Source organism: Polypterus senegalus, chromosome 7, assembly GCF_016835505.1.
Source record: "Polypterus senegalus isolate Bchr_013 chromosome 7, ASM1683550v1, whole genome shotgun sequence".
Lineage (NCBI taxonomy): Eukaryota > Metazoa > Chordata > Cladistia > Polypteriformes > Polypteridae > Polypterus > Polypterus senegalus.
Window position 1 is genome coordinate 86,054,712 of NC_053160.1, and position 576,716 is coordinate 86,631,427.

Here is a 576,716-nt window from a genome sequence, read left to right on the forward strand (position 1 = left end):
GTCCTTGCTAGGGTAGTCCTCAATAGGATCCGTGATCACTTGTTCACCTACCAGTGACCGGAGCAATCTAGTTTTATGCCTAAGAAGTCCACCATTGACCACATCCTGGCACTGAGGGTACTCATGGAGCACAAACGCAAATATTGGCAGAGTTTTTTTGCAGCCTTTTTTCGAATTTTGCAGAGTGTTCGACTCGGTTGATCGAGCTGATGTGTGGGAAATCCTGAGAGATCGCAGGATTCCCTCGAGGTTGGTGGATATCATGGCCAGCCTGTACACTGGTACTGTGAGTGCTGTGCAGAGTAGAGGCAAGACCTCTGCAGTTTTCCCATTTGATTCTGGGGTTCATCAGGGGTGTGTTCTTTCTCCTACTCTGTTCAATGCTTGTGTGGACTGGGTGTTGGGCAAGGTCGTGGCATCTGTTGGTGAAGAAAGATTCATGGATCTTGACTTTGCTGACGATGCTGTGATCTTTGCAGTGTCAATGGAAGCTCTGATTGGGTAGTTCGAGAGACTAAGTGAAGTGTCTTGAGTGTCTGGGCTTGCGAGTGTCCTGGATAAAAACCAAGATCCAGGCCTTTAATGACCTCTTGGGCACAGCCATCAACAATGTTTCTGTTTGCAGAGAGAGTGTCGACCTTGTTGAGAGGTTTACTTACCTTGGCAGTGACATTCATGTTTCTGATGAATCTTCCTATGAAGTCAGTAGACGGATTGGGAGACCATGGGGGGGTCATGAGATTGTTGGATAGGAGTGTGTGGCGCTCCCGATATCTATGCAAAAGGATGAAGGTCCAAGTCTTTAGAGTTCCTGGTGCTTCCTGTCTTGTTATATGGTTGCAAGGCATGAACGCTATCCAGTGACCTGAGACGAAGACTGGACACCTTTGGTACTGTGTCCCTCCGGAAAATCCTTGGGTACCGTTGGTTCGACTTTCTGTCGAATGAGTGGTTGCTCATGGAATCCTGAATGAGGCATATTACCTGCATTGTGAGGGAGCGTCAGCTACGGTACTTTGGCCATATATGGGGTTTCCCCGAGGGTGATTTGGCTCGTAAGATCCTCATTGTTTGGGACCCAAGTGGCTGGTTGCCCACGTAACACCTGGCTGCGGCAGATAGAGGGTAATTTCTGGCGGGTAGGACTGGACCGTGTGTCTGCCAGGGGGGTTGTAAACTGGGATCCTGAGTTGTTTCATCACGTAGTGCGTGCGGTAACACACTGTACCAGTATATGCTCCCCAGCTTGACTTGACTTTCTGTCATTTGTAAGTAACCACCATTTCCACTGCAGATCATCGTTACTGGCTTCCACCTGTGATCAATTGTAATCAGTGTGATTAGTGAAGCATAAAAACAGCTGTTCCTGGAGCATTCCCTTACTTGGTAGTGCAACTGGTAGCAGACAATTGACTATGGGTGGCAAGCCACTTTCAAAAGATCTCAGGGATTGAGTTTTGGACAAACATAAGGCAGGAGATGGATACAAAAAAATCTCAAAGGCTTTATCAATCCCAAGGAGCACAGTAAAGTCCATAATAAAGAATTGGCAAGTGTTTGGTACTACTAAGACCCTCCCTTGATTCAGCCGTCCCTCCCAATTGTATGGAAGAAACTGGTAAGAGAGGCTACCAAGAGGCCAATGACCACTTTGAAGGAGTTACAGGATTTTATGGCAAAGAGTGGTCATTGTGTGCATGTGACAACAATTTCACAAGTGCTCCACAATTGTGGCTTGTTCAGGAGGGTCACAAAGAAAAAGCCATTTCTAAAGAAAGGCCACATTAAGGCTCGTTTGAGCTTTGCCAGAATGCACCTTGAAGATACTGATCTTAAGTGAAAATAGAAAAGGTCTTATGGTCAGATGAGACTAGGGAATCCATTCCCGGACATTTTTCATTCCCGCATGGAATGAAATTGCTGTAATTCCCGGGAAACCGGAAATGGCCAAGCTCGAATATATAGTGTGTAAAAGTGTAAAAACCGATCAAGAAATAACAGTTATAGTTGAAAATAATTAAGTGGCACGGTTTTTTGGCCCACGTTGTAGTGTTTTTCAGATTAATTCAGTCAACCAGCAGCAATCGTCAGTCTCCCTGCTCCGACTAAGACCGAGTATAGTGGACTGGGAGGAGTCTGCACTCGGCAGCTCACGAATGCCGGGACAGGGAAGACTTCATTGACGTTCAGTCAGACAACAGCTTTGAACAGCAACTTGAAATTGCAATGCGTCAGTCTGTTGCATCTGTATTATCTGTGCTAAGAAACTTGCCATCACAGAATGATGAAATGAAACTGGATACATCAGTAAAAGCTGAAATGGCGGTGTTTCAGAGCAATGGCAAGCGTGGGTAGTGTTTAGAACAAGTATATCAGTATCTGATCAGGTAGATCGCGTTGCATTCAAAATCATTTTATTTTTAAACGTTAGTCTATCATAAAGCCTTCTTATGGCATTTGCCACTTGATTGACATAGAGGGCTGTGAGTCTGAGATCTCTTTCCTTCTAACACACTGGTCATCCCACATGCTCCCATACAATCAGATTGTGATTCAGACTACGAATGCCATGAATCTAATTACACCAATCTACATTCTGTCAAATAAACGAACCACACACCGTGGCTTCGCCTCTGACGCTGACGTGCAGTGAGTGTGTACGCCTGAGCAGCCCAGAATTAGGGCGAAACACGTGTTGTGTAATCTTTGCATTATTTGACAGTAAAACTATGCAGTATATATCTATACTAATAAAAGGCAAAGCCCTAAGTGACTGACTGACTGACTCACTCACTCATCATTAATTCTCCAACTTCCCGTGTAGGTAGAAGGATGAAATTTGGCAGGCTCATTCCTCACAGGTTACTTAAGAAAGTTAAGCAGGTTTCATTTCGAAATTCTACGCATAACAGTCATAACTGAATCCTACTTACATACATATATATACGTCCATAGCCTGCAGCTGGGTCGCCGTGTGAGGCAGAGTTGCGTCCCCCATCACCATGACTCCCACGGAGTTGGCTTCCTCCCTATATTGCATCCCCCATCCCCATGCCTCCCACGTAATTAACTGCCTGCCCATATAAGGCCGTCTGTCAGCGGCAATCCAAGCTGTGAGAAAACTGGAAAAAGGAGGCGTGTCAGACGTCTTGGTACATTTTCTGATACAGCTAGACAGAAACAACTTTGTGATGCTGCCACCAAATACTCGCAGAAAAATCCACAAGTTAATAGACACGCTGTCGCTAAATACTCACATGCAAATCCACAAGTTCATACAGACGCTGCCGCTAAATACTCGCGGGCTAATCCACAAGTTCAAAGAAACTCTCTTGCCAAATACTCACAGGCAATTTCTCAAGTTCATAGACACACTGGCGCTAAATATTCGCAGGCAAATCCACAACTTAATACCGGGAATGCCTGTTAAACATCTTGGATTCACGAGTAGCGATTTGGGTAGTGAACACTTCGATGAATGAAACCTGTTATCTTTACAACGGATGACAATCGCGGAATGTAACTTGCACACAACACGTCCTCCAAATACAAACCTGATTGAAAGAAATAATGATAATCAAATCCTTGATGACAGCAACACTCATAACAGTGACAAAACAATTACATTGACAATTATGTTACATTATTTTTAAAATGTTTCCTTTTTCATAACTTCTTTAACACACTACTCCGCTGCGAAGCACAGGTATTTTGCTAGTGTGTATGTATTTATGTATATATATATATATATATATATATATATATATATATATATATATATATAATATAGCATTTTTAATGTAGGTAGATCATTTCGACCTGGTCATTTTAAAAGTAGCTCGCAAGTGAAAAAGTGTGGGCACCCCTGAACTAGATACATGTACTTATATGACAGCATGAACTGCTTGTAGATAAGGTTGGTCTTTTATTGATGTTAACATATTGCAGTAGTTTTATTAAAAATAAGTGTCCGTCGTTCTAAAACCGTTCACATGTGAGATGCCCGTGCACTGTGTCATCCCCGGGAGCCCCGGATTCCCGGGAATGACATGCGGGATTCCTGAATGCCCGGGAATGGTTTCCCTAGATGAGACTCGAACTATTGAACTGTTTGGCCTCAATACCAAACGGTACACCTGGCAGAAATCCAATGCAGCTTACGATCCACAACACACCATACCTAAAGTAAAGCTTGGAGGTGGCAGCATCCTGTTGTGGGGGTGTTTCTCTACCGCTGGGCCTGGGGCTCTCGTTAGGGTAGAAGGAAAAATGGATGGGGCAAAATACCGTCAAATTCTTGAAGAAAACCTGCTACCCTCTGCCAAAAAGTTGAAGATAGGCAGAATGTTCAGCTTTCAACACGACAACAACCCGAAGCACACAGCAAAATTGACCACACAGTGGCTGAAGGAGAAAATACCGAATGTCCTCGTGTGGCCCAGTCAGAGCCCAGACCTAAATCCCATTGAAAATCTGTGGAAAGATTTGAAGATGGCATTCCACCAATGCTCACCTTCAAATTTGACCGAACTTGAACAGTTCTGTAAAGAAGAGTGGGCAAATATTGCTCAGTCTAGATTTGCAAAGCTGATAGAGAAGTATCCCAACAGACTTCAAGGCTGTCATTAAAGTAAAAGGTGGTTCAACAAAATATTGACATTGGGGGGTGATCTTTTATTAAACTCTGTATGTCTTGTTTTTGGTTTTTTGTAATTTTTCTGAACTGGAGCTGTGATATCTTTCACTTGGATGTTATAGGTTGCATTGAGTAAGTAAAGCTGGGAAGAAATATTTCTGTGTATGTTTTCATTTTAAGGCTGTAAAGCAAGAAAAGGGAATATTTCGAAGGGGGTGATTTTTTTCTGTACCCACTGTGTATATAATAAAAATAAATCATGTATTTGTGGTCTTCAGGACAAAAACAACCTAGAGGCTACCTATCAGTTTTACTATATTGGTGGAACTTGCAGAGGCATCAGCTAAGTGGGCCAGGACAATGTGTATCTTGTCCGAGACGGATGTGTTAGTTGAATGTAGCTGTGGCACAAATTGAGCAGAAAAGGTTGGAACCTATCTCAGGCAAACATATGGTATCTTGTTGTGTGAATGTACAACATACATGCACCACAAAGATGAATTTGTCTGCTTGGGTTGAATGAGAAGTGAGGTGCATGTTGCTCCTACTTACTGGTTGCTCAGCAAGAGCAATCCTGCCCCTTTAGCGTTGGTCATGCTCCTCTTGGTGCCAAACCCAGCCACCTCTCTTTACCCTGTAACACTGGCTCTAACACAATCCTGTCTGTTTTCTTTACCTCTCTTTAAGTTTGGTTTTCATGCCTCTCTTTCTTATCTCTCAATCTGATCATCTCTGCTTCCTGCTCAGGCTTCTTTTATACTGCTAGACATGCAGGTGCAGTGATTGCTGACTCTGGGGCATTAACAGGGCAATCAGCTGAACCGTATACATGTGAATTTGCAATCAGCCGATCACCACATCAGCCTCCAGAGCCACTTCGCCATACTGCAATGCACCCTCGCACCCCACTGAAGTCCTAGCATTTCATATTTATTTAAAATGTGTATTGCCATGGACCTCTCTCTTCGCATGCTGCAAGCAGTGTGATACCTGGTAAATTCTGCTGAGATTCCCAGGCAGCCCTAACTAACGCTGTGTGCATCACCACTAGATAGCTACATTGATGATCTCTCTGGGCTCTTCACTTTGTTGTTTTTAATATCAAGGAGAGTAATAATTTTGCTCTCATATGCCTTTTCATTATTTTAATTTTGGTTTGATTTTGTGGTGGAACTTTTCAATAAAGTGCTTAATATTGGAGGTCAAACTGTTTTATTATCATGCTGATATTATATCTGGAACATGCAGGCCTGGGAGATTTATATGGTTGGAATGGGCACTGGGCTCCTCTCGTTCCAATCTCTTTACTCAGACTTCTTGTTTACACCTTTTTTCTTTTCGTTTACATGTAGCTTAGATCTGTCTTCAAGGCATGTATAATCTGTCTTCCTGCTCTATTACCATTCCATCCTGTTGTTCAATTTGGCTGTGTTCTTGGCTTCTTGAGTCAAGCCTATTTCTGATATTTATGCTGTCTTATGATGCTGTTGCTATGTCTGTTCCAATAGTATTGAAATTGGCTCCCAACATTCTCCACTTGCTCTATCCAATGCTTTGTGTTAGCATACTTGTATTTTTACAAGTGTTAAATTCACCTCAAACAATCCTAGTCATCAGCACATACAATACTGATTTGTTCACAAAACATATTTCATAGCAAGATTGCATTTTTCACCAAGTCTGGAGTTTGACCTTCTGTAAATTTTGTCTGCTAGCACCTTAAGGACTCATCAACTTCTGTTGGGGCTAACCCTTCTGTAGTTGCCCTCTGGTCATCCATCTTGCTTCCATTGTTGGTTTTGTAGCCTCGGAAGTCATAATGCCAAATGTATAACATAGTGGTGTGGTATTCAAAGCAACCAAGCTTATTGATATTATCAGTATTTTTTTGCTGTTCATTTGCTTCATGTTTTTTATGGACTTTTTTTGCTAGTTTTGACTTAAGAGTTCATGCCTTCCTTTTTGACAATGAGTTTTTCCTCCGCTGTTTTGGTTTTGATGCCTGGTAATTTTGTCTACCAGTTCTGACTTGTTTCCTGTCCTTTTGACCACAAATTCCTTCAGCCCCTATCTAGTTAAGAAAGAAAATATTTTCACCCCAGGTCAATCCTAATTTCAGTGAAGTTTTTGCAGGGTGTTTGTTATAATGTTACTATCAGTTGCAACAATTTTTACCCTATTGTTTTCTCATTGTTCATTGTCCTTTTTTTGCTTTAAAAACTTAATACTCTCTTTAGTTCTTTTACATCCTCCCCCAATGCTTTTAAATTTTCAATTTTAAAGCATTTTCTATAAATTATAATTTTCTCACACTGTTTGGCAGTATTTCATAACCTGTGTGTCCTGTACTTATAGAAGAAGATGACAAAGGGTTCCCAGAGTTTGTTTTGGGGATGAATGCCAGGAGTTTTCACTGCTGTGTATTTGGCTTTGCTAGTGAAAAGGCTAGTAGCTTGACCACTGCCATATGTGAAGCATATTCCATTCAAAACAGCAATGTCAGGCAATTTAGAGCCCACTTAAGGACTAAGACTGTTTCTGCCTCTTCATCAGTGTCACGTATCGCTCTGTAGCATGCCTTATCTTGTCATGTTTTTGGCTTCAGTGGCACTTGAAAAGGTCTTGTTTAGGGGCACACAGTTCTCTGAGTTTTATAAAAAAGTATTATATGGCAGAATATTTTGAATAATTAAAGAATAACAATACTGAATGAGTATTGCTACAGGACAGCTGTGTCAAGCATCAATCCCTAACATAGAGATAAGACCAAATTCCTAAATCATCAATAAACGTATGAGTTAAGTACATTTTTGCTTTAAATATTCAATAGGTCTGTTTTTCTTTTCAGGCAAATCGCAATTGCATAGCAGTTGCTTCAGCACATGACATTCAAGAGCTTGATATTTCTGCAATTTTGGCTACCCAGATTTTAACGTGGGCTGATGATGAAGTAGATATGGAAAATAAAACGTAAGTTAAATTATGCGGTCTTAAATAATACTTATTATAATCCCTTTAGCACCAGTTTCAAAAATCTGAATTCCATTTGAGCATCCCTGACCCCTAAGAACATAATGCCAGACCAACAAAATGTAGAAACATAAAAACATATTGGAGACAGCCCTGATGAAACAGTATGGTGGTATTTAGTGCTTTTTTATGTCCAAAATCACTATTATAGTTTGAACATCTTCATAGTGATAGGTCAACGGAAGTACATGAGATCTTGGCAGTGTTCAAGAAACACTGTTATTATTATTGTATTATAATTTTAATGTGTGTAAGCAGGTCCAATCAGGATTTTTTGGGCCAGTACCGATTACTGATTTCATATTACTAGAATTGACCGATTCCAATACGAATTACCTTTTTTCTTTCATTTATTCTTTTATTTTTTTTCCCCACTAACCTCCTGAATAATCAGAAATTTAGGAGACTAATATTTTATATCAGGGGTCCTCAATCACGGTCCTGGAGAGCCGCAGTGGCTGCAGGTTTTTGCTCCAACCCAGTTGCTTAATAAAAAGCATTATTGCTAAAGTAACACCTCTGCTTCACTTTAGTGATTTTGAGCCCTTATTGCTTAATTTTGTCTTAAACAGCTATTTTAATTGCTCCTTATTATCAATAACATGCAAATGACAAGAGAGAGCAGCATTTCTCCATTTAGCTTATTTACATCTGTGTGTATTTATCTGCACTATTGGGTTTAATTAAATACTTGGAAGAAAAATGAAGAGAAAAAAGTGAAGGACTTAGAATTACTCGTCCATTTTAGCCTTCAAATCATTTGCATGATAGAAAGGGAAAGAAAATCTAGGATATGACAATGACCTGACATAGCAGAGTTAATTTAATTTCATAGCTTGTTAGTGCTTTATTGGCAAGAATTGCTTTCTAATTAAGCAACCAGGTCAGAACAAAAACCTGCAGCCACTGCGGCTCTCCAGGACTGGGATTGAGGACCCCTGTTCTATATTAAAGTGGTACGTTTGCTTTTAAACTGCAGCTGTTTGATTTTATTAACAAAATGAAATTCTGTAGGCTTTTTTATTTAATGACCATAAAAATACAAAAATTAATGAAATCTCCTTAAATACAGTGCATCCGGAAAGTATTCACAGCGCATCACTTTTTCCACATTTTGTTATGTTACAGCCTTATTCCAAAATGAATTAAATTCATTTTTTTCCTAAGAATTCTGCACACAACACCCCATAATGACAACGTGAAAAAAGTTTACTTGAGATTTTTGAAAATTTATTAAAAATAAAATAATTGAGAAAGCACATGTACATAAGTATTCACAGTATTTGCCATGAAGCTCAAAATTGAGCTCAGGTGCATCCTGTTTCCCCTGATCATCCTTGAGATGTTTCTGCAGCTTAATTGGAGTCCACCTGTGGTAAATTCATTTGATTGGACATGATTTGGAAAGGCACACACCTGTCTATATAAGGTCCCATAGTTTACAGTTCATGACAGAGCACAAACCAAGCATGAAGTCAAAGGAATTGTCTGTAGACCTCTGAGACAGAATTGTCTCGAGGAACAAATCTGGGGAAGGTTACAGAAAAATTTCTGCTGCTTTGAAGGTCCCAGTGAGCACTGTGGCCTCCATCATCCGTAAGTGGAAGAAGTTCGAAACCACCGGGACTCTTCCTAGAGCTGGCCGGCCATCTAAACTGAGCGATTGGGGGAGAAGGGCCTTAGTCAGGGAGGTGACCAAGAACCCGATGGTTACTCTATTAGAGCTCCAGAGGTCCTCTGTGGAGAGAGCAGAACCTTCCAGAAGGACAACCATCTCTGCAGCAATCAACCAATCAGGTCTACGTGGTAGAGTGGCCAAATGAAAGCAACTCCTTAGTAAAAGGCACATGGCAGCCCGCCTGGAGTTTGCCAAAAGGCACCTGAAGGACTCTTGGACCATGAGAAGCAAAATTCTCTGGTCTGATGAGACAAAGATTGAACTCTTTGGTGTAAATGCCAGGCGTCATGTTTTGAGGAAACCAGGCTTCGCTCATCACCAGGCCAGTACCATCCCTACAGTGAAGCATGGTGGTGGCAGCATCATGCTGTGGGGATGTTTTTCAGTGGCAGGAACTGGAAGACTAGTCAGGATAAAGGGAAAGATGACTGCAGCAATGTACAGAGATATCCTGGATGAAAAACTGCTCCAGAGCGCTCTTGATCTCAGACTAGGGCGACGATTCATCTTTCAGCAGGACAACGACCCTAAGCACACAGCCAAGATATCAAAGGAGTGGCTTCAGGACAACTCTATGAATGTCCATGAGTGGCCCAGCCAGAGCCCAGACTTTAATCCGATTGATCATCTCTGGAGAGATCTTAAAATGGCTGTGCACCGACACTTTCCATCCAACCTGATGGAGTTTGAGAGGTGCTGCAAAGAGGAATGGGTGAAACTGGCCAAGGATAGGTGTGCCAAGCTTGTGGCATCATATTCAAAAAGACTTGAGGCTGTAATTGCTGCCAAAGGTGCATCGACAAAGTATTGAGCAAAGGATGTAAATACTTTATGTACATTTGATTTCTCAGTTTTTTTTATTTTTAATAAATTTGCAAAAACCTCAAGAAAACTTTTTTTACGTTGTCATTATGGTGTGTTGTGTGTAGAATTCTGAGGTTAAAAATGAATTTAATCCATTTTGGAATAAGGCTGTAACATAACAAAATTTGGAAAAAGTGATGCGCTGTGAATACTTTCCGGATGCACTGTATATACTTTTTTTAACTAATTAAACATGAACATAAAATATTTATCAATAATACTTATAGCATAAAAACCAAGTTTAATTATTTTCATAATTCATCCATCCATCCATTATCCAACCCGCTATATCATAACTACAGGGTCACGGGGGTCTGCTGGAGCCAATCCCAGCCAACACAGGGCGCAAGGCAGGAAACAAACCCCAGGCAGGGCGCCAGCCCACCGCAGTCTTCTCACAATTAAAATCCATAATTCTGATAAAATGTTGTTAAGGTGTTTATCAAAAATCTACAAAACTAACAAGCTTAAGAAGTTTACAATTAAAAATGATAAATTTGGCTTGTAAGCTAACAGGCCTGTTGTTTACTAAGCAATTAGAGCAAATTATTTTTTAATCTGCTTTATTCTAAGCCGAAATTTAAACTGCTGTACTAGACACAATCTCACTCACTGTCCACAGTCAGATGAGGTGTGTCAATTTTAATTAAATGACAAAATGAAAAGGTCTGAATTCATTAAACCAGGTTTTCTTTAAATTTTTGCTGAAGGCTCTCTTTTCTTCAACTCCAACTGCAGCAGAATATCGTGCAATGTATTTCCTCCATTTTTCTCCAATCTAAGGATGACTACAAAGGTTCCCTTGTCCTTTACTGCATTATTTTTAATGTAACAATATTCCAGCATTTTCTCTCTCTTTCCTAAAGTCTTTCTGACTGCTCTCTATTTACAGGTGGTTTCAGCAGCAAAACTACAGTTGCATTGCCTTAAGTACCGTAATATTTTTCATGAAGGTAGCTCTACAAGTACATACCATATTACCATAAAGTCTGGAGAAGCAGATGCTAAAAATATAATTTTTTTCTGACAATTAAAAAGAAAATTGTCAAATTTAGATCAGCTGCCGATCAATCTGAGAATCACTAATTTAAAGTGTGTTACATTTCAAATATGTCACCAGTTTAAATAAATATGAGAAACTATCTTAACTTTCCATCATAGCTATTAAAGCAATATTTTGATTTTTTTTTTCTTTTCTGTTAAAATACAAATAGAAATGATGATTTCTTGGTTATTCATGCCCGTGAAGATTATGCGTCTGTGCAGGGCACTACTCCATATACTCCTAGTAGTCCTGGGACACCAATTAACATGCCTTGGTTGGGAAGCATGCAGACAGGAAGAGGAGCATCAGTGGTACGTATTTCTTTAAAGCATCAAAATTGTAATTTTGTCATACTATACAATGTAAAATGTATTATGTTGTACTATGGAAAATTTGTTACAGGTTTTGCTTATGATCTCAATGTATCTAAAAAAAATCACGCAACAGTAATAATAGCTGTGTGGTATGAATATGAACCCTACAAATTGCAGAAGTAGTCTTCCCAAAACAATTGTTTATTATCATTTTTTAATTCTTGATGGAAATCTTGAATTAAATGTAAGTGCAATAATAATAATATGATAATGAGAATTATGAGCATGAATTACAACAGCACCACATAAGATTTCATATTTTCCCCATGTCTGCATAAGTTTTATTCTCATATCCTCTAAATGCATATGTGATTAATTGTCATATCTGAAATTTGCCTTTTGTGATGGTGGATTTTTGCTTCAGGGTGCCTAGAAATGAAATGACATCCAGTCTAGGGTTAGTGTCTACTCTTTTCATAGTTTGGATGCTGTGGTAGTGGCCGTGGGATGGAATTTGCACTGCTATGAAATTCAATAGGCAAGTGCTGGTAATGCAATAAAAGAAAAATAACATTAATTAAAAAATGAGTTAATGTTGCATTCAACACTTTTAATATACTTCAGTTTTGTCTTTATAGGTCAGGCTACTTGAAAGTGGATGTGTTGTTTTCAATGGCTGTTTAGTACTGGATTCTCACCGTTAAGCACCATAATCCCATAGACATTAGACAGAGAAATGCCATATGCGCTGCTGTCATCTTTTGCTAAATGAATAGCAATCTTTTTAATGCCCAATGCTTGCTGGGATAGGCTCCAGCTTCCCCGCAACCCAGCTCAGGATTGAGGTTTTGAAAATGGATGCAGGTTTAAGCACTTGTACGTAGCCTTTATCACTGACATAAAGTAAAATTTCTTACTGTACCATTTTATCTGTAGAAGAACAAAATCAGTGAAAGACATGGTGTTTGTAGGGCTTTATGATGCACTTCATATTCCACAGGTTCATAAAAGTTTTGTCTGCGGTCTGTTTTTAGTACAGTTCTCCATCTTTGTTGTTATTTATTTATTTATTTATTTTGTTAAGCAATTAGACATGTGTATCAGTCCGGATCTTGGTTTAAGCTGTTACACTTAATTTTTGACAGTGCCAAATAGTGTTTTATCTTGTCACTGTTAAACATTGCACAGGAACAACTGCATTTAATAAGGGTTCATTAAGAAAGGTCAAGATTACTAATGGTACCCATTTTGTAAGGGTCATAGCAGGCTATATAATCTGGATTTAAATATTTAAGTGGCAATGCAGTAGGGCTGTCAGATAAAATGTCTTTATTCCAAAATAATTCAAATGTATTTAAAAAGGTCTTATTCAAAGGCAAAAGCTGATATTCGATTATAAAAGAACAGTTGTTTGTTTTTCCTGCACTAATTTTGGCATTGAATTACTGCAGACACACTCTGCAAAGCTGCAGTATTTTGCAGATCTGTTTTTGCACTCCACTTTCATGATCAGCCATTTTGTAATTATGAATAGTTGGCTTGTTACCTTTATTAGTAAAACTTACAGCCTAGACCCTTTTACAACATAATGTTTTTTTGATCACACAAATATACCTGGAGCAATTTTTGTAAATGCTTTGCCAGTGTCCTGGAAAAGGGAAGTAAACAAATTAATTATAGTGAAGAAAGCATAGTCAGTGGCTATTTAAACTAGAAAAGAACACTGGGTTTGGAGTAGCCCATGTTTAAAAGTAACGTACGGTATCAGAGAGTAATACTGGTTTAAAAAAATACAACATTTTGAAATTACAAAGCAAAAGAAATAAACATGCATTGAATAAACTAAAAATTGTGTATATTTGTAAAGCATTAAAAATAAAATAAATCGTTTGTAGTTCCAGAACATGTAGTTGCATAGAGCTGTAACGTTAAAGCAGTAACAAAACCTTACTGAATCCAATAGGTGGGAAAAGAGTCTCATATACTATAATTGTACAAGAAGGGCCAAAGCAGACTGTACTTCCTAAGGAGACTCAGGTCTATTGATGTGTGCAGAAAGCTGCTAGAAATATTCTTATCAGTCCATAGTAGCCAGTGTTGTGTTCTAAGCTGCAATCTCCTGGGAAGCAACCTGAGCTCAGAAGATGCACAATGCCTGAACAAATATTGAATGCCATCTTGAAAAATCCCCTCCATCCCTTCCATGAGGTACGTTCTTGGAGCACTTTTAGCCACAAGCTCATTCCATCACTGTGTGTTAAGAGGCGCCTCTGGGAATCTTTTATGTCAACTGCTGTCAGGAAATTCAGTGCTTCCTCCTGACGTACTCTATAAGTTCATTTTGAAATTTCTGTACAATATACAGTACATTTATATATTTATTTTATTGATTGATCGATTGGTTGTATTATTTGTTATAAGTGTCTGTATCCTTGTTTTTTATATTTCTTCTGCTTTATGCCTCTGAACTTCCCCTTTGGATTAATAAACTGTATTCTATCTAATATGATAAATAGAAATGTGTTTATTTAGGAACAGGATGCAAGGTCAAACATCCACAGTCGCCTCAACAGTTATTGTAACCTGTAGTAAAGAAGAGTATATAAGATTACCAAAAAAAAATACCTTCTGGTGAATTACCTTAATCTTGCACTGACAAAACAAGAAAAATCCAGCCCTTATTTAAAGTAATTTTATTCTGAGAAAAAATATTCATCATCAAAAAACAATTAATTTAAATAGGGCATTTCATCTTTGTGCAGACGCACAGCTAAACAAATGAAGGCACAGTACATTGTATATCATTGTGTTGTCTAACTGACAACAGAGCAGAAGAGAAGGTTACGTACATATTGGGTTATTAGCGCATCAAAGAAAACTACATATTTTTACAAGGCAGAGATGCTTTACTTTTACAGAGCTAACTAAAAAGATTACAATATGCAAGCTTTCGAGGCAACTGAGTTGCCTTAAAAGCTTGCATATTGTAATTTTTTGGTTAGCCAATAAAAAGTGAAATTGTGCTTGGCTTTTCTCTACATTCATACCCTAGTATTACTTTTCCAGAGCTGTAAATGAGAAAAAAAGTCTTATAGGTTTTTGATTTTTCCCTGAAACCCTTTATGTATTACTTGTTTCTTGCTGGACCTATTATAAGCCATAAAAAAGTTTTAAATCAGTTATGTTACTCCACCACCTGAATGCATTGCAATTAGTGAAGTTTGTACAGGCAGATAACTGCAAAAGTGAGAAAGAAAGCTTAGACTATCAAAAAGCATTCTAACTGTTTTTAGTGAATCTAGTCATTTCACTCTGCTCATAAGCAAAAACTGAATCTGTTTTATTTACAGACAGCTTTTTTATTCATGATAAGTATAATTTTTAAATTTAAATAATAAATGTAAATAAAATTTCGAATATTATGCCCTATGGCTGGTCATAATTGAAAAACATTGTTTGTTACTAAATTTCATTTGAATGCTAGTTCTTTTGCCACAGTCAATCTTTTTGTTTTTTTAGCCTGCTGTCTTGGTAGTATATTCTCCTCAGTACTCTTTTTCCAATTGTCTTCAGAATCTCCTAATGTTAGAGGTTAATATCAGTCTTATGACAAGTGGGAATCTGGGAGATACATAAATGTAACATTCCAGTAAGCTAATTAAATTAAGCTAATTCATTCCAGTAATTTCAGTGAGCTGATACTCTCTTTCAGCACACTGGTAAAGCTTTTGAAAGCTAAAAAATTAAAAATATATAAAACTGGATAATCATATCACAAGTACACTCCTTGTTGTACAGTATAACAATAACGCTGTTCCTTAAATTATACAAATTATATGCTGATAAATGTATTTCAGTGTAATTATTAAACACACTTCTCTATATAAATGTGTACACTGATTTATTTATTTGTTCATTAAACCCTTAAACAATTTCTTTTATAATTTAATTGGCAGATAAGAGAGTACAATATAACTTTGTTGTCACTGAAGTTTATGTTTAAGTCAACATGGGTTATGTTTCTTACTTTATAAGCATCAATTTAATAATTAGATGCTTGTTTTCACGTCACCTGCGCAGTGATATTTCAATTCTATTTGTAGTATTAGTGGTATTGTAGTGGTTTTAGTATTAATTGTAGTTTTAGTTTTTATTTTATAAAATTCTTATTTTTATTTTGCTCTAGTTTTCAGTGGAGTCAACAATTTTTATTTAGTTCTGTGCTTAAAATTTTAGTTTTTATTTAGTTCTGACTTTTTTTTTACATAATATTAGTACAATTTTAGATTTTTTTTCTGTTGCAAGACTACAGATACCTGCCTACACATATTTCAATGCAAGTTATGTTTCAGTCAACAAAATACACTCACAGTTCATAATGCCGTTAAACACAGCTTGACTATCAATGACCAAACAGATTAAGTGGCCTAATGAGTACAGTCAGCAAGATTAAATGATTCAAACCAAGAAACAAGCCTGTGCAAGCACGTTGCTGTTAAGCTATAAACAAGCATGCATTTCGAGAGATTTATTCATGTTGCAATGACGTCCATTGCACAGATAGTCACACAGTGAAAATATTCGCTTGATCAGTATACTGCTGCTGGATTATGTGAATTTCCCCTTGGGATTAATACAGTGTCTATCTATCTATCTATCTATGAACACCTGTAATGCAGGTGCACACTCCGGGTCCTAGGCACTATGAAAGGCACCAACAGACTGTATGTTTACGAATTCTGCTGCCAGTACTGAAGCAGTGACGTGCGGTGAGGTTCACGGCTGGTGAGACATGGACTCCTTCAGAGTCAGATTTACAAATATATGGTAGCATGCACATTGACTACTGGTTATATTTAATATCTCATTAGCATTCTTTACACACACATAGGTAAGGCACATATTTGGCTAAGAAAGAACGTCACATTTATAACGGCATTGCAATTCCTCAATTATTACTCATTCAATACAAATGAAAGTATAGAGTAAAGAACAAAAAAACATGGATTTCAATTTTGACCTTAATTGAAATATTTAGTTGTTTTTGAAAGCTTTTAATTCCGTGGCTTTAATCAATGTTAACACAGACTGTTCAACAAAAGGATAACAAGAAAAACAAAAGAATATTTTATTTAATGTCAAAATTTAGTTTTTAAATATTGGATTTTTTCCCTTCGTCTGATCCTATTTTTTTTTATAAAATTGAAATCCATGTACCTATCTCTTTCCATGAAAATCTCTGTCACTTTCTTGTAAAAGTCCTCCTTATTTTCCTTTAGTTTTAAAAATCTTAAACTTCCATTTTGGCAGTCTGTCACAACAAAAAATAAAATCAAACGAACCGCTGCAGTGCACTTGACTTTCTGATATCTAACTTATTGGCATCTGGAGCATCTGCATAGAACAACAGCAACAAGCACCTGTTGGGCTGATATCCGCCCCCTTCGGAGCGGCACGGTCTGCCTCACCTTCTGCCTTTTCACTGTGGTTTTATGTCCGATCAGCAAGACTAAATATGTCACACACTTTCATTAAAGATATTAGCCAGACTGTGGAAGTCAAAGTGTATAATAAACATGTCTGCAAACATTATATTTGTGATATCTCCCTTGTGTTTGATTGGGAAATGTGCAGATTCAGAGATTTTGACTAGAAAAATGATCAAAATTATTGGAATCATACAGAATACAAATTTATAGCACAGACCAGTGGACAAATTTATTTTATGTTATCATTATTAGTTTTTTTACTTTTCATAATGGCCCCCCACCGCACGTCCCTGTACTGAAGTGCTGGGCTTCCACTAAGTACCAAGTACTGATCCAGCTGGTCCTGCACTAAAACTCAGAGATCACAGCATAGTAAACAGTGCAACATAACTGAATGCTCAGGGCAACCTACAAAAACCCTTCTGCATGACTGAACTGAATTGAACAAAAATGCTATTGTTGTTTTTTCGTTTTTACTCAATTTTCATTCTCATTTTAGTTCATTCACTTATCACTAATTTTTATTTTTATTTAGTTTTAGTTTCTCTGTTTGTCTTAATTTCAGTTCTCATTCTTGTAAAACGAAAAACAATATTTTTTGTTCTAGTTCTCGTTTTTGTTAGGAAAATGTCATTGCTGCAGTGTACATTTAAGAGAGTGACAAACATCAGATATCTGTGTGGTTTATTGAAAAAAAAATAACTCCATACACTTCATGGTTTTATTGTGACAACTGTGTTTTTTGGTAGAGGGTATTGCAGCTTATTTTGTTGCAATTACAAATTTGCCAACTGGGAGAATGTTTTTATATGATTTTTACTGCTGTTTAGTATATCAGGAAGCTGGCTTTGTTTCTTGTAACAAAAGTGTTGAGCATGGTGTGTAGTGGGTGTTCCATTACCTTAAGATACAATGCTACATATTATGGTACAACTGTGAAGGTAGAAAAAGAAGGTGAAGATGATGGCCAATACTGCCTCACATCTACATGACAAACAGGTCAGGTCAGGGAATGTGCACTGATACAGCATGTTGCCGCATCCCCACACAATAAAACAGCTCAGGATTCCGGTTGGTAAACCCCATGGCAGACACGCGTTCCAGTGCCACCCTCCAAAAATGACCATCTATCTGCCACAGCCAAGTGTTATGTGGGCTTCTCCTTGGCCTGATCCAACCGCTTGGGTCCTCGGCAATGAGCTGGATCAGCCTCAGGAAAATGCACCACATGGCCTCATTTGAGACTCTAAGCATCCACTCATTTGAGACAATGTCAAACCAGCGGCACCCAAAAATTCTCCAAAGAGAACAATACAGGAGGAGTCCAGTCTTCGTCTTAGGTCACAGGATAAGCGTTCATATCTCGCAAACGTGTAGTAAAACAGGAAGCACCAGGACTTTAAACATTTGGACATTTGTCCTTTTGCAGAGATATCAGGAGTGCCACACACCCCTTTCCAGCGGCCTCATTACCCCTCATTCTCTCCCAATCTGTCTACTGACTTCTCAGGAAGAGTCACCAGAGACATGAATGTTGCTGCCAAGGTAAGTAAACATCTCCGCAAGGTCAACATTCTCCCGGCAGAGAGACACAGTACTGATAGCTATGCCCAAGAAGTCATCCAAGGTCTGTATCTTTCTGGTTTCTATCCAGGACACTTGCAAGCCCAGACACTCGGATTCCTTGCGTAGTTTCTCAAGAGCCCCAATCAGAGCCAGCATTTTTGGCAAAGTCAGGATCAGTGAATCTTTCTTCACAAACAGATGTGCCGTAGCTACCGGACCTCATAACCTTCCCAAACACCCAGTCCATGCAAGCACTGAACACAGTAGGGGCAAGAGCACACCTCTGAGGAATCCCAGAATCAACTGGTAAAAACACAGAGGTTATGCATCTGCACAGTACTCACAGTACCAGTGTACTGGCCGGCCATTAGATCCACCAATTTTGGGGGAGATTCTGCAAAGTTGTGCAATGTCCCATAGGGTTAAACGCTTTACGAAAATGGACAGAGGCTTCAAAAAAAAAAACCCTGCCAATATTCGCATTTGTACTTCATAAGAACCCTCAGTGCCAGGATGCAGTTGATGGTAGACCTCTTGGGCATAAAACCAGACTGCTCTGGTCACTAGTAGGTGAGCAAGTGTTCATGGATCCTATTGAAGACGACCCTAGCAAGGATCTTACCCAGCACCAAGAGCAGTGTTATCCCCTGTAGTTGCTGCAGTCCAGGAGATTACCCTTCCCTTTCCAGATAGGGAAAGCAAGTCCTGTTGCCAGTCAGTTGGGATGTGATCTGTCTCCCGTATGGAAGCAAAGATTCCTTGCAATGCCAGTAGGACAGCCTTTCCACCATCCTGGAGAAGTTCACCCCAGATACCAAAGATACCTTCAGCCTTCCCTACCCTCAGCTGGTCCACTGCTTGTGCAATCTGTAAGATTGGGTGGTTCACAGCTAATTAGAGGATCAACCTCAAGAACTGTGGACCCAGAGATGTCCAGTGTCCTAGCTCGGGAATCAGTTTTAAACAACCCAACGGGTCACAACTACAGTGTCATCTGTAAGGACCATTCCATCACCCGCCTTGTTTGCGATCCTCCAAGGAACAGATTCGGATGTGTGTAATGCTTCGAATGTAAGTAGGATGTGGGTCAGTAGACCACAGATGGTGTGTCACTTGCTCACTGATTCCTCTAATAAACGCCTCAATATCTGTCCTCAGAACCCTTGCAGGTGTCCTTCCCAATTTCCGGTACAGAACAAGTTTCCATCAAGCCATGTGCTGCAGCTCCTCTTGATGATATCCAAGGTGCCCTGCAAGCTGAAATACCTCTTTCTGGGAACACCAGCAACACCACCACAACCCTCAGCGTCTTTCAGGGTCTTGTCACGGAAGTCCTCCCACATTACATCAGGATCGGCAGTCACACCCAAGTCTGCAAGTTCCTCACACAAACTGCATGCAGATTATTAGAAACAGCCTTATCTTGGAGTCTGGTCAGGTCCAACCTCATTCTCATAGTAGATGGTAGCCTACTGGACCCAAGCTGGATAATTTAGTAGCAACAAGTAGTCTGTGGTCAGTATTGCAGTACCAAGTACAATGATGCAGCGTAAGCTGCTGGAACCGGGATCCAGTGACCCGCAGCATATTACACGACAGTCGCCAGACCCATGTGGACAGACACAATCCTCATTGCCAGCCGTGTCAGTGCTAGAGGTTGCATTGAAGTCACCCATGGCCAGAATGGTGTCACCTCACAGGCACCCATCAATCACCGAGCGCAGCAGAGCTACCCCCACGGAAAGCAGAAAGGAGTCCTGTCTGCCATTTTGGAGCTTTGTGAAGTTTTCATGGTGGCTGGAGTGCCAATCCTGCCACCAACCCTCAAGTTTTGCCTGTTAACTGGAGGACCACTTGCGAGCCGGATGCAGTTTAATAAAATACCCCAGACAAAAAAAATTAAAAGCTAGCTAGGGGAAAAGGTGCCTACTCAGTCCACACAGGCGTCATCTTGCTAGACATAAATTTGAATGTTCACATGCAGCTGAGTAGTAGCCTACAGGTCCTAAAACTATTGTAGTGTTTGCTTCAGCAATTGAATTTATATAAACACATGAGTACTGTAGAAAATACATGATATAATGGCAGTAGAGGTCCATCTAACTTTGTTTTGTTAATGTTAAAATTTGTTTATGGTGGTGGTATATTTTGTGTGCTGTATGACATAAAGATAAAACTACATTTTTTATCTTCAAAACTTTTCTCTCCATTTTTGAAGGGTCAATTACAGTTACAAGCAGTTACAAAATGAATTGACTGAGCACCTAAAAATAATGTGGAGATGCAATAAACTAGGGAAATAAAGTACTACAAACCATTGACAATTATTTAGATGTTGTTATTGCAGATTGCTGCTAACAAAAAATAAATTTGTGATGCGATTTAATGTATGCCTACAGGTTGCCTTCTGTAGTCTATGAGAATCAGTGCTTGAAGTGTGTTTTCCTCTTTTGCATTACTGGTAGTAAATATATGTATACCTGTGCACACCACATCTTCTCAAAATAATTAACACCAATCCCTTGACCCCAATTCCCATAGAAACTGTTTTATATAAGACAATTGAGACTTTGAATAGGACCCCCATCTCTGCCCCAACCCTTCTTTCTGAAATTATTTTTATATTTCATCACATGTTTGGACTTTGAAGAGGGACCTTTTTCCCCATCCCTACAATCATTGAAGAAACCTGTGAAGCAGGGTACCAGCAGTTATAATAAGGTAGCCATAGATTAACCATTAAACAAAATAAGCACATACTTAATGCACCAAGGGAATAAAGGGTACCACAGAATTTCAAAATAAAGGTAGATGGAAACAAAGTATAAATAAAGCTATAAGCAGGCCGCAATAAGAATTATTTTCTTAGATCATTTAATCCATGTGCAGTCGTGGCAAAAAGTTTTGAGAATGACACAAGTATTGGTTTTTAAAAAGTTTGCTGCTTCAGTGTTTTTAGATCTTTTTGTCAGATGTTCCTAAAGTATACTAAAGTATAATTACAAGCATTTCATAAGTTTGCTGTAAATGCAACATCTCACATTTGACTTATTTTAACAAGTGATAGTTAAGCATTTTCGTTAAACAGTGACAGTTTCCAAGTATTCAATCTTTTTGTATAATGCATTGAGTCTTTACTATTTTCCAATGTGAATCCTATTAATAATGATATCTGATGTATATTATTACTATTAATACTCTTTTTCATATGAAGCTTAAAAAAAATCTAAACATATACAATGCATTTGTGTAATTAGTAGGAAAGTACAAAACCAACATCCAATAATGGACAATATTTAAAGCAGAGCACAAGAAACTCTGTCATCACTTAATCATAATGTAACAAAGTCACAATTCTTTCTCTGTCAATAGGTCATAGAGTTCCAGTAGGGGAGCAAATCCTAAAATGCTTTCCTGGAATGGGGGGTCTCAAAGTGTTTAACATCAGTAGACATATAGCGAGCCATACTGTGCTAGAAGATATTTTATGGTCACAGCTATGCATTATTTTATATACCGTAAACATGTCAGTATTTCCTGTGGTACCACAAAACATTTTGCAATTTTTAGACCATATTCATATAAGCAGGTATTGAATGTTTCTTTACCCACTATGTTCCTTATCTTCCCTCCACCTTTTCAGTTAAAACATTTCTGTTTACCTCTGTTTCCTTTACATGCCTCTTCCTCTGTGTTGCTAGTCATTCATTGTTCAGGAAAATACAGCTAAATTAAATGGAATCAGAAAGGATTTGGCAAAAAAGGAGGTAAGATTATAGTCCAAGGAGCATTTAACACTCAGTTTTGTGTAGAGAATGTTGTAAGTAACGAGGTTTCCACATGTTTGGTGTAAAGATTGAAATAAACCACATGAGTTATGATCTTAATGAATTAAGTTGCTGCTATCAGTGTATGTTTTCATGTGTGCTTTTTTCTGTTGCAAAATGTACATTTTTAAAGACTTCATCAGTGTGTGTTTCTTTTTGGGCAACGTTACATTTGTTTTCTTCATTGGTGGTATTTTTGGTTAACACTAAGAAACAGACCTACTTCACTAAATAAACAGCAAGCATATTTTAACAAAACGTATTGCTTTTTTCAAACAGATGATTAAAAGAAATATAAGCAATGCTAGAAGGATGACATCCCATCCAACGTTACCTTATTGTAAGTTTATTGAATTTGTTATTACATGAAGAAAAATAATTAACAGTTTTAGTAAAACTACAGTTGTCACTTTTAGTGTATATTAAAGTATGTTCTGTAATATTAAAAAATGCTACATTTCTTATTTTAAAATATGTGCTAAGTGTATGTGTAAACTTAGAAAACAGCCATCAGACTATTGATTGTGAGATACTGTATAGTATTTGTTACTAAAATAGTTATACTTGTCCCAGTTTCTAAACGAGTGGCATGGATCTTCAGTCATTTTGTAATGAGCAAAGTGGCTAATTCTATAGTTTGTTGTACATTTAGTGATAGTTCTATTTTAGGGAGAGAACAAACACCAGTAAATTTGAATATGTAATTTTATACTTTAAATAATATTTTAACTGAAAAGTGACACATATCAGTAATATATGTGAGATATCAAATAACATTTTAGTTGTTTTCATGATAATGGAAAACTGAAACAGAGTCTAAACTTAGTTTGTAAAATAATGCATTCACAGCAGTTTTTACAAGTAATACCCATTTTACATAAAGTTTAGAGTGAATTTAAGGCTTGGTTCCAGAATAAATTTCTGAAATCTTTTTTCCTAACCAAACTCAGTTATGGTGGGGAAGTTGCCAAAAAATGTTGTGGAAAACACTCTTGAAATTTAATTCATTGGATACATCTACCTTTGAATCTTTTTGGTAAAATGGTTCACAATTCTGAAAATCTGCACATCCTAAATTTAGGACTGCATGAAGGAGGTATGCAGCTCTAACACTGACAGAAAACATGTTTGATGATGGGCTTACAGGAATCTTTACAGCAGCACTCTTCAGTGTGCCTATTTTGATCAGTTTGAGTTCACTGCGTTTTTCAATGTAAATTTACAAAATATACACATATGAAACTAGTTAAACACATAATGGTCCAATGTCCCCAGTCCATACATTGTGCTGTTGTGACTTTAAAGGAAATAAAAGCTGCAAAGTAGTGTTGATTTAAATGGTGAAATATAAGCCGTTGATTTTTTTTTTCCTTGTCTTGTACCTGTGATTATGGAGAGATCATATTGTTCTAAGAAAGGGGACTGCAAGTGTAAGTTTTCCAAAGTTGTCTTAAGAATAAATACAAAAGCCAAATTTCTCCCCAGGGACAAATAAAAGTTCTATCTAAAAAGTTGTACAAGTTGTCCCTTGTGATTTGTGGGTTAATGATTTGCGGATCCAGCTATTTGGAGTTTTGTCATCAGTAATTAAATGGAAATTATTCTGTGAGTTTTACAACCTATTGCAGAAAACCACAGACACTGTGCTACTTTAATGAACTTGCCCATTGGGCAGAACGAATCATAGTTTTATAAAAGGGAGCTATAAGATCATCAGGTGTCTTTTTGTTTCAACACTTCACTACATGATTAGATTAGAATTACACCCATTAGATTACAGTTTTGTCAGGATTTTTATGTTCTTGTCCTGTGCCTGCTTGTTTGTATGATTTCATCTAGGATTGAACATTTTTCACCTGGAGAGTGCTCCCAACGCCTTACAAGTCTTCATTTATATCAACATCATGGTAGGGCAGAACTTTACATAACTTTCAGGAGACAGCGCACAGAAGATTTAATTTCATAGCTATAACCCCATGTGTTAAACTGGACTGTGCCATGATTGTTTGTCATTTTGTGCTTAGTGTTTTATTGGATTTCTTTTGTATCTGTAATATTAATAATTTTTATTGTTTGCTACCTTAAATATACATGCAAATTTAGATACATTTTGTAAAAAGTTACAGTTCACTGAAGAACTGGGGAACTACACACTTTGTTGCTGGGGGGGGCACCACATATTTTTGTGTCAGCAGCCAGTCTCACACACATAATTTGCTTGTGCCGTGGTCATTGTGTCTGATGTTTCTTGCAACTTTTTGCATCTTATTTAGTGTAATAAACTTAGAATATTGTATAATCATGGGCCCAAAACATATTCCCTACCCCAGAGAGTCACAAAGCATAACTGTACTTTCAAAAATACAATCAAGGCCATTTTACTTTCTGTCAGTTGTTAAAAGCTGCAAGCAGTAAACCCATGAATCTGGTTGAGTTCAATTGAGGCAGTTCACTTAGAAAAGCTACTACTATTTTTTCTCAATTGCTTAAACACATTTCTTGAAAATAAACCCCATTTCCCCAAACTCTAAACACAATTTCATAACTACACATTCAACTCTCCAAACTTCCAGGTCAAAACTAAACACTCTACTCAAAACTTTGTAATCATGTATCAATACCAAACCTTGCCTTCAGACATCACGAAAAGCCCTCAAAAAACATACACTACAACATAGCCATACACCATGCTGAGATCAATTCAAAACACTGCTGCAAAACTTGTTACTGCAATGAGTAATGTTACTTATGCACCCCCCTCACATCTCTTTACATAATGAACACTATATAAACAATAAATGTAGAAGTTATCTAAAAAATGTTATCCTTTAAAGCAGTGTGCATCATGAGAACTACCCAGGTGTGCCTTTTAAATAATAGTGTAGTGGATCTGGGTCTGAACCTGAGAGAGAAAACCTCCTCTGTCGGGATGTGTCTGAGAAGGACAGGACTACCCGGAGAAGTTGGCATTAAAGCAGCTCTGTGATTGCTATGTTGTGGACACGGCACTTAGAACACTTCAGACACGTCTCCAGGTTACTAGTGTCCACGTGCACTGGGTGTGTAGTCGTCAGCGAATCTTTCAGGAGATCAGTGAATACCAGAAAAGCAGCTGGGAGATGCCAGCAACGTGGAAACTAAGTGTTGTGTCTGTGATCGCTAATCTCAGAGCGGATTTTTTTCTGGGTTTTCTGGTAGTCCAACCCCTTTGGAGAGTTGAACACATGTATGAGATATAATGTGTTTGTCGTTAATAAAATAGTGGTGTGTCTGGAAAAGTTTTTGTATAAAAAATTGAGCCCCCCCCCAAAAAAAAGGGAAACACTGCTTTAATAATGTACAACACAATACATAAATAATTGGAAAGAAAATTCTGTTCAGCTGCAGAATTCCTTCTATGGTTAGGACAGTCTTGTAATGTGAGCTCTGGCCAGGCAGTGGGGGAAAACAACCCTTGCATGCTTTGTCCATTCCTTGTAAGCCTCAACTGTGATGTCCAAGTAAGCTTCCTCTATGATCTGGTGGAGATGAGCGCGAATGTGGGATTATCGGTTGTAGACTTTCCTCCACCATACTGAAAAATAAAAACTCCTCTGAAGACAGAAAGATGTTGTTGAATCTTGGATTGTTGGTGAACCAGTTACAAACCAGAGCTGTCCTGTGGAAACCATTGGGACACTGGCCCAATTTACAACATAACAGGGCTGCTCTGGTTGTGCTGGCTGCCTCTGGTTGATTAGGCATTCCTGATCTCAGAGACCATTGAAGAAAGCCAGGTGAAACATGGTGTTATATGGACCAAAGATGGAGGACCCTCAGTGGCTGATGACGGCACACATTGTCACATTCCCCACTCGCTGGCCTGTGGTAATGTGCCTCACTGGCATTACCAGCAATTCAAAAAACATTAGTTTAGTGTCCTCTGCAGTATTAAGAGAGGCAATAAAGAAAAGACAAGTAGGTATAAAGAAGTAAAGCTTGCCTTTTTTTTATTTAGAAAGTGAAGAGGGACGTCTTTGCTGACAATATGAGACACTTCTGGGGAGCATCTCGTGTAAGGGCTCATTTATAATTCACGCTCAGAACATCAATGCGCACGCATCATGGCTGCCACGTGTTCCCAGCGTTCATTTGATGCGTCCTCTAAGCACATCCTCAGAAATTAACACAATGCGTGTGTGAGTTGCAATACCAGCAAAAAGTCAGGGGGGTGAGAGGGGGTCAGTGTGATAAAAGTTGGAATGTGATGTCAGAGTTGCTGTTTCTACATGTGACAGAAAGCGGCTATGCGGATTGTCCAAGATCGATGTGCATGCTTCCATGTTTGATGAATGATTCGATGTGGTGAAGCAAAATGCCGACATACAAATGCATTTGTGGTGCTTTTATATTCAAGCATTCCCCAAGGTAATGACATGATACATTTTGAAGGTCTCGCATACCATCTTCTGTGCTGTCTTTTTTTTTTTTTTGTACCTTCACAACATCATCAGAATGTAGCGTATTTGAGCCGTAGAGAGAAAAAAAATGAAGGACATGGTGAAACGGTCTATTTTGCGATTAAAGTGTAAACTTCGGCTTTAATCTCGAAATGTCCACTTCAACCTCATAGTTAGCTTTATCATTAAAGTAGATTGTCATAAATGTTTGATATTAACATTTATGATATTCCAGCTCTCTGGACATTTAAAATCCTTAGATTTATACTTGATATCATTTTCATGATGAAATGCATTAAAGTATGTATGTTACTTTTTACAGATAAGTCGTTAACTTCATTTAAATAATTAATACTGATAATAATTACACATGTTGTGGCTGCACGGTGGCAGAGCGGTAGCATTTTGTAGTTTGTATGTTTTCCTGGTGGGTTTCCAAAGTGTGCTCTGGTTTTCTTCCAAAGACATGAAGTTTTAGGGATTTGGTGACACTAAAATGACGCTAGTGTATGTGTACGCTTGTGTTCACCTTGCGATGAGCTGATGTCCCGTCTAGGGATTTTGTTTCTTTCTGATGCCCGATGCCTGCTGGAATGGGCGCATCACTGGATTGATAGCTGTAATCATTAAACATCCTTTTCAGAGATATTGTGGCAGGTTGTCCTCGGAATTTAATGGATGTTTCAGACAATTCACAACACAGGGAAGCCAAATGTTTTCTCACCATGATGATATCTCGCACTGCCACCTGGTGGAATCTTCCAGATTTACGTAAAGTACGCATGCACGTACACTCGCCTAAAGGATTATTAGGAACACCATACTAATACGTTGTTTGACCCCCTTTCGCCTTCAGAACTGCCTTAATTCTACGTGGTATTGATTCAACAAGGTGCTGAAAGCATTCTTTAGAAATGTTGGCCCATATTGATAGGATAGCATCTTGCAGTTGATGGAGATTTGTGGGATGCACATCCAGGGCACGAAGCTCCCGTTCCATCACATCCCAAATAGGCTCTATTGGGTTGAGATCTGGTGACTGTGGGGGCCATTTTAGTACAGTGAACTCATTGTCATGTTCAAGAAACCAATCTGAAATGATTCGAGCTTTGTGACATGGTGCATTATCCTGCTGGAAGTAGCCATCAGAGGATGGGTACATGGTGGTCATGAAGGGATGGACATGATCAGAAACAATGCTCAGGTAGCCCGTGGCATTTAAACGATGCCCTCTTTAGAAATGTTGGCCCATATTGATAGGATAGCATCTTGCAGTTGATGGAGATTTGTGGGATGCACATCCAGGGCACGAAGCTCCCGTTCCACCACATCCCAAATAGGCTCTATTGGGTTGAGATCTGGTGACTGTGGGGGCCATTTTAGTACAGTGAACTCATTGTCATGTTCAAGAAACCAATCTGAAATTATTCGAGCTTTGTGACATGGTGCATTATCCTGCTGGAAGTAGCCATCAGAGGATGGGTACATGGTGGTCATGAAGGGATGGACATGATCAGAAACAATGCTCAGGTAGCCCGTGGCATTTAAACGATGCCCAATTGGCACTAAGGGGCCTAAAGTGTGCCAAGAAAACATCCCCCACACCATTACACCTCCACCACCAGCCTGCACAGTGGTAACAAGACATGATGGATCCATGTTCTCATTCTAATTACGCCAAATTCTGACTCTACCATTTGAATGTCTCAACAGAGACATTTTTCCAGTCTTCAACTGTCCAATTTTGGTGAGCTCGTGCAAATTGTAGCCTCTTTTTCCTATTTGTAGTGGAGATGAGTGGTACCCGGTGGGGTCTTTCGCTGTTGTAGCCCATCCGCCTCAAGGTTGTGCATGTTGTGGCTTCACAAATGCTTTGATGCATACCTCGGTTGTAACGAGTGGTTATTTTAGTCAAAGTTGCTCTTCTATCAGCTTGAATCAGTCGGCCCATTCTCCTCTAACCTCTAGCATCAACAAGGCATTTTCGCCCACAGGACTGCCGCATACTGGATGTTTTTCCCTTTTCACACCATTCTTTGTAAACCCTAGAAATGGTTGTGCGTGAAAATCCCAGTAACTGAGCAGATTGTGAAATACTCAGACCGACCCGTCTGGCACCAACAACCATGCCACACTCAAAATTGCTTAAATCACCTTTCTTTCCCATTGTGACATTCAGTTTGGAGTTCAGAAGATTGTCTTGACCAGGACCACACCCCTAAATGCATTGAAGCAACTGCCATGTTGCTTAGATAATTGCATTAATGAGAAATTGAACAGGTGTTCCTAATAATCCTTTAGGTGAGTGTATAACCAGTAAAACACTTGCGTAGCAGTAGCGTCCACTGGACCATGCGTCGCGTGAATTATAAACCTGGCCTAAGAGTGGAAAGACTGAAAGGCTGGGATGGCGTTACATGTCTCCAACTCGTACACATGCCTACCACGACTTCCTAGCACTGGAAGAGTAAGGGAAACTGCTAAGTGTGTTAAAATGGGCTTGCCGCGGCTTAGAAAAGGGATCCTGTATCGGCAGTTGTCTGGGCAGTAGCTCGGGGAAGGGAAGGAAAAGGAGGGCTTACTTTTAATTTTAGGAGAGAACAACAGTATACCTCGCGGGGCAGGAGATGACACTCTTCATAGACGCGTCCACATTATCGTGTGCCCGTGGAGGGATAATGTTTAGCAGCTTAATTGGTTGGCACGAGAGCACTGAATATAAAAGGGAATTTCCAGCCTCCACAGAGGGTCTTCTGGCTAGATCGTGCAGAGAGAGAGAGGTGCTTAGTAAATTATTGTCTTGAGTTTACCAAGCGCGCTGCGCCTTGTGCCTTGATTATTATAAATATTTTTTTTCTTGTATAAATATTTCTGAATTATCTTGGTTGGAGGTATTTATTGGGTTGTGGTTAATGGTGCACTGTTTATGTTGTATATACACTTTTTTCTTTTTCTGTATTTTTGAATATTCTTGTTTTTGGTAAACCCTCTATTATATACTATTTGGAGGAGCTGACTTGGTTTACGGCAGAGGAAGACTGCCTTTCAGTCAGCACTGTAAATACTATATATTGTAATTATTTTTTGGCTCCTTTGCATTACTGTTTTTGTGTGTCCTTTGCGGTATTGGACTGTGTATAGATATATATTTTCCACAGGGCATTATTTTTGTTTTTCTTTAAGTGCACCTGTAAATAAAATCTCACTTTATTTTTGCAAAAACCCATCCTTTTTTGTGTCCGTGTCTCTGTCTTACACCATCATCCTGGTCACGCTCGGTCCCGCCTTCTAGACACCTAGAGTGTAGGCTGACAGCCCCAATTCCCACTACACAGGGTGTCACATGGCCACGTAATGGCTTGTTGGCAATTTTGACTCCTCAACTTCCCCTTTTAGTGAGGTTGAAACCTGTCTCATCAAAAAAAGATGAGCTCATGAGAAGTGTGTCTTGCTTCTATTTCAAAGATTCTCTACAAAAGATGACACACATTAAAGTAAATGACTGCTCTGAAACACATTACTAGAGTACACAAAAAGGAGGCCATAAATACAGTTTGTTCTACACTATATAGTGCAGTATTGTACTGTAATACATACTGTAGCTACGCTCAAATATTTCACACAGTATAAAAAAAATCATGCCTGTACATATTCCAGGTGTTGCTTTTTAACTCCATTGGAGTTCCTTTTGAAAGGAAAACAATAAGCCTGATTCATTGTCAACCTGTTCTTCAAAGAATGCAGTCAATTGTAGAAAAGCTGACTGCATCAATACCTCTGAACATTTCTTTGTCCTTAATAACCTTCTGTTGTATCTCCCGCAAGCGAATCGTGTTGGTTATAACTATATTGATTATCACTCTCTCTTGCTCTTCAGAAAATAGTGTTCTTCTGCCTCCACCAGGTGGTTGTTCCTCAATTCTGGAAAACAATATACTGCAAGTACTAACTACCCATTTAACAATAGGATGTGAAATGGTACAGTAATTCACTGCATTTCAGACAGCATACAGTCCAATAGAGCAAACAGCTACATACAGTACATGTAGTTTTATGTTAACAGTGTACAATATTCCAAAGTTACAGTAGAGGGTAGTATATAAATGACCTATCTATTTTCCTCTCTGAAGGTTTTATTATAGAAGCTACTGTGAAGCAGCTCAGGTTTGGTTGCATTCTTTGACCAGATTCTGCCTTTGACATCCTATGCACAAGGACATGGTTAACAAGCATTACACAAATCTCATTTGCAACCTTTTATCTCCTTGCTCTTATTCTTCCTTGCCCTCTTACACTTCCCCTCCTGTATCCTCTTCCTCTTTCTGCCTGTGGTGGTTGATCCATTTTTCCAAAACAAGTGAACTAACTCACGGCCCTTTTGTCTACTGTATCTATCTATCCTAAGGCTATGACTGGTGTGTGAATAATTTTAACTTGTAGTTTTTGGGCCTGGGGAATTGTGTGCTAAATGTGTGCCAGCTGTGCTGACTTGAGTTAACGATATTGAAGCCAGTGCTTTCTAAATGAGCACATGATGAAGTCAATGATACATGAAGGGATTTGTTTGTAGAATTTTGCACAAAGATTTAAATCAATGTGAATCATGTGTCAGAATAGAGGAATAGTGTTTATAGTTTCGCAAAATTAGTTTATAGTTTGGTAGATGGCAGTATGGTTTGGGATTTTTAGTTAATAAATTATAAAAGTTTGTAAGTGATCGAGAACTATAAATACTCCAAAGCTAAATGTCATATTTATTCAGAATAAATATTTTCACTGTTAAAATCTTAGCCTTTACAAACAAAGCAGTATTGGAAGACTACCATTAATTTGTTTAAAATATACCTTCATGCAGAGTGTTTAGTAAGTGGATGAAATTCCATTACCATTCATTAATCATATGATTTTATTTTTAAGATTTAACAGGAGCTCAAGATGGCAGTGTTCGGATGTTTGAATGGGGTCACTCCCAACAGATCATTTGTTTCCGGCCTCCTGGAAATTCAAGAGTTACAAGGTTAAGATTTAATTATCAGGGTAACAAGGTAAATATTTTTGCCTTTCAGTTTTAATTTCATTGTTTGAGGTTTTAGTCTTTTAATTGCTGTTTTAGGGATTTTTTTATATTTTTCTTTTCACTTTCTAACTTTACAGTGTTAAATTTTGTAAATCTCTATTGATGACCGATGTGAACAGACTATAAACCTAGTTATACTGTATGTTCTGTATCTGTTAGCTTAATATGAAATAAATATAGCAGCACTGATGCATTAGTTCTAATAGTAAGGCGGCTGAGAACATAATGTTGCAAATGCTATAATAATTACATTGAATGTATTGCTTACTCTGATTATATTATTCCGTCCCTAAATCTACCTTTTAATTTGCTTATGAAGTTCAGGGTCACATGGAGTTAGCGCCTGTCTGCAACAAGAGAACAAACCCTAGATGGGGTGCCAGTCTATCACAGGGTTCATTTGGGCACAAACACAATTCATAGTCAACAATTAACCTAACACGCATCTTATTGGAAAGTAGGAGGAAATCTCTCAGAGACATGGAGAGACCATATAATGTCCACATAGGCAATGATGGGGCTGGGATTCATCCCCAGAACACTGCTCTCAAAGCAGCATAACTAACCAGTGTGCTGTCCCTGATTGTATCACATCAGTAATAAAGACATTGACCTGAAATCTCAAATTGAATGATTACTGAATTTTCCCTGTCTCAGGAACCAACCCCCACCACACCGAACTCTCTGTCTCAGTGTGTGTGTTCACACTTGAAGTGTAAGAGTGTGTGTGTGTAAGCGGTGGCTGCTGCTCTGCCCTTTTCTTTTGGATTTAGGGTGAGAAACATATAATAGCCAGAAGTGATCCTTCACAAGATATTCTTTAGTTACAGATAACACCAATACCATAGTACTGTACATTAGCTGGCTTTGTCCTGTCCTGTAAATTGCAGTTAATCAGTCTATACTTATGGTTTTAGGTGAGTAATACTAGGTTTCTTTTCTGTTCGGCTTTCTCAAGAAACATGGAAGTATTTTTTGGCGCTGGAAGTATATTTGGCGCGCTTTCTTTTTCTTGTTCAGGTGGTGGTCTTCTTCACCTTTGGTTCCACCTTCTGGTTTTGGGAAGTGCTGCAGTTTTCTCTTTGAGAGTTTTCCACAGTGTCCTTGGATGCTATCAAAGTTACACCTTCTAAGTCAACTACTGATCAGTCAGTGACCATCATTAGCAAGGCGAACGCATGGCTTATGTACAGTCTCTCTCTCTCTCTCAGTCCTATCCTTACTGTCCCTCAAGAAGGTTGGACTAATGGTAACCCATCCCAAACTCCAACACAGACGATTATTCCACCTTTTCACTCCATCATAGTTGACCTCTGGAGTAAAGGGATTTCTTTGACCTCTGTTACGGCCACACCCTATCAGCTATGGGCAGCCAAATTATAACCAGGTCAAGCTGTAACATAGTGAGGGAAGAGAAATTATTTATGTTGTTACAAGGGTTTTATAGGGAGGAAAAGAAGTTGTGTTATTGGCTTCTTGGGTGCACATAAGTCCATCCTCTTGGATAACCACTGGTGCAAAGTTTTGTCAGTGTTACGCATCCTGGATTTATGGTCCTTTGTTCAGAACTTCAGTCCATTTTGCATTATAGAAGGAGATGTCCCTGGCTGTTACATTCCCTGGCTGGAATCAATCTATCGATCAGATAAGGCTGCAGATGGGATGGGCCTCCCCTCAGTCAGTAAACTGAGACTTTTAACTAGTGATAAGAGTGTCTGACAACAGTTTTCTAAGCCAGGACTTGAGTTCCAGCCAGGTAAAATAGATAATGCCAGACTGACCTACCCCATCTTTCTTGATTTGCTTAATGGCAGGCAGAGTGTTAAATGTATGTAGTACCATGTTGGCTTTACACCAGATGAATCAATTTAAATTTAGAAACAATTGTTTTATTTTTGTGTCATTTGACCACAAAAATTCATCCATGATTTCTCGCAAATTCCTTGTGGTTCTCAGGTTCAGGTATATTTTTTCAGACCAGTCAGTCATTTATACTGTAATATGAAATTGTATATTTAAAGGCTAACCTAAACATACCATAATGTTAATATATAGTGTAATATACTGTATTACCCATATTATTTCATCTGCATGTTTGATTTTTAAATTTAGTTTGGCATTGTGGATGCAGATGGATATCTTAGCCTTTGGCAGACAAATGCAGTAGGCCCACCAAAGCCATATTTGGTAAGTACAAGCCATAATGCATTTCCTCTTCATTTAGACACTTCCCATTTGTTTTCTCTGATATGTCTTTTGATGAATTTTTGCAGACATTACAATGCCACAACAAGACTGCAAATGACTTTATTTTTGTGGGATCATCATCTTTATTGGCAACAGCTGGACAGTCTAGTGATAACAGGTATTTAAATTATTGGAAGGTAACACTTGTTAATGATTTGTTGATGATTTTGGATCTATTTATTTAGCAACGTAATAGTATTTTTTTTTTTTATCAGTTGAGCAATGTCACTACCATTTTAGCACTGAAAACTGATAATCGTGTTATAGTACCTTAACCTTATAACATACCTGGTTTTAAATGTGTGCATATACCTGATTTGTTAGCTTGGATAGTGGCTACCCTATCCATTTTGTAAAAAAATGATATATTCTTACTATAATAAAAAACCTGAACTGTGTATCAATTTTTTCTTAACTATAGGAATATTTGTGTTTGGGATACTCTGGTGACACCAGCCAGTAGCTTATTACATGGTGAGTCTGTTTCCTGCCATAAAAACTTTCTCTAATGCTCGAAAGTCTGTTTTCATCAACTGACTGTCTTCTTTGAAGCTTGTAAAATAATATTAGCAGAAATATTTAGAGATTGCAATTTGAATGTTAAGCAGTGTTATAAATATGTACAAACTTAAAAACTTATTTGCTCAACATCGTGTATATAGCATTACTGATTTTCTGTAGTCACAATAAGGGTTATCAATTATTAACATTTATCTGCTGAAGTATTTACATAAGTGTAAAATTCTATTATTAATTGTTATTGACCTGTAATGTAGTAAATATCACCAGTGGTGTGCTTGCATTCAGGACAAGTTGGGGCACTGCACCCTTCTCCCAGCAGGTGGGGCAGTTTTGCAAAAATTTTATAGTATGAAAATATTTATAGCAAACTAAACTTAATTCTCAAAAATCATGTTTTTCCAGTGATATGCTTAAGGCAGTTTCTAGATAAATATTTGTTTTTGGAGTTTGCAAGGTTTTCATTGTGCTTGGTGCCTCTAGCCTACTTTTTTCTTGTGACAAAATTTAAAGGGTATGTGAACTTGTACATTCTACTATTTTGTAGTAGTTGTCAATGTCATCATTAATTATGTCTATTAATTATAAACAGTGTGATTTAGATCTTTGCCCAGTGAACAAAAATTTGAAAATTATGAATATTCATTTGTGTTTCTGCTGTCAGAGTTGATTATTTAAGGTTGATGTTGAGATGTCTTTTAATATAATCCTTTGTTGGTTGTAATTATTGATAATATGTTGATCTTCATTTTGCGTGGTTTTTTTTTGGTAGCCTAATACATTCTGAAATGCACTGCACCCCCCTTGCTCCCTCACCAAAAAAATAAAAAAATGAATAACTTTAATTAAACTTTAATTATTGGTTCACTTATTGCTTACTAAGGGCAAAATTCAAACGTTGTTGAAACAGCAGTCCATCACAGAATACACTTAACTTATTTTTGGCTCCATTCTACTCACCAGTTAACGTAACATACATCTTTGAAAGCAATAGGGGTTTAAATACCCAAAGAAAATCCATGCAGACAGCGGGATAAAGTGCAAACTCCACAAACTTTGTCTGAGGTCGGAAACAGACTGATTACTAGTGACACTGTGTTATAATACCCCCTTGTATCATGTTCACCCTTGTTCGTGAGAGAAGGACCATTCTTCTCTCTTGTTAAATGAACCCTAGCCTGAAGGAATCTATTCATTTTTCAAATTTAAGATTTCTCACTTAAAGATTTAAAAATGTTGCTTTCTGTCCTAGTGTATATATAAACACAGGGAACTCCAGTTTCTGTATTACATCTCTCCTGAAGAAGGGGCCTGAGTTGCCTTGAAAGCTTGCATATTGTAATCTTTTTAGTTAGCCAATAAAAGGTGTCATTTTGCTTTACTTTCCTTTGTTATGTATATTTTAACTTCCTAATAATAATGTTTTATGTTTGGTTAATATAAAGTGCTGCATGCTATACATTAGATCACTGTTTTTCAAGTGCACTAATTGGGGACCTCCTTGACTGCAAGTTTTTATTTGAACCGATTACACAATTAGTACATCATTAGTTCTTTTCATTTATCTCATTGTGTAGTTATTGGGGTATACAAATACTTATAAGAAATTTCAAATTTTTTTATTTTTTTTTTTGGCTATAGCTTTAAATGCTAAAATTTCCTTTGCTGTTTTATTTTCAGTTTAACCTTTTCTAAAGAGTTTGCCAAATCATGTTGTTTGACATTATGTGATACAGAGCCAAATGCAAAAAATATTGAATGCTAAAGGGGATTAATGACTTCATGGCCATTTTTTGTTTGTTCTTTAAGTTTCTTAAAAATAAATAAACAAATATGATACTGATGTAAATTTTCACAGTTAAGGGAGCAAATTATAAGGAAAAGGGGGGTTTAAAAAGAAAAAATATAAACATTTTACAATTTCTTAGAATAAGACTATTAAAAAAGAAAATATTATTAAATAAGCAGTGATATCAGTTTAAAGTAAGAATGATACACTGATTTTGTAATTGATTGGAATAAAAACCCACAGTCAAAGGGAACCAACGCATGGTGGAGCAGAGTACACACAATAAATCAGTCATTACACAAAAATAGTGGTGTAAACGAGATCTCTGTGCATATTAGAGTTTATTATATTGCTTAGGCAGGTGAAAAATATTTTTAACAGGCTTTTAATTGGAGATAATCTCTTTTGTTTCTTTTTTTGTTTTCTTTCAGCCTTTACTTGCCATGAGAGTGGGGCTACTGTGATCACATATGCTCCAAAGAATCAGCTGTTGATATCTGGAGGAAGAAAAGGGTTTATCTGTATATTTGATTTGCGCCTAAGACAGCTCCAAAAAACATTCCAGGCTCATGATTCACCAGTCAAGGCTGTTGCTGTAGATCCAACTGAAAGACACTTTATAACTGGATCTGCAGAGGGTAATATGAAGGTGAGAAAAATTACAATGACATCTCAACAATTACTTGTCTAAAAATATGTTACCATTTCTCATTTTGCAGGGAACCAGAGCTAATCCACCTGTTTATTTTTGCAAATATCTGAACATACTGTTTTAGCAAATACATTTTTTATGGGGGTTTGGTGCCCTGCTATTCATTGCCAGGCTAGGATTTTTTTGGGGGAAAAAAGTGCATTGATATATTGTCTACTAACATCTTTTGTGTTGATGTAAATATTTGGGATAATGTCAAAGACATTTGGATATTTTTAAAATATTGGACATGGCAAACTATATTATAGCAGAGTTGTCAACATAAATAAAAGAAAATTTCACTTTTGCAAAAATGCACCTTCCACCCCAGTGCAAAAATGAATAGGGTACCAGTCCATCACAGTGCACTTGCACAAGTTCACACCAGACTAACCTCCAGTGTGTATCTTTTAGGCCAGCAGGCAAACACTTGGGATGTGGCTGGTAATGACAGTACATAAGCAATAGTACTATTGAAAATCATTAATGCATATATGTGAAGAAATCCCCACATGTAAAAAAGTGGCATTACCGTATGTATTTTTGCCCTTGTGTTTGTCTTAAATCTGAATTACTTGTGTGCACAACAGAACTACTGTAGATATTCATTATCAGGGTATATTTGCAGAGCATTGGAGAACACACACACACAATGTATATAGTGTGTTTGATAAAATGATAAAATAATGTAGACTTTGATGTCGGCCTATTCAATGGTTTGTAATTTTTAACCTTCTGGGAGTGGATCTTAGATGGCTAAGACCATCTATATCCAATCAAATATCAAAAATATTATCATCATTTTGAGAAGCAATCTTGAAATAGAATAAAACCACACTCCACATGACTGTATTACTGATTCCATATTTTTTCAAAGTTTTGTGAAAAAGAGTAACTTTGATCCCTAACCAGTTACAGAGTAAACCACTGCCCTGTGTTATGCGCATCTTCAAGTCTTACTGATCATTTTTGCTGTAAAGACACCTATTGGCTTACTCTTTATCATAAGTGTAAAATTTCCTGCATAAAATATTGTATGGTCTAAAAATGAGTATTTTTTGGGCCTTGAAGGTAAAAATGTAGGGGTAATCTCAAAAAGTTTGATGCTAGCATAACTAGAAATCAAGGTGCATTGACTAGTATATTGTTTTGGGGGTTTTCTCATACTGTTGAGTCAGGAGGCACGGGACAAAAAAACTGAAATGATTTTGAAGTGTTCATAAGCAAAAAATCAAATAGCAGCAAAATAGTGGAATGTCATGGACAATGCACATCTTTTTTCAGCAACTATATCTTAAGTATCAACAGTCAATATGAAAATCATATTAAATCATAATAAATTCTAAATAAATAAATATAAATATCAACTTGGCATAACAGAATAATTTCATCGGGCATCTCATGACACTAGTTGTGATTTTATTTCTACCTTTTTTTTTTTCTTTTTTCTTTTTTCTTTTTTCAAACAGGTTTGGAGTATGTCTACATGTACTCTAATCCACACTTTCCTCAATGAACATGCTCGGCAATCCATCTTCAGAAACATTGGAACTGGAGTGATGCAGATAGAGGCTGGTCCAACAAGTCACATTTTCTCTTGTGGAGCTGATGGCACGTTGAAAATGAGGATCCTACCAGACCACTTTAGCATTATAAATGATGTCTGGAAGAATAATGTGAAATTTATTATTTAACTTGATTGATAAAATGGAAATCTGGGTGATGTAGAAATTTTCTTGAAGCACTGATGCCTTAAATCAGTTGATGATGATAATCATTATTATATAACTGTTTAAGCTTTAAAATAACTTTTTTGCTGCTGATTTAATTTATTTATTTAAAATAAGATCAAGAAATAGGCAACTTAATTAAATGCATTCAAATGTAAGTTATTAAATCTGTTTGAAGATTAAATTTAACAGAGAGCTGCGTATTTGTCTTATTTTAATGGACTTACTGTGACTTTCTGAAATATTATCAGTTAAAAAAAGTGAGTCCATCATTGATGTCAGATCCCAGTGTCTAGTAATGGTGTGTATGCACTTCTATTTTAAACATGCAGAGTTTACTATTATGATTTGTTGTCAGCTTTGATTGTGGCACTATTAGATTATTATTTGTCTTTTTATAAAGCTTGAGATACCTTGCAGGAATGTTAATTATGATAGATTATTTAAAGATATAAGATGGTAGAAGGCTGTATCTTTGAGAACAAATAAAAAATATAAAGAGCAAAGTTAAAGGAAGAAAATATATAAACTGAGTAAGAGGAGGCATGTGAAACAGTTTTAAAGTGAGCCTTCTAACTAACTGGTCTGTTTTTAGTACATTATTTATAATGAAATTATGTTTTTTTATTATTTTAATTTAGTTTAAGATTCACAGTGAACATTCTGTTTTGGAAGTTTGATTTTAAAAAAGAATATAAATGTAGACTAAATATTGCTAAGATATTAAAAGAGGTTTGTTTTTGTGCCAATAGAGTCCCACAGATTTTTAGCCAAGAGAAACTTAGCCTGTGTATATTATTTATTTTGACTTCACTATATTTTCTTTTCAGTTATTCTAGCACAGTGTAAATAAAGTACATATCTATCTATCTATCAAGTCAATACATTTTTAAAGAATTATTTTAACATTTTGTGACATTATTAACACTGCAAAATGTACTGGTTACACATGTAAAATTTAAGTGCATTTCTGTGCTCATGTTTTATTTGAAAGTAATTCATTATTTGTGCTTTTAAACAACATTGAAAAGCTTCATTTTGTGATCCCCATGTTGGTTTAGTTTGCTTCTTGTATAAACCACTTTTTTGCTGCCAGTATATTTTCACTTTGTTCTTCTTAGCTAGATCACTCAGTCTCCCAATATAGTAAGTTTATATGTAAAAGGTACAGTATATCATGTACAGCATATAGTTTTGGCTAGACAATGCACTGTTGAAAGCTTTATTATATAATTAAATGGATTTATGAGCAAAATAATCAAAGTATTTAATATGATATATTGAAATTAATGTTCAATGAGCAGATTTTTTGAAAGTAGAAACTTATATTTGTAATATTTAAAAGAAAACACAAAGTAGGTAGGTAGAAATGATAATTGTTACAAAGGGCTTGCTTATGAACCTCAGGCTTTTAGGCTTCTTGTAAATCCCACTTAAAAATAAGTTTAATTTGTATATTTAATAGCTACAAATATTATAGCTAACATTAAGGTTTGTATGGGAATAAAATAAAAGACGAATTAGTGTTTATTCATATATGCTAAGATTACAATATTTAAAATAAGAGTCTTTTATAAAGAATTTGTTTTTTTTTCAGTTAATACAGTATGAACATATATTAAAATAAGTTGTAACAGTATATAAAATATTTGTGAACCTACTTTCTTCTCTTGATTGATTTGTACAAATATATAGGATAAGAGCTTTATAGAGTGAAGCTATAAAATTCTGAAAAGGTGCTAAACCATAATATTAAACTATTGTAGAATACTTTAGTTTTTCATTTTAATAGTGCAATGTTGTAAATGCTAGATATGTAAAAAATCTGAAATCACATCCATTTAAATAAACAGTTAACAGATTTGTTATACCTTTTTAAATGTTGTCTTTCTTTGAAATGTAATGATGTGAAGGATGTGATCTCCATTTATATTATAGTAACATTAATATCCGGTTGTAATTTTTCTATTATCAGTATTTTAGTTTATTATAATCTTGGTTAAACAGACTAATGAATCATTGATTTTAGTCTTGTTTGACATCTCACCAGTAACTGTGGTAGTCTGTACTTCGACTAGTGAGAACAATTTTTTAGTATACATTGTATGAACATTGAGTCTCTAAGATAATATGCTGATTATGAGATGAATGAAGAGTAGATTTTTGTCAGGTAATTGTTTTATATGATAGGTGGATTTGTTACTGTAGAACTGAAACCCTGACAGCAACTTCTCGATAATCATTAAATTAATAGTTTAATTTTAAAAATAATTAGTTAATTCGATAAATTTAGTATGATTAAAGGATACCCATTAATTATTCATCTGTGCCTACAAATTCATTCTCGGATTGTTAAAGCCTTAGTGTTTGTATCCATTCTTCACTCACACTATATATATATTTCACCAAAGCATTAATACTTTTATTAAAAGCTTAAATTATCTAACCCTGTTATTCCATTTCTGGTTTGAGAGAGGAAACAGCCATGACCAGATCACCATTTTATACCATCCTCATGGTACTCATTCTCACAAACAAACTCACTCACACTGTGGCCAGTTTAAAGTTGTCAGTTAACGTAGTCTGCATATCTTTAGAGAAAAAATTTTTGTGAATGAAATGTAAAAATCAAAAAACACTTATATACTTCAAAATACACTTTCTAAGTCAGTAATTTATGATAGCATCAAAATCAACCTTTTGAGACTTTAGGTAAATGTTGTCTGGCTCATCTTCACTAGAGATTCTACACACCACTTCCTCTCTCACGGTAAGCAATTGTGCTTCATCACACCATACATAATCCAAAGATACACAGGAACAGATTTAAAACAACAATGTTAATGTCCTGGAATGGCTTAGTCAGAGTCCAGATCTCAGTCCATATGAGAATTTGTGTCAGGACTTGAAAAAGTGGTCCTCACAATCCCTGTGGCAACCTGAAAGAACCTGAACAGCTTTACAACCAAGAATGTGGAAAAATTGCAGTGTCCAGATGATCACACAGGCCCACAGTTGTAACAGCTCCCAGCCATGTATCTACTAAATGCAGACTTGAAGGGGGTGAATACTTATGCTGTCATTTGTTTTGTGTGTAATAGTTTGTAATTAATTTAGACAACTTTGCAGCGCTTTGTTTTAACTTAGCATGTTTTTCATTGAAGATATAGTAAAAAAAAAAAAAAAAAGCAGATTAAATCCACTGTGATTCAGTGTTGTACAGCAATAAAATGTGAAAACTTTTATTGCTTTGAGGGGGTTATACTTTTTATAGGCACTGTAGGTTCTGCATCAGTTATTCTAGTCTTACAGTTTCTCATTAAACCCATACGGGCTTAGGATTCTATGATTGTTTACTCACTTGTCATATTTAAGCAGCCTCGGAGTACAATTATTGAAAACAACTATCATAACCTCTAAAAAATAAACAAAGAAAATCAGCATCTCTGAACAAGAGGTTTTACAAGCAGTACAAAGTAAGAGAAGCTAAATGTAATAATGTTAAAGTACATTAGGGTTCTGAATCTGTAGATTAAATATTTAAAATTACATATTTGAAAATGTTATTAGCATTATTGAAATGAAAAATATTCTTTTCAATTGCCCAGTTTTATGGTAAATGCACTAGTTTGTGAATGTCATTGTTGACATTATATCTTCAGTAGCAACGTGAGTGGAGTGAAACACATTAGGCAACAAGCAAAACATTAAAGAACATATTTCAGAATGGTAAGTGCAAAACCTTTTTTTTTTTTTGCCTGGAATATTAATTTATATTCAAAAACATATTAAGTTTTTAGTGTCCATAAACAAAGCTTCAGCTTTTGCAACTGGTAGAACTCACCCAACTTTATACCTCAGTCCTACTGAGAAATTTGCCCTGACCCAGATGATTGATGGCACAATATAAGTGGACATACTATATATATCATTGTCGTTTTAAAATGACTTGCCAGTACAATGATGCTATGGAGTGATTTGTAGTTTAAGTGGTCAACCTCTACTGGACATAGCAGTGCAGTTAATCACAAATTAGTGTAATTCATTGCACATATGATGTTTGCAAAACCTAAAGAGCATTATCTAATATCATTGATAACACACTTGTTAAGGAAAAATGTATTTTACCTAGTTTCACTTCAAAAAATAAACTTTGACTAAAAAGTATTCAGGAGCAATTTTAGTGTAAGGCATACTCTTCAAACTTACCAAAACACACTGGCCTTTCAAAGATTCTCTGCATTGCTAATACTGCAAAGAAATGTGACACATGCCAAGGGAGAATGAGCTATTGCAGTGTTTGCAAAGTGGTTATTAATTTGCCTTGGGTGCCAATGGGTCTTTCCTGTTCTTTTACAATCTTTGTACTGGTGATATAAAAGCATGTTCACTGTGCTTTCATGAAAGGGTATGTAATTTCTGATCCTAAAGGACTGTTTATGTATTGAATGTAGCCACAAACACTTGTGTGGAATTCATCAGTATGAGTCCCAGACATTTTACTCGCAGATAACTCATTTGAAAAACTTTTAACTTTTCTAAAATGTCAACATTAAAAAAAAAATTACAATATAAAACCTAAAAATTACTGTGCAGTTAATTATTGAAGCATGCGGTGTAATCTATTTTGTAATACTGTATATACATGCGTTTGTTGTAGAAATGTTACTTTTTAATATTAGAGTTATAGTCATGTCATTTACATTTCCAAGTAAATGTTTGAAACTCCTTACCAGATTACATATTTTATTGACATTTGAAGTAAAGATTTTGACAACAAACTATGAAAATAATATACAGATAGTAATTATTTAATGAAATAAAAAAAAATGTAAACATTAACGAGCAACTGTGACATTTTAGCACCCTACTAAGTGAGTTGGCCAAAATCACAACTTGCAAACATTTTTCATAGTCTCTTGAGTTCATACTTTGGAAATGTTTCCCCATTCTTCCTTGCATATCACTTCCAGCTTTTTAAGATCTACCCACAGGTTTTCAATGGTATCTAAGCGTGAGGTCTGCGAAAGCCATTCTAAAATCTCCACTTTGCATTTCTGTTGATAGTTCATAATAGAGTCTAATCTGTGTTTTGGATCCTTGTCTTGTTCAGGAAGCCAGCCTTTCCTCAGCTTCAGTTTTCTGACTGACTGTCTGACATTCTCCTCAAGGACTTTATTGATATTTAGTGGAATCCGGTCTTCCCTGTATTCATATGGCATTTCCTCTGCCTCTAGGTGGCATAAAACCCTAAAATATAACAGATCCAATCCATACTTGAACAGTTGGCAAGGTGATCTTTTCTTCAAATTCTTCTCCTTTTTCTCTAAACAAATCATTTCTGGTGGTAGCCAGAGAGTTAGATTTTTTTTTTTTTATTTATTTATTTATTTTTTTATTAATTTTATTGCACTCAATACAAAGCAATCAAGTTTTTACAAAAGAAAAATAGAGTCAAGAACAGATTGATCCCCCACCCTTAAGAGAGAGAGCAAGCCAAACGGCATAAAAATTTTACAGCTTTTAAACATACCTAAATTAATAAATTCTCTATGCTTCATGAACTTATTTTTAAAATATTACTGATTAGATCCTGTTATGTTTTGAAAAAAGTCTGTACGGATCCTCTAACTGAGTATTTGATTTTTCCAATTTCAAATAATATAACACATCGGTTTCCCACTGACTTAAAGAGGAGAGTTTGGGTTCTTCCAGTTTATCAGAATAAGTCTGCGTGCCAAAAGTGTGGTGAATGCAATCACAACTTGTTTGTCTTTCTCCACTTTAAGCCCCTCTGGAAGAACCCCAAACACAGCTGTTAATGGGTTAGGAGGGATTGTGAGTCCAAGGCTATCTGAAGGTAATTAAAATTTTTGTCCAGAATAATGTTAATTTGGTGCAGGCCCAGAACATGTGACCTAGTGAGGCTGGGACTTGGTTGCAACGTTCACAGGTTGGATCATGCCCTGGAAACATTTTGGAGAGTTTTAGTCGAGACAGATGTGCTCGATACATAATTTTAAGTTGTATAATTGTATGCTTTGTACATATGGAGCTCGAGTGAATTCTCTGCATTGCTACTTTCCACTCCTTTTCTGATATATTAATTGAGAGATCTTTTTCCCAGTGTCCTCTTGGATCTTTGAAAGGAGGGATTGTAAAATGATTTTATATATTGTAGAGATGGAGTCTAAGTCCTTGAGATTGAGCAATATTTTTCCAGCATGGATGAGGGTGCAAGATGAGGAAAATCTGGAAGGTTCTGTTTAACAAAGTTCCTGATTTGAAGATAGTGAAAGAAATGTGTAGCTGGAATGTTAAATTTGGAATGTAATTGTTCATAGGATGCAAAGACGTTGTCTATATAAAGATCTCTAAGCAAGTTAATTCCAAATTTTTCCAGATATTAAAACTGCATATGTTTGTGAAGGTTGAAAGAGGTGGTTCTCTTGCAGAGGTGCCACAGATAGAAGCTTCTCCGTCTTAAAATGCTTTCTACATTGGTTCCAGATTCTAAGTGAGTGGAGCACAATTGGGTTATTAGTGTATTGCCGATAACGTGTGTTTATTGGAGCACAGAGCAAGGAATACAAAGAAGTACTGCAGGATTTTACTTCTATTGCGTCCAAGCCTGTGTATGTTCTTCTATTTGTGTCCAGGTTCTTATCGCCTGTATATTTGCTGCCCAGTAATAAAACTGGAAGTTAGGTAGAGCCATGCCGCCTTCTGCCTTTTGTCTTTGTAGGTCGCTCTTTTGATGCGTGGATGTTTTGAATTCCAAATAAATGAGGTTATTGTTGAATCTAATTGCCTAAAGAATGATTTATTAATGTATATTGGGATGTTTTGAAATAAAAAAAGGAGTTTAGGAAGAATATTCATCTTAACAGTGTTAATTCTTCCAGCTAGTGTGAGATGAAGGGTTGACCATCTATGCAAGTCTTGTTTAATTTTTTCCATGCAGACGCGAAATTTTGTTGATAAAGAGCTTTATGTTTACTTGTGATGTTTACCCGAGGTATTTAAACTGTTCTGCAATGATAAAAGGTAGGGTATCTAATCTAATATTATATGCTTGAGAATTCACTGGAAAGAGTACACTTTTATTCAGATTAATTCTGAGACCAGAGATCTTTTGAAATTCTGTGAGTGCTGCTAAGACTGCAGGCACAGAATTTTCTGGGTCTGATATATACAGTACCATGTCATCTGCATATAATGAGATTTTCTGTTCCAGTCCTTCTCTGCTAATCCCCTTTATCTGATCAGTATTTCGACAATGTATTGCCAGTGGTTCAATGGCAATCGCAAACAGCAGCGGTGACAAGGGCATCCTTTTCTAGTGCCACGTTCTAGTTTAAAGTAGTCTGAGCAAATGTTGTTGATGCAAACTGAAGCTTCTGGGTTAGTATAAAGTAATTTAATCCATGCACAAATGTTTGGGCCAAACCCAAACTTCTCCAATGCAGTTAAAAGGTATTTCCATTCAATCATGTCAAATGCTTTTTCTGCATCCAATGATAATATTATTTCTGGGGTGTTTGATTTAGTTGGTGAGTATATTACATTTAAACAGGCGTCGAAGATTTGAAGATAAGTGCCGGCCCCTAATAAATCCAGTTTGGTCTTGTGATATTACCGAGGGAGCACTTTCTCCATCCTTCTGGCTAAGATTTTAGAGAGTATTTTAACGTCGTTATTCAGAAGTGAAATTGGTCTGTATGATGCACATTGTAATAAGTCCTTATTTTGTTTTGGAAAGACAGTGATTAGTGCTCGAAAGGTTTGTGGAAGAGATTGGTTATCTCTGGCTTCTGTAAATGTTGCTAATAGGAGGGGTGCTAGCTGAGTGGAGAATTTCTTGTAAAATTCTGCAGGGTAGCCATCAGGGCCTGCTGCTTTCTCGCCTTGGAGTGACCAGAGAGTTAGATTTTGACTTCATCTGGCTGTAGCACTTAGTTGCAGAATGGGTCTGTCTGTCTTATGCAGTTAATTTTCATGCTTAAAATGTGTCCTTTTGTATTGAGATTGCAATTAAGGTATCTTTTTGATGGGTCTTTCATGAATTCCATGTTTGTTTAAGTCTGCACCACCACTGCTTTCTCAGGTAACTAAACCTGCCTTCAGATCCCTTTTATTCATACAAGGGTTTTGCTTTGCCTTTTTCCACAGTACAGTTACAAAAATGTAATTTGGCCAGGGTGGTATTTAAGTGGCAGTCGCTGTAATTTAGCACCATCTGCAATTTTTTTTTTTACATTTGTGTATCCTACCATGTATTATGAGCCTTTACTAATTATTTAAAACAGTAAAATAACAGCATAGCTTAGTATTGATAGATTCAAGTTAGTCAAAGTTGAGATCTAGCGATTCATTGCTTCTAGAGGCTCTAAATGAACCAAAACTTTCCCAGCTGTCCAACTGCTTAAGGCTGTAGTGTTGCAGTGAGTCATACAATTGCCAGATGATAGATCAATGTGGCATTTCCTGTGAGGCCCTCTACCTAGTTTTACTTACCTGCATTTCTGAGAAGCTCTTTTTTCTGACCACATACTGCACATAATGCCAATGTCAAGCTTCTGTGGTAATACAACTAGTTTGTCATGCTTTTTGAACATTTTTTAATATACAGAGGTACAATATTACTATTTTTGATTCTGAAAGTCTCAGAAAAAAGTTATTCTATTGTATATGAGCAATAATTGATTTTACCAATGTACAATTACACGGTTAAATAGAAAAGTTAAAGGAATTATGAGAATAAAATTAGAAAATGTTTCTCTGTGGTATCTGTAAAGGGAAAAACTATTTGCAAATGTTATGGTATACAGTCATATGAAAAAGTTTGGGAACCCCTCTCAGCCTACATAATAATTTACTCTACTTTCAACAAAAAAGATAACATTAGTATGTCTCATTTCCTAGGAACATCTGAGTACTGGGGTGTTTTCCGAACAAAGATTTTTAGTGAAGAAGTATTCAGTTGTATGAAATTAAATCAAATGTGAAAAACGTGAGTCCCCTTGTAATTTTGCTGATTTGAATGCATGTAACTGCTCAATACTGATTACTTGCGACACCAAATTAGTTTAATTAACTCGTTAAACCTTGAACTTCATAGACAGGTGTGTCCAATGATGAGAAAAGGTATTTATGGTGGTCAGTTGCAAGTTGAGCTTCCCTTTGACTCTCCTCTGAAGAGTGACAGCATGGGATCCTCAAAGAAACTCTCAAAAGATCAGAAAACAAAGATTGTTCAGTATCATGGTTTAGGGGAAGGCTACAAAAAGCTATCTCAGAGGTTCAAACTGTCAGTTTCAACTGCAAGGAATGTAATCAGGAAATGGAAGGCCACAGGCACAGTTGCTGTTAAACCCAAGTCTGGCAGGCCAAGAAAAATACAGGAGTGGCATATACACAGGATTGTGAGAATTGTTACAGACAACCCACAGATCACCTCCAACGACCTGCAAGAACATCTTGCTGCAGATGGTGTATCAGTACATCGTTCTACAATTCAGTGCAATTTGCACAAAGAACATCTGTATGGCAGTGTGATGAGAAAAAAGCCCTTTCTGCACTCATGCCACAAACAGAGTCGCTTGTTGTATGCAAATGCTCATTTAGACAAGCCAGATTCATTTTGGAACAAAGTGCTTTGGATTGATGAGACAAAAATGTAGTTATTTGGTCATAACCAAAAGTGCTTTGAATGGCGGAAGAACAACACCGCATTCCAAGAAAAACACCTGCTACCTACTGTCAAATTTGGTGGGGCTGTGCGGCTAGTTCACGGAATGGGGCCCTTGTTAAAAGTTGAAGGTCATATCAGTTCAACACAATATCAATAAATTCTTCACGATAACGTTCAAGCATCAAGAACAATGCTGTAGTTATGCAGGTTATCCAAATATTCCAACAAGACAATGACCCAAAACACAGTTCAAAATCTACAAAGACATTCATGCAGAGGGAGAAGAGCAATGTTTTGGAATGGCTGTCACAGTCCCCCGACTTGAATATCATTGAAAATCTATGGAATGATTTGAAGCAGGCTGTCCATGCTCGGCAGCCATCAAATTTAACTGAACTGGAGAGACTTTGTATAGAAGAATGGTCAAAAATACCTCCATCCAGAATCCAGACACTCATCAAAGGCTATAGGAGGCATCTAGAGGCTGTTATATTTGGAAAAGGAGGCTCAACTAAGTATTGAGGTAATATCTCTGTTGGGGGTGCCCAAATTTATGCACTTGTCTAATTTTATGATACATATTGCATATTTTCTGTTAATACAATAAACTTAATGTCACTGCTGAAATACTATAAGGCATGTCATTTATTAAAAGGAAGTTGCTACTTTGAAAGCTCAGCCAATGACAAACAAAAATCCAAAGAATTAAGAGCAGTTCCCAAACATTTTCATATGACTGTACTTCATTGTTCATGCTAAATTTCATTAGAACTATCTTGAGTGTTGTTTTTGTGTATTTAGAAAAGTATGAAACAAAAAAGACCTTTTACTTTTTTGTTGTAAAAGGTAATGGGTGTCGAGCCTTTTGTCAAAAGGCATTATAATGAAATTAAAAAAATAAATGTTAATTGTCTGAGATTTTTCAGGTAATGAAGACAAAAGTTTCATGGTAAGGTAGTTCTTGTCACTGTTCATGGTGGAAGTGTGTTTGTTTTGATTAGCACACGCAAATAAAAATGTTACTGTACTCTGTGCACATGATAATAATGATACTTTAAGCCAGTAATTAAATATGAAACCTTCATTTGTTAACTCTTCACAGTACAAACTTGACCTAATTAAAAGGGTTAACTCTTTGATTAGTTTAGTCAACATCCAGGCCTGAATCAGACCATTCCTGCCCAGCGCTACTCTGACTAACTTTGTCCCTTACCATAAAATCCAACTTTCAGGGTACACAATATAAGGACTCCTCCAGAAAAAAGTTGTTAATATACAGAGTTTTTTTCCCATTAGTTTCTGATATACATTAAACCATGGACAGAGAAATATTAATAAAATGCTGAGTTTGGAACAGTTTAATGGCTGTTTTGGGCACCTAATGATCCTTTACGTGATGCTGGAGTTTACAGCCAGTTGGCAAAAGATAGAAAGGGGAATAGTGATGGGATTTTCAATCCCCCAAATCCTTTTAATGGCAGCTTTTTGATGTCATTTGCAAAGCAAGGAGGCCATTGAGTGCAGACAAGGTCAGGTCATAGACAGCCAGCACTTAGAAGCTACACTGTACATGTGAGGCATTATTAGTGTTTTTCATGCTCAGCCTAAATCCTGAAATTGACAGAGGAGCTTTTGGCAAGGACCAAGTTGAAAACACTGGACAACAAAGACTTGGCTGTCTGAACATTTCTGGGTGCATCTTAAGAATTTTGGCCCGATGTTCACAAAAATGACTTTTAAATTTTCCTGTACTGTACCATTTTATTGCAGTAGTCTATTTTAGTGGTAAAGTCTTATATACTGTACACTTACAGTAAAACATCTACAATGAGAAAATCTGTGGTAATATTAAAGTAGTGGCACTACTAGTAGAAATTAAGCTTTGATATTCTAAGTTCTGTTGTTTCATTTGCAAATTGGACAGCCATGCTAAAGAATCTCTCATTGAACAGGTCTCACCATAAGCATTTGGTATCAAGGCAGATACCAAATACATACATACCTCCTGTTGACCTAACAAAGATATTTTTGCACCTCTTTTCATATAAATCTTGGACTGATAAAAGTTTTGTGACAGCAATAAACAAGGAAGGTGAGGGACCTTGATATTTGAGATGGATATTTCCATGAATAACTAATGCCAAGATTAAGGAAGAAATGTTATCAATGACGAGCAGTTCAAAGACCTGCTAATGGAGCTAGAGGCATTTAAACATGTCGTTGAAAATGTCCTTAGCAACTACAGAGCACCAAACTACGTCCAGCTACTTGATAGCATGCCTCAAGCATACAAACCATGGAAGTGCAACATATCACTAGATTCATTTTTTGTATTGACACTTGGGAGTTCATCTTTACTGATCTTGATGTAGTCAGTGAAGAACATGGTGAAAGGTTTCATCAGAACATTGCAATAATGGAAACGAATTGTCAGGGCACCAGGAACCCATCAGTGCTGCCTGACTGTTGTGGGAAATAGAAGCAAGAAATATCACATACTGAGTACAAATGAAAATAAACAGCAAAACATTTTTCTTAGCTCAATCTAACTAATGCATTGCTACACATAATAGTCAGTCTGGAATTATATTTCTATTCAGATTGAACCAAATAAACAATCTCCATAAATTTTCCAGAAGCAAAACTTTGGGGGGGGGGAAATTAATGATCAGTGAAATCACACTGAAAAAGTCCTATATCCTCTCACCTCTGAAGGGGATTAGACATTACCTGTACCCATATTAATAAGTGTCTCAGAGTATGAAAACGGTACTAACTAGTTCAAAAATCCAAGACTGGTGTAATTGGGTTATACTTGTAGGAGTAAAAACATTAAAAAAAAATTACTTCTGACTTTGCCAGGATTTTGAATATCTTGTTTTCTGCTTGCTTGGAATGTCCAATAGATGGCAGATCAGCTGAAATTGTCATGAACATTTTGGGAAAAGTGGAATGTTGTGGTAACACTAAGTGATGAATTTGTAAACAATATTTACTTGACAGAGAATGAATATTATTCATATCCAATCTTGCACATTATGTCATTGCTACATCTATGTGAAAATGCTACATGCATCAGCAAAAGTGGAAGTGTTGATAATGTTACTTTTTTGGCCACGGGAAAAATACAGCTTTGCAGTAATGATGATTTGTTTGTGTCACAACCAAATATTCCTGGAATTTTAGCCCTTACAGCGTGTGAGGTAATGCACAGATTAATACATTTCTTCACCACTCCACCTGATGTTGTATTCAGGTAAGCTGCATGCATGTAAATCTCTGGAGTTTTTGGTGTGATTGACAGAATGCACATAAATATCATTGCTCCAAGTGTGGAGTTCCATGAACCACTGGAATATTAGTGTTACATTTTGAGGAAGGTTTAAGAATGCAGGCTAATATTCAGGCCTCACAGAAAATGGGATAATGGGGAGACATCATGTGGAAGATGATAGGGAACACTGAAAGAGTGAAAGCAACTTCAGTAACAGCATGGGAATAGCCATGACAAATCTGAGTAACACTTATTTCACAAGGTGTTTCCTGTGGTTATAATAGTGGAAATATGATTCTTCTGTAAGTACTGCTGTGGAAGATTCAGATGTACTCATTATCTGACTGTATTGTCATTTGGTGTGTGTGGCTGTGTCTTTCCATCACTGTTGTTACTTTATTATTCTTGATGTTGTTGAACATTTTCATGTCCCTTTGGATATTGTTTTTAGAATTTTTTTTTGTGGTGAAGCCTTCACATATCATTAAAATGCAAAGCATCTTCATTATTTCCATGGAAACTACAAAATGTCTTCGGTACCATAAAATCATGAAGTCATTCAATTTCAAACAGGAACTCCTACTCCTAGCTGGCAGTAAGTGTAGGACACTTTAAAAATACTTCTTATATCCTACCCTGGAGTAGGACAAATTCTTACCCTAGTGAGATGTTTAGTGCCATACTGGCACTTTTTTTATGGACAGTGAAAGAATCTTCACGCTACCCATTCCAAGCTAAGGGGAGACCATTATATGTCCTGTCTTTCTGACAGGAAGTTGGCTTTAGCAATCATGAGACAACTGCAAGAAATATTTAAAAATATATGGGTGGCTATCTTTGTCTTTGACTTTCACCATTATAATTTTAATCTCATCCATTGTCAGCTGGCAATAGGTCAGCAATTAACTATTGCAGGGGTGGCCAGCTCCGACCCTGGAGCGCTGCAGTGGCTGCAGGATTTTGTTCCAACCCAGTTGCTTATTTAATTTCACAGTGTTTAAACTCCACTAATGTCAGTTCATTCTTAAATCATATATTTCTTTCCTTTCTAATCATACATTGTAGCCTGAAATGGATGAGTAATTTTCAGTTCGTCACTTTCTCTTCTTTTCCTTCTGAGTACTCAATTAAACCAAATTGTGAATGATGAATACAAAGAGGTGGAACTCATTATGATTTATTTGGGTATAGTACAAATTCAGATCAACATTCACAGTGATAAGAACAATGTTTTAACTCCACACAGTTACCAGACCAGGATTTGAACCAATGTTTTAGAGTTAGGTAGCATCAGTGACAACTGCCTGAAAATATTATTGAGTGCTCTCCTTATGAAATAACAGGGATAATTAGTTTTGCCAAAAAAAGTTAAACAGTAAAATGTAACTGTTCTTGTAAATGACAAGAACAGTGTGTTAATGATTGGACCTCCATGTAAAACTGACAACAGGGTTTAAAGAGAGCCGCCTCTTCTATAAGCCTGCCAGTCAAACTGAATGTACTTTTTCCTTTTTTGTGGTAAAATAAATGGGCAGGAAGCACATCTTAGATGAGCAACGCAGAGACCTACTTAAAAAAAAAACTGTGCACTCAGCAGATGTATGTAGGAAATGAGGCTAAAGATTAATAAATGTAGTTTTACACCCATGAAATAAAAGGTATAATTGCTCAATTGAGCTAGAAGGGATACCTTGGGGGCTTGGCAGCGATAATACAGGCCACAGCTACATTGCTATAAAAATTAGTGCACGGTGCTGGGCGATTAGGAATCAACAAGCTGCAATATGCTGGACTTCGTGGCCTCGGATTATCAAAGCATTTTTTTTTAAATAAAAGTTTCCATCTCTTCTTCCTGTGTGCTAATCACGTTCAGTGCAGGGGATGGGAAGCTGTTCTTCATGTTTGCTTTATTTTTACATTTGTAGAGGTTTCTTTGTTCCGTAAGTTCTCCACACTGCTGCAGACATCAGTCCTATGTTGTTTTTTTCTCAAATTCTTCTGGGCCCTGCTGTCCAACTGGCTAACTTTATTTAGCTCAGAATATAATTGCTGGGTTTTAGCAGGCAGGGGTGGGGAAGGGGTTGTAGAATGTGCTTTCTTGTTTGTGTAGTCTGCTGTTGTGATATGGTATTTACAAATCTTCACCCAGAAGGACATTTGCCCTTTGTGTTAGTTGCCTATTTAAGAGGTAATGCAAATTGGTCATACAAAGATGGACAGTAGACCCAGAAGTTAAAGAGAGACTATTAGAAAAGGCTGACAAATACAAAACAAGACCTCAAACAGGTTGACACAGTGTAGTTCCTACGTGCGAGTATGGTGTGACATGGAGACCACTCACAACAGAGGAAGGCATTATGAAATCTTTTTTGAGAGTATAAGGTTGGGATGGCAGCTCCCCTGGGTGTGTCCAGAATTTCAACAGCAGGAAACATATGGGGAGTCCTCTGAAAGTCTGCAAGGTTTTAATGTGCCTTACCTGATAAATGATGGAAACCATCAAAAAACATCAGCTAGGTGCTTTGGCCACTCTACAGTATGGAGCACAAATATAATTGGTGTTTCTGAACTGTATCCACACCATCATTGAAGTTCCAGGTCAGTGACAGTCTACTGCTTGTCTTGAGAAAGGTGCAACAATTTTGAAATAACTGACATGGATAAATCTCACAAGGTGTTAGGCTTCACCTTTTGCCTATAATGTACAAACGTATGCCAGTGAAATGCCATTCACTATTCTGCTTTGAAAAACATGAATTCAGCCATTTCAAGATGTGAGTGGAACCAACAGAAGCAGGTTGCCTGAAATCAACAGTTGGTACTTCAAATGATGGTGCCACAGTGTGTTATGTGTAATAATACCATCTCTCAGTCTCCTCTTTAACATCCAGAATCTTAAGTTAATAGTTTTTCATAAAACAGTTGTTAAACAGTAAAACAGAGCAGTGCTAAATAAAATATTATAAGGGCCCATAAATTGGCAGTGTGTGGAAATATTAATTTGGCATGTTGTAGAATGTAAATTTCACACATGTCCACAAAGAAGACAAAACAAATCAAAAAGATAAAATGTGATGAGTACACATTGCAAATAAATCCTTTCCTTAAATCTCCTTCATCACGCTTCAGCATACACCAATTTGACACTTCCCTTCATTATAGACTGTTTTATGCATCTGTTTATCTATTATTTGTCATTTCTGGTTTCACATTCAAAGGAATGGCTTTTCCATCTTTGTAGGGCTTTTACAACTCTGTCACGCTGTGTTTCACAGCCGTTATGCTCCAACTTTAAAAGACGTGTGGCAAATTACAGCATATGAAGACAGTATCAGCTATAAGATTGACAGGGTGTCTTGAGTGTATATCAACAACGTAAGCCGTCGTGGTGTACCTGGAATGACTATGAAGGTAAGAGAGTTAGCGCCAGTGAAACATTTAAAATGATCTCTCTTGGTCTTTCTAACTGGATATTCAGGTTCATTCTGGTATCATCTTCTTCTTTCGGCTGCTCCCGTTAGGGGTTGCCACAGCGGATCATCTTCTTCTATATCTTTCTGTCTTCTGCATCTTGTTCTGTTACACCCATCACCTGCATGTCCTCTCTCACCACATCCATAAACTTTCTCTTAGGCCTTCCTCTTTTTCTCTTCCCTGGCAGCTCTATCCTTAGCATCATTCTGCCAATATACCCAGCATCTCACCTCTGCACATGTCCAAACCAACGCAATCTTGCCTCTCTGACTTTGTCCCCCAAATGTCCAACTTGAGCTGACCCTCTAATGTACTCATTTCTAATCCTGTCCATCCTCATCATACCCAATGCAAATCTTAGCATTTTTAACTCTGCCACCTCCAGCTCTGTCTCCTGCTTTCTGGTCAGTGCCACCGTCCCATATAACATAACTGGTCTCACTACCGTCCTGTAGACCTTTCCTTTCACTCTTGCTGATATCCGTCTGTCACAAATTACTCCTGACACTCTTCTCCACCCATTCCACCCTGCCTGTACTTTTTTTTTTCACCTCTCTTCCACAATCCCAATTACTCTGTACTGTTGATCCCAAGTATTTAAACTCATCCACCTTCACCAACTCTACTCCCTGCATCCTCACCATTCCACTGACCTCGCTCTCATTCACACACATGTATTCTGTCTTGTTCCTACTGACCTTCATTCCTCTCCTCTCTAGAGCATATCTCCACCTCTCCAGGGTCTCCTCAACCTGCTACCTACTATCGCTACAGATCACAATGCCATCAGCAAACATCATAGTCCACGGGGACTCCTGTCTAATCTCGTCTGTCAACCTGTCCATCACCATTGCAAATAAGAAAGGGCTCAGAGCTAATCCCTGATGTAATCCCACCTCCACGTTGAATGCATCCATCGCTCCTACCGCAGACCTCACACCACTGTCACACTTCCCTCGTACATATCCTGTACAACTCTTACGTACTTCTCTGCCACTCCCGACTTCCTCACACAATACCACAGCTCCTCTCGAGGCCCCCTGTCATATGCTTTCTCCAGGTCCAAAAAGACGCAATGCAACTCCTTCTGACCTTCTCTAAACTTCTCCATCAATATCCTCAGAGCAAACGTTGCATCTGTATTGTTCTTTCTTGGCATGAAACCATACTGCTACTCACTAATCACCTCAATTCTTAACCTAGCTTCCACTACTCCTTTCCATAACTTCATGCTGTGGCTCATCAATTTTATTCCCTTGTAGTTACTGCAGTCCTGCACATCCCCCTTATTCTTAAATATCAGCACCAGTACACTTCTTCTCCACTCCTCAGGCATCCTCTCACTTTCCAAGATTCCATTAAACAATCTCGTTAAAAACTCCACTGCCATCTCTCCTTAACACCTCCATGCTTCCATAGGTATGTCATCTGGACCAACGGCCTTTCCATTTTTCATCCTCTTCATAGCTGTCCTTACTTCCTCCTTGCTAATCCGTTGCACTTCCTTATTCACTATCTCCACATCATCCAACCTCTTCTCTCTCTCATTCTCTTCATTCATCAGCCTCTCAAAGTACTCATTCCATCAGCTCAACACACTCTCCTTGCTTGTGAGTACGTTTCCAACTTTATCCTTTATCACCCTAACCTGCTGCACATCTTTCCCAGCTCGGTCCCTAAGTTTAGCCAATTGGTACAGGTCCTTTTCTCCCTCCTTGGTGTCCAGCCTCTCATACAACTCATCATACACCTTTTCTTTAGCCTTTGCCACCTCCTTCTTCATCTTGTTCCTTATCTCCTTGTACTCTTGTCTACTTTCTGCATCTCTCTGGCTATCCCACTTATTCTTTGCCATCCTCTTCCTCTGTATACTCTCCTGTATTTCCTCATTCCACCATCTGCTGTAGTTTCACAGCTGTCTGGTAACTCTTAACTACCACCCAGTGCCTGTCTCGCCTTCTCCCTAAACTCAACCTTGCAGTCTTCCTTTTTCAACTTCCACCATTTGATCCTTGGCTCTGCCCTCACTCTCTTCCTCTTCTTGATCTCTGTCATCCTACAGACCACCATCCTATACTACTAACTACACTTTCCCCTGCCACCACTTTGCAGTCTTCAATCTCCTTCAGATCAACTCTTCTGCATAGGATGTAATCTACCAGTGTGCATCTTCCTCCACTCTTGTACATAACCCTATGTTCCTCCCTCTTCTTAAAATACATATTCACCACAGCCATGGCTATCCTTTTGGCAAAATCCACTATCCTCTGACCTTCTTCATTCCTCTCCTTGACACCATACCTACCCATCACGTCCTCGTCTCCACTGTTCCCTTCACCAACATGCCCATTGAAATCTGCTCCACTCACCACTTTCTGTCCCTTGGTTACACTGTTCATCACTTCATCCAACTCACTCCAAAAATCTTCTTTCTCACCCATTGCACACCCAACCTGCAGTGCATATGCACTAACAACATTCATCATCACACCTCCAATTTCCAGCTTCATAATCATTACTCTGTCTGACACTCTTTTCACCACCAAAACACTCTTGACATACTGTTCCTTCAGAATAACCCCTACTCCATTTTTCCTTCCATCCACAGAACAATTTGAACCCACCTCCAATCCACCTGGCCTTACCCCCTTCCATTTAGTCTCTTGCATGCACAATATACTGTATCAACCTTCCTTCTCTCCGTCATATCTGCTCTCTCCCCTTACCAGTCATACTGACAATATTCAAAGTTCCTACCCTCAGTTCCACTCTCTTTAACTTCCTCCTCTCCTCCTGCCTCCGGACACATCTCCCCCTCTTCTTCTTCTTCGGCCAACAGTAGCCCAATTTCCGCCACCCTGTTGACTAACAGTACCGGTGGCGGTTGTTGTTATCCTGGGGCTCAACTGATCCGGTATGGAAATTTGTACTGTTGTCCGCATATTGATTTGGCAAAATTTTACACCGGATGCCCTTCCTGACATAGCCCTCCCCATTTATCTGGACTTGGGACCGGCACGAAGAAACACACTGGTTTGTGCATACCCCTGTGGCTGGTATCTAAGACAAGAAAATTTGGACATGAGTATCAGCAGGCTTTGCACCCTAGGAAACAAGTTACCCAAACTATTATATAACATTTTAGTAATTACCGCTCTGATGCTGATCTTTCTGATCGTAAAATTGATGAGAAGAATTAATACTTGCTGAATCATGGTACTTGAGGGTTCCTCTAGACTGCCTCTGGCACAATTTGGCTCAAACACTTATCATCACATTGTCGGCTCAGAACATGCTTAAGTTTTGAGTTTGATATTTTTCTGTCCGGCCGTTTTAGCTGTAGACTGTCTTTAAGAAACTGTTGAGACACACACATACTGTATATCCATCAAGACATCAATGCTGTTGGTATCAGGGGATCCTAAAACATCGAGATCGAAATTTTTCATAGGCTTAATAAATGATAGGTTATGGTGATGGAGGATGCAAAGTAAAAATGACTTTTTTTATATACTGAATTTTTGTAAACTAGTTGATTGTAACTTGGGAGAATCTTGCAAAGTTAAGAACACAGTTATAGGGATAAACTGCAAATTAATTAGTGTAATGATAATGTTTCATTATTCATGGCTTATTCCTTCTTCTGCACTTTGGACATATCAGTATTCGAGTTTATGGATATTTATTTACAAATCTACTTGATGGTGTATAGTTAACTTTCAAACATGTCCCTCACTTACAGAACTTTGTATTTGACAAGATTTATTTTTGTTCTTTTTGCCTGTATCTCTCATCTTTCTGTTTCTTTTGGGTGGGCGTTGAATCTTGTATTGCTTTTTTATTTTATTTTTTTTTTGTATTTCTGTTTTTCCTTTTAAAATACAGTATATTGTGTTATTATACACCTTACTGAGTAGGATGCAATTGTAATGTTTTGGTTTCCATTGCAGCAGAGTGGTAACATAAACAGTACATTTTCAATTCATTTTTGTCTAGCAGTCTTCACAGTTGTCTCAGAGCACTTATACAAACTATGATGTTAAATTGCTAAACCTTACATTACCATGAAAGAAACACATACTAAATGCACATTGGATGGTAGCCACAATATTTGAGGTGAAATAATGGTATTATGAATTACTAAAAATGTTCTGAAATGCCCTACACTCAGTGCCCATCATATGATGTTTAATAAGCTACGTGAGAATAAAAAGTCATGGCTGCATAAATTTTTACAACCCTTAAGTCAATTTCTGGTTGAAGTCCCAAAATCCAGGGCTGTACAGATGCGTTCTTCTGTTCTTCCTGGAATAGCTCAAGAGTTAAGGGGTTACAGGGCATTGTTTGTAGCCCATAGTCATATGTTAATAAGTAAATATGTTCTTATTTTTGTTATAGGCACTGCCTGTAGTTTGGGACTGTGACGATGTGGGTTCTGGCTCCACACTCCCATGGCTGTTGGAAACCCTTGAACCCAACACCGTCGATAATGTTACCGAGTGAGCTAGTCAATGGAGGCAAATTACTGAGCAAGGGGAAGGTATACACAAGGTGCAACAGTGCTTTTATTAAAAACAGTCAACAAAAAAAAACAGTGTTCATAAATAGTGCAGTTCTTTCAATAAATAATCCAATAAAAAAACGTGGAGGTTAAAACCAATAGAAAAAACAATCCTTTAAAACGAGAGGTTAAAATCTTCTTTAGGAAGCAGTCTTTAAAACAATAACAAACCGTGCTTTTCTGGTAGCTGCCTCACCTGCTTATCCCGTTTGGGCCAAGCAGCAGGCAAGACGCTCTCTGCAGCTGCCCTCCTCCAACACACGCGAGACTGGAGACCTCCCGATCCCTGGCTTCGGTCTGGCACTCATCCCAGTCCCCGAGACTTGATGTCCACCAATGACCAGGACGCACACATTGGGGACTCCACCACCAAGCCTCCCGACTTCCGCTGCCTTTCCACGGCCTACTGCGGCTCGTCGCCTTCCCCTGGTCACTCCCGCTACCTGGTCACTCAGCGGGAGCGACATCAACACAAACACCTGGGTGTCGGCCTAACACCCAGCTTCCACGCAGCTGTCCACGAGCGCCCATTCGCGCGCCCGTCCGCCGCTTCTTCCGGCTCGCGCTCTCTTTCACCGACCTGCTTCCTCTCCTGCTCCCGGTAACCTCCGTCCTCTCCTTTCCTTTCCTTTCTCTCTCCATTTTTTCCCTCTCCACAAAACCGACTCGCGCTTCTTTTAAAACGTGAGGGGCCATTACAGCTGTAGCATTAGCCACGGGAGCAATCACGAATGTGGGCAGTTCCTCACCTGTGCACACGGTGAGAAACGCCCACAACGACGACGCCCCGCTGCTCACATAACATCGCCCCTGCTCGCTACAACATCGCCTAACCCCCCAAGCCGCCTTGGGTGCAATGATTATTTATTTAAAATGAATGGCCTTTTGCTCAATGAGCTGTGGACCCATAACACCACAGGGACATGTTCACAAGTTCCCAGGCAGAGTCTCCTGGAAGTCGCGCTGATTTAGATCAACAGTGCCACAACTGTAAGCTGGGTGCATGGAGCGATTATAGTCCAAGTTTCTGGACACAGCCTGATACCTACTGTAGCGCTTTAGTTTGAGCAGTGAAAAGAATCTCTACGTTTCTTCCCCGCGACTTTTTGACTTATGTTTTTATTCACTATTTTGTTTCCTGGCATTCTTGTCTTGAGTTTTGTCTCACATCCTGGGATTTATTTCCTAAATGTTGTCATTCTAGCTTTGCTCTTGGCTAGTAATTTTATACAATCCATCTTCTATTCTAAATGACTGCTCTTCTATGCATTCAGCACAGAAACTGCTTTTCCTCCCAAGTTTCTTTGCACTCTCAAGGCTTTTTCTCATTCTTCACAAGCCTTCCAGCTGTTACTGCCAAAAACTACTGCTGTCACCATGATATTTTACTGTAGGTGTGCTGTTAACAGGATGAAACCAGAAAGTTCTACCTTGAAAATAAAACCATTTCATCTTCTGTAAGCAAATTATGTGGCCCATCATATAAAACTTTGTTGCAACATGTCCATAAAGACTGTTAATAAATCTTGAAATTACTGAAAAGTCAACTTTTTTTTTTTTAAAGAGATATTTCTGCTGTTCCTTGTGGTGGCCTAAACTCAACATTATCTATTTGGGGAAAACAGCTTGGTAAGCTGCTTCTAAAATGTTTAACATTGAGCTCCACAACAGTCAAATGTATACTTAACAACACCGTGTACTTTTGCAAGACTATGCCTTATTATTTCAAACAGATTCAGCTGTATAATATTTTGAAACTTCAGAATTTCCCATTAAAAAGCACTGGTGAATCTGCAAACTGGTTTCTTTTAAAACAAGAGAAATATTCTATATTATAAATATTATCTTCAGAATATTATTATAAAGAACTGACGTTATCAATGTGCAGTTAAATGCTGTTTGAATGAAGTAATTATAGGAGAAAGGTGAAGCTCTCCTAACTGACACAAAGACGCATCAGTTTACAAAGGGTACTGGAGTTGGTATGCAGGCAGATGATTGGTGCCACTGGGACCGCACTGTGCTATGCAGTTTCAAGGGCCCACAAAAAGGCTGATTGTGCCATAGACAGCAATGGCAGGACAAGATTACAGTTTGCGCACACTCAAGTAGTTACTTAGTGATATAACATACAACAGACCGCACTGACAGTTACAATTTATCAGTGCCCGATAAGCCACTTTTGCTTCCATGATATCTTCAGACTGGAATTAAAATCTTTAAGAGAAGTGTCACCTCTGGTATTCATGTTATACATAAAATCAGTTCCCTTGCAAGTTTCTAGTTACATTTAAAATGTTAATTATAAAATTTAAACTAATATTAATAGCTAAATGGGGAGCTTATTTCATTTCGTTTTCTTCTTTCACAGGGTAGTTTTCATTTTATGCTATTATTGGCCATTTTGTATTCATAGTTTTTTTTCATTAGCTAATTATTGCATACTGCTCTGTTGGGTATGTTTAAAAAAAAAAAAAAGACCAATTAACAATTAGTCACAGACCCTCCACCACCAACACATCAATCAATGCCATTTTTACATTAATTGAACTGGAATCTGTTGTGTATGAAAGCTGTTAAGCCACCACAAACTAATTTAAGCTACATTTTTACTACAAGGTATTGTAAAGAAGTGTTAAAAAGCATCTATTTAATGTAGTCTACTAACACATTTAATTGCATTTTAACAGTGGTGTTATTGTATGACTCACTGTTACAATAATATTTAATAAAAATGTGATAACTGACTCTTGGGTGAAGTAACTAAAAAATGTGAAATGCTGATACATTCATATCAGTTACCTTAGTTGCCGGACACACCTAGATGTTATTCCAGTTATGTCTAACTTGTGGTCTTCAACTTCACTGATATCAATAACAATGGCTCCAAGTTTTTTAAAGGAAATTACTCAATTCCAAATCTGAGTCTGGGCAAACACTGCCATAGACTCCTTTTCTATTACAAGTGAGAAATAACAGACGGCACACACCAATGCAGATAATTATGTATCCTACTTAAAACAAAAAATCGTAAGCAGTGCTGACTCAATGATCCACCATCCTGAGCTCTGCTCATTTCTTTATGTCTGCATGGAGTTTTTGGTCATATTATTTTGAACACTAAAGGTTTATTCTATTTGAAATAATCTCTCGTTTAGAAGCTATTTGACTTTTGCAGATATTATCATTATTTTAATGACATCACATTGGCATCATAAAGTTTTCCCAAATGGTTGTTGGTTACCATGGCCATTGCAATTTAAGAAATTGTTGACGTGGTGCCCTATGAGGTCACCGTGTCATCACTCTATAAGATGGGGACACATTAAAACAATAATTTAAGATTTGGATTTTCCAAAATTAAAACATGAATTTTTAGAGTGTTATATTGAAAAGGACTTTTGTTTTGGCTTCATGTTTTAAAAATAATATTTTTCATTTGTCATTTTCATGTCTCCTTCGTATTTGCCCTCTGATGACTTGTTTTGCCATGGAATCACACCACAATCTATCCCAAGCCATACATTTGCACTGTGGTAACTGCTGGTGGCCATCAGAAGCTCTTTGTAAGCTGTGAGCAATTGGAAAACTTGTCAGCCTCTCCTCAGTCAGCTCCCATCTTTATTTGCACAGCACCATTGCTACACTACAAGACACAAATCTTTAGATGTTTTCTTTAAAAAAAATCTTGTAATCTATTCTTTTAATTAAAAAAAACAACTTTTCAGTCCTTTACATTTGTTACACGGTTAATTTCTTTTTTTTTTTTGGCATTTCATCGAAACGTATTTTAAAGTGAGTTCAATGAGAACATGGGGACACAGTTGAAAACCTGCTAAGGGTTCATTTCACACAAACACTAGGCAGTTTTTCTTTACACAGAAAACCACACGCACATCGAAAAAGTTCACAAGTAATGTGATAGACAATAGGACTGTGGGAACATTTATGGCTAGGCTTGTTTTTTGGAAAAAGTGATTGGATAGGACTTGCAAGTTCATTGAGCTGAATGGCGTGTTCTCATCTAAGTTTTCTAATGTTCTCATCGCATTCTGAAAGATCTGTGTATTGGCACAGCATAAGTGTGTGTGTGTGTGTGTGTGTGTGTGTGTGTGTGTGTGTGTGTGTGTGTGAAAGTTAAGGCCCTGTCATTGCCATCCTTTCAAGGGTTGATTTCTGTCTTTCACCTAATACTTTTGGGACAAGCTTCCCCATTTGACAAAATATCATAAGTAATTAGTCCTAAGAATGTTCTTTTAAGCCAGTTAGGTAATCTTATTTATTGTTGTTTTTTTTTCATCCAAATGGGTAATGTTGTGATAGAAGCCCAAGGTTCTAATTATACCTTGCAGCCTTAGTCCGTTCTTGCCTACATCTATACTGCTTCCCAAAATGCAATCCTTCTAAATCACAACCTAATACAGGAGAAGGTTCTGAAAGCTAGAATGTCTGGCTTGTCTAGTGAGTATCATAGTCCCATTTGTGCTACAAGTGAGAATATTCAAGTGGTTTATGCATGTTTCATATTATCTTTGAACAAATGCTGGATGGCTGGTCAACAATTAGAAAGTGAGGAGAGCATAGCACATGCAAGCTTCTGTCTCTTTGATGACTTGGGCATCCAGCTTCATTGCTAAACTACCAATGTCTCTCCACAAGGTTATTGTGTTAGGTTACCTGATTGTTAGTGGAAATTTGAAGTTAAATCACAGTTTCGAGTGAATGTATTTCCTAAAGGATATATCGAAGAAAAAAAAACATCAAACAGCTACACTGCAAGGAAGGTCTGGCTATACTCTGTGGCCTAACACTACCTCCTCATTGTCAAAGGCCATCTTTCTATTTGTGATTCTCCCCCATGCTGGTGTAAATTGCTAAGAGATTCCCCAGCGGGGTTCTGTTCATGGTGCTGGTTTACCAGCAAGAAGAACAGAACTTTAGATACAGTCAACAACATTACCTGCAGAAATTCTCTATGATGCTTCAGTGTCCATATTATGCATCCATTATGAACCATGTACAATAATTCAACACAAAAGAATGAAGCTGGCAAATAATTTGTGAGCTGGCTGGGTGGCTGACTATCAGAGAGACGTGTAGTTTTTAAAGTGCTGACTCACCAGTGCAGCAGATTCGAGAAACAGGTGCAGCCAGTGAGGGTCTGTAGAACTGAGGTAGCTGGCAGCAGTGTCACTGAAGAGGGCTGATCAAAAGGGACAAATGGTTTGCACTGGGTGGGCTGGCTGGACAGTCAGCTATGTTAGCAGTAATGCCACCTGACTTTCTAGGGAAAAGATAATAGTAGCAAGCAATAGGTTTGGCAGGTCAAATACATGACAACACGTGGACAGCACTGACAGGCAAGCAAATAAATTGAACTTAATGTCCTACTCTCCAGCACACTACTTTATTATTTACTCCATGTGTCTCTGATTCTTTGTGTGATGAAAATTTTTCTAACAATTCTGTGAAGTCTGCCTTTAACTTGTTACTAACCCTCTCCCCATGTTCATGAATTATGTATTTTAAACTAACAGTTGGATTCCACTGTACTAATTCCTTTCATAGTTTTAAACACTTCAATCACTTCCCCTCATATTCTCCATATGCTTAAGCTGAACCCCTTCAATGTTTCCTCATAACGTGTACCTCAGTCCCAGAATCCGCTTAGCAACTCTTCATTGGACTGTCTTTAGTGCTGCTACATCTTTTTTGTAATGCAAAAGTTAAGGCTAAGGGTTAGTGTGAACACCGGCATGAGCTCAGGACAGTTTTAGGACAAAATGTCAATACACTTTTAGGATGAACATGAAGGTTAAGTGTTGGTGTGAATGGTATCCACAATCTCCATGATATAAACTGTACACCTAATGCAACATGTTAAGTTCAGTGCATATGTAACTAACATTTTAGTATTGTATTTTTTTCAAACTACTGTACACATATAGCCTTCTGCCATAGCTTCACCATTCGATTTTTGCTTTTCTACTTACATTTATAAAGGTTTCGTCCTGTGTATACAAACTTCCACCCTAAAAATGCACTGGCATCATGGTGTTGAAGTTCTGCAAATAAATGCTTCTCAACAAAGTGGATTTAGTGCTGTACAAAGGTATTCTGACACAGAAAGGTACTAAAGGTTTAAAATAAGCTTCTTGAACTTGAGTGTGTATATTCTACCACAGAGGACAAAGCTGAAAAAGAAACATTAACAACAGTAGTTTGGTGTAGTGAGTCTAGTGCAGTACAAGTAAAAGCAGTCAAAAGTCTAAACAGTCACTTCAAAAAAAAAAAAAAAAAGGATTGTTTTTCACTCCCTGCGTCAAGAACAAGACACAGGATGGCATCTGGGAAGGTGAGGGGTTTTCTGACCAAGTGTGTCAGTAGTGTTTCACACACTCCACTGCACTTGGTTTCCTGGCAATTTAAAGTTGAGCCCTTGCAGCTGAACTTTGATAAACTTCTCTTGCTATTGACCTCAGTGAGACTTTCTTAGTATGGAAGGAAGCAATGCTAAGTGCTGTCTGGTCCCTGGCAGAGCAGCATCTCTTCTGTCTTACAGGGCCCAAAATCAGAAATTACTGCTTTAAAAATTGTCTTCATTTTAGTTTCAACTGTACTCGTCTCCTACAGCTGAAAATAAGTCACATCTCAGTATTTTCACTCTCCATTAAGCCAAATTGCAATGTGTTACTCAAACTCTCATTGTTTTGTTTCTCAGCAGGTTTTTTTTTTCAGACAACTTTATTGGTCTTTCAGAATCTGTTTTCTATGGCCTGTTTTTAAACTTTAATCAGTGTATTTTTGTTAATAGTCTGAGTGCCAAATGTTTTTGCAGCAACTTTACCAGTAATTCTGTTGTTAACTGGATAGGGGGTAGCAGGGCACACCCACAAAACTTGGGCTAATTTAGGGTCGTAAATCAACCTAACAAACACTTGGGGCCTGGTAGGAAAACTCAGAGAAAAACCTGCAGACACAGGGAAAGCATGCAGTGTTCTCAATGTTCTGGGACTCCGAGGCTGCAGTCTTAAAACAAAGCACCGTCATAGCATTAGGATTTGCTTCAGCATTACAGAATGTCATTTTTCTGAATGATCAATAAACATCCAGGTGTTACAGAAGGGAAATTTTCCATGTTATCTTTAGGAAAAGCTAAAATATGTCATCAGTCACCAAAACTTTTTGTCTAGTAGATTGAACTAGAACTAACATTACAACACTGATATTGTGGAAATATCAATGTAGGAAATGCACTAAAAGTATTATGTCCATATGAGATTCAAGTGCTGCTTTTGATACAATAAAAAAATCTAGTATATTATATCAGATTGATATTTATATTCTTTCAGGTTCTAAAATTGTCTCTTGGCAGCACGCAGTCTGGAGTAGTTTGCATTTAATCTGATATTTTACTTTCATCAAGGCATGGTGGACTCCGAGCTGAAGTGTTCTTAACCAGCCCTGGCAACTATAAAAAGATTGGAGTCATCTGCCAGTGACAGTCAATCTTAAATCAGTGAAACTGAGCCAGACAGGTTAGAAAAGCAAGGAGTTATTTAAAGGGTTATATTTTGCTTTTGCTTGATTTCTCAATGTGGTCATTCTAGCCCTTAAAGAAATATGTTTTATTTTGATTTTGTATAAAATTGCCTATTTCCCAAATCTGCAGTTCCCACCGTGCAAAAAATAAAATAGAAAAAGAAAGCACCTTCAGAGACAATTGTTTAAAAACTTTAAACAAACCTTTTATCAGTATTTCAAAATGACTTGCCTAGCATGTTCTTGAGTGGCTTGTGTCTTACGTAATAAATTGTCTACAGCAGGTTCAAAATATGATAAGACTGCCCCAGCTTTTGTGCTGTATGATACAGACATCCGTAATCCTGTGATCAATAATAATTTACCTACAATTTTAAAACTATATACATACAAGTCTAAAAGGTTTGTTTTTGAGGCATTTCAATCCATTCTGTTGATGCTCTAAAGTGAAATCAAATTGAAGTAACAAATATTACTTACAAATATCATAGTATAATTACTTATAAAAAACTTTAAAACTTCTGATTTATGAAGCCTTTTACCTCCATGGCCTCAGATTCTGTACTTACAATGGTGCTTAGTAAGTTTGGAATTATCTGTTGGCAAATATGAGAAAAGCCTATTAGTCTAGCATTTATAACATGGAATGAAGATGCATTATTTTAGACAAATGTAGTGGGGGTGCTACTCAATACAAGTTTTGTTCTCTTTGACAACATATGAACCACGTGAATTCAACCCCCCTATTTTTATTTGTTTTTTTGAATGTCTGAGCAAATAATGCAGGTAGGTGTACCCTTGAGTGTTTGCTTTGGTAAAACACCAGTAATCAATGCTCAGTTAGTTCCTAGAGCCAATAAATAAAGGCTACTCAACACGCGGCCCTCTAAAGCATTTTATGTGGCTCCCAGGTAGTAAGAAATGCATCTAAGTCTATGAAGTCATTTTCAGAATTTAAATCCCTGCTCAAAACAAGCACATTCAGTTTTTTCTCAAAAGAAGGTCTTACATGTCTTTTCAATTCAAGCAATGTTTCTTCCTGTATCACAACACAAAGTAGACAAAATGTTTAGAGAGCTACTGGTGAAAATGGCAAGAAAATGGCAAAACACAACATTTCAGAGCATAGGACATTTAACACATTGTGGGAAGAAGATTTGCATTCACTGAAATAAACAATAAACCACTATGTGTGCTGGTACCAAAACGTGCAAATACCCAGCATCAGCATGAAAACTGTCAAGCTGATTTTAGAAAATGATATCCCCCTCAGATAAATTTAAGAAAAGATACAGTTCAGTCACTAGACAGTCTAAATGGTCAGCAAATTATACTTTGTGGGGTACAGCCCGGACACGGACAGGTAGACATGATGTTTTGCACCAACACACGTTTATTTATACTATATATATACCAGAATGTGAGCACAACCCAGTGCCACAGCACCAATCACCCCTTTAAGTCCAGGCCTTCTCACAATGCCTTTCTCTTCTCAGGTCCACCTCCACTCCTCTCCTCCGAGCTCTGTCCTCTTCCACCCGACTCCAGCCATCGAATGGAGTGAGGTGGCCCTTTTTATGCAAGTCCGGATGGGCTCCAGGTGCTTCCCGACACTCCTCCACAGACACTCCCCTGTGTGGCAGAAGTGCCAGCTGTGCACCTGGAAACACTCCGGGTGTCCCCAGTCTTCTTCCCCCCAGCACTTCCAGGTGTGGCGGAAGTGCTGAGGTCCTGGGCTCCGAAGGCAGCGGGGCACAAGCCCTCCTCCGGTCCTCCTGGACGTCTCTGACAGTGCCCCATCGCCAGCGAAGACCTGTCGGGCGGAGTGGCACGTCCCGCGAGGGCAGAACCCCATTGAAGTGGGTCCTACTTTGTGTCCGGGTCCGTTCCTGCAACACACAGAAAAACAGGGGCAGAGCCGCTGCCTGGACACCACCACTGGGCGTCCTCCCGTGCCACGCACAGGCAGCGCTCCCCCCTCCAATCGGCACACCGCGACTTGCCTTTTCGGCACCCCCTCCGTGGGTTCCATGCCCCTCTTGATGGGGCCGCTCGCACCCCCGTAGCCTCAGCCGACTCCGGAGCACCCCTCTGTCTCCGCAGAGGGCGACCATGCACTGGACGTGAGCGGACGTTCCTCCTTTTACTCTGGGATGCCGTGATGGTCTGGTTTTTGCCTATGGCAAAAGCGCAGCCCCTGATCCATCTGCGTCCCTGTAGAACGATGCAAGGGTGCGGCTGGCTCGGGGAGGAGGGCACTAGGACCTGGGGCACACATCAGCCCACGTCCTGTCAGCCCCCTCGCTGTCTCTCCCCTCGCGATGCGCACAGCACTCAGCACTGCATCCACTGTCGGAGAACCCCCTACTTGTTTCCATACACATGGTTCACGGTTCTTTTCGGTGGGCTCTCCTTTATGCTTTACAGGGTCGGCTGTACTCACCTTCTTGGCTGTACTACTCCGGCCAAAGACTCCAGGGTCGTGCTGTTCCCCGCAGCACGCAGCGTCTGTGATGACGTGATCGCCTTCCCCTTCAGCTTCTGCAACTCTGCATGGAGAGCACTCAGCACCTGCAATAAAGGCGACTCTACAGGCCGAAGGCACTCCTCCGGCTTGCACAGAGCCACCGGCAAGGACAGGAAGACAGCCGACGGTGAGCTTTCCTGTCCATCAGCAACACACGTCAGCTGCTTCCTGTGGGCCTTTCCCTCCAGCCCAATCGGGTCTCTCCCTGGCACGTGATGGACATTCCTTCGTCCCGCCTCCATCCACTCATCGGCGGGCCCGCAAGTAGCACCATCCAATCGCGTGCCTGTCACAGGGAGAGACTTTGGTCTGCGGCCATTTTGGCTCCTTTCCTCCTGGTGCGGCAGCATGCTGGCTCTTTGGGTTGCAGCGTCTCCCTCTCAGCAGCACTCCCTGCTGCCACCACGTCAACAAAGCGCCGCGGACCGACTTGCGCCTGCCACTGACAAGGATCCAGGCAGCCTTTGCCTGCGAAACACATAACACACTCGGCCCCGCAGGGCCGGTTGCTGGCAAGCATGGAACTTACCTCCCAGGTCCCGTCTGTCCGAGGAGATGTCCTCGACATAGCCTCCTTAGGCGAAATGCCCTCTCGGACACCTCCAAGGATGGCGCGCTCGTAGGAGCCCGCTGCACTCCTGCACCGCCCGTTGTTGTCCTGCACCAGGGGACAATGACCCTTCTGTGGACCCGTAGCGGCCCCTTCGGTGAATCACTCCAGCAGGGTTGTGCGTGTGCCGTGGTGTGGTTTCGCTGCTGCGCTGGGCTGTCCAGAAAATGATTGTTTGAGACAGGTCCCTGCCTTGAACCAGGCGGAGCATCCTGCTGACTACGCCACTGTGGGAAGCAGCCCGGACACAGACAGACAGAAATCGTTTTAAAGTCCAACACACGCTTATTTATAAGTATTAAAGTGCACAAACCCAGTGCCGCAGCACCATTTTTTTTTTTTTTATCACCACAACAGTCCAGGCCAAAACCACAGTATGCCTTTTCTTCAGACCGCCTCCTTCTCTCTCTCCTTCCAGACCACGTCCTCTTCCACCCAACTCCAGCCCTGAATGAAGGGAGGCAGCCCCTTTTATGTCCCCCCAGATGTGCTCCAGGTGTGCTACAGCAATCTTCCACCAACACGCCCCAGTGTGGCAGAAGTGCCGGCTGTATCCCTGGAAGCACTCCGAGTGTCCCTGCTCCTCTTCCCCCCCAGCACTTCCTGGTGTGGCGGATGTCCTGAGGTCCAGGGCTCTCCAGGCATTGGGGTGCCCCCTGGCAGTGACCACGGGCCCCGACAGGGTTGGCCTCCAAAGTAACCAGGGCGGTTGCCCCCTCAAGGTCTGGAGAAGGAGCAAGCCCTTCCCCCGGTCCTCCTGGGCATCCCGGCTGGGTACCACCCCCAGCCGCGTGCCACAACTACAATGCAAAATAAGAGAGTGATTCCATCACAGAAGCATCATGTAAAATAGCGTGGAATGTTGTAAAGTGTCACAGGCCTTTTAATAAAGGTGAGCTTATTAGGAAATGTTTCTTGGAATGCAGTGAAGCTCTTTTCGCTGATTTAAGAAACAAAGACGATACCATTGGTCAGATATCAAAATTGCAACTATCAGATTCTACACTAGCCCAAACAGTAGAAACAATTTCCAATAATAAAGACTTACATAAGTGACCCTGAAAATTTTAGTCTGGCCATCGGCAAGTTCACTGATATATCAGACATGCCACAGGTCATGGTGTGGATGACCATTTTTCCACTTAAAGGCCAAACAAAAGAAGAGGATATTTGTTTGGTTCTGAATAAGCTGATGTAAGTTACCACTGACAGTGTCCCATCAAAGGTTGGGAAGGAAAACATTTTTTGCATATCACAGTATTGTCCATCAAGAACGGTTATGCGGCAAACTGAAAAAAGGAAATTTGAAGGTGACAGTGGAAAAGGTAGTTAGAATTGTAAATTATATCCTAGGACAATCACCAAAGCACCGACAGTTTCAGTTTTTAGTAGAAAAATATGAAATGCACTATCACAATATCCCGCTACACGCCAAAGTTCAATGGTTAAGCCGAGGTAGCATTTTATTGAGGTTTATTGATTTTGCTTCCTATAATTCAACAGTTTATTCAGCAGTGGGAGCACACTGATCTGACTTATGTGGATGATGAAAAATTCATACTAGATGTTGCTTTCCTCACTGACATCACAGGGCATTTAAATGGACTAAATCTGAAGTTACAAGGAAAGGCAGTTCTACTTCTCTGTCAAGAACAGCTTCAAGAAGGCCATTTTAATCATTTTCCATTCCCGAGTGCTTGAGCAGATCAGCTGCGCACTGCTTTCCACCCAGTGGAGTTCACAGATTATCTTGTAGAACTTTCAAGTGAATTTGACAGTCATTTTAATGACCTAAAACCACTCATCCCAATGATCTGTCCAGTTGAAAATCCCATTAGTACTGAAGTAAAATCAGCTTCGGAGCTCACAGAGATGTTTGGTGTTTCAAAAGACAGATTTGAAAATGAGCTTAATGATTTGCAGAATAACTGCATTTTACAACAGAAAGTATAAAGAGGAATCAGTTGTAAACCTCTGGATACTTTAAGTATCAGACGAAGAGTATGGTGCCATCTTAATCTGCACACCATTTTCAGCAAAGGAGATTGCCAAGTGCAAACGGCTGAATTCCTTCACTGACAAGCACGTCAGAGCCTGTCACATTTTACTAGAATAACTATATATCAACCAAACGTAAAGAGAAGATGCAAACCATGTCTTCACATTAGACAAGATTACAGTATGTGTTTTGTATTTTGTACTGCATATAGTATTAAATGTATTTTAATGTACATATGAATTATCATTGAAAGTAACTGCAAAGCACATTTTTCACAAAAAAACAAGATACTGTGTATATAATTTTTTATTTTACTTTTATTTAACATGTAGTTTTTGGATTTACAGTTGTATAAAGAAATTGTTTAATTCAGATAACAGGGAATGGCAATAAGCATCCTGTTTGTATTAGTTTGTATTTTTGGTGGAGCATGACAGTCAAATGTAAATTACATATTTTCCTTATATTATTATATTTAAAAGAGCAAAAGTAGACTGGATAATAAAATGATAATAGATCTAAATTACAGTATTAATCAAATAGCTTTCATAATACTGTATTTTAAGATGCATTTCTACTTTACTCATATTTTCACGTTATTTAATAAAACTGTTATCTAGTGATATGTTATGATTATAACATGAAGTCTTGTGTTAACTCAACTTCAAATAAAGTACAAATTGCTACATTTACTATTCTTTTGAATTTGGGATTGTTTATTAAACTTAAACCCAAATGTGTTAGGTAGATTTGCTAGTTTTATAACATTGTAACTTAAATTTTTAGTAAACAACTATTGGCAAAAATGTCAGAAAATGTTAACTTGTTTTGCACTGTGGCCCTTCAGTCAGTATTTGGCCCCTGAGGTGCATGGAGTTGAGCAGCACTGCTGTAAACAAATACAATATACACTTCCCAAATAATAACTGCTAACAAGAATGTGCCAAATTTTTCATCTGATCTGTTCTACCTGTTGGTAAAATATGATACACATTTTTGTTTGCAAGTCATATTATGCAGTTTTAATAAAGGATGTCCAAATTGAAATAAACACAACCAAATGTAATACGAATAGCTGCAGAGAGCAGACGACACTATTAGAAACAGAAGTGGACAGGACATGAAGAAATGACTCATGTACACTAAGTCTCATCAAAGCATTGGGGCATCCAGTGTTTACTTTTGCCATGACATTTATTAAATATTCACATAAATTATAAGAATGAATTTGTTGTAATAATTTTTTATTGCAATACTAAAGCAACATACAGCAATGTTATTAAATAAATATTTTATGTTCACATATATAAATAAATTATATTTAATTTTTAATAATTTCAATATTATATGTGCTTTGTCAATCTAGGATATTGACCGTTTGCTTGATGTGGGGTTAAAATGAATTTAAATGATTTTAGCACAAGGCTGCAACATAACAATATGTGAAAGAAGTGAAGGGGTATGAATACTTTCTGAATCCATTGGATATATACGTGTATATACACTACCAGGCAAAAGTTATAGAACACCACTATTTTTCCAGTTTTTATTGAAATTTAAGCAGCTCTTGTCTACTGAAGAACCTAAAATGGTACAAAGGTAAGTGGTAAGTTATCAGAGGTAAAAAAAAGTATAGGTTACCAAAACTGAAATCTAATGTCATTTTTAATTTTATACAAAAGACCTTTTCAGGGAAAAAGTAATGGCTTAATAACTTAAAGCTTTTCTGCAGCAATAAAAGTTAATTAAGCCCCGAAAGTTGCAGCAAACAATTCCTACAGGTGCCCCTACTTTTATCGATTACATAAATACCTTTTGTCTGTATAAAAGCAGCGTGGGAACACGCTGAGGGTGCATATTCTACAATTAACTGGAAATGACTGGGTGAATACAGCAGGGCCATCAAAAGTGTGATAGAGATGGTAGAACATTCCTCTGGAGGGCTGTGGATCAGGAGTGAACAATAGAGTGTGAGTGCTGAGGGGACATCGGCCTGAGCAAGGTTATGTGATGTCGGAATCCCTGAAAGACCCGATAACCCTATCGCTGATAATGAGTCCAAGTGTGTCAGAAGGTGTAGATTTTAACAAATGCATAGTGGTATATACAGTAATATAGTGGTACCAGCTCAGCTAATTATTTGACTTTCACTTACTGGCAGCTACTATTATTCACAAGAATTAAGGGTAAAGTAAAAGCAGGACTTAAGTGAGTCTAACTAGACTCGCAGCATGACATTCCCGCTTATATGACTCTGTATATAAACTATATGCAAGTTTGCTTTTGTTGCACATGTTGCTTGTTCTTTTCTTTCATGCAAGTTTTCCCCTTTTCCTGTAACTTTTGCCTGTGCATATATTGGTCTGCATTAACTCATGTCTCTCCTACTTCTAATCTCTTTCAGCCTGAAAAGACGTTTCCTGAGTCACACTGCTACAAAAACATTCAATAGACTAACTGAGCCAATGGTGTTTGAAGCCAATGCCAGTCTCTGATTTGTTATTATCAGTTATCTCCTTCCAGTTGGCCATTACTGTTAAATATGTTTTCTTTAGTCCGCACAGTTATTTTTATTGTGGGTCATCTGGCCCAGATAGCATCCTGTACCTGCATAATTTTCAAAAAGCTGAGGAATATCCAGTTTTATAGTCTGGCACCTGCCCATCCACAAAGGTACATGTTATCACAACTTCACTGTACTGAGTCTTTTGCTGGAAAATATATTTTGACTGAACATAATTTTAAAGATCAGCTTCCCAAGACAATCAAAAATTGTTTTCAGTCAATACTAATTACAGTATAGACAGTGAGATGCTAGCTGTCTACTTTCAGCTTTACGTGAATACATTTTTTTCTTTTAAAAAGATATGATCAAAAACTATAATGTCAATAAACATCAGAGGTACATATGTTCTATTATCTCAATTGACAGAAAAAAAAATGTCTAATTAGATATACCGTTATTTGTAGCTGATGTCATTGTGATGTATGTTCTCAGTGTTGCTTTCTCATTAAAACAAACTACAGAAAAGGCACTTCTGCAATATATTTTTGGAACACGTTGAATTCTATGTTACCACAAGCTGAATCCATAACTCGTCTAGTTTTACATCCACCTGACTGGCTAGCCATTTGCGAATGCAGTGGCTCTGCAGAACATGAAATGAAAAATACAAAGCTAGTAATATTGTTTAAAAACATATATTTGGATTGAAGAATGGAGCAGGTGATGTCAAAGTCAAAAACGAATAGAGACACAACATATGAGTAATGGGTTTCCAAGCAAAGGTTATAGTTATTCACAAAGATTAAAAAGGTCAACAAACTTCAGAAGAAATGAAAAACAAGAGTTTAAGAATGGCAAAGCATTTTGAGAAGAGTAAAGAGAATGCTTAATAATAAGGCTAACTGAACTTAAAAAAAGTCACAAATCATAGCTGAGGGACATGGTCGAAGTAAGAGCAGGCCTTGCTGGGTTTGATTCCAATTAGCCAGAAGAAGAAGGATTGAAAATAAATGGTGGAAAAGTAAAAATACAGTACTTTGCAGAATCAACATTAACTGCACTGAAACGTTTCAGATGATTTTACTGATGTTTTCTGCATATTGTGAAATTTTAACCAATGATGTATGTAGCAATATTTTCTCAGTCAGCATAGTCAAATCAAAGATGTGTGTAACTTTTTTTTTTAATTATCTTTTTCTTCTGGTATTTTGTACTCCCCAGGCTTCTTTAGATATGTATGCTGGGATGGGGTCAATTTTTTGCTATGCTGGTCTCGGCCATGCAGCTGCATTTATCAAAGCCTAAACTGCAGGTTTGTTCAAGTATGAAGATTCAGACATGTTACAGTTCAATTCTAGCACTGTGGTGCTTAGGGAGGATCCTTTGAGACTAACAGATCGCTCTTCTAAGCATTCTGTTGTCTGGTATGGCAATCAGCACAGAATAATATTCATTAGTGTTTTGTCAATGTTCATTGACATACAGCAGTGAAACTTCTGCATTAACACATGCTTAAGCAGTTTATTGGATATACAGCATGGTAACTCACCTTAGGCTTTGTTCACATTTGCATTTCAAAAAGTTTGAGAAATACATTTGCCAAAATTGCACATAGTAGAATGCATTGAAAAGTGTATAGTGGACTGGTGCTGTCCAACCTACCTTGAGAAAGCAGTGCAAAACTCTTTCCGCCATGTTAGAAATATGGTGTGAATATCAAAATGTTTATGGAAGTGTAGACTCAGATTTTTGTTAGTACACACAGACGTGTTTCATTTTTCAGAAATCTCCCTCCAATGCACAGAAAGTCATTCCTGGGGCTGGACAACCATGCTTTGCTTAAGGCAAAGAATCATCATGGAGGTTGAAGGTAGATTCACATCTAGGACTTGACCAGCATGGTGTTCATTACACAAGCAAAAGCTGAAATCAGCATACACAAAAACTGACACTTTGATCATCTTAATTATTCTAAAGTTCCAGTCTTAAAGTTTTATACATGGTGTGGACATTTCCCCAGACACAGACAGGAAGACACACTCATGTTACCCAGCACACGTTTATTCTCCATTATTTTTTCACAGTTCAATACTCACAAGCCCCAATACCCCTCAGTCCAGGCCAACACAATGCCTTCTCTCTCTCTCTCTCTTTGCTTCTTCAGGCCGCCTCCTGCCTCTTCCAGAGACCTTGTCCACTCTTCCACCCGACTCTTGTTCCCTTCTGAAGGGAGGCGGCCCCTTTAAATAAGCACCCGGATGTGCTCCAGGTGTGTTCCCGGCAATCTCCCAACGATACGCCCCAGTGTGGCGGAAGTGCCGGCTGTCTTCCCAGAAGCACTCCGGGTGTCCCTGTTCCTCTTATCCCCAGCACTTCCTGGTGTGGCGGAAGTGCTGAGGTCCAGGGTCTTCCAGGTATTGGGGTCCCCCTGGCGGTAACCCCGGGTCCCTACAGGGTTGAGCTTCCCAGCTCTGTACCCACGGCCCCCAGGGCGGTCGCCCCCTCGAGGTCTGGAGGAGGCACAAGCCCTCCTCCGGTCTTCTTGGGCGTCCCGGCTGGGTACCACCTCCATCCGGGTACCACAATGGTTACTGTGCTATGGATACATTCTACACCTTACTTATTCCTACCTTTGTTCCCAAAGGCTATCAGTACACTGTAATATGCAGTTGTTATGACTGTTTTCAAATAGACAATCCCACCAAAGAAGGACAAGCAGACATTTTCAGTTCAAAAATGAATAGGGGGTGACCAGAAAGCTTCCCAAAAAGATAGCTAAAATTACCAAATAAAAAAATCAAACACACAAATCATGCTCATAAAACTTAATATCTGTGTTGTCTGCAAAATGAAAAAAAATCAAGTAGCAAAACAAAGAAGAAGAAATAATAATAACAAGCAGATATTATTTTTATGCAAATACTTGGGTGTTGTTTGATGCACACTGCCATCTGTTATGGCCACATTTGTGACATCATAGAGTATGTAGTGTTATGTGGATAAGATGACTCCAACCTTTGTGGCAACTGAAAACAATATGATGGTACCAATGAAAATCCAAGATGTAATTGCATTAAAATTAAAATTATTACTTTCGGCAAAAGAAAAAAAAAACACAATACCCAGTGCTGGAAAATCACTGGCCCACTTTAACCCTTAATTGGACCAAACAAATCTAGTAATTATGTTTGTTTTAGACATATAAAAAAAAGTAAACAATTCTTGTAAAGCATTTAATTTACTGACATTAACAGACCAGAGACGCTGTATAATGCTTTAGTGTGCCAGTAGGTAATTCCTGGATAGTAATTCTCAAATCCTCTGCCAGGACAGCAATGTATATGTCAGTTTACAAAGAAACACAGAAGTATGTCCAGTTAAGCAGAATTCTAAATTTGTTTTGGCAGTAATTTTATTTACAGAGCAAGTCATAATTATCTGTCTTTTAACAGTGAAAAGTGAAAACTGTTATATCAGAGCATTGAAAATGGTGTGAAATGGTGCAGCCATTTTTGTATAAATTGTGAGAAAAGAAGTGGTCAAGTGATGTCACTGGTATAGTCTGTGCTGGGGGAAGAGCTCAAAAACTCAATGCTGAGGTTCGGATGTCGGCTAGCTAAGCATGGCTTAGCGTAAATTACTGGATTAATTCCTGGGTTTCGAGTTCTTTTCCCCAGCTCATTACTAGACCAGTAGAGTTTTCAGCAATTCTGAAAAGTTAAGTAAGCTGCTCCTGAACTGATAACTAGGAAGAATGCAGTCATGTGCCTTTTTCTAAATATAATGCTATTTAGCTGTCATTTTGGTTGTATTACAGTATTAGTATTCTTTGTGTAGTAAACAATTAGTATAATAATAGCTTTATTGCAGAAAGATTACCTTCAGTGACAAAGCCAGTCCGCCAAATAGATAACTGTTAGTACATGTGACAGGCACACCGCACCCCATGCACTTCCTAGCTAGCTTTACCAAGTTAGCACAAAGCTTTAATTAGCACATCCTTGAAGCTCTCACCTTTCATGTGAGACTGAGACTGCTAGAAAGTGCACTACAAATGAAACTGTAAAAAAAATCTGGAAAATGTCAGGAATGCCCAGAAATGGTTTTCTCAATATTATTTGATAATAAAACATGCAACAGATCACTTTTAGCTCTTTGTAGCCAATATGCCTGAGAAGTGAACTTTAACTGTTTTCTACACTCGGAGGTTATAAACAGAAACAAAATTACCTGCAGAGTGAACTGACTGTTAAAGAGTTTTCCTTTCAAAACTGAAGGTTGAAGCAAAACTCAATCCGAAGTGCCTGAAGCACCAAAGAACCCACAACACTCATGTTAAACAATTTAAATGACTCGTAAATCATTAATTAAAAGAGATAATGATATTGACTAGAAAGCAATGGGGATAGAGACCTGATATTGGGATTGTGTTATAGGCTTGAAATATAGACATTGATGTGCATCTTTTAAATAATATTGAAAAAGTAAGTTCAGGGGAAGTATTATAGTCATAGGGTACTGTAATTAACCAAATATTCGCTGGGCTAACCTTACAAATACCAAACCACAAAACCAGGAGTTTCTAGACGTAATCACTGATTGTTTTTAAACACAACATGTTAAAACAGCAATGACAGGGAAAGACTTTCTAGATTTTGTATTTTGTAATTATCAGGATAGAATTCATGGGATATATGTGATTGAGCCATTAGTATTCAATAGCCATCTATACTAACAAAAGGCAAAGCCCTCACTGACTGACTGACTCACTCATCACTAATTCTCCAACTTCCCGTGTAGGTAGAAGACTGAAATTTGGCAGGCTCATTTCTTACAGCTTACTTACAAAAGTTAGCCAGGTTTCATTTTGAAATTCTATGCGTAACGGTCATAACTGAATCCTAGTTACGTACATATATACGGCCATAGCCTGCAGCTCGGTCGCCGTGTGAGGCGGAGTTGCATCACCCATCACCACGCCTCCCACGTAGTTGGCTGCCCGCCTATATTGCGTCCACCTTACCCACGCCTCCCACGTAATTGAGTGCCTACCCATATAAGGCCGTCCGTCAGCAGCAATGCAATAGACACGCTGCCGCTACGAGGCGTTTGTCATGCCTAAGACGAATACGATACAAGTTTAGTGAGAAGACGCAAGGTATAAACAAGACTTTTGATCACTTTGTAACGGAGTTAAAATTGCTGGTGAAGGACTGTGCTTGTGCAAACGAAGATGAGATGGTCAGGGATAGAATAGTGTTTGGCACAAACTCAGCAAAAGTGCGAGAGAAACTTTTAAGTGCTAGGTCTGAGCTAACATTAAATAAAGCCGTGGACATCATAAGATCTCACGAGATAGCACAACCACAGCGGAGAACCTTCGATGCATGTACTCCGAGCGGCTCACGTGAACTGACTGTGAATGCAGTACGCACACAAAAAGCAAGAGCTCCAAAGAGCGCTGAACAAAAAACGCATTACACAATTGAGAAGGCAGCAAAAGAATATGAAGCATGTGACGCATACAAGCATATTCATAAGTGCAGGTACTGCGGAAACAAAGCACACGGTGGAAAAAGTCAATGTCCAGCTAAAGGAAGACAGTGTAAAAATGTGGTAAATTGAACCACTTCACTAAAGTTTGCAGGATTGGGAAAGGTAAACCTGTGCATGCAGTGTGTGATGTCTCAGATAAAGAGGAAGACGAGCTGTTTATTGATGCAGTAACGGAGGAACAACCCTCTGAATCTGAACAAGCCTTTGTAGACATATCAATAGGAAAGCAAGGTGTAAAGCTTAAGTTTAAATTAAGTTCATAGACACAGGCAGGAAAATACACAAGTTAATACCGGGAATGCCTGTTAAACATCTTACATTCACGAGTAGCGATTTGGGTAGTGAACACTTCAATGAATGAAACCTGTTATCTTTACAACGGTTGATAAACACGGAATATAACACATCCTCAAATACGAACCTGATTGAAAGAAATAATGATAATCAAATCCTTGATGACAGCAACACTCACAAAACAATTACATTGACAATCATGTTATGTTATTTTTAAAATGTTTCCTTTTCTTTTTTATAACTTCTTTAACACACTACTTCTCCGCTGCGAAGCGCGGGTATTTTGCTAGTTATGTAATAAATGTTACGGTGTTTTGGCAGAGCATACAACCAAAAACTTCAGAAGGGCAAATTTTGAGCAGATGCAACACAATTTAAATAAGATAAGTAGGGGGTAGGCATTTAAGTGCAGAGACAGTGTAGGAACATTTGTGCACATTTACAAGCATTTTACATATAATGCAGGGCAAGGTAACTCAGAAATTTAGAAGCAGTAACAAATTAGCTAGGGATAAACAAGGAGCAAAATAAAAAGGAGCTGCAAAGGAAGAAGCAGCTGTATAAAGGTGTATAAGACAAATAACTCCAGTGCTAACCATTGGGGGTGCAAGAGTAAGGATTATAAAAGATATTAGGAAAGCTAAAAGGCAGTTAAAGAGAAATACTATAGAAAAGGCAAAAGATGACCTAAAACATTATTTCAGAGTTAAAGTATTAAAGTAGTAAATGAATAGCCAGGAGTAGATAAAGCATATCAAGAACACTAACGGAAAATTCAACTATACAGATGGTAAACTTGTGCATGCTGTAAATGTGCATTTTTCTGGAGTGTACACATCCAAAAAAATGAATAACCATCCAGAAGCAACTGGTAATATGAAGAAGGTGCTGAATGAGTTGGGAATTGCACATTTAGAAGTACTGCTTACATAAAAAGGCAGAAATCAAAAATCAAGTAAATCACCAGGACCAGATAACATCTATGCTAGAGTGTTTAAGGAGTTCAGTATGTGAATTTATAAACTACTAACACCTATTTTTCAAAAATCATTGCACAGAGTATAGATGGGTGCAAAACTCAAACCGATATTATTTTGAAGTAATATTTAGGTGGATGGAATTGACAGTCTTTCATGGGATGAATGGTCTGCTCTCATTAAAAGTGTTCTAATGTTCTTATACTGTAACACTGCCATCCTACAACTAAATCGATAGATAGAACTTTATTTGTCCCCAGGAGGAAATATGGCTTTTTACAGAGGCACTTTAAATAAATACATAAATAGATAATTAAATATATTTACACATACATACTATGGTCTGAACACACAACAGAATGACTGAAAAGGAAGAAAATTTTAAAATAAAGAAAACTTCTGACTTGACGATCGAGGTCTCAGGTATTATGCACGTGTATAACTCATTGGCTGAAAGTACTCAGTGTTAGTGTGTCAGAGAGAGGATGTGCAACATTGTTCATAATGTCACTCAGTTTTGCTTTAATTTTCTCCTTTGCTACTATCACCAGGATGTCCAGAATGTGTCCTATAACTGAGCCTTTCCTATCACATAGTTTGTTGATTCGGTGAGCCTCTTGTGAAGTGATGCTACTCTTCTAGCACACCACAACACAAAAACTTGTACTGGTCATTGCAAGAGTTGTACAAGATGTAAAGGATGCCACTACCCACATTAAAGGAATGCAGTCTTCTAAGAAAAATGAACCTTCTCTGCCCTTTCTTACATAGTTCATCTGTATGACAAAGACCAGTCCAACCTGTCAATAATATGAACCCCCAAGTACTTTTTGGAGTGTAGTGTTGCGACCATGCCAACAGACAATATTCACTTCGTTAGCCCTACTGCCAGTGACATTGGACGTACTGAAATATGACTATTTAAGTATACATTGAAACATTATCTTCGGTTTGTGCATAATGAGCTTTTTCCTAACTAGTACAGTGGATGACTATTTGACCACAAGACTTATAAATAAAATATATATATATATATATATATATATATATATATATATATATATATATATACACAGTACAGGCCAAAGTTTGGACACACCTCCTCATTCAATGTGTTTTCTTTATTTTCATGACCATTTACATTGGTAGATTCTCATTGAAGGCATCAAAACTACTTGGTCAAATAGCCCTTACACAGCCTGGAGGTGTGTTTGGGGTCATTGTCCTGTTGAAAGATAAATGATCGTCCAACTAACCTGACTTCTGCACAACACAACTGCTGGTCCCAACCCCATTGATAAAGCAAGAAATTCCACTAAATAACCCTGATAAGGCACACCTGTGAAGTGAAAACCATTTCAGGTGACTACCTGTTGAAGCTCATCGAGAGAATGCCAAGAGTGTGCAAAGCAGTAATCAGAGCAAAGGGTGGCTATTTTGAAGAAACTAGAATATAAAACATGTTTTCAGTTATTTCACCTTTTTTGTTAAGTACATAACTCCACATGTGTTCATTCATAGTTTTGATGCCTTCAGTGAGAATCAACCAATGTAAATGATCATGAAAATAAAGAAAACACATTGAATGAGGAGGTGTGTCCAAACTTTTGGCCTGTACTGTATATAAATATAAATATATAAATATATACTGTATATATTATGGGGTGCCAAACAGGCAAATACATTGATTTTCTGAATATATAAAGTCAGCGTCAGAATATATAAAGTCAAAACTTGAATATATAAAGTCATTTCTGAATATATAAAGTCAAAACTTGAATATATAAAGTCAGCGTCGGAATTTATAAAGTCATTCCTGAATATATAAAGTCAAAGTCAAAATATATTGATTGAAACAACTCAGGCACATTTTTAGTAAACTAAAAAAAAACTGAAACAAGTTAAAAAAAAAAGTATTCAGAAAAATAAATTAAAAAAACACTGTTCGGTTAATGTTTTGAAAATGATGCATGTGCCCGGCATTTTGAACACTATATTTATTTCTTCTTTTTGTATGGGCTAATTTTTGAACGAACCTCACAAGCCCAACTGACCCTGAGTGGCTTCTGTGGAAGTTTACTGCAACCATTACTCAAAATGAAAGATTTCTTTCACTAGTACGAGTAAAATGACAAGCACGGAAATTAGAGAGTATTTGATGGAATTAGACCATTTTATCTGTGAACTGTTCCAACGTTCCCTTGATCTAAATCGTTTAGAGCACATATCTATATGTGCCGAGGAACATCTTCGCATCATTCTTGCATTTATCTTGGCCATTAATATATTTCGACACTGACTTTATATATTCAAGGTTTAACTTTATATATTCGGGAATCTATACTAATAAAAGGCAAAGCCCTCACTCACTCACTCACTGACTCATCACTAATTCTCCAACTTCCCGTGTAGGTAGAAGGCTGAAATTTGGCAGGCTTATTCCTTACAGCTTACTTACAAAAGTTGGGCAGGTTTCATTTCGAAATTCTACGCATAAGGGTCATAACTGGAAGCTATTTTTCCCCATATAATGTAATGGAGTCTTGAGTTGGAGATGGCCGGGGGGGGAGTTTCGTGTGACATCATCACGCCTCCTACGTAAGTACGTAGAGAACAAGGAAGAACTCCAAACAGCGATCAGCACAAAACGCCATTTCACAATTGAGAAGGCAGAAAAACATTATGAAGCAAATGATGCATACAAGCATATTCATAAGTACAGCTACTGCGGAAACAAAGCACGGCGTGAACCGTAAGTTTATATTAAATTAAGTTCATAGACAGGCTGCCACTAGCGTTTGTAATTTAGTGCCTGCCCATATAAGGCCGTCCATCAGCGGCAATCCAATACAAACACTGCCGCTAAATATTCACGTGTGAAGGACTGTGCTTATGCAGAGGAAGATGAGATGGTCAGGGTGGTGTTTGGCACAAACTCATTGAAACTGCGAGAGAAACTTTTAAGTGCGGGTCTTAGCTGACATTACGAGATGGCACCAGTACAGCTGGGAACCTTCGATGCAAGAACACCAAGCGGCTCACGTGAACTGGCGCAATGCAGACAAAAGCAACAGTTCCAAAGAGTGCTGAACAAAACCGAATTACACAATTGAGAAGGCAGCAAAAAATATGAAGCGTCTTATACATACAATCATATTCATAAGTGCAGCTACTGCGGAAACAAAGCACACGGTGGAAAAAGTGAATGTCCTGCTAAAGGAAGACAGTGTAAAAAAACAAACCCGTGCATGCAGTTTGTCACATCTCAGATAAAAGGAAGACGAGCTGTTTATTGATGCAGTAAGGAACTAATCGATGAATGAAACCTCTTATCTTTACAGCGATTGACAAACACGGAATGTAACTTGAACACATCCTACAAATACGAGCCTGATTGAAAGAAATAATGATAATCAAATCCTTGATGACAGCAACATTCAATAACACTCACAAAACAATTACTGTATATTGACAATCATGTTACGTTATTTTTAAAATGTTCCCTTTTCTTTTCATAACTTCTACTTCTCCACTGCGTACGGGTATATATATAAATGTATATATATACCCGATCTACAATACATACTTTAGCATAGACAAGCCACACGCTGTGGCTAATTGTAGAGTCTTAAGCCTCTAACGCCGACATTCGAGGTTCGATTCGAGAGGGTGTACTGACTATGTGCGCGCTACCGATTCATTTTACCTTCGATCTCCTTGGTTTGGGACGTATGAAAAATATTAGGTTAACAGAATCATGTTACGTTATTTTTAAAATTTTCCTTTCTTAGCACAAGCACAGCTGAGAAGCTTCGATGCATGTACTCCATAACGCGTTAAAAAAATAACGCATTTAATCACACTTTCAATTCCAAGCAAACGGGAACTTTTGTCAATGCATGATTTCCTGGTACATCCATTACACTGATGCACACATCACAGCTACAAAAATGTTAGAGTCGGAATAAAGCGCGTTCTACGACTGATCATTTCGACTACCGAGCGAAGCCTTGATAAAAGCATGGTTTTGTGCACACTGAAAAGCAAGCAAAATTAGATGCATTACAGAAAGCGGACTTTGTGGCTCTTACTGGGGATCATTGGACTTCCGTGACCGTTAGTAATTCTAAATACATCTAATTACAAAATGTTCAATGATCACACTGTTTTAGCCTAATGTACAAAATAATTTTGGCTAATGTTACTCAGAGTTTAAAGAGTAAGCTGGTCAAATTACCTTTTATGTTTCTGACTTATTTTTTTAAGAAGAAAAACTGCACTTTATGTTGAAATTTTGGTTATTATTATTTAAAGACAATACTATTCTGAAAATGTACTTAAAGTACTTAAACTACCACTTTATTTTTAAGTCTGCCCAATTTTAACCAGGGATGATATTTTTGTTTCTGTTTTGAATTCAAATGCAGTTTAAAAGCTTTTTTTCAGAAATTAAAACAGCTTCAGTTTACAATATTCATGTCCATGTCTATTATTTGATTCTGTAAGCCCACTAAAACCCTTTTAAATTAAAAAAAAAACATTTGCGATTTGGGGCAAATTTACGTGTGTGATTACATACGATTAATCAAGATTAATTCTTACACAGCCTCTAATTAATTGGATTAATTTTTTAATCGAGTCCCACCTAATATATATATGTATATATATATATATATATGTAGATTTGTATATGTTGTATATACAGTATGTATATATGTGTGTGTGTATATATACAGTATGTGTATATATGTGTATGTATATATGTGTGTATATGTATATATATATGTATATATATATGTGTATAGATGTGTATATATATATATATTTATATGTATGTTTATATATGTGTCTGTGTATATATATATATATATAAATAAAATAGATAAATAGATAGATATGACAACAACACTCATATCATCTACTACCGAGAGATGATCCATATATATTTTAGCTGCTGTTAGTTACTTACCTGTTGTGTTACACAGTCTTTAAAATGTAGTTTACCCGCAACCACTCCAGTAGGGCTCAATGTACCTGTACTTCTTAAAACGTTACTGTTTTACTGTTTAATAACTTATAGACTATATTTTATTATTTTTCCCTTGCACTCAGTGACCAAAGCTATACACACACATATAGACACATACAAACATACACACAAGTATATATATGTGTATATATATGTATGTATGTGTATATATATATATATATATATATATATATATATATATATATACACACACACATCCCTATCTACATTATATATATATATATATATATATATATACACATACATATATATAATTTGTGTGTGTGTATGTATGTATGTGTGTGTATATATGATGTAGATAGGTATGTATATATATATGTGTATATGTAGATATGTAGATATGAAGATATGTATGTGTATATATATGTGTATATATATATATATATATATGTGTGTGTGTGTGTGTGTGTGTGTGTGTGTGTGTGTATATATATATATATGACAGCAGCAATCCAAGCTGTGAGAAAACAGTAAAAAGGAGGCGTGTCAGACGTTGTGGTACATTTTCTGATGCAGCTAGATCGAAAACAACTTCGTGACACTGCCGCCAAATACACAAAACAATTACTTTGACAATCATGTTACATTATTTTTAAAATGTTTCCTTTTCTTTTTCATAACTTCTTAAACACATGACATCGCTGCGAAGCGCGGGTATTTTGCGATATATATATATATATGCCAGCAACACTCATGACAATGACAAAACAATTACATTGTCAATCATGTTACGTTATTATTAAAATGTTTCCTTTTCTTTTTACTTCTCCGCTGCCAATCGCAGGTATTTTTGCTATATATATATATATATATATATATATATATATATATATATATATAATATAAATAGATAGATATGACAACAACACTCATATCAATGACAAAACAATTACATTAACAATCATCTTACGTTATTTTTAAAATGTTTGCTTTTCTTTTTCATAACTTCTTTAACACACTACTTCTCCGCTGCGAAGCGCGGGTATTCTGCTAGTGACTTTATATATTCCAACGCTGACTTTATATACTCAGGTTTTGACTTTATATATTCAGAAAATCTATGTATTTGCCTGTTTGGCACCCCATAATATATAAATATATATAAATATATATATATATATATATATATCTATACTAATAAAAGGCAAAGCCCTCACTCACTCACTCACTCACTGACTCATCACTAATTCTCCAACTTCCCGTGTAGGTAGAAGGCTGAAATTTGGCAGGCTCATTCCTTACAGCTTACTTACAAAAGTTGGGCAGGTTTCATTTTGAAATTCTACGCCTAATGGTCATAACTGGAAGGTATTTTCTCCATTAACTGTAATGGAGTTGAGCTGGAATGACGTGGGGGGGCGGAGTTTCGTGTGACATCATCACGCCTCCCACGTAATCACGTGAACTGATTGTCAACGCAGTGCGTAGAAAACCAGGAAGACCTCCAAAAAGCGCTTAAGAAAACATGCATTATATAATTGAGAAGGCAGCGAAAAACAATAAGAAGCGAGCGAGTGACATATACTACCATATTCATGAGTGTTGCTGCCTCAGAAAGAAAGAAAGAAAGGTGTAAACCTAAACTTTAAATTAAGTTCATAGACAGGCTACCGCTGGCGTTTCACATGCCCACAGGTAAAGCAGGATACAAGTTTAATGAGAGGACGCAGGATATAAACGAGAGTTTTGATCACTTTGTAACTAAGTTAAAATTGTAGGTGAAGGGGTGTGCTTATGCAAATTCCGAGAGACTGTGTTTGTGGGGGATTGACAGTTAAGGCGGGTGGGGGAGTCACATCATCATCTCCCGCCCATTCATCTCATTTCACTCTGAGCTGAGCTCCGCGGCTAATGCCGTCTTTCGAAGCAACTTCGTCAGACTGCCACCAAATACTCACAGAAAAATCCACAAGTTAATACACACGCTATCTCTCGAGTTTCTCCACACTGAATCCTCCAGGCACTACTTACAAAAGGTTACATTGACAATCGTGTTACGTTATTTTTAAAATCTTTCCTTTTCTTAGCACAAGCACAGCTGAGAAGCTTCGATGCATGTGCTCTATAACGCTTAAAAATAATGCATTTAATCACACTTTGCATTACAAGCAAAGGGGAGCTTTTGTCAATGCATGATTTCCTGGTACACGGATTACATTGATCAGCCATCCCGATTCATTTTACCCTCACACCACCTTAGTTTGAGAAGAAGTCTGAAAAATATGAGGTTAACACAGAAAAACATCACCAATTCAAGCTTTATGAATAATCGATTCGCCATCAATAATTGTTTTGGTAAAGCCATCCTCCTTCCATTTTATAATTTTTCCGCCAATAGCCATGATTAAATGAACGGTAAATAAAGTAAGAGCAAAGCGAGGGTGACTTATTTAGGCGGGCATATATATGACAGCAACACTCATGACAATGTCAATCATGTTACGTTACTATTAAAATGTTTCCTTTTCTTTTTCATTACTTCTTTAACACACTATTTCTCCGCTGCGAGGCGCGGGATTTTGCTATATATATAATATATGAATGACCTCCAAAGAGCGCTGAGACTTTTGATATCATGAACATGTCTGCAAAAACTGTGGTCTCCTGCCCAGCAAAAGTCGAGCTTCTGCCTTAAGTCAAAGTGAGCACTTTTAATTTTTTTCTTCCTCCCCCTGCGCTATAGCCCAGACAAGTGCAAACACGGGACCCCTTTTCTACACCACGGAAAAATAATATTAAGGCGATTCACACTTTCTTTTGCACGTATACGATTATGAAGTCATCACCTCGGATTATGAAGACACGCACACGAGTGGAGGACTGACAGTGCCATCACAGCTGATTAATGGCAGGGACGTCTCACCAGTCTACACAAGACCCACCCGACTGTCCCCAAAAGGCGATCATAACGCCAGCGAACACATCTCTATACTATATAAAAGAAAAATGCAACTTTCCTTTCTTTACACCTTTTATCCCAAACCAAAGCCTTTCTCTCTTAACAGTGCAGAGGACACAAAACTAATTTTCTTTAAATGCCGGTAAGGCACATTACCAGAGGCACAAATTTGAACGTTCACATAGAAAATGTAATTTCTATACCACAGCCGTCGTGTAGCGCCTTTCAAAAGGGATCTACTACCGAGAGATGATCCATATATATTTTAGCTGCTGTTAGTTACTTACCTGTTGTGTTACACAGTCTTTAAAATGTAGTTTACCCGCAACCACTCCAGTAGGGCTCAATGTACCTGTACTTCTTAAAACGTTACTGTTTTACTGTTTAATAACTTATAGACTATATTTTATTATTTTTCCCTTGCACTCAGTGACCAAAGCTATACACACACATATAGACACATACAAACATACACACAAGTATATATATGTGTATATATATGTATGTATGTGTATATATATATATATATATATATATATATATATATATATATATACACACACACACACATCCCTATCTACATTATATATATATATATATATATATATATATACACATACATACATACATATATATAATTTGTGTGTGTGTATGTATGTATGTGTGTGTATATATGATGTAGATAGGTATGTATATATATATGTGTATATGTAGATATGTAGATATGAAGATATGTATGTGTATATATATGTGTATATATATATATATATGTGTGTGTGTGTGTGTGTGTGTGTGTGTGTGTATATATATATATGACAGCAGCAATCCAAGCTGTGAGAAAACAGTAAAAAGGAGGCGTGTCAGACGTTGTGGTACATTTTCTGATGCAGCTAGACGAAAACAACTTCGTGACACTGCCGCCAAATACACAAAACAATTACTTTGACAATCATGTTACATTATTTTTAAAATGTTTCCTTTTCTTTTTCATAACTTCTTAAACACATGACATCGCTGCGAAGTTGGTATTTTGATATATATATATATATCACAGCGACACTCATAACAGTGACAAAACAATTACATTGACAATCATGTTACGTTATTTTCAAAATGTTTCCTTTTCTTTCTCTTTCCTTCTTTAACACACTACTTCTCCACTGCCAAGCGCGAGTATATATATATATATATATATATATATATATATAGATATAGATAGATATAGATAGATAGATGAGAACAACACTCATATCAATGACAAAACAATTACATTAACAATCATGTTACGTTATTTTTAAAATTTTTCCTTTTATTTTTCGTACCTTCTTTAACACACTACTTCTCCGCTGCATGAAGCGCGGTTATTCTGCTAGTATAAATATATATACAGTATATATATATATATACAGTATATATATATATATATATATATATATATATATATATATATATATATATATATTCCTGGTATTAAGTTGTTGATTTGCCTTCAAATATTTAGCGGCAGCGTGTCTATGAACGTAATTTAAACTTAAGCTTTACACCTTGCTTTCCTATTGATATGTGTACAAAGGCTTGTTCAGCGTCAGAGGGTTTCCGCAGTAGCTGCACTTATGAATATGCTAAGCAGTCCTTCACCCGCGAATATTTACCTTATATGGGCAGGCACCCAATTACGTGGGAGGCGTTATGATGCTGGATGCAACTCCGCCTCACACGGCGACCGAACTGCAGACTATGGCCGTATATATGGATGAAAGTAGGTTCCAGTTATGACCGTTACGCGTAGAATTTCGAAATGAGACCTGCCTGACTTTTGTAAGTAAGCTGTAAGGAATGAGCCTGCCAAATTTCAGCCTTCCACCTGAAGTTGGAGAATTAGTAATGAGTCAGTGAGTGAGTGAGTGAGTGAGTGAGTCAGTCAGTGAGGGTTTTGCCTTTTATTAGTATAGATATATGTTTATATATGTATGTATATGTTTCTGCTTACTTTGGCGGAGAGATGCAGCATAGCTGTGAGCCTGCTATTGCCCCGTACAGATGCGGAGATCACACTTCGGGACGCTTTTCGGTGTGCTGTCTAGTTAGGGGAGGTCCCAAGAGAGTTTACAAACCTTACATTTTCTTGAATGAGTGCTGCATTAATAGGAATGTTTCTTGAATGAGCATCACTGAACCGCATAAAAACTGCTTTTTCAACGTCTTCAAATACAACAGTTCACATACGTTTGCAACCCGAGATTATTCTTCTTTTTTTGCTGTCTTTCAAGATTCTTTTCAAGAATTCACTGGCAACGTCTTTTTTTCTTTTCATTATATATATATATATATATATATATATATATATATATATATATATATATATATACTGTATAATGTGTGTATGTATATATGTATATGTATATACACGCACGCACACACACACACACAATGGTTCCTGTATTTCTCCAAAACTGAGACTTTGTAGCCGAACAACTCCCTACAGCCCCAAAAAAATAAAAATAAAAAAAATGTAGTTTTTTCTTCTTCCAAATTGTATCACCTACACCCAGATCTTTAGGTTTTCACTTCATTTTTCCAACTTTAACAAGAGTTCTTCTGTGGTTTACACATTTACCTACAGTGCATGTCAGATATCAAACTGCATTAAGAAGACGTGGATGTGCCAATCACATTACAATATTCCGTGTTGGGTGAAAAATAAATTACACAAGAATGAATAGAATATCAAGAAGCAGAAGTCACACTACAAAGCAAGAGGCCAACATAAAAAATAGGCTAGTACTGGGCGGTATGACCAAAATTCTATATCACTGGTTTCACGGTATTCTACAGTATTTTTTTCCTATGCATGAGTGGATGTTAACCACATTTTCCACTGCAATTACTGCAGTAGACTGACTAAGAATAACCTATTCCACTGTCAAGAGAATTGTACAAAAAAAATATTTTAATGTGCACACAAGTATTAATACAGGTTTGCATGGCCCCATAAAGTGATAGTTTTCAAGGGGGTGGCACTAATGAAGATAAGGAATCACATTGCATGACAGTTGCAGTCAAAATATAGAACCTTTTTATTGAACAAATTTTGCAAACAACTTAAACTATAACTTTGACAACATATTTTCAACCATCCAAAGAGGCTTTAATAATTAGACTTAATAAAATATCCAGAGGTGCTTGTCAAAAGTTGTATTGCACTGAACATGTCTTAGAATAGGAATAAATAGTAAATATGTTTTGTAAACCAACTACACTTTCTGTTAATGTTAACAATCTCTGTCCACTGACACGTTAGCTATCTGGATTGTAATGGCTTTGGTTATCTTGATCCACTGCTTGCTCTTTTTGTCATAGGCAGTACCTCTAGCAAAAGCATCTACAAGTGACCTCTGACTCGTGTGTCCTCTAGCTTTTTCAGTTTTACCTGAGGACGTGGAGGGTGCCAATCTTAGATCCATACATTCATAGTACTCCAAAGCATGTTTGCAGCTAAGGTGGTGCAGCAAATTGCTTGTGTTGACAACTTTAGCTCAACAGCACTTTCAGTAAATAGTTGTTTGGTCCACATCCAACCTTTTAAAACCAAAGTATCTCCAGAAAACAGACACGGCTCCTTTTATCAGCAAAAGTTCTTCTGTGTCATCATGTTCAACTTTATCGTCTGCTACAGCTTCAGTTTCTGAATGTTCTCTGTCCATTTTCACCGCTCAATTCCTTAACTAACGCATGTACTCTGTTGCATGAATGTTTAGCAGTGTAGCAGTAAAAAGGTCCCCCTTAAACAGTTTTCCTCTGCGCCATGTTCTGATCGTTGCTTAGGCTATTTAAACCGGTATTGCGGTACAAGAAAAATCGATATCATAACAAAAATAAAAAACGGTTTTCGGTATGAACTGTAAACCTCCCAGCACTAAAATAGGCAAACACTGGGTAACTATTATTCATTTCATAAGAAATAATTTAATAAGAAAAGAAACAAAAAACATTTAAGGGTCAAAAATCTAAATATTTCTCAGTGTTTGTGTGTTTGCAAATAAATGTAAAAAATAATATTTTGTTTGTAGATTTGGTGTTGAAACTAAATAATGTAGGTGTGCGTTTTGCTGAAAGGGATACCAGACCAAAAGCATAAATTTCAAAAGCTCCTGAACAAAACTGAAATCAGAACTGAATTTTGGTTTGGTAATAAATAACAGCATTACCTATCTCAAAGACAGCAGTGTTCAGCTGAAAAAAGGTTTTGCTGCAGTGGCATGCGTATCACAAAGAATTACATGTCTCAGATCTTCTGTTAGACTATTGGCTTACCCTCACCACAATGATGGCTGAATTTAGGTTCTCCTAAACAACACAGCCATCAAATATCGTAATTTGAGCTGCAGATACAAAAAATATTGAAGACTCGAGTGGTCTGGGTTCTAGGGTGAGAGACAAAGAAGAAAGCAAAACAAGACTATGGGTAATTAAAAACAAAAACAAGATTGGGTCAGAAAGGGAGAACAAATCATTCTACTGAAGACGGCACATTCTTATAAGGGTGGTTTGTATAATCTCCCTACATCTACATTGTGTTTCTCACTGTTCCTTCTCACTTCCTTATCGCAAGGATAGGTCAAAATTGTCCAAGTATGTTTGAGTTTGTGTGTGAGCTCACCACTTTATGGACTGGAGCTTCTTCAGGGTTGGTTACTGTCTTGAACCTGATGCTACCAGGACAGGGTTTAGCCAATGTGACATTACTGGAAAAATCAGGATCCAGATGGTTTTATGTTTCATGGTCTGCTTAGAGTAAAACAATATTTTAAAGAGTGAAGGATAAAGTGTTACATATACATTTCAGAATAAGCAATCAAGAGAGTTTTATTTTTTGTGATTTCAGGCTTGTTACCTAAAAACTCGCACATCTTTTGTGAAATGACATATGAGCTTCAACCACTGGTAGCAAAAGAAATCCTTCAGTAGGTGCTATAAAAATAGGTCAGTCCATCCATTGTCCAAACCCATTAATCCAATTCATGGTCACTGGAACCAGCAGTAATTGGGGAAACATCCAGCACAACACCGAACCCAATCCTGACCAAATCAATTCATCATAAAGCAAACTCCAGAATACCTGGAAAAAATTCCACACAGACAGTCCATGGGCCAGGCTTTAATCCAGGACTGGTAGCAGCACTAACTGCTATGCCACCCAAACAGGAAAACATTGCCTCCTACACTTAAAGTCACTGCTATGTTTTGTTTTATTTTTTTTCCCCTCATCTGAAGCACTTAGATGAGACAGGCAAGATGATTACTTCTTCTAAACAAGTACTGTGAGTAGCTTTGATGCATAGATTTTTAAAAGAATTAAAAAGGTGAGGGCCATTGCTGGCTGCCCTGGGCATTGTGACTACAGAAAAATACATTTGTTTAAATGCATAGCCACAAATGCTGCAGACCAGACTCTTAACAGTTTTGCAAGATAGGCACTAGATTGTGAAGTGTATTACACTCTCAATTGTCCTCAAATTCAAAAGCATTCTCTTGGCAGTAGTTGGTTCGAACCATCACAGTCTATGAGTGTTGAGTGCTTAAGCACATGAACTTCAAACTCAATAACCCATCCTAAATCAGTATGAAAACATTAACGTACCACCTATGTAGGAATATTTCTGACAAAATAAGTAAATAACAATGAAGTTACATGTGAGCATACTTAAATAATGAAATGTTTTATAACATTTTTTGCTGCTTATTTCTTTATGTACTTATTTAATTATTTATTTGTTTCTGTGATACCGCATGTAACATATAATATGCATTGTAATGAAAACTGTCATTTTCACCCATCTAAGCTGAGAGGGGAGGCTTTACCAAGTAATGTTTTTTTGATTGGTGAATTAACATTGCTCAAAGTGGTAACTGTGCACGTTGGTAACAAATGAGTGCAAGAAAAATCTGCCCAGATGTACAGTATTGCATGAAGAAGCTCTGAAATCATCATCAGGAGTCTGCATCTTAAGTATCTGCTGTAATTTCGGTTCTTGATGGCCAAAGATGTATATGCACTCTATTAACAAATTATTAATTAAAACACAACACTCCTTTGAGCTCGCTCACTCAACTGTGATGGGGGAAAATGAGTTTTCAGTTCATGGCATATTTCTTGTTGCAGGCAGTGTCACCAAAATAAACAGATGAATAAATAATTAAATAATAAAGAAATAAGCAACAAAACATTTCATGGCATTTAATTATTCATGGTTAGGTATCATTGTGTTTAATTGTCACATTTCACATTACAGTTATTTATTTGCATATTGTGTTCTGTTGGGGGTGTCTCAGAGCCACAAACCCTAGAAACAACATAAACAACTCTCCTAGATTCAAGATTGTATTTATTTTAGCAGTTACTTTCTCAAAGGCTCCCTCTGCCAATACAACACTATTTTTCTTTCATACCTTCAAGAAAATAGTTGTTCTTCTCCCCCAACTCCAACTCACTTGGGTGACATACAGCAGCTGCTTTTATGCCAGACATGGGAGTACTTGCGGTGTAAGAGAACTGCACCTAGGAAACACTTCTTGGTCAGGTGGAACAACCATGAAACAAGGCAGTCATAACCTGGTAGCCTGCTCAGGAGCCAAACTGGGGTGTCCTCCCAAATTACATGGTTCCCACGAACTGCTGCAGGAGCCCAAACCGGAGGCATGTGAGAGGAACACTGCCATCTAGCACACTGGGGGAAAATTTACCCCTGCGAGGCAGCCTTTCAATGTCCATCCACTATTCCTGCCTTGCACCTGAGACAGGGACCAGCATCCATCCTGGTCGGGATACCCATCCATCCCATGTATCCAACCATAATTCTGGGTAAGACAAAACCTTCTATTCCAGCAATGGGGCCAGTCCATCTGTGTCTGTCAAAATATGTATTTAGTTCAATTTTACCCAAAATATTCCTCCATAACCACCAAAAAGGAAAAGGTAACATAAGGGGATGAGAATCAGCACCTCCAAATCCGAGAGCATGGTCCTCAGCCGGAAAAGGGTGGAGTGCCCTCTAGGGGTTGGGGGAGAGATCCTGACCGAAGTGGAGGAGTTCAAGTATCTCGAAGTCTTGTTCATGAGTGAGGGAAGAATGGAGCGGGAGATCGACAGGCGGATCGGTGCGGCATCCGCAGTGATGCGGGCTCTGCACTGGTCTGTCGTGGTGAAAAAAGAGCTGAGCCGTAAGGCAAAGCTCTCAATTTACCAGTCGATCTACGTTCCTACCCTCACCTATGGTCATGAGCTATGGGTAGTGACCGAAAGAACGAGATCGCGAATACAAGCGGCTGAAATTAGTTTCCTCCGCAGGGTGTCTGGACTTTCCCTTAAAGGTAGGGTGAGAAGCTCAGTCATCCGGGAGGGGCTCAGAGTAGAGCCGCTGCTCCTCCGCATTGAGAGGAGTCAGATGAGGTGGCTCGGGCATCTGATCAGGATGCCTCCTGGACGCCTCCCTGGTGAGGTGTTTCCGGGCATGTCCAACCAGGAGGAGGCCCCGGGGAAGATCCAAGACACTCTGGAGGGACTATGTCTCCCGGCTGGCCTGGGAACGCCTTGGGATACTCCCGGAAGAGCTAGAAGAAGTGGCCAGGGAGAGGGAAGTCTGGGCCTCTCTGCTTAAGCTGCTGCCTCCGCGACCCGACCCCGGATAAACGTAAGAGGATGGATGGATAACATTGGTATCTATTAAATATGGGGGTGGGGGGTATTGTAAAAATTGGTTAATATTGGTCACTGCAGCCTCGCACCAATTGGTTATAATCCTGGTCTTGTCACTGACCTGTAGAGTTTGATTGTTCTTCCTAATGTTAACATTTTTTCCAATTTTCCATTAAGATCGCATATGCATGTTAGGTTAATTGGCAACTCTAATTCAAGTAACTGGATATCCCATCTGAAGGACGGGTGATGTATCTATTGCCTACCCTGTCTTCATAATTCTCAGAAGCCATCAGTGATGTTGATACCCTGTTTAAACTGTGAATTATATACTCAAGAACAGGTACAAATTAAGGGGAAATCAGGGCTTCTCAAAATCAACAACAAACTATTGACTTCTATACCTAAATTTGAAAACCTTGACTTTTTAAAAGGTGTCTCTGAGTGGGATACTGGGTCAACTTAAAGCTAAAAGGAGTAAAGTGCCCTCTTTTATTTGTTAAATACGAATTCTTACCTTCTTGTATCCAATGCTCAAAGGATACGCTGATTTTCTGTGACCTTGAAATTAATTAACCAGAATCAAAATATGGCTGGATGCGGCTTGGAGGTTGCGTATGTTAATCGGTATATCTGTATTGTGCAATATGAGTTTGTGTGCATATGAGAATGCAACCTATAATAGTCTGGAGTCCTGAGTAGGACCAATGCCTAACGTTACTGGCATAGACACTTGGATAAACGGTGATTATAATACATCTACAGTTATTATATACACACTGGGTTAAACCAAGCGTAAGGAACGGTGTTTGTCTTTCAGAGAAAAATAATGTAAAAAAAAAAAAAAAAAATAGGCACGGCAAGGAAAAATAACAGTTTGTTTGCATGAAAAAATACAATTCTTCCAAAAGCGGCCTATACTTACAAGTTATTGTGTGCAATACAGTTAGCTACAGTGACTGTAGTTTCACTGAATTTTCACTTTACAGGTCGAGTTAAACAGGAGTTGACACCTACAGGAATAATAACAGTTGTAACGGATAACAGATAAACGTTAGTCTAAATAAGATGATACACACGTGCCGCGGCCCACAGAACAACTATCTCAAAATTCACTTTGAAGCGCTTTCCAGAATTTCGACTACCTCGATGAACGCGAACCAATCGCTTCAAAGTATTTATGAGTCAGAAAGCCTGCATACCTTTCTCTCTTCACTGCCAATTATTGGTCAACGCCAGTCGTTCGGAAACTGTGATTGGTCAAGTGAGACGCCACTCAGAAATAGAAGGCCGGGCGGGTGAGGGCGGTATTTCCGCTGTCAAAATAGCGATTTAACTAGCAACCGCAGAAACACGGAGTTTGCATCTGTGTCACTTATCTCAGTTGAGAGCCGATTTTTTTTTTTCCTCAAAGCGCATTTGTACCAGAAAGTTGCAGCGCTTTGCCGCGGAAGTTACTGTTTTTTCCTGGCACATTTTCTGAATTATAAAAGACATTATCGCCCGTAACAGAGTAAGTAGATAACTTTATAAATTAAAATTGATACACGGTTTAGCAACTTTCCGAGTGTTGCGTTGCTTCGCTGTCTTTTCGGTGCTTTCCCTACCGTTATCCGCTTTGCTAGTGTCAGTGGAACTGTTAGTCTACCCTAGCAAGTCGGGAGTGAACTTTACCTTTGGTAGTGTACGGTGTATTATTGGGTAAAATCAACGCATCGGGTTTATGTTTAGTGTGGAGCAAGCAAACAGTGTTAAGTCTGTCGTGAGACGGTTAATTTCGGACCGCGACAGTTTAAGGCATGTATGTGTGCGGAAAACACCGGTAGTGACTAGTGACAGGTCCATGTGTGCTGTTAAAGAAACCAGATTTATTGTACAGCAGTATGCGTGCCGTAAGATCGTCTGGGGGCAGGGGAAGATTTTTGGTTCTGTGACAGTTCGCGCTGTGGAGCAGGCGGTCGGATTCCGCAGTTAGTCCGACAGTTCGTGCTGCACACCCACGGAGTTCTAATGTTTAGAAGATCCTAGCAGGTCTCCTCAGGAATGCGCCGAGGGACTCCCGGTAGTGGTGCTTGTGGTGAGGAGTTGCTCTTTAGTGTGAAAGTGTTGTCGCGGTCAGCTGAACAACTCTCAATTCAGCGTAGCGGAACAACTATATAAAACCGTATGATGTTGCTTCTCTTGTATCAGTCGCTACGCCCCCTAACCCCGTACCATACTAAAGGAAAACGTTCCCTAGCCGCAATACATGTTACTTTAGAAAAACATCTTAGCGCAGCAACACTTGTTTTGGTGTGTTTTTATTTTCTGCGTTAGAAGGAGTCAAAAATGATAGTTCTTTGAAAGTACAAATTGGAGAAGGCTGTACAAATGTGCAGAAGCGCACATCGGAAATACCACACTCCCTTCAGGGGCAGGTTGTGACAGATTTGGTATGTCTTGCTAAACAAGAAGCTTTTCATTGGTTTTGAATTTTTTTTTAAAGAAAAGTTGCTTCAGACAAGAGATTTTTATTTCTTAACATGATTATATATGCATTTAATCTCCAAATAAAAATCAGTCATGACGGCGAGCTCGTTTGTAATCTACACAGTTAAACCAAGTGTGTGATTTGTGGTTGCAGTTTTTAAAAGCAACACTGTATTTTCACACGTTTTATAAAATATAACATTTATAATTGTATGTAATTGTTTAGATTTTGATCGCCATCACAAAACTCTTAACTGCAGCACAAATCATAATGTTTAAAGAAGAGCCAACAGTTTAATATATTTAAACAGTAAAAGTCTGTATTTATTGAACGATTAGTATAATTGTAAAAACGTAATTTAAAGTCATTTAGTTACTCAATTGGTTAACTAAAAAGATTACTACAATAAGGGGCCTGAGTTGCCTCGAAAGCTTGCATATTGTAATCTTTTTTAGTTAACCAACAAAAGGTGTCATTTTGCTTGACTTCTTAAACACATTCATAATTGCTAACACGGTACAACACCCTAGTGTTACTCAATGGAAAACAACCAGACAGCAATGTTTAGCGGTGTGACAGGAAAATAATTAATAATGTTAATTTCACTTACGATCTGGATTGTTCACTTATTGTTTTCTATAACATTGACACAGGAAATGTATTGCTGCAGACAACACATCGGTTTTCGAAAGTATTTTTATTTTCTCTTACTGAAACTATCTTGGGCATTAGTGTGTTAGGTTTCTCAGCTTTGGAACGTTTCATTACCTCATTCTTCCTGTGTGACAGTCATTGCAACATGACTGACATCTGTTGCTCACAATGGATGTCATAATTGAGCTTATTGAGACTTTTAAACAAACTTTTATGCCGGAGGAGACGGTTCTTCTAAATTTAGAGACGGTGGAGAAATAACGGCATTTAATTTCTTCTGAAAAGATGCAGAATTTTGAATGCTGCTTTGTGACAATATTAATTTTTATCTGAGCTATTTCAGTGCATACTTACAAAGAGTCTATTAATAACAAAAAATTACTAATACAGAAGTTAGATTAAAAAACTTTTCAAACAGTAACAAATCATTATTATAATATTTAATATAAATATTGAATAGTCACCATGTGTTTACGTGTTTTTTTTTTTTGTTTTTTTTTTCAACACAATATTATACCTAAAAGACCCACAGACGTGTTGTTGAGTGTTCATGGTGACTTTTTAAAACTAGGCATTCTGTTTACATGTTGGTTCAGGAAGTTCCGAAATGTTGCATCTCAACCGGAACAGCTTATAACTTTTTCCACCATTTGAATTGGCTTTAGAAACGTAACAGATTTTTGGATGGATTAATAAAAAAAGATAAAATTACTCATTTGTGTTTGTTTTAAGACCACATTTTTACACTGGGGTGACTAGTAAATTTAGTAATTTTTTTAGGTGCCATTTCAGAAAAATAATTTTTCAAAAATAGGTGGAAGTTGCAGTCAAGGTGTTAAAGAAACATACCTGTTCCTTTTCTCATTATGAGCTGCATATTGTTAATAGTATTATTAAACCCTAATAACTAAATTCCTTTAAAGTAAAGCAAGGCAGCATTGCACAGTAATGCAGTGTTTAGAGTTGTTGGCTCACATCTTCAGAAATCTCGGTTCTGTGTGGAGTTTGAAGTTTGTTTTTTTTTTTTAAGGTACCCTGGGTTTCCTTGCAACTCTCAAAGATGTGTGGGTTATGGTAATGGTCAGCTGTCAATTAGTATAAGTAAGTTAGTAAGTGTGTGTGTGTGTGTGTGTGTGTGTGTGTGTGTGTGTATATGATATGTCCTGGTGCCTCATTCAGGGCCATTACTTATGTTTAATCTAATTCTTCTGGATAAGCTGTAGCCACTACAGTCAGAAACTGAATTGGGTAGTTTAGAAAAAGATGAAGGAAGACTTACAGAAAGTTAATTCAGCCAGTGTTAACCAGATTTTGTTATAATTTTAAAATCCTGTTTGGTCTGTACATATTTGGATAGTGTTTAAATTTTGTTAAATAGATTAACTTCAAAATTTCTGTTTCATTTCGGTGGGACTTACTGGTAAATGAGTGGTAATAGCTTAAAAGCATTAAATGGTCATTCCAAATAAAGGCTTAACTGTACAATAATTACAGCATCACACTGATATGGATTAGAGATGGACCTATACCAGAAGAAATGCCAATTGCAGTATATATACTAGATTGCTCTTCTAAGCACTGTAAACTAGCATGAAGTTTTTTTTATGGTAATGCAATATACATTCTTCAAATTGCTGATTTGCTTCCATCCATCCATCTTCCAACCCGCTGAATCCGAACACAGCGTCACGGGGGTCTGCTGGAGCCAATTCCAGCCAACACAGGGCACAAGGCAGGAACCAATCCTGGGCAGGATGCCAACCCACCGCAGGACACACACAAACACACCCACACACCGCACCCAATTTAGAATCGCCAATCCACCAAACCTGCATGTCTTTGGAATGTGGGGAGAACATGCAAACTCCACGCAGGGTGGACCCGGGAAGCGAACCCGGGTCTCCTAACTGCGAGGCAGCAGCGCTACCACTGCGCCACCGTGCCGCCTGCTGATTTGCTTCACACTTATAAAATGATGAAGCAGAAATTACAAGTCAAATGTTGCATTTAAAGGTTGTTTGCATTTAATTTATTTAAATGTAGTTTTTTTTTTGGTATTGGCAATTCTCCCAGTTAGAGCATTCCTCTGATTCTTGCCATATTGCTGACATTTGTGTAAGCCGGTTACTGCATTTTGAAGAGCTGCATGGTAGTCTACAATGAGAGGACAGTGGATTTTGTAAATGGTTGAATGGCAGACACATTAACATGGCTTGCTTAGGCACAGGAAACTTGAATGTACACAGACTTGCAAATATGGAGGTTAATTAGCTGAATCATTAATGTTTGCCGTTTGTGTGGTAATTGCAGTGCCATAAGATAACAAACCTGTTGTCTGGGTCATATTGAACTATTTACTCTGGTTTACAGATAAAGCTGGGCACTCTGTTGGATTGGAATTACATGCGTTTATAATGCCGCTGACAGATAAACAAGACTTACTGTCATATCTGTAAGTTTTCATCCATTTTACATCCTCCTTTATCTAGTTCAGTATTGGGAGGAGATGAAGCCAATGTTTATGGAAAACTATTGGCTTTTCAATCTTGCATTTAAAAACAATATCAGATTTTATTATATATTTGTATATGTGTGATTGTATAGCATATGCCTAGATATATACAAATACTTTAGTAAATCATTGATAAAGTTTTCTGTAATTAGAAAGTAACAAATTTCTAAAAGCATTTTTAATGATGTGTACGCCTCGGATCTTATAATAAACTGGCTTGTTTTAGTTAGTGTCAGCATGACAGAAAATTTCACAGATTTGTTCCAAGCTGTTGGGATTTCCCTTGTGACAAATGGCTGTCAAAGTTGTGGCAGCCAGGAATGTGTGCATCACCACAGATGTTGCTTTAAGGGTGAAACACTAGTGTCGTAGTCTCTGGCAGAGAGGTCTGTCTGTCTCAATGTTTTATGTAGCTGGAAATAACACGTATCTCTTTACTGCTTGTCATCTGCCTCTTTATAATACAATCCATCACAAGACTGTACACTTTGTTGTTCTCTTGGTAAATGCTAACTGTGCAGCACATTAAGTCTTAATATTCAAATAATGACTTAAAACAAATTTCCTCCTTTCCATTAATTGCCTTTAGTGCATTTAATTTTTGACACTCTCTTTTAGTATTTAGTTTTTTGTTGTAAATCACAACAAATGTTATTTTTTCTGTGCCATTTTTATGTTTCAGTTGGTGCATAATGTTTAAATGGTAATCACAGTAAAATGCACTATTTAAAGTAAACTGTGATAATTGCCTTTAGTATAAATTTGTGTGAGACTACCGGTCATGTATGCTTTACAACACATTAACTCATTTTTGTAAAGAAAATAGTGTAGTATTTTAAGCCTTTTTTGTCATATTTATTACTTATTATGCAAAGAAAATTTGGTAGACAGTTTTACAATTGTTAGTAGTTCTACAGTTTTTAACAATTAGCTGTCAGAATGTAAAGCAGCGTGTAATATTTCTTGGGTTTAACTCCTCCTTTTCAGATTTCAGTTTCCTTTATAGTAATTCTCGATTTAAAGTTGTTAGGGCTGTGTCTTGAGTAATCAAGCTACTTGAGTTATCCCCATTTTGAAGAGTCCTCAACCATCATTTACATCCTTGATTAACTGGTAATGTGGCAGAAGGCAAAGAAAGCATGAATAAGTGTGTTAACTAAAAGCATCAGAAAGCGCCATTGGTTTGGAGGGTTGTCACATCAGTGCAGTTATTTGCTGACACGTGTAAGTGACCTGGATTACCGTCACAGCACAATGAAAAGTTTACAGACAGGTTAGGAAAGCTGACTCAGTTTCTTTTAGCAAAGTATCTAAAATATGTCTAGTAACAGAAATGTCTTGATAAAAATGTATACCTGTGGCATGTGCAGACTTATTGTCTGTCCAGGACATTAAAAATATCAGAAAGCTGTCTATTATGTTGAACGTATGTCAAAGATTTGATAGTAATTGTTTGCCTTTTAGCAAACACATTTTAATCTTACAAAATTATACAAGGACAAGGTATATGCATTCAGCTTGATAGAGCTTTAGCTAGGACCTTACCGTCCCTACTCAAAAAGGAAAATTAACCGATAAAATGCATATTATAGAGTTTCATCACATTCTAATTTGTGTAGCATGTTATAGTATAGCAATGATGCATGTGCCCTCTCAGACACCAACAAGTAATTTGGCAGATGTGTGCCAAGAAATGCTATTGGAACTCCTTTATACCAATAAATCTTTTCAACTTTAGGCAAGTCAGAATATTTTTAAATTGTTGTTTTTTTCTTTTTAGTGATTCTGCTATGTATTTGAAAGGAGGCTGATTTGTTTGTCCTTCAGCATGGGAAAGGCACAATATAAATAAAATGAATTGTAATAATGTAGTATTGATGTATTTATTTATTTAGCATCTGTAAAAACTTCCACTTGGGACCAGTAGAACTTTATTGTATTCCTTAAATATAAAAAGATAAAATATAAATATTTTAATTACTTCTGTATGTAGTGACTTTAGTTTTAGATTAATTTTTGATTTATGAGATAGCATTCTAATCCTCTTCTGCATCGCTAGTATCTGTTTTTTGCCTTCTGTCTTTTTAATAGTAAATGTGATGTGACTTAAGTAACAATTGTATTATACTACTGTATTCTGTTCATCAGATATGCCTTATATCAATCTTCATTTGTACCTCATGTTGCCTTTGTTCATTAGAAACTTTGCTATTTGTGTTTTTCACTTTTTCCTTCTTAAGACTGTTTGTTGGCATAAAATGCTGAACAAAAACAAAATTTTGAGTTTTACTGCTTTGATATAGCATCACATAGGACAACATTTCAGAGTGGTATAGTGAAATTAGAGAATTGGAACTTCGGTAAGTTGAGAGAAATTTTAAAACTTATGCTAGACACTATGTATGTAACGTAGCTGTAGGATATCAATCTCGAAGATCATGAATGTAGCAGAAGAGGTTATGTTGCAGCCTAATGTAGTATCGGTATACTGAAAAGTAGAGCGAACAAGACAGTTGTGTCAATCTGTAATAATAAATATCAACCACACTTAATCTTTTAGTATCTTTTTGATCAGAAAATATGTCACTTACTTGTATAGTATGTTGACATTTGTACTTTATTCATTCCAATGCACAGTACAGTAACAGTAAATTTTTATTTGCATGTTTTGCTAACATGCAACACATTGCTACTGCCTGGTGCCATAATTAAATGTGGACTGTATCTGTATGTATTCATCCTGGAAGATATATTTTTAGAGGTTTTCATTCCTAATGAGTATCTAATGCATATCTTCTTTAATGATATGTAATTACATTATATATATGTGATTACTCAGGTGTTTAATCTAGGTGAAAAAAGAAATTAATGTGTCTTTCATTTCTTAGTCATGGTCTGTGATACCTTTCTGTGAAAGTTTTGGTAGATTTGTACTGTAGGAAAACTTACAGGAAATGCTGAAATTTAGGAAACCGAAAAAGAGAGAGAGAGAGAGAGAGACACTAATAAAGTACTATTCGGGCAGAGGCTGCTTAAAGTGTTTAAATTCTGTCATTGATACTGGACTAGACTTGACATTTTGTGTAGTAAAAAATGATGTCTCTAATTAAAAGCTCCATTGAAGTCAATGAGGAAAATTTCTCCAGATTTTACTAGTCAAAGTTTAATTGTTGGTATCCAAATATTGGTATGTAGATGTTGAAAACAGGAATTGGCACAAGTCAAACAGTACTTTTGGGCGTTACCATCGGACCACAAATGTTAAAATGTATTTCTATACACATCCCCAGTTTCAGCTTTAAAAATGTTTTTCCACTTCAAGATCAAAACTTTATTGAATGACTGTTTTATATATTCTAAGCTCTGCAGCAATATGTGATGCTACCTACAAAATAGAACTCTTGTTCTTCTTCTTTGTCTCATACAGATTTTTCATACTTCTAGTACTTCAACCTATGAAACATTTTGTGTTACATTCTGGCCCTGCTTCACTAGCATTTAATGCAGGCAAAGGTGCAAGCAGGAATTTTGTTTGGAAATCAGAAACTCTGATATTGACAGAATGCAGAAATTCGCTAGAATTTTGTTCATACAATTTTTGGCGATTTTAGTTTGAAGTAGAACTTGTCCTGGAGAAAAACTTGAGCCTGAGTGAAAGCGCATCTCCATATGCCCTCAAACTTTTTTCCATGTTTCCATTGCATGTTTATATGTAGCTTTATTTAAAATTTGAATACTTAGTCATGCTCAATATTGTTGTGTTGAATTTGTGATAGTCAACAGTCATACCTATATGCCTTCATAATTATCTTGCAGCTTCCCATTTAGTAGCTCTGGGAAGATGACTTACTGTATGAGTTGTATTTCTACCAGCTGTTAAATAACCAATAATATCTGTGTTTAATCATGCTCCCAACAGATATGTGTAGCACTGAAATAAACAGAAGTAACCAGGTTACAAAATCTAAAATTAGTAGTATGTTTATATCAGACTAGACATTAAGCCCGTTACAATAATGGGCGCTAGAACAGTATTGCATAAACATTAGTAGAAACGGTCTATATTAAATGGCAAGGGACCTTGACCTCATTCTGTTTGTTGTCTTAATTTTTTTATGTTAAAAATATTTTTGCAAGAAGCCTAAAGTAAAATAATGTTAAAAATAAAATAGAAACATATATGACAATACAGTAAGTATAATTAATATTGCCTTAGTGTAAAACTTTGTAACAATCTGTAATACACAATATCTGAAGAAGATATTTAGGAAAAAGTTTTTTTATTTTTTTACCTCATGAAATTTTTCAATAAAATTTCATTATAGACAACATTTTTTATAAATACTCTGAGAGTTTGGCAACAGTTTGCCTTGTTCAGGGCCATCTACAACGTTGACAACAACATCTGGAAAACTTCTAACTTTTGATAATGCAACATATAACTGACCGTGGCTGAATACTGGCTCTGGCAAGTAAATGCCAACTTTTTCTAAGGTTTGCCCTTGAGCTTTATTAATTGTTATGGCAAAAACTAATGTAACTGGAAATTGTCATCTTCTTAAGGTAAAGGGTAAATTAAGTAGAGGATGGAGCCAAATCAATACGGGGAATATTCTGATGCTCATTTTCTTTTTCTTCAATCTATCTATTTGCTCGTATTTTTCTTAGTCTTTCAGCCTTTCTTTTGTTGATGTTTACTTGCTGAGCTGACCGTTCTTCCAGGAGATGTTGCTTTATATACGATTTGAGTGTCTGTGTCTTTTGTCCTACTTGACGTGTCCTTTTTTTTTGGGTGGCATGTTGTTAGTAAACATGCGCGGGGCAGTATGTGTGGCATCTCCCCAGCAATGGATTTTATGTGCGCGGTCGCGACTATCCAATCAGCACTCTCCCCAGCAGTGCTGTCCTTTACTTGTTTATTATGCGTGGCCGCGGCTATGCCATTCACTGTGTGCTCAGCTTCCAGTGTGTGTGCGTCCACGATGCCGTGCACATCGCACTGAGCCCCGCACATGCGCACTTCACCAGAAGACACACACACACACACGGACACCTGGATGCACACAGGGGTTTTATTAAAGAGGATACTGTTCAGGTAATTGTATCTACTTTTACCAAGCATTGTTTTTTTTATAAATACATTGAAGTTTTCAAGATGGCAAAGTGAATGTGTCCTTTGTAGTAGCAATTTCTTCATAGATAATACATGTTCTCAAGAAGCTTTTAGCTTACACCATGCCATTGTGGCATGGGTAGCTTTGCAGCTGTTATAATAGCTGATTCTGCATGTTTAGAGTAACTGACAATGTGGTATAGAAAGAGATCCTTAACAAATAATTATTGGTATATTTTCCCTCCGTTTAAAAAAGGTTTAGTTTTCTTCTTAATAAAAATTTTAAGGCAGTACTTCGCCGCTGTGAAGCACGGGTATTTTTCTAGTACATAGTATAAAGGGTCAGAATAGGAGAGGAAGAAGAAGAGAATTAAGGAAAAGAGAAAAGAATCGGGCGACAGGAGTCGTGCAGTTGTAAGGAGATGAGGTAGTCGAGAATGCTCTGAGATGGTGCTGGAGAATGGTGCTCCAGGGTTGGAGCTGTCCTGTGGACAGTGTTCCCATAGTCATGGAAATCATGGAAAAGTGATGAAAAAATAATTTTCCAGACCGGGAAGAGCTTTGAAAATTGTCAAATGATCATTAAGTTTTTCTAAAGTCGTGATTTTTTTTTTTTCAATATACAGAAAATTAAGTCTATGTCTATGTTAGAATTTGGAATGGCAGAGAAGTGAAAACTAGGTATGTAGGCACAGAGTTTGAGACATGAAACTGCTTGTGACATTATGAAGAAATAAAAATTCTTAATCTTAACAAAGGTTGCACTAAAAAAATATTGTTCAGTTATCCATGAATGGGCCTAGCTTTAACTGGAAAGTAAGTGACTTAGAGTTGGTGCTTATACATGATATGAGCAAGACATTGATCAACATAGGATCATGTGGATTTCACATTCTCCACAGTGCATTTCACAGTGAATGAAGGTTGAGTGGATGGGAATTAGACCATGCCCTTTCCAAGCTGTACTGGCCATTGAAAGACAGTCCTGCAAACAGATTGGACTCTTAATTCTAATGTTGATTTTAAGCATTAAGTATTTCTTGTTTAGTTACTGGACAGAAAATGTCAGTGAATATATTCATAATGTGCACATGGTGTGATAAATCAGGTATTTCGTGAAGATCATATAATTCTTTATAAGCCTTATGCTGAACTTCCCCCTGATCTAGCACAAAAAAGTTTAGGCAAATAATGTATATGTGATGACATTCACAGTTAAATACATTTATAAGAAAAAGTAATTGGAGTCACTTGTTTGTCAGTAATTTTTATGAGCACCCTATCTATAGGCTTATGAAAAGTTTTGTTGAGGAAAAGATCCTAAGAAAAGCAACCTTAACACTGGAGCTCCTCCAGGTCCCTTTTCAGGAATCCCATGGATGGAGGACATTGAATTTATGGCAGAAAAGGCCCTCAACTGGAGGCTAATAAGCAAACTTGTAATAAAAGTGGAATCTAAACATTTTCTAATTGAGCTCTTGGCCAAGCTTCTTAAAAAGGGTATCAGTAAACCACCTACTTTTCAGGAATATGAAGTTTTGACCCAAGATGGGTTGTCTCAAGTAAGGAGTAGTGTGCTTAGAAAATGTAGTGTCCTGCACTTTCTTTGTCAGGGCAGATCAAGTGAATTAGTTAGTGTTTGATGATGTAATTGAGGGAGTTCAAGGAATTTTGTGATTTTGCTGTTAGCATAGCAGAATTGCGTGAAATTGTCCCCAAGTTAGAAAGTTTAGATGATCTGTTGAATGGAACTATGATTTCTAAATCAGAGGTCAGAAGGCTGTGGGATGTGGTAAAGGTGTTGCTGGTTATGTCTCTTGGATAGGCAAGAGTGGAGATGTGGGTCTCTGCAAAGAAGGAGATAATAATGGTGAATCTGAAGGAGCAGTCAGTGGTTGCACAGAGAGGATTATTAACTTAGAGGAAGGGCCTCATGAATGAACTTGACAAGTTAAAAAATATGAGATGCAAAGGCACTTGAACATGTAGCAGATGATGTCAAAACGAAAACTCCCTGGGTTCTCCACAAATGGCCTGGCCGGCAGCATTTATAGCACAGCCGCCTCCCTCCCGATAGCCTGACCCTGCGAGACTGAAAACAGGTTGGGAATGCTTGCTCTGCCCCTCTAACAGCTGAGGGTGGACCGTCAGATGCACATTAGCTCGCAGCTCCATGCTGTTATGTCAGGAGACCCCTTCTTTTTTGGGATCCCCTTTTTGATCTGGGGCTTTATCACAGTCCATCACAATAAAAAAAATATATATATATATAATTTTTTTTTTTTTTTTTTTTTATTTTAAATGCTTTTCCACATAATTTTGCAAGTATACAATCATGCATCATCGCTTCTTTCAAGTGATCAAGATTTTACTCAATAAGCCCAGCATGCTTCGGCAGGAATATGTGCAAGATTGTTTATGAAATTTGTGTCATGCAGTTCATAATTTAATGTATTGCAAATAAGTACCTTAACATTTTTGTGCATATTGGATACCTAGTCAGTACCTAACCTACATGGATCATATACAAAGCAACTTATTGTTGTTCCGATAAAATGGCAGTTTATACATGAGTTTTTGGTTTTTTTTTTAATATTTAATAAAATACTTTGATATAGGTATGTGATAAATTTGCATTTTATCAATTTTGTAAATTTAACTTATACAGATATCATGTCTAAACCCAAGAAGAAATGTAGACAATATAATATTGAATATTTCCAATATTTCTTTACTTGGTCATCTACAAATGAAACATTACCAATGTGTCTGACTTGCCAAAATGTTTTTTTCAAATGAATCTATGAAGCCTTCAAGACCAGCTAATGTTGATAACAAAGATAAGGATTTATCGTATTTTGAGGCACTCAAACAAGCTGATGATGGGTTGTATGCCTCTTGCAACTTTTCCTTACTCATTGCTAAATTGGGAAAACTGCATAGTATTAGTGAAGAACTAATCCTACCAGATGTTAATGAGGTCATATGCACTATACTAGTATCTGAAGCCAGCGTCTGATATTGTGAAGAACGTTCCTTTGAGCAATAACACAGTGTAATGAAGAATTGATGAAATGGCCCAGGATGTGAACACTCATTAAGTACTTATTTAAAAACAACCCAGTGTTCCATACAACTTGATGAGTCTACTTAACCAGGAAATGAAGCCTTAGTTTTAGCATATATATGATACATAAAAGACAAAAAACTTGGCCAGAATTATTATTTGGTTAAAAAAAAAATACCGATACTAAAGGAGAACTGATATTTCATGCATTGTAAGAGGTTTTTTTTCTTCTTTTTCTTAAAAAAAAAAAAAAAAGTCCCTCTCAATAATATCTTGTCAGTTGCTACCGATGGTGCTCCTGCAATGGTAGGGCACCATCACGGTTTTATTGTATAATTTAGAAAAGATTATGTATTTGCTGTACATTGTTTGATTCATCGCCAACATTTAGTTGCCAAAAACCAGTGTGATTGCCTACATATGCAATTACAGCTTTCAATAAAATCAGAAGTTATTCTTTGAATGATAGATTGTTTGGACAACTTATTGTATTAAAGAAGATGAAAAATTCAGTTGATTGCTGATGCTTACTGAAGTTTGTTGGTTATCAAAGTGTACCTGTTTGAATGGACTTTAAGTTCTTTGAGGGTGAGGATTCTTTACAAGCTAACCTGATTAATTTCAGAAATGACACAACTTATTTAACTGATTTGTTTAACACATTTAATGAAACAAATCTACAAGCGAATCTTAGGACGAGAGGAATTCTTCCAGTTTCCAAATCTATCAACAGTGGGGAAAATATGACAAATGCGTACTCCGCTGTTGTCCGCACTTTGGAGATTCTCCATTGTAATTTCAACAATTTGAAAATATTCTTAAAGTTAACATACCTGACTGGATTTTGGGCCCATTTTCAAGTATAAACACAGAAACATGTTTACAATTACCAGAAGAACTGATAGAAGTAACAACAATTGAGGAATTTAAATTCAAGGTGTAGAAAGTAGATTTCCAGGGAGGTGCTGAATATTTTTTTTTTATTTATTTTTGAAATGGGGATGGTAAACCAGAGAAGTTTAGGAACCCATGGGCTAGAGGAAGATTTGCAAAGCAGGGGCCTAAAGATATTAGTAATTCACTAACAATGTTCTGAATCTTACAAACCTGTCACATCTGTATTATTGTTGTAGCAGTTGTCAGAAAAAATGTATTCACAAAAGTGCAAAAATTAAGTCATAGAAATTTTCTTAGATGCTATAGAAAAGTTTTAGAATTTTGCTGATAAAAAAGGGTGGGAATCCTGTGTTGAGCTGAGGAGCAGGAACAGTCAGAATGCTTGAGGGGTACAGAGGGTACTGTTAGAGGTGGAAAGACAATTGAGCCAGGCTTAGTGTATCTCAGTGGGCACAACTGGAACGTGGTTGGGATAGGAGTCACTTTAATAACATATATGCCGGTGGCTCAGTCGTGCCAAGCATGCCCGTTGGGTGAATGGGGTGCGATAGGTGTGAGACAGAGCATTGGAGGAAGAAACGGAAGGAAATGATTCTGTCCAAATTTACCTTTGAATTTAACTATTTATTGCATTTATCTGTTGAATTCCTTTAACTTATCTACAGTATACTGCACTGTTTTTAAAGATGACTTATTGAAGACAATTTTTTGCACTGTACTATGTTTTGCCCACTGTTTTTTTTTTTAATAAAAACGCTATGCACTTTTGCAGTTAGCTGTTGTAGTGTGCCCTCATTCACTCTAGTTCGCTTGGTTGACTATCCGTGTACCAGGACATTACAATCTCCTAATCCATATCAATCACCACCCCACCAAGCACAGCATGCTTTAAAGAGAAAACAAGATTTCTGTATAGCTACTTTGTCAAATTGTACGTTGATCCTAATAAATTTGGGTTGTAAACTCCTCCTTCCTCCTCATTTAACACATTCTGATATCACACAAAGTGAGAACTCCTCTGATGCCCCTTTTGTTGGCACATTCTATTCTAGTGCCTTGAGTGTGGAAAAGGCGCTATATAAATAAAATGTATTATTTATTATTCTATGATACTGCATGAAAGCAATAGTGATATTGTAATCAATCAGTGAGCAAACAAACTAAAGAGATAGCGTACTTTAGTGAGACTGAGATGCTGGAGTGGGTAGTATGGACACATGAAGGGAAGAAGTGTCAGAACTCCTTGATTCAGGACAAAATATGGCAAGTGCAATACAGTAATGTGTTTAGCATCTATAACAGATTTTGGTGAGCTTGCTGTTTTTACATTTATTAGCATTGATTGTGTTTCAGCTGCTGCCGGGCTACTTTATCTACTTTCAGGCGCATTAGTAGCTTTTAAAACGTTGCATCTAAAACCGAAGCGATTATGCTGTTAATCTTTTCTCTCTCTTCTTTTGGAATGTTGAAATGATCGTCATTTTCCAACTGTTTGCATCTAGAAGCCCATTTATGCTTTTTGTGTTGTTTTAGTCCGTTAGTTTACGTTTATACAGTAATTTTAAATGTACATTTTTTATTATTCTAGTGACTGAATGAGACTTTTTTTTTTTTATGCTTGTGATGCACTCAATATTGATGAGAAAGAGAAGTTTCTGCTATGGGGCAGAGGCATCGCTATTTAAGAAAAGCATGTGGAGTGTGTGAGAGAGAGAGTGTGAACAGTAAAGTGATCCTGATGGCAAACAAGGGAATACATGCTGCTCATTTGAAACCTCACTCCTAACGTTTAAGCATAAAATATGGAAGAAATTGATGAGCATTCTTGTCATGCTATCAGATATTTTAGAAAATTGGTCTGTTACTTCACAGTGCTTGATAGAATATGCCAAAAGTAACCTGAATATTAAATCTGCCAATTTTTACCTGTTGTTGTTTAACATTAAGTTCAGAGTTCTGTGTAAACGTTTGCTTGTTTCTTATTCTTTGTACAAAACTTTTACCAAATTTCTTAGATTGGTTATTGACAGTTACTTGGCATTACAATGAATGAAAATAGAAAGCTTTAGGCTTAATATATTGAGTGATACACTGCATAAAATCCAGCTGATCATCTCACACCAGTAACTAAAGTGATAGCATGTGATAATGCCATTAATATGGTTCACAGTACATTTAGTATAAAAAATACATTATTTGCTTTTTTCAGATGTTTAAACATGTATGCCAACTTTAATTGCAGTAGGAAAATTAACTTTGAGTGCTTTTCAGCATTGCTATGGCCCAAAGCATCAAAATGCTACATGTCTTAATGCTATGATAGAGAAGGTTTGTGTTTTAAGAGTTTATGCAGCGAAGATCTGGTACATTGATAAAATATTACATCAGACTTAGGGGTTTTTTTAGTTGATCCCAAAATGTGTTTTTCAGTATTCATTAGAGATCTAACAATATGGGTTTATGTATATGTACTACTTGATGCAATACACTTTGAACAGAGAAGTGTTTTTACCTTATCGTATCTGCTAATTATCAACGGCATCTATGAGCCTTCTACAGACTGTGTCTTTACTGAGAAGTGTAGCCAAACTGTCCCATTTATTTGTAATTTTTTTTGTTGCTTGTAGCTACTCTGCAAGCAGCAATATTGATCCATAATTCAAGCAGCATAAAGTTGAGAAGGGACATGTACAAAATACAAAAAGTGTCAGCATTAATAGGTGGTGCTTACAAAATATGGGCTGGGTTGCATTAAGTCTCTCCTCAGGGAAATGTATATAGCTTTCAAAATCCATGTTATATTGATCTTTTTTTATGCTATTTCTCATAATAAAAATCAAAGTGATTTGAAACAGAAACTACATAATGCATTCCAATTCTTGTTATATTTTAATTTTATTTTAATTTCAAAGTATACTAACCTGTGTATAACAGTTGTAAAATTTTTATTGTGGCTTGAAATTCATTTTTGACAGAGGTGGAATTTCCCACAATGTAATTACACATAAGTGGTATTCTGTGACCTTAAGGGGAATTTCATTGTGGGCTTTATAAAGAATGATCATCAACTACTAGATTTATCTTTCCATATACAAAATTTAGTCAGTAATTAAATAAATCCTGCCTTAATACTAACAAAATTCTAATGTCATTTTTCTAATCCATTTAATCCAGACCTGGGTGGGGGGCCTATCTTAGCTAGTAAAGGATGCAAGGCAGGAATAAAGCATGGACGAGGTGCCAGTCCATCGCATGGTGAACACACATATACCAAACCTATTTGCTACATGCACTTGGTAAGATTAATCAGGTAGTCCATGATGTTCATACCTTATTTTATAAAAACCCAAACTGTACGAACTCCTTGACCTTTTTTTACCCCTTTTTGTAAAATAAACAGCATAATTTACCACATGGCCGTATCAAATGTACTGGGTACATGATCATTATACCGTAGTATCGTTATCAGATATAAGTCTATAAAAAAAATAAATGAATAAACAGTGTCATTTCAAGCAAAAATGGCCATAATGTATTTCCAGATAAGCACACTTTAATGAAATATTATAATGCTAGTTGTTAGTGTAATTTATATAAACTGAAACTCACTCATTGAATAAAAGTAGGATTTTGGTCTTTAAAGTGTTAGCCAGGTTTGATGTGCCACAGACCATTTTTTTTAGAATCAACATCCGCGCATCTGCCTTGAAAGCAAAGTGTTTTGAGACATGATTTCTTCTCACGAACCACAAATGGCAAAGCAAATCTGGGAGAAGCACCAACTACTTTGTACTTCACAACAGTGCCCCCATTCATCTTAAACAGCAAAATGTATAACTTCAAATCTGAGTTTGCTTACTTATAGCATACTCAATCAGAATTCAAGGTACTGTGGTATTTTATAACATTCTTATCTGAAGCCATATAGAAAAATATCAGTTTCAATTGCATTAATATTATTAAGTTAACTGATGAAATAAAAATACTCTGCAAACAGGATGCTTTTGATATCCATCCATCCATTATCCAACCTGCATATATCCTAACTACAGTGTCACGGGGATCTGCTGGAGCCAATCCCAGCTGACACAGGGCACAAGGCAGGAAACAAACCCCGGGCAGGGTGCCCCTTCCATAATGTGGTCGTTGTGAAAATTACAACACGCAAACAACTCAACCAAAAAGAAAACAAAGTTGGCACTAGAACTAATTTAGCAGGCAAGTAATAGATTATAAAGAGGAACAGGTGTGTGATCACAATACACATAAATTCCACATTATTTTAGATTCACAACAGATATGCCTGAGAGTGCATAAGTACCAAATGAAAGCAAACAGAACTTCATCCTGCAATATCGCACTGTAACGAGACAAGCAGATTGTATCGATCAAACATGTGTAAGTTGTCGCCAATACTTTTTGCTTTTCATTTGCTTTTTTATAATTTGTTGTGGGTAAATTTGTAAAGTTATTGGCTTTATTGTGTGAGTTTGTAACGGGCACAACCAGTACCAGTACTTTCTTGCTTTGCAATTTGATTTACCTTCCTGTCCGTATTTTTGATATTGGACAAAGCTTAACTGTAGACATTGTGATACAGAGGAGAATATTGTTCTGAGAAACCCATTCTTGTTTCACACTGGCATGGCACTGATTGCTGATGTTTCTTGGGAAAACTATGGATTTTGAGATGCTACACCTACTGTGTCCTCCAGAACTGCCTCTGTGTTACCGTCATCTTTTCCCCCCATCTGCAAGGCTAGCCATTGCGTGATGTGTAATTTCAGGAATGAAGATGTCAAGTCAGATATTTCTTTGTTTGCCTTAGCAAGACAGAACATTTTGAGTGGCATAGAAGAGTTTGCACAAATTACAACAGTTGTATTAAATTCACAGTATTATATTAAAACTAAAACTTGTTTGGTTCTACTGTTGTTTCTGTTTAACAGATCAGGCTCAATACTTTTTGATCATAAGTTATTTATTAAAATGCAATCTTTAAAAACAATTAAATGAAAAAAAAAGAGTAGCCCGCCCGTTTGTATAAAACTTGAAATATACGTGTTAGTATATTTTCTTTCTGCATTACAGTTGCATCAAGTCTTGGCATTTTTGTTCAGTTAACTGAAGTGTTGGATTGCACCATTCACAGTTGGATTCAGTAGTAACTCCTTGCACAAGCATTTCTTTCACAGTGCCTCCATGTAGAACGAAATCCCAGAGGTGCAAATTTGTATTTGTATTCAAGACTACATTAGTCTTTTCTCTTGCTGTTTGGGTACATCTCTCTTTCTCTGTGCTAACTACATTTTCATTTGCAGCTTTCTTTTCATCTATCTATATTTCCATTGTATGCTGGCTTTTCATTTATTGCCATTCATTTAAAAAGCAAATATTTAATACATTTTAATTTTGCTGATTATTAATTTCCTGATATTCAATTTTAAGTATTAGTTTTAAACTAGAAGAAATGCTTATTATATCATAATATTCATTTCAATTCTGATAGTAGATCATTTTGTATATTAGTGAACATAAATCAAATAACAAATACAAATTTAGTTTTTGAAGACTTCTTGGCAAGTGCTATAACAACCAAAGGCTGCATGATTGTAAACATGTAACAAGACTTAATAGACTTAAAGGAAACAGCTTTAGCCCTACCTAATCAGTCCGTTAAAACAGGTGTAAAATAGAATAATTTAATTTAACCTTTGTGTAACATTTAAAAAGTTATAGCATATTAGCTTCTTCAAATAACAAGGCTGTTTTTTATTTACAAGTTTTTTACCTAGAAATTCTGATCTTGTCGATTGCATTTATCTTTGGAAGCTCTTTGGCAGAATAAATACTATGTTGACAGCTGCTCTGAACACATCTGAGATGGCAGTAAAGATACACATGCACCATTTGCCCAGCAGAGTCACTCTTGGATAGGTTGATTTCTGGATAATTTTCTAGAATGAAAGAAATAGATTTAAAAAAATAATTTACATGAGTAACGAAAATTCTTTGCATGATAATGTTTCATTAAAATGCTGTCCAAAACAGTACACCGAGAATTAAAACAATCCAGCAAGGCTTGTGTTTTATTTTAAGAAAGTAAATTAAAATTAATAAAAAAATGAATGCATGTGATATTCATTTGCTTACATATTTATCCTTCGCTTTTATTTAACATAACATTTCCAATAGACAGCGTGAATGTAATGTGGTGAAACACACTAATAGGGTGCCAAAAATAGATATATATTTTTAATGTTCTACTTTCTAAACACTCCACTCTTCTGTCTGCCTCATTGTGCTAGAATTTCAAAATGTAAATTGGTTTGCCTTGTAATTATTAAATATACTCTAGCACAATACTACTGCTCTGTTGCTTGATAGTTAGTAGACATAAGCATATGCAATATTAAAGTCCTTCACTTCCTTGGCCGCAGGTGTTTGTTTGCCCAACAGCAAAATGACTAAAATTACTGTCAGCTACCTGTGGCTGTATACACATGGGCATGTGGACTGACATTCTCATAAAACCTTACTTTGTTCTTTGCAGTGAGGATATAGGGGCTTGGTGTGGGGGCGCTAGGCTTTCAAACATATAAATTAATACAATTGCATTGGAGATTCCAAGGGGTAATGACTTCCTCTCCTTGTATTGATCTTTAAAGTACGGTAAGGCAGGAAGGTGCGCGGTTGTGTGGCAGAGCAGGAAGGCTGCTGTGTGGTGCGGTGCGGTGAGCCGGGGCGAGGATAAGAAGTTATTCCGCTGTTTGCTTTGGCATCGTTTTATTATAGGTACTGAGGTCTGATAGCTGGTGTTGAGAACCAGAGTAAAAATTTTAGTGCTCCTCCAACACTCTGACATTTAGAGGCTTATATTCTGCTAGAAATCCTGTGGATCTTGCAGAACCCGAATCAATACTTCAAGGAGAGAGATGTAATTTTGGTTCTGTAGTTGCTGGTACAGTTTATTGCTCTAGCTTGAAAAGACTCTTGAAAAAAACACCTACCTCGTTATTATTGTTTTTGGGGAGTTTAAACAATTTAGTAATTATCTAGATCGTGTTATTGCCCAGTCCTTGTAAATCCTGTATTAGCTTCATCTGCCCTTGCATCCTAGCTTGTTTATTTATAGCTTTAATCTTTCTCCAGTAGTGGCAGGGCCTGGCCATTGAGGTTGATTCTCATTCAACATATCCAAAAAAGACTGATGGTTTCTTCTTTGGACATCTGTCTTTTATAGACTTCATTTATATTTAAATGTGGTTTTCTTCAGATTTTACAATATGTTACTTTTTTTTTTTTTGTTCATTACCAAAGAAAGTACAGGCAACGCCTGTAGTGGTTACTACTCGATTCTGCTTTATTTTGGCTGTTTACTTTCAAATAGTACAGCACCTCATATTCTGGTGTGCTCCACATTGATTAACTGCCAAATTGTATTGATCTTGCAGTACTTTGATTTTACAGTATTAAATTTCATGTAATCTGTCATACCTTTAGATTTCTAGTCGTATAATATGATAATCCTGAAAGTAATGAGATCTAAAAGTACAGTTGTTAAATGTGACATGCTACCCACATGTAGTGTGACATTAGCCTTATGGATTTTCTTGCACCCTGACATTTAAATAATTGTGCATGGTACTATTTTATGGATCAGTGTATGCAGCACCTACCAGAATATTTTGTTAAATTCATTATTAATTTCTGTGTGTGGGCAGAAAACAATTATTTGAAATGTAATGAGTACTATAGTACTCCGTCCCCTGATCTGTTTGAGTGGCTATCTTAATAAATATTTTGCTCTATTCACAGAGTTAGTCTTTCACAAAAAGATAAACTTTTAAGTATTTATTTGGTTTTATAATCTGCTAAATATGTCAAAAAGAGATATAACCTGATTTTATTTACTTTTATGTTTATTTGAAAGTGTATACATTTTAGGAACAAAACACAGACTTGGTCAAGTATTAGATTTCCAATCTCTTGTAAAGTTGTTTTTTTTTTTTTTGATGTAGTATTTAAAAATAGATTGTCATTTTATATCACTATAAGGCCCTGGTTTTTGGAATATATACTGTTTATAGTTGAGGTCAGTTAATGAAAATTAGTAGCTAAAGTAGTAACCGTGGGGGGAGTTGCCTATGCGGTGTGAGTGGGTGAAATAACAAAATTAATTTTTTTAAAATACCTTCCTTTTATAATTCTTGTGTATTGAATATTAATAGATGCAGTTTAATGTGTGGTATGTTTTTTTCCAGTCTTTTTAGTAATTACTGTATTGTCTTATTCACCCACAGACCTAAGTATCTTTTGCTATTATAGTAGCCAAGATAATTTGCACAATGCTGCTGTTATACAGTACTATACTGTAGGTGATTTGAATATGACTGATTGATATATGATAAACATAAGCATTCTGAAAAGACACACTCTTATTTCAGTTTCTTATGTTTGTTAGTAATATTAAGTAGATTTTTTACTGTCTAAAATGAATTATTCATTTCTGTCTCTGTAGATTTGAAGAAGCTCAATCGTTACTCTTCGTTTTTTGTCACTCTCCATGTTTTGGGTGATACTACTTTAATTATCATAGTAAATATTTGATTTGGAAGAATACTGCAATATTTTGCAATATTCAGTAAATATTGCTTTAGATACACTAGAAAAATTATTTTAACTGAAGTCCAATACAAGAGATTGAAAAGGTTTCACTAAGGATTTAATTGTATTTTAAACAAATAGAAATATCACAGTACTGCTGTTTTTTTTTCCATTTCTTTGCAGTATTTAACTTGATGTTTCCTATAAATGGGCTGTTGGCGTTGTATTGAAATGTGGTTATGAAGTGCGTCTTTATATCTGTCTATATGTAATAACACGAATGTATACTGTATATGCGTTTGTGTATATAATGTACACTTACAAATACATATACAAGTACAGGTATATGTGTGTTGCCACTTGTACTCCTAATCTCTCAGTTCAGGTGATCTGCATGAAGTGGCACAAGAATGAGGATGACAAGCCTTGTCTATACTATTGCCTAGTTTCATCCAAAGGTCCATAGTCTCAATCTGTAACATAAGCACTGTTACACACTTTAACACACAAGAAACAGCAAGGTTCTTTCCTGTTGCGCTCTAACTCTTATCTAGTTAAACACGACATATTTTCGCTTTGTCTTATTCACCACATGTATCTTTTTATGTAGCTATTATATGGCTGTGGTTTCATGCTCTGATTACTGCAGTTAGGACTCTGCTTTTGCCAAAAAAACCTGTCTTTAGTTGAAGAAGAATAGAAGCAGAATATGATGATAACAATTCTTCTCGAATTTATACATATATATATTTAAAAGGGTATTTGCTCTGTCCTTGAAACTTTGAAACGCTATGCGTATTTGCAGATATTTGGTTTTCAATTTATTAACTGGTTTTGTGCTGGTTTATTTAACATACTTTGGACCTTGCTTTACACTTGTAGTGCAGTATTCTGGAGTGTTAAATGTAGATTATTTTTGAGTAAAAAAAAAAAAAAAAATTTGTCAGCTGAGAAAATATTTCTGCCTAATTCTGTAATAAAATTGTATATGTGCAGAGCTTATTAAGAAATATCTGTTTTTAAAAAGCTCTGTAGATACAGTGCTTAATCTCTGAATTTGTGATACCTTTCAGATGGTGTATTATAGATCATTTATTTGCTTTAAAATAGCTGTGATGTCTTAAAATGGCCACTAGGTGGCAGCTGCAGAATTGGCAGCCTTTCTGTTGTGATGGCTTGAAGTCCGTGTGTGTCCTGTATTTGAATGTTTAATTATTTGTACATTACTATGATCTGCTTTTGATGGCTGTACTATACTCATTAGATTAGAAGTTTGTTAAGATAAGGTGAAAGATTAAGCATGATATATATTTACTATTTAATGGACATATCAAAACATTTTTGAGTGGGATTTAAAATGGGATTTTGAATATTAAAATGAATAAAGGGCTAATTTTGTTTAAACTTTTTTATATGTTCCATATTTGGTGAAAAGGAGTGGTGATGATTTATGCATATTGCCATTTCATCTAAAGGATTAAGAGCTGTATTCAAACCTTTGTTTATGGGGAAGAAGAAAAAAGTTTACTGTATGAAGTACTTTTTTACTATGTGGTGTTTAAAGATATTTGATGAACAAAAATGGGAAATAAGTGTACTTTACAGTTTGTGTTTAAACAAACTGTTGCATGGCATTATGACAAAGAGCAGTATTTTTAACTATGTATACCTATATAAGGATAACCTATATTTTATTTGATTTACTTTAGAAGAAGTTGTTTTATTATTAATTTGAAGGTTATTTTTTCAAGCTAAGAGTTTAAAATTACCTGTGTGGAATTGTAAAGAAGGCACACACCCACAATTGTGATATTTTCTCAGTGCCCATCTTTAATTTTTTGTATCTTCCTCAGATGATTCTTGAATAAGATAAATAAATATTCAAAATTCAGAATATGTTCTTTCTTGTTCTAGGTCAGGTTTCAAATGACACTGAGGCTGCATCCTGGACTGAGCTAAAGTTTGAAGGTGTTATACTTTAAGAGGAGTATCTGTATTATAAAGAAACACAATAACCAAAATAAAAATAAAATTCTTGTACTGTTTGCCAAAAACTGCCTTACATCCATCAGTACACAGAAAGTAAATAAAGAGATCACTTTTGTTTTGTTTTTTCTTTAAACTACATAGAAGGTGTAGCTATGGTATCCTTCATTTATTGATACAGGCAAATGTGTTTGTTATATGGTTGGAAATTGCCAGGGATGGCATAATATGATAGGATCATGATACTTTAGTTACAATATGGTAATATTTCAGTGTATTTTTTTGCATTTTATTCTAAAGTGGCAATCATGAAAATTTTAATCCTAAAGATGCTATTGGGACAGAAACCATATTTGGTACATTCTTTGGTGTCACTTGGAGCATATGTACTGGATCTCCTCTGCACAAAACCAGGAGTGGTTACAGGGAAATAAGAATGGGTTTACTGTGTGTGGTGTTCTTTTGTGGACAATACTGTATCTTTACTGCGTTTATGTGCTAAAAATTTGTAATATCTGACATTTAAAAAAAAAATAAAATTACTGTAGTCCTCCATGATGATATGCATGGGGACCATAAAGTGTAATTTAACTGCTTTGTTGCAGAGTATCAGTGTTACATGGCTGAGGAAAATGTGCAGGGAAATGCAGACATGGGAAGGAGGTCATATTGTTTAAAGGGTTATGTGATTAGTGATGAGTGGAAATATTTCACCAGAGGGAAGGGAAATTTACAAAGTAATTGGTCTAATGGTTCCCAAAGTCTAGCTCTTACTTATTTATTGAACTATTGCAGTGGCCAGTTACACAGATTGCTAAAGTGATGTGTTGTGAAAAATGTTAATTTACTGTTTTTTTTTTTTCTTTCCATGCAAATTTAATATGTATTGCTTGTTTGTTTCAGATAGTTTGCTGTGTTTTAGTTTCAGCTGTTAGAACTCACATCTTTATATTCTTTTGACTATTATTGTAGACATTTTTCTGCTGAAAAAACGACAAAAGATGAAAATAAACAAAAGGCTTGCTAACCTGTGAAAGGAATCTAAAGTGGTAGCCCTATGGACATGTTTACATGTTTGCTGAACCGAAATGAGCCCCTACCTAACTCAGATCTGCATTTGCAGTAGTTGTAATAAAGATATTTTCCGTGTTATTCCAAAAGATGAGAAAAAGCTGTTGGCATAACTCCTACTGTTATTTTGTAATGATTGCTAAAGGATTGGTAATTAGCAAGTATATGTTGGACAAAATTTGGGTGCACGGTATTTGATTCTTGGCAGTAGATTGCACAGCAGTGACACAATAGCCATTTCTAACTGACTGAGACAACTGCAGGAATGAATCTGTCAAAAGGCAGAACATACAGAAACTGACAATGAAACTTATCATGTGAATATATGCACTCCATGTAAGTATGTTGGTTATTATTTTATGCCTGTGTTTTTTTTGACTGCACAAAAAACGTGTAGGTGGTCAGCTGCCTCCCTGGATTGATACAATTTTGTTCCTGTGCATGATTGGGAATCCATGTGCATGGAAGGTATGAATTGGCCCTAGTGTTTTTATAGTATCAGTAGTACTGAGTGAATGTCTGTACTGTACTCCTGCTTGAATAAGAGTGAGCAAATTACTTTGGAAGCCATAATACAATGTGAGAAAAATGTAAGTAAAAAGAACTGTAAACATACAAGGTGACAATGAAAAAAAAAAATGGGATTCCATCATGTCCTGATGAAAAATAAAGAAAAGAGTAACTGTGGCAATATGCATATTGTGATGCTCCTGAGGTCACAGTGAAAGTATAGTTTTGGTGAGAGCTGCAACCTTCTGTAAAGAAGATCCTTGAATGAATGACAACTTTTGGTTGTGGAGCTGATTATATATCTTGGTAAGGCTTGTGACGATGGTACCAGAACCAATGTCAGTCGTTCTCCTGTGGCTTCTCTTACATTCTAGAGGAAATAGAAACTGCATTAGTTCTGGTGCATCGCTTTATTCCTTCCGCCGTAAAACAATGCAAACTTTTACCTGTGAGACACTCCCCATGCTCATATATCTGTCACTACATATAAAAATTTCACAAGATGGCAACAATGTAGCCACTCATGAACACATGTCAAGAAGAAAAATGGCAGAAGTAATGTTTAGAAGTGCTATGTTTTTGAGGCAGTAGAATTTCAGTGTGTGATTTCAGGAACTGTACTTCAAGAAATATACACACACACAGGGTTTTGCTGTTGTCACTTTTATCACATTCTATTGTTAGTTCATAAATAGAATGGTGCATACTTTGAGAGAACAGTGATGTGACTGACCACTTGTGAATTGTAATTGTTTAATTTGTAGTGTCAAAAATTTGTAATGTGTCCTACATACTCCTGAAAAAGGAAAGGTGGCTTCACGTTAGTGCTGGGGCGGTATACCGGTTCATACCAAAAACCATATTTTATTTTTGTTATGATATGGATTTTTCTTATACCGCAACGCCGGTTTAAATAGCCTAAACAATGTTTGGAACGTGGCGCAGCAGGAAACTGTTTGGGGGCCTTTTTCACTGCTGCACCGCTAACAGGCATGCAACAGAGTACATGCGTTAGTGGAGGTATTGAGCGGAGAAAATGGACAGAGAACATTCAGAAACTGAAGCTGTAGCAGACGATAAAGTTGAACATGATGACACAGAAGAACTTTTGCTGAAAAAAGAAGCCGTGTCTGTTGTCTGGAGATACTTTTGGTTTTAAAAGGTCGGATGTGGACCATTATGTTCAAATGTGTGAATACTGTTTCCATAGTACTGGATAATACTGCAAGCCAAGTTGTACTTTTTTATTTTTTTTCAATACTGTGTAATGTACCTGGGTACTGTATAATAGTGTGACGACATGTTGACTTTATTCTCGACATTTTCACTTTAATCTCAACGCTTTTGGTGAGAATAAAGTCAACATGCTGACTTTATTCTCATAATTTGTTATTAAAGTAGAACATCGTAAACTAAACTTCATCTTAAAATGAATATTTAATTTACTAGATTTTCTCAAACCCCTTCATAAGTTATGTAGCACATTAAATGCTTTGTGTTAAGTATTTCTCGAGCCATGTTAATCGCTACTGCTTCTTAAACTGACTTCCTCTTGCACTAAGTGGAGGTGCAGGCAGCGCTTGCCACACACAATACATTAATTTCATGATATTCCTGTTCCCTGAACATTTAGAATGCTAAGATAAATACTTGATATAATTTTCATGAGGAAATGCATTAAAGCATGTATTAATCATGTGGGGGCATGGAGGTTGCAGTGCTGCCTTGCATTCAGGGGGTCCCTGGTGTTCCCTACCTTGAATTTGCATGTTTTTCTGGTGGGTTTATTCTGCGTGCTTCAGTTTTCTTTCAAAGTCATGTAGGATGTGGGGTTTTGTTCTGTTATATTGATCCTGCTAGTGTATGTGTTGCTCGTATTCACCCAGCAATGTGCTGGCGCCTCGTTCAGGATTTGCTTCTGTCTCGCACACAATGCTTGCTGGGATGGGCGCAATGCTGGGATGGGAGCAATCCTGAATGGATGGCATATTTAAACATGTAGACTCTGTAGTCTAAGTTTACAACTAGTTTCAATTTCACAAAGACGTTTATCGTGTGGTGATTGGTTATGTGGCGAAAGAAAAAGGAAGGATAGGAACTGGGAGTTTGGTACATCAGATAGAGACAGCATGCATGCAATAAAGAAAGCCCGCTCAGAAGAACATCCATTGATTTCCGTGCTTGTGTCTCCGACCACCAGATGACGAACTCAACATTTACACGATATTTAAGTTAAACCTGTGCGATACCCATATATACATCCAATTTTTTTGAATCCTCATCACACCTGCTATAAGGTTCTCTACACTGAACGTACACCTGGGGACCCCTTACTGCGAGGGAGCAGCACTACCGCCTCACCACCGTGCATGTTTAATACCTGCTTTAATGCATTTTATCATGAAAATGATATCAAGTATTTATCTTAGCATTCAAAATTTTCAGAGAGCAGGGATATCATGAAGTGAATGTATTCTGTGTGGCGATCCCTGTCTGTGCCTCCTTTTAGTTTGGAAGAAGTCAGTTTAAGAAGCGCATAGTGATTAACAACTGGGTCGGGGAACACAACATTTAATGTGCTGCATTAACTTATGACGGGGATTGAGAAAATCTAATTAACATTTTAGAATGAAGTTTAGTTTACAACATTTTACTTTAATGTCAAAATAAACTATGAGAATAAAGTGGAAATGTGCCATTCTTCTGCAGTAATTTCAGTGGAAAATGTGGTTAACGTCCACTCATGCATGAGGAAACAAATACCGTTGAATACCGTGAAACTGGTATAATTTTGAAAAATACCATGATACAGAATTTTGGTCATACCGCCCAGCACTACTTCACGTTCATTCCTTGATTACAATAAGCACATCTACAAATGAACATCATTTTATTTTAAACTGGCAATACAAGTCAGTGGGAGTGGAAACCTCGCACATCATCTACAACTATGCATATAAGACTGTGGGATATGGGAGGAAATTGTGCACTGGCAGTGCTAACAGCTATTGTAGCAAGTAAAAATCAAGGAAAGTTTCAATTGAAGAGGCTGTTTGCCTTGTCGGCAATGGCAATGAAATGAATAGCTCTATTTGTGAGTACCAAAATAAAATGAATTCAGTGTTTCAATGATTCGAAGCACAAAACTCCTCTCGCTTTTAAAAAAGAAATGTTCATTGTTAACACAAATGCATAATTGGTGAGACAGGCAAAACTTCATTGCTGAATATGAATATTCAGACTCTAACTTTTTGTCATTCATTTGTTTCTGGAAGTAAACTAATGTTCATGAGTATAACCCCTAAAATGTGACAACCATAGTAAAAACACACACTGTATACATTGAAATTGTTAGGATTAATGAATTACAAGTAATGTCAGTCCATTTAATTTTCTGATTCTGGATTTGTACATAGACTAAGCAGTACCAAATTTTGATCACCCATGCAAGATACTCTGAAAACTGAATAAAAACTATTTTACAAGAGTCCTGTAATAATGGATTCATGTAAAACTGAGAAGATTGATTTAACACAAGAAGACAAAGTTTGGATAAATTTAAAAAAGGAGGAACAAATTTGGACAACTAAAGAACCAGGGGCCGCATGTATACAAATTAGAAACCTACGTATCCACAAATATTTTGGATGCATAAAACTGTGTGTAAGCAAAATTCCATGCACTGTCTCTTTGTAAATTCCAATCAATATGAATTTTAACACGCATGCATTCGCCTAAAGCCCCACCTTGCCTCTTCCCAGAATTTTGCCTATTTGACTATGCAAATCAATATAAATAGCCCCTTCCATTTGGTATTTTGTTAAAAGATAATGGCAAAAGCACATGTAAAACAGAATTTTAGTAAATGCAAAATGAAGCTTCTGCTCAGTGAAGTGAAGACAAGGAAGAATATACTGTTTGGTGGCTTAAGCAGTGGTATTCACAACAAAAGGAAATTGGTGGAGTAGCACAGCGTGGCAGAGGCACTCAAAAGTTCAAGTTCAAAAAGTTGCACAGTACCTGAAATGAAAAAGAAGAGGTCAGATATCAAAGTAGATGTGTAAAGGTGAGTCGCAGCCCACCATCTGAGTGTTAATATTACTGGAGGAGGTAGTGGAATTCCGGGGCTCACACCATTTGAGCAGCGAACTGCTGCAATTATTGGTGAGACACTTGCATATCTCGCCACAACGTTGATGAGATGCATTTTTGCATCACAGGTAATTTTCACATAGAAAGCATTTCCACTCTATCAATCTACAGTACATAAGCAAATTCATTCTTTGAAGGCGTCTTTATAGCAATGTGCATGCAGTGGATCATTCGGATAACATTTGGAAAAACACACGTTGCTGCAAATTGTGCTTTGTTTGCCAGTTCAACTACAGTGTGAGGAAATCTTAGATATCTGGATGACAAGCCGATAATACCATCCCAAACAGCTTGGCTTGGCAGAACTATGATTCCTGTTCACATGGAAAAGTTTCTGTGGCTAAAAACTCAAGATTTGACAGAACTTGCAAAGGAGCAGGTAGTGCTCAATTCTTAAGTCTGCCTTTTTAAAGCCAGTGCCAGTTCAGCACACAGCTTCAAGAGTGTGGCTAAATCGACTTAGAAGCCAGTCATCATCATGGGACAAGAAATCGGTATGATCACTAAATACACTCTCTTCTAACTCTTCCATTTGCGATGTCTTCTGACAATGCTAAAGCAGCCATGGTAGCTGCAGTAGTTTGGCCATTCTGTGCACCATTATATTGTTACAGATTGATTACAATCAAGTGCTTTAAATTTGTAAATGATATGCAATTAAGTGTATTTGATAAAGCTTGTGTCATGGATGCAAATTTTAAAAAGTAAGGGAATCCACACAGAAACACTAGCACTGCTTTGATGCTGGGTGCTGCCTATTTACAAAACTATGCATGCACTTGGTCTGAGGCTGCTGTGAAAATGTGTGTGTTATTATGCCAAGTTTAGTTTTTATACATCCCAATGTGAATGTGGAAATGGGTGTACTCCTGTCACCAATGGGTGATGCAAGGAACATTATGAATGCAGGGAACAGTATAACTTGGCCACTGACCTGGCCCCGACTCTGCCCATTTGCTGTGTCTGTGTATAGGAGAGCGGTAGCTCCTGCTACAATAAATAAGTGTGCTGTTCCTGTTTCAAGTTGAATAAAGCTGGTTTTACTAAAGTATTGAGACTCTGCCTCGTGTTTTGGGGTGCAAGACAGTGACTCACATGTCACGATATCCTTGTCAAGTTGTTGCAGCCAGTTTCCCAAAATGTCTTGAGCCATCCAAGCTCGCTGATTTGCTTTATACTCCCAGGGAAGGAATGTAACAAACTTAAAAAACACAGAGGTTTGGTTGACTTGCCAATGACAACCGGAGTAACTTTGCGGCTGCCAGTTGAATTGCAGCAAAGTAGAGCTGTCAACCTTTATTTAATTTTTTTTTTCCTCCTCGGCAAGGATTACCTTTGAGTGTTAAAGTGAAATGCGGTAGCAGTTGGTAGAAGATTCCAGTCTCATCAGTATTGTAGATGTCTTCAGGCTCATAAGCTGAAATGATTTTCCTGATTTCACTGGCACGCCATTCGTTTGCTTCTTCCATTGGAAGTGCAAATTCTTCTCCGCAGATTGCTTTGGCTGCAATTCCAAAACGATCCTGAAAGTGAATTAGCCCACCCCAGCTGGCAGAAAAATCTTCGTGGCCCTAGGAGATTAACAGTGACTTTGCTTCTTCTTGAACGAGTGTCCCACTAATAGGAATGTTTCTTGAACAAGCCTCACTGAACGACATAAAAATGCTTTTTCAATGTCTTCAAATGCAGCTGTTCACATACATTTGCACTGAGGCTCATAGATTTTTCCTCTAATCTTGCTTGGACTTTCATGAACGTTGATAGTGTTGATGGGGAAATTCTTAATTCACTGTCAAGGTCTTTTTTTTTTTCTTTTTTTATGTGAACCATTGTTTTTTGGTGTCTGCCATTTCTGTAGGAGAGTGACAATGAGTTAAATTTTAATAGACGTTGTTCAAATGTTGATGAACAATAAGCAAAAAGTGAAAAATAACAAAAAACAAACAGCAAAAAAAAAACAGTATGGGGGAGGTTCGAAGAAAGAAACATTTACAATGTTCAGGGATTGTTGTGTACAACTAAGCTGCGATCAAAGAACTAACATGCTCTGTGAATGATTCATTCAGGCATTTCAAGGTCTTTTGGGCACTTCGTTGAAATGAAAGTATCTGCTGAATGTATTTTGTTGTAGCGAGATTTTTATAGACTCTCTTATGGGGAAACTGTCGATACCATAAATACTTTGTTGTAATGAAAAGTTTGTTGAAAAGACGTTGGCAGAAAAAACAACTTTAAAAAGTTGGTTCAAGTGAAAGTATCCTGAATTATCTTGGAATTCATTATATAATAATGTTTGAATTCTTATTTTTAGTATTGACTTCAAGCAGTTACTGCAGAGAATATGTCAAAGATTAAATATAGAATGCGCAAATGATAAATCGGGTAGTTCATATTTTTTATTCTTTCTTTATAAGCCCAAAGCCTGGAATTTCCCCTGAGATACTGACCACCCCTTACTTTGTTGTTATACTGCAGGAAATCCCATAGCTATTGCACATTAACCCCTTATGCACTAAGGATTTTTTGGTAGTATTGAGCATAAATTATATATCCAAAAATTAACAACTCATTTGTTGCAATAAAGGAGCTGCAAATGACTGAAGAATAGCGAGTACAACTCTCAAAATTTTTAAAAGAAAATATTTATATTTTTGACACCTTTGTTTACACCAATATCAACTAAATAAAAAAAAATAAAAAAAATTGGTGCTTTCGGGATGTCTCTCCAAAAAACTGGATTTTACAGTACATAACAGACATTTTATGATTCACAACCCTGGAATCCAATTTTCTTTTGTGTCCCAATCTGTCAGCTATCATTGTGTCAAGTTTAGATATGGTGTCCCCCTGTTTGGAAATATAGTGTCCCTTTAGGAAACATTTTGTATCTTTCACTTAAAAATCTCTCAGAACAAGTTGCAGTTGGATTTTTGTAAACCTTTTATATCACTATGACACAACAAGTAAATAATTGTAACTAAGTATTGTAACAATTGTAAATCATCCAAACCTGTACTTTCAGAATTATTTTCCATGCCAGTCCATGGAACAATTTCTGTTTACCACTAGACACAGAGGAAACTTGCATTTTTTTTTTTATACTGGATTGGGGTTTTTGTGCAATTCACCCATCTTCTCCTGCCTTCTGTTGCAGTTGCCCTATATATTCAGTGTGTTTATTTCTTGTTGTTGTGGTTTTTTTTTTCCCTTGCATTTCACGTCCTGAATAAGCCAAGTACATACGTTTTCATACCAGCTTTTTCCAGTGCCTGGTAATGTGGGTGGGGACAATGTCTTTGCTGGTAGCCTTGGGTACCTGGCAGGAAACGGGCAGTCCTGAGCACAGTGCTAGTCATAAAGACACATACACCTAAACTAGTGTTTCTTAACCACTTTTGGGTCACAGGAGGCTACTGACTGCTCTGTGTGTAATGATAAACAGCAATGCATAAAGATTAGAGGTTAATTGTCCGTTTATACAAGCTGTAACGTAGTACAAATGACCAGTCCTAGTCATTTACACATCATTACAATGCTCTAAACATCAGCTATCCAATGGTAATGAGTGTTTTACTTGTTTGTGGTTTGATATAGGAGGATTATCTGACAAAAGCAGACTAACTCAGCTGTTACCTGCTGCACTTTTCAAGGTATACGTGTACAAATTGCATATTTTAATAATGAAAGAGAGCAGTCATGAAAACTTATGATTTATTTGAAAACAAGACACCTTTCAGGACACCTTATGCATAAATGGTTAAAATTGAAACCCTTAATTGTATTTATGAATGCCAATACTGGTTTACTTAAGTAATAGTTGGGTAACTATGTGAAGGGTATACCAGAATTGTAAAGCTATCATTACTGCTAGTAATTTTATTTTATACTCTGTTATGGATAAAGAAAACATTGTTCACTCGAATAATGGAGGTTCTTTTAATAAACACTGAATTCAATGGGATTTCTGATTTTTGCCATGGTATTGAGTAGGTATCAGGTATCGTGAAACTTCAGTGATATTGGTATAGAAGACGAAGATTCTGGTATCATGACATCTCCAGATAGCACAGATGTTCTGGACAAGCACAGGCAGCCTCATATCTTAGTCATATGGCAAAGCAGTAATTGACTATAAATTGAATAATGGTTCCACGGCCAAGTTCATGAGTGTAGGTAAATTAGACAGCACAGTGTTTAGTGCAGTATCATGCAACCACTCAGCTCTTATGTCTTCTTGGTAAAGTTTTTTTTTCAATAAGGTTAATGACATGTCCTTTTTAAATGGAGTGTGGTATACTGACTCAAGATAATTGAGCATCAGTGTTACAAAGTATTACACAGTTTGCGTAAATATCCATATTCTTGTGTTTCAAAACTAATTGCTGTTATTTGTTTTTGCTAAAATCATGCATTCTGCTTATGATGCTAAATGATCTAAAGTGTTTCTTAAATGTTGATCATGCACTTTCTGTTGATGTTTAAATAAACCACATGTCTCAAAGTAAGTCCGTCAGTTCAGGTTGGGGAGCATGCACTGGTACAGTGTGTTGCCGCACCCACCACACAACGGAACAACTCAGGATCCCAGTTGGCAACCCCAAGGCAGACATGCAGTCTAGTCTCACTCTCTGGAAATGACCATCAATTTGCCGCAGCCTGGTGTTATGTGGGTGCCTCCATGGGCTGGTCCAGCTGCTTGGGTCTTTGCTGTGAGCCAGATTGACCTTGGAGAATCTTGCTAAATGGCTGTAGTGCCGTAACTGACGCTCCCTCACAATGCAGGTAATGTGCCTCAGTTGGGACTCGATGAGAAACTGCTCGTTCGACACATAAAGTCAGACCAGTGGTACCCAATGATCTTCCAAAGAGACACTGTACCGAAAGAGTCTAGTCTTGACCTCCCATGCTCTCCGATTCCGTCTACTGACTTCATTGGAAGAGTCACCAGAGACATGAATGTCACCTACGAGGTAAGTAAATCTCTCGACGAAGTAGACATTCTACAGACAGGCACGATCCTGACAGCTGTGCCCAAGAGATCATTGTAGGCGTGGATCTTGGTTTTTATCCAGGACACTTGCAAGCCCAGACATTCAGACTCCTTGCTAAAGTCTCTTGAGAGCCCAGATCAGAGCCTACATTGTCTGTGCAAAGATCACAGCATCAGCAGCAAAGTCAAGATCAGTGAATCTTTCTTCACCAACAGATGCCCCACAGCCACTGCCCAACACCCAGTCCATGCAAGCATTGAAGAGCGTAGGAGCAAGAACACACTCCTGATGAATGTCCGAATCAGCTAGGAAAAATGCAGAGGTTCTGCACAACACTCGCATTACCAATATGGAGACCGGCCATGATATCCAACAACATTGGTGGGGATCCCACAAAGTCTCAGGATGTCCCACAGGGCAACTCAATCAACTAAGTCAGTGCAGTAAGGCAAATGTTCTAAAGGAAAATGTAATTGTATAAGCAATGTGATTGTTTGGTTTACACCCTTAACATAAGTTTACTGCAGTAAAGTCCAAGCCTTTAACAATGCTTACAACTGAATAGAAAAATAACTAGATTTTAAGTGCAGTTCCCACCAACTAACTTGCTGATTTATGCCTGTATTTAAAGTATATCTTAAAACCACAAAGCTGACACTTTTTGGGATTTAAAATTAATGTGATAATTCCTAAAATGGAGAAAATATGATTGGTTTACTAAATTCGAAATCTTAAAGAGTAAATAGAGAATTATTCTGCATGCTAATTAGGGCTGAGGTGATGGTTGATGATACTGTCCATCAGGCTCCCGCATCGTGGATATAAATAAAAATCGATGATTAGCTCCAAACGTTTGCAGAAATTTCCTCAAAATGCTGCCACCCTTTCAGGAGGTATGAAAGAATATATGTGTTGTTCTAAAGCTATACATAACCAGCTAGAATGTAGAGTAACACGTAATACTTGACTGAGCAGGTCTCCCCATTCTTAAAGACCCCCTGATAGTTGTATCGTACATTAATGTAACCTTAAATAGCTGCAGCTTGAACACAGTCACAGCACTCACTTGATACTGTTGCTTGTGAAGTGTGTCACACCCAACAACCCAGTCATGGTCCATGTTCTACTGTATTGAGCAGCTTGGCGGGAGCAATAATTTTTCATTGTGGGCAAAAAAACTTAGTTTATATCACCCTTTCAGTGCTAGTTACCAACATGCCATATAATTACAAATTTATATGTAAAAAAAATTTATGCATTACAGAATGCATTTAAAATGTCTATCGAAGTGGCATGTTTATTTAAACTAATGAAGTATAAACTATTTGTTAAATGTGGACAGAAATGCTGTATGTCGCCCGTGAACTGAAGTATTAAAAAAAAAAAAAAATTACACAGGGGACTTCACTATCTGTATTTATTAAATGGCGTATTGCATGCAGCCAGATTATTAAAAAAAAAGCATATAAAAATAAATTTAAAATTGCTACAGATTACAGCTCTGTATTGGCATTACAGCTGAAGAGAAAACCATGTTTAGGCTATTCCTGTGCATTGTTCATTTACTGCCTGCTCTTCCTCATGTACTCAAATATAGTTTCACGCTGCAGATGTAAGAATTTGGATCCCACATACCGAATTTAATGTCCACTTATTGTGCACTTTAACTAACTTCCGCAGTTGGTCTTAGGAAATGTCACTGTTTTTCTAAGATAAGTCTCACTGTCAGCCTCAAGAGGTGCCCTATAAAGACTGGCACTTTTCTTGGGGGAATTGCTGACTTAGTAATCTGTCCAAACCGCACCTGGTGTCGACCTTTCCTTTTCTAGAGTGTCTTGCTATTTAGCTGTACTTTTAATTCTACTTCAGCATGTGTGGTTTTCTGTGGTTTGGCATATTAGCAACTGAAAGGAAAGCAGGAAAATGAGTGCTATGGACTGTGCAAACAGAGAAGAGGCTTGTCAAACCTTAGATCAATTACAGATGGCATTGCAGTTTGATGTTTTCTTCTTCATTCCAGCTACTAAAATGCAGCAAGATTGCGGTACTTCCACATTCACAATAAAGGTTTTGTAACCACAATAAAAACATTTCAGGATATCGTAATTAGTCACCCAGTGTGATTGAAGTCCTGCAATTTGACACCCTCAGAAGCAAAGAGATTCAGCCCTTGCAGTCATTAAATCTGCTATTCTGTATGACTTGAAGTTGTGTTAAATTCTGTAGTGTCGTGCCAGATTAGGATTATCAGATTAGTTATGCATGGAACTTTGTGGCATATTCTTAAACTGAGTACAGCTGGAAAGAAATGTGTGAAGAAATCAAAATCCAGAATCAAAGAAAAGCCAACCTGGCATTTTTCAAGGCTGATATTTAGTTGAAGTCCCATGAATGTCCTGTGTTGGTGTAGATTTGAACAAAAACAAAAAATTGCCATTATATCACACAAGTTTCTAGCATCCTGGTGTATATAGTATATTGATGTTTATTAAAGTGAACAAGTCATTATAAACTTTATACACAATCTTTGTCATTTCTTGGAAATGTAACGTTGTTTAATAAGGTAACTGTAGAAGTAATGGACTTTTTGAATATGGGAGTTGCTCTCTAAGTAAGATGATAAGAAAACTGTTGAGCTGTGTCACTACAGAAATGTATCGGTGTGTTCCTCCCGTCAGGGTATTGATGCACCCTACTTACAGGGTAACATATATGTGATGATTTGGAGAGAACATCTGGTGGAAACTAAGAACTTTATAAATTTCCAAAACCGCAAATAAGCAGCAGTATATGTACTTGACTACTTGATACCTCATATTTGGAGCTGCTGTTTTTAAATTTCCTAATCAAGGGCTTTCAACACTATGAACCCACAAATTGTGGAGTTGCCCTAAAATGTGTGAAAGATGATTATCCTAGGAACTACTTTGGTCCCATGTGTGAAAAGGGCTATTGAGAGAGTGCATTGGCATAACAGGGGAGAAAAGAATCGGAGAATGCCACCGCAACAGATAGACATGGAAAGTATTGATACCAATAGATTTTGTTTTTCAACTGTGTACTTGTTTAGTGCTTTGTGTTTGCCTTTTATTTTTCTTGCCCAGTGGTTTTGCCTAATCAGTGACACATTGAGAAGCCCCTGGACTCTTGGATATTAGTCCAGACTGGGGCAATGAATCTGGGATAATCACCTATTACAGTGCTTAGAAATCATATGAGCACAAAGAATATTTGTATCATTTATAATGCACTTTTTCCCCTCCAAGTTGCACGGTTTATTAGTATCTGCATGTCTACATTCTTTAAATAGTATTATGCTGTGCATGCAACATGCTTACTGACAGAATAATCATTTACAGCTGTTGAGAAGAGCAGGTGCACCAAATGAAGTGGCCATTCACTATACATCATATTTAGTGTTTCATCAGGTGTAACAGAATACAATTTTGAAATATCAAGCATGTGAAACTGCCTCCACTTTAATTCAGAAGGGAGAAACCCAAAGTTCAGTTGTAGCCAGTTTTGTCAGCTACCACCAGGCTCTCATCCACTGTCCCGTTTCTACAGTGGTTGACATTACATGCAAAATATTTATTAAAAATACATTTATACATCAGTACATAATAGTTTTAGTAACACACACACTGTAAAGCCTAATGAAAACTGCAAGGTTTACTGCAAATAAAACACATTCATTTGTTTGCGCAATCCTCGTTTCTAGAAGTCTTTTTATATGTAATGTTTGCTTTTGTTTTGGATTAAATATGTCCTAATATCTCATCCAAAGCCTGAAGAATAGCAACATTTAGTTGTTTACTCCACAGAAATCCAAATCTAACTCAAATACCTCTGCTTTTTATCTCGTAGTAGAATCTTTTTGTTACTTAGTCAAATATTTTGTGTATACAGCATTTGATGTCATTGACCAAGGACAAAACAGGATTTCTTAGTTGTTGTTTTTATTGCTTTGCTTATATTTACAGTAGTGATTTATTTAAAACATAGTTAACCCATTTACTGAGAGATTTGATCATTTCTAAAGTATGAATATTTTGTTTGCATGCAAAAATGTTAAAAAAAAATACTAATTTTGTTGACTATTCTAAACCTCTTTTTTGCTCAACGTGGGATGTGCATCTTCAACTGAATAAAAATGTTTCAGTTTTTCCCCATCTCAATGAAGGTAAGGCATAATTATGAAAGCAGCTTGATGATAGCATAGCATGTTTAAATAACAAACAGCAGTGTGGTGTGAAAACAAGATTTGTTTTTCTTAATATTTACAAAGCTGTATATTTGCCAGAGTTTGTATATACTGTAAACAAATCCGGTTGGTACAAGGAAGGCGTATCTGTTGTGTTGAGTTGCCATGTTCTTTTGATGTTTGCATTGATTTCCCTCTTGATTTTTATTGTGATTAATGACTCTCAACTTGTGAATAAATGAACCCTTCAGTATAATGGTGTCTAATATGGGGAATTCTTTGTTTGTGTGTTTTGCCCATTTCTGCTATAGGATGTAGTTCCCAATGCCTCTTTACTGAAAAAGACAAGTTCAGAAAATGAAAATAGTGAACTGATGAATGTTCCACAGCTGGATATTTTAGAAATCCCCAACCTCATATATAGTGCTCATGGTCAAGAATTTTCTGCAGGCAAAACACAGTATTATATACCTCACTGATTAAAACTAACTAAATTTTGCAAATTGTTCATTGACCATTTATGCTCTACAGATGAAAGTAATGTTATCCTGGAAAATGTGAATAACATTGAAATAGACTCACTTGAACACAATAACTTACAGTTACCTTGTTTTCGTTTAAAATTTATTTGTAAGGGAGCCGGCTCAGCTAAAACATAACGAGAAAATGTACCAAGAGCATGACAGAGTTACGAGAACCCTTCAGTATGGGAAATAATGTTGTAGACCTGTAGACTTCTTTGTTCTGTGTCACAAGTATAGTTATCAGCTTCTTGAAAGCAAGGTGAAGGGTGACTCCTCTAAAAATGTGAGTTTTACACCACACAGTAGAACACTACTTGTGTTCTCTTCACTACTTTATGTTAAAGTTAGCTTTTAGGTGGCTTGTAGCTAATTCATAATATTCTTTTCCCCCTGAAGGTCTTTTCATACTGTTTTTTATTTAAAGATCCTGCTTCTGATCTATGTCAAAATGTATAATTCAATGATCCACAGTTCCTTTATGTGTTTGGTTTTTTCTAATTATTGTATATCTCAAAACAAAGTACAAATGCAAATAGTTGTGTTATATAAATAAAGCAAGGTATATAAAAATATTATTTTTGAGTGGAGTACTCCTTTGATATAGTAAGCATTACTTTGTCTTTGCAGCTTTAACCATGTTTGGCTGTCATAAGGTTGAAATTCAAGGTAGTTAAGAGATGTATTGCACTGCCATTATTTGCTTTCTTCTTCCATTTTTATGGCTGTAGTCTTTAATCCTGTTGATTTCAGTTCTCAGCATGCCTAAGGAAAATGTATCTTTATATGGCTGCAGCTAAAGTTTGTCTGTGAAGATAAATAAGCTTAATTCTTCAAAATGTTGAGTTTCAAAGGGGAACAAATTCCTCAAACATTGCCAAGTATTGGCATTATCTAGGAGCAGCAAAAAATAAAAACTAATTCTACAACTTTATACAATACATGACAAGAAGCTGCTCTGATTTCTTAGTTCATTACTCTGTTGCTGGAGACTGTTAGCCCTTACTTGAAAGTAAAACAAACTTAAGACGTAGATATTTGTGCACCAAAATTTCAAAACTTGTTTCTGTACTGGAAACTGAACATTAATAAATGTTTAAGGAGCAGTAGATAAAATGGACTGACAGAAATTTGTAAGATTTAGAATTGTAGTGTGCTTCTGAAAACATTCACAATTTACAGTTATTAAAATACATCAAAAATTATTATTATTTTTTTTTTTTTTGCAGGTTGGTCTTTCATTGAGGTATAAAATATTCTTGTTTAATTTCCTCCTAACTTGTGTATTGTCATGTTTATATAGTTTCCTATTTTTGTGTACTTATGCTGAAATTTATAAAAACTAGCCAACCTGCAGCATAGCATACGCCGCATAATTATTCATTGATGGACGAAGATTTCCTGAAAGCCACAGTTGTACAATTGGGGTGGGTTTGAGGATACGACTCTGAGTGAATGAAAACATACAATTGTCCGTGACTGAAAACTGGTTTTGGCAGATACAGGTATATCTTTTTGAAAGTTTGGCCCTGTACCTTATTAATTGTCATTGCAAAGGCTAATCTAACAGGAAATTGTCTGCGTGTAAAAGTAAAAGGCAAATTTGAATCTGATGGGGTAATTAAAATCCGGGGAATAAGGACAGTTTGTGAGGTAGCAGCCGCGATAGTTTTACACTCCAGTACATTGCGGTGAATGCTGGTAAGAGAAAGTCTAGTGCAGAGGTAGGCAAAGTCGATCCTGGAGAGCCACAGTGGCTGCAGGTTTTTGTTCCAACCCAGTTATTTAATGAGAAGTCAATTATTGCTGATGAAGCACTTGCTGCTCAAGTGACATTTTCTGCTTCATTATAGTGGTCTCTCTTGTTAAGGTTCCCCACCCTTAATTGCTTATTTCAGTCTTAAACAGCTGCATTCACTGTTTTAATGGCTTCTTATTAGCAATAAGATGCAAATGGCAATGGATCATTTATGATTTGAAGCCTAAAACAGATTAATCTGTCACATTTTACTCTTAAGTGTTTGATTAAACCAAATCGTGCATGATGAATCCACACAGGTGTATATGGAAATAAGTTAGATGGAGAACTGCTGGCTCCATTGTCATTTGTATCTTATTGCTAATAAAAAGTCATTAAAACTACTGAATGCAGCTGTTTAAGACTAAAATAAGCAATTAAGGGTGGGGAACCTTAACATGCAAAACCACTAAAATGAAGCAGAAAAATGTCACTTGAGCAATAAGTGCTTAAATAGCAACAATTGACTTCTCATTAAGAAACTGGGTTGGAACAAAAACCTGCAGCCACCGTGGCTCTCCAGGATCGCCTTTGCCTACCTCTGGTCTAGTGCCATATCAGAGACCTCTTGCTGGCAGGAGGTTTCTGAGAAGCATGACGACTGAACCAATTTTAATTTTGAGTTTATGCAGAGACATGCCAGTGGGAGTAAGACTATTAAGGCGTGCGGGCACATGAGCAGGAAGTATGCATGCCTCGAGAGCGAGGGTGGACGCGGAAGGAGGCTTAGAGTTGGCGGGTGGGGCTCTGTAGTGCGTATCCCATGGTCAGGCGACTTAGTGAATTATACAGGTGCCGGTCATAAAATTAGAATATCATGACAAAGTTGATTTATTTCAGTAATTCCATTCAAAAAGTGAAACTTGTATATTACATTCATTCATTACACACAGACTGATGTATTTCAAATGTTTTTATTTCTTTTAATTTTGATGATTATAACTGACAACTAATGAAAGTCCCAAATTCAGTATCTCAGAAAATTAGAATATTGTGAAAAGGTTCAATATTGAAAACATCTGGTGCCACACTCTAATCAGCGAATAAACTCAAAACACCTGCAAAAGCCTTTAAATTGTCTCTCAGTCTAGCTCTGTAGACTACACAATCATGGGGAAGACTGCTGACTTGACAGTTGTCCAAAAGACGACCATTGACACCTTGCACAAGGAGGGCCAGACACAAAAGGTCATTGTTAAAGAGGCTGGCTGTTCACAGAGCTCTGTGTCCAAGCACATTAAAAGAGAGGCGAAGGGAAGGACAAGATGTGGTAGAAAAAAGTGTACAAGCAATAGGGATAACCGCACCCTGGAGAGGATTGTGAAACAAAACCCATTCAAAACTGTGGGGGAGATTCACAAAGAGTGGACTGCAGCTGGAGTCAGTGCTTCAAGAACCACCACGCACAGACGTATGCAAGACATGGGTTTCAGCTGTCGCAGTCCTTGTGTCAAGCCACTCATGGGCGCTCCTAACACCTGAGCAGTGCCACAGACTGATCGACTCCATGCCACGCCGCATTGCTGCAGTAATCCAGGCCAAAGGAGCCCCAACTAAATATTGAGTGTTGTACATGCTCATACTTTTCATGTTCATACCTTTCAGTTGGCCAACATTTCTAACAATCCTTTTTTTGCATTGGTCTTAATTAATATTCTAATTTTCCGAGATACTGAATTTGGGACTTTCATTAGTTGTCAGTTATTATCATCAAAATTAAAAGAAATAAACATTTGAAATACATCAGTCTGTGTGTAATGAATGAATCTAATATACACGTTTCACTTTTTGAATGGAATTACTGAAATAAATCAACTTTGTCATAATATTCTAATTTTATGACCGGCACCTGTATATAGATTCTAAAAACAGCAAATAAAAACAAAATTCAAATTAGTTGGGAGCATGTGATAGGTAAGCCCAGACTGTCATTAAAATAATGTACAATGCAATACATATGGTACTATTAAAACATTACTGGCTATGTCTTTTTACTCCATCTGTTTAACAATACAAAATATAAAGATAAAATGCCTTGTTTTAAAAATACAATTTAGATGAAATATTGGAAGAGTATAGCATACATTTTTGAGAAAAGGATTTCTAAAAACAAACTGTAAAGCAGGGCTACTTTTGTTTCCTTGCATAGTAAACTTACTTGCTCTTTGTGTGTAACAGTTTAGCTACAGGGCCATGTAAAGCAAGTGCTGTGCACATAGTTCTTGTTTGTTTGTTTTTTTAAATGTGCTTACAGTAAGTGGTAGTTATGGCACATGAAGGCCTTGTGTGAGATGCACACCTACAGTGTTCCAGTATTTTAATAGTGCTAAAATTTCATCACCTGATCTTTCTGTAAATGTCTGAAGTATACAGTGTGACTTGAATTCATTATATATCCATTTCAAGCCTATGTCTTTTGGAGACCTTTTAGACAATCGTCACAACTTGTTTGTTCATTTTAATTTCTGGATTTTTGCTACATAGAGGTAATCAAGATAAAATATACCTACCATAATATGTCTGTTAAGGGCATTATTGAATTTTTACTACTCACACTTAATGTTTTGTTAAATTCATGAGGAAGCTAGTGAGATAGGCAGGTTCGAGTTGTTCATGTCTTGCGATTTGAAAGCATTTATATGACACACAGTATATCCTGAGCCCTTAGTACCTATAAAACACTTGGCTTCAATTTATTTCAGACAAAGTAGGGGAGTGTTAGAAGACTTGCATTTAAAGGATGAGGTTCAGTGTTGGGAAATGCACTGTAAAAAGGTTCATTAATTACAATTCTAGTACCACATCAAAGCCAAAACAGCTGCAAATAACAGCAAAAACAAGAAATTACACAAATCCACAGTCAATCTCTGAGTGGACTGAGATTAATACAGCATTTAACTGAGAGGCTCTCAAGTGCTCTGGTTGTTATCCTCCCCAGGTGTTGTCACAGACTACAGAAGTTTGGAGGATGCAGAGTTACAGTGGGCTGCAATTCGGACGTCCAGAGGGTTGAGCAGGTCACCAGTTGTAGACCTCCAAAGTGTTCAGGGATCAGCAGTTGTGGGATTCTCAGTTGACAGGATGGTAGTACTTTTTTGACTTTGGTTTGTTGTAGCAAAACAATATTAAGTTTTGACTAGGGAAAATGGAGAACTTACTTGTTTTTTCTCCTGGCAGAGCCCAAGATATATATTTCTCACAGACTGATAAAGCACAGTAATATTCATAAGCAGTTTATATGATTGCAAAATGAATTGAATACGCAGACTGCAATGACTACTTGCATCTGTCCATCTTTACCATTTTCTGAGTACTGCAATGTAATAATTGGAAAAATAAATTCTACAAGTCTACTGTAGTCTACAAAACATTTTGCTAATCTTTCAAAATGCATAAAATATTTCTGTACCAATTTCTGGCATGGCTTTCATGAATTTTGCCATCATATTAGTATAGCATGTTTCATTAACAGCAAGATCCGACATCTTAGTAAGACAGCCTCCTCGTTTTTTACATGTACAAAAACCAAACTCCCCCGTGACTCTTGAAGCTATATTCACATAACTTAATTGATTTCCTGTTATAATGTGTTATAAAATTAATCCTATAAAATAAATCAACTAATTGGCATGACTTGCCAGTTGTAACCGTCATGCCATCTAATGCATTTTACATGTCATGCCCCTGCTGTTCATTTTCCTAACTTACTGCTATGACTCATTTTCATGCAATCTTAATTAAATTACTATCTAGTCTATCAAAAGTTTGAAAAACTGTACAAAAATGCCACCAAAAACCAAATAATCATTATTGTTTACATGTCATAATTAACATCATTGCAAAGTTAAACAAAACATGTACATATACACCATATATTTTATGTGGATTTGCTTTTGTTTTTATAGTTAATCTGTCTGTTAATTGGAGAATTGGTACATCAAAGTACACTCTTGTGTACTCTGCACAGATGGTGCCTTGAATCTAGAGCAGAGGTAGGCAAAGGCGATCCTGGAGAGCCACAGTGGCTGCAGGTTTTTGTTCCAACCCAGTTTCTTAATGAGAAGTCAATTGTTGCTATTTAAGCACTTATTGCTCAAGTGACATTTTCTGCTTCATTATAGTGGTCTCTCTTGTTAAGGTTCCCCACCCTTAATTGCTTATTTTAGTATTAAACAGCTGCATTCAGTAGTTTTAATGACTTCTTATTAGCAATAAGATACAAATGACAATGGAGCCAGCAGTTCTCCATCTAACTTATTTCCATATACACCTGTGTGGATTCATCATGCACGATTTGGTTTAATCAAACACTTAAGAGTAAAATGTGACAGATTAATCTGTTTTAGGCTTCAAATCATAAATGATCCATTGCCATTTGCATCTTATTGCTAATAAGAAGCCATTAAAACAGTGAATGCAGCTGTTTAAGACTGAAATAAGCAATTAAGGGTGGGGAACCTTAACAAGAGAGACCACTATAATGAAGCAGAAAATGTCACTTGAGCAGCAAGTGCTTCATCAGCAATAATTGACTTCTCATTAAATAACTGGGTTGGAACAAAAACCTGCAGCCACTGTGGCTCTCCAGGATCGACTGCCTACCTCTGACCTAGAGCTTTAGGTCAGAAGGTCTAAGCCCTGTGCTTCCCTGTATTTCTAATAAATTATTATATACAGTATTTTTGTGTTTTCTAGGTGCAGTAGTTCTTCAGGTACCCAGCTTCCACCAACATATTAAAAATACACATTTCAGGTTAATTGTTGACTCAATTTGTTCTGAAATTCTTTGACCACTCTGAAAAATATTTTTGTGAATATGCTTTGCAATGTACTGCTCTCCCATCCAGAGTGTATTTCTTCTTTGTGCTTCATATTGCTGTAAGTGTCCCTCATTAACCTAAAGAATAAAAGAGCCAATTCAGAAAGTTGCTGATTAGACGATATCTGCTTTTCAGTCAGGCTGTCAGGGTTGTTTTTCAAAGATATTTTTCAGTTTTCTAAAATTGTTGTTATTTTGGTCTTCTAGAAATTCAGAACCAGTTCTGAAACATCACACAAACTTCCTAATGTGATGTTTGAATTTTCATAATTATTCTACTCTTAACATTTTTACAAAATAACTTGTGAATTTTCATGTATAGTTGAATTAATTTCCTAGGTTATTTTAATTCAGCACTCCTCTTGTGTTCTTTTTTGTATTTTTTCTTCTAATTGAATATCATTTTAAGACGCTTTGTTAATGTAATTAATTTTATCTTTGTGCTTATGAAGTGGGCAAATTTTTATGGCAGGCTTCTACAGTGAGTAACAGCTCGAGGCACTTTTTCCAAGTACAGAAAAATAGTTCTATTTTTTTTAACAGCTGGAACAATGGCAGGTTAAATGACATGCTTAATGTCATGATGTTTGTCATTGGCAGAGGTTTAACATTCCACTTTATTTAAAGACCAGTGGTTTAAACCTCAAATATACCTGATCTACAAGTAAAATGTTGTGAAGTTACTTGACTTATCCACCATGACCTAGATCAAAACTAAACATGAACCAGCCTTTGCACTTCAAAGAAGGGAACTGTGTAGCATTTCTGCATGAATCACTTGGGACAAAGAAACCAGCATATTTTCTCCCATTCTGCTGTTATTCAAGTCACACTTTGGGGTCATAAGGCAAAGACCGCTTTTGGCAAGAGAAGTGTGTCTGGCTTCATTATTTTCTGCATTTGGAGTTGGTCGGTGCATGTTCAGAAGCCTTTATTATATTTAGTTTGTGTTTTAAATTTCCTGTGAACATTACCAGGGCCTGAATAATTGTACTATGTATATTTCGGTATTCTTTTAAAAAAATGTTTTCATATAAATTACTTTTGTAAAGGCCCCTTTGTGATCCAATGGTTGGAAAAAAGTCATGGCCATAAGTAGTTCAGTCCTTTGGGAACTGCCTAGGAATTTCTAGTTTTAATATTTTAATGTGCTGTTTTCAACAGACTATTTGAGTGCCCCTGTATGTTTTCACATGTTCCTGGTATTAGCAAGCTTGCTATCCAGCATCACAGCGGAGTCAGGCCTCTTGTTGTATGGTATTAATCACAGTAAATGTTAGTATTAGAAAAAAGTAATCATAATAAATACCTTACTTAGGTCTATTTTGAGAAGTCACTTGGTATGCAGATTGTGTAAATTGTCCAGGTGTTTTTAGTGTTCAATGTGCAATTGGAATAAAAGTTTTTGGTCTTAGATTTACCATGCTTTTTAAATAAAAAAATAAAAATCTACAGCCAGAAAAAAGCGAGACAGCCAAGTTATTCTAATTTCACATCCACCTAATTCTGTTTTTTTTTTTGGAGAAAGCGTTAGCACTATTTTACATTGGACATGTTGATCCATATTGTTTTCAGTCCAGACTGCAGTAAGAGTTTATATTGGAATGAAGGTTTAACTATCCAAAACCATTTCAAGCAATTTCAACACATGTTTGAAAACCACAATGACTCCTTGAGTACAGTCTTGCAATTTCATGCCAAAATATGTTATCATCCATGGTGCCACCACCACTTTTTTGAAAGAGTGGATTCAGAGCAGGAACCTAGTGCACCAGCAAGTTTTATAGCTGCTTCCACAAACATTCTGTTGGATTAAAAAAAAAAAGTTTGTGTATGTATAGAGAAATTAAATTAAAATGTACAGAAATAAAAATGAAAATCTGCTCCTACCTGGTTTCTGGTGGAAACTTTAAAGAATTTTCATGTCTTGACAATACGTAGAGTAGGAACTAGACTGATGCTAGTCATGGCTACCCTGAACTCAAGAATACCAAATGCTCAGGAAGACTCAGTAAACCCTGAATGTCTAATTATATTGGCTCGAGTAGAAACACTGGCTGGATCACCGTCTGCCAAAGGTAGCTGTGCTATGGTAAAAGTGTTTTTTGCCAGTTGGTATTTTTCAAGTTAATGGCCATAAATTTGTAACTCTGGTACTGTGTAAATCTAAATGTAAAGATGTTTGAATCTTTTAAATGGAAATATCTATAAAATACTTTTGACAATGTCTGTCAATTGATTTTTATTGTAGTGATTATAGTTACGTCAGGTATTTGTACAATACGTGTCTTATCTATCAAATACATTAATGCAGCACAGTTTTATTCCATTTAATGCTTTGCCCTCTCCACGACCATAACCTATCGTCTGAGGGGAAGAAGTGAAAGCTTTAGATTCGTCAAAAATTTCGATCTCTGGTTTTCAATGAATATCTGCTTTTTATATCCCCTGATACAGAAAGCATTGATATCTTGATGATGAGTTTCTGTGTGTGTGTTTGTGTGTCACAGTTTCTTGAGGATGTTTTAGAGCTAAAAACTTGAAACTTAAGCCTATTATGAGATGACAATGTACTAATTAGTTTTTGAGGCAAATTGTGCAAAAGAAAGGGGCACTGTAGAGGAACCCATAAATACCATGATTCTGCAATTAATTGTGAATTCTTCTATTTTATAATCAGAAAGATCAGCATCAGAGTGGTAAATAATTACTGAAAATGTCATAGAATACTTTGGGTAACTTGGTGCCTAGGGTGCAAAGCCGACTGATGCTCAAGTCCAAAACGTTTTGTAATGGTATCATGCCGCATAGCATCTATCACACTACTGGAGCTGCAATTTCAAGTTCTTTTATGAACTCAATGCTGTGCAGTACAATATATAAATTAGTAATCACTGGTTCTGCAATGAGGAGGGCATAGTGGCAAAATGTATCTGGCTTTTGATAAAATAAGTGACAGTTATTTAAGCAACAAAGTCTTCAAGATTTACAAACTTTATTTTAGTAATACTAGTTCCAGAGTGTTATGACACTGGCCTCAGAAATTCTGTTACTCAAGACAAGTAGGGATAGCAGGATATGATTGAATTTATTTATTTTACAACAATGCATAGGAATATCAGTCAGAATGGGGTACATAAGATATCTGGCATGTATTGTTAACCCTTCATACTGTGGCCATACTTTGCAGTATGGATCTCTTTCATTAAAGAATGAATGCTATCTGAAGGTTCTGTATTGACAGAGTAACTTAACTTTTTTTTGTGGGTTGTGTTTGCTTTCCCCTTGAAGTTAGTTGATATAATGTCATTTTGTTTAGTTGTACTGTTTACCTCTAAAATATTGTTACTCTTCTAAATTGTTCTGCCTCTCTCTCATATGGTACAGAAACCCCAAAAGACTGAAGGACTTGTTATATTAGGAGACTTCACATTTACCCTCTATTTGTGTTTCACGGTATTGTTTTGGGACACATGTTGTTTAACATTTTTTTTCCCTTTAGGTTGACTAATTAATCGCCATGGAATCGGCATCCACTGCTATGTCAACAAAACACTGTGTCTGTTCTTAGTACAGATATGAAAGGTGATTAATCTCCTTTAGTAGTGGAAATTGCTTGTGCAGTATATTGTTCATAAAGTACCTGACATTTTGTACCTTTAGTGTAACCTCCGTATTTGAACTGTTGCCTAGCCTGTTGAGTATTTAATCAATATACCAGTGCCCATGGGAGAAGTTATGAAGGCCGACTCTTGTAAGCATCATATTTACATGTGTTTTTCTACAGTCTAGTAGTAAAACTAGTAAATGACTGGCACAATAAGATTTCATACTAATTTTAATAATAGAAAAACTAATCATATTGGGCCTGAAGGAATGTTGTATGTGTTAGTGTTCCCTGTGGTGGAATGGTTTCATGCCCAGGTTAACTTCCTTTATTTATGTTTTAATGCTGTCATGATCTGTATTAATTAATACTGAATAGATCTACAAAATATTTTTTAGAAATTACCATTTTGAATAGCAAGTTAATAGATCCAATTCAGTACTTTAAAATTGTAGTGCTTGTATGGTCCACAATATATTTTTCTTCAGGTTGCTAGTCCATTGGAACAAATGCCAAATGTTTGAAGTTGATCATAAATTTTTATTTGAACTATGCCATATTGTGCTAGTTTTATTAAAAAAAGAACATCCAGAGTTGGTGAACAAAACAAAATAGGTTTGCATTGGTTTGTTGTTACACAGTGATGCTACTTAAAATTATTATAAACAGATTGGTGAACCTCTCTGCAGTATCTCAGTGCTAACCTGTGCACTTTGTGCCTAACAGATATGTTGTAATATTTGTATTGTTTGTCATTAATGACTTGGAGGGTTTGGTTTTAAAATGGACACTGAAATAAGTCAAAGAGCTGTTATTTTTATTTTCTAGAAAAATATAATTTTTATTCTTAAACTGTATTAAATATGCCAATTGTCATGTAATACAGAAGTACAGAAAAGACAATGTGGAAAGCTAATACAGTAGAGCAGATTGGAAATTATACAAAATAGTTGGAACCATCAAAGTTAAAAAGTCATATTGGGAAATGGAACATGAACTACAGATCAGTAACAAAAAGACCGAATTGCTTCACTCTTCTCACGTGCTCAGATCCTTGTTGAACAGTATATAGTACAGGGCACTGTGTAAGTACAATATTTAACGATCAGTCATATGTTCAGATGTAAGAAATAAAGCATAAATGTATAGTTAAAGTGCTTAACAGTGCAGGCTTTTTATTGTCATATTCATTATTTTATGAACAAGTCATTTTTTCACACATTGATGTTCATAAAACTGTTTTTTGAAATGCTATACTTGCAGATACATTGTGCTCTGTTTACATGAAAATTCAGTACAATGTTTATATGTCTCCAAGTTATTTTATTGCAGGGAATATAGTGCTAGAATTAAGATGTTTGAACATGGATGGAATATTCTTACAATCTATTACAAATAAAGCTATTTTCCTAGTTTTAAATAATGCCAGGTGTAGTGCTTTTAGTGTTTCTAGCCCCTTAGGTAATTGTAAAGAAGTTTATGACATGACCAAAAGAAATGTGGTCACTGGTTATATAGCTTGTTTTTTGTGCAATGAATTTTTTTACCAGTCATAAAGACTATCTCCTAACAAGGAGAAGGGTGGAAGCTAACAGTTTTTAAGACCACATACTACCTGACAAAGAAAAATTATTGCAAATTCTGATTAAGATCTTGTTTTATTTCAGTGTGTGAGTGTTTGTGAGGGAGCAACAGCAGCAAGTTCACTGTTTTCATAAATAGAAATGAGTTTTTAATCTTGTTTTGAGCAGTTCAATTATAGACGACTCCTTTATGTAATGAGGTAAAGAGTTCCACAGGCGAGGAGCAGCAGCTGTAAAAGCCCTGTCCTCTATAGTTTTGCACTTAGTACGAGGGACAACAAGAGACAACTGACCAGAAGACCTAAGCACTCTGGATGGCAGGTGTTATATTGATCTCGTAAATTATTTTGAGTTGTTACAATATTGGTGGCATATATTTTCTTTATTTTGCAACTTTGACTGGGAACCATCTGTAAACTTTCTGATCCTACCTTCTCTAATTCGTAATTAGCAATATTAAGTGCAAAGAAGGCCATGGCACATATTTTAGAATTGATGAACCTTACATTTTAAGCTGTTGGAATGCAAGATGAAATGTGTACCTTAAGAGAACCTACTTTTAGCCATCTATATTTATCCTTTTCTTCATCTTTAGTGGTTTCTAGTGCATAATTTTTTAAAGCTTATAACATTCTCAGGCTTGTATAATTCAGTTCAGGATTAAAGGGGAGCCAGAACTGATTGCAAGAGAAGTAGGTTTACCAGGTCATTATTGTTGCATGTACAGAATACAATAAAATTATTACTTGCATATGCTGATGAACATGTAAAATGTAGAGAATCGCAAGTGAATGTCTTGGAGAGTGTGTCTAGATGTGGGAGTAGTAGCTCCTCACATAGACCAGGTTCATTCCTGGGAATTACAATTTCTAAAAGTTGTCTGCCTGTAAATTGAATATTCTGCGACAGTGGCAACAAAATAAGTAAAATACCACACATTAATCACAACACAAATAATTAATTTATACTTTGTATTAAAGAACCTTTCATCATACAAATCCAGTCTCTTTCAGGAGGCCCAGACAACCGAGATGAGTGTAGTAGTCAGTTATGGTACTGTTCTCTTCTTCAGATGACGTAAGAGTGAGCAGGAGTTTGGTGGTAGATCGTTACAGAAAGCACCAATTCAAAGGTCCCAGGGTTGAGCAGATGAGCAGCTGTGGTGCTCTAGCATGTCCAGGGTCCAGCTGTTGTGTGATCAACATGTCAGGGTGTGGATACACTGTTGGTAGCATTAGAATAATATTGTATAATATTGTAATACAGAAAACCAACTCAAGAAATGCTTTCTCATGGGTTTAGACAGAACAAGAATGAACACAAAGGTAAGCAATGCATAACAAAAAGGAAATATTGGCACTGTGACATGGTTATAATAATAGTAATATTAATAGTGATCCCGAATAAAAATAATAAGCAGGAGCTTACCAGTATATGATTTCAAATCTTAACTAAAAATACAGACCACAGTGACGCACAACATATCATTAATCTTCACTGCTGCTTACAGTGAGGATAACAACGTACCTCAAAATTCTGTTTCAGGACCTGATTTCCCAGTCAATTCACGTTCCCATTAGAGGGTACTCTAGTCTAAAATCCTTTTGTTTGACAAAGTCTGTTTCAGGCTTTAGCAACAGAAAACTGTACCACACTGTAATCAGAAGAAATTTAGACTCCTTCACTTTTTTCTCTCTCTATTGTGTTGAAGACTGACGTTTAAATGTATAAATTTGCCATTTTTGCCCATCAATCTATACTCAATAACCAAGAATTACAATGTGAAAACATGTTTTCAGAAAGAAAGGAGAGAACTGAATACCTAAATAAATGAGAGATATCAAAATCTTTTGTTGTGGCACTGTTTATTATGGTTAGGTGCATCCTGCTTGCTTTAATTATTGTGTCTAGATAATGTATCTAGAACTTGACTAGAAATTGAGTGACTTTGGGACGATTCTCTTACTGTCCTTGAGTGGCCCATCCCATAGAATGTTGTGGAGTGACATGAAGATGACAGTTTACAGATGCTTCCCATTCAATGTAATGGATCTTGGGAGGATCTGCCAGAAAGAATGGAATAAACTGCCCAAATCCAGGTGTGCAAAGCTTGTAGAGACTTACCCAACACGACTCGAGGCTGTTAGTTGAAAAAATTAAGTACTGAATTTAGGATCTAAATACTTGTATGAATGAGAGATTTGAGTTTTTAAAAAAATCTAAGAAAAACATGTTTTTATTTTGTCATTATGGGTTATTGAGTAAAGGTTGATGGATACATTTATATTTTTGCCCATTTAAAATTAAATGTGCAACACAGTCAAGTGTCAAGAAAGAAACAGGGTCTGAATCTGGTGTGTCACATGACCTGCATTGGTAAGCAATGTTTGAGATGTGCGATTTGGAAAGTTGGAAAACTACTGGTGGCTTCTCCAGCAGAACTCCAGTAGTCTCACTGTCTTCTGGAAGGTACTTTCACATTAAAACTACTAAAAAGATGCATTATCTCTTAATCATAAAGTTTTTTTTTTTCCTTAAAAATATGTCATGGTCTAATAGTGTACTATGTAAGTATTTATGTTTTTATACTTTTTTTAGAAAGGAAATCTGTAAGAATTATAATGCTTTTGATACTTAATGTGTGAGATTAAACTCGGCTAAAAATAAAGGCTGTAGTTCTCTGACTTCAGAAATGTTGGTGTTTACAATATTTAAAAAAATGCTTCAAATAAATATAATCTGGAATAATACACAAATAAGGTAATGACTGTAAGAAAGAAAATTGCACCTTGTAGCCAAAACACCTTGAGAGCATTCTTGATAGATTGCCTTCAGTGGCATTATGCCTGTATCTTGTGCTTTACTGTATTGTACTGTACTAGCCATTAGTGTTCATGGCTTCTGCTTCTTGCCATCGTTGTGATTCTGAAAGTGCAACTTAAGTAAAACCATGTAATTAATTTTCATGGAAGACGAGGAGAAAGGCATCTTTTCTGACGTCCGCATAGAAAGTAAATGAAAGTGTAAAATACGAGGCCTACCGAGCTGCCTTGTTGGTGCTGCCTCATACATTGCTTTCATTTTGATGACTTAACTTAAGGGGGAGGGGAGAAGTGCCGACAAACTAACTCCACCCTGTGCAGGAGCTCCAGTGGCAGGAGGATAAAGAAAGCACTATCTGTAGTTGATTACTTGTGGAGCAGCTTGCCTCATAGCTACATCAGGGAATTTGGAATACAGAATACTTATTATTGCACTGTTGTTTTCTCACTCACTTCATTGGAAGGTCAAGATTTAGTTAATTTTTCTACCAGGTTTACTTCACTTTTTTCGTGACTACTTTCAGCAATGGGCTCAGAAACTGAGGAATCGAAAGAAGGTATGTGTACCATATAATATTACAAAGTAGCAGCTGGTAATCTACTCTTTAAGGAAAAAAACGTTCATTTTCATTTGAAAAATGGCACATTTATAGATTTTTCTGACAGCTGTACAGAGGATCTTCATTTTAGTTCTCCTTTGAAACTTTAAAACTAATCTAGCTCTGTAGATATATTTTGTAGAAGTAAAACCGCTTGATTATTAGTAAAACAATGTGTTATTAAACTATGGATATGTGAGGAAAAAAATCAAAGAATAGGTCTGAAACACTCATTTAGCCCAGTAAACAAAAATAATGTGTGAGAAAGTAATGCTTTTAAGAATCCATTCCTCTGAGCTTGAGCTTCTTTTAGAAATAAGATGATTTTTACACTCAAATATAATACTTTTAAAGTCACATCTTTGATTTTATGCACAACATGTAGTTTTTATTTTGTAAACAGCACATTTGAACGCATGTGCATTTGTATTTCTTTGCATATCTACTGTCTGTCTATCAACAGTTTGTGTTGTATGTGCACATTAGAACAGTTATGTACAGTATTTCATTAAAAAATCCACAGCACACTCGCACACAAACCCCTGCAGCTCATTCATACTGGGCCAGAATTACCCAGTATAACATAACATGTACAATATGACGAAGGTAATTGAATTCAACTTCTTGGAACTGTAAGGTGGTAATGCCAGCGACAAGGACGGGACATCCCCTCAGTAAGCAGCAGCCCTTGCAGATTCATATGATTTCATGAGTACTTAAGTTCTTTCCAACCTTCACATTGGCTCAGACTCGCAATATACAGTTCTTGGTGGGAACATTAGTTCTAAAACTCCTATTCTCTGGTCTCCCCTAATTTCTGTTGCAACTGAAGATTCCGCTTTTTTCTCTACAATACATGACTAGTTCCTCAAAAAAGGTTCAGGGATTTAAATACAGAAGGACTGTCTGAGTTTAACTTTTGTTTCAAGTGATTTCACAGTGCATAGTGCTGTATTCTTGATATCTGGTTTTCAAGTGTCTTTAACCGGCATGTTTTGCTTTGTTTTTTTCTTATACTGTACAATTTTACTCTGGGCACAAATTTCAGTAAAATACTCAATTGCAGCTTTGTTTCTTTTTTAAAGCACCTCATCATGGTCTGTGCTGTAAGATATTTTATTGATCCCAAGAGGAAAATGCAATTTTCCAGCTGCCAAAACGCAAAAACCACAGAGAAAACTCTAAAGTTGAAATTGTAACATGAATGCATACATGAATTTAACTAAATACTATGTCTTATTAAACTGAATGTCTTAAATGGCAGAAGAGCACACTGTAGTCAGATTATTTTGAATCTTTTAATGTTTGGCAAAAATAATGAAAAAAAAATGACCTCCAGTAGCACCTGGAATGAAATGATTCAATTAGCCTTATGCTGAGGGTGCACCACAGGTTGAAAATGTTGTTAGACAAAGAGTGAGAAGCATTGGTTATGATAGCCATCAGCTTAGCCATCATCCTTGTCTCTGCGGTTCCCTTTAGAAATTCCAGAGTTGCCCCCTAGAATAGAGCCTACCTTTCTGATTAACTTAATAATTCTGGTGGCATCTCGTTATTATGTCAATCGCAATATACTGTTATGTTAAAGAGCACACTTGAAACCACAAAGTGATAAAAATGTAATTATCATATATATATATATATATATATATATATATATATATATATATATAATATAATATAATATAATATATATATATATAATATAATATAATATATATATATATATATATATATATATAATATAATATATATATATATATATATATATATATATATATATAATCTCAATAAGACTTAATAAAAATGATAATGTAGGTCTCTACTAAAATGTATAATCAAAAGTCTGTTGAGTATAGAGAATTAATCAGACCTTTATCCAGTTCCAAGGATCAACAGATACTGTTGTGAACTTCTAATCCTAAAATGAGACAACATTCTGTTGTAAGGCACAAATAATGAAGTGGATTAACAAGGAAGAATTCGGGGGCAACTTAACATTACCAGTCAGCCCAACTACACTTCTCCCTGCACAACAGTATACTCTACATTCCACAAGATTCACATGCTATAGTGGAGTTTAATCTTCGAGTCTTGGATTAATTGTTTCATCTGCTGTAGTGTAATGTTAAAGTGAGGAAATATTTTTTTATTTTTTCCTTTTTAGTAGTAGTCTTTAAAAAATATTGGGTTAGACCTCTCCTTATTGGTTTTAACTACATATAGTATTTATACATGAAATAAAATCTGCTGAGTATTGCTTTCTCTGAGAAGTCTATGCAAGTGGGTCACAGATGTTAAAACAACAAAATAAGATAAGCAAGGTTGTGGTAAATAGGGCAGAGTACAGTTCGTGCATAATAAAATTCAAATATATAGGTGTTTCTTGTCTGCTTGAAAGCATTTGTATTAAATGAGCATCTAAAATACATAGTGCAACCACGAGCATCGCTTTAAACCAAGTGGCTGTTTAAAAATATAAGGTAAATTTTGAGACGAATCAAAATTCAAACATTTAAACAAACTTCTTTTTTTCATTTGCTACTCCTTCACTGCTTTAAATGTTAAGTCATCTGCTTATGTTGAAATGTACATACCAGTTAGCATATTTTTTTTTATTTTTTTTTTTTAAGTAGTTATTCTCCCCCACGCATAAATTTTAAATATTTCTCAACAGCTATCCACTGACTTGGAATTTATTCTATTCCAACTTGTGATGCCTGCAGTGCATATGCATGCAATGATCCAAATCTAGAGCATAAATTGCTCCATTATACCACCTCCAAGTGTTTAGATTTCTTAGTAAATTGTAGTTTCTTCCCACTTGTATACAAGGCAAAAACTGCCAAAATGGAAGCTTCTGAGCGTAAGCTTAGTGACTCAAATCAATTGTGAATGCTTTATTTCTTGTTTGATTCACTGAATAATAAGAGGACATACACTAACTTTCAAACGTTTCCAGTTCTTCAAATTTAATCAGTTGAAATACAGTGAATGACTTACAGTGGTGAAAAGGTAAGCAATACACTGTCAGAGGTTTAAATTTCAAGTTTAGGTTAGCAAAAACTGAAAAAAGGAAGTCATCAGAATATTACGAATGGGCCTTCTTCAGGGAACAACTAATAGGTTATAACCTATAGATGTTCTGCAGCAATTAAAGTAAATTACGCCTTGCAAGTTGGAGCAAACAGTTTACACAGGTGTCCCAGCATCTGTTGATTACTTAAAACCCTCTGCATGTCTTAAAGCAGGGTGGAATAGACTGTGTTACAACACCCTCTGAAGTACTACTTGGACAATATTGCATATGGCAAGAAAGGAGCAATGAGACAAAGCACTATTACCCATAGAAGTGTAGGCCTATCATTTAGAGAAACTGCAAACACAAACTGTGAGTATAGTGTCCTGCACAATCCAAAGGCAATTAGAAAGTGAAAGAAACCCTGATAGACATCTGGCAGACCCAAAGTCACAACCCAATGAGAAGGCAAGTTTCTGAGGGTTCGCGAAGATAAAAGAAACTGGCATTCCAGAACTCTGCAGTTAGTGCAGTTCCACTTTACAATGTTTACAGTTCTTTAAAGTTTCCACATCTGCATCAGGAATTATATTTACAATGTAGAGTTTGTAGGGACCCTGGTACCTTACAGATACTTGTGACTGAAACTGAATTACATGCTGAACTAGTAGTTACTGAAATGATGGCCTGCTTAAAGCTCAGTGGTAAACTTGATTACTTCCAGCTAGTGGCTAATTTGGAGATAAAAGAACCCATATAAAAGTTCACACATTACCAGTCTTATACCAGTGGCTCTTGACATTTCCTAAACAAATGTACACTCTGTTTGCTTAAGGCACATTTTAAGTTTGTCAAAATGCAGTTGAATTAAATGCTTTCCTAAAATAAGGTAAACTTAAACCTTTACATTTTATCATATTTGTATACTTTGGTACACTAACTTGCTTTGGCATAATAAATCATTTCAGCAAGCTGTTTAATCAGTATTGGCCTGTGGTATGGTCAGTCAGTAAGTCATTTTGTATGTAGAAAAGTTAATTTGAAATCTTTACTTCTACTTAAAAAATAAACTGGAGTATTTTTTATCAGATACTGATTACAAAAAACGTTTATATATTAACTTTGAGGGTGTCTGAGAAGCTAACGTTTGAGGGTTGCCCATTTTGATTACAACCAAAGCATACTTTAAGAATTTGTGCTTTCGAGTGTCTTTTAGGCTTCTTCTATTTCAGTCCTTAGACTCTTCATTTATTAACAACTTATACAATGAATGAAATTCAGTTTAACTCTTAAAATGCTAAATCAGTTGCATCTATTCATTGTGAAATCAGTTTTGGTCAAGTTCAGGGCTGCAGGATCCAAAGTCGGTCACAGCAGCTTCAGACCCAAAGCAGGACCCAAAACTGGATGGGGCATCAGCTCACCATGAGGGACATAAAAGAACTTGTTCATAAGGGACCAATTTAGAGTTAATATGTTAGTATGTAGTGAAGCCACAGTTTCTGGGGTTTAGGTGAATATAAAAGATGTGGGGGGAGCATGCAGACTGTAAGAACAATGCTTGTGACTCAGGACATACAGTAGGTGCTATCAGGAAGCAGCAGTACTTCTATTCCACACAGGATTAATTCAGTGCTCTTTTATTGTTCTGCTGCCATCTTGCTAAAAACATTCATAGCTGGCTTTGAAACATTAATTGAAACAGAATGGAAAATGGAAGTGTTGATAGATTGTTTTAAAATAGTGGACATTTTACCAAGGATGCGGTTGAAAATATCTATTTGTTAATCCTGTTTTGATCATTGTTTAGTCATTACTGTAAACCAGTGTATTTAACAAGGTATAAGTGAGCAGCCTTTTGACATCAGTGAGTGCAGTATTGTGTGTAAAAAAAAAAAAAAATAGATGAAGATGTTTCTGATACATACTGTATATTGCTAAAAGGAAAAAAAAAATAAAAACGCCTGGGAGGATGTGCATTAAAAGACATGAAATAATGTCTTTTGAGCAAAGCCAACAGCTGCTGTTGTCCAGGAGGATTGTTGAGCCAACAGTTAATGCATATCAAGTCATGCCTTTTGTATGTTCTGTTATGTAACTGATAATATGTAGACAGCAGTGGTATTGGACGCCTGTTAATATCTCGGCCCACTCTCTTCCTTAAGACTATTTGTCAAGTTAAGTTGATCTGAAAATGTTTTTTTTGCACATACTCTTTACCTCAGTGCTTTATTTATTCTTATTTATCAGTTCACTGAGCCGTCAGACAGAATAATTGCTGTCTGAATTCAATTGATTGGTTGAGTTTGTGTTGGATTCCCCTCATCAGCACTAATGTTTTTTCTGTTTTCATTTTGACAAAGTATGTGAATCTCTGTTCCCCTTTGTCTTGGGCAGCAGGGTGGTGATTGCAGAAGGTGTTTACTCATGTAACACATTAGAAGATTTACAAACACTTCACAAAACAGTGCACTTCTTATTTCATGGTGTGTGTGTGTGTTTTTTTTTTATGTATTTTTTACTTGTTTTAAAGTTGCATTTTCTATTTTAATGTTTAAATAATTATTTACACTTTACTATTGGCAACTCAGCTGACAGAAATGCCTCAGGAAGTCAACTGGTGTCAATAATATATATTCATCTGCAGGCACCTCATTGTTATCGGGTTAGTTCAATTTTTCAAACAGCATCACTTACACTTAAAGCATTTCACTGTTACCTTCATCAATAAATTAGACATCTTTTACATAAAAATGTTAAGCATCATAAAATTTATGCATAAAAATTTAGAAATTATACATGCACATTTATGGTTTGTTTATTTTTACAAATCTAATACAGTATCTGAACATTACAATATGGGATGCATTCCCCTTTATTATCTTGTCTGTGTATAATCACAAGTAAAATGACTTAAGGTGGCCACTGATATAAATGGGACACAATTTATGCTGATGATTAATTAGTTGAGAGAAAATTAAAGTGATTATTGTTTTTAAGCTTTTGCAGAGTAAATTAATTAATAAACACACAAATAATGATATTAAATACATATAATAGATTTGGTGTTCATTTACATAAATATATAGAGTGTATGTAAGCAAAGATCATGAACAAGCATTCTTTATGGAATGCCTTACTATGATAAATGTAATATCCATGTTAGATTTTGAGGATGAGCAGGTTCAAATGCCTTGCTCAGGTTCACCTAGTGCATGACAGGGACAAGTAGTCTACTAAGAAGGTTAGGGTTTAAATTCCAATTTAACCAATTATACATATTATATAGAGCAATCCATACTGAAATGAAATATCTTTCCCTTTATTAAGCAAGCCTAATATGTAAATACCATTAGTGTATATTTGAACGCTAAATGACAAATCACATGTGCAAGGACATTGGTGGAAATTAGGGGGGCGTGCATTTAAGACTGAAACCAGGAAGCACTTCTTTAAGAGATGTAGGAATCTGGAAAAAACAATGAGGAACGTAGTTTATACAGAAACCTTGACAACCTTGAAGTATCTAGTTGAAATGAGCTTGATGGACTAAATAGTCTCCTCTTGTTTATCATATTCCTTATGTTTTTTGTTTTAGTCAGTCATAGCAACTGAGACCATCCCATCATTGGGCAGGAATACCTGGGGAAAAACTTTTTGTATTCAAAAACAGTGACTACAGACATAAAATTCAAGACACAAAAAAGTGGAAACCAATGGACCACAATACTACCACATTATTAGTCTTAAATAAAGAAAATTTGCAAAAAAACTGCATTTCTAACTACTTTTTTCTTTTTTTTAAATTTATAATTGTCATCACTGAAACTCATAATGATTGATTAATGGATACATTACTTTCCTTACTAGTACAAATGTAGACCACTTTGTTGTTCACAAAACATCAATACATTGGAAGTCTCTTTCAGGCAAGTGCGGTATTTGTTTAACAGAAATGATTTCTCGGATGCCATACTTATGAATTAAGGCATTAGCCAACTTGTGCTTGTCACTTGTTCAGCCATCATTTTTATGCAGTGTCTTTCAGGGTGGGCATAATTTATTATCATTTTGCAAAAATGATTTTACAGATACAGTAGAATCCTGATTAGTGAAACTCCAGTTTAACTGTAGGCTATCTTCATCATACCAGCTTTTATTTAAAGTTTAATTGCTTTCTTATTGTTTTTCCCCCAATTGTAAAGTCTTTTTTTGCGATTCCTTACCAATGCGAGAAAGTACATTAAGTTTTTCTTCCATCAACACTGTCAACACTTGTTCTTTTTGTTGCTGTCATGTGTTAACCCAAACCACAAAAAATAAAGAAATAAATAAAAACAAGTAAAAACAAAACAATACAGCTGATAAAGAACTGAAATAAGGTGGATAATGCTAGCGATAATTTTCAACTGAATACAGTAGCAGAGTGACTGAGTGGTGGTGGTGCAGAGAAGGAGAGGTGCTAGTTAGTGAGTCATTTACATGAATGTTTAATTCATCCTCTCCCCTTCACTGATTACATGTTTCAGTGCACCAGCACATTCACTCTGATCCAGTGTAGCAGGCAGTTACCATTTAGTGTACAAGGACTTGATGTAGTCCCTTTATTCCTGCTGCTCTTGTTTTTTTTTTTTTTGTGCAGCGTCATTAATGTCAAACTTGTGTTGGTAAATGTATTGTACAATTTGCAGAAAATCACTCATAAATCAATTATTTTCATAACTCCTTCCATATATTTCTTTTTCTATAGTTTTTTCCCCATGATGGAGAATCCACTCCAGAATAACCGAAAATCCAGACCATTGGGGTCCGAATTAACAGGGTTCTAATACAGTATATACAAAATACTACAATACCACAGGGAGGATCACAAAGAGTCAGAATTTTACTTGTCATTGTCATATTGCACATTACATCCTTGCGAGTCAAGTAAATTTTATTTATATAGTACATTTAAAACAGCGGTTAACCAAAATGTTGTACAGTTTCTATAAATACACCAATAAACATTTCTCTCTATTATTAAAAAAAAAAATCCTGTGGAATGAATGACTAGTAGACGTTTTGTGATCTTCACGTTAAGATCATGAAAGACAAATGAAAGAACCGCGAGACGAAAGAGAATGGGCAAAAAAAAAAAAACAAACAGTAGGGTAAAGGGAAGAAGCCCACACAGATACAGGTGTCTCAGTGCACATCATTCAATGCACAAAACGTAGATTTACACAATAATGGAACATACACTATGAGGATCTGTGGACCCGCAACAGTTAAAGCAATGACAAGTTTAATTTCAAAGAAAACACAATTCAGTCAGGTTTATATTTATGACGACGGAGAATTGTTCAGAATGCGAACAGCAGAGACACAAAGTAGGAAAAAGGACAGCAGTTGTAAAGGCTTTAAAAAGATCGAAGGGCAGCACGACAGCAGCAAACACCGCGCAGAACAGCATTATACGTTCTTCGAGAAACAATTTAACCAGGCCCGGGGCTGTAAATAAAGGACAAGTATCGTTTTTAGAACGTCACACAAGACCAGGCAGTGAGCTATCATTTAAAACAAGTCCACGGACATCTAACCCTAGCAGTTGTTGGATTGCATCTGTCAGACAAGCACCATGTGCTCCCAGCTCTTAAAACAACAACAAGAGACAAGCAAAACATGCAGCTCGACAGCAGATGATGCGACAGCATATCCTTAGCGTACGTTCAGCCGCCCCTCCCCTTCACAACGCTAGCAACAACAACAACAACATTTATTTATATAGCATATTTTCATACAAAAAAATGTACCTCCAAGTGCTTTACAAAATGAAGAATAGAAAAAAAAAAGACACAGTAAGAAAAGAAAATAAGTCAACATTATTTAACATAGAATAAGTAAGGTCCGATGGCCTGGGTGGACAGAAAAAACAAAAACTCCAGACGGCTGGAGAAAAAAAATTAAAATCTGTAGGGATTCTAGACCATGAGACCACCCAGTCCCCTCTGGGCATTCTACCTAACATAAATGAAACAGAACTCTTTGGATTTAGGGTTCTCACGGAAGGAATTGATGATGATGGTCACGTAGACTTCTGGCTTTCAGTCCATTAATGTTGGTGACAGGCCGCCACGACATAGAAACCGGAAAAAGAAACAGAAGAGAGAGTAGGGGTCAGTACGGATTTTAGAGCCACCATGAATAGTTGTTATGATGAATTGAACATACAGAGTATCCGGATTAAGTTAAAGTGAAGTTAGGAGAAGCCCATGTTAAAGTAATGTGTTTTCAGCAGTGTTTTAAAGTGCTCTACAGTATTAGTCTGGCGAATTCCTATTGGCAGGCTATTCCAGATTTTAGGTGCATAACAGCAGAAGGCCGCCTCACCACTTCTTTTAAGTTTAGCTTTTGGAATTATAAGGAGACACTCATTTGAAGATCTAAGGTTACGATTTGGGATATAGGGTGTCAGACATTCCGATATATAAGATGGAGCGAGATTATTTAAGGCTTTATAAACCATAAGCAGAATTTTAAAGTCAATCGTGAATGACACAGGAAACCAGTGTAGTGACATCAAAACTGGAGAGATGTGCTTGGATTTTTTTTTCCTAGTTAGGATTCTAGCAGCTGCATTCTGCACTCGTTGCAAGTGATTGATGTCTTTCTTGGGTAGTCCTGAGAGGAGTGCGTTACAGTAATCCAGTCTACTGAAAACAAAAGCGTGAATTAATTTCTCAGCATCTTTCAATGATATAAGAGGTCTAACGTTTGCTATGTTTCTTAAGTGAAAAAATGCTGTCCTAGTGGTCTGATGAATATGCAATTTACTTTAGTTTTTTACTTCCGTCTTAACTTTTAATCCTAATGCATCAAGTTTATTTCTGATAACCTCATTGAATCCATTATTGCCAATCACTAAAATTTCAGTTTTCTCTTTATATAGCTTGAGAAAATTACTATTCATCCATTCAGAAATACCAGTAAGACATTGTGTTAGTGAATCGAGAGAGTCGGAGTCATCAGGTGCTATTGATAAGTACAGCTGTGTGTCATCAGGATAGCTGTGGTAACTCACATTGTAACCTGAGACAATCTGACCTAACGGAAGCATGTAGATTGAGTTGAGCAGCGAACCCAGGATAGAGCCTTGTGGAACACCATATCGAATATCATCAATAGCAGCGTTATACGTCTGGCGAGGAAGAGATGTAGCCACGCACGGGGCCGAAAATAAAGGACAAGTATTGTTTTTATGAAGGTTTTTAAAGTAAAAGTGAAAATAATGCATATGTAACAATTCCCAAGAAAATAACAATCTCTTTAAATTGTATATTGCCTGCCTAAGGTAAAGTCATCCCTGATGGAGGATCCAAGGAATCGGATTAGTGCTATTTCAGATGTGGAATGGCAAAATAGGGAAGGCAGCTTGATGAATGAGGTCTCCAGGACTTAAAACAAATCCAAATCATATTATGTGATATCATCTAATGTGAAATTCTACTCCGTACTGCTAGTATTTTTATACTGTATTGAGGATTTATTCTGTTCTATGTATTGTATTGTATTGATCACCTTCTTTTTAACACCCACTGCACGCCCAACCTACATGGAAAGGGGTCTCTATTTGAACTACCTTTCCCAAGGTTTCTTCAATATTTTTTTTTTTTTTGGGAGTTTTTTCGGGTGGCCTTAGAGGGTCAAGGCTGGGGGGCTGTCAGGAGGCAGGGTCTGTTAAAGCCCATTGCGGCACTTTAGGGGGCAGAGCCCCCTAGTAAAATAAAAAGATAAAACAAATGACATTACTCTCATGCTAGTTTAAAAGGACAACAGATGGGTTTTCTACCTAGATTTAAATGTGACCAAAGCTGGTGCAGACCTAATCCAAAGGGGTAAGCTGTTTACAGTAGTTGCTCCTAAACTTTAAAGACACAGTCCCAAACACCTCAGCCCAACTAGCAAAAATTGATCTGAGGTTCTAAGTGGTGAATAAGGGTGAAAAAGGTCATTAAGATAATAGGGGGCTAAACATTCAGAGACTTTAAAACAAACAAGTTTTTAAAATCCAGTATTGTAGTGAACAGAAAGCCAGTGAAGAGAAGTTGAAATTTGTGTTATTTGATTATGTTTTCGTGTGCCTATTAGGAGCCTGACTACAGCATTCTGGATTACTTGTAGACGGGCTTGGGGTGACTGGTTTACTCCAGTGTATGATGTGTAGTCAATCCAACAAGACACAAAAGCATGAAGGTTTTCAAAATCAGCAGAAGATGGAAAAGGCTTGACTTTAACTAATACCCTGAGCAGATAGAAATAGGCTTTTGCAACGGAGTGATTTGTTTGTTGGATTTGAGAACATTATCAAAAATCACACCAGGTTTGTTTTCCGATTGGTTTACAGTAGGTTGTCAATGAACCAACGTTACTTGTAGGAACACAGATAAGGTCAGAGGGTCCAAAACACACAATCTTGGTTCTGTTTTTTTTCATTCAGATTGCAAAAGTTCAGTGACATTGCAAATGAAAGCGATTTAAGGATGAACATCCATAAACTGAAGCACAGAGACTAGTTCATGGATAAAGCCATCAAATGTGGCTAAGTCAAAGTACTGCATGGTAGTATCTCTCTGTTGGGTGTAAAGCAATTCTGGATAGATATTAGTATGTTAGACCATGGAGAGGTGTGTTTGCTATAGAATTTATATTGTATTAATCTTAATATTGTATTAATCCCTTTCTAACAAAGTTTTAAGAGGAACCTTTTCTTTTGAAGCTAGCTTTCCACTCCTTGCCTGTGTGTGTGAGGTAAGGATGTTCATTCCAACCCTTTTTTTTTTTTTTTTTTTTTAGGATTTTAGTATGAAATTATTCCATTAGCTACTTTTTGTAGAAGTATGTCCCTAGTAGCTGAAGTGATAGTTTAATTAATTTAGTCAATTTAAGCATTGATTTCTTAAGCTAGTTTAGAAATTAGATGCACATTTACAAAAATGGTCTGACCTTCATAATCATATCAAGGACAAAGCCTATGTAGTAAAAGGGTCTTTGGATCATCCATCCATCATTCAACCCACTACATCCTAACTACAGGGTCACGGGGGGTCTGCTGGAGCCAATCCCAGCCAATACAGGGAGCAAGGCAGGAAACAACCCCCGAGCAGGTCACCATCCCACCGTAGGACACGCACACACGCATACACCCACACACCTAGCCTGCATGTCTTTGGACTGTGGGAGGAAACCGGAGCGCCCGGAGGAAACCCACGCAGACATGGGGAGAACATGCAAACTTCATGCAGGGAGTACCCACTGTGCCATTGTGCCGACCCCGTCTTTGCATCATGTAAACATATATATATACTTGTGGTACCCAGCCGGGACGCCCAAGACTGGATGCCTCGAGGGGGCGACCGCCCTGGGGGCCACAGGTGCAGAGCTGGAAAGCTCGACCCTGTAGGGGCCCGTGGTTACCGCCAGGGGGCACCCCAATACCTGGAGGACCCTGGACCTCAGCACTTCCGCCACACCCGGAAGTGCTGAGGGGAAGAAGAGGGGACACCGGAGTGCTTCCAGGGATGCAGCCGGCATTCCTGGCACACTGGGGCGTGTCAGTGGGAAATTGCCGGGAACACACCTGGAGCACATCCGGGTGCTTATTTAAAGGGGCCGCCTCCCTTCAGAGGATGACTTGAGTTGGGAGAGAAGAGTGGACGAGGTCTCTGGAGGAGAGAAGGAGGCGGTCTGAAGGCATTGTGTGTTGGCCAGAACTGTGGGGTATTGGGGACTTTTGGGGACTGCACTGGACTTTTGTAAATATATATATAACAAAGAGTAAAATATAATGAAATTGTGACACTGTTTTTGTACAATATATTGAAACATTTACACACTAAGATGTATACATTGGTTAAAAGAAAAGGTAGTTGTATTGGCTGTTTTTAAAATAAGGTGAATCATCTTGCCATGAATATAGCTGGAAGAAAACTGGTGCTTCAGATGTAGAAATTACAAATAAATGAGACGTGAAAATGACAAATTATTTTAAAAAGTAAAGTAGTAATCCGACTTGGTAATAAACATGCAGATGGTGTTTTTTTTGCAACATACAAATGAGGAACTTTGTGTTGAGCCATTTTCCTCCTGTTAAAAATAACATTAAAAAGGAGAAGCAACAACTGGAGTTTTGGATTACTTTTTCTAAGACTGGCATTGTACACTGCCAGTGTACCATGGAGCACAAAATAAAGTCTGCTTCTGTAGTCATTTTAAAAAACACATTTAACCAGAAGTAAATGTCTTCAGGATGTTAGAATGTGAGCCTAATACTCACCGTCCATCCCTCGGGTACTCAGACTTAAACTTACAAACCTGAGGTGAACTTTGAAGCAGGAGTGTCAAACTCCGATCCAGGAGAGGTGCAGTGTCTGCAGATGTTCATTCCAGCCACTTTCTTAATTAGTAATCAATTACTGCTGTTAATGGGACATATTTCTTTCGCCTTAATTATCTTGACTTGCTTTTAAAGATTTAAACCCTTAATAATTACTTTTTTCTTAGCCAGAAGCAAAACAATGAGATACAAGGTGAGGCAACAGATGATCAGCTAACTTTGCCATTCTAATACTCAGTTGCTGTAGGGCTCAATATTTTGACCCCAACCAGTTTCTAAACTGTATTCCAATTCTTGCTCTTAATGAATCACTTTATTTCTGTGTCTTATTGATTCTTTCATTCTGCTACTCCTGTCATTTCCAGCACTGTTGCTTTACGTTATAGATGAAACTTAGATGTCTAAGTGAAGAAGAAAGCAACGCGGAGAAAAGAGATTCAAAAGTGTTTGAGAGACAAAAAAGAATAATCTAGGTGCAAATTCCGAAAATACGGAAAATAATTATCAGCCCGGAACAAGTGGATTTGGGGGGAAAAAAGCACGTCTAATCCGGACATTGGCACTATACACATGCAGAGCAGGTTAGAGATTATGAAAGCAAAGGAATTCAAAAGACTCAAAAAAAAAAAAACATTGGCGCGATACACATGTGGAGAAAGTTAAAGAATATGAAAGTAGGGAAATTAGAAAGTATAAAAAAAAAAGTAAAGATCGCAGTAGTGCAAACAAACGGAAATGATTACTCGAAAAAGGGAAAATAATCACCAGGTGTCAATGAAACAAAAGCAGGACAAAGTGAGGTCAGAAATAAAAGACAAAGTAGAAGAGAAAGTAAAATGTCATAAAGAGGTTAAAAAAACAAGGAAGCCAAACATATGCAGAGCAGGTTAGAGATAATGAAAAAGGGAATTCAAAAGCCTCAAAAAAAAAAACGTAGGCGCGAAACACATGCAGAGCAAGATACAGAATATGAAAGCAGAAAAAAACTACAGCGTCAAAACAAAGAAAGTGAACATCGTATTAGCGCAAAGAAAGAGACATTACTCGGACAAATGGAAAGGTGAATAGAGATCGAGAATATATGGACATAGGTGATATGTCAGAAGTATGTAAATATGGTAAGGCTTTGAAATTTAAGTCAAAGAATTTCAAAAATGGAATTTAAATCACATGCATTTATTGGTTACTTTGCAAAAAATATGATTAACTGCTGGTGATGTAGATCATTTTGTCTGTGCTGAAATTCCAAACAGAGAAACCTACCCTGAATTATGGTACAAAGTCATTAAACACAAGTCTCACAGTCCTCATTAAAAAGATTCAGCACATCGGGATTCGAAAGATTCCAAATACTGTTTTTACAGAAGTTCGGAAATAAAAGTGAAACTAATGAAATAGCAACAATTCAAAGAAAAAAAAAATCTTAAAAGTTTGTATCTGGAAAAACAAAAACGGGGGTTGGCAAGCAAAGCCCCCTAGTTATATATAAAGATTGTTAACTGCACAATTTTCCCGTTACTCCCCAAAACCTTTGATAAAGCGTAATGTCCAAATTCAGTAGAGTTCTGTTTACTCCTTTGTGTTTTTGACTGTATTCTAGTTTAGATGTTATTCTATTATAAACAAACAAATAATGTAGAGATGAGCTATGCTTCTTCAATATCATTAAGCTGTAAAATGTATTAATTTGTAGGAGATAGGGAAAAGCAAACAAATGCTATAGTTTAGATTTTTTTCTTTTTGCATAGAAGTTCTGTGCTAGTGCAATACTTGCATTAAGACAAAAATATCTAATTTGGCTTTATGTGAGCTTCAAATTTTAAGGAATGAATTTGTTGTTTTTTCTCTAGTACTTTAATGCAGTCATCTTGTTAATGCCACATCAAGGATAAAAAATACAAACAAAGCTTAAGAGCCAAGTCAATTGTTACAGACCATAAAGCAACGCAAGTTTTGGAATTGGAGTGTAATTTATATAGAGTTATAGGTATGGAGAAGTTTAAAATGTATCATTCATTTAGTATTACATATTACCTTAAAGGTGTGAGATTTATGATTCTGTAAAACCACTGTAATTATGTTGTGTTAGTTATCTAACCAAAGCTCAAAATATTTTGACTACATGCAGCCCCCAATGGAAGTTTGGAGAGTTGGTCTTTGTCCAGAGAGATTTGATCATCCGGCTCCTGAATACTTCTTTACATTTATTCCTGACCATAGTTTACATCCCAGTAAACTCCTTATTAACAGTGTATATTGTTCAGTTTTGGTTGTAATAATTAGATTCTTGCTTTTGTTAAAAAGTTTACACTGGTGGATGAGAAATACTTTTTCAATACTGTGGAGCAAACAATATTTATAAAGTTAAACATTGTTTATATTAAAAAAAAAACCTAAGCCACAAAACATTAAAATGACGTCCGTTAGCTTGTTAAAATAGCATACCACTGAATTCCTTAAGTGCTTTTTAAACAAAAAATAGCAAAAGATTTTCTTTGTAACTTTTTAAATATACTAACATCAGTATTTGCTCAAGCATTCATTCAATTTCTGTAACCCTTTCTTATGTCATTTTGAAGTTTACATCGATATAAGGCTTGACCGTCCTCTAGTTATTTCTGAAGCACACAGAGCTCAGTACAGGACTACCGTCTAATACAAGCCCCTAGTTTCCCTCTTTCTAGAACATTCATTTTTATCCCTGTTTCAGTTATGCAGCAGGATAACAGGCTGCAGTTCTTGTGGATTTATCTCATTCGATACAGGGATCATTGGGAGCCTTTAGCAACTAATGCAACACTTCAGCATGTTACACCAAAACCAGGACATACAAGTTACAGTATTTCCATTTTTTATTTATTTATTTTTTAAAAGTACATTTGCCAATAACAGGATAAAGGCAACATAACAATAAGAATGGAAAAGAAGAATCATAAAATTGTGGGAGTCATAAAATACCAGCTTATGGTTCAGATGTGCTTGGGAAATGTAACTCTTATCACAAACATATACACAAATTACAAGGTTTTGTCTGGTAAAATCCATGGAAATTGAAAAGAAAAGTTTATCATGGAAAAGAGATAAGATAGACAGGTTTGCTTTGCTACTACGATTGAAATTTAGGCATAAGGTCATGAGTTGGAAACATGAACATAAAGTAGGTTTTCTTTTGCCTGTAACAAATTTCAAAAGCAGTGGTTACTTGCACTTGCTTATGCAGCACTGTGCAGGTGGCTCTGGGAAGCAACTTTTTCCATGGGTACTATTATGTAATACAAGTTCTGTCATTGTTCTCATATATGATCACAGGGACGTCTGCAATAAGTCTTTATAGTTTAGCTTGAATTATAAACTAACATATTTTCTGAAAGAACTGTGTAAGGAAATAGGCCAGATGTCCAGCAATCCACCACCTGGCTGTTTTAATGGCCGTAGTGCAATATGGTCCATGTTCTGGATGTGTCTGAAGGAGACCCGCACGGAGAAGCTTATTTTGTTTATATGTTCTCTGAAACGGCAGTAGAAAATGATGCGGATCAGAAATGCACATATAAGATGTGTAATGAATGATACTCCCATAATCCCAGTGCTATATGCTAATCGCCCTGTCAGCCCACACGCTACACTGTGTTTGTTTGTGCAGAGGGAGGAGAAGCACAGTCTGGTGTTGCTATGCAGAGAAGATGGAGTACATTCAATAAAAGCAGGAGATGATATATTTAAAATGGTAAATTGTTTCTCAAAACAATGCAGAGAACATTTTCCTGGCTTATTCATAATCAAAACTTTTCAGCTGAGCTATTAACATTTTACTACAAGAGCAAGAGTTAGTGAAGGGCAGCCTCACTGTGTATCTGGAAAAGGGGGAAAAAAAAGGAAAGGCCATTAGATCAGTGGTAGAAAAAGGCAACGTTTTGGGCACGTAGCCTTTTTTATTTGACATTTTCAGAAGTGAAGTTAGTTCACTTTATTACATGATTACATCTTGCCTGAAGAAGGGGCCTGAGTTGCCTCGAAAGCTTGCATATTGTAATCTGTTTAGTTAGCCAATATAGGGTGTCATTTTGCTTGGCTTTTCTCTACATTCATAATGGCTAACACGGTACAACACCCTAGTACTACATAAATATGAAATACATTTATAATCCTTCAAGCCATTTATCAAGCATGCTCAACTTTCTATGTTTTAAGATGAGTTTCAAGTTTGATTCTGTGCTGTTCTCCATTCTCTTAGCTTCTGACGTGTTACCCTTCTCCCACTGAGCTTTGATCCCAAAACACCAGCAATCCTGCACTATAATATTGTGACTCTATCCAGTATTCAAGCCCATTTATATGTTGTGCTGCACCTTCCTCCATTGTTAACCTAACTTAATAAATGTGTTTACTTCTCAGCTGCAAAACTTGACCACAACTGCTGAGTGTCCACTTTATAGAGCGGGACACTCGAGGGCAGATGTGATTTGGCATCCTGTTTGGTTCTTATATACCATATATACTCGCAGATAAGTCGGGACTTGATTTTACCGTGTCATTTCTGGTATTTTATGTCAGCCTTATAAGTCGACAGTGGAAAACTCGCGCTATTGGTGCATGTGATTGTGATATGCGAACGCCCACCTGAGAGAGTAACCATGGAGAACGCTGCCTTTTTTTTTTTTCCTGTGTATTGTGCCTACATGACCACGTGGTAATGCCCAAACTAATCCAAAGCAACGTTTGCACTGATTTGTGTTTTTTTTGTATCTCACACCCTCGTACACCTTTATCATAAGAGCTTCCCTTATCAACAATGGAGCTTTTGATCAGAAGAAAATATGAAGCTTATTTTAAATTAAATGTTGTTGAAGTGGCGAAAGAAATTGGTAACTGCGCTGCTGCAACAAAATTAAATGTGTCTGAGAAACTGATGCGAGATTGGAGGAGGCAAGAAGATGTAAAAAAAAAAAATAATAAATAAAGATTAAGTATTGCATTTTTGAATGGGCGTATAAGTCAGGGTCTGATTTGTAAGATCGATTTTTTTCGGGTTTCAAGACCCAACTTATACACGAGTATATGCGGTATGTATCCAACGTACTCACTGTACAAGACTAAATATGATGTAGCTTCACCTTTATAATTCTCAATTTATCTGCGGTACAGCATACTTTAACAGTATATTTCCCAAAAACAGAAGTCTGGGAAAAAAGTTGTAAATGTTTGCATTTGCTGTGACCTGTGCCAACATTTGCTTTGGTGGTGTGAAGTTAGGTATTTATTCAATAACTGGAATGTAGTGATCAGCAAGGCTGCCTCACTGCTCCAGCAAACATGCTTCAATTTTTGACTTGTCACTGCTTGTGTGGAGTTTGTACATTCACATGAGAGGCTTCCCACAATGTGGACATTGGCTTAATGACAATAATAAATAAATTAAATAAGTATGTGTGGCCAGCAACAGGCAGAGATCCCATTCTGTATTGGTTCCTGTCTTGAGACTGAACCCTATCTGGGGCAGGCTCCATCTTCCATCAGCTACATAAAGGACTAATCTGAACAATGGCAGACCAATAATCTTTATCATGATCATTTTTATTTTATTAGATTTCAGTATAAACCTTACTGATAACCAGTCTAGTTTATATTTAAAAAAAAACAAAACAAAATAAAAGGCACTATAATACAAAGTAATCTATCCTGAATAATGTAAATGCTATAGTACTTATGTTCACGGTTTAAGTAAAGACCGTCTTTAACTGCTTGTTGTCCATTCTCTCCTGCCCGTAACAAGATTGTCTGTCCATGTTTTTCTGGTCCCTACAATATTTTTTTTTTCCTGCGTTAAACCACCGCATCTTTCAAATGTCAATTATTCCTGAATACTTAGCAGTACATTGAGATAAGATCATTACAATAGTAAGAGAAGTACCTTATTTTCATTTAGCGCGTGCTGTAAAACATAATGAAAGAATAGTTTGTACCCAAGTCAGAATGTAAAATACAGTTCAAGTAATGTTTAATATTTCTATGATAAAACAAACAAAAATGATTTGCTTGCTAGTAGACTCTTGGTCACTGTATTAGGTTTAGATTAGTTTACATGTGGAAACTGGCATTTATAGTCCATGTGCTTAGTGGATGTACAAGTGTGCTCTGTCTACTCTATATGTACTGACTGTTTTTCCACAACAGCAGAAAATTCACCCATTTAATAATCCTGAGTGGAACAGCCATTCTGCACAAATTTGAACTACCCCACACAAAAAAAAAAAAACATAAGATCATGGCAATGCCAGATTGTGTAAGGTTACTTTACTTTAGATAATATCACACATCATTGTCCACTCAGACCCAGAACTTATTCTGGCAGCTTCAGGAACAAGGTAGGACTCGGGGCATCAGTCCATCACAGCACCCACCGTCAGATGGGGCCACTTTAGAATTGCTGGTTAACCTAACACATGTCTTTACAATGAAACTTTGCTTTTCCTCAAACTTCACTGAGCACTAAACACCATGGTGTCCTTGTGGAAACTGGTTTCATAAGTGGAGCAGAGCTCTGCTGGTATTGAGCTGGAGGGCATACATTTATTAGCTGCCGTCATTGAAAGGAGACAAGTTAGCATATGTATCACTTGAGATTGTATACATGTGTGTAAATGAGAGGGAGGTCAGTGGAATGGTGAGGATGCAGGGAGAAGAGTTGGCTAAGGGGGATGAGTTTAAATACTTGGGATCAACAGTACAGAGTAATGGGGATCATGCAAGAGAGGTGAAAAAGAGAGTGCAGGCAGGGTGGACTGGGTGGAGAAGAGTGTCAGAAATAATTTGTGGCAGACGGGTATCAGCAAGAGTGAAAGGTAAAGTCTGCAGGATGGGAGTGAGACCAGCTATGTTATATGGGCTGGAGATGGTGGCACTGACCAGAAAGCAGGAGACAGAGCTGGAGGTAGCAGAGTTAAAGATGCTAAGATTTGCACTGGGAATGACAAGGATGGACAGGATTAGAAATGAGTACATTAGAGGGTCAGCTCAAGTTGGACAGTTGGGAGACAAAGTCAGAGAGGTGAGATTGTGTTGGTTTGGACATGTGCAGAGGAGAGATGCTGGGTATATTGGGAGAAGGATGCTAAGGATAGAGCTGCCAGGCAAGAGGAAAAGAGGAAGGCCTAAGAGAAAGTTTATGGATGTGGTGAGAGAGGACATGCAGGTGATGGGTGTAACAGAACAAGATGCAGAGGACATGAAGATATGGAAGAAGATGATCCATTGTGGCAACCCCTAACGGGAGCAGCCGAAAGAAGAAGGAGAAGATCCCTTCAGATTGTAACTAAACTGATATACAGTATTTGACAATCTTCTGTTGCTGTCTCTTACACATTTAAACCATTTTGGTATAAGACTTAAACGGAGTTGTGAAGCACAGTTTAGAATGGATGACCCCAGTTAAAAGTTTTTCTAGCCTGGAATATTCAGTAGCATTGATGATGGAGCTAAGATTGTTGTTTGAGTGTCAGCTATGTAACAAAAAGATTGCATTTCAGTTAGTTTTCCCCTTTGGTACCTGATTGCTGGTATTATCATCAAAGTATCAAATGGCAAAAATCTTACTATAAACTCGGACGAAATGGATGGTCTGGGTGTACAGTATGTGTATACAGTATCTCATCACATCTTCCCAAACTGCTTTTCCTAGTGAGGGTTGTGCCAATATGCATATATAAAGTAGGCAAAGTAAAACATAATGCTGTTTGTGTGCCTTCAGTCAGGAAAAGCCAGTGGGGAAAAAAACTGCTTAAAGACAGTTTAATAAAAGCAGACAGATTGCTAGATGCTAGCTTATTTTGTCACAAAACACTTTATCAGTCAGTCTACAAATCTGCTTTGCACTTGAGAACCCAAATAGAAGTGCTGGTGAAGCAGAGATGTCTGACCAGTTAGAGACTGAGGCGGAAATCATTGATTAGTGTCTAGTGAGTCCTCAAGTCACCTTCAGGAATGATTGCTGGGCTTGTTTTCCTCACGTGATGTTCAGCCACAGTTAGGAAGATGGTGTTAATCAGGTGCTGCTGTGGACTGCTAAATGTATTTACTATGTATTTATTTATTTATAAAGCACTTTAAAAACAACATTATGGTTGACCAAAGTGCTGTACAATAAAACCCAACATATCAGACACACAATAACCAAAGAGTAAAAGAAACAGAAACACATAAGAGCTGAAGAAATTCATAATAAAAAGTATGCAGATAGTCAATATCTCGCACTGGGTTAAAGTGAAAGAGCCTGCCTAACGTGCAACGGCAAATCGTTCCTGAGTTTTGGAGCTGCAACTGAAAAAGCCTTGGAGTTTGCATCGTGTCTTAGGAACACGTAAAAGCAACTGGCCTGCTGACCCGAGAGTGTGAGACGGTATATAAGGGCGCAGCAGTTCAGACAAATAAAATGGGGCACAACCATTTAAGGATTTCAAATCAAATACAAGGATCTTAAAATGGATTCAAAAATGAACTGGAAGCCAGTGAAGGGAAGTCAAAATCAGGTAGTGTGCTCATGCTTTCTTGAAATAGCTTGAAATATGTCAAAACTGTGTAAACATGAAGGAATACAAAATGACTCTAATTATAGTGTGTGTGAGTGTGTGTATTAAATGTGACATAAGCTATGCCTTTGATTATTTTTAAACTCACAAGTACATACTTTGCATGCTGCTAGATTTTCAGCTGTCTTCTTCATTGCTAGTTCAAAATGTCTCCTCCATCCACTTAGTGGGTAATCGAGGGAAGCCTTTTATGTGCAGACCTCTAGGCACAGTAGAGCCAGGCCTGAGTTTGTTTATCCTGGTTTTAGGAGGAAGTGCTTTCCTGTTTCTCTGGGCGTGTGGCACAGGTTTGACCTGTTTTTGGATAAATGTTTTTCCCACTGTTGTCTGAGAGACTAATCTCCATATACTTTTCAAACACACATTCAAATATTAAAATGCAGATGTGTTTTATTGGATGCTGCTGACCGGACGATTGGAAGAGTAGCAGTGCTTACAGGAGGCCTGCACATTCCTCCTTGTAACCGAGAGCCCCATAAAGGGAAGAAATATGCAGACCTCCATCAAATTAGCTAATCAACTCTTGTCAATGTGACTTTGGTTATATATATATATATATATATATACATACACATACACACACACACATAATTTATTTTCAAGTGTATTAGTGATTTACTTTGTCTTTTTTTTTGCAGTGGCCTTAGATGCTTTCAATTCCAAAAACCTTGCAGTCCAGGCACAGAAGAAGATTCTGGGAAAAATGGCATCCAAATCGATTGCCACCATCCTGATAGACGACACCAGCAGTGACGTGTTGGATGAACTCTACAAAGTTACCAAAGAGTACACCCAAAATAAAAAGGAGGCAGAAAAAATTATTAAAAATCTCATAAAAATCGTCATTAAATTGGCAGTCCTATACAGAAACAACCAGTTCAACTCTGAAGAGATTGCCTTGATGGAGACGTTTAAGAAGAAAGTTCACACGCTGGCAATGACGGTCATTAGTTTCAACCAGGTGGAGTTCACTTTTGACAGAAATGTGTTGTCCAAACTGCTACAGGACTGTAAGGAATTACTTCATCAAGTTATTAACAGGCACCTAACCCCCAAATCTCACGGACGTGTCAATAAAGTCTTTGATCATTTTTCAGATTGCGAGTTCCTCGCTGCTTTGTACAATCCGTTTGGAGCCTACAAAGCTCATCTGCAAAAAATCTGTGTTGGCGTGAACAAAATGCTGGACGATGGGAACATTTGAGCAAGTCGTCCCCTTAACATCTGATTTTTGCTTTGCATAGCGATATCAACAATATGGAGGACACCTCTGTAAAAAGAGGGGGGGGAAATGTGTACAGTTAACATGTCCCAGCATGGGTTGCTTTTTGTATCCGGAGGTTTCTGTTGTGCGGCGTGCTCGGCTCCCAGGGTTATTTGTTCTGCTTTGTTTTAGCAGGCCATTGCACAGCAGTAAAGGGAGAGTCTCGCTGGGCCGGGAGGTGATAGTAACCTCTGTCTCTTGAAATACAAGCAAATGCCAAATATGTATGCTCATGTACAAATTCTTCTTATTATTATTTACTGTTTTATAGGGGCAATACACTTCTATATATAAATAATGCTCAATGTAAAAACTTATGTTGTTGAAAAAAGCCTTTGAATCTGTTTTATTATTACAGAACTTTAAATATTTATATAAAAAAGAGATACAGAAATGTTTTATGTACTTCAAGGTTTAATATTAAACCTTTGTGGAGTTAGGAAATACTTTACGATTCTAAACCTTTTCAAAGTATTTACTGTGATGTGGCGAGTGTTTTGCTACAGCATGAATGTTCGACATCCTTTAAATGTGATCAGATGAGGTCAAGCCAGTCGTGTTCGTAGTGCCCAGGAAAGTTAACGGCACACACTGCTCCACAATTCCTGTTTGTTTTGTGTTTCTTCTACCTGAAAAGTGCAGTTTAGTTTGTTTGTGGACGTGCTGATTGTACAGACAGCTCGGTATGTTTGCCTTCGCGTGCGTACCGTTTCGGTAACAGTGACTTTGTAAATATTGCAATGTAATAATGTTTTCATGTCATTCTTTAGGTCTCTAGTGACTGTAAACATTCTAAATATTAATATAAAGAAATGGATTTCTCCGAACATCTGCTATCCATTTGAAAGAGAAACGTGCAAGCGCAGAGGGTGATTCTCCCTGGAGCCGTTGTCATTTCTTATTCTCTGTTTTAAGAGCAATACGTTCAGTTTAAAGGCGAATGATCCTCCTGGGGTACACATTTGAAGAGACCCCCCTCTAATCATTCACATGTTGCATTCCTGTCCATATTATGATTACAGACACTGCAATGTGTCCATCAGGGTGGTATGAAATCTGCCCTGGCATCTCTACGTTGTGAAATTTCCATGTTGCATATCATTTTTGTTTTCTTCTCTTCCTCACTTGTCGTAGGGTACTCCTTTTTTACTTTTGTTGGTTTAAGCGACATTTCAGGACACACGTAAAAAGGAACAGTTCCATTGCTTATTGTAATGTAACCAAAAAAAAACTTGAAAGGTACTTGGTTTAAGTGGACACAGTGACTTCGGGTCTTTAGTATTTTTGTTTTTATGGTTTTTCTGAAGATTATTGAAGAATTACTTTAAATTTTCTGAAATCTTATTCTTTCGGTGAGTTGTAGTGGTCTTTGAATATTCTGAACTATACTTCTGGAAGATACCGCACCTTTCTTCTGATCTCTAGTAATTTCCTTTCTGAGAATCCCTTCCTTAAATAAAATATTTTTGTTTTACACACACGTTGTTGCGTTTTCTGTTTTTTCTTTTTTTCATTTCAAGAACTACGCCTGGTCAAGACGCTGTACGCACCCCACCTGCTCTCACCCGTCCACAGCCAGCCTGCTCACAGTTACTGCGAAAGCTAAGATGCACATCTTTGGGCTCTGGTGCCTGTCAGGCCTGGGATGAAACTGCTGCGTGTGGATTTGTCCAGCAGCACAGATGATGAATTTAAAAATCTAGCCATCGATTTCTCTCACCGGCTTATGTTGGGTTTTTTTTTTTTTGAGCCACAGGAGGACCAAAGCCTATTCTGGCATATTTGGCAGAAGGCAGCATAAAGCACCCTTCAGTGGATTCCCAAAAACTGTAAAGTATACTTCCTGTTATCTAAAGCAGTGATTGTCAGATTTGTTTTTTTTTTTTACTAGGACCGAAAGTCTGCAGCCATAACTGTTTTAATCACTAGTGCTGTAGAATTGAATGCTATTATGCAGGAAATGTACCTAAAATCTGCAGAAAGTGCTTTACTCGGGCAATTCCCAGATTATGCTTTGAGACCAGCACACGTCAGGTTTGTCAGGCTGTTGTAGACCCAAAGACTTCCAGGTTAGGTTGACTGGCATCACATCATGTCAAGAAACATTTTGGCAGGATGAAACTAAACCTAGAATAAGCGGGTTCTAAAAATAATAAGTAAATAAAATGCTGATTATCAGTAACAATTACAATCTGTAGATAACATATAACAGATATACAGACAGTATGGGGGTGCAGTGCTCAGAGCTGCTTACTAATGAATCCAACAAAACGCTTTGAGCTTTAAACCTGAACAAGATATTGTGCAGTGCTGATAACGTGCTGGAAGTGATCGCTCCTGTTGGGTGAAGTACATGTGCTAGTATTTCTGATTTATAATGCATGTTTCCTCTTTCAAAGCCATAAAAACAAGTATTGTGCTGTAGGAAAGTAAGGGGTTGTAATGAGAAAAAGAACTGATTGATTGATGTTAATCAATTGATTATCAGTTTTTATTTTGGTGATGCCAGTAATTAATTAATTTGGTAAGGCACCTGCTTTATTTTCTTTAACTTGCTGTGTAGGGGGAGATTCCAGCAGTTACACTTTTATATGCAGGTAACTGAAGCACACTTGTTTTAAGAAACAGAATAACACAGTTTATTGGTTCCTGCCTTGTGCCCTGTGTTGGCTGGGATTGGCTCCAGCAGACCCCCGTGACCCTGTATTCGGATTCAGCGGGTTAGAAAATGGATGGATGGAAATGAACAGTTTTATATTACCAAACCTTCATGGATGATGTCTAATTCTGTGTAGAGCTCAGTGTTGCTGCTGGGTTCAAATGGAGGACTAATCTCGCGTTGGAGTGCTCTCTTGGCGCTTGCTACGTGGCCCTGTGTTTGTGGTATGGTGTGACGATGCCGTTCTCAGTTTGATGTTAAGCTCTTGGCTGTGACCTCTGTAATGTCTCGGGGAAGCGTTACTGTTTCTGGCACAAGGAAATGCATAGGCACTGAGGCTCCCTTCTTGAGGTAATGCTGTACTTCAGTCTTCTCAGACAGAGCTCAGCCACTGGCACATAGTTTGACTTGGCAGAGTCAGGGTTCAGGGTGTCCAGCTCCAAGGCTGTATGGGAGAGTAGCTTCCAGGCCAAAGAATGTTTCTGAGATTTTTGCTCTGCAAAGAGTGGGTGGCTTCTCTTCCCAGAGAGAACTGATCATCTGCTGTCAGCACCCCAAAGAGACTGAATAAAGAATGCAGCTAGCTTTTTGGGGGAGGTCGTTACCTCAAGTGATTGGACCAAAGTCTGTTCCAGTTACAGATCTAGTGCCTGCCGAGAGAAGTGATATTTTGTCAGTCACATCCAGCAGAGTTCAGTTTACAGCTATAAACCTAAAATGAATGTCCATCTGGGCACCTTTTTGTCGCATGCCCAGCATATACTGTATGGATTTTTAGAAATCATATTCAAGAATCTACTCGCACTGCACAATGGAGTAGCCAGTTGTATATATGCTAAAACTGTACAAGCATGTTTAGTGTACCAGAGTGGCAGATCTTCAATTTTAAATTGTAGATGCTTGTTTGTTTGAGGGAAACAACAAAAAGGATGTACGAAGTGGGCAAAGGTGACATCAGAAAAAGAGACAGAGAGACATGTGACCTTTTCATCTAAATATCGCAAGACATAAATCGTGTATTTCGTCAATCACTGAAGCAAAAGCCACCCCAGGACAACTTCCAAATCTTGACATTCCTCGTAAGCTTTTTCTAAAGACTATATGTATGTAATATATTGCTGTCTATATGTTCTTTTATATTTTCTCCTACTGGTGGTATTATTCTTAATAAGCACCACTTTGCTTTTAAATTTCTACACTTTGTCTTTATAGCTAGAGTGACTGAAGTAATACAGTAAATATTAGGGACAACCGGAGCAGTAGGAAGTTGCCATACGCTCCAGTCTGCGGAGTTTGTCAGGCTGGGGTGGGGAGTTCCATCCAACAGAAGGAACAGTACAGTGAAAGTCTGACATCATTGGTTGAGCCTTTGTATAGTTAAATATATTCTTGGAGACCAAATATTTAGGTCTGAAATATATGTAGGACATGATGTTTTTGCAAATAAGTCCGTCTCTTAAAGTCCTAGGGAGGGACGGGACGGGCTGTGCATGTGGCATTTATACAGCACTTATGTGGTTAAAGTGCTAGAGAGTGACTTCTGACTTAAGTGGTTTCTATGTGTGTGTGTGTGTATATATTTATGTATGTGTCTGTTAATTTATGGTGCGAGAGTAGACCAATCCGATGAGTTCACTTAACCCTGGAAAACAGATCTACGCCCTACAAGGAAAGCAAGTAAGGGTAAATCGAGAGTAACATCTCAGTAGTACAGCATGTTTGGTCTGATTGACATGCCACGATGTTTGTGTTCAGACTATATGTGAACATGGCCCAGACAGACGTTTGTACCCATTGATGTTTTGCAATAAAGCTTTACCACTTAAAAAAAAAATAAATAAATAAATAACACAGCCTGCACTTCTGTGGTCTGAAATTACAAAGAAAAAAAAACATGTAATTGAACACGCAAATGATTGGAAAGGCATTGACAATACTGTCTGTCTATTTAACACACAGAATTGGAGGTATGTAACCTACACCATTTACCATAGTGACTGCTTATTGCATGGTTCCTTCAGAAACTTTTCCTAAGATACTTTTAATAAATGTTGAATGTTTGATTGCTTTTAAATAAGCTGGATGAACTTTTACATCTCATGGCAAGTCGCACTGAGTTCTTGTACCTTGTCATTTGTGTACTGCAGAGAACCAGCCTAAACATCTTCTGCAGATGCTGTTTTAATGCTGGATGGGTTTTATCTAATAGAATAAGATGGAGTGGAAAAAAATGGGATGACGTTTGGAGATGTATATCAGTGAGTAATGGTAAAAAAAAAAAAGCAAGCACAATTAAAACTAAAATGTTTTATTCAGACATTGGAATACTGACTGAATCCATCCAGTGCATCATCCTGATTAATGTGGATTAACTCAGCAAAAGAAATGATTCACTCTGTTAGCAACACTCTTAATGATGAATCATTCTGACTAGAATGGTGGTGACTTCAACCAGGGCAACATCAGCATGATCCATTTCTGGACCCAGGCTGCACTCTGTCTATCCTAATGTAAACCTGTGGCACAACTGGGCAGATGTGACCATGTCTTAACTGCCACCTACAAGCCTGTTATCAGACGGCAGCAGTTCTTTTCCAAGCCAGATGTTCTGATGTGTATTTGAGAGGCTTATAATTTCTTATAGTAGAGCTTCTGTAAGTACTGTATATGCTCACATATAAGTCGGGTCTTGAAACCTGAAAAATTGATCATAAAATCAGACCCTGACTTATACGCCTGTTCAAAAATGTGACACTTAATTTTTATTTTATTTTATTTTTTTTACATCTTCTTGCCTCCTCTAATCTTGCATCAGTTTCTCAGACACATTGGTAACTGCGCTGCTGCAACAAAACTCAATTTCTTTCGTTACTTCAACAACATTTAATTTAAAACCAGCCTCATATTTTCTTCTGATCGAATGCTCCATTGTAGATAAGGGATGCTCTTACGATAAAGGTGTATGACGGTGTGAGCTACAAAAAACACAAATTGCTTCAGAATAGTTTGGGAATTACCGTGTGGTCACATAGGCACAATACATTGAAGGAAAAAAAAAAAGGCAGTGTACTCCGTGGTTACTCTCTCAGGTGGGTGTTAGCAATTCATAATCACTTGTACCAATAGCGTGAGTTTTCCGCTTTCAACTTGTACGGCCGACATTCTAAAATACCAGAAATTACACAGTAAAATCAAGTTCCGACTTAATCTGCGGTAGAACTTATCCACGAGTATATATGGTAAGCATTTCACTACCCTTTACGTTATGTTTTAATTGTTTGATCAAATGTCATTTGGAGCAATTTGTGATTACAACATTCATGTCAGTAAGATATCCATTTGGTCACCAAAGTAGAACAAAGTGTCATGGAAATAATACATTCATATTGTTACTAAAAATAGAATGACATATTCTAAAGTGACCAATCAAATGTTGCAGATAAGGTAAGCCATGAGCATCAGCAACTGCAGCATCGACAAACTGTTCCATGTGACTTTTCTTATTGCAGGATGGCAGCTGTAGGTGAGGTGATATCCCAACTGGAGGTTAGTCCCGTTTCCAGCTGCTTATCCATGAAGCTGAGCAGGATTCCCACAATAGGATCCAAATGGTTGAGTGATACTGCATCAAGCGTGTTTTAGTTTTTAACTCAAACATGGTGACACACAAAATGGTGATGAAACAAATTGCCCAAACTAACCATAAATATGTAAGCAAACTGAAACAAAAAATAATTTGTATAAAACCAAAGAAATGTAAGCTGGTGTGGTAAGGCTATTTAAGAGCCCACAAAGGCTTGCTTTGCTCACCCAACCCTACAACTTCATCCTGAAGAGTGCAAACACAATACTGGAAAATGGAAAATCATACAAAAAGAACAAAGAACTGCTGCACCCAACTAATAAACCACTTAATCCACTGTTGGGTTGTGCTGAGGAAATAGCAACTGAACAAAAAGGAAAAACTGAGAATTAGAATTAGGGCAAAAGTCACACTGGCAGAGTCTGGCATAATATAATGGCCAGAAAAGATGACCGCTTTCTCACGTTTGGAGCCTTGGAAAACTTGGAGTTGTGAACTATACGAATGGTAAGAAAACACCAAATAGAAAAAAACCAATTTTATTTGTTTTGGTGCAGATTTCATCCATTTTATTTGTTTATTTTTATTGTTTGGACAGAGATATCATCTCTTGGCCACTTTGTAGCTTTGATTTGTTGCCTTCTCTGTTATTTTGGCTGTTACTGTTAAGCCTACCCTCCTTTAAAGTGTGCATAATCTGCAGAATGAATTGGGATTCCAAGACAGAATAAGCAAAATTAAAATTGGGAGACCGAACACGGAGATCAGAAATCCAAATAATAAAATCAGGGGGAGTGCTAGCACTGAATCTTTGTGGAAGCGCTCACATTAGCTATAAAAAACAAAAAAAACAGAAAAATGGGTTTGTTGGATCCAAAATTAGGATTCCTGCAAGAGTCACAGCTAGTTTAAATAATGGCCAGGTGATAATCTCACACACAACACTGCTGCCGATCACATGGTAGCAGAGAGACATTGTTGCTATAATTAAAAACCGGATAGCAACATTTGAGGAACTTCTGATACAAAATGGCATTGTGATGAGAAAAATAAATATGGGCACAAAATAAGCACGTGGCAAGATTCCAAGCCCCTACTGTGCCACTTCATCACATGACCAGGCTGTTTGTATTAATCATGTGATTGTCATGTTAAGTTTGACGTCACGACTTGTACAACCAGATATTCAGTGGTGCCTCGATTTGTGAGCATAGTTCGTTTCGGAAACGAGTTTGTAATTCAAAGCACTTGTATATTAAAGCGAATTTCCCCATAAAAAATAATGGTCACTCAGATGATTCATTCCACAACCCAAAAATATCCATATAAAAGTTATTAATACAAAATATAAAGTAAAAATAAATAAAACAAATTAACCTGCACTTTACCTTTGAAAAGAATCGTTACCCACACACATGTGGTCACAATGCTTTAGTATACAGTATATGTGCACATGTGATGCACGCTGACTGAGACTGAACATGGGAGATGATTACCCACAATCCCGCAGCAAGAGAGAAGAACCATCGGCTCAGTTGTGATCACGTATCATGCAGCAGATAAAGTGTATACTGTCGGGTTTTCAACAGACCAAAACTTTATTCGAATACAGGTGGAACAAACGTAAGTCTCTTTCAGGAGCGATCCGGGCGCACTGTCAAAACCGGTTGGCACAGCTCTGCCTGTTGATCAAAAGAACATAAAAATCTTCCTCCTCAAAGGGGTGTGGCGGTTCGGGAGCCCTGACCGCAGCAGAGGAGGTCTGGGAGAAGAGAGAGACAAGGCAGTGAGAGACTAGGAAAGCCGCAGTACGGTCTTTTAAATGTTCGAAGCCCCGCGCGAGATGCAGATCATGCGGCACGGCAGCAGGCGAGCAGCTGATCCCGCAAAGACGAGATGAAAAGCTGTGTTTGTTTCCCATTGTATCACTGTTTAAGAGGGAGTTATGAGGAGCGGCCATGTCCCCTTGGGGCCACGTTCACAATAAGTACTATTCGTATTGCAAGACCTCGCTCGTTTATCAAGTTAACATTTATTAAAAATTATTGCTTGTCTTGCAGAACACAGGTTACTTGCAATCCAAGGTTTTACTGTAGTCCCTGAGGTCTCGATGTCCAAGCTTTGGATTCTCTTTTCCAAAGGGTCCCTTTCACCAGTTTTGACTCATCTGTTCAGTCAGAGATGTTTTGGTTCAGCTTCCTCCGAGCTTTCCAGTCTTCCAAAATCTTTTACCGCTTCCTTCAGATCTTTCATACTCGTTCCGGTGTCTTGTCTTTTCCTGGCATGTTTTTTACCAGCCTCTCTTCCACCATACCTCAAAGGTCAGTGTCAGTCTGGAGAGCTTAGCTTCCAGCAATGTTCTGGCTTAATGAGGCTTTTCCATTTCTAGCATTTTTCTTTTAATTTCTGGGCCAGATGCTCCACTGTGGTCGAACTTGGATGCCCAAAAAATTCTGGACAAGTTTGATTTCTTTTAACACAACTTCTCCATTTCCATCTACTGTTAGAATTTTTATTAGTGTTAGTGGACACTAAAAGGTGCCTCCATGAGGACATCAGTGCTAGGAGAGCTTTCTTTGTTTCCTTCTAATACGTATTCTCCTTCTTGCTTTTCTGGATTTGATGATCGTTTTTACTGACTGACATACAGGTATTTCTGATCCACGTATGTCTCTTGATTAAGAACCCAAAGAGAGGAGGAGGAGGAGGAGAGATGTTGCAAGCATGCACTGATACCACACGACCAACCACCTCAGGATCTTCCCAGCTTAGAACCTGAGTGTGGCTGTGCAGCGGGTGACACCTCACCACCACACTAATTCAAATGGAGTAGAACAGTGCGTGGTTTTAACAGTGCCTAGAGTGCCAATCCTGCCACCAACCACCAAGTTTTCCCTGAAAGTTGGAGGACCTAACTGTCCCTTTACTGTTTCCATGTCTTGCTCATTCAAGATCTGAATTTACCACCATACGCTCTAATCTTTGTCATAAAACTGCATGTATTTTAATTCCCTTTTTTTCATATCGATTGCCATGGAACATTTAGACATTAAGAAGATACAACCACAATGCACTGGGAAAACCACCCTGGCCCAATAATTGCTTACTCCATTGACCAAAAAAAAAAAAAGAGAAATTCCTTCCATTGTTACAGAATGCTGCCACCTGGTGGCCTCCCAGTGCTCTACACCTCCCAGTACAGTTCAATGACACAGACTTCCAGGTGTCACATTGAGCTGCCTGTGCCATTGAGTGTACAGCAGGGCACCAGCACTGTGTGTCTGGACTGAACTCATTAGGGGACAGCATTCTTACGCAAGGTCCCTAGTGCACTTCCCTTTTTCTTGCACCCCTGGTGATTACACTTCCACTGTTCATAATAAACTTAATGAGTTTGTGTCCCTCAGCTCAGCTTTGTAACTTATGCCAGCTTCTGGGGGAAAAAAAATCATATCAAGCCAGTAAAGATCATTTGCAGAAATGTCTGTCGCTCAGATGCTTTTGCCTTCAGATAACCCCAAGCTGACTTTCAAGGAAGGCAAACCCAGGGAGCAGCAGCCATTCAGTCCACCAGGATCAGAATCTCTCATGTGCCAGGAACTGAGCGGATGTATACATCTCCCACGCTGACTTTTGGAGTCCTGGCTACACCTTTTTTGGCTGACGGGGTTTGTTTTCCAGAAGAGCTCACGAGGCAGACCCTTTCCTCCTGTTCTATTCTAAACTGATGTTCCTTCATTAAGACTCATCTTTGCTGCCTACGCCCCCACCATTTTCCCTGCTCTGTTTCTGTTATTGCTATTAAATGTTATTCCTGAGGCGATGCTAAAGTCTTTAATAATCAGATGCACAGATGGAGTTAATAATGATGCACAGTAGACATCAGCTTGATCTCTAACTGGAATTCAACAAGTTTCTGCTACCAGGATTTTGGTATTCATTCTTAGTATTTCCCTCACTTTTCAAATAAATCAGTATTTTATTTTGCACCTTTTCATGTTACAGACACTAAAAATCAAACGAGCATGCAGTTCAAACCAACATAAGATAACAGGGAAGATTATAAGAGTCCTGCTTTACCGGTGACCTGCTCTAAACTTCAAGTTGTAAGAACCTGAAAGCAATCTTAGCTGGCCTCGGTCCAGTCAAGGCGGCAAATCTCTTTGGCTGCGGAGACTTCCAAGGAGATCAAACATTGCCTCATGCAAACCTCTTGCATCAGTCGTAGCAGACTGCTGACTGGACACTCTTTGCTTTTCCTCCAGCACCCCTGACTTGCTCAATAACACTGCTGTCCGGCCCTTCTTCACTGCCACATTCATTCATCAAGCACTGTATTTAAAGAGTTGGGACAGGATGTAAAATGCAAGTCAAAACAGAAAGCAGCAGTTTCTAAATGCTCTTTTATCCTTCATGCACTTGAAAACTGTGCACATACAAGACATGAAAAGTTTAAACTAATCAACTTCATTTATTTTGGTAAAAACACACTCATTCTATATGTGTTGCTTTGCAATACGTTCCAAAAACAATGGGACAGGAGTGTGTTTACCGCTGCCTTACCTCGCCTTTCCTTTTAGTAACCATCAACAATCGTTCAGGAACTGAAAGCACTAATTGTTGTAATGTTGGAAGTGGATATTTTTTTCATTTGATACACTTTGTTAATCACTGAGGGGGAATTGTCTTTTTGCATGACCTTTGGAGTTCAGAGTGTAATTTTGTCCCATTCTAGCTTTGCACTGGACTTCAGCTGATCAACAGTCCTGGCTCTCTGTTTCATTATGCACTACATGTTTTGAACAGGAGACAGGCCAGTGTTGACCCCGCAGTCTCCGACTCTGAAGACATACTGTTATAATATGTGCTGAATATGACTTGGTGTTGTCTAACTGAAATAAGCAAGGTCAGATCTGGTCTGGTCTGGTCTGGTCAGGTTGGAGAGGATGCACTGCTACAGCGAGTTGCTACACCTACCATCTGTTGGGATCCTGGTTGGCAAACACATGGTTCAGTCCTACCCTCCGGAAATGACAATCTATCTGCCACAGCCAGGTTTGGCCTCATCCAGCCACTCGGGTCCCCAACAGTGAGGATCTTACGAGCTGGATCACCCTCGGTGAAACGCGCCACATGGCCGCAGTGCTGTAACTGATGCTCCCTCACAATGCAGGTAATGTGCAATGGATGTTCTTGCAGCGCCTATTCTAAACATTATCAATAGTTCATTATTGCATGGCACCGTACCTGATGCACTAAAAGTGTCAGTCATTAAACCATTACTTAAAAAGTCAGACCTAGACCCACACATACTAAATAACTATAGGCCTATTTCAAATTTACCCTTTCTGTCTAAAATACTTGGAAAAGTAGTCACCAGTCAGCTTCAGTCACACCTTACGCATTACAATTTATTTGAGAAATTCCAGTCTGGTTTCCGCACTGGTCATAGTACAGAAACGGCACTAACACGGGTTGTAAATGACATTCTGATATCCTCTGATGAAGGAAACTCCACTGTAATTATGTTGTTAGACTTAAGTGCAGCATTTGACACCATTGACCATTCTATTTTACTGCACAGGCTAGAAAATGATGTTGGGCTTACAGGCACCATGCTCGCTTGGTTTAGTTCTTATTTATCAAATCGATTCCAAAATGTACAGAAATGTGCTGACAGTACTCCATCATTATACACAGAAGTTCAATATGGTGTCCCGCAGGGCTCAGTACTGGGACCTTTACTGTTTTCACTTTACATGCTTCCACTGGGATCTCTCATTAGGAAACATAATGTTAAATTTCACTCGTATGCAGATGACACCCAGTTATACCTTTCATTTAAATCAAATGAAGTTTCTCAGATGTTGTCTTTAATTAGTTGTGTTAGTGAATTAAAGGAGTGGATGAATGAGAACTACTTGTCTTTAAATACAGATAAAACAGAGATGTTAATTGTTGGAGGGAATGATGCTGATCACAACAATATTTTGTCATCATTTAACTCAGTTGGAATCACCATTAATTTTACTGAATCAGCCCGAAATCTCTGAGTTCTCTTTGACTCTAGCATGTCACTTAAAACACATATTACTAAGTTATACAAAACATGTTTCTTTCATCTTAAAAATGTTAGGAAATTAAGGCACTTTCTAAATAAACAGGATTCTGAGAAATTAATTCATGCATTTATTTCTAGTAGGATTGACTACTGCAATGCTGTGTTCACTGGCTGTTCAAACTGTTCTTTATACAGCCTCCAGTTAATCCAAAATGCGGCTGCAAGAATTATTACAAGAACAAGAAAATATAAACACATAACTCCAGTTCTTAAATCCTTACACTGGCTTCTGGTTAAGTTTAGGGCAAAATTCAAAATCCTCATTTTAACATATAAAGCATTAAATGGCCAAGGTCCGGCTTACTTGTCTGAACTTATCATGACTTACAAACCAGAGCGCACATTAAGATCTCAAGATGCCGGTCTGCTTATGATTCCAAGGATTAATAAAATAACAGTGGGAGGTCGAGCTTTTAGTTACAGGGCCCCTAAACTGCGGAATGGTCTGCCTGCTACATAAGAGATGCCCCTTCGGTCTCAGCTTTAAATCCCGGCTGAAGACTCACTACTTCAGTTTAGCATATCCTGACTAGAGCTGCTGATTAACTGTACATACTGCATCTCTGTTGTTAGTCATTAGCACTAAAACATAAGTAACATGATTGTTACAATTTGATTCTAACCCTCATCTATTCTGTTTCTCTTCTCAGTACTCAAATGTGGCACTTGGTGCCATGGCCCACCTGCCAAGTTGTTGTGCCTGCCTATGGTAAAGTCATCCCTGATGGAGGATTGCAGGAATCATGGGAAAGAGGGGTCCTTTCATCGGATTGGCTGGCCCAGCACTGTTTCAGCCATGGAATGGCCAAATGGGGGAGGCAGCTTGATGGATGAGGTCTCCAAGACTCTAAAAATATCCAAATCTTATTATGTGATATCATCTACTGTTAAATTCTGCTGCATACTTCTAAAATGTTTATTTTTATGCTGTATTGAGGATTTGTTCTGTTCTGTGTATTGTATTGTATTGACCCCCTTCCTTTTGACACGCACTGCACGCCCAACCTACCTGGAAAGGGGTCTCTCTTTGAACTGCTTTTCCCGAGGTTTCTTCCATTTTTCTCTACAAGGGTTTTTTTTTGGGGTAGTTTTTTCTTGTCTTCTTACAGAGTCAAGGCTGGGGGGCTGTCAAGAGGTAGGGCCTGTTAAAGCCCATTACAGCACTCCCTGTGTGATTTTGGACTATACAAAAATAAACTGTATTGTATTGTATTGTATTCTGGACTCCATGAGCAACCGTTCATTCAACACAAAGTCAAACCAACGGTACCCAAGGATTTTCCGGAGGGACACAGTACTAAAGGAGTCCAGTCTTCGCCCTCAGGTCACTGGATAGCGTCCATGTCTCACAACCATATAGCAAGACAGGAAGCACCAGGACTCTAAAGACTTGGACCTTTGTCCTTTTGCATTGGTATTGGGAGTGCCACACACCCCTTTCCAGCGACCTCATGACCCCCCCATGCTTTCCCAATCTGTCTACTGACTTCACAGGAAAAGTCACCAGAGACATGAATGTCACTGCTGAGGTAAGTAAACCTCTCGACAAGGTCAACACTCTCTCTGCAAACAGACACACTGCTGATGGCCGTGCCCAAGAGGTCATTAAAGGCCTGGATCTTGGTTTTTATACAGGACACTCACTAAGTCTCTCGAGAGCACTGAGCAAAGCCTCCATTGACTCTGTTAAGAGCATCATCAGCAAAGTCAAGATCAGTGAATCTTTCTTCACCAACAGATGCCCCACAGCCACTGGACCCCAGGGCACTGCCCAACACTCAGTCCATGCAAGCACTGAACAGAGTAGGAGCAAGAACACACCCCTGACGAACACCAGAATCAAATGGGGAAAAATGCAGAAGTTCTGCCTCCACTCTGCACAGCAGTCACAGTACCAGTGTACAGGCCAGCCATAATATCCAGCAACCTATAGGTGATCCTTGCAGTCTCAGGATGCCCCACACAGCAGCTTTATCAGCTGAGTCAAACAATCAACAAAGGCTGCAAAGAAATTCTGCCAATATTTGCATTTGCACTCTATGAGAACCTTAAGTGCCAGGATGCAATTGATGGTGGACTTTTTAGGTGTAAAACCAGACTGTTCTGGTCACTGGTAGGTGAGCAAGTGATCACGGATCTTATTGAGGATGACCCTAGCAAGGACCTTACCCGGCACCGAGAGCAGTGTTATCCCCCTGTAGTTCACACAATCCAGGATCACTCTTCCCTTTCCTGATAGGGACGTCAAGTCAGTTGGGATGGAGCTTGTCTCCCAAATGGAAGCAAAGATTGGTTGTAATGCCAGAATGTCAGCCTTACCACCAGCCTGGAGAAGTTCACCCAGGATACCACAGATCCCTGTAGCCTTCCATACCCTCAGCTGGTTCACCACTTGTGCAAACAGCTAATTGGAGGATCAGCCTCAAGAAAAAGATGTCAGCTAGATAAGTGTTTCACAATTCAGTTGCAGTCTGTAGAATTTTTGACAGTCAGCGGAGTGCTACTGCTCCGTGGAATATTTTTGCCTATCTGTGAAAATCCATGAATTCTCAGCTAATGTTTTTTTTAGCCTATGTGAAAATTTTTCAGAATGTTTTGTATGGACGCTCAAAACACTAAGGGGGAATAACTAGTCTATTTCAATCTAATATTAGTAAATCTGGACACTAGAAACTCGTGTTAATAAATCTGGGCAATAAAATCTTCAGTTTCAGAACTCCTAAATCAGACTTAAAAAGCGAGTACCACCATTTATGTATGTCCACTTCAGACACAGAAACAGAGTAAATAAGTTTATTACATTTCCCACCTCCCTAGTCCGTAAAGATTTTCTTAGTCTTCTGCTGGTCCACAAGTCAAAACTTTTCTGGGCTAGATGGCAGCAGATGCGTATTTACCCTTCAGCATTAATGGCACCTTCAAAGATGTGCAAGGTTCTCATGTCATGGATGCTAACACACCCCCGTACCATGCCAGAAGCTGGCATTGGTAACAATTGGGAAGATACTTTTCTTCTTTAGGCCGGAGAACATTATGTTTTTTTTTCAAGTTGAAAAGCTGAGCTTGTCAGTACACAAAGACTTATCTCAGATGGGTTTTAGCCCAAAGATGTTGCTGATGTTTCTAGATGTTGCTGCTACATTGTTTTTGGTTTGTGTAGTATAGTTTTAGCTTGCATCTTTACAAAGGAACAACGGTTCCCCTAAGTATTCCTGAACCCATGTGGTTCCATTTATTATTTTTTTTTTTACCTAATGCCTTTTGAAGACTCAAAGACTGTAGGATTCAATACTGGTTTGTGACCTTGTTCTTTATGTGTACAATTTTTCCATATTTTGTGAATCTTTGAAAGATGTTATGGACTGTAGATGGTGAAATCTCAAAATTCTTTGTAGTCATACATTAAGAAATGTTATCTCTAAATGGTTCACATACTCATTCTGGAAGTTTAGTGCTAAGTGGCGAACCACGACGCATTCTTGCTTGTAAATGACAGACCCTTTCATGGATGCCCCAAACACAATGGCTTCTCCTGTTAATCCCCTACTTACCTGTGGAGAGTTACGAACAGGTTTTTATGATACGTTCCAAAGGTAAATAGGCGCTTGCTCCACATTTTGTGGAACGTGTTGCATGCATCAAAATTGGAATTATTTATGAGGTATAATGTTAAATATCTTGTCTGTGTACGGTTTTCTAATAGATAGGTGTCAAAGAGCAATTACAAATTGCTGCTGTTTTTACTTTGATTTTCATACATTATGTATATTTTCCTAACACTTTTGGAAATCGGGTTTGTAAATACTCTGCCCATTCATCCACACTGCAACCAACTAAAGTCAGTTCTGGGCGGAGGAATTGGAGTTTATCATGGAGGACATGCCGCCGTCCATTTCTTGTCCTCACATGGAGAGGATGGCTGGCTGCGAACCCTGGGACTCCGAGTCCACAGCTAAAGGAAATTTCTCCTCCTGAGCTGAGCAAGCAGGTCTCTTGATTTGTACACCACATCTGGTAGGGTATTATAGTAGACTGTGATGAGAAACAAAGTGATTCCATGACGGTGATATTTGGAGACTTGTCTTGGATAGCTCAGGAGACCTGTGCCTGTGACAGGAGGTTGAGAGCAGACCAAGGCTGACTCCAACTTCGGTTTAATAAGATCCCTGATCAGACACATTATAGAAGTCAAAAGGCCTGCTTGCTCAGCTGAGTATGGGAAGTTTCTTTTCGTGAAGCTACATAAGTAGTTGCTTCTGCCTTAAGGCCCTGGATTCATGGCCAGCTCCTTCATGTGAGGACATGAGATGGTGAATGCTGAGATCCTGAGTGATCCCTCGCTGGTGACAGTGGAAAACAAGTCTTGCACAGGGAAGCACCCTTTTGTATAGCACACACCTACTTTGAAAGAAATTATTGTAAACTACAGGAGAACAAAAGAGAAAGATAACCTCCTCCAGTACATAGAAGTAGAAATGCGTAGAGTTCTAGGGGGTCTACATATCAAAGGATCTCACAACATCTCTTAATACTAATTGCTTAATTGAGAAAGCTCAACAACATCTGCATTATCTCAGGAACTTGCGACAAGTCCATTTACCTCAACGGTTTTTGAAGAACTTTTATCACAGCACCATTGAAAGAATTCTGATCTATGGTTTAACTGTGTGGTATGCTAATTGTACAACTGAAGATTGTAATAATCTCCTTTGTGTGTTGAAGGCTGCCCAATGGATCATGTGGGGGTGGGGGTGTCAGATGCATGCGCATTGGGGGGCAGTCTAAGGGCTTAATTGAGGGCAAGTCAGGGGTTGATGAACTGCACTAATGCTTTTTCTCCCTCTTCCACAGACCGCCAATAGGAAAGGCCAACTAGAACTCCACCCACTTCTGTTACCAGACCACACCCTTCCACAGAACTCGACTCCAGCTCCTGCCCTGCACCTATAACACCCGAGCACTTTGCTCTCCAGTTCAGTCACTGTTTTGACTCAGTCTTTTATGATTACTCTGTTTCTCTTAATTGAAATACTGCATTGTAGCAATAGACAGGGTCTAGACTAACCAACTGAGAAATAAGGCTAGAACTATCACTAGACATCCATCTATTTGTCCCATTACCATCAGAAAAGTGGTATAGGACAATTGGATCCCAGACTCATTCTTTCAAGAGCCATATTCTTCATCTCCCATTCCCCAACTCAACGCGGCCTTCGGTTCCCCTGTGGACAGCTAATATACACACAGACACACAGTAAGTACAGATATGTGTTCACACAATTGAACTTCCAAGGACTGATACGCTTTCATTGACAAACATGGGGCTATTTAAGTAAATACCATTTATTCATTATATTACATCAGGGTATTACCTCATAATCACTGCAGACTGTCAAGCATGTTGCGTTTTGGTAAATAATGTCTCTGGGCCTCCCTGCTGTGTCCCTTGCGGCCCCCATGGTATCCAGCAGGGCTGTGAAGGAAAACTCCAATATCCATGTTGCCCTGCTGTTTTTTAGGGCACCTCCATGCTGCCAGAAGGGCTCCATCTAGCGGCGTGGGGGTGTTGGCTGGGATGAAGGGCCGGCCATATCTCACTATATATATATATATATATATATATATATATATATATATATATATATATATATATATATATATATATATATATATATATATAGTGAGATATGGCCGGCCCTTCATCCCAGCCAACACCCCCAAGCCGCCAGGTGGAGCCCTCCTTGCAGCATGGAGGTCCCCAGAAGACCAGCAGGGCATCATGGACAATGGAGTTTTTATACACAGCCCTGCTGGATGCCATGTGGGCCACTAGGGGACGCTGCAGGGAGGAATAGTGGATATTTTCCCTACGCCCTGGAAGTACACGTGGACAAGAGGAATGATGTGCTTCCGGGGTGAAGAAAAGAACCTGTACCTGACCCGGAAGTGATTGAGAGTCACATGGACTGTGGACTGGAGTAAATAACTTTATACATGATGTTACTTACACACTGTAAATATAATATATGCTGTTCTTTTCAACAGCCATTTTATTGGTTTAACTGTTTGCAATGCTTACAGGTATTTCTATTTCAGTGTTGATTTGCATGTCTATTTTTTACATACTTGGCTGTAAAGGCAGAGATGTCAACTACATTGTGTTGTACAGAAGTATAATGACAATAAAGATTCTCTCTCATGCATATGGGGCCGTCTGTAGGATGAGATCCCTGGCATGCTGAATATGTGCAAAATCCTCAAAGACAGTGGCCAGGCCAGGACTGAAACCTACAGCTTAAACATAGGACTCCAGATGTGTGAGGAGACTGTGCTAACTACAGCATCACCATTCTTCCTATATAATACGCTACCGTGGCTGTTCATTTGTCTGTCCTGGATTTTAAATCACCAGTAGCTCACAAACCGTTTCACCTATTGACCTGAAATCTGGTACACATATACTACGTCACGTCTACTGTCCACTTTCAGGGTGATGATTTTTATTCCTCTTTTTATTTTATTTTATTGTAGAATTACCTCTCGGCAGCGAGCAGTAGGGCGGGGCATGTGTACGGGCGCTGCTCTCATCCCTACCACATTTAATGCGAAAAGTTGCCGATGAAAGAAGAGAAGAAGCCACCCACTAATGTGGAGAAAAGAAGAGCTGCTCAGGAAGAGGCAAGCGCATCAACCTCTGAGCAAACGAATGATAAACGTACAGAGAAAGAGTATGAAAACTATAAGTCAAGTGTATTTACTGCACATTATCGTGCAGTACGCCATTACTGGTGATAAATCATACAATTGGCAATTCCCAATCATTTTCCTAAACCCTCAAATTTCCTAACAATAAGTGACCTATGATAAGCCAGGCAAAACCTGAAAAAATATTGCTTGTGCATAACTGAGCTGCGAAGAAAACGTCACTGTAGAAGTGGCCATTTTTTTATCAGGCTGCAAGCAGCCCAACTCCTTGTCTAAGAGTGGGCAAGTCACACTAATAAGGAAAATTCTGGTGAACATGTTCAGTGAAAGTTTAAACAGACGCCATGACAAGAAATACAGGAACCAGAAAGTGTGGAACTTAATTGTCTGCAAAGGCAGAATGCTTTGTCAATTCAGACAGTGATGTCAAAAGCATAGTGAGGTTGGCTAAGTTTCTGAAACAAAAAAATACAATGAAAAAATGTAAAACCACAAAGCATTAGACAAGTGTTAACTGCCACCGAGACAGACAAAGGCACAGATGGTGAGCAACTGGTTTGCTTCTCTTTTTACTCGCCAGCCCTCACACGTCTGGCAACATGACAAGAAGGAAAGAGTTACAACAGGTCATAAATGATGGCAGCGCCCAGGCCCACTCTCGGGTTTTAATCACTGCTGAGTGTGAGTTTATCTACAATACCAGAAACCTGTTCAGTTCTTTTGAGATAGAAACTTTTATTAGTTTTCTTTTGTCTGTTTATCTGGCAAATACCAAAATAGAAATTTCAGAGTTTCTTACAGAGGTTTTGTAATATGGCAGAACAACTGACTCTGCATCATTCATAGATGTGTGGCTGTCAGTAAGCAGAAAGTTAGCATTTCAAGTTGCCTAATTAGACATTTCAAGTTACCCGTGCCCTATGATAAGTAAAGAGAGTGGTGGAAGGGTGAAAATAAATCAAGCAAGAATGGAAATACACTGTAGAATGAAGAACAGACTGCGGTGGGTTGGCACCCTGCCCAGGATTGGTTCCTGCCTTGTGCCCTGTGTTGGCTGGGATTGGCTCCAGCAGACCCCCGTGACCCTGTATTCGGATTCAGCGGGTTAGAAAATGGATGGATGGATGAAGAACAGATGCAGGTTCAAAAGTTGGAGGACCAAGCCAATACTCCTCATTTAAAGAACAAACTTAAATGAGACAAACAAAAATACTCACCAACTTCCATTAACAATTCATTAACTGCTTCAGTGGAGTGCGTCTCTGCAGCAGTCTAACTTTCCAGCTCTCCTTAATGTTAGACCAAAACAAAAGACCTTGACTTCTGTCGGCCAGCCTTTTATATATCCCTTGGCCTAGGAGGGGTAGGGCTCATCTGACACTGTGGTCCTCCAAGACTGCAGAGAGAAAGACAAGGTGGTTTGTTACTGTGCCCTCTCTCTTCCCATAGTGGCATCTCTTATCTCACTTGCATGTGGGTGACATGCAACCCCGCCAGTGTGACCCCAGTATCGTAGGCAAATCTGGGTGAGAGGTCATAGACCTGGAAGAGTGTGTCTACATTAGAGTGAAGCAATCCCTTCTAGTGGTGTACCACAAACTTGTATGGCTGAAGGCTAAGGAACCACCATGTCCGTCAGGGATTTGTTTCTTTGTGCATTGGAACAGTGCATGGTCCATGATCAAAGTAAACTCCCTATCAAGTAGGTAATAGTGGAGCTGATAGATGGCAAGGGCTTCACTCTTGATAGCAATGTACCTCGTCTTCCAGTTCAAGAGTTTATGGCTTAGATGTATGATGGGGCTGCGGTGGGCTGGCGCCGTGCCTGGGGTTTGTTTCCTGCCTTGTGCCCCGTGTTGGCTGGGATTGGCTCCAGCAGACTCCCTGTAGTTAGGATATAGTGGGTTGGATAATGGATGGATGGATATATGATGGGGTGCTCTACTCCTTCGGTCTGCAAGAAAAAAGGCTAATAGAAATCAGGAGAAGTTAGGACAGAATCAGGCATAACAGCCTTCTTTAGTCACAAAAAGTTGGCTTGGTATCGAGAGTTCACACCACTGTGTTTTTGGTTTATTAAAGATTTATTAAAGACACAGCCCTTCCTGATAAACATGGGACAAAATGTCAGTAATAATCTATGAAACCCAGGAAAGCCTGTACTTACCTTTTTGTGCGAGGCCGGTGCCAATTTCAAATAGCTACAACTTTAGAATACAGTGGCTAGACCGTGCTGCCGTCAACTACATAGTCTGGATACTGTATCTGGACACCTTCAGGCCAAAGTAACACTTTTTTTTGGTTAATGCGCAGACTGGTTGCTCAGGTGGTGGTGAGCATGGTCAAGACATGCTGTATGGTCCGCCCAGGTGTTGGAATAGCCAAATACGTCTGGTAGGTGGAACTGTAGGTGCTGTGAGGCTGAAGCAGTGTGTCCAACAGATGATGTACTGTTTCTGGCTCTACAAGTAGCCCAAAAAATTGTACTGCCAGTATCTGCTAGGAGTGCTAAATGCAGTTTTCTCCTTAGCCAGCAGTGTAAGGGGAATCAGCCAATATCCTTTCATCATATCTAGGGTGGATAAATAGTTTCCCTTTCCCAGCCACTTAAAGAGGTCATCAACTCAGGGCATGGGATAGGTATCAAAATGGGAGTCTTGGTATATCTGAGGAAATTAGTTACTGAAGTGCCAGCTACCATCAGATGTAGGAACCAGAACAATGGGACTAGATCACGAGCTGCAAATTTCTTCAATCACACCCTAGCCCAGCATTCTCCTGTTTTGTAGATCCACCTCATCCCTCTTTGCTTCCTGGAATTGACAGGGGCATTCTTGCCCAATTTTCCTTGGATAGGTGACAATGTTGTAGAACACTAAGGTACTGTAATTGCTTCACCTGGGGTTCATGTCCACAACCTCCTGCACCAAGTGGAAAGCTACCCCATCTTGTTGCAAAGTAAGGAGCTCTCCATAATTGAGTTTTAAGGCATCTGCAAAGAGCATGCTGCTTGTGGAAGAAAGGGAGAGCCCCTTGTCCCTCTCCCTCCAGGATTTTAGCAAATTTATGTGATACATGCAGTCCAGTGGACACTGGTTGGACTGTATCATGGTGTAGTCCACCAGCCCCTTACAGTATTTTATATGGCCTCTGCCAGTAGACAAGCAGCTTGTAATGAGCAGTGGAGATAGATGCCGTGACCTGAGCCCCTAGACAAAACTCCTGTATGTTCATATCACAATTGCACAGCCATGCTTGGGTACATTGGAATTGCTCTAAATGTTCCTTTAGGAGGTGTTGGCACCCTAAGTGGACACCAAGGAAATGAGCATACGCCAGCTCACATACTTCAAGTTAGGCATGAGGGAGTGGTCTTTGCAATTTGCCCTGGAGTTCAGCCACCTGAAAAAAGGTCATTGCCCAGTTCAAAATGCAGCCCAGATGGTGTGTTCTTCATGGTTGGTTGACCATTACCCAAACTCACTTCTGGCAAACTTTAGTGAGTCAGCATTTGACTGTTTCTGTCTGAAGGAGGTGGGCAGTAGTCGGAGCTTGCTGCAATGGTAATAGCAAGGGGTTGAAGGCGACTGACCTCTTTGCCGCACACTGGCTCTTTGGAACCAAGGTCAAGTCAGGGCCTTTGCAGAGGAAGCCCGCTTTTTGTCCCCAGCCCACTTGCTCTGTAGGGAAGTCTGGTGCAGCTCGATGACATCAACCAACCTCTCCATTGTGGTCCCTGATTGGCATTGGATAGGTTGGACTAGGCAGTTGGGGAATCCATCCAGTTGCAGAAAACCTCCCGTTTCACTGTGTTCTTGCCCAACCACAGGCATTGGGCTAGCCTGCTCTGGAGGTTGAAGGCTTGCACTCAGAGTGCCAGTTGTGGCAACCCAGTTTCTGGCATTCAATAGTCAACCCATAGCAGGCCAAGATCACATAATTATCCCTCTCTTGGAGATCAAAATACGCCCACTACCCCTCACCCTTGAGGAATGGTGTGATGATCAGGGACTACTCCTCCTTCCACCAGCAATGGCTGATGGTATTTATCTCAAAACATGAGAAGTTAGACCTCTGTGTCATCTTGGGAGTGCAGCAGTATAAGCAGTTTTCCAAGTGCAGTGCAGCCTCAGAGGTCCTTCTTGCATCAGTCTCCACATATTTGCTGTGCTGTGCCCTGACCTGTATCTACAACTGTTGTAGCTGCTCTTCCAAAGGCTATATGATTGAGGTAACGTCCACAGGGTTGGACATGTCCCCTGTAAATCTTGCCGACTATGCCAATGCAGAATGAAGGCCAGCTGCATGTTCAAAAGTTGGTGGACCAGGCAAGTACTCTCTCTTTAAAGAAAAAATTAAATGATGCAAACCGAAATACTTGTCTACTGTCGTTAACAATTCCATAGCTGCTTCAGTGAAGTCTCTACAGCACTCTCGTTCTCCAGCTTGCCTCTATGTTTATCCAAAAGAAAAGACCATGACTTCTATTGGGTGGCTCTTTATACATCACTTGGCCTGGTAAGTGTTGGGCTTGAGAGAATTGCGAGGTACGGTCCAGCTTCCTCTGACTGCAGTTGTTTAGAATTGTGGAGGGAAAGACAAGGTGCTTAGTGACTGCTCCCTCTCTCTTCCCATAATGGTATCGCTTACCTTATCTAAGCCATGACAGTGCCTCCTATGCACACGTGTGAAAACACTCACTGAACAAATTATTAGAAACACCTGTACACTTACTTATCCATACAATTATCTAAACAGTCAGTCATGCCGCAGCAGCACAATGCATAAAATTATGCAGGTACAAGTCAGGAACTTTAGTTTTGTTCACATTAAACACCAGAATGGGGAATAAATGTGATTTCAGTGATTTCAACAGTGGCATAACTGTTGGTACCAAATGGGCTGGTTTGAGTATTTCTGTAACTGTTGCTGTTCTGGGATTTTGAAGCACAACAGTTTCTAGAGTTTATTGAGAATGGTGCAAAAAAAAAAACAATAACCATCCAGTGAGTAGTTCTGTGGACAGAAGCGCCTTGTTGATGAGGCAGTTCAGAGTAGATTGGCCAGACTGGTTTGAGCTGAAAGAAAGTAAACACTCGGCACAACTGTGGTGAACATAAAAACATCTCAGAATGCACAACATGTGGAACCTTGAGGTAGATGAGCTAGAACAGCAGAACATCAAGTTGGGGTTCCATTCATGTTAGCCAGAATGTTGAGGGTGCGATGGGCACAGGTTCAACAATCTTGGACAGCTGAAGAGTGGAAAGACAGGTGAAGTTCAGACTGATGGTAGGGTAAGAATTTGGCACAGAGAGCGTGAATTCATTCACCTATCCTGCATTGTTAACAGTCCAGGCTTGTGGCGGTGGTGTAATGGTGCGGAGAATGTTTTCTTGCCACACTTTGGGTCAGTTAACACCACTCAATCATTGGTTGAATGCCACATACTATCTGAGCATTGTCGATTGTGTGCATCCCTTCACAGTTACAATTTACCCCTCTCCTAATGGCTACTTCCAGCTTGACAAGCAAAAGTCACCTCAAACTGGTTTCATTAACATGACATTGACTTCAGTATCTTCAGTGGCCTTTCCAGTCACCAGATCTGAATCCAACAGAATACTTTTGGGGTGTGGCAGAATGGGAGATTCGCAATATGAATATGCAGCTGACAGATCTGCAGAAATTGCATAATATAATGATGTCAACATGGACCAAAATCTCAAGAAATGCTTCAGACATCTTGTGGAATCCATGCTATGGAAAACTAAGGCTGTTTTGAGAGCAAAAGGAGGCCATACCCAGTATTATTACGGTGGTCCTAAGTATTTGCACAGTGAGTTTTAAGCGTGAATCCAAGAAAGCCAGGGATGGCTCCTGAAACATTGAGTGCAAATGCATGAATTTAATGAAAATTCCCTTTTGCCACCCCTACCTTTCGTTCCTCAAAGTCAAGTCTCGTAGTAGTAGTGTAGCCACATGTGTGGCGTACACTGAAGATCTATTTGCAGTCTAGCAGGGAGACTTAATGTCAGAGATATGTAGTCAAAGGTTACCTGCTCTGTAGGCTTGTTTTTGGAATATTGACTCTAATATGCTGTATTTTAATGTATGGTACTCTCAGAACACACAGGTTTGAAACAGAAATAATTATCTTTAAATCAGAAGTGTGTCCTCTTTCATTTCTCGCCAAAACACTTCAAATTCTCTTCCCCTTCATTTGCTTGTAGTCAGTTCCTGAATGAAACCGAGTCATGGGTCTCAACTGTGGCATGTACTTCCTTTTTTTAATGTTTTTGTACACTTTTTCAGCTGTTTCCAAATATTTTAAAATACTTTGGTCTTGTTAGTGTTGTTCATTGCTAACTCTATAAACTCAATGAACTACGCAAGTAAAGATGCAAAAACATTTCCAGCCTTAGCACATTTAGATTTGATACTTAATTTTTTTTTGGTTTTTAGTGTATTGCTTGGCCTGCCTGTAACAAAGCAGCTTATGTTGAAAGAAAAGTTAAACAAATAAAATAAACAAATGCAGAACTGCAAAGGTATGCAAATTTCAGTAACTGTAGATAGATTTGCATACCAACAGCAATGCTGCCAAGTGGCATATTTTAAGGACAAAGGCACGCAAGGCTCATTTTACTGGTGTGTATCATGTCTCCATCCATTTTCTGAGCCTGTTTACTCCAACTAAAAAAGCGAAGATTAATCCCATGTGGGCTAGGAAGTCCCTATCTTTAACAAGGCCTTTGCAACAATGATCGTTGGTATTTCACTAAATCACCGTATGGTTAGCTGGAGTTGGATTAGGGGAGTTAGTGGTCAAGCCTAACAAGAATGCATCACTGGAGCAGAAGCTGTAAAGGTCTAAAGCAGGGTGTCTCCCAAACTACGCCCTAGACTGTCACTTTCCTGGCCCTTTAAACAATAACTGCAATGTGTGTGGTCTGGCCCGCTGAACATTAAATTTCTAAACATAAGCAGACGTAAAACAAAGTAAATACAATTTGGGCACCTGAAGCCCTCATAGAAGCATTAAACAAAATACCCATATAACCTCTCGCGATCATTTCACCCAGACTTAAGTGAATCCTGAACTAGTTTTGTTAAACAACGTCTAGGAAAAGAAAAATCGATTCTGAGTGCAGGATATTCAATCAATAGTGGACCAATGACTATTTTTATGTTCAGTGCAAGGACAAAGCTGTTTGTCTCATATGTCAAGAGTCTACAGTTGTCTTCAAAGAATACAACTTGCATTGGCACTATATACAGTAGATTCCCGCAAAGTCATGGTTCAGAGTTTACGGCCTCAGTCATCCACAGATTTTTCCTTAGAACCTAACTAATAATTGTTAGCGGAAACAGCAAATATCCTCCGCAATTTGTATGTTTTTTTTTTGTGGCAATACTGTATTTTAGAAAGAACAGGAAGCAACTGTAGTGGAAAACACAGCTTGGGAGGGTGAAAGTAGCCAATAGAATTTGAAACTGCAACTCCCAGCAGTCCCTGCACTGGCTCTGATTGGTCTTCCGCTGAGAGTGCTGGGGCTGTTGAGGTCAAAGTATGTCAGCGTGGCTTTTAAAAAGGGGGCCAGTGACCAAAGGCAAAAAAAGAAAGTTTTTGTAATTTGTTTTAGAAGTTCCTGTCTGACTGCCTTCTGTTGGGTTACCTGTACTTGTTTATTTAGTCCTGGATCGTTTCGTGTATCTGGATTATCTGCCATCTGCCTGTGTACATGAGGACTGTAAGTGGATTCGTGGCCATCCTGCAAACAAAGGAGCGCTCCTGAACCCGTCCACCCGTCTTTACCATTTCAGGAGCTACCGGTAGGACTATCTGTAGATTCCCATTCAACATGAGGAGCTCTGGACTGTCTATTTTCATCATTACATTTCATCCGTTGCCATTTTTCATGAACTGTGTTCATGATTTACTGTGTGTGTTTTGTTTGTGCTTTGTTGTATTTAATATGTAATCGCCGTAAGGGGAACAGGGGTGGTATCGTTGTTTTCTTTTTCATTTGTTTTCATTACATTCTTTATTTTCTGTTTGATTACCGGTTTGTTTTGTTTTTGTCTCTGTTTGCGAGTGCGAGCGGGTCAGATTAAGACTGGGTGCGTCCCTGGAATCTCCACCATAAAAATAAATAAATCACCATCCTCTCTATTGCAGCTTCTTGCGTGACGCTACAATTACTTAAAAGCCTGAACAGCACCTTTCCTTTATGGCTGATTGCTTTGTTTCTCTCTCCTCACCCAGACATTCTCTGCTCCTGTTGCGGGTCCGGCTCTCATTGTGCTTCCCTATGATGTTTGTCTATTCTTTAATCGATAACTACCGGCATACTGAGCTCGTTTTACTTCTGAAAGAGACATGTTTGTTTAAAGTGTTTGAATAAAGTTCCTGTCTCTACAGTCTCCTGTGTTTCTGTGCAATTCTGTGACCCAAGCATTGCACTTTGTACATATTGTTCCAGTAGATTTTAAAATAGTTTTACAGTTCATTAGCAGTGTGTAAAATGATCAGTAATTGTGATGTTCTTTGCATGAAAAAAATATTCCATTAAAATTTCAGTTTTTCTTTGTTAATTGTGACGTTTACTTAAAGTGCAGCAAAAAAGTATTTGCCGTCCAGGGATGCATTAACCCCAAGTACGTGGCAGTTTAAGGGTTAAAGTCCCAAGAAGCCACTGAAATGCCATGCACCGTCTAAAGCTGCTGGCAATGAAAATGTGCTTGCATGAATTACAGTACATATAGTGGTAACATTGGTATTTTACATTCTAGCATTGCGGGAGACATAGCAGTACAGTATACTGGTTTACCTTTACATTCTTTATTTTTAGGTAATGTATTAAGCTGAGTTTAAAATTAAATTAAAGTGTTTTTGGGGCATATTTAGGGTTTAAACTATGAAAATAGGCATTTTTTTAACCACATCCAAAAAGTCCCAGTTTTTCTCAATTCATGGGTGTTCTAAGAACATAACCCCCGCGAATTTTTTGGGTGTACTGTATCTTGAAATAAAGAAAAATACAATTGTCTGACAGGGCACGTGAGGTCAGAAAAAAATCTCAAAATTAAAAAATGGCTTGACGATTCAGCAGAATGCATTTTAAAAACAAAACCAAATAAATATTTTGTCAGTTTGTGCCAGTTTTCAAGTAGCCAAGCTAATAGTGGTAGACTGTTCACTGACAGAGAGCTTGTGGAAGAATGTCTGGTGTTTGTTGTTAAGGAGATATGTCCAGAGAAGGCAGACTTATTCAGTGCGGTGAGTCTTTCCGCATCAACAATTACACGTAGGGTGGAAGAAATGGGTGACAATTTGCTTATGTATTTGCAAAGTAAATCTAAAGACGTGCTATTTTTCACTGGCACTTGATGAAAGCAATGATGTTCATGACACGGCACAGCTTTTGAATTTCATTCGGGAAACTAATGTGCAGTTTGAAATCACAGAAGAGCTTGCTGCCTTGCATTTATGGCACAACCACAGGAGAGGACATCTGCGAAAAAGTCCAAACTCTTGATAATTTGGAATTCAACTGGTCTAATTTAACCAGCATGACAACTGATGGTGCCCCGAACATGGTGTATTCTGTGAGAGGAGAGGTTGCATGCATCAACAGAGAGATGGACGAATGCAGTTACATGCATCCAATTGCAATACACTGCTTGATCCACCAGCAAGCGCTGTGCTCCAAATTAGCCAAGTGGGACACTGTCATGAAAGTTGTGGTGTCTTGTATTCTTAACTTTATAACTTCATTCAAGCAAATGTTCTTAACCTTAGACAATTTCAGGATTCTTTGTCAGAGATGAATACCCATACGGAGATGTGTTTGTACCATACGGAGGTGCGTTGGCTAAGTTGGAGGTGAGTATTGAAACCTTTTTACGTCTTGCTCCTGGAAATCAATAAATTTCAATAGTTGTCAAACAAAGTAGTTTCAGAGTTTAGTGAGTTTAGAATGGAAATGTCACTTTGCTTTTTTAACAGATATAAAAGAGCTACTAAATGGTCTCCACGTTCAGCTTCAGGTGAAGGGGAAACTCATCAGCGACATGTAAAAGCATTTGAAGTAAAACTGAGAGGGGAAAACTTCTGCCTTTTTCACATACTAAGACACGATCAGCTGGCAAAAGTGTAGAAGCCTTGGGAATGTTGCAAAATGAGTTCCACAAATGAGCTTTGAGAGCTTTGTGCACATGCAAAAGAGATTTGATCGTTTCAGGACTCTTAGGCCACGGACATTAAGACTGTCAATCCTATTTACCAGCTGGAACTGGCAGAATTGCAAAAGTGTGACAGTTTGAATGACACATTCAAGTCAAACAGCCTAATTAATTTCTGTTCTTCTCTCCTATCTTAGACTTACCCTAATCTTAAATAGCATGCACAGAAAATGACAACCATTATGGGAAGTACCTAAATCTGTGAGCAGACCTTTTCCTGATTAAAACACATCAAATCTCCGGTCAGATCCAGACTCACTGATGCACACCTGCACCCCCTCTTACAACTGGCAGTGACAAACATGGAACCTGGCATAGATTTCCATGTTAGTCAAAAACAGGCTCATAGTTCACACTGATTTAATTCAGTACTAAGATTAAGTACTGTTGAGTTTACAGGCTATATTGTAATTTCATTACATTTCAAAGAACTTGTTGAATTTCATGAAAAACAATTTGTCTCTTGAATGTACCTAGATTTATGGCATTATGACCATATATCTTGTGTTTCACTCCCTCTCCAGCCCCCTCATAGTGTGTAAGACAGTAAGGTAACCCCTTGATTAAAAAGTTTGAAGACCCTTGTTCTAAAGTGTAAGCTACACTATAAATAATGTGCAAAACCTGCCACCCAAGCCAAGGAACATGTGTAGTTGGTGTAACCAGCTACTGGTAAGAATGTGTTTTAGGAACATAAAATCGTGATGTGGTCGCCATATATCTGGCAGGTGGTAATACTAGTATTAGTTAGTAATAGGTTAGTAGTGTTGTCATTTATTTAAAATACCGTGACGGTCTTAACTGCACGTCCAACCAACATACAACCCAGGAACACATTCATGGATATGTTAATATACATAACTTTTATTTTATTTATTAGAAAACACAATTCTGCTTACCTGATGTACGCCTTACACTTATCCATACCACTTGTTCAGTTATGCTCCCAGTTCTAAATGTTTTCGGGAAAAAAACTCTGACAATAAAAAAATAATAATAATAATAATAATAACAGCAATATAAAGTGCTGGAATGTGGTCATACTCCAATAAAAAAAACTCCAATATGGTTTAACATACGCCTAATTGACATTGGGTTACCAATGGCTGAAGTGCCATTTCTATGGGCACAGGATAGAAGGTGGGCATATGAAGGGCCTTAGAGAGCAAGGCAGACTCACAAAGTGCACTCTTTGCTAAGTGACAAGTCATAAGGCCAAACAAGATAAATACTTTTTTGCAGCCACCTACTGTACATGCTTTGGCTGGGATTGGCTCCAGCAGACCCCCGTGACCCTGTAGTTAGGATATAGTGGGTTGGAAAATGGATGGATGGGTGTAAATAATGTCCATAGATCAAGTTGCCCAATCATAATCCCTAAACAAAAATACACAGAAAAATGTGGCAAACATGTCCAAGTAGAGAAGCAAGCCACTGGCAGGCATTATCCCGATGGTTAGTAGATCTCAAATAAGGCCTGAAGGTGGCATCCTGATAAAGGCAAGTTCATGTAATGGCATTGGGTTCATGGGAACTTGCAAGGTCCAGTGGGTTGCTTCCTACCATGATCTCCAAATGGCTGATAGGCTTTGGCTTTATAAGACCCTAGAAAGCAGATTCATTTGGAATCAGAACTGGGTTGCAAAGACTGTTGGCGTCATTGGAGTCTATAAAGGCTGGAATTGGCTGGATGATAAGCATTAAAGGGAGCCTTTGGCCTCATCACCTGGGGGTCTCATGGCACCCTGCATTTTCCAAGAACTAATTTGTGCTTTGCTTTAATTTGGGTTTTGAGGAGATTAAGGAAGCTCAAGAGGTCTGGAAAATAAAATAAAGTATAAATAAACTTTGCCATGTTAAGGAAACATGATGCTGCAGTAGAGCTAGAGTCACAGAGTTTACATGACTTTTAATTTGGCAAAGTGATTGGGTGTTCTTTTTTCTTCACATAATTACTTATGCACCTCTTCAGTAGGAAAGGGAAAGGAAAATGCTGACATATTGGAATTAACAAACAAGCACCTTCCTGAAAAAACGAACAAGGTAATAATTTCTATGTATTATATGTAAAACAAAAGTCACAAATGCTTATGTTAAGTCATTTATATGCTTCTTATTTTGTACTTTGCCTTTATAGTTCTTACCGTGTGTTTATGAAAAGGTCACGGAAATGGTAATAAACATTCATAAGCCATCAATCTGAGAGTTGACCATCATTCAGCCGGGGTTCCTGCAGTAAGAGCTTCACTACTCATCGTGTCCTGCTGTCCTGCTAAATTGAAGTCACTGGTGAGGCGACAGTGCTTTGTCTCCATCATAATGGAGTCAAAGGTGAAGCACAAGAGTGTCATCTCAATCACAACAGAGTTTAAAGGTGAAGTGGTGAAACTTGTTTATGCTCTGCTTGTTACTCAAAGCAACACTATATTTGCAGACCAAGGCAAGAGTGATGCACTAGAAGCAGATAAATGTCCAGGGAATTGACTACCATGATTGGAAGAGACACACTTGTGAAGAGTGAAAGGGTCATTCGTGTGAGAGGTTACAACTCCCAAGTTTATATTGAGCTTCATCCTGCATATGCTAAAGAGTGCATACCACTAAACCATTCCCACATTCCTACAGGTGAATTGTCCCCATATACTGTAACTGTTCAAAGTTTTTCCTGCTTTGTGACTGTAACATAAGTTTAATATGTCACTGTTCTCTGTACAAAAATATTTTATAAATCTACTTTTCTTTCTACTCACATGCACAGTGGACACAGATTTAGCACAGGGGCTCATCATTTAGAATTAATAGGCAAGCATTAGAAGACAAGACAGGGACAACTGCGAAATGAGCATTGTATGTTATTTTTGTGTGTCAAAGTCAGCATGAAACTGCATCCCCTTTTCCTTTTTTGGAATGGCATGATTCACCGAAGTGGGGGCCTGCACATGAAGAAAGCCTTGGAACATTGCCCGGCACACCTTTGAAGCCGACGGACAGATGGGAGATACCGTCATCCGATTCGGAAAGTCCTTCCAACTCAGCAACAAAAATGGCAGACTCTATACATCGGGTCCCCACTCCCAAAGGTCTTGCCATGGCTTCCTTCGTCTGTTATGCCGTGTAAACTGCCATTAAAGAAAGCTAAGTTATTTTTCCTATGTGATTTCTTACTGCCGTATCACTAAGGGTGGGGTATCGCCTTTTTATATTATATCTATAGAATTTCGGGTTATGCAACATGCCGCAATTACAAAAATAATTATTCCAACAAGGAAGCTAGCGCCCCCTGCTGGATACAGTGACCAATGCTGCAAGGACAGGTCCTGCAATCCTGTACTACAAATTTGACAGTGAACATATGGATGGATATTATCTTTTTAGACACTAATGATTATGGTTGTGCTGTGTCAAAGTGGAATTTCCTATTTTTATCACCACCTAATCATGTCCAGGATATTCCAGTTATTTTTTCTGTTGCAGAACAAGTTGTTTAACAGTATGCAGGCACACCACTAACAATTAGGTTTCAGGTAAAATAATTAATTGGAAAACTCTTTGTGCAAAGTATTGCAGACAGAGCTATTAAATTGCACATTTGAGATGAGCAATCACTTCTTCACTAAGCCCTGAGTAAGGACTTTGATCATTTCAGCTAGCTCAGTGGTCTTCACTTTTTAACTGTTACATGTTACTCTCAGCGATAAATCAAAAGCATTGATTAGGAGGATCACTTTAACATTCTGCCATTAGCTGTACTTAAAATGTAAGCATTTTTTTTAATATGAAGGAGAAAGGTATTTGTTGTTCAATAAAATTCAATGACAGCCACAATCCTTAGTTGCTAATACTTAAACAAATATCATCCTGAAAAAGTGTATTTATATTGATCAAGGATACTATTTTGCAACCACAGCCCAGCGTATCTCAGCAGCATCAAGCCTGATGAAATTCTTTTGCAGAGCACACTCAAACACTCACATACTTATTAACACCAGACTAATTTGAACTTCAAGTATATGGGGTGTGGGAGTAAAATGGGAGTCCCGGGAGAAAAATCCACAGATATACACAGAGAAGGTGCCAATTTCACACAGACAGCAAATGGACTGGTATTCGAAACTTGAAGTTTTGAGTTGGCACTGCTATTTTTCTCCTGTGAAGCATCAGGTCTCTCTTAAATTTTGAGCCTTAACATCAGAATTTTTCTTTTAAATTATTTGTGCGTTGTTCCATTTCCTAAAGAATTATACATTGATTCAGTTTACTTTTGTGCTGTATGCTATTATCAAACATCTATGTATCTACCTATCTATTCTTGAGAATGTCACAAGGAGCCTATGCAATCAGCACTGGGCACAAGGCAGGAATCCACCCTGGTAATCAGCCAACATAAAACCAATAGTTTCAAGAAACGTATGTATTAAGTATCAGAGCTATAAGTGGGTGCTATAAAATTTACTGACATGCAGGTATTTTTAAAAATAACCATGTAAAACAGATGATGTGAATACATTAATGGTAGCTATGATGTTTATTTCTACATTAGTTTGCAGTCTGTATTCTTATTCATTAGAACATTCGAAAAATTTAACAAGAGCAGGCCATTCAGCCCAAAGAAGCCCAACAAGACAGTTCACATGATTTCAAGTTCAAATTTGAAGGTTCTTAAAGTTCTACTCTCTTCCACACTACTTGGTAACTTATTCAATGGTTCTCTGTGTGAAGAAAAACTTGTTTGTGCAAAATTTACTTTTCAGTTGGCAACTTTGTCCCTGTGTTCTTGTATAACTCATTTTAAAGTAACAGCCTTGATCCACTGTACTAATTAATTTCATAATTTCAAAAAACTTGAATCATGTCACCTGTTTAATCTCCATTTGCTTAACTCTTTGAGTGCTGAATATTTTTTCTAAAAAACTCAGTTTTCTGAGAAGCACGCAGAGCAATTGTTTCACACATAAATCAACATAAAAAATTTGTTGCTACGTGCTGTGGCTGCTCTTGGTGCATATTCTGCATCTCTGGCGGCAATGGCTGCATGGGGCACCTCGATGGACAGCAGGAATGCATGGTGGGCCTGCTGCCTGGCTGTCTTTGCACAGCAGGTGGGTGGTAGGTGGTAGGTGGTAGGTCTTTGTTGTTAGACCCACTGATGCAGAAACATGACAATTTACAATACAATGACTAAAATAATCAACTGCAATAAAAAACAATATATGTCAATATATAACTCTTTCAAATAAAAATCAGATATACAGTAAACATGTAACATGCATTAGACACAACATGTAACAGTAAGGTACTGGATCAAAGCAGCAGATGATTAGTAACCTTGAATTGGTATTGCAAACAGATGAATAGAGCAAGTACTGTACTTACATAATGATGTCTTCTTCTACAGATGTCTTCATTCAAGTCAGCAGTTAATGGCCTGTAGGTAAAAGCCATTTTTAAGTCTGCTGGTATTGCTATACTACTGAATGGTGATGGTGGTAGTGGGGAGGTTAGCATGGTTGATTGCATTACAAACCTATTTATGATTTAGAAAACACATTGGTACATTGGTGTTGAAGGCTACAGGAGGAAGCACAAATGTTTTTAAATAGTAGGCAATTTTACACTTATATCTTTAATTTACTAATCACGGTGCTACAATAATGCAGTTATTGTTAAGTGCTGCCTAAAGGTTCCAGGAAGAATTTGAATCCCAGCTGAACCACTGTTTACTTAAGAGTTTGTACATTCCCACTGTATATGTAGGAATTTTTCTCTGGACACCCTGGTTTGTCTCTCACATAATCAAAGGCCAAGTCTATTTACCAAATTAAACATGTTGAGTAAGTGAATCTAATAATACAATATGACTTGTCCTTTAAAGACAAATCTTCTACATCTCTTTTATTGTACTGAGGTCATTCTTTGCACTCTCAAAATGCAATGAAAATTACTTTTAGGTGACTTAAGTGAATCTTCCATATTGGATGATATTGCCTTTATCCAGCTTGCTTGACAGGTATCAATTCTTCTTCTTCTAATGTCAGTGAACTGCAGGTTAATACAGAAAGCATACTAGAACAGGCCTTCACTAATCATACAGTATATCCATCCATGCTCTGAATCTGATTTTTCCATGATAAAGTTATGGAGTATTTGAGATTTATGTACAGCTTTGTGGAAACGGCAATAACCCGGATGGGACTCCAGTGCATCTGAAAGTACACGACACACACGCACACACACTCATATTCAATAACATCATGCTGATTCCAAGTAGCCAATTACTCTGACACATTATTCTTTAGGTTGTATGAAGAACCTGAGTACTCAGAGAAAATCCAAGTAGAATAAGAATGTGCCAACTCCATACTGAAGTGGAAGTGGCAAGAGAGCTGAGTGATAGCCCCAAAATTACTGCAACACTGATCCACCCTAAAAACAAACTAAAAATTCTCTTTTTCATACTAATTCAGAAAACATCCAATTGTAATATAATCAGTACACTATTTTAATTAGTTAAATTTTAGATAATTGACTCTAAAAGATGAAATACAGCTTCATCTTCAGAGGTTACTATCAAAAATGTTTGAGTAAATATCAGGTAAATGGTATTTTTAAATATTTTTCCATGTAACTTAACAAAATGAGCAATGCATATTCAGCAGTTACACTCATACTTTACTAAATCTTTGCTTCCCCTTGTCATTCTTTTTTTTCAACTCCCTTTCTCATCTTTTCAGCTCCAACGTTCCAGGTTTATCATAGCTAACTGACAAAGTCTGACAAGTCTGCTTTTATTGCACATGCCCCGAGTTTCAAATTTCCTGCAAGCCTGAGATTATTTTCTGGAACCACACTCAAGAACTGATTGGTCAGTGCACACATTGTGAGTGGACAGCCCAGATCTCGGCATACCTTTCTAGTGTTTCCAAAGTGCTCACTAAAGAAACACATTTTAATATTGAAAAACAACACACAATAAACATGCAATACTATACAATAAAATATTAAAGCAGTCCAATCAGTTTACTCCCCTCAGTAGAACAAAATCACCGATGCAATCATTGGAATCACCAGTCAACTAAAGCAGCATATCTTTGGGGATATGAGAGGAAAAAAGGGAGTATTTGGAGGAAATCTCACATAGATATAGACAGAATGTGCAAACCCCGCACAGACAACAACAGAAGGATTTGAACTCAGGATGTTGGATCTTGAGGCAACAGTACTAACTACTGCACCACTATACTGCCCATGATGTTGCTATAGTTTAAAAGAGAAAACTGAAACAAATAGGAGAATAAATATCTTGTCATCAGTATCCAAGGAGCACCAACTATGCTTATATTAGTAGTCATTTATTGTCCACCAAAATGTAACGCCTTGCTTTATATGGACTATATTGCCAAAAGTATTGGGACACCTGCCTTTATGAAACACATATGAACTTTAATGATATCCCATTCTTAATACATAGGCTTTATTATGGAGTTGGCCCAACCTTTGCAGCTATAACAGCTTAAACTTTTCTCGGAAGGCTTTCCACAAGGTTTAGGAGTGTGTTTATTGGAATTTCTGACCATTCTTCCAGTAGAGCATTTGAGAGGTCAGGCACTAATGTTGGTTGAGAAGGCCTGGCTCGCAGTCCCTGCTCTAATTCATCCCAAAAGTGTTCTGTTGGGTTGAGGTCAGCGCTCCGTGCAGGCCAGTCCCATTCCTCCACACCAAACTCGCTCATCCATTTCTTTATAGACCTTGCTTTGTGCACTGGTGCACAGTCATGTTGGAACAGGAAGGGGCCATCCCCAAACTGTTCCACAAAAAGTTGGGAGCATGCAATTGTCCAAAATGGCTTTGTATGCTGAAGCATTAAGAGTTCCTTTCATTGGAACTAAGGGGCCAAGCTCAACCCCTGAAAAAACAACCCACACCATAATCCCTCTCCACCAAACTTTACACTTTGCCCAGTGCATCAGGTAAGTACCATTGTCCTGCCAGCCGCCAAACCCAGACTTGTTCATCGATTTGCCAGATAGAGAAGCATCATTCATCACTCCAGAGGACAGGTCTCCACTGCTCTAGAGTCCAGTGGCAGTGTGCTTTACTCTTTGCATTGCACTTGGTGATGTAAGGCTTGGATGCAGCTACTTGGCCATGGAAACCCATTTCATGAAGATCTCTACGCACTGTTCTTGAGATTTTAGAGGTCTGTAGCTACTGACTCTGCAAAAAGCTGTCAACTTCTGCACATTGTGTGATTTTACGTGGCCTACCACTTTGTGGCTGAGCTGCTGTTGTTGCCAATTGTTTCCACTTTGTTATAATACCATAATAGTTGACTGTGGAATATTTAGTAACAAGTAAATTTCACAAATGGACTTATTACACAGGGTAACACGGTGGTGCAGTGGGTAGCGCTGCTGCCTCGCAGTTAGGAGACCAGGGTTTGTTTCCCGGTTCCTCAATGTGTGGAGCTTGTGTGTTCTCCCCGTGTCTGCATGGGTTTCCTCTGGGTATTCTGGTTTCGTCCCACAGTCCAAAGATATGGCGATCCTACATTGTCCCTAGTGTGTGCTTGGTGTGTGTGTGCACAATGCGGTGGGCTGGCACCATGCCCGAGGTTTGTTTCCTGCCTTGCACCTTGTGTTGGCTGGGATTGGCTCCAGCAGACCCCCGTGACCCTGTAGTTAGGTTGGATAATGGATGGTTGGATGGACTTATTGCACAGGTGGCATCCTATCACAGTACCACACTTGAATTCACTGAGCTCCTGACAGCGACCCATTCTTTCGCAACTGTTTGTAGAAGCAGTCTGCATGCCTAGGTGTTTGATTTTATACATCTGTGGCCATGGAAAAGTTTTGGAACACCTGAATGTAATGATTTGGAGGGGTGTCCCAATACTTTTGGCAATATAGTGTATCTACCATAACTAGTTATGATGAAAATTTAATGGAAGAGGATTTAAATTTTCACACAGATATTTAATGTGATCTCATAGCAAGAGACTTAATGAATCTTGTGTATTTCTTTGGCCCTTATCATCTAATACCCAGTGGTAATCACATGTTAGATTTAGTTTTTTTGAAGAGATTTAACATTAATGTGCCTCAGACCCTGGGTATGGGAATCTCAGACACTACTGGAGCTGCTTTGAAATATCAACACTTGTAACTAAAATTAAAGAGAAGTGCATTGTGAAGAAATGTTATTTGGCTGTGACAACTGCCTCATCTTTTTCCAGCATTTATTGATAGTCAAACAAATTTATATACCTTTCAATGTAAATAATTTTGCAGTCAGTTTTAATACCAGGCTAAATGCCATGGCTGACACCAAGATAAATCTGTAAAACAAATAGCCATCTGTAAACTTAAGCAGTCAGTAAACTTAAAAAAAGGCTACAAAGCTGGGCATAAATGAAGAAAAAACAAATTAATATGCTGACGTATTCTGAGAACCCATAAATACAAATTCTAGAGCAGAGTGACCAGATAGACAAAATTACTGTATTTCTCCAAATTATTAACAATAATGTAGGAAATCCAAAAGTTCTCACATACAGACCATCCATTGTACCCAACTCCACCTTTCCAGCGGATGAAATTGGTGGATGAATATCAAGCTTTTGTGGTATTTTTTTTACAAGAAAGGTAAATACCAAAATATCTAATTATATTCAGACTTCAGAATTTCCTCCAATTAAACATACCATACTGAATTCCTTTAGCAAAAAAATGTACTTGAACTTTGCAGAATAATTACTTAACATAAACTGTTCAACTGCGCTCTTTATCCATTTCCTACAGGCTTTTTAAAGAAGTTTCTGAATGCTTAATTGACAGTGTCCTAGACAATTAACCTCTCCATATAAATGGTTATTTTTCCTGATTCTTTAAAGACTGCAGTGCTGAAGCCTTTGCCTAAGAAAAAAAAACTGGACTGGGGTAGGACAGACTAGCTTTACCCGTTTTACTATGCTTTAGCATCCAAGAACTTTGCTAAAATGCAAACTGCACAGACACTCTTAATTCCAGCAAGAGTGTTGGTTTTCTCTCCAGAGGACCTCCATGGAATGTAGCATCTGGGTACTATCTGATAAAATGATCAATCACCAAGTGAGATCAGACTTTTCTTCTTATGGTAACAGTTTAACATTGGGCTCAAACAAAAAGATAGAAGTCACCCATTGGCAATTGTGATGAACAAAGCTTTAAACCAACAGTCAACCAAGAAGTAAGGGCCTATGTGCACCTAAGAAACCAATGGCACTACATCTTCTCCTTTTCATTAAAAAAGCTATTGCACTCACACCAGATCTGGGCAGTTTATGAAGCCCACTGCTCAGTCTGGCCATAAATCTGCTTTATAAAGCAGGACCCATTGACTAGAATGTGGCAAAATTAAATTTTGGCAAAATGGACTAGCCTGCCACATAATTTTTTCACTCTGATTTTTGGGGCGTCTTTGAATTCAGGGCTCTGTAGGTTGATCATTTTCATTTCCATCAAACGATGTGGCATCCTTTCGTTCCTAACACATTACCCAGTCTATATCAGTATAGATATCCAGGAGGATTTCTTTTTCCCATTGAGATCTGATGTGTTTTTAAAGTGTTCCTTTAATTTTTTTGAGCAGTTTATATTATATACATCCACCTTAATAAAAGGAAACATGTCTTTGTGTTTGTCTGTGTGCCTGCCCAGTTGCTAGATCTCCCGATGTTTTAAATAAGGAAGCATCAAAAACATTTTTAGTACTAAAATGCATAGCATTTGTCATTCCAATTGATGGCACATGACAAACATTAACACTGCTTTTACAAATCCCATACCAAATGGTATATAACAGAGACAGATGCATTGCACGGTGCACTGCAAATGATAACACAGGTCTTGGTCTAGATTTCAACCTGACTTAGAAGGTTAGCACATTAAGTCTATATATACTTGTACCTGTATATATCCATCTTATCTTGTCCTCATATTACAAATAAATTGTATTGTTTGGGCTATTCATTGAAAAATAGTTTATCACCATGTCCAAACCCCAACAGAGAAAGTGAAAATTATTTAATGTAGACTTTAAATCGTATAGATTTCTTTATATTTCTGGCATCCCAACTGGCAAGTGAAACAGGCATACTTTGGTGGGCAAAAAATAAATTTTTTTAAACACTACATTTATTTGGCAGTCCTGGATGGGCATCTTACCTAATTTTCCTTTAAAAAAAAATACTGTCATTGCTGAAGGCAACAGTGATATTTCATTAACTGATTCATTAACATCAATCAGTCAGTTTATCTTGTCATACTGTAGCACGTTTGATCTTTTATATCACTGCAATATTTTGAGAAATTAACTTCCGATTTTTATTTTCAGCCAGCTACTGAATAGATTTACAAACAAAAGATCAACAAGCAAAAGTTATAAATCAGCTGAAACATTTTCAAAATGCAGCAGGAACAATCTTAACTGAAAAGAGAGTTTTAGAAAATAGCAAAAATAGCATAGTGCCAGCCACCTGGACAAAGTTCTCTGCACCTGCCTTTGATGTTAGGTGTTCATTTTCTCCAGGATCCTATTGGCTGTGGTTGTTTTCCTCTCTTCTACAGCCATCTGTTTTAAAATTGGACTCTAATATTTGCCATTAAATCTATAATAGACTACCTATAGCTTTCAGAAATATATTAATGCATTTATTTTTACATTTTTACCTTTGTAATTATAATTTATCTTTACTTTTTGTGATACACTTTGGTTACACTTTTTGTATGAAAATGTTCCAAATAAATAAATGTTGATGTGAGGCAACTGCAGAGTTTCTCCAAAGAAAAAAGAATGGGTAAACAGGGATTCATTTGTTTACAGAATTTAAAAGTCCTCTTTTATTACCAGCACCCAGCTGCCTTCTGTTTGGAGCACATGCAACACATGCTGCCTTATAAAAGGCAAACAGTATAATTAAAGACCTTAGCCATCATGCACAATTGCTCCCAATTAGGGCGAAACATGTGTTGTGTACTCTGTATTATTTAACAGATACTGTATCATATATACTGCTCAAAAAATTAAAGGGACACTTTTTAATCAGAGTATAGCATCAAGTCAGTGAAACCTCTGGGCTATTGATCTGGCCAGTTAAGTAGCAGAGGGGGTTGTTAATCAGTTTCATCTGCTTTGGTGTTAATGAAATTAAGAACAGGTGCATTAGAGGGGCAACAATAAGATGACCCCCAAAACAGGAATAGTTTAACAGGTGGAGGCCACTGACATTTTTTCCCTCCTCATCCTTTCTGACTGTTTTTTCATGAGTTTTGCATTTGGCTACGGTCAGTGTCACTATTGGTAGCATGAGGAGATACCTGGACCCTGCAGAGGTTGAACAGGTAGTCCAACTTCTCCAGGATGGCACATCAATATGTGCCATTGCCAGAAGGTTTGCTGTGTCTCCAGCACAGTCTCAAGGGAATGGAGGAGATTCCAGGAGACAGGCAGTTACTCTAGGAGAGCTGGACAGGGCAATAGAAGGTCCTTAACCCATCTGCAGGACCGGTATCTGCTCCTTTGGGCAAGGAGGAATAGGATGAGCATTGCCAGAGCCCTACAAAATGACCTCCAGCAGGCCACTGGTATGAATGTCTCTGACCAAACAATCAGAAACAGACTTCATGAAGGTGGCCTGAGGTCCCGACATTCCCTAGTGCACCCTGTGCTCACTACCCGGCACTGTGGAGCCATAGAATACCAGAATTGGCAGGTCCACCACTGGCGCCCTGTGCTTTTCACAGATGAGAGCAGGTTCACCCTGAGCACATGTGACAGACATGATAGGGTCTGGAGAAGCCGTGGAGAACATTATGCTGCCCGTAACACCGTTCAGCATGACCGGTTTGGTAGTGAGTCAGTGATGGTCTGGGGAGGCATATCTATGGAGGGATGCACAGACCTCTACAGGCTAGACAACTGCACCTTGACTGTCATTTAGTATCGGGATGAAATCCTTGTACTCATTGTCAGACCCTATGCTGGTGCAATGGGTCCTGGATTCCTCATAGTGCACAACAATGCCCGGCCTCATGAGACTATGCAGGCAGTTAATGGAGGATGAAGGAACTGATACCATTGACTGGCCCCCATGCTCGCCTGACTTAAATCCAATAGAACACCTCTGGGACATTATGTTTCGGTCCATCCAACACCACCAGGTTGCACCTCAGACTGTCCAGGAGCTCAGTAATGCCCTGGTCCAGATCTGGGAAGAGATCCACCAGAACACCATCCATCGCCTCATTAGGAGCATGCTCCGACACTTCCAGGCATGGATACAAGCACGTGGGGGCCATACAAACTACTGAGTACGATTTTGAGTTGGTGCAATGAAATTTCGGTAAAATGGACTAGCCTGCTGCATTGATTTCCGGGGTGTCTTTGAATTTAGCCCCCTGTAGGTTGATAATTTTCATTTCCATCAAACAATGTGGCATCCTTTCGTTCCTAACACATTACCCAGTTCATATCAGTATACAATAGATTTCCAGCATGATTTTTTTCTCATTGAGATCTGATATGTTTTCAAAGTGTTCCTTTCATTTTTTTGAGCAATATATATATATATATATTGTAAAAGGAAGAGACTTGACACACGTAAAGAAAAGTTTGGGGCAGCCACCCGTATAATATTCCTAGCTGCAATGGATTTTAGATTTCATAACAATGAAGTTGACGGTACAGAGTCCAAGACTGAACTGCTGAAGGTTGTTAGAAATGGCGGTTTTATATGGTCAAACAGGAAGTGATGTTTCAGGCACCGGAACCGGAAGTGACATTCCTCTAGGGGTGGGAACCGGAAGTGACATTTTCCTAGGCACCGGAACTGGAAGTGACGCTCTTCTAGGCGCCGGAACTGGAAGTGACGCTCTTGATTCAGAAAGGTTTTCCCGCGGCTGGTCTGCAAAGATAATAGGAGAAGGTTTAATGCACTCCGCCCCCCCCTGGCCTGGCGTGGAATTACCTTCACTTGGTCCACACAACGTCCTCCTATGCGCACGTGTGTGACAATATATATATATATATATATACACTGTGTGCACAATTATTAGGCAAGTGAGTATTTTGACCATATCATCATTTTTAATGCGTATATTCCAACTCCAAGCTGTATTAACTTGAATGCTTATTGGATTTAAGCACGTCAGGTGATGTGTATTTGTGTAATGAGGGAGGGTGTGGCCTAAGGAGATCAACACCCTATATCAAGGTGTGCAGAATTATTAGGCAGCTAGTTTTCCTCAGGCAAAATGGGCCAAAAAGAGATTTAACTGACTCTGAAAAGTCAAAAATTGTAAAAAGTCTTTCAGAGGGATGCAGCACTTTTGGAATTGCTAAGATATTGGTGTGTGATCACAGAACCATCAAACATTTTGTTGCAAATAGTCAACAGGGTCGCAAGAAACGTGTTGAGAACAAAAGACGCAAATTAGCTGCCAAAGATTTGAGAAGAATCAAGCGTGAAGCTACCAGGAACCCATTATCCTCCAGTACTTTCATATTCCAGAGCTGCAACCTACCTGGAGTGCCCAGAAGTACAAGGTGTTCAGTGCTCAAAGACATGGCCAAGGTAAGGAGGGCTGAAACCCAACCACCACTGAACAAGAAACATAAGTTGAAACGTCAAAACTGGGCCAAGAAATATCTGAAGACAGATTTTTTCAAAGGTTTTATGGACCGATGAGATGAGAGTGACTCTTGATGGACCAGATGGATGGACCTGTGGATCAGTAATGGGCACAGAGCTCCACTCCAACGTGGAGGTGGGGTACTGGTATGAGCTGGTATTTTTAAAAGATGAGCTAGTTGGACCTTTTGCATTGAAGATGAACTCAAAATCAACTCCCAAACCTACTGCCAGTTTTTCGAAGACACTTTCTTCAAACAGTGATACAGGAAAAGACCATGATTTTTATGCAGGCCAATGCTCCATCACTTGCATCGAAGTTCTCCACTGCGTGGCCAGCCAGTAAAGGCCTTAAAGATGAAGGAATAATGACATGGCCCCTTCCTCATCTGACCTAAACCCTATCGAGAACTTGTGGGCACTTCTTAAACGTTAGATTTACGGGGGAGAAAAACAATACACCTCTCTGAAGAGTGTCTGGGAGGCTGTAGTCACTGCTCCACAAAAAGCTGATCGTCAACAGATCAAGAAACTGACAGACTCCATGAATGGAAAGGCTTATGACTGTTATTGGAAAGAAGGGTGGCTATATTGGTCATTGATTGATTGATTTATTTTTTTTGAAATGTCAGAGATGTTTATTTGTAAATTTTGAGGTGTTTGTTTATTATTCTCACTATAACAGATGAAAATAAACAAGTGAGATGGGAAAATTTTCATTGTTCCTTTAGTTGCATAATAAATCTGCACACTAATAGTTGCCTAATAATTGTGCACATATGTATTCTCCTGATGATGTTCACACTCACATTTCCTTTGTGAAACATTCAGGTTTCAGGTTTATTAACATTTTTGATTGACTGATAGCACTGTGTTTGTTCCATATTAAAATTAATCCTCAAAAATACAACTTGCCTAATAATTCTGCACTCCCTGTATATATTGTGAGCACAGGTCCGAACACCATCAGATAAACACCAGCACTTTATAAAACACATGTTTATTTAGTGTAAAGTCCACACAGCACACAGTGCTCCCACTCCAAACACCCCTATCCACGGACTTCTCTCTCAGTGTCCATGGGTCGCCTCTCTTCCTGCTGTCCCGGGAGCTTCGTCCTGCTTCCGCTCCTGACTCTAGCTCCCCGACTGTAGGAAGGTGGCCCCTTTTATTTCCACCTGGATGTGCTCCAGGTGCTTGATGACGTTCTTCCAGCAGCACTTCCTGGTGTAGCGGAAGTGCTGCCCTTGCACCCGGAAGCACTCCGGGCATCCCTGGAAGGTCCTTCCTCCATCTTCCCAGGTGTGGTGGAAGTGTTGATCTCCTGGGCTCCATGACACTCAGGGCACCCCCTGGCGGTGGCCACAGGCCCCAGTGGGCTTGAGCCTCCTTGCTCCATCCCTGTGGACCCCTCATCATCCAGGGCAGTTTCCCCCTCGTGGCCCATGGGACGTATAGACCACCTCCCGGTCCTCCCAGGCATCCCAGCTGGGTCTCTGACCCCCAGCCTCCTGTGAGTGATATAAATCACACTTTGGGAGGGAGACTAGGGAGATGTGACGTGATCTTCTCGGAAGACAATTTCAAGTCCTGCGAGAGACACTTTAACTTACTCCCAGCTCTTAAAACAATGACAAGCGACAAGCAAAACATGCAGCTCGTCAGCAGCAGAAAGCCAGTAGATGATCCGACCGCTTCTCCTTGCATGCGTTCAGACACCCTAAACCCCGAACCTCACTCACAACGCGAGCGGTAGAGACGCGAAGTGGCAAAAGGACAGCTGCTGTACAGGCTTTAAAATGATTAAAAGGCAGTGTGACAGCAGCAGCAGAAAGGCAGCAGATGATCCAACGGTATCTCCTTAGCATGCGTTCAGCCGCCCCATCACAACATGAGCAGCGTTATACGTCCCGCGAGAAAGAGATTTAACCATGCCCGGAGCCGTAAATAAAGGACAAGTATTGTTTTTACAACTTCACGCGAGACAAGGCAGTGAGACATCATTTAAAACAAGTCCACAGACATCTAACCTAGCAGTTGTTGGATTGCTTTTGGCAGACACGCTTCATGTGTTCCCAGCTCTTAAAACAACGACAAGCAACAAGCAAAACATGCAGCTCGCCAGCAGCAGAAAGCCAGCAGATGATCCGACTGCTTCTCCTTAGCGTGTGTTCAGCCACCCTATACCCCCCCGCCCCTCACAACGCGAGCGCCAGAGACACGAAGTGGCAAAAGGACAGCTGCTGTACAGGCTTTGAAATGATTGGGCAGTGAGACAAGCAAAATGGGCAGCTCACCAGCAGCAGAAAGACAGCAGATGATCCAACGGCATCTCCTTAGTGTGTGTTCACAACGTACAAGTATTGTTTTTACAAAAGTTTCAAAGTAAAAGTGAAAATAATGCATATGCAACAATTCCCATGAAAATAACAATCTCTTTAAATTGTATATCCAGGAAACCAAACCCAGGGGTGGTCGAGCAAAGCCACATATATAGCCACATATGTGCACCTGGGGATCACCATCCTGACTCAAGTCAAGTTAAAAGGTACCAACTAGGGACTGTGTTGTTTTTCACCCATAGTTCCTAAAGGCAGCCCATGGAACAAGCCTAGCCTCCACCTTCATACCGGAGCAGGCTCTGGCCCATCCAGTTAGAATGCAATAAAAATGGATGGTCCCCGGAAAATGGTGGCTTATTCTGTGATGGAGCGCTCATTGACAGACTGTTTTGTTGCTCGACTTTTATGGCTAAAGAACTGCTTTTTGAACTTTATTTTTTTGGGTCGACACCTTATAGTTAAAAGGGGTAGCCTAGCTGGTGCCCCATACATTCTCTTGATTCCTTGTACCCAACAGACCAAAATTTAGTAAATTAGTCACACAGGCTTAATCTTATATAACACCATGTAACTCATCTGTGAGTCTAAATTATATCTAGCATAGGCACTACCATTTTACATAGGTGACATCAATTTTCATCCATATTTCCACCACCAAATCAGTAGTTCGGCCAGATTAGTTCCCAGCATTTCACATATTGCTCAAAATAGTCCCACTGATTTTCTATGGGATTTTGTGGGCCAGTTGAGATGCAGGAATACTTCAGAATGTTGTTTGTGGCAATCACAACATAGTTCCAGTCCTGTACGTTGACAGTTGTCATCCTGGAAGACTCTGGCAGCCATTCTGTTTTCACTCTGGAGGTGAAACACAAAAACTAGCACAGCTTGTTCCAGCACTGCTTTTACACAGACAGTAGGTTTGTAAGTAATCAACAAAAGTTGGAACACCTATAGGAATTGTTAGCTGTCACTACATTATTTATTTGTGAGCACCATCTTTTGGCCACAGTTCTGGTGAAAATTAGCAGTAGACTGCAATTTATGCCACTGCTGGAAGACACTTTGTACAGTACGTTTTGATACACTAACTGCTTTATGTAGACTATGCCCTTTAGCACATTGGAATGTAATAACCTTCTTTTTTAACCAATCATTCTTGTCTGTCATGTGACCAATTTTTCATGGACAGAACCAAGCACATGTGTTACACCTCTGCTCCCTGTCACTCCACAAACCCTGTTGCACACAATACAGCTATCTGGAAAACAATATTCATACTGGGGTGCCCTCTGTTGGTGTATGAAGAACAAGTGAGAACAAGTATGAACGAGTCAGAATTTAACTGAACTACGTGCTTATGACAATAAACTTCAACTTGAATATGGGAGTCATTTGTGTGGAGTTTGAATGTTCTCCGTGCCTACTTGTTTTTTTTCTTTTGTGCAGTTAGTCTGGATTTTGTTCCACAACTGAATGATGTGAACATCAAGTTAATTGGTCTTTGTGTATTTAGGTGTAAGCTACAAAGGACTGACACTCCATTTTGGTTTGCTTCTCACTTATCCAACAGAGTCTAACTGGAAGGAATTATTTTATTATAGGAGGAGGAGGAGGTTGGAAGCATGCGCGTTGCCGCACCTTCCACACAACAAACCATCCAAACTGGAACCTGAGGACACCTCAGCACCATACTGGAACAGTGTGAGGTTTTTTTTTTTACATTGGCTGGAGTGCTCATCCTGCCACACCCGCCCCAGTCTTCCCTGCAAGTTGGAGTAATGTTGACTATTGAGTAGGCATATCTTATAGTAGGTATGTCATGAAATACAAGTGTTGTGTAGTGCTGTTGTCTATAGCCAGACACTTCTCAGTATTTCTACTGTGTAAATCACTTGAAATAAATATGAAATCCGATTACCTGTTCATTGGAGCTCCTGAATCACAGTTTGGAGGTCTGCAGCTAGACCATTTTGCCACTTTTCACTCAGTTCTGCTGGCTCAGGCATCAGCCCTAGTGCCACTGAACTACAGTAGATTAGCAAGTTAGAAAACTTATAAATGTATGACAAGTCAAATATTGAAAATTTAAGGGTGTCCACAACTGTTGCAGGGCAGCACGGTGGCGCAGTGGTAGTGCTACTGCCTCGTAGTAAGGAGACCTGGGTTCACTTCCCGGGTCCTCCCTGCGTGAAGTTTGCATGTTCTCCCCGTGGGTTTCCGAAGACATGCTGGTTAGGTGCATTGGCAATCCTAAATTGTCCCGTGTGTGTGCCCTGCGGTGGGCTAGCGCCCTGCCCGGGCTTAGTTCCTGCCTTGTGACCTGGGATTGGCTCCAGCAGACCCCCGTGACCCTGTGTTAGGATATAGCAGGTTGGACAATTACTGACTGACTGACAACTGTTGCAATTTCAGTACTACTAGGGACGTTCAAAAAGCGTCCGCACTTTTTAAAACTCTATTTATTAAGAGTTTCTAAAACAACATCACTTTTCTACATAGCAACCTTCGTTTACCATTCAATTACCCAGCGTCGTACCAATTTTTTAATGCCCAATTACTACTTCTCCCGCCTTCACCGTTTCCAATGAAAACTTTTTGAACGTCCCTCGTATGAACAACTTTTGCAATATTATAGATCATTTAATCCAGATTTAACACCTTCTAAATGTTACCTTAAGAATATTGGGCATATCAGATGTCCTGTCTTATTTACTCCATGTCTCTCCCTTAGCTTTTGGGTACAGAAACATTTTTCATTCAGTGCATTTTGATTTGCGCAGTCACGTGGGCGTCGGGAGTCGAGTCAGTTACCGTTGTTATTACGGGTTACATAATGTTTTTTTTATTTTCCACATACGTTTAAAACTAGTTTCCCAATGTCCGTAAAATTCAAACACATAACATGTTAACGAAACATACCTTTCAACTTTTCGAAATGCATCTCAGAATAACGATTTTTGTTAGACTTGGACTACGCGGCCACCGTAGATTGTCTTAACGACGCAAAGGCGCTTGGCTCGCTCCTCCGCTCCACTGCACGCAGGTTAGCTCAAGCAGGTGTCTGGATGCTTAAAACTTGACAGACACGTCCAGTGAATGTTATAATGATGGAATACACATGGTATGTGTATTAATTTCACGTTCTATATTTAGAGTTCTTTACCTCAGAAGCCCAGCTATTTTGGATCTACGTTTATCAGTTCGTCAGTTTCTCCTTACTACATTTCCCAGAGTGCACTAGGGCTGCGCGCAGAATGACTGCGACGCTGTATGATTGGCATTGCTTACAGATTGATTAACAGTGTCATAACACTAGTAGAGCAGAGTGAGATCGCTTTGTGCAGAATGTCTGCTCCTTTGAGGTTCGACGGGAGAGTGGTCCTGGTGACAGGGGCTGGAGGAGGCAAGTGCAACACACTAAATAATTACAGCATTCTTTGTGTTCATCTGTTACTACTTATGATATGTGAAGATATGGGAGTCTAACCCATGGAGATTTTAATTTCATTTAAGTGTGCAGAATACAGTTAATGGCTTTTCTGATGTTTCTAGAATGATTTCGTGCATCAGTTTTACACTGAAGTAACTTTATCCTCTCTTGCTTAAATGCACTGACACTGCTAAATACAGCTGCAGAATCAACGAAATAACCTGTTACCGCAAATTTTAGTTAAGAAAAGTGTCGCACTTCTTGGTTAACCTATCCATTGTCTCGAAGCAAATTTTAATTACACGTGTTCCGAGGTAGAGATAATACCTCCTCGCGATCCTTCTCAGAACAAGTGGCTTAGAAAGCTGATGGGTGGATGAACGGATTTACAATATCTTCAAAGCAAAGCATTATGATAGGATTCAGAACTGGAGATTGTGATTTTTTTTACTTCTACTATAGATCTATTCAATGCTAAAAAGGGAAGCCCAATTTGAAACTTTTATGGTTTAGGTTCAAGTGTATTTTCAAAGCTTAGCTAAGTTTAAACATTTTCTAAGGGATTAAACCATATAATATATGTAGAGTATTGCATATACTATAGTATAGTTCAAATAGCATGAATAAGTGCACATTAATAGTTTAACACTTGTAAATACCTGGAATTTTATATTAGTATGTATTTACGTTAGCACAAGTAAGAGTTTAGATTCTCAATTGAAAATAACCCATCTGTAATACAGTACATGTGGTCTGGTGTGATATTTTGCAGTTAAATTACTGCTTTTGTTTTATTTTAAAACTAAATGTAAATATTTAATGTGCTCTAAGTCTTGTCAGTGAGAATTGAATTAAATAAAAAAAACAACAGTGAAAAAAAATAATTGGGGTTATATGTGCAGTTCTCAGTAAGGATTATGTTCAGTAAAATTCACTTTTTTTCTTTACACAATCTTTGAAAGGTGTTGTTGAACATTGTAGGTTAGAGTTCCCCTCCATTTTGTTTTTCTTATTGTGCAATACAGAGTACCGGACAAAGTGCACAATATATCAGAGTAAACTGTGTGATAGGACAGTCTTACCCACTGCATTCATTAAGCTTAGGTAGTAAAAAACGCCAAGCTACAATACACTGGTTACCTTTTCCCAAAGCATCCTTTATATGTAAATAACAAAAAGTTAAAGTAGCACTTAATATGTCATATAATTTATAAGCTTAGAGTACACCAAGCTATCCCAGTAACTCACATGTGTAAACCTTTCAGCTTCCAAATAAACATGAAATATGTTTAAACATGGTCAATATGTGGGAAACATCTTAGATCTTTTACTTTTAACCTGCTTAAGAATGTACTTGGCAGTGAGGCCTGTTTATTACAGAAGAACAGCATGTATGTGTCTGAAATAAAGATGTAATGTTTCATTTAACTCCTATTTCCATTCTTTGTCATGCAATATTTTCCATTTTGTCCCATGGGAGATAAGTATAGTTGTCTATATAGTTAGAGTACAGTGAACCAAAGCATTATTTATTAGCTTTTTACTCCCATCAGAGAATTGGGGATGTTGATGCATTCTCTTGTTATTAATTGCTATTAATTCTCAGAATTACTTTTTATGATCTATACAGGACTGGGAAGAGAATATGCCCTGGCTTTTGCAGAGAGAGGAGCTTCTGTTGTTGGTGAGTTTTAAGGGCAAATACAGAGACACAGATGATACGTGTTATTATATAGTGGGTTGGATAATGGATGGATGTATGACTTATACAGCATTGTAATAAATTGTAAATGTAATTAGTTAAAAATCTGTGGTGGGCTGGTGCCCTGGGTTGGCTGGGATTGGATCCGGCAGTGAACCTGTAGTTAGGATATCGCAGAATGGATTAGTTAAAAATTTTGAGATACTTTAAAGTCAAGAGAGTCTACAACAGGAAATGTTGAAAAGACTAAAACCCATCTGTCCATCTTTATTTTGTTTGTAATAGTACTTTTTTATTTTTGTAATTGTTGATTTACAAAGCAGCTAACAAGACTACACACTTGCAAGAAAGTCTGGCAAAAGGTCCAGCAGTTGAAGATTACATGAATTATTAACATTAGCAAAATAAAGGTTTTACAAAATCTCTATATATAATCTTCATTTGAATCTTGATCTTTGTTTGTCCGCGAATGAATTAAAAGAAGAAGCACTAGATGGCAGTAGAGAGACAGTTAAAACATAGGCATTGCATTAAGAATCTCCTCCAGGCTTATACTACTGAAGACTGTAGTACTTCAGGCCTGGTTAGAGAATGAGATTGCCGAAGATAAACGGTACGTGCCTACGTAACATATAAATAAAACAAAGACAGTGGTTAAAATGAATGACAACATAACAGCACGTTCCGGAAATTATAATTGTTACGTTGTAGCCGGCGAGTGCTGCGCGTCTCACAGTTGTACCATGGCTTTCTCACATGTCAGTGAAGTGATCCCTATTTATGCTTTAAAGAGCCTGGATACCTATGTGTCCCCCTTTTATAACCATTGCTCCGTGTATATTGCCTTACTCTTGGGATTGCCACAAAGCAACCTGCGAGATTGGAGAAAGGTTGAGAAAACATCGTGAGAGGAAACGATAGCATCGTGAAAACGAGACAGACTGTGAATGGACAGAAGCAGAAATGCTCCTACACCACCACATAATTACTATTCTGACAGTGATTCCGAGTAGGCCATTCCTATCGAATCAATGTCCAAGGGTTTTCTTTTGTAATTTTGCTTCCCGTATAAAAAATCATAATGCTGTACGACGAAGGGCCCAGTTCACGACTGGCAGCCGCGTTTAAACAGGGAACCCTTCACAGACAACTTTAACAAGTGCAATGTATTTGGGCGCACATGACTAGTGATTATATGAAAAAGGTATACATTTATATAAAGGCTTATGAAAATGTATTTTATAGATAGATAGATACTTTATTAATCCCAAGGGGAAATTCACGCAATCCAGCAGCAGTATACTGATACAAAGAAACAATATTAAATTAAATAGTAATAAAAATGAAAAAAAATTTAAATAAAATTAATGTTCGCATTTACTCCCCGGGTGGAATTGAAGAGTCGCATAGTGTGGGGGAGGAACAATCTCCTCAGTCTGTCAGTGGAGCAGGACAGTGACAAACGTCTGTCACTGAAGCTACTCCTCTGCCTGGAGATGACACTGTTCAGTGGATGCAGTGGATTATTCATGATTGACAGGTGTTTGCTTAGTGTCCGTCGCTCTGCCACAGATGTTAAACTGTCCAACTTTAATCCTACAATGGAGCCTGCCTTCTTAAGTTTGTCCAGGCGTGAGGCGTCTTTCATCTTTATGCTGCCACCCCAGCACACCACCGCGTAGAAGAGGGCACTCGCCACAACCGTCTGGTAGAACATCTGCAGCATCTTACTGCAGATGTTGAAGGATGCCAACCTTCTCAGAAAGTATAGTCTGCTTTGACCTTTCTTACATAGAGCATCAGTATTGGCAGTCCAGTCCAATTTGTCATCCAGCTGCACTCCTAGATATTTAAAGGTCTGCACCCTCTGCACACAGTCACCTCTGATGATCACAGGGTCCATGAGGGGCCTAGGCCTCCTAAAATCCACCACCAGCTCCTTGGTCTTGCTGGTGTTAAGGTATAAGTACACGCAGAAGAAAAATGATTTAAAATGTTCAGACCAATAATTCAAAAACAATTAAAAATAAATAAACAAATGCAGACAAATTACAAATACAGACAATAATCTAGAGAACCATATCCTGGTGAGCTTTTGTTCATAACTTTAAACAGTATATAAAATATTGCATCTTATAGCTGAATCATATGTTCTGTCTTTGTTATTTCACTTTCTATTGTAGTAGGGTATTGTACCATGTTAGCCATTATGGATGCAAGGAAAATAACACCTTTTATTGGCTAACTTAAAAGATATTTGTAATATGCAAGCTTTCGAGGCAGCTTAGGCCCCTTCATAAGGAATATTGTGGAATGTTTTTATTGAAATCTCATATTATTTTTGGCCTTGTTTGTTTCTTATAGTTCATAATTTTGATCTAAAATAACCTAGGGTCGCCAAAAAAAAAGTTCCAGTTGGGTTTGCTGTGAATGCTGAATTTCTTCCAGAAGACTGCATTTTTTAAGTAAATCCAGTAAATCTGAAACAGTAAACTAATCCATGATTGAAGTAACACATAGTGTTTCCCTGTTTTAAGACCAACAAGTGCACAAATTTCAAATGTTTGACTTTCAAACCACAAAACTTGAACTTTCCTGAAAAATTTCCATGAAGAGTAAGTGTGCCATATTTCAACACAATCAGTCCACTGGGAGCCAAGTTGTTTTATATAGCCAGACAGACTTTGCAATAAGAGTAGCTGCTTTTCACATTATATTTTGTGTTTTTTGTTATGCAAACTCACCTAATAAAGTTCCAAAGAACATGAATCTAGGGCTCTTATGTAGTAAAACCATACTAGCTCCAGCTGCTTTCTCTTAGATATAGTATATGGAATTTTAATAGATACTTTGCTAATATGAAATGGATAAATAGATTGTTGTAGAGAGCTTTTAGTGAATAGATTATAAAATGAAGTAAGCCATTTGCATGAATTAACCAACTTAAGGTGACATCCATCTGGATAGCACCAACAATATATTTGCAATTTTTACTAAAGTAAAGATTTTCTTTTGGAAGGAAGACACCAAAGGTGAAAAGGTGTATCAATTAAAATAAAAATGGATATCAAGGCGAAAGTGCACTTTAAGAATACAGATAACAAATAACAAGAAACTGAGCAAAAAGAGTAAACGGGAGGAAAAGACCAATAACTCCCAGAAAAAATTACACATGCATGCAGAGCAAAAAGAATTCAACAAAATAACCAAGTATAACCTGTGCACAAACTTTATGTAGGTAAATTGATAATTATGGTTGTGGAACAAAATTTTATATAGATTAAGCTACATTCCGACAGTGGAGGGGCCGAGATCTCTGTTCCATATTTTACACAAAGAGAGAGGATGATAGGAGAAATTACATACAAGAGAAACCAGTGCAGAAACCATCTTAAAAAAAAAAAGTATGGGTCTCCATGGCTTGAGCAAAAATCAAAGTTGTCATTAAAAGGGAAAAGAGGAGAACTCTAAATCGTATACACAGAACGTGGAATGCCCTGAGAACATGGTCATCATAAAAATCATTTAGGGAGCAGATCCATCACTTAGACTATTAGAGTAAGAACACTCAGCTCAGCATCATTAAAATATTAAAAGTCGTGGATTTAACTGTGCCACCTGGGCACCTAGCCAGATTGTTTCTAGATTGTTACACTAGACTCCAAACAGCTCAAAAAGATTTTACTAAACCAAAATAAAGCTGGTCCAGTTTTAATTTAATTTTATTATTCATTTTTATTATTAAATTTTATTAAAAGGACGCTCTGTCAAAATGTACAGAGCTACCAAGGATCTCTCAAAGTCTAACAAAGACATGGAGAAAGTGAGATCTTAAAGCCCTCCATTTTTCTTGGGACAAGTCTGTATGGCTTATTTTAAGTTTTGGCTTCCTATCTTTGCAGCTAAATTAGAAATAAGTGATCTGATTTCAGAACAGTATCGTAAAGGTGGGGAAATGGTGAATATTGAAGAGATGAATCTGAAATGATTCATTTTAATATTAACTAAATGTGATTAGAAGGAAATATTTAACTTATCTTGGCAAATATATAGTTGATGTCGGCAACTAAATTAGAGGATAAGGCAGTCTCACCATTGCAGTATTGTTTACAAAATTCTTTGGTGGTAGTAGGTATTGTAGAAATAAAACTGACAAAAGTTAGTATAACTATCATCTAGTCCTTTGAAGAACTCTGCTTGTTCTGAATTTTTAATTTTCACCAATATTTATAAGGCATTACAGCTTTAATTAGTGTAAGCCAGTCATCCATCCTTGTATGTGCTGTGACTGTTCACATTTTCAGGTGTCCTTTTTAAGACCATTAACAGTGTGTAGAGTATGACATTAACAAGAAATGTCCACTGGATGACAGCATAGCATCATGAAACTATAAACGTATGTGAATTTGTATGCCTTTAGAAATCATGGTTTTTTTTTGCATATTTACAGTGAATGACCTTGGAGGTAGCACGAAAGGAGAAGGCAGAAGTACTTCAGCTGCTGACAAAGTTGTTGATGAAATCAGAGCTAAAGGAGGAAAAGCTGTAGCTAACTATGGTATTGTGACAGCCTTTGTATATAATGTGCTTAGCTGTTGGATTCTTAATCTATATTGTACCCGTTGTCTTTTAAAATAATAGTTTCAGTAAATTTTGACAAAGATGCAAATTTCTACATCATTAATTTCTTCTTAACATAGATACTTTCAACCCAGTGATACAGTGCATCCGGAAAGTATTCACAGCACATCACTTTTTCCACATTTTATTATGTTACAGCCTTATTCCAAAAAAATAATTTTTTTCCTCAGAATTCTACACACAGCACCCCATAATGACGTGAAAAAAGTTTACTTGAGATTTTTGAAAATTTATTAAAAATTGAGAAAGCACATGTACATAAGTATTCACAGCCTTTGCTGTGAAGCTCAAAATTGAGCTCAGGTGCATCCTGTTTCCCCTGATTATCCTTGAGATGTTTCTGCAGCTTAATTGGAGTCCACCTTTGCTAAATTCAGTTGATTAGACATGATTTGGAAAGGTACACACCTGTCTATATAAGGTCCCACAGTTGACAGTTCATGTCAGAGCACAAACCAAGCATGAAGTCAAAGGAATTGTCTGTAGACCTCCGAGACAGGATTGTCTTGAGGCACAAATCTGGGGAAGGTTACAGAAAAATTTCTGCTGCTTTGAAGGTCCCAATGAGCACAGTGGCCTCCATCATCCGTAAGTGGAAGAAGTTCAAAACCACCAGGACTCTTCCTAGAGCTGGCCGGCCATCTAAACTGAGCGATCGGGGGAGAAGGGCCTTAGTCAGGGAGGTGACCTAAAATCCGATGGTCACTCTGTCAGAGGTCCTCTGTGGAGAGAGGAGAACCTCCCAGAAGGACAACCATCCCTGCAGCAATCCACCAATCAGGCCTGTATGGTAGAGTGCCCAGGTGGAAGCCACTCCTTAGTAAAAGGCACATGGCAGCCCGCCTGGAGTTTGCTAAAGGCACCTGAAGGACTCTCAGAACGTGAGAAACAAAATTCTCTGCTCTGGTCTGATGAGACAAAGATTGAACTCTTTGGTGTGAATACCAGGTGTCACATTTGGAGGAAACCAGGCACCGCTCATCACCAGGCCAATACCATCCCTACAGTGAAGCATGGTGGTGGCAGCATCATGCTATGTGGATGTTTTTTCAGTGGCAGGAACTGGGAAACTAGTCAGGATAAAGGGAAAGATGACTGCAGCAATGTGCAGAGACATCCTGGATGAAAACCTGCTCCAGAGCGCTCTTGACCTCAGACTGGGGCGACGGTTCATCTTTCAGCAGGACAACGACCCTAAGCACACAGCCAAGATATCAAAGGAGTGGCTTCAGGACAACTCTGTGAATGTCCTTGAGTGGCCCAGCCAGAGCCCAGACTTGAATCCGATTGAACATCTCTGGAGAGATTTTAAAATGGCTGTGCACCAACGCTTCCCATCCAACCTGATGGAGCTTGAGAGGTCCTGCAAAGAGGAATGGGCGAAACTGGCCAAGGATAGGTGGGCCAAACTTGTGGCATTATATTCAAAAAGACTTGAGGCTGTAATTGCTGCCAAAGGTGCATCGACAAAGTATTGAGCAAAGGCTGTGAATACTTATGTACATGTGATTTCTCAGTTTTTGTATTTTTAATAAAGTTGCAAAAACCTCAAGGAAACTTTTTTCATGTTGTCATTATGGGATGTTGTGTGTAGAATTCTGAGGAAAAAAATTAATTTTTTGGAATAAGGCTGTAACATAACAAAATGTGGAAAAAGTGATGCGCTGTGAATACTTTCCGGATGCACTGTATGTTATGATGAGCTGTGATGATTTTCTTTCTTGTTATTTGTAAAATTAATATTTTGATCTTTTTCTCATTAATAGTATCTCGTTCAGAGTGTTCTGAAATTGTGCTTTATTACTTTTATTGATTCTATTATAAAATTAACATTTGTTTACTTTGTCTTTTAGAAATTAATGCCTAGTAAAGTTTCTAAATGTATTCATTATAGCTGCCTATCTACCTGTCATTTTCAATAATGCACTCTGATATTAAAGCTTTTTTTGTTTTCTTTGCAAAATGCAGACTCAGTGGAAGATGGTGAACGATTGATTCAGACAGCTTTGGATGCATTTGGAAGAATAGGTATTTTTTAATGAAACACAGTATTGTTATAGCTGAATTTCAGATGTGGCAATCTTTTTAAATTATGTGAGAAAAATAGAATATTTCAATATATCTACTATAAATTTAGGTTCAGCAGAAAATGCAATGGTATGTTTAGTTTGTTAAGTACTTTAAAATATCTAGAGCTACAAGAGGATGCCTCTTTAGGGGTTGAATGTTTAGAGCAAAACTTTGGTAGTAATACCTAAATGAAAATTGTGCGACGCTTTTGCCTAACACAGACTTAAGAGTACCGGCTATGCCATATTATATTTTAACCTGAGAATAGATCATTGTAGACAACATGTTACTCCATATGCAATAAAAATGTGCCTTTTCTTCTTTTTTGATAGATATTCTTGTTAACAATGCTGGGTGAGTATTCTTAACATCAAATGTACAGTTTGTGCATGTTATTTATTTTTTAATTCATGAATAGCTTATTTGTTTGTAGTATGGGTCAATTGTAAACACAATCATTCAAATAGTTATCTGATTTGACCTTAATCCTATCTAATAATTTGATATGTACTGTAGTTCAAGTCATAATTTTTAAGAGCTGTTTTTTGTTTCATTCTGCTTTTTGTGATGTTTTTCTGTCATCCAACCCAAAAATATCATAAATGCATATTGAAATGTTAGGCTTTGTGTGTAGCCACATTGAACCAAAAAACTATGTGCCAGTATAGTGTATTTTTTCAGAGGTTTTACAAAAAGCTTCATGTATCAATTTAACTTGTGTGTAGCATTTTATAATGGTTTAAATGTTATTTTGCCAAAATTTTCCTACTCAGGTTTGTCAGTGTTGAAGATTTCGCAGCACCTAAGTTCAATTTTTAACAATTTGGTACAGAGTTAAAATGCAGAGATGATAATTGAGAATATTTGTATGTAAGATACACTATTTTTGTTTATTTTGAAATTTGATAAACATTAACTTTGTAAAAATCAGTAATGGTCTTAACTAGAGGTTAATGTCAGATAAAATCATATTTAAATGAATGTGTAACTAGAGGGCTTTGCCCCCTGCTTGCTTCGTTCACCAACCACCCAACCCCTTGCCACCGCCTGCGCTATGTGCCATTGTGATAAAGGGGGCTGAACGCACCCCATGGAGACATGGTCGCTTCTCCAGAACCATCCTTAAATGGTAATACAATGGGGAAAAAAAGAGTGGGTTTTTTTTTAACTCCTCTTTGCTCGATCAGCTGCTTGCTTGCTGTTGCTGCCATGCCGCACGATCTGTGTCTCATGCAGCGCTTTGAACGTTTAAAAACCTGTACAGCAGCTGTCCTTTTACAGTATCTCACTGCCTTGTCTCTCTTCTGCCCCAGACATCGTCAAACACTATTCAATCTCTCTTCGCTGTTCCGTTATTTCACCGTGTAATATTTTCTGCTTGTTTGCACTAATGCAGTCTTTACTATCATTTTTTGAGACTTTCGAATTTTCCTTCTTCCATTATCTCTAACCTGCTCTGCATGTGTATGGCACCAATGTTTTTGAATTCTTTACAATGTTCTACTTTATCATCTACTCTTTGTCTTTTGCCAGCCCCGGGTATAGTTAAATCTCTTGGCACAAAGTCTAGTCTAGCAGGATGTAAAAGTGTCTTTCTGAAAAAGTCACATCCCATCTCTCTTAACACATCTCGTCCCAAGTTTTTAGCATAATTATCTATTCATTCTCTGAAATTGTGTTTTTCAGTACAGCATTAAGTAGGAAATTAAGAGATAACAAACATTTGTTACATGTATAATGTGTCTTGCTTCATTTTCAAAAAAATCTACAACTGTAAAATATGAATAACTGCTCAGCTGACCTCCACAAAGTATAGAAAGGATTCTGCACATTTTACTGAATCACTTTAGGGTTTCTTTAGAGCTTCTTGGTTTTCTCTTCATATGTGATTGTACTTTTTTCCATTTCCAAGTACCCTTAAAAATGGGGGAGATTAACTAACTGATCACGCTGTAACCTAAGTTAGCTTTAAATATCAAGTTTAGTGGCAGATAAATATAAGATTATTTCTTAATAAGATGTAGATAATTAAAACCTGAGCCATTTACAGTGGCTTCAGAAAGCATTCATATCCCTTCACTTGTTTACAGATTTTGTTATGTTGTAGCTTTATGATAAAATAGTTAAAATTCATGTTTCCCCTCATTAATCAACATTCAGGATCCCAGAATTGAAAAGAGTAAACAAAATATTATAAAGTTTTGCAAATTCATTAAAAAAAAAACCTGAAATATCATATTGACACAAGTATGATGATAATTTACTGGGTACTTCATTGAAGCGTTTTTGGCAGTTATTACTGCCTGGATTCTAGATAGATAGATAGATACTTTATTAATCCCAAGGGGAAATTCACATAATCCAGCAGCAGTATACTGATACAAAAAAAAAATTTAAATTAAATAGTAATAAAAATGCATGTAAAAGCAGACAATAACTGAGTAATATTAGCATTTACTCCCCCGGGTGGAATTGAAGAGTCGCATAGTGTGGGGGAGGAATGATCTCCTCAGTCTGTCACTGAAGCTACTCCTCTGCCTAGAAATGACACTGTTCAGTGGATGCAGTGGATTCTTCATGATTGACAGGAGTTTGCTTAATGCCCGTCGCTCTGCCACATGTTAAACTGTCCAACTTTACTCCTACAATAGAGCCTGCCTCCTTAACAAGTTTGTCCAGGCGTGAGGCATCTTTCATCTTTATGCTGCCTCCCCAGCCCAGCACACCACCCCGTAGAAGAGGGCACTTGCAACAACCGTCTGCTAGAACATCTGCAGCATCTTATTGCAGATGTTGATGGACGCCAACCTTCTAAGAAAGTATAGTCAGCTCTGACCTTTCTTACACAGAGTATCAGTATTGGCAGTCCAGTCCAATTTGTCATCTAGTTGCACTCCCAGATATTTTTAGGTCTGCGCCCTCTGCACACAGTCACCTGTGATGATCACAGGGTCCATGAGGGGCCTGGGCCTCCTAAAATCCACCACCAGCTCCTTGGTCTGCCTGGTGTTAAGGTGTAAGTGGTTTGAGTTGCACCATTTAACAAAGTCTTTGATTAGCTTCCTGTACTCCTCCTCCTGCCCACTGCTGATGCAGCCCACAATAGCAGTGTCATCAGCGAACTTTTGCACGTGGCAGGACTCCGAGTCATATTGAAAGTCTGATGTATATAGATTGAACAGGACCGGAGAAAGTACAGTCCCCTGCGGCGCCCCTGTGTTGCTGACCACAATGTCAGACCTGCAGTTCCCAAGATGCACATATTGAGGTCTGTCTGTAAGATAGTCCACGATCCATGCCACCAGGTGTGAGTTGACTCCCATCTCAGTCAGCTTGTCTCTAAGAAGCAGAGGTTGGATGGTGTTGAAGGCACTGGAGAAGTCCAAAAACATAATTCTTACAGCACTACTGTCTCTGTCCAAGTGGGAGAGCGTAGCATAGTGTAAGTGTAGCATATAGATGATGGCATCCTCCGCTCCCACCTTCTCCTGGTATGCGAACTGCAGAGGGTCGAGGGCGTGGCGGACCTGTGGGCTCAGGTGGTGAAGCAGCAGCCGCTCCATGGTCTTTATCAGATGTGACGTCAGAGCAACAGGCCGGAAGTCATTCAGCTCACTAGGATGTGATACCTTTGGGACTGGGGTGATACAAGATGTTTTCCAAAGCCTTGGGACTCTCCCCAGTTCCAACGCACAGGCCTTCAGCAGTCGTGGCGATATACCATCTGGACCCGCTGCTTTGCTGGCACGAAGTCTTCAGTCTTCCGTGCTGTACTCCGCCCTCCGTCAATCGGACCAAACAGTCACTTAAAACTAAAAAGGCCGCAGCCTGGCTGGGACGCTGCAATACTTTAGAATTTTACTGGTTTCATAATCTCTTATCTGCCTTTTTTTCTCTCCAACGCCTTTGGATGTCTGTTCTCCGTATTGTCCTTATATGCTTTATATGTGTTGAGAGCACAGGACATGTGTGTACTACATGCTTTTACACGACTGACTGTTTTGTGATGCATGTGTTCTTGTATGATATAATTTGTGAATAGGGCATGTCTTGCAAGAATCTCATGTTCCACGTCCCCTCGAGACGGCCCTGGCACAGTCTCTTGGCACCAAGTCTCATGTTTACGGTCCCCACGAGACGCTTTCTGGCAAGTTTGTTTTGTCTTGCGGGTCTTGTAAATGTCTTTCAAAAACTTCTGAGAAAATCATGTATCGTCGCCTTGCTTTTGCATTCCAGGATTTCTTTTTATAATAGAGAGATATGTGATCTCCAAGGGGGCACATGGCTCCCCGAACACACCAGCCACAAGCACAAGTATTGCACCAAACAAAAGTTTTATTTCTGTCCTTTCTTTGGGCACACATCCAAATAACTGTTTCCACAGCACCAAGCACGATACAGAACACAGAAAGAACCCTTGGCTTTCACTTTTCTCTAATCCTTCCTCCACTGGCAAGCTTCGTCCCTCTTTTTCCTGATGCAGGTTCCCTGAGTAGTGGCAGCTGGCTTCTTTTAAAGGGCACCCGGAAATGCTACATGCATCCAGTGATCTTCTTCTGGCAGCACTTCCGGGTGTGGTGGAAGTGCTGCACCAAAGGGCTCAGCCTTTCCTGCAACACCCCATAGCAGCGCCCACAGAACCTAACGGGGCTGCAGCAAACTCCATGGAGCCCTGTGGGAATCCGAGGCACTGCTGCAACCCAGGGTGCCGCCCTCTTGCATTCTGGGGGAGGCAGTGCAGTAAAAAGGCTGGCTTCCCCCATCTACATTACAACAAAGTCCCGACAGTTTTCCCATAAGACAGTCTATAAAAATTTTGTTACTATGAAATACATTCAACAGATACTTTCATTACAATGAAGTGCCCAAAAGACATTGAAATGCCTGAATGAATCATTCACTGAACAGTGAGTTCTGTGGTCGCACCTCAATTTTGCACAGTAATCTCCGAACATTGTAAATGTTTCTTTTTCTTCAAACTTTCCCTGTACTGTTTTTTTTTTTTTTTGCAGTGCTTGTTTTCCGTTTTTTTTCTGTGATACATTTTGCTTATTGCTCCTCAACATTTGTAAAACATTCATTGGAATTTAACTCATTGTCACCCTCCTATAGAAATGTCAGACACAAAAAAACGACAACAGTTCAAATAAAAAAAAACTGTTTGCCGCTCTTGATTCCGGCAAAAAGAAAAAAAGGCGGCAGTGAATTCGGTATTTGGCCATTGACACTGTCAGCTTTTGTGAAAGAACGAGCAAAAATAGAAGAAAAATATCAGGTTGCAAACCTTGAGCCTCAGCGCAAAAACATATACGAACTGCTGCATTTGAAGACATCGAAAAAGCAGTTTTTATGTGGTTCAGTGATGCTCTTTCAGGAAATATTCCTATTGGTGGAACACTCATTCAAGAAAAAGCGAAGGCACTGTCAATCTTCTTGGGCCACGAAGATTTTACTGCCAGCTGGGTGGGGCTAATTCACTTTCGGGATCGTTTTAGAATTGCAGCCAAAGCAATCTGTGGAGAAGAATCTTCAGTTCCAATTGAAAAAGCAAATGAATAGCGTGCTGGTGAAATCAGGAAAATCATTTCAGCTTACGAGCCTGAAGACATCTACAATGCTGATGGGACTGGAATCTTCTACCAGTTGCTACCACATCACGTGTTTCCGTGCCAAGGAGGATAAAAAATATATATTGTAAAGGTTGACAGGTCTACTTTGCTGCAATTCAACTGGCAATCGCAAAGTTATTCCCCTCTTTATTGGCAAGCCGACCAATCCTCTATGTTTTAAGTGCTTTATATTCCTTCTCTGCGAGTATAAAACAAACCAGCAAGCTTGGAAGACTCAAGACATTTTGGGAAACTGGCTGCATTAGCTTGACAAGGATATTGTGACACCTGAGTCACTGTCTTGCACCCCAAAACACGAGGCTGTCTTAGTACTTTAACAAAACCAGCTTTATTCAACTTGAAACAGGGAGAGTTATTTATTGCAGCGAGAGCTACCACGCCTGTTTGCTGTGCTGTGTATAGGGGAAAGTTGGGGCCAGGTCAGTGGCCAAGTTATACTGTTCCCTGCATTTATAATGTTTCTTGTGTCACACATCGAAGACAGGCGCTTATAGCGCAATCTCAATTGGCTCGGTGCTGTGAGCCTGCCATTACCCTGGTAACGGACAAGTAAGCTTCCACAGATGTGGCAATCATGCTTTGGGATGCACTTGGGGGGGGGGGATGGCTTGAGGGCAGGGGTAAATCCTAAAACAGTTCAGAAACCTCACAATATGAAGAACAATCTGATTGATAACTGTGCTGCCCACATTTAGATAATGTTTGCGTTGAGTTCCTCCCACCCAATTGAATATTGGATTTGGGTCTCATTCGCACCGTGAAAGTGTATTATCGCAAGGAAATGCTGAGAAAAATTCTCATCAGCACAACTTCTACACAGGAGGAGATGAAAATTAAAAGAATCGCATTACTATGAAATTTTCATTACAACTAAATATTTTTAGGTCCCTTCTACTTCGTTTTAAAAGAATTTTACCTGTATTTGCTTGTGATGATTATCCCCAGATATTTAAACTGTTTTGATATTAACAGAGTGCTGTCCAGTCTAGATTGATATGCTAGAGCAGAGGGTCTCCAACTCTGATCCTGTAACAGTTAGGTTAGGTGGTCATGTTTAGGATGTCTTCACATCTCATTTCTGTTAATTACTTCATTAAAATGAAAGATAGAGAAGTTAAGTTTGCAGCAAAAACTGATCACTAATTAAGAAAAGGTTTACAATGAAAATCAGCAGCCACAGTAGCACTCTAGGACCAGAGCTGGAGACCCATGTGCTAGACCGTTCACTGGAAAAAGCACACTATTGTTCAGCTTGATTTACAATATAGAGATCTTATGAAAATCTTCTGTCATGTTCAAGATTAATGATAAAGGTGATTGTGAGTCTGACATATAAAGCACCATATCGTATGCATATAGTGATATTTTCTGTTCGAGTCCTTCTCTGATAATTCCCTTTATCTCTGGTTTGTTCCAAAGATGAATAGACAGTGGTTTAATGGTTAACACAAAAAGCATTGGTGAAGTGAACACCTTTGTCAATTATTTCTAATTTGAAGTATTCAGAATTTGTGTTATTAATGCAGACTGAGGCTTCTGGACTGGTATAGAGTAATTTAATCCATGCATGTATATTGTGGCCAGTATTCTGTTTTTTTCAAGGTGCTGCATATGAGTGGTACAACTTTGTTACTGCTTACCTTGTGTAAACTAAATTAGATATTACATCGGACTACCTATACCTGCATTAATTACTCAATAGTGGAGACATCATTCTATTCGATAAAGTGTAGAAGAATCCTTTCTTCAAATTGGCTGGCCCATCACTGACTTGGCTGTAGAGTGGTCAGCAAAAGGGAGGTAGCTAGTTGGCTGAAGTGTGGAAGACTCTTAACTGTGACTGTGTTGTCTGGCTCCTTTTTTACAGTCTTGCCATGGTTCTACAATTAACTGATGGACAGATATTGTTGTTTTTCATTTATATTAATTAGTTTCTTCCTTGTTTTTGATGTATTTGAACAAATCTGTATCTTTATTTGTGATAGTTCTGTGTTTAGTGAATGGTATAATCTATTCTTGCATTTTGCCTTGTAGTTTGTACTATTGTATTATCTTTCTGAGTTGACAATGAATGATTGGTCCTCTAGGTCTGTGAAGAGGATTACTTGCATTCTGTTTTGCATATTGTATTTACTCCATTTTTTGACACCCATTCCATGCCCACCCTACCTGGAAGGGGGTTTCTCTCTGAATTGCCTTTACCAAGAATTCTTCAATTTTTCCCTACAAGGTTTTTTTTTTTTGTTTTCTTAGGGAGTCAAGGCTGGGGAAGCTGTCAAAAAACTGGGCTTTGGTTTATACATGAAATACAGTAAATTGTTGTTAATCACTCTCATTCTAATCCAATATGTGTTTTAGTTGTTATGCTGCTATAATGAACATTGCGTTAGCTTCAAAAATACAACCAACAATGTAAATTTACTGTTGCCAATTAAAGTATGCTGTTTTAACAGGTCTGCTAACTATCCTTCATTGGCAATTATGCTCTGATTTTAATGCAATAAAGACTGTGTCATCAGAACGGTCTGCCTCATGCTTCAAATTATTATGAGCAGAACCACATATATATTTGGCAAATGTGAATGTTTTGGATAAACTTCTTCTTCTTCTTCTTTTGGCTGCTCCTGTTAGTGGTCGCTACAGCGGATCATTTGCTTCCATATCTTTCTGTCCTCTGCATCTTGTTCTGTTACACCCATCAGCTGAATGTCCTCTCTCACCACATCCATAAACCTTCTCTTAGGCCATCCTCTTTTTCTCTTGCCTGGCAGCTCTATCCTTAGCATCCTTCTCCCAATATACTCAGCATCTCCCCTCTGCACATGTCCAAACCAATGCAATCTTCGCCTCTCTGACTTTGTCTCTAAACTGTCCAACCTGAGCTGACCCTCTAATGTACTAATTTCTAATCCTGTCCATCCTCGTCACACCCAATGCAAATCTTAGCATCTTTAAATCTGCTACCTCCAGCTTTGTCTCCTGCTCTTTGATCAGTGCCACCGTCTCCAACCCATATAACATAGCTAGTCTCACTACCGTCCTGTAGACCTTCCCTTTCACTCTTGCTGATATCTGTCTGTCACAAATCACTCCTGCCACTCTTCTCCACCCGTTCCACCCTGCTTGCACTCTCTTTTTCACCTGTCTTCCACAATCCCCATTACTGTGTACTGTTGATCCCAAGAATTTAAATTCATCCATCTTCGCCAACTCTACTCAACTCTACTTTGGAAAAACTAACCATACATATTTTATTTTGGTATTAACTTGACTTTTGTAGAGTAGCCACAGGTTAGTCTGGTTAGAAAATGGATGGATGGTCGAATTGACGAGTGTAGCCGTGTTCATTACATTCAGAGAATGAAAGCGAAGCCTCCGTTTGTTTATTGGGGCAATGTCGATGCATTAAAAATAAATTAAGTTTGCTAACTTTTGTAAGTCATTCATTCAAATGTGTGACTTAGGTTAAAAGATTGTAGCTCACACATGAGTTGTTGGTCATATTATCATATGCTCTAAACAAGCATAAATAATGTTTTTTTGTTTTTGTTTGCCTTGAATGAACAATGTGATTGGAACTTTTAAGTTAAAACATGCAAAATTTATAAATAGGTATAATACCTGCAGTCCTGCACTAAAACTGAAGCATGGTGTCATCTAAGCAGCAAACCTGGATGGAGCGGAGGGGGTGTTTCACTGCCCGCCCACCACACATGGTGTGTTTGTTCTCATTCGTTCTCTGGTGATGCTGCAAGCGGTGACCTGGTTGTGGCTGAACGGAGGTCATTGAGGGTGTACGAGGGGCAGCATTGTAGTGTGCCTCAGATGGCTGCCTGTTGAATGAGGGTGGTGGTGGGCGATTCACTACCTGCCCTTGGCCGCACCGTGTTCTTTCTCGATGGGGGGACGCTGCAGGCAGCATACTGTAGTGGAGGTGGGTGGGTGGTGAACCGCCCCTCACCGTCCCCATTCATTCTCAATAGCAAGCCTGCTTGTACAGTTACGCACGTAGCAGGAAGTTGTCTCTTGTCAGTACATCAGACGTATTGACGAAGGGTGCCTTCCTGCTGTGATAGTGTGTACAGTGCTGTGCAGAAGAGATCATCTTAACCTTTTGTCTTCACCCTTCAATAATGTCTCTGAAACACAAATCTGATGCAAGTGCTGGTGATACAGTAAAGAAGAGAAAAAACATTACCATTGAAAATAAAGCAGAAATAATAAAAAGGTCAGGGAGAGGTGAAATTCCATCATTCATTGGCAAAGCACTTGGTTACAGTCGATCAACAATAGCATTTATTAAAATAATGTACCTGTTCTGACTTACATACAAATTCAATTTAAGTACTAACCTACAGTCCCTATCTCGTACATAACCTGGGGACTCCTGTACTTGGGGAAAAAAAAATGTTAGAGTATTTATTAGTCGCCTGCCAATTCATGATCCCAGCTGTACACTAAGCTGCTCCTTTTCTTTTGCTGAAGGAAAAGCATTCTATGCTATATTATACTTAGGAGATTGCTCTTAACATCTTAGGAAAACAACATACTAACCCTGTACAAATTGTACTGCAAACTTCCATTCTCATGAAAGGTTTTTTTTTTGTTGGAATCAATTCATTTTAGAATATCATTTATGAATATCTGAATACAAATTAAGAAAAGTACAAAAATATAATTGATATGTTGGCGTTGCACATAGCCTGTAATTTAATAAATCAAATCTCTGTGATTCCTGTAACTTTAGTTTATGATTAGAAATATTTTATGCAGCTTGCAGTGATTGGATAATATGGCAGTTGTGTTGCTTTGGCTGATTACTCAAACAAAATGACTTTGTGACATTGGGAGTCGCTCATTGAATCATATTTACAGTATTTGGACTTGGGAAGAAATAAATATCAGCACAAAGCTGCTTACCTCCTGTTGAAATGGATTTATGCTATCAATAGGCAGGTCATCATATTTAAACAATGCTACAGGTTAAGAAAGAGACTGAAGTGTTTTATGCATAAGCATTCCTCATTACAATCTGGAGGGTTTAGCTAAATTAAATTAAATACTTTAGTGCTTTTAAACTTCATTGCAATTACTGACTAATGTTCACTGATTTCTATAAGCCTCCATGACAGGTGATTAAAATATACAAAAATGATACAATTTGCAGAGAAAGAGCTTACAGAATTAGAAATGCAGATTATGAAATTTATACTATGAGAGTAGAGTGGCAGTAAGATCTATTGGTACAGAATGGACATCTAGAAAATAAAATAAACACAGATACATGCTGGGTTTTGATTTGGACCTGATGACATTGTTTTTATTAATATTGTTTTGTGGAAAATAATAGTTCATTGTAGAAAATGAGAGAGATTTAATTTGGTTGAATAATTATCTGTTTAATTAATTAATTTAGAAATAGAAAAATACAATTTATTGGTAAACATAAGGAGTATAGAAATATGTTAACTCTCCATATATATTGATATAGAAGTCAGGATGCAAACAGATTAGACAAATGTAACATAGAAGAGGCTGGTTGTTTATTGGTTATTTAGAGTTCTAATCTATCTTGGCACAGATAAATAGTTTTACAATACCAAGTCTTTAAAAAATGATTGTTGTTGCTCCAGGTTTAAGTGGAGGGTTTTTCTTGTGTTGGAGTGCACCGTTTCAGTTAGCTGCATAATAAGACTTATGTATGTTAAAAAAATACCATTTTTTGATTTTCTTTATATTCTGTACGGTGATATGTTCATAGGGCGGCACGGTGGCTCAGTGGGTAGTGCTGCTGTCTCGCAGTTAGGGGACCCGGGTTCAGTTCCAATGTCCTCCCTGCGTGGAGTTTGCATGTTCTCCCCGTGGGTTTCCTCCAGGTGCTCTGGTTTCCTCCCACAGTCCAAAGACAAGCAGGTTAGGTGCTTTGGAGATTCTAAATTGTCCCTAGTGTGTGCTTGGTGTGTGGGTGTGTGCGTGTGCGTGCCCTGCGGTGGGCTGGCGCCCTTCCCGGGGTTTGTTTCCTGCCTTGTGCCATGTGTTGGCTGGGATTGGCTCCAGCAGACCCCCATGACCTTGTAGTTAGGTTATAGCGGGTTGGATGATGGATGGATTGATGTATTTGTTAATAGATGACAAAACACAATACCAAGTCTTTAAAAATGATTGTTCTTGCTCCAGGTTCAAATGGAGGGTTCTTCTTGTGTTGGAGTGCACTGTTTTTGTTAGCTGCATAATAAGACTGTATGGGGCAGTGTTAAAAAAATGCCATTTTTTTATTTTCTTTATATTCTGTTCGATGATTTGTTCATAGATGACGAAACATGTTAGTTGTCCACACTATCTTTAACGACAACTGATTTCCAACGTAGTTTGCAGATTGCCATCTTTTGAGCAACATCCGTTTTTTAAAAGCTAAACCACTTCCATGCAAGTGAGGATAATACACATCTAGCAGTTAAATCTGACGACTGATGGTGTCTGTATTTTGTCTCCTGGCACTGTTTATTCACTGATTTTTAACTAGATACGCTATCTTAACTTTTGGAGCGGTGCGGTGACCATGTATACCTACTGTATACTAGCGTACTACATGCACTCTCAATGCACAAACACAGTAGTCTGTCCTATCAGGCTCATGTAGTCTCACTGTATCAGACATGTTTGGAGAACAGCGATGAGTGAATTTTTCTTAAAACTGCATGGGATCAATTAGATGGCTTGCTTAGTATCACTTTTCTAAACTAATCTAAGGCCACACCCAAAGTAGGGGTGAGGATTTTGAACTTCAAAGAGCAAAGATGAGCTTGTTAGTATAATTCAACAGAGAGCAAGCCTCTGATTACTGAATTACAATGATCATGAAAATATGAACTGCAAAATATGCATTTGATGTAAACAATGTGTCACACCCCATCAAAAAGAGGTGAAACGGACTTCCGTTAAGAATGCTGATAAAGAATATCCAGACGAGATGCTGATATTAGTACTCCTCATATTTGATTCAAGAAATCTCTCTAAAGACATTAGTAGAAGCATGCAGAAGGCTGCACAGCATTCATTGTCTCATAGCAAATCTAAACAAATAACTAAAGGAAAGTTAACATTACTGTCTGATTGGAAATGCAAGCATGCTATGCCAGAATAGTCACAGCTTTTTAACACATGGTATATCCATAGAGTACAATGGTTATCTAGAAACTCTTTGCTGTTATGACATATAGTGATGGAATAGTCAAAATGATAAGATATTGTGGCAGACAGAAGAATTTCTCAAACATGTCTTTTTTGTCTAAGGGCTCATTTAAATGTGAAAATTAATCAATAAGCTTGAGTTACCTTTTGCTACTGAGCTCATGAAGTGATAAAAGCCATTTTAGCTTTTTATTGTCACTTAAGGTTAAGCCTTCTGTTCAGTTTCTTTTGCTGTCTCCCTCAATCCGGTTTAAAGTTCTTGGGCTGGAAGAAAAGGGGGCAGGTATTTAGGAAGAAACTCTACATGTATAAGCCTTTGCAGCCCAGGATTTTGTCGCTATTAACTATAAACATTTTAACGGATTGTCACCAGACGTGTATTCTTATTTGAGGCAATGAATCTGTTTGTTAAATGACAATTAAAATATTATCGTAGATGATATATATCGTACATTCCTATTTTCTGCAAATGTTTGTGATGCACCATCTGTTGGAATGGAAAATGCAATGCATATGCATCTGTTATATGCCATTTGGTATGGAATTAATAAAAGCAGTGTTAATAAAAATGTTTGTGATAGGCCATCTGCTGGAATGATGAATGCAATGCATTTTATTACTACAAATGTTTGTGATGCACCATCTGCTGGAATGACAGAGACATAGCAACCAGACAGACACATATCCTTTTATTAAGGTTGGATATGCATTATATTATGGGCTTTCTCTTTTATATGCATTAAATGTATTTGATGTTTAATACATAATCTGATGGTTTAATAATAATTTGATAAAAAATGTACTGCTTTCTATAAAAGATGAAGCATGTACGATATATTATGATAATTTTTCTTTAACTGTTTCACACTGGTTTGCCTATTAAGGAGTTACAGTAACACAATGGATTAAAGATTTTGTTTTAAATCTCCCACGGATAAGTTGAGACTTGATTTTACAGTATAATTTCTGGTATTTTATAATGTCGTTTATATAAGTCGAATGAGGAAAACGCACGCTATTGGTACAAGGGATTATGATATGCTAACGCCTACCTGAGAGAGTAACCACGGAGCACACTGCCTTTTTTTCTTTGTGGGTGCGGCAATACGCTGTATCAGCACATGCTCCTAACCTCTCTCTCTCTCTCTCGATCTCTATTGTGCCTATGTGACCACATATTCCAAAGCAACATTTACACTGTTTTGTGTTTTTATATCTCACATCCTCGTACACCTTTATCATAAGAGCATCCCTTAACTACGATGGAGCATTCGATCATAAGAAAATATAAAGCTGGTTTTAAATTAAACGTTGTTAAAGTAGTGAAAGAAATTGGTAACTGCGCTGCTGCAATAAAATTCTATGCATCTGAGAAACTGATGCGAGACTGGAGGAGGCAAAAAAAAAAATTAAGTGTTGCATTTTTGAACGGGCGTGTAAATCAAGGTCTGATTTTATGATCCTTTTTTTGGGTTTCAATACTAGACTTGTACGTGAGCATATATAGTAACTTTAATAACAATATGAAAATTGTCAAACTAGACCTCACTTATTGGTCATTTCTTCATATAAAAGTAACTGGGCAAAACAGAATTTATAATATTCTGCATAATTTTTATATATTTTCCAGTGCATTACAATTTATATTAACAGTTAATACATACAATAAAAATATGGGAAGGAACAATTAGCACTGAACTTAAACTTGCTTGGGTAGCTAATCCTATGCAACTTTCTCCCAGTAGTACTAGTCACTAAAGGCAAGAACTACTAGACTTTTAAACACTTTCCTGCTTCAGTCACTGTGGTTAAACACAGCCTCTGTTCCATCCCCATCTTTTCCTTATTTATATACAACCATCTGTTCAATATAAATTATGTTTAATTTGTGTATATTTTATAAAAGACTTAATATATTACAGGGTAGGAGTGCAGTTTTACTTTACTGTTTTATATATTTGTGTTTTGTGCAATATATTATTTATTGCTGTTGTATGTAATGTTATGATACTGTCATATATTGTATATTGTGTTTTTTAATTATGTGTACCTCATTATGTGTGTGGATGTAACACCAAGAGAAACAACATAACAACTATGTTCCCTGGCAATAAAGATCAAGTTCATGCTCTACGCAGTGCATTAACTGCCACTAACCTTCTTTTTCAAAGCAGAAGTCCTTCAACTCAGCTAACACTTAGAATATCATTTCATTCTCCTTGTGTTGGAGTGTACTCTTTCTGTTTGCTACATTATCAGTGTACAGGAAGTATTATGGTACTTCAGGAATTTAGCGTGTACTTGCCCAGTCTTAAGTGGCTTGTGAAACAAAAGCAGTTTAGGCAGTGTTCAGAATAGAGAACAACTAAATATTGGCTTTCAAATTAAAGAAAGTGGAGTAATAATAATTCAGTAACCACAAATCTAATGAAGGGCAGATATATATATCCCGTCTAAACTTAGAGTGGAAGAAAAGACCTGTAACTGTCTGCGAAAACAATGCTTGACAGAGATGTGTGTCTCCCACTGAAATTTCATAAGAACCTCCTTTGGTACGTTCAGAACTTTTAATTTTCTCCTGCCATTAAAAAAAGGTGTACAGTACATTAGCTCACATTTAGAAAAAGAGAAAATGAATGTCTTAAATAAAATCGGGTGTATTCATAAATTAGAATGTGCCCTTGGTGGTTAGTAAACAATAGGCTTGTTAATTTAAGTGCCTACTTTAAAAAGTCGTTACGCCTGTTAGCCTTCTATCTTCTTGATCTATATACTAGGTACATTTTAATTTTGTTTGAATTGTAGGTTGTTTTTATGAAAAGCCTTTTATTTTGCTTGCTTTTTTGTTTTGTTAATAACATAGTGTAATTAATATCCTTGGTTTGAACCTTAGAGGGACGTGTGTGACAGGTAGTTGAGGACTGAGGGAACAGGGCTGTACTTGTTTATGCTTTTATTACATCATGCATTGACTAATGTAACTCCCTATTAGCAGGGTGTCCCTTCTAATCTTTTATCATGCCCCAATTATAACTGTGACCTGTATTTGTCTGTATTTGACACTTGGTTTTAATGTGAAAAAATAAGACTTTGGACATGGTTATTCACCTTTTTAACATCAAAGAAAATATTTCACATATGTCATGTCTGCACTGCTCTGATTCATTTTCAGTGCTGTTATTGTACATATAAATGTAAAGGAGTACATTTGCATAATGTGTTTTTTAAAGATCTCCTAGTAAACCATTTTTATATGTGTTCTTGTCAAATGATATTGCAAGTCATAGACTTAGCATCAATCCAAATTGCCCAATTTTTTCACAACTTTGTTGTAATTAAGTTACTAGTTATTAATGGTATGTAATTGTGTTTATTTTATGATCAGACTAATTTTGAGATTGCTCATTTCAAGTTCATCAACATCTGGAAGTGGCTCTAATTTGATACTTCCACCTAGAGAATCAGTATGGTTTGCACAAATGGTAATGGTCTTGCTAGCTGCTGCTGAAGTACTATATATTTTAGATACTTTATATCTCTAAAAAGTACAGAGCAGTGTAATATGTTCTGTTAGGCTAAGGTGAAGGATGGCTACAACTTAAAATTAAAAATCTTGTGAAGCAATTCTGTTTGGAAGAAATAGGTTAACTGTTTTAAATTTCACAAATATTAATAACCTGCAAACAGTGAATTGTTTTAGTCAATTTAAAAATGTAATCTGCTTTTCCCTAAAAATTCCGAATTGCCAAAATAAACAGACAATACCTTTGAGTGTATTTATGTATTAATTTACTTTCCCATGGCAAAACTTTGTTCACAAAATTGGGTGTTTTTAGTACTAAAAATTGAGTGTTTTTAGTACTAATTACCTCTTTGAGTAACAAGCATCACTTTCACATAATTACTTCAAACAAGTTTGTAACCCTTAACTGCCATATACTAATTTAATCAGGGTTTTAATTTCATAATACTTTTTTCCTATATACATTTATCACTGTCAGGCAATTTTCTTTCTCACATGGTCTTTTAGTCAGGGCAAAGGAGGGAAGGTGAATGACCCAGAAACCACTCTGGGCATTGTAGCATAGCATGGGCAGACAAAATGCAGTGGAATGAGTTGACAGTGTTGTGGCTCAGGCCATGATTGATTATAGTACTTCTGTGTTCATCTCCATTCCCATTACTTGGAACCTTCTGGACCAGCTGGTTTTCTTTGTTTATGACCATCTTATCATTGGGTAAAATTATTTTTTTACAGTTGCCTTTAGGACAAATATTGAGCTGGAACAAAAAAAGCATTAATTCTTCTATACCGCTAATCAACACTAGGAACACAAGGCCAATTTAAACTTACTAGTGAGCCTAAGTTGCTAGTATTGGTCCAGTTGTATTTCTGTTTGTCTTTGAATGATAGCCATGGAATAATATATATCTTTAATTCAGAATTCTGTGTTAGCAATCAGTTACAATAACTCTTTGCCCACCATCCAAACTGGCACAATTATCTTCTATATCATTTCTTCCATGCATCCATTTTCTAACCCGCTGAATCCCAATACAGGGTCACGGGGGTCTGCTGGAGCCAATCCCAGCCAACACAGGGCACAAGGCAGGAACCAATCCTTGGCAGGGTGCCAACCCACCGCAGGACACACACAAACACACCCACACACCAAGCACACACTAGGGCCAATTTAGAATCGCCAATCCACCTAACCTGCATGTCTTTGGATTGTGGGAGGAAACCCACGCAGACACGGGGAGAACATGCAAACTCCACGCAGGGAGGACCCGGGAAGTGAACCATATCATTTCTTAATATAAGTTGTTTTTGCAAAAGTATTTTATAAGAAGATGCATCATGAAATGTCATGGTTATGGACTGTAAAATCTAGTGTTTTGAAGAAAAATTCCTAAAGCACTAAATCGTTTTTGTTTTATTTAATTGATATTGGAGTATACAAAGGTTTTTAATCATATACTGTAATACAATAATTACTTTTCAGCAATTTGCAGCTCCTTTATTACATAAGCAGAGTAATACCTGTTTTTTTTAAGTATGTAATTTAGGCACAATAATGCCAAAAATACTTAGTGCATAAGGGTTTAAGTAACTTCAATAAAACAAGTATTGTGTTAGTGTACTCATTATTTTAATATCCATCCATTATCCAACCCGCTATATCCTATCTACAGAGTCACAGGGGTCTGCTGGAGCCAATCCCAGCCAACACAGGACACAAGGCAGGAAACAAACCCCGGGCAGGGCGCCAACCCACCGCAGGGCATGCACACACACACACACACACACACACGGGACAATTTTAGGATCGGCACGGCACTGTCTTTTGACTGTGGGAGGAAACCGGAGTACCCAGAGGAAACCCACGCAGACAGGGGGAGAACATGTAAACTCCACACAGGGAGGACCCGGGAAGCGAACCTGGGTCTCCTTACTGAGAGGCAGCAGCGCTACCCACTGCGCCACCATGCCACATTCAGTTTATCCAAGAGTGAAGCATGTTTCATGTTATTTTAGTTAAAAATTTGAGGATTTACTTATCTGTGGATCTGCAAGTGTGTATTGTACTAATTATTTTAAGTTTCATTGTAATTTTATGATCTGTATTTTTGTGACTGTGTGACACTCAACATGCCTGTGCTAAATTATATTTTCAGTAAATACATTTATATTACATTTTCCAGGTTGCTGGGCAATTTTGTATTCTTTAGTTTGTTGAATTGATTTGTAATGCTGTTGGTAACCTCAGCTCAATTTTGAAGTGCGTTTTGTGACACTTCTTGTTTTGCATTAAAAGAAGATACTGACACTTATTCTCTTTTCATGTCCTAAGTTTTAAAAAGCTTTTTTTATGAAGTTAGCAAACAATCTGAAGAGAGTTTTTTATTTAATAAATGTATAAAAGGAAGTAAATGCAATTTGACTAAGTCAATTAATAAACTACAGAATGTTCAAACTAAGGGTGAAAATCCACAGTAGTTATGTAAATAAAAGACAAGTTTTACACAGTTACCATACATTTACTAATACAGAAGTTACATTTCAAACTGTCAGACCATCTTTAAGTACATTGCATTTTATTAATTTGAAATGTTCTTTTTTTATTGTAAATAACTACTGTCTTCTTACATTTTATACTAGTAGTGTTTCCAGAATTCTGTTACAATGTAGGTTACAACAATGTATACAGTTGTTTCTCTGAAGCATTCCTCCATTAGATCTTTGCTTGTTTATTATACCATGTAAACTGAGTGTGTTGAACATATTTTTTCTATCAGCAAGTAAACTGTACTCCTGCAGAATAATGAAGTGTGACATACCATATTAGTGCCCATCTTAGTAATGCAGTGTATAGGGTGGCGACGTCTTGTAGGATGAGAGCAGGCAAATGATGATATATAAACTGTTTAACTCAATTATTAATTTTATATTTGGAAGTACAGTAATTATATAAATATCAACTAGTATTTGTTTAACCAAAGGTGGCCTGAAAATTTGAACACAGTAAACTGAAATATTTTTTAAATTTTACTTTTTTTTGAAGTTTTAAAGGAATGTAATATGCTTAATTAAACTAAGCACATTTCTGATGCCAAGTACCATCTATCATATGGGTTGTCTATTCTTTTTTTAAAGGATTCTGCGAGACCGCTCTTTTCCAAGAACTAGCGACTTAGATTGGGGTAAGCATTTTCATACCTATTTACTGGCTTATTTTCTTGTTAAAAACTTAAATATAAGAGTAAATCTTATAAAATGAAAATGAATTATGTGATTAAATTTACATTTCAAGATAATCTGAAGTTAATTGTAGGATTATGAAATGGCCATTTATCATTTAACATTGACAAGTTTTAGAATAAATATACAGTTCATTAAAGATGAACATGCTTTACTACAATCAACTAGTTTAATTGTCACACAGTCTCTTCTCTGTTAAGTCATTAAAGAGCCTGTTGTAAGTGAAATACAACACATTTGATTTGAATATGGATTTATTTCCTTGATACTGTTTTACTCCTATAACATATACATTGCACTTTTAGTGACTAAACAAAGAATAGTTTTGTAATTGTAGCTGTATCATTTAGCATAGTTTATTTTGCTATTAGGCTATAGGCAATGGAATAAGCATTTTCAGTACATTTTTAATTTGTGGTAGTTTTATTTAAATCTGAATGAATTAAGAATCATATTTTTCACATTGCAAATGGATCAGTGTATATAATACAGATTATATACAGTATATTTGCATATGAATATAGTAAAAGCATTAGAACTGCTAGATGTAAAAGCTTTTTTCTTTCCTCACTGGCATTTTTTGAAAAAGTTATGAAGTAAATATAATTGGAACAATTTCAACTGAAGAAAATGAATGTAATTTCAGTATTTACCAGATCTTTTAAGAGCTTTAAATTATGTATACTTTTTAAAGATTTAATTCACAGAATTCATCTGAGGGCCTCCTTCATGGTTACACGAGCTGCATGGAATCATATGAAAAATCAGAAATTTGGAAGGTAAAATATTACATTTTGTGTCTGGTTGTGGATTATCTCATTGTGCAGAGGTGAATCCTGGCTCTGACCCTCCTCAATCCTAAAATGGATTAATCAGATTTGACCAATTAAGTGTCACAGTATTACACAGGTGGCAAATATTTATACAACTGGGTCAAAATACAGACTGAAGTTTTCTCTTAAAGATTGCATCTAATAGAGTATTTATTTTAAAATGTTTCTGAACTCAACTTATAATGTAGAATAAGAACCAAAAGTTCTGTAAATTAATTCTATAACTTTCACTTTTAATGTCTAATGTTAACATTCTCAAACAATACAATATACTGCAGGCTTTTTGGTGACATTTGTTGAAATAGCTTTAAATTCACTTTCTCAACCGCTAATGTGTAATTTATATATAGACAGGTAAAACCATCAGTAGGAGCCTAATCTAAATGAAATAAAACAGTATATTTAATCCAAATTTCAGTAAAGAAACCAATATTAAACCTTAGTAGTGTCTCTGACTATAAATGCTTTATATACTAATTAGAATCTTTCTATGAAGGAGATGTAAATTTACTTAATGTTCAGCATATGATATTTATTTTTTTTGGAATTGATTTGGAATTTATAGCAGAAATTGAATTTTTGTTGTTATATTTAGAAATACAAAAACAGCTCCAGTTATGGTGGACACTATATTGCTTAAGCAAGTCCAGACCTTTTCCAAGAAAGACCCCATCTATTTACTTAGAATATGATTTTAGGTATAGTCTGGATCTTTAATAAAAAGTGGAAGGAAAGAGGACTACGATAACCTTAACCCTTCACCTGTATAATTCTGGTTTGAGGCCCAGAAACAATTAAACTCTGATGATGTCTTTCAATAAGTAAATAAAAAGTGAACATATGAATCCATATAGCTTTGGTTTATATCTTGAAGTATTTAATAAGTTACAATTACTTTTAAGAAAATATTGTAAGACATGTAACCTAACCTTTCAGTTAAGAATATAGCAGGAAAATATAATCTTTTACTTTCATATTATTGGATCTTATTTTATGAAAGTAAATAAAAATTTGTTTTGATGTTGTTTTTCTACTGTATATGTATATAATCATCATACAAGAATGCCAATGTAAAAACATTTTTATAAACTATAAGCTGCATAAATATGCACATTTTTACTTCATTTGAATTTTAAGTTTCTGAGACGTTTTATACTTATTTTTTTCAATCTTTCATTAAATTAAAAAAAAATATACTGCCTTGGCAATGTTTGATCACTTATCATCACAGACTGTGAAAATTCTTAAATTTATGGCTTCTTTTTTATTATCTGAAATTAACAGCAGTAGCCCTTTGCTTTCTTTGTACTCTGAGCATGTTTGGTCCTACTTTCAGTTAACTTTTTTGGTATTTGAACTGCTTTTAGTACAAGACTGACAGTGTAAAATGGGAATCAGAAGAGGCTGACGAGAGAGAAGGTTTTATATGTACATATGTGCTGCATAGCATGCAGACAGACGATCAGTTTAAGATTTAACAAACCTCTTATCTGTAGCTTATTTGTAAAGAGTTGAACTTTGGTTATGCAGCTTATATTCAGGCAGATTCCCTGGCTCCTAAAATAAGTGGGCGAGGGGATTTGTGAACTCTTTCTTGCTGCAGGCATTGTGAAAAGCTTATTGGCATTATTAGAAAAGGTGAATTTCAGGACTTCCTTACCAAGTGCCTAACCAGAGTTACCTATGATGGTGTATCTGTAATGTTATGACATAAAAGCAGACTGAAGGATATATTCTGTAACATCAGACCTTGGCACTGCTGTGCAAATCCGACTAGAGCTTGCTACCAGTGATTTTGCAAATGAAATGGAAATGATTACACATTTTAAAATCCTGATGGAAAAACTGTGCTCACTCTAAAGCACTTCAGGAAAACAGTCATATTGAGATGAAAGAATGTGTTGAAGGTTTGGTGTACAGCTCTGCGAAATTTGTCTCCTCCTAGATGTGACGTGGATAATCTCCAGCTTCTGAAAAGTGGATGCAGTATTGGGGACATTACTCTGTACAGTAAAAGCATTCCACCTCTGCAAACAAAAATGACATAAGAGATGATATATCCTGCTAGAGCTTTTTGGGTCTGGCTAAGGTTTCTGAGTAATTTGTGAGTAATCTCGGGGTCCTGTTTGATGCATTGAAAGAACTTTCTGAATTATTTGTTTAGCTGCTACAGAGTATATTACTATTATTTCTGCTCATCAAGTAATTCAGCTGCAGGTATGATTGTTTAAAACAAAGAGGCAGCTGAAGAAAGCAAATTCAAGAAAGTGGCACTGCGTGCATTAAAACCATTTGACAAGGCAACCAAACCACAGAGCAAATCTAGGAGCAGTCAGGGGTCTGTGGCTCTGCTATGGCTTCTTCTGCGCAAAGGAAATAAAGATATCTTCTAATGTAATGGATTTGTAGAATTATTTATTTTATATGATTTTTGTATAGGTAAAATAGTTCTTAGTCATTTTAAAATAGTATGTGATTATTTAACTAAAATTTCATTTATGTGAGTATGCATATAAAGCAGGGGTCCTCAATCACAGCCCTGGAAGGATGCAGTGGCTGCAGGTTTTTGCTCCAACCCAGTTACTTAATAAGAAGCCCTTATTGCTCAAGTAACACTTCTGCTTCATTTCAGTTGTCTCACTCATTAAGATTTTGAACCCTAATTGTGTATTTTGTTTTTAAACAGCTGCATTCTTGGTTTTTAATTGCTTCTAATTAGCAATAACATGCAAATGACAAAAGAGACCAGCATTTCTCCATTTAGCTTGTTACCATTTACACCTTTGTGTATTTATCATGCACTATCGGGTTTAATTAAATACTTGGAAGGAAAGTGAAGGACTGAGAATTGCTCATCCATTTTAGCCTTCAAATCGTTAGGATGATATCCTTAGAAAGGGGGAAAAATCTAGGATACGAGAATGACCTGACATTGCAAAGTTAAAGCACTAACAAACCATGAGATCAAATTATTGGCAAGAATTGCTTTCTAATTAAGCAACCGGGTTAGAACAAAAGACCTGCAGCCACTGCGGCCCTCCAGGACTGTGATTGAGGACCCCTGATATAAAGTACTTATTTTATATATTTATTAGACATAAGACTTAATTCAGACTTAATAGTCCTGCTGCACTCAAGTGTAAAAACTTATCATTGTTGGCACACCACCATTCTGTTCCTCAGTCAGTCACTATGAGCCGTGGCACATTAATGATTTACAAGTTAAGTACTAAACCTGATTGGTTTGGATGATGTCCAGTGTTGTGTGGCGTTGCATGTCATGGCTCCGGATATGAGTGCAGAACTTTGCTTTGACTGAAGTGCACACTGCCTTTAGCATGTGGTCCCTTGTGTGTGGTGTTGTCTTCTTCAGATTGATGTTATGTTCTTTCATGTGTCCTCTGCAGCTTCAAAGGGGAAAAGTGGGGATCTTTCTGGCATGAGAGTTTAGACCCTGAAGTTGCTTTTTTGAAGTGATCTCAGGCACACAGCCTAAACTTGGAGAAGTGAATCTTAACAGCTTATTCAGAACATTCAGCTGTAAGGCTTTACAGAGAATAACTTCCAGGTTCAAAGAGAGAACATTTTTACACCCAAGAGAATTTGTGAGCTTCTTGTTCCAATGAGATTGTAGGGTTGCATTCACTTAGTATTTAAGGGAAGTTGTTGGCTCGCGTGATTGGATTGCGGTCCCTTCCAGTTACAGATTCAGTGTCCACTAATAGGTGTTGTATTTCATTTGTGAGAGAGAGAAGCATTCAGTTTGTGGTTACTAGCATTAAAAAGTAAATTATCTCTGCAGACATAATATTTGGACAGAGACAACTTTTTTCTAATTTTGGTTCTGTATGTTGCCACAATGTATTTTAAATGAAACAACTCAGATGCAGTTGAAGTGCAGACTTTCAGCTTTAATTCAGTAGGTTGAACAAAAAGATTGCATAAAAATGTGAGGGAACTAAAGCATTTTTTTAACACAAGGAAGGTGCCTTTCTATATCCCTGTTAATTCCCCTTGTGTGTTACTGAGAACCTTGCAAAAGGGGATAATGCCCAGTTTTTTTTACACAATGATTTTACGAGGTGCTCAGCAGTATGTAAAGACCTAGAAGTGGATTGTTTCCTTGTCCAGATCAATAGAAGCCAGGCATAGCCCATCAAGGGAATGCCTAAGAAATACCAGACCACTTATACCACCTAACTGGCTTGGGAGTATGTGAAAAGTCCTGTCCGTATTACATATAATTATAGAATTGTATTGTTTGCATGCAGTTTCTGCATTGTTTGAGATTAACTTAATGCTCATTTACGAGAACACTGCAACTATAAATTTACTGTGGTTGCTCAGAAAAGGAAATGATGTTATATATCAAATATTTACACATTCGTCTAAAAAACTTTGCTGCTTAGTAGGCATTAAAACAAGGGACATCTTTCTTTATCACCCTGTTATTTTGCAGTACAGTATACACAGTAGTTGGCAGTAGCCTAACCTGCCCTGCGAATCATTGTTGCAGTTCCCCGGGAAAGGCTATATGAGCAGTTGGACACAGTCATGACTGTTGGTCATGGCTTAATGTATATTTTTAATTATTAAATAATAAGCGAATATAGAGTTTCTTTATTGATGCAAGCCTGTAGAATGTATTTATATTCACCATTATATTTTATTCCAGGAATATTGTATTTTATTTTTATAATACTATATTTGTAAGTGGTTGTAGCTCTCTCTTCCTGTTAATGGGTAATGACTATATAAGAATAAAGTGAATAAAAAATAAAGTTACATTATAGTTCGCTTTAAAGTGTTGCAACTTGTTTAACAATGAGATAGATAAATATTTAAAATACATATTTACATAATAAATATATCGATATAAAATATATTCAGTTTACATAATATCATATTGGTATTTTTCAGAATAATCATGACATCATCAGCTGCTGGAATATATGGAAACTTTGGTCAAGCTAACTACAGTGCAGCAAAGCTTGGCGTTTTGGGCCTAGCTAACGTATTAGCGATTGAAGGAAGAAAGTACAACATACACTGCAATACTATTGCACCAACTGCTGGATCAAGATTGACTAAAGAAGTCTTGCCTCCAGGTCTGTACGAAATTATATTGTTATGTGCACACAGGGAATAAAAAGCCACCATATTTTGTGTGGAAAAAATAATATGATATAGTAAGGCTAAACAATACAACGCATTACAGTTTGTACACACAATTCTGGCAGAAATATACACAGAACTTTTATTTGGACACCTGTCCTTGAGAATGCCTTTGTTGGTTCTGTGATTTTAAATGGTTGTATTCAGTGAATGTAGTGGAAGCTGTGTCTGAATACTTGCCATAAGTCATATTCATTCACTGTGGATGTCAGACTCCAAAGCTGTCTTGTCCCTACTCTTGTTTGTGGTCTTCATAGATAGGATATCAAGGTGCAGCCAAGCATGTTATAATGTTCAACTGGGGAGGCTAATCGGAGGCTTCTGGAGAAGATGTTGTCCTCTTTGCCTCATCTGACTGTGAACTTCAGCATGAACTTGAATGATTTGCTGTTATGAAGTAGCAGGGATGAGGGTCAGCATCTCCAAGTCTGAGATTATGGTTCTCTCTGAAAAGAGTGTATTGAGCTGTCCAGATGAAGGGACAGGTAGCCATTACCCATAGTGGAAAAGTTCAAGTATCATGATCTTTTTCATGTGTGATGGAAGAAGGGATTGTGATATTGACAAGCGGATGTGGAAGCTATACCAGTCTGTGGTGGTGAAGCAGAAACTGTCTATAGACAAAACTCTTGGTTTACTGGTCGTTTTATATCCCTGTCCTCCTCCATAGTCATGAGCTATGGGTAGTGATGGAATGAAGGAGATTGGGAGTGCAAGTGGCAGAAAGTAGGCTTCTTTACATGGTTACTAGGCTGGCACTCCTTGATGGGGTGAGAATTCAGAATAGAGTTGTTTTTCTTTTGGGTTGACAGGAGCCAGTTGGAGTAGTTTGGGCAAAGTCCCTGCAGCAAACATGTTGGGGGGATTATATCTGTCAGCTGGCCCTGGGAATTCATCAGAAAGAGCTTAAATCTCTGGCTGGGGTAAGGCAATTCTAGGGTAACCTGCTTGGCCTGCTGCAGCTGTGGCCCTCACCAGAGAGAGTGGTCTGAGAGGATATTAGTATAGTCAATCCTTTATGTCTACTTTTTGTCTGCAGACACAGTATTAAATGTATTTTTAATAATTGTTCACATAATTATGTTTCACTTACTGAAAAAAATATTTCTTCATTTTCTACATTTCAGTAATTATTTGATTTATTTATGGTCACGATGAAGCAGATTTTGAGAACATGCATTTACCTTTTAATATTTTTTTCATGTTCAGTTTACATTGAATTATATAGCTGTCTGATTTAGGGGCATACTATCAAGGACTGGCTTCTGCCTTGTGCCTAAAGTTGCTGGGATAAACCATGGTCCCCTGTGACTCTAAACTGTATTAAACAGATTTGAGAATGTGATATTAATAAATTCTGTGCTCTTACTCTGTATATTAGCATCTGTTTAACTTGTAAAGAAGATGCTTTAAATAGAAAGTAATAACATGTAATATGCATTTGAGCAGGTCTTTAGCTGTTATAATGTCTTTGTTTTCAAAGCAGAACAAGAGAAAGTGTATTTTAAGATTTAAAAAGGTCCCATACATTTTACCTAAATTAAATTGTTGGATTTATTAAAGCTGCATTCTGAGCTGCTTGCACTACCAAAAGCATATGCAGTCAAATCATTTCTATAAGCTAGAAAACTTCATCTATACTAATAAAAGGAAAAGTCCTCACTGACTGACTCACTCACTCACTCATCACTAATTCTCCAACTTCCCGTGTAGGTAGAAGGCTGAAATTTGGCAGGCTCATTCCTTACAGGTTACTTACAAAAGTTAAGCAGGTTTCATTTTGAAATTCTACACGTAACGGTCGATAACGTCCGCCAGCGACAACTTCCGCCATGTTAAACTTTCTTATTTATGGCCCCATCTTCACAAAATTTGGTAGGCGGCTTTCCTGCGCTAACCGAAACCGATGTATGTACTTACTTCGGTGGTATGACGCCACCGTCAGTCACCATATTGAACTTTCCAACGGTCTTTGTTGCCCTCCCTGACTCACTCATCACTAATTCTCCAACTTCCCGTGTAGGTAGAAGGCTGAAATTTGGCAGGCTCATTCCTTACAGCTTACTTACAAAAGTTAAGCAGGTTTCATTTAGAAATTCTACGCATAACAGTCATAATGGTCGACAACGTCCGCCATGTTAAACTTTCTTATTTATGGCCCCATCTTCACGAAATTTTGCAGGCGGTTTTCCTGCGCTAACTGAAACCGATGTACATACTTATTTCGGTGGTATGATGCCACTGTCGGCCGCCATATTGAACTTTCCAACGGCCTTTGTTACCTATGGGCCCATCTTCAAGAAATTTGGTACGCCGGTTCCCAACACTAACTGAATCCTACTTACATACATATATACGTCCATAGCCTGCAGCTTGGTCGCCACGTGATGCGACGCTGGGTCCCCCATCCCCACACCTCCCACGTTGTTGGCTGTCTGCCTATATAAGGCCGCCTGTGGCTCCAGTCTCTTCATTCCCTTCCTTGCTTCGCCATGGTATTCACCTCTCCCTGCTGATAACCGCAGCCTTTTTATTTAATCCACGGCTTCTCCGCTGTTTTATTGTTTGTTTATTACGATTATAGTTATTGTATAGGTATTTTAGACTTAGTTTACATTGTTCAGGTACCCATTTCCTTTATCGTTCCAACCGTACCCCCATTAACATGTTTATCGAGATGATCACCATCAATCAAAGAACTGTCACTTACCAAGTGGTTTCCATGCCCAGAGATGGCACCTGCCTTTTCCATTTTCTGTGTTACATATTGCATGGCCATATCAGGCTCACTCTTGATATCCGGAGGAACATTGTGTCTTATGTATTGAATGACTGGTACAGGTTCAAGGTGTGGACTGATGACGATACAGGAGATAATTATACTACAAAGGAGCACTATAAGAGTGAAATGCTTAAGCCCTTCACCTATGGTTCTGCATGTGAGTTGATGGCTGCTGCTGAATTGTTCGGTTGTCGATTTCAAGTGTACCAAAATGGTCAAATATTTTACACCTTTGGACAACCGGCAATGCCTCTTAAACATCTTAGATTCACAGGTGACGATTTGAGTAGTGGACACTTTGATGTTTATGAATGTTTAAACTCTCAAAAGCTGGATGCGAAGTTATCAATGAAACCGGTTGTATGCTTACAACGCTTGACAGATGCCGATTGTCACTTCAACACAACAAGTCCAGCAAATACTAATGTAATTGAAACAAACCATGAAACTCAAACTGATTATAACAGCAGCAATCCAAGCTGTGAGATTTGAGGCAAGATTGCTTTTCACATGGCCAACTGTACATTGCATGCTCAAGAGTAAGCTCAGCGCACAGCTTGGTCATATTACAACTGGAGGGCCGAACTGACAACGTGGCATACAAAGAGATCCTTAACAAATAATTATTGGTATATTTTCCCTCAATTTAAAAAGGTTTACTTTTCTTCTTAATAAAAATTTTAAGGCAGTACTTTGCCGCTGCGAAGCGCGGGTATTTTGCTAGTTTGTCATATAATGAACAATATTTCCAAAAATTAAGAAGAAATGTAAATTGGCAAGAGTATGTTTTCTTAAAGAAAGAGACAGAAAACTCATCAGTCCAGATTTTTGGTTGCTTTTTTTTCATTTCCATATATAAATACTGCATATATATTAAACACTAGGGGGCTCTTCCCCGTGTTCGCTTCATTTGCCAACTCCCGTGCGGCCGCTCACATATGGGGAAGCAGATGTACAATTTAAACAGATTATTATTTTCATGAGAATTGTTACATATGCATAATAGGTCTACCTATTTTACATTACAGTGAGTAATTAATCATAGTAAAAAATAGTAAAACATAATAAGTTGAAAGAAAATTATGTTTCATGTTGCGTTAGAGGTATTTGTTGCGTTATACATTTTTGTTCTGTTTGGCTTTGAAATTAACATACAAATACTTTTTAAACTTACACTTTTACTGTAAAACTTAGGTAAAAACAATAGTTGGAATTAAGTTTTCGTCAGTATTGATTTGAATTTTGATTCCATGTGTTGGAGTTACATTGTGACAATCCAACGTATAACTGCCCGTGAGTGAATATCTTTTCTTTCTCTCTTATTAATAAACTGACTTTCACAATCACCACCAACTGTTTCAGCATAGTCTATTGATATGCATTTAACCAATTTGCTGTGTAACCGATCAACAATTTTTGCGTTAATGCATTTGACTTCAGCGTTTCTCGGTGCTAGGATTTCTCATTTCTTCTGTTGATAACCCTTTGGGATGAAATTCTTCAATAAGATTTGGACATAATAAGTCTTCTTTAATTGGGAACTTGAAGTGAGGAAAGCAAAAATTTATAAGAACTGAGAGTGCAGGAACTATGTCTGACAAAAGCATTCACACGAATGAGAGGTGAGAGGACTGTGGACGTGGGACGTTAACCATAAATGGTTGAGAGGAGGGCGGGACTTGGAAAAAATCTCTTGGCAATAGTCTCATCTTGTGGGACTTGGAAAAAATCTGTTGGCAATAGTCTTGTCTCAAGATTTTCTTTTATAATAGAGAGATATATGTTCTGTAACCTTTGTCTTGTCAATGGCTTGTATCATTTTTTTCCTTAAAATGAGTATGGTGGGCTTAGTCATTGGAAGAATCACCTGAAAGCCTGCTGTCCTCCAAGTTAGTGTACTAGTAGCCAACTTACAGTAGTGCCTGGCAATTGTTAAATTCTACAGAAATGATGCATCAGATAATCTCTCTGCAGGTTATCATGTTAGGCTGACATTACACATTTCATGAAACAACTACTGCTAGGCATACAAACTGCAAAATGGCAGACTGATGACATTGTAGGCAATCTGAATAGAAAACATTTAAATGGATTATCATAAGTGTCATGGAATTAATAGCACCCAGAAGCCTGACACTTTAGCACTGTCAAAGTACATGTGCTATGAAGTGTTTCAAAAAGTGTCATTGTTATACAGTAAAGACAGATTTCCGCTGATGTCACTCCTTTTTAAGGTTATTTCATTACACAACTTTTCATCATTGTTCCATGTTTAAAAAAGTCTCCTTTGTGAAGTGACCTGTCTGTTAGTTTCTGTTTCCAGTGATATACTACTACATGAATCCTCTAAGCCACAGTAGTTACATGGGCACTCACATTTTGTCAGCTGGTATTATTTCTCAGATTTGAGTCAGTGTATGCAGAGTAATTGCCTTATGGTAGCTTCCATTCCAGACAATAAACAATAGTTAAAAAACTTGACAACAGATGCTATCTGGGTCATAAGCATTATTTGGTTTTGCATATTTAAGTTGTGATCTAACAGCATTAACAGTTATTTCAACTAAATAGCTCTGACTTTGTTTATGCATTGCAAAAACTGCATATGCAAAAACTACAAAACAAAAGTTTAAAGTAGAATTGTTTTGCTTTCATTTAGAAAATAAACAGCCAATGGAATGAGCAAAATGTACTTGACAATTCTTAAAAAAAGCTAGATTATATTATATTCAAATGTATTTATGTAAATTAATTTTACAATAAGGAAAAAAAGATTTAATGGCTTAATATGTATTTATTTATAAAGCACTTTAACAACAACACCAAGGCTGACCAAAGTGCTGTACAATAAAAATCCAACATATCAGACACACAATAACCAAGGGTAAATGAAACATAAACACATAAGAGCTGAAGAGATTCATAATAAAAAGTATACAGATAGCCAACATAGCATACTAGGTTAAAAGCCAGAGAGTAAAAGTGTGTTTTTAAATAAGATTTAAAGACAGCTAGTGAAGGAGCCTGCCTAATGTGCAAATGCAAATCGTTCCTGAGTTTTGGGGCTGCAACTGAAAAAGCCAGATCACCTCAGAGTTTGCATCGTGACTTGAAACACGTAAAAGCATCTTGTCTGCTGTACATAAGGGTGCAGCAGTTCCGACAAATAAAGTGGGGCACAACAATTAAAGGATTTAAAAACAAATACAGTACAAGGATCTTAAAATGGATTTGAAAACAAACTGGAAGCCAGTGAAGGGAAGTCAAAATCAGGGTAACATACTCATGCTTTCTTGTGCCAGTTAAAAATCAAGCAGCAGCATTTTGCAACAACCGTAGGCAAGCAATGGATGCCTGGCTAATTCCAAAAAGAATAGCATTGCAGTAATCTAGACGAGATGTTATAAAAGCATGTATCACTGTTTCAAGGTTGCGTTTAGACAAAACAGGCCTAATTTTTGACAGCCTCCTCAACTGGAAAAAGCAAGATTTTGCCACTGGCTATCAAGTTTTAAAGTGGAATCCATTTTCACACCTAAATTTGTGATCATGGATTTCTCAAATTTAGCCACAGTGGAAAGGTAGATGCAGGGGGTCCCGCTGGTGCCATTGGGTCTAAATAGCATGACTTCTGCCTTGTTCTCATTAAAATTTAGAATATTTAATGCCATCCAACTCCTTATGTCAATAAGGTAATCAAGCTGGGGCTGGACAGAACATGGACCTTGGCACTTCAGAGAGAAATAAACCTGACAGTCATCTGCATAAAGATGAAAGGAAATACCGTGTTTCCGGAAAATAGCGCTGAGTGGCAGCAGGTACAAGGAGAACAGAAGAGGTCCCAGGATGGAGCCGTGTGGTACCCCCCAAAGGGAGGGCAACAGAGGTGGAAGCAAAATCATCAATGCTGACACAAAAACTTCTATCTGAGTGATAGGACCTAAACCATTGGAGAGCTGAACCCGTGATGCCCACCCACTGCGCGACTTCGTGGCCTCATTCATTCGCAGATTTTTCCTTAGAACCTAACTAATAATTGTTAGCGGAAACGCAAATATCCTCCGCAATTTTTATGGCTTTTTCATGGCAATACTGTACTGTAGAGAGCACAAGAAGCAGCTGTAGAGAAAACCGCGACTTGGGATGGTGAAAGTAGCCAATAAAATTTGAAACTGCAACTCCCAGCAGTCCCTGTAGTGGGTCTGATTGGTCTTCTGCTGAGGGTGCTGGGGCTGTTGAGGTCAAAGGATGTCAGCACGGCTTTTAAAAAGGGGGCTGGTGACCAAAAGCAAAAAAAAATACATTTTTGTAATTTGTGTTTCAAGTTCCTGTCTGTCTGCCTTCTGTTGGGTTACCTATACTTATTCATTTTGTCCTGGATCGTTTCGTGCGTCTGGATTGTCTGCCGTCTGCCTGTGTACATGAGGACTGTAAGTGGGATTCATGGCCATCTTGCAAAGAAAGGAGTGCTCCTGAACCCGTCCACCCATCTTCATCATTTCAGGACCTACCGGTAGGACTATCTGTACATTCCCATTCAACATGCCGAGCTCTGGACTATCTATTTTCATCATTACATTTCATCCGTTGCCGTTTTTCATAAACTTCTTCATGATTTACTGTGTGCGTTTTGTTTGTGCTTTGTTGTATTTAATGTGTAATCGCCATAAGGGGAACAGGGGTTTTATCGTTGTTTTCTTATTTAATTTGTTTTCATTACATTCTTTATTTGCTGTTTGATTACCGGTTTGCTTTGTTTTTGTCTCTGTGAGTGCGCGCGGGTCGGGTGCATCCGTGGAATCTCCACCATAAAAATAAATAAATCACCATCTTCTCGATTGCGGCTTCTCACGCGACGCTATGCTTACTTAAAAGCCTGAACAGCACCTGTCCTTTATGGCTGATTGCTTTGTTTTTCTCTCCTCCCCCAGACATTCTCTGCTCCTGTTGGTGGTTGTGCTCCCCTATGCCTATTGTTTAATCGAAAACTAACTGCATACTGAGCTCCTTTTACTTCTGAAAGAAACATGTTTGTTTGAAGTGTTTGAATATAGTTCCTGTCTCTACAATCTCCTGTGTTTCTGTGCAATTCTGTGACCCAAGCATGACACCCTGCATTATTGCAGCCTCACCCTGGGATTGAGCGGTTGCACTAAGACTAGCCTGCAAGCATCAGCGCTTACCTCTGTGTGCTTGCGTGCAGCCAGTTCAAGCACAGTTGGCTCAATGATTTACTGAGTTTCGTCCATGGCATCAGTTGCACAATGTACATATTGTTCCAGTAGTTTTTAAAATAGTTTTTACAGTTCATTAGCAGTGTGTAAAATGATTAGTGTTGCAGTAATTGTGATGCTCTTTCCATGAAAAAAAAATGTGTTCCATTAAAATTTCACTTTTTCTTTGTTAATTGTGACGTTTACTTAAAGTGCAGCATAAACATATTTGGCGTCCAGAGATGCATTAACCCCCAAGTATGTGGCAGTTTAAGGGTTAAAGCCCCAAGATGCCGCCGAAATGAGCTGCACCATCTAAAGCTTCTGGCAATGAAAATGCGCTTGCATGAATTTCAGTACATATAGCGGTAACATTGTTTTTTTACATTCTAGCACTGCGGGAGACATAGCAGTACAGTATACAGGTTTACCTTTACATTCTTTATTTTTAGGTAATGTATTAAGCTGAGTTTGAAATTAAATTAAAGTGTTTTGGGGGCATATTTATGGTAAAATAGGCATTTTTTAACCACATCCAAAATTCATGGTTTTTCACAGTTCACGGGTGCTTCAGGAACGTAACCCCCGGGAATTTTCAGGGTGTACTGTAATTATATATATTAATATAAAAAATGTTTCACTTGGTTAGGTTACATTTTTTGCAGCATATGTCTGTTCTAAAATAAATGTAATAAATTGTAATTGATGTGCTCAGATCTTTTGCAAAATAATTTTGTGTTTGTTACAGTTAAGAGTTCACTGCAATTCTTTTCTTTACATAATTATGAAAATGAAGTTGCAACTTCTATCTATAGAATGTTCTGCCATGCATTTGTTAATCTTGCCCTTTAATCTTCTTCATAGTTTTCATCTCTGTTGACCCCATATTTAGGTAAATCCTTGTTCTGATTTTGGAGTTATTTTGATTCATGTATCACTTACATTTTATTTTTGGATATATTTTTACATACATTTTTTTGAATGTCTGAATACTGGTGAATATATATGGCATCTGTTGATTTACTGATATTATTTACTCTATCCTTAACAAACTCCTTGTTGTTTCATATATTAACAGTAGCCCAAACATGGCTAACTTGCTTCAGTAGTATATTACCAAATAATTTATCTTCTAAAGCAAAGATTAGCATAAGTATTCTGAGTTTGAATCTTTTTTAATAAATGGATAAAGGAAACCTAAATTCAGAATAAATATGCAACGATTTTGGATAATCAAAATTGAATAGTAATAATAACTATAGTACCTTATTCTCTTTGTCACTTGCAATCCTCTGAATGTGTTGATTTTTTTGATCCTTTATATTACAGATCTTGTAGAGTCCTTTAAAGCTGAATATGTGGCTCCAGTTGTCCTTTGGTTATGCCATGAAAGCTGCAAGGAAAATGGAAGTGTGTTTGAGGTGAGAAGGATAAATTACTGCTGGACAAAACATTTTCTTCCTGCCTAAGTAAATTCTATGTAAACTACATCATTGTTTTGTGTTTGTACTTTTTCAAAATTGTTCTTAATCACTGATGCTGCCAAAAATAGTTGTCAGCTCATACTTCTAATTGGGCAGTTTACACTTTGGTAAATGATGCGTTAAACATGAATAGTCTGTTATTGGGCAATGAATTTGATTAATGTGAAAGGTTTGATTCATAATTAGAACAATCTTAAAGTATATTTCTGCAAATGATTAAATTAATGAATTAAAACATACAATTATGTTAATAATTTATTTTCTGACACAATTATTTGTATTCTGGATTATGCCCTACTGCTACACACATTAGTGCTGTACATATTTCCATCAGGAAGATGTACATGTGTGCACTAGAGTTATCATGATACCAGAATTTTTATAGTCGATACTAGTGTAAAAATTTACTATATTAATATTCTTCGATACCACAGCAAAAACAGAAATCCCATTCAAAATAACTCATGAAAAAACATAAACAATCTAGCTGTGTTACCTGGCTTTGCCTGGGAAATTTCCTAGCATGTTGGGCCTTGGGTATAGTGCCATTGGTTAATCGAATCCATCAAAAGTGCTATGTAACTAACTTAAGTACTTTACTGTATTCGGAGCTCCTTACCCTTAAACATGCCAAAAACCAAGATTATCATTAGCAAAAACTGAAACTAAAATAATGAAAAAAGTATTTTAACTAAAATGAAAATAAAACTAAGTTTTGAAAAAAAAACTATACTAAAATTTAAACAACAACATCTAAAAGTAAATCAAATTAGAATATACAGCAGAACCATGATTATCTGAGATAATGTGGACTGATGCTATCTCCAATAGCTAAAAACTATGATAAAGTAGATAGCCTCTGTAGTGGCAATGTTGTGCAGAGATGGTGGGGGCTGACACAGAGAGAGAACAACTGACCTCACCAGGGAGGCACACCACTCACAGTGGTTAGAGACAGGCTCTGTGTGGCTGACCGATAGAGGTCTCCATTAGGCTCACTCTGCATAGTGCTTGCCTCTGAGTCAGAAAATGCCAGTTCACAGTTCATCACTGGCAATTCACCATAGTGCAAATCTTAAAATCGTGATGCTTTGTCCACAGAAATTCAGTTAGTGTTAGGCAGTGGTGTACAGAGAAGAAAGGGTTGGGGTGCGGGTGGTTGGGTGACACATAGACAAACTGATATCACCACAGAAGTATTCAGCTCACAATGAACAGGCTCTGTTTGGCTGACAGATGAACCTCTCCATGTAGATCATGTGGCAAAGTGCTCACCTCTGAGCCAGAGAACTTGGGTTTGCAGTTCCCAGCTGTTCACCACCATGCAAGTGACAATAATAGAACCTCCTGATATTGCCAAACATGCTAAACATTAATCCGCTATTTAATGAATAGGCTGCCTGGTGGAGATAGTTGTCAAGGTTATTATCACTAAAAAATCTAAATAGAAATGTATATTGTAAAATAAAAATGTGTGTAATTTTAATTAAAAGTAAACAAACTAAAACTGAAAAGAAAGTTGAAAATAAAATAAAAATAACAAAGTGAAACTAAAATAACCTTGCAGCATACAATTGCCCATTGGTGAAACATTCCTGCTATAGATTAATTCATTATTTTTCTAGTGACTGGGATCTGTTGATGGTCATTACAAAGCACAATTTCACAGCAAGCTGTATTATTTTAAATTGAAACAGGTAATTAGCAGAAAAAATGGAAATTTATGTTTTTTTTCATAATTGAGGTCAGTTTTATTTGTTTGTCCTTTATAATGAATGGTTTATTGATTGAGTCCATTTTAGCATATGTTGGTGTAGGGCACACACATACCTACATGCACTTAGTGTTAATTAATAGTTACCCGCCAACAGCAGTGTTTCATTTAGGAGACATAAGCTAAGCAATAGGATAGAACAAAAGGGAGCTGGGGTTAATGCATAGGGGAGAAAGAAAAACACAAAAATGGAAGAGAAAGCAATTGTTGGTTTTGGAAGAAGAAAATGGAGGAGGGTGAGTTGGGTGGCATCCATCAGGCTGACTAGCTCGGAAGTGTGGTATAGCGGGTCCACAGTTCACGTCAAGAGGCCCATTTTAAATAATCGCTGCGCTTGCAGCTTAGCGAGGGGGCGTGGTGATTGTGTGGCTGAAGCGGTTCCTGAGATGATTTGTGGTGTGGGCGTTTCTTACCTAAGTGCACAGGTGAGAAACCGTCCTCATCCGTGATTGTATTCGGGGCTTCTGATTTGCCACAGCTGCCATGTCCTCTTCATAAATAGAAGCGCAAAGCGGCTAAGGGAGGGAGAAAAAAAAAGGAAGGAAAAAAGACGGAGGTTGCAGGAGAGCAGCAAGCAGCGTGGAGACAGAGAGCCGGTGCATGCAAGCGAAGACTTGCAGACAGGCAGCTGGACAGTGAGCCCAAGCAGGGGTGTTTGGCCAACACTCGGTGGGGCAGAAGGAAGCGGTCGCTCCAGCTGAGCGATCAAGGAGCTGGAGTGACCAGAAGAAGGATGGCTGGCTGCGTAAGGGTGAGAAGGCAGCGGGAGTCAGGAGGCTTGGGTGGTGAATTCCCTGACATGAGCGTCCTGGTTGTCAAGGAAACCAAGTCTCAGTCTGGAGACCGAAGCCAGGGATTGGGAGGCCTCCAGACCAGAGGAACAGAAAGAAGGTCAGCTGCTGGTAGGGCCACTCTCCTGTTGCAGGGCCCAGATGGGAGAAGCAGGGGAGCCGCGAGGTAAAGAAGTCACCGGGCTTTGTGTTGTTTTTTAAAGGACTGCTTCCAGCATTGTTTTAACCTCGTTTTAAAGAATTGTTTTTATTCTAATGGATTTTAACCTCCACAATAAAACCTGTTTTTATGGTGAAAGGATGAGGTCCCGATGTAACCGCATCTGGAAAAGTGCATGCTGCACTGAAATCTGATGGTACTGGCTGGGGCGGCAGATCGGTGAGGATGCAGCTGGCTGCTTGTAGGAGAATCCCAAGAAGGAAGGAATCAGTCATCCAGTCAGTGTCCAGCCCGCTATATCCTAACACAGAGTCTGGGGGTGTGCTAGAGCCAGACTCAGCCAGCACAGGGTGCAAAGCAGGAACAAACTCCGGGCAGGGACAATTTAGGACCGCTAATGCACCTAACCTGCGTGTCTTTGGGAGGAAACCAGAGCACCCGGAGGAAACCCACGCAGACACAGGGAGAACATGCAAACTCCACGCATTTTTTTTTTGGTTTTATTGGAGTTATGTTTGATTCTGTTTAAAGGCTTTGGTTAGTGTATCCAAGTCACCCACATACACGAGGAGGTGCCTCCTTTCACAAGTGAAGTATGTTTTGTTAGAAGATTGACACAAGAGGTAGTGACTGAAATTGACATATTGACAACTTCAAAATTATATTTCTGTATTTAGTCAAATTGTCAGTGTTTATTCTGTTTTCTATGAGTAATTGAAAGTTACATATTATAAATACAGTAGTACCTCGGTATACGTCCTAATCCGTTCCAGGGGCCTCATGTATAAACGGTGCGTACGCACAGAAATGTTGCGTAAGAACTTTTCCACGTTCAAATTGCGATGTATAAAACCTACACTTGGCGTAAAGCCAGACACTTTTCCACGGTACCTCATGCCTTGTCGTACGCAAGTTGTCCGCTCGGTTTTGCAGACTGGCGGCACCCAGCGTCAAAGCAGTGCTACTGTTCCTGTGTGGTTACTCATTATTTTCATGACGCGGCTTTATAAATACACTGAAACTAACAGCATATTGTTTATTAGTGTAACGCATTTGATTGTAATTAACTCTTAACAATATAATGGTCCAGGAAACAGCCATAGTATTCCAAATACCATAACTGATTTAGCGTTGTTACTCTCACTGCACCTTCCTCTTCTTATTTTTCTTCTTCATCTTTCAGCTGCTCCCGTTAGGAGTTGCCACAGCGGATCATCTTTTTCCATATTACTCTCACTGCACGATTCGGAGTATTTATATCACTGTATCTGAGTGTGAATCACAGCAGCAACTGATCGGAAAGAGAATTATCGGTATACAGCTTCAAGGACATGCTGTCTCAGCCACTGCAAAACGTTTTAAAGCCTTTCCTGTACGGACCTCGCGGTTCAGAAACAGTTTAATCCCAAGAACTTTAAATGTACTCAATCAATTGCTCCTTGTAGAACTGTTTGTACTTATAAGTACAATCATCCCACTGTAAACTTGCACTATAGTTATAATTATAATGTATTTACATATGATGACGATATCATTTTTAAGGTGAAATGCAGCAAAATATGTTTGTTAAATTATACAGATAAAACTTTAACTTCGTTTAAATAATCCATATTCTTCACTGGGAGTGTCGTTAAGGATAGAATAATTAAACATGCACTACGAAGATATTTCAATGTTCTTTAAACGTTTTGAAGAATCGGCGCTAAGCTTACAGGTGGCTCAACTTCTATTACAGAGCTGATTGTGTGGCGATCGGTTACTTGGGGAAAGAAAAGCACTGACTGCAGTGACGGCCACGCCAATATATATTGAATATAAAACAGAAAGAGAAAATAACAACATAGCTAAAAACGCAGCGACATATTTCGGCAAACGTTAAATGCTTGTGTCGTGAGCACGAGGCGGCTATGCAGTGTCTGCAATGGACGTGGCCATCCACCGTGCATACGCTGCCTTACTGACACTGACAGACGAAGGAGCCACCGATTCTTTCTCTGCCCAGTGTCACCACAAGCCAAGAGCCGCCCCTGAGTACTGCTGCAATAAATTATTTAATCGAAGTGAAACACATGTTTAATAACGTGCTTTAACTCCTATCATCATGAAAATGACATCACGTATACATCTCAGTATTTTAGTTATTCAGAGAGCTGTAATAACACGAATGTAATGGACTCTGTGTCCAGTTGGAGGAAGAGAGCCGGTTTAAGAAGCAAGTAGTGATTCAAACACATAGAGCACATAGAAGATCAAATACAAAACAAAGCATTTAACGTGCTACTTTAATTACGATGTGATTTGAGAAACTGGTTAATTAAACGATTTTAAGAATAAGTTTATGATGTTCTACTTTAATGACAAAATAAACTACGTGATTAAAGTGGAAATGTCAAGATTGAAGTTGACATTTCGTGCTTTTTCCCCACCGTGTGCCTTTTTTCTCTGTACCCTAATAAGCTTTCATATGACAGTGATATCAGACAGTGGGCTTACAACTCGGCTTCTCATGGCGACTTTGATATGTGACTTCTTTTTTATTTCCGGCACTGTGCGATTTTGTGAATGTGAGCTTTCAAGTTTCTCCAACACGTTATGTCACTCGATCAACTTCCTTTTGTTGATTATACCACAGTTTATTTGAACAAATAGTATGTTTTTCCTTTGCCTCCACTTGGCATTCGCTGAAATTCTTATATTTTCCCCCGTGCTTTTCCCATTGTCTTTTCAAAGAAGGCTGCGCTTAAGAGCGATTTATATTGATTTGCATATTCAAAAAGGCGTAATTCTGGGAGGAGTTGGGGCGTTAGATAATGCGCGTGCACGAGCGTTAGTTTTCACGCTGATTGGGATTTATGTAGCGGAAGAACGTGGAAGTTGATGCACGCACAGATTCCTGCATCTGGATTTTTCTGTGCGTAAGCACATTTCGGCTTTTGTGCTTACGCCATTTTATAATGCGAGTTCTACGCACGGCGTTATACATGAGGCCCCAGGTCCTTGGACTTATAGGATGTATACCGAACAAATTTTTACCATAAGGAAAAACGATTAATCTGTTCCCATGAAAAAAAATCCTATTGTTATTGGCATATTATACATTGATGGGGTTGTATAAAATTTAAACACTGCTTAATACTAAAATACATAAATACAAAAGCAATTAGATGAAATAAATGAAAATTTAACCTCACTTTACTGTTTAATAATGTCTTTGTTTTTTACAGTCGTAAGTACCGTCGTTCTTAGCATACGGTATGCAGCAGCCATGTCCCGGATACGCATGCCACCTTCATGCTTTTCAACAATCAATTCAAATTTACGTGAAAAAACACAAAATCACGTTGTGACGATGCGGGTTTGCTGTATGCTTCCATCTGCTGTCCGGGAGCCCTTGAACCCTACACAGTCAGTAATGTTACCGATGAGCTTAGCAGAGAGGCACAACAAAGCATGGGATGGTGAAAAAGTGCAAAGTGCTTTTATTAAAACAATCAACAAAACAAGGTGTTCAAATTAAAGTGCAGTGTCCAAAGTTCCAATAAAATAATCCGTAAAATCAGAAGTGAAACATGGAGGTTAAAAACAATAGAAAAAAACTCTTCTTAAAAACAACGAGGTTAAAATACAGCAGGAAGCATTCTTTAAAAAAAAAAAAAAAAAGCACATCAAGAAGCCCAGTGCCTTTTTACCTGGCGGCCCCCCTGCTTCCCCCCTCTGGGCCTCTCAACAGGGGAGTCGCCCTACTTGCAGCCGACCTTCACTCTGCCTACTTCAGCTGTTCAGTTCACCTCTCCGATCCCTGGCTCCGGTAGGCTCCTCCTGACAGCGACTTGGGATCCACAGCGACCTCCTTCCGGTCAATCCCGCTCCATGATCACGGGAGTGACCACTACTACTATTCCCAGGGTGTCGGCCCTACACCCAGGCTCCCTCTTCAGCTGCAATGCGAGCCTGCCTCTGCGCTCGCACTCTCTCTCTCTCTCCAGCTTCCTCCTTTCTCCTGCAACCTCCCGTTTGTCCATCCGTTCTTTCTTTCTTTTTCCTCCCCTTCTAGCTGACTCGCGCTTCTGTTTATCAAGAGGATATGGCAGCTGAAATTAGCAGCCCAAGGAACAATCACGAATGCGGGTGGTCTGTCACCTGTGCACTTCAACAACAACAACAGCATTTATTTGTTTAGCACATTTTCATACAAACAGTAGCTCAAAGTGCTTTACATAATAAAGAATAGAAAAATAAAAGACACAATAAGAAAATAAAATAAGTCAAAATTAATTAACATAGAATAAGAGTAAGGTCCAATGGCCAGGGTGGATAGAAAAAAAAAAAAAAACTCCAGACGGCTGGAGAAAAAAAATAAAATCTGTAGGGATTCCATACCATTAGACTGCCCAGTCCCCTCTGGGCATTCTACCAAACATAAATGAAACAGTCCTCTTTGGATTTAGGGTTCTCACGGAAGGACTTGAAAATGATGGTCACATAGACTTCTGCCTTTTAATCCATCCATCATTGTTGGAGTATCATGATGCTTTGAGTAGGTGGAGGTGGCACAGGCCACCACCACAAAGAAACCGGAGAAAGAAACAGAAGAGAGAGTAGGGGTCAGTACTGATTTTAGAGCCACCATGAATAGTTATTATGATGAATTGAACATACATATCATGATTAAGTTAAATTGAAGTTATAAAAAGGCCATGTTAATGTAATATGTTTTCAGCAGTGTTTTAAAGTGCTCTGCTGTACTAGCCTGGCGAATTCCTATTGGCAGGCTATTCCAGATTTTAGGTGCATAGCAGCAGAAGGCCGCCTCATAACTTCTTTTAAGCTTTGTTCTTGGAATTCTAAGGAGACACTCATTTGAGGATCTAAGGCAGTAATGTCCAAAGTCCGGCCCGCGGGCCAGTTGCGGCCCGTCCTTTACTTCCATACGGCCCCCAGAGACACAGCTGAGCAATGTCTTTCTCTGTGTCTGAGCCATCGCACATCCCCGCCCCCGCTCTTTTCTTTGTGCCTGGCGCCGCCTACGACGCGGGAATGCAGAAGGATTTGAAATCTGCATTCCTTCTCTTACCACGCAGCCACCTGTAGCCCCATGTAGAGTTGACCGAGGAGGTCTACTTCCTGTTTTAGTAAGTGCAATTTTATCCGTAAAGCCCTGTTGCTTCATATAATTCCATATATATGTATATAATGTAATAAAAAGTCCAGAAAGCAGCGCCGAGAGGTAGAAGGGAGGCGCGCGGGACCTCCGATAACAGTCGTCCTTCCTTATCCTCTGCCCCGCCCGCCCCCTTCTACCTCTCGCTGCTGTTTCCTGGACTTTTTTAAAAGTGATTTGGATAATATCAATGGCGCTGCAATTTTTATTTATTTGATCACTTTGTATGCGCTGATTGTTTTTTTTTCCTTTATTACAGCCACCTGTATGGTGTTGAATCCACTGTGAGGAAGCAATTCTGTATGCACAGCGAGACATGACCTTGATTTCCCTTTTTATTCGTCTTTGTTGCAACATAGAAGCGTCACTTCTCCTTGTGCTGCGTCCTCATTGTGCACATCTATTAGTGCTCGGGCAAACACACTTAGGGCTTGGGTGAACATACTTGAACCAAAACCTCTGGCACTGCGCTCATAATTTCTCCCCCTTCTGGCCAATTTCTAAAATGGCGACTGTAAATAAGAGAAGAAAAGTTGACAGTGAGGGCCGACGTTTCCAAGATAGATGGAAAGTAGAATATTTCTTCACTGAAATACGGAATTACTGCGTTTGTCTGATATGCCAAGAGACTGTGGCTGTTTATAAGGAATTTAATGTTAAGAGACACTACCAGTCGAGACATAGCACATATATGACAAGCTAAAAGGGCGTGACCGCGCTGAAAAGTGTAAGCAACTTGAAGCTGTTTTAATATCGCAACAGCGATTTTTTACAAGAGCCCGTGAGTCAAATGAAAATGCCACAAGGGCGAGCTATGAGATTGCAACGTTAATTGCTAAAAATGGCAAATCTTTTCTTGAGGGTTCATTTATCAAAGAATGCATTATGAAAATGGTTGAGAATATCTGTCCTGAGAAGAAGCAAGAGTTTGCCAACATTTGCCTGGCTCGTAACACTGTATCACGGAGAATTGAAGATATTTCATCAGATATTAAGAGACAGTTGACGTCCAAAGGAGTGGATTTTGACTTCTTTTCAATAGCCTGTGATGAAAGCACAGATCTATTTGACACAGCCCAGTTGCTGATTTTCATGAGAGGGGTTGACGATGAAATGAATGTGACTGAAGAGCTACTTGACCTTCAGAGCCTTACGGGCCAAACAAGAGGAACAGATTTATTTGTTTCTATTAGTTCTGCCATAGATGACATGAAACTGCCTTGGAACAAAGTTACTGGGATTACTACTGATGGGGCACCTGCCATGGCTGGTGAACGAAGTGGATTATCAACCCTAATCTGTAACAAAGTGAACGAAGAAGGAGGCAAAGCTATTAAACTCCATTGTATCATTCATCAACAAGTTCTCTGTGCTAAACATCTCAAATATGATCATGTTATGAAACCGGTGCTAAAGACTATTAATTTTATTCGCTCTAAATCCCTGTGCCACCGCCAGTTTAAACAGTTTCTTCTGGACATCCAGGCTGAATACGAAGATGTTTTATATCACAACGATGTAAGATGGCTCAGTCGGGGGTCTGCACTTCAGCGTTTCTACTCTCTCAGGATGGAAATTAAAGAATTCTTAGACACAAAGGGACAACCGATGCAAGAACTATCTGATCCTATTTGGCTGGCTGATTTGGGGTTTCTAGTTGACACAACAAAGCATCTGAATGTACTGAACACAAGTCTTCAGGGGAAAGATGCAGCGGTGAACCAGCTCTATTCACACCTCAAAGCCTTTGGAACAAAGCTGCAACTTTTCATAAGGCAGTTGTCACAAACACAGCCCATTACCATACATTTTTCAGCGTTGCAGGAAATAATGAACAGTTTTCCACAGGATAATATCAGTGCGCAAATGAGCAGATATGCAGCAGACATCACATCTCTGGCTGGGGAGTTTAATAGGCGCTTTCAGGATTTTGAAGCTATTGAAAAAGAACTCAGCCTTTTCTCCTCTCCATTCTCTGTTGACCCCAATGATGCTCCAGATCAGCTGCAGCTCGAGCTCATTGAGCTGCATAGTGACAGCGAGTTACGCAGTCGTCACCAACAGCTCTCTCTTGTGAACTTTTACCACCAACTGGATAAGAGCCGGTTTCCAGAGATTTGAACATTTGCTAAGAAAATGCTGCGCTTGTTTGGTTCAACATATTTGTGTGAGAAGACATTCTCTGCTATGAACTTTAACAAGAACCACGTGAGGACAAGACTAAGTGACTCTCACCTGCGTGACATTTTGCGTATCAAAACCACTGCCTTTGAAACAGACCTAGCCTATGTGCTGAAGTCCAGATCTCAGTTTCACCCTTCACATTAGTGGAGGCCATTTTTTTCAATAGAGATGAATACATGATAAAAAAATCTCAGTTAATGTTAGTTGTGTTCCTGGCATATATTTCAGCATCCTGTGTTGTTTTTTTTCATCTGGTCTTTAAATATGAAAGGCAGAGTGATTTTACTACTGTTTATAATTGTAATTCAAATCGTTTGCAATAAAGTTTACATAAAATAGTTCATTTGTACTTAATTTTAAATGTCAGGCAAAATGGTCGGCCCTCGCGCTTGTTCACTTCATCAAGTCTGGCCCTCTTTGAAAAAAGTTTGGACACCACTGATCTAAGGTTACGATTTGGAATATAAGGTGTCAGACATTCCGATATATAAAATGGGGCGAGATTATTTAAGGCTTTATAATCCATAAGCAGAATTTTAAAGTCAATCCTGAATGACACAGGTAACCAGTGTAGTGACATCAAAACTAGAGAAATGTGCTCGGATTTTCTTTTCCTAGTTAGGATTCTAGCAGCTGCATTCTGCACTAGTTGCAAACGATTTATGTCTTTTTTGGGTAGTCCTGAGAGGAGTGCGTTACAGTAATCTAGTCGACTGAAAAAAAAACGCGTGAACTAATTTCTCAGCATCTTTCAGTGATATAAGAGGTCTAACTTTAGCTATGTTTCTTAGGTGAAAAAATGCGGTACTAGTGATCTGATTAATATGAGATTTAAAATTCAGATTACAGTCAACAATTACCCCTAAGCTTTTTACCTCCGTCTTGACTTTTAATCCTAATGTATCCAGTTTATTTCTAATAGCATCATTGTATCCATGATTGCCAATCACTAAGATTTCAGTTTTCTCTTTATTTAACTTGAGAAAGTTACTATTCATCCATTCTGACTCACTTAGGTGAGAAACGCCCACATCGCGAATTGCCCTGAAAACCGTTTCAGCCCAATACTATCCACTTGCAGAGCCACCACGCCCCCTCACCAAGCCGCGAATGCGGTGATCATTTATTTTAAAACTGGCCTTTGACAGGAGCTGTGGACCCGCTATACCACATACGTGAAAATTCACAGAGAGTTATAGCGCGGGTTGTTCACTGAATGCGGGTTGTTCACTGAATGCTAGCAACTGGTGCACAACGCTCGTGGGCAGTCATGGCTTTGTCTCGAGAGAGGTAAACAAGGGTAGCACCCGAGTCGTATACCAAGCAAAATTTTTTGTGTCCAAACAGGGCGTATACCAAGTTGGACTTATTCCAAAGCGGACGTATACCGAGGAACCACTGTATGCTTATTTTGCTTTAGGAGAAGCTAATTTAAGCATAACTCATTATATTTTAAGGATTAAGAACTTACATGTTATTTTTGGCTTTATGTGCCTTGTCAATCTCCTATTCACGTCATATGTCCACTTTATCTAGTGGATTTTCCCAAAATCCTTTTTTTCTAATGTGTGGCTACATTTCTTTTTAAAGTTATTTTCTAAAATTTTACATTAATATTTCACTTTCTGAAGTTGAAAGCTAATGGCTTTTTGTCATAATATTGAGCTCTAAAGAACAAATGGGTTGTTTCAATCATATATTTATTTTTTTGTAGGTGGGAGCTGGATGGATTGGTAAATGTAAGTATTTCAACATCTGCTTGGTGATGTTCAGAGAGTTTAGTTAAATATTATAATTTTCCATTGTGTAATGCATTAAATGTTGAAGATACTTTCAAAAACATTTTACTGAAACTAATGACCAAGTTCATTTAAACCTTGAGGGACTGGCTAATTTATTGTGCCATGCAGTGTACATCCACATGCCTTGTAAAAGAAGTATGCAAATTTTTGTTTATGGTTGAATGACAAGAGTGTCAGCATATCAACATAGAAGTTTGGTTTTTTTTGAGTAATGTTAGATAGGTAATCAACTGATATCTTGAGAAACAGCTCTTCAACATTCTTGTTTATGCAGTTTCTTGACATAAATATGTGCAACATTTAAATTTCTGAGCTGTCACATATATAGCCTACGTATTGTGGTGGGCGGCTGGGGGCTGTGCCCAACTGGGATGCCAAGAAGGACCGGGAGAGGGACTATGCCTCCCCAGGACCACGAGAGGGCAGCCGCCCTGGTTTGTGTGAGGGCCATGGGAATTGAGCATGGAAGCTCAACCCTATAGTAGCTCGTGGCCACTGCCAGGGGGTGCCCTGAAGACTGTGAAGCCCTGGATGTCAGAACTTACCAGGTATTACCAGGGACACCCGGAGTGCTTCCGGGTGCTCATGCAGCAGTTCTGCCGCACCAGGAAGTGCCGCAGGAAGCTCATCAGGAGGCACCTGGAGCACATCCGGGTAGAGATAAAAGGGGCCGAAGAGAGGACTTAAGAGAAGCCTGGACTTGAGGGTGTGTGGTGCAGGGGCACTGGGTTGTGTGCTGGACTGATTATTTGTAAATTGTTTTAATAAACATGTGGTGTTTGGAACATTGGTGTCTGCCTGTCTGTGCCAAGGCTGATCGCCACAGTATGTATTATATATATATAGCCTGTGATATATTTTTAAGCTTACATAGCAATGCAGAACTATATTTCCACATTTAGCACATTCTGTTGTTTGCAAAATTGGTGCTTATAATTCCTTCAAGATTCATAACTTCCTAGTTTAACAACATGTACATTTAGAAGCAATCTGTATTCTGATTTACTAAGAGCAGTGACATACCAGTTAAGGTCCCCTTGTAATCTAGTGTTATGTTATTTTAATTGTATTCTTGTTCCCTCAACATTTCAGTATTTAGTGCAGTATACTATATGATTTCTGGAGAAATATTTTAAACTGTATAGTTTAACTGTCAAATTGAGTTCTAATACTGTTAACTGGCAGAAGATACATGGCTGATAATACCTGTATTTGATAAGGTTCATAGTTTTGATAGAGAAAGTACTGTATATAATTTGGATTTAAAACTTTGTAAAACCATTTCTGATCTTTGGTAGAGTACAGCAGTTAAACTTTATAAAGAAACAAACAAACATGATTTACTTAGCTGTCTAGTAGCTTTTAAAAGTTGTTGTTTACCATCTCAGGACATGTGCCTAAATATCCAGTTTAGGCTAGCTTTCATTCCTGATGCCTGTTAGTACTTGAGGCTGTGAGTACTGACTTCAGTGGAAGAGCTTTTTCATTTTCAGCACTGAGAAAATATGAAATTCTTTTTCTTTGCATAAAAATGAATCAGTATTAAGCACTAGGTTTATTTAACTTTTTGTTTAGCATTTTATTATCATTTTGTTCCATGAGAAAATGGCAGAAAAAACAACACTGATCTATTGGTCATGTGTTTAATTTGTTCTCCATTGACAGTCATTACAGAATATGACATGAGAAGTTCCAAAAAGCTCTCACTATTCAAAATGTATTATGCAATGCAGTGATTTATTTATTACTGTTTTCAAAGAATTTATTCCAGCCTTCCAAAATATTGAATCCTGAATCCTGAAGACAGCAAACCTGGCACTGAATATTACAGCATAATTACACCTTTATAAAGTAGAGTTCCCTATAACCACCACTGTGTACATGTGTCTATTGAAAAAACAACTCTCTGCATCTGATTTGCCTAAAATGGCCAAATGATTTATTTTCTGTACCCTTTCAATATTTGGTATCAATGTTAGCTTTGAAAAAGTTTAACTGAAACTTAGGCGTAGTTCATCTAATTGAACAGCAGAGGGTAGTCTGTCCTCTGAAATGTTAGGTGGAGTGTATCACATTGTATAGCAAAGAGTAGCCCTTTCTCTGAAATCTTGTAAAGATAGTAAAAACTGGCGATTATAATGGCCATGATACTTATAGATGCTTGGAAGCAGTCTGTATGTAAAGTACAGCTGTTTCTAAAAATTTACAATGTCATGCTCATAATCGTTGGGCATATGTTACTATAATTTTGAAAAATATTATTCTGTGCTTTTTATTAATCTATAATAATATCTATAATAATAATAATGATAATACCAAAAGAAACAACAAAAAATAAATTTAAAGGCAATTGGCCTTTAAAATGGGCACGGTATTAAAGTTTCCTATCACCATTGGAGCATTTAGAGATAAATGTGGAATTGTCAAAACACAATATAGTATGGTTTCTAGAACCAGAGTTGCATAACATTCCCTAGCCTTAGTCCAATTAAGGGTTGTGGGTAGCCGTAACCTGTTTCTACAGCACTATACACCATTCAGTAGCTTTGGACAGGGTACTTGTCCATCACATTGTCTACTCACTGGGAGCCCTTCCTAATAACCAGTTCACCAAGCCTAAAATGTTTATCTTCGGTGATGGAACCCATTTTTAATGCTTTATTTGTATTTTGAGTAAACCAGTATTACGTAAAGCACTGACTTTCACTGTCTTGCAATGTTAATACAGTACTAGTTTTGTTTCAGCACTTAGATTCACGTAGAATTCAGAGAATGATCTATAATCTGTTAATTGGGGTTCATCAAGAAACAATGGTGTACTTTTATGTAAACTGGCAAAAGAGTTTAGCATGTCAGTTTTTTGAATGTTTTTTTTCCCTCATGATTATATTGAGATTATATATTTATTATTTTACTGCAATGTCACCATTTTGTTTTACTAGTTCAAGGTATTTTTTGACAATGACATAGTTGCTAACCATGTGAATGGTGTCACTTGGGTTAGATGTCATATTTATGATTGTATCGAAGATGGTGACATGAATAATCCAATATCCAGTCTTTTGAAGAAAAAAAAAGTCTCCATGAAGAATTAAACGATTTAGGTAGTTAGCAAAAGGAAATGTAGTTATACTAGGACCTGCATATTCTCTGTTTCGACTGTTGCCTCACATATCAGCTTTGATTTCTGGCCTTTTGTCGCTTGACCCTCACCTGTTTTCAAGACTCTTCTTTTGGTTTCCCCTTTTGAAGAACTTTATTGTCAGTTCCTTGTTATTTTGTTCACATGTCAACTAACCTATTTTTCAGAAAAAGTTAGGGCATTATAATCTTTGTTTACAGATGTTTGGGATTATCTGTCTGTTAATGCTTCCAATCTTCACTAATGGGTCTCTTTTTAAAATCTTCCTACTAAGAAATACTATTATAGAGCTGTCAGACTACTCAAAAATTAATGTTTGAATATTCATATAAAATAAGTTTATATTCAAACATAGGTTACAAATTCTAGATGCTATAATGTACATTTGCAATTTTTAATGTTTTTTTATATTTATGATGTTGTTAATACTTTTACTTTTTTCTTTGCATAAAATGCTGATAATGTATGCACTGTTGCTTAAAAAACACATGAAAACTCAAACAAATATGACATCTAAAAACATATGTTCACAAAGTGATTGAAGAGAAAATGGAGCTGAAAACTCTGCATTGCATGTACTGCACTAATAGTGATTGAATGTCAATGAATTCACTTTGCCTTGAGTTCAGCGAAATCCAACATCAGCAGCTATACCTCTGTGATGTCATGCTTGTCTTGCAAAATTTACAGGAGAACTTTTGTCACCAATGAATGCGGCAGACTTGCTGAAAAAACACTTTGATGAAGTTTGCCAATCAATACAACAGTATACTTCACATTAGAAACCCAAACAGTTTATTTCCACAGCTATGCCTTCTTTGCTCCTAGATGTGATAAGACGTACATGACTATATGCATCTATAAATTAAAGCACTACGAGTCTATACCTACTTCACAAAGGAAACATCTGAGTTTTATATTATAATAATCAGCAAGTATTTTATTCGAATGATATGTGTTTTTAAAAAGTCTTATTCAAATGCAAAAACTGACATTCCAATTAATAAGAATGTTTGTTTATTGTTTGTTTTACCTAGTGCTAATTTTTGCATAATGTTACTCTCGAAATGTCATGAAATATTGCTATGTTTTACAGATTTGCTTTTGCACATTTGCATTGTTTCCTTAAGCACACCTCTAAAAGAACTTCTTCATTACCTTAAAACTGTTATTCAACTCCTGAGCCCCTTAAAGTTCACTTTTGAATTCAGAGATCCCTGAGTTATTGCTATAGTTAAGCAACCGTCTCAGAAGGCCAACATAGATTTATTTTCTCATCAATGACAATGGAAAATAACTGACATATTTCTGATTTTACTTTTATTATTATAGGGCTTTAAAATCATCATTATAAAAAGCATTTTCAGTGATAGCAATGCTCATTTAGATCTCTCAGCCAGCCTTAGCTTTAGTTTTATGTGCAGTCCACTTATCTGTTCTCTTCTGCACACCCTATTAAACCACATAAGCTTCTTGTACCTTGTATTACATTTTGTCTTATATTTTGTGTTAATAGATATATATAATATATATATATATATATATATATATATATATATATATATATATATATAAAACACTCAAGCTAATTTTACAGATTTTTTTTTAAATTTGAGAATAAAATAAATGATAAAAAAGAGGAAATACTTAATGATAATACTTATGATAATTATAATGCAATATTGTTTCCCCTTTCTCTCAGATCATGTCACATTATGCACACAGAGAATACATTTTTTGTGAAGGGCTGATTTGTTTTGAAGTGTCACATTTGTCTTAGTCTTTAAAGAGTAAAGAGTCATAGTAACTTCATGCTTTACAAATGTACTTTGAAAAAGCATTAAAATATTTTTGTTATTTTATAAAAGCAAACAAACTTACATACCTAGAATTGTTAAACTGAATATATTTGAATATTCACATTTTTTTCAAAACATTTAAACCTTAATTTTTGGTTAATTTGAAAGAGCAAGAAGCTGTTTGTCACTAATGTAATGTAGACTGACACTTGAGAAACATAAAGTACTAATTCTTCCTAAAAAAAAAGAAAGAAAATAATATGCCTTTTATGCAGCAGTGAGTAGACCGGGTGATTTATAAGTGCCGGTAGGTAGTGATTTTTGTTTTTGAAGTTGTTAAAGGTGAGGCGGTTAAATAAATAAATGAAATTTAGTGTATTTAGCACAAGAGAGATCTTGTTAAATTTAGCACTGCATTTTTTATGGTTGATTGGTTAGGAAAATAATGCTTTTTCATGTCAAAATTATAAAAATGTTTTGTTTTGGATACTTTTACATCCGAATACTGCACATCCGAAATTAACTCCATTAATACAAATACAGTAGCCCTTAGAAACTGATAAAGAAAAAAATATTGGATTGGTAACAGTAACAGCATGCAAAAACTAATTTTAGAGCAAAGGATTAAAATGTTAATGAAACTAAATTAAAAGATGTGCAGGGAAAAGATCAAGAGATGGTTTAATGATAACAATTCAAAGCAGGTTTGGAAAAGCCTACAGACAATCACAGGACTGGGTTCTAAAAAGAGTGTGAACCAGTTGACAAAGACCAGAAGCTTTTAGCAGATGAACTTAATAACATTTATACCAGATGTGAAACAAGTGATTTCAGCACCCAAATTGCAGAAGTAAAGGAGATGCTTTATAAAAAACACCAGGAATTTTTCTGTGATAGGGTTCAGTTTGTCTAAAGTGGAGAAAGGCTTGTGGGGGGTTAAAATAAACAGGGCAGTGGGGCCAGATGGCATTTCAGGTCAGCTCTTAAAGTCCTAATTTAAGCAGCTTTCCATGGTTTTTCCAGGTCTCTGACCTGTGTCATTGTACCTAAGGTGTGGAAAGTCATTACCCCAGTTTCTAAGGTTTCCAGGCCAAGCTGTCTGAATGACTACAGACCAGTGGCACTCCACCTCTATTCTAATGAAATGCTTCAAACATTTGATGAAAAGCATTTTAATGACAGAAACAAAGTCTTTTCAAGATAACCACAAATTTGCTTATTGTGCAACTAGAAATTTGAAGATGCTCTGCTTGTTATCTTACATCAAATCTATACTTTTCTTGATCAGCCTGGTACATATGTCAGAGCTGTATTTCTGGATTTTTCTCCAACATTCAATACCATACAGCCTAACATACTGAATGGAAAACTGAATAGTATGAATGTAAACCATTTATCACATTATAGATTCAGGACTTTCTTTTAAATTGTTCACAGACAGTCAAGGTACAGGGCGCTTTTTTAAAAGTCATTCATTCAAACACAGGAAGTCCACAGGGGTGTGTCTTATCACCATTACTATTTACTCTGTACAAAGTGACATGAGACAGAACAATGACCACTGCTCCATTATCAAATATGCGGATGACACCATGCTTATAGGATGCAAATCTGGGAAGGATGAAAGCCACTATCTAAATCAAGTGGACTGTATGGTAAACTGGTATAATAAAAACTTTCTCACTCTGAACTTAGATAACAATCTTAACTGGAATGCAAATTCAAACAAAAATATTTTCTAAATGCAATTACTGTTTATTTCTCCTCTGTAAACTCAAACTATTTAAAGTAGACGTAGATGTTATCCTTTTATCACAGTATGATTCAGTCTGTTATCACTTTCAGTTTCATTGCCTGGTTTAGTGGTCTAACAAACCAAAATTTAAAAAAGCTCCAGCAGATTACTAAACATGCAGCTAAAGTTATTGGGACTGACTTAGATGATCTGGCAAGTGTGTGTCAGAGGACAGTGCTAAAGAACCTAGAAATATTCACTGACAACAAACATCCATTATATGTAGAAGTTAACTTCAGTAAATCAGGAAGGATAGTTGCTTTGAAAACCCACACAAATCGCTCCAGAAATTCCTTTCTTCCTAGAGCCATGCATATTTTTAATAAGGAATATTGGAGAAAATGATTAAGGTTTGATATGCATCCTGTAACAATTTTTGTGTAAATATACATCATCAAACTGCCTTACCTTAACCTTTCTTGTCTTTGTTTTGTTTCATTTCTTTCTGTCTTGTTATTAGATGCAACTGAGAAGGCAAATTTAACGTTTTCTTGTGGAAACATGACTAAATAAAACAACATTGAACCTTGTATTGCCAGATGACCAGTATTTTAGTGTTATTACTGCAAAAAGAAAAAAGTAATAATGTACAATCCATAGCAAAAACATGGCGTACTTGATACCTTATATACTGTGTATATATATAGATATACAGTAATCCCTCGCTATATCACTATTCGACTTTCGCGGCTTCACTCTATCGCGGATTTTAAATGTAAGCATATCTAAATATATATCACGGATTTTTCGCTGGTTTGCGGATTTCAGCAGACAATGGGTCTTTTAATTTATGGTACATTCTTCCTCAGTTTGTTTGCCCAGTTGATTTCATACAAGGGATGCTATTGGCGGATGGCTTAGAAGCTACCTAATCAGAGCATGTATTACATATTAACTAAAACTCCTCAATGATATAAGATATGCTTCCCGCGCGGTGCTTGATTGTTTGCTTTTCTCTCTCTCTCACCCTTTCTGACATTCTCTGCGCCTGACGGAGGGGGTGTGAGCAGAGGGGCTGTTTGCCTAGAGGATACGGACACTCCTCTACAAAATGCCGCTTTATCGTGGTGCTTCGGCATACTTAAAAGCACGTATTGATTTTTTGATTGTTTGCTTTTATCTCGCTCTCTTTCTCTGACATTCTCTGCTCCTGACGGCGCTCCTTTGAAGAAAAGATATGTTTGCATTCTTTTAATTGTGAGAAAGAACTTTCATCTCTGTCTTTTCATGGAGCACAGTTTAAACTTTTGACTAAAGGGTGTTATTTCATGTCTAGAGGGCTCTAATAATGTTAACAGTGTGGGAGAGTTTATAAAGGCTTAAAATATATACAAATAACCATACAAACATATGGTTTCTACTTCGCGGATTTTCATCTATCATAGGGGGTTCTGGAACGCAACCCCTGTGATCAAGGAGGGATTACTGTACTTCTGTCAGTTTTGCTATGTTTGTTATTAATATCTGAAACACATTTACTGCTTCCTCCTCTAGTCTAACTCATTATATTTTTTATTTTATGATTATGAGCAAATTTTATAATGGACATGCATAATTTTAAGCAAGTTACAACTATTTATTGAGATTTAGTTTTGAATTGTATTATTGTCAAAATTATGTAGTTGTCAAAGTTATGTAGTTTTGACAATGTTTTTCATGCAAATTAATAAAAGTTACTGTCAATTGAATGGAAATGTATGTATTAAATTTTGTGAGCATTTTATAGGAAAAAATGTTATTTAAAAAACACTTTTTTTGTTTTGTTTTCTTTAGTACGTTGGGAGCGAACACAGGGACGTATTGTAAGGAAGAAAAATGAACCAATGACTCCAGAGGCTGTTCAAGAAAAATGGGAAGAAATTTGTGACTTTGAAAATGCAGTTAAACCCCAAAATATACAAGGTAAAAATGAGAAACTTTACAATATCTTTTTTTGGGGGGTTAGATGGTTTAACTGAAAAAGTAAACAAAATGGTTTATTTAGGTATTTCAGAAAGTTGAGTAAAGACTGTTTTTGTGGGGGTTTTTTTCTTTTCTTTTAATGACCTCAGATCCTCAGTGAATGTTTTTAGATAGCTGTGCAGGTTAATTGTTCTTAAGTCAAGTTTAATTTTGGTAGATTTTTTTGTGTAATGAACATATGAAAAGCATTGCACACAGGGGATAAAATATTTAACTTGAACTATTCAAGAGATTAGGCAAGTGCCTTCAAATGACAAAGTTCTGTTATTGAAGAGAGTAGTATCCCTCAAAGATATTAGAAAGATGAATTGATTTATGAATTGAGAAAAAGAAAGAAAGAAAGAAAGAAAGAAAGAAAGAGAAAGGGAAACTTTTCTTGCTTTTTAATATCTAACAACAGCCATCCCCAGTACACACAAGAATTACCACAAAAAAGCAAAAAAAAAACTTCTCACCTGGCCAAAGATGAGACAGCTATACAATAGTATATGCAGTATATGCATTAGAAGATCCAGTGCATTTCTATGACACATTTTTAAAAAGTAAAATTCTGGGTAGAGTTATGGGAAAATAAAAATTAAAGAAATATATCATCACCAGTTGTTTGCACATCTTTACTCCAAACCAATAAGAAATTAACTCACATGTACAGGTTGTGCTTGTCCAGCACATCAGCACTAGCATGAGCAGGACCCCTTCTTTTACCATTTAGACTTTGATTTACTCCTGGAGGCTTTATGACAGGTTTCCTCCTGCTTTATGTTAACCTATTGGTTCCCTTTGTCTCGTTAATTTCTTGTTTGCTTTGCATCCCTTCAAATGATATACTGTATAACTAATACCGGGTGTCCCATGTTTTGGTTGAGTGAATGCTTTGTGCAGTTAATTGCTGCTTCTCACTGGTTTTGTTTACTTTTCCTTTGTTTAGTTACATCATATACATTAGTAGTAATTTTTATTTTATTTATATGGACATTGCCTTTTCCTACCATGCAAATTGTTTATGCTAGTTAGACATCTTTTACTTGTGAATGTACTTTTGGCTAGATTAATTGTTGAGCAGGCTCTACTTTTTTACAGGCTATATTTACACAGTTGTATAAATACACGGCCAACAGAGGTGAGAACATTAATACTTGCAGCCGAAGGCCATAGGAAAACAATAGGGTAATAATGTTTTACAAATTGACAAAACCAGCAACAGTAATACATCTTTCATTATTATTGTTATTATTTCACAGGGTCTTGTATGTTTTCTGACTCTTGGAGGGCCACTTAAGGTTTGTTTTGATAAATATTCCACATAGCTAATTCTTATGTATTTGACCCATTTCCCCTTCCTTTACACTAGTGTTTCTCAGCCTTTATGGTCACATGAGCCAATTCTGCCTTTTTAATTCATTGACAGTACACTTGCAGTAATTGCAAATTGCCCATTTTTGGGAAACAAGCATGATCATGGGTGTCTCTTGGTGAAACAAGCTCATTTAGAAATTGGGAAACATACCATGCATCACTGTTGATCATATAGGCATCTCACCATGACCCACTTGCAAACCAGCGACAGCAACCTGTGACCCAAAAGTGGGTCATAACCCAGAGGTTTAGAAACAGTGCCTTACACAGGCCCCGCATGCAGACACAGAGACTCGAAGACAAGTTTGTCCTACTCCATACAAGCAGCTGAAATGTTCATACTGGTGACCAACATCAGACCAATAGAGCCTCAATTGTATTGACCTGTACACTCTGTTACCAACATATAGCCACATGGCTGGTCCCAAATGGAGCCGAAAGTCAGCACATGACTGTGTACATATATATTTTCTTCTTCTTCTTTTCCTATTGTCTGCATCCATTTGGGGTCGCCATAGCAGATCATCTTTTTTCATATCTTCCAGTACTCTGTATCTTGCACTGTCACACCCACCAAGCTTTTCCCTTTTCCTCCTGCCTGGTAACTCTATCCTTAGCATCCTTCTCCCAATATACCCAGCATCTCTCCTCTGCACATGTCCAAACCAATGCAATCTTGCCTCTCTGGCTTTCTAACCAATCCGGACCCTATAATGTACTTGTTCCTTATCCTGTCCATCCTCGTCACACCCAATGCAATTTTTATCATGTTTAACTCTGTCACCTTCAGCTCTCCTGTTATTTGTCAGTGCCACTGTCTCCAACCCATATAACATAGCTGATCTCATTATTGTCTTGTAGACTGTCCTTTTCACTCTTGCTGGTACCTATCTGTCACAAATCACTCCTGACACTCTTCTCCACCCACTCCACCCTGCATGCATTAATCTTGCCTGTCAGTCTGTCCAACACCATTGCAAATAAAAAAGGGCCCAGAGCCAATCCTTGATGTAATCCCCCCTTCACCTTAAACGCATCTGTCAGTCCTACCGCAAACCTCGCCACTGTCTCACTTCCCTTGTAAATATCCTGCACCACTCTTGCACACTTCTCTGCCACTCCTGAGTTGAGTTCCTTATAAAATACCAGAACTCCTCACTAGGCACCCTGTCATATGCTTTCTCTAGGTCCACAAAGCCACAGTGCAACTCCTTTTGACCTTCTCAATACTTCTTCATGAACCCCCTCAGAACAGACATTGCATCTGTAGTCCTCTTTCCTGGCATGAAACAGTACTGCTGCTTACTAATCATCACCTCCCTTCTTAACCTACCTTCCACTTCATGCTGGTCAATCGCTCTGTGCTGGACAACTGCACCATGCCCTGGCCTGCTTGGAAGAGGTGGGCCCGAGCATGGTTTAGTACCAATCAGGAACAGTATGATCGTTAAACGTGTCTGAGTACGGAAAAAAGACATGATGTCACTGATGCGACAAGTCAGGTAATGCAATTCTCATTTCATTCAATACCATTTGAGTTAAAAACAGGTTTTCATTCTCCTTTTACAAATGAATATGAATTATAGTTGGCAAGTATAGCTGCAAATTCCTCTATTGGCATCATTTGTCACTGTAAAAAATAATCTTCTCATTCGGACAGCATGATTAACACCAAAACACTGCGCTGCACACTCAATAAATCTGTAAGAGGGTAGAGCATTATCCCACTCTACATGACTTTAAAACAACCACAAAATAAATAAAATCATTTTGACTTGCATGCTGGTACTCCGTGTTTGTTTTGGCTTTACACAAAGACACATGGTCATAACAAAAGTGTACACAGGGCCAGGGGAGCAGGGATGGGGGACAATTGCGCTTGGGCACAGTACGAAAACAAGTGCTTACTGTGAGTAGTGTCTTTGCCTTGTACTCCTGTCTACATACTTTATCTCACTCATTATCCCACTTGTTCTTCGCAAACCTCTACCTGTGTGTGTGTGTGTATATATATATATATATATATATATATATATATATATATATATATATATATATATATATTTTAGACAAACTTGGATTGTGCAAAGGCTGTTCGGTTGCAGAAGGACACTAGGGAAATTAAAATCCTGCTTGAAAGCAACATTGCTTTCATAGCTCTCGATCATTGCTTTTATACAGCATAGTACATTCTCAGTACACCACTGGTTGTAAGAATTAGATACTTTTTTTTAGTACTTTAGTACTGTTTTTTAATTTTATTTTATTCTTGTTTAATAAGATATGTTTTTTTGGAATTTTGAAAATAAAATTATAATGTTATAATGTTTGAATAATTTATTTGTCATTTTTAAAACATTGTAACCATTTGTGTTTAACATTAAATAATGAAAGTTTTGATAATGGCATTGATAATTTGACTTAGTTTTTCATTTCTTTTTAAATCTCTTTTTACTTTTAAATTGATGAAATTTAGATACCTTGAATGGTAACTTACATGTTTAATTACCAATTAAATTTCAGGTTGTCATTCTGGTACGAAAGAATATGTCTTTTGTAGAGTACATATTCCTGAAAATATGGCTGAGCTGTAGGCAGCAAAGTTTTTGAAAAAGATGCTGATACTTTTGCCATTTTTAAGCATTTCAGTCTATAGTCTGACTTTTAAACTATTTAGTCTTCTCAAAAGATTTTACTACAGCTGAGTGTTGGTAAAATGCAAAGCATATCTTGTTTTCCACAGATATTTAGTATAATTTCTTGAAATTGTACACTTATTGTTTGATATTTGTATTGTTTATGAACAATTAATGAATTATCAAAACTACTTATTTCAGCATTGTTTTTTCCCCTAAATGTCAAAACGAAGTACAGCATGGTTTGCAACTGATGGAAGTACTATTGAAAATAGATCTGCTGTGCACAGTTCATTACAGTAGGTAGATCAGTGCAGTGACAGCTGTGATGGGCCTTTGGGTCTTTTGCAGTTCGTTGTATGAGAGGTGCTTTTGAGGCCTTGATTTAAGCAGATCATTTTTCATGTGCTTATGCATGCAAATAGGTCATAATGAAATGCTTGTGTGATTTGAACATTGCATACATAATTAGCTCTGTTTACATTCAGTAACACATTTCATCATATCAGATGTCAGGTCCTGATGTGCATGTGTAGACTTTCGTACAACGAAATTCTGATGACAACTTTCCATGTGCAGCAAAGAATAAAACGGTAACAATAAAACGCTAAAATAAAATGTTATATAGGTTATAAGAAATGAAGAGCGGGTAATAAAGAAAAATAATGAAGAATGCAGCATGTATTCAATTACTGTATACAAAATGGCATTAACTATGTATAGCGTAACAAAAATTAAACAGTATTTAGAGTTTCAATATACATTGCCTAAGAATAAGTACCATGCATATGTGATACATGTGAAGGTAAAATGTGTCTATATGTGTGTGTCTGTATTGTATATTTTATGTTTACATTACATTTCTTATAAACTAGAGTACTGGGTTTGAAGAGGTGTGATGGAAATCATAGCTCTAGTAAAAAAAAACTGTTTCTCAGGTGGTTAGTGCATGATCTCATTGCCCTTGTTTATTGTTACCTGTTTTATATATAACTAGCTGTGTTACCCAACTACACTCAGGAAATGTCTTATGCCAGTGGGCCTCAATTGTAGTGAGTCAGTTAATCGGATGTATCAGATGTATTGTGTAATTAATAAAGTACGGTCGTGTATGCTATATATATTGTATGCAGGAAATACTGTACTGTATTGTTTTTTTTTTTTAAATCAAAAAAGACAGAGGCTAATATTATTAGTTCACTGGTGTTCCTTACTCTAGAATATACTCTAGAATATTATCAGTACAATTGGCCATAAGTAAAACAGTCTTGCCACAGAGCAATTCTTGCTTTTCCAATTGACTGGCCTTGATGGTTACTGGAGAAAACAATTGTACAGGAAACTGTGTTTTTTCAACTGAAACAAGTAATTAATAGAAATAATGGGGATTTTAAGTATAAGTATAATTTTGCCCTGTTGCACAGCACAGCTTGTAAAAATGGTAGCTTCAATCTAGTGCTGGGCGGTATACCAGTTCATACCGAAAACCGTTTTTTGTTTTTGTTATAATATGGATTTTCCTTATACCGCAACACCGGTTTAAATTGCCTAAACAACGTTTGGAACGTGGCGCAGTGGGAAACTGTTTAAGGGGGACCTTTTTCACTGCTTCACCGCTAAATACATGCCACAGAGGTGTTGCACGGGGGCTCTTTTTCACTGCTATACCGCTAAACAAGCATACAACTGAGTACATGCATTAGTGGAGGTATTGTGTGGTGAAAATGGACAGAGAACATTCCGAAACTGAAGCTGTAGCAGACGATAAAGTTGAACATGATGACACAGAAGAACTTTTGCTGGAAAAAGGAGTCACGTCTGTTGTCTGGAGATACTTTGGATTTAAAATGTCAGATGTGGACCATTATGTTCAAATGTGTGAATGCTGTTTCCATACTACTGGATATTACTGCAAGCCAAGTTGTATTTTTTCAATACTGTGTAGTGTATCTGGGTACCTGTGTAATAGTGTGACGACATGTTGACTTTATTCTCGACATTTCCACTTTATTCTTAACACTTATGACGAGAATAAAGTCGACATTTCTGCTTTATTGTCACAGTCGAGATTAAAGTCGACATGTTGACTTTATTCTCGTAATTTGTTATTAAAGTAGAACATTGTAAACTAAACTTCATCTTAAAACGAATATTTCATTTACTAGATTTTCTCAAACCCCGTCATAAGTTATGTAGCACATTAAATGCTTTGTGTTGTGTTACCAGAGCCATGTTAATCACTATGTGCTTCTTAAACTGACTTCCTCTTGCACTAAGAGGAGGCGCAGACAGCATACACAATACATTAATTTCATGATATTCCTGCTCCCTGAACATTTAGAATGCTAAGATAAATACTTGATATAATGTTCATGATAAAATGCATTAAAGCATGTATTAATCATGTGGGGACACGGTGGTGTGGAGCTTGCACTGTTGCCTCGCTGCAATGGGGTCCCAGGTGTTCCCTGCTTTGAATGTGCATGATTTTCTGGTGGGTTTACTCTGCGTGCTTCAGTTTCCTTTCAAAGTCATGTAGGATGGCGGGTTTTGTTATGCTATATTAACCCCGCTAGTGTATGTATTGCTCGTATTCATCCTGCGATGTGCTGGAGCCACGTTCAGGATTTCCTCCTGCCTTGCACACAATGCTTGCCGGGATGGGCACAACACTGAATGGACGGCATAATTAAACATGTATAACGAAGATTGTTTTTTAAAGTTCTGAACACTCCGTGGTCTAAGTTGATAACTAGTTTTAATTTCACAAAGATGTTTATCATGTGGTGATTGGTTATGTGGAGAAAGAAAAAGGAAGGATAGGAACTGGGGGTTTAATATGTCAGAAAGGGACGGCACACATGCAATAACGAAAGCCAGTTCAGAAGAACATCCATTGAATTCTGTGTTCGTGTCTTAGACCACCAGATCACAAACCCAACATTTACAGAATATTTAAGTTAAACCTGCGGCGAATAAAGCATTTAATGTGCTATTAAATGCTTTATTTAATGTGCTATTAAATGCTTTATTGCATAATGCTATAATCATGTAGCATTTAATGTGCTACATAACTTATTAAGGGGTTTGAGAATCAATTAAACATTGATTTTAGGATTAACTTCTACTGAATATTCTACTTTACTGACAAAATAAACTACGAGAATAAAGTGGAAATGTCGACTTTAATCTCGACATATAGTTTTTTTTTTTTATTTCACTGTGTCCGTATTTTTTTTTTCTTCACCGTGGCCCTAATACGATTACGTAGGGCTATAGCATTATAAATGCAAGTTGCAGTTTTATGATTTATGTATATAGCTTAGCTTGAAGCAAGGTCCATATTAATGCAGTTTGCCTTAATGATGGTTCAGTTTGTAAAGATGTCATCACCAAGTTGCACTTGTTTTATTTTATTTTATTTTTATTTGGTGAATACTGTGTAATGCACCTGGGCTTTGAAGTCTTGGAAGTAATAGTATTATTACTGGAAGTTGCACTACTATTTATTTTATTGTAATTGTTTATTAGTTTAAATATTATGCAGTTTAATGATGGTAAAGTTGTTTAAAAAGTCACTTTAATATGTCAGTGTACAGAGATTGTTAACATTAACAAAGTGTAGTTGGTTTACAAAAAATATTTGCTATTTATTCCTTTTCTAAGACATGGTTCAGTGTAATACAACTTTTGACAAGCACCTCTGGATATTTTACTAAGTCTAAAAGCCTCTTTGGATGGTTGAAAATATGTTGTCAATATTTTAGTTTTTGTTTGCAAATATTGTTCAATAAAAAGGCTCTATATTTTGACTGCATCTGTCATGCAATGTGATTCCCTCTCTTCATTAGTGCCACCCCCTTGAAAAGTATCACTTTATGGGGCCATACAAACCTGTATTAATACTTGTGTGCACATTAAAATGTTTTTTTGTACAATGTACAATTCTCATGACAGTGGAATAGGTTATTCTTAGCCAGTAATTGCAGTGGAAATGTTGTTAACATCCACTCATGCATGGGGGAAAAAATATCGTCCAATACCGTGAAACCGGTATAATTTTGAAAAATACTGTGATATAGAATTTTGGTCATACCGCCCAGCACTACTTCAGTCACATTTTAATGTAATGCTTTGATCACTAGACTTGTACCGTTACAACATTTTGGAAGGATTAGATCAGAAGCAGTACACACTGAATCATGGTTTACTTTAACTCATTACATATAGCATTAATATTTACAAAATGCACATTTATGTGGCACATACAATAAACTGAACATTTCAATTGTTGTTTTTACTGGTCAGGTCACAGGCACAATTACTAAAGATCCTTACACAGTGCTGCCAGTCAAGAACACTCTCAGTAACAAAGTAATCAATTGTTGCAAATAGTCGATCAGTTGGTATTTAACAAAACAATACATCCTTCTGAAGTTGATCATCATGCTTATTTTGAACATATGTGAACAGGTGAGCATCAGAGGCAACATCAGTCATCTCATCTCATCAAGCTGAACAACTTTGCCGAATTTTACCAGTTACCTGGTTCATGACATTCTCAACCATTCTATCAATTTGTCTTGCAGCTGTGTTGTTTGAGAGCAGTACTATGTGGAGCTGTCTTGCAGCAGATTCTACTAGTAGCACAAAGACTACCTCACTGACACACAGCAAGAAAAATTTCTTCCCAAATGTGTGGGATTTGCTGCTCTTCACAGTCTAGTGAGCAATGATAATTGAAGCATACAGATGTCTTTTGTTAACTGTCGTCACAATTTAAAGCAGTTTTCTGTCCTTGAAATCCTTTTTGTTTTCTCTAAAAGAAATCCATTGGTTTTGCATGCACTACTCTATGTTTGGTTTGCAACTGCCTTTGTAGTAAACTTGGCGTTAAGCTCTCATTAACTAGATCTGTACCACAAATGACATGTTGTGGTGTTGGGTCATCTTCAAGTGTCAGCTTGACTGCTGAAAAGTGGAAGGTTATGTAGACTGCACTGTACCTGTTGAATATCTGTTAGTATGACAGAAAGACGCTGCTAATTATTCCATATTTTATGTTTATGTAGCCGGTTGATATCTAAATATTAGACGGTGGGGTTTTGAGTATGCAACATTCTGTTTGTTGTTAGGATGTATTTCTCTTTTTCTCATTTTTACCCTTTCTCTGTGCACTCACTATCTCACAAAGTAAGAGGGATATGGAACAGTTTGTCACTTGCAGCTAATTCTGCCAACTTCTGTTTGTTTTTAGCCCTTTGGTCTCATTTTAACGTGTTGAAAAGGAACATGAAGAGTACATGGAGTGAACTTCATTTAACTACAAGTGACTTGCTTATTCAGCACAGAGTATGACAATTCCTAGTTTAAACTTCTTATTACGGCAAATAACAAAAGAACTAAGTGACCCGTGCAATCAAGGGCTACACTTAAAAATATTTATCATTACAACACTAGTCCATACAGAGAAAGAATATACAGTCCCCAGATGTAACACTTATTGGGAACAAAAACACACAATCTCATAAAAAGTAAATAAACAAAAATTGTTGAGTCAGAAGTAAAGAGAAAGTATTAGCCATAACACAAGATATTAAACCATTTTCCTCTGCTTTGGGACTCTAGATACCCAGAAATGGAAGGACACTCATGTGCATCACTAAAATGCATTTAAAATAGAACTGACATCAGAAGCCATAAATGAATACAGAAGATTTTACTCAATCACATTAGGTAAATAGAATATTAAAGTTTAGATTTAGATTACTCTATAAAAGAAAATGATCAAGAGGCTGTACATTATAATGAACAATAACATTAACTCAGCAATTAATTATAAATGTATGTCTCTCTAAACTAGAAATTAATATTCTCTGTTAATCATATTCTTTCAATAAGTCATCTTTCAAAGTAAAACTCAAAGTCTTTATATCTTGTTAAATACAAAATCAACCTCAATCATATGAAGTCGTAAAATAATGTGCATCTCCAGTACAGATCTAACATAAAAGTCAATTAACTCAACGCCTGTGTAAAAATTTTGCTTAGATGAATTAGGAAACAGTTGCAGGTCAGGTATGCACACCCATCTTCTCAAACATTATGTGAGACGGCACATCTGCCCCATTAAAAGAATTTCAGTACATATTGTCTGCTTAGAAGTATATATGTTAAAACATTCTAGTTAAGCCAGTAACTATGATGTGTTACAAGACTTTATTGCTTGTTAGCCGTCAACCTGAGGGGGTAAAGCCAAAAGGTATATATTAAATGGTGAGGAGTATGTACATGCTCTTTTTCAAGTCTGTGGCTTGAAAAAAGAAATGCTTAACCCACCATTTATTACATTGGTTGTTTCTTATATTATAGACAGCAATATTTTAATTAGAATATTGATTTAGACTGTGAATAGGTGAGCATGGAAATATGCTAGAATAAAATGTACGGTTAGTTATACTGTTAGTTTAGCATCATTAGGCACAATGTCTGTATTAAATTCATTGGAATTAAAATTTTACATTTTTTTTTATATTCCCCTAATTCAGACCTCCAATTTTATTTCTATCATAGTTTAAAATTTTTATGTCATAAGCTACAGATCTAAAATGAGTCTGACTTGTGATTTTACTTTGAAGTTCATTTTATGATAAGCTGCTTTATTGTGTGTTCACATTATTTGAATGTTATGCAGGTTTATTCTTACCTTGTCTTTGTCTATTCATACAGTACCTCAGTTTTTCCTTTTGCTTTGTAATATTAATGGAAATAACTTAAGTGATGACTTTGAAGTTGAAGCTGTGAAAAATAGCATAGGTTATATATGATTATTTGTTTGACATGAAAGAAAACCTAACCAAACCTCGAAGGTAAAATGTGAATCAGAAATAGAAACACTACTCAAAGGGCCCTTTATATTTGCTGTGTTGTTTGCTGCCCCGTTCAAAATATTTTAAACTTTAAGTAACCTTGTAAAAAGGGAAATTAACAAATAAATAAAGAGGATAGATGCTAAAGATTTTGTTACTTTTATTTACCATATAATATCAAAATGCTGGAATTTAATTTGATCTTACATTTGAAATGATTAGTTTGCTTTCAAATTATAATTTTGACTTCAAGAATTAAAATGCAATGCCTTGCATTAGTATTTAGTCCAATGCTATATTTTTAATGCATAACAATCATTGTTATGAATTAGGAAATTTTGCTTTTTTTATTATTTTTTATTAAATTTGTTGTCGAGCAATAGGATAAGGGTTACCTAGTATTGAAGAAAAATCAACTAAACTACATTAAGCTTTTTTAAAGCTATTGCCTGTTATAATCTGCTGGAAAAGGTGGGATTTCATCTCCAAATATTAGGCCTGAAATCTCTGCTGTGGTATAGAAACCCAAAATAAAGTTTACCTAAAAATTGAGAAGCAGACTTTCTGCCTGCAAAGTGCATGAAGGGATAAAGTTTAAAAAGGATCTCACAATGATTTTAAGAGGGAGAGGGAAATAATTTAAAACCCCATGCTTAAAATGACATAAACATTATTAATATTTTATGATTTTACAACAAATATTAAAAAAATGTTTAAAAAAAAATAGTATGCAAAAAAGTTGTGTAAAAAACAGCTCTAAGCAAGACAGACCAGTCTGTGATCCACTAAGTAGCAAAAGCAGAAAATCAAAAAACAAAAGTCAATGTAAAATTAACAAAGTACTTAACATGAAGAAGAAATAAATAAATCATCAACATGCACAAATCTACTATATAATAAAACACTAACATCTGTATGTGTGTGTTTGTGTGTGTGCCTGGTCCATGTGAGCAATCTGATCGGTCAGTTTGGCCTTTGTGATGTGATCGACAGAGGATGTACGAATGTGACGCACACAGAATCGTCTTCAAAGACAGAAAGTATAAAAGAGAAACAGGAGGCAACCATGGAGCCTTAAAAATAATGACAGAGGCTGAGAAGCAGGCTTTACAGAACCATGCACAACAGAGGGAGTGACCATCAAGAGTTTCAGGCACATGAGGATACTGAGTAAAGGAGTGGAAGGTACATGCAGGGCAAGAGATATCAGATACTTTTAAAATTATTTTAATGTGGCTGGTACAGAATAATAAATAAACAAAACAATATTAAATAACTTAAAAATAAAACACATGTACAGTTAAATTAAAAAGAAGGCAAAATTAATAAATAAAAACAAAACACAGATGATAGAGGGTTGCCAATGCTCTATTTTTCTTCTGCCGTGTTAGATTTCTGCCTTTGGAATTATAAAAGTTACCACTACCCTTTCACTTTCAATGCACATCAGAAGTGCATTATATATATGCACAAATAGTAGAAATGTTCTTGGGCCACAGAACAGATTTTGTATACATATATCAGCATTCAGAAGTTTGGAATCATCAATATTTTTTCACATTTTTGATAGAGGTGATGTTAGAGGTCATGTGGAAAGTCAAAATAACTAAAGTTAAACTGCTGGGTGCTTTCAAAAAAGGATATTCTGGAAGAATAAGTCACTAGGATGAAGATCCTCCTACAGAAACAGAATTGGTGGTGCAGTGCTTAAAAAACAGGCTAAGGGTTTAGGTGTTGATGTAGGGAGTTCTGAAACCTTAGAATGAGGATGACTAGTATGTTGGACTTGAAGGTGATAAAACGAAGGTTCGTAATGGATTGAGAAATTGCCAGATTGAATAGTACCCACAACATTTAGTATACTGACGGGTATTGAAGTAACATCAGGGCATTGATCAAAATTAGGTGTCAATACCCACCAAGGGATTGCATAATGGGTAAAATGTCCAGACATAATAAAAGGTGGCTTCAGAAGGGGGCCATTTAGACATTGCTTGGTCAAAAATCCATAAACTGACAGAATTACACTTAGAAATTGTAGAGGAAAATTAAATGCAACGTTTCCCTTTAAGCGTATGTATGCATTATGCCTAAGAGAGTGGAAGGTGGTAAGGGAACTGGAAGCAGAGATAGGCTACTCCTGTGAAAAGTAGTACAAACCCAAGAATCATTTTTAAAGAATAAGCCCAATATTAAGAGAGAGTTAAAAATATGTTGTGTACATAAGAATCATATAAATGTTCATGATGATTGGGCAGCCTAATGTATATTGACAAATCTAAGGTATTCAAAATTTTAGTAAAGAACCAAACAGCATATGTTTAAGAATCATGATTATTATAGCTGTTTCTTATTATCTGATGTCTTGCTCCAATGGAACCTGGTTGCAGTTTCTGGTTTTTAGTCTTTCTGGTCTACTGGATCATCTGACATTGGTGCTGTAGGTTTCCAGCTGGCACTGTAATGCATGTACCCACTGGGCATATCCCTTGAGCCTTAAAGATGTAGTGGTGAACAGCATCTGGAAATGACCCTTCCAGTGTGGATACAACATGTTTTTCCTTTTGAGGATGTTTAGGCATACCCAGTGTCCAGGTTGAAACTTGTGAGCTGGATCTGGTAAAGGGTTAAAGGGTTAACCTGTGAATGAATCATACCACTTTGGTTAATGCTGAGCATTAGCTCAACACAGAGTCAGCTTGTAGATTGCATCATTATGCCACCCATCAAAAAATTAATGAGATGAGAGGCATGTAGTACAATTAACTGTTCCTTTTATCAACATGAAGAATATTGGCAAGGCTTCAGTTCAATTTTACCCAATTTCAGCACATGGTTTAGATATACTTTTAATTGTATCATTTGTCCTTTGAATTTGATCTGCACTCATTGAAGTAAGTGCTGGATTCTCAGGGTTTTGAAAATATTGTGAATTACAGTGTTAAGAAAATGTGAACCTCTGTCCAATGAAATTTTCAGGGGGACTCCAGATCATGTGGTATGATTTCCTTCAGCAAGCTCTTCGCTACAGCTGAAGCATCTGCCTTTCAAAGAGGGATTGCTTACACCCACTTTGAATGCATATTTACAATTACTTATACATTTTTATACCCTTGGCATTAACTTAAGTTGTATAAAGTCTATCTGGACATGTACAAATAGATCCCAGGATTTAGAGTACACTGACCTGACCTGATACACATCCAAATCTGTTCCACGAAAAGTCGCAGTCAAGGCGGCTGATGCAACGCTCCTTACGGATGATACTGCACTTGTGACCTGCTGGGCTGGCTACTTTGAGCAGCTGTTTAAAGCTGATCCTCCAGCTAGGATATTGGATATCTCTGGATCCACAGTTCGTGAGGCTGATTCTCCAATTAAATTCTTAACCACCCAATCTCACTGATATTGCACAGGGTCGTCCTCAGTAGGATTCGTGATCACTTGCTCACCTAACAGCAACTGGAGCAGTCTGGTTTTACACCTAAGAAGCCTTCCATCGACTGCTTCCTGGCACTGAGAGCTCTTATGGAGCGCAAACGCGAATCTCAGCAGAGTTTCTTTGCAGCCTTTATCAATTTTTGTAAAACGTTTGACTCAGTTGATCAAGCTGCCCTGAGGGACATCCTGAGACTTCATGGAATCTCCTCAAGTTTGCTTGATGTCATAGCCGACCCCTTACACAGGTACTGTGAGTGCTGTGCAGAGTGGAGGCAGAACCTCTGTGTTTTTCCTAGTTGATTCTGGGGTTCGTCAGGGATGTATTCTTGCTCCTACTCTGTTCAATGCTTGACGCAAGCTCGAAGCCTTTAATGGCCTTTTAAGCACAACCATCAGCAGTGTGTCTGTCTGTGGAGAGAGTGTCGACCTTATCGAGAGGTTTACTTACCTCGGCAGTGACATTCAGAGGCAGAACCTCTGTGTTTTTGCTAATTGATTCTGGGGTTCGTCAGGGGTGTATTCTTGCTCCTACTCTGTTCAATGCTTGATGCAAGCTCGAAGCCTTTAATAGCCTTTTAAGCACAACCATCAGCAGTGTGTCTGTCATGCGGAGAGAGTGTCGACCTTGTCGAGAGGTTTACTTACCTCGGCAGTGACATTCATGTCTCTGGTGACTTTTACTATGATATCTGTAGATGGATTGGGAGAGCATGGGGGTGTCATGACGTCGCTGGGAAGGGGGATGTAGCGCTTGTCTTTAGAGTCCTGGTGCTTCCTTTCTTGCTATATGGTTGTGAGACATGGACACTATCCAGTGACCTGAGATGAAGACTGGATTCCTTCGGTACTGAGTCTCTTTGGAGAATCCTTGGGTACTGCTGGTTTGACTTTGTGTTGAATGAGAGGTTGCTCATGGAGTCCTGAATGAGGCACTTTACCTGCATTGTGAGGGAGCGTCAGTTACGGCTATGTGGCGCGATTCCCTGAGGGTGATCAGGCTCTTAGTATCCTCATTGTTGAGGACCTGAGTGGCTTTACCAGTCCAAGGGGATTTCCACTTAACACGTGGCTGTGGCAAATCGAGGGTCATTGTTAGCAGGTGCGACTGGACCATGTGTGTGCCTTTGGGTTGCCAACCAGGATCACAAGCTGTTTTATCATGTGGTTGGTGCAGCAACACACTGTACCAGTGCATGCTCCCCAACCTGACTTGACCTGACCTGTTTGCCTTAGGAATATTTTCTTTATTGGACTGCTGACAAACATACATACTTGTACCAAAATTGGTGTGATTCCTGGTTCATGCCATTTTAGTGCCAGCTCTTGCACACCTCCCCTTTGACAAAAGGGTTGGGCCATGCAGAACCTGAGCTAACCAGGGGTTTAAGGCAGAGGGAATAGCTGGGCAGCCTGGAACATTGACCCTGAACCCTTGTTCTGTCCTCAAACATTCAATGCACTTTCTGTGAGGAGGCATTTTCTTGAATTTTCAAAAATGATGGCGGCAGTGAAAGAAGTGGTACTAAAACTTTAAGCACATCTTGAAAATTGCAGCTTTTTTAGCCATACAATCAGCAAGCACATTTTCTTTAAAAGCAGGATCAGGTAGATTAGTATGTACTTTGTATTTCAAAACAGATATAAATGCAGGAATAATAGCTGAAAAAAGATTGGAAATAAGGAATCTATGTTTAATGGATGTGCCAGTAGAAGTAAAGAAACCTCACAGAGGGTACCACAATCATACTGTACCTAACACATATCTGGAATCTGTGAAATATGTTGACAGTTTTAGAAGTAGCTAATATACAAGCGTTAGTGAGCGTGAGAAGTTCCACTGCTTGAGCAGAACAGGAGGTAGAAAGAAAGCCATTTTCCGTTAATTTTGAATCTGAGCCTATGGCATAACCTGAAACATGAGATGCGAGATCATATGATGAACCATCAACATAGAAGACACAATTCGGATTTGGAAGAGGTTGATCTTGAAGAACTAATGGAACTGTTGCAAGTGCTAGATGCGCAGGTTTTAAAACTGGAAACTCGTCAAAAATTGTGATTCAGATTTGGATTGGGGGCCAAAACAAGATACAGTATATCTCTGAGAAATTTTAGTCACTTGGTGTCCTCTGAATATTAAAATCTCAACCTTTGGCAGATAACCTCTTGCAAGCAACCCACTTGCACACCCAACATGAGTTGAAACCTTACCACAGAGTGATTAAATGAATTTTCAACAGATGAGTAAAATGCCTTTAATATGCTAATTTACCAGTAGTCAAAACATCTATGAAATTTCAGTTGTATAGGCCAAATTTTAGGACAGATTTGCACAATGTTTTCCTGGTTTTCACTGGCTATTGAAATTTTTGCACATTCTACATATGTTGAGCTCTTACTTGGAATGCACAGCATTTACTATTTTGCACTATTTTATATTGTATTTACAGGATCATACACTGGAAATGTTAGACTTCAATTATAATTAGCTTCTTCTGCTACTTACATTTATTATTTGTAGTCCTGCTGAGCTGCCCGGATTCAGACTTGAAGTGAAGATATGTGATGTGAAATATTAAATGGCATATATGTCTTGTGCTGTGGAAACAAGATGTACTTTTTATGTAGATTTATTTACATAATGTTCTTGCTAGACTACTTAGCATATTATCAGTAAGATTTTGTCATTTTTGAATTTTTAGTTATTTTTTTAATTGTGTTTTTCTTTTGCAGACTCAGTTGGTATTCTGGTAGATGTTCTGGCAAAAATAGATAAGGAGCAAGATGTTTCTGCTAATAAAACAAGTGCCTTCGCATATAAGCATTCAGACATCAATCCAGTAAGTGGCCACTGGAACTTATAATGTCCTGTATTTACTTGTATGGTTAGCAGAGGCATATTCTTGATTTTTACATTAGCATTCAGAATCATATTCCACATATTCACACTGGTGCTTCATTGCCAGTTAGAAGATGGGCATCCTAAAAATTGGAGAAAACCTGGGTTTGTAACAACAGAAAGAAGTTTGGGAGAATACATGGCATGCGATATTGGCAAAAATTATAACTTGATATTTTCAAGGACTTTGATGATAACGATAATTAGATAATATTTTACATCCTTTAAAAATGTGTTTGTAAAAGTCTAATAGGATATTAGCTTACTAATGAGATTAATGGAAACAGCAGTTAAAGAAAGCAGGTCTTATTTATTTACTTAAAACTGAAATAAAATAACACAAAAACTTTAAAAACACCAGTCAAAGAGCAGTGCAAGTATGAATAAACTATTTCAAAGTGGCCTATTGGAGTTACACAAAAACTTGCACTAAGACCAACAAAACTATTATATAATGAAGGTATTTTAAACAGACACTTAACAGTAATGTAAACAAGATATGAATCCAAAGGGACTAAAATACTAATCATAATTGAATTACAGGGCATGAACGTTACAGTCTAGATAAACATAAATAAATAAATATATATATATATATATATATATATATATATATATATATATATATATATATATATATATATTTGATTTTATATATATTAGAACATTAGAACACTCTAGACGAGAACAGGCCATTCTGCCCAACAAAGCTTGGCAGTCCTATCCGCTTATTTCTTCCAAAAAAACATCAAGTCGAGTTTTCAAAGTTCCTAAAGTTTTACTGTCTACCACACTACTTGGTAGCGTATTCCAAGTGTCTATCGTTCTTTGTGTAAAGAAAAATGTTTGTGCGAAATTTATTCTTCACATGTTTCCAACTGTGTCCACATGTTCTTGATGAACTCATTTTAAAATAACAGTCTCAATCCACTGTACTAATTCCCTTCATAATTTTAAACACTTCAATCATGTCCCCTCTTAATCTTCTTTTGCTTAAACTGTATAGGCTCAGCTCTTTTAATCTTTCCTCATAATTCAACCCCTGTAGCCCTAGAATCAGCCTAGTCGCTCTTTTCTGGACCTTTTCTAGTGCTACTATGTCCTTTTTGTAGCCTGGAGAACAAAACTGCATACAGTACTCCAGATAAGGCCTTACCAATGCATTATAAAGGTTGAGCATAACCTCCTTGGACTTGTACTCCACACGTCATGCTATATAACCTACCATTCTGTTTGCCTTCTTAATGGCTTCTGAACACTGTCTGGAAGTCGATAGCTTAGAGTCCACTATGACTCCTAAATCTTTCTAGTAAGGTGTACTCTTGATTTTCCAACCGCCCATTGTGTATTCAGACCTAAAATTTTTACTTCCTATGTGTAATACTTTTACATTTACTGACATTAAATTTCATCTGCCCAAGCCTGTATGCTATCCAAGTCCTACTGTAATGATATAATGAATTCCAAATTATCTGTTAGTCCACCTATGTTGGTATCATCTGCAAATTTAACCAGCTTGTTACTTGTATTCCTATCTAAATCATTTATATATATTAAAAATAGCATCGGCCCTAGCACTAAGCCCTGTGGAACATCGGCCAATTCTGATGAGGTTCCTCGCACCATCACTCTCTGCTTCTTGTGCCTGAGCCAATTCTGCACGCATCTAAAAACATCACCCTGAACTCCCACTCCTTTTAGTTTGATGCCCAACCTCTCATGTGGCACCTTATCAAATGCTTTCTGAAAGTCAAGATAAATAATATCATATGCTCTACTTTGATCGTATCCTTTTGTTGCCCATATGCTCCACTTTGATCATATCCTTTTCTTGAATCCTCATAGAATTCCAGTATGTTAGTAAAACACACCCTCCCTCTTCTGAACCCATGCTGACTGTTCAGAATAACTCCTGTCCTTGCCAGGTGTTGCTCAATCTTATCCTTAATAATTCCTTCAATTAATTTTCCTGTGATGCCTGTTAAGCTTACTGGTCTATAGTTGCTTGAATCTGCCCTGTCACCCTTTTTATGTAATGGGATGATATTTGCCATTTTCCAGTCCTTCGAAATCTCTCCAGTGCGTAGCGACTTCCTAAAAACATGTGTGAAAGGTTTATATATGTACTCACTAGCCACCTTAAGAACTCGGGGGTAAATATTATCTGGTCCTAGTGATTTGTTTAATTTCAGTTTATTTAATCTTAGCAGTACTTCTACAATTTCCAAATCCCTCAGTACCTCCTTAGTTGTCGCGTTTACCTCTGGGAGGTTATCCACTTGCTCACTTGTGAATACCACAGAAAATGTAAGTTTAGGGCATCCACTATTTCATTGTTTGTATCTTTTAATTCCCCTTTACTATTTCTGATGCACTTGACCTCCTCTTTCACTGTTCTTTTATTACTAAAATGCTGAAAGGATCTCTTAGGGTCTTCTTTTGCCTTATCTGCTATATTCCTCTCTCAACTGTCTTTTAGTCTCCCTGATATCATTCTTAATGGTTGCTCTCATGTTCTCATATTCTCTACGATTCACTTTGCTGTTATTAGTCTTATATGCCTTTTGAAGCAGTTTTTTCCTTTGCAACTTTAATCCACTGTGGAGTTTTTTTAATTTCCTATTAATTCCAAATTTAGGTATGTATTTTAAATTTTCCAATTAATTCCAAATTTAGGTATTTAGGCATATATATATATATATATATATATATATATATATATATATATATATATATATATATATATATATATATATATATATATATATATATATATATATATATATATATATATATATATATATATATATATATATATATATATATATATATATATATATATATATATATATATATATATATATATATATATATATATATATATATCTGAACGGATGTATTGAACTGATGTATATATCTAACCCAATTTATTTAAACCAATATTAGGGGGTTCTGCCTCCTGCTCACTTCGTGTCTCTCCTGCTTGCATATATGGATTTTCACTTTCACCAAACAACAAATCTTTTAATTCTCGTGGATATCTCTCTTCATTGGGGAAAAAAACACTACTTTTCACTGATAGCAACACAAATTAGACAATCTACAAGTCTCTGACTTAAAGTTTAAAGCTGAACAATATCTACATATTTCTGTCATATCGCCTATGTCCATATATTCGATCTTTCACTGTTCCTTTATTTCACAGAGTAATAATTTCTGTTTGTTAGCACTAATGCAATCTTTACTATCAGTTTTTTGAGACTTTCGAATTTTAGTACTTTCATAATCTCTAACCTGCTCTCCATGTGTATTGCAGCAACATTTTTGAACCTCTTTACGACATTCTACTTTGTCTTCTACTGTATTTTTTTTTCCAACGATGCTTGGAGCTGAGAGCGCAGGAACTGTGTCTGGTTGTAAATGTTTGAGAGGAGGGTGGGACTTTTCAAAATCTCTTGGCAAAAAGTCTTGCCTTGTGGGACCTGAAATGATCTCTCGCAGGAGTTGACATTATCTCTGAGAGAGTCTCGTCTCAGGATTTCCTTTTGTAATAGAGAGATACAGTTAGGTCCATAAATATTTGGACAGAGACAACTTTTTTCTAATTTTGGTTCTGTACATTACCATAATGAATTTTAAGTGAAACAACTCAGATGCAGTTGAAGTGCAGACTTTCAGCTTTAATTCAGTGGGTTGAACAAAAAGATTGCATAAAAATGTGAGGCAACTAAAGCATTTTTTTAACACAATCCCTTCATTTCATGGGCTCAAAAGTAATTGGACAATTGACTCAAAGGCTATTTCATGAGCAGGTGTGGGCAAGTCCATTGTTATGTTATTATCAATTAAACAGATAAAAGGCCTGGAGTTTATTTGAGGTGTGGTGCTTGCATGTGGAAGATTTTGCTGTGAACAGACAACATGCGGTCAAAGGAGCTCTCCATGCAGGTGAAAGAAGCCATCCTTAAGCTGCGAAAACACAAAAAACCCATTGCTACAATATTACGAGTGGCAAAATCTACAGTTTGGTACATCCTGAGAAAGAGAGCAAGCACTGGTGAACTCAGCAACGCAGAAAGACCTGGACGTCCATGGAAGACAACAGTGGTGGATGATCGCAGAATCATTTCCATGGTGAAGAGAAACCCCTTCACAACAGCCAACCAAGTGAACAACACTCTCCAGGGGGTAGGTGTATCGATATCCAAGTCTACCATAAAGAGAAGACTGCATGAAAGTAAATACAGAGGGTGCACTGCAAGGTGCAAGCCACTCATAAGCCTCAAGAATAGAAAGGCTAGATTGGACTTTTCTAAAGAACATCTAAAAAAGCCAGCACAGTTCTGGAAAAAGCATTCTTTGGACAGATGAAACCAAGATCAAACTCTACCAGAATGATGGCAAGAAAAAAGTAAGGAGAAGGTGTGGAACAGGTCATTATCCAAAGAATACCACATCATCTGTAAAACATGGTGGAGGCAATGTGATGGCTTGGGCCTGCATGGCTGCCAGTGGCACTGGGACACTAGTGTTTATTGATGATGTGACATAGGGCAGAAGCAGCCAAATGAATTCTGAGGTGTTCAGAGACATACTGTCTGCTCAAATCCAGCTAAATGCAGTCAAATTGATTGGGCGGCGTTTCATGATACAGATGGACAATGACCCAAAACATTCAGCCAAAGCAACCCAGGAGTTTATTAAAGCAAAGAAGTGAAAAATTCTTAAATGGCCAAGTCAGTCACCTGATCTTTATCCAATTGAGCATGCATTTCACTTGTTGAAGACTAAACTTCAGACAGAAAGGCCCACAAGCAAACAGCAACTGAAAGCCGCTGCAGTAAAGGCCTGGCAGAGCATTAAAAAGGAGGAAACCCAGCATCTGGTGATGTCCATGAGTTCAAGACTTCAGGATGTCATTGCCAGCAAAGGGTTTTCAATCAAGTATTAGAAATGAACATTTTATTTCCAGTTATTTAATTTGTCCAATTACTTTTGAGCCCATGAAATAAAGGGATTGTGTTAAAAAAATGCTCCCTCACATTTTTATGCAATCTTTTTGTTCACCCCACTGAATTAAAGCTGAAAGTCTGCACTTCAACTGCATCTGAGTTGTTTCATTTAAAATTCATTATGGTAATGTACACAACCAAAATTAGAAAAAAGTTGTCTCTGTCCAAATATTTATGGACATAACTGTATATATCTAAACTAGTTATATGCTATGTATCTAAGTCTGTATATCTAAATCAAGGATACAAAATGATCAGAATATTCCTACTTCACAGATAAATGATGTTTTGCTCTGGTTATAGTTAAACTGGCCCACTCATACCTTGGAAGTAAAGGAGGACAGTAACCACTCTGGGTATTTACTCATCCCTTCTCACTTTAACGTCTGACATTACTTGCTTTAGAAAAAATATAAAGTAAAAAAAATAACAATTACTCATTTTATTTATACAGCGCCTCTTCCCATGCTCAAGTCGCTTATTGATATGTGCATCCAATGGTACTTGCGTTTTTGGAAGTAGTAGTTTATACTGTAATATACAAAGATAAACAGCAGTTATTTGTGCAATATTCTGATCATGTTGTATTTTTAAACACTGACCGGCACTCAGAAACAACCACACAGCTCCAAATTTACCTACCCTTCCTGGTCCAGATTTCTCTTAGTTGAAACCCTGCCAGTAAGGTTTTCATTTAACAGTAATCCAGATCAGGAAGGAGTAAAGGATGGACCGTCTTTGTGTGGAGAAAACTGGTGCTGCATGGCTTCTTGTGCATGCTGATCAGTGATCAGGGATACTGAATGATCAGAATATTCCTGCTTCACAAATTACTGATGTTCTCTGCTTGGGGTGCGTATTTTAACTATAAACTGAAGTTAATAAAAATCGACTCATAAATCCATTGTATGCTATGCTCAAAAAGTATTCTGACAAGCAATACCTTTCATAATTTTTTAATCAATTTTTCGCTTAGGGTATGGCATTTCCATGTATGTGAAATCCACGCCCTAAAGCTGACTTTCTCTGGTGACTGAATTCTCTTGTAATCTAATTCCTAACAAGTAAACAATAGTAAATGCCCTGGGTATTTATTAGTCCTTTCTCACACAAACACAGGACATCCCATGCTTAATTACTAGTATGTTTGTCCAATGGTGTGTATGTTTATTATCTTAGTGTGCGTTTAAGGGGCTGTTTAGCTATAAAAAGAGATAAACATCGGTTATTTGTGAAGCGGGAATTTTCTGATCATTCTGCATCCCTGGTCTCTGATTGACATCCACGAGAAACCACATAATTCCAGAGTTTCTCTCCATAAAAAAGAGGATTGTCCTTTCAGCAAACAGGTCTCTTATCCTCCATGACGTAGTTTGTCCTTCATTGAAATGCTCAACATTCTGTCAGTGTTAAACTCATGGGGTGTAAAAGGAACATATAGTGGCTGGGATAAATGCTTTCTATTAACTTGTTTTTGAAAAGAATCTGACATGGGGGTGACAAAAGGAGCTGGAAAGGCAGGTAGCACAGAATGGGGTGAGGAGGTGGGGATCCGTGTGAGTGTTTTAAATAATGAAACACAAAAAAAGTGCTTTGGAATTGAGAACCCCCTACCAAGAAAAGCTTATGAAATAAAATGTGCCTAAAACGCATCTTACAGAAATAAAAATAATCAATTCAAATGATTTACATAATTCGTCCAAATGGATTGTCGCCTTTGGAGCAACATCAGTCTTTTCAAAGCCAAACCATCTCCACACGAGTAAGGATGATCCACGTTTTACAATTAATCTGATGATGTACTGTAGATTACGAGGCTGTTTTATCCGGGTGCATGCCTAGGTGCTCACTTTGTGCAGTAGTCAATACTGTTAGGTTACATAAGATAGTATACTCCTATGCAGCACTGTGGCACCATGGTTAGTACTTTTGCCTCTCAGGTCCGTTATCTTGAACTCAGCTCTCTGTGTTATAGAATTGACATATTTTCCTACAGGAAAGTGTCGTTTGTCCCAAAGACATACATCTAAAATTAACTGGTGATTAATCTGTAATTAGTGATGATGGATCGGGGAGAGAGTGAGTAAGGATGTTCCATAATGGGCTGGCATCTCGTCCATGATTGTATCTGTATACTGGAATTAGCAGTCGGCCTGAAATGTTTCTTTATTTCATCACTACCATTTTGCCTCTAGTATGATATAATAATGTTGAAGCCTTACAGTCATATGAAAAAGTTTGGGAACCCCTCTCAGCCTGCATAATAATTTACTCTACTTTCAACAAAAAAGATAACAGTGGTATGTCTATCATTTCTTAGGAACATCTGAGTACTGAGGTGTTTTCCCGAACAAAGATTTTGAGTGAAGCAGTATTCAGTTATATGAAATTAAATCAAATGTGAAAAACTGGCTGTGTAAAAATTTGCATGAATGCATGTAACTACTCAATACTGATTACTTGCAACACCAAATTGGTTGGATTAGTTCGTTAAGCCTTGAACTTCATAGACAGGTGTGTCCAATCATGAGAAAAGGTATTTAAGGTGGTCAATTGCAAGCTGTGCTTCTCTTTGACTCTCCTCTGAAGAGTGACAGCATGGGATCCTCAAAGCAACTCTCAAAAGATCTGAAAACAAAGATTGTTCAGTATCATGGTTTAGGGGAAGGCTACAAAAAGCTATCTCAGAGGTTAAAACTTTTAGTTTCAACTGTAAGGAATGTAATCAGGAAATGGAAGGCCACAGGCACAGTTGCTGTTAAACCCAGGTCTGGCAGGCCAAGATAAATACAGGAGCGGCATATGTGCAGGATTGTGAGAATGGTTACAGACAACCCACAAATCGCCTCCAAAGACCAGCAAGAACATCTTTCTGCAGATGGTGTATCTGTACATCGTTCTACAATTCAGTGCAATTTGCACAAAGAACATCTGTATGGCAGTGTGATGAGAAAGAAGCCCTTTCTGCATTCATGCTACAAACAGAGTCGCTTGTTGTATGCAAATGCTCATTTAGACAAGCCAGATTCATTTTAGAACAAAGTGCTTTGGACTGATGAGACAAAAATGGAGTTATTTGGTCATAACAAAAAGCGGTTTGCATGGCGGAAGAAGAACACTACATTCCAAGAAAAACACCTGCTACCTCCTGTCAAATTTGGTGGAGGTTCCATCATGCTGTGGGGCTGTGTGGCTAGTTCAGGGACTGGAACCCTTGTTAAAGTCGAGGGTCAGATGAATTCAACCCAATATCAACAAATTCTTCAGGATAATGTTCAAGCATCAGTCACAAAGTTGAAGTTACGCAGGGGTTGGATATTCCAACAAGACAATGACCCAAAACACAGTTCGAAATCTACAAAGGCATTCATGCAGAGGGAGAAGTACAATGTTCTGGAATGGCTGTCACAGTCCCCTGACTTAAATATCATCGAAAATCAATGGGATGATGTGACGCAGGCTGTCCATGCTCAGCAGCCATCAAATGTAACTGAACTGGAGAGATTTTGTATGGAAGAATGGTCAGAAATACCTTCCATCCAGAATCCAGACACTCATTAAAGGCTATAGGAGGCATCTAGAGGCTGTTATATTTGCCAAAGGAGGCTCAACTAAGTATTGATGTAATATCTCTGTTGGGGTGCTCAAATTTATGCACCTGTCTAATTTTGTTATGATGCATATTGCATATTTTCTGTTAATCCAATAAACTTAATGTCACTGCTGAAATAGTACTGTTTCCATAAGGCATGTCATATATTAAAAGGAAGTTGCTACTTTGAAAGCTCAGGCAATGATAAACAAAAATCCAAAGAATTAAGAGGGGTTCCCAAACTTTTTCATATGACTGTATATAGTATTAACGGATACCTCAGCCTGGTTGAGTTCAAGTAGTCTTTAGGAATAAAAGAAAAATTGTTTTTTAATTTATTTACACATATTAATCTATTTACACATATTAACCACTATCTATATGTTATGTTCACAGGACCAAGCAATTGGTAAGGTTTTGCCAAAGATGAATTTCACATATTCCTCAATTCAGAGTATTTTATATGCCCTTGGAGTAGGTATGTCAACTAAGGAACCAGATCATCTGAAATTTCTTTATGAAAGGCATGAGGAGTTCAGTTGTTTTCCCACTTTTGGAGTTATACCCTCCCAGGCTTCTATGATGAATGGAGGGCTTTCTGATATTCCTGGGTTGCAGATTGATATGTCGAGGGTAAGTAATGTATATTTGGTTCTTATTCTTTGAGGGGTTCATTTTTATATTTAGCCACTCTTTGATTTTGTAAGACTTTATTTTAACCAGCAAATTCTCTTAAGGCAAAACTTGTCATCTGTAATAGCAGGAGAAAACTGAGAATATAGCTTGAATATGATCACATGTGTCAATGTAAACATTCTTGTAGTTGGTTTTTCGTTAACCTATATTAACAGCTTTTCTTGGAATCACTTGCCCTTTACGTTTAAATATTATGGCTGTGATTCCTGTAGTTCTCTGTGTATCTTGCACTTCATTGGTTATTGAGGTACTCACTTTCCACTCCTGGACTCAATAACTGCAACTTTGGCATCTTACTGCAGCCAGATATATCCAGTTGTTAATGATATGACTCTCTCTCTCTTTCTCCTATATACATATATACATTGTAATAAAAAAGACAACAAAGCATACAGGTTTGGGGTTTTCCGGCCCTGTATACTGTACAGTTTGCAAAAAAAATTTTTCCAGGTCAGTGATATATCACTTTTAGCATTACAACAGACAGTGCATATGATGAAGGGGACCATTTATGGGGTGGGACCGGAAACTTGATGGATGGAATGCTGGGAAAGAACCGAGGTTCGTTCGTTCTATCTCTCTATCTATCTATCTACATTTCTGTGAAAATAAAAGAAAGAAAAGTTAGTACCCCGCCTTTGTACCCTGGCACGTTATATTACGCTGCTCATTGGGTCTTTACGTAGCTCCTTAACCCCCCCCAACAGCCCATACCCATCGGGTCAGGCGGCCCGAACCGAGACGTTGTGAACCCGGGAAACAGCATCAGCGTTGGCTTGCATGTTACCCCGGCGATAAGTGACAGCAAACTTGTAAGGCTGAAGGTCCAAAAACCACCTGGTAACTCTGGGTTTCGACTCCTTGTGAACAGCCATCCACTGGAGGGCAGCATGGTCCGTCACCAGAGTAAACTCCTAACCCAACAGGTAGTACCTCAGGTGTGTTACCGCCCACTTGATAGCCAAAGCTTCCCGCTCCACCGCTGCATATCTTGTCTCCTGATCTAGCAGTTTCCAGCTCAGATAACTCACGGGGTGTTCAACACTGTTTGGCTCAGCACGGCGCCTAGACCTATGCCGAAGCATCGGTCCGGAGGATAAAAGGGAGAGAAAAGTCAGGGGTTCTCAATATCGGTGCCGTTGTCAGGGCCATCTTTAGGTCACTGAATGCCCGTTCCACTGCATCATCCTATACCACGTATAAAGGAGCCCTTTTCTTTGTTAGGTTCATCAAGGGTGCAGCCCTCTCGAAGAAATGAGGCACAGACCGGCAGTAGTAACTTGCTAACCCCAGGAAAGCTTGCACCTGTCTCTTGGTTTTCAGACGGGGCAATTCAAGGATGCATTGTGGTTTCACCATTCCCCCCTCCCACCAGGTAGTCTAAATACTTGGACTCGTTAAATCCAAAAAAACATTTTTGCAGATAAATGTGGAGACCCACCTTCGCTAACGTTAGGAGGACGGCGTAAACCCGCAAAATATGTACCTCCCAGGTGCTGGAATAGATGACCAGGTCATCCAGGTAGACAGCACAATAGGACTGGTGGGGCTTTAACATTCTGTCTACCAGACACTGGAAGGTCGCCGGCGCCCCGTTCAGCCCAAATGGGAGGATCTTATATTGTCAATGCCCGCTAGGGGTGCTGAAGGTTTTTTTTTCTTTAGCGGATGCCGTTAAGGGAATCTGCCAATATCCTTTTGTTATGTCAAGTGTAGTCAGGTAACGAGTTGTACCCAAGCGCTCGATGAGCTTGTCCACCCAGGGCATGAGGTGAGCATCAAATTTGGAGACCTGATTAAGACGCCTAAAGTCATTACAGAATCTCCAAGAGCCGTCAGGCTTAGAAACAAGGATGATGGGGCTGGACCACAGGATGTGACTCTCCTCTATGATGTCCATATCCAGCATCCGTTGGATCTTCAACTCCACCTCTGCACGTTTTGCTTTCGAGAGGCGATAGGATAGGGGCCGTTCCCAAACTACCACCCCCAGGTCTGTCACGATAATCGTGCTCAATCAGGGAGGTGCAACCTGGCATCTCACTGACTACTTCCGGGATGGGCAGCATTGCATCCTGACACTGACGGCGGGTCAAATTTGGGCCGAGGTTAAGGGCCAACTTTTCTGAGAAACGGGCGGCTTCCCGATCCCTCCACGGCTTCAGGAAGTTTACGTGATAAACCCTCTTGCTCTGTCAACGATTTGGTTGTTTCACCAAATAGTCAACGAGCCCCTTCCTTTTTTTAACTTCGTACAGGCCCTGCCATTGGGCCAGCAATTTGGAATGGGAAGTAAGCACAAGTACCATCACACGGTCCCCCGGTTGGAATTCCCGGAGGGAGGTGTTTCGGTTATAATTCTTCACCTGCGCTGCTTGATCACGCAACATGTGCTCCTTTAGAAGGGGTTGGATATTTTCCAATCTATCACGCAGTTGCGCAATGTATTCCAAAATATTGGTGGAGGTAAGAGCCTCCCCTTCCCATCCTTCTTTGAGGACATCCTAATTCCTCGGTTTGGCATCCATATAGAAGCTCAAAAGGGGAAAAACCTGTAGAGGCTTGTGGCATCTCCTGATAAGCAAAAAGAAACAGGGGTAAAAGTTGGTCCAAGTTCCTACCATCCGCGTCGACTACCTTGCGGAGTATCTGTTTAAGGGTTTGGTTAAATCGTTCCACTAACCCATCCGTCTGAGGGTGATAAACGGACGTTTTCAGATGCTTAATATGGAGTAACTTGGCAACCTCCCTGAACGTATCCGAAGTAAAGGGCGTACCTTGGTCCATGAGGACTTCCTTAGGTATTCCTACTCGAGAGAAAAGGGCTACCAATTCCTGTGTGATATTTTGTGTAGTAGCGGAGCGCAACAGAACCGCCTCTGGGTATCGAGTTGCGTAGTCTACCATGACTAAAATGTATTTATGGCCACGAGTTGAAGACTCCAGGGGTCCTACCAGATCGATTCTGATCCTTTCGAAAGGGACATCAATAAGGGGAATTGGAATGAGAGGAGCACGGTCCCTCCTAGGAATCTGAAAGTGACTGACATAAATGACGGACCTCCTTGTTAATTCTGGGCCAACAGAACCAGAGTTTTATTCTCTCAAGCGTTTTCTCAGCATCAAGATGGGCGCCAAAGAGTTGGGTGTGAGCCAGTTCACAGACCTCCCGCCGGTAGGTCCGTGGTACTAGCAACAACTTCCATACCTCGCCTTCGTGGTCTGCGACTCAATACAGCAGATTGTTCTCCAATACAAAGTAGGGCCCTAGTGGCATGGAAATGTTTGACTCATTGCCGTCAACAGAAATGATCGCATTCTGGGCAAACTTCAGGGAATCATCGTTCCACTGCTATCTTTTAAACGAAGCCGGCGTGTTCTTAAATTGACTGTCCAGGCCACTCAAGGGGTCTTGCGGAGCCGGGGGTTATCGTCTGACTGACCCGGACAGTCATCCAGTTGAACTTCCGGGTCAAGGTCTGTTGCCGCTTTCTACGTCATCATTAGTTGCTGAGCTGCATGGCGTGGGAAGCACGGGGACAGTGCCATGCCCATCCATAATTAGACCCATTTTAGCAATAGAAGTGGTACTTTCTCTACCTCTTTTATTTTAAGACCAGTCTTGTCCTAGAATAACTGAATAGGATGGTTCGGGTAATATGGCCACCAACAACCATCTTAGTTCACCCTTCCAAGTTATATAACACTTAGCGGACCTATATGACTTGGTCTCTCCATGCACACAGGTTACGTTCACACGTTACAATGGTAATGTTACTCTTGGAATCAAATAAAGCCATAACCAGGTGCCAATTAACTAGGACCACTCTCATATTAGGAACAGCCAGGGGATTAGACAGAGCACAGTACCTCTCTTCTTTGGCCCAGCTGCGGTCTGTCATTTCCACGTTCTGGGGACAGGCGGTTAGGATATGTCTGACTTTGTCGCACTTGAAACAGCACGGCAGAGCCGGTATTTTCTATTTTGGTCTAACTGGAGCTTCCGCACTGTGACAGGAGGGCTCAGGGTTAGCGACACGTCCCTGTTGGGCCCCACAAGCGGACATCTCCGGCTCCCTGACTCTGTTCACCGCCAGTTGACGCTCTAATACCTCCAGAAGGCTTTTCATATCCTTAAAGGGGTGTCGTCTGACCTGCTGGGTGACATAGTCCGGCATCGCATTTACTAACCCCTCAGAGGCCATCTGTTCCATCACCTGGCGAGCCTGGTTAATATCTGGCCTCAGTCATCGGCCCATCTTACTCCGGAACTCAAAGGCCTGGGGCCTCGCAGGGTGATCGGGGTCGAATCTCCAGAGCCTCCACTCGCTCGCCTGCTGACCCGAAGTGACGCAGTAGCGGCTTAAGATTTCTGCTGTCGGGAGGTCATAATCGGCGGCTTCCTCAACGGGGAGGTCGTAATAGGCCCTCTGCACGATACCTTTCAAGTACGGTGCCAATATGGACGCCCATTCCTCCCATGGCCACTTGTTCCGGTTGGTGGTCCTCTCAAAAATCAAGAGATAGGACTGTATGTCATCCGCTTCTGTAAGCAGAATGATTGGAGGAGGTGGATGCCGCGAGCCGTGCCTTGGTCTCTGCTAGTTCCTGCTGTGTGGCTCTCTGTTCCCGCTGTAGAGCTTGGATTTGGCCCACCATACTCGTCAGAACAGTATTAAGGTCTTGTCCTTCGGTCATCTTCCGGACAATGTATCCTGCCGACTACACCACTGTAATAAAAAATACAACAGAGCATAAAGGTTTGGGGTTTTCCAGCCCCATATACTGTACAGTTTACAAAAAATTATTTTCCAGGTCAGTGATATCGCTTTTAGCATTACAACAGACAGAGTGCATATGATGAAGGGGACCATTTATGGGGTGGGACCGGAAACTGATGGATGGAATGCTGGGAAGGAACCGAGGTGCTGTGTGGGAGCCATGACGTCATCAGAGGTGGCCCAGAGGAAGGGAAGGAATGCGGAAGTGGTGGTGCATGGTTAAGGAATCTGTGTAAAACTACGGCGGTGTTGTTTCTGCTTTTCCATGAAAATAAAAGAAAGATAGGTTAGTACCCCGCCTTTGTCCCCTTTCACGATATACAGTAATCCCTCGCTATATCGCGCTTCGACTTTCGCGGCTTCACTCTATCGGATTTTAAATGTAAGCACATCTAAATATATATCACAGATTTTTGCTGGTTACGCTTTCTGGACAATGGGTCTTTTAATTTAGGCTACATGCTTCCTCAGTTTGATTGCCCAGTTGATTTCATACAAGGGATTCCATTGGCGGTTGGCTTAGAAGCTACCCAATTAGAGCATGTATTACATATTAACTAAAACTCCTCAATGCTATAAGATATGCTTCCCGCGCGGTGCTTGTTTGCTTCTCTCTATCTTTCTCACTCTCTCTGCCTGACGGAGGGGGTGTGAGCAGAGGGGCTGTTTGCACAGAGGACACGGACGCTCCTCTACAAAATGCCGCTTTATCGCGGTGCTTCTGTATACTTAAAAGCACGTATTGATTTTTTGATTGTTTGCTTTTCTTTGCGAGCACTTTCTCTGACATTCTCTGCTCCTGACGGCGCTCCTTTATGATGGCGCTGCTTTGAAGATGATATGTTTGCTTTCTTTTAATTGTGAGAAAGAACTGTCATCTCTGTCTTGTAATGGAGCACAGTTTAAATGTTTGACTAAAGGGTGTTATTTCATATCTAGAGGGATCTAATAATGTTAACAGGGTGGGAGAGTTTATAAGGGCTTAAAATATATAAAAAATAACCATACAAACATATGGTTTCTACTTCGCGGATTTTCATCTATCGCGGGGGGGTCTGGAACGCAACCCCCGCGATCGAGGAGGGATTACTGTATTATGCTTCTCATTGGGTCTTTACGCGGCTCCCTATGTGCTCGTGTGTGACAACGTATATCAAATAAAGTAAGGAGTGCAAGAAGTGTGGTGTATGCATGTGTGTGGCCTGTGGTGGACCTGTGAAGGTCCGGTTTTGGGCTCTGCCTGACATAAGACTGCCAGGATAAGCTCCCGTGAAGCTCCAATGAATTGGATTAAGGGGGTTTGATAATAGTTGGATAGGTAATTGTAAAAAAATTTCCATGAAAATAAGTGCTTGCACTACTTATCCTATGTATCTTGTACTTAACATATTTCTTGAAATGTGAGAAATCAGTAAATGCATAGTAATTAAAAATTATAGGTCAGCAAACCAAGTTCCTGCTCACCTGGATTCATAGTTATTATACCAAATAAATGATCAATAATATATTGAACATTGAAATAAATTTTTTAAAAAAGCATTACTTGTTAATGGGCATGAAGTAGCTGTTAGGTGTATTTCAAAACCTGTTTGGTGATGTTTAAATTTGTCTAGTTAAACTACCTTTCTAACATAAATTTATGTTTTTGTACAGTTTTTATACAAAAGAAAGCTTGTAATATTTTTACAATATTGTTAGTTTTCAATAATTATTTGTACCTGTTAAACCAGGAGCATCTATTCAATTAATTACTCATAGAATTCATTTTGAGCATTTACTGTAGTTTCTTATGAATACATAGTACATGCATGTAGTAAAAGTAAGTCTGGTAGAACTCCAGATGTACTTTAAATCATTGTGTATTGTATTCTGTTTTTATTTTAGTTACTTCATGGTGAGCAATATCTGGAACTCTATAGACCTTTGCCAACATCAGGTATATTAACAGGAGGAGGAGGAGGAGGTTGGAAGCATGCACTGACACTGACTCTTTTTCATTTTTTCTGTTATTATTTAAGCAATTTAGCAGTATATTTATCCTTCTTTAATTTATTTAGCCTTATGAAGGAGAGCTTCATTTTATTGTAGCAATTTCTTTTATGTTTTATTGTGTTTTCACACTCTGAATGTATTCATCTCTAGTTGTGATTAATTTTTTTGCAGTTTTATTTTAAATTGTCAAATTAAATAAATTTTGCACTAAACTGTTATTTATCCCACTGTTGATGGTATTTATTTAAAAACATATTACTGATTTCTACATACTTATTTATTATTGGGCTAACATAGCACTTTTAATTATTATTAGTCATGAAACTTTTCATGATTGCTAATGTCTGTCCTAAATTAAATATTACATCCAAACTATATGTTTTCAATTAGTTCTTAAGACGTTTATTGTATTGGAGTTTTCCTTTAGTTTTTTTTTTAAGTTTTATAGGAGTTTGTAAACTCCAGCCTTTGTGATGAGAATTTGTGCTTTATTTTGAAATAGATATTTTAAAGAACAGATTGCTGCTAAATGGATTAAATTTAACTGGTTTCAGAAATATTTAGAAGTAGAAGTAGTACCTGTTCAATACTGATGAATATATGAGCAATATATGGGTCATATTTCTTCTGTACTTTTTAATTAGGCTCTACTATCTCAAACAGCACTCATGTTTAACATGTATTGTTTTACTGTTGTTAAACCAAAATCTTTCAAATTAGCATTTTTACATTTTAAAATATTTCATTTTTTTAAATGATGTTTTCAACGCTTATGGCACATTTATGAAAAATCAAATCTTTTTCATTATAAAATATTATGGATTATTCCTGACTAAATTATAGACAGTTCCATACATTTTATGTTTTTTCAGGCATATAATTTATAAAATATTGGATATTGTATGTCCTGGTCTTTGCCACATAGTCTCTGAAGTTCTGAAAATACATTTATGGTACACAGTGATCTATATATTACATAAATCTATATATTACATAAATTATTATGTTAAAATCAGTAGTACATAAAGGTTGGTTAGATTGGTTGAACTCTGAAATTGTCTGGTGTCAAAACATAATAATTTCTTATATCCTGATGCTGCACAGATAGGCTCCATCTCACTATCATGCAGCATTAAATGCATGACGTTCAGAATTTAGACAGATGCATTATTTTAGAGGGAATCTTTATGATAGAAATTGTGGGATGACCATGGTATTATAGCCTATTTGAATGATTAATTAAACATGCTTTGCATTCAGAATAGCCAGCTCAACTATCAGATTAGATTAAATTAAACTTTATTAATCCCATAGGGAAATTCAAATGCATACAGCAGCAGGAAGATTTAAAAACAAGAATACAGTCTCAAAAGATAGAAAATACATCCAATCAATTAATCGATTGATTGATAAATAAATAAATTACTTAATGGATGCATTGGGTGGAAGCATTGAATTGCCTGATAGCAGCGGGAAGCAAAGACCACGAGAGGGGCTTTTTAGAACATTGTGGTGGAATGAGCCTGTGGTTAAAATTGCTACAAGATAGCACCTCCTGGGCAGATGGAAGGGATTTGTCATAGTGGCATCCAATTTTGCCATCATTGTCTTTTCCATAACAGGTTCCAGTGTGTCCAGGGTTTGCGCTGTGATGAAGCAGGCTTTCTCAATAAATTTATTCAGGCATTGTGCTTCTTTTGTGCTTAGGTTAGGTTGTTTCCTCAGGAGACTGCAGTGTAGAACACCACACTGTCCCCTATGGACTGGTAGAATATTTCTAGCATATGCCCTGTCCTTAGTAACCAACTCTGTGTCCAATTATTTGCACTTTTGAGACAGACTTAAAGTGGGACACCAACTTTTTACTCAAAGTATACTATTACGAGGTAGTCATCATGCATTCAATCTTTAGCATAGGCTGAGGTGCTTTAGACAATTCCTGCAGTATGTAGATTTCAGTTGTTGGAGCAAAAGTCATTTTTGTTCCAGTGAACATTTAATATTCTGAGACTGCACAGTTTAACTTCAGATAAAGCAAATATAATAAACTGACAAATATTCTAAGAATGTTTTGTTATTTCACTTTAGCAGAAGGGCATATATATATTTTACAACTGTTTTATATATTTGTGCATAAGTTTTGCAAGAATTTAAAATAGTTGTGCCATTTATTCTACCATTTCACTGCTGTTCTCTGTGTCATCTACTTTAACATACTTGTAACTGAAGGTCTATAAGATTAGTAAAAAAAAAAGGTGCATACATTAATTGAAATTTTATTAGATTTTTTTCTCAAAGCATGCTGTAGATCTTTAATACCAATTTTATGCTACATTTAACTATACTGAAGAAACTGTTTATATTAAGGCAAAAGCACAAAAAAGGTATTGAGCCCCCTAGACTTTTTCAGGGTATACTGTATGTCTACAGAGACAGATGGGAAATTAATTTTAAGCAGTTGTTTTTTTAAGAAGCCAATTTGGTGCCTGTTAATGACAAATAAATGCTTGCATCATGTTTTTTATTGCTACGATGCTGCCTAGAAATAGCCTAAAGTGATTATTTCCTTTTCATCAACACTTTTGAGGTCAAGCAGAGTAACAACAATGTAATGAGTGTCATGTTTCATCAGCAAAATAGTTTTACTTCACTGTGCCACCATTTAGCCACTGGCCAGAACTACTATCCCATTAAATTAAATGCTTTTGCCTTGATGACTATCTTCTGCTTAATTTGTATTTTCCCACTGTCCACATAAACATGTGTGGTTGTACAATATTATTATTTGAAAAGTTTGTGTTAAAAAAAAAATAAATAAAATGCTTGTCAATTTGTATTTTTTTTTTCTAAACTAAGAACATAGGTCATAAGGTATTCTTGACTTACTACTTTTTTCCATCTACTACATTGCGAGATAACAATCTCATACTTCTTCATCTACAGGCACACTAACCTCTCAAACTACAGTTGTAGATATTCTTGACAAAGGTTCTGGTGCTGTTATCCTCTTAGATGGTAAGTTCTGTTATTTTAAGAAATTTTCCTTATTATAAATTGTTAAGGTGTATTATTTTTAAGTTTATTTTTGTTTTACTTTATTTTTTCGGTATGAGGCACAAAGAAATATGCAAAAAAGAGTACCACTTTCCAGAGTAAGAACACCTTGAGACTAATAAATTCTTATCAAAGAGTTAAATGAAGGATACAATTTCTCACTAGACACAGTGTCCTCCATGTGAATTGGTGCATATCCATCGCAGTGCAGTAAAGTCAGATTTGCTACTTTTTCTTTATGCAAAGTAAACTGGTTTTGAGATGAAAAGAAGAATACAGAGCAAAATTACCACATTTTAAGTTCATTTTGAAGCATTAAGACACCAGAATAATGTTTTTGGTGGGAATGTGTTTCTTGTTGTATGCATCTTTCACGCTGTGTTTAGCCTTCATCTTTATATCTTTCTTTGGAGTTAATTGATCTCAACCGTCATGAAGATTAAAGTCCTTAAAAGGAAAACTGAAAAAAAGGGATGCAGAAAATAATTTTAAAAGAATTGAAACACAGGATGTGAGGATAGGAAAAATTAAGAATCTGGAATATCTTGAAATCGAGAAACATCTCATGTACTCAACAGTTGGCAGTAAGCAGATAAGTTGATTAAAATAACTAGACTACCCAATCCCGGTAAACATGAATTTCATTAGGTGGGTTTGCGAATGTTGTGTTATGTTGCTTAGTATTACCTGAAATAGGGGTGATATAAAGGTTGTGTTATTCTAACATGTTTATTTGTTTATCTAAAGATATGACTGAATTACTGAAGATCCTTAGTACTAGTAGTAGAAGTAGCAGCAGCAGCAATAGTCTACCTTCCATGAGGGCTGCATGCATTTCTTCTGGGGAACTTAGGCTCATTATACTGAAGGAAAGAATAAAATCACCCAAGAGAGAGCTAAGCCTTGTATAGGGAGTGGAAGGACATAATTGACAATGCTGATAAAGTAAAGCAAAGATGTATAGTGTAGAAAGGTAGACATTTACATTTAGTTTATGTGTGCTACATAGCCTTTACCAATGGTTAAAATGAAGGAGGAAGACCCCTTCCTTCTTCACAAATTTCAAATAACAGTATTAATGATAATACATTTTGCTTATATTGTATATTTCCTTTTCCATGCTCAAAGCGCTTCACAAAAAGTCAAAATGAGCAACAAAGCATCTACAACATTGAATATAAATAATATCCACATGAACACTAAATATAGGTAATAAAAATACAAAATACACAAGAAAAATCCGAACAAACAACATAACATAATGTGTGTTACAAATAATTGTTACTGCTCCATCCCGATCTCGTTTAAAGTATGCTGTTTCTTTGTTCTGTGTTTTTCCAGAGTAAAATAATGAAATTTAGTGCATCACATTAACTTAGAAAAGCCTCTTCATAAACAGACTAATCACACAGTAAGCATGAACAATTGCCAATTTATAGCAATTAGTTTTATAACTTGGCATTGTAGCATTTGAAGTGTAAGTAATTTTTGTTACTATGGGAAAGGCTATCATAGATGTACTGTGTAAATTAAGGGACATGATTATTGTGCTGTTCTTATAGCCTGAAGTTTTCAAGAAGATTGAAATGGTTTAAATATCATGCAAATTCGATGTTGGTGGGGTAGCTTTATTGGAATGGTGTTGAGCTGGTTTACAATTCTCTACATACCTCTCGGAGACTGGATTCACATCCATACTCTTTATGAGAAGTTTTTATGTGGTACCTATGTCTGCCTTCATTTTTTAAAATTTTATTTTTATGTACTTCAGTTTTCTGCAACATTCCAAAAATAGTCTGTTTATTAATTTAAATGGTGACTTGAAATTGGTATAAAGAAAGCTAGTGTGGGAGCATGCATAGTTGTTTGAGTGTCCCCTAAGATAGACTCCTACTATTTATAAAAAAACAAATGTGTGAGAATCTACCTAAATAAACATAATCTCATCTTTAAACATGAGAGTGAATTTCTAGCATGAGACATTACATTGGAATCCTGATCAGAAGAGTTGGTGCAGAAGCTTCAGATTAAATAGTAGCTATCTAAATACCTAGCTTCAACTGCATATTTTTTTGAAAAGTATATTTACCACATTAAATTACTTAATATATGTCATAGTTATTTTTGTACTGCTTGCTAATATGTATTTATTTTTTAGGTCCTAATGCATATACAATTCTTATTTATTGTTTGCTTCCTTTGTAAAGCACATCACAAATTGTGTATCTCACCAAGGTAGAACCTACTATGTAAACATACATGGAGCAAGCAAATAAAGTTTAAAAATTAGCAAAGATTGTGTATTAATTTCTATGATTTTCAAATGAAAACTTCAAAGTGCTTGTTAATTCTGCATTAAATGTTCTAATTATTTCAAATTATACCGTACAATGAAATCATTTGATAGTATTAAGCTTGTCAACTTCTAACAATGAAATACAAATTAATTACCACAGATGTTATTTGAGAAAAAATTTACTCTCTTGACCTTCAGTCATCAGTTGCATATCATTCATCTTTAAAGACATATCAAAAGGCACTTTTAAACAGAATTTTAACTCAAGCCAGAAACTGAATTGGCATTAAAGAACCATGAAGTAGTAAAGCTACCTTCGGTTTTACTGGGTTGTTGTATAGCAAATATTAATTGGTTAAAGAAAATAAATTAATAGGGTTGAATGCCACTTTAAAAACACACATTTCTAGGACAATAGCAGCAACTGTATAGACAGAAAAGAACTATTGATTGTAAATATGCCTTAATGTACGGAAAGTTAAAATGACCATTGATTATGCATAAGGTTTAATTTACATTTCCAACAACAACTCAAGAAATCAAAAGAATGTTGTTTAATGTGAGTAAAATATTAAAATGTCCAAAATGCTGTCAAATCAAAAATCACATAGAGTACTGCAAATTCATCAAACCTAAGTTAGGTAATTTGATAAATTTGTCCCTAAAATATAGGAAAGTTGTTGCAAAAAAAAGTGATAAAAGCACATTTTAAAGTACAGTTTGTTATTCATTCAGTGTGATGCAGACACATTGTTATTAATGTTTCAGTCATTTATCATTAATTTAAAATACCAGTAGTACTTTCTTCTAAACTCAGTGCATATGTAAGAATGGTCTAGGTAAAAAGAGTTAACACTGAAGGTTTTTGCTCCAAAGACAATGGCTGTTTCAGAGAAGATATTTCTAACCATCTGGAATGCTTCTGAAATGTCAAAGTGACTCTACAAATGTAATAGCGCAATTAGTTAATCTCATAAATAAACCATCTGCAGGATGTTGTGTTGTTACAATTTATCTTGTATAAAGAGACAAGTTGTTAGGATTAGAAAATATTTTCAAATGCTGAAAGCAGTAAAAACTTAATTAGATTTAGAATACAGTCATCCTCTTCCTGTTTACTTTATATATAAAATAATGTATATCTATTCAAAAGCATTTGAACTTCCTGTGTCCTTGTGGATTTCCTCCAAGTGATATGGTTTCTTTTAACTCTCCGAAGACATCCAGGTTAGGAAAATTGATGTTGCTAAATTAACCTGTGTGTGTGTGTAATGGGGAGGGAGGGTATGTGTATGTATGTTTGCCTGGAAACTGGTGTCCTGTCCAGGGATTGTCCCTTCCTTGAGCCCTGTGACTGCCTTGCAACCCTGCCATGGATAAGCTAGTTAGAAAGAGAAAGATGGATGGATGACTTTTAAGACTACTGGTGAAAAAAAACTAAGAACATACTGGGCAGCCTAACTAAACAAATGTTTTATGTTGTTGCCTTGATAAATTCAGTAGTTTAAAGTCTTAATTATTTTTGGAGACTGAAATTGACAAAAATTACATTTACTGTAGTTTACGTGTACAATAAAATGACTGATTTATTTTTTATTTAAATGATTAACCAGCAAGTATAGGTTTAAAGAGCAATGCATCAGGTTTTGATGCAGCAATCTCCACTGCATCTGTGTTTTGCCATAAACTGAATGAGAATTCCACTATAGACTAAATATACTAGCTATGTCCAGATGTAGCTTGTGGCATTTTTGTACAAGTGATTTTTTTATTAAAGAAACCAAAAAAATACATAAATGAGGTTTCATTTTAACATGTTAATTTTTGTTCCAGCTTATTTTTGAAGTTGTGTTCTTTAAAGTAGGTTTACCTTAGTGGAAGATCACATGAGGCTCACTGATAATGGCTGCTTAGCTCGGCTTCTGCTTGTTTCCTTTCCATTTTTTGCTCACCACTGATTGTCCTTGCCATATAAACTTTGTCAAAACAGCATATAAGATTCAGTTTACCTTCACAAGGAAGATTCAGTTCTTTCATTAACAGTCCAAATAAACAGTTACTCCAACCTGAAGGCAGCAAAGAGTAATACATCATCTCTCCCTTCATGGCTTCTTTTGTTGAGAAGATGAAAGTATGTGTTGAGGTGCAGGTCTTCTCTTTACATGGCATCATCCAGCAGAATCACACTGAGCTCTGTGCTGACACAAACAACTTAAGGGTTGATTTCAAGATAATGCAGAAAAACATTAAAGGCAAGAATGACCACCATACTATAGAAATTGTTGGCATCAGTAAGGAGGTGGAGTTGTCAACAAAGCTCACCAAAATGGAAAATGATCAGAACTAAAACATCCTTAGACTAGTCAACATAAGGATTAACAGATAAGGAGAGTATATGCTTATTTTCCTTCTTCAGTTCTGGCCAAATATTTTCCTGCTCTTCCTTCTTTTAAGCCTATTATATAGAGGGCACACAGGATATGTAGCACAAGGGATAAAATGTCCCAACCTCCTGCTATTATAATGCAGTTTATTAATTATCAATATAAAGTTTCTCAAGCCTTCAGTGTTCAAATGATCACTGCTAGATGGGAAATGAATGTGCCAATCGGAACAGCAGAGTAATTGGAATCAATCCTGTTTTGGTCCTTCCTTCTTAACTCATGCTCTCTTTTGGTGGTCAGCATATATTCTACGATAGTCTATCGGAGGCAAATTTTCATTTTACAGTATTTATCTTCTTGAACTTTTTATGTCTGAGGTCAACAATTGTTGTAGCTATGCTATCCATAACTGATTCAATTCTGTTCAGTTAGTAAAGAGCTGATTGGGTTTACTCCGTGAGGCAGGTTTCTCCTGTCTACCATTTGGTTTTTTTTTCAAGATTCTGAATATTTGATTTTTTTTTTCTTTTTATCATTATTGTTCTGAAATTTCTAAAATTAATTATTTGTTTTGGACCCTGTAGTTAGGATATAGCGGGTTGGATAATGGATGGATGGAATTACCACTAAGCCATTTTGTTTTTGTTTTGGGTAGCGCTATTTTTAACATAATTAATTAACGAATTAATACCAAGTAATGTCATTGATGCAATATATAAGCCAGCAGCATGAAGCACTCCTTACCCTTGTACACAGATTTATGTATAGATTCTGATGAAAGATGGGATTGGTTTACGGATATTGACCAAATAATACCTTAACTAAAGATTCATCTTCTGATCTGTGCTTTGTCTGCCTTTGCAGCCTGGCATTTTCCACCTTTTGGAATACAAATAGGCTTTTGGTTTGTAGCATAAAGTCTGGCAGATCAAACTCAGGTGGTGAGAAACCATCACTGGCAGTCCACATACATATTTTTAAAGGATTATTTTAGAATGTAATTGGTGTTATTTGTTATTGTTGGATGGAAGTTTTGCTGTTTATTCCAATTTATTGATTGACACACTTGAAAACAAATAGTTATGTTTTCATAGGATAATACATGGTAAATAGCACAAATACATAATACATAGTAAATAGCACAAATACAGCATACTTGAAGCTAATATATATACTGTGTTCTGTTTTTCAGTTCATACATATGATGGGGAAAATTTGCTTTGCTACAACCAGTATTCTTTGTTTATAGTGGGTGCTGGTGGATTTGGAGGGAAAAGAACATCAGAAAAAGCAAAGGTAACAATCACTGAGTAAACTCCCAGTTGCAATTTTAAAGAGTAAGGTATTAATAAAGAATTATATGTTTTACTAAAACTTTTTAGAAATGTTCTGAATTTCATTATACTATACTTCGCTAGTTTAAGTCTGTTTTTACTGATGACACAATCTTTATCTTACATGTAATATTAGTTAAGCCAGAGGTAATCCAAATGTTTATTAATTAAAGAAACAAAACTAAAACTAAATGAGTTTGTACATCATTAATTGAAGAATAATATTGTAGTGTCAAAAGTCTTCATTGTTTTATCTTTCACTATGTGGGTATCATAAGCATTGTACCATATGTAGAACAGATTAATTACCATTGTAAGTGCCCAAAGGATGGATTGGCACCCAGACAGGAATGAGTGGTGATGCCTGACCCAGACAGGAGGCCATAATGGATCAAACTATATATGGGGGCATATCCTGGCCGGAATGGTGCTTGATCATTTTTCTAGTCAGGGTGGAAGATTAATGGATGGACTGAGGGAAGTTGTCTGTCAAGAGCAGTTCCTTCCCAGTACAGTAGGTGGCAGTGGTCCTTGGGCATGGCCCAGTCTACAGGGATCCAAGGTATTCATAGTCCTGAGTAACAACACTTTTGGAGACCTTGGTGCTGCCCAAGGGTGTTCCAGGAAAAGAACAACTCCCTGTTTAATGGGTCTTCCAAGTGACCCAGAAGTGCTTCCACCAAGTGCTACAGCGTCCAGCATAAAAAAGCCGATCATACTCATCCAGGTGAGTAGGAGTCGTGTGTATGGAAGGGGGAGGCCAGTATAATGGATGGTCAGGAAGGGAGGTTGTAGTTTTCCCTTTCCTGGAAAGAAGGTGGGCAATGAGGGGCACTGTGACAGCTGTGGTTCACCGGAACTGGCATCCCAGCAGGAATGGAAGCTGGGAGGCCAGCATAGTGGATGGATGGCCTAGATGGAGAAGCTTCCAAACTGTAATGGTTAGTAGTCTCTTTCTGGAAGGAGTGGAAAGGAAAGAAGGGTTTCTGCTTAGATTGTGGGTTGTGGGGTCAAAATAAGCTTGGAACCTCTTCCAGGCAAGTTGGTAACGGTTCCAGTTGATTTTAACTTTTTAATTATTGCCCTAACTATTGAACTAATTGTGTTTATAATACTGCTGGAGCAGAAGAAGAGATTGATTAATGACTGTTTAACATATTTGAGCATTCACAAGTAATTTTGCCTGGGTTTTCTATGTGCTTTACAAGTATAAAGAAGCACTTTAGAACTTTGCCCTATTCTGATTTCTCTTTGATTACATCATTTTGTGAGTGTAAATATTCAATTTCTGTGAAGAGCTTTGTTTTCAACTATTCACAAATTATATGCATTTCATGCTTTTCAGATGCACAAAAGCAAAAAAAAAGTACATTTATTTATAATTATTATTTAAAACACATATATAGAACATACATACACATATCAATGCACAATTTGTAATATATGTTTTAATACATTTGAATATATATTTTTAATATGGATATTCAAATCTTTAGTTTTTTCGCAAATTTGACAGCCCTATTGCAGAAGATTATTTTAACTTATTTATTTTGCATCAGATATTGTTACTGTGCCTTGAAATGCCTCAGAAATGGCTGCTAGATGACACTGAGCTTTAGTGAGTAAAATTACAATGAACTGTTCCTTGTCTTGACTGGCAAGAGCCTATATATATTACTCACAATTACAATTACCACAATATACTAATTGTGAAAAATGGCAATTTCTGCATTCCATTTAGTAATCTCAGTCTGTCAGGAATCAAAGTTTCTCATTTAAAGACTACTCTAAACAACAAATGAGTGTTGTAATCAAGCACAAACACATTCACTAAGTGCAAGTGGGTTTGTGAATCACAGGCACTGACATCATATGAATAATTGATGGTGACTGTGCTGAAATTATTTTTAAAACTGTGATCCCTAACAATATCTTTTAAAAACTGTACATTTCCTCCTTTTCCTTTTAACAGCCTCCAGAAAATTTGAGAAGTAATGTTGACCTGACACTTATTAGTTAGAACGCCAAAATGAAGAGAATTGTTTGTAATTTGGGTTTTTATTTTCAATATCAAAAATGTTTTTCTAAAAGGCATACTAAGCAAACTTTTGCAGCACTACAACCAAACATTAGTGCAACTATCTATAATTCAAGCACACATTTCTTTATGGAGAGTGCATGAAAGATAAGCAATCAGTAGCAAAACCAAGTCCTAGTAACGTTGGGGCATTGACACTGATAACCGTCTTTGTAATAAATACATTTCTATATTCAGCAAGCTGTCAAAAGCAAATTTAGATAAAAGAAGCCATCACATTTTATTTAACAAAAGACAAGACTCTTTTTACAACTGTGCCCAGCAAAGGTTTTAAAAAAAATCATCAATAGCCAAGGCAACAGATATGTCATCCTCTCTCACAATTATTTTTCTAAAGTTGAATTACCTTTACGTTATTCCAGATTGAAATGGATCTGAAACAACTGTCCGTTGACTTGTAGTTAAGTAGAAATATGGAAGCATGCATGAGCTTAACTTTTTATTATATTGAGGAATTTACTTTGAAAACCAGATGCTTGTAATGCTGCTCCCTTAAATGAATGAGTGTGCCTTTCCTTACTCTACTTGAGGCACAGTTGCTCAAGGACTGAGTCTAGACCAGAGCTTTGGGAGGGGCAGGTAACAATGTGTCATTGTTCAAATACTTTCTGAGTTTTCTATATATTAATTCTAGATTAATGCAAGTTTAACCTTCCAGTGTTTCATATTTTTCCACATTTTAAAGCTTTGAGTGGTGACTGTTTTTTTGAGACAGCATTTGGTTTTTTTTAAAAAAAGGAATGTTTGTGTTACACTTATTTAATAATTATTTGTATATGATTTAATGTATTTACAATCATTGACACGCTTTTTTAATAAGTGTGCTTTATCTTTATTGTAAAACTAAAAACAAACAATATTAAACACTATTTTTTTCAACTAATCCATTTTTGTTTAACAGTTTCAAGTTAACTTTTTAATTTGTTTACTGCAAAATGGACATTGTACTTTACTGAATGTATACACATTACAGAATATGCAGTAGGGCAAAGTACAAAATTTCACTGTAGTGGTGTTAATTGAAATTAATATTTGCATTTATACAGTGTTTTTCAGAGAAATTAATATTTATTATTAAGATCCTCACTTTTTGGTAGCATTAAAAAACAAAGATGTTTAAATATACAGAGTCAGTTAAATTTAATATTAATTTGAGTAGAGTGAAGTTACAGATTGTTGTATGGGTTTGGTTTCTGTCTTTTTATCAGCTACTGCTAGGATGGGATCCAGTTTCCTATAAACATAAAATGTGAATAAACAGATTCCTTTGATAAATGATGTGATTTAGGAAGTTGAATTGGCTCAAGACTGATGTCCTTCACACATTTGCATTTTCAACATTTTATTTTGTATACTTAAGTCTCTATAGCATGTACTTTACGAATGTTACATTGCCCATTTGGAAAATATATGCGACTGATTAATTTACATAACACACTCATTTATTTATTTATTGATGTTTTGATCTGTCATGATTTATGTTTGGCATTAGGAATGGTTACTATCAAATTTGGGTACAGAGAGTATTTGAGAAAATAAACTGCAATGTGACAATATGATGCATCTTTTTCTATATTTGCTTTTTATTGGTGTATATTATTTGTTTTTTTTTTTTAATCTGTGATAAGTAAGCTGATATACAGTACAGTACAGGCCAAAAGTTTGGACACACCTCCTCATTCAATGTGTTTTCTTTATTTTCATGACCATTTACAGCACTCCATCACTCTCCTTCTTGGTCAAATAGCCCTTACACAGCCTGGAGGTGTGTTTGGGATCATTGTCCTGTTGAAAGATAAATGATCGTCCAACTAACCTGACTTCTGCACAACACAACTGCTGGTCCCAACCCCATTGATAAAGCAAGAAATTCCACTAAATAACCCTGATAAGGCACACCTGTGAAGTGAAAAACATTTCAGGTGACTACCTGTTGAAGCTCATCGAAAGAATGCCAAGAGTGTGCAAAGCAGTAATCAGAGCAAAGGGTGGCTATTTTGAAGAAACTAGAATATAAAACATGTTTTCAGTTATTTCACCTTTTTTTGTTAAGTACATAACTCCACATGTGTTCATTCATAGTTTTGATGCCTTCAGTGAGAATCTACCAATGTAAATGGTCATGAAAATAAAGAAAACACATTGAATGAGGAGGTGTGTCCAAACTTTTGGCCTGTACTGTAGTATTAGAATAACATACACTATTTAATGCACATTATAACTAAAAGCTGTGATATATGATCACCCTGATATTGTGTATATTTTATTTGTTTCACTTCTGATGCTTGGTTTTAACTTAATTAACTTTAGGGTACAGTAAAGCCACCTAACAGAGCCCCAGATGCTGTTGTGACTGATGTAACAAGCCAGGATCAGGTATGTCTTGCCATTTATATTATTTTAATATTTTTTAAATTTGTGACTAAAAAGTAGAAACTGACTATTTTTTATGTAGTAGTATATTTATAAACAATTAAAGGTGTATTTTTACATGAGGGAAAAGAAGGCAAAGTATGCAGTCTGAAAATGAAGCTTGCACATAAATCTCCAGCTTACCAACTTTTAGGGCTCTTTGGACACTTTCATACTTTCATCCATGCTGACTCATACAGGGACAGATTATAGTTACCACTCAAACCAATTTTATTTTTTTCATGAAGAATGCTTGATTTTAGTGGATGATCACTGTATTCTACTTCAAAGTTTTATTTCATACAACACCCATTATAGAACACACAATTGCAAATTTACTTTATTCAAGGCACCAAATGAAACGTGCAGTGGTGTTATATATTATGGTCTTCAAATCTTCACATGTAGCCTCCTTAGCATTAGACCTGAGCATTACTCGAGCTGCTAAAGCTGTGCTAAAAGTGTTAGTCCCAAGTATCACTTGGGCAACTGTACAGATGCATCTTGCATAAATGTTAGAACCAAGAATCACTCTGGCTGTAAAAGAGTTGTCAGTGCCGTCGTTCTTTAGAGAAATTATGTCTGAATGCAGGTTTTCACTAATTATGAAATATCTGCACTTTACCAACAATGAATGTTGTTGATGAGAATACCCATCCAGCACCCACACTGGAGAAAATTTGGGAGATATACCAGGCCACTGTTGTAAAATTTCAGAGCATTTACATTCCAGACCGCGATGTCAACATCGATGAAAGTGTCATGGTTTATAAAGGCAGACTGTCATGGATACAGTACATCACATCAAAAAGAGGAAAATTTGGTGTAAAATTTTACGAGCTTTGTTAATCTAAAACGGGATACAATTGGAGTTTGGTTTTATACACAGGGAAAGGGACAATGTTTTATCCATAATGCAATCAGTATGGAGTTGCTACTTCATTGTGCCAACTGATAGATGCTTTGCTGGATCAAGGTTACTGTGTAACAATCATTGTAACAATTTTTACAATTCGCCAGAGCTATTTGATATCTTGCTAAAAAAAAAAGACCATCTCATATGGAACCTAACCGTCATGGCATGCCTGAAGACTTCGGCAGAGCTAAATTACAGTAAGGTGTGCTAGTAGGTTGGCAAAAGGCTAAAGTGCTTGCGCTGAAATGGAAGGACAAGAAAGATGTTTGTCTTCTTAGCATTGTACATAATACATCTATAGTCATTATACTGGCAAAAGACAACAAGCACTTTATGAAGGGTTGTGCTGTAGTCAACTACAATAGCGCAAAGGGCGGTCTAAATCTCGTGGATCAAGAATTGACTTTCTATTACATTGTGCGGAGGAAACAAAAGAAATGCTACAAAAAGATAATGCTTTGAGATCAGGGTATATTTTGCCTGTCTGTGTGACATATGGCTCAGACAGTGTAGCAGTTACAGGCCATTTTTACACCAGTAGTTGGCTTATTATAGAGAAAGTGCTGTTCACACATTTGCTCACATTTTCAACAACCTTGTGGCCAGGTGTCCCCATTTTTTGTCGGCTCTCTTGGAGTTTTTTGTAGGCAAGGTCACTTCTTTTGAAGATTCCAACAACACATCTCATAGCCCCAAATAATGGCTCCATCGGCGCTTGAGTGCTTCAATGCAGAATTAACTGCCAGATGCAAAAGTGTAGCCTTTGCAATGGACACTGGACCACTCATTCTTCTCTTCCAGTATTCTTGCCGCAGCCACAATATTGGCACCATTTTTATGCACAAGGGCAATCATTTTGATAGGAGAAATTTTAAATCTGGTTGTCATTTTCTGTACCCACTCCATAGAGTTGGATCCTATATGCTATGCCTCTATGCCTCCACCTGTGGTAAGTCAGAACAACATGCTTCAATCATCTGAAGTGTAATGGCATGTAATGTCTAGGTAGGCTATAGTGGCCACACTTGCCCATATCTGCTGTGAGATACATTTTGCTTTTAGCAGATTTTATGGCACTCTTTCACTTTTCTCCATCAGTTCAGTGAAATATGTCCTTGATGCAAGAGTGTAACCAGGATTGAGCTTCTAAACCATGGCTTTAAATCAGACATCTTCCACCATCAAAAGTGGCCTCATATCGGTGTGGAGCATTTTGAGAATGATATCAGTAAAAAGAGCTGCTTGCTATGGGCTGAATGGAGTATTCCTCCTCAGAACAAAGTAATTTATTTTGAGTTGTTTCTTCTTGTACTCTATAAGCACAATTTATAAGCATGAACATTTTCAATGTTATTGTTATAATACTGAGATTAATGGTACTATATGTGGAGACCTTATACTAAGATGAAAGTACACTGCTCAAGTCAGTTAAGCTTCAGGGTTGTCAATCTGTCCAGTTAGGAAGCATAAGCGATTGTGAATCTAACTGCTTTGTAGCAAGTGAAAGGGATAACCAATGCACTGGAGAGACAACAGCAAGACAACCCCCCAAAAAGGAATGGTTTTGCAGGTGGTGATCACAGACAATTGCTCTCTCATTATCAATCATGACTGATTCTTCTTTAGTTTTGCATTTTGCTAGTGTGTTTGTCACTACTGGTAGAATGACATGGTACCCGCAGCCGATTCAGGTTGTTTCAGGCTGCCGATTCAGAGGTTTAAAATTAAAGTTTAGATTAGCAAAAGCAGAAAAAAGGAAACTTCAGAATGATAACAGAAGTTGGGACAGCAAACAAATTGTTACTTTAATTGCTGCAGATTCAGCTTTGTAGTGCTGAACTTAACTTTTTTTAACTTAAGTTAAAACTTAAGAGGGTCCCTTTGGAGAACTCTTGCTAGCCTTTTCTGATCATTGTACTGATAGCAATGCTACAGTTTGTAAATGAAGAATTTAAAAGTTCTTCTTAACTGGAGGTTCTAGACCACCTTGCCTTTATCACAAGATTGTATTTTTACTTGAAATGATCTTTAGTGAGATAGTAAAGGTTAAAGCAATCTGTCTTACCAGTGAGTGTATTCTTTTAGGTGTCTAATTTACAATCATAGGACATCTTATTGGTTAGATATTGTCTGTTTGTAATAGAACTATGTGCAGTAATTTATTAAAATCAAAACTTAATGTGCCACAATGTTCATAGTACTGTGTTTTTCATATGTTACTGAAATGAGAACAAAATCTGAAATGCACAACACATTAATATTTTTTAAGAATAAGTTTGTGCATCTTTCCTGGTGCTTATATACATGACTGCCCCAGTAGATACAGGACATCTAGTCGTTCTAGGCATGTCACTACCCATAAGCACTTCAAAATCGTCAAAGAAATGGTTAAAAGAAAATCAGTATTTTGTTGCAGCCATCTTAATCTCCTGAATTAAACTCCTTTGAAGTTGTCAGATTTTTAAGAAGAAAGTATGTAAAAAGAGACCAAAGTGTGCAAAAGTTTTTGGGAATTTCTGCACAGAAAATTAGCTGAAAGTAATATCCATCCATCCATTTTCTAACCTGCTGAATCCGAATACAGGGTCACGGGGGTCTGCTGGAGCCAATCCCAGCCAACACAGGGCACAAGGCAGGAACCAATCCTGGGCAGGGTGCCAACCCACTGCAGGACTAAAAGTAATATATTTAGGAAAATTAAAGCGATTACACCAGGTACCTTTTGAGAGTTTCAAAATTTGACTTTGTCAAGTCTACACATTAGTGTTTTCCCTTCTCACTACTCAAGCTCCTTTTTTATATTGTACATGTATAGATGAATTGGGCTATACTGACAAAATGCTGCAGTTAAAATAATGAATTTATACTTGTGTAATCGTCTAAGTTATTTTCTCGGGGGGAGTAGTGGCTAAAAATACACTTTGCACACAATATACTGCCATGCAGTATAACTTTGCAAAAAACAACTCTGCTTATTCTGTTCTGCAGTGTAACAATTTCAAAATTGCATTAATACTGATCTTCAACATATTGTTTGATATTCTTCTTTTTAAAAAAATTAAAAGTTTCAGAGGCCTGCCACACCATTTTTCTACTACACAAGGCACAATGCAACCAGGAGTTTGTAAATAAATGAACATTATGTAACAGCAAAGTGAAAAATATAAACATACTTGTATATGGGTTAATATATAACACTAGCCAACCCGCGGTGTACTATACGCCGCATAATCAGGCCGATTTTTTAATGATTTTTAAGCACAGGGAGAAAATTAACATTTGAAAAATCGGTAATGTAATAAATCAGCAAGAAAAGCAACATTGTATCAATGCACGGAACGAACCAACACACAATCGTCTGTGACTGAAAACTAGCGGACCACCATCGCGCCTTCTCCTCCTAGACGGAGGGATGGGGGTGGACGGCGCTCATGCACGGAGGGTGGAATGGGAGGAGAGGAGAAGGATGACCATTCCGCTCCCTCCGTCATGCTAGTCTGCTGATTTCTAGTTTAGTATGCACTGCCTACTCATGTGCCCACCTCCAACTCGTCACTTGAGTCGTTGTTGTCTTTGCACAGTCCAGATGCACCTGTGACATGTAGCGTGTAAAACAGTTTGCTATGGTGCACGCGGTCGTGCGTCGTAACCGAAAACTCGGTTTTTAAAGACTGCTTACTACATTGTGTTTTAACCTCAGTTGTAAAGGATTGTTTTAAGGATCCCATGGGATACCCCTCACAAACCGTTTTACACTCTGCATATGGCAATTCATCTCCACGAGAAACATGCTTCTATGAACAGTCAACGTGGCTCAGAGGTGCATGTTGCCTCTACGACAGACGAATATAAATGACGCCGTTTTTTCTGTGTCGTCGCGTCCGAGTTGGTGGGCGTGGCTCTGCAAGTTGTCGTCGTATCCAATGGTCTTGGAGTTGGTGGGCGGTGGCTTGCGCCATAGGTGTCTTACTTGTCGGCGGCTTAGTGAATCCACGCCTCTTCCGGCTTGCTTTCCATTGGTGTCTTGCCTTAGTGAATTATATATATATAGATTTTTTCTTGTCATATATATGTAGAAAATATGGAAAAGGAGATTTTATTGTTGACTAGCAGAATACCCGCGCTTCGCAGCGATGTCATGTGTTAAAGAAGTTATGAAAAAGAAAAGGAAACATTTTAAATATAATGTAACATGATTGTCAAAGTAATTGTTTTGTGTATTTGGTGGCAGCGTCACAAAGTTATTTTAGATCTAGCTGCATCAGAAAATGTACCACAACGTCTGACACGCCTCCTTTTTACTGTTTTCTCACAGCTTGGATTGCTGCTGTCATATATATATATATATATATATATATATATATATATATATATATATATATATATATATATATATATATATATATATATATATATATATATATATATATATATACACACACACACACACACACACACACACACACACATACACATACATACACACATGTATGTATGTATGTGTGTGTGTGTGTGTGTGTGTGTGTATATATATATATATATATATAATCTAGATAGGGGTGTGTGTGTGCATATATATATATATACACATACATATACTTGTGTGTATGTTTGTATGTGTCTATATGTGTGTGTATAGCTTTGGTCACTGAGTGCAAGGGAAAAATAATAAAATATAGTCTATAAGTTATTAAAAAGTAAAACATTAACGTTTCAAGAAGTACAGGTACACTGATCACTACTGGAGTGGTTGCAGGTAAACTACATTTTAAAGACTGTGTAACACAACAGGTAAGTAACTAACAGCAGCTAAAATGTATATGGATCATCTCTCGGTAGTAGATCCCTTTTGAAAGGCGCTACACGACGGCTGTGGTATAGAAATTACATTTTCTATGTGAACGTTCAAATTTGTGCCTCTGGTAATGTGCCTTACCGGCAATTAAAGAAAATTAGTTTTGTGTCCTCTGCAGTGTTAAGAGAGAAAGGCTTTGGTTTGGCATAAAAGGAAAAAAGGTGTAAAGAAAGGAAAGTTGCCTTTTTCTTTTATATAGTATAGAGATGTGTTCGCTGGCGTTATGATCGCCTTTTGGGGACAGTCGCGGTGGGTCTTGTGTAGACTGGTGAGACGTCCCCGCCATTAATCGGCTGTGATGAGATGAATGGGCGGGGAGATGATGACGTGACTCCCCCACCCGCCTTAACTGTCAATCCCCCACAAACACAGTCTCTCGGAATTTGCATAAGCACACCCCTTCACCTACAATTTTAACTCAGTTACAAAGTGATCAAAACTCTCGTTTATATCCTGCGTCCTCTCATTAAACTTGTATCCCGCATTACCTGTGGGCATGTGAAACGCCAGCGGTAGCCTGTCTATGAACTTAATTTAAAGTTTAGGTTTACACCTTGCTTTCTTTCCGAGGTAGCAGCACTCATGAATATGGTAGTATATGTCACTCGCTCGCTTCTTATTGTTTCGCTGCCTTCTCAATTATATAATGCATGTTTTCTTAAGCGCTTTTTGGAGGTCTTCCTGGTTTTCTACGGACTGCGTTGACAGTCAGTTCACGTGATTACGTGGGAGGCGTGATGATGTCACACGAAACTCCGCCCCCCCACGTCATTGCAGCTCAACTCCATTACAGTTAATGGAGAAAAATACCTTCCAGTTATGACCATTAGGCATAGAATTTCGAAATGAAACCTGCCCAACTTTTGTAAGTAAGCTGTAAGGAATGAGCCTGTCAAATTTCAGCCTTCTACCTACACGGGAAGTTGGAGAATTAGTGATGAGTCAGTGAGTGAGTGAGTGAGTGAGTGAGTGAGGGCTTTGCCTTTTATTAGTATAGATTTGGGGTGTATATTGTACTGTAATCAGATTTAATTCTCATTCTTAGTCTTCCTTCACTTAATTGGTTCTTAGATAAATCATTTAATTCTGAAGATATATATATGTGTGTGTATATATACAGAGTGGTACAGATCTAATTATGCAGATCCAGTTTGTCTGGATGAGTTTGATTTATGCGGGGATGATTCCAGTTTGGCACGAAGGCGATTCTTCATGTCGTCATTTCGTACACTTCTCGATGGTCCGGGATTTTTCAGGTGATGGATTGATAGATAGATAGATACTTTATTATTCCCAAGGGGAAATTCACATAATCCAGCAGCAGTATACTGATACAAAAAAAAACAAAGAACTATCTCCTCAGTCTGTCAGTGGAGCAAGACAGTGACAAAAGTCTGTCACTGAAGCTACTCCTCTGCCTGGAAATGACACTGTTCAGTGGATGCAGTGGATTCTTCATGATTGACAGGAGTTTGCTTAGTGCCCGTCGCTCTGCCACAGATGTTAAACTGTCCAACTTTACTCCTACAATAGAGCCTGCCTTCTTAACAAGTTTGTCCAGGCGTGAGGCGTCTTTCATCTTTATGCTGCCTCCCCAGCACACCACCGCGTAGAAGAGGGCACTTGCCACAACCATCTGGTAGAACATCTGCAGCATCTTACTGCAGATGTTGAAGGATGCCATCCTTCTCAGAAAGTATAGTCGGCTCTGACCTTTCTTACATAGACCATCAGTATTGGCAGTCCAGTCCAATTTGTCATCCAGCTGCACTCCCAGATATTTATAGGTCTGCACCCTCTGCACACAGTCACCTCTGATGATCACAGGGTCCATGAGGGGCCTGGGCCTCCTAAAATCCACCACCAGCTCCTTGGTCTTGCTGGTGTTAAGGTGTAAGTGGTTTGAGTCGCACCATTTAACAAAGTCTTTGATTAGCTTCCTGTACTCCTCCTCCTGCCCACTCCTGATGCAGCCCACAATAGCAGTGTCATCAGCGAACTTTTGCATGTGACAGGACTTCGAGTCATATTGGAAGTCTGATGTATATAGAATGAACAGGACCGGAGAAAGTACAGTCCCCTGCGGCGCCCCTGTATTGCTGAACACAATGTCAGACCTGCAGTTCCCAAGACGCACATATTGAGGTCTGTCTGTAAGATAGTCCACAATCCATGCCACCAGGTGTGAGTCTACTCCCATCTCAGTCAGCTTGTCTCTAAGGAGCAGAGGTTGGATGGTGTTGAAGGCGCTAGAGAAGTCCAAAACATAATTCTTACAGCACCACTGCCTCTGTCCAGGTGGGAGAGGGATCGTGTAGCATATAGATGATGGCATCCTCCGCTCCCACCTTCTCCTGGTATGCAAACTGCAGAGGGTCGAGGGCATGGCGGACCTGTGGCCTCAGGTGGTGAAGCAGCAGCCGCTCCATGGTCTTCATCAGATGTGACGTCAGAGCAACAGGCGGAAGTCATTCAGCTCACTAGGACGTGATACCTTTGGGACAGGGTGATACAAGATGTTTTCCAAAGCCTTGGGACTCTCCCTGTTCCAGGCTCAGGTTGAAGATGCTGTAGAGGACTCCCCAGTTCCAACGCACAGGCCTTCAGCAGTCGTGGCGATACACCATCTGGACCCGCTGCTTTGCTGGCACAAAGTCTTTCAGCTCTCTGCTCACATGGGCTGCTGTAATTGTGGGTGGGGATGTCTCACCTATGCTGGTATCAGCAGAAGGATGGTTGGAGGATGCAGTACTCGAGGTGAGAGTGGGTTAGTGATCAAACCTATTAAAGAAGTTGTTCATTTGGTTTGCTCTCTCCACATCTGTCTCGATGCGGCACCCGCTTGAGCTGCAGCCAGTGATAATCTTCATCCCATCCCACACTTCCTTCATGCTGTTGTTCTGCAACTTCTGCTCCAGCTTTCTCCTGTACTGCTCTTTCGCCCTGAGCTGGACTCGAGTTCCTTCTGCACGCGCTTGAGCTCATGCTGATCACCACCTTTAAAAGCCCTTTTCTTCTGGTTCAAAAGGCCCTTGATGTCACTTGTAATCCATGGCTTGTTGTTAGCATAGCAGCATACTGTTCTTACTGGAACTACAATGTCCATACAGAAGTTGATGTAATCAGTTGTGCATTCAACAGCCTCTTCAATGTTCTCACTATGTGACCCAGCAATATATCCCAGTATGTAGTTCCAAAGCAGTCTCTCAGAGCCTGCTCTGCCTCAGAGGACCACTTCCTGAATGAGCGTGTGGTTGTAGGTAGCCCTCACTCTTGGTTTGTATTGAGGCTGAAGCAGAACCAGGTTATGATCTGCTTTCCCAAGCGCAGGCAGCGGGGTGGCGCTGTATGCGTCTTTAACGCTTGCATACAGTAGGTCGATAGTAGGTCGATAGTCCTGTTTCCCGGTGTTACAATCCACATACTGGGAGAAGGCAGGTAATGTTTTGTCCAGCGTTACATGGTTAAAGTCTCCAGCGATTAGCACAAGTGCCTCAGGGTGCTGCGTTTGTAACTTAGCAACTGCGGAATGGATGATGTCACTCGCTATCTCGCGTTCGCTTGAGGGGGGATGTAAACAATAACAACAATCACGTGTCCAAACTCTCTGGGCAAGTAATAGGGCGCAGACTTACGGCCAACAGTTCGATGTCCCTGCAGCAAGTGGAGATTTTAACGTTTACATGTCCTGAGTTGCACCACTTTGTATTGACATAGAGAGCGAGTCCTCCTCCTTTCTTCTTCCGCAGGTACTTGCGTCTCTGTCCGCTCTAACTGTGCTAAACCCGGGTAGCTCCACGTTAGCATCTGGGATGGTAGTTGTTAGCCACGTTTCACTAAAACACAGCAAGCTGCATTCTCTGTAGGTTCTGACATTTTTCACCAGCACAGCCAGTTCGTCGATCTTATTTGGTAGTGAGTTCACATTTCCCAGGATCACAGAAGGCACCGACGGTTTATAACGCCATTTTCTCTCAAGTTGTCTCGATTTAATCTTATCTTTTATCTTTGCCGCTCGCTGCCCCGATATCGTCTTCTTACCTCGTCAGGTAAATAAGGAACCACACCGGCATAAGCATTTCTTCTCAGTGCTTTAAGCTGACTACTTGAATAGGCGATTCTCGGAGTGTAAAATCCATGTCAAGTAGTAAAATAGTAAAAAGTGTCCAGGGAGCAATTCCACATAAAAGAAAGTGGTAGAAGTGATCAGTGAAATAGAGAAAAAAAAATACATAAAAAGACAAAAAGATAAAGTCATACACGGAGCTGCTGGAAAGGCTGATGAAAATGATTTTTTATGTAATAAACTTAATAAGTTGTAGCGTAATGAAAATAGTATAATTAGATCTGGACCACTATATATATATATATATATATATATATATATATATATATATATATATATATATATACATACAGTGGTGTGAAAAACTATTTGCCCCTTCCTGATTTCTTATTCTTTTGCATGTTTGTCACACAAAATGTTTCTGATCATCAAACACATTTAACCATTAGTCAAATATAACACAAGTAAACACAAAATGCAGTTTTTAAATGATGGTTTTTATTATTTAGGGAGAAAAAATCCAAACCTACATGGCCCTGTGTGAAAAAGTAATTGCCCCCTGTTAAAAATAACCTAACTGTGGTGTATCACACCTGAGTTCAATTTCGTAGCCACCCCCAGGCCTGATTACTGTCACACTTGTTTCAATCAAGAAATCACTTAAATAGGAGCTGCCTGACACATAGAAGTAGACCAAAAGCACCTCAAAAGCTAGACATCATGCCAAGATCCAAAGAAATTCAGGAACAAATGAGAACAGAAGTAATTGAGATCTATCAGTCTGGTAAAGGTTATAAAGCCATTTCTAAAGCTTTGGGACTCCAGCGAACCACAGTGAGAGCCATTATCCACAAATGGCAAAAACATGGAACAGTGATGAACCTTCCCAAGAGTGGCCGGCCGACCAAAATTACCCCAAGAGCGCAGAGACGACTCATCCGAGAGGGCACAAAGACCCCAGGACAACGTCTAAAGAACTGCAGGCCTCACTTGCCTCAATTAAGGTCAGTGTTCACGACTCCACCATAAGAAAGAGACTGGGCAAAAACGGCCTGCATGGCAGATTTTTAAGATGCAAACCACTGTTAAGCAAAAAAGAGCATTAGGGCTCGTCTCAACTTTGCTAAGAAACATCTCAATGATTGCCAAGACTTTTGGGAAAATACCTTGTGGACTGATGAGACAAAAGTTGAACTTTTGGAAGGCAAATGTCCGTTACATCTGGCGTAAAAGGAACACAGCATTGCAGAAAAAGAACATCATACCAACAGTAAAATATGGTGGTGGTAGTGTGATGGTCTGGGGTTGTTTTGCTGCTTCAGGACCTGGAAGGCTTGCTGTGATAGATGGAACCATGAATTCTACTGTCTACCAAAAATCCTGAAGGAGAATGTCCGCCATCTGTTCATCAACTCAAGCTGAAGCGATCTTGGGTGCTGCAACAGGACAATGACCCAAAACACACCAGCAAATCCACCTCTGAATGGCTGAAGAAAAACAAAATGAAGACTTTGGAGTGGTCTAGTCAAAGTCCTGACCTGAATCCAATTGAGATGCTATGGCATGACCTTAAAAAGGCAGTTCATGCTAGAAAACCCTCAAATAAAGCTGAATTACAACAATTCTGCAAAGATGAGTGGGCCAAAATTCCTCCAGAGTGCTGTAAAAGACTCATTGCAAGTTATCGCAAACGCTTGATTGCAGTTATTGCTGCTAAGGGTGGCCCAACCAGTTATTAGGTTCAGGGGGCAATTACTTTTTCACACAGGGCCATGTAGGTTTGGATTTTTTTTCTCCCTAAATAATAAAAACCATCATTTAAATACTGCATTTTGTGTTTACTTGTGTTATATTTAACTAATGGTTAAATGTGTTTGATGATCAGAAACATTTTGTGTGACAAACATGCAAAAGAATAAGAAATCAGGAAGGGGGCAAATAGTTTTTCACACCACTGTATATGGTTCACCGACAAAAGCGCGATTGACATATGCGCCCCGACAAAACCGCGACGGACAAATGAGCGCCGACAAACCCGCTAACTGGTTTTCGACAAATGAGCGCCGACAAAATCGCGAGAGTGGGACGCGTACGTGTGCATTATGTCCATATTATGTGCTAGATTATAACTGTTATAACTGCTGATGGCATGCCGCAATCAAATAACTCAGTCGAGGGTTGGCATAATGCGTTGTATACAAAGCGGAATTACCAGCAGTCAGGCAGCCAGCAAGTCTAAGTACGCTCAATTATCAAGACGTCTTGCTGCAATTCTTCCTACATATGCAGGGCGTGATCTTAAAGACTATCTGCGTGCCGTGCTGATGTCGTGCCGCGTCTCATATTATTGATTTCTAAAATAAACATTATTATATATGCTTTAAACTAGTAATTCATATTTAATGAAACTTTCGCGATTTTGATGCCGTGTTTTAATCAGCGCTATTTTGTCGGCGCTCATATGTCTATCATGCAAATGTCGGGTCACGATGTATGTGTATGTATATATATATATATATATATATATATATATATATATATATTTATATATATATATATATTTATATATATATATATATTTATATATATATATATATATTTATATATATATATATATATTTATATTTATATATATATATATATATATATTTATATATATATTTATATATTTATATTATATATATATATATATATATATATTTATATATATATATTTATATATTTATATATATATATATATATATTGTCAGGGATGCCAGGGGCCATGACCCGGCCGGGATGCCAGGAGGGACCGGAAGAGGGTCAGAGCCCTGCCTGGACCACGTGGGGTTCGCCTTCCGGGTTGCTTTGGGGGCCACGGGTCAAGGGCTTGGAAGCTCTTCCCTGTAGGGGCCCGTGGCCACCGCCAGGAGGCGCCCCAATGCCTTGGGGATTTGTTTCCCCAGCACTCCTGCCACACCAGGAAGTGCTGGGGAAGACTTTGACGGTGCCCGGGAGCAGCCGGGAGGACAGCCGACACTTCCGCCACGCTGGGCGTGGCCAGAAGATTGCCGGGAACACCTGGGGCTCATCCGGGTCCTCCATAAAGGGCCGTCTCCGTCATTCAGGGCTGGAGTCGGGTGGAAGGAGGACGAAGCAGTGGAGAGTGGAGGCGGCCCGAAGAAAGGCATTGTGGCCAGGACTTTGTGTTTGAGTGTTTGGGGTATTTGTGCACGTGACTGGGTCTTTGTGACCATTGATTGGGGTCTTGGTGACCTTATCATTATTGTAAATATTCTGTAAATAAACGTGTGGTGGTTTTGACAACAACATGTCCGCCTGTCTGTGCCCGGGTACCGTTCACATCTGGCGTAGTCGGCAGGATGCTCCGCCTGTTTCAAGGCGGAGACCTGTTCTAAAAAATATTGTTGTGGGCGGCCCGGTGCAGCAGGGGACCCCACCCATACCGCAGGTGCTGCGTGCACACAGCCCCGCTGGGTAAAGGAACCCACGGACCGCCAGGGGTCCGCAGGAGGGCCGTTATTCCCTGAAGCGGGCGGGCGGTGCATTGGAAGAGTGCAGCGGTCTCCAACGAGCGCCCGTTGCTGGAGGCGCCCGGGACGGCATGGCGTCCAGAGAGGCCACGCCGAGGACGTTTCCTCGGTTTGACGGGACCTGGGAGGTGAGTTCCCTGCCTATCGGCAGCCGGCCCTTGGGGGCCGGGCGTGTGTTTTGTTTTCCAGGCAGGAACCTCCCGGATCCGCGTCAGTGGCGGGCGCATGCTGGTTTGCGGGGCTCCGGCAGCACAGCGGCAGCCGCGAGGGCTGCGAAGGAGGAGACGCTGCAGCTCGGAAGGCGCTGGCAACAGCAAGGCTGCCGGCAAGCACGCCGCCGCCGCAGAAAGGGAGCCAAGATGGCCGCGGACCGAAGTCCCTCCCCCTGACAGGCACGCGATTGGACGGTGTGTCTTGCGTGCCCGCCGATGACTGTAGAGAGGCGGGACCAGGAATGTCCATCACGGGCAGGGGAGACCCATTGGGCGGAGGAGAAGGCCCACAGGAAGTGGCGGCGCCGGAGGCCGACAGTCAGGTAGGCTCCGCGTCGGTTAACTTCCTGTCTTTGCCGGCTGCTTTGGCGGAGCTGAGGCGTCCCTTCAGCCCGCCGGGCAGCGTGTGTTACAGGTGCTACGTGCCCTCCGGGCTGAGGTGCTGGTACTGGAGAGGAAGGCGCCGCGGCGCTGAGAACGTTCGATCGACAACGGACGGGCGCGACGCTGGAATCTCCAGCCGAGAGGACGGCGGAGGCGGTGAGTACAGCCGACTCCGTAAAGCATATGGGAGGGTCTGCTGAAAAAGGCTGTGAAGACAATGATCAGTTCCGAGTAAGCAGCCCTCCGACAGGAGGTCGGCGCGCGGACTGTATCTTGGCGAGGGGGAGTCCGAGAGGACGCGGAATGGACACGGGCTGCTAAGTGCCCCGGGTCCTAGCGCCCTCCGCCCCGAGTCGGCTGCGGTCTTGCGCCGCACTATAGGGACGCAGACGGGACAGAAGCGCCTTTTATTCCATAAGGAGTCTCAAACCGTCATGGCGTCCCAGAGTAAAGGGAGGAATAAGAGGCTGGGTGCGATTCCTCCGATATGTTACGGACGCAGACGGGAAAGGGGCTCGAGTTGATTAATACGGAGCCGCATATCGTCAAGGCGTCCGAAAGTAAAGGGAGGATTAAGAGGCTGGGTGCCGATTCCTCCAATAAGGTGGGACGCGTTGCTGGGTGCACGCGTGCGGCTGGCTGCCCTCTGGGAGAGCAGAGGGAATCCCTGAGGCCGGCGGAGAGAGAGCGGGCGGTGCCGACGACTCCATCGTCGAGAGGGACACGGAAGCCGCGGAGAGGGAGCCGATCAGGCAAGTGCCGGGTGCGGTTGGGGGGCGCTGCCCGTGCGTGGCACGAGCTGGGTGCTTTGGCAGCGGTTCTGCCCCTGTGTTCTCTTTTGTAGGGACGGACCCCGGGCGAGTTGAAGGAGCCCCTTCGTGGCGGAACAGCCCTCTGATGTCGGGCCGTCTGCAGAATGATCTCTCTGTCGGTGCGCAGGTGCGCCCACAGCTGGAGGAGCCAACGGGGGAACGAGTGGCTCAGAACAAAGGGGCGTGGAGGTCCCGGAGGGGGTGCCTACCGAGGAGGCCCCGGGTGCCGGTAAAAGGGGGGAGCACAACCTGTGCGAGGCACAGGGATGCACCATGGGTTGGTGCGCAGATTGTGTCTCCGCCCTGTCCCTGCTAGGAGTGCGGGGCCGGACCCCGGCTATCCTCGAGTGGGACCCGTTTCGGAGCTCTGCTGCCCTCGCGGGACGGGTCGCTCTTGCCCACGAGTGGTCTTCGCTGGCTGTGGGGCACTGTCAGGGATGCCAGGGGCCATGACCCGGCCGGGATGCCAGGAGGGACCGGAAGAGGGTCAGAGCCCTGCCTGGACCACGTGGGGTTCGCCGTCCGGGCTGCTTTGGGCGCCACGGGTCAAGGGCTTGGAAGCTCTTCCCTGTAGGGGCCCGTGGCCACCGCCAGGAGCGCCCAATGCCTTGGGATTTGTTTCCCCAGCACTCCTGCCACACCAGGAAGTGCTGGGGAAGACTTTGGACGGTGCCCGGGAGCAGCGGGAGGACAGCCGACACTTCCGCCACGCTGGGGTGGCCAGAAGATTGCCGGGAACACCTGGGGCTCATCCGGGTCCTCCATAAAGGGCCGTCTCCGTCATTCAGGGCTGGAGTCGGGTGGAAGGAGGACAAGCAGTGGAGAGTGGAGGCGGCCCAAGAAAGGCATTGTGGCCAGGACTTTGTGTTTGAGTGTTTGGGGTATTTGTGCACGTGACTGGGTCTTTGTGACCATTGATTGGGGTCTTGGTGACCTTATCATTATTGTAAATATTCTGTAAATAAACGTGTGGTGGTTTTGACAACAACATGTCCGCCTGTCTGTGCCCGGGTACCGTTCACAATATATATATATTTATATATATATATATATTTATATTTATATATATATATATTTATATTTATATATATATATATATATATATATTTATATATATATATATATATATATTTATATATATATATATATTTATATATATATTTATTTATTTATTTATTTATTTATTTATTTATTTATATATATACATTGAGCTTATAGATCACATTATGATAAGTAAAATAATGATCCGTCAAGAAAACCATCATTACAACATTGCAAAAATTGATGTTTAATATTACACTCAACAGCCTTTCCCTGCCCAGTTCAGAGACCAAAGAATCTGTTATTAGCTTGTGTGTTTCTTGTATATTGAAATATCAAAAGACCTAGAAATACAAGTAAAAGGTTAAGCAGGGTGCCAGCAGGTTTATTTTAGAACGGCAATAAAGCATTATTTAAAGCATTAATGAATGAATGAATGAGCCAAGGATTTAAATGGTGGAAGTTGAAAAAGGAAGACTGCAAGGTTGAGTTTAGGAAGAAGATGAGACAGGCACTGGGTGGCAGCGAAGAGTTACCAGACAACTGGGAAACTACAGCAGATGTAGTAAGGGTGACAGCAAGAAGGGTGCTTGGTGAGACATCTGGAAAGAGGAATGAGGAAAAAGAAACCTGGTGGTGGAATGAGGAAATACAGGAGAGTATACAGAGGAAGAGGATGGTAAAGAAGAAGTGGTATAGTCAGAGAGATGCAGAAAGTAGACAAGAGTACAAGGAGATAAGGCGCAAGGTGAAGAGAGAGGTGGCAAAGGCTAAAGAAAAGGCGTATGATGAGTTGTATGAGAGGTTAGACACTAAGGAGGGAGAAAAGGACCTGTACCGATTAGCTAGACAGAGGGACCGAGCTGGGAAAGATGGGCAGCAGGTTAGGGTGATAAAGGATAAAGATGGAAACATACTCACAAGTGAGGAGAGTATTTTGAGCAGATGGAAAGAGTACTTTGAGAGGCTGATAAATGAAGAGAACGAGAGAGAGAAGAGGTTAGATGATGTGGAGATAGTGAATAAGGAAGTGCAATGGATTAGCAAGGAGGAAGTAAGGACAGCTTTGAACAGGATGAAAAATGGAAATGCTGTTGGTCCAGATGACATACCTATGGAAGCATGGAGGTGTTAAGGAGAGATGGCAGTGGAGTTTTCAACCAGATTGTTTAATGGAATCTTGGAAAGTGAGAGGATGCCTGAGGAGTGGAGAAGAAGTATACTGGTGCCGATATTTAAGAATAAGGGGGTTGTGCAGGGGATGTGCAGGATTGCAGTAACTACAGGGGAATAAAATTGATGAGACACAGCATGAAGTTATGGGAAAGAGCAGTGGAGGCTAGGTTAAGAAGTGGGTTGATGATTAGTGAGCAGCTGTATGGTTTCATGCCAAGAAAGAGCACCACAGATGTAATGTTTACTCCGAGGATGTTGATGGAGAAGTTTAGAGAAGGCCAGAAGGAGTTGCATTGCGTCTTTGTGGACCTCGAGAAAGCATATGACAGTGTGCCTTAAAAGGAGCTGTGGTATTGTATGAGGAAGTCGGGAGTGGCAGAGAAATACGTAAGAGTTGTACAGGATATGTACGAGGGAAGTGTGAACAATGGTTCTGCGGTAGGAGTGACGGATGCATTCAAGTTGGACGTGGGATTACATCAGGGATCGGCTCTGAGCCCTTTCTTATTTGCAATGGTGAATGACAGGTTGACAAACGAGATTAGACAGGTGTCCCCATAGACTATGATGTTTGCTGATGACATTGTGATCTGTAGTGATAGTAGGGAGAAGGTTGAGGAGACCCTGGAGAGGTGGAGATATGTCCTAGAGAAGAGGAATGAAGGACAATAGGAACAAGACAGAATACATGTGTGTGAATGAGAGGGAGTTCAGTGGAAGGGTGAGGATCCAGGGAGTAGAGTTGGCAAAGGTGGATGAGTTTAAATACTTGAGATCAACAATACAGAGTAATGGGGATTGTGAAAGAGAGGTGAAAAAGAGAGTGCAGGCAGGGTGGAATGGGTGAGGAAGAGTGTCAGGTGTAATTTGTGACAGACAGGTATCAGCAAGAGTGAAAGGGAAGGTCTACAGGATGGTAGTGAGACCAGCTATGTTATATGGGCTGGAGACAGTGGCACTGACCAGAAAGCAGGAGACAGAGCTGGAGGTGGCAGAGTTAAAGATGCTAAGATTTGCATTGGGTCTGACGAGGATGGATCGGATTAGAAATGAGTACATTAGAGGGTCGGGTCAAGTTGGACGGTTGGGAGACAAAGTCAGAGAGGTGAGATTACGTTGGTTTGGACATGTGCAAAAGAAGATGATCCGCTGTGGCAACCCCTAATGGGAGCAGCCAAAAGAAGAACAAGAAGATGAAGATTAAATAATTCTTGCCAAGAGATGGTTATTAAAGAACCAGGCACAGCATAAAATATGTTCACCATCTTAGTAAAAAAGCTTTAATGGAGGCTTTTAAGAAGACCAAAATTAATTAGGTAGCCGAAACCTTATCCAAAAATGTTTGCTTGTTCTGTAATTTAGACTTACCCTGCCATATGATATTTCAGTGTTACAAGTGTGTAATTACAAGCCGAAATGAATCTAAACTATCTTCTCCCTGCTATATTCAATCCCTGAACAGGATTTGAAAATGAATTGGGCTGGGCATTGAATGGACACAAATAGAGACTCCATATAAACAAGTTGACTCTGGCTGTCAAGCCGGCACAAGAGAATCTCTTAGAACTTCCACTGGTAGAATTCTAAGAAATAACATTGCTAATGCTTTGCAGACATTTAATTAAGTAGTTCGTATACAAAACAACTTTGACTAATCAAAGACTTAATTATGTATTATTGGAAGTAGGCCTGTACCTGTATTTGGTTATCCAGCTCACCAAAGTGACATGTCGCATATATGAGTAAAATCTAATTACCAATTTTTTTTTATTTCTCTCTCATTTCTTCTTAAATAAATCACAGCATCCAGAATTGCTAAAATACAATCAACCAGTAGTGATTAAAATTTTAATTTTGGGAATTAGCAGGAGCATGAAGAAATTTATGTGTAGTAAACACTGGAAAACTAAATAACCAATAGGAGAAATCAATGCCTAGATGGACCAATAAGGACCAACAAATCAAAATCGATTTTATCGGATAGCATTCTTCCAAGGAACGATTGGAGAGTGTGTGCCCCAAGTTACAGTTACAATGTTTTTGGCACAACTGCTTCAGAAAAAAAAAGATGTTGCACCAGTAGTGACCTTACGTAAGAATAATAACAAGCAGTGTCATTGAAGATACATATTATTTAAAAAATTAAATGGGATTTGTGCAGTTTAGACTCATTTTGTTTTCTAAAGGAACAATATAGAAAAACCAGAAAATGTAAACAAAGGAGTTTGCTGGCATTGCCAAGTAAAAGCAATTTGCGGACACCCTGAAAGCACAATCACCCTGCTTCTTTTGCTCAGCTGCTGCCTCTGCTTCCTTATAATCATCATGCACATCCATGCACCTTTGTTTTTTTTTTAATAGCTGCTTGTACTTTTGGTGTGATTCATGTTTATTTGTAGCCTTTTATTTAGAAGCAAACATTTGCAGTGGATATTTGTGTAAATTTGCACTCTTTATTTAAGTGAAAACTTTCACTATTTTCAAATAAAACCTTAACACTAGAATTACCAAAGCCTACGAAAAAACTCGTAAATCCATTCGCACCTCTCCATCAGCGTCTTTTCATCTTGTAAATGTGTCGATAAGCAGCAAGCAGCCTGCTATCACATCCCCCCACCGCTGCACAGTTTTCTCAGCTCAAGTCTGTTTATCTGCGTGTCAGTTGCTTAGAGTTGTATAGAGTGAGAAGTCAAGCAAAATGACACCTTTTATAAATACTGTATCGTTATTTGAAACATATACATTTCATGTGTGTTCTGTGTCTACAACAATCTATGTAAACACATCGTTAAAACAGAAACGTTTTTCATGTTTTAGTAATAATTGACAAAATGTAGGCATGAAGTGTATAATGTGTGAAGCCTGAAGTCCAAATATCAAGTAAACACTTTCACAAAAGGTACAAATATAACAGAACAAGTGTGCTTCTATTCAAGAATATAACTGCAGAAAAAGAACCTGCTTGTAAAGGTTAGCTTTGTTTTTTTTTTTCAGTTTTATTCTCTCAGTCGCGATCATGCTTCCCCCGATCTGACACTACTGTTTTCACATAAAGACAGCCTATAACAGAGGTGAACTTGGGTGATGACGAGGGTTCTACATCGAAGAACGAATGCACATTGCACTTTTGCCGTTGCTGTACTTTGTAAATGTACACCAAAAGCTCTGCAGTCTACTTGTGACTTTACGCTTTTGGAACTAAATCAAGGTAAATAACATTCGACCTGGCTTTTATGTAAGTAACATATAAATGTTAATGTTTTGGGCTATGCACCGTCCAGATCTAAACACTAGCATGGAGAGTCGCTCGCGTACTGAAGAGTCTATAGCTGCAGGTGGAAGCTGCTGTCACTGTACTTTTTATATAAAAGCCAGATCGAATGTTATTTACCTGTTTACCTTGATTTATTTACTTACTTCCCACACCATGAAGTCACAAGTAGACTGCTGAGCTTCCTGTGTTTGATCGACACGGGCATGTTCAAAAAATACATGTGTAATGCCACAAAAAGTGCATGCTGACACTTCAGTTCATAAGCAATGGTACGAGAAAGCAGTCAGACTTCTTTTTTAGGCACATACACTGTCCAGATCTAAACACTAGTGTGGACAGTCGTTCGTGTACTCAAGAGTCTGTAGCTGCAGGTGGAAGCTGCCATCGCAGTACTTTGTATATAAGAGCCAGATCGAATGTTATCTACCTTGATTTATCTTCCTACAGCTTAAAGTGCTTAAACTGCAGAGCTTCCCATGTACATATACAAAGCACAGCGACGGCAAAAGTGCGACGTGCATTCTTTCTCCGATGTAGAGCCCTCGTCATCATCTGAGTTCACCTCTGTTACTGGATGTCTTTATGTGAAAACAGCAGTGTCAGATCGGGGGAAGCATGAACGTGACTGAGAGAATAAAACTGAACAAAAAAAACAAAGCTAACCTTTACAAGTATCATATATTTACACCGGCTGTTACAGACTCAAATCAAATGTATGTTTTTATTCTAAAATAGTAAGAATAAGGGCAGCTCACTTCTCAAAATGGAGTTGTCCAGGGTCGAACCTGTGAAGTATTGATTACCAGTTAGCACTTGTTACCGTTGTATCCCCAAAGCAGTCGTATCAAAGGGGTGTCAATGTCGCACCCTAGCGTGGGTTCTTTTTCTGCGACTACATTCTTGAATAGAAGTGCACTGGTTCTATTATATTTGTACCTTTTTTGAAAGTGTTTATTTGATATTTGGTCTCCAGACTTCACACATTATACACTTTATGTCTACATTTTGTCAATTATTACTAAAACATGAAAAACGTTTCTGTTTTAATGATGTGTTTACATAGATTGTTGTAGACACGAAACACACATGAAATGCATATGTTCCAAGTAACGATATAGTATTTATAAACGGTGTCATTTTGCTTGACTTCTCATTTTATTCAACTCTAAGCAACTGACACGCACATAAACAGACTTGAGCTGGGATGTGATAGCAGGCTGCTTGTTGCTTGTGTTGATCAGCACATTTACAAGACAAAAGACGCTGACAGAGAGGTGTGAAGGGATTTAAGGTGGAACAGATTTACAAGTTTTTTCGTAGGCTTTGGTAATTCTAGCACTGGTTTAAATTTTAAAAATTCAGCCACAACAGTGCCATATGCTAATTCCCCCGCAAACCAGCAGTATAACCATCTACCAGCAATATTTTTTCTAAGATATTTAAATAAGATAAATATATTACTGGCACAAGCCATTATTGGAAAAAGAATGACCAAGAATGTATAATTCATTCTAAGCAATGTTTTAACACAAATGCTTATGTCTTTCCTTATTATTAGATTTTTTCTTTTCCACTCTTTTCTTCAATGTATACCATTTTCTTGAATCTGATTTTATTTATTATTGTGTTATGTTCAGTATTCTTTAAGTAATCTGATATTTTTACTTTTTATTATTATTAGCTGTTGTTAATTCCATTTTTCTTGTTTTGTATTTTTTTATTTTGCTTTATTATCTCATTTTTATTTTTTTTAGTTCATAGTGCTCTACATTTATTAACGACCATTGTGGTGGTATTATTATGATTACTACATCCATTATATAGTATCTTTTTTATTATTATTATTAGATAACAAATTAAGCTAAATTTTAGTTAGTAGTTAAGTCATCAGCTCTCTCTAGAAGGCAAAAGTAATATAAAAATGAATATCTTTCCCAATAGGGGCAGCATGGTGACGCAGTGTTAGCGCTGCTTCCTCGCAGTAAGGAGACCTGGGTTTGCTTCCCGGGTCCTCCCTGCGTGGAGTTTGCATGTTCTCCATGTGTCTGCATTGGTTTCCTCCGGGTGCTCCGGTTTCCTCCCACAATCCAAAGACATGCAGGTTAGGTGCATTGGCGATCCTAAAATGTCACTAGTGTGTGCTTGGTGTGTCTGCCCTGCGGTGGGCTGGCGCCCTGCCCGAGGTTTGTTCCTGCCTTGCACCCTGTGTTGGCTGGGATTGGCTCCAGCAGAACCCCGTGACCCTGTGTTAGGATATAACAGGTTGGATAATGGATGGATCTTTCCCAATGTAATTTCTTTTCGGAGAATCCCCATATATACAGTGCATCCGGAAAGTATTCACAGCGCATCACTTTTTCCACATTTTGTTATGTTACAGCCTTATTCCAAAATGGATTAAATTCATTTTTTTCCTCAGAATTCTACACAATAATAATAACAACGTGAAAAAAGTTTACTTAAGGTTTTTGCAAATTTATTAAAAATAAAAAAACAGAGAAATCACATGTACATAAGTATTCACAGCCTTTGCTCAATACTTTGTCGATTCACCTTTGGCAGCAATTATAGTCTCAAGTTTTTTTGAATATGATGCAACAAGCTTGGCACACCTATCCTTGGCCAGTTTCGCCCATTCCTCTTTGCAGCACCTCTCTAACTCCATCAGGTTTGATAGGAAGTGTCGGTGCACAGCTATTTTAAGATCTCTCCAGAGAAGTTCAATCGGATTTAAGTCTGGGCTCTGGCTGGGCCACTCAAGGACATTCACAGAGTTGTCCTGAAGCCACTACTTTGATGTCTTGGCTGTGTGCTTATAGTTGTTGTCCTGCTGAAAGATGAACCGTTGCCCCAGTCTGAGGTCAAGAGCGCTCTGGAGCAGGTTTTCATCCAGGATGTCTCTGTATATTGTTGCAGTCATCTTTCCCTTTATCCTGAATAGTCTCCCAGTTCCTGCCGCTGAAAAACATCCCCATAGCATGATGCTGCCACCACCATGCTTCACTGTAGGGATGGTATTGGCCTGGTGATGAACGGTGCCTGGTTTCCTCAAGCGTGACGCCTGGCATTCACACCAAAGAGTTCAATCTTTGTCCCATCAGACCAGAGAATTTTGTTTCTCATGGTCTGAGAGTCCTTCAGGTGCCTTTTGGCAAACTCCAGGCGGGATGCCATGTGCCTTTTACTAAGGAGTGGCTTCCGTCTGGCCACTCTACCATACAGGCTTGATTGATGGATTGCTACAGAGATGGTTGTCCTTCTGGAAGGTTCTCCTCTCTCCACAGAGGACCTCTGGAGCTCTGACAGAGTGACAATCGGGTTCTTGGTCACCTCCCTGACTATAAGGCCCTTCTCCCCCGATCGCTCAGTTTAGATGGCCGGCCATCTCTAGGAAGAGTCCTGGTGGTTTCGAACTTCTTCCACTTATGGATGATGGAGGCCACTATGCTCATGGGGACCTTCAAAGCAGCAGAAATCTTTCTGTAACCTTCCCCAGATTTGTGCCTCGAGACAATCCTGTCTCGGAGGTCTACAGACAATTCCTTTGACTTCATGCTTGGTTTGTGCTCTGACATGAACTATCAACTGTGGGACTTTATATAGACAGGTGTGTGCCTTTCCAAATCATGTCCAATCAACTGAATTTACCACAGGCGGACTCCAATTAAGCTGCAGAAACATCTCAAGGATGATCAGGGGAAACAGGATGCACCTGAGCTCAATTTTGAGCTTCATGGCAAAGGCTGTAAATACTTACTGTATGTACATGTGCGTTCTCGATTTTTTTATTTTTAATAAATTTGCAATAATCTCAAGTAAACTTTTTTCACATTGTCATTATGGGGTGTTGTGTGTGAATTTAATCCATTTTGGAATAAGGCTATAACATAACAAAATGTGGAAAAAATGTTGCGTTGTGAATACTTTCTGGACGCACTGTATTAACAAATCAGGATAATTTTGTATTCTATTCCTCCCTTGTATAGTATTTAATTTTCAGAAGGTATAAAGTTTGTTGACCTTTGTTAATCATTATATTAAATAACATGTAAGCAACCTTTCAATCATCTTTGTTGAAAATATGGAACTCCTTCATTATGCTTATTTTTTATTTACAATTTAGAAACTGTATCTATTAATTCTATGATGCTTACCACTAGATTGTCTCATGCAATGATGGGAAAAACAACAATCTCAGACAAGGTGTGTAATTTGACTATTCACAACATTCATTTTTCAATAATCTTTGTAAAACGTGCTGTAATTCTCTTAAAACTGTACATCAACTACAGCTCTCCAGATTAAAATTATCTAAAATATATCAGAGGCTGGACACTTATTGTGAATGATGCCATTGTAGATAATGTTTTTTTCAATGTACTTTAAAAAAAAAAAAAGAAAAACATTTGCATTTATTCTTTCACTGATATATTTTTTATATTTTGAAATGTTTGCTGAAATTGCTATTTGAGAATAAAATGCAGCAGTGAAGGAAACATTATTTTCAGAATGTACAGTAATACCTTAGATAAGAAAGTGGATGTATTCTGGGACTTTAGGTAGTTATAAGAGGAAAATTTAACATAAAAGAAATGTGGATATATTTTGTAATTACCGGGGGTTCTGGTTTGGATGTGGGACTCATGCTATCTGCTGCGTCCCTCCTTGGCCCTTCTACAAAGCCACTGCTGATGCCCCAATATCACAGAGTTCTTTGCATACGTCTGTAAGTCTGTGTGTAAGAATGCTGCAAAAATTTAAATAAAAATAACCCAATTTGCCATTTCATTTTCAGCCTGAACAGCAATGAAAATGCAAAAATGAAAAGTAAAACCCATTCTCACTTTGCAGTTTCATTTTGAACTTCTCAACATATAAATAGCATGGGTCAATGGGTACCTCGATTTCCACAATTCTTTGTCCTTCATAACTGTAGAGCCACTTTGATGGATAGAATACTTCTCACTTCTCTTTGACTGTGTTTAGTCTTTAATCTTTTCACCCCCGTACTGCAAGCTTCACAGTGAAACTGTCTCTTAAAACCGGAAGATCATGCATAATTGTAGTAAAGTGAATTTAATTATAATATTTAACATGACAAGAGATTACCTTTTATTACATCATAGTTCATATTTACACTGAAGTAGTAATGGGGTTATTTCAGTCAGTCAGTCATCATCCAACCCGCTATATTCTAACACAGGGTCACGGGGGTCTGCTGGAGCCAATCCCAGCCAACAAAGGACAAGGCAGGAACAAATCCTGGGCAGGGCGCCAGCCCACCATAGGACACACACACACACCCCAAGCACACACTAGGGACAATTTAGGATCACCAATGCACCTAACCTGCATGTCTTTGGACTGTGGGAGGAACCCGGAGCACCCAGAGGAAACCCAGACAGACATGGGGAGAACATGCAAACTCCAGGGAGGACCCAGGAAGCGAACCCAGGTCTCCTTACTGCGAGGCAGCAGTGCTACCAGTGCACCACCATGCCGCTCAGGGTTTTTTCATTTTAATTTCAATTTTTACAGCATTTTTGCGCGCAGACTTTGAAAATTAAATTGCAAATAATTTTGTTATTTTAATGCTAATAATATCTGAAAACATCTCCCAGAGACAATGTGCTACCAAAAATTGATGAATTGAATAATTAATTACATTTATTCAATACTAATTATTGTTTTTAAAGCAAAGATTTAACTGCATGAAGTGGAAATAGAATAAACAAAAACTAAAACAAAACAATTTAAAATGATAAAACTAGAGAGAATTAAATTAACCACACATTACTAACAATAAAAAATAATTGTATCAAAGACAATAACTAAAAATAAAGACAAGAAAACGAAAATGAACCAAAACTAGAAACTGATCATAAATTAGCAGTGAATAACTAAAGAAAGCAGGGAAGCAAAATTAGTCTTTAAACCAAAAGAACTGGCAAATAATGCAAAATGTAGTTTTAGCATTACCTACTGTACTTGATTTAACAGGGTAAATATCTAAAACTGAAACAAAAATTCTAAAAATGGAACAATCAGATTCCAACATATTCAGAGTAAAGAAACAAATCAAAACTATAACTTTAACTTTTTTACAAGAGCCTGAAACTTGCCTGTATATTATTTGTTTTTTTTAACATTTAACATCTATTTTAAAATAATTGTACATTTTATGATTTATAAGAAATAGTGTTTAGTGCTGCTGTGTTATGCATTCAGCATCCTAGGTTTTTTTGGTAAATGAATGGAACACTGAATCACAAGGAAGGTCCAGGTTCAAATCTAACTGTTAGATTTTGTTATTTAACTTAAATTACTATGTAATAATAATTATTAATTTATTATTAAATGCACACAATCCTGTCTCCCCATGTCATCATTTTTTTATTCATTTTTTTATTCTGGTTATTCTAGTTTTCCTCATACATGGTAAGGTTAAATCATGATTTCAAATTGGTCCCTGTTTAAGTATGATTGTGAGTTTGTGTGAGGGAACCCTATAATGAACTAGTGTGATGTCTAGAACTTTTCCTGCCTTGTACCCGGTGCTTCCAGGATAGGTTGCTAAGCTCCTGATCTTGTAGGATGAAAATGATATGAAATGAGAAAATACAATATTGTAGGCCATAACTACAAAAAAATATAACAATGTAACAAATAGTATTCCAACATACTACAAAGATCAGAAACTGCTGTACATTGAAATATTAACAAACATCTCGCTATGAGAATTATTTCCCTGTATATACAAATAAACATTTGCATCTGCATATTATATTTCATTCTAATAAAATAATATGGTTTATGTAATTTGTGATTGACTTAGTTTCTCCATCAATTTTCAAACTCTCTTAATCAAATTGCAAGGTTAGAGAAGTTAAAATCTATCCTGACAACACTGAGCACAAGGTAGAGCCACCACTGGATTGAACTCAAGTCTATTGCACTTACATACCTCCATTTAATCATACTAAGCCAATGCATAGCTGTCAGTTAAACTAACCTGAATATCTTTGGAATGTACAGGATGAGGAAAACTATAATGAAATGAATCGCACATTGCACAACTAACATATATTTTTGGCTGTTACTTGCTTCTTTTTGAAGAGTTGCAGATTATAGTTTTATAGTATGTTAAAATACATGGCCGCAAATTAACTTTGTTTTCAGTTTGTAGTTCTGTTTCAATGTTGGTATCCATTTCAGTATTACAAATTTTGTAATTAAGTATGCAGAATTTTCTACATTTGATTTAGAGCTCACAACAATCAATATTTTTTTCCTAAAGAAATGTAGCTATTGCATGTAATACATTACATTCAGCTGTTAAAATTGAAGTAATAATACCATCAGATAAATCATATTCTTTCTCAGAAACATTTTAATTCACGTTTTTGACTTGGCTTTGTTTAATAAAAAAGATCAAACTTTTCTACAAAGCAGAATTAGCAAATTTTATAGATTGCACACTCATTCTTTTTATGAAGTAATATATTATTAAGTAGAAATTATGCTGTGTCACATAAAGTTAATTAAAGTCATCTGGTTTATATGTGTGTTAATACTGATAACATAGATTGTACTGTTTAAATAATTAATGGAATCTTTTAATTATGATGCCTTTGTATTGGTAAAGAAGATGGTAGTGTTTAAAGTCAGCCTTTAAAATCGAATTAATTGAAAAGGCACATTCATTTATGTTCCTTTGTGACCTAATTGGTTGCTACTTTTGCTTTACCAGTTTAACTGACTTTGTCTGTTGTGAATCCATGCTCGTTATGATCTTTTAGTGGATTCCCATTTCACAGTCTGAAAAGGGAATTGAGGCATTCTCATTGTTGGTAACATATAGAACAGTTGATTTTACCTAGTACTATGCCATATGATGTCAAATGGAATTGAACCTTGCATTATACTTGTATAACCATTGATTTTGTGTCATTTATATGTATGTGCGGTAATGTATATTGATATATTTTTTAAAAAGTAAGTTGATCTTCACAAACATTACCATTTACAAATCCATGTTTATGTTCTTTTCAAATTGCTGTAATTTGCTGTTTTCTACTTTTATCATTCGTTCAAAGATATGGTTTAACCTTTAAATTAAGTTGAAGAAATGTAAGCATGATATAAAATGAGTGGATAATTGCAACATCACAACGTGTCATGTTTAAAAAAGAAAAAACCTGTTAAAGCTATTAGCAGTTCAGTAATTAACCCCTCATGCCTTAGATAGTTTTTGCCACTACTGTGCCTGAATTACATACCCAAAGATAATGTTATTCTGCTTATGTAATAAAGGAGCTGCATATGGCTAAAGAGTAGTGAATACAATCCTCCAAATTTTTAAAATAAATTATTTATATGTTTAAAAACCATTAAAAAACAATGTCAACTAAATAAAACCCAACCAGAATTGGCACTTAAGGCTTTTCTTTACAAAAAAAATGGATTTTACAGTATATAACCATGACCTTTTATTATGCACAACCCTGGAATCAGTTTTCTTTGGTGCCCCAATCTGTTAGCTACCATTATACCAAGTTTAGATATTATATGCCATGGCATCGCAAATTTATATTGTTTGGCACAATGTGTTCCCCTTTCTGGAAACATTTGGTGTCCGTTTTTGGAAATATTCAGTCGCTTGCACCTAAACAATCACTCAAAACAAGTATTGCAGTTGCAGTTATATTTTTTTTTACTTTTAGAAAAAAATATACAAGCAAACTATATATCACTCTGAAGTAAGAAGTAAATAATTTAAAACTATGTACATATAATTACATACTTATCCAAACCTTTACTTTCAAAATTATTTTTCATGCCAGCCCTTGAAAACAATTTGTCTTCACCACTAGACACAGGGAAACCATTTTGTACAATTTATTGGAGTTTTTGTGCAGCAATTGACCTGTCTTCTTCTGCTTTCTGTTGCAGCTTCCTCACAAAGGTTTAGTTTGTTTTAATTTAATTTTATTTTTGTTGTGGCTCTCTTCTTCCATTTCTCTATTGGAGAGTACATGCATACATTTTCATGCCAGCTTCTTCTAGTACTGAGTTACATGGTTTTGGGAACCATGCCTTTGCTGGCATCTCTGTTCACACGGCAGGAAACAGCCCCGGATAGGGCCTCGCTGACCTTACTTAGCACATACACAACACATCTACCTAAACCAGTGTTTCCCAGCCAGGGTTGCAGGTTTGCCATCACTGGTTGCAAGCACACAATACTTGTTCATGGTCCCCCCTTCACTAATGTTAATCATGCTTGCTTCACCAAATGGTCACTTCAACCACTGCCACTTCTCCAAGTTCTGCTCTTTGATTTTATTTCCTTTTTGTGGTCATACTTGTTTTTGCCTTGAATCACTAGCTGAAACAGCTTTTTTTTCTTTGTACTCGCAACGTGATACAGTGACATTTGTTCGAAGGAGTAGAGAAGAGGGGTTCCCCAAGTGAAAATGCTAGAGGTGGCCTGTTTCAGTGACATTCAAAGTTTGGTCCCCTGTGAAAGTTTGAGTGGTGTGATTCAGTGACATCGATCTTGGGGTTACAATGAAATATTTACTAAGAAGTTGAAACTGAAACAACACTGGTCAGAAAAGTAACATAGGAAAAATAAGCAGCAGACAGTATCTGGATATGATATGAACCCATGACACATACAACTGCACTCCACAAATCTTCAAAGTTATATACTAAGCAGTACTCACAAATCAAATGTTCCATCAAGTCCTTCAGAAAAAATGGCATTCTTAATAGAGTGAAACTGTGACTGGCTGTCTTTAGAGCATTCTGTAACTTTTCAAGGACTTCCTCAACCATATATTTTCTTTATTTGAAGAAGGAGGCAGTTCACTAGTACAAACTTCCAAGTCTTATAGCACATCAACCAAAAAATCCCTATGCACTGTGGCAAAAGATTATGTGTAATATGGTGTAAAGATGAGCTGCCTTTTACAAAGAGCTGTAGTAGAAATGACCAATCATTGACAACTCTACATCATTGAAGAGGTGTGGAAGGTATCCATTGGTAATAAGTCTTCCACAGTATGTGGCTCAACATAGGTGGGATCTTTGATAAAAGCAGTTTCATTCACCTGCGACATGCTGTTCACCTCAACATATATGTGTGCAAATCACATATTTTACTTATGAAAGAGAGTAGACATCATAGAACCCTATAGTTCACTTGAAAGAAGACACCATTGGTTATGTAAAAATTCCATTATTGCTTTTAATTAACTTGTGGTTTATTGCAGTATGCACAAACAACTGTGAAGTATGGCAGGACACCTAATGTATTATGCTTAATTTAGTTTTGAAATTCATTGTCATAAAGTATTTTATTTAATAAATAAATAAAATAAGTAATTATGTCTCTCATTCTTTATTCTTAACTTATTTAAGATTAGTAGATTAAAAAATAGTGATCCCTAAGAGTTGTACATAAATAATTTCAAACAAAGTTAATAATGTTTCAGAATGTTCAAAAATAGAAATCATACTATATCAAGAACTAATGTGATAATTAACCAAGTTTGTTAAACACAGAAGGAAATGAAACAAGCTCAACTGAAGAACTCAGATGACATAACAAGTGAGTGTTGAATTAATTAAAAGGCCTGCTTAAATTCTTCAATTAACTGCCTTTAAAACAAACCTCAGGTAACGAGGAAGCCATGGCTAGAGACATACATTATGTGGAAGGTGTGAAAATATCTATGAGTAAATAAATAGGGGTGCCTGCCAAAGTACAGAGAGGAGCGAAGACACATTGCACATTAATTACCAAACTGGAAACTGTTTGGGACAACTGCTAAAAATTAAATTTATTAAATCACAGGGTGAAAAGAGTGCTGATAAGAGAAGAATGATCAGTGAAATCTGTGTAAGATTTATCTTGGGGAAGTTACTCATCATAATGTATATTAACAATTACAATTATAATTTAGTTTTTGCATAGCATTCTTCACTGAGTACAGGTGCTCAAGATAAAAACCAGCATAAAACCGAATAAAAAAGTAAAACTTGTGAAATTTGCAGATGACACAAAAGCTGTGGAAACAGCACATATGAAAACAAATAACGAGATTAGAAAATGTACACATGGCATAACATTCTTTTTTTACAGAAAAAGTAACGGAACTTCCTTAACAGTTTTCTGCCCCCCAACATCCCAGTGGTTGCTTTATTTAAGAGTGGCAGATATGGCTGTGCTGCCCGACCCTCTCCACAGCACTCTGAGTAACCTCATTTGCATGGCATTTTAGGACACATTGCCTTGGTGGTAATTTGTTTTCCAAACTGTTACAATATTATGAATTACTTTATCATCTAAGGCCTTGTTCACACGGGCGTTAAAATCGAGCGTTTTTTTTGCGTTCGTAGCGTCCGGTGAGCGCGGATCAAGCGGCGAGTATTCTCTACACGTAGGAGTCAATGAGAGTGTTCACACGGGCTTTGGTGACGTGCGTTTGTCCGGCTGCGCGTTTATATGGCATAAAAAAAACATTGCATGCAGCTTTTCTTGGCGTTCAAAACCCAACAACGCAAGGAAACCGCTTCTAGTTCGTTTTCTGCGCGCTTATTTTACGCTCGAGGGGGGGGCATTTCAGTGCATAACACCGGTGTAAGCGCACACTCGACTACTGTTTCCTTACCTCAAAGTGACAAGTAGTCTCTCTTCGGGGCTAACACCAAGTCGCATATTGGTTGATCGGCGTGCAATGTGGCATTGCACCAGCTGCAGCAGACAATCAAAAGTGGAAACCGACATCCGACAGTAATTAAAAAACTTGCGCGGAAATTTTCGCATTTCTTCATAAAGCACAAACAAACTTCCTTTAACCCGACGTTGTGCAGTCAGAGGATGAACCCAGTAGCGGCGACGATTTTTTCTCTCCCTACATCGCCGTATTACCAGTATTTTTAAAACAAGAAGATTAATATCTAACAGCAAAATGGTCCATATTGAAATGAGGCACCTCAAATAAAACAAGGGCTTTCATATCCAGTTCCCGACACTGCCTCCACAGGTTAACACACAAACTACAATTTGGGCTGCAGGCTGGCGTTAGACAGAGACAAACGAACGCCAGTGTAGAAGTCAATAGATCGCCACCACAAAACGCAACATAAACGTCTAGGACGTTCAGAGCAAGTTCGTTTATCCAAAAACTTAACTCCCGTGTGAACAAGGCCTAACTTAGATTGTATTAATGATGCTTTTTCTCATTTCTATCCACGTATTGTTCAGGGTATTTTCTCTTTTTCGTTTATTGGACGATTCTCTTTGTTCTTGATTTTTATTATATACAGCTCTTTTTTGTTTGTTTTCGTTTTATAACGTTCATTATCAACGCTTGACACTCTTTTTCTGTTGGGATCTAAAAATTTGACATTCTTGAACAGATAATTTGCTTTTCTGCCTTGCCATTATAACCGACTATATTGAATGGCAAGTTACCACTGACAGTGTCACAGGATACTATGGAGAGGATGTGAGAAGTAGGAGTAATGATTAGGCGAGCAGTGTGAAACAGTGGTCAAGGCTGAATAACATAGGCACAACAAAAAACTTTTTTAATATAATAGAAAGGTGCAAAATAATGTAGTTAGAGTTAAGGCCGAATAGGCTTGTTGTGACTGAGACAGCTTTTGTAGATACGAGATTCCAAATCAAATGATGTGAAAATTATATTTTTTTGTTATCTTTCCATTTTTGTTGTAGGGGGTTTTTGGCTAAATGTAGTTTATATTTTGTAAGTATAAAATTTTTGAAAGAATTACCCAGTGGATAGTTAAAGTCTGTGTTGTAGTCTCAAGCAAAATTGTTGCCTGCAGCCATTTTGACCTTGACATACATCAGAACATTGTGGCACCAGCAGTGATGGAAGATGTGTTTATAATAATTAGAGTGCCAGAGAAATCACTGAAATATTGAATTATTGCAATTTACATATAATGCAGCGACTGTTAGTATTCATTTGGTAAAGCATTTTGGTTTGAGTGAGAAATAATAACTTTTCTCACAAAGTTGTAAACACTTGGACAGTTCAAAAAAGTACTTAATTTAAACTAATAACTAGAGTTGTAGATGTGTAAAATTATTAGGTTTATTAATTGTCCCCTTAAACATCATTGATAGATTTGGGGAATTGCCATTTTAACTGGTTAAACCAATATTGCTTTTCTGCAATTTCTATAACTTTCATACACTGTGACAAAGTATGAAAACACCTTGATTAGTATAGAAAAGCAAGATAGGTGAATGGGTGGCTAAAAAGAAATCAGCATCACCTATTTGGCTAAACTTAAGCTTAAAGTTGGACTCTTCCTGCACCTGATTTGTTCAGAAAAAGGCTAACCTCTAAATATCTGTTAATACTAGTTTTATGGAAATATAATGTGTAAAATACAAAAGTGAATAATATACCATGTTGAGTGAATCTCTATGAGTTATAAAAGCAACATGGCGATTCAGTATCTAAAAATTTTCAAACATTCCTGGAAATTCTTTGCATTGAAGCCATTTAAAAAAATAGTGAATTCATTCATACCACAATAAATGCTAACTAAATGTAATAGAATAAAATAGAGACAGAGTTCATACTTAAATAAAAATGTGCTAAATGACAAAAATTGTCATTCCTTGCATGTTGATTCAGCAAGCCATCATTTCATTCTTTTATTCCTGGCTCTGCAAAATTTTCCAGGTTCCATCACTACAAAAGTCATTTACTCAGCAATACATAAAATGTATTATTTATTATTTTGTTCTGTTATTTCTCTCTGTATTTTGCTCTCAGCTTTCCAGCTATCTTGGTCCTTTGTCCTCAAAGCATGTTATATTTTATACTGTTTCATCTGTGAAGTTTTTACTTTTTATAGTTTATAAAAGCTTAAAGGTTTAGGGTCAGCATCTTATTCATTGTCAAGTTGTGGTTTTATTGATTTTCTTCCGTGGTCAGTGGCTTACATATTCCTATATTACTCTGTGTAGGTTACTGGCTGAGAATAGGTGCTTCATAACTCTAAAGGAGTCACTGAATAACTAACAAATTAAACTGAAAAACAGTAAATAAAGGCTTTGAATCAAGAACACTAAGCTGTTGCCTCACTATCATTGGGGCACAACTGATTAGCATCATCAGTGTTTACCAAAAGCAAACACTGATGAATAGAAATTAATTGATGATACAGACTGCTGATACACAGGAAAACAGAGTTCTTAATTTCCTGTTGGGAAGATCCCTATGTTCAAGAAAAATCAAATAAATGTTGCAATAATAAAACTAGATTTGAAGAAATATTGTCTGATATGGATAGAAAAGCATAAATCTATCAAAATCTGCATTTCTAATTAATTGTTGAGTGAAAAAAAAAAAAAAACATTTTTTGCTTCTCTGTCACCATTCCCTCTTAAATTGGTCATGAAAATACTTCATGCTGTTGGTTTAAACATTATTTTATAGGTCATTTGGGCATGCCACTCATTTTGGAGCTCTACCTGGGTAAACTTGTAGCAGTAGAGTGTTATACCGTGTTAGCCATAGATTGATACAGGAGAAAGTAGGGTGAAATGACACCTTTTATCGGCTAACTAAATAGATTACAAATGCAAGCATTCAAAGCAGCTAAACTTGTGGATTAGATGAAGATTGCATATTTACAGAATTATAAATATTCAGATGACAGCATAGTTTTTGCCATAACAGCATCAGCGGAATGATATTTGATTTGGAGAAGGTCATTTAAATAAAACAGCAATACAAACATAAAATACAAGGACAGTGGATGGCATTTAAACAGAAAAGTCTTTTATTCCTGCAGTTTACATTATATTAAAATCATGTATATATTCAGGGACTATCTGAAAGAAGAGCTTCATTTCAAATGCACAAAGCTGATGCAATGAGTTTTGGAAAATAATAAGATAATAAAGAAATCAAACTTGATCATGACAAGATTACATTTTGAATTCCAGATACAGCATTATGGTTGTTTTGGAAAGTATCACTTGTGCACTGTTACTAATTTGGAATGTATCTTGTAAAGCTTTAGATTTTTTTGTCTACTCTTTTCAATTAGTTAAACCATACATTTTGGCAACCATACATGAAGGATCTGTCACAAAAGATCAGTTTCTGGTTTAGATGCCATGTAAAAGTAATTGGAACAGGAGATCAAGTGGTGTCTCCAATCCTGATCAACTGTTTCAGCAAATGTTTTAAATCCAACTTCATTATTGAGGAAGGCAAGGAGAACACAAAGTGCCAGATAAGCAAAATCAAGGTTTTATTCTTTTTTACTAGGTAGAGTGGCTTTCCCACTGTCACACACAAAACATTCTTCTACTCCCTTCCATCTCCTCCACTCTCATTCTGGGCCTTACTTTTTCCCTGTCAGTGAACTTTAAAACAGCTTCCTTTTCAGCTCTAGATGCACTGATGCATTGTCGGGGCAGCATTTGTAAGCCTCAATTGTGGTTTACAGTAACTCATACCTATCTTCAGAGTCATATTGGTAGTGTTGAAGAAGATCTATAAAATATTGTAATAGAATATGCAATAGCAGAGACTGAAGGGAGGAGGGGGGAGATTGCCATTACTAATGAAACAGCATTTTGTTTTCTTCTAGGATAGTTCAGCTTCTGTTTCAGAAGTTCTGAAAGTTCTTGTGCTGTATTCCAAAGAATATTACAAAGGAATTAAATTCCTGATTTTACTTTGCTACTGCAAGTTGATACCCAGGCTAATATACAGAAAAAAAATAAAAGTGAAAATAACTCCACGCATATATTACTGATAATACTAACTTCTGCTATTACATCAAGATAACTTTCTAGAATGCACAAAAGAAAAGACATATACTTCTGTTATAATAAAGTAGCACATATTTGTCAGTGGGAAATAACAATATATTTTAATAATATTACAAAACTTAACAAAGTTTTAATGAATTCAAACATGATTTTAAGAAACTTTCCAAGATTAGTGTGCTATGCCTGTTTATGAGAAAATATGCCTTTTTGTTATAAGCTTTATAACTCCTGTTACTATTCAAATGATCATGGTTAGTACAAACAAGTCAAGAATATAGTTCATAGTACTTGTATCTGTTACGAATAAAACAGAAGGTTACACTGTTGTGGAATACATAAATCACATGGATCCAAAGCATGGGAATCTGGGGGTTTCCACCCAGAAAATATGTAACTAAATATTTTTGCACATGCGTGTGAAAATGTGGCCATTTTTTAAAGAAATGTGAGGTCATTATTTGTTTTAAATTGCTAATTTCTAGTCAATATTATTTTTGAAAGCAAATAATAATTATTAGGTACCTATTTTTGGAAGATACTGTTGTTAACTTACGTGATTGACTGTTTTCTCTTACAATGCCACCTAGTAGTCTCCTGGAGCCAGTAAAGCCCCTAACCGTTGATAGACATGAAGATGGGCCAGGCAAATAAGAACACACACATTCAGCAAGGGTTTGGTACTAAAGTGGTCTGTGTTTTTATTTAAAATCCAAACAAAAGTGCAAATAGTGTAGTGTAAAATCTTCACAACAAATAAATACTCCAATAAAATCAGATAGATAGATAGATACTTTATTAATCCCAAGGGGAAATTCACAGTGACACTCTTTGAGTTAAAACCAAATAAATAATTTAAGAAGAGAACCAGAGTATAACACAATCATCGTGTCTTCAATTTTCTTCCTCTGTTTAGTACCAAGATTATCGCCAATCCCTCTCTGTCTCCCTGGCTCACCCATAGCTCGCTCAACCATAGAGACTCCAGGAGATGCAGTCTTCTACACCCTGTCTTGGCTGCCTTTGTCAGCATCTGCCAGACCGCCGATCCTTCACTCCTCTGTAGGTCTAACAATCACGCTGCTTCTTAGTCGCCATCTGGCTGGCTCACAGGCACATTCTGCTTCAATCTCCCAATAGTGCTGTCATGGTTTTCTCCATGGATTTGCTCGCCATTGATTCTTTTTTCCTCTCTGCCATGTAGGCTCCCTTATATCCTGGCTGATTTAATTCTGGAGTGACCCTCCTTCCACTTCAAGGTGCGAATGAGCCACCTGACTGACTTCCATTTGCATTTAAGTGAATGATCAGCCAGGTATCCTCAATCAACCCATGGTAGCACATGCTTGCACACTCCAGAACTAGATTGCTTATTTAAAACTTCATTTTGCCACAGATGTCTTCTTATAGGTTTGTTCTTGCTTTTTACTTAGATGCTGCTATGACCTTTTTATAAATGAGTGCATACATGGCTTAAAAATTGGTAGTGTTAAATAACTTAATGGCTGTGTGTGTTATGTGATTCTTAATTAAAGGGTACATAGTGTATAAGAACAAATGAGCACTGTATTCAGACCTCTGTACATGCTGATGTTTGAAGTTAGCCACCAGAGAACTGTGTCTGACAGTCCAGTTAGTACTATAAAAATAACATTAAATAATGAGTTAAGGCTGCTTCTGTGTTGTAAACACAGAACTAAATTTATCATTGATGTTGATAAACTTAATACAACCATATGAAAAAGTTTGGGAACCCCTCTTAATTCTTTGGATTTTTGTTTATCATTGGCTGAGCTTTCTAAGTAGCAACTTCCTTTTAATAAATGGCATGCCTTATGGAAACAATAGTATTTTGGCAGTGACATTAAGTTTATTGGATTAGCAGAAAATATGCAATATGTATCATAACAAAATTAGACAGGTGCATAAATTTGCTCACCCCAACAGAGATATTACATTAATACTTAGGTGAGCCTCCTTTTCCAAATATAACAGCATCTAGATGCCTCCTATAACTTTTGATGAGTGTCTGGATTCTGGATGGGAGGTATTTTTGACCATTTTTCCATACCATATCTTTCCAGTTCAGTTAAATTTGATGGTTGCCGAGCATGGACAGCCTGCTTCAAATCATTCCATAGGTTTTCGATGATATTCAAGTCAGGGGACTGTGATGGCCATTCCAGAACATTGTACCTCTCCCTCTGCATGAATGCCTTTGTAGATTTCAAACTGTGTTTTGGGTCATTGTCTTGTTGGAATATCCAACCCCTGCGTAACTTCAACTTTGTGACTGATGCTTGAACATTATCCTGAAGAATTTGTTAATATTGGGTTGAATTCATCCAACCCTCAACTTTAACAAGGGCCCCAGTCCCTGAACTAGCCCCACAGCATGATGGAACCTCCATCAAATTTGACAGTAGGTAGCAGATGTTTTTTTTGGAATGCGCTGTTCTTCTTCCGCCATGCAAAGCGCTTTTTGTTATGACCAAATAACTCCATTTTTGTCTCATCAGTCCAAAGCACTTTATTCCAAAATCTGCCTTGTCTAAATGAGCATTTGCATACAACAAGCAACTCTGTTTGTGGTGTGAGTACAGAAAGGGCTTCTTTCTCATCACCCTGCCATACAGATGTTCTTTGTGCAAATTGCACTGAATTGTAGAACGATGTACAGATACACCATCTGCAGCAAGATGTTCTTTCAGGTCTTTGGAGGTTAACTGTGGGTTGTCTGTAACAATTCTCACTATCCTGCGCATATGCCACTCCTTTATTTTTCTTGGCCTGCCAGACCTGGGTTTAACAGCAATTGTGCCTGTGGCCTTCCATTTCCTGATTACATTCCTTACAGTTGAAACTGACAGTGTAAACCTCTGAGATAGTTGTTTGTAGCCTTCCTCTAAACCATGATACTGAGCAGCCTTTGTTTTCAGAACTTTTGAGAGTTGCTTTGATGATCACATGCTGTCACTCTTCAGATACCTTTTCTCATGATTGGACACACCTGTTTGGCTTAACGAGCTAATCCAACCAATTTGGTGTTGCAAGTGATCAGTATTGAGCTGTTACATGCATTCAAATCAGCAAAATTACAAGGGCAGCACCCAAATTTTTGCACAGCCAGTTTTTCACATTTGATTTAATTTCATACACCTAAATACTGCTTCACTAAAAATCTTTGTTCGGAAAACACCCCAGTACTCCAATGTTCCTAGGAAATGAAAGACATACCACTGTTATCTTTTTTGTTGCAAGTAGAGTAAATTATTATGCAGGCTGAGAGGGGGTTCACAAACTTTTTCATATGACTGTATATGCCCAAAGGAATGTGACCACAGCAGCGTTGTAAGAAAATATAATACCGCAATAAGTAAAGTTTAACATCATAAACTGATTGTGAGACTGCACACATATTCCTCAAAGAGATATCACTGTGTCACCCATATTATTGTTTTGTTTTGTTTATAGAAATGTCTTGGGTGGCCAAGGCTGTAATTAGAAAGTTCATTAATTATGTTTAATTAAGTAGTTATTAATGGCATTCTTTGTGCTAGTCAGTTTGCACAGATTGAGTTTGGTTTGTTTCCCACAGCTAATGACAGGGCAAATTCATAGAGCTGGGATTGTTCAGTCCCAAGTCACCCTTATCATGTTTATTGGACTTTAAGCACTTCTCCTTCTGTTTCTAATTATCTGTAACAATGTGTCTAGAACAAATTCACAGTGCTCAAAGTAACAATCTCCTAGTCTTTACTGCTTACTTTATCTGATTGTGTTCTTTTTCTTTGTAGTGGCAACTTTTGGTATCTCCCACACTTACATTACCAGCAAATGTATTATTAATTGTAGAAATATAACCATGTAGCTATGATCCACTCAGACCAATTTCTATGGCGTACACGTAATTAATATGGAGCCTGTCAGGTGTCATGCCCTATTTATTCCTCAATTTTTCAAAGACACATTTAGTCATATAACTTCCTATTACTTGCTAGAGTTGCTATTTAAGAAAGAACTTGTTCACAAGACATTGCCTATAGCTGAAGATGACCTGAATTTGAGGTGTTGCAATATTTTAGCAAAGGGCACAGAACCTTCTGAATGTATTCTTTTCTTTGTTTTTTTATGATTTAAAATTATTTTTATACTAATTTCAGTACCACTTTAGAGGTTATGCCTTGCTTCTCTTCATAATCTTTATTTCTCCTATTTATAAAATCCATTGTCTATATTCAACTATAATTCAGTAATGTGAAAGGTTTTAGTTTTTCTGTGAGGCTAAGACTTGGCAGTAACCATGGCATTTTTTTATAATTTGTGTAGAACTACTACTTATAGTTTGACCCTACAAAAACTATGCCTGCCATTAGCTATCAAACCTTAAAAGACCTTGAGTAGTTTAGCATGTTGCAGCTATTGTCTTAACTTAAATATGTTGATACTACCAAGGATTGAGAATTTATAATATGTGGTGATTTCAACCATGTGACTTTGGAATAAATTATGACAAACTTCCATTCATTTGCCTCATGTTCCACTTGAGGAAACAAGGCTGGGCCAGTTATATTCAAACATTAAAGATAGTTTTAAGTGTAAACCTGTGGCACCTTTGGGCAGATCTAACCACAGTCAAATCCATTTTACTCCTAACTACAAACCAGTTATTAAATTACAATATGTTTCCACCAAGTTAGTGAGGAAGTGGAGCCCGGAGGCTCAAATGGCTCTGAATGACTGCTTCCAAAGGACTGATTATGAAATGATGTGTGAGACATAATAATATTGAGGAAATCAGACACTGCACCATAGACTTCTTTGTAGACATTAATGTACCCTCAAAAACCTTGCACCGTTTTCCAAACAACAAGTTCTGGATTGCTACAGAGGTAAAAAGGTCTTCTGAATAAGAAAAGAGCTTTCAAATGTGGTGATAAAGAAGCTGTAAAGGGCATACAGAGAGTGCGGGAGAAAAATCTTAGTGAAGGAAAGGAAGCTTACAGAGCTAAAATAGAAAATAAACTGACTCAGAATAACATAAAGGATATTTAGAAGGAACTGAGCATAATTACTCGACTCAAGCAATCCAGGGCTCAGGTTTGCTAAAAGGGAATGTGGACAAAGCTAACACCCTGGCACAATTTTTTTATATATTTTCCCTTCTTCCATAACCACCACCTTCCAGTGGTCAGTTCACCCGACACCATCCCTACTACATCATCAACTAATATCACCTCAGCTGGAATGGCCAGTGTTGAGTTCCCCTCCAGTCAGTGTTGGCTGTCCTTACCTGGTGACCCAGTGGGAAGAAAACTGAGGAGGCTACACACAGGAAAAGCTGCAGGTCCGAATGCAGTCAGTCCTTAAGTTCTTATACCTTGTGCTGACCAACTTTGTGATATACTTTGCAACTTTTTTCAGTCTATTTTCAGTTTTATTTCTTGAGTGCCTTCAACAACATGTATTCATTCTTGATAAAGGGGTAAGCTAATTGATACACTGGTAGATGAGCCCATGGTGTCCTGGTTAATGGACTATCTGTGGGGGCACACTGCAGTTTGTGAGCCTTAAGGATTTTTTTTTCTGATATGGATGTGAGCAATACTGGAACACCATAAGGAATTTATCTCCTTTTCTTTTCGCTCAATACACATTGCAATAAAAATATAATACCAGATCAAGTTACTTTTGAAAATTCCTTAATGATTCTACACTAATGGGGCTTATTGGCAAAGGTATGAGACAGAGTATACAAATTAAGTGGAGAACTTTGTTTCTTGGCACAGAAAGAATCGTCTAACTAACCCTAGCAAAATGAAAGAACTGTTTATTGATATTTGCTACACCAATGATCCTGTGTCCCTGGTCAGTAATCAGGGAGTGGATGTTGAAGTGGCGCACTGCTACAAGAAATTGGGGATCCACTTTATTGACAGACTGGACTTGTTTCATAACACAGTGGAACTAACTAAGAAAGGGCAGAGCAGACTATTTTCTTAGGAGACTGCGCTCCTTTTATGTGAATACTGATTTCCTTTACATATTGTACAACTCAGTGATGGCCAGTGTAATTTTCTGTGTTGTAATGTGCTAAACCAGTAACATCACATCAAGAATCAACAAATTAATTAAGGGACACCCTCTTGACAACTGAAGGTAGTAGTGAAGGTGAGAGAGAGAGAGGTTGGGAGCATGTGCTGATAGCGCATTGCCGCATCTACCACACGCCAAAACACCCGGATTGGGACCCGAGTGCAGCGGGTGACACCTGAGCACATGAGGATGACAAGAAAAGTGACAGCCAGTGCTGCAGATCTTGTTCCTGATGCACTAACACAAAGGACTTTCAGCCAAGAAATTATTCAGCAGAAATATGTCAAGAAATGCTACTGGGGACCCTTTATACAAATGGCAGTGTACCTATATAATGCTTCACTGTGACTGCCAAGTCAGATGTTGCAGTATGGAATATTGCAGAGTGACTGGCAATTAACATCACTGAAGACTTTGTCTGGCTAGAATCTCTATAATATATATGTATGTGAAGAAAATTCTTTGTGAAATATATTTGTTCCATCTTAAGACTTTTTATGGATTGGATCGCTATGTGTGTGTGTGTGTGTTAATCTTTAACAGCAAGATTAGAACCACCTAGTAAACATTCTTGATGTCTCAGAAATTTCACGATAATACAGTAACCATTCTGCTTTTTTAGATAACTGCCTCACTTTTGTAGTTTATTATTTCAATTAAGTTATCTACAAATAATTAAATAAAATGTTCCAGGTAACAAACTTGCTGCTTACTACAACTTGTATGACATCTAATGTTCTCTGAAGATAGTTCAGGCACATTCTGGAACTGAATGAATTATCTTGAGACAATGCTGTGTCACTTTTATGGAACCAACTTTCTGAAACTGTCTGCCTTGTTGTGTTGATGTAACTTTTTCTTCTATTTTTTTAAGTATTCGTTCCACGTATATACATTACAGAAGAAGTTTTATAAAATGATAATCATACTTAAGTTTCAGTAAAGCACAATTAAAAGATTTAAAAAAAAGTCTGTTCAGTCAGAAATGCAGTCAATTCCATTCAGTCAATTTGTAAACGCCATTAGACCATTTTGTTATTGGGGTGCTACACCAATAAAAATCCTGTTTAATAAAGTTTATTTCTCATAAAAAAATAAACAAAATGAAACCAAATCAAATGCCTTTGCACTGTGATTAAACATGCTGGTGTCAAGGAGCTGCATACTTCCTTTGCCTTCTGTCATCAAAAGATGCTATTCCTGTTAGACCAGCTGTTTATATATGCCCCAAGCCCAAGGAGGCCAGGCTAGGCTCCTTTTCCTGGAGACTGCTTGGAGCTGTGGACATTGTTAGCAAGCAGCATCCCCTCCTGCCTTGGAGTGGTATTGACAGGCTTACCCAGGCCTCCAGCATGGTCCCTAATCCGACATGCATAAAACTGAAAATAATATGTTGTCTCAATACATCAGTTCAAAAGAAGAAAATATATCAATAGTCACTGTAAGGTGAGTTACTAAGGAAAAATTCTAGGTATTTAGTCCATTAACACATGCATTTGATAACTTCAAATAGCTTAATATTCAACCAAATAAGACATATGTGCAAAAAGCACACAGGGGTCATCATGGGGGAATTTAACTTTCCAAACAATGATTTATAAGCCCCACTCTAAAATACAGAAGTAGACGTTGTAATGGTGCTCATTGCAGGTTAATGTTTTCTCACCAAGTTTGAGTCAAGCCCAATCTTGTCTTTTTTGAGAATTAAACACAGAATAAAAGAAACTGATGTAATTGATCCTTTAAGAACAAAACATTTGAAATCATATTTGCAAAAATGCACACCAGAACAAAATGTGTAATTTGTGAAAAGTAAACTTTACAGGGATGACTAAATTATCTAGAAAACACAGTATGAGAAAATAATGCCAGCGCTACTCTAAATAATATACAGTATCCTTTCAGAGACATCCATATCCAGGACCAAAATAAATAAATATTTTTGTGTTGGTAATTTTCTTTTCTTTTCTTTTTTTAAATGCATTAAGTTGACTTTTGACTTGAAATTGATTGTCAATATTGGCAACACTTCTATTATTGGGGATAGCAGTAACCAAGAAGCAAGAGTAGCTATTATGTTGGCCCAGCTCTGAATGGACTGGGACTTGAGATATTCTAAAAAGCTGTATGGTGACTTTACATACTGACAAATGTGCACATGTATTCAGTAACAGCAGCATTGTCTGCAGCAACCCAATCAGTTAAAAAACAAACAAAAAAAAAAAAACTTGTGACATAATTTTTGCATCGTCTTCAGATCAGGAAAACCATTAACAAAACAAAGACAAAAATTACAAAAACTACAAAATAGCACAAAATCTACAGAACCTGGCATTCATTTCAGTTCATCATGCTGTGCATAAGCCAATATATAAACTGAAGATTAGTGATCAAATATAAAAAAAAAAACTTTTACAGTTAGTTTTACACAAATTAGGGCAGCTTCTATGTATACCATTGCTCTGCAGGGTTTTTTTTTTGTCCAAGGAGAACAGGCAAAGAAAAATATATTCAGTTGCCTGTGAGTATTCATCTGCAGCAGCCCCCCTAAATTCAGTAGTTTCTGAGAAACAGCTTCTTACTTAAATCTGACTGTAGTGGGATTGTCCTCTCCAGACATCATTAGGCTAAATTGCCCAAGGATAAATGTCTAATGTGCACACTTCAAATTTAAATTTTCATGAGTTTTATGCATCATCACATATGGCGTCTTCTGGGTTCTTGATATTAATCCATGCACTCTAAGGAATGTCTGTTCAATGCTAAAGCCCACAAGCTTATTTCTCCTACTATTACATTATATAAAATTCTTCTTTAAAGATGACAAAATTACATTTAAAAGTATTTACAGTAATTGATGTTCTTTGTTGCTTATTTAGTACAAAAATAATTAATTGGTTTATGTCAAGTTCTGAGAAACTACAGCAGTTCACTTTTCTAGTAATTAAAAGTGACTTGTTCATTATTATGTCATTTTATTTCTCCCTTCACAGGCTGCCTTATACCGGCTCAGTGGGGATTGGAATCCGTTACACATTGATCCCAATTTTGCAGCTATGGCAGGTAAATACCACAAAACTGGATGACTTAGAAATTAGTAGTGGCATTTTACATTATATTGCAAATTCTGCCTTGATAACTATGAACATAAAAATATTTATTAAGTTAACCTTAAAATCATTTCTCTTAGGCATTAAATTTGTGACTATAAAATATAAGTTGATAAGCTGCATATTTTAAAAAGAGATATGCAATATGATGGATTTTTTCTAAAGATTAAACCAGTGTTGAAATATTACACTAACTGTATTTGTTCCATTAATTATTTAAAATTGTTTTAAATAAACACTAATTTAAAAACAATAAAAAGAACTTGTGAGTGCTTTGTATAAGTAGTCTGAGTGATATATTGCTAAGAAAAGTCCTGTATTGTTTTACCTCTAATTTGTTTCTCTCTGCTGTTGTAGCTTAACATTTATTTTTTACTGGACTCAGCAGTTGCCCTCAATTCTGGTATTTCTTCACAGAATCCGGTTTACCTCAAACATCTAATCTTTATTTTATATAGTTCCTTTCTTTAACAAATACAATCCCAAGGCAGTTGATGAGTACACATTCACAGTATAACTTTTTGTGTATATTTTAACTTGCTGTGGGCAACCTATTGATTCAAACTTTTTTATTCATTACAACACACACTAGCTGAGAATTAAATGCCATTACTACTATTTGTGCTAGCATTGCGTCACTTGAAACGGATGTGTTTAAGGGACCTTCAAGTAGGGAATTGCCTCCCATTGTCATTGTCTTCACTTTACAGAACCTCAGTATTCTGCTTTTAAATGCTGTTTTAGCATCCCTAGTGAGAAAGTTACAATAAGCATACATACTGGAGAGAGCAAAAGATGTCTTAATTCATAAACACCACTTGACATTGGTTACATGTACTATTGTTTGTCCAATCTAAGCATTCCATTATTAGGTTAAGTAAGAAGTTAACTGAACATTTCTCATTCAAGCAAGAAAATAAACCAGTTTTCTATTCTCCTTTCCAGGTCTAAGGTTTAATGCTGTGCTTTCATCAAGGTGTTTGAATACTACCCAGAGGGTCCAGCAGATTATAAGATTCCTTAGGCTGAAGTGTTCAAGTTAAAAGAAAATATTAACTATTATTACCACAGTCAAGAATTCTCTATAAATATATGTAAAGTCAAAGGTTTCTTTATCTATCAATCCCCTATACTTTCCAATGATGTTTGATATTTGCACTTTGAAAAATTATTCCCTACAACCCTACAATCAATGGAGGGTACCTTGCAACCCCCATTACCACCTAGCACAGACAAACAGTTAGACATACAGCAGATATTTTATTTTGCCAAAAATTGACAGATGTCTCTTTGCTTTATGACAGAGTAAACACCTAGCCCTCATATTTCAGGTTGTTTTCCTTATACTTAATTTATATATATGATCTTAGAGGTCAGACCTCCTATGAATTACACAACTAATCACATTTTATTTCTGTTGGATTTTGCACAGTGGACACATCAAGAATTGCAAAACAAAGATTTTATCCAACATCTTTAGAAGCCATGACTACTTTGCAAGTGATCGATTCTGGCACTTTAAAATGATATTGTTAGTAATAACAGTGTCCATATACGGGATCAATCAGAGATTAGAAAGGTCACAACATACAATTCCATTGGAACCAACTGGTGTGTCACAGCACATCCCAGTTTTAAAAACCAAAGCCCCTGTAATGTTTTAGCATAATTCTGAACAACCTAAATTGTTAGGCTAATTCACAAACTGGTTTCCTATCATGAAAGTTGTTCATATGTATTGTTGACTGCTGGCAAAGCAGAATAATGTTAATTCCAATAAACTATGCAGTTGAGCGCATTTTAATGTGTTTTTTTTTTCACGTTATGAATAATTTTGAACTTTAGTTGCAAATTTGTAACGGTTAAAATTTCTCCCCAGAAGAACATTTTGTATGCATGACAATATAAATTGAAATCTGTTATTTTAATCTGTTTTCTTATGTGGGCCAGTGACATACACTAGCTTCTTATGTGTGCTTGCCTTAGCAACTGTAAAGTACTGGAACATTACATACTTTAAGTGGCACAATAAAATAGCTTTATTTATTTTTATTTTATTGATTTTGAAGATTGCATCACAGTGAGTCAATTACAAATCAGGAAGATATTCAGTACTACATTTTGTTCATGACAGATAAGATTCCATTCCCCTACACATCTACCATGCAGAGAAAGAGAAAAAATTAATGTGATTGCAATCACATATGGTGGTTAGTTTTAACTGTTTTCAATTACAATAATTTAATGCTTGAGAATATGCCGCTATAGCTAGCTTTGTTAAATTTTATTAAATTAATTTAAGCAATTTTGTCTTAATATAATTTTCAAACCGAAGCATTGCTGACTTGCAAGTGTAAAATTACAATGTAAATTGATATTAAGACAAAAATAAGTATGCAATAATTTGTTTTTAAATTCTTTTATTAAAATCTGGTTTTATTAACAGAATGCTTACATCGTAGGAAATATTGTGGATTATCCCAAATGTTTACTTCAAGGTGCATTTTAAAGTAACTAATATCATCTTTCTGTAGTGTTCTTTTATGTTAAATTTATATTGTGATGTTAAGAGGATTGCGCACAGCATTTTATAGTTATGGTTTTTCATAATAATGAATCTGTTAATCAAATCAAATATTATTTACTTATGTGTTTATAATTTATGGATTTAAACAATTTCGTTTAATTAAGAGTTGTTTTTATGGTAACCTTACATTTTATGTGTAAATACACAATTCTATTATTATGATAAATTTAAAGAATTATAACCCTCGAGGTGACATTTAAACTTTATATCCGGTAGTCTAACCCCTGCCCTTAAACTGATTAACTATCTCCATTACCATGTAAATCATTATTAATAATAACTATTTTATTCTAGGTTTTGACAAGCCTATTCTACATGGATTATGTTCCTTCGGCTATGCTGCCAGACATGTTCTAAAGCAATATGCAGACAATGACATCTTAAAATTTAAAGCAATTAAGGTACAGTTATATATACAAAGGTTGCTTGCAATAATTATCATTTGAGGTTGCTACTAATATTTTACAGTTGCTAAAGGACAATATTTATAAATAAGATTGTTCTAGAATTTGACATGGATTTCCTTCTAATTACCTTGTATATTACAAGCACACTAAGAAAGATATACACAATCTTTATTAAATACAAAGCATAGGAGAAAATGTTTCTTTTTATGTTCAGACCTATGGGAAATTTATATTTGACAAAAATGATGTTCCCTTAACATTGTATTTTTAACTTAATCCCAGTGTGGTTTGAAAAAAGTTAATGGCTCTTCAAAACTCTTTGTTTATAAATCATTTTGGGAAAAAGCAAAAAGCTCAGGAGTGAAAAGAAATAAATAGTTGTTGACCTTTGTAAATCAGACAATGAATGTAAAGATAATAAAAATATCTAAATGTGATTAAATTTAGATGGTTGGATTTGAAACATCTGGTTTGCCACACTTAAAGGACATAATATTAGCTGGCTTTATGTATGCATTGCATACAGTATATGATGTTTTTCCTTATGTTTGTCATTAGTAAATTATTAATTTGAAGGAAGTAAAAATGGTTCCATTTGTGTGAAGAATTTGTAATATTTTTAACCTCAATGTCCTTGCGAAATGCCAGTAGTACAGTTATTGTTGAGTTTCCTTCAGTTAAAAAAAAAGGCATGCAAACAAAGGGCACACCACCTTTAAGTTTGTTGTTTTTTTTTGTTTTTTTTTACAAAACACTGAAGGAAGATAGACTTCTACCAAACCATTGCTCAAGTGCTAAAATGAAGTATGGCTGCAATATTACCTTGACAAAAATGTCTGCTGGACATTTCAGTGATTCCTCCTCCCCCACCCTGATACTAGTCTAAAGTCAGATCACTGTTTTTTTTTTAATATTTTCTGGGGAGGTAGGAAGGCTAAACATTAGCACACTGTGCTCTCACACAAATTGATCATCTTTTATACAGTAGATATGCAATTTTGTCATTGCACTTTTATCACCTGGAACTATAGTATTTTGGTTTGATTCCTTTTTTCCACATCATGGCCAGAATTAGACTGATCCTTGGTAGCCCCATATGTTTTGGCAGAGCTTCCTTTTACTAGAATCAAATTAAAATCATTCCAACTATATTTTAGTCCAGTAATAGCATATGTGGTTTCAAAGTAGAGGGGAATTAATTTAGCACAATATCCACATGGCATTCTCACTCCTGTATTTAATAGAAATGTGTTACTAATGAGTGGGTAACCTTATTCATTCCCCTAATAGTCTTAATGTGCAAACAGGCCATTTCCTTCAAGAACTGTTTGAAACTTAGATTTTTGCTGAAGTCATATGTCTTTTCTTTTACAGCCTTACTTTATTCTGTTTTTTTATATTCTTAACTCTTAATAGTTTGACTGATTCTGCGCTGTATCTTCTCCTTTTTAATTTCTTCCATCATTCAAAATCTGAGATGGATATCTTGTTACTCCTGTTCTGTTGACTGTTTTTAGTAACATAAAATTTTGTTTCAGGGTTTAAACTATCAGTTTACTCAGTTTCAGCTTGTACATAGGTTATTAATATCCCATTGTAACCAGCACAGATCTTTTCTGTTGTGCCTGTATGTCTAATTATTTCCCATATATTTTTGCATACCTTTTGCTGTCGTTCTCCTGTTTCCTATTTTTGCGTAGATGTCATGTGTCATGTGTTTAACGTACAATTTCCCCTTATTAACCAACATCTTTATTGTGATGGATACCTCGTCAGTTCAGCTTTCCTAAAGAAAGCCTTTCTTTTCGGTTCTATTACATCTTAACTGTTGCTAGTGCTCAGCTGGAAATCACCTGAATTATTTAATCACAATCGTTAGTCATTGTATAACATTATTTTATATTCTTTTTTATTCTGAGATCTAGGTATTTGTCCAAAGAGTCATGCATATAGAAAAGAAGATCTCATGTCCATTATAAAGTATAGTGGCTGTTCCTTAATGATATTGTCAAGTGAAATGTATTGTTCTTTATACATAGTACAGTGAAATTCATACTTGCAAGGCTACCTAGATAACAAAAACACAAGTCAAAATAAACGTAAATAAAAAGTATTCATTAGTTAGCATGAAAGATATGTGTACAATCATGTAAAAAAGTAGGCACGCCATATGAAAAGCTTGTTTCTTTTTTAACATAATGTGGACATATCAAGATTTGATCTTCATTTACATTAGATATATAGATAAATGTGTTATAACAAACATCCTGCTACTGATGCATTTTATACTCCATTGCTTACATTTTATTAATAAAAATAATTACAATTTTTGTGGAGAAAGCAAGTGCACACCTGCATTTATCACTATTGCGAATACCTAAAATTATAAACAGGTACACCAGATCAGGGTCTCATTTATAAAACATTGCGTGGTTTCAACTATGAAAATATGTATACTCCAAAAGGTAGGAAAATGCGTACGCCAATAAAAAATCTAATTTATAAAACCTGGTGAACACACTGTACATTTGTATGTAATTTAACATTTATGGGGACAGAGTGGTTGGCTTTAAGACCTAGGTATCTGCGCTGGCAATCAAACGGTTGCCGGTACAAATGCTGTAAACGCCAGAAGTGACTGTGCTCTGCTGGTCCCTTGAACAAAGCCCTTGACCTGCAATTGCTTCGTCCTGGGTATGACGTTAATCTACATCCAGCCGTGAAAGTAGGTCAGCCAATTTACAGGGAAAACAATGCGGTTAGTGGCAGGATTGGCACTCCAGGCACCATAAAAAACCTCACACTGTTCCAGTGTTGTGCTTAGGTGTCACCCACTGCACTCTGGTCCCAATCCAGGTGGGAGCGGCAACGCGTTGTCAACACGTGCTCCCAACCTCAGTCTCTACGCTTTATAAATCACAATCATCTTGTAAATGTGCATATGTGAACACGCCTCAAACTTTGCCCAGTTGCCACTCTGAAACAACCATATATAGACCATTTTAATCAACCTTGTGGACATCTAATGAACAGATTTACAAAGAACCTTAATTTGGGGGCCTAAGTATGGGTGCCACCAACAAGAGCAAATTCTGTTAGAACAAACTCCTTTTTTAACAAAATCCTTGTTTTAGCGATTTTTTTGTTTTGGTCCTTGCTATTTTCCTATAGAACTAATATTAGAAAATCTTATCTTATCTACAAAATGCATTACAACAAAGTAATTTTTTGAAAAAAAAAAAAGAAAAACATGCATTTCTTCTATACTTGGCCCAAAACTCATGATTCAGGAGCTCTACTGAACAGCCAGTTAGATTAACCATTTATGTCACTTGGTTTACTTGATAGTAGTCATTCCCTTGCTGCAGAGCAGAGCTCAAAAAGGTTTACTGCAGACCAGAGGTGTTGTGAGTATATGGAGAGGCATAATAACTCAGTTAAATTTGACTTCCGCTGTACTTGCGTATGAAGATTTGCTGCAGCAAGAATGTGTTACTTATTTCTGGGTTTCTCAACTTATGGTTTGACTTCACTGAGACCATTGATCAGATTGAGGATTAATTTTTCACTCACCCTTCAGCAAAATTGCTGACTGTTGAGCTTCCCTCGCGTTTAGATAGATAGATACTGTAGATACTTTATTAATCCCAAGGGGAAATTCACATAATCCAGCAGCAGCATACTAATACAAAAAACAATATTAAATTAAAGAGTAATAAAAATGCAGGTAAAAACAGACAATAACTTTGAATAATGTTAACATTTACCCCACCCCAGGTGGAATTGAAGAGTCGCATAGTGTGGGGGAGGAACAATCTCCTCAGTCTGTCAGTGGAGCAGGACAGTGACAGCAGTCTGTTGCTGAAGCTGCTCCTCTGCCTGGAGATGACACTGTTCAGTGGATGCAGTGGATTCTCCATAATCCATAATCAGCGCCCGTCGCTCTGCCATGGATGTCAAACTGTCCAGCTTCATGCCTACAATAGAGCCTGCCTTCCTCACAAGTTTGTCCAGGTGTGAGGTGTCCTTCTTCTTTGTGCTGCCTCCCCTGCACACCACCGCGTAGGAGAGGACACTCGCCACAACCATCTGATAGAATATCTGCAGCATCTTATTGCAGATGTTGAAGGACGCCAGTATTCTAAGGAAGTATAGTAGGCTCTGTCCTTTCTTACAAAGAGCATCAGTATTGGCAGTCCAGTCCAATTTATCATCCAGCTGCACTCCTAGGTATTTATAGGTCTGTACCTTCTGCACAAAGTCTCCTCTGATGATCACGGAGTCCATGAGGGGCCTGGGCTTCCTGAGATCCACCACCAGTTCCTTGGTTTTGCTGGTGTTCAGGTGTAAGTGGTTAGAGTCACACCATTTAACAAAGTTCTTGATTAGCTTCCTATACTCCTCCTCCTGCCCACTCCTGATGCAGCCCATGATAGCAGTGTTGTCAGCGAACTTTTGCACATGGCAGGACTCCAAGTTGTATTGGAAGTCCGATGTATATAGGCTGAACAGGACTGGAGAAAGTACAGTCCCCTGCGGCGCTCCTGTGTTGCTGACCACAATGTCAGACCTGCAGTTCCCGAGACGCACAAACTGAGGTCTGTCTGTAAGATAGTCCACGATCCATGCCACCAGGTATGAATCTACTCCCATCTCTGTCAGCTTGTCCCTAAGGAGCAGAGGTTGGATGGTGTTGAAGGCGCTAGAGAAGTCCAGAAACATAATTCTTACAGCACCACTGCCTCTGTCCAAGTGGGAGAGGGATCAGTGTAGCATATAGATGATGGCATCCTCCGCTCTCACCTTCTCCTGGTATGTGAACTGCAGAGGGTCGAGGTGTGGCGGACCTGTGGCCTCAGGTGGTGAAGCAGCAGCCGCTCCATGGTCTTCATCACATGTGACGTCAGAGCGACAGGCCGGAAGTCATTCAGCTCACTAGGACATGATACCTTTGGGACAGGTGTGATACAAGATGTTTTCCAAAGCCTTGGGGCTCTCCCCTGTTCCAGGCTCAGGTTGAAGATGCACTGTAGAAGACTCCCCAGCTCCAGCACACAGGCCTTCAGCAGTCGTGGCGATACTCCATCTGGACCCGCTGCTTTGCTGGCATCCTCAGTCTCCTCAGCTCTCTGCTTACCTGTGCTGCTGTAATTGTGGGTGGGGATGTCTCTCCTATGCTGGTATCAGCAGAAGGATGGGTGGAGGATGCAGTACTCCGAGGTGAGAGTGGGTTAGGGTGGTCAAACCTGTTAAAAAAGTTGTTCTTTTAGTTTGCTCTCTCCACGTCCCTCTCGGTGGCACCCTGCCTCGAGCTTCAGCCAGTGATGATCTTCATCCCATCCCACACTTCCTTCATGCTGTTATTCTGCAACTTCTGCTCCAGCTTTCTCCTGTACTGCTACTTCGCTGCCCTGAGCTGGACTCTGAGTTCCTTCTGCACGCGCTTGAGCTCATGCCGATCACCCCATTTAAAAGCCCTTTTCTTCTGGTTCAAAAGGCCCTTGATGTCACTTGTAATCCATGGCTTGTTGTTAGCATAGCAGCGTACTGTTCTTACTGGAACTACAATGTCTATACAGAAGTTGATGTAGTCAGTAGTGCAGTCAACAACCTCCTCAATGTTCTCACTATATGATCCCTGCAGGATATCCCAGTCCATAGTTCCAAAGCAGTCTCTCAGAGCCTGCTCTGCCTCAGGGGACGACTTCCTGAATGAGCGTGTGGTTGTAGGTAGCTCCCTCATTCTTGGTTTGTAGTGAGGCTGAAGCAGAACCAGGTTATGATCTGCTTTCCCAAGCGCAGGCAGCGGGGTGGCGCTGTATGCGTCTTTAATGTTTGCATACAGCAGGTCAATAGTCCTGTTTCCCCGGGTGTTACAATCCACATACTGGGAGAAGGCAGGTAATGTTTTGTCCAGCATCACATGGGTGCGTTTGTAATTTAGCAACTGCGGAATGGATGATGTCACCCGCTATCTCCGCGTTCGCCCAAGGAGGGATGTAAACAATAACAACAATGACGTGTCCAAACTGTCCTGACACTTTAGGTCCTGACATTTTTCACCAGCGCAGCCAGTTCGTTGATCTTATTTGGTAGTGGGTTCACATTTCCCAGGATCACAGAAGGCACCGAAGGTTTCTAGCGCCACTTTCTTGCTAGACGCTTGGCTTTTAACTTAGTACCAGCTCTGTTGCCACGATACAGCCTTCTTACCTCATCAGCTAAATAGGGAACCACACCGGCACAGGCATTTGTTCTCGGCGCTTGAAGTTGACTACTTGAATAGATGAGTCTCGGCGTGTCAAAATCTATGTCCAAGTAGTAAAAAGTGTCCAGGGAACGAGTCTACATAAAAGAAAGTGGTAGGAGTTAAGAGTGAAATAAAGAAAAATAGAGAAAAAAGTTAGAAAGATAAAGTCATACACAGAGCTGCTGGAAAGGCTGCCACAAGTTTTGATCATGTTTCACAAATGTGCCAAGATTTTACCCTATGAACACTAGCATACCATAAAGTTAAAAAAAAATTTGTTACATTTGAATGTGTCTTTCAGTTTTGTGCTCATAGATTCATACATCCAATTGTTCTTATTTATGAATGTGACCTTGACTTCATCAAACTTTTCTTCGTGATCTTTTTATGTAAAACTTTTCCTTGTTTAAAAGAAACGGTGAATTACAAAAGAACAGACTGGAAGTCAGAGATAGCCAGCCAATCCATAAAAAAATAACTCAACCTCATTTTTTTTTTCTTTTTTAACATATGCGGGCATAAAAAGATTTGATCTTCATTTGAACAATATCTTTTTATAAAGGGGATGTAAATAAGAAAAAAAACAATGAAAATTTGGCTTTGCAACAATCCATTTCCAACTGTGGAAAAAAGTCAAACCTTGGCTCAAATAACTGGTATTGCCCCCTTTGGCACAAACAGACTGAAGTTGGCATTTCTTCTCTGACGTGGACTGGGAGAAAATTTTTTTTCCACCTTTTTATGAAGAAGTCCCTTAAGTTGTGCGGTATTTGAGGGGTGTGTTGTGTGCAAAGCCCATTTCAAACCCCACAGAATCTTGATGGGGTGAATATCTAGGAGTGAATAATCCAGATGAGAGTGTGTGGAACCACATTGTTGGATCTGTCGATGGCCACTCACACCAATGGAACATGGCCAAGAAATAAGGAGACAGACAACATTAGCCCCACCTGTGCAAACCCACGCTTTAATCCCACCATGCCTACACCTGAACGGGTTTCTAAAATACAACACATATTCCTCTTATGTTAAATCCACCTCTGGTTACATAGTTTATTACTGAGGAATTCCAGAACACATCTGCTTTGTTAACTGAAGCATTACTGTAAATGGTACAGTATTAAACTGAGAATCTGAAACATGTTAGAATGAACATCAGAGTTGGCCTCGCCCCTTATGCAAGAAAACTTTATTTGGTGGCCTAAGCACATATGTCACCAACAAATGCAAATATGTTGAATTGTCGTGAACGTGTGAGCTCTACCAGCCATAACATGCCTAAATTAAAAAAAAAATATTCTGGCCTCAAACAAAGAAGCAAATCGCTCAATACTGGCAGTGTGAGCACATCTGGAGGGGGAAAAAGCGCATCTGTGCTCCCTGATTTTGATCTGCAATTGTAGCATTATGCTAGCGCAGTCCAAAATTACAGATTTGGCAGCTGAGACAGCTGAAGCAGAATCAGGTTAAACACTTAACATATGCCTTTGAGTGAAATAGCCATGCTAGTGCAATATATACAGTTGTCAGAAGGTAGATAAGGGGCAGAGTGATCTGGCTCCATATCAGCAAGGTCAGGGGGTATAAGATAATTATGCCATATGAGGCATTGGTAGCACCTCTCCTCTGTGCTCTGGATTTCGATGAAAGGCATATGGCACCAGCATTTGAGCGGGTAGCTACTAGCACCTGGCACATGTAATTACATGATTGCTGTTACAATGAACAGTATAGGCCATATGAAAAACATCAGGATTCAGCTGGTTGCCTTAACCAACAAGCCAGCCATTATGTACAGCACCATCAGCAAGTCATCTTCCAGTGCAAATTTTCCTCAAAATAAATGAATCACGGGTTGATGCAGGTCACTGAGCCACAATGTTTGTCCATCTCATCTTGGCATCACAGAGGACCTGTGCAATAATGGAATTACCAATTTTTATAGCTGTACAGTAGGATTGCCAAATTGAGTGACATTATTCAAATATAATTTGAAAGTATTTTTAAAAAGTCAAATTCAAAGGTAAAATCTGATAATATAAAAGAACAGTTGTTTGTTTTATGTTGCACTATGTTTGGCATTGTGTTGCTCCAAACAGGCTATACAATACAATTTTTTTTTTTTACAGATCCCTTTTTGCACATTACTTCCACAGTCAGTTTTTTAATAACTTCGAAACACTAGCTTGTATTGCTATTAGTAAAATGGAAAGGATTCTATCTTAAAGTCTAACACAATACATTTTAGCACAAATGTTCCTATAGAACTTGAGGCTCCTGGATTTACAGTTGTACTTATAACATTTGTTAATACATCCTGAAACTATTGTTCTTCTCCAGGCCCTTTTGCTGTTGGTATTGAACATGAGATCCCTGACTTAAGTGCTGTTTATTTTAGAACTGTTAGGCCTCTTTTGCAGTAAGCAAAAACTGGTTTACTTTTTTATTAATAATAATTGAAAATAACTAATGTATTTCTGATTTTCATTTTGTTTTTATAACAGCCAGCAATTTTTGCTACCTCTGAGAACTTGTGCCTTCAAACATAGCCTGGGTATTAATTGGCTGCTGATATGACATTCAAAAGAGAGACTGGGCTGAATTTAGTTCTCTATGTTTTCTTTGACTGCTTTCCATCACCAACAACTCTCAGCACTATAAAGTATCAATCTGGGTCCCATACACTCCCTACACTTCTTGTGCTTTCCTTTTATATTTTGTTCTATATTGCTTGTTAACATTGTAGTTTCCCTATGAATACTCAGTCTCATTTTTTTCAAAGTTGCTGTGAATAAATGCATTTGCTAAATAAACAATTATAATGTGGAGGAAATAGTTAAAGATCATTATAATGCCAGCTATAGTACATTCTTTTGTGAAACACATAAGACTCACTGTGCCTTCATTTATATAAAAGAGAAGCACTGGTGTCCTGGAGCAAACACAACATAAGTGGGAAGACAAAAATGAATTATGGCTATGTTTAATGAATTTGAGAAATTAAGAGAGATTTTGCCTGGGATTTTAATTTCCATTGCATGCATTCTGCTTTCTCTTTAATGGTGTTACTTTGTGTTCACGTTTTGTGAAGGGCTGTGTTTTCAAGTGTCACATTCATTTGAATTTTCATGTATGTCTTTTAAGCAGCATTGCAGGTGTCATAAGAATGTAATTCTTAACAAATGCTCTGCCCCAAAAATTAAAAATAGTAATAATAGTAGTAATGCTATTACATATAGGTCTTAGAAATTTTACACAGATTCAAATATATCTGAATATATAGTTATTTTTAATATGAATATTTGAACCTCAATTTTTGACTAATTTGTCAGCGTTAACCTACAATCAAGTTCATCCTCTTTGGCTATATTATATTTCTGGTATTGTACCTTTTCAGTTCATAACCACAAAACACTAGAGAGGATGGAAAAGTTAGCTCAAACTATTACTGGAATACAGACATCATCTGTTCAAGATATATTTAACACATGCTGCTTTAGAAATTCAAACAATATTATTAAAGACTTTGGCCATTCCGTGCACTAATGATTTCTCTTTCCTAAATTCTGGAAAATAGTTCAGGACCTGACCATGAGCACTTTCTGCAGTACTGTAAAAAAAAGTCCATAATTTGAGGATATTCATCAATGTCAATGCAAAGTGGCACCCCTTTCATAGAAAAAAGTTCATGTGCACCTTAGCAGGGGAAAATTGATGGTATATCACATCATTTTTCAGATTATTAAGATGCATCTTAATTCAAACAGTTTGAGATAACTCAGAACTTCACACTCTTTGTCCCTTTATTCAGAGAAATTGCTGCCTATTTCTCCCATACATTTAGTGTGTTAACCCATTGATGCTGACTTGCCTGATGCTGTACTTGCTGAGTAAACAGTCCCTAGCCTAATTTTACTTGATTGTTTACCTCTTTTGCAATTAATCAATCAATCAACATTTATTTATATAGCACATATTCATACAAAAAATGTAGCTCAAAGTGCTTTACAAAATGAATAGAAAAATAGAAGACACAATAAAAAATAAACATAAGTCAACATTAATTAACATAGAATAAGTAAGGTCCGATGGCCAGGGTGGACAGAAAAAACAAAAAACAAAGTCACTTTAGATAAAAACATCTGCTAAGCAAATAAATGTAAGTCTTTAAAACTTAACTGAATGTTAAAGAAGCTATATAAAAGAAATCTCAGTTGCAAGCAGCTCAAATACTGTTAAACAAATTGTAACTAGACCAGATATGTCTCATGGTATATATCCACAATGGGTGTTGTTAATGCATATTTCTGCAGCTAGAGCATTTATAAGGTTATGTGACTTTGTAAGCTTGGTTACTGTATGCTCAAGCTTTACACAAGCCATACAGTATGTCTTTATTTTGCTCTTATTAAATGGCATTATTTGGCAATATTAAATACTTGTAGAAGAGGAAGAAAAAGAAATAAAAAAGAATTGAAGCATTTCATTTTAAAACCTGTGCCTGTACATGCTTCATCTGAGAGATGTTTTTTGTTTGCTGTAATAGTAATTTTCATTCCAGTACTGAACATAACAATACATGTGAACAATGGTGCATAAATCCAACAACTTTTGGTTATTTTCTAAAAGCTTTGAATTCAAAATAGTGGGAAGAATTTAGTATTGTTTAATACATGAGTGATTCCAGCAACAGAGAGTTCAGGCATTCACCTTGGTGTGTGGCGGTAGCAAATGATAGAAAACCTTTTGTTCAAGAGAATTATGTAGGGCCATGTGGTGAGAAACCATTAATTATTGTGCAGTACCTTATTCCAAGTTCTTGTTTCAGCATTCACTTTCTAAGTAGCCAGTACTGAATTAAATGTAGTTTGAGTTTAGCTGTGTGCTGCACATCCCTTATGCAAGTCCAAAATAATACACACTATTAAAAAGAACAGTGAACTTATCATAACATTTAAATTAACATGCAGCAACACACAAAAATGCACAGGACACAACAAAGACACAAAATATTTACATAAAATATACAAATAGACAAATTTATTTTTTAAGGCTAAATTAAATAATCTAAATATTAAAAAAATATTAAAAGCTTTGAATGTACTAGGCTGTAACTAAAGGAAATTGCAAGCAATGTTTTAGTGTGCACAAATGTTCTCTGCATGTGGTGAAACTGAAGCTCAGCCTCTTGCAGCATACACTAAAAATATGCTATAGTGCAGGTAAATTCAATCATTTTGGCATACTAGGATAAGACAAAGAAAGAGATTCAGGGCACCTTGAAAGCAAACCTGTATATTATAAGTGTGCAAAAGACATACAAATATATGTGTTGTACAGTACAAAATTGAGTTGTGTGGAAGAATTGTTTAGATTGCCCAAGATGGCGGTGTTTCCTATTTTGAAGGATTCTTGGAAGAAAAGGTATGTCCAGGTGGTCTAACCCTGGAGGTGATGTCATTGGTAGATATATGTCAGTCTTTCTTTCTGCAGAGGAGAAATTAGAAGTGAGATTGTTATTTTACAGTGCCCTCTTGTGTCTTAGCGGAGAATTATCATATAAGCCCTTAACACTAGAATATCTAAAGCCTACAAAAATATTCATAATACTGGGCCAACTTGAAGTCCCTTGCACCTTGTCTTCAGCGTCTTTGTTTTGTAAATGTGTCAATCAGCACAAGCAGCCTGTTTACTAATCCCCCACCAGTGCAGCTGGAGTCAAGTCAGATGCAAAATTCTCAGAGCTGAAGTCTGAAGGTGTCTGGAATTGTATACGGTAAAAAAATATTGTTTTTTGGAATGCATACATTTCCCAGTCGTCCTACGGGAGAAAGACTTTCCGAGACTGTGGTCATAAAGTTTAAGGAGCCGTTTCTGAACAAAGGCAGAACCGCCAACTTCTTTACGTCGCTTTCACTGGCTAATAGACTCCTGCACCTCAACACAACTTGGCTTGGCGCCATAAATAAAGTGGGACTTCCATATGCAGTTAAAGTCACTTCAGTACACATGTAATTCTCCACGCTAGTGTTTAGATCTGGCAGTACCATGCTGGCAGTGTCTATTCCCAAAAAGAATTCTCAATACCATGCGCCATAACGTGAACTTTGGGCTAGATCGGAAAAAAAAACAAACATGTTCAAATGACATAGCATTTTCAAATAGTGATATTTTCATGTGTGAATGTCTGTGTTTATGCATGAGAGAGGCAGGGGCAGATTTGATGTCATTCAAGTGGTTACTGGAATATAAACGCGTTCACAAAGGTATAACAAAATAAGTGTATTTTTGTTCAAGAATAAAACTGAATAAAAAAAATTCAATTGACAACAAGATACTAGGAAGACATGATTCAGCAGCGTTGGTGTTTCCTCTTATATCCCTTCAGTGTTACTTTTTTACAAGTAGCAAAAACTTATACTGGGTGTTAAAGACTCAAATCAAATGGATGTTTTTATTATATAATAATACCAGCTCACTGCTCAAAACGGTAAATGTAGGAAAGATCCAGGCTCAAACCCTCGATCTTTTGATTATGAGGCAGTGGTTCTTTCCTCTGCACCAGCCAAGTTGATAAACATGTAAACTGAATAATTTCTTTTTTCTTCAGTTATATTCTTGAATTTAAGCATATGTGTTTTGCTATACCTTTTGTGAAAGTGTTTATTTAATATTTGGACTTCAGTCTTCACACAATATACACTTCTTGTTAGCATTTTGTCATTACATGAAAAATGTTTCTGTTAATTAACATTTCTTTCCTTGCATTTCCTGTCATCCTGCATTTACACAGATCATTGCAGACACGGAACACACATGAAATGTATGTATTCCAAATAACAATATATTATTTACCTTATACTATTCCAGACACCTTCAGACTTGAGCTTTGAGAATTTTGACCTAACTTCAGCTACCTTGGTAGGAGATGGGATAGCAAGCTGTTTGCTGCCTGTGCTGATTGACACATTTGCAAAACAAAGACGCTGAAGACGAGGTGCGAAGGAATTTAACATGGCTCGGCATTCCAAATATTTTCATAGGCATCAGGGATTCTATTGTTAAGGTATTGCCTTACATAGTGGCTTCTATATACATACATATATATATATATATATATATATATATATATATACACACACACACACATACACAGTGCCCTCCACTATTGTTGTCACCTCTCTTTGTAAAAATTAGTAAGAATGGTTTGAAAAAAATCACTGCTGAAGAACCATCATCTTGCACTGAAAAAATGAGAAACATTTGATTTTAATTTTTTAATTGAAAGAAGTTCATTCAAAGAAAAACAAAGCCCTCACCAAGAAATAAATATTTTTAACAAAGTAAAAATATATATTTAACATCGCCAACTGCCACTTCTCTTGTTATTTAAAAGTATACTTGTTGTTGGCTTCTTATTAATGAAACAGTATATTTTTATACTTCTACCTGCATAGAAGCATCCCGAAAAGTGTAACTAAATACACTAGATTCAGTGTAAACTGAATTATGGAACATTAATGACTTTTTCTGCTGATTTTAATACCAGAATCATTGTGATGAGCAAAATGCAGAAGAACAGCTATTAAAATGTAATGATCTTTTTTTTAAGGTTCGCTTTATGAAGCCAGTCATTCCAGGTCAGTCACTTCAGACTGAGATGTGGCAAGAAGGAAGCAGAATACATTTTCAGATGAAGGTAAGAATAATGCAGGAAGGCAAAAGAAAACTTTTATTGTGTTTTTCAATTTTAGAATGAGTACAACTGCTTTGCCTTAGTGTTCTGATTATATTATTACTAGCCGTGTGCGCCCAACTACGTTGCGTATGTTAAAGTTGTCTGTGAAGGGCAGCTGCCAGTCGTGAACTGGGCCCTTCGTCGCACAGCATTATGATTTTTTATAAGGGAAACAAAATTTCAAAAGAAAACCCTTGGACATTGATTTGATAGGAACGGCCTACTCGGAATCACTGTCCGAATAGTAATTATGTGGTGGTGTAGGAGCATTTCTGGTTCTGTCCATTCACAGTCCGTCTCGTTTTCACAACGCTATCGTTTCCTCTCACGATGTCTTCTCAACCACGGAGCAATGGTTATAAAAGGGGGACACATAGGTATCCAGGCTCTTTAAAGCATAAATAGGGATCACTTCACTGACATGTGAGCAAGGCACAGTATAACTCGCCGGCTACAACGTAACAATAATAATTTCCAGAACGTGCTGTTACGTTGTCATTCATTTTACCCACTGTCTTTCTTTCATTCGTATGTTATGTAGGCACGTACCTTTTATCTTCGGCAATCTCATTCTCTAACCAGGCCTCAGGAGCTAACCAGCGTAACACTGTCCACCACCCCTTTCGTTATTCCAGCACATTGTTGACATCCGTGAGTAACAACAAGATACTAAACTGGAAGGTGGTCTACGCATGCGTGGAATTCGCGGACAAAGATCAAGATCTAAATGAAGATCTCTTTAATTAATTTAAAGCACAACAATTTGTTTAGTTTGAATGTCTGTGTTTTGAGGTGTGACTGGAGTACTACAGTCTTCAGTAGTATAAGCCTGGAGGAGATTCTTAATGCAATGCCTATGTTTTAGCTGTCTCTCTACTGCCATCTAGTGCTGTTTCTTCTTCTAATTCATTCGTGGACAAACAAAGATGAAGACCCAAATGAAGATTATATATAGAGATTCTATAAATGTTCAAGTGATGAATAATTAGTTGTAATTATCAGCAGTCATGTATCTGCATGTATTTACACATTATTTTAATGAAAGGGATATGGTACATTTCTCAGTATTGTAAATAAAAGTAAAACTGTATATGCATTTATTTTATAACTATGCCTTAACAATATATGCATCTATAATTTATTACACAATCAGCACAATACGACTTGTATTGGATAACCAGTCACTTTAGACAGATGTATCTTTCATATCATTTTCACTCACTTTTTTGTTTTTATTTATTTATTTTGTTCCTTACATACATTTTTTTGGTTTTGTCATATATACACTGCAAAAAATGCATATGCAAAAACTAGACAAAAAAACTTTAAATGAGAGTTGTTTTGCTTTTATTTAGCAAAAAATGCCAATGGGGTAAGCAAAATTTACTTGACAAGATTTCTCAAAACATGCTAAATAATTGTAAATACAAGTTTTTTGACAAGTCAATAATTCTTACAATGAGGAAAAAAAGATTTAACGTCATGATATAAGTACATTTCACTTGCTTAGATTTTGTTTTTTGCAGTGTATTTCTTTAAATTGGTTGATTTTACAGGTAAAAGAGACTAACCAAATTGTTCTTGGTGATTCATATGTGGACCTTTGCGATGTACCAGTAACTTCACCTTCTAAGAAGCAACAGAAGGTAAGCAGCTGCCAGACCCAGTATCAAACAGTATTATTAATAAAAGTATAAAATACAATTCTGAAATTAAATTAAGTTATAAGGTGAAAGCAGAAATTAATGAACAGTATAAAGTACCTAAAGTATGCTGATTTATGTTTTCTATTAAACAATTAAATTACATATTCTGCTACATTATTATTTATCATAGCACTGTAGAATAGGCAAGTGTTGGATGTGCAAGCAAAAAAGTTATTCTGAACATGTGACAGTACTTATATTCTAGTAGTGCTTAATTTATTTGTAATACATACTTTCATGTATCTTAACAGAAGTCTGTACCCTTATTGTTTCTGATAATACATTGATTTTGTTTGCATGATAAATATTGACAAAAAGTAGTGTTTTGTTCTTGTATTTGCAGAAAGCCCCTAAGTCTACATGAATCCTTTGCACTTTTACCCTTTGTTTATCTTTGTACTTTGTACATTTTTAAGACAAATTTGTCAGTAATGTTAGCCAGTTTATATTTACTGAAGAAATCTGTAGCATATATTTATCTAATATATTGGTGAAAATTTATGTGTATGTAGCTGTAATTTTCATATTAAAATGCATATTCAAATTTATGTTTAATTCCTTATTTGGTAAATTTTAATAGCAAGGATGTCATTAATCTGTTGATTTTTCTTTTCTGTTTTAAACTGATATATAAGATGTGTTGAACATTGGTCTCACTCATTGTGAGTTTAATGTTAAGTAACATTGGGGAATAAAATTCTGTGATATACTATATCCCACCTTATAGAGTGGGTACGGAAAGTATTCAAACTCCTTTCAATTTTTCACTCTTTGTTATATTGCAGCCATTTGCTAAGATCATTTAAATTAATTTTTTCCCTCATTAATGTACACACAGCACCCCATATTGACAGACAAAAAAAAGAATTTTTGAAATTGTTGCAGATTTATTAAAAAAGAAAAACTGAAATATCACATGGTCGTAAGTATTCAGACCCTTTGCTCAGTATTTAGTAGAAACACCCTTTTGAGCTAATACAGCCATGAGTCTTCTTGGGAAAGATGCATATATCTATATAGATCTCCAACTCCACTTCTGCATTTTTTTTGCCTTGGGAAGACGATATGGCCGTCGTCACAATGTCATGCGCAACCAGGGATGTTCGTCCGGGTTGTTCACTTACTACCTCTGGGACAGACAGGATAACTGCTTCCAGCTCCTGTCGTTGTAGGCGAGTCAGATTATCACCGAAGTTAAGGTTTAATTTGTGAGCGAAGAGTGAGCGGGGCTGTCCGGAGGAGGGACCGAGTTCCCTTTCCTTCCACAGTTTCAGCAAATTCACGTTTTAAATCCTCTCACTGGGTCAGCAATTTGGTTGTTTAACCAAATAATCAACCGACCACTTCCTCTAATTAACTTCATATGGGCCTTGCCAATATGCCAGTAATTTGGAGTGTGAGGTAGGAAATAAAACTATGACGCAATCTCCCAGGCAGAACTCCCAAAGAGACGTACCACAGTTATAGCAACGGACCTAGGCTGCTTGCACCTTCTCCATGTGAGACTTTAGAATAGGTCTAATTTTGGGAAATTTATTGCGTAATTGTGTGATATACTCAAGTACATTTATAGAAGAGAGTGCCTCCTCCTCCCAACCCTCTTTTAAGATATCCAATATACCTCTGGGTTGTCCATATAATAACTCAAAGGGTGAGAACCCTATAGATGCTGGTGGGACCTCCCGATATGCAAAAAGGATGAGAGGGAGGAGCTAATCCCTGTTCCTTCCATCATCATTGGCTACCTTTCGTAGAATCTGTTTGAGAGTTTTATTTAACCTCTCGACTAGACAATCGGTTTGAGGATGATATACCGAGGTCTTTAAATTCTCTCAAATGGGTTGTCAAGTAAGGGTAATGGAACTAGAGGAGCACGGTCCTTCCTAGGAATCTGTCGCAATTGACATTCTTGAAAGTACATGCAAAAGTGTCGGACCTCCTCATTAATTCTGGGCCAAAAAAATCAGAGCTTAATTCACTCTAGTGTTTTCTCAGGGCTCAGATTATAAAAGTGATCACACCTCCCCCTCGTGTTCTGCCACCCGATACAAAAGGTTGTTATTTATTACAAAATGGGCACCTTGTTGCATGGGGTGTAGTGTACATTGGTCTTTAGGGATGAGTCAGACTGTAGAGGTAACAGACCATACAGCTTCCTCCTACTCACACGTGTGTGACTATATACTGTATGTGTATGTTGTGTGTGTGTGTGTGTGTGTGTGTATATATATATATATATATATATATATATATGTATATGTATATATGTATGTATATATATATATATGTATATATGTATGTATATATATATGTATATATATGCGTATATATATATATGTATATATGTATGTATATATATATATGTATATATGTATATATGTATGTATATATATGTATATATGTATATATATATATATATATATATATATATAAAGATGTACATATGTATGTATGTATATGTATGTAATGTTCCAAGTTGAAATGCCCTATTTTTTCAGGATATCAATTATTTTAGATTTCTGGTAATCCTTGGCTTGTTATTAGGGTATATTTTGGCTGATTTTGTGGGTATTATGTTGTTTTCGCAGACTTTTATGTAAAAACTTACAGTGTCCGTTAGTTCATTAATGTCTTCACAGGATTTTTCAAACACATACCAGTTTGCACTGTATCTTGCACAGGTACTCAACAGAATCTTTGTTTCAGACTTTAATTTGTTTGCTTTGTGGCATTTTTTCTCTTAAAGACGGGTTTATAGATTGGAATAAGCTAGACACAGTAATGATCTGATGAACCCAGCGTCAGATTTGTTGTCTGTTCATAACGGTTTTAGATGTTCCCGTAGCACTGATCAAGCAATTGGTTGTGACAAGTTGGGCAAGTGAAATATTGGTAATGTTTTGTTCAGTGTACACCGGTTAAAGATCAGGGAGTCAGGAGACAGCGATTCAATCCTCTGTATCACTCTGGAGATGATGTTAACAACTTAGCTCACCACTGCCCTTGGGTGAATATACATAATATGTATGAAAATCTGAGAAAATTCTCTGAGCAGATAAATGGGGTGCAGCGAGACAGACATCTTTCGTGCACGTTTTTTCTCTAACCATGACAGTTTTATACCATTGTGTATTTTTTTTTTGGGCAGAATTGTATCATGTGCAAATAATTGGAGTACAAAATAACTGTTGATGACCTGTTATTCATGATGACAAATGTTACACATCCACAGAAATGCACAATTACAGTTGTACATTTTAGACTGGTTTCTATAAAAAATGGTTTCTTCTTTTGTTATTTTTATGGGCCCTGCTGATTGAAATCTTTAGTTTTCCTTTTCACCAATACTAAAACATTTTTTTAACTGAGTATGTATGTTAATATCCTAAGTAAAATGTATGCAAAAAAGAGTTAATGTGCCAAGAATTGATTTATTTCTACTTTCACACTACCTGTTTTAGTCTTTTCCTTTTGGAGGTAGGACTATAGTGGTAGACTATCAGGATGATCAGCAGATGAGCCATTACTGAGAACAACTGAATTCAGATGCCACTTGGTGTATTCTTGGCAATTATACTACAAAAACAAATGTTTTGTTACCACAACCCTTCACAAAGGCAAATCATGGATTTTTAACATGTATAAGACATGCATTGAAGGGCACATGTCACACACTCTCTTTCTGCCTGTAATGTTTATTACAAATTACATACAAATTTCTTGTAATGTTAGTAATAGTAGCAGTAGTAATATTGTTACCTATACAGCATGTTTAAATGCATACATCAGAGTCATTAAAACATTTGGAGTAGTAATTCATTAAAAATAACTAATTTCTTCTTCTATTAAAGAGGATTAAAGGCCAGAAGTCCACATGATCATCATCATCAAGTTCTTCCATGTGAACCCTGAATACCATGAGGACTGATTGAGGTCATTTATGTTAGGTAGAATGCATAGAGGGGGCTGGGCGGTCTCGTGGCCTCGGAACCCCTGCAGATTTTTTTTTTCCAGCCATCTGAAGTTTTTTTTGTTTTTGTTTTTTCTGTCCTCACTGGCCGTCGGACTTTACATTTATTATATGTTAATTAATATTACCTAGTTTTATTTTTTAGCAGATTTAGTCGTTTTTACTCTATTTTCATCCTGTAAAGCACTTTGAGCTACATCATTTGTATGAAAATATGCTATATAAATAAATGTTGTTATTAAAAAAATTAGCACAACAAACATATACATGTCTCTCCCATTTCAGTTATCTTTACACTCTCAAAAAAGCCATGCAGCGATCAAAAATATCCAAAATATTTAAGGGCTTCATTTAGATGAAGAGGATAAAAAGCTGAGGCAGTGTCTCTTATTTTTCTTAGGCTCTTCAAAGTGACCTAATTTTTGCAGAAATTGGCCGTCGCATTAAAGATGTTGGTAAAGAACTTGTAAAGAAGGTCAATGCTGTATTTCAGTGGGAGATAACTAAAGATGGCATAACAGCATCACAGTGGAGTAAGTATTTTAAATCATTTAAATTATGAAATATGCCAATTAAGAAAATATAAATTTCAGGCCTTTTTAAAATCATTGTTGTAATTTTCAGAAACCTTTTGTGTTGCTTACAAATCTAATCTGAATACTATACGTCCATATTGGTATGAATTAAATCAGCAGATGTGCCAAGCATTACTTATTTCATCTTCATTAATCACATTGTTTGCAATGTTGAATTTTTAGTAAGATTTATTCCATTTTTTTGCTGTCAGTTACTTTTTTCTTTCTGCTGCGGTTATCAGAAATAATTAACAATACTACAAATAAGTTCTATTTTCATAAATAAATTAATTTACTGTCCTAACAGTGTCTGTTGCATGCAATATAATTTTGTAAAGATTGTAAAAGTAATCAACAATATAGACTTGCATAATAAGGAAGATAGTGGATATTATTTCACAGAACATCCAAACAACCAGTTTAACAAAAACAGAGATAGTAATTTTCAACTAAATTTTCATAAAACTAGGAGGCTTCGCCCCCTGCTCACTCAATCGCTCGTATATGTGGATTTCACTTTCACCAAACAGCAAATTTTTTAATTCTCACGGATACGCCTCTTCATTGGGAAGAAACACTACTTTTTTTCCCTGATGCCAACACAAATTGGACGATCTGCAAGTCTGTCTACAAATAATCCAAACAATGTATTCAATCTCTTTTCGCTGTTCTGTTATTTCACCAAGTAATAATTTCTGTTTGAGCTAATGCGATCTTTACTACCCTTTTTTGAGACATTCGAATTTTCGTACTTCCATTATCTCTGACCTGCTCTGCATGTGTACTGTGCCAATGTTTTTGAATTCTTTATGATGTTCTACTTTGTCTTCTGCTCTTTGTGGCTGTGGTTAAATCTCTTGGCACAAAGACTCGTCTCGCGGGATGTGTGTGTTTCTCCAGGAAAATCACGTCTCATCTCCTTCCAAGATTTTTTGCTATAATAGAGAGAGAAAACTCTTGAGGTCAAGACATTAGCTTCGTGCTTGTGGGTAAGTGTTGTTATGAAATTCAATTTTCCTGGTTTAGATTGTTTTGAGAAGTTTAACAGATGGAAGGAGAGTATACGAGTCATATAAGATATTAATATTTTTAGGTTTCAGTCTGGAAAAATAAAATGATTTCATAGTGGGTAACTGACCATCAATGGTTTTAGATGCAGTGTACACCACTCTGTCTACCCACCGCCTGTCCTTGTTATATTTCCGTACGTATTGATTAGCACTTCCCATGATGCTCCTAACATCTTTAACTACATGAGGAATAATAGCCTCTGGTGAACTTTCTACACCATAGCAGAAGTGTTGGTCTTTCATGTTAGAGTGCTGGAAATGCCAGTTCTTCAGCTTTACAAGTTAATAAACATTTTAAAAAGTGTAGGCAACTGTTTTCACCAAGAATGAATATGTATACGTACTAATGGCAAGTTGTGCTCACGTGGGCATTAATGAACCAGATTTTTAAAAGATTATTAGAGGTTTTCTGATTATTTAAAATAACAGTTTTATTTGTAATTGCCTTGTTTTTCTCTTCAAAACACCATTGCTGTCTAATTCAGCTTGCTGACAAAAACATATTATTTTACAAGAGGTAGATAAAGAGAACTGTCTAACTCATTTTATCTCACCCAGCTAAGTTCTTCATTTCTCAGTATGGGTAGGCTGAAGTCACAGTTAAAGATATTTGATTGGAATAATGTGGCATGGGATTGTTAAAGATATGTATGAATACCCATGAAAGTGAACAGTAAAATGAAATGTGCTACAGTAATTGCTGTAAGGGAAGGATTTGTTCAAGGAAAACACCAACATTTTTTTAATAAGTATATCAAACATTTTACGGTCAGCATTGATTATGAGCAGATTTTACTTCACATTAAGTGTAACTATAACATGTCTACATTACTACAAAGGAAATGGAAGATTATATTATAATACCTACAAGCTGAATTCTAAAAGGAATATTCAAATAATTCATTCTCATTCTGAGTAGAAGCTAGTTCAGTTTGTGATCAGCCTTGCTGTTGGTAAGGCATGGAGGGAAAACAGTTTCAAATAGTACTTAAAGTATTAAACATATTGAACATACTGGTGTGAAGGCTTTAAGCTGTAAGTTCATCATACAAAAGTAACACAACCTTTAATCATAGAACATAACAGCAGTTTAACATGAAAAAGCTGTGGGGTACAGCCTGGACACAGACAGGCAGACATGATGGTTTGACCACACACACGTTTATTTACAATATTTACACAAGACAAAGTGCACAACCCAGTGCCGCAGCACCAATCACCCCTTAAGTCCAGGCCTTAAAGTCCAATGCCTTTTACTCCTCTGGTCTGCCTCCACTCCTCTCCTCCGAGCTCTGTCCTCTTCCACCTGACTCCAGCCATCGAATGGAGTGCAAGCCTGGATGGGCTCTAGGTGCTTCCCGACCCTCCTCTGCAGACACTTCCCTGTGTGACGGAAGTGCCAGCTGTGCACCTGGAAACACTTCAGGTGTCCCCAGTCTTCTTCCCCCCAGCACTTCCATGTGTGGCGGAAGTGCTGAGGTACAGGGCTCCAAAGGCATAGGGGCGCCCCCTGGCAGTGACCATGGGCCCCTACAGGGTTGAGCTTCCAAGCTCCCCCCGACATGATCTGGGGAAGACGCAAGCCCTCCTCCAGTCTTCCTGGGCGTCCCGGCCAGGTCACCTCCCCAGCCGTCTCTGACAAAGCTAAGATTGTAATGAAACAGAATAAACCTTTTTTTCTCTTTTCTGCCTTTTATTCTGTATGTGTAGTAACTCTTTCTAATTTCATGAAGCTTTTTTAAACAGAACTTTGTTGGACTATGGAATTTTTTTTTGTTACATGTTTGACCCATGCTGGAACCTACCATGCTATCTCAGTAGCTACTCAATTTTGAAAATCTGGAAAAGACACAGCTACACAGCTCAAACAACACTGAGCGGTGTAACTGTGTTATAGAGATCTGAAAAAGCAATTTTCATTCAGAAAATAAGTTTATTAAATTAGATGTAAAGACATATATAATACCACCCATTTCTTTCTGTTGCTGTTTTAATGCACTGAATTTCAGGTGCTGGCCATATTGCCAGCTTCTGCACTGGTACTGACTGACTAATTGTATAGGGATAAACATGGGGTAACTACCAGCTCTTTATAATTTGAGGTTGATTTAAACAATCTACTTACCTATATATTTCCTCATGTTCAATCAAACTGCATATGGTCTTTAGCATACTTCAAGCTGCAGAAACAGAAATCCCAGGAGTGGGGTGAGACCTGATCCAACTCCTTCTGTACCTCAATGCCAGAAACCCAGAGTCTACCTCCCCTATCCCCTACAGTCTCTTCTTTTTTTCTTCAGATAGAAATTATCTTGGATGCCATATTATGTCAAGCATATCACATAATAAATTTAAAGATGTTTCACATCAAATTGGGGATCGTTGATTTTTATTAGTTGGAGCTGGCCCTAGTCCAAATACCTAGACTTTTTGATTGTGTAGCTTGAAGTTTCTAACGCTTGGAGATAAGTTAAATTAGACTTTTAGTCTATTGGGTCTAGTACCTTTTTTCTGTATGAGATAAATCTTATAGTTAGCCTGCCTTTCTCTGCCCAATCAACTTAATGCTTACTGCATAAATTGATTAATGGGACATGACTTGAACCTCAATGCAGGAGTGTTAGAGTTGTTTCAATTAATTAAACATTAATTAAATAAGGAACATCCAACTGTTCTCGCCATTTTTATCTCACCATATACAGTAATTAGTTCAAAAATAAACATCCATAATAGCTCTTGGTATATGAGCTGAACAATGTCACCAATCACCAATTATTCACAATAATTTTAACTTATAGTGTCATGCATTTGAAAGAGGGAGTTAGATACTGATATTAAATCTGCATTCATTCACTGAATGTAATGGACAAGGCTACAATTAGCTATTGAGCAATTCATCTAGAAAATGTAAACATTGAAACCGGATTCAAACTGTGTGGCTATCACTGTGGCTAGTCTATTACTTAATTCCAAAATAAAAAATATTTATTTAGTTTTTCAATCCAATACATTTATGTGGCTCAGATCACATCTGAATTAAAGGTAGTCAATGATACGACATGTAATGTGCTAACGAAAGCACACAATTGCAGAGACATGCATTTAACATAGCAGCTAAAATACCATACTTCATTGCTAAAACACTTAACCAGTGTTTATTAGCATACCAACTAAAATGTGATGAACATAGTGAGAATATTGTGTATTATAACCTGAATTAATTTTTATTCCATATGTTTAACCTCTGTCACTTCAGGAAGTAATACTTTTAGTGTCAGCACCTGTTTACAAAACCTGAGTGTTGTATTTGATTTTAAACTGTCATTCCAAGCTCATATAAATGTTTTTAGGAAAACTTAGCTTGTTGAGTCCTATCTGAACTATCGTGCTGCTGATACTCTTGTTCGTTATTTTGTTTTTTCTCCTCAGGACACCTATAATGCACTTTAAAGAAGTCTTCCAAAGTGTTTGTTCAAATTTAAAATTCATTATGTCACTTTTTGACACACATAATTTGAGAGAGAATGTGTTCCAGTACAGTCTTACTGAACACTTGAGAAAAACTGAGAAAAGGAATATGCCTAAAAAGATCAATCAAGAGAAGCAAGTTCAATCTGCTATCTAGAAAGTCAGAATCCAGAAACAAGCAATAATCTACAATAGCAAGGAAAATCCAAACAATACTTACTATAATAGACACCTCACAGTAGAAATTAATTAAAAAAAGAGAAAAAAATCAAAAATAATAAAAATAGCCATAAAATGAAAAATAAACATAAACCAGGGAACAAACTGTGCCTGTATCATAACACCTTGAAATTATTGTGAAAGCTTATATGACACATATTTGAGAGGTACAAGAGAAATTGATATGCAGTCTTCAGGTGGTAGTAGTAGTAGTAGTGATTAGGCATACCAAAAAAAAACAATAATTCAGTACCAAGTTGATTCTAAAACACAGAAAACATAGCAGCATTAGCTTTTTTAGGGTATCGATACCAAAGTGAAAGTCAATTCTACAGTAATGAGTGACTGCAAGTAGATGTACTAATTCAGAAGACACAATAATGTGTGATAAAAACATTATAAAAATTCTATATATGAAAAGGCTGATAGTCCCATAGAACCGAATTAGCACACCTCGAAAAGAAAAGCAGCAGAAGTCATATCTGGAAATGGCAAAACACCCATTATAGAATTAGCACGGAAATAGATTTGTTAATGTTTTGAGAGCACTTAACATCATCAGTTAGATGTTAACTGTAATTGTTTAGCTTGTAAATAACAAGATTGATTTCTTTTTAATACCATGTCCTGCACTATCCAGATAAAAGAACAGAGACTTTATTCTTAGTATTGATTTTAAGCAGTATTTTTTAATTTCACATGAGAATATGTCAAGAGAATAAAATTAAAATGTGCACTTGCTAAGATAAGTCAGGTTGTCTGTGACAATATCATTCTTTATAAAGCCTGTGTTGAAATCCCCCTACAGTAATAACATTAGAAGAGTTCCTATGTCTATCACACATTAAAATTAAGTCTTGGCATTGTAATTTGATGTTTATGAATGATAATACTAGTGTACTTAAATGAGATCTGGGCAACTATTTCATTGATAGCCCAGTGTTTTAAATTTGTTGTTACTATTAGTTGTTTTTATTCTATTACAAGAAAAAGAATATAAATTATATAAATAAGTATTGAGTATCATAAATTTTCAGTGATATTAGTGTCAAATACAAAAATTCTGGTATTGCGACGTCTCTAGTAGTAAAAATAATAGTAGTTATCAGTAATTACTACAGTTAAGGTTAGTCAGGTTTAACGTAAACAGGCATAAAGAATAACAAAGTCTGATCTAAATTATATGAGCATATTGAAAACAACATAACAAAGGTTGCTTTATGGGAATTCATTAATGTTCATTAAACATTACTTTTTAGTAAGTGTATTAACCAGCTAATGTTTCCCCCATATACTGATGCAAATACCAGTCTGCCAACATCAAATGTCATAAACTTGACAAAGTGAGCTGCTGATTATAATGTAGTTTTTTTTTACAAAAGCAGCATTAAAGAGATTGTATAAATGAAAATATCTTAATAGTTGTATTCACTAATATTAATGGTGGAGTTTTTATTTTTTTTTAATTTATTTTAAGTAGTATTTATTTTTGATCTACAGAATAGAAAATGACAGTGAATTATTGAGTACCAGTAACTGAACGATAATGTGCAGTGAATACACTTGACTTCAGTTTTCATAGTTTTCATCCTCTTTCTCTGTACATTTAGCATTCGTTTGCTCAGAGGTTGATGCGCTTGCTGCTTCTTGAGCAGCTCTTCTTTTGTTCACCCTAGTGGCCCGCTTCTTCTCTTCTTTTGTCGGCATCTTTTTAAATTAATACTGATTCAGTGTTTGTGTTGCAATAACTTAGTATGTTTTCTTTAATTTTGTACTTAAACTGGCACTTAAGTCTTCAATCTGCCTCAAGAATTATTTAAGATATGAAGAGGTGTAGGGGAGGGGACAGTGGAGGTGGTAGGGGATGAGAACGTCGCCCTGCTGGCCGCTGCCAAGATTTGAATCTACAATAAAATTAAATAAAAATAAAAAGACAGATAACCTTCGAGGTCAATCATCACCCGGAAAGCGGATAGTAGACGTCAAGTAGTTTATGTGTACCAAATTTCAGGTCAATAGGTCAAACGGTTTCCGAGCTACAGGTGATTTAAAATCCTGGACAGAAAAATAAACAGCCATGGTAGTGTATTATATATAAAGAATGTAATAAATGATTGAATTAATTTATTGTATAATTTAGTATGTTTGGTCAGATGAACCAGAAAGCCCATTTCATATTCTGTAAACCTTATGCTGAAATCTATTTCAATTTGGATTACTTCAGAAGGTTGGTGACACCAATCACAATAAATCTTTCTTTTTGAATGATGGAGGTAACTAAAAATGGCTAGCTTCCCATCTGCACCCAAAGTATTAACAATGAAAGCTAATTAAACACTCTAAAATACAAATGGTTATGTAAACTAATTACATAAAAAAATAAATCAAAGTCATTACACATTCACTGATCCTGGGAGATTATTATTCTCATTTAAGAATTTATAAATTGGTTATAATATTTTGTGTGTTTGGAATTTCTGGATGTCTAGTCTCAGGTTTGCATTCTTTTCTCTAGGGTCTCTCTGAGAACTAGTCTTGGTATTAAATGCAAGAATTTCTGTAATGCCCCCATGCCAGAAGCCCATGGCATTGTCCTGTGACAGGGTACCTGTAGTCATGAATGAGGATGGACCCAAACATAGCCTAGGAGACAACAACTTAAAACTGCAAGAAGAGTACACATTGTGTATTTATTGTATTTATAGTCATTGTGTAAGTGATTATTGCAGGTATATATGAAGCATTTCTTGAAAAATCCATAAATAAATTATATCATTTAAAACATACAAACAGGTTAAACGACAGAGGAATCTTCATTGAAGTCAGTGTAAAAATAATGGAAATACATTGTCCATTCTGGGGAACAGTGAGTAGCACAAAGCGTTGTCACCCCAGTCGCACACAAAGCGACTCCTCTGGTTTCACATACAGCTCCACTGAAGGTTTAGTACACAGCATAGGCTTCAATATCCTTCCCCTCTGGACACTTTCCTCCCCTATTCCCTGGCTTAACTTCAAAATTTCCTACCTGTGGTCAGATTCATAAACTAAAAGTTGTGTGTACACATTTTACATCTTCAGTGCAAATGCACAGCATGACCCTCCTAAAAGGGGATGAAAATAGAGTCTATACATAATCATTCGTCACTTTTGAGCTTTAATATGTTTGTTAAATTAATGCACATTGTAATAACTGCTGACTGATATGAACTATTATACGTATGATTAGTAATTTAGCTGGTTGGGCTAAATTTCCCTACTTGTTTAAGGGTGTCCTCAAAATATCTCTTTATGTATGTGCTACTCCTTAAGTTGAATTTTATTTATTTATGTATTTTTTATTGATTGGATGTAACATCTGTCCTGTGAGTCTGAATTCTTGTTTTTTATGTTTGTGGTACTGCATGCATTTGAATTTCCCTATGGGATTAATACAGTTTTTCTGATCTAATCTAATCTAATCTTCCAAAATCTTAAAATTTTAGAGATCTGAAATATTTCTGGTCCCAGGCATTTTAGATTAGGGATACTATTCCTTTAATTGACATCTGGTGATTTTAAAACAAACCCTTACTTATAAGATATCTTACATCTTGGGTAAAACTGCATTTATCTTATTCTGAAAATGAAGAAACTTTCTGTAGCAAATATTATTGCACGGATATAGTTAATGACTTTTTGGTAGAAGCATCTAAACCTGAAATGTCTAAACTGTTTACTTGGCTTGTAGGTAAGGTGTACAGCCACTCAGAAATGTTTAATATTCATTGTTTTTTTAGTTTACTTGGCTTGTAGGTAAGGTGTACAGCCACTCAGAAATGTTTAATATTCATTGGTTTTCACCTTTTTACCATCTGCTGAAATGTCATTCCTACAGCGGCATGTACAACCTACACAGAAACCAAACTTTTGACACCTAATGGCCCAGTGTGTGTGAGTCATAATGATTATGGATAACATAAAGTAAAAATGCATATTTGAAAAGTAATAAGCGAGAAATACTGTTGCTATCTGCAAGGAATTTAATTCTCTTAAAAATTAATTGGGTGATGTATAATGTGTCTGAAATAATTTATTTTGCTTCTTGGATATTCTTTCAGTACTGTAAATGAATGAAAAAATGTAATGACTCTCCACTTAACTTTCTTTTTAGCAGTGGCTAATCACCTTTAAGTTTTTCCTTTAGGGAGCCATGGATTCTGTGCAAGACACACTCTTGTTACTGTTACTTTTTCTTCTGCAGTTTTGTATTGTGTTGTGAAAATGTCATTTCTAATGTGAGTAACGTAGAACTTTTTTAGCCTTTTATTTCAAAAGACATATTTATATTTGGTGCCCATGCAAAACAGCAATCAAAGAACTTACGTTTCAGTGGGGTCAGGATTGAGAGGGAAATGGTGTAGCTCCAAACATTAAGATTGTTCTGGTGTAGAATCTACAGGACTTTGGACAAACACCAAAATGCAAGAACAATTTTACATTTCAGCATTATAGCCATCAGAGGGCACACACACAAATCAAGTAAGGAATCATTTAAGTATCAGTGTACTGAAATTGCCCTGTCTAACCACAGACTTCAGTCCTACAGAAAATCAGCAGATTTACTTAAAAGGGCTTAGCACAGAGAAGCTGTTTAAAAAGAGTTCAAGCCTACATAAATGACAGCAAATACTGAGAAATCCGTTGTACCCAGTGGCAAGACAAAATCAGTAGTGCCATTTTGTGCCTACGATTATGTCAACCACTAGTTTTGGACATTGTCAATAAAGGAATTGGTTTTGGCACCATGGCACCACCACATTCAGTAGCTCAAGTTCTGTAAAATGGTGCTTTGCAGGGACCGGGTCTACTGTAATTAAATTGTTGTGACATAATTATGATATTATCATTAATGAATATCATATGGTTAAGATGCAAAAGATTTCTTGATCACTTGTAGTTAGGAAGTTTGGTGGTTGGTGGCTGTTTTTCCAGTTGACATTTAGGTAAACAGATCGTTTTTTTTTTTCTTCTTCTCTAAAAAATTAACAATTGTATGTTACAAGATCTTTTTAAGGTGGGGAAGATCTGAAATGATTATACCATTGATATCAGCAAAACTTCCGTTTTAGTAAGAATGAGAAGACTTTAAATATACAAAATATATTTCATATGATATGAATTATGAAGAAAGTATTTACAGGAACAGTGTTCCAGGCTTTGATTGCTCTTTATAACAGAGCACAGGGTAATCAAATGGTTTGAGGAAAATTTCCCAGAGTCCTGTCACATATAACCTCTCTATATATCTTACTTAGTTATCACTGTTGTTTTTTCTTTTCTAACCTATTTCCTAATGAGCATGCACAGTATTCAACTTATGCAGTGGTTTAGCTGTAGCTGTTTCTAAATGATCAAATTACTTGCATCAGTTAATTTATTGTTCAAACTTGACTGATGCCTGCAAGTTTCTTACCTTTCTAACACAGCGGTGGCTAACTGGCACTTTCACTAACAGAACAACATGTTTTACATCACTGGCATGACTGCTTTCAGTCTAATCTGCATTATGTTCTGAAAGACCAAAATATGCAAGAGGGTTAGTGTATAATCAGATGCATGATATCATTCAAGTAGAAAGACGGTTTACATTTTACTGATTACCGCCTAGTTATAATGTATATATTGTGAGGTGTTGTGACATATATATGCACGTTTTGGGAGAAATAGCATATAGCTTTCTGTGCTATTTTTTGGCATGAGTGAATTTAGTACATACGTTTAATAAAAAATGAAAACCAGCAATTTTCACAGAGTGATTGTTAAATATACTGTATATATTTAAAAAGTCGAAATAACTAAATGACAACTTTTTTATCAGATGCTTTCTGCATAGCCTATTTACATTATCTACGTACTGTAAGTGGAGGTTTCTTTAAAATAATCTACTGTATTAAAGATACCACTTTTCCTTTTTTTAAAGCCCATAAACTATAAATGTAATAATAAAAAATAATTTAAAATACATCATAGTAATATTGTAACATCTTTTCCATTCAAATGTTAATCACACCTAAAAAACAAATATATAACCTTTTATGATGTTCTGGTTTACTTGGAGCTCTGATATAATATCTTTTCCATGGGATATTTTATCAGTTATCGTTTATTTTCTATATGCAAAATGTGTATTTTTGTTTTAAGATACTGTTGTTTTAATATGAATAAAATATAATATACTTTATTATTTTTGGCACCCTCACAACCCTGTATTGGTCTAAGGTGATTTAAAAAATAAATGGGTGAATTATTTTAGTGAAAGTAGTCTAATTTGTGAAATGTGCTGAGTTCCTTTCAAGTGAATGTGAGCAAATTTTATTGTCCCTCTCAGGAAGTGTTTCAAAATTCATTAGTCAGTAATCAGCAATTACTTGACACATCAGTCACTTAAGTTTTTCATTAGTCACTCCTTAAAACAGAAGCAATTGCCATAAATGGGTATGACTGTGTAAAATATTTTATAAACATGCACAGCTGAAAATGAGATCCTAACTAAGAATTGAATCTCTTGTTATGTGAAAATGTATGTTCTTTGTTCTTAAGTATTAACACAGTTTCTGCCACTTACTGAAAGTATTTCTAATAGCATCTCCTGAGTTCCTCTGCATTGTTTACATTGATGTCAAAATGGTGTTCATTTTTATGGCTTCATTTATTTATCTTTCATGATATTTTGTCATTGCTTCATAGACATATTGAATTTGTTTTACGAAGATATACCTTTTGAATTACATGCTATTATTCACTTTCAGTACTACAGTCAAGTTATACATAGACTCCAACTTTTAAATTAATGTTAATAATTTTCTCATAATCCTATTCATCTTTAAAATATTAACAGTTGCATAATATTTTTGTTAAGTGTATAAACATACTTTATGTGTGTATTTTTAAGTAACATATGCTTGCAGTTTTCCTAACTAATCTCAGAAACAATTTTGATTCTGTTGTTTTCTGAAACATTTTTAGCCAGGCACAATTTTCTTGTATGTTCCATATCTTTATGATTATTATTATTTTTTATCCTTAACTGTTAGTTTTGCTTTATTAAGCAAATTAATGTCCTATTTGTGCTAAATTATTCAGTTGTTAACATTTTTCATTTATGACTGCAATTAAATATTTCACTTGCAAAACAGTGTGCAGCCAACTTTCCATATAATATATCCACACATAGTATGGTCTGAACACACACCTGAATGGCTAAAATAAAAGAATTTTTTAAAAGGAAGAAATCTTCTGACTTGAAAGTCGCATTCAAAGTGATGCATTATGCAGGCATATTGATGTTGGTACAAAGGAGCCCCAATAGCGTTTTTTGAGACATTCTGCTGAATGATTCATTTGCTGAAAGTATTCAGTATTATTGTGTTAGTGGTAGCATTGTTCATAATGGCACTCAGTTTTGTTTTAATTCACTTCTTTCTGCTACTTCCAGTGGATCCAGAGAGTGACTTATAAATGCACCCGCTGTTTTAATTAGCTTGTTGATTTGTGGGTCTCTCTTGAAATGATGTTGCCAGACCAGGACACCACAACATAGAAAATTGCACTGTCCATCACAGAGTTATAGAAGATCTGAAGGATGTCACTACCCAACTTAAAGGAATGCAGTCTCCTAAGAAAAAAAATACCCTGTTCTGCCCTTTCTTACACAGTTTCTCTGTGTTATGAGACAACTCTAACCAGTTATTGATATTGACTCCAGGTACTTTTAGAAGTACACCTCCTCAGTATCCACTCCCTGACTATTGACCAGACACAGAGGCTCTTTGGTGTGGCCAAAGTTGGTTTTGTTGATGTTAAGGTGCAGACAATTCTCTTTGCACCAAGAAACAAAGTTCTCCGCCTGAATCCAATACTCTGTCTCATCCCCCATATCGATATACCCCAAAAGTGAATCATCTGAGAATGTGTACAGGTGACATGACCTGGCATATATTTATAGTCTCAGGTGTACAGAGTGAAGAGAAAAGGAGACAAGACTCTTTCTTGTGGTGCTCCAGTGTTGCTCAATCCATATCAGAAACAGTCCTTGTGTCTCACAAACTGTGTCTGCCTGACAGATAATCCAGTTTCTAGGACACCATAGGCTCATCCCACCTGCATATCTTTGAGATTACTCCTTAACAGATATGGTAAGATGGTATTAAAGGCACTGGAGAAATCAAAGCTGGCAGCATAATTCTGATGAATATGTTTTTTATCTAGATAAGAATAAGCTTTGTGGTGCACAAGTGGATGGATGTAGAATGGATTACCGGGGCATTTTAGAGCAGAATGTACTAACCAGCATTAGAAATTGAGTTTGGGTTGAAGGTCATGGGTCCTGCAACAGGCAAGTGACCCAAAATGCACAGGCATTTTTTAGCACAAAAAGTATTCTTTTTAGCACAAAACAATACTAAATGAATCCTTAACCTTGATTTTATTGAACACCTTTGGAAAGAGGTGATATATGCTAATTGTAATTTAATTGTAAAAACATTTAAGATTTCAACTGAAGAGTGAGAGATACTACCTGCAGAAAGGTACAAGAAGGTTTGGAGGCTGTCATCATTTTCTAAGATTGTAAAACCAAGTATAAAGGTATTTTCTTTAATACCACCCAGGGGCCTCATACAGTATATAATGTTGTGTGTAAAATTCACACTAAAACATGACTTAAAGACAAAACTAAAAATGTGCACATGCACAAAAAATTCATAAATGCATAAAACTGTACATAAACAAAGTTCTATTCACTTTCCCTTTATACATCCCAATTAATGTGAATTTTATACACATGCATATGTCTAAAGCTCCACCCCGACTCCTCCCCGAATTTCACCTATATGAATATGCAAATAAATATAAATAGCCCCTTCCGTTCAGTGTTTTGTTAAAAGACAATGGCAAAAGCATGTATAAAAAGAAGAATTTCAGCCAAGTCGAAATGGAGGTCCTGCTCAGTAAAGTGGAGGCAAGGAAAAACATACTGTTTGGTGGCTTAAACAGTGGTATGAGCAAAAAAAAGGAAACTGATGTGGCACACCATGGCGAAGGCACTGCACAGTGCCCGAAATAAAAAAGAAGTGGTCAAATATCAAAGTCAACATGACAAAGTGAGTCACAACCCACAAACTCAATGTCATATGGAAGCGTTTTAGGGCCACAGAGAAGAAAAAAAAAATTGACCTTTTTTTTTCTTCACTCTATTCTTATGTTGAGATAAATCTCAAAATTTCAACTTTAATCTTGCTACTATTTGAAAACACTATGCCATGGAGTACAGGCAAGATCGAGAAAAAAAAACATGTTTAAAGGACAACTCATGTTCAAATGGCATACTACATATATATATATATATATATATATATATATATATAGTATTCAAATAGTGACTTTTTATGTATGAATATGTGTCTATGCATGTGCTACAGTGGCAGAGACAGATTTGATCTCATTCAAGTGGTTACTGGAATATAAAATAAACACTTTCGGAAAAGTATAACGAAACAAGTGTGCTTTTATTCAAGAATGAAACTGAATAACAAAATATTCAAGTGACAACAAGATACCCAGAAGACATGATTCACCAGCGTTTGTGTGTCTGCTTATATTCCTTCAATGAAGTCTTTTACAGGTATGAAAACTTTACACCAGCTGCTATAGACTGAAATCTAAGGCTTCTTCTTCTTGGGCACATACACCATCAGCAGGACACTGCCAGATCTAAACACTAGCGTGGTGAATTCCTCGCATACTAAAGTCACTATAGCTGCAGGTGCAAGTTCCATTTTACTTTATGATGCCAAACAGAGTTGCGTTGTGGTGCAGCAGTCTATTAGCCAGCGAAAGCATTGTGAAGAAGCTGTCTCTTGTTATAGTCCTGCCTGTTCAGTGTGATAGCAGTCATAGGTACAACAAATAGGTATGAGCAGGTATCTGCCACAGCACCCACTGTTGTCATCGCTGCTCTTGTGAAAAGAATGGAGATAAATGCCATCAACTCAGAGAGGGAGAGGCAAGTTCGTTGTACCACATAAATGTCACTGACAGAGTAAAACTGAATAATAAAAAAACAAAAACAGACTCAAAACATATGTATGTTTTTATTATATTATAGTAATAATAATAGCAGCTCACTACTCAAAACACGGAGCACACGGTCCCAAACCCAGGACCTTTGAGTTATAGGTAGCAGTTCTTACCTCTGCACCATTCAAGAACACATATAAACTCCCACGCGATTGACATTTGATCTTAGGTTTTTAATTCAAATTAATTCATCCATCCATCCATCCATTTTCTAACCCGCTGAATCCGAATACAGGGTCACGGGGGTCTGCTGGAGCCAATCCCAGCCAACACAGGGCACAAGGCAGGAACCAATCCTGGGCAGGGTGCCAACCCACCGCAGGACACACACAAACACACCCACACACCAAGCACAGCAACATTTAAATCAAATGCTTTTTTTTTTTCCTTTGGTTATATTCGTGAATAAAAGCGCACATGTTTATTTGATATCTGGACTAAAGCCATCACACATTATATTCTTCACATCATTATTAGTATGCTAATAACCTATAGTGGACTTTGCCAGTTTTGAAAAAGAATGTATGTATTTTTATATCTTCCCATCTTACATTTGTTTACATGTCAGCTTGAAATCCACTCTGTACTACTGCTGGGTAAGGATATATATGCCTTATTTACATTTGTAAAAAGTATTAAACCTTTTGTGAAGGACGGGGTGAAGTAGAGGCTGCTACATTGTTCTACATATAGTGCGTATACCTAGCCTTTTTTACCTGTAATTTCAGATTTTAACTAGAGATTATTCCAGTTATATTTTTGTTTTTTTTTCCACATTTTACAGCTATTGACCTGAAGAATGGCTCAGGGTCATTATATAAAGGACTTGCACAAAATAAAGCGGATGTGACATTTAGCCTATCAGATGAAGACTTCATGGAAGTAGTTCATGGAAAGCTTAATCCTCAGAAGGTACTCTGTTGTGTGATTTCAGTTACACTAAAATACTAAACTATGGTAAATTATTATTAACTGTATTGACTACTAATTGCCAAAGCAAACAATGCTCAATTGTAGACAAGCTCATACATTTTTGCAAGCTTTCTATTGCAAATTAGTGTTATCTATCAAAAAAATGAAACTGTTAGGACACAAGGTTATAATTTGCTCTTTGTGAGGAGACACATGGCGCCAGTCTATTGCAAAACAAAATATAGTACATTAGTCTTTACATGGTTAGTTTTGATTCAACAATTTGCCTACATTCATCTATATTCAATGTATCTATATATACAGTATATCAATATATGTACTGCATGTGTATGTGTGTGTTTGTGTATATGTATGAATGTGTGTGTGTGTGTGCGTGTGTGTGTATGTATATATATATATATATATATATATATATATATACACATGGCCGGCTTTGTATCCCTGCCAATACCCCCAGGCCGCCAGAGGGAGCCCTCACAGTGGCATGGAAGGTCTCCGAATTCCAGTGGAGCCTCATGGACATTGTAGTTTTTATGGACAGCCCTGCTGGATACCATGGGGGCCACCAGGAGCCGCTAAAGGGAGGCATGGTGATTGTTATTTGCCCTATGCCCCGGAAGTACTTCCAAGTCATATGAACGGAAGGAATGATGTACTTCCGGGGTGAGAAAAAAAGGACTTTTATTTGACCCGGAATTGATAAGGAATTTTGGACTAACGGATGAGAACACTTCCTATCGGGAACTATAAAAGGACCATGGGAACTCCCAGACAATGGGCTGAGTTGGGTGGTAGGAGGGCAACGCGTCTGGGAGTGGAGGATTGTGATTTATTGGATTGATTATTGTTTGGTTAATGAATAGTGTAGAGTGGAGGGTGCTTAGTGCACATTATTATAATAAAAATAATTATTGTAGCACTTTTACCTGGTGTTTGGCGTGGTACCTGAGGGTTTGAGGGAGCGATAGCGCCCCCTACTGCTACAATATATTGATTGTAATAGGTTAGCCTGGCCACAGACAGACACAACAAAACAGTGTCCACAGCACACATGTTTATTTACACACTATTTACAATTATTATTTACAGTTCAGTCCTTGGTCCTTCGGCCGCCTCCACTCCAGTCTCGCAAGCTCCGTCCTTCTTCCACCCGACTCTGGCTCCCTGAATGGAATGAGGTGGCCCCTTTTATCTTGCCCTGGATGTGCTCCAGGTTCCTGACAAAGAACTTCCGGGAGCACTCCCCAGTGTGGCAGAAGTGCTACCCTAGCACCTGGAAGCTCTCTGGGCGTAAATGATCCCTGGTCTGTCAGCGCTTCCTGGTGTCCCAGAAGTGCTGTCCCCCAAGGATCAAGGACCGTCCGGGTGCCCAAGGAAATGTTCCTCCTTCCTCCAGGCGTACAGGCAGGTTTCCTGGCTGTCTATCACTATATATATATAGTCCATTTTCTAACCCGCTGAATCCGAATACAGGGTCACGGGGGTCTGCCGGAGCCAATCCCAGCCAACACAGGGCACAAGGCAGGAACCAATCCTGGGCAGGGTGCCAACCCACCGCAGGACACACACAAACACACCCACACACCAAGCACACACTAGGGCCAATTTAGAATCGCCAACCCACCTAACCTGCATGTCTGTGGAAACCGGAGTGCCCAGAGGAAACCCACGCAGACACGGGGAGAACATGCAAACTCCACGCAGGGAGGACCGGAAGCGAACCGGGTCTCCTAACTGCGAGGCAGCAGCTACCACTCGCCACGTGCGCCATATATATATATATATATATATATATATATATATATATATATATATATATATATATATATATATATATATATATATATATATATATATATATATATATATATATATATATATATATATATATATATATATATATATATATATATATATATATATATATATATATACACACACACACACAAGCTATCCCCTGAGTTTAAAAAATCAATTAAAAATTTTTAAAAAATGCAGTAATTTGTATTGAGAAGAATTTATATTTTTGGTTTTGCTATCAAGGTCAAGAAATGTAGCTGGGGTCTCTTTGCCAAAAATGTAAAAAGTTGGCAAGGTATCTCTGGCCAAGCAGAAGGTAGGTACGCTCCAATTCAAACGTTGCTACTGTATTTGATCTTGTTCAGCTCTGATGGGAAAGCATCCCCTGCGTGAGGAAAAGAGCATGTGGCCAAGATATCTCTGCCAGTGAGCAAGTGCCGTCTAAAACATACATAGCTGTGATCTCTCTCTCAAAAACATCAAATGTTACTCTTTAACAAACTCTACATTATTATGTCTGCTGAACAAACAGGTATCACTTGCGGAGCAGAGGCAAGGTATGCTGCAGCACGTGGCGAGAGATAGAGCGACTCAAGCAGAGGCTGGCGCTTAAATGAGGATGGCCCCACCTGGCTCCCTACTCCTGAGGTCCTGCTTCCTCTTCCCCACGGTCCGCAGCCTGTCTCTCAGATTCACGCAAATGAACTATAATAAAATCAATTGCAATGTTCAACCAATTATAGAAATAAATATATATAAAAAATGCAAAGTTGACTAGTGACCCACAAAATCATCAACAATACTATTTCCTGTGTTTAGGGCAATAGGTATCCACTAAGAAAGACACATTTCAAAATATAAGTATTTACCTGTTAAAAACTTTCCACAATAGAAAAAATAAATACTACAAAATCTCAAAAACGTCTCGATGGATTTGATTGAAATTTGGTGACAGTATACATTCGATTAACCCAAGGCACAATAACCGAGGCAGATTGACTTATAAAATGTGTATTATTATAGAAGGAAACCAGAGAATCCAAAGACATATTGTCATGTACACAAGATAAAGGTGTTAGAGATGATGATTACGTCAGGAATTAAACCAAGGCCCCTGGAGTTTAAGGCAGCAATGAAGATCACTGCTCCACCATTTCGCTTGCTTATAAGTTTTTAATTCCTTATTAAACATTTGTAATTTCAGTTTATCATAATATACTTTAAATAAATAAAAAAAAAATAATAATAATTTTTCACTATTTTTGAGCGTTTTCATGGAAACATTGCTAAGGCCACCTCTGAGTAAACAGATAGATGAAATGCCAGTGGTATAGATTTGCCATTTCAGGTGCTTTCTGCTAATTAGACTTATGTTGTGATAGAACTCGCCAAACAATTCTCTTTCTTAATAAGGAAAAGGAACAGTGAAATTGTCAAATTAGAGATGATCTTGAAAGAGAAAAGGCAGTTTAAAATTGTGAAGACATAAAGGAGTAACAAATAGTATTAGGACAGTCTAAAAACAAGTGCATGATAGTATGCTGTTAAAAAAAAAAGGACATTAAATCAAAGGCATAAGAGAAATGTATACCTGAGCCAGGTCCTGTTTATTGCTAGAGAGCTGCTGGGAAAAACAGCAGTTGCCAGCATATTAGGTTTCAGGAAGAGTAAAGATCTTATAACAAATACAGAAACTTTCTATTTCATATGATGCAAATTTACGATAGTATAGAATATAATTAGCTCAAAAATAATTTCTTAGGTTTGGTGGTTAGTTTTGAGAAAAGGATATAATGATGTAGTTATAAATCCAGAAGGGACTGAGCTACTGGTCCAGTTTGGAATAGTGGTGTTCCAGAGCCTGTTCTAGAAACACTGGGCGCACGGCCGGAGTCTTTTGGAAATGGTGTCAATCCATTGCAAATACGATTGAACATAGCACCCAATTTGGAATTCTTAATACAACACCTTAAAAAATGAATCGCCAAATAGTTTTTTCCTTTACATTGTGTAGACTCATAGTTTATTAGTTTCAAATTTTTTCTCTGTGATCTCCAAAGCTTTGCACATTATGTCAAAATGAATGGGAAATCTCAAAACCTTTCAACAATGAACACAAATTTAAACGTTGAAATCAAAATTAAACCCTTTCTAAATCTGGATGCCTTAATTTGCTAAGCTGTATTAACTTAACATGCTACACACTTTGTTAATAAGCTCCACCCGTACATTATGCATCGCTTGCTTTAAATTATTCAGCGAGCATAAGCACTTTTACTCATTATTAAAACTAGTTGTGCTAGAATGGCCTAGCCATAGTACTGATCTTAATGCCATTGACATAGCCTGGAGATATACCAAAGAGAAACTGTCAGATAGTACATCAAAACAATGCTCAAAGTTAATACAGACTTGTCAAAGTGATTATTGGCTGTTAAAATAGCCAGAGGTGATTAAACAAGTACTGATCCATGAGAGTGAATACTTACAAAATTATTCTTCCCTATGATTATTTTATTATTATTTATAAAGGCTCTTACATTTTCTCAGGCTAATACATCAAAATGGAAGGTTGTAAGACTCTTAAATGAAATGGGATAAGGGATTTTTTAAGGTACTGTTTTTGAAATTGTCCATTTATTGAGTAAGAGGAAATTCCATTCAAAGTGAAGAAAAGAATGAACATGCAGGTTTGAAATGAAACAATAGCTTTGAGTAGGAAGTGGTTGAATAAGCTCACTTTATCTAATAGCAGATAACTCCTCCGTGAGACAGAAGAACAATTGCCAGTTTGCGGATATGGTGTCATTAATTTTCATCCACTCTTCCAGCACCATATTCAGTAGTCCAGCCAGATTGGTCAGATACATCGGGAGGCGTTTCACTCATTTCTGTTCTTCTAGTTTAAGTGTATTATCACCTCAACTAAGGACCCATTTCCTAATAATTAAAGTACCTACCACAGAACATGAAAGAGCCTCCTTGGAACACAGTCCTCATGGAAGACATAATCTTTCCAGTTGTCAATAGTGCAGTTAGCAAGGGCCTGTCCTGTGGTACTCTGCTGCAGATATCCATGGCATGCAGTTCATTCTGAGTGTTTGTTCAGAAGTGGCTTGATATGGGCCTGCATTGACTGTCTACAGCAATTCTTGCCTAGTGGCAAAGCAGTTTGCTGTCACAATGTGTGAAATATGTCAACTGTCCCTGATTAGTGGTTGACTGCTATGTAAGCCGCTGCTGGCAGACCCGATGGACTGTATGTATTGACACACCTGCAAAGTCAACAACTTCCACTAGTCTATGCCCCTTTGGCATGGCCAAACACAAATGAAGCACTGATTGCTTTGCGGAACTACATAACGACTTTTTTGTAGAATGCATAGCTTATTTTTTAACCTTCTGCTAATATTCTTTGATTTAGTAAATTCTGTGTTTGTAATTTTAAACTATCAAGCACATAATTTTCCCGCACAGTAAACCTGCACAGGTGGTGTAATGGAAGTGTCGCTACCTTGCAGTGAAAAGATCATGGGTTCTAGTCCCGGGTCCTCTATGAGTAATGAGTAAAGCATCATGTAAGGGTAAAAAAAAATATTGTTATATACTTGATTTATCAATTTTAAATGTTTGTTTCACCAAATAAAAGAAACATGTTTCACTAGGACTGTCGGCCTTTGTATACCTTCACAGTACCTCAAAATTGATCCAAACTAAATGTATGCATACCACCACGTTTTTGTTTACAAAAAAGGCACTGGCACTGCTAATCACACATGTGGTGATTTAAAAGGAGCCTATGTTCCATCAGTGACGTTGTATTCATGCATTTTAGACACTGTTATCACTTTGTTATGGGTTTATGAACTTATAGCTTTGATAGTTCTTTTTCATTCTGTTAAATGCACTTTGAGATGTGACTAGATCAGATATGACCAAAATGTTTACTTTTTTATTTCAAAAATTGGGAAAATCGTATTGCTACTACCTCAGATTCTGTTCAGCTATAGCTTTTTATTGCTTTTTGGGCAGTTTTTCAAGCACCTGTGTCATATGTGACCAAATTTAAAAAGGAAACAATTAATAAAAATTAGTTGTTTTTCAGTACATTAATTTGGTGTTGCTTTAAAAATCGTCGTTACCTGCTGAAAATGTCTGGCCCAGCTACATTATTTGGTTTGAAAATCTGGCCCAACTGAATTTTTAATCTAATAACCCCGCTGTAAACTCTTAGTTAAATCAAGTTGTCCTAAATTTTGTTCCTAAATATTTTTTATATTGTTAAATGTCTAAATGCCTAGTATAAGAATGTTTGCATGTACAGCATGACAGATCATGTCACATAACGTAACATTTTCAAACCTGCTTCATTCAGTGCCAGTCTTAGCAGCGTTAGGCCAAACCATAAACATGTCCTAAACTTTACAGGGCTCAGTCATGTGTACACCCAGACTCAGACTCACACTCACACTTACAAAGGAGTCAGTTTTCAGTCACCAGTTAACTTATTGATCTGAATATTTTTTTATAATCCCAACACAGACATAGGGAAAACTTTACTTAGACAATAACCAGTCACAACTCATGACAGCTGAATCTGTGAATCAACAGTTCTAGCCACTGCACCATCAATTTAATTTAAATTCTTATTTACATTTCTTTCAGTAGTTTCTTGTGACCATCAAATCCATCATCAAAGGACAATTACCAATTTTAAGATGGTTAGGAATGCATAGTTAATGCACAATTGCAAATTGACCTATTTTTTTTATATTGATATTTAAGTATGCTGTTCGGAGTAAATCATTTAGATGTAGCATTGTTTCATTAAACATTAATGAAGTTTGACAAATGTAAAAAAAAAAAATCTAACTCCAAATTTGTTTTGTCTCATTTTTATACTGATATTAAATTACTCAAAGCACTATGCCATTAACAATTAATTGAAAGTAGTAACCCATTCTTAATATTGACATTGCTTAGGCAGAACAATCAATGTTGTCTTGTTTATTATGTATTTATATATGATATGGAAAATTAAGACTGTTACCAAAAATTGTCATTTTCTTTAGGCACAAAACTTTGTTATACAAAAACAGCATTTCCACCCATGTGGGTCACTAATTACGTAGGAGCTGGCATTTTAAGAAAACTAGGTTACTTCATTAAGATTCTAGGCTAGAGCTAATTGTGTATTTTTCTCTTTTCAGGCTTTCTTTGCTGGGAAACTTAAAGTAAAGGGGAATATTATGCTCAGTCAAAAACTGGAAACTATCCTGAAAGACTATGCAAAGCTGTAAGAATAAATTTGGATTTTCAATTAGATGACATCGGACAACAACTTCAACTGCGACCAATTTCTTTGTTTAAAATAGTTCCAGTATAAGGAATTCTGACAGCATTTTTGATTAATAATCTAATTTGTAAAATTAATTCTGAACATGGATTCCTGTTTCTCATAGTGTAAAGCTTGTTGACATGATCTGAATCTTAACAGACAGTACTCTTTGAGATGCATGAATTGCTCAGTATACTGTAAGTTAGGAGTAGATATCCTCTCATTAAACAATAAAGGATATTGTTATCGGAATTGTCATGACAATGCATTTAATTCATACAATGCAATGTCATCTCCAGTTAATTTAATGCTGTAATATCTAACTGTATTTTAAGTAATTCATAATAATTTTCTCACATAACTATAATACAGTAATAATAGCTTATTTGGGTAGGTGCTAAATGATTCACTTACATTAAAACTATATTTAAATTTTAAAGTTAAAACTGTACTAACTTACAAATGACTATTAATTTTACCTTTTCTCCAAAAGCTTACTCAAAAGAAGTTGTTATATTATTATGTGTATAGGTTCTACTTACAAAACTGTGATTTAATACCGGTTAAACAAATTATTATTGTAACTAAATTACTGTACCTTGAATGAAAAGCTGTGTGCAATTTTTTATTAGGAATAAACAATCTCTTCAAATTTTGGTTATTCTTGAACAGTTCAGGTCTGTTTTTTCCCTTTTCCCATATCAGTCTTACACTTACAGTACTTTGTCCAGTAAACAACCTTTCCATGTTTCCCCAGTTGGTTTAAATGAATACAGCAAAATTTACCAGATATACAAAGATTAGAATAGAGTAAATAATTATTTTAAATAAAATTGTGGTTACTGTATGTTGGACTGATACCTGGCTAATTGTGATACAACATATTCATTGTATGCTTGTAATGACATGCTTATCTTACTGAATGATTCTGTCTACAGCAACAACAGGATGTTTTCAGTTGGCTCTCTGGTATTGTGTTGGTGGCAAATAGTTCTTGAAAGGAACTCGTCAGTACAAAAACGAGTATAAGGTCATAAATAGATAAAGCCGTGCACATTCTATACAACACGACAGGATACACTGATGCTGGATTCTATATCATGGCCAAAGGTTACTTTTGAGCCCTATCAAGGTAAACACAGATTTTATATATAATCTTAAATGATATGAACTTCACATGAATAGTACATGTTTTAACACTTATGAAGGTGCAGGGCAAAATGGTATCTGACTTAAAGCTCCTTACTGTGAATTAATGCTGCAAAATATGTGAGTATATCATCATTTTAGTCATATACACTCACCTAAAGGATTATTAGGAACACCATACTAATACGGTGTTTGACCCCCTTTCGCCTTCAGAACTTAATTCTACGTGGCACTGATTCAACAAGGTGCTGAAAGCATTCTTTAGAAATGTTGGCCCATATCAATAGGATAGCATCTTGCAGTTGATGGAGATTTGTGGGATGTACATCCAGGGCACGAAGCTCCCGATCCACCACATCCCAAAGATGCTCTATTGGGTTGAGATCTGGTGACTGTGGGGGCCATTTTAGTACAGTGAACTCATTGTCATGTTCAAGAAACCAATTTGAAATGATTCGAGCTTTGTGACATGGTGCATTATCCTGCTGGAAGTAGCCATCAGAGGATGGGTACATGGTGGTCATGAAGGGATGGACATGGTCAGAAACAATGCTCAGGTAGCCCGTGGCATTTAAACGATGCCCAATTGGCACTAAGGGGCCTAAAGTGTGCCAAGAAAACATCCCCCACAACATTACACCACCACCACCAGCCTGCACGGTGGTAACAAGGCATGATGGATCCATGTTCTCATTCTGTTTACGCCAAATTCTCACTCTACCATTTGAATGTCTCAACAGAAATCGAGACTCATCAGACCAGGCAACATTTTTTCAGTCTTCAACTGTCCAATTTTGGTGAGCTCGTGCAAATTGTAGCCTCTTTTTCCTATTTGTAGTGGAGATGAGTGGTACCCGGTGGGGTCTTCTGCTGTTGTAGCCCATCCGCCTCAAGGTTGTGCGTGTTGTGGCTTCACAAATGCTTTGCTGCATACCTTGGTTGTAACGAGGGGTTATTTCAGTCTATCTATCAGCTTGAACCAGTCGGCCCATTCTCCTCTGACCTCTAGCATCAACAAGGCATTTTCGCCCACAGGACTGCCGCATACTGGATGTTTTCCCTTTTCACACCATTCTTTGTAAACCCTAGAAATGGTTGTGCGTGAAAATCCCAGTAACTGAGCAGATTGTGAAATACTCAGACCGGCCCGTCTGGCACCAACAACCATACCACCCTCAAAATTGCTTAAATCACCTTTCTTTCCCATTCTGACATTCAGTTTGGAGTTCAGGAGATTGTCTTGACCAGGACCACACCCCTAAATGCATTGAAGCAACTGCCATGTGATTGGTTGATTAAATAATTGCATTAATGAGAATTTGAACAGGTGTTCCTAATAATCCTTTAGGTGAGTGTATTCTTGAAATTCCTTAATGTGAATGCATCATACTGTTCTTTCTCCCTTGATTTTTGATTTGGGGAAATGGGCAAAGGTTGTTTTATTCGGTGAATCTGTCTATCCATTGCTTCTGTGCTTGGTGTTCCACGTTTCATAAAGTTATAAATATTTTATGACTAATAGAGTGTAATAGCCAAAGTAACACTGCTTGTTTTGATGTTCTGACACTCCAAATCAATAAAAGAATGGATCCTGAAAAAATAAAATAACAAACCTTTACTACGAACTATTAATCATTTGGCCAAAATCTTTTTTTATGTATTTTATTTATTAAATCAAAAAAACATTCCATACATGCATGCCAAGTTTAACAAAACTGGTTTGAAACAAATGAACCCCCACCCATGAGAAGGAGAGCTAGGTCAGCAGAGTAGCACTTTAATAATAGTAAAAATATGTAAATAAATAAAAATAGAATAGAAAAAGAGGGGAGAGAACCCACTTCCTCAGTTGAAATGCTTATTCTAAAATGTTATTTATCAGATCCTACCAAGTTTTAAAAAAAAGTTTTGTACAGATCCTCTAAGCAAGAATTAGATTTTTTTCCAATTTTAGATAATATATACAGTAATCCCTCGCTATATCGCGCTTCGACTTTCACCGCTTCACTCTATCGCGGATTTTAAATGTAAGCACATCTAAATATATATCACAGATTTTTCGCTGGTTCACCGCTTTCTGCGGACAATGGGTCTTTTAATTTAGGTTACATGCTTCCTCAGTTTGATTGCCCAGTTGATTTCATACAAGGGATGCTATTGGCGGTTGGCTTAGAAGCTACCCAATCAGAGCATGTATTACATATTAACTAAAACTCCTCAATGATATAAGATATGCTTCCCGTGTGGTACTTGAGATTGTTTGCTTCTCTCTATCTTTCTCTCTCTGCCTGATGGAGGTGGTGTGAGCAGAGGGGCTGTTTGCACAGAGGACACGGACGCACCTCTACAAAATGCCGCTTTATCGCGGTGCTTCTGTATACTTAAAAGCATGTATTGATTTTTTGATTGTTTGCTTTTCTTTGCGAGCGCTCTCTCTGACATTCTCTGCTCCTGACGGTGCTCCTTTGAAGATAAGATATGTTTGCTTTCTTTTAATTGTGAGAAAGAACTGTCATCTCTGTCTTGTAATGGAGCACAGTTTAAACGTTTGACTAAAGGGTGTTATTTCATGTCTAGAGGGCTCTAATAATGTTAACAGTGTGGGAGAGTTTATAATATATAAAAATAACCATACAAACATATGGTTTCTACTTCGCGGATTTTCACCTATCGCGGGGGGGTCTGGAACGCAACCCCCGCGATCGAGGAGGGATTACTGTAATATCAGTTATCCACTGACTTAAAAGAGGTCAGTTAGGATTCTTCCAGTTGAGTAAGATAAGTTAACGTGCCAATAGTGTAGTAAAGGCAATTACAGTTTGTTTCTCCTTCTCCACTTTAAGCCCATCTGGAAGTACCCCAAACACATCTGTTAGAGGATTAGGAGGGATTGTGATGCCCAGGCTGTCTGAGAGGCATTTAAAAAAAAAAATTATGTTAATTTGGTGCAGCCCCAAAACATATAGCCCAGTGAGGCTGGAAATGGATTGCAACGTTCACAGGTTGGATCTTGCCTGGGAAACATTTTGGAAAATTTTAAATGAGAGAGATGCGCTTGATATGTAATTTTAAGTTGAATAATTGTATGCTTTGCACATATGGAGCTCGAGTGAATTCCCATCCCCCCACTGACGGAGGTCAACTCAAGCAAAAACCTCTCCCACCTCAAGCCGTGTTTATCTCACTGTGATGTGCCTCGAGTTTGTATAGGGTAAATAATATATCGTTATTTGGAACACATGCATTTCATGTTCATGTTCTGTGTCTACAACAATCTGTATAAGTGTAGGATGACAGGGAATGCAAGAAATGTTGAACACATACCTAAAATAAACTTTTTTCATGTTTTAGTACTAATGACAAAATTTTGACATGCAGTGTGTAATGTGTGAAGACTGAAGTCCAAATATGAAATAAACACTTTCACAAAAGGTACACATAACAAAACAAGTGTGCTTTTATTCAAGAATATAACCAAAGAAAAAGAAATCGAGTTAGGGTACAACACTGACACAACTGCTTTGGTGGTACATCGATAAGAACTGCTGACTCAAGATCAAGAGGTCGTGTTGCGGGTTCGATCCTGGCTACTTCCCAGAATTAACGTTTTGAGTAGTGAGCTGTTCTTATTGTTAATATTATGCAATAAAAACATACATGTGATTTGAGTCTGCAAAAGCTGCAGTAAATCTATGGTGCTTGTAAAGGTTAGCATTTTTTTTTTTTTTGTATTCAGTTTTATTTTCTCAGTCGCATTCACGCTCCCCCCAATCTGACATTGCTGTTTTCAAATAAAGACGTGCTATAACAGAGGTGAACTCAGATGAGGATGAGCAAGGCATGCCAAGCTCGCCAAGGTATCGTGCAAAGTTTTGTTTGTGATTATGTTTTGTGATGGTGTTAAAAAAATGTATATGTTACTTATATAAAAGCCACATTGAATGTTATTTACCTGTTTACCTTAATTTATTTTACTTATCTTCCTGTAGCGTAAAGTCACAAGTAGACCGCAGAGCTTCCTGTGTTTGATCGACACGGGCATGCTGACAAATTATATGTATAATGCCACTAAAAGTGCGCCAGCAGCTGCCACTTGCAGCTGTAGACTCTTTAAAATGTGAGTGACTCTCCACGCTAGTGTTTAGATCTGGCAGTGCCATGTTGGCACTACAGTACATGAGCAAAGGTACGAGAATGCAGTCAGACTTCTTTTTTTGGGAACATACACAGTCAGGTTTGTCTCCCATATAGCAATTTGAATGGCGAGAAGCCCGTTGAGGCCTGTGACACCATGAAATGCAGTCTTGGTGGCTTTGAGTCAGTGGTTTGTTGTCCACTAACAGAAACTACAGCATTTTTTGCAAATTTCAGTGAGTCATCATTCACCTTCTCTTGCCAGAATGAACAACCACAACCTAAGTATTGCACCACATGGAACCGTGCATGGCCAGGCTTTTTTCCCTGAGCATGGTCAGTCTGCAGCCAGTCCCTGCCCAGTATCATAGCACCTGGTGGGTGCAGCAACACCACCACAGATTCTGCAGAGCTGCTCTTGTGAGCACACCTAGCACAATGCGGTTTATTTCCACAAAAAACTGTGAATACATGTAAGATGAGCCCTTCTTAAAATCCAGGGACAGTTCTTTGCCAGGTTCCCTGTTTTGCCACATTTATAACACCATGGGGAGGTTTGACGATTGGTCTATTGGTCTCTGGCCAACTTCTGTTTCTTTGTGAGTCATCTCAGGGCCGGATATCTGGGCCGCAAGGCTCGGATTTCACATACCACCCTTTCCACTACACAGTCCATGGTGTTCCATCCATCCATCCATTATCCAACCCACTATATCCTAGCACAGGGTCACGGGTGTCTGCTGGAGCCAATCCCAGCCAACACAGGGCGCAAGGCAGGGCACACACACACACACCAAGCACACACTAGGGACGATTTAGGATAGCAAATGCACCTAACCTGCATGTCTTTGGACTGTGGGAGGAAACCCATGTAGACATGGGAAGAACATGCAAACTCCATGCAGGGAGGACCCGGGATGCGAACCTAGGTCTCCTTACTGCGAGGCAGCAGTGCTACCACTGCGCCACCCTCTGTGGTGTTCTCCCCCAGATAAAACAAGCCAGTTTCCCCTAAATGTGAAAATTCTGGACTCGGGCTGGCCGCTTGGGGTCGAAGAATCAGTTGCGGCAGCAGTGCGGGGATTGGCAGTCCAGGGTCAAGACATAGCGGGTGAGTACCTCCCACTTCAGAGTTGAGTAAATGTGTGCAGAGCACTCATCCTTATCATAGTTGGGTGTGGTCCTTTTGAAAATTAATTAAAATTCTCTATGTTGTCCTTTGGGTGCTTGGGGAGGAAGATCTGGGCTGGGCCTTGGGGTCTTGCCTCGCACTGTGCTTCTGCAGCCTCCCACTGAGTGTTTGCCCCAACCAGCTTGGGCTGCTGTGTAGCTACTTGCAACTGCAGCTGGTCAACCTGCTCGACAAGCTGCTTGACCAGTTCTGTGAGATTTGTTGGGACGTCATCCTGCCAACTACACCACTCTCTGATCAGGTGAACCTTACCATAGTACAGCAGATGATATGTTGGGGTACCAGCTGGGCTACCCTGTTTAATTGTGAAATTAACAAAAAAGAACATCCTAACAGCACAAAAAAACTTGGCTTTGCACAGCCTGTCGATGGGTCACAAAAAAGCAATAGTGGGAGCTCTGTCCTCTCTGACTACTTGGTCAAAATGCAACTACACATTCCGTTGATCGCCCATTTTTATGGTGTCTGGGCCACCTCATATCACTGTGGGCAGGGCTAGGTATTCTACTTGAGTAACTTCTTGGAACTACTGGCGGTGGCAGAGAAGATACAGTTAGGAACAGCACTGTCTTGTCCCAGAGTGATGCCCCATATCTCATCAGAACACAAAAGTTCCCGGGCACATATGTGTAACACCATGCACAATGCAGTGGGCAGGCTTAGGACAGGTTTTTTTAGGGGGGCATTTGGTGTTACAGGTTCATTTCAGCTTACTTGGGATCCCTCAAGACAAGATGGAATCTGATTTTAAAGAAACGAACCTTAGGTCCATCCTTGCTTAGGCCGTCACAACTGTCTTCCTGTCCATTTTCTGTATATTTCTGCCTAGTATGGCTGCATAGCATTAGTCATTCTGGCTTCAATATGAGTAAGCTATTGCTTGTTCAATGTGTATAAATCCTTTAATATTTTTTCTCTGCTTGACACCTTCCGATTCACTCTTGAGCATAATGCATCTTGCATTATTTATTTCACTCTAAACACATTAGCTCTCTATCTTCCTGCTCTGCTGCTGGCTCAGAGTCTAAATCCTAAAAGTAAACCTTTCATTTTTGGCTGCTAAAACTTGCTGCTAATTCCCTGGTTTGTCAGCAGTAGGGTCCTGCTCTGTGGGGTTAGGAGCTCACCCCAGGTACCTTCTGCTGTCTGCATATTAACTACTAGAATTATACGCCAGCTTCTTCCTTGCAGTCATTCTTCGTCTTTTCCCACTTATATTGTATGTGGGTTCAATGTTCTTAATCAACCTTTTCCGTACAGCTCATTCCTGCACCTCCTTGCCAGTTAAGACTTTTTCCTTCAAATCTTCTTTTACTTTATTTGTCCACTTCCGATTTAGTGTGCTTTGCTTTCTCTTCCCCCGTACTTCCATTCCCATCCCTCTTTTGCCCACGTATTCATGCTCTCTTCTCATCACATGTCCATATCACTTAATCTGCTTTCCTGTACTTTGTTGTACCTCTGATTGTCTCATTTCCTATTCAGTCCTTTTTATAACTCCACACATCCATCTCAACATTCTCATTTCTGCCACATCTAACTTCTTTCCCGTGCTCCCTTTACTGCCCGTGTCTCAGCTCCTTACATAATTGCTGCTCTTATCAACGTCTGCAAAACCTTAACTTTAATCTTCGCCTTAAGCCTTCGATCACACAAAACTCCTGATACCTTCTTCCAGTTGCTCCACCCACACTGCACTCTATTGGTTATCTCTTAATTTCTGTTTTCACTTTCATTTGTAAAGGATCACCGCAAAGACACTTTTCTGCCGACATTGATGAACTTCTAATTAAAAACTCTGTCCGAGTGAATAAGCTGTTGTATTTCCAGCATCCTCAATTATTACCCTCTCCTACTTGGACAATAAATTGATCTTTTCGGTTTGCTGTGGGCACCATTCATTTTACCTTTTTTTTTTGTTCTGTGTGGAGAAGTGCTTCAAGGACCAAGCACACACAAGGACATAGACGAAAGAGTGAAATGTGGCAGTTACTAGGGTGCATCCTGCAGCTAGTGTGAGACCACTGACATATTATAAAAGCTTAAAAATTGCTTTTTCCCACAGCTACCCAGTCTCCATATCAATCCTAAGAAATAAAGGCCATTATTTTTGCCTCTGCTGAGTCTCAAGTCAGTAACAAAAAAAACTTTGCACTTCTACTTGTGATTGATATTGATGAAATTTATAGAAGAAAAAAAAAAAAACAAGCATGAGTATTGCGCGACTGTTTCATTCGTGAGTCAACAGTAATCAAAATCCCATAACTAATTCACAGCCTGCAGAATGGGAAATAACATTTCAGCCCGGGTCATTTTCACTCCCAGAGTGAGTTATCGGCATGCTGTTTTAATTTACGCTCTTGGGGTCTTATGTGTGCTACTTTCACATTCTTGGCTTCAGCAGCCAATTAATCATGTGATCGAAATGAAGAGCGAATGTCCGTGGCAATCTATTTGTCCTAAGTAAATACTAGAAGCCCTTTTTTGAGTTAAGCATTTAAAAAAGAGGATATTATTGCACTGTGTACTGAATAAGCTGCTGCAAACGTATGTGGACATACTGATAGCAGATAACGGGGGACATGCTACTGGCTCACAGCTCCAAGTGACTGGGCTTGAGTCACCACTGGTGTTTAACTACAGTATCTTTAGTCTCCCCATGTCTTTCTGCCAGTACTGTCATTGACGTTGGTGTAAGTTAACTGGTGAATGTGAACTGGCCTACCATGCATAATGCACTGTTGGGCCATTAGAAGCTGATTTCCGCTTTGCAGTCAGACCTTGCATAATCTCCTAAATGGATTAACTGAGTTTAGAAATGGAAGCATGAATGCCTAGCAAATTAAACACAAAATGAATGATACCATGCAATGCTTGCAAGGTGTGGGGGGATTGGAGTGCGGATACAGATTAAAGATGCCGAGTTACAAATGACATACATTATTTCTTCAGATCATAACAATACATCTTTAAGTTCCACTCCTAGCATAATAAGCTACTGAAACGCCTTGCACCTTTTGAACTGTTAAAAATTCCATTCAGTGCACAAGCCGGCACACGACTACTCGGTGCTGTGAGAAAGGCGGCCATAAACTGACTTGAAAGTCAAGACAAAAAAAGAGCAAATATGCTTGAGTGCTTATTTAACATCTTCTCGTTCCACTGTCATCGGTCTCCTCTAAATTACCCTCTAGACAATGCAATTTATCAAGCTTAGCTTTATAATAAATTATCTGTTTTACAAGAGAATATAATATAAATATAAGATTGCTTACTGGAAGATTTTCATATGTAGCCGGGCTGTCATCCACATGCAATTTATTCTCCCTTCCTAAGTCTCTCTCTACAACATAATTTTAAGTGAATCTCTCGAGCGTGCTTTAATCACATAAAACATTCACAGGATTTACAGTGTATTTAAAAACTGGGGCCCTGTGTTTTTATTTGCAGGAAGGGAATGAGCAGAAATGTGCATTTATAATTTCTAATCTGTTTGGCACTGCTGTTGCACGGCTCCAGGCTTTTGGGTTCAGTTCAGCACAATTACCCCGTTTATGGGATTTGTGCGTTCGGGTATTTCAGCTCCCTCATCCTGCAGGCTGTGTGCTGGAGTAGTTAAGGCTTTGGACTTCAAACCCTGAGGTTGTTGGTTCAAATCTTGCAGCTGATACTGAGCAAATCACTTAACCTGCCTGTGCTCCAATTGGAAAACCAAAAGAAGAAATGTAAGCAATTGTACCAAACATGTTGTAAGTGGCCTTGAATAAAGGCGTCAGCCAAATAAGTGAATGTAAATCCTAAAGACGGTGGGTGGCGCTGTGTACCATGCAGAGGCTTAGCCCACTCTTCACATTGGGTCACTCATTGAACCTGATACTAGTGTAACGTTCCATTCAGGATCTCATGCCTGGCTCAACTGTGTTTTTAATTTCTTTTTTTTAGTTGTTGTCTTTTAAATATTATTACATACTGTAAGCAATATTGATTTTGTTTCTTTTTTGTGTTGAACGACTTGATTGGTATTGATAATTTTTTGTTTGTGAATAATATTACCTTCATGGTGCTTTGCCCTTTTACTTAAGTTCCATGTAATCTGTATGCTGAGCCAAAGGGGGCAGGGCCACCTGACGCAGCAGTAGAGGAACCGTTCTCACTGCTATTTTAGGAGAAGCAGCAGAAGAAAGGGATACTTTGGCATTGCAGTTGTTTGTTTCTTTCTTTCTTTCTTTCAATTTGTGCTTTTTCTGGATTTGGATTCCCTAGTTTTGGTCCCTTGATCTCAACTTCAGGTGCTTAATCTGGTTTTTCCTTTTTGGATTTGTTTACATTTAAGCTTACCTGTGTGACAAACCTATTTTGTTATTCATTTTTACTCCCGCCTTTGTTTTTGATTGCCAACATTATAAATTTATTCAATAAAATTGTTAGTTTAAAGGATTTTTTTTTTTTTTGGGACAAATTAAAAAAAATTTTCCTTTGTCCCTGCTTTTGTGGACATTTTGATTTTAAATGCCTTTACCACATTTCTGGGCCTGTGTAGGCTATACACCTACCCCTTAAGTTTGGAGCTAGGCTGTCTTTGGTGTTGAGACCTACTGTGTGAGTTGAATATCTGGCTTTTGGTTTTTCGAGGCCTGCACCAATTTTGTGTTCATAAGAATCACTTCAGTATTTTTTTTCCATTGCCTCCTGACTGGTATGAGAACACCTTCACATATGATATAGCATTCGGCTCCTCTAGTCATGCAGGACATTGAGCTTTTTGGGATACCTTCCTATTTTTTGCTCTCTAAACCTGAACACCTCACATTCTTAGACCATATTTGGACCATTTTTTGTGTAGGAAATTACACCCTTATTGTAAAGAGCAAACCAATATGTAATCAGAAGGACCTGAAAATTGCTCCAGAGGCGCTATACAATGGCTGACCCTGAGCTCTGACTTCTAAATGTCAAGCAAAAAGAAAATGTCTCCTCGAGGATTAATAAAGTATATCAAAATTACATCAAATAGTTGTGCCTGCCACATGAACTGACCCCCGGGATTCCCCCATAATAGGATACAAGTAGTCAAAGTTACTTTCTTTCAGAAAATTAGGATCAGTAATAAAGGCGTGTAGAGTATCATTTTATATGCTGTTTCAATGTTGCTGATCATGAATGTGATGTTATTTTTCATATTTGATACCTTACCAATGGTCCTAGCCCCCTAAGACCCTAAGAAGATTAAAAATGACAAATTTCAAACATACGTATGTGGGCTAACATTTTAGACTATTTCAAGGTGAAGCATTATGAATACGATGTAAGTTTTCATTTTTTTTCTATTACAATTGAGAATGTTTAGATTTAAAACATTTTAGTTGAGGCATTTCATATTTCAAATATTTGGTGCAATAATTATGTTTATTATGTACTTCTACCTCATGAAATAAATCACTGCATTTCTTATGAACATCCTGAATTAGGGTGGCTTACTCTAATTCACATTTTCTGAGTTTTACAATTTACAGAACAGCTAGAACTGGATTCCTGTTGCTCCATAAAGGAAAGTGGGAAAGAAAGGAAAAGGAAAGGAGAGCCATTTAAGAAATCATTTAAAATTTAAGGGTCTATGTTCAAAGGTGGCACTCTATCATGGATGTTGTAATGATTCACAGATGTTTTCTTATTCTTTATCATGTTACATTATAAAGTTACTACGATGATTTTCTTCCAAATGAGAATTAATCATCTGTTTTGCCTAAACTAACTTCCTCATATTTGCTTTCTTAAGACAATAAGAAATGAAAAGTCAAAACAGTTTGCCTGTGGCTGGTGTTGAATGTGAGCAAATGCTTTTGTAAGGCATCTGAAATTAATTGCATCCACTTTTTTAAGTAAGGCCTCTGCTGGGGGAGGCAGTTTCATGACCGAGATCTCCAGGACTCCGAATAAATCTGAATCCTCATATGTGATATAATATACTCTTGCATTTTGCTTTGTAGTTTGTACTGTTCATGTCATGTGAGGTCCCATTGAAGGTATCTACAATGTATTGTGTGGGATGCCACGCAGGGACTGACATCCCAGCCAGAGCTGAACCAAGATCTTTACCTGACTGGAACACCCATGGTATGGAAGGACAGGGGAAGATGCTAGATGGCAGCTGCCTGGGTTACGGTACCACCACAGATTCCCATAGCCCTGTTGGGTTCCATGGGTGCCTCCAAGGGGTGCTGAGGGGACTAGTGAGCCCTGCTTTGTTGGGCCGCAACCTCACCTGGAAGTACCACCCAAGCTGTAGTCTCGGGAAACCGGAAGTAGTTCTGGATTTTTGTATGAACCTCAACTCAAGGAGTCAGAGTCAGGAGAAGTAGGACGAAGTTGGCCGAGAGGAGCAGAGGAAGAGTTATGGAGAGTGGAAGTAACAGAGTTGTAGTTGTGATATGGGAAACATTTATTGTAAGTGTAGCAACCGCAAGAAAAACGCACGCGGTTCGTACACTTCACAACCCAAAGGGAAGTGGATGATAAAAGAAAGTTAAAGTAGCATTACCATATTCGGTCCTCGGCCCCTCTTGTCCGATAATAATAATGTTCTCCGAAATGTCAAAAAAGAAAAATGTACTTAATCCACCTATAAGGAAAATAAATCCAGTTCAGTTCCTTCGGTGGAAACGGCTTCTCCTCGGACTATCACGAAGGAATTGCAAATTCCGAATCTGACTCACCAGACGGGAGCACCCGGAGAACACCAACCCGGCCTCTTCTCGGGGATTCGTCACCGGATTATTTCTTCGGGGCGGCCACCCACAAATAGCAGACGTCCCTGGGTGAAGAAAGATCCAGAATGATCCTTTAAGCGTGGATAGTCACTCCTTGCCTTCAGCCTTTTCCTTCCTTCTTGATTCTTTTTTTCCCTCTCTCCTTGATCCGCCATTCCCCTTAAATAGGAAAATTTTCCTGCCGAAACATCCTTGCCCCTCTCGGTTGTTATGGCAACCTCACGCCGGCAACAGCTACATAGTTCCCCCCCCACAGGTTTCCCCAAGGGGGTACCGAAATATGGTTTAATGCTACTTACATTTACGGTATCTATTTTGGACTCCGAGTTTGTCCCTTTCTGTACCCGGTAATTATTCGGTCCAAGCTGCTTTAAAATAATAGCTGGTCCTAACCATTTGGGCGCAAGATTAGAGGTAAATTTACGAGCAGCATCAGACAGGTGATGAGTTCGAACCCAGACCAAGTCTCCCATCTCATAGTGCACTTTCCGATGACGGGCATTGTAATACCTGGCTTGTCTTGAGGTTGACCTCACCAACCTAGCCCGTACCTTCTTTCGTAATTCCTCTAGGGTTGCCAGCGTACGATACTGGGGTGTATCTGGCAAAGGGACGGATTCCATTAACCGATCAATTGGGCCTCTAATTTGATGACCCAGAGCAACCAGTGCAGGAGTTTCACCCATAGCCTCGTGCTCCGCCGTGTTAATGGCAAACCGTAATTCAGGAAGCCATTTGTCCCAGTCTTGATGACAATCTCCAACGTAGGATGCAACCATTGTTTTTAGGGTCCGGTTCACCCTCTCTGTTAGATTGCTCTGGGGATGGTATGCTGTTGTCAACTTTCGCTTTACTCCCCAAGCTAAATATAACCTTTCCATTATTTCACTGGTGAACTGAGGACCACGGTCCGATACAATGAACTTGGGGACCCCCCACCGAGTGAATATCTCATTCTTTAAGAGGGTGCAGATCCGGTGAGTCTTAGCATCGGGCAGAGCAAAAAGCTCTACCCATTTAGAAAAATAATCGACTACCACCATCAATATAGTCTTCTTGGTGCTAGAAGATGGCAGTGGTCCCATTAAGTCGACTCCCAACATTTCTCCTGGCTCTGAAGGAATCATGGATTGAAGCTCCCCTGCTGGTTTACCAGGTGGAGATTTATACTTTTGACAGATCTGACATTTTTTAATGTAGTCCCATACATCTCTGCGGACTGACGGCCACCATGCCACTTCTAGTAACCTCAGTAGGGTTTTTAACTTCCCCAGGTGTCCACCAAAAGGGCTATCGTGATAATAGTGTAGAAACTCCAGTACATATTTTTCTGGGAGTACCAGTTGGAGCTTGGTGCCCCCGCTCTTAGATGGTAGGTTTAAATAGGAAAATTTTCCTGCCGAAACATCCTTGCCCCTCTTGGTTGTTATGGCAACCTCACGCCGGCAACAGGCAGCTGGAATACTTACCGGGCGGGGTCCTCCCAGACTGAAACGTCACCAAAGGTGCCTGAGGGCTATTTACAAGCACCCTTCCAGCCAACCTAATAAAGTGACAAACAGTCCAGGAGGCCAACCCGACTGTCAAGTTATGTAGCTTTGCTACATAAGAGTTTCAAACAATAAAAACCTTGTTGTTTCTCTGGAAGTTGTGTCTGAGCCTGTTGTCTAGGACTTGAAGACACAAAAAGGCATAACTGATTTGCAGAAAAAAAAGTTTAACAAGCAATGATTTAGACACATGTTCAGTGTTTTGCAGACATTAAGTGGAAATATTCTAGCATTTAAGAGCAAGATTTCATTGTCTAATTTAGTAGTAGTAGTAGTAGTAGTAATCTAGACTAAAATAAGAGATGCCTTATGGTTATCAACACAAATCAAAACATAATTTGTTTTTTAAGATCTGCAAAAGCAGTGGCTATTTTCATTGAACATGCCTGCACCAACTTTACAAAAGGAGTTACAAATAGGTATGGATAAAAGATGCCTGGCACCATGAGTGTATCTATCAGGTGTAAATACGTTGTTAGTTTGATAAAATGTTAGAAGAGACATTTTAAATTGGTTCTGGTGTGGGAAATTTAAAGAGAGACTGATTACAATAAATCAAATTGTTATCATATTAATTACCATATATACTCACATTTAAGTTCTCCCGTGGATAAGTATAATTTCCGGTATTTTATAATGTCGGCCGTATAAGTCGAATGCAGAAAACTCTATTGGTCCAAGAGATTATGATATGCTAACACCCACCAGAGAGATAAACCACAGAGTTCACTGCCTTTTTTTTTGTTTATAGTGTGCCTACGTGACCACACAGTAACACCCAAACTACAGTATTCTGAGCGTACAATCAAAAGAAAACATGAAGCTTGTTTTAGATTAAAAGTTGTTGAAGTAGTGAAAGAAATTGGTAACTGCACTGCTGCAACAAAATTCGATGTGTCTGAGAAACTGATGCGAGATTAGAGGAGGAAAGAAGATGTAAAAAAAAAATTAAAAATTAAGTGTTGCATTTTTGAACAGGCATATAAGTTGGGGTCTGATTTTAGGATCAATTTTTTGGGCTTCAAGACCCGACATACACAAGTATATACGGTAATAAAATAAGACCACACAACATTCTAAAATTGTGAATATTTGCTAACAGGTAGCCTGCTATGAAAGAATGTACATAATCAGAAAAAACGTACGATCATCCTGTTGTCATTCAAATGCTGTTTTAATCACTTTAAAAGACTCAATGTGTACCATGGAAATATAACTCATAGTTTTATACCACTGGCACACGGCTTCATTGTTGACACTTGAATGGGCGACTTTGTTTTCTGATACCGCTATAAACATGAATGAGCTGAAAACAATCTTTCTTCAAAGCAAAAATAATGCAAGTTGTTGAGTTACCAGTCTTTGTTTTTACTGACAAGAATGGAACACAGTTAGATTATCACTTGCAAATTCTTACCTGTGACCAAATGTGATGATATATTATCATGGAAGTTCCCCTGCTCATTGTTTTGGTTCATTTATACTACAGAGTTTTAATTAACTACTTTGTACAAATGAATGTTAGGGATATCTACTTTATTGTGCCCTACATCTACAGCTTTACCTGCATACGGACAGGTACCTCGTGCAAAGAGATTTACTAGCTTGGCATGTGCAGACCAAATGGTTGTCTTCAGACCTGAGTGTCACTCTACAACAATGCCACTTGCCAAAGCAGGTACCCACTCATTGTGCTGCTTCTTTCCAGTGGTGTCTCTTAATCCCTGTGGGAATATGGCAATCTCCCACAGTAGGTGCTCTTAATGCTATATCTTATCCCAACCAAACAATGTAAACTTGCTGCTTCAACAAAGAAAAATTAATAAAACATAGTAAAACCAAAATTCAGCAAAAAATAGGAAATGTACATGAAAAGATTATTTTATAGATACCATTTTTACTCGTGTAAGACCTGCACCCTAATTTTTACAAAGAAAATCGCGAAAATCGTTTTGCCCCGTGTATGACACGCGTTGTGATTGTATAGGAAGCGTTTAGAGAGAGAGAGGGAGCACGAGCAAGCGAGCGAGAGAGAGAGAGAGACAGCGCGAGTGCGCGAGCAAACAAGAGAGAGAGAGTGAGCGAGCAATCCCAAGCAGAAGTAAACATTACAGAATTACATTTCTTCATGTATGACACGCACCTGATTTTCTAATGCTAATTTTCAAGAAAAAATGTGTGCGTGGTACACGCGTAAATACGGTATTTTCTATAAGTATACAGATGGTGATGAGTCTGAGAGCAGAGGTGCCACAAGTTTCTTCAGTCTGCAGAGGTCTTGTACGCATATCTGCTAGCAGTGCAGTCATCCTGTGTGGGTGATGGTGCAGGCCTTCTCTCTGTCTGTGTACAGCATGCATCCCAAACTTAAATGTCTCACTCCACATGAAGTTAACAATGAATACGTGAATGACTGACAATCTTAAAAGCACTTTTATTTTTTCATTAAAAAAATGAGTTTGATGACAACACCAATCTTAAATAGCCCAGTCTAATAAATAAGTTGCTTTTGGACTTTCCAAGCATTCAGGAATACTAAAACAATAAGTAAAAGGTACAAAATTCAAATCAGTAAATTACCTAGCAGTCTGCACTACTATCAGATCAAAGACGCAAACAAATAAATAAGTATTGTTTTAAAAGTTATAGTCCGAGTATCTTTATTGCAGTTCAATTCAGTTCAGTTTTGTATTTTTTGAACATTTGCTAAAGAAGTCTTCAGTATATTTTTCATCACCATACATATTCCACTATGATCATTAGGCAACAGTCATTAATTCAGCCATTTGCAAGTCTGCACGAGTCATGTCTGCTTCTGTCAGTCTCGTTTATAAATGCCCAGCTTCCCACCACATTTTGAGAGGTTGTCCATTTTCAATGTACCTATGACTGTTGTGTGTTACAAACCTCAGCCAACCTGATAAATCAATGTCTTAAACTCCGCTAAGCAAAGGCCTTCTAACCCTGGATACTATTCTCTGGACACTCAGCATTGTAAGGTCAGATTTTTCACAATGCATTGTCCAAAACTAAGGTGACATTATGTGAAGGGATGCCTGAGCTCAGTTTGCCATTTTTCCAAGATGATCTGGAGCCAACATTCGCAGCTTAAAATGGTCACTTGACCAGTGGGAAAAGTAGACTATAGAGGACATGCAGACAGAGAAGAGAATGAACTGGTAACAAGTTAGTACATGGCATATACAGCATGACGCTACATCAAAAAACAATAATTACATTACAGTAAAGGTGACCCTGGTTCTCAAATACTTTTATGATCCTTATCATTGCATTTGAAAGATAAGACATGAGAGCTGGAAATTAAAATTAAATTCAGAATAATTGTTTTAAGATTAAAGCTCAAATTAATTAAGGTGTTTGAAGTCAACAGTAATGTGTTTCTCACAGTATGAATAGATAATCTTCATTATTAAGCTAAATATTAGAAAATATTGTTTTCAAACAACCAAGTGAATATTTAATCTAAAATAAAATTAAAAAATATTAATCATGGCTTGGGGAGAGAAATAGTGTTGTTAAAGGCCTGAAATTAAGCATACATGTTAACAATGGTGTTGCTTATGTTGCAATTAAGTGAGTTTTTCACATAATTGTTTAAAAAACAAATGTCTGTGACTTCAGTTCTGACCAACAGACTGTTTTTGTAGATTTAGATGAACATATATTAAGAGTAATGATTAAATAATCGTTACCTGTGGAGATCAAATATTTTAAATAGGTTCAGTAAATCTGTCTCTTTGGCTCAGTTTTGAGACCAGAATTTATGCTGACATTCAGTAAACGTGTGTATACATTTTCACTTTCATTTGTGTATGTTTAACCTGGCTTAATATTTCTTAACAGTACTAATACAGTAAAACCTCAATTATCCGTCAGGTGTCGGGACTGAGGCTGTGACAGATAACTTTAAAAATGATATACAGCAGATGAGTTTAGTGAATAGTTGTATTTATTTACAAAAAAAACTACATTAACACAATATAATAAAGTATTAACAAAATTAATTATTTTATATAACTAGGGGGCTTCGCCCCCTGCTAACTTCGCTCACCAACCCCCGTTTTTTTGTTTTTCCGGATACATACTTTTAAGATTTTTTGTTCTTTCAATTGTTGCTATTTCATTAGTTTCACTTTTATTGCTGAACTTCTGTAAAAACAATATTTGGAATCTTTCGATTCCCAACGTGCTGAATCTTTCTGTTGAGGTCAGTGAAACGTGTGTTTAATGACTTTGTACCATAATTCAGGATAGGTTTCTCTGTTTGGAATTTCAGCACAGACAAAACGATCCATACCATCAGCAGTTAATAATTTTTTTTGCAAAGTAACCAACAAATGCATGTGAGGTAAACTCCATTTTTAAAATTCTCTAACTTAAACTTCAAAGCCTTACAATATTTACATACTTCTGACATATCACCTATGTCCATATATTCATTCTCTATTCACCTTTTCATTATTTCTCCGAGTAATAATTTCCCTTTCTTTGCGCTAATACAATGTTCACTTTCTTTGTTTTGACGCTGTCATTTTTTTCTGCTTTCATATTCTATATCTTGCTCTGCATGTGTTATCGCGCCTATGTTTTTTTTTGAGTCTTTTGAATTCCTGTTTTCATTATCTCTAACCTGCTCTGCATGTGTTTGGCCCCATTGTTTTTTAACCTCTTTATTTTCTACTCTGTCTTTTATTTCTGACTTCGCTTTGTCCTGCTTTTGTTTCAATGACACCTGGTCGTAGTGATTATTTTCCATTTTTTGAGTAATAATTTCCGTTTGTTTGCACTACTGTGATCTTTACTTTCTTTTTTTTTATACTTTCTAATTTTCCTACTTTCATATTCTTTAACTTTCTCCACATTTTTGTTTTTGTGCCTTTTGAATTCCACTGCTTTCATAATCTCTAAACTGCTCTGCATGTGTATAGTGCCAATGTCCGGATTGGACATGATTTTTTTTCAATTCCACTTGTTTCGAGCTGATAATTACTTGCCTTATTTTCTGAATTTCCACCTAGATTCTTCTTTTTCTTTTTTGTCTCTCCAACACTTTTGAGTCTCTTTTCTCCACGCTGCTTTCTCCTTCGCTTAGTTGTCTACGTTTCATTTATAACGTATTGTCCTTATACTCTTTATATGCTCTGAGAGCCCTGGATCTGTGTGTACTCAATTCCAAAACACGACTGAGTGTGTTCCTCCTCGCGCTCTTATTTGGTTGTAAGTAGGGCGTGTCTTGCAAGAATCTCATGTTCTGCGTCATCGCGAGACGGTCCTGGGTCAATCTCTTGGCACAAAGTCTCATGTTTAAGGTCCCTGTGAGATGCTCCATGGCCAATCTCTTTAGTCTTGCAGGTCTTTTAAGTGTCTTCCGTGATCTTAACGTGAAGATCACGTCTTGTCGCCCTACTGTTTCTCTCCAGGATATTTTTTTATAATAGAGAGATCTTGTAATGACCAGCATAATAAGCAAATACAACTCAGAGGTACTGGAGTTTTCTTCATTTTTACTTGGAGTCTTCGTCTGTAACAAATGGTGCCCTGTCTTATACTCCATTATCTGGGTTATCGGGCACACCTCCAAAACAATAAAAGAAACCTTTCCCTACCAATATCCCCTATCACCCACGTTCTATACTGCAGACTTATTGTCTCCTGACTCCCTGCTCAAAACTTCCTTCCGCCGCACCTTCCTTTTTCTCCTGTCACTTATCTCCTAAGAGGTGTGTCCGACCTTCACCCGCCCTTTCACTTACACAGCATTCCACCCTTTCTGCTCCCATACAGTACATCACAAGCTGCCTGCACGTCACAATATATTAACAAAATATAATATAACAGAATTTAAAAAGAAAATTACAATGCAGAAGAACATTAACATTAATACAGAATAACATTACCGTCAGTGGTTTCCATTTTCAACACATTTTTCAATTTTGTCAGCATCACCCTTTATATTGTTCACTGTTGTTCTTCCTACTCTGTAAATTGAAGCAATACTTAAAGCGCTTTTGCCGTTTCTTAAATATTTAATCATTTCAATTCCAACACGATATGCATATATTTATCAGCCATAACAATGCGTAGTAGTTTAATTATAACAAAATGCTATTAAAGTTGAATGTATGTAACTGACACTGTGATTTCAATATGCGGCATGACGTGGTGCTGGGGCAAAACACTACATGCTAGCAAAAGGGAGAGTTGTTCCAATGTGCAGAGCTCGCAGCGTATCGTGTGGTGGTAGTAACAGGTAGGCTCTGGTGTGCACAATATATAGTTTTCTTTTTTTGCCCTGACGGTAAATGGTTTGTGTTCTGGCAAGTGTTGGTTGACAAGGTGTAGGTTTACAAACCCTGAAAATGCTCTTTAAAGTTTTGATTGCTCGGAAATCCAGTCTCTCAGTTATCCACCTCAAGACTACCTATTTGGACTTGACCTGCTGCAACTAGTTCAGTGTCATCATTTGAATGAAGGGAGAACTCTGCCAAAGAGTTACAAAACAGTCTGTGACACAATCATTTCAGTTTGGAGTGAGCCAGAATACCAACATACAGTTGTACTTGAAAGTTTGTGAACCCTTTGGAATTTTGTGTATTTCTGCATAAATATGACCTAAAACATCATCAGATTTTCACTCAAGTCCTAAAAGTAGATAAAGAGAAACCAGTTAAACAAATGGGACAAAAATATTATACTTGGACATTTATTTATTAAGGAAAATGATCGAATGTTACATATTTGTGAGTGGCAAAAGTATGTGAACCTTTGCTTTCAGTATCTGGTGTGACCCTTCCTTTGCAGCAATAACTGCAACTAAACGTTTCTGGTAATTTTTGATCATTCCTGCACACCGGCTTGGAGGAATTTTAGTCCATTCCTCTGTACAGAACAGCTTCAACTCTGGGATATTGGTGGGTTTCCTCATATTAACTGCTCACTTCAGGTCCTTCCACAACATTTCGATTGAATTAAGGTTAGGACTTTGCCTTGGCCATTCCAAAACATTAACTTTATTCTTCTTTAACCATTCTTTGGTAGACCGACTTGTGTGCTTAGGGTCGTTGTCTTACTGCATGACCCACCTTCTCTTGAGGTTCAGTTCATGGACAGATGTCCTGACATTCTCCTTTAGAATTCTCTGATATAATTCAGAATTCATTGTTCCATTAATGAAGGCAAGCCATCCTGGCCCAGATGCAGCAAAACAGGCCCAAACCATGATACTACCACCACCATGTTTCACAGATGGGATAAGGTTCTTATGCTGGAATGCAGTGTTTTCCTTTCTCCAAACATAACACTTTTCATTTAAACCAAAAAGATCTATTTTGGTCTCATCCGTCCACAAAACATTCTTCCAATAGCCTTCTGGTTTGTCCACGTGATCTTTAGCAAACTGCAAATGAGCAGCAATGTTTTTTGGAGAGCAGTGGCTTTCTTCTTGCAACCCTGCCATGCACACCATTGTTGTTCAGTGTTCTCCTAATGGTGGACTGATGAACATAAACATTAGCCAATGTGAGAGAGGCCTTCAGTTGCTTAGAAGTTACCCTGGGGTCCTTTGTGACCTTGTCGACTATTACACACCTTGCTCTTGGAGTGATCTTTGTTGGTCAACCACTCCTGGGGAGGGTAACGATGGTCTTGAATTTCCTCCATTTGTACACAAACTGTCTGACTGTGGATTGGTGGAGTCCAAACTCTTTAGAGATGGTTTTGTAACCTTTTCCAGCCTGATGACCATCAACAACTCTTTTTCTGAGGTAACAGGTAGGCTCTGGTGTGCACAATATATATTTTTCTTTTTTTGCCCTGACGGTAAATAGAGACTGACGGTTAATCAATTGACAGATAATCAAGGTTTTACTGTATTACAAATTAATACGTACTGTCTTTTTCATTACAGAGTTACATCCAGGATTATTTGACATTTGGTAAGAATTAACCCTGGATGAAATGCCAGTGTGTCACAGGTCATATTCAGTTACATGGTGTCTTCTTTCTTTCTTCTTCTACTTCTCTGGTTTTTCCAGTTTCTAGGCTCACCACAGTAGATGCATACTATATCTCTCATTTCCTTTGCATTCTGTTTCCGTCTATCTTCTTATTGTTATGAAGTCATCTTCTTTTAATTGTCTCTCATTATGTTTTTCTTTAAATTAAAATAATTTTCTCAACTTTTCTGGTTTGTGTTCTGGCAAGTGTTGGTTGATGTAGGTTTCCAAACCCTGAGAATGCTCTTTAAAGTGTTAATTTTAAATCTGTTTAAATAATAAAAGGAAAATCAGAAACAGTGGTGCTGTATGCTGCTGCCTCGTAATAAGGAGACCAAGGTTTGCATCACAGGTCCCTCCTGCATGGAGTTTGCATGTTTTCCCCATGTGTGTGTAGGTTTCCTTTGAGTGCTCCGGTTTCCTCCCACTGTCCAAAGACATGCAGGTTAAGTGGACTGGTCATTCTAAGTTGGCCCTAGTGTGTGTGTGTGTGTGTGTGTGCGTGTGTGTGTGCGTGTGTCTGTGTGTTTATTTACCCTGTGATGGACTAGCACCCTATCCCCGGTTTGTTCCTGCCTTGTGTCCTATGCCAGCTGGGATAGGCTCTAGCCGAGCTCTGCAACCAAGTTCAGGACTAAGCAGGTTACAACAACAACAACAACAACATTTATTTATATAGCACATTTTCATACAAAAAAATGTAGCTCAAAGTGCTTTACATAATGAAGAATAGAAAAATAAGAGACACAGTAAGAAAATAAAATAAGTCAACATTAATTAACATAGAATAAGAGTAAGGTCCAATGGCCAGGGGGGACAGAAAAAGCAAAGAAAAAAAAACTCCAGATGGCCGGAGAAAAAAAAAAAATCTGCAGGGATTCCAGGCCATGAGACGGCCCAGTCTCCTCTGGGCAATCTACCTAACATAAATGAAACAGTCCTCTTTGTATTTATGGTTTTCACGGAAGGATTTGATGATGATGATGATCACGTGGACTTCTGGCTTTTAGTCCATCAATGCTGGGGCATCATGGTGCTTTGAGTAGGTTGGTGGTGGCGCAGGCCGCCACCACAGAGAAACCGGAAAAAGAAAGGTTAGAAAATGAATGACTGAAATCAGAAACATGGCATTTATTTCCCATTATATTTAACGAGAAATGAAACCAGCTTTTGTTTGCTGTAATAAATGCTTGAGAATTTTAAAACAAAACAACAGAAAATCAGGGCTTGTCAGATTTAACAGTGAAACTGAACACAATCAGGGGCACAACAATACTTTAAGGGTGCTGGCCAATTGTTTAAAATCTGCAGTCAGCACACCTGTTAACCAAAACTCAGAACAGTGTAGTCCATTTTATAAATGACGATACAAACTAACACTTCATAATTGTAAAAACGCTGATCATAAAAGTGATGTGCAAAACATATGCAAAATACAAAAGTATTGCAGCATAATATGTCTGGAGTGACACAATGCTAAAATTTGTGTGAGGTGTAAAACAAGAAAATAAAAAGGCGTTGTGAATGAGGTGACCAAATGATCGCTGGTTTTTGGTGAGAAGCTGCCTTAGAAACTGGGATTTTTAAGGGTACACATTCCACTAGAGGGAGCACTTGTATCTGGATAGCAGATTGAGCCAGAAGGTATGAAGGCAGAGTCCAGCAGATGGGTGAACAAACCAACTCGACGAGTAAAATCTGTGAGGGCAAACTCATAGATTTTTTTACTTCGAGTTCTCATATATTTTAGTCTCTGTGTGTTTTATTATAAAGAAAGATTTCCAGTTTTGATATTTTGGTCTCCATGAATTTTTTTAAAAAAATTTTCCAATGTGGAGAGATGTCAGAATAGTACAATAGTGTCAGTGCCTTAGAATAAAAACAGAAGGCAGCCCCCGAAAAAAAACGGAATCATTTAAAAACAATGATTCCCTTATGAGTTTTGCTTTTTTAAAATATTTTTTTAAAAAAGATTTTCCTTTGAGGATGGCATAACATTGTGATATTTAAAATATTTATTTGAGATTGGACTTTGTTGGCTGTCACTATTTCAGATTAACTATTTATTATTAAACACTTCAACAGCTGGCAAGCTACACTTTTTGTCCTAGTTTTTTAATATTTCTGTCTGATTGCCATACAGTGTTTTTAAGGTATAAGCAAATTATCCACAGAGCAGACGCATGTAGAAGAAAGTGATGTTTGTTGCAAGACAGAAATGATATATTACGAATTGTGAGATGTTTATTCAGAATGACAACTTAAAATATGGTATCATTTAAGTGGAAACTGCTTTCTCAATAATGATTTATTTTGTTATTTAAGTCCTGCAGTTTTGATCATTTTATTGCTTTTCTGTCATTCTACTATATGAGAAACCTTCTGCCTTTCAATGGCTCAACTTGCTTAATCCAAGGCGATCTTTGACATGATGTGCAAAGTAGGAACCAATCCTGAACAGAATCCCGATCCATCACAATTCAAACAACCACACACACCTGCAACTGAAAGCATCTGGTAATGTCCATTGCCTATAGAAAGTGTTGAAAACTTCACAACTTACATATAAATTGTTACATGTAATAGCTGTATCAGTAACAGTCTTATTACTTTAATGTAGGAGTCATTGAACTAACATGGCTTCATCTAATGTAAGATCTGACCTAGGGAATTGATTGCTTGGAAATCCAGTCTCTCAGTTATCCCCCTCAAGACTATCTATTTGGACTTGACCTGCTGCAACTAGTTCATTGTCATCATTTGAATGAAGGGAGAACTCTGCCAAAGAGTTACAAAACAGTCTGTGACACAATCATTTCAGTTTGGAGTGAGCCAGAATACCAACATACAGTTGTACTTGAAAGTTTGTGAACCCTTTGGAATTTTGTGTATTTCTGCATAAATATGACCTAAAACATCATCAGATTTTCACTCAAGTCCTAAAAGTAGATAAAGAGAAACCAGTTAAACAAATGGGACAAAAATATTATACTTGGACATTTATTTATTAAGGAAAATGATCGAATGTTACATATTTGTGAGTGGCAAAAGTATGTGAACCTTTGCTTTCAGTATCTGGTGTGACCCTTCCTTTGCAGCAATAACTGCAACTAAACGTTTCTGGTAATTTTTGATCATTCCTGCACACCGGCTTGGAGGAATTTTAGTCCATTCCTCTGTACAGAACAGCTTCAACTCTGGGATATTGGTGGGTTTCCTCATATTAACTGCTCACTTCAGGTCCTTCCACAACATTTCGATTGAATTAAGGTTAGGACTTTGCCTTGGCCATTCCAAAACATTAACTTTATTCTTCTTTAACCATTCTTTGGTAGAACGACTTGTGTACTTAGGGTCGTTGTCTTGCTGCATGACCCACCTTCTCTTGAGGTTCAGTTCATGGACAGATGTCTTGACATTCTCCTTTAGAATTCTCTGATATAATTCAGAATTTATTGTTCCATCAATGTAGGCAAGCTGTTCTGGCCCAGATGCAGCAAAACAGGCCCAAACCATGATACTACCACCACCATGTTTCACAGATGGGATAAGGTTCTTATGCTGGAATGCAGTGTTTTCCTTTCTCCAAACATAACGCTTTTCATTTAAACCAAAAAGTTCTATTTTGGTCTCATCCGTCCACAAAACATTCTTCCAATAGCCTTCTGGTGGTCCACGTGATCTTTAGCAAACTGCAGACAAGCAGCAATGTTTTTTGGAGAGCAGTGGCTTTCTCATTGCAACCCCTTAATGCACACCATTGTTGCTCAGTGTTCTCCTGATGGTGGACTCATGAACATGAACATTAGCCAATGTGAGAGAGACCTTCAGTTGCTTAGAAGTTACCCTGGGGTCCTTTGTGACCTTGTTGACTATTACACACCTTGCTCTTGGAGTGATCTTTGTTGGTCAACCACTCCTGGGGAGGGTAACAATGGTCTTGAATTTCCGCTATTTGTACACAAACTGTCTGACTGTGGATTGGTGGAGTCCAAACTCTTTAGAGATGGTTTTGTAACCTTTTCCAGCCTGAGGAGCATCAACAACTCTTTTTCTGAGGTCCTCAGAAATCTCCTTTGTTTGTGCCATGATACACTTCCACAAACGTGTTGTGAAGAGCAGACTTTGATAGATCCCTGTTCTTTAAATAACACAGGGTGCCCACTCACACCTGATTGTCATCTCATTGATTGAAAACACCTGACTCTAATTTTACCTTCACCTAATTGCTAATCCTAGGGGTTCACATACTTTTGCCACTCACAAATATGTAATATTCGATCATTTTCCTTAATAAATAAATGACAGAGTATAATATTTTTGTCTCATTTGTTTAACTGGTTTCTCTTTATCTACTTTTAGGACTTGAGTGGAAATCTGATGATGTTTTAGGTCATATTTATGCAGAAATATAGAAAATTCTAAAGGGTTCACAAACTTTCAAGCACAACTGTATCATGTAGACCCGTGTGTCACAAATGAGTACTATCTGGCACTGAAGAAGAACAGAATGCAGCAACAGGAAATGAATAGAATGAAAGGAAGACATGTTCTAGTGTGTTCTTCAAGAGTTGTTTGATATTACCACAAAGGATGCGATGACACAAATCTAGAATGAAGAAGATTGAAATTCTTGAACGCACAAAGGCTAGACGTGTTTTCATCAAAACAGTGCTAAAGCTGTAGGCTTACGAATGTGGAATAGTTGTCTGCTGTTCAGTTCAGATGACATAAAAATTGCCACATACATGGAGTGACCTCTAAATGTCTATTTCAAAAAAATGTGATATGTTTGTTATAAATATGATAAAGAATAAAACTCGCTTTGTGGAGAACTTGAATCTGTTATTTTTTGTGACCACCCTCATATACAGATAGATAGATAGATACTGTAGATAGATAGATAGATAGATAATAATCTGGCAGAAGAGCTCAGAGTCAATGATTTGCGTACTTTGACTTCAATTTCTCACTTAATCACTTCATATGTATTTATTACACAGTATGGAGCGGCCTTTGCTTCACAAGCTTTTTATTCAATATGTGAATTAAAGATGTTCGTGTGTACTTTCCTGTTCTTTTGCTATGCTGTATTTTATCCTTCCTGTTACACTTCTGGCCATTAGAACTGAGACACTAAGAACAACGTGAGACATTTATGGCAGATTACTTGTGATACATGGCTACATGATTTGAACTACAGAATGCACAACAATCAGTATCTGGTGTGTTCACTGATGGGTAAAAATACCTGTTCGTACATGGTCTGGCATGGAAAGGAATGGGGGACGGTGGATACGTGTTTGTGAAATGGTATGCTACTTTCTTCATGGAATTTATCTTAACTGAATAAAAAGAGGAAGAATTACGGAAAAAAAACTGTTTGATTGTGTCATCACCCAGAATAAAGGAGTTATTTTTTAAGAAAAACATTAGTCACAATTTGCAGCAGTGATTTTGTCACAGTTTAGTTTGAAAAAGTTACATCTTATCTAGCATTTAATTTCCCCATATCAGGTCCTCAGTGAGAAGATTGCAGATAAACCATCACTTTTAACATTCAAATGATCCTGCGTATCATCATCGTAAAAATGGTTTCCCAGTCAAAATCTATGAAAAATATGACCATATTTTTGAAATAAGACGTGTGGATATAGAAAGAGAGACAACCTAAGTCAGGTCTCTTTAGTGATGTTTTCTACCAACATGGTTCCATTTCACAACAACAACAACAACATTGATTTCTATAGTACACTTTACAAAAGTGTAAGTCAAAGTGATTTAGAAATAGTAAAAGAAAAAAATATAATTAAAAAAATAAATATATATATAAAATCCAATGCCTGTCTATCTGTCTGTCTCACTGTCCGCTTTTCACAAGACAACTACTTAACGGATTTAGATTGGGTTTTTTTCTATAATTTGCTTGAACATTCCGGTTAATTTTGCGACTTTCTCATCGCACTAAGAATCATAGTTTGTTTGCGGCAGCGATTAATATGTGTTAATTGAAGAGAGAGACTGCTGGCCGAGGGGAAGGGGGTGCATAAAATTAATCAATTGGTGCTGAAATTGTTTGAAACCATGTCTTTTGTGTTTTAGAACTCAATGAATCAGTTCATTATCCTACAGAATTTTTAAATTCCATTAATCCTCCTGGCATGCTGCCCCACAACTTAGCATTGAAAGTAGGAGCACCAATTACCCTTTTGAGAATCCTGAGCCGATCCAAACTTTGCAATGGTACCTGTCTCCAGGTGCCTCATGTATAAACGGTGCGTATTTACAAAAATTTTGCATACGCCCGTTTCCACGCTCACATCACGATGTGTAAAAACTAAACTTGACGTAAAGCCATGCACATTTTCATGCCAGCTAAATCCTTGACGTATGCAAGTTCTCTACTCGGTTTTGCAAACTGGCGGCACTCAGCGTCACAGCAGTGCTTTTGTTCCAGTGTGGTTTCCCTTTCTTTTGTAATTTCTGATTGTAATTAACCCATAACAATACATGGAATGGCCAAACTATTCCAAATACCATAGCTGCTTTAGCTTTGTTACTCTCAAGTATTTATCCCACTGCATCTGAATGTGCAGCATTCTCAAGCATCTGATCAGAAAGAGAATTATCGGTATACAGCATCAAGCGCACACTGCCTCAGCCATGCTCTATTTGAATTACTCCCATACAGCAAACACTTCAAAGCCTTTCCTGTAGGGACCTCACAGTTTAGAAACAGTTTCATTCCAAAAGCTCTAAACGCACTCAATCAATCCATCAGGGACTCCTTATATAACTGTTTGTACTTATAAGTACAATTACCTCACTGTAAACTTGCAATACAGTTATAATATTGCACAACCTGAGCATCTTGCGTGAGGCAGGACCAATCTCTGGACAGGGCGCCAGCTTGTCACTATCACTGCGCCACTATGTTCCCATGTTTAAAAACATGCTTTAATTCCTATCATCATGAAAATGATATCAAGTATACATGTCAGTATTTAACACAACGCAATCTCACATCTCTGATTTTGTCTCCCGTCCAACCTGAGCTGACCCTGTAATGTCCTAATTTCTAATCCTGTCCATCCTTGTCACACCCAGTGCAAATCTTAGCATCTTTAACTCTGCTACCTCCAGCTGTGTCTCCTGCTTTCTGGTCAGTGCCACCATCGCCAACCCATATAACATAGCTGGTCTCACTACCGTCCTGTAGACCTTCCCTTTCACTCTTGCTAATATCTGTATGTCACAAATCACTCCTGACACTCTTCTCCACCCATTCCACCCTGCCTGCACTCTTTTCTTCACCTCTCTTCCACAATCCCCATTACTCTGTACTGTAGATCCCAAGTATTTAAACTTATCCACCTTCGCCAACTCTACTCCCTGCATCTTAACCATTCCACTGACCTCCCTCTCATTTACATACATGTATTATGTCTTGTTTCTACTGACCTTCATCCCTCTCCTCTCTAGCGCATATCTCCACCTCTCCATGATCTCCTCAACCTGCTCCCTACTTTCGCTATAGATCATAATGTCATCAGCAAACATCATAGTCCATGGGGACTCTTGTCTAATCTTGTCTGTCAACCTGTCCATCACCATTGCAAATACTGTAAGAAAGGGCTCAGAGCCGATCCCTGATGTAATTCCACCTCCACCTTGAATGCATCTGTCACTCCTACCGCAGACCTTACCACTGTCACACTTCCCTCGTACATATCTTGTACAACTCTTACGTACTTCTCTGCCACTCCCGTCTTCCTCATACAATACCACAGCTCTTCTCAAGGCACCCTGTCATATGTTTTCTCCAGGTCCACAAAGACGCAATTCAACTCCTTCTGACCTTCTCTATACTTCTCCATCAGCACCCTCAGAGCAAACATTGCATCTGTGGTGCTCTTTTTTGGCATGAAGCCATACAGCTGCTCACTTATCATCACCTCCCTTCTTAATCTAGCTTCTACTGCTCTTTCCCATAACTTCATGCTGTGGCAGTTTTATCCCACTGTAGTTGCTACAGTTCTGCACATCCCCCTTATTATTAAATATTGACACCAGTACACTTCTTCTCCACTCCTCAGACATCCTCTCACTTTCCAACATTCCATTAAACATTATTGTTAAAAACTCCACTGCCATCTCTTCTAAACACCTCCATGCTTCCACAGGTATGTCATCTGGACCAATGGCTTTTCCATTCTTTATCCTCTTCATAGCTGTTCTTACTTCCTCTTTTTTAATCTGTTGCACTGTCATCCAATCTCTTCTCTCTCTCATTCTCTTCATTCACCAGCCTCTCAAAGTACTCTTTCCATCTGCTCAACACACTCTCCTCGCTTGTGAGTACGTTTCCATCTTTATCCTTTATCACCCTAACCTGCTGTACATCTTTCCCAGCTCAATCTCTCTGTCTAGCCAATCGGTACAGGTCCTTTTCTCCCTCCTTAGTGTCCAACCACTCACTGAACTCATGATACGTCTTTTCTTTAGCCTTTGCCACCTCTCTCTTCACCTTATCTCCTTGTACTCTTGTCTACTTTCTGCATCTATCTGACTATCCCACTTCTTCTTTGCTATCCTCTTCATCTGTATACTCTTCTGTACTATCACATTCCACCACCAGGTTTCCTTTTCCTCCTTCCTCTGTCCAGATGTCACACCAAGCACCCTTCTTGCTGTCACCCTTACTACATCTGCTGTAGTTTCTTAACTGTCTGGTAACTCTTCACTGCCACCAAGTGCCTGTCTCACCTTCTCACTAAACTCAATCTTGCAGTCTTCCTTTTTCAACTTCCACCATTTGATCCTTGGCTTTGCCCTCACTCTCTTCCTCTTCTTGATCTCCAACATCACCCTACAGACCACCATCCTATGCTGCTTAACTACACTTTCCCCGCCACCACTTTGCTGTCTTCAATCTCCTTCAGATTGACTCTTCTGCATAGGATGTAATCTACCTGTGTACATCTTCCTTCACTGTTGTACGTAACCCTATGTTCCTCCCTCTTCTTAAAATACATATTCACCACAGCCATGTCCATCCTTTTGGCAAAATCCACTATCCTCTTACCTTACCTTCATTCCTCTTCTTGACACCAAACCTACCCATCACCTCCTCATCTCCTCTGTTCCCTTCACCATCATGTCCATTGAAATCCGCTCCAATCACCACTTTCTGTCCCTTGGGTATACTGTTTATCACTTCATCCAACTAACTCCAGAAATCTTCTTTCTCATCCATTGCACACCCAATTTGTGGTGTATATGCACTAACAACATTCATTATCACACCTCCAATTTCCAGCTTCATTACTCTGTCTGACACTCTTTTCACCTCCAAAACACTCTTGACATACTGTTCCTTCAGAATAACCCCTACTCCATTTCTTCTTCTATCCATACCATGATAGAACCATTTTAATCCACCTCCGATCCACCTGGCCTTACTACCCTTCAATTTAGTCTCTTGCACGCACAATACAGTATATCAACCTTCCTTCTCTCCATCATATCCGCTAACTCTCTACCCTTACCAGTCATACTGTCAACATTCAAAGTTCCTACCCTCAGTTCCACTCTCTTTACTTTCCTCCTCTCCTCCTGCCTCCGGACATGTCTCCCCCTCTTCTTCTCCTTCTTATTCTTCTTTTTCGGCCAACAGTAGCCCAATTTCCGCCAGCACTCTGTTGACTAACAGTACTGATGGCGATCATTGTTAACCTGGGGCTCGACCAATCCAGTATGGAAATTTGTATTGTTGTCCCCATATTGATTTGGCAAAATTTTACACTGGGTACCCTTCCTGTTATAACCCTCCTCATTTATCTGGGCTTGGGACCGGCACAAAGAAACACACTGGTTTGTGCATCCCCTGTGGCAGGGTTATTCAGATAACTGTAATGTACAAATGTAATGTATTCTGTGTCCTGTCGGAGGAAGAGAAAGCCTGTTTAAGAAGCACGTAGTGATTCACACACATAGAGCACATAGAAGAACACATACAAAACAAAGCATTTAACGTGCTACTTTAGTTACGATGGTATTTGAGAAACTAGTAAATTAAATGATTTTAAGATGAAGTTTATGATGTTCTACTTTAATGACAAAGTAAACTATGTGATTAAAGGGGAGCTTTTTTTTTTTGTGTCCCTATTTTTTTTCTTTTCTCTGTACCCTAATAAACTTTCATATGACACTCAGGCGATGGGTTATGAATCACCTTTTCATGATTCTTTGATATCTGATTTGATGATCTGATATGATTTCTTTGATATCTGACAACTTATTTTTTTTCAGGACTGTGCGACTTTGTGAACTTGAGCTTTTGAGTTTTTCTCTCACTCTATGCCACTCTTCCAACTTCCTTTTGTTGTTCATACCACTATTTAAACCAACAAATAGTACATTTTTCCTTGCCTTCACTTGGTATTCGATGAAATTCTTCTATTTCCCCCCGTGCTTTTTCCATTGTCTTTTCACAGAACATTGAACTTAAGAGCTATTTATATTGATTTGCATATTCAAAGAGGTGTAATTCTGGGAGGGGTTGGGGCGTGGCAGCAGGCGCGGGCATGTACATTACTTTTCATGCTGACCGGGATTTATATAGCGGAAGAACGTGGAAGTTGACGTATGCATTGATTCATGCATCTGGATTTTTTGTGCGTACGCACATTTCCGCTTTTGTCCATACGCCAAGTGTTAGTGTAAATTCTACGCACGGCGTTATGCATGAGGCCCCTGGTCTGTCAGCTTGAAAAACATCAGAGGGACGATAATCATCACAGGATGTGGCATTGGTGACAAGGCTTTAATCCCTCGCATTCCTCTAATCGCGACAGACATGCCCTTTCAATTCAAGAGATTGGAAAAGTGTTGTGTTAAATGGATAGGCAAAATTTCACAGCATTCTACACAGGACAATACTGTACTACTAGTAACATGCATTTCTAGAGCACATACAAAAGATGTAGTACAAAGTGGTCTACAAGATGTAAAGAACATGCAAAGAAAACAAATTCAATTAGATAAGAATAATTCCCAGCAATAAAAAATTGCAGGGGATTGGAGGAATACAAAAGTAAAAGTAAAACACAAATGGACATGAGGAGATCATGCATAGTCTACATGGACAACAGCTAGATGCAAGATGTGACCTCAGGACGTATGATATGTGAAGAAGTCTCATTCCCATTTTCTATAAATTACTTTTTTTTCTCCTCTAATGTAAACAAAAATGGCAATAGTGTATTTTTGATACGTCTTATGGTATTAGGTTACAGATAACAGACATATGGATATTAAAATAAATACAAATCAATGAAACTTTTATTGAAATGTCAGATCAAATAGCATGAACCTGAATGACACAAAGCCTGACTGTTTAATGAGGTTCAAACTGAAACAAACTGAGTAAATAAGGAAAACCTTTATACAGCTAAATAAATACTATACTTAAAACATCAGTCACAATAGTAAACATTCCAGAGACTGTCTAAAGAATTCATGACACTGAAAAAAAAAAAGTATCAAAAACAACTAGAAAATACAATCAACTTACTTTCCTCACCGTGTATTTCTGCCATTTGTATTCATCAATTATTATGAGGATCTAAAAGAACAAACATACCAATGAAAACAAAGGGCAAAGGAGTGAGTATGGAAATCTCAGTCGTCAAACCCTGCAAATCTCAGATCAAAATTTGACTTTGGTTCAGAACATTCTTCTATGTGAAAGTGAGTTAATACTGTATATGTTAATATACTATATGTATATAGCTGCCTTGTTCTAATGTTATTTTCTATCAGCTGTGCTATTTGGAGGGCAAGTGAATATGCAGTATTATACTGTCATTGTACAGTATATCTTGTCACTGTAAGTAGTTTACACTGTTCAAACATACATGTTACCTACTGCAGGTACTGGCTTCAAAAGTTTTGTTGTAAAAAACTGAGATTTGGAACTTTGTGTTATTTGTGCATCTTTATTTTGTAAAGATTTTATTTATTTTTGCTCATTTTTTATTTTGTTATTTGGAAATAGTAGAATTTGCACATTATTTTATATTTTTGTCTGTCTTATTACAACATTTCTAAAAAATAAATTATTTATTATGATCAAACAGTTACTCAGTACTTGAGTAGTCTTTTCACCAAATACTTTTTTACTCTTACTTGAGTAATTTTTTGGATGACTACGTTTTACTTCTACTTGAGTAATATTATTTTGAAGTAACACTACTCTTACTTGAGTACAGTTTTTGGCTGCTCTACCCACCTCTGTATACAGTATATATCTAACTAGCCACTTTACCTTTCATATTTGATATCTCTATGCCCTACATGCACCTTCAGGTCATTTCCTGTCTTGACTGATGCTCCCACTGTGGAGAGTGTTCCCATAAAGCCTGCCTCTCAGATTTTGTAATTTTGAGGCACCAGGCCCACCTCCCATCTTCGGAGGTGACTCTTCGCGTGCCTCCTATGTCTTTACACCTCCATGTGTGTCCCACACTCACACTTCCTTTTTTGATTGCACTACAAAAACCAAACTGACTAATCAGATAGCTATGAAGGACAGGATACGCAGACCATAGTGTTTTATTATTAGTAGATAAATGAGTTATTATAATATACTGTATTTAAGTACATTCTGTTTTAATTCTCCACAGTGTTTGGGACACTCTGAGTATACAACTGCATGACTGGATATGTGGATTATACAACACAAGTAACGTGAGATTTTCTTCATGGGAGTTATGATATTGTCCATTGTTGGTCACCAGATAGATCTAGTCATGTCATCTTCTAACCCACTTAATCCAGACCAGTACATGGCACAAGGCAGGAACAAACCCCGGATGGAGCACCGGTCAATCTCAGAGTGAACATACACACACACACATACCACCAAACACACCAAACACACACTAGGACCAACTTAAAGTTAGCAGTTCACCTAACCTGCATGGCTTTGGACTGTGGGAGGAAACACACGCAGACATGAAGAAAACATGCAGGGAGCACCCGGGATGCTAAACCCTTGTCTTCTTACTATGAGGCCAAACAGATATCTGGTCTATCAGAAACTGTATGATCTCTGTTTGGCATGAAAACATGAGATTAAACATTTTCTTTTATCAATTCAAGATATATCGAAAAGTAACACATGAACAACATCATTTTCAGGTAGAGTATTCCTTAACACCATATCAGGAAGGAAATAATCAGTGGCCAGAGGAATACGCTATAGAAAGGCAACAATACAATAAGATGAATGACTGAATTGGAATGTACTGTTTTACTGAACTGTGCGCCTAAAAAAGAAATAATAAAAACTGGACTTTAATGGCACACTCAAGTTCATTTGCATGTATTCCACGACTTTTTGAAATTAATACACCTAGGAACTGGAATGGTAAATGTGATGTTATAAGAGGAAATTAAATTATGTTATATTTAGAAGTTGTGCATACCTTACAGGAAGTGCCAAGTGAAGTGATGATAAAAAGATGATGATTTATTCCATTCCAGTTAAAGATTAGATGAGTTGCTTTAATAAATAATGTGCTTCACTGAGCACCCAAATTATAAGCCTTCTACTTAGGAAATCTCAGCTGAATCCCAATTACAAAGAACAACATTTTAACCCTGCAAACTATGGACATATTAAGTAATTTAATTGTATGAAATTTATTGGCTACGTTGATACCCTGAGTTTTATGCTATACAGTAGTGTAGTGTTTTGTGATTGAGACCATCACAGCAGTAAAACTATGAAAATTGTATGGTAAAAGATGACTTATTTAGACTGCTCTAAACACATCCAGGACACTTTATTACACTGACACATTGCTGTGGTGTTGGTGGTCAAAGGTCAATAGTAACAAGTTGTTGAGGTGTTGTTAAGTGCTGTTGAGTTGACATTAACTAATGACAACTCCAAGGATAGTTGCCTTAATAGTAAAAAGAAAAGTTTTTATTTTTTATTTTAAAAATGTGTAAAATTAAGATTCAATTTAACAAACCCTTTTTAATAGAAAAAATAGGTATTTCTTATCACTAAAGTGCTTTATACAAAGGCACTCTACAGAAAGAAATGCCCTGAGATTCAATGACAGGACTCGACTAATTTTGAAACAGAAGCATTTAGTATAAGACACTTACTAAAACAAACAATCTTGTCAGTAATTCATATTAACTTCTACGCTCATTACAAATGCAGATAGGAAATGTTGTTTGACTTTTAAATTGACCGTGTTGGGAATCCATCTCTGTGTAACAGTCCCAGGAGATAACAGGAAAAAATGATGACAATGTAATTGTATTACTTAAGTATCTTTTACACTCAAATAATTAATGATATGGTAATAATGAGCTTTCTCATATTTTTACAAAGTCAAAATACAAAATGTACTAGGATTTAGATAGTATGTCATAATAATAGCTAAGCCACTATAAATTCTGTTCAGGGTCGGATTAAGGAGGGTTGGGGCCCCTGGGCTAGAGACAGTTTTGGGGTCCTACCTTCACAAAATCCTATGAGTGCACATCAGCTTCAAAGTCTCAGGGTCACAGAGTCTTAGCTTTAAAATAAATAGAGAAAATCTAAAGAGCAGAAAACAAATACAAGCTTACTGTTTAAAATTATGAGAGACAAAGCATGCAGAATCCAGGCTGATATCTTTTATTAGCGATTGCTGCATAGACAACAAGTAGCCAAGTAACCATCACAGACCAAGGCTTGAAAAGTCAACTATAGAACTCTACTGCAAATGCCTACAAAAGCAGGAATATCAAAAACAATAACACAGACGAATGCTTGCTTTTCATAATTGGACTATGCTAAAGGTCCTCGATCAGATCACTAAAATCTAATTTCCAAACCAAATAAGTCTCAACTATCATCAGAGTCAAACGATTCAGTGTTTTCCTGTCCAATTGTGGATCACTGCCTATTCTTCACTAGGCTGAGATTGGAGAAAGGTTGCTCACCACTTGCTTTTGTGACATTCAATGTCAGGTAAATAAATCCTGAAAGCAGTGTCTACATTTGGGAAGATGTAATGCAAGTTTGTTCTGTAAAATCTGTAAAAGCTTAGGAGTGGATGAAATGCCTTTAGTTCTTATGAAATCCCTGGCCTGGACAATCTGCTAACCACTGTGCCTTCATGTTCCAAAAAATTTAAAGTTGCAGATGGAAAAAGTAACCACAAACAACAAATTTAATACATAAATACCACAAATGGCCAAAAACTAGTGATATGTAAAAAAATATCTATATCTATATCTATATATATTCATTCCAGCCCAGATCACAGACGCCAAGGACACAAGTACCGAAGCACTTGTGATTTTATTTATACAATTCCAGCAAGCACCAACATGCTTTACTTTTTTCCCTTTCATCTCTTCTTCTTTATCTCTCTCTTTCTCTCTCTCTTTCGTTCTCCTCCACTCTCCTTCTGGCAAGCTTTGTCCTTCTCCTCCTGACTCTGGCTACCCAGAGTAGTGTCTGTTGGATCCTTATATAGGGCACCCGGAAGTGCTCTTGATGTCTGATGATGTGTTTCGAACAGCACTTCCAGGCGTGGCGAACACAGCTGTTTCTGTTTAAGGTCTGTGTAAATATTAAAACAAGCGACCGGGTTGGTGCCCCTCCGTGACCAGTGTATTCCCTCAGTCGATACATTCATATCCTAATTTTCGCTAATTTGGCGGCCAAACTCCAAAACAGCCACCAAGAATTATAAATTACATTTGGGAAGAGTTGGCATGGGACAAACTAGTTGGGTCACCGTCACACCAGTTTTGCTAGGATTCGCCTATGGGCTTTCAAAACACCCAAGTTTTAATAATTGATTACCATTGCATGGGTGGCAGAGTGAGGATTACTTGACTTGCTTTTTTGTGAGGCCTGCATACCTGCAGGATCTGACTCAGTCTTTTTGTGGCACAGAACTAAAATTTAGTAGATAGTGTAGATAGTGGACGTGGGTGAGTAGACTTTATTGTAGGTGGTCAGAATGTGGATGAACCTCTGAGAAAATTTTGAAAAATAAGTAAATGATACATGCTGTATATATATATATATATATATATATATATATATATATATATATATATATACTGCATATAGATTATAGGATATTTTATTATTATTATAATACTTTTACTATAATAATTAATCATCAATGTTATAATCAATGTGGTTTCAAGCTCATACTGTACAGTCAAAAGCAACCATATCTATCTATTAGGATAACCAGATTTTGTTTTTCAAAGAAGATGATGAGGGGAGCAATTTATTCGAAACTTAACGCACGCCTTCATACATTGTGCTGTCGTTTTTTATTCATTTATCTAATCAAACATTTTGATCAAAATAAAATGTCTTAGTTTATATTCAACAACTTTTCAACCCCATAAGTTCTAAAAAACCTGCGTAAAGGCAAAATAGGATGAACCCAAAAATATCCTAGTAATTTTTTTAGTACATCAGACATTTTAACATCTGAGATAGAACTACATGCATCATAATTTAGGAGAAGTCCTCACTGGCTTTTAGGAAGGATCACTTTTAATGGAACTTTTTGAAACACAATGACAATTGCCAAATACTGTATTTGGTCACTTGTGCTTGGGTGTTGATTTTTTTATTTAATTATTGATTTTACTGCACACTTTTTGTACTTTGCGGAGGGTCCCGGCTGGGACACCTCCATGCTGGAAGTACCGGAGAAGGGAGCATAACAAGAGCATTACCTCCCCAAGAGCACTAGGTGGCAGCCCTCCTGGTTTGCAGTGGTGCCTCAATCTCTCACAGGGCTCCATGTGAGCAGAAGTTTGATGCAGCCCTGTTGGGTTTCATGGGCACCGCCAGGGGGTGCTGCATCTGCTGCTGATCCCTTATTTGCAGCTCTTCCACCACACCTCGAAGTGCTGCTGGAATTCGGTCAATGAGCACTTGGAGCACTTCTGGGTGCCTTATAAGACGAGCCAGCAGCCACTACCCCGTGAGCCAGCAGTCGGGTGGGAGAAGATGAAGCTTGCCAGGAGGAGTGGAGGAAATGAGAGAAGGTAAAAGGAAGAAAGAGAAGTGTAACTGTGCTTGTGACTGTGCTGTTCCGGTGGTAAATGGGGGAAGGCATTTCCCACGGGAAAAACAAAGAAAAATAATAGTATGTGTTTGCACTTGTGCCTCACATCTGTCTGTTTCGGGGTTTGGGTAGCAGGAGTGCCCTCTGCAGGCCACAACTTATATGTTGGTGTCACTCAATAGAATGCTTCCAAAAATCTTCCAATGAAACTTGTGAGGTTTGCTGTATTTTTTAATAAAAAAATTAATGATATTAGAAATGATATAGTACATCTCCCCAATACTGATCATCTTAAACCCCAGTACTCCATTATAAACAAATTAAATTCTTTCACCAACATAGACTTGCCTGATTTATCTATATAATAAAAGCCCAGTGCGGTGTCCGTGTCCGTGTCCGCGTTCCTTTTGGCTGTATAGCCGCCCCGTAGAAAAGCCCCAGCCGTCCCCTCTCAGAATTCCTGCTTACCCGCCTCCGTTCTTTCCCCTTTGCTTTTATTTTTCCTGTTCCCGAAAATCTTTTCAAAAGAAAAGTAAAGAAATAGACAGAGCGTCACATTAATGTCTTCTCCCCTCTGCCAATTAAATAATAAATGAAATGAAATAAAAAAATCATGAAAGAAACAGAAACCACAACCTACCCTTACAGCGTCCACCGCGCTTCTGGCATTACAGCCAAACACGTGGTGTATGCAGGTTATGAGGTGTGACGCTAATTAACGCCCGTACTACAACAGATTATATTGTTGATATACATTAACTATTTACACGGATCAACTCTTTTGTGGAAGTTCATAACAAAAAACAAAAAATTTAAATTATAAATAACATGTGCACTTGAGTATTTCGAGCCCTGCGTCTGAGTCGGATGGTTCCCCTGGTCACCAATTCGTGTGTTTCACTATGCTCACTATGCCTTTCCGTCTTCAGCTACCCATGTGCACTTGTACGGAGGAGACCTTACAGAACAATGCTGAAACGCAACTAAACCTGCTGCTGCGAGAGAGGACACATTACAGCGTGATCACGGAGCAAAGAGGCAAAGGTGTGACAGTCGCTTGCAAGAAACGGACACTCAGCATTCACACAGATTAGCTCAATGACGCGTCTCTGCCGCACAATGAAAGGCAACTAAAACTCCTACAGAGAGAGAAGACAGATTACGCCGTGATCGCGAAAGAAAGAGGCAAAAGCATGCCAATGAGACACCCGACGAGAGGTCCTTACAATTGCAAAACAACCGTAATAGACAAAAAATCAAATGTGGTGCGATGAAGGACCCAGTTCACGACTAGCAGCCGCGTTTAAACAGGGAGTCCTTCAACTGTGGTCATCCAACGTGCAGCGTAGCGTGCGCCAAGTCGCTAGTATAAAATAATTTCTCAACTGAGACCATCCACCTGTGCCCTTGACCCAATACCAACAAGTTTTTTCAAAGATGTATTGGGCGTACTAATTGATAGTATTCTTGACATTGTAAACTCGTCATTAGATACTGGGTTCTTCCCAGACTGTCTTAAGACTGCTGTAGTTAAACCCCTACTTGTGGTTGGGTCTCTCTGGCAGTGTCTTTAATTGGTTTGATTCCTACCTGGCAGGTAGAAAATTACTTGTTAGTTGTGGTAATTATACTTCGATGACACATGATATTCTATATGGTGTTCCACAAGGCTCTATCCTGGGTCCGCTGTTCTTTTCGACTAACATGCTTCCGTTAGGTCAGATTATCTCAGGGCACAACGTGAGCTACCACAGCTATGCTGCTGACACACAGCTGTATTTATCATTAGCACCTGATGACCCAGACACTCTTGATTCACTGATACAATGTCTCACTTGTGTTTCCAAATGGATGAGTGGTAATTTTCTCAAACTAAATAAGGAGAAAACATAAATTTTAGTGATTGGCAAAAATGGATATAATTAGGTTATTAGAAATAAACTTGATGCATTAGGATTAAAAGTCAAGACAGAGGTAAAGAATTTAGGGATAACTATTGACTCTCACCTGAATTTCAAATCACATATTAATCAGATTACCAGGATAGCATTTTTTCACTTAAGAAATATAGCAAAATGTTTAATGTTTAAAAGCTCTTGTAACATTGCAAGATGCTGAGAAATTAGTTTGTGCTTTTGTTTTCAGTCAGTTAGATTACTGTAACGTACTCCTCTCAGAACTACCCAAAAAAGACATCAATCAATTGCAAGTAGTGAAGAATGCAGCTGCTAGAATCTTAACTAGGAAAATAAAATCTGAGCAGATCACCCCAGTTTTGATGTCACTACACTGATTACCTGTGCCACTTAGAACTGACTTTAAAATTCTGCTTATGGTTTACAAAGCCTTTAAATGATCTCGCTCCATCTTATATTTCAGAATGTCTTTCACCTTACACTCCAAATTGTAACCTTAGGTCTTCAAATGAGGGTCTACTTAGAATTCCAAGAGCTAAATGTAAAAAAGTGGTGAGGCAGCCTTCTGCTGTTATGCACCTAAAGTCTGGAATAGCTTACCAATATAAATTCGCTAGGCTAATACAGATAATAAAATTTATTAGTTTTGAAAAACTATATATCAATAGATCAACTCTACTGGAAAAAAAAAGATTTACTTGCATCTATGTGATTTTTGTTCCCTTTGTACATTCTGCAGTTTTCAGAATCCACTTAGGCTGTGACCCCAATTCGAGTGCCTTTAAAAGGAGACAATAATGAAGTTAGATGAAATTTAGTCAGGAGCAGCTGGGAGTGGGATGAAATTATGGCGGGACTGAATAATCAGTACCGTGTTTAATTTATGCTGAAAGGGAACATTGATGAAGATCTGTGTGCAACATACTGCAGATCTTTACAAAAACAGAGTAGATTTACTAACTACAAGAAAAACTGGGGTGGCTGGATGGCACAAGCAGTAACACCGCTCTTTCTCATAGATCCAATGTTGTGTTTTTGAACCTCCTGCTTGATCAATGTCTGTCATCTTCCCGTGTCTGCTTGGTTTGCCCTCACATCCTCAAGGACGTGTTCCTTAGGGAGTGGGCCTGGTGCTTTGTCCCAGTTTTTTCCCTGATTTGCTGCCAGTACTGCCAGGAGAGGCTGTAGCCCATTGTGACGCTAAAGTGGCTTTGATAATGTTATGCCATTTTACTTTGATTGTATAGCTGCTCCCAAGTCCAGCTTAAAACTAAAATTAAAAATAAAAACAAACTCTTGAATACACTGAAACGGGTAGTCAGTTTCTTACAGCTTACAGACTACGCTACAAAAACAATGGACTGTGAGGCAAAATTTATGTTCACATTACATTCAAATAATCTGTGTTTTAAACCACATGAGTGATCTTTAAATTGTAACAATTTACAATTGTTTGTAATTCCAGTAATTTATTTTGTATAAGTACAATAATAATAGTGACTTTGCAAATTCTTTTTTAATGTGGCCATAAACTCTTTAATGCCATTAAATTCAAATACATCTGAGTCACACTTTAGTAAAGATCTCAGTAATTCCAGTGTATGTCTGCATGTAGTAACTAATCCTTTAGAGGCAAGTTGGGTAGAAGTACATTGGCCTGGAAATGTAACAGAAGCAGCAGTGTGGATAAGTCATCATTTATCATCACTTTTTCAAAAATAATTGTATTATTTACACTTGCTCTGATTGTCCATTTTCTAAACCTGCTAATACATGGCAGGGTTGCAGAGCAGCAGGTTCTAACTGAGCAAGCACAAGGGCAAGTCACAAACAGACCCTGGGCCATCACTGAGTGAACACACAGACACACACATTAGGGTCAATTTTAAATTGCCAATCCTCCTAACTGGGATATATATTTAGACTGTGGGAGGAAATCTACCCCGACATGGGGAGAACATGCAGCTTCCACTCTGAGAGGGCCTGGGATGGGATGTAAACCTTGTCCTCCTTGTTACAAGGCAGCAAGATATTGCATCTGAAGTTAAGCATGTTTGGGCCTAACTAGTACTTGGATGGGGGACCTTCTAGGAAAAGCTTGGGTTGCGGCTGTAAGAAGTGTTGGTGAAGCCATTAGTGGGGTTACCCAATGTTCCACTGCAGTGATGAAGATACTGTGCTGTATAAATCGGTGGCATCCTACAAATAAGATGTAAAATAAAGGTCTATACTCTTTGTGGTCATGAAAGATCCCTGAGCATCCCTTGAAAAGTGTAGGGTGTTTCCCAATGTCCTGGCTAAATTGTGCACCATAGCTTTATCATTCTTGCCCCCTAATCACTCCCTGTCTCTAATTGGCTCTCTCTCTCACTACTTCAACACCTAATAGCTAATGTGTGCTGAGCATAAATGGCCAAGAATGGCTGCTGTTGCATCATCTAGGTGGATGCTGAGCACTGGTGGTGATTGTGGTAGTTCACCTCTGTCTATGAAAAGAGCTTTGCGTATCTAGAAAAGCGTTATATAGATGCAATTAACTAATGAATACCACTCTGTTGCTCTGATCATTTACAGTTGTGTTTCTATAGACAGTCACACTTTAACTGTGCTATATTTAGAGAGGCCAAAATAAAGAATGGACTTGCACTGTCAGTTTCGCTTTACTCCCACATCACAATACCTGCAACAGCCCAGGACCACCACCCTGTTTTAAAACTGACTTTAGTCTCTGAGTTGCTGTTACTGTTTTGAGGATTTGCTAGCTCCTCATTTTCCATAGAGTACAACCAACTGGAGAGATCAATTGTTTCTCCCAGAAAGCTTTTGTAGTGTCTACAGTGACTACATTTTTTTTTATTATTTTATTTTATTTTTGTTTTATAATTGTGTCTTTCATTTTTCTATTCTTTAATATGTAAAGCACTTTGAGCTACTGTTTGTATGAAAATGTGCTATATAAATAAATGTTGTTGTTGTTGTTACACAGCAATGTATCTCCTGGTAATACCTGAAATCTTTTTTTTTTTACAGTCTTGGAAAAAATATTGTTTTTGTCACCTGAATCTGTCCTTCAGCTGTAGTTTCAGTTTTGTTGTCAATTGAAGAAAAGCTAGGATGCATGGCAGCCATTGCTTCTGTCTCACTTCTTTACCCATGATGGACTGGTACCCTGCCCAAAGTTTCCTTCATGGTGCTGGGTAACACGTAAGATCCCTGTGCCTCTGAACTGGATAAGCCAACTGGAGAATCAAATGGTTGATTTATTGCAGATAACTTTAGACACATATGGAATAATGTAATGTTTTAATCATATTCTTGATTTAAAAGCTGAAATCTAGACTAGATTAGATCTTTATTGTGTGGAAGTTGGCCCGGACACAGACAGCCAGACACGTTCATGTCACCCACAAACACGTTTATTTACAATATTTACAAGTAATTGCTACGGTCACACAGACCCAAATAATGGTCACTAAGACCCAAATTAGTGCACAAAACAAACCCCAAAGTCACAGTCCTGGCCACAATGCCTTTCTTCGGGCCGCCTCCACACTCCTCTCTGCCTTGTCCTTCTTCCACCCGACTCTAGCCTCGAATGAATGGAGACGGCCCCTTTTATATGGTTCCCGGATGAGCACCAGGTGTTCCCGGCATTCCTCCTCTGGCCACGCCCCAGCGTGGCGGAAGTGCTGGCTGTCCTCCCGGCTGCTCTCCGGGCGCCATCCTAAATCTTCCCCCCAGCACTTCCTGGTGTGGCGGAAGTGCTGGGGTAACAGGTCCCCAAGGCATTGGGGCACCTCCTGGCGGTGACCATGGGCCCCTACAGGGTGGAACTTCCATGCCCTGTACCCGTGGCCCCCAGAGCAACCCGGAAGGCAACCCCCACGTGATCCAGGGTGGGCACAAACCCACATCCGGTCCCTCACGATGTCCCGGCCAGGTCATGGCCCCTGGCATCCCTGACAATTGTCACATACAGTGCAAGAGTGTAGTGAAACTCTAGTGCCACAGTTGTGGAGGAATGGGGGACGAGGAAGTATATGCAGGCAATAAGATAATGTAAAATAAATAAATGCCATAGATAAGAGTAGTAGAAGAATGACCTAATATATGTAGTACAAAACAGAACTGTGCAGACACAGCGGGTATGGTAGATTGCACAGTTTAACAGTAATAAAAAAATATGTAATGTACAGTTGAATTACACATAAACCAGCAGGCAGGTACAGTACAGGGCAGATATAGCAGAAAACCTTTATGTAATATTTGAGTCTATGTGGACTGATTGAAAAGTAATGCGACTGTCCCTCTATCTCTTTCATAGAGGTAGCCATGGGAAAGCTGTGCAGATGTTTGTGAATGTGTGTGAACCTGCAGTTGGACAGCCTTATTCTTCAGTGTTCTGTCACAATGAACCTCGTAAGTGTTGTTATGACAGATGAAGAAGATTATCCTGTGAGAGTACAACAGAGGTGAATGATTGAATTTTCCACCAAGTAATGAAACAACAACTGAAAAAACATCTATGTGGTGTCATGCACGTTCGAGTAGGGGGCCACGGAAGGACCTAAACGGTAGCGTGAAAGCACATGCCAGAGGAGACTGACAGAGTACTAACCTCTCTCTCTTTTATTCTGCAGAAAGAAAGACGCACCACCGCCATAATCCTGCTATGATTTCCTGAACACGCATCACCACTTCCGCCCTCCCTCTGTCGAGTCCTGATGACGTCATCAATCCCAGAATCCATCTCGGTTCCTTCCCAGCATGCATCACTCTTCATTTCCAGTCCCTCATCATAAATCTTCCCCCATTCCGTCATTCGGGCAGTCTCTGTTAAATCCACATCTTATGTATCAATCTACTTTGACTCATCTTGTTGCAGTATACGGGGCCGGAAAACCCCAAACCTTTATAAATGTTGTGTCTCTTTATAACAGCGGAAAGTAGTTCTCCTCAGATGATGAAGGGAAAAATGCCTCGGCCCCATTGCTAAAAGTGATGTCGTGAAACAGTCTGTTACTGTTCTTTGAATCATTTTTGAAACATTGTAAAAAATGTTTTAAATGTGAAGGACGCTACTTTAAAAAAGAAAAATATTCCAAACCTGTGAACTCATCTGATTCTGAGTAAAAAAAAATCAATCTCATTATTTTTCAATTTGCCCTTATATTAAGTTTTTTAATCATATTGTTTTTTATCAGGCTGTCCTAAGTAGGATGAAATCATTTTAGTATAGAGATCGCTAAGCTATCCCCAGACCTTCAAAAGGAAGCATCAGGTACCTTTCCATTGTCACACACGTGTGCATGGTAGGCAGCTGAAAGGCCTGAACAAGAGTAATTCCATGCCAGACCAGGGGGTGGCAGAGTTCACTAAGTCTTTCTCTCACTCCTCAGCAAATCAGTTACAGGAAATTCCACCTGGCCCCGATCATGTCACTTACGGTTCCAGCCTCAAAGACGCCACTTCTGGTTCCGGGCCCAGAGATGATGTTACTTCCCGTCCCGGGCATAATGACATCACTTCCAGTTCCGGCCCTAAAGATGATGTGCCAGCAAGTCAGTTCTGTTCTGGACTCTGATCTGTACGCTTCTATTGTGATTATTCATTTCATTTGCAGCCAGGCAATAATATACGGTTGGCTGCCCCCAACCTTTATGTGTTTTTTTTGTCGATTTGTGAGACCATATAACTCAAGACGGGATGATCTAATGTCCCATGTACTGACCTCTTTAAATAGATTAACATGTTATCAGCTATATATGCTTTCCGATATTCATAACCTATAAAGGCTTTGACTAACAAAGGATTGTTAGCACACCTATGATTACGATGCAAAAGTGACTTCTTGTATAGGGTGCTCTGAAGATGTCTTTCTATATTATATAGACTGCTGGAGTCTACAGAACCTTTTATGTAAGAGTGCTGAAGTGGAACCAGGGATTGGGGTTTTTCCCCTTATAAAGGTTAATGAGAGTTCATTGACCTAACCCTGAAGTGGATGGAGTAAGTGGTGTTTTTACCAGAAATGAAAACAAGAGATGAGCTGGATGACTGGCATCAGAAATGAAGGAGCCAGAGCTTCTCTCTGGTGAAGAAGATGATATAAAGCTGTGGAAGGTCATCCCTAAATGATTTTAGAAGCAGCACGGAGAGTCTTTTGGTGGAGTGTGCAATCCTGTCAAGTCAGGTTACCAAACCACACCATGCTGTATCCACTCAGGATACTTTTAACAGCGCAGTGATAGAATTTAACCAATCTTTTGGTTTTTAGCCCAAACCTCTTTAGCCTTCTCAGGAAGCCTTTTTTGCAGATACAGGTGGTATTGGCAAACCACAAAAAGCAGTCAGTGTTCTGGATGCTAACTGATTGGATGGTGCCTCACTTTTAAAATACTTCTTTCTGATTTCTCTTGTGTGTTTAAAATTGCTTCCACTTGCTGTGTCATGTCAGATCTAAACCGCTGTATCAACTCTCCAAGGCAACAGATAACAGCTATCGAAATTATCATTAGCAGCTAATGGATTGTAGGCGGGAGTCAATGTGTGAAATTCAGGAAAAAAATAAAAAAAACTTTATAATACACTTCTTTTAGCTGAAAAAGCATTGCAGTATTCATGTTGACTTACTACCTAATAGTTTTTATTAAGAAAACATTCTGTTCTCTGCAATTCTTATAAATTGACCTACAACAAATATTACTTTCAAGCTTCAGTTAGCTGATTTCCTAAAACACACATGGCTAAACATTTAGAATCTTGGAGTCAGTCAGTTAATCAAACTCACTCTCAAACCTTTAATAAATGTGGCTCTTCTGCCATCACAGCACTGGGGCATAGGCACAGATCATTAACCACAAGTTTGAAAAGTCTAGTGTATAAATAAAGCGCATCAGCTTGAATAAAATACATCCATTAGGGGGGAAAAAAGTTTTTATACTCTGTAAATTGAATGGCAGTAGTTAAGGTATGTTTGGCTCCAAAATAAAATATAGGAGACTAATTCTGTACATATACTGAACTTTTTAACACTTCATTTTCAATGTGTTTTAATTGTTATTTTTTTCTTAGATGTTATGTTTGGACCAATGTCTTGATTTATTCAAACCTTAAAACTTGTAGCTAACCTGTCCTTTTTGACTACCAGCAATAGGATATGTTTCTGGCTGTGTTTAGATTTGCCATCAGGTCTGAAAGGCATATTCTTTAACATGTCAGTGGACTGTTAATACGGACCATGGGAATAGCTAATATTAATTCTACTCTTTGACACAAATCCACACTTCGCAATCCAGCATTTAAAAAAACATAAAGCAGGTGCAGTAAAAGCTGGACAATCCAGGTCCTGAAAAAAATGGCGAAAATATATTTATTTTGCCACTGTTAAAATGAAGCAGAATATTGAGAATAAACTAAAGGACAAAGAGACGAGTCAGGATCATAGTTTCTATATTTGCTAGCGTCAAAACTAAAGTAAATCATGAAAGACAAAATACCGGATAAAAAAAATACAAAACAAAAATCAAGGCAAAACCCACATGAAAGTCTTATCACTAACATGACAGTGTTAGTAGCAGGATTTGAACCTTCAACCTCATGATTGAGGTTCAAGCCTTACCACTATGCCATGCTGCTGACCAATCTTCTCTTCTAATTCTGCTAATTCTTCCCTGCTATTCTTGGTCCAGTCAGTGACAAACATGGTGGAATGTTTTGAATAGGAGAACAACAGAAAAGTAGGATTAGGGCAAGTGGAATCTATTAACTATTGTTGGACACTGAAATGAGAGTATAAATGAAAATCAGCAGGAAAACATTTTTAGCTAAGTTGTGAGCACCATTAAGTGATTAAACACACTAAATCAGCATTTCTAAACTTTTAAGTATTTGCGACCCGAGTTTTCATAACAGTTTTAATCACGCCCCCCTAACTTTTTTTGAAACCGTAATAAAATGTATTCCTATATTTTTTGCTGCCAATAAACCACTACAAGTTTTATTATACCTACTTAAATTTTATCGACATTTATGTAACTCTATATTTATTTTTCTAGTATCACAATTAGGGATGGGTATCGTTTAGGTTTTATCCGATACCGGTGCCAAAGCGGTACTTTTGAAAAGGTGCCGGTGCTTAAACGGTGCTCGAACCGGTGCTTAAAAAAATAAAGAACACGAACTTCGTCCAAAAACCTCTTGCGTTTTTATTTTTCCCAGTAATTTTTTTTAAACAAAATTATAACAAACCTAGCCCTTTCTGTCAATAAAACATAACTTCTTTGGTTGGAACCAGTGCTTAAACAATTGAAAACACAAACTTTGTCATGAAACCTGTGATGTTTAGCAGTTTTTTTTCTAGAAGATAATCATATTAGCCTTTTCTGGAGCTATACGGCATCGCTCTTGGCTGATGGCATGCCCAGCACAAGAGAAAACTCTTTCAGAAGGCGTTGATGACGCTGGGACACACAAGTATTTTTCTGATAGGGCAGATAAATTGGGGAGTGTATCCCTCTTACTCCACCACCAGGCCACAGGGTCTTGTCCAGAGGTAATTCCTGGCAGTCTTTTGTATATTTGAAGCTCCTTCTGTACCTGCTCTGTGATTGAGGGGACTCTACCCGCTTGAGAAGCAGCCTGTTGAAGCTCTCTGTCTTCATCCTCAAACAGCTTTTCTAAGGGTGACTTCTGGACCATCAAACAAGAAGACAGCCGCATGTAACTACGACGGTGTTTGCTAGTTCACCTTACATGCATTAATGTAATAACGTGGTTAGCCTACTCAACGTTAATTGCACGAACAACATTAAGCTACTCACCCAGAGAAGAACGGGTGCTGCTGCCATCATCATCATCAGTTATCATTTCTGCTACACTGGCAGGGCTAGGGGCCGGACTCTCCTCCTCGGGTTCTTGGATGTTGCTAACTCCGAGAACAGGCACCACACCCACAGTAGATGTGCTCGGTGTGATGTCTTGCTGCAAGTTATCAAATGCGGTGCATTTTTCGGCTTTTAAAAAAACGCCATGCGGCGCCATGTGTTTCATTAGATTTGAGGTGTTACCTCCTTTGCACATTATTACCTTTAAGCATTTGTTGCAGGCTGCTGAGTTTATATCTTTTGCTGTGAAGTACAGCCACACTCTCGAGCGCTTCAGCTTCGGCATTTTAGCTCTGCTCTAAAAAAAAACCCGTACATACCTGGGCCCGCCTACTATCCTTGGAAAGGAAGTGATTGGCTAGATTTCTCAGGGAAAAAAGCACCGAAATGAAGCACCGAATTGTGCGCTGCTTTTCGGTCTGGTTACTGCCGTTCATGTCAGCACCGGTTCCACAATGGCACCGGACACCGGTACCCATCCCTGATCACAATATAGTTTAAGTTATTTTGTTTTGGTTTCAATAGATGTATTTTTCATATTTTCGATTCTTGTTTTCTTTTTTTCACATCTTCGCACCCCCTGTTTTGCTACTGGTTGAGAACCGCCGCACTAAATGCAATAAAAAGTTAACTTCAAGATTCTGTATATTCCCATAGTCAATCTGAAATGATCATAATCACCAAAATTATTTTAGGAAGGAAAACTTTTGAAAATAAAATATCCAGTGGAATCCAAAAAACCTAGGACAAGAAGTGTACCACCATCTTCTATAGTGACTAAGTAATGACATCATAGAGTGTACCTACCTCTCTTCACAAGATGGCAATAGAGCACTGTTGATAACAACAATTTGGCCGCCATCATTAAAAATAATGTTGTGAATATAAATCAAATTAACATTAAAAATAAAAAATAAAAATATGACTTGATATTGAAATATCTAAAACACGCCAAGTAAGGATTTGATCTGGTTAAGTGTCCTCTTCTATGCAAAGCCAAAATCCATTGTTAAAGTGGTTTGGTCCAGCAACAATTCATCCCATTATACTGTGGCATATGATTATGAAAGTCAGGTGGAAATATTAGGAAATGAAGAATTAGCACAAAGGGGGCACTAGACACCAAGCAAGATCTCACCCTTGTTAGGACACAAGTCTGTTACTGTTCACCCTCACGCACATGCTTATAATAAAGTGTCATCAGTCAACCAAACTTGGATTTCTTTGAGAAAAGTGGAAAATCTTGAGGATAACCGCTTTGTCATAGAGAGAAAATACAAAAATCCATTCAGGCCAGGATTAGAATAAGAAGTGAACTTGGCTCTCTGGAGCTGTGAAGCAAGGGGCCACTGTAGCTGTTCCTTTTACAGGAACTGAACTTAAATATGGAATGGCAAGGAAGAAAGGAGTATCAAGAAAAGTGTGGGCTAAAAGTTATTAATAATAATAATACATTTTATTTATATATCGCCTTTCCCATGCTCAAGGCGCTTCACAGAGCCTTAGAAAAAAAAGACAGCAGGGTATATGTAACATTGGATACAAATGTTTTCCTGAATAGAACAATGAAACAGATAACAAAGCATTAAATAGAATAAAGGACAATAAACCAGAGTAAAATACTAAATTCAATAATAAAAGAAAAACCTAACAAATAACCTAATTTGTGATATAACAGACACACAAATTATACTAAGCACCTGGGGCCTCATGTATAAACAGTGCGTACGCACAGAAATGATGCTTAAGAAAGTCAAAACGCAATGTATAAAACCGACACTTGGCATAAAACCACACACATTTCCACAGTACCTCATACCCTGTCATACGCAAGTTCTCCGCTCCGTTTTGCAGACTGGCGACACCCAGCATCACAGCAGTGCTACTGTTCCTGTGTGGTTATACTTTCTTTTCCTGACGCAGCTATATAAATACACTGAAATTAACCACATATTGTTTATTAGTGTAATGCATCTGATTGTAATTAACTTGTAACAATATAATGGTCCAGGGAATAGTCATAGTATTCCAAATACCATAACTGCTTTAGCGTTGTTACTCTCACCGCACCTTCTTCTTCTTCTTCTTTCAGCAGCTCTCATTAGGGGTTGCCATAGCGGATCATCTTTTTCCATATTACTCTCACAGCACCACTCGGAGTATTTATATCACTGTATCTGAGTGGGGAATCACAGCAGCAGCTGATCGGAAAGAGAATTATTGGTATACAGCTTCAAGGACACGCTGCCTCAGCCACAGCAAAACGTTTTAAAGCCTTTCCTGTACGGACCTCGCGGTTCAGAAACAGTTTCATCCCAAGAACTATAAACGCACTCAATCAATTGCTCCTTGTAGAACTGTTTGTACTTATAAGTACAATCACTCCACTGTAAACTTGCACTACAGTTATAATATTGCACAACCTGCGTCACTTTATAAAGCGCGTATTTACATATGATGACAATATCATTTTTAAGATGAAATGCAGCAAAATATGTTGATTGTATTATACAGATAAAACTTTAACTTCATTTAAATAATCTGTATTGTTAATAATTAAACATGTGAGGACACGATGCCGCAGTCCTAGCAAGTTCATGTATTGTTCCTGCCTTGCGCTGTATATTTACTGAGGCTGGCGCGACACTGGAAGGATAGACAGATAGAATAATTAAACACGTACTATGAAGATATTTCAATGTTCCTTAAAAGTTTTGATGAATTGTCGCTGTAAGCTTACACATGGCTTAACGTCTATTACAGAGCTGATTGTGTGGCGATTGGGTATTTGGGGAAAGCAAAGTAATGTCAGGAATTGGAGGTTAGTACGTTTGAAAGAGACAGTACTGCTACAATAAATTATTTCATTGAAGGTCGCGCATGGCACAGCAGCATCTTGTGTGAGACATGAACAATCACTGCGCCATTGTGTTCCCATATTTAATAACATGCCTTTCATTCCAATCATCATGAAAATTATATCATGTATACATCTCAGCATTTTAATTATTCAGAGAGCTGTAATATCACAAATGTAATGGATTCTGTGTCCTGTCAGAGGAAGAGAAAGAACGGAAGCACGTAGTGATTCACTGTGGTGTTATGGGTCCACAGCTCGTTGAGTAAAGGCCATTTTTTAAATAAGTAATCGATGTGCTCGCGGCTTAGTGAGGGGACGTTGGGCCATAGTGGGCCGCGGGACGATCCGTAGGGTGTGGGCGTTTCTCACCTAGTGCACATGTGAGGAACTGCCCACATTCATGATTGTCCCGTGGCTAATGCTGCAGCTGCTGTGGCCCTCGTCATTTTAAAAAGAAGCGCGAGTTGGTTTTAAAGGGTGTAAAAAAACGATCGGAGAGAAAAAGGAAAGGAGAGGACGGAGGTTACCGGGAGCAAGAGAGGAAGCAGGTGGTGCGTGAGTGTGGTGAGCGCGCGATCGAGCGCTCGTGGACAGCTGTGAGGAAGCTGGGTGTTAGGCCGACACCCAGGCGTTTGTGTTGATGTCGCTCCCGCTGAGCGATCAGGTAGCGGGAGTGACCAGGGAAGGTGACTGGCCGCAGAGAGGCCATTGAAAGGCAGCGGAAGTCGGGAGACTTGGTGGTGGGAATCCCCAACGTGAGCGACCTGGCGTTGGGAAACCAAGTTCTCCGGGACTGGGATGAGTGCCATACCGGAGCCAGGGATCGGGAGGTCTCCAGTCTCGAATGTGTGATGTAGGAGGGCAGCTGCAGAGAGCGTCTTGCCTGCTGCGAAGCCCAAACGGGATAAGCACGTGAGACGCTAACAGAGATGCTACCAGAAAAGCACCAGATTTGTTTGTTGTTTTTTTTAAGACTGCTTCCATAAGAAGATTTAACCTCTCGTTTTAAAGGATTGTTTTTTTTCTTATTATTGTTTTAACCTCCACATGTTCTTTTAATGGATTATTTATTTATTGAAGAACTGCACTATTTATTTGAACACTGTTGTTGTTGGTTTTTAAATAAAAGCACTACTCATTTTTGCACCACCCCTTGCTCAAGTGTTTATTTGCCTCCACTGACTAGCTCACTCGGTTACATTATCGACGGTGTTGGGTTCAAGGGTTCCCAAACATCAAAGGGAGTGTGGAGCCAGAACCCACATCGTCACATTCACACACATAGAACACATAGAAGATCAAATACAAAACAAAGCATTTAACATGCTACTTTAGTTACGATGGGATTTAATTAGTAAATTAAATGATTTTAAGATGAAGTTTATGATGTTATACTTTAATGACAAAATAAACTACGTGATTAAAGTGGAAATTTCGAGATTAAAGTTGACATTTTGTGCTTTTTTCCCACTGTGTGCCTATTTTTTTTTGTCTGTACCCTAACAAGCTTTCATATGACACTCAAACGCTGGGCTACGACTTGCCTTTTCTCTGCGACTTTGATATGTGACTTCTTTTTTATTTTGGCACTGTGCGACTTTGTGAACTTGAGCTTTCCAGTTTCTCTAATACGCTATGTCACTCGATCAACTTCCTTTTGTTGATTATACCACTGTTTACAGTAAATCAACAAATAGTATGGTTTTCCTTTGCCTCCACTTGGCATTCGCTGAAATTCTTATATTTTCCCCCGTGCTTTTCCCATTGTCTTTTCACAGAACACTGAGTTTAAGGACTATCTATATTGATTTGCATATTCAAAGAGGCATAATTATGGGAGGAGTTGGGGCGGGACAGCAGGCGCGTGCACATGCATTGCTTTTCACGCAAACCGGGATTTATGTAGCGGAAGAACGCGGAAGTTGGTGAACGCACAGATTCCTGCATCTGGATTTTTCTGTGCGTAAGCACATTTCGGCTTTTGTGCTTACATCATATTATAGTGCGAATTCTACTCATGGCATTATGCATGAGGCCCCAGGACAGAGCGGTAAACTGAAAGGGCAGAATGTTAAGTTAAAAGCCTTCCTAAATGGATGAGTTTTAAGTTGTTTTTTAAAAGAATGGAGTCAGCAGATCTAATTAATTTCGGGATGTCATTGCAAAGTCTGGGTGCTATGGAGCTGAAGGCCCTGTCACCCATAAAGTGCATTTTAGTGGGAAGCACAACAAGATTACCAGAATCAGAGGACCTTAGTAGGTGAACAGGAGCATAGTGATGGAAAAGGTCACTGTTGTAGTCCGGTGCAAGGTCATTTAAAGCTTTGTAGGTTATTAATAGAATTTTATATTCAATAATGTAAGACACAGGTAGCCAGTGAAAGCGAAGCAGGATAAGTGTGATGTGGTCACTGTGTGCAGAGTTTTCAATCAACTGGAGCTGTGATGTAAGATTAGAAGGGGCATCTTCCAGCAGTGAGTTACAATAATCGATACGGGATGTGAATAAAGCATGGACAAGTTTCTCAGCGTTAGAAAAAGAGAGGAAGGAGCGAACACGTGATATGTTACAGAGGTGAAAGTAAGAAAGTTTCTTAATGTGGTTTATGTGGGTGGAATAAGAAAGGGAGAAATCAAAAATGACACCAAGATTCCTTGCATCAGAAGAAGGTCTGATGAGATCAACATCAAGATTGACTGGAAAGGAGCTCATTTTCTTAAGTTGCGCTTTAGTGCCAATTTGCAGGAGTTCCGTTTTGTTGCAATTTAACTTTAAAGAGTTCTGCTCCATCCAGCTTTTAATTTCACTGAGGCAAGTTGTGAGCTGAGAAAGCTCTGATGAAGTTCCACTTTTAACATTGATATAGAGTTGTGTGTCATCTACATAGAAATGATAACCCATTCCAAAGCTACGAATAATATGGCCAAGGAGAAACTTATAAATACAGAAAAGCAGAGGACCGAGGACAGAGCCCTGAGGAACTCCTTGTACGACTGGCGCCGTGCTGGATCTGCTGTTGCCAAGACTAACAAACTCTTGCCTATCAGTCAGATAGGACTTGAACCACTGGAGGGCAGTGCCAGAGATACCCAGCATGTTCTCCATTCTGGACAGTAGAATGTCATGCTTGACAGTGTCAAATGCTGCACTGAGGTCTAATAGAATTAATATGCTGGTTTGTCCAGAGTCTGCTGCCATAAGCAAATCATTAGTTACCCGAAGAAGAGCAGTTTCACAGCTGTGCTGCGCCCTGAAACCAGACTGAAATGGTTCCATCAAATTATTAGAGATTAAGTAATTGGTGAGCTGGGAGGCTACAACACACTCAAGAACTTTTGACAGAAAAGGTAAGTGGGAAATAGGCCGGAAGTTGTTAAGATTGTCAGCATCAAGACCAGACTTTTTTAACACTGGGATTACAGAAGCAATTTTAAAAGTGGCTGGCACAAACCCAGTGTCGAGGAATGTATTGATTATTGTTGTATTAGTAGGGATTATGGCATGAAGGCAGGATTTAAGAAGTATGGTGGGGATGGGGTCCAGTACACAAGTAGTTGGCCTCATCTTACAAAGCAGGTCATTAAAACATGCCGATGTGACTGGTGAAAATTTAGAAAACGAGCTGGATGGAGTGGGAAATAGGGAAGGATATAAATGAATGATGGATTTATGTTAGTTGAATTATTTAGATCTTTAATTTTATAGCGGAAAAAGTGGAGGAATTTTTCACAGACTTCAGTAGAAGAGGTAATGCGGGTTGAAATAATTTATTAACTACAGAGAACAAAACCCTTGGGTTATCATGGCCACTTTCTATTATTCTGCCATAATGTGTGTTCTTGGCTGCAGTTATTGCTTCTCTGTAAGCTATTTGATGGTCAGAGAAAACCTGGAAGTGTACAGTGAGGCCAGTCTTACGTGACATTCTCTCAGCTTACTGCATAAAATTCAGGTGCGTTCATTGATTTGGTTTGGTTTTCTAGTAACTCCATCAAATACTTTGCTACAACAATTTTTTTTATTATATATTTTTGTAACAGTCAGTCATATTAAAAATACATGATAATAGAATGTAATTATATTTGTTAATGGCATACATAATATGTTTTAAATTCCATTTTAAAAATATCATGTGGCTGAAATTGCATTCATAGACAGCAGAGTGCAACTTATGTGATGAAAAAATTCAAATACTATCGTTGCCGCCACACTACTACGCCCCCTCATTGAGCTGCGAGTGTGGTGATTATTTATTTAAAAACTGGCCATCTGTTTAGAGCTATGAACCCGCTATATAACAGGCAGTTGCAGAAGTCAGACTGTTAGCATAAAACAAGACCTACCCTTGCATTCTGGTGCAATAGGATACAGTTATTACCTCGAACATAGACGAATAGATAAACAATATAACAACTAGCGAACTGAATGAAAAAAGAAAGTCATTATTACAAAATTGAAATGTTTGTCTAACGTTATACGTTTCTTATATGGTAATACTAAGTCATCCAACCCCTCCTACATCCAACTCCACCCCATCCTGTGTCCTGCAGTGAGGTGTACTTGCTTCAGCATATACAACTGCAGGTATTTCACTATTCTGTCATCAAGAACGGGTGTCAAATGAGTAAAAGAAGTAACTGCTCTCAAGATAAATGTGAAACAGTAAACTGATTCATAGCTGAAGTCACACAGAATATTCCTCTGTTTTAACATCGATGAATTCACCAATTCTTCTTAAAGGGAGATTTTAAAATGTTTTAAATGTGTTCAGCATGCAATAGTCTAGATGATATTACAATGAAAATGTGTCCTGACAAATTTTCTTAAAAAATAAGAGTGCCAGATTTCAACAAAACCGGTTGTTTCATGTTGGCAAATCGACTTGGCTATCGCAGCAGATGCTTTTCATAATAGATGTGAAAACACCTAAAAAAGAAAGACCTCCAGCAGCTGTTCCAAGTTTAAATTTCAATTAGGATTTTGCCGTGGCTGGAAATGTCTGTAAAGGATCCTCAAAGGGGGCACTTATTGGAGTTACATTAACTCTTAACTACTCACACTGTTTCTCATCTAATAAGTACTTGCGTGGTGTATTTTATGCACCAGTGTTAAAATGTCTATTTATATGCATGCTGTGAGGTTGTAATCATTTTATTTTGTATATGTTTTAATGTAATCTAATACCATATTACTGAATATTAAGACACAATCTAGGACTATCTGAAAATAAACCTGATCCGCTTCTCCAGTGCTCACTTGTCACCGGTCACACTTTCATCCAATTGTAGGGAATCAAGCTGAGAATAGATGGCAGATGCTGCTGGTTGATCCAAGTAAAAGGATGTTGGACAAAAATAACGGATATTAGGTGCAAAATACATCAGCATGGGTAGTTAAGGGTTAACCTGGACAGGCCCAGTATTGGATGGACCCTGCCAGCCGTTTGTTTTGTGTTTTTGTAATTCTGTCGGCTTTTCATTCAGGTGGTAACATCATTTAAGTTGGCATTAGTTTCTTATTTATAAGAAGTGTAAAAGAGCTGAGCTCTCACTGGTAGGGTATATTTTATACAGATTTATGTATGTATAATTGTTGTTGATTATAAATGTTTGTGTTTCTTCTGTAAACTTCTATAAATACCACAATTGTTACAGTTACAGTTGTTCAGATTGTTTTTTGAAGTTAACATAATTGATTGGGGTTCCTTTTAAGGAATAGTGGGCCCATAGCCTCAAGGAACTAGAAAAGTCAATAGCTCAAAGGAGAACCATTGCACCATGGCACCATCCTGTGGGCAGGAAATACAAATATTGCTAAAAGTTGGACTATGGACCATATAAATAAAATGTAGATGTATTAGTATTATTATAAAGAACATAAGAAATCTGACAAAATGAGAAAAGGCCATTCAGTCCATCAAGCCTGTTTGTTTAGCTAATAGCGAAGATGTCCCAATATCATCCAGATTCTTCTTAAAGGTTCGTACATGTCTCAGTAGTTTGTTCCACATTCCCACAACTCTTTGTATACAACATGCTACATGACTTCAGTCCTAATTGCACTTCCCCTTAATTTCCACTGATCTCCTTAAGTATGTGATTCATCATTAAGTTTAACAAATTCTGCTGGAACTGCTTTATCACTCTTCTTTTTCTTCATTTGTAGCTATACCCATTTTTATATGGGGTTGCTATGTTATTTTTATATTTATACGCCTCCAATAGAGGTTTTAGCCTGATGTATCCCTGCATTTGAGAATGTATAGGTCCTGGATTAGGTCCCCGAACAGTCCTTTCTCCTCAAGACTAATTATTATTATTATAATAATAATAATAATAATAATAATAATAATAATAATAATAATAATAATAAAATGAAATGCCTAATAGCTGGTTTGGGTGTTTCAATAAATTATAAAGTGAATCTGTCAGTCAAGTTATTAATAGAGTTAGATAGCAATCTTTTCTCAAAGTTGGATTTTAATTTTTTGTAATCTTGTCCTAAAAAATCATAAAGCTGTTATTTTAGAGGTTTCAGAGGTCAAGGATTTCAAAGGTTTCATTAATTTTGTTTGTATTCTAATGCCTTTTTAGAGAAAAGCCAAGCAAAATGACACCTTTTTTAACTAAAGATTTAATATAAAGCTTGAGGCAACTCAGGCCCCCTCTTCAGGCAAGATGTAATCAGGTAAGATCTAATGATTACATCTTGCCTGAAGAAGGGGCCTGAGTTGCCTCGAAAGCTTGCATATTGTAATCTTTTTAGTGCTTGGCTTTTCTCTACATTCATAATGGCTAACACGGTACAACAACCTAGTACTAATGCCTTTTTATAAATGTTTCTTTTTGAAATCTTTCTCCCACAATGTCATATTTTGTGTGTATGACTGCTGCCATTGTTGTCATGCAGTTGCTAGGCTTTAAGATCTGAGATGCACATCACATGACATCAACACCCGAACGGAATAAAGGTTGGCATCACACATTACCACATCCGTCGAGTATTTAGATTATTTTAAAGAACATGGCGTGTGACTTATTGTGACCTCTTAGTTTTGACTCATTTTAGTTTCCTGACTTTGACTCTTGTCTTAATTTATAAATCAAACTTGACTTCCTGGCTCCCGACCTTCTCCCAATGTCCTTTTTGACTCAGATTTCGCCTTCACATTTTGGGCTCTGTTTAAAACTCTACATTTCTTACTTACTTTCAAACTTACTTTTCTCATTTCATCTCCTTAACCCTAATTTCAAACCACTTATGACTGTTTCTTCTTGTGTAGTCATGTTTAATGATAATGTATATCTATCTATCTATCTATCTATCTATCTATCTATCTATCTATCTATCTATCTATCTATCTATCTATCTTTACATCCATAATGATAATGTAAAAATTAAATGTATTAAAACATACACTTAAATTGTTCTTTACATGATGCAAACATTTAATGAGCAATGCCCAACAGATAATCAACATAACAGATAAAAGCTGAATTACTTAAAGTGAAGATTCAACAAGAAAAGAATGTCTGACCAGATGAAATTCGTTTTGCATTTTAATATCAAACATAACCAGAATTAAGTTCTCCAATTACTTTAACTAGAAATCTGGTTGAAGAGATCTCCATTCTTGTGGTCTCATTTTCAAATAACTGTACTGCGTGCAGTGCTAAAGGAAGCAACATAATTAAGCCAACTACAGTATTTGGTATTGGTAAGTGGCACTGCCAAGCCTCCAGAGGCACCATTTTGTTCCAAATGTAGTAATTCAAGTGACAGGTAAGCAAACTATTGCTATAGTATTGTACTCTTTTCATCCATGATATAGTGAGAAAGAAGGCAAAAGTAGCTGTCCCCTAGGAAGGTGAAAAATTACATTGGAGCATTATGCCTTTTTGCATAAGTTAAAATGTATTGCAGCAATACTTATTTTCAGAATTAAAAAGGTATGTGTAAATAAGCAAAGAGGAGTATTTTTCGATTTTATCTTGTAGTTAGGGCGGCATGGTGGCACAGTGGGTAGTGCTGCTGCCTCGCAGTTAGGAGACCTGGGTTTGCCTCCCAGGTCCTCCCTGCGTGGAGTTTGCATGTTCTTCCCGTGTCTGCGTGGGTTCCCTCTGGGTACTCTGGTTTCTTCCCACAGTCCAAAGACATGCAGGTTAGGTACATTGGTGATTCTAAATTGTGCTTGGTGTGTGTGTGTGTGTGTGTGTGTGCCCTGTGGTGGGCTGGCGCCCTGCCCGGGGTTTGTTTCCTGCCTTGCGCCCTGTGTTGCCTGGGATTGGCTCCAGCAGACCCCTGTGACTCTGTAGTTAGGATGTGGTGGGTTGGATAATGGATGGATGGATCTTGCAGTAAGTCCTTTCAATCCAAAATTGTATTAGACCAATTATCTAGTTTTGAACTGTGGGTAGTCAAAACCTATCCCAGCATCACAGAAGGCAAGACAGGAACCAGTCCTGGACAGCCCACCAACCCAAGCATTTTGTAGAACCTCCTTAGTTGTTTCAATTATCCGTCTGAAGGCAGCATCTCTCCTGAACTTGTAGAAACGGCTTCAGCTGAGGGTGAGTACACATAACAATCTGCCAACACCAAAGATGAATTGTTAATGTTTTTAAACTTTTATTGCACATTTTATCAAGCCTTGTTGATTGTATAAATGTATTTTTCTTTTTAATAGTTTTATTGCTTTTATTATACCGATAGATAAAAAGAGTAATTTCTTTTCTTTTTTTTTGGTTGACTTGTGTTTGTTCAAAGCCTCAAATAAACAAGTGAAAGCAGCTGGAAGCTGCTCAAGTTCCACATTACAGCACTGCATTTAAATTTAGATTAACTATGTGGATTAGAAAATAACAAAACATGGAGGTGAAATAAAATAAACAGAGTCTTCAAGAACAAGGCATCACACAGGAGATGAAAGAGATGACCAAATTCACTTTAAATTAGATCAGCTTCCTGATCTTACATTGAATAAACATTTATCTGGAATTGAATCTGACGAGTAAGTGGTGCCAAAAGAAATATTAAATTGGATAATGGAGTAGCAGGTTAATTTCATTCACCCTCTAGTACTTATTGGAGTATAAATCGATTGATTCACTTTGAAATTAAGATGAAAATTCCCTGGAGGCTCGTAGTGAGGGAAGAAAAACTTTTAATGCAAGTAGGTTACACTAAAATGCATAAACCTGTTTAGTTCACATTGACGCCCATCTATGCAGTTCATGAAGGGCTTGATAGAAATGAACTTGCAAAGCATTAAAATCTGGGTTTGAACTTTCTTTTTTATAGGAATAATGGCCTTTGTGGGGTGGCAGGGATGGCCCTAGTGGCACTGAGGAAAAATTGACACTTGTCAATTGGAAGACACATTACGTTATAAAGTGCCTTCATTATAAAAAGGAAGTGTTTGGTTTTGTGGCCTTGTTTTGAAAGTTGATAACAGAAAAAGAAATAAACTACTTAAGTGAGTTATAAAATCAGCATGTACTGTAAACAGTGTGAATAAATATAGGATGCCTTCATTTAAACTGTCCCAAGGTGAGCTAGAGAAGCATGACACTTGTGCATCACTTGTTTTCCTATTCCATTGACTGGTCTGAAATGGTCCCATCATGCCTGCTTCTTAAAACTATAAAAACTTCTTCACTTGGGTAGGGGCTCTTTGTAGAAAACTGTAATTTTATTCTGTTATGTATTATTTGCTTTAAAAAGTTAAGAACGTTAAAAACAAAATTTCATGATGCGTAACTTCTTTTTACTTTCACTTTTGACTTCTTTAAAAGCAGCAAGATTTCAACAAAGAAAGAGGAAGCGTTAGGAGACATAGTAGGTGTTATATTTCAGCCAGGGCTCCTGGCTGGGGAAAAAATCCTCATTTGTCTCCTTTTTGTTAATATTTGCATCATTTATTTATGTTAATGTTTCTCATCTGCATTGTGTGTTATGTCTTGATTAAGTTACATTATTTTTGTAGGTGGTCTCCCAAGAAGCAGGACTATTGGCCAGTCACTGCCCTCTGCCCTATAAATTGAGAAGGTCTCCCACAGTTCCTGGTGGTTCAGTGTTAATGCTAGGGAGTTTTTTGGTAAGTTTCTGTGTTTTTACTACATTCTGTACTTTTCTGAATTATTGGATTATTTTTTTTTAAATTCTGCTCTGTTTTTTTATTTCACCTTGGGATTCTGTATTGTGATTTGTTTGCTTTGGACTGCCTTGTGTTTTGGGCAGTTCTGTTTTGCCTTCACGCTCCATGGAGCTTCATAGTGTGTGAAAAATACTTAATGTGAAGAATTAATCTTTTATTTTATTTATATTTAGTGCTTGTCCTTACTGCTAGCTGTGGTTTGATGGTTATATCCCCAAATACTGGGCAATTTTGAAAGTGGTTTTGGAACTGATTTGGATTTATGTGCTTTCAGACTCCCAGACATCAAAAATAGGCATTCTTACACAGAGAGGGGATTTCAGCATTTTGAAATGCAGACAGGCAACTTTTATAGACAAGAAGAGTTCGAGAAAGATCAAAACTTTAAACATAGGAAAAGTATATTTTAAGAAAAGTCAAGTTGCAATAATTATTTTCTGGACTTTTCACTTGAACCACTCAACACTTTTGTGCATGCACACCTCATGAATATGTGCTCATATGGTCTGTTGAAATAATTTTGGACAGGGGCTAGGGGTGTTCATCTTAAAGAAATATTAAATTGGATAATGGAGTAGCAGGTTAATTTCATTCACCCTCTAGTACTTATTGGAGTATAAATCGATTGATTCACTTTGAAATTAAGATGAAAATTCCCTGGAAGCTCGTAGTGAGGGAAGAAAAACTTTTAATGCAAGCAGGTTACACTAAAATGCATAAACCTGTTTAGTTCACATTGACGCCCATCTATGCAGTCCATGAAGGACTTGATAGAAGTGAACTTGCAAAGCATTAAAATCTGGGTTTGAACTTTCTATTTAATAGGAATAATGGCCTTTGTGGGGTGGAAGACTGGCAACTTTTATAGACAAGCAGAGTTCGAGAAAGATCAAAACTTTAAACATAGGAAAATTATATTTTAAGAAAGGTCAAGTTGCAATAATTATTTTCTGGGTTTTTCACTTTTGTGCATGCACACCTCATGAATATGTGCTCATATGGTCTGTTGAAATAATTTTGGACAGGGGCTAGGGGTGTTCATCTTGGCCCTGAGAGGCTATAAAAAGTCAATGACTTCAAGTGGGAGAAAGAGAAACAGGAATAACACATGCACCAAGAACACCCTTGCCATGAGATGCAGCAGTGTAACCTCAAGAGGCAAAATGCCACCCATATAATGGTTATGGGAACCAGAGTGTGGGCCTACGTAACAAAGAATCTTGGTGCAGAAATAAAGGAATCTGTGTTTTAGTAGGGGGTCACCCCAAAACCCTTCTGTGATTAAATAGATGGAACATATTTAACAATATATATTGTAAGTGCCATACAGGATGGACGGGCCCACCGACCAGGAGAGAGGAAGGTTCCTTGCCCAGACGGGAAGCTCTAGGCACATGGACTGGCATCCCAGCCAAGAGAAAGAAAGGTTCTGTAGCCACCGAAGTGTAAGGTAGGGTCAAGCACGGGTAAACGCATGCCGACAGAAATCTCACAGTCAAAAAAAAGCTTGTTTTAAAAATATTTAGTGAAAGTTAAAAGCAAATAATCCACACAAGAATAAAAGAAAAAATAGTTACACATGTAGAATAATAGGCAAAAAAAGGAAAAATTTATCTTCTGTAAACTTAGTTTTTCTTAAGAAACTTTAGTTATTCTGTACTTAAATGTTCTTTACTACTTCTTTCTATACTTAAACGTTCTTAATTTCTTATATACTTAAAGATTCTTAGCTTCTTCTTTCTGTACTTAATGTTTCTTAATGTCTTCTTCTGTACGCCTTAAGCATACGGCACAGCACATAAATTAAGTGCTGTTTTCTTACATACTGTATTTACTTCACAAACTCAAAAGGCCCATAGGCTGGTTGGCACGGTTTAAAACCTTATGCCTTCCACACCTTACTGATGGCAAGGCTGTCACTAACTAACTATAATGTTTACTCAAAGCTGTTAGAAATGGCAAGAATATACCAATACAATTCTGCTTACGGGAGTTATAGGAACCTCCCATCGATTATGCATGTGGCTCTGAGGCTAGGGATCTGCACTGGTAAATGCCAAAAAGGTACTCTGCTCTGTTGGGCCCTTAAGCAAGGCCCTTAACCTGCAATTGCGGAGTGCTTTGAGTAGTGAGAAAAGCGCTATATAATTGCAAAGAATAATTATTGTCATCTAGTAAAATATTCATGAATCTTATAGAACTAGGAAAATGGCTCTTACAGGTTCCTTGCCTGCAAAGGAAGCTACAGGTGGATGGACAGGTGTCCTGACTGGATGTATTCACAATACCTTTTCCTGACTGAGATAAAAGGCATGACAGTCTCTAGGGATTGTTTATTTCCCCAGGATGCTAGATGGCAGCAGCCCTAGATATTGATAACCATTTGGACACCTGCAGGGAATGTTGGGAATTGTAATCCAGTAGCGCTGCCTTGCTTGGGTCTGTGGGTGCCGCAAGAGTTGGCTGCAGAGAGTTACACTCCCTACTATTTGGAACTTCAATTTGACCCGGAAATGCTTCCAACGGGCAAAGCCCTGGCACCAGAGGTACTCACGGGTCTTCAATAAAAAAGACCCCACCACCTTGTCCAGGCGAATTGGAGCTGGGAGGAAGGAAGGAAAGCAACACCCATCTTGGAAGAATAACAGTGCGTTGGAAAGAGAGGAAGACTGAAAGAAGGAGACATGACCTGTTTATTGTTTGTATAAGGTATTCTTGTAATAAAAACCTCTTTATTTGAACATGAGACTGTTTTGTGTGTTCATGTTTGGAGTTTGAGGCTCTGTGGCATTGGCACCCCCTAGCCTTCACTAAATTATATATATATATATATATATATATATATATATATATATATATATATATATATATATATATATATATATATATATATATATATATATATATATATATATATATATATATATCAGTGGTTGATGTCCCTGATTCTGGGTTTGTGTACAGCTCGAATTCTCAAATCCTAACATCTGACTTGCTTTGCAATGTCCCCCTTTACATCCAGGGCTGCCCAGATTAAAATTTGGCTCCCTGGGAATCCTGTACTGGAACAGTGGTAACATGTAGGGCTAAAATGTCCCATTCCCAGCCACAGTCTCAAGCTATCACCAATCAAGACATTATGCCTTCAGCATGTTTGGGTGCTCCCTATCTCACGTCCTGTGGAAGATTCTTATGATACACCCAAATGGCCAAATCTCGTCAGCAGGTGTTTTTTAATCTTGAGAGTTGAAGGCCCTGTTTGGATTGCTGAGCTTTTCAGCACAACGACCACAATAACCTGATTTTGACTAATATTAACAAAATATTCTTTTCAGTCACTGCTCCCAGTTCACAACCACAGGTAAGATTGGGAATGTAATTTGTTTGCTAAATCAAAAAGCTTCATGTTTATCTAAGGACCGACTTCACAAGCACAATCCAGTAAAATGACTGCAAAACTGCTTCTGCTGGTCAATATCACAATCCTACTTTCACTCATTAAAAGGAGCTTTAGGTACCTGAACTTGTCCACTCTGGATGACAGCTTAAAAAGCCTCGCTTTTTGAAAATTATCACACATATAACTCACCTGTAGTCTGCTACAGTGCATACTAGAGAATACAGTCGTTTTAGGTCGAAAGACAACATCATTCACAAACAGCAGAGTTACAACACTTGGGTTCCCAAATTGGATAATTCTCAAACCTCAGCTATGTCTTACTATTCTGACCATGAAAATCACAGAGGTGAAGATACAAAAGACATAACCTTCCCAGAATCCCACATAAAAATAAAACAGACAATGCCAATTAAGCAAACTGAACTTTCACTTCAGATATGCAGGGCCCTAATAACATGAATCAGAACAACACACCATTGTAATGCCTTCCATTATACTGTGGGCTACAGGATGTGTGATCACAAGCCCTTCCCAAGTCCATGAATCCCATGTAGATAGCATTAGAAAAATCACATAAACGCTCAAGTATATCTGTGTGGAAAAAGTGTTGGCCCACTGTTCCAAGACCATGTTGCCATCCAAATTATTTCATGTGAACCCAATGTTCAGCTATTGGATGAATTTTCTGTTTCACTTCTCATGCATATTCTTTACCATGAAGGCTGAGAATCACATGTCCTTGAGGCGTTGCTCCTGTTTTCAGTGCAACACTGAAGATGTGTTTTAAATAAGAGACTCCAACAAATGCTTTCATCTTTTCTTCTAGGACCTCATCCACCCAGCAGTCTGGTCACTATGTAGACATCTTGTCTTATTTAGATATTTTCAACAACATCCTAACTTGTGTAGATTGAACCACAATGGACAAAACAGTATCGACCAACTCTGTGATTACATTCTTGACATATTGGGAAGTGTATTAAGGAGACCATGACTGTGTTATAAATAGAGTGCTCCAGTTAAATGATAGCATCATTATCACAATCCTATTACGTTATCTTTCAAGCAGACTGCTGGTCTACAGATTTGTGTTCTTTCCCTTGGGTAATTAATTTCGTAGAAATAAAAAAGTCGGATAAGAGGATCAATGACAAGTTTAAAAAGAAAATTATATAAGGAATGATGACTCACCTGAAAGAGGTTAGAAAGACCAACTATGTCCTTTGAGACATAACAAAGTGGTGGTGGTGGGGGTGAGCGGGTAAAGAATGAGTCAACCAATCAAAGAAGTCAAGTATTTCTGTTGAATACCTGCAGATTATTTCAAACATTATTTAAGTAACATGCATATGTATGACATGTAAATTTCAAGAAGTCCACCCTTTGCCTTTAAAACATCATCAAGTCCTCTTGCATGCATTATACATAGGCACCTTCATGGCTGGTTATCTACCTATCCTTTTTACCAGTGGGGGCCATTAATTTCGATTCAAATTATCAATCGCAGAAATGCAGACAAGCTACAGGAAGCTATGGTTAACTATTGCCTGCAGATATTCATCCACGTACCACTGTCTAGTCCTTCTGTTGACAAACTTTCAGTTAATACCAAAAATTTCAAATTTTGACTAGAGCACCTTCTGTCATTTTTCTGCACCCCAGTCCTAGTGTTTTCATGCATATGTGAGTCCTTTGACTTTCCTCAGTGGAGTGATTTTTTGGTCACAACTCTTCCATGAATACAACCTCAATAAGATTTCTTTGGAATGCAGATGGATTTAGTACAGTCCCAGTGGTTTCTACCAGTTTTGTACTAATAATGGTGGCAACCATCTTCCGATTTCGAAAGGAAGTAAGCTTGACATTTTTCTCATTTGCTGCACTCATTTTCTATTGCTGACCAATGCATTTTTGATCCTCAATATTGCCTGTTTATTTATCCTTCTGTTCTGGAAATACCTTTCTGCTTGTGAATGATCTGGATAATGCAGAATGACTACCTTGTGTTATGTCACTATAATTACTTTTGCCACGGTGTAAGATTTGCTGGTTAAACTACCACATTTACTACAACCTCACCTTTTCAGTCTGGTTGTCCCTGGCCCAGTTTTATTAAATCTGAACTATTTCTGCTTCAGGTGATCACGTTGGTTCATCCTGCACGTCATATCATTGACCATCAGCAGCTGCTTAGTTTATTTGCTTAATCAAGCACTGGGCTACATGCCCATGTGTTATTATTATGTTAGTTTCCTTCTTTGAGGACATTCAAATATCTTGCTTCAGGTTTTGCAAAAGTAGTGTTTGACACTTTAAAATGCACTCTTTTAACTCACAAATTCAAAACACATATACACACAGTAAATACACTTTATCAAAATATATATTGGTGGTGACGTGGCGGAAGTGGTGGAGCTTGCAGGAGAGAACTTGAAGTGATTTCGGTATTTGTCCCAGGAGCCATCTTCTGATCTGAGGAAGGAATGGGAGAAAGATTCAACAACTGCAAAACCCAAAGCATGGATATCGGAGTTCTTGCCTTGCCAGGGCACTGAAGATGCTCATTAAGCACACGTGTCTGACACTGTATAGAAACATGTATACAGTAACTCAGATTTACCACGCAACAGGTGAGGACCCTTTAAGTTTGACTGATGCATGCTTCCTGGGCACCACATTGTTGGCAGATTAATCAAAGACATTTTAATAATATATAAGGATTTATTATTGTTTACATTTTTTACATGGGAAGGCATTGTCACCAGAGTGCATCATAAAACAAATGTAAATGGGCCCCCCTTGTTCATTTCCTCAGCTTATTTACTTCTTTGAGAACAATTTCTATACACCAGAATTCTTAGAAGTGCATGAAACAAAATTCAATAATGCAGTTTTAGGTTGAAGTTAATGCTAATTACAGAAAGGATTACCCTATTTTTTTGATTAGCTGGATGTGACCAGCGGGCCTTATTCTGAACATTTCTAGTCAAACACTAGCTAATGTATTTAGCATTACCCAGGTCATAAACAAATGACATAAATTTTTTACTCTTAAAGTTGTTACATTTCAACGATAAATATTGTTAGTATTGGAAGGCATCTTTGTATACAAAAGCCTCGTTTCTTGTTCTGGTGCATGGGATCCCAACCTGCAACAAATAAGTCTGGAGAAATTATAGTGAGGGAGAAGATTCATTAAAGAACAAAAAAATAATATATCAAGGAAGAATCAAACATGGATTTCTTGGTTAAAAGGAAAGCACACTAAACGTCATGCCACTATTAGAGATTGAAAGGCACTTTTTCTCTTTTTATTGAGAATACTGTAGTTTTTCTTGCCACACACGCCTGAGCCACCCTTACCAAACCGTGGAGAGCCTGGCTGAAAGTTGTATGTCAGAATTCTGGTGACAAGTACCTGTGTATGCCACATTTTAAGTCTATAGCTTGAAAAAAAGATGTTCACAAAGAACATCTAAGTGGATTGTGTCATGCCTAAAGCTCATGATACAGAATTTTTGGAATATGGATGGATGAATGGATGTAATTAAAATATCACTGTCGAAATATGAGATAAAGGGGATTATCAGAGAAGGACTAGAACAGAAAATGTCTCTATATGTAGATGATATGGTACTGTATATATCAGACCCACAAAATACTATGCCTGCAGTCTTAACAGCACTTACAGAATCTCAAAAGATCTCTGGTCTCAGAATTAAATTGACTAAAAGTGTGCTCTTTCCAGTGAATTCTGAAGCACCAATATTAGATTGGGCACCTTCCCTTTTATCATTGCAGATCAATTTAAATACCTAGTGGTAAACATCACAAGTAGACATAAAGCTCTTTATCAAAAATATTTCACCGTTTGTATGGAAAAAAATAAGCAAGACTTGCATAGATGGTCAACCCTTCATTTCACTTGGAAGAATTAATGTTGTTAAGATGAATATCCTCCCTAGGCCTCTCTTCTTATTTCAAAACATTCCAATATACATCAATAAATTGTTTTTTAAGAAATTAGATTCAACCATAACCTCATTTATTTGGAACTAAAAACATCCACATATCCAAAGAGCAACCCTACAAAGACCTAAAGCAGAAGGTGGCATGGCCCTACCTAACATACAGTTTTACTACTGGGCAGCAAACATACAAACAAAAAAAACCTGGACATTGACACAAATAGATGAACATACCCAGGCTTGGTCCACAATAGAAATAAAATCCTGTAGTACTTCTTTATATTCCCTGCTTTGTGCCCCAATAAATGCAAGTTATTGCCAATATACTAATAACCCAATAGTGCTTCACTCACTCGGAATATGGAACCAATGTAGGAAGCATTTTAAGATACAGAATCTTTTATCGGTGGCGCCTTTGCAGGAGAACCACTTTTTTCAACCCTGGTAAACATATGCAGTTTTTAATGTCTGGAAAACATTTGGGATTAAATCACTTACAGATCTGTACATAGACAACATCTTTGCATCTTACAAACAATTACATTCCAAATTTAACTTTCCAGCAACACATTTCTTTCACTATCTTCAAATTAGAAACTTTGTTAAACAGAACCTGCCCAATTATCCTCACCTCCCACCTCCCTCTTTGCTGGAAAAAATATTCCTCAGTTTGGATGACTCAGACAGCATTTCTGTAATTTATAAAACCATTTCACAGTCCCTCCCTTTCAAAGATCCAAGAGGACAGTGGGAAAAGGATCTCTCACTCAACATCTCAGAAAAGGAGTGGAAGGTAGCAATCCAGAGAATTCACTCAAGCTCCATATGCCCAAAGCATACAATTATTCAACTCAAAATTATATATTGAGCACATCTGTCTCACTTAATATTGTACAAAATGTGTCAAGGGCAAGATCCAACCTGCAAACATTGCAATCAAGCTCCAGCCTCACTGGGTCACATGTTTTAGGCCTGTACCAAATTAACATCAATCTGGACCAAAATTTTGAAATGCCTTTAAGACAAGTCTTAGTGTTACAATCCCTCCTAACCCGTTAACAGCTGTGTTTGGTGTACTTCCAGATGGGTTAAAAGTGGAGAAAGACAAACAAACTGTGATCGCCTTTACTACACTATTGGCACGTTGCTAAACTTGCTAAACTGGAAGAATCCTGTTTTAAGTCAGTGGGTAACTGATGTTATATACTATTTGAAACTGGAAAAAATTGAATTCTCACTTAGAGGATCATTGCAGAAATTTTTCAAAACCTGGTAGAATCTAATCAATAACATTTTAGAATACGCTTTTAAAGCACTGAGGAAGCAGCTTCTTTCCCCATTTCTTTTTCTTCTCCATTTATCTTTATTCATTTATTAATTAATCTATTTACTTATTTTTACTAGCTTTAAGTTTTATTCTGCTGCCCATGCATTCTTTCTCAGTGGTGGGGTTTGATTTGTTTTCAATCATATTTTTGTAAAATTGATCTATTTGTATGGAATGTTGTGTGATTTCAATAAAATCAATAAAATTATAAAATATATACATATATATATCACTGACATAATGGTAGCAGGGAAATTAAGATTTCTCAGCACTCTAAATCAGTCACTTAATTTGATCGTGTTCACATTTTTAATTTTTAAATCAATTCAAAATTGACCTGTTCAGTATATTAAAGGTAAATTAAAGCTGTACATATATCTATTTACATATGTGCATTGTAAATCAAATAATAAAATTAGTATTGTGCAAATTTGATAAATAATGTCAGCTGTAAAGAATGTAAAAACAGAACAACTTAACAAGTATTCAGGGCTTTAGAGACCCTTTATCATGTATACATACAGTATGGGACCCTTGTGAGATGTGCAGAGAGCCAGGGAAAAAACAAATGAGAAAGCAATATTATAATACTGTGTAGGCACAACATTACATTTCATAACTAGCAAAGCAGTTAGTGGCATTATTGAAAAATTGAAGACACAAATAAAAATGAAAGATTGTGTGATTAATTCAAAACCTGCTTATCCACAAGGAGTTTTATTGATGTGTCTCAGAATTTGAACCAATTTCAAAACATCGCAAAGCCACTGAGACTATGCCATGGCTCTTATAACACACAGTCCTTCTTTTTCAGCTAAGTAGTGTTGAATCCTCTAGGGTTCCTAATATCTTTTTGATACCCCCCACCATAGCTCCCTGTTGTATATTATAACTAATTCTATTTCTTCTTGCATGTGAAACTTTTGACTTGTTTATTTTAAATGTAATTTACCATATATTTGCTTAATAGTAAATTCTGTCAAAGTCAATCTGTATTGATTTAACTCCCTCAAAAGGAATGTGCTAATCCAGCTAATTTGGCATCATTTGCACATGTAACTAAGTTGCTTGCTTCATGTTTATCTGCATCATCTACATAAATTACAAAGAGTGCTGATTCTGTTGGGAAACAGGGTTTGAAATTTGTGTAATTTATAAAACGATTGATTTCAATATTCAGGCTAATTTTGTATATCAAACTTTGAATTCATGCCACACTACTTTGAATTGGTACGCAATCATGGCATGGGTGTCCAAAATCTTTTTGGATATTAGGTTATTAAATAACATGTGCATATTATGTAAAATGTCGTAATGTCTTCTCTTAAAAGTCAAGCATATTAGATAAAATTCCTCTCTAGGTTGCATGCTGTCTTGATTAGGCTTTTATTTTACATTTTCTTTTTTCTTACAATTTTTGAGAACTTGTTTTAGGGGTTGTAAAAGATCAAACAACTTCATGGTCACAATTGTTTTTCTACTTGATAATTTTCAAAAACATTCTCCAATGTTCTCCATCAACAGCATTTCTTTCTTCTTATGGCTGTTGCAATTTTGTGAATTGTTTTTATTTATTTATTTATTAATTTTATTACAATCAATACATAGCAATCAAGTTTTTACAAAAAAAAGAATTATGTTAAGAATTATTTTTTGATGATTGCTATGCCATTGCCAGGTAAGTTCAACTTGAAAGGTGTGGCACATGACATTACCAGGTCAAAGGTATTAAGGTCAAGCTATGCCCTTTCCTGGCTGTCCAAGACTGGATTCTCTTAAAAGACAAAGGATCTAAGCACAGACCTCTGTATACCAGTAGCTCACAATCTTGTGAAAGTGGAGTTGCCAATGGCCCAATATCAATGATACCAGAAGGTGCAACGGGTGGTGCCCAATGCAAATTTTTGATTGTGTGTGAACTTGACTCGCAAACAATCTAATATACTTTTTGAATATTTAGTTATTTAAAATATGAGAACTTTAAAATGATATGAAATTGGAGAGACCCGGGCCTATTCTGAAGCTACCATTGACATGTGCCTTGTAGCCCCTCATTCAGATATCCTCTGTTTTGTTTTATGTTGAATACACAGTCTCCAGGAGGATTTTTAGATAACTTCATAATTGTTATCCTTTTATGAACTGTTATACACTGTATTTTTAATAGCTTTGCTGGTTAATTATGTGTGGCAGTGAGTATTTTTCAACTGATTGTCTGCAGCAAAGGCAGTTATGTTTTCTTCTGCTTTATTAGAGTTCCAAAATGGGTACCAAAAACATGTGACCATGCCTCATAATGTCATACGGCCACCATGTGACCACATTCAACATATCATATGTTGACATAATGAGGTTGTGACCAACAACACTTGTGCCTGTACCTGGAAACAATAGAAAATTGCCAGTAAACAAAACAAAAAAGAAAATTATAATACAATACTCAAAATTCAATGAGGTGAAGAACATCTAAATATCCATGGCCATGTACAATATATGCTGAAACTACTCTAAATTTGATGCAATATGCCATCAATGAATTTAGTTAATAGAAGTGGTATAGTGGTGGGTTGCACTGCCTCTTCACACTTCCACTGACTTATCGTAATCCCCAGTCAAATCAACGTCTGTAAGCTTTCTCCAGATACTCCAGCTTCATACAACATCCCAAAGACTTCTTAATGTAGCTTGTTAAAAGAATTTAAGTTGTTGCCAGTGTGGTTGTGTGATGGTCTTAGACTCTGGTGCTGGTGCAAGATGCTCAGTTAAAACATCTTTATGGGGCACACACTACCAGTTAGATCAATAAGAATATTTAGGGCAGTATAAGTTCCAAGAAATACAGTACCACCCCACTGTCTGAGCATACTGTTTGAGAACCATTAAATAGTACCACCTTACTAAATAGGGGATTGTTGGAAATTGTGGCCTACTTGATTGAATGAATACTCCAGCAGTTGCCTCAATACGTGTGTGTGCCTTGGTTAGTAAATCAGTGTGCTAACTGGATATCATCCATATTTCCCTGCTGAGAATGAATAGATATGTGAGTACATTACAAGAGCCAGGGATGATCTGAGGATTTCTGTTTTGCATTCCTCCTTTTTTACTGGTCCAGAAGCAGAATCCAAACAAAGAAATGATGCTGGCTCAATTAATAGAATGGAAATAAGACAGAAAATCAGAAGTCCTGAAATTTTAAAAAGAGAATCTGGGTCAGTGTGTAATTAAAATAAGCAAGAATTCTTCTTCTTCTTTGGCTGCTCCTGTTAGGGTTGCCACAGCGGATTTTAAAATCTTAAAATAAGCAAGAATAAATGTTTATATTAAATAACAGTTCCAAGATTATTTCATTTACACCTTCAACTCATGCTTAGTCCACTTTCAGTATAATATAAGAGTGAGTGCAGAAAGGAAACCTGAAAATTATATCTGGCTCAGTCTGACTGCCCCTGACATAGAGATGGAACACAGACTCACAATATAAATGTAATGTATAAAAAATCACTTACCACTGCATATTTAAACAGTTCTGGAAGCTTTCTGGTCGGCAGCTATGCTAATTTATTCTCTTACTCTCAATAAAAAGCTTCAGATATACAGGAGTCAGCACATTGGCACGGAGTTTGGAAGTGGCCACCTGCATCACAGGCAAGAGGGGATTTGATGTGATAAAACAGGATTTCTGCAGATCATTCACTACATGGTCTGTGCCTTTCTAAATTCCAAGGCTTTCAACGATCATGCCTTTGGGTAACAATACGTGCACGACTTGCTAAAAATTCAGGTTTAAAACCTTTACATTTTCATTTGAAAATGCACAGCGTCTGTGCTTTTGGCAGGTTGTTTTCCCTCATATCACTCTAGTGAATTACCATGAAAATTGGTTATGAAATTGTAGAGATGTCAAATGCAATAATTAATCTAGAAGCATAATTGCCAACATATCTCATTTCTTTAGAATTGCTCTTTTGGCATTTTACTTGGATTGAATGAAAAGCAAGTGTGCTAGTGGTAGTTTAGATTACATCGGATCTTTGCATATTCATTAAATGACCCTTGTACTTTATGTAATGAAAGAAATAAATTATTGGTGTACTGTACATATATACAAGGTATATATAAACAATGGAGGAAGTAAATTGCAATTGTCAAGGGTGTATAGCAGGGGATCGCTTTCTTGGCTCAACTGAGGTAAGTGATACCACTCCAGGACCAGAGGGGGCGCAGTCTCTAAGTGCTTCTTTTCTTCCACCCACAACTCAGGGAAAACTCCTGGTGTGGGCTCCATAAAAAGGGATGTCCCCAGAAAAAGGCGTCTCGTTCAAACCCGAGCCACATATAAGAGGGAGCTCCTATGGCAGTGGATAACTTTTGGGCTGTCATAGTCAGTAACTTTCATTTGTGCCCTCATGCTCTTGTTTTCTTTTACTTAGTTATTAAATGGGGTTAGCCAGTTATTTGCCCCAACTATTATTGGTGGACTGCTCCATTTTTTTTCAATGGGTACACAATGTACTGTCTTTAACAAATATTAAAAACCTTTTCCATTCAGAACTCGGTGGTCATACTTCAAGTGATGCGTCATACAAGTGGACATTTTATGGGCTGAGATGAAAGAATCTTTCAACGATGCTACCAAACTAGATGGTGAACAAATCAAACTAGATGGACTAATACCATATTGTGTACACCCACCCTTATTGGGTGCAGTAAAAGAAAAAGGTGAAAATGAACGGTCTAAAAATGTGGCCACATTACAAGATGGGTTTGAAGTTGATAGTTTTTTTTTCTCTTAGAAAATAAAAAGGTATACCATAATATATTGTATCTGATTTATCACTGTATGGATATGTGGAATGGGAAGTGAGGAACATATTGGGATGAGGCAGGGGGACCAGTGCTTGTGCTTAGGGGCACCAAAGTGTCCTAATCCTGCTCTGTTTCTTTTCTGAATTTGCATGCAAGCAGTTATAAAGTCATTTTTAACAATCTTAGATGGTTCAATTAGCATATGTAATTAATGTCATTTGCTTATTTCAGTTGTGTTGTTCATTTGAGTTCCACTAGATAATGAATGATTCAGAGTTTTGCTCACACGGTTTTTCTAGAGTTTTATCAGAAAAGAGTAGATAGCCTTCATGCTTCTTGTGAGTAAATATAACATAATATCATATTAAATGAGGCGGCTGTACCATGTAAGTCACATGGGTACTCTCTTGTGGGCTCACTCAGTGCAGCTCAGTGCAGCACAACTGACGGAACCCAAAGAAAAGTGACATTCATTAGGCAGGCAGCACAGACTTTGGTATACACAGGTTTCACACCATTACACAAGAACTAAAACTGGTCTCTTGTGTTGAGGTTAATATGCAGCTGACACTCCATTCCACTTTATACTCCAAAGCCCTACAGGAAGTAACAGAAACGCCTTGGCAACAGCTATTCTGGTAAACATGTGCAAGAGACATGATGAGAGTGAAAACGATGAAAAAAGAACAGTTCAAGTGTACTGAATCCCCTTCTATCAAGAAATGGATTGCTGTGCTCCTTTGTCTTATATCAAGTTAAACCCTGACTGCTGAAGTCATTCATATAATTCTGTCCTCACAAATACCCAGCAGGGCATTGTTCAGTTTACGACATGGATTTAACACTAAGTATTTCTCTTTTTTATTAATTGAACTTTTGAATCTGATATTTCTGAAGAACCACAGATCCACACTAGCAAGTCTCATTGTCATCATTGTCATCTTCTCGGACTAGGCCACATTTTTTGAGGTGTTTTTTTTTCAATCTATATTTCCACATAATGAATCTGGCAAAAAATGTGGTTTCCTTGAGTCGTAAATGGAGTTTCATTAATAAAATAATGTCAAGCTAATGCAAGTTTGTTTTAGATGTGCACGAGACATTTTCAGGGTCCCCAAAATACTTCATTACTGTGGTGGAACAACAGAACACGCTCCACAATGTATAAAAGTTATGACTTTCCACCATTTTTTAACCTCACAGATTTATTAATTAAATGACTCGTTTAAAATCTGGTTCCAATTTTTAAACTTCAAATCTCTGTTAGTGTTGTATAGTTGGATTTGGGAGTTACTCTAATGTTCTACTGAAATTAAGTGAGCATCATGCTTGTTCCCTACATGTCCAATAAAAGTTATGGACCAAGTATACATTTCCTGCGTTGGACTCGCACAAGAACCTTCAGGGCTCTTATATAGAATGTAATTCACACTTGACCATAGTTCAGCATGGCCACGAACTCCTGCCCTTTTACATTCAGAATTAAGAACAATCTGCTGGAAAAACATTGACGTTGTTTCCTCCAATATCATGAAGCTTTCGACAGTTCCAGGCAGACAGCTGCCAGAAGTCAGCATTTGGTTAGGAACCCGAAATGGGGAGAAGAGAATTCTTACTTCTGCTGCAAATTATTTTGAGAAGAATGGACCTATGAGACCCCCCGGTCATCTTATTTTTCTGATTTCATTTCATTTAATAGGTGTGTGTATTAAACAGGGTTCACCAGGTTGATGCCCCACCTTTTCTCTTGTCCAGTCTGGTTCTCTTACACCTTCTGGCCAATTTCCAATACCTGCAAAATTCATTGCAACAAAATAATTTTTCATGAAAAAGCAGCAAAACATGTGTTCTTCTTCTGTACTTGGCCTAAAAATTGTGATTCTGGAGCTCTGCTGAACTGCCAAATATATTGCACGTTTATGTCACTCGGCATACTTGATAGCCTTCATACTTTTGTAATGGAGCGAAGCTCAAGTTGGGTTACTGCAGACTGGAGGCACTGTGGGTGTATTTAGAGGCAGGATAACCATCAATCAAATTTGACTTCAGCTGTACTTGATCAGCTCTGGATGTTCACCACAAGTAGACTCCATCACTTATTTACGGGTTTCTTGATGTATGGTTTGACTTGATTTGACACATTGATCAGATTGATCAAATCTCATTCACTGAGATTTAACCCTATGAATACCTGCACACCATAATCTCTCTATTATAAAAAAAAAATCCTGGGAGAGAAAGACTAGGAAGACGAGGCATGATCTTCACGTGAAGATCATGGAAGACACTTAAAAGACCTGCGAGACGCAAGAGATTAGACACAGAGTGTCTCGCGGGGATCTTAAACATGAGACTTTGTACCAAAAGACTGACCCAGGACCAGGGACGCAGAACATGAGATTCTTGCAAGACATGCCCTACTTACAACCAATATCAAATAAGACCACGGGCAGCAAAACACTCAGTTGTCTAAAGGCATTGAACAAACACAGATCCAGGGCTCTCAGCGCATATAAAGCATATAAGGACAATACGTTAAAAATGAAACATCGACGACTAAGCAAAAAAGAAAGAGTAGCACGAAGAAAAGAGACTCAAAAACGCTGGACAGAAAAAAATGCAAAAAAGAAAAAGAATAATTTAATTCAGAAAATATGCAAATTCAGAAAATAAGTAAAGTAATAATCAGCCCAAAACAAGTGGAATTGAAAAAAAGCACGTCCAATCAGGCTCAGAATTAAAAAACAAAGAGTTAAAGACTCAGTAGAACTTCATAAAGACGTTCAAAAACGTTGGCGTTATACACATGCAGAGCAGGTTAGAGATTATGAAAGCAGAAAAAAACAAAAGTTTCAAAACAAAGAAAGTAAACATTGCATTAGCGCCAATAAAAAGAAATTATTACTCGGAGAAATAACGAAAAGGCGAATAGAGACCGAATATATGGACAATACAGTAGGTGATATGTCAGAAGTATGTAAGTACAGGTAGTCCCCGAGTTACGTACAAGATAGGGACTGTACTGTAGGTTTGTACTTAAGTTGAATTTGTATGTAAGTCGGAACAGGTACATTATTTTAATAAATGCTATTGTTGACCGATTGTAACCAAGTGCTCTGCCAATGAATGATGGAGTTTCACCCCTCTCTGACCTTTTTGTTATTTCTACTTTATTTAATGGTGATGTTTTTTCTCTTCTTTACTGTATCACCAGCACTTGCATCAGATTTATGTTTCAAAGACATTTTGAAGGGTGAAGACAAAAGGTTAAGATGAGCTCTTCTGCACAGCACTGTACACGCAATCACAGCAGGAAGGCACCCGTCATCAACACGCCTGATGTACTGACAAGAGACAACTTCCTGCTATCAGCGTAACAGTACAAGCAGGCTTGCTATTGAGAATGAATAGGGGCAGCGAGGGGCGGTTCACCACCCGCCTACCACACAGTCACCTCCACTACTGTATGCTGCCTGCAGCGTCTGCCCACCGAGAACGAACACGGTGTGGCCAAAGGCAGGTAGTGAATTGCCCAACCCCAATTCAACAGGCAGCCATCTGATGCACACTACAATGCTACCCCCCGCGACCCCGTTCACTCTCAATGGCCTCCGTTCAGCCACAACCGGGTCAGCGCTTGCAGCATTACCAGCTGTGTGTGCTGGGCGGCTAGTGAAACGTCCCCCTCTGCTCCATCCAGCCTGAGTCCAGTCAGGAGCAGTAGCTGCGGCGGCATAGTGGGCAGTTAGCGAACCATCATCCTGCACACGAGTGATAGCTGCGGCCCCGGTGACTATGGACCATGGGTCACCGCTTGCCGCCAGAGGGACACTACACCATGCGAGCAGCAAAATCGCCCCCCTCCAGCCATCGCTTGCAGCATCCCCAGGCTGAAGATGATGGAGCAGCAGTTACTGAGGCGCATGCGTCGCAGCTGTGGCCTCGTTCGTAAGTCGTAGGTCGGAATATCCATAAGTCAGAGAATTTCAAAAACGGGGTTTACCTCACTTGCATTTATTGGTTACTTTACCAAAAAAATTATTAACTGCTGATGATGTAGATCGTTTTATCTGTGCTGAAATTCCAAACAGAGAAAGCTATCCTGAATTATGGTACAAAGTCATTAAATACATGTATCACGGTCCTCATTTAAAAGATTCAGAAGATTCAGCATATTGGGACTCGAAAGATTCCAAATATTGTTTTTACCGTAGTTCTGAAATAAAAGTGAAATTAATGAAACAGAAACAATTCAAAGAAAAAAAAATCTCAAAAGTGTGTATCCAGAAAACCAAACATGGGGGTTGGCGAGCAAAGCAAGCAGGGGGTGAAGCCCCCTAGTCTTAAAAAAAACAATTACTGCATTTGAATGTGTCTACATCCAAATATTCTTATTTACGAGTGTGACCATCATTTCCTCAAACGTAATATCATGATCTTTTTTATGTAAATCTTTTCCAGGTTTAAAAAAAAAAAAAGGGTGACTCTCTAAAGAACAGATGGCAGCCAGAGACGGCTGATCAATCCATTAGGTGACATCACCCGAGAAGCGCCATTTATAAAAGTTAACGGGTGCATTATGAACATCAAGGGATGTCATTTATGTAACTTAAGTGGTGCATGCACTGAAATCTAAGGGGACTCCCAAACTCCCTCAAAGATGAATAATACTGATGGGCTATGGACACCGAGGGGCACCATCTATGTAACAAAGCAATTTACTTTACAGAAAAACTTGGAACTTCTCACTGTCATTCATGCTAGCATGAATAAAAAATAGATGTTGCCCTCAAGGTCAGCATTCTGCAGTCAGCTTGTCAACTGTATGTACTGAAAGAATGTGCTATGTTTCAATTTCATTATAACAAAATGCCCATTTAAACAAATTATTTTTTCAGTCCTTAGCACTTCGCTCTAACAGAATTTGCCCTTCATATACACATTATATTTTCACAAAAAAATTGTTAACTGAAAGTTTACAAATTATGTTAGCAAAGTGTTTTGGACTTAAGAAAGCCCTGAAGGCACAGCCTTATAAATCTCACAGTCTGTGTGAAGAACACCTAAATATGAACCTGCTTTATTGTTGCTCCACATATCATTCCATTGCCAGTCATGTTCATTTCTCTTTATTTATACAGAGTACAACTTTGATGTCTTTATGTCTTTGTTGTAAATTGTGTATGATTTCAGTAGAATATTTCTACTAATTTTATTACCCTTATTTTACAATACTCAGGGTGTCTTTGGCACAGTTTTACACAATTCTAAATAAATTTAGTTCATAGCTTTCTGGACAAAAAGGTGCTGACGTGGCGTGAAATTAACTGTTAGGAAGGAACTGGTCTTGCTTGTTCATTTTTGTAGATCTCATTTACCGCTTCTTCTCGGCAATAATTTGAAAATCTTGACAGTTTTTTTTCTGTTGATGTGTAAGAGCATGAAATTCACTTAGCACCTTTTCTGTATTGGCAGATTTGGTAGAGGGCAGTGAAGTTGAAAATAAAGGTTACACCGGCTCAGTGTGTTACGAGTGTCTGACCTGGAAAATGCCTGCGCTGGACATTTGTCTGTGATTATTTCAAACAGTTTGCTGAACATGAAACCTCTGTTCCATGACTGATAGGAATTTTGTCTGACTGAACAAAACCTGCAGTTAAAGTGCATTGGCCTGTGAAGAGCATATGCTGCTTTTGATAGATTTTTAACAATTCATGACAGAGTCTTTGGAATCAAATGAAGGAGTTTTTTTCCCTTTATTTTCTTACTGATCTCCTGGTGCCAAATTATACTTTTAAGGTACAATGATCAGTTGGTGACTGCATTGTTCTTCAGTTGCAAACACCATTTGAATTCTGCACAAATATCTGATGCAAATAGAGTCAAGGTGTTGATGCTGCGGTTGCTGAATGTATTACTGGTTCCATTTTTATTATTTTTTTATCCCCTCCTGTGATGGATTTCACTTCTGTTTCATTTTCTGCCTAAAAGCAAATTGGAAATATATACTATAGAATATTACACTATTTTAGTCAACAACAGAAGCATGGGAACATTTGTAACTTAATCTGCATTTACATTTTTTAGGGTGAGACAAGTGTTTCTTCATTTCTCTGTTGCTATTTGATGGATTTAACAATGGCGCTTTCTGCCTTCAGCAGGGTTCTCTAATTTTTAAGGCATATGGTTTGATGAAAAAGTTACTTGGAATGTACATGTACAGAATATTGTGGACATGTATTAGAAAATAATGAATACAATGAGGTGTTTAGTGGGAACTGAAAATGGAGCAGAAAGATCAGCATTAAAAGCAATATACTCTGGATTAGTTCGGCCAATAATAGGTTATGGTTGTATAGTATACAGCACAGCTTCTGAAAGAACGTTAAAAAAACTAGACCATATTCAACATCAAATTCTGAGATTATGTACTGGGGCATTTAAGACAACACCAACAGCAGAAATGCAAGTGGAGATGGGGATAATACCTCTATAAATTAGAAGAAATCAATTGAAAATTAATTACTGGCTTAGTTTACAGAGGCATAGTCCAGATCATCCAACTAAAGAAACATTGAAACCTTGTTGGGAAATGAAAAATTTTGGGTGGGTAGTGGTGCAGAAAGCAAAAGAACGTACAAATTAGACATTAGACAATACCATTACCTGTAATACAACTTTGGATAATTCTAGATGTACCTGTAGTTTTCACACTTTTAGACAAAAAGTATTTAATTTCAGTGCATATACTATACAGGAATATACTGACAAGTATCACAGCTACATACAGTACATATTTATACAGATGCATCAATATCGTGGAAAGACACAAACAATAGAACATGTAATATTACAATGTTGGAGGTATGACAGGGATAGGGAAATTTTAGTAGAAAACCTCAGGGAACTGAAAGTGAATCTTGTTTTAGAGGATATTTCACAGAAGAAATCAGGGGATACATGCCGTGTTTATTACAGTTTTTGAAGGATACTAAGTTGAGTGAGAAAATATAATAATGAGAACTTGCTAATCCACGCTCCATACCAGGTGGTTATGGAAATGCACCATGCTGTTGTTTGCCAACTGCCAGTAGAACAAGATGAAGAAGAAGAAGCCACTGAGGATAAAGGGAGATCCTCCATCTTGGGAAACAAACTTGTAATGTAAACCTCTTGGACTATTATTAAGAACTAGCCGTAGCATACGGTGGTGTAAGAATAGGAACGGAAAACAGTGAGAAAGGAATTCAGTATAACAAAGGCTTAGGAAACCACCGTCGCAGTATAACAAAAATAGCAAGGAGCGAAATCAATGCCAATGGTTGAGAAAGTACCTTCCTGTATCAGGCTACAGAAAACATAGACATACTGTATATAGATAGACGCTGCATTCACTGTGTTGCCCAGTCGACACGATAAGTCAGCGCGTCCGCCCTATGGCGAGTGGTAAAAGTGCCATTTAAACTAATACAGGTAGACATGGAAACCGGGTTTTCTGTTGAAAAAACAATAACGTTTTAAACAGTTTCGTTTACATACAACCGATTTTGGCGAATCATTTACATGCAATTATTTATATCCATTTATACACTAATAATGGCAATTATTAAATAATAATAATAATAATAATAATTATTATTATTATTATTAAATAATTCCTCCCATATAAGTAACATTTCTCAGACTGCTTTCTTCCATCTCCGAAACATTTCTAGACTTCGTCCTGTTCTTACGCAACACAGTACTAAAGTATTGGTTAATGCCCGAGTCAACTCACGTATAGATTACTGTAATGGTATTCTATGTGTCATCCCACAAAAACGTATCCATCGCTAACAATTTATTCAAAAAGGATAATAACCTGCTGTTCTAAATCCACTGAACGTACTACACCTCTTCTCTCTCAACTTCACTGGCTCCCTGTTAACTACAGAATACAATACTAAATACAGCTCTTAACATTTAAAGCTCTCCACAACCTCACTGATCTCCTACAGATTGACAATCATCTCGCTCACTCTGATTCTCATCTGCAGCTGTACTTTCTGTACCACACATTAAACTCTGTGCTATGGGAGCTCGAGCGTCTCTTATAGTGCTCCTCAACCTGGGAATTCTCTTTTCTCTCATATACATCAGCTCGAATCAATAACACATTTTAAAACTACCCCCAAAACTTATCTTTTCAAACTGGCATACCAATTGTGAATTTTTGCACTGTTACTGCCAGTTATCTTTGTTTGTTTGCTAATTATTGCTGTTTGATCGAGAGCAACGGTGGATGCGGAAGTAGGATTAGAGATGGCGGGCGGGGCTCTAGCTTGCGTATCCCATGGTCTTAGAATTGGTGGGCAGGGCTCTGTGAGTTGGTGGGTGTGGCTCTCTGTCTTGCATGCGCTCTCTGTCTTGCTTGGGGCTGGAGCCCAGCCGGGACGCCCAGGATGACCGGAGGAGGGCTTGTGCCTCCTCCAGACCGAGAGGGGGCGTCCGTTCTGGTTATGCTGGGGGCCTCGGGTACAGGACTTGGAAGCCCAGCCCAGCCCTGTAGGGACCCGTGGCCACCGCCAGGCGGCGCCCCAGTGCCTAAATATCCCGAGAGCCCAGCACTTCTGCCACACCAGGAAGTGCTGGGGGGAAGACTTTGGGAGACACCCGGAGAGCTGCCGGGAGGACAGCCGGCACTTCCGCCACGCTGGGATGTGGCCAAGGGAGGAATGCCGGGAACACCTGGTGCTCATCCAGGAGCTGTATATACAGGGGTGTGGCTAACTCTAATTGCCGGGAAGCAGCTGGAGCCCATCCGGGTTCCCATAAGAGGGGCCGCCTCCCTCCAGTCATTGGCAGAAGTCGGGTGGAAGTGGATGGAGCTGGAGTGAGGACTGGAGGCGGCCAGGAGAGAAAGGCACAGAGACTGCGAGGCCTGGACTTGGGGGAATCGGTGCAAGAGGCACTGGGGTGTGAGTGCACAGTTTGTAAATATTTGTAAATAAACAGTGTGTTGGGTGATGAACAACATGTCTGCCTGTCTGTGTCCGCGCCAGGATTAAATTCTGTAATTACAGCCACATTAGCTCCACAAATGAGACACACGGGTTTACTGGCAATGTCAGTAAACATATACTCAGCCTCCCATCGGTTTTTAAAGGCTCTATGTTGAGAATCACCTTTTCTCTTTGGCATTGTGTGGGCTAGCTTCGCAATAACTTGCAGCATCATAAGCTAGACTTGATTAACGCGGTAAGTGTTCGGCAAGGCAGCTGAAGCGCTGCATTATGGGATCTGTAGTTTATTGTGTTACCAACGCTTCATATCCCCGGGCCACTAATAACAATAATATAGTATATAAAATGATCTCGCGGGCCGGATATAATTACACGGGCGGATGTGGCCCGTGGGCCTTGAGTTTGACACATATGGACTAAATAGAACTTGAAAAGAAATATTTTTTCGAATGTGATCGCGCAATTCAGATCGAGTTGACGCGCACTACAGTACATTGAGCCCGCGTGCTATTGTGGTTTTGCCTGTGTGCCTCAATAAGTTACCCTCCCCTCGCTCTTACTTTTTTACCGTTCATCTAATTAATACACTGAGTATGGCTTTACCAAAACAATCATTGATCGCGAATAAAGTATCAATTATTTATGAAGCTTCAATTGGTGATCTGTCTTTCTGCGTTAACCGCATATTTTTTCATACGTCTCAAACCAAGGGGATGCGAGGCTAAAATGAATTGAGAAGCGAGCGTACATACTTAGAGCATACCCTCTCGGGAATTGAGCCTCGGATGTCGGCGCCGGCGAAGCCTCTACTATGCGCCACGCGCGCGGTTTGTCTATTTGAGCGTAGCAGTGTAATTCGTTTTTGTCCAGCACTCTTTGGAACTGTTGCTTTTTGTCTGCACACTGCGTCAGTTCACGTGAGCCGCTGAATATGGTTTTATATGTCACTCGCTCGCTTCTAATTTTTTCGCTGCCTTCTTAATTATATAATGCATGTTTTCTTCAGCACTTTTTGTAGCTCTTCCTGGTTTTCTGTGTACTGCGTGGATTGTCGGTTCACGTGATTACGTGAGAGGCGTGATGATGTCACACGAAACTCCGCCCCCCGCGGCTTTCGAGCTCAACTCCATTACAGTAAATGGAGAAAAATAGCTTCTAGTTATGACCATTATGTGTAGAATTTCGAAATGAAACCTGCCCAACTTTTGTAAGGAAGCTGTAAGGAATGAGCCTGCCAAATTTCAGCCTTCTACCTACACGGGGAGTTGGAGAATTAGTGTTGAGTCAGTCAGTCAGTCAGTGAGGGCTTTGCCTTTTATTAGTATAGATTATAACATGGTTGTGGATTCTAAGTGGAATGGATAAACGTCTGGATAATTCCTTTAATGGATTATGCACACCAGATGTTCCTAGACTTTACAAAAAGAAAAAGAAAAAAAAATTAATGTATTGTTTGTATCAAGCAAAAAATTCCATTGGAGGGGTGAGATCAATCGTATTTCCTAAAGAAAACCGAGACTATCCCCTTGCTTGGTGAAAGTGTTAAAAATAACAGACTCCTTTTTCTTTAGTTTATTCTAACTTGTTCTTTTGTGTTTATATTCCTGCATCTGTGAATGTTTGTGATTTAAATTTAAATTCTAAATATATGTGGCTTTGTTAAATTTTAATTAAAGGAAGTATAGTTGTTTTTTTCCTTTACCGTCTCTAGAATTCAAATTTGGTGTTTTAGTAGCTCAACTTTTTAAACGTTGATTGTTACTAGATGGACCAGAAGATTTATTTTAAAAGAGTAGGCTAAATTATTAAAAGAATGCTTGGATCCATCAAGTAACCAAAATAAAGTTGAAACATCAGATCAAATCAAGTAAGAATCAAGGAAAAGATTAAAACTGCACTATCATACTTCTTATATTAAAAAAAGATTGTTAGTATTATCCAAAAGCTTGAATAATGCTGATACTGAGCCGCCATCTTAAATAGTGATTGTGTGATGATGTCAAGTTTAAACAATCATGTTGGCAGCATGTAGACTTGGATACAATGATCAATGTGACTGTAAACATGGAAACTGAGTGTAAAATCACAGCACCCATGATTAACACCTTTTGCAAAATGGCAGCAAAATGAACTCATAGTCATAAAAAAATGCAAGGAAATATAAAAATTTAAATCTTAACATAACAGAAATCATGAATCAGGGCAAATATGGATTAAAAGAAGCTGTCTGTTAAAGAAACTGCATCCCTAAACCCTGTCATGAATGATTTGTTTGTAGCACATTTGCCATTGCCCTTGTTGAAACAGACTTTACTTATCTAAGGGTATTATAAATACAACAGGTTTGAGTCAGGAAGCAGAATCTGTGGCAAGACTGTTCCAAACAAAGCTCCTATCTTCTAAATGTTGCTATTTTACTTCTTCCTGTAAAAAAAAAAAATGAATGAATGGGACAGAGCTGTCTTCAATCATTAAAAGTTTATTTTAACAGTTTTTACTACTCTATAGTATGATACTAGACATCCGATTATGTTTATCAATATTGCATTTTTTCTATTTGTTTTTTTAAACTTTAGAATTTTTCTGTTTAGCATTACTCTGTACATTGTTTTTGTATTGTTCTGTGTATGAACTGAATGCACTCCATTTTCTTTTAATCTCTGATATTTATTTGTGTTTGTTGTTAGACACATTTCTTTGAAGCTGTAATGATGGTGAAGAGTTAGGTCTGAAATCTTAAGCTCTCTCTTCCTTTATTATTGGCCTTCCTTTTTTCTGTTTGACTTCATGAGGATCACTCACGTGTACATCATTTAGTCCTTTTGTTAGGCTTTTTCATGTGTGCAGAAAATGCTTTCAGTCATTATAAAGTAATTAAATGTATTGTTTGAGCCTTTAGGGTATGGTCTTCAGCAAATTAGTTGCTTATAACACAACCAGTCAATCTGAAGATTTCCGTTGCCATACCTGAATCTTCATGAAGCATTGTTGGGTCAGCTGGAGCCCATGAAAGTCATGAGATCACCTCTTTGGGGGTTTTCCCAGAGGCTCCTGGCAGGTTTGTTTTTAGAAACTACAATTCCCAGACAGCCATATGGAAGTCTGAGACTTGGCAGCATTACCGTGCAGTTGCCTGCTTCACTGGAGGAGCAGAAACTACTTTAATCCAATTCCACTGGAGGTTTTTAGAACCACATCCCCAATGGGATGTCCAGAACAGTGCAGTATCATGCATTACACCACTGTCGTCTACACCATACATGCAACAAAAAATTTCAGTTTTTCCAGAAGAGTGAGAAAACACATTACAGACAAAGAACCTCCAAGTCACATAAGTAATATAAATTCATGGCACATAGCGAGTAATTACAAAGTACTGCAGAGTTTTACTGCAAAAAGTGGCACACGCACTGGCTGCAGATGTGCAAAAAACAACTGATGTGAACAGACAAGAGGATCATTTCTGACATTGCCAAATGAAGGCTACAGCTGGAGATCATGAACCTCCAAGCAGGTGAAGTGCTACATTTGCATTATGAAGACAAAAGTGTGAAAATCACTTGTATTGGATACTTAAGAATGGCTGTTTTCCCAATATGATGCATTTGCTGTATAGAATATGGTGATTTTAATATGATATACAGTATATTTGATTGTCTACTTGGGTATAATTTGCGCTGATAAAGCACAGTGTCAGTCCAGATCGATCTAATTATTGGGAGTGGGTTTTTTCTTACTTTATTTCCTGGTTAGTTACAGTTTTTAATTTGAGGTAAATTAGAATGAACAATGCATTTCTAGAAGAACTCTATGACAAAATAAAATAAATGAGTTTATTGATTAATCAATATTGTGCGTTGCCTTATGTGTCACATAATTAAGAGTGCATCCTCCCCAAATTATATAAAATCACTTACATTAGGTCTTTCTGCTTTTTCCTGTGCGTTATCCTTATTTATTGAAAGAGTAGATTATATTGAATCAGAAACACTAGGAAACTAAAATAAGAAGAAAAGAACAAACAGATGAAGTCGCTGAGGGTAAGTTTAATAATAAAGAATTGAGTGGTTTAGGAACTGCCATTTATCATTCCATTACACTCCTTTACAGAGTCTTGGTACTGTGAGTGAAGTATTGCAGTCTCTTAACTGGTGGTACAGTATGTGGTGTTGCAAGTGATGAATGTAAATGAGTCCAAGGAACTTTTTGGTCTTGAGCGAGCACTAGGTAATAAACCGCTTCTCTTCTAAACTGGGATTTTAAAACTGTAAACTCAAAATGTGGTATTGGATTTCAGAGGTAAAAGTTATCTTTATATATAACTAGCAGAATACCCGCGCTTTACAGCAGAGAAATAGTGTGTTAAGGAAGTTATGAAAAAAAAAAGGAAAAATTAAAAAAAAAAGTAACATGATTGTTAATGTAATTGTTTTGTCATTGATATGAGTGTTGTTCTCACATCTACAGTACGATGCAAAAGTTTGGGCAACCTTGTTAATAGTCATTATTTTCCTGTATAAATCGTTGGTTTTTACGATAAAAAATGTCAGTTAAATATATCATATAGGAGACACACACAGTGATATTTGAGAAGTGAAATGAAGTTTATTGGATTTACAGAAAATGTGCAATAATTGTTCAAACAAAATCAGGCAGGTGCATAAATTTGGGCACCACAAAAAAAACAATGAAATCAATATTTAGTAGATCCGCCTTTTACAGAAATTACAGCCTCTAAATGCTTCCTGTAGGTTCCAATGAGAGTCTGGATTGTGGTTGAAGGTATTTTGGACCATTCCTCTTTACAAAACATCTCTAGTTCATTCAGGTTTGATGGCTTCCGAGCATGGACAGCTCTCTTTAACTCACACCACAGATTTTCAATTGTATTCAGGTCTGGGGACTGAGATGACCATTCCAGAACGTTGTACTTGTTCCTCTGCATGAATGCCTTAGTGGATTTTGAGCAGTGTTTCGGGTCGTTGTCTTGTTGAAAGATCCAGCCCCGGAGCAGCTTCAGCTTTGTCACTGATTCCTGGACATTGGTCCCCAGAATCTGCTGATACTGAGTGGAATCCATGTGTCCCTCAACTTTGACAAGATTCCCAGTCCCTGCACTGGCCACACAGCCCCACAGCATGATGGAGCCACCACCATATTTTACTGTAGGTAGCAGGTGTTTTTCTTGGAATGCTGTGTTCTTTTTCCTCCATGCATAACGCCCCTTGTTATGCCCAAATAAATCAATTTTAGTTTCATCAGTCCACAGCACCTTATTCCAAAATGAAGCTGGCTTGTCCAAATGTGCTTGAGCATACCTCAAGCGGCTCTGTTTGTGCTGTGGGCGGAGAAAAGGCTTCCTCTGCATCACTCTCGCATACAGCATCTCCTTGTGTAAAGTGCGCCGAATGGTTGAACGATGCACAGTGACTCCATCTGCTGCAAGATGACGTTGTAGGTCTTTGGTGCTGGTCTGTGGGTTGACTCTGACTGTTCTCACCATGCACCTGCCTGATTTTGTTTGAACAATTATTGCACACTTTCTGTAAATCCAATAAACTTCATTTCACTTCTCAAATATCACTGTGTGTGTCTCCTATATGATATATTTAACTGACATTTTTTATCGTAATCACCAATGATTTATACAGGAAAAGAATGACTATTAGCAAGGTTGCCCAAACTTTTGCATCCCACTGTATATAAATCTCTCTATCTATCTATCTATATATATATATATATATATATATATGTATATATATATATATACAGTGGTGTGAAAACTATTTGCCCCTTCCTGATTTCTTATTCTTTTGCATGTTTGTCACACAAAATGTTTCTGATCATCAAACACATTTAACCATTAGTCAAATATAACACAAGTAAACACAAAATGCAGTTTTTAAATGATGGTTTTATTATTTAGGAGAAAAAATCCAAACCTACATGGCCCTGTGTGAAAAAGTAATTGCCCCTTGTTAAAAATAACCTAACTGTGGTGTATCACACCTGAGTTCAATTTCTGTAGCCACCCCAGGCCTGATTACTGCCACACCTGTTTCAATCAAGAAATCACTTAAATAGGAGCTGCCTGACACAGGGAAGTAGACCAAAAGCACCTGAAAAGCTAGACATCATGCCAAGAACCAAAGAAATTCAGGAACAAATGAGAACAGAAGTAATTGAGATCTATCAGTCTGGTAAAGGTTATAAAGCCATTTCTAAAGCTTTGGGACTCCAGCAAACCACAGTGAGAGCCATTATCCACAAATGGCAAAAACATGGAACAGTGGTGAACCTTCCCAGGAGTGGCCGGCCGACCAAAATTACCCAAAGAGCGCAGAGACAACTCATCCGAGAGGTCACAAAAGACCCCAGGACAATGTCTAAAGAACTGCAGGCCCCACTTGCCTCAATTAAGGTCAGTGTTCACGACTCCACCATAAGAAAGAGACTGGGCAAAACGGCCTGCATGGCAGATTTCCAAGACGCAAACCACTGTTAAGCAAAAAGACCATTAGGGTTCGTCTCAATTTTGCTAAGAAACATCTCAATGATTGCCAAGACTTTTGGGAAAATACCTTGTGGACTGATGAGACAAAAGTTGAACTTTTTGGAAGGCAAATGTCCCGTTATATCTGACGTAAAAGGAACACAGCATTTCAGAAAAAGAACATCATACCAACAGTAAAATATGGTGATGGTAGTGTGATGGTCTGGGGTTGTTTTCCTGCTTCAGGACCTGGAGGGCTTGCTGTGATAGATGGAACCATGAATTCTACAGTCTACCAAAAAATCCTGAAGGAGAATGTCCGGCCATCTGTTCGTCAACTCAAGCTGAAGCGATCTTGGGTGCTGCAACAGGACAATGACCCAAAACACACCAGCAAATCCACCTCTGAATGGCTAAAGAAAAGCAAAATGAAGACTTTGGAGTGGCCTAGTCAAAATCCTGACCTGAATCCAATTGAGATGCTATGGCATGACCTTAAAAAGGCGGTTCATGCTAGAAAACCCTCAAATAAAGCTGAATTACAACAATTCTGCAAAGATGAGTTGGCCAAAATTCCTCCAGAGCTGTAAAGACTCATTGCAAGTTATCGCAAACGCTTGATTGCAGTTATTGCTGCTAAGGGTGGCCCAACCAGTTATTAGGTTCAGGGGGCAATTACTTTTTCACACAGGGCCATGTAGGTTTGCATTTTTTTCTCCCTAAATAATAAAAACCATCATTTAAAAACTGCATTTTGTGTTTACTTGTGTTATATTTGACTAATGGTTAAATGTGTTTGATGATCAGAAACATTTTGTGTGACAAACATGCAAAAGAATAAGAAATCAGGAAGGGGGCAAATAGTTTTTCACACCACTGTATATATATATATATATATAGCAAAATACCCACGCTTGGCAGCAGAGAAGTAAAAAGAAAAGGAAACATTTTAATAATAACGTAACATGATTGATAATGTAATTTTTATGTCATTGTCATGAGTGTTGCTGGCATATATATATATATATACAGTATATACACATACATGTGTACATACTGTATATACACACACACATACAGTATACTATGGGGTGCCAAACAGGCAAATAAATTGATTTTGTGAATATATAAAGTCGGCGTCAGAATATATAAAGTCAAAACTTGAATATATAAAGTCAGCGTCGGTATACATAAAGTCAAAACTTTTTTCTGTTTACTCTTACTTTTTTACCATTCATTTAATCATGGCTAGTGGCGGAAAAATTATAAAATGGGAGGATTACACTGAGTATTGCTTTACCAAAACAATTATTGATAGCGAATCGATTATTCATAAAGCTTCAATTGGTGATCTGTTTTTCTGTGTTAACGTCATTTTTTCATACTTCTTCTCAAACCAAGGGTGTGCGAGGGTAAAATGAATCGGGAAGCGCTGATCAATGTAATCGGTGTACCAGGAAATCATGCATTGACAGAAGTTCCCCTTTGCTTGTATTGCAAAGTGTGATTAAATGCATTATTTTTTAACACGTTATGGAGCACATGCATCGAAGCATCTCAGCTGTGCTTGTGCTAAGAAAAGGAAACATTTTAAAAATAACGTAACACGATTGTCAATGTAACCTTTTGTAAGTAGTGCCTGGAGGATTCAGTGTGGAGAAACTGTAGAGACAGCGTGTGTATTAACTTGTGGATTTTTCTGTGAGTATTTGGTGACAGTGTCACAAAGTCGCTTCCGTAACACTGCGTGCTTTAGCTGCGGAGCTCAGCTCAGAGCAAAATGAGGTGAATGGGAGGGGAGATGATGACGTGACTCCCACACCCACCTTAACTGTCAATCCCTCACAAACACAGTCTCTCGGAATTTGCATAAGCACACCCCTTCACCTGCAATTTTAACTTAGTTACAAAGTGATCAAAACTCTCGTTTATATCCTGCGTCCTCTCATTAAACTTGTATCCCGCATTACCCGTGGGCATGAGAAACGCCAGCGGCAGCCTGTCTATGAACTTAATTTAAAGTTTAGGTTTACACCTTGCTTTCTTTCCGAAGTAGCAGCACTCATGAATATGGTTGTATATGTCATTCGCTCGCTTCTTATTGTTTCGCTGCCTTCTCAATTGTATAATGCATGTGTTCTTCAGCGCTTTTTGGAGCTCTTTCTGGTTTTCTACGCACTGCGTTGACAGTCAGTTCACGTGATTACGTGGGAAGCATGATGATGTCACACAAAACTCCGCCCCCCACAGCTTTCGAGCTCAACTCCATTACAGTAAATGGAGAAAAATAGCTTCCAGTTATGACCATTACACGTAGAAATGAAACCTGCCCAACTTTTGTAAGGAAGCTGTAAGGAATGAGCCTGCTAAATTTCAGCCTTCTACCTACATGGGGACTTGGAGATTTAGTGATTAGTCAGTGAGTGAGTGAGTGAGTCAGTCAGTCAGTCAGTCAGTGAAGGCTTTGCCTTTTATTAGTATAGATATGCAACCGTGGCTGTTCTTTTGTCTGTCCGGGATTTTAAATCACCTGTAGCTTGCAAACCATTTAACCTATTGACTTGAAATTTGGTACACATATACTACATGACGTTTACTATCCGCTTTCGGGGTGATAATTGACTTCCAAGGTTATTCCTCTTTTTATTATTATTTTATTTTATTGTAGAATCAACTCTTGGCAGCGGCCAGCAGGGCAGCCATACGATGCATGTGTATGAGCGCCGTTCTCATCCCTACCACCTTTGCTGTCACTTCCCCTAACTATGAATACTCAAGTCAAGTGTATTCACTGCACATTATCGTGCATTGCGCCATTACTGGTGTAAAGTAAGATGAAAACAGTACCAACATTTGAAGACGTGATCAATGGCATCTGTCTCTAGTTAAGTGTTTCAATGTACATTATCAGTGATGAGCAAAAGAAAACCAAGTGCTTTGTCCTATTTTGACAAATAAACACATGTGCAGTTGCTTTGACTGATCTTACTTCAAATTTTAAGTTTAGTAGAGAGTCTACAACTGGCACAAGAAATAACCATCAAGGCGATAATATATTTACTTTTTGTATATTCATTTAATGCAATCCTACACAACTGAACATACATAAATGTAAGTATCACATTTGCAAGCGACTTCCTGGATTTGAGCAGGTGAGAACGATGGTGAAGCATGATGATGCAACTCAGTCTTTAATGATTCCTGTTTTCTTTTCCAAGTTTCAGAGGAAGACTTTTTGGGTGAACTATGGGGTCACTCCTGCTCCTCAAGTGTGCTACACCTTTCTATCCGGCCAACATTCCGTTATAAGTCGATATTCTTTTAGGCTTTGATTGCGTAGGGCACAAACCTTTGCATCTGACAGGCTGAAAAGCCTGCACTGTTTTTATAATATCCTTAGCTACAAGTCAAGTCAAGTTGGGGAGCATGCACTGGTACAGTGCGTTGCCACACCCACCACGCGATGAAACAGCTCAGAATCCTGGTTGGCAACCCCCCCAGGCAGACACGTGGTCCAGTCTCACCTTCCAGAAATGACCCTCTATCTGCCGCAGCCAGGTGTTATATGGGCAACCCCTTGGCCTTGTCCAGCCACTCGGGTCTCCAACAATTAAGGATCCTATGAGGTGGATCACCCACGGGGAAACACGCCACATGGCCGTAGTGCTGTAACTGACACTCCCTCACAATGCAGGTAATGTGCGTCATTTGGGACTCCTTGAGCAACCGCTCACTCGACACAAAGTCAAACAAGCAGTTCTCAAGGATTTTCCGGAGAGACACAGTACCAAAGGAGTCCAGTCTTCGTCTCAGCTCACTGGATAGAGTCCATGTCTTGCAACCATATAGCAAGACAGGAAGCACTAGGACTCCTTTTGTTACCTTGGCAGTAACATTCATGTCTTGGGTGACTCTTCCTATGAAGTCAGTAGACAGATTGGGAGAGCATGGGGGTGATGAGGTTGCTGGAAAGGGATGTGTTGCGCTCCCGATATCTATGCAAAAGAACAAAGGTCCAAGTCTTTAAAGTCCTTAGCTACATGTGGCTGCATATTTAATAATGTAAAGGCCTTATTTTTAATATCTTGTTTTATAACTTAAATGATTTGTGGACTTTTAAATGTTGTTGCAGAAAAACAAAATTCACCACAGTAAAACAATCAATATCCTTTGATCTGATTACTATAATGTTGTGATCTCTGGGTTTTATACAGGGTATGTATAATTTTTTTGTTATTTGTCTTTATGTCCATTTTGATTGAGTTGTGCATGCAACGTCATCACTCAGTGCTTTAGCCAGCTGGATGAAGCTCTCATATTATTGAAGAATTCTTTGTGCATATCTAGCTATGAAAATTAGGGAGGCAAGACTTTGCTTAGATAATCTGTGTTGATTTTTGGTTGGGATGTGGTGGTTTTGTTTAATGATCTTTCTGGGTTTTGATTTTTGCCTGTCTCAGACTATATTTGTCTCTTACATTTCCTGGTTTTTGTGGTAATTGTTTTTTAATCGACCTTCCTCAATTATGGCAAAAATAAACTTGGACCTATACAGTAATCCTTCGCTATATCGCGCTTCGACTTTCGCGGCTTCACTCTATCGCGGATTTTAAATGTAAGCACATCTAAATATATATCACAGATTTTTCGCTGGTTCGCCGCTTTCTGCGGACAATGGGTCTTTTAATTTAGGTTACATGCTTCCTCAGTTTGATTGCCCAGTTGATTTCATACAAGGGATGCTATTGGCGGTTGGCTTAGAAGCTACCCAATTAGAGCATGTATTACATATTAACTAAAACTCCTCAATGATATAAGATATGCTTCCCGTGTGGTACTTGAGATTGTTTGCTTCTCTCTATCTTTCTCACTCTTTCTGCCTGACGGAGGTGGTGTGAGCAGAGGGGCTGTTTGCACAGAGGACACGGACGCTCCTCTACAAAATGCCGCTTTATCGCGGTGCTTCTGTATACTTAAAAGCACGTATTGATTTTTTGATTGTTTGCTTTTCTTTGCGAGCGCTCTCTCTGACATTCTCTGCTCCTGACGGCGCTCCTTTGAAGATAAGATATGTTTGCTTTCTTTTAATTGTGAGAAAGAACTGTCATCTCTGTCTTGTAATGGAGCACAGTTTAAACGTTTGACTAAAGGGTGTTATTTCATGTCTAGAGGGCTCTAATAATGTTAACAGTGTGGGAGAGTTTATAATATATAAAAATAACCATACAAACATATGGTTTCTACTTCGCGGATTTTCACCTATCGCGGGGGGGTCTGGAACGCAACCCCCGCGATCGAGGAGGGATTACTGTACATTATTAGGGACCCCAAGATGGAAAAACAAATAAGGCTAGGCAGCCGAATCAAATAAAATAGATTAGTGTGCTTGACAGAGCTGTATTATTTGCTTTTATGGAGAAAGTCGCTTTGGCACAATGCATTAACAAATCAAGAATTAAAAGTACATTCCATAATGTTTCTAAAGAAACAAAATTAAACCCTGTTGTGTGCAATCAACGCTTAAGGGAAGGTTATTGCTTTTATTGTGGAGTTGCAGACCACTGATTTATATTCTGATCTTAAGTCCATACAGAAATAACAGCTCCTTTAAAAGCTGCAGAAGCAGGCCATAGTAATCAATTTTTCTTTGGAAGTCGCAATAACTAAAAACTATTAGCATTAATTGACACTGGTGTGGCAGAGAGCTTCATTAGCTAAGAACACCTCCATCAATTAGGTATTGAAAAGATTCTATTAAAATAAGTTACAGCAACTGTCTATTAAGGGATGGCCTATTAGAAATGGGTATTTAGAGTATTGTACACACCCTACTCAGTTGCAAGTAGGATCCTTACATTTTGAAACATTTCCTATCTTTGCGACTGGCATCTCTGTCCCTCTCCAGGTTCTTGTTATGTATAGATATACCACATGCCTTTCAAAATGGGTCATCCACCTGAAACTAAGCATGTTCAGGCCCAGCCAGTACTTGGATGAGAGACCAACCAAGAAAAGCTTGAGGTGCTACTGGAACAGGTGTTAGCGAGGCCAGCAGGGGGAGCTTACCCTGTGGTCTGAATGTGAATCCCAATGCCCAGGTACACTGTGCTGTAAAATGGTGCCATCCTTTGGCTGAGATGTAAAATCGCTGTCCTGACTCTCTGTGGTCATAAAAGATCCCTGGTCATTCTTCATAAAGAGTAGGGTTTATCCCAATATCCTGGTTAAATTGCACATTACAGTCTTCTCATTCCGGCCCCTGAATCATCTACTGTTTCTAACTGGCTGTCTCTCTCACCACTTTACCACATAATGTGTGGTGAGCGTACTGGTGCAAAAATGACTGCTGCCACATCATCCAGGTGGATGCTACACTTTGGTGGTAGATAAAGTGTCTCTACACTCACTATGTAAAGTGCTTTGATTAGTGAGAAAAACGCTATATAAATGTGAAGAATTATCATTGTTCATTATGAAGATTCATAACACTAAAATAAATTGGCATTCTAGGGAAATCAAATAATGGGTTATTGGAGAACAAATATGAAATTTCAATATTTGTTCTAATACATCTATGCATGTGACTTGTTCCTTCCTTCTTTTATGCTAAGTGACTAGCAAAAATCATATTTTTGAATCAGAAGCAGAAGATGAGACTTGGTCAAAAATCTGAAGAAGGAGAAGAAAACTTGCAAGGCAACCAAACCATTTGCCAAAACAAGATGCAAAAATCAAGGTTGAAAAATACAGGCAAAGATCCAAGAGAACCAAAGAAAAAATTCAGAACTACTAAGCAAAAATGTTTATTGGGGGATCTTTCTGCTTGGATAGTTAAATGATCTTTCTGAGCGATTGTTAACCCCAATGTATAATTGTTAGAGATCACGACCTCAGAAACCTACCCTTCTAACACTTGAGCAACCTCTTGAACCCAGGTATAAAAATCGGGCTGGCAATACCCATCTAAGATGGCTGTAATTATGGTAAAAATAAAATAATAACAACAAAAAATAAGAAGATTCATGATCTGCAGAATTGAAAACTCTCAATTAGAATATTAAATTACACCAAAACAACAAACTGCTGAAAAAATATAATTCAATATCAATGTAGATATCCTTCTTTTTTTCCCTGACAATATTTTAAAATGTTCAGGAGTTATATTTTTTTAAATATGCTTTGTGTGTATGTGTTGTGTGTGTATGTATGTACAGCTTGCTTACATTATACCAATAAATTTTATTTTCCACCTTTTTGGTGAAAAATAGTGATTAAGAAAAAATAACCTTGTTTGGATTATCAGTCCTTGTTATGGTGCTACATTTGAAAACACTAGACTCTGTGTAAACTTACAATATAAATGCTCCTGCACCATCAAAATGACCTGAGTCCTTACCTGTTATTTTCAGTCTTAAGATCTGGAATAACTTAAAGGAAAATTTGAAATGGAACCTTGCAGAGCTGCCTATAACCTTTCTACTAAAGAGCAGCAGCCTGAGTGGGTACATCTGAGGCCTCAGTGGTAGTCTTCGGTCTTGCTCCCACACAGAAATATGATTTCCTCAGATCTATCCCATCAGCATCAACAACTAAATGCTGCTGGCAACCATAAAGCGGGTCAGTCGAGAGAACTTCTCTTAAACTAATGCTATATGACAACTAGAAAGTTGCAAGTAATTTCAACAGGAAAGCCAAATAACCAGTGGAATTCTGCAAAACATTCATATTCAAAATAAATATGATGTATAAAAATGGTGTATGTGTGAAAGTTTTAGCTTATATTTTTTTAACATTATACAGAGAAACTACAATTTAAAAAAACAGAGTTTGTATGTGGAATTTTATTCCTGTCCTTCCTCAAACATTAAAAAAGCATTGGCTGTTTGTGCTTAAATTGTGCAATAACAGGCATTGCTCTCCTTTATAACAAATGCGCTTAAACTAATAAAGGCAGGTGGTTCACAGAAATCTATAGGTCATGGGCCGGGTGAGACTAATTATATAATAACATTGTCAGCCTACTTATCCTTGATAAGCCATGATAACTAATTATAACTAAATACAGTGTGGCTACAACATTGTCACTCTTACTCTCACTTGATTTGTTAAGTTTAAACTAAATGAGTCGATTGTTGCTGCTTAAGCCACTCAATACTTAAACCACTCTACTGTGAAATCAGAAGCACTTTTTTAAGGGTTTAGTTTCACAATCTATTTTCAACTGTAAGGGAGGATGTGATCCTTGACATCTTTAACAAATTAAGGGTAGCATTAATACAGCTGCGATTATATTGGAGCAATATTGTGTTTAAAGAAATGCACTTTGCATACTCTGACACTGAGAGAAAAAATGGAAAGATGCAAATGCATTATTTGTATTAATATATGCCTACATAACTCAAGAACTGGGAACATTCTAAAGAAACAAGACTATAAATGTTAAAGCAATCAGAAAAGAGTATAAAATATGGGCAGAGGTTGATCATTCGATTTTTTATCATAAAAAGTGATGGACAAAAATGAAAATAAAACAAAAATAAATGCAATCTGGAGTTGTTGACTTTGAGTGGATGCAAATTATATAAAATAAGTCCTAAGCCCACATCATTTTTTGTGGTTCTCATTATAACTAGCATGTGGAAGACTGGATCAGGTTTAATAATGACACTGTCAACTTAAGTGCTGATCCAGATTTGGTACTATTATGATCTGAATGAGAATTAATTGTGTTTTATCTTGATAAAGGCTTTTGAGAACACGTTACCTAAAAACACAACATCCCTTTTATCAAATGCACAAATTCTTTTCCTGTGCACCTGTTATTATGTTGCACTTCATAACAAGTGCCATAAACAAAAACAAATAGAGAAGTAGCTTTTCGTAACAGTACAACCTAATTTGTCTAGCAACAAATTAACACTAGAATCCCTGATGCCTATGAAAAAACTTGTAATCCCGGCCCACCTTAAATTCCTTCGTACCTCTCCATCAACATCTTTTGTTTTGTAAATGTGTCAATCAGCGCAAGCAACAAGCAGCCTGCTATCCCATCTACCCCACCACCGATGCAGCTCAAGTCGCAGAGAAGACTCTCAGAGCTAAAGTCTGTTTATCTCGGTGTGAGGTGCTTGGAGCTGTAGAGAGTAAATAATATTTCGTCATTTGGAATGCATACATTTCATGTGTGTTCCGTGTCTACAATGATCTGTGTAAATGTAGGATGAAATGCGAGGCAGGAATTGTTGAACACGTAACTAACCAATCTGTCATATTTTAATAATATTTGACAAAATGTAGACATGAAGTGTATAATGTGTGAAGTCTGAAGTCCAAATATCAAATAAACACTTTCACAAAAGGTACAAGTATAACAAAACAAGTGTGCTTTTATTCAAGAATATAACCGTAGAAAAAGAAATCGGGTTAGGGTACAACATTAACACAACCACTTGGGTGGTGAAGCGATAAGAACTGCTGACTCATAATCAAGAGGTTCCCGTTTCGATTCCGGGCATGTCCCTTTTGAGTAGTGAACTGCTCTTATTGTTACTATTATATAATAAAAACATACATTTGATCTGAATCTATAACGGCCGGTGTAAATTTATGGTACTTGTAAAAGTTAGCGTTTTTTTTATTCTCTCAGTCATGTTCACACTCCCCCTGATCTGACACTGCTAGTTTTCAAATAAAGACATGCTATAACAGAGGTGAACTCAGATGAGGATGAGGTTCTGCATCGGAAGGACCGGAGGAGAGAGCTCCAGCCCGTGAGTCTATGTGCTCACATCCACCCAAAGTCCTCTTGCCCCATGAGCCACATGAAATAAGCCAAACTCAGCTGGGTGTGAGGTGGTACAGGATATTCCACCGTGTTTCTGAACCCACGAGTCATGGGTGCCAGGAAGGGGTGATGGCTGTGCTACAAATGACGCTGACCGGGGCATGAGTGGAGACTCAGCTGTTATATCACAGAAAAGGAAGCAAGAACGCACTATTGTTTCTGTGTTTGAAGACAAAGCTATAGGCCAGCTGATTGTAATCCCTCTTGGACAAAAACGGTCCTTGCAGGGCTGGACACTTCACTACAAGGAGCTGTGTATTAACTCACCGGTGTATTAACTTCTCTGGAATGGCATAGGGCAGTGCCCTTGGCTTAAGACAGAAGGTTTAAAGCTTAGATTCTGAGCCCTGTTGGGGCTCGTGGTCACTTCCGGGGGTGCATGGATAACAGCAGAACACTTCATAGCAGGAATACCACCACACCCAGAAGTGCTGCCGGAAGGAGATCACGGGACACCTGGAGCACTTCCAGGTGCTCTATAAAAGAAGCCTCTTCACTCCATTTGGGTAGCTAGAGTCGGAGGGAGAGGACTATGCTTGTCTAAGGAGGAGTGGAGGCGGAAGACAGAAAGAGAAGGAAGAAGGGAAATGCCGTATTGTGCTTCTGTACTGTGCTTGGTACTGGTGAGAATCTGAGAAAACCCTTTCCACTGAATAAAAGCCTTGTGTTGTGCTGCACTTGTGTCTGTGTCTGTTGTGTCAGGTGTTTGGGGAGCTGGTGCGCCCCCTGGTGGTCACATGATTCTGGGGCAGAATGTTTCTAACACCATACAACAGCTGTTCTTATAGTAAAACATGCCTCTTGAAAAAAGTGCCCCTTTTTACAATTTTTTATACTTTTCACACAGAACATATGCTTACTTGTCATGAGAAGTCAAGCAAAATGACAACTTTTATTGGCTAACTAAAAAGATTACAATATGCAAGCTTTCGAGGCAACTCAGGCTCCTTCTTCAGGCAAGATGTAATACAGAAACTGGAGGTCCCTTTAATAGACCTCTCCATGCTAAGATTCATTTAGCAAGAGAGGTGAACGATGTTTAGTTAAGATCGTTTGCTAAGATAACTGTCCAACAGAGTGTTTTGATGTTTTTGAAGTGTTATTTTGCTTGACTTCTCATTACATCCATAATGGCTAACACGGTACAACATCCTAGTACTGCTTATTTGTCAGAAAGTCGATTCTTTCTTTTAAATGTCATAAGACATTATAGACATTATCACAAAATGTTAGATATTACAAGTACATCATTACAGATAGCAACAAACAAAACGTTGCAACCAAAAAATGAACTACAGATATTATTAGCAGGCCTGGTCAGATTCCAGGTGAAACAAAGAAGAATAAAAGTCAAAATATGTTGCCAATAAGTCATAAAGTAACCTTGTTTTTAATTCCCGTAACTAGGTTTGATAAAACATTGACTTTTAAACTGTATTCAATACACATTGGAAGCTGCTACAATAAATAAGCACAATCTGATGACAAAATATATCACTGATAACAGGCATAGCAATGGTAAATAATGTGGTTACTTCTAAAAATATTAGTATCCATGAAAAACAAAGTTCCTGAGATGGTATTGAAATTATGTCATTGTCATAATAATATAAATTATGAATCACCATAAAATCAAATAAAAAACAGCTCAAATGGGCTGAAAATAAAATAGGTAATGTCTGTTACATTTGTGTGCTTTTTTATTGTCTAACATTGCACTTTGATGTGTAATTATCCTGCACCTTGAGTATGAATTGGCACATATGTGCTTGCTCTTTAGGAAAAATTTAAATGTGGGATAAATGTGTGTCTGTTTTGCTTGTGATTTGGTAAAAAAAATGTCTAAGGAAATAGAGAAAAGAAACAACATTTTTGCTTTCATTTTTGTCTTTACTTGGATATAGTAGAACACAGCCTGCCAATTTTTTAATTTCCTTTCTCTTTTGTTTCCTGGATACCATATGCTTCATGCAGAGCCAAAACTGCTCCATTTTTCTAGAGAGATGCTTGTCACTTTATCACAATCTTTCAAATTGACTTTCTAGTTGTTCACTTAGCCTCTTTTATTTTAAGTCTCAACCGTTCTTTGTTTCTGCCTTGTCTGAGAAGCTGCTGATCATATTCAATTTGTAGTCTCATGACTTGATTTTTCTACACAACGTGCCAAATTTATCCCAGGTAGTTGTACTCCTTCTGCCTCTTTTGGTGATCTGGCCTTCCCTCATGAATCAGTGGCCGTTCCACTTCTGTTTGCCTCCAGAACTGTCCTGCCCACCTAGGTGTTCATTGACTTGGGTGTCCGTTCATTGTGAGATCTCCAGCTGTGGAGAACAGCTATTTGCTTGTACAGTCTTCAGTAGAATTCTAGTGGTTACCTGGGAAACAATTTTGAAATTTGGCTTTGAGCTTTGTTGTCTTTTAGATTCTGGTTTCTTGCTTTTGGGATGCTCTGTTCTTTTATCCTGAATTCCTGGTCCTGACCCATTATTGCTCCTTTAAATTGATTCTATTTGCTCTTTTGTAGAATGTTAAGAATTTTTTTTTGGAAAGGAACACTGGCTGATTGGTTTGGAACACTGCTTTTCTTTGCATTGATATTTTATCTCTGCCCCTGGCTATTAATGCCACCAGAACTGTCAGTATGAATGAACTTAGCTGTGTCAGGGCCCACTAGCAATTGGAAGCAGAATTGAAACTGCTTGTTACTTTACTTTTTGTTTCACATCAAAATCAAGGGATAAATGTATTTTAAGCCAGCTTAAAGTTTTCTAAGCAGAAAACTTTAATTTAAAATCCAGGAAGTTCTCTCACCCTTACAGGTGATCACTAACTCACTGTAAGAAGGACAAACTGTCATTTAACAGAGTCTCTGTTCATGTTCATTTTTATAGATGTTGTCTAGCCTGTGTTTTGTATACAGAACTGGGTTGGTGTTTTATTGTCCATGGAAGACACTCTACTATCCTCTAATTTGTATTTTATTGGTGAATGATAAATACTCACATCTGAATATCTTAGCAGAGGCAGGCCGTCTCGCTGCTGGGACCACAGATCACGGTCTGCTCCCAGTTTACCACCACTGAATATGACTCAACAAAAGATTCCCCGTTATCTTAATGGACTTGAGTTTGAATCTCCCAAGCCGTAGGCGATTGCTAGTTTCAGTAAACCACAGGGTAGTTTAAATGAGATAAGCACAAACTTTATTTCATCTACATTTATTCTAATTGGCACAGAAACCATGAAAACCAAATATTAGGATTTGAAATAAAAGAAAACATTCACCCTGAATGATTTAACTCAAAAGTCCATAGAGCAAGCTTTGTTCCTCTTGAGCCAGTTGTGATGCTTATGAATGATGTGATTGCAGCTGGATAGCCTTACAATGATATTGAAGAATATGGTTCCAAACACTCTCATTTATGTAGTGCCCATTGGTGATGATGCTTTACCGTGGTAGGGTTTTAGGGAGACCATACCACAACTGTGTGATGTATCCCATACCCACAATACTCTTGGACATAGGGCTGCGTATCTGAATTACATTTAAATTACAGTATGAATTACATTAAATACTGTGGTTCACTTTCTTGATTAGAGAACTTCTTCTCTAATAAGTAAGAGGAGCAGGGAAAGCAAATAAAAGCAAATGGCTATGGCAAATCAATGACACAATCTGTCTGTTTTGACAGCACTCATAGCTGATGCTGTTCAATACATGCAAAATGTGTCACTTTGAGTCTCTTAAGGTTACATTGCTTCATCTCACTTTATGGGTCTTTCTAATTCCCCCTCTCTTCCTTTCTGACTCTTCTCTTTTCCTACATGAAGATGACTTTTTAAAGCTTATCAAGGCCAAGGTGAACACCCATCTCTGTCCAATACCATTATGACAAACTACATCAGTACATGCTCATGAGGTGTGCATGCACAGAGATAACCAATGGTTCAAGAGCTTTGCTTTTACACATGTGGAAAGCACAGGAACTGGCCATTAAGTAAGTAAGTTTCTTTATTAACTAGTTTTGCCTTCTGTCTACTAGCCCTACTAGCACTTCATCCTTCTATGGTTAGACAAGCTTTTTTTAACAGCGATTAAAAGTTCAAGTGAAAAACAAAATAAAAGAACTTACAGTTTAAATATGTCATTGTAATTTTTTAAAATTGCCATAACCACATTAACATAAATAAAATCACAACATACTACAGCTGGAATTACAGAAACAATGCAATAATTGCACCATTTTGAATTTTGTTACTTGAATGAAGCTGCTTGTATCATCATCATGTTTCTTAATGCAATAACATTTTACCTAAAGGTCCCAAACACTTATTTCATATCTTCTTACATGCACACACACACATTGGTTAATTTATTTCAGCCTAAAGCTTCTATAGTCTAATAGTTATGGCACTATATTAGTATCTTCTTTTAAATTTGCATAACTCCCATCGGCCCTCTTGACTTCTAATTAATATGTAAATATTCAGTTGGACTAAACTTTATGTCCCAAAATGCACTTGCTTGTTAAACTCCTGTTTAAATACACACAATTAAAAACAATACTAGCCTTTCCTTATCAGCTATACAGTCTTGTATACAGTTTATTCATTTAAAAGCTGCATCTTACATATATAACCCTATATTCCTATATTAACACATTACACAAATTAAATATTATGAATTGTGTTTAATAAACTGTAAAAAAACAAACAAAAAAAAAAATACAGCCAAATAAAGTGTGTCTTACATGTGGATCAAGTCTGAAAAAAAAAAGTGCATTGATCTTTGTTTGCAATAAGTTGCATTTCTGTCGTCTCTCTGAAGCCAAAATGGAACATTTTAGTCCATGCTGGGAACTACACACATTATGCATCTTATTTTGTCAAGCAGAAAGGGATAGAAATACCCTTTGCCTTTTCCTCCAATAGATAAGCCACTTGCCTCTTTGGTAATCACTGCGTCACACTGACAAAGCAAACCTAGGCACTGGTGAATATTAAATAATTTCCAGTTTGGTGTTATTCTTAATAGACATAATTACCATATCACTGATATTAGAATTATTAGATATTAGAATATTAGAATAATTATGATATATAATCATTTATAACAGGAAGTACATGTAATTTGTACAGTATAGAATTAAATTGAATTGATTTCATTTATTGTCATTGTATGGTGCAGTGAGATTCAATATGCAACTCCTCCATAAACAAATTTTTCAAAAAAATAATGCAATACAAATTAATAAAAAAATATACAATATGAAAGCACAAGTAAAATATACATGTACATATAGCAGATGCATCAAAGGCTAAAATTAAACTACCGCATCATAATCTAGACTTATATAAGTAAAAATATAATATTCAGAATATAAGACTGTCATCAAAATATAGTAAAAGTTACTAACGGCATCCAATTCAGCAAGCGGGAAAAATAATTTTGTTTCATTGTGACTTACCTGTGTCACAATTATTGATATGCTTGTATACAATACTGGCTTTTTCAAAAAAGTAAGGTTTCATTTTGATAAAAAAGTAGTGTCAACAGTTCATTTCAGAGTTATTGTCATGTGTACACAGTACAATAAAATTCTTATCAGCGCTCTTGATCAACACGCACCAGGGAATCCCTGTGTTTGCCCAGTGGCAATAATCTCCTTTAGAAAGTTATTTAAATATAACATCACAAAATTATAGGTAGTGGTGAACAAAACAGCCAATTTTCCATTTGCAATTTTCTGTTGTGTAGTTGATAATATGCTTTGTTTCTTAAGTGTAAAATTCACTAAAAAGGGTCTTTTAGAGTTTAACTAGATTTTTTTTTGGAGACAGAAAAGGAAATGTCGCCTTAAGGGTTTGAGAAAATCTGACCCCTCTTTTAAACTAATGTTTTTTCTCAGAAAAAGGTCTAGGTCAAAATAAACAGGGAAAAATTGTCTTTTGGAAATTTAACATGGTTAAACACAGCCTATGATGAGACAAACAGACATAGTGTTAGGAATAAGTTGTAATTCAGCAAATGCTACATAAAGTGACTCAGGTTGTGCAATATTATGGCTCAAGTGCAAGTTAATATTGATGTAATTGTAATTATAAGTATAAACAGTTCTACCAGGAGCACTTGATGGACTAATTGAGTGTGCTTGTAGCTTTTGGGATGAAACTGTTTCTGAGCCTTGAGGTCCATGCAGGAAAGGCTCTGAATCATTTAACGGATGGGTGAAGTTCAAATAGACTGTAGCATGGGTGAATGGAATCCATGCAGATGCTGGTGGCTTTCCTTAGGCAGCATGTGCTGTAAAAGTCCTCCATGGCTGGAAGCTGTATCCCGATAATCTTCTGCGTTCTTCTGCTGTAGAGTCTTCCGATCAGTTGCTATGCAGCTGTGATACCACACACGGACACAACAGGTTAAAATATTCTCTGTGTGCAGCGGTAGTAGGTCAGCAGCACCACTCGAGGGAGACCAGCTTTTTACAACATTCTTGAGAAAAACAGTCTGCTGTGCCTTCTTCAGCAGTGCCTTGGTGTTAGCTGTCCATGAATGGTCCCTGTAGATATATAATCCCCAGGAACATAAAGCCTGACACACACTTGACCCTATCACCATTGATGAAAATTGGAGCATAATCCTCATCACATGATCTTCTAAAATCAATGATGAGCTCCTTGATTTTTCATGTGTTGAGGGATAGGTTGTTGACAGAGCACCATTTGACCAGATTTTTACCGCCGCTCTGTAGGCTGATTCATCGTTTTTAGAAATTAGCCCAATCTCTGTTGTGTCATCTACCAATTTAATGATGGTATTGATGGTATATACAGGTACACAGGTTGTGTTTGAAAAGGGAGTAGAGGATGGGGCTCAGTACATAGCCTTGCAGTGTGCCCATGTTCAGGGATATGGTGGAGGAGAGATGAGGGCACAGTCATAACACCTGCCAGCACTCCAACAGGAAGCTGAGGATCCAATTACATAGTGGTATGCTAAGACCCAGCTGGTATTGCTTATGGATGAGTTGGGAGGAGACAACTGAATTAAAAGCAGAGCTATATTTCACCAATAGCAACCTAACGTATGTGCCCTGTCCCTCCAGATGAGTCAGGGCTGTGTGCAGAGCTAGAGAGATGGCATTCTCTGTAGATCTATTAGCTCTGTAAGCAAATTGATGTGAGTACAAGGAGGCAGGGATATTCGCTTTTACGTAGAAGAGAACCAGTCTTTCAAAGCACTTCATTATTATCAGTGTCAGAGCGACTGGGCGTTAGTCATTCATATTACTAATGTTTGTTTTCTTCGGCACTGACACAATGATGGCCGACTTAAGGCATTCAGGGACCATTTCCAACATCAAAGAGAGAATAAAGACTTTCATAAATACCTTAGTGAACTCCTCAGTACAGTTCTTGAGCTCCCATCCTGAAGCTCTGTCTAGTCCAGCAGCTTTATGAGGATTCACCCTCTGCAGGATGTGCCAAGTCTTGATTTCTGCTCAGGCATGCTGATGATAGGGTCAGAATTTGGCACCAGCAGCATGAATCCATGCACCCAACCTATCTAATGTCAACAGCTGGTGTAATAATATGTGGAATGTTTTCTTGGCACATTTTGAGCCAGTTAGTACCAATCAGCCATTGTTTGAAAGTCATGGCCTATTTGAGCATTGTTGTTGACTACACAAGTCCCTTCATGGCCACAAATCCACCCAACTTCTAATGGCAGCTTCCTAGTCCTGACAAAGTTCAGTGTTCTTCAGCAACCTTCCCAGTCACCGGATCTGAATCCAATAGTACACCGTTGGAATGAACAGGATGAATAAATGTCCTGCTGACAAATCTGCAGCAATTGTATGATGGAATCATATCAACATGGACCAGAATCTCAAAGCATTGTTTCCAGCATATTGTGGAATCCATGCCACAAAGAATTGAGGCTGTATTGAGAGCAAAAGTAGACCTTACCCAGTATTTTTCCAGTTTTTCTTCAAATATAATCAGTTGAAATGCAATGAATGACATAAAATGGTGAAAAGGTAAGCAGTAACCTGCCAGATGTTTAACTTTAAAGCTTAGGTTAGCAAAAACTGAAAAAAAGAAATTTGTAAATATTATACATTGGACTTCTTCAGATAACAACTAATAGTTTACAATCTACAGATGTTCTGCAGCAATTAAAGTAAATTGAGCCTTGCAAGTCAAAGCAAACAATTTACACAAGTGTCTCAACATCCGTTGATTACTTAAAACCTCTATTTCTGTCTTAAAGCAGACTTGGAATGGACTGTGTTACTAATCCATCTACTTGGTCTATACTACTTGGACAATATTACAAAGTAGAAAGTTGTAAATTCCAGTGATAACTGCAAGAAAATGGCAATTAACAAATGAAAAAAGACAGAGCATTATTAACCTTAGAAGTGTAGGCCTTTCACTTAGGGAAATTGCAGAAAAAATCAAAGTGTCAGCAAGTATGGTGTCCTAAACAATCCAAATGCAATTGGAAACTGGAAGAAACTCTCATAGGAAGAGACCTGGAAGACCCAAACTCACAACCCAATAAGAAAACAAATTTCTGAGGGTCACAACTTCCATGATAGGCACCTTACAGCACAACAGCTTCAAGCACAGCTTAACAGTGCTCGAAAAAAACAAGTCTCAGTTTTCTACTGTGAAGGTGAGACTTTGTGCTGCAGGTTTGACAGGGCAAGTGGTGATAAGAAAGCGTTTCCTTAAAGGGCCAAACAGGGCCTTGAAATACCAGCTGTGACCTACTACGGACAGGAAGAAAGTCTTATGGACGAATTGAAATCTTCGGATCATCACCCAGGGTGTGTGCACGCTTTCAAGTTGGTGAAAGGACATGTGTGTGTGTATGTGACACCAACTGTCAAACATGGAGGAGAAAGTTTTATAGTCTGGGGTTCCTTTGCTTGAGGCAGAGTTGGTGACTTGCACAGAGTGACTTGCATTGTGAATCCAAAGGATTACCACAGTTAGGCTGCACATCAGCAAAATGTGGCTACTGTGATAAATCAAAAATTTGAATAAAATAATATACACTTAATGATTCCTTAAGTTATTTTTTTATTTCCCATGGTTTTGTTGTTCTGTGCTTTGATTTCATGAAGCATTAAGAGGTGTTCTAAAACTTTTGAACGGTAGTGTGTGTGTGAATTTTGTGAAGAAGGGGGCTCTGCACACCCCTGGAGGAGGGGGTCGCTCCTCCGAGGCCCCTCTTGAACTTTGTTGCAATGGGAACAAATACAGTTTGCCTCCTCTTTGCTCCATTAAATGCTGGGCTGCTGCTGCTGCTGCTGTGTCGCGTGATATGCTTCTCGCGCAGCACTTCGTATATTTAAAAGCCTGTAGAGCACCTGTCCTTTGTGCTTATTGCCTTGTCTCAATTCTCACCCAGACATCCTCTGCTTTATGTTTTATTATGCTGTTTATGAATAAAGTTTATGTTTCTTGAAAACCTTGAATGAATCTTTGCAATTATGTAACCCAAAAGTGACAATATATACTGTATATATATATATATATATATATATATATATATATATATATATATATATATATATATATATATATATATATATATATATATATATATCTGCCACTTGTCAATACATAGCACTGGTGTTCATTTTCTTGATTTATACATACTGACATAGTTACAGGGGAGGGGGTATATAGCAGTCCTAGTGCAACGCTAGAGAAAAGTTGCAAAGGTAAAAATTGCGCTCTTTTTTTCATTTCATGTTTCTGTAAGAAGATTGATTCAATGTCATATAACTAAGTGCTAAATAAGTGGCACTAAAGCCAAAATAAGTCTCCAGTACCTCTGTATTTAATTCAACGGTCTGCCAGGTAGCTTACAGTGCTAACTGCCCTAATACAATGATAGAAATCTACGAAATAGAAGTGTAATGATTATCCCTACCCATTATTCCAGTTTGCAGTTTCTTCACTAATTTATGCAAAGAACTCAACATAACCATCCACGTGGTGTCAGTTTTTAAGTGAGATAGCAGCTATGAAAATCTTTTTCAGCTTGCCAGGAGCAAAGGTGTAAGTAGAGCAGTATTTTCCAACCGTTTTATTGTGTTGGCACGTTTTTGCAACCTAAAAAGGCACATCACAATTCTACCAACCACAAAAGCAATAAATCTCTTAGAAGTAATGTACTGTCTGAAGAGGCAGTTTTTTACTTTGACATGTCTGGGTTTCATATGCTATGCCTTCTTTTCAAATTGCCTTTTAAAGCATTCATATATAGCTTATATTTGCTTAAGTTGTATTTTGTTAAAAGTTCAGGTTTAAGGTCATTATTTAAGTTTAAACTATGCCATTATTATTCCTGTGCGTTGATTCTACATATGTTTTGTGAGAGTGTGCATTTACATCATGATTTATGTATTAATTTTATAATTACATGTTTTAATGTTAGATGTGACTAATGACATACATTTATGAGATTAGTTAATTTTTTTAATTGATTCTCAGGCCTATATATATATATATATATATATATATATATATATATATATATATATATATATATGTACAGTGGAACCTCGGTTCACGAACATCTCGGAACATATACAGATCGGTTTACGACCAAAAAGTTCGCCAAACTTTTGCATCTGTTCACGACCACAGACTCGGTATACAAACAAGCCAGTTTCCCTTTTGGTTTGTGCGTGCCAATGATTTCCGCATGTGTTCAGTCTCTCGCTGTACATGCCCTGAGCAGCTAGCGAGAGAGAGTGCGACACACACACACACACACACACACACACACACAGAGGTGTGTGCGAGAGAGAGACACACACACACACACACACACACGAGAGAGACACACACACACACACACACAGGTGCGCGAGAGAGAGAGTGAGAGAGAGGTTGGACACATAAGGCAGAGAAGGCAATGAACAGGGCTTGTCTTTGTTTTCACTTCTGTTTACAGCGATCGGTTTGTAGCATGCATTGTTGCAATGTTACTTTTCTTGGTGGTTTATTAAATTATGGATTTTTCAAATGTTCATTTTTTTCCCTGTGCTTAAAATTAATTTTAAAAAAAAGTGTTTTTAGCGAGTGGTTCAAAGCGTGAACATTTGCAGTGTTTTCTCTGCTGTTCAAGGTTTTCTCAATATTATTCAATGTTTTTACATTTAGTTTACTATTGCACTGTGCATTCTATGGTATAATTAACTATATTAGTGCTTAAAAACTTAAAAAATATATATTTACATACAGTTCGTACAGTCTGGAACGGATTAATTGTATTTACATACAATCCTATGGGGGAAATTACTTCGGGTCACGACCAAATCGGTTTACGACCAGAGTTTTGGAACGAATTATGGTCGTGAACCAAGGTTCCACTGTATATATATATATATATATTGTGAGGGATGGCCGGCGGTTCAGTCCGGGCAGGACGTCCCTGGAAAAGAAGGATGGAGGAAGGCAGCCTTTTCAGGCTACTGCATCCCCCAGGACGCTAGGTGGCAGCTCCCCTGGATGGCAACGGTTCCCCGAATTCCCTCAAGGCATCCTGGGACATGGAGTCCATTTCCTCAGCCCTGTTGGGTGCCATAGGTGCCGCCAGGCGGAGCTCACAAAGAACCTGGAGACTCCTACTGTTAACGACAACCCGGAAGTATTTCAGAGTCACAAGGACGGAAGCCTGCAGTACTTCCGGGCTACTTAAGAAGAATGATGTGGCGTTTAACAGGAGGAATACTTCTGGGTCATGGACTACTTAAAGGACTGCTGAAGACCAGCAAAGACAGCTGGAGTTGGGTGGTAGAGTGATGGAGCCGCTGGGAGGAGTGGAGGATTATTGTGCTGTATTGATTATTATTATTATTATTATTGAGAATTGGAAAATTGTGGAGAGTGTGGTGCTTTCTGCACTGTATCTGAAGAAAAATATTAAAATTCTTCTTGGTGCTTTTTACAAGTGTGTCTTGGACATCTGTCTGGTGGGTTTCACGAGGCAACAGCAACCCCTAGCGTCCACAATGAATATATATATATATATATATATATATATATATATATATATATATATATATATATATATATATATATATATATATATGTATATATATATATATATGTATATATATACAGTTATATAGCTGTATATTCCATCAGATGAGAAATGTGTAATTTTTATATCAGCACTCCTTATCTGTCTTTTTCTTTCAAGTTCTTTAAATACATGTAAAAACTTGTACTGATTTTCACCACAAATTATATAAATTTGAAAATAAGACATTACACTATGCAAAAAAACAACAAAAAAACAAACCACACACTCACTTCTATTCACTGATAAGTGGCTTTAGACAGCTGGATGTAAACCCAAGTCTTTGGCTGTGTGGAGTTTACCCTGTTCTTCCTGCATCTTTATTGGTTTTCTTCAAGGTATTCTGATTTTTTCTCTCATGTTACAAACTCTAACCTCTGTTATTGTGGGAGTGAGCCCTAATATTGATAAGCAACACATGCAAGTTTGGTTCCTGCCTAGTGTGTCGGAATAGGCTTTTACTCTCTAAGAACCAATTACTGGATTAATCAGTTTGAAAATGGATGAAGTGATGGATGGTTATATTCCCAAAGTATGACGCTTCTACTGCATAGTGTATAAAATGTTATTGCACAGCAGACCACCAAATCCAGAAATCCATCCATCCATTTTCTGAATCTGCCACGCCATCTGGAGGTGTATTCAGAGTTACCTTTTAACCTAACTTGCACTTATATGGAATGTGAGGGACACTGGGCAGAAAACTCATAAAGCAGAGTTTCTAAATCTATGACATGTCTGTGATGTGCCATCCCATGATTGTGTAGTAAAATAAGCCGATTTTGTCCAAGCACAAATTCTGTGGTAAGTGACATACTATTTATTGTGGTAGTATGCGACCTGAAACATATCCTATAAACCAGAGGTTGCCAACATGGTGCCCGCAGGCACCTGGTCACCTGCAGGGCATGTTCTAAAAATAGCACTAGACACCATTGGGCTTTGTCTAAAAATTGTATTTAATTTCGTTGCTGTTCTTTTTGAATCAATGACACTTGCATTGATGGAGATTGGGGGGTAGTCTGTGGACGAACCTCAATCTCACCCTTCAGTAACACAAACAAACAGGCACAGCTATGATGGAGAGCTAGACACATTTTTTACCCCCTAAAAATTAAAAACTAAAAGAAGAACATGGCAGAAAAGTTAAGGAAAATTTCCAATATATTAATAATATCATTACAGATGAACCATACAACTTTATGTTATTCAGGAAGTTTTTATCAAACAAGTAGCCCTTTCTATTACTCAGTACCCTTGAAGTAGCTTTCAGTTACAAAAAAGTTGGTGACCCCTGCTATAAACAATGCCGTTGATTAGTAATGAGCAAAACGGGCAAGTTTCGATCTGCATACTTGAGAAACTGACATTAAAATTAATTTCACAGGAGATTTCAGAAAAGAGAGTTTTGTGGAGGTTGAAATGTTTTTTATTGTGTGTAAAACAAGGAATACAGCTCCCCAAAGCCTTGTTTACACTTCCTATATTGTTTTTTGCAGCTGCGTTATGCATGTAATCCATACCACACTAGTAAAATCAATTCTATTAATGCATCTTGATCATATTACTGCAGAGAAGTGCAGTGTGTTTTAAAAAAAAATCCTGTGTATTCTCAACAAAAAGACACAACAAAATGTACCATTGTCCACATTATTGTGATTTCTCCACAATAAAACTGTGTACACTGAAATTTACTGTTGCTAACCTGCACCCTCCCAGCCATTACCTAGGAATTTCCTTATCCTAGTTGAGGATATGCAAACTTCTGCCGATTCTTTTTTCTCAACAGAGATTTTTGCTTAAATGCTAAATGATAAGCAGACACAGATGGAATTAATTAATGAAAACACTTCCAGACTAGATCAAAGCACATTTCTCCTTGCATGGATTGCACAAATTTTGCTGGAAGCAAAACACAATTTATTTAGAATTTTTTCCTGGAACACAGAGTTTTGCTGCAAATTCAATCTTCTCTTAATCATTTCACTCATTACTATCATTGACCTATCCCAGAGTGCTTTTATTAATATTGTGAGCAGGGGGGCTGAACACACCCCTAGAAGACACAGACGCTCCTCAAAAACCCATCTTAAAAATGTTGATAGACAACCTTCACATTGCTCCCTTACTTGCTGGGCTTACTTGCGGATGCTCTGTCACGTGATATGCTTCTCGCGCGGCACTTCGCATACTTAAAAGCCTGAACAGCACCTGTCCTTTTTGGCTGAATGCTTTTCTCTCTCTCTCTCTCCTCCTCCAGGCATCTACTGCACCTCTTGGAGGACCTGCTCCTGACATGCACCCCTTTTAAAAGAGATATGTTTGAATAAAGTTCCTGTCTCTACAATCTCCTGTGCTTCTGTGCAAATCTGTGATCCCATCGTGACAATATAGAACAAAAATATAATAAAAATTCCCCATAACACCACCATCCCTCTCACAACTTGTAAAGCAATCAAACTGAGGTGACTAACAAGAAAAGATACCTAAAAGAAAGAAGAAGAGAGGAGGGAATGACACAGACAAGTTTGTTATGGGGCTTTGGGGCTGGTTTGATATGTCAAAATGAGAACAATGTGAGCGGCACAAGGATGTGACAGTATTTTAGGGTGTTGTAGAGGCTGAGTCAATAAGGTGAGGTATATATAGTGCTGTGACAGTGCCATGGACTACTGTTCTTGGCCTCATTGCACGCTCGTCATTATGGCATACGTTGAATCCAAATCTGCAATAAAGGTACAAAGTAGATTTATTATTAACTTTAACTTTCCTTAGTGTGCATAATTCTTTTTGTGAAACTATTTTAAAATCGTGTGATAAATTTTAAATTTTCTCATCGTCTGAAGAATACGTTGCTTGGACCATTGAGATTGTAAGAGCAGCAGAAGACATCAAAAGGGTGAGACGGGCTGTAGAGCTGAGCAATTTGGCATTCAACGTAAACCTTATCAGTAGCATTAAACATTTCAGATGGGACTGTTAGCCAAACAACTCTTCCAGATTTATCCCATTCCCTGACTAAATTCAAACATCAGGTAAAATTTTAGGAATACATTTACTACAATTTATTTTTGTTAGATGATTGGTTTCAATAAAAACTGGGGAATCCTCAACAATTTGTGAACTAATTTTAAAAATGTATTGTTAATAGTGGAGCTCATTTAAAAAATGTTATTATTTAAATGAGTTATGTTTTTGACTACTTTTTGCTTATTTAACTGAATACAATCAAAATTTCTAAAAGAAAAAACATGGAACATGTGACAACTCTGACTCCATGAGTTATATAACTGTTACATTTTCCTTTCTAAAATCATCAGATCCTTGCGCCTCTCCCATTAAAAAGAAGAATTTATTTATCTCAGTTTTATTAAAGCATACACTGAACATTTATGCCAGCAGTAATATATTTCTGAAATATATTCCCTGTTTTGAATGATTACTGTTTTATTAGCAATATATTTGTGTTTCACTTTTCTCTTTTATTAATACTCAAGTGAAAAATAATCTTGAATGTAAACAGACAATTACTTTTTTATTACAAGGACATTGTAATTTGTCTATGTATGGCATTGCTGTCATTATGGTAATAATTCTCTCCTTGGGTCCCAGTATGCTACTGATTTTTTATTTGAGTTCTCAGAGTTTAAGAATCCTTGTCTTAAATGCATCAAGAGATCATGTAAACATCATACATAGAATTGAAATCTAGGTCCCTGGATTTGTGAGGTAATGTTTTTAACCGCTGTATTCCCCAAACCAAAGAAAAAACACTAAATTAAGGATACCTTTTGGTATTTTTTTCAGGGTGAACGTGTTCTCACACTGAGCATCCCTTTGTAAGGTTCACCTACAAAGTGTTGGTACCCCACTTGCCCTCACAACCAGGGAATGCTGACTCAGGGTTACTCCAATGTGGTTAATAGTTATTGCAAATTCCCTTATGTTATCCCATTCTACAGATGCTTAATTGGACAGAGATTGTGAGTCGAGTAATTAATTTACATTTAGGTTTTCTGAAATTCCTCGAGGACCTTCCTACCCTTGTGCCATGGATCATTATCCAGCAGAAATCAATATACTGCTCCATGGAGGGATGTGTTTAATTAGCAATCCTGTTTAAAATGTTTTTCTTTTGGAATCAAGGGGCCCAACACATACAAAGCAAAAACTGCTCTGTTACATCTCCATTACCAGTCTTCACAGATCTATGGACTTTTGGGATTATTGCATATTTTAATCTCTATATGTGTGATTCTGTGGGGATTAATAATATCAGGTAATGTTCTTCTATTCCCCCAGGGTTCATGTCTCTTAGCTCAAAGTAGCCATCTTTCTTGTTTTTTTTTTTTTATGGAAAGGAGTGGGCTGTTGGCTATCATTCCCCATCGATGACAAGGTATAATAAGTTATATGGAAGTTATTCTGTACAGGTCATGTCATTGATGGTTGGTTTCTAACAACAGCTCAACTACTGAAAGTTGTGAGTAAAGCTTTTCCTGGTCTCTATATTCCATTCTGCATTTAAAATCAGTTAGACATTTAGTCATTTGTGAAAAAGGACAAACATATCTAATAAAACGGTCACTTTATGCAAAAACATTTGTAGGTAAGTTAGTACTGTCCCAAGTTTCTGTCTGGGTTCTGGATACTGCTGTCAATGTGAAATTTTCATATTCTACTGCTGTTCTCCATCTTTTTAAATTTCTTTTTCATTAATCAATTGCCCTTAGACATCTGGTCATCAGGGAAATCCTGCCAGGTGTCAATGTATACAATTACAGTCTTCATTTTTGGTATAACCTCAAGTGTGGCAACCTTTTGAAATACAGTTTTAATCTCTTATTTTTAATTCAATGGTATAAAATGTACATTTTTAAATGAATGTTTTCACTGTTTGTGAAGTGTGCCTGTTAATTGCTGTCACTAACGTTTCATGCATGTGCATCTCTCAGTTTAGTGATTAATTAGGTAACTAAAGATATGAGGCTATTTTATAAACAATGATTGGTACCTGGGCCTAGTACCGAATAAACAGTTTATAATCAAAAGCAGAGGCTGAGAAAACTTCTTGATTTTGTAGATTTTAATTTCCCTGGACAAACCATGTGTTAAAGCATATGCATTATTTCCGTCCCCTTTGGCAGAGAGTATGCTGTATAATTTCATACCATGTTTATGCTTCAAGAATCACCTCATTAAACGGTGCAGTGCCTTAAAAGTGAATTAAACAAAATATGTAAAAAAAACAAAAGTAACCATGCAAATCTCCTACCCTAAAATGGAACTGTGAACATTAGCATTCAGAATAACAGACCCTAACATTGCACTCTGTTGTAAATGAAATACATATGGTCAGGTACCATGTCATAAGAAAAACTATTAATTTTGATGAGGACCAGAGAAATAAATTTTATTTAGCTTGTGCAGCACCTGCAGTTTTTAAAAATTTCCTTCCTTAGGGATTAAGTATATTTCTAGAAGAGTCATTCATAACCAATAAGAAAATTATCACTTAAAACATGGCAGGACTTCTACTGCCTTCCTGGCTTTCATGGGCTGTGGTGCCAAGTACTGCAATGCAGTCTGCTGCCTAACTGTCTTAGGCAAAACATTTATTTTTCAACAGAAATGAATGAAAGCTCAAGATGAACAGGAATATATTATATATACTGCATGTGTTTATAAATTATTTATACAGTAAGAAGATACAATGCCTATAAAAAGTATTCACCTCCTTGGGAGTTTTCACATTTCATTGTTATATAACATTTCAATGCAGTGAATTTCATTTGTTTTTTTATCATTGATCAATAGACAAAGGTTCTTTAACGTAAAGATGAAAAAAAAAAGATGTCTAAATTAATTACAAATATAAAACACACAAAATAAATGATTGCATACGTATTCACCCCATTCCTATTAGTATTTACTTAAGTTATATGCACCTTTGATAACAATTTTTCTGTTGATTACTGTTAAAAAAAACAAATTAAATCCCCAATGATTTCATCTACTCTCTATATATAAAATCCTAAGCCTAAAATTGCAACGATTTTTTGCAGTGATTTTATGTGCCTTTTTGTCACGCTTTAAATCAGGCTTATTTTAAAACCTACATACATATATATTTGGTATCATTCTTTTCAGAATTTATCAAACTTTAATGTGATGTTGTTAGATTTTCAGATTCTTGTTCTGTTTTTAAATTATAGACTAAAAAAATACCAAGATATCACGTTCCGCAAGATAAGACTTTGTGCCAAGGTAGTTGGAAATAAAAGCCAAAGAGTAGGACAGCTGCTATACAGGCTTTTAAATGTTCAATGTGCCATGTGAGATCCAGATCACACAGCACAGTAGCAGCAGCAAGCCAGCAGCTGATCGAGCAAAGATGAGGTAAAAAAAAAACTGTATTTGTTTCCCATTGTGTCACTGTTTAAGAGGGGGTTTTGGAGGAGCGACTGCTTCCCTTTGGGGTGTGTTCAGCCCCCCTCTTCACAATGCGAGCGGCAGAGATGTGAAATGGCTGGCGCACTTGGCAAGCGAAATGAGCAGGGGGGATCCCCCAAGTGTTGTATAAAAGTAAAATGTGAAATCTACCAAAGGGGGTGAATACTTTTTACAGGGCATTGTACAGCTATGTACATGTAATATGTAATGTACATTTTATATTACATGACCATGGATACAATACAATACAATACAATTTAGTTTTATATAGCCCAAAATCACACAAGAAGTGCCGCAATGGGTTTTAACAAGCCCCCAAGCCTTGACTCTCTAAGAAGACAAGGAAAAACTCCCAAAAAAACCCTTGTAAGGAAAAAATGGAAGAAACCTTGGGAAAGGCAGTTCAAAGAGAGACCCCTTTCCAGGTAGGTTGGGCGTGCAGTGGATGTCAAAAAAAAAGGGGGTAAATACAATAACAATACACAGAACAGAACACAAGTAATCCTCAATATAATTTAATAGTAAAATAAAAATATTACAAGTACAGAGCAGAATTCAACAGTAGATGACATCACTTAATAGGATTTGGATTTGTTAAAAGTCCTGGAGACGTTGGCTATCAAGCTGCCTCCTCCTATTGGCCATTCCACAGTCAGTGCTGGGCCAGCCAATCCGATGAAAGAACCCCTTTAATTGATGATTCCTGCGATCTACCATCAGAGATGACTTTACCTTAGGCAGGCAAAACAACTTGGTAGGTGGGCATGCATGAAGGCTATGCATGAGAATAAATATAATACACGTATAAAAACAGATGTTTAATGTAAGTATACATTGTCAGTCGTGAAGGTTAACGGGATATTAATGATTTGGGAGTGACACAGTAATTTATCTTGCTTTCTGCCCTCAGCCAGGAAAAACAAAATGCAGAAGTAGAGCAGTAACACTGTGTCTATTTTCTCCCATTCTGAATCTTCCAGCTTAAAGCATCCCCCAAACATGAAATAGGCACTGTCCTGTGCATGCACTTGTAAGGCAGCATAAGACTCTGGTGATGGTAATTACCCTCTGGAGCAGGGGTTGGCGCTGTTTATTAATAGCTCCTCTCTTCCTCCCTCTGCAGAACAGAAGATTGACATCCATTCCACTGCTGATGTCACTTCTGTTTTTTGCCCTCTTGGACCCGCCCCCTCTTGCCTGGATCCATATGACTGGAAGGTCAGCCATGTTTGAGATAGTTCTGCATTGGACTCCCCTCTGAAAAGATGCTATTGCTGTTTTTGTAAAAAGGCCATTTATTTTTTCTGATTTTTTTCTATTATACAGGGTTGCGGGCATGACCCAAACTTTTTTCGTGTGTGCTTCTTTCCTTACAGTATCATTTAGAAGACTACGGTGAGGGAGGGCAGATCCCTCTGATATACTAGATGTTCCATTATCTAAATTACCTTGTAGTTATAAATAGGGCTATCAATCTGCTATCCCAAATCTTTTTCATTTTCTTGTGTTTTACTTTTTGATTTATATGTACATTAGATACTAGGTGAACCCTTGTATGCCTTCGCTTCACATGTATCGGACTACTTATTTCATTTAGGTTGGTACCATCAGATCATATGTATGAGTGCAAATCAAAAGGAGAATAGACAAGAGTACAGATTTTAGTAGCTTTGAATATCAAGAGCAATCTACCATTTAAAGAGGTCACTGGTGATCCTTTATGTAACAAAAAATATTGATGAATGAGGTTGATGGAGACAGACACAATGTATGGAGAGTGACAGACACGCTTGATTTAATCAGAGAACAGCTGGGATGAACAGTTCTACTAAATGAAACATGTCAGAATGCAGATCATGTCAAATAGTGAAGAGTGAATCTGTGAACTCGGGGAGCTTCCTGTCTTAAATGAGATAACTGGCCAGCGATGATGACATTTTAAAACAAAAGCTGGAGAAAACAGAGCCACTTACTGTTACATTTTTATAGTACTGTTTAGGGTTTTATTTTGATTCTGCTGCTTTACATGTCACAAAGTATGACACTATTATGTTTTAGTGTTATCAAAATTATGTTTTGTTTTACACTTTATTTGTTTGGTTCAGTTATAAACAAAACCATTGACTGCATGTTTGCTTTGAAATGAACACTAATTTGATACTGTTTTAAGAACTGGAATTAGATAATGGATGGATGGAATTAGAGACAAAGCTATGTACTGGACATAATATTATAAATAAAGCTCAATGTGTGTGTGTGTGTGTGTGTTTGTTCTTTATACAATTCCACACCTTTGGTTCAAACTAAAACCAAAGTTTTGCAAACATATTCTACTTTGTCAGGAAAACACAGCAAACTACTTGTGAGCCCAAATTTTTGATCCGCGGGGGTACAGAGTGGGCAGGTGGGGTTCCTTATTACTAGGGCGAGTTTTAAGGGCAGAGCCTTTTTGAGCCCTGAAATAAATCAAATTAATTTAATTTGTCTCTGGGAGGGTACATATTAAGAAACATCATTTATAGAAAATTATTAGTTCTTCCCAGGCAATGTCAGGCTCTATATAAATAAAATGTATTATTATTATTAGATGCTGCTGCTAGTACAAAATAAATTTCACTGTTTCAGTAGGCTAATCTTGTTTATATATTTATTTTAACTTTTCCACAAGACACTCTTAGGCCAGGGAAATACATAAAATACATGGTAAGGTAATTGCAAAAAAATGTCCAGTTCTTTGGAAAAAAACACCCAACTCATCTGGGAGGCTGGCTACACCTTTGCATGTGTTTGGAGTAAAATAAATTAGTTGCTAATGTGATTATATTTTCTACAAAATATTGAGTAAAGTAATTTGTAACGGATTATTTTATTTCAGTAACTACAACCTGAAGAACAATAAATGTTGAATTCAATTCAATCACCAAAAAGCAATATGCAATGTAATTTTTCCATTTCAAAGGATTGTAATGAGATGATAGTAAATTAAGCCATCAATAACGTGGGAATGTGAATGAAAAATGAGTTAGAAGGACAACGCTGCTGCCATTATTTAAACAGATCTCTCTCATCCAGCTGACACTTGTATTCCATTCAACTCGGTTATTAGCTTTCTTTAAAAAGAAGACATGGCTTAAACATCTTCTATTGATGCTTCCGCAGCAGGACACTGCCCTTAATGATTTACAATCCACCAAAATTAAAGAGCTGTCTTTATTCAATTGAGTAGATAGGATTTCACTACAATCACCTGCTTCTCTCTCTCCTTTTCTTGGTCCCTTATTTTCTCTCACAAGGCCTCATTTTCATAGAAGTATGCAATAGGCGCCATCTAAACTAACACAGGGAGCACATTAGTTCAAATCGAGCTAGGCAGCTGATGATTATTCAGTGCTTAGTCACCTTAAATTCAAGGCAGCATATTCTATAAATATTATTTCAACTCAATTAGTCCATCAAGTGCTCCCGGTAGAACTGTTAATACTTAGAATTACCTCACTGCAAACTTGTACTACTGTTGTAATATTGAACAATCTGAGCCACTTTATGAACCCTTTGCACTATCTGCACTAAACGTTTATAGCTTCAAGCCTGAAAGCCATGAAGACTCGTTTAGACCATTTATGTTAGTGGTAGCTGGGCGATCTTGTGGCTTTGGAACCACTACAGATTTTTTTCTCCAGTCCGTCTGGAGTTTTTTTTTTTTCCAGTCCTCCCAGCCATCGGACCTTACTTTACTCTTTGTTACTTAGCATTGCCTAGTCTTATTTTTGTTTTTTAGAAACTTTTTTTTCTTTATCTTGTAAAGTACTTTGAGCTACACAATTAGTATGAAAATGTGATATATAAATAAATGTTGTTGCTGAAACTGTTTCTGAACCTTGAGGTCTGTGCAGGAAAAGGTCTAAAGTGTTTGCCAGATGGGTGAAGTTCAAATAGACTGTGTGCATGGCTGAGTTGAATTCATGCAGATGCTGGTGGCTTTCCTGAGGCAGCATGTGCTTATACAGTATGTCCTCCAAGGCTTTCTGATGAGTGGCTGTACAGCTGTGATTCCACACACAGATACAATGGGTTAAAATACTCTGAGTGGTGCACTGCGAGTAACAATGCTAAAGCAGCTACGGTATAGTTTAGCCACTGAGTGCACCATTATATTGTTACAGAATGATTACAATCAATTGCCTTAAATTTGTAAATAATATGCAATTAATGTCAGTATATTTGATAACTCCCGCTTCATTTATGTGAATCTGAAAAAAAGGGGACCTCACAGAAACAGGAGCACTGCTTTGAGGCTAGTTTGCAAAACTAAGAAGGGGGGGAGGCTGCTGTGAAAATGTGCGTGGCTTTACAGCAAGTTTAATTTTGATACACCTTTTATACATCAAAGTGTGCATGGAAACAGGCGCATGCAACATCCTTTGTGGTAAGACTCATGCTTTTCATATCCACCTCCAGCCATTTCTTCCTTACCCTCCCTCATCTACCATCCACCCTTCTTCACCCAATCATCCTCTGCCTTTCACTCCATATGTCCAAGCCACCTTAATCAGTTTCTCCTCAGTTCTGCACATATCATCTCCACAACAAATCTTTCTTTCACTTACTTCACCTTTCGACTTCCCTCACAACATCACTTCACATCATTCCACACACTCTTCTTATCAAATTCATACTTTCCAGCTTTGCTTCATGTTCTACCTTCATCAGCCATGCCTTATTCCTATACAGTATACTGCTCCACCCAAGTTTCATAAATTTTACCTTGCAATGCCAGAAAGACTCCTTTAGAAACCAGAACAGAAGACTGCTCCTGGAGTTTCTTCCATGCACCTTTAACTCTCACTAACACTGCTGTGTCAAAAGCTTCATCCTCACTCAACAGGGCAACTAAGGAGCAGAACTTCTTTGTTTTTTCCAAAACATCTCTGTTGCCAAAATCTAAATGTATACTTCATACATCTGTATTCTGTAAACTCCCTCATACATTTTCTACAACAATGATCCCACCTACCACCTGCAGACTACCCTTCACTCCTCCACATTTATGCAATACATTTCTATCTATGCACCTACTTACGATAAACTGCACATTGGATTGAGTTTCTTGTAACACCTTTACCACGCATAAGGTGTGTAAATGCACCCAGCACATTTGTGCCCGCTGCTTTTTTGCGCCTTTCCTGTTTTAACCTTGAGGCCTTTTGCTTCCAAACTAGCTTTTCATTTTACTATCTTCTTCAGTTTCATTACTGTATCAATGTACGTTATGCTAATGTCAGTAAAATTTGTCCAAATACTGTACTTTGACTATGATCAGGCACATTTATCATCTATGTGGATACATGATTAAATCTGACAGTGTATATTTTTGATAATGGTTAAGGATATGGAGTTTTAAAACATACATCTATGATGTTTTATAAATGAACCTCAGTGTATTGACAGCCACACAATGTTTGATGGTTCATAAAATTATCCATTAATGTAACGTTTCCCTCCACATTAACATTAATAAAATTAGGAATAATTTAAGCCAGACAGTCATAATTTCAGCTAGCCAAGCGGTCGTAGATTTCTGCTAACATCATGCCTTTAGTGACTCATTCCTTTCAGTGCAGAGTGTGGAAACAAACAAGCCTGAAAAAATTACACGCTGAAGAAAACAAAACACATCACTACCCAGAAGATTTAATAAAGTGACGTAAGTCCAGCAGCAGAACAAATACTTGTACCAATGATAGGCTTGAAGAATGGCAGAGAGTCCAAAACTGATTTCTTTAGTTCATCCAATACTACTCTTATTTTAATATACGTAAATACTACAATGAAATTATTATTCAAAATTTCTTAATAGAAGTTATTTCTAATTAATGTTATTAGGGAGAATTAGTGCTTAGATGCTTAACAATGAAATCTCTGTGCTGTGTTTAATTATTAATAGTGTCTGTCTCTGTGGTATACTGTAGCAGGTCCACAGCTCAGATCAAAGTCCACTTTTTAAATTAATAATCACCGCCCTTGCGGCTTAGAGAGGGGGCACAGTAGTGTGACTGGAGTGATTCATGATATGGACAGTCCTCACTTAAGTGCACAGGTGAGGAGTCGTCCGCATTCGTAATTGTTGCTGGGAGCTGCTAATCTCCACACCTGATCCACGTCCCCGTAATAAATAATAGAAGTGCGAGGCGGATGGGGAAGAGAGAGAAGGAGCGGAGGTTAATGGGGAAGAATGCAGCAGGAAGGAGAAAGCCGGTGCGTGACAGCGACATCAGGTTGGATGGTAACGGTTGGTCCAGCTGAGCAGTTTAGAGGAGCTGGAGTGACCGGTAGTGGAGTGGACTGGCCGCTGAAGGAAGCAGAGTCGTGGAGGGTTTTGGGCGTGTTGAGCCCCAGCGTGAGTGCCCTGGCCACTGGGGAAGGAACGCAAGTCTCGGTTCGGTTGGAGCCCGACGTAGCTGGGGATCGGAGAGCAACCGGACCAGAAATGAAGGAGCTGTATTTTAGTGGTGAGGCGACTCCCCTGTTGCGGGGCCCATAGGGAAAAAGCAGAGGAGCCACCAGTAAGGAATAAGTAAGCACCGGAGTTTTAAGAAAGACTGCCTCCAGCCATTGTTTTTAACCTCGTTGTTTTAAAGGCTTTTTTTCTGTTGTGTTTTTAACTTTTATGGATTCACCTGGTGTTTTTTGGATTATTTATCCGAAGATTTGAGAGACACTGCACTTATTTATTTGAACACTGTTTTGATTCTGTTGATTTTTAATAAAAGCATTTCGCACTTTTTGCACCATCCTCTTGCCCAGAGGAGACTGGGCGGTCTCATGGTCTGGAATCCCTACAGATTTTATTTTTTTCTCCAGCCGTCTGGAGTTTTTTTGTTTTTTCTGTCCCCTGGCCATTGGACCTTACTCTTATTCTATGTTAATTAATGTTGACTTATTTTGTTTTCTTATTGTGTCTTTTATTTTTCTATTCTTTATTATGTAAAGCACTTTGAGCTACTGTTTGTATGAAAATGTGTTATATAAATAAATGTTGTTGTTGTTGTTGCTTTGTTGTGTCTCACTGTCCAGCTCATCGGTGACATTACCGATGGTGTCAGGTTCAAGGTCTCCCAGAAGTAAGATGGGAGCATGGAGCAGAACCCGCATCATCACAGTCTCCATGAATTAATCAGTTTTCACATATTTTGACAGTATATTAAAGAAGCACACATAAAGACAGACATATGGCATAACAGAGTTGTACAGATTACTTCAGCCTCAGCTGTTGCTTAAAATCTTACAATTATAAAAGGACATTGATAATTTTACCCAAAGGCTTTTCACTTTTCTTTATATTTTGGAACAAAATTCTGCAACAGTGTTCTGCCTGACAGTCTGGATCCACCATAACACATGAATCCAACAAACTAGCTCAAATCTGCTTTGCCTAGGCTGTTACCCATGCTCATGCTCAAAGCTGGGTAGGTTTTGAGCTCTTTCAATTACTTTGTTCCAGTAGCAGCCATACTAAATGCAAAAAAGTAATCAAATATGTATTTTTTCAATTTTTCAAAATAAATGCAAAACATTACATAATATCTACTGTGTTGGATGGACTAGTGTCCCAACCAGGATGAAAGCAGGTTCCTTGCCAGGGCAGTAAGCCAGAATCGAAGTACAAGGATGGTCCGGCATTCCAACCAGGATGGGTGCGAGTTCCCTACCAAAACAGACAGCCTAAAGGTGGCTGCTTCCAGGAGTTACATCTTCCTTCCGTGCATACAATGGCAACATCCCACTGGTGGTACTCTCATATGGATACCCGCATGTCAGGTTGAGAATTACAGTACCACTGAACAGTCCTGTCACGGATCATGGGTACCACCAAGGGGAGCTGCAGTGGATCATTATACCCTCTTTCAGGGGCTTTTACGTGACCTGGAAGTGCTTCCATGTGCAATGCTGTGATTCTGGACGTACTCCTTGGTCCAAAACCAAATAAAACAAGTTTCCGGCTTGAGCAGTCAGAATTGGGAGGTGAGTGGATGAAACTATATGGGAGGTGTGGAAGGAGACAAGTGAGCAAATTATATTACACTGTTGTAGTTCTGTGAAGGTATTGAAAAATAAAAATATCTTCTGTTTGAACCCAGCACAGTGTTGTGTAATTGTATCTGAAGTTTTTGGGGCTCAGTGGTGCTCCTGATAGTCACACTACATACAAGAGTCTGCATACATAGTAGACAGAAAGTGTCACCTTTACTAAAAAATGTGATAAATTAGTTTGTCTCATTCCACCTGCAAAAAATGTAAAGGCCAGTGCATATTTCAAATGAGACTGAAGTCATTGGTACTCTGATGTGAACTCAGCTAGAACATGTTTTTTTTTCTTTAATCTTTGAAAAAGTTTACTTACATGTAAAGCATAAATATTTTTCAACTCATGTACATGTGAAAGGGGGTGAAACTGATTGAAGCAGGTGCTGATAACCAACAGTGAATACATCTGCTTAGTCAATGCACTGCAGAATGCATCATTTAACCTTTCAGCCTTCACTTCTGAATAATCTGCAGAGGCAGATGGATAATCTGCAACATTCAGCTTAATGCTTCTGTTCAAAGTGAAATGATGTGTTTTGCATAGGTGATTTACTGCAGGGAATGTTTTACTTTTTAAACCTTAACAGCAGTTCAAATATTAGACCTTCAATGCAAGAACATTGATATTGCACTTGAACTTATTATACTGGAACAAACAAAGTACAATGTAAATTTTATCTTTGAGTTAAAAATAAAGATGATACTTATTGGCTAATTGACAATCATTAATTTTCTAATTACAACAAGGTTAGCACTGCTGCTGCATAGCTCCAAGTACCCCGGTTTGACTCCAAGCTGGGTCACAGTTCAAGTCTAACTGTTCTCTCAAGCCTTCTATGGGATTGTCTACTGTAGGTACCTTTATTTCCTAAATATACGCCTAATAAATTAACTGGTGACTCCTAATTAGACCACTGTGGGTGTCATTAACCATTAATATGCCTTGCAATGAGTTGTCATGCAGTGAGAGGTGTGGGTATATACAGTACTCTGGCTTCCCTTGCACTAGTATTAAACTAACCAGGTTAAAAACCTGAATTAATAGATGGATGGCTATTAATTTATTATACTGATGTTGAAATCCGTCCACTGAGTAGTTTCTGTGATCAATAATCCCCTGAACAATGCCATCGGAAGTTTTGTGCTCCTATTGGAGCCACCCAGGCAACAAATTCAGAGGTGAGGTCCTGACTATGACTGACTCAAACACAACCCCCAGTTCCACCAAGGTGGTGGGAGTTCCTGCTGTCCCTTATCGTCCTAAACATGTCTTGCCATATTGATCCCCAACAGGAAGTGGAATGGTGTGATTGAGGATTAAGCACCCTCGCTACCACCGATATCAACAGCTCCATTGCACAGGTTCTCCATTGCGTCACTGTCAGATCGATAGACAGCCATGAGTGATGTTAAAATGTATTGCCATAATAAAAACATTTTTCCTGAAAGAAAGGTTAGGTTCAAACCTGTTAATTTTCCCACTTTTCTTTTTGGATTTGATGATACTCACTATGCTCTTGCTTTTATTATGTCTAATAGCTTTATTCTTTTATTACCTCCTCGTTCTCCTCCACTGTTGGTCCTTCGAAATGCCAGCTGCTACTGCACTTTATGTCTCTGGTTCACAAATGTAATATATGGGACTAGCGACTTGGAGCCCGATTGAATCGGGCTCCAAATTCTATGTTTGTGAAATCCATACTTTCTCTGCAAAGAATTATTTGTTTTTTTAAGTCCTTGTAATGATTTTGTTATCATGGCACTGATTTGTGCTTAAAATAGACCTTTTCGAATGATGTAATGAAGAGCTTCCTGTTTAAACTGGGCTGCAAGATGTGAACTCAGCTCTTCGGCGCACCTCATTTGATTTTTTCCAGCGAACACATTTTCAAAACAAACCGTATTTTACGACTCTAATCAGAGTTGGAGTAATAATTATGTTGGTGTGGTAATTTTAGATCTGAGATCAGCTAAAATTTAAACAATGACCGTTGTTAATACCCAGCCGTCATTACTCAGTTTGCCAATAGATGTCAGAAGGACGGATGCCAAAACCGAACTGCCCAAAGATAGATTTCGACGTACCAAGCAAATGGCGATACATTCTAAATTACTTACAGTTCCAGAGCTGTTGAAGGGTTTAAGTCAGTCGACGATGTTAGTCCTGGAAAGTACGCCCCACCAAAGCAACGTTCCAAAAACCAACTTACTGTTATCTGCTCGAACCAACAATGACTTACTATACTCGGCCGTCCAGCGGCCTCACTGAAGCATTCGAACATTCTTATCCAATCATGCAATACTGTGTCTGCGTTTACCACGTTATGTTCTAACTACAGAGGCAGAGTCCTATTGCATGGTTCTAACTTGTATTGAGTCGAGGTATTGACGGGAACACCATACATCGTCATACATACACAGTATAGAAGCGAACACCATAATTACGGATAGTATCAAATTATATGTAAGGATTAGTGTGAACCTGGAGAGAGCTTCTCATCACAACAGTCTTTTTAGTATTATGACACCTGTGGTCAAGTGAAAAAGTATGGCCAGAGGAGGCAATTGAAAGTGCAATGCAGGAAAGCGTTTGGCATTGGTTGTGTCAAACTGAAAGGAACTCATTCAACAGAGGGAATAAAATTTCAAATGAACTCCCAGGAAATATTTTTGATTTGATGTATTACATTAATCACTGGGTGGAAATTGTTCAAAAACAATTAAAAAGTAACAATTACTGGTGTCACATTACACATTTTTGATTAATGCAGCCTGCTTTTGGCTTGTTACTGTGTGATCCTTTGGTGTCATTTTGTGCAAGAGGGCATTCTATTTGCTGTAATATGTTACCTATGCGTTCTCAGGCAAATTGGTTGTGAATCAAAAATATTGTGTTTGCTTTATAGATGCATCAGTTTGAATGATTACTGGTGCCACCTTAAATGTATTTGATTGATACAAACTTCATTTTAATAATAATTATTATTTATTATATATTATATTTATTATTATTATATATTATTTATTATATAGTACCTTTCTCACTACTCAAAGCACTTCAGTGAGTGCAGAGCCACTTCAATCACTACCAATGTGCAGCATCCACCTAATTAATGCGACGGCAGCCATTTTTGCCCAAAATGTTCACCACACATTAACTGTGAGGTAGTGAAATGGTGAGAGAGATAGCCAATTGGGCACAAGGGATGACTAGGGGGACAAAATCACTAGGCCATGGTGGGCAATTTAGCCTGGACATTGGGATACACCCTACTCTTTACAAAGGATGCCCAGTGATCATTTATGACCACAAAGAGTCAGGGCCTTGGTTTTCCCGAAGGATGGCGCCATTTTTACAGCACAGTGTTTCCATCACTACACATTCAGACCACAGGGTAAACACACCCATATTGGTTTCACCAGCACCTCTTCCAGCAGCAATCCAGGCTTTTCCTAGATTGTCTCCCATCCAAGTACTGCCTGGGCCCAAACATGCTTAGCTTCAGGTGGACGACCTATTCTGAAGTGCATGTGGTGTGGCTGTTGGGCTCTTTGCTGTAAGATTATATGGCGCTGCGTTTTGCAGGATGAAGTTCTGGTCACTGTGATTTGTTTGTTATGCATTCTTAGACATATTTATTGTGAATTGAAAAAGATTGGCTTAATTTGTATTGCAATCATGAATTGGTGCCCGTGAAAATCCAGTACTACTAATAAAGCTGTTGTGGTGTTGACCTATTAGGGAGTAAATTATGTATTGTAAATTTCACAACCATGAAGCACAGATGTGGAAAGAGCCCTGTTCACAGCATATGTTTATTTTATTAATTAACTTAGCTTGGTTTTAGATAATAAAGTTTTCAAATAACATAGAACCTTTAGCTCTGAAGGCATTTAAGTAGGCAACTTCAATGTTAAAATTACACCACCTAGGATTTTAGCATATAGATGTTTTGTATAATTAAAAAAAAAAAAACAATATGCCCATTGTAATCAAGGCTTTAACTGCTGCTTCCTCAAATTGCCAAGAATCTGAGACTTATTAGAATCTAAGCCTATTCAAAGAGCTTGCTCATGAAGACTTAAGTTTGAAAATACTTTTCTGTTCTTAAAATGCTATTATACAAACTACTTTACTTAAAACTTATACTATATACTGTAATACAGCTCAGTCTTATAGCTGAAATGGAACCAACCAAAAATAATTTACTCGTTCAATTACAGTGAACTTCATGGCATGTTTCTGGATTTAAAACATATAATGTATTTAAAATGTACAGTATACTTATTTAATAATACTTTAATAATACTTTAGAGAGTTAGTACATCAGTACTGATATTAAAAATACTGATATTAGTACTGATATTAAAAATATTCATCAAATCAACAGAAATCTGTTGATTTAAGAATTTGTACCTAAAAAAAAAAAAGAATCTGATGGAGTATTTCTGCATCCTGGAAGAAACATGATTCATTTAGCTTTATATCCCAGTTGTCTGTTTGTGATGTCCACTATAAAAGGTGTACAAATAATTATGCATCTCCTTCCAGAGCACAAAACATATTATTAATCATTTCACTATATAATGAATGCCTTTATAAACAATGCAAGATGAAAGAACATGAAACAAGCAGACTCTGCCAGGGAAGTTCAAAAGTATAATACTAATGCATTTCAACAGGAAGGATTCAAGAAATTATGATTTTCTCAAAACAGAGCAGGTATTAACTAAAAAAGACAAATGATTAGGTTTCTTAACAACATTTTTAGCAAAATGTACAGGTGGGAAAGAGTTTTATTTTTCTTTCCAATGGCTTTGATTTACTCGGCATCTTAACATCCATTACACCTTACAGAAAGGGGAAGGGATTACTTGGTGCTGATCTGGAGTTATAATTTGTTTCTGACATCTCTATGATGTGTCTCAATAAATGGCTGACATTTAAACTCTTACAAAGAATTCTTTAGAAAATTGCTTTTACCTATAGATAGTGGCAGCCTGCTATCTTGCAAATTAGCCCATGGGGACATTCACGACACTTTGGTGCTTTGGAGGTGGACAATATTTTTTCTCAGGCGGAAAAAGAAATAAATTGGTTATTATTTTCAACCTGTAATAAAACTTTGATTTAGTATTGTTTTCTATGGTGAGTTGTATTTTCAGCATCTAGTTGAAAAAGAAAAGCTTATTCACTTAATATATGAGGAGTGTTTTCACAATTCCTTTGAGATATCTTGTCATTTTTGAAAAGATCATGAATTTATTTTTCTACAGTTTTCTGTCATTTATGTTCTCTATGAATTTTATTGTGGAAACAAATAATCTGTCTGTTTATTTACTTAATATTTGAAAAAAAAAAGGCTATGCTGTCTTGGTATCAGAACCTATCCCTGTGGATCTGAGCACAAGACAGCAACAACTGTAGGTATGGAACCACTCCATTAACAAGCACAGTCACACATACACTCTCATCCACTTCCTGACTCATAGTGGGCCTATTAAATTAACATTATTGACTTTGGAATATTGGAGAAGAACCCAGAGTAATTTGCATTGTATGACTCCATCTAGGAAAGGGAAAAATCTAATCAAATCAAATTAAAATCTTTATTGTCATTGTAGCAATGAGACATTGTACAACAAAATTTTGGTGCAATTTTCCAATGCAAAAATAAAATAAAAAACAATCACTCAAGTTAAAACTAAAATAAATAAATATATAGATATAATAGTCCGTAACAGCAGAACACTGTTTTGTGTTCATACATACAGTATGTCATATTGCACTTGTCCCTTAGCCAATGTTGACTTAGAGCTGTATTGCAAATATGAAGAGGCACTAGGTCAGATTGACAACCTAGCAGCAATCAGCATGGTGATGACTGAAGGATAAAAACTGTTTCTCACTCTATTTGTCTTAGTCTTTATGGATCTGAAACATCTGCCTGAAGGCAGGCGTTCAAACAATGCATGGCCTGGGTGTGATGGGTCCTGAAGAATTTTCTGGACGTTCCTGAGACAACAGGAACTATGTAGTTCTTCTAGTGAGGGGAAAGGACAGCCGACTATCCACTGGGTGACCTTAACGACCCTGTGGAGCTCTTTCCTCTGTGTTCCTGTGTAGCTGGAGAAAAACACACAGAGACAGTAGACTTGTGCAGCGGTAAAAGGACACCAGCAGTTTCTCAGGGATGTTGCTCTTCCTGAGAACCCTCACGAAGTATAGTCTCTTTTGGGCATTCTTCACTTCCTCAGCAGTGTGTGTTGCCCATGTCAAGTACTCCCTAATGGTGACTCCCAAAAAGCGGATGTCTGAGACCTTCTCCACATAGTCCCCATTGATGATGAGTGGCTGGATGCTGTCTGCCTTCTTCCTGAAGTCCACGATGAGCTCCTTGGTCTTGGCTGAATTTAGGAGCAAGTTGTTATGCCTACACCACGTCGTCAGCTGCTCCACCTCATCCCTGTAGGCGGACTCATCCCTCCCAGTGATACTACTACCGTGGTGTCATCAGCGAAATTAACAACTGTGGTGGGCAGGAATGCAATCGTGGGTGTAGAGGGTATAGAGCAAGGAGCTCAGGACACAGACCTGTGGGGAGCCACTGCTGAGGCTGATGGGTGTGGAGAAGTAGGGGCCCATTCTAACCCTCTGAGTGCGATCACTCAGGAAGTCCTTGATCAAAAGGCAGATGGAGTGTGGAAGTCCTATGTCTGATGGTTTGGCCATTAGTCTGTGGGGTAAGATGGTATTAAAGGCAGCGCTAATGTCTATGAAGAGCAGCTGTGCGTAGCTCCCCTGCTGCTTCAGATGGGACAAAACAGCATGGAGAACGGTGGCCACAGCGTCTTCCGTAGACCTGTTTGCTCTGTAGGCAAGCTGGCACAGATCAAGCATGGGAGGAATGAATGACATGATGTGGTTCATGATGAGCTTCTCGAAGCACTTCATAACTACAGTGGTCAGTGCAACTGGCCTGTAGTCATTAAGACTGGTGATGGTCTGTTTCTTGGCCAGAGGCACTATGACCGAGGATTTCAGGCAGGATGGCACAGTGGACTGAGACAGAGACTGGTTGAATATTCTGGTGAAGACCCCAGCCAGTTCTGTTCTGCACATGTTCTGAGATGCCATCAGGTCCAGCTGCCTTCCGTGGGTTGACAGCCTGTAGCGTGCATCTCACCTCGTGCTCCCCCAATGTGAAGATGGGGCTGTTGTTGGTTTCTGGATGGGGTCTGGCTGTCTCTGGTAGATCCACTTTATACCTGGCAAAGTAGTGGTTCAGTTCCTCAGCCAGCGATAAATCACCTCCTATAGCTCCAGGACTGGTCCTGTAGTTGGTCATATGCTGGACACCCATCCACACTTGCCTACCTTTGTTGCTGTCCAGGTGTTCCTCGATCTTCCTTTTATAGTCTGACTTGGCCTCTCGGATGCCCCTCTTTAGGCTGGCACAGGCTATGCTGTAGAGAACCTTGTCACCAGACCTGAAGGCAGTGTTCCTCTCTTTCAGAAGCCTCTGGACTTCCCTGGTATCCAGGGCTTCTGATTGGGGTAGACCCGGATACATTTATCCACTATGACAATGTCTGTGCAGTTCTTAATATAACATAATACGCTGTCATTAAACACTTCAAAGTCTGGATGTTCAAAGATGTCCCAGTTGGTTCTACTGAAACAGTCCTGCAGCTGCTGAGAGGCTCCATCTGGCCAAGTTTTAACTGTCCTTGTGCTGGTAGGGGCAGTTTTCCAGAGTGGGATGTATGCCGGGATTAAAAAAAGTGACGTGTGGTCAGAGTGGCCCAGGTGTGGCAGCGGTGTAGCCCTGTATCCTTGTTTAATGTTTGTGTAGACTTTATCCAATGTGTTAACTCCTCTGGTGGCACACTTGATGTGCTGATGAAATTTAGATTGTAAATCAACGTGGTTAAAGTCCCCAGCAATGATATATACAGCATCAGGGTGCTTGGTCAGCTGACTGTTAATACTGCCAGGTTCGGGGAGTAGTAACTGTCTACAGTCACTGTATTTGTACATCAGTTGTTATTTACATACACACACAGCCCCCCTCCTCTGCTTTTACCAGAGTCACTGGTCCTACCACAGCGCAGTGTAGCCTGTTAGCTGGATAGCAGAGTCCGGGATCAATGAGTGAAGCCAGGATTTCATGATCAACAGAATGCAATTGTAGCCTCAATTCATCGATTTTGTTGATGAGAGATCTGACATTGGTGAGAAAAACACTGGGAAGCGGTGGTTTAACAGGCTGCCTACATAACCTCACTAACGCTCCAGCCACGCTTTTGTTTTCTCTCTCTACACTGCCTCTGTCACCTGCCTGCGTGGATGATAATCCACGGAGAGCTGGGACTCCTCGCTATGTCTGCCAGAATGTGGTGGGAGCGGAGAAATTCTGGTGAAACACTCCCCTCGCTGCACACTCCGAAGTTCCTGTCGGCACGACCAGATGCAGGTAAAACAAGTAGTAATACTAGCACACACGTGCACATTTAAACACTGAAACGAAGAGCACAGAACCGCTGCGTCCGTGCACACCGCCATAGCCTTTCATCTGATTATATATCAGTTTTTCTATTTTTTATTTATGTGGAATACTAACTAAGTTGAACGTCTCATTTTCATTGTTTTCTCCATTAAGTGATTGAATCCTGACATTTTTAGAAATGTAGAAAAATGAACATTTAGATTTTAGAAACAAAATCAGCTAGGTTTTATGTAATCTCATAATGTTGTCAAAGTGCATTTGTTAGCAATGACTTAATAAAAAATATAAGAAGCTTAGAAATTATTTCAAAATTTAAAAATATAGTTGCTGCCTCAGCAATTATAATAAACTCTTAGTCACTCATTCATTTACTGAGTCACTCAATTTATACTTGTAAGAGATGCACTATTAACAGCCTAACAGACTAGACTTCTTTATCTCTATCTACTTATCCTTCATTTCAAGCAGCTTAAATTAAGAGTTGTGCCACTTTAGAGATTGCTGTACCTTGTGGCAGTTGTCATTTTAGATTTTCTGCAGTGGTGTGTACTTTCAGCTGTATTCTGGCAAGATGTTAATGAATCTATGTTATTACAGAGAAAACTGCCCCAGCTCTTGATCGTTTTCTGTCTAAGCTCTTACAATATATTGTGAACGCTGGCCCGGACACACACACGGACATCATATTTACACCACACACTGTTTATTTACAAAGTCTATTTACAAGAAATACGTGCACTCACAAACCCCAGTGCCTCCAGCACCGATTCCCCCAATGTCCAGGCCACACAGTCCTGTGCCTCTCTTTCCTTTGACCGCCTCCCGTCCTCTCTCCAGTTCCATCCTCTTCCACCCGACTTCCAGTAATGACTGGAGGGAGGCGGCCCCTCTTATGGGAACCCGGATGGGCTCCAGCTGCTTCCCGGCAATTAGAGTTAGCCACACCCCTGTGTGGCAGAAGTGCCGGCTGCGCACCCGGAAGCCGTCCGGGTGTCCCCTGTCGTCTTCCCCGGCACTTCCTGGTGTGGCAGAAGTGCCGGGCTCCCGGGACAATAAGGCACTGGGGCGCCGCCTGGCGGTGGCCACAGGTCCCTACAGGGCTGGGCTTCGAAGCCCCCTACCCGAGGCCTCCTGCATAACCAGGACGGACACCCCTTCTCGGTCTGGAGGAGGCACACGCCCTCCTCTGGTCCTCCAAGGCGTCCTGGCCGGGCTCCAGCCCCGGCCGGCGACCACACGGGATAAACTCTACGGGGCACCGCCTGGCGGTGGCCACGGGTCCCTACAGGGCTGGGCTTCCAAGCCCTCTACCCGCGGCACCCAACAGAACCAGGACGGACGCCCCCTCGCGGTCTGGAGGAGGCACAAGCCCTCCTCACGTCCTCCTCTCGTCCACAGTGCCACACCACTAGCGAGGACACGTGGGTCCGAACGGCACATCCCGAAAGGGCAGCACGTCCCCAGAGAGGGTCCTACTATGTCCCCAGGGTCCAACACGGCACCCTGGGACATCTCTTTTCGGCACCCCCTCCAACGCAAACGTGCCCCTCTGGTCTGCGCCGCCCTCACCCCCGCCAGGAAGTGCCGGGCTCCCGGGACAATAAGGCACTGGGGCGCCGCCTGGCGGTGGCCACGGGTCCCTACAGGGCTGGGCTTTGAAGCCCCCTACCCGAGGCCTCCTGCATAACCAGGACGGACGCCCCCTCGCGGGTATGATGTTTGCTGATGACATTGTGATCTGTAGCGAGAGTAGGGAGCAGGTTGAGGAGACCCTGAAGTGCTGGAGATATGCCCTAGAGAGGACAGGAATGAAGTTCGATAGGAATAAGACAGAATAGATGTTTGTAAATGAGAGGGAGGTCATTGGAATGATAAGGATTTATCATTATCTTTATAAAGATTTGTATTGGGTGTGACAAGGATGGACAGGATTAGAAACGAGTACATTAGAGGGTTGGACAAAGTTGAAGAGGTGAGATTGTGTTGGTTTGGACATGTGCAGAGGAGAGAAGCTGGGTATATTGGGAGAAGGATGTTAAGGATAGAGCTGCCAGGTCAGAGGAAAAGAGGAAGGCCTAAGAGAAGGTTTATGGATGTGGTGAGAGAAGACATGCAGGTGATGGGCGTGACAGAGCAAGGTCTCAGAAGACAGGAAGATATGGAAAAAGATGATCGGCTGTGGCCGAAAGAAGAAGAAGAACCATTCATTTTTGTGATTGCTTTTATTCATATATATTGTTTTGGGAAGTTTGAGTCCATCAGTAGTATAGGAGCGTCACTATTATACATCATCAGATTTTGACAGGTGTATGTCCCGCCCCCCTGGCATTTCCGGTACCCACCATATGCCACCTAGTTAATGGTCATTTCCCCCCGCGGTCTGATCTCTGCCTGTTGTTGGGTGCGCTTTTTGACCGGCATCGGACCTTTTGTCAGTCGTGCGCAAGGAAAATGGTCGGCCGATCTTAGCCTTGATGCTAAAACTGGGGGCTGATCATCTTTGTGATCCGAGACGGACCTTTGGGAGCCTGTAAGGTGTCATAAAAGGTAAGTCATCAATGGGGCGGAGCAGACATCCTGCTCCTATCTGCTTGCAGCGCTCGGGGGTGTGTACAGAGAGTACAGAGAGCGTGATTGACAGATCCCGGCGAGAGGATGTACAAGAAAACTTTAGAGAGAATCTATGACACACCCAAGGAACCTGGCAGTACAGCCCAAAACACCCCTTGAGCATCCCGTTACCTCGCCCACCTTGTAAAACCATGCCCTTTATAAAGCAAGGCATATTTCAGATACCAAAAGTGATTTAAAACAACAAGTTTTATTCAATGATTCAAAAAAGATGCCAAAGTGTCTTAAAAAAATCAAATTTTATTGAAGCAAAATTCCAAACATAGCAAAATAAGATCTGGTCTTCACTTTGAGTTACAAATTGTTTGCTATACATTAAAATTGTTTAAACTATGACTAAAAGCAGGAGAAACAGCCGTAAAATAATCACACAAGCTTAATTGTATAAAGATTTGCAATTCACTTGAAAAGAAAAAAAAACACAAGAAAATGTATACATATAGGGTGCATAAATGAAAATTCAAAACCTGGTCCAACAGTGAGTCGGTAATACACCTAAAATAAAAATGTTTAAGCCAGCAAATATACTTTATATATTTATATTTCACTAAATTATGCAAACCTATTTTCTGTTTGGAACAGAGCCGACCACATAAAGCTGGTCTTCACAGGCTGAATCAGTTTTGCATATCCATCAATGGGTCTCTCTCCTGCTCAAATTCAGCTATAACATCATCCACATCAATCTTGATAGCTTTACGAAAACAAGGGAGATTGTACATTTTTAACAAAGCACGCACACAGGACACAAATCTATCTTTTCTAGCCCTTTTGAGCATAAATAAGCTATGTTTATATGCAATAATTGGTTTAGAGAACCAAATATTACAAAATGTGTCCATCTGGTATGCATTTTTTCTCTTGACATTCCATACATTTTCCACTAAATGTTCAACAGAGCTAAACACATAAGCCCAAATGACTGAGCGACCAATATGGTCATAATGAATCTTTATTAGATATAATAAAAGGAGAAAACCTTCTATAGGTTGCATTACGTGTCACGCTGGGCAGGGACCTGGTTTTCCTTGTTCTAGCTGCCGAGTCTTGGTTCCTCTGACAACAGAAACAAAACACAAACAGTTAGCCGACAGAAAATATAACTCAAACAGATCTTGTTTAGCATGGATAATGCAATTTGCTTAGGTTTCTGTAAATTAATGTTGGTTTTAAAAAATAACAGTAATGGTGATTAGAGACAAGTTCAAAAGCTGCTGTCCGAATCTTGGACTTTGTTGCATGGTCTTTTGTATAAGCCGAAAGTGTTTACTTCAGCAACAAACTGCTTCAGACAGTTTAGTATGAATTTTACTCGGTTTCACAATTCTTAAGCCACACAAGGCTTTAACCAAATAAAACACCGTGTGTATTAATCTTTAAATACTGATCTGTCGACAGATGCTGGAAACACAAGGGTGTATTTCCTCAGGATCACATTCTAGTAAAAGACAAGTGTGCCCATCCTGAGATTCGGAACCCAAACGGCATGCTAAACAAGACCCAGTTAATACATCTTACACAGGTGCAGAACACGTAAGCTACAACAGACTTTACATAATGCTTCATTAAAATCAATCCGGCTCTGTGACTGCGATGGCTGACAAGTGTTTGAGAAAATACACAGGTCTTGAGACTTCCGCCTTGAAGTTGAACAATCTTTCACACTGTGCTTAAATACGTCACTGGCCATCGTCACTCTATGGGGGAAAAAAAGAAAAGAAATGTCAAGCAAAAAAACGTGTTGGAATGGATGAGTGAACAATACACTTACAGTATGCACAAACAAGCACAGCTGAGGTTCAAGAGAAACAGAACAATTGTTTCAATGATCAATTACCAGTAGCAAGTAGATTTAGCAGAGATGTCTTATTACTCAAAATTCAATGATGGATATAAAATTTATCCTCACTTGTATCAATGTGCTCTCAAAATATGCTTGGGCTGTGTAAATAAAAGGCCAAGACAGTTTCTCTGGGTTTTAGTTTGATCTTTAGACAGAGTCGAGTTCCTAAAAAGCTACATACAGGCCAAGGCAAAAAAATTTATAACACATTGGTACAAAAACTTCTAAGACAGAACAATATTGTACATTTGTACATTTGTCACGAACAGCGATGTAAAGGCCAGCATAGTAAAACGGTTCAAAAGCACCTTAAAATCCAAAATGTGGAAATATTTTACATATGCCAATACTTTTCGGTATATAGATGTCCCGTCAGACGTTCTGCAGAGTTATAACCACAGTTTACACACCACGATTAAAACAAGACCTGTAGATGTGACTCCTGAAAATGCCCGAGTGTTTGGAAAACAATCTATGGTAGGGCGGGCAAAGAAAATCTACTCCGTGCACTTTGAAAATAGGTGATCATGTCCGAGTTTCAAAATTAAAAGTGTATTCGAAAAGGCTATGAGCAGTGGTTTATAGATGAGATATTTATTATCGTTGACTCTTTTAAAATGAATCAAACCTGTCTATAAACTAAGGTTACCCAGGTGATGAAATTAAAGAGAGATTTTATGCAGAAGAGTTACAAAAATAAAGCCCGATGCTAACCAGGTGTATACCGCATCCAGAAAATTCTAACCACTCACGGGCAGGCGTGGTAGAAACAAGCATGTGTTGGCAAAATGGCTTGGTTGGGACAAGAAATTTAACAGTTGGGTCAAGACTTCAGAAGTGAAAGACAAGGAGTTGAGAAACCAAGAAAAAATGTCTAAAGTCAGAAGTGCATTTTATATAACACTGCTGAGTAATTCATCGGCCAGAACTTTTCCCAACACAACAGCATCATTAACCATTCAGGTAGCCAAGACAATAAAACAGCCCAGAGACTGGAAAGTGGCACTGGTGGAACTGACTTACCCACAAATGTTCAATTCCATCACCCAGGAAGCACCATTTACACTAATGAATGAGGAAACAAGAGAGTATGAAGTGACAGACCCAGAGACAGGATGTACCAGAAGGTTTCAGAGAGAGAATCTATTACACACCCAAGGAAACTGGCAGTGCAGCCCAAACACACCATGGGCATCCCATTACCTCAGCCACCTTCCAAACCATACCCTTTATAAAGCAAATCATAAAGTAAACACCAAGGTGTCTTAAAACAATAACTTTATTGTATATTTCAAGGACACACACAGTTTGCATCCTTTACCTCATGATCTAACCCAACCCATCTGTTATAACAGGATACATAAAGGGAGAGAAAAAAGGATATCAAAGTATCTTAAAACAACAAGTTTATTGAAGCAAAATTCCAAACATAGCAATTAACACGTAGTCTTTGCTTTCAGAGTTACACACTGTGTGCTATACATTATATATATTTTTTTACATGTATGAATAAAGCAGGAGAAACAGCAGGAAAATATTCACTGATACATACAGTATATGATGTGGGCATCATAAATGTTTATGTTGGTGTAATGCACTCCTAGACAATAATGTTTTGTACTGTATGTTGCAAACTTCATTGAAAAGATTCCTTGAGCATTCTGTTCATAAATTTGTCAAAAGAGACTTTGGGTAAATTACAGTATGAAACTGCTTAGGAAAATTATACAAACAAGCTTGTGTGAATGAGATCAGTAACCCATTTGAAAAGAAACAAAAACACAATTGTATACAAGTATGAGAACACAATCTAATTGCAAACCAGGTCCAAACCTATCAGTGAACCAATAATACCCCTAAATAAAAGTGTTTAATTCAGCACATGTTTAATATATTTGTATTTCACCAAATTATGCAAGCCTATTTTCTCTGTTTGGAACAGAGCCGACCACTAAAAGATGGTCCTCACAGGCTGAATCAGTTGTGCATAAGCATCAACGGGTATCTCTCCCTGCTCAAACACCGACAGAACATCATCCTGCACCTTTCTCTTGACAGATTTAAGAAAACAGGGAGATTACACATTTTAGCATAGCACAGACACAGGACACAAGTCTAGCCTTTCTACCCCTTTGGAGCATAAATAAGCTAGGTCTATAAGCCCAAGAACGTTTTTAGACAGGCATAGATCCAAATTACCTGTTTAGATTTCTCTGGTTCATGTTCTACCGACTGGTTATCTTCTATAATGATGACACCGGTCTCTGCTTTAGCGGTATGTTTTGTTGTTGCAGAATCCATGTTTTGCTTCTTTCTAGTAAAAGAAAAAAATATGCTTTAGGGCGAGGCTTTTACAACGCTGGGGCCAATCAAAACGTTTTAAGAAAAGATTTTTTAAGATAACCCGCCAACATATTTTTAACCAATCAACAAACACATGCCGCATGTTAAGCTAGCCAATGGAATTACACCATGCTGGTTCGGGCGTGTGCTGAGTGCATCCAGCGCTTCCCAAATTCAGAACCGACAATCAGGATACACACCAGGCAGCTGTGATGTGAATGGTCTCATATGGCTAAAAGGCAATATGGCGCGACTGAATAAATGTGTGAACTGGTCTGTCAATGAAAACGGTGTTAGCATATGAATTTAACAGTAACAGACAAAATCTTTGTAATACTGCACATGCAATGGTGGCGCACTCTAACCCAGGAGATCTGGTTTTGCGATTGGGGACGAGAGCAAAAATAAGACGGATCTATCTATCTATCTATCTATCTATATTATCATGATTAAAATATGAATGTGTGTTATTCTAACATAGCCCCATAAACAATTAGTAAAAAAAAAAAATGGAATGCTTTTCTTGTCATTCTTAATAAACACAATTTAATTTATAATACGCCTAGAAGTTGGTAAGACACGCTAGGGCTAATGGTTTTGTAAATAAATAAAAATCCGGTAACGCTTTAATATTTATATATAAGTCATGAATGTGTGTACACGTTTAATTAGTCTTTTCATTCCTGGCATGATTAACTTGTACCTTTAAAAAGAAGAAAATGCATTATTTTGGTGCATAGCACCCATTTATTAAGTAACTAGGATATGTTAAGGAAAAAGAAGCAGCGTTGCTACTCTCTGTATTGGCCCGTGGCGCATGTATAGAGCTGTCGCTTTCTAAATCAGCACATCGGGGTTCGCACCTGGACAGTACAATATGACATTGACTCTTAAAATGTGTATGTTATTATGACCTTACATTAGGCCTACGGTGTGTCATTCTTTTATAGACACATAAATGAAAAGGTAAAATGGAATTCTTTTGTCGTTATTCTTAATACGCGCAATTTAATTTATGATAGGCCTAGAAGTTGGTAAGTCACGCTGGGGCAGACGGTCTTGTAAATAAATAAATAAATAAAACCCGGTAACGCGTTAATATTTATGTATATATAGGTCATGATGGTGTGCACGTGTAATTTGACTTTTATCCCTGGCATGATTAACTTGTGCCTTAAAATAAGAATAAGAAGAAAAAATGAACCAGAGCAGCGCATGCGTGTGTTGTCCGGTGGCGCACCCGTAGAGCTGTCACTTTCTTAAGATAGGGGATCTGGGTTCGAGTCCGGGCAGACAACAAAAGTAAAACATTGACTTTTCAAATGTGTATATGATTATGCATTACTGTATGTTATTCTATTATAGCCAAGTAAACTAAGTGGTCAAATGGAATTCTAGCAGGAGTTTGAAATGAGTAATAGATTTTTACTCGCGAAGGCAGATAGGAAGAGCATGCCAAATTTTAGGGGCCATCACACTGAAAGTTCTGCCACCCATAGTTACAAACCTGTATTTAGCTACGGTGAGTAAATTAGCGTCACGATGATCTTAAATCCTCACCCAGGGTAATCCGAAACACGTTTCTAACGGTTCAAAATCCTTATAAATAATTTTTCTTTACAAAAAGTAACACTCGTCAGGGGGACACTGGAATCTGTTGCTGCTCTTTAAGATGAGGCGAGTGTAGAGGGCCTTGTTGGAACATTCTAGATGTACTCTATTACATAAAATGAAATGATAAAATTCATTGGAATATACGTTTCATCGTCTGTCTATAAGTGATAACGGTGGAACATTCCAGAGGTATTACATATAATAAATGATGCAATTTAATTGTAGCACCTGTTTTACAGTTATGTTTCACCATGTGTCCATAAACGATAACAGCTGATTACGTCATGTTTGGTGGTTATTGGTCTATTATATATAACATGGACGGAATTACACATTAAATATTTTATGCATTTTGCATTATGGAGCATTATGGCTCGCTTCTTAGATTCGGATGAAACTGATGATCACCTTTCCGATTGCCACAGAATTAAGATTTGTATATTATATATTCATGCATAATTAGTGAAAAAAAAAAACTTACTTTGTCCCGGTCTGGAGATTGCTCCCGAAGGGATATAATGCTATTTGTATGTACAAAGTCAATTTTAAAATACCGCCACAATATTTCTTACCAGGATTTTCAGCACGTGAGAAATTGCTTGAATCTCTATTGATGACTGTCTCGCCGAAAAAGAGCACCATAAAGGAACCCTTACACGTCTTAACGACATTATTAGTATGACAGATCCCAGGTACGAAAACAACAAAAAAAAAAAAATAAATAAATAAATAAATAAATAAACATTGGTTGTTTAACGAATCCTTTCATTATTAAAACCGATCTGGATGCTGTAAGTATTTGTTCAACCAACAAGCAGTGGGGCCTGTGTTCAGTCCAGGGCCACTGTTCATTGCTTGAGCTCAATGGACCGCAGCGATAAGACCCTTGCTGGCCAAGGGCCTCACAAATGGGCACACGGTAGAAAAAGAGGATGGGCGTGTGTGATTATTGGGGCCCATCGGCGAGCTGAGTGAACGGATGTACGTGTTAGTATTGTATAACAGCGAATAAGATTGTGTTTGCAACACTTTTATATTGCAAGGTGTGCGCTGGAGAAAAATATATTACTACGATTTCACGAGTTTATATCCTTAAGTGAAGAAAACCAAAAGATATCCACTTTTGTACATACAAATAGCATTATATCCTTCGGGAGCAATCTCCAGACCGGGACAAAGTAAGTTTTTTTCACTAATTATGCATGAATATATAATATACAAATCTTAATTCTGTGGCAATCGGAAAGGTGATCATCAGTTTCATCCGAATCTAAGAAGCGAGCCATAATGCTCCATAATGCAAAATGCATAAAATATTTAATGTGTAATTCCGTCCATGTTATATATAATAGACCAATAACCACCAAACATGACGTAATCAGCTGTTATCGTTTATGGACACATGGTGAAACATAACTGTAAAACAGGTGCTACAATTAAATTGCATCATTTATTATATGTAATACCTCTGGAATGTTCCACCGTTATCACTTATAGACAGACGATGAAACGTATATTCCAATGAATTTTATCATTTCATTTTATGTAATAGAGTACAT

The 576,716-nt window shown here is 37.9% G+C and overlaps 3 protein-coding genes and 1 long non-coding RNA gene across 13 annotated transcripts in view; 3 read left to right on the forward strand and 1 right to left on the reverse strand.

Moving 5' to 3' along the window:
* LOC120532692 (dmX-like protein 1) overlaps positions 1-42,129 on the forward strand; it is a 315,909-nt gene extending 273,780 nt beyond the window's left edge. For 6 of the 8 annotated variants that reach the window (XM_039758971.1, XM_039758976.1, XM_039758974.1 and 3 more), the window contains 10 exons: positions 7,485-7,606; positions 11,423-11,564; positions 22,324-22,389; positions 22,729-22,789; positions 31,806-31,933; positions 34,078-34,152; positions 34,239-34,330; positions 34,634-34,686; positions 36,952-37,169; positions 38,681-42,129. In XM_039758971.1, coding sequence (XP_039614905.1) covers positions 7,485-7,606; positions 11,423-11,564; positions 22,324-22,389; positions 22,729-22,789; positions 31,806-31,933; positions 34,078-34,152; positions 34,239-34,330; positions 34,634-34,686; positions 36,952-37,169; positions 38,681-38,905 — 1,182 coding nt within the window. In that variant the 3' untranslated portion in view covers positions 38,906-42,129. The remainder of the gene's footprint in view (positions 1-7,484; positions 7,607-11,422; positions 11,565-22,323; positions 22,390-22,728; positions 22,790-31,805; positions 31,934-34,077; positions 34,153-34,238; positions 34,331-34,633; positions 34,687-36,951; positions 37,170-38,680) is intronic. The other 2 variants (XM_039758975.1, XM_039758978.1) reach the window with 1 other exon arrangement.
* Positions 42,130-98,932: 56,803 nt separating this feature from the next.
* Positions 98,933-178,306, forward strand: LOC120532695 (tumor necrosis factor alpha-induced protein 8). 3 transcript variants are annotated; one of them, XM_039758983.1, is made up of 2 exons: positions 98,933-99,113; positions 176,201-178,306. In XM_039758983.1, coding segments are annotated over exons 1-2 (567 nt in total). In that variant the 5' UTR covers positions 98,933-99,112; the 3' UTR covers positions 176,767-178,306. The 3 variants fall into 3 exon arrangements, with proteins under 3 accessions (XP_039614917.1, XP_039614918.1, XP_039614915.1); XM_039758984.1 differs by lacking the exon at positions 98,933-99,113 and adding an exon at positions 99,883-100,032; XM_039758981.1 differs by lacking the exon at positions 98,933-99,113 and adding an exon at positions 153,329-153,541.
* Positions 150,493-226,399, reverse strand: LOC120532696. Its single transcript, XR_005634343.1, has 3 exons — positions 226,075-226,399; positions 197,112-197,290; positions 150,493-151,384 (listed from the first exon to the last, which is right to left on the reverse strand). It is a non-coding gene; the product is annotated as an uncharacterized LOC120532696 (long non-coding RNA).
* Positions 226,400-226,412: 13 nt separating this feature from the next.
* hsd17b4 (hydroxysteroid (17-beta) dehydrogenase 4) lies at positions 226,413-429,653 on the forward strand. The gene is made up of 24 exons (XM_039758980.1): positions 226,413-226,558; positions 228,216-228,269; positions 232,738-232,845; positions 234,897-234,956; positions 235,331-235,352; positions 254,478-254,524; positions 255,277-255,361; positions 260,336-260,523; positions 269,915-270,006; positions 281,854-281,878; positions 290,451-290,579; positions 307,675-307,781; positions 316,841-317,077; positions 323,806-323,857; positions 326,857-326,928; positions 332,840-332,943; positions 337,390-337,455; positions 382,688-382,757; positions 385,686-385,792; positions 399,661-399,747; positions 401,343-401,432; positions 405,863-405,995; positions 421,698-421,825; positions 428,857-429,653. Exons 1-24 carry the CDS (start codon positions 226,426-226,428, stop codon positions 428,944-428,946), a joined length of 2,286 nt encoding a protein of 761 aa, XP_039614914.1. The 5' UTR covers positions 226,413-226,425; the 3' UTR covers positions 428,947-429,653.
* Positions 429,654-576,716: the final 147,063 nt, after the last annotated feature.

Bases quoted from the DNA above. Each gene is read 5' to 3' on its own strand.
- LOC120532695 (XM_039758981.1), top strand. From the start codon at position 153,511: ATGGGCTCAGAAACTGAGGAATCGAAAGAAG. The intron at 153,542-176,200 runs GTATGTGTACCA...TTTTTTTTGCAG, and splicing joins AACTGAGGAATCGAAAGAAG to TGGCCTTAGATGCTTTCAAT.
- hsd17b4 (XM_039758980.1), top strand. From the start codon at position 226,426: ATGATTGGCATTGCTTACAGATTGATTAACAGTGTCATAACACTAGTA. The intron at 232,846-234,896 runs GTATTGTGACAG...TGCAAAATGCAG, and splicing joins AAAAGCTGTAGCTAACTATG to ACTCAGTGGAAGATGGTGAA. The intron at 281,879-290,450 runs GTAAGTATTTCA...TGTTTTCTTTAG, and splicing joins AGCTGGATGGATTGGTAAAT to TACGTTGGGAGCGAACACAG.